The following is a 432,316-nucleotide window of genomic DNA, read 5'->3' as shown; positions in this document are numbered from 1 at the left end:
ATACGTCCATGCATTGATTACAGAGGTCTGAATGAGATCACTGTAAAGAATCGCTATCCCTTACTACTCATCTCGGAGCTATTCAACAGGTTACTGTTGTGACCGTCGCTGCCCGACGTCTCCACTCCACCCACCTTACCTCTTTTGCGACTCCCTCTTTGGTTGATGGATGTTTGGCTGCCACGGCGTCATTTTGCCGTTCTCCAGCGTTCCCGGACCAGCTAGACGCTGCCTTCCACCATGTTCTCCTGAAACCTAAGGGCGCACGCGTGGCACGGCCCCGACTCAAGTACCAGCTGTGGTGCGAACCTCAGGGGCGTCCCCCTGAGATGATGTCATCCTCACCAGATATTTAAGGTCTTTCATTTTGCTAGCTATTCGAGTTAACAAAGGTTAAGGTTAAGGTTACGTTTACCTAGCTTCCTCCAGGTATCGCTGTGGATGGGATTCGCTCTCCACATACCTTGCTACTCTGCCTCCTCGGACTCGGGGGCCTCGCTCTCTCTCTTGCTTTCAGGTCACAGTCTGGAACCAGTACTCGCTCCTCGAGGGCCTACGTTCTCGGACCTGCTACCAAATACAACTTCTGCCAGGAAGTCACCGCTGCTACAACACCAGTGAGTTACCATCTCTCTCTCAGAGCTTTCCCTGGAACCAGGTACTCGCTCCTTGAGGGCCTACTGCATTCCAGCCCCTGGGCTGCTTCAAGAGACTATTGTGTGAGTGTTACCATCAAGGTTCTGTTCCTGAACTCTGCATACTCTGCCTACTCACTATATTTAGTTTCGCTACAGCTCTGCCATCCTGGAATCGCTGTTCCAGTGCCTGAGGGACTTCAGCCAGCCGGGCTCTTCCAGCTCACTACTGCCACCTCTGGTGGTTCACTATACAGTTTAATAAAAGATCTAGTGTGTTTCTGTCTCCCAACTATGAGCCTGACTGGTGGCCCCTCTCGGGATCTTCCCCCGTGGGCGTGGTCATCTGCCACTGGCCTAAGGATCCATGCACAATTATCATAAATAATAACAGTTACAGGGAGCCAAGTTATTCTCCAAGCTTGACCTCAACGGAGCCTATAACTTAGTTTGTATCCGCTCTGGCGACAAATGGAAGACGGCTTTTAATACCCGGGTTGGGCACTTTAAATACCTGGTGATGCCCTTCAGCTTGTGCAACGCCCCTGCTGTCTTTCAAAACATGATGAACGATATTCTGAATGATCTACTCTACCAATGTGTCACTGTCTACTTAGAAGACATCTTGATATTCTCCCAGGAACTGCAATCCCATCAGGAGGATGTCAAAAGAGTTCTGCAGAGACTTCGCAAGAACCACTTATACACCAAGTTGACTAAATGCGAATTCCACAAGGAATCCGTGCCATTCTTAGGGCACATTGTCTCATACAAAGGTTTCCAGATGGATCCTCAGAAGCTTGAGAGTATTCAGAAATGGACACAACCCACTGGCCTAAAAGCTCTAAGACGATTTCTGGGATTTACCAATTACTACAGGACCTTCAACAAAGATTACTCTTCATTGACTGTTCCATTAACAGCGATGACTAAGAAGGGAGCTAACAGAGCTAACATTGCCACTTAGTCTACAGAAGCTATGACAGCATTTCAGAAGTTAAAAGTTGCCTTCACAAGCAAACCATGTCTCTGCCATCCGGACCCTATACGACCCTTCATTGTGGAAGTCGATGCCTCTGACTTAGGGGTAGGAGCAGTGCTAAACCAGACTATTGACTCTAAGATCTTGCACCCCTGCTCATTCTTTTCCCGATGCTTTTTGCCAGTGGAGAAGAACTACAGCATTGGGGATAAAGAATTGCTGGCAATAAAAATGGCATTTGAAGAATGGCGCCCCTGGCTTGAAGATGCACAACATCAGATCACTGTTTACACTGATCACAAAAATTTGGAATACCTCCGTCACTATCAATGCCTTAACCATAGACAGGCGAGGTGGTCCCTATTCAACAGATTTGACTTTGTGCTGAAATATTACCCTGGTGATAAGAATGTCAGAGCAGACGCATTATCTCGCTCTTTTCTCTTTGAAGACGTACCTGATGAACCCCAGCATATCATCGACCTGAAGAGACTTCTTCTGACAGCTACACATCCAGTACCCCTGGGCAAGACCATTGTACCCTGCAATATAAGAAAGAAGTTGCTAGCATGGGCTCACGATTCAAAACTGGCCGGACACCCTGGACAACGACGAACACTGGCTAAGATACAAAAGTACTATTGATGGCCCACCATGAAGGAAGACACTTTTGCGTATGTAGCTTCCTGTTCCAATTGTGCCAGACAGAAACCTCCGCCCGGACGTCCTTGGGGCCTGCTTCAACCCTTGCCAGTACCAGATGAGCCCTGGACCCACATTGCAACAGATTTTGTGGTGGATTGCTACTTTCTGGAGGTAACAATACCATCTGGGTAACAGTGGATCAATTTTTGAAGATGGCTCACTTTGTGGCTCTCCCTGGCTTGCCTTCAGCCATGGAACTTGCTAAACTATTCATCAGTCACATCTTTCACCTACACGGCATGCCTAAACACATTGTTTCTGACAGAGGGGCTCAATTTACAGCAAAGTTCTGGAAAGCCTTGTGTAAGAAATTCGACATCACACTTGACTTTACCTCTGGGTACAGTTCCTCCGTGCCTATGTTGGTACACGACATAATGTCTGGGCTGAACTGTTGCCCTGGGCTGAATTTTCCATCAATTTGCATCCAGCATCATCTACTGGATCTACACATTTTGAAGTGGTCTACGGACAACAACCCTTACCACCTTTACCACTTCCACTTTCTGTGTCTTCCCCAGCAGCTCAATCTACTGCCAAAGATATACAGCAGCTCTGGAGAAAGACTAAAGAGATGCTTCAATAAGCAGGACAAAGAGCTAAGAAAGGCTATGATGCTCACCGTAGCTAGGCTCCTGAATTCCAGCCTGGTGATAAAGCCTGGCTGTCTACCAAACATTAAGACTCAAGCTTCCATCTGCTCGATTTGCTCCATGCTTTGTCGGACCCTTTCCCATTCTCTGACAATTGGGCTCACTCACCTATAGTCTGAAACTTCCTCCAGCTATGAAGATTCATAATGCATTCCATGTTTCGCTGCTGAAACCGCTTGTTCTTAGCAAGTTTTCCACCAAGACACATGAACCTACTCCTATTGATGCAGATGAAGACATCAAGTACAAGGTTAATGCCATCCTTGAGGTAAGAAAGAGAGGCAGAGTTTGGGAATACCTCCTGTCATGGGAGGGATACGAACCAGAAGAAAACTCTTGGGAACCTTTGGCTAATATCACGGACAAGGAGATGCTTCGTCAATTTCATCGACCGCATCCTCAAAAACCAAGACCAGGTAGGGAGTCTGGAGGCGGCCCTTTGAAGGGGGATACTGTTGCGTCCATCGGTCTCAGACAGCTTCGACCTCTGTGCCTCAACTTTCTTCCTTCTCTCTTCTCAAGCCTTGGGAAGATGGCTGCTGCCGCGTCTTCATGCCACTCTCTTCGGCGTCCCCGGAACGGCAATGGCGACGGTGTTCACCATGTTTCTCTTGAGGGCCTCCTAGGGTGCGCGCGCATATGCCACCCACATCTTCATCCACATCATGGCAGGAACCTCGGGGGCATCTCCTCTGAGTGACGTCATGCCATCCGGATATTTAGCCTGCCCTTCGTTTGCTAACAAACTGAGTTAGCAAGGATCGTGAATGGATTGGATTGCCTCCGGTCTAAACTACTCTGCCACTTCCCAGCTGCCGCAGGAAGCTCTCTCTGCCCTTCGGGGTAGTTCTTCTCTATCCTTGGTACCCACTCCTCAGGTGCCCTTATGCTTTTTTTCAGGTACCTATCTGGGATACCGGGTATTCACTCCTCGAGGGCCTGCTCTCCCTACCTTGGTGCCTACAGTTCAACTACTTCTGCTTGCCAGGATTTTCATCAATACAGCTATCTACCTCAGTGAGTACTAACATTATCAGTCTGTCTCATCTTCAGCTTCTGTGCTGGGAGTCTGCACCCGGGACTTCCTCCACTACCCTGCGCTGCCTATCACCTACTCAAGTGTGAGCCTGAGGACCCCTGGACTATTCTATTGGGTTACCTCACTGCTGCCACCCCTGGGCAGTACCACCAAGCTGTATAATAAATACGAATTCTCTGTGTCTGCGTGTATAGAGTCTAGCCTAGTACTGCGGTTACTCACAGGGCTCCTCCCCGTGGGAGTGGCCATCACCGCAGTACCTAAGAATCCACTCCAACACCTCAAAACCATAACAATTTTCAGGAAAAGAAAGAGCATGGGTACAGATCATCATTGGAGGACTGCTAGCTTTAGACAGCCCTTACCCACATAGAGGAGGCATCTACTTCAACAATGAAGGGATGTATAGGGTCTGAGTGATGGAGTAATGGTTTCAGCAGTTAGTTTTTGGAAGGCTGCCACAGCTTTGGGTGGTCAAAGCTTTGTGTTTGCCCCTTTATGTGTGAGGGCGGTGAGAGAAGCTGCAATCTTGGAGTAGTTAGTGATGAAGTGGCTGTAATAGTTGGTGAAACCCAAGAACCTTTGCAGCACCCATAATCCACTTGGCTGGGTCCAATCCTGGATGCTTTTAAGTGTGTCTGGGTCCATGCTGAATCCTTTACTAGAGACAATGTACCCTAGGAAGGGAGGGCTCTCTTTTTCAAAAAGATACTTCTCCAGTTTGATATATAACTGGTTGTCATGGAGATGCTGAAGTACCCTGAAAACATCTTGTGATGTGAGTTGAGTTCCTTGGAAAGATGAGAATGTCATCAAAGTACACCACAATGCAGATGTAGAGGAGGTCCTTGAAAATTTTGGTCATCATCTTATGGAACACAACTTGGGCCTTATATAGTAGGGATGTGCAATTGTTTAAGATGAATTAGACAATTTCAACAAAGTTGCCTAATTGGTCCTGGTTTGGGGAACCCAAAAACCGAACCAAATTTTCCAGAAATTTCGGGAAAGCTCGGTTTTCGGGTTAGTGCGCACCTACTCTCGTTAGTGTGCACTAACCCGAAATTTGGGTCCCCCGAATTACAAAGGCCCGAACCACAGGAAATAAGAAATTTCCCATGGTGGACCGAAAAGAAAATAAGAAATTTCCCATGGTGGACCGAAAATGAAGCCTGAACCGAAAGGTTCAGGCTTCGCACATCTCTTTTACATAGCCCAAAGGGCATTACTAGGTACTCATAGTGCCCATTCCACATGTTGAACACCATTTTCCATTCATCTCAGGAGCAGATTTGGATTAGATTGTAGGCTCCCTGGAGGTCCAGCTTTGTGAAGATCCTTGCCCCTTGCAGGTGATTGAATAGCTCTGAGATCAAAGGCAGTGTGTAGCAGTCCTTTTTGGTAATTATATTTAACCCCTGATAATTGATGCAGGAATGGAGGGATCCATCCTTCTTTGAGATGAAGAAGAAATCAGTACCAGCTGAAGAAGTGGAGCAGTGAATGAATCCACTGTCGAGGTTCTCACAGATGTAATCAGACATTGCCTTCATCTCTGGGATTGTCAATGGATATACCCTGCCCCGAGGTGGTTTGGAGTCAGGTAGCAGCTCGATCCCACAATCCTATTCCCTGTGGGGAGGTAGAGACTCAGCTCTTTTCTTAGAGAAGGCATCAGAGAAATCACAGTACTGCAAAGGAATTTCTGATGAGGTAACAGTCATGGGAAGGCATTGAGAAACCTCCACCTTTTCCAAGCATTAAACATGGCAGTTGGGACCCCACTTGAAGAACTGCAACAAAGTGCAGTCAAACTGAGGTGATTGATGAGGAAACCAGTGTAGCCCCAGTACCATGGGGTGGTTGGCTTTGCCAAGTCGTGGAAGGCTGCGACAAACTAATGCAGGTATTGGAGTAGCAGGTCAAAGCATTCCCACAGCGGGGAGGTCCAGGAAAGGATCTTTCCATCAAGAAGAGACTGAATCATTGGTGAAGAGTGCTGTTTGCAGGGAAAAATACATATAGCACAGGTTGATGAAACAACGGCAGATTCCTATTCACACACACACATTCCCTGCAGGCAGGCTCTCATTCACAGATATCCCATCCCACATCCCCCTCAGGCAGGCTCACATTCACATTCACACATGCACATACCCATCCCCCCAGGCAGGCTTTCATTCATACATTCTCCATCCCCAAGGCAGGCTCCTATTCACACACTCCTCATCTCCCACTTCCCCAGGCAGATTCTGATTCACACACACACCTGTCCCCCGCAGACAGGCTCCCATTCACACAGAGATATAGCCCATCAGCCTCACACACGCACACCCAGGCTGTCATTCACAACTGACACTCACTCAAGGTAGGTAGGGTCCACGGGTCTCTCTTCCTCCTCTTCTACTACTTATGCTGCTGCTGCTGCTGCTACTGTGTCATGGAGAACAACATGCTTTGCAGACTGTAGGAGTCCTTTCTGCAGCTCATCCTCATGCCAGCTGGCCCCACGGTATTTAACTCTCTTGGTGTTGGCACTTCCTGTAGGTTCATCTCGCAGTTCATGAGATGAGCCTACAGGAAGTACTAGCACTGCAAGTGTTGATTACCAAAGGGCAGGCTGGCACACAAGGAGAAGCCACAGAATGGTTCCCTCTTCTTTAGGTGGATTGCGGTATGGATCTCTCCATTCTTCTGCCACTGGTGGGATGGGGTCCACTGGTGGCCACATGGGCCTCTTCCACCACTGGTGGGATGGAGTCTACCAGTGGCTGCATGGAACTCTTGATGCTCCGTTTGGTGGGCCCCTTCCACCACAGCTATCACCTTCCCAGGTGTGCCATCCCATGAAATTGCACAGTTTGCGCACCCAGTAGCACCGGGCCTGCCTCTTAAAGACAAAGGGCCTTGTTTTCTAAATGTATCGCACGCAGTAAGGGACGTTTCGCACGCGAAATGTCCCTTTTCGCGTGTGATACCAAAATGGGGGCAGAGTCGGCCCTGGACGAGGAGGAGTCGGGGCATCACTAGGGCTGACTCCGCAAAGCCGCCGTGGACGCCGAAAAGGTAAGGCCCTTTTTGCGTCCTATTTTGCTCCCAATAGCTACACCTCCTATGGTGGCCTGCGATACTTTAGAAAATGAGGTCCAAAGTTTGTTCCTAAGCCCTCCTCAATATAGCTCACAAACATATTTGAAAGAAATGGCTGCAGTACCAATCCCTAAGACACTCCACTCATCATCATTGTTTTCAGAGTGAACTACATGCTCTGGACATATTTCTCTCAATTAACACAGCAATAATTTAGCACTATATATTTCTAATTTAAATGTTCCTCCCCTTTTTAAAGATAACAAAAGCAAGGGACCAGATTTAAATATTGGACAAACGTAGGGCAAAAAAATGCTGCTCTTCTCTCAGTTTGCTTGCACAATTCTGAAATAGTGAATTCTTTGGCCAAGGCTTTCATTTCCTACAATTTCATCAAGATAAAAATGTGCACTGAAAAAGTTGTTAATGATTGTGAATAAGAGTTGAAGTGGGCAAGTTATTTTAGATTAAGGACTCTATGTATACTGTGATTAAGGAAGACAACACAGATGAGATAATTGGTAAAAGGAGTAATTTTAGTCCATGATAGTGTGATTTTATTGGTAGTAGATATGAATGATGGCCAGGTACGTGGGATGACGTGTGTGTGAGTTGTCGTGTTTTTATTGAAGCATTGTATAGTGTACCTGCATGATCAATATGTACTTTTGTAATTGATATCTTGGAGCTTAATGTATTTAATAATATATTAAAATTGTATTGTATTATTTTGATATTTATAAATAGATTTTGCTTCCTCATTATTGTATATAGTATTGGTATATCCATTGAGAAGTATTAGTACCTTAAGAGTACTACAGGACAGTAAATCCTAAGAACTAAATTTAAGGATTCTGTTAAGTCTTTACTACATTTTGCACTGGTTTTTGCTTGCATATTTTTTCTATGAAATGTTTTGCTTCTAGAAGCTGCAAGGATTTTTTTTTTCACATTTTAGGCCCTCTTTTTGTCATATCCTTGAATTTAATCTTTACAATGAAACCAGGTAGCTTGAAAAGACTATGAATAACTGAGCAAGCTGCACGTGGACTAGTATACCACATTATATTTGAGTTAAATCTCACATTTCTATTATCAATATTATGCTTATTCACAATGTTTATTCAGCTGTGTGTTCAATATGCAGAGTATACAAATGTTGGTTTTAAATAATCATTTCTTTATCTCCACAGAAAGCTATTTGAAAGATTGGGGAAGCATAATAAATGATTTTAAATGTTCTTTCAATTTGTACCAGACTATAATGGCCAAGGAAAATGAAAAGGGCACCAATGATTTTACCAAATAAAAGTATTAGTGACATTAATGTATGAAATAGTGAAAAAAATCAAATCAAATAAAATACAATTCTCTATTCAGTTTTTCATTCAAATGTAATCCAGTCCTGCAGCAGCAAAAATAAATGGTATAAAAATAAGGTTAGATTGTTGAGATTGGTATTCAATCTTACTACAACTTATCATTTTTATAGTACTAATAGAAATATGCAGTGTTGTACAGAAACACTTAAGAAACAATTTCTACACAATCCAGTCAAGACACAAAAACAAAGCAAATGTGATGTTTCAGGATGTTTCTTTATTACAGAGAATTATGGTTAAATCAACTGTGATCAAGAAGAGACGGGGTCTAAGATTTGAAAGCAGCATAAAAAATATAGGGATTTAGGAAGGACTTGAATATGGATAGAGAAGGGGCATGACACACCAACCAAGGGAGTTTGCTCCAGACACACGACATCATGATGGAAAGCATGACGTTTTTCACTTGGCATTGATATAATATTCCAACATTCTGATTGTCTACATACTTTATAAAACAGGGTTATCATAGACAGAAAATGCCTAGTGTTGTTATGAATAAAACTGTGGCCAATTTTACTCCACAGCTGGTTTCTATGGTTCTTTGAATATGTGAGTGTGTGCTGATGTCACTTCCCCCTCCCCCCCCCCTTTTAGCGACAGGTGGTCATGGCCTGCCCGCATTAAGTAAATAAATTGAAACAGAAATGTCCAGCATCTAAAAAATAGACAAAAATGTGGTTCAGTTGTAGATGTATGAACAGATATTTGTAAATCACAAACAAAAACAATGAAACATTTTATAATTGCCCATCAAAACAGGAAAAATAATAAGGAGACGTATTAATAGACTAAGATCAACAAAGTGAAAAGATTTCCAATATTGTGAAACTGGTGAAACCCAATGTACATGTAGGGATCCTGTTAGTTCCTACTAGAGTTAGTTAGGACGTTGCCATTTGGGGACATTGCTCCCTAGGGTAGCCCCAATAGCTTTCCTCGTTCCCTCCGAGGCCGCTCTGAAATCGGAGCGGCCTCAGAGGGAACTTTCTTTCAGCCCCCCCCCCCCCCACCTTCCCCTCCCTTCCCCTATCTAACCCGCCCCCAGCCCTACCTAAATTCCCTCCTCCTACCTTTATTTTGTTATCTATGCCTGCCTCTGGGCCCGCTCACGCCTCGCCCCGCCCCACCCACTCCCCGCCCCTTTTCTCAAGCCCTGGGACATACACGTGTCCTGGGGCTTGCGTGTGTCGCTGGGCCTATGCAAAATAGGCTCGGCGCGCGCGCAGGAGCAGGTTTTTGGGGTTACGCGCGTAAATCCTTTGAAAATCTGTCCCAAAATATAAATTAAATTAAAACAAAAATACCATAAAAAGTTCATAAAAGATAGCAATTAACATAAAAACCTCACGTTCTCCTAGCATGACTGCTCTAATAAAAAAACAATTCATTGTTTAAGATACTTTATGATGTTTCCTCTCCAAATGCTCCTCTAAATAAGCAGGTTTTAGTTTGTTAATTTGACTGTAGTCTTAACTCAATTGGAATGGAATTCCAAAGTTTCAGTTCCGCCAAGGATAGTGCTCCTTCCCTGACTTTACTCAAATGTGCAGACCTGACTGAAGCAATACTTAAAAAACCTTTGTTTGCTGATCATAGATTACGCTGCAGAGTATGAATCCACAGGGCTGCATTTAGCCATTCTGTTTTTTCATTATTTAGTGCTTTATGCATTAGACAGTAGAGATATGAATCGTGTGATCGATCGTCTTAACGATCGATTTCGGCTGGGGGGGGAGGGAATCTTATCGTCGCGGTTTTGTTTTTTAAAATATCGTGTAAATTGTAAATCGGGGGAGGGTGGGAAAACCGGCACACTAAAACATCCCTAAAACCCACCCCGACCCTTTAAAATAAATCCACCCTCCCGAACCCCCCCAAAATGCCTTGAATTACCTGGGGTCTAGAGGGAGGGTCCCGGTGTGATCTTTACTCTCGGACCTCCGGTGCGTTGTAGAAATGGCGCCAGCGCTACCTTTGCCCTGTCATATGACAGCAGGGCAAAGGTAGCGCCGGCGCCATTTTGTTTTTTTGTCCCCCGACGTCAGGAGCGTAGGAGATCGCTCCTGGACCCCCGCTGGACCCCCAGGGACATTTGGCCAGCTTGGGGGAGCCTCCTGACCCCCACAAGACTTGCCAAAAGTCCAGCGGGGGTCCGGGAACGACCTCCTAAACTCGAATCGTTTTGCCGAACAGCAAAATGGCGCCGACCATGCCGTACGGTCGGCGCCATTTTGCTGTACGGCAAAACGATTCGAGTTTAGGAGGTCGTTCCCGGACCCCCGCTGGACTTTTGGCAAGTCTTGTGGGGGTCAGGAGGCCCCCCCAAGCTGGCAAAAAGTCCCTAGGGGTCCAGCGGGGGTCCGGGAGCGATCTCCTGGACGCGTGACGTCGGGAACTAGGAATCAAAATGGCGCCGGCGCTATCTTTGCCCTGTCACATGATAAGGGCAAAGGGCCACCGGCGCCATTTCTCTTCACAGCAGCCGTGGGCAGAGAGTGGGACATCGCGCCGGGATCATCGCGCCGGGACCCCAGGTCATTTAAAACATTTTGGGGGGGTTCGGGAGGGTGGGGGTTTGTTTTAAAGGTTCGGGGTGGGTGTTAGGGTTTTTTTGGTGTGCCGGTTTTCCCACCCCCTATTTAACGATACAATACAAATGCCCCTGACGATAAATCGTGGGCATTTGTATTGTATCGTGCACTCTATCGATTTTGGACGATTTTAAAATTATCTGACGATAATTTTAATCGTTCAAAAACGATTCACATCACTATTAGACAGAGAACTTTGTATTCAGTTCTGTTATTGGCAACCAATGCAATTCCATCAAGGTGGGTGTAATATGGTCACATTTTTTAGCTTTGGTTAGGACTCTAGCCACAGCATTCTGTAACAGTTGAAGCGGTCTCAAATAATTATTTGGAAGACCCAAGTATAGAGCATTACAATAGTCCAATTTAGAGAATACTGTCCTAAAATTGTTATGATATAGAAATGTTTTCACTTTTTGTATAATATGTAATTTATTAAAACCATCTCTAATCATATTATTAATGTAATTTTTCATTGTGATTGTGGACCCTTGAGCCTGAATGGGGATTAGTGCTACCACAGAGGGACAGCCCTATGTGGTTCCCGTCGCAGGTAGGTGGAGAAGGTGAGGTCAACCCAGCTGGAGATTCACCTATACCAGCCCCCATTCCCTGCAGGTTGAGCCCTTGGGTACCGGGGCCGGCAGGACTTAGGTGCGGGTTGTCTTGGTGAAGCAGGAGAGATGAGGCGAAGATGTGGTCAGGAGTCCGGGTCAGGGCTGGCAGCGGAGATGCACTATGAGAGTTTGGTCAGAGGATCCAGGGCAGGCAGCAGGCAAGCAGAGACGAAGAAACCAGGCCAGGGGTCAAGACGGGCAGCAGACAATGAAGACAAGAGACAAGCCAAGAGACAGAACCAGGAGATCAAGCCGAGGAGGGACGCAGGAACTGGAGTACGAAGGAAGGAACGAGGACCGGAGCTGGATCAGTAACAGGATCAGGAGCTGGATCAGGAACTGGATCAGGAGCTGGACTTCAGGCAGGAATCAGGAGCTGGATCAGGAGCAGGACTTCAGGCAGGAATCTAGCACTCCGAGGAGACGACCTGTTGCTAAGGCAAGCAATAGAGGACTGAGGCTTGGTTTAAATAGCCCTCCCTCTTGACATGATCGGAGAGGACTGGACCGGAGTTTCCCGCCCTGGGCCCTTTAAGAGGCGGAGCCTCCCGCACACACGTGCCTAGGGAGAGCTCTGCAGGAAGCAGGGTGGCGACGTTCAAAGCTGCGTGGCAGGGCGCGGTCGTCCGGCCCCAAAGTGGAAGATGCTGCGCCGACTGGGAGAAGAGGTGGCTCGCAGCGGAAACGGTGTGTGTGTGTGTGTGTGTGTGGGGGGGGGGGGGGGTTGTCCATGGACCTCCACGGCTGAGGTCCATAACATTCATGTTTAACTCACTGTTAATAATAACACCCAAATCCCGAGCAGAATTAACTAGATTAAAATTAGTTTTATCAGCTCTGTGCTTCATTATTACATTCTGGTTTAACCTATTGTTTAAAAATACTAGTTAGTATTTCCATCTTTTGATGATTTAATGCTAATTTCAGATGTACCAGCAATTGTTGGATAGAGGTCATATCTATTTCTAATAATCTCAAAGTATTCTCCACAGAATCTAATACTGGTAATAGCATTTGTACATCATCGGCATGAATATAATGCGTAATCCCTAAACCTGATAAAAGTTTACAAAGGGGCAGCATGTATAAATTAAATAAGGTTGCTGATGAAGATGAATCTTGAGGTACTCCAGAATCAAGAGATATTTTGTCTGACTTAAAAGACTAAACACTTTAAAGTACACCTTTGATACTTCAAACTATCATAGAGGGAAGCCCAAAAGCTTTGCCAGAATCCAATGGGAGGGAAGATATAAATAAACTTAAGACGTAAATTCAATTGATTTAACATCTTGAACTTAAGGCCTATGAGACGTCATTAATTTAAAGAACTACATCAATTGGCTTTACTATCCAATGACTTAAGAAAAACTACAAGAAGTCACAACCTTACTAAACCACTTGTAATAACTGGAAAACGAAGAACACCTCTGTAAAGGCTTTCAATCATCATTTGCATCTTATCAGTGAAAGGGAAATGTTGGAAACCACCAAATACCTTCTCATGTGTGTTATTGAGTAGTGCCTAATTTATTCTTTACGTTGTGATTATCAATGCTGTATGGAAAGAACAATGTGAGGGCTTTGAAAGGAAACTTTGCCCCATGCAGGAAACTCTGGATATCTATCTTGTAATATAGCGCAATATGGATTCTGGAACTGTAATCTGGATTCAGCCAAAACAGGGATTACATACAATATCATGGGGGTAAATGAGCATGCTGTTTGTTTTTTTTTAATTCTTTATTTATGAATTTTTCAAAAATATACAAGGAACAAAACCTTGCATGGAAATACAGAAAAAGAAATATCCAGGAAATTTACATACATTCCCTTATATATATATATATATATATATATATATATATATATATATATATATATATATATATATATATATATATATATATATAATAGAATGAAAACACTACATTTTCAGCTGTTTTATCATTGGAAATTGGGAGAGGGGGGAGATAAGGAAAATCAGAGAAGTACTCAATGAAATAATAATTTGCTAAATACAGGCTTGTGACTCTCCATCATATTGCCCCCAATTAACACAAACTTATGCCCTCCCGTCTAGAAACTGTCTCAACTGTTCAGGCATAAAGAAAATATATACATTACCAGCTGATTTCACAATACATTTGCAAGGAAATCGGAGGAGGAAGCTCGCTCCCTTAGCCAAAACCTCGGGACGCATAGCTATAAACATTTTTCTACGTTGTTGAGTAGGCCGTGAGAGATCTGGATAGACCCTCACTACTCCTCCCATAAATACATTATTAATATTTTGGAAATAAGCTTTCATCAGCTGTCCTTTCTCTGCTTCCATGAAAAATTGGACAAAAAGAGTTGCCCTTTCTGTGACTTCATATCAGAATTTTCCAAATACTGTGTTAAATTATTGAAATCATCCCTATCTCCTCCAGAGGTAATCTATAGACTATTCCTTCTAGTTGTTAGGAAGAATAGTTTCTTCACAGACGAACCTTTTCAGCTTCAATTTTTAGGGATTCAGTTGCAAAGCGTTTGAAAGTCACAAGAACTGGCTCTCCCAAAACCTTTGGAAAGTTGACCAATCTAACATTTAGATAATGAAGATAATTTTCTACAGACTCCAGCCTTCTCTGAGATATAATACAATCCTTCATAATAGATGAATTGAGAGATTGTGTTTGGTTTAACTTCACAGTCAAATCCTGTATACTGTTGGAATGGTCTTGAAATTTCTGAGAATATTCTTTATCCGCGGTATCCAATTTATTCTCAAATTTGCCCAGCTGTTGAGACTGGATCTTCAGGGTTCGGGCCATTACAGCCATAAGGTCCCATATGGCTTCTAGTGTTATTTCCGCTGGTTTTTCAAACTCCAGGGGATCCAGTGTATTTTCGCCTACCTCCCTGTGTAGCCTCTCTCTTGTTGTTTCCAGAGATTCATTTCCTGCACTATCCAAACTCCTCGCAGGAATTTCTTGAGCCTCAAACAGGGTAGGAAGGGAAACCCCAACTCCCGCCTGGTCAACGGGCCCTCCACGCTGATCTCCCCCGGCTAACTTTGCATCGGTGAGTCCAGCTCCGTTGATGAAGCTGAGGGGAGAGCTACTCAGCAGGCCTCGGGGTCCTGGTGGGCTCAAGGTGATTTCGCCAGGCAAGATAGCCGCTTCTCTCAGCTCTCCCGCTGCAGCGCTCTCAGTTCCCACAACTGGAGAGACAGTCGCGAAGTCGGTGATATACCTCTGTCCCACCGGGCTAGGTAAGTCTGGAGGGTAGACCCTCACCTTGCCCTTCCGCTTGTGAGGCATTTCGAGGAAAATTCGTTAATTTAACTCCAGAAATTCAAGGGGAAAAAAAAAGTGGATGGCAGGGCAGCACGACACAGCGTCCTCAATCCGCGGCCATCTTGACTCCTCCCCCAAATGAGCATGTTATAATACATTTTATACCCAATTTAAAGTGAAATAGGGTCCAAAATTTGGTCTGCATTATAAGTGAGCCCACATTATATCAAGCTTATATCTTTTGCTGTAATAGATAAGAAAGATGTGATAATCTTATATTATACTAATTTTTAGATGCTGGAAATGAAGATTTCATAGAAATGAAGGTATCACTTTTAAGAACAAAGAATTCATATTCAGCCGCTGTGCAGCTCGGCAAGTTAGCCGGATAAATGTATCTGGCTAACCTATTATTCAGCTGCGCAGCTATTCTAAAATTTGTCAAATAAGTTTACCCAACTACCTTCAGGACAGTTTACGGGCTGATCAGAGTTAGCCAGATAACTTATCCAGCTAACTTTAGGACAGGTTTACGGGCAGATCAGAGTTAACAGACAAATTAACTCAGCGGGCAACCATCCCTGTAGATGACATAGCGTATGTACCTCCCTCTGTACTCCAGGAGCATTAATAGATCCCTCTCCCTCCCCTTATCAATTTCTCCTCCTAGCCTTTCCTCTACCTCCCTCTACACCCCCCCCCCCCTGTCTTTCCCCTTTTGTCCCTAACCCACTTGTATATATTGATATATTGTACATAGACGTTTGTCATAATTTTATAGTTAACCTGGTCTTTCCAGACAATATTCTGAATCTTCACTCTTTTCTCTCGTATCTCCTTGTTATCCTACTCCTGTATTAAAGTTTTGTATCCCATATTTAACTTGATTCCTTGTAAAGGCAATGCCTATCTGACAGTTTCCTGTCAGAGTTCAAGTTTTGTGTAAACCGATACGATGTGCAAACGGATGTCGGTATATAAAAAATACAAAATAAAATAAATAAATTATTTGGCTATATTTAAATATCATCTAGCTAACTCAGCTCTTCCCCTTTATGCCAGTTCCCCTCCCACCACTTAGCCAGATAAATGTATTTTAACATTGAAAAAATTGGGAGCAACCTTTCAACCATTTTAAGTGATTTCACGGTATATCGTGCTGCAGTATATCAGGTCTAAAGCATACCACAAATCTGTCTGAAAGTCACAGGGTAAAGTCTGAATTTACCTTTTGTATGCAGACTTTACCACATATTTTCAAAGGAAACTTGTATGCATGTTTGTTTTGAAAATTTGCTGATAATTGGCCCAGAATAACTCACACAAAGTTATACCTTCTCTTTGAAGGGCTTAACTTCTGCAGGTTTAGATACACACATATTTTTTAAATCAAAACGTTTATGCATAATTTCCAACTCCACTTCAGCTCTGTCTCCTAGAAATACCTTTTCTTGTTCATGGAGAAGTCTGCACAAAACCGGGTTATGCTTTGAGTTTTACATGCACTGAGCCCCATCACAGTTATTTACATTCATAAAATATAATTTTAAGCATGTAAATGACTATGAAAATGAAGTCCTTAGAAAACTGTTCATCTTTTTGGGTAAACATACACTTATAGGGCCTCTATTTGATACTTTTACCTAAAGTAAAAGGAAATCATTTCTAATAGGGATGTGAATCGTTTTTTGACGATTTAAAATATCATCCGATATTTTTTAAATCGTCAAAAATCGTTAAAGAGTGCGATACAATAGAAATTCCCCCGATTTATCGTGAAAAATCGTTAATCGGGTTTGTGTCCACTAACGGGAGTTATTTGGGGGGAGGGCGGGAAAACCGGCACACCAAAACAACCCCTAAACCCACCCCAACCCTTTAAAACTAATCCCTTACCTTCCCCCACCCTCCCGAACCCCCTCAAAACGTTTTACGAGTACCTGGTGGTCCAGTGGAAGCCCCAGGACCGATCGCCCGCTCTCGGGCCGTCGGCTGCCACTAATAAAAATGGCGCCAATGGCCCAATAAAAAAAAACCCACTCCGACCCTTTAAAACTGACCCCTTAGCCTCCCCCACCCTCCCAAACCCCCAAAAACATTTTAAAATTACCTGGTGGTCCAGTGGGGGCGCCGGGAGTGATCTCCCGCTCTCGGGCCGTCGGCTGCCACTAATAAAAATGGCGCCGATGGCCCTTTGCCCTTACCATGTGACAGGGTATCCATGCCATTGGCCGGCCCCTGTCACATGGTAGGAGCACTGGATGGCCGGCGCCATCTTTAAAGATGGCACCGGCCATGCCCGCACCATTTTTAAAGATGGCGTCGGCCATGCCCGCGCCATTTTTAAAGATGGCGCCGGCCATCCAGTGCTCCTACCATGTGACAGGGGCCAGCCAATGGCACGGATACCCTGTCACATGGTAAGGGCAAAGGGCCATCGGCGCCATTTTTATTAGCGCAGCCGATGGTCTGAGAGCGGGAGATTGCTCCCCACGCCCCCAGTAGACCACCAGGTAATTTTAAAATGTTTTTTGGGGGGTCGGGAGGATGGGGGAGGCTAAGGGGTCAGTTTTAAAGGGGCAGGGTGGGTTTTTTTGTTTATCGGATCAGGCGCAGCCGATAAACAAAAAACCAATCGGGCCGGACGATAAAAATTATAAGATTTGAATCAGAAATGGAACCGAACCGATTCCGGCTCCGATTCACACCTCTAATTTCTAAGGGCCTGATTTGGAACTATGCACATACTTTTCGACATGAAAAGTACTCGTACAAATTAACAGGTGCAAATATGTGTGGGTACTTTTCTTGGGGTAATTTTCAAATTAAAAGTATGCGATAAAGTCCTCAGGTGCACTTTGCATTTAATAGGTTCGTTTTAAAATTAGCTCCTAAATGTGCTGTAATGAATTCATTGCTCATAATAGATGAATTTCCTTGGCACCTAGTAGAGATGTGAATCGTTTTCCATATCGTCTTAACGATAGAAATCGTGTGGCAGGAGAAGAAAATCGTGTTTGGCACGATTATTTCGTTGAAAAATCGTTAAAAATCGTTTTTTCCGATTAGTGCGCACTAACTCCCCGTTAGTGCGCACTAACTCGAGTTAGTGCGCACTAACTCAAAATGATACAAATAGACATTTTCCAGGTCACTGAAGGTCAGTTAGGAATGAATATGTGTTCCTATTGGCTGGCAGCCCTCTTATCTATTGATGTTACCAAGGTTACCACTGAGGTGATGGTTGGGGGGATGAGAAATGGAACTGGAAACTCATGAACACCAACAGAAAATGAAACAAAGTGTTCACACTTCCCAGGTCAGTAAAGGTCACTTAGGAATGAATATGTATTCCTATTGGCTGGCTGTGCTCTTATCTATTGATGTTACCAAGGTTACCACTGAGGTAATGGTTGGGGGGATGTGAAATGGAAACAGTTGGAAGCTTGACATGTGATGATCAGCACTCACGTGACTAGAACTTCTTTGTTTATTATTTTTGTTAGCAGACACGTGCATGTTGAATTTGCCAATCACTGTGCATTTTAGAAAGGTGGTCCTGGCTGGAACTGTACACAGTTCAAATATATGTAATTGATTGTTGGTAAGTGTATTTTTTAAGTAGCCACACTGGCACAAGTATGTTTACTTTTCCTCCTACTTAACTCACTAGCTCAGCTTTGTAAGAAGGGCTTCTCTGCTTGAGTGAGGGTCAGGCAGCTCCCCCCTGTCTGTGAAGCCAGCCTCTCACTAGTAATGCAGGGAGGGAGCTGTCTCAGACTTCACCATCCTCCCCCCCCCCCCCCCCTCACCCACACACCATTCACTAGCTGGGACATGGGGGAAGTCAGGCGTGAGGGTCAGGCAGCTCCCCCCTGTCTGTGAAGCCAGCCTCTCACTAGTAATGCAGGGAGGGAGCTGTCTCAGACTTCACCATCCTCCCCCCCCCCCTCACCCACACACCATTCACTAGCTGGGACATGGGGGAAGTCAGGAGTGAGGGTCAGGCAGCTCCCCCCTGTCTGTGAAGCCAGCCTCTCACTAGTAATGCAGGGAGGGAGCTGTCTCAGACTTCACCATCCTCCTCCCCCCCCCCCCCCCACCCACACACCATTCACTAGCTGGGACATGGGGGAAGTCAGGAGTGAGGGTCAGGCAGCTCCCCCCTGTCTGTGAAGCCAGCCTCTCACTAGTAATGCAGGGAGGGAGCTGTCTCAGACTTCACCATCCTCCCCCGCCCCCTCACCCACACACCATTCACTAGCTGGGACATGGGGGAAGTCAGGAGTGAGGGGCAGGCAGCTCCCCCCTGTCTGTGAAGCCAGCCTCTCACTAGTAATGCAGGGAGGGAGCTGTCTCAGACTTCACCATCCTCCTCCCCCCCCCCCCTCACCCACACACCATTCACTAGCTGGGACATGGGGGAAGTCAGGAGTGAGGGTCAGGCAGCTCCCCCCTGTCTGTGAAGCCAGCCTCTCACTAGTAATGCAGGGAGGGAGCTGTCTCAGACTTCACCATCCTCCCCCCCCCCTCACCCACACACCATTCACTAGCTGGGACATGGGGGAAGTCAGGAGTGAGGGTCAGGCAGCTCCCCCCTGTCTGTGAAGCCAGCCTCTCACTAGTAATGCAGGGAGGGAGCTGTCTCAGACTTCACCATCCTCCTCCCCCCCCCCCCCCTCACCCCCACACCATTCACTAGCTGGGACATGGGGGAAGTCAGGAGTGAGGGTCAGGCAGCTCCCCCCTGTCTGTGAAGCCAGCCTCTCACTAGTAATGCAGGGAGGGAGCTGTCTCAGACTTCACCATCCTCCCCCCCCCCCCTCACCCACACATCATTCACTAGCTGGGACATGGGGGAAGTCAGGAGTGAGGGTCAGGCAGCTCCCCCCTGTCTGTGAAGCCAGCCTCTCACTAGTAATGCAGGGAGGGAGCTGTCTCAGACTGGTATCAGGGTTAGGGCACTGTGTGCAGGAAGATCACAACACTCCTGGTATTAATAGGGATAGGGCACTGTAAGAGATGACTGTAGTAGATTGAATAAAGATCTGATGTTTCTGCTCTCCTCACACCAAACAAAAACAACACACAAGCAGAGAAGCCCTTCTTACAAAGCTGAGCTAGTGAGTTAAGTAGGAGGAAAAGTAAACATACTTGTGCCAGTGTGGCTACTTAAAAAATACACTTACCAACAATCAATTACATATATTTGAACTGTGTACAGTTCCAGCCAGGACCACCTTTCTAAAATGCACAGTGATTGGCAAATTCAACATGCACTAGCATTTCAGGTGCCTGCTAACAAAAATAATAAACAAACAAGTTCTAGTCACGTGAGTGCTGATCATTACATTACTTTTTTTGTCAAGCTTCCAACTGTTTCCATTTCACATCCCCCCAACCATTACCTCAGTGTTAGCCTTGGTAACATCAATAGATAAGAGCACAGCCAGCCAATAGGAATACATACATACATATTCATTCCTAAGTGATCTTTACTGACCTGGGAAGTGTGAACACTTTGTTTCATTTTCTGTTGGTGTTCGTTAGTTTCCAGTTCCATTTCCTATCCCCCCAACCATCACCTCAGTGGTAACCTTGGTAACATCAATAGATAAGAGGGCAGCCAACCAATAGGAACACATATTCATTCCTAACTGACCTTCAGTGACCTGGAAAGTGTTTATTTGTATCATTTTCAGTTAGTGCGCACTAACTCGAGTTAGTGCGCACTAACACGATTTAACGATTTTTAACGATAAATCGTTAGAATTTCTATTGTATCGTGTTCTATAACGATTTAAGACGATATTAACATTATCGGACGATAATTTTAATCGTTGAAAAACGATTCACATCCCTAGCACCTAGCAAGCATTTTCAATATTATAGTCTGTCTGGCCCTCTCATAGAATTGCTTCTAATAAGTACTCACCTAGCCAGGTAAGTGTAAGTGGGAGAAAGTAATACAAGATTTACGAACTCATAGAAGCATGGAAACATGATAGCAAAAAATATCATATGGCCTTACTAGTCTGCCCATCCACACAATTTCTCAGCTCTAAACTCTCATTAACTACCTCACAATGACAATTCTCCTTTCCAGCTCAGTTGATATGCTGAGAGTTATATGGATTTCTAGATGTCAATTAACTACATGTTAACTAATATTTAAGTATTATTCTTAGGTACGAACTGCAAGGTGAAGGATCCAATGACTTGCAATTTAACTAGTCATTATTTGGCTGAACATTATCCAAAGTTAATGGATTGTATCTCTAAAGAAGATACTTCAGACAACATGAAAAGAATGTTTGGTAAACAGTGTGCTGCTAAAGAAGGTAAATAAGATTATATTCACGGTGATGAAAGACTGGAAAATAGGCATCCTTGACTGTTTCTGAAAGTAAACAATAGTAACATGATGATCATTGTTTTTTTTAAGTATGCATAGAGCGAGGAAATATGTTTTCTTATTAAGGTGATTCATTCTAACTCAATTTGACCCCTTTAACAAATAATGTTAAAAAATGATGGGACATTCATTGGCTATAGTCAGGATTTGTGATAACATGATGAACTATAAAGAATACTCGTACAGGTAATACTTTATGTTTACACATTGCCTTTCATGCAAATAGGTGTTATGAATTCATTTTCAGATTTTATATGATGCTATAATCAGTCTGACTTACAAACAATGAACAACGCAAATAAGAATGGTGCACCAATTACTTTACTGTGGACTCAGCTAGCTGAGGATTCAAGTCAGCTTGAAAAGATGTCTTGAGCTTATTTTGATTATTAGCCTACCTCTCCAGATGATTGTCAAAACGACTTCCAGCATTATTATTATTCAGGTACAGTGACCCCCTTTTCCAAAGTTTACTAACAGGATAATTTTCAAAGGAAAATTTAAATGTAGCATATCTCTGTAGCAATTTTAAAAAGCCCATTTATGCAGGCTAAGTGCCCATAATGCGGGTAGAACCTTTTGACAATTCAATAGCATATCTTGTATCAGTTTTCAAAGGCTAGTAACTTCTTTGTTACCCACAGAAATCTCTTTGAAAATTACCCTACCGATATTTAAAATAAAATGTTTAAAGGAATTTGTTCACTAAGGGGTAGATTTTCAAAAAGCGCGCCTTAGCGTACTTTTGTTGGCGCATCAGGATTTTAGTAGATATGCGCGTAGCCGCTAAAATCCTGGATCGGCGCGCGCAAGGCTGCCGATTTCGTGTAGCCGGCGCGCGCCAAGCCGCGCAGCCTGCCGCCATTCCCTCCAAGGCCGCTCCGAAATCGGAGCGGCCTCGGAGGGAACTTGCTTTCGCCCTCCCCTCACCTTCCCCTCCCTTCCTCTATCTAACCCACCCCCCCGGCCCTATCTAGACCCCCCCCTACCTTTGTCGGGGGATTTACGCCTCCCGGAGGGAGAAGTAAATCCCCGCGCGCCAGCCGGCCTCTAGCGTGCCGAGACGGGACCTGGGGGCGGTTCCGGAGGGCACGACCACGCCCCCGGACCGCCCTGTGCCGAAACCACGCCCCCGGGCCCGCCCCCGAAACGCCACGTCCCGCCCCCAAAACGCTGCGCCGATCCGACATGCCCTCGACACGCCCCCCTCGAAAAACCCCGGGACTTACGCGAGTCCCGGGGCTCTGCGCGCGCCGGTAGGCCTATGGAACATAGGCGCACCGGCGCGCAAGGCCCTGCTCGCGTAAATCCGGGCGGATTTACGCGAGCAGGGCTCTTAAAATCCGCCCCTAAGGAGTTTATATTGTTCTAAATCCAAGGAGGATAACATTCAGTCAAATGTGCATGACCCCATCTACAGTGCATACGTATATGGTGTACCACACAAAAGTACATTCAATTTTATAATCTGCGTGTGTACGCATTCACAGATTATAAAAAATGTGCATCTTTTTTATAAAATATATGCATATATATGAACTACTTTCTCACGTTTATGCGCATGTAAACTCTTACATGTGTACATTTGTGTGACATAGTTAATGTATGCAAGTAAGTTTTTCTGGCTGCATGCAAACATCTGGTTCTTCCGGGGCAGGCTTATTCCAAGATGGCACCCCCAATGCACCAGCCCAGTTTTATAACAGGGATGTCTTATAACTTACATCCTTTGTTTCCTATAAGGGTGTCTGCCAGAACAAGCAGAAAATCAGGAGGGCCTGAAGGGAACACCATGCCCAATATTATAGAGGAGAGATTACCCACATGGGATAAGTGCATTGTGGGAAGTTGGAATGTGGTTGGGAGTAGTGTGCTGGTGGTGGTCAGTGTGAAGGAGCATTTGGGGGCAACTGGGAAAGGGGTAGAGGCTGGGGTAAAGGGAAATGGGGCAATTGGGGGTTGGACTCGTCTGGGATTAGGGAGTGTTAGGTGAAGGTTTTTTGGTTGGGATTTTAGAGAACATTTTAGGGTCTTGTAGAGGGTGGAGGATAGGGTCATTTGGGATGGGGAAGGGGTGCAGGTGTAGATGGCAAAACATATTTGTAATACATTAATGGCATGACCTATTACATTTGTTTCAACTGTTACATACTAATAATTTAAATTAAAGGGGAGGAAATCTAGGCACTACTTTAGACTAAGGTAATATGTATAGTAAAGATCCAAGTAAGGGACATAACATCCTCTGGAACATATTTCTTATTTTCTGACTGGTTCCTACTGTGGAGCTGACCTGTTTCCCTGTTCCAGAAGGGAGAAAATTGACCCACTGATATTGTTCACTTATAGCCAAAAGCCGTATGATATCTACAGTTCCTGATTCCTCCCTTTCACTTCATTATGCTTCAGAATGTCATGGACCAAAAGTCTGCACTGGCCCACTTTATCTTTCCTGAAACAGGGTACCTTGGCTTTTCGGAGGTGGCCCCTGCTGTAGTCAATAATCTTGTCTGGTGGCCAGACTCCAAATAAAGCTGCATGAAGGCAGATCAAAGAGCCAGAAAACAGACTCAAAGCTTCAGAAGAAATAATGGTAGCATGCCTTTCTGGAGGTCACATAAGTTGTTATATTGAAATTAAAGCTTTTAATTACTCTTTTTATTTACAGACAAATGACCTAAAGAAGAAGGCCCAAGAGCTGCACCAGAAAGAGAAGGAGTAACTCAACCAGCTGCAGGCATGGCAGGAGGAGCATGGAAGTAAGTTCATTCAGTGACCATCAAGGAGATGGAAACAAGGTTTGTTTATTTCTGGGTTCCATTGCTGGCCCTACCACTCTACCTGACCCTACTTCTGCCTACCACTTCCAGATAACCTCATGCACGTTTACCTTATCCTTGGGTTATGGGCAGCACTGTCAGGGAGCACTGCATGTAATACACTCGCAGGCCTGGTATAGTATTAGAGTGATAGAACTTATTCCTAAAACTCTTACCAGGGAGTGTCTATTCCTAACGTGCAACAAAGACCCACCCACTTGGGGATGCATCTTGACCTGTTCTGGCTTGCAATCCAGGTTACACCCGAACACAAACCACCCAGACACTGAGCCTGCCTCCGAGCTACTATCGCATGTTGTAAAACACAGCTGTACAGAAGGTTCAGAATTTAACGGAACCTATCTAATGCCTTACCCCCTAGTATATAACATGAGCACTGTTCGCCCTAAGCTGTGTGCATATGTGCATGCACACAACTCTACAACCACACACACATGGCAAAACATAGCACGCAAAAGAAATCCCATTATCTGTATTATATTGGCTCATAGTGCACTAATTTGAATTCAGCCTATAAAAAGCAGCAAAAAGTAAATGTTTGTGGACAAGGTCTGTTAAAAATTAGAGGGAACATTGGATATGGATGTCCCTCTAATAGGAGCACATTCCATGGCTTCCACCTCTCCTGAAATGTAATGCCCTCGAACACTTTGTATGAAGCTCCACATCACACCCAGGAGCATACCAGCTGATGTATTTACACACTTTTTGCTCTGTTAATAGGGACCCATCAGCTCTGAGGAAGAAGAGGAAGTAGAGGTCCTGGATCCTCCTGCTGCTGCTGCAGCTGTGCTGCCTAATGGGGACCAGCAGCCACCACCACCAGCAATGGTGGTCTCGCTGGTGGCACAGCAGCCGATCACCCGCCCCATGGGAAGCCCCAGCCCTATGGCAGCTACAATCCCTCTCACCTTTCCTGAAGGGTCTCCTCCCCCTTTGGCCCTTGGACATCAGGACATAAGTGCTGAAGCTGGCCAATCATTGCTAGTTGAAGATGGCGAGCAGGTCCATGAAGAACCTTTCTCTGATCCTCTGCAGTGCTCCTTGGCAGAAGAGGCTGCTTTTGGTGCAGGAGCCCCCATTTCTGGGCCACAGTGGACTCTAAATGCCATAGAGAAAGTCTGAAGCCTGTGGGCTGACATTAGGAGGAGGATGGACATCTTGTAGTATCTTACATAAGTTCAAGAGAGGCTACACAGCTGCTCTTGAGCTGATAGGAATGAGAAGACCACCACGGCCTCCAGACTCAAGTCCTCTTAGGACTGAGCATCCTGCAGTCTCTGAGCATTTTTGTTTTATTTTGTATTAATAGTTAGCTCCCTAGTTTGTCCCATCCCTTCCTCTAATTTAATTTGTTCTTAATGTAAATAGTTTTAAGTAATTTGAGAGTTTGTATACATTTATATAAAAGTTTATTATTGTTTTCGTTTATGAGTGTGTGTTTTGTATTGGATGCATGTGTTGGACTTTTTCCCTCCCTCCCTCCCAGTAAAGCCTTTTTTAAGACTGCCTCTTAAAATCACTCTATCACCCGCACACTGCCATGCATGTGGCTAGCCATGTAGGTTTCTTTATTCTTTATTCTTCTCTCATCTTCCCTTACAGCTGCCTATGTGCAAGTTCTGATTATTAGGGTGCGTAGTATATACTTGCTCCCCTGATTGCCCTTCCTGTAATGGTCACAACACTTCAGAGAGCATAGTCACAATTTAATTCTTAGCTCATGGCTTCCCAAATTGTGTAGCAGGACCCCAAATGGAATCACAAAAGCTTCACCGGGGAGTAGTCACACATACCTAAAATGGCAGCACTCTATAGGCACCAGCAACATTAATAGTGGAAATCAGTGAGGGGTCCTTGAACGGGTTTCAGTGGTAACAGGAAGCTGTGCATAAGGAGTCACTACAGAGTCTGTGAGCTTGCAAGGACTGATAGGCCCAGTGCAGAGTTTAATTAGTAATTCTGCTGGCACTTGCAGTTCACCAACCTTGAGGGGAGTGGAAGGCTGAGTATGCTTGGGCTGGTGGAGTTTGTCATAGTTCCGCTCTCTCCTCACCCATTACCCAACCTACCCAAACATAAATACATTGTTCCTATTCTCAGCCTGCCATCTGTTCTCTCCAGTTGTTATACATCTTTGGCCTGGAACACAAAGGAAAATGTTTCCATCGACACCTGGAGAGTGGGATGATTAGAGAAGAGGCTGTTTGAATGAAGGGATATTAGTCTGGAGGGGTTTGGAGATTAGATCAGTTGTGGAGGATGAGAGAAAGGGTATAAAGATTGATTGGAGATGTGAGAATAGCTAGGTAGTTAAGTGGGGTCTAAAGGGGGGATATAAGAGATAGGATATGTGGAATGAGAGTGAGGAGGGAATGAGTGAGGAATGACAAAAGATGAGTCGGGGTTATACGAAGAGCTTGGAGTTGAAATGATCAACTGGGGATGCAAAAAGGGCTGAAGGGGTGAGAGAGAAGGGGAGCTGGGGAGGTGAGAAGAGCTGGGGGATGGTAAGGGGAATAAGCAGAAGAACAGAGGTTGAGAGAGTGGGTATGCTGGAGGGGAGGAGGTCTTCTGGGGTGTGGTAGATTGACTAGAAACTAGACTAGAACTCGATGCCAGAATATATTCGACTCACAGCAAACCGCAATGAATTTAAGAAAGTACTGAAAACATATTTATTCACTTGCGCTTATAATATACCTCAATGACCTCCTTAACACTAATATAAGTTTGATAATGTTTTAGTTTGAATGTATTCACACCGTATTTTTAATTTGTTGTATTGCTATGAAATTATGTATGTTTTTATTATGTGCACTGCCTAGATGGATACAATATTATCCCTTTTAAATAAATAAATAAAAATAGAAAGGGTAGAGAATGAGAGAGGGGATCAGCTAGATTGCAATGAGGAAGAGAGTAGAGTGAACGTTGGGGAGGGATCGAACACCTACAAAAGAGTTTTGGTTATCCTTTGGGCTCATGATATTTTTGAAAAGCAAAAAAAATGGGGTGACCTAGGATTCATGTTTGAGAAGACCTATCTTAGGTCTTCAAAGGGCCAAAGAAATGAGTGCAGCCTAACCACAAACACAGATATAGTATATAGAGGGAAACTCTTGTATGCTTCCCCATTACTAAATGCACAGCACAAGGAGACAAGGAGCACACATGAAGTAGCCCTTTTCACTAACAAGAGAGGAGATAAGTCATAGAGATGTGTGAGTAAGAGCTTAATTCACCTGAAGCTAGCTGCTGCTGCAAGTTGGACTAATTTACTTCTATGTCCCAAAAGCTGCAGATGTCAAGGAAAAGATAGGGTATCCTTCTAGGTCACCGGAGTTGGAGTCAAATTCTGCTACAAGCAGCCCAAGACTGTAAGGAGAATGAACATAAACTAGGAGGTAATGATTTCAGCTATTCAACATCTACTGGGGGGGGGGGGAGGGGGAGGGGGGCCAGGGGGGAATTGGTATCTATGCCCTTCACTGGGCTTGAATTATGTTTATAAATGTATGGTACTATACATTATTATAGTCATTACATTCAAGCACTTTATATGCCTTTCCTATATAAACTGCTTACCTTCATAGCCTTCAGAATGTGAGATTTCCATCTCTTCCTTCTTTTCATCTAGATGATCTTCTAGTCCCTCTGGAGGAGGCAAGCCTCTGGTTTAGGCAAGGATATGATGCATGCAACCGGCTAAAGAGATCTCACAGACCTTAGCGGAGTGTTAGAGAAGGCATCTCCCATTTCTGTCCAGACATCGGAAATGTGTTTTGAGCAGGTACTCCTCACAATGTCCTGCAATGGCATATCTAAAGGAGCCCTGTTGAACAAAGCAATTATGGTGGAGTTTCCACATAAATAATTTTTCAAATCTGCTTTGATTAGGGGCTAGTTACAATTGAATGCATTCTTCAGATCCATCATGTACAAACACCATGGTGCTTTAGAATATATCTTACTTCCTGAAGGACAAGTTTCTCTTCTTGGACTTGCTACATTTCATTTTCTTTCTAAAAGGCTCAGAAGACACCTTCAGTAGCACCTGCTGATTGTTTCTTTTAACAGCTATCCTAAGCATTGGTGGTCCTCATCCTGATCCTGTCCTGTTATTAGGGATGTGAATCGTTTTCCATATCGTCTTAACGATAGAAATCGTGTGGCAGGGCAAGAAAATCGTCTTAGGCACGATTTTTTAGTTAAAAAATCGTTAAAAATTGTTTTTTCCGATTAGTGCGCACTAACTCGAGTTAGTGCGCACTAACGGGAGTTAGTGCGCACTAACTGAAAATGATACAATTTGACACTTTTCAGGTCAGTTAAGGTCAGTTTAGGAATTAATATGTATTCCTATTGGCTGCCCTCTTATTTATTCATGTTACCAAGTTTCCTACTGACAGTATATGGGGGATGGGAAATGGAAACAGTTGGTAGCTTGACAAAACAAGTAATGTGATCAGTCAATGTGACTAGAACTTGTGCCCTAACCCTGATACCAGGGGTATTGTGATCTTCCTGCACACAGTGCCCTATCCCTATTAATACCAGGAGTGTTGTGATCTTCCTGCACACAGTGCCCTATCCCTAATACCAGGGGTGTTGTGATCTTCCTGCACACAGTGCCCTATTCCTGATACTGGGGGTGTTGTGACCTTCCTGCACACAGTGCCCTATTCCTGATACCGGGGGTGTTGTGATCTTCTTGCACACATCCCGGTATCAGGGATAGGGCACTGCATGCAGGAAGATCACAACACTCCTGGTATTAATAGGGATAGGGCACTGCATGCAGGAAGATCACAACACTCCTGGTATTAATAGGGATAGGGCACTGCATGCAGGAAGATCACAACACCCCTGGTATCAGGGATAGGACACTGTGTGCAGGAAGATCACAATACCCCGGAGGAGTGAGGGTCAGGCAGCTCCCCCCTGTCTGTGAAGCCAGCCTCTCACTAGTAATGCAGGGAGGGAGCTGTCTCAGACTTCACCATCCTCCCCCCCCCCCCCTCACCCACACACCATTCACTAGCTGGGACATGGGGGAAGTCAGGAGTGAGGGTCAGGCAGCTCCCCCCTGTCTGTGAAGCCAGCCTCTCACTAGTAATGCAGGGAGGGAGCTGTCTCAGACTTCACCATCCTCCCCCCCCCCCTCACCCACACACCATTCACTAGCTGGGACATGGGGGAAGTCAGGAGTGAGGGTCAGGCAGCTCCCCCCTGTCTGTGAAGCCAGCCTCTCACTAGTAATGCAGGGAGGGAGCTGTCTCAGACTTCACCATCCTCCCCCCCCCCTCCCCCACACACCATTCACTAGCTGGGACATGGGGGAAGTCAGGAGTGAGGGTCAGGCAGCTCCCCCCTGTCTGTGAAGCCAGCCTCTCACTAGTAATGCAGGGAGGGAGCTGTCTCAGACTTCACCATCCTCCCCCCCCCCCTCACCCACACACCATTCACTAGCTGGGACATGGGGAAAGTCAGGAGTGAGGGTCAGGCAGCTCCCCCCTGTCTGTGAAGCCAGCCTCTCACTAGTAATGCAGGGAGGGAGCTGTCTCAGACTTCACCATCCTCCCCCCCCCCTCACCCACACACCATTCACTAGCTGGGACATGGGGGAGGTCAGGAGTGAGGGTCAGGCAGCTTCCCCCTGTCTGTGAAGCCAGCCTCTCACTAGTAATGCAGGGAGGGAGCTGTCTCAGACTTCACCATCCTCCCCCCCCCCCTCACCCACACACCATTCACTAGCTGGGACATGGGGGAAGTCAGGAGTGAGGGTCAGGCAGCTCCCCCCTGTCTGTGAAGCCAGCCTCTCACTAGTAATGCAGGGAGGGAGCTGTCTCAGACTTCACCATCCTCCCCCCCCCCCTCACCCACACACCATTCACTAGCTGGGACATGGGGGAAGTCAGGAGTGAGGGTCAGGCAGCTCCCCCCTGTCTGTGAAGCCAGCCTCTCACTAGTAATGCAGGGAGGGAGCTGTCTCAGACTGGTATCAGGGTTAGGGCACTGTGTGCAGGAAGATCACAACACTCCTGATATTAATAGGGATAGGGCACTGTAAGAGATGACTGTAGTAGATTGAATAAAGATCTGATGTTTCTGCTCTCCTCACACCAAACAAAAACAACACACAAGCAGAGAAGCCCTTCTTACAAAGCTGAGCTAGTGAGTTAAGTAGGAGGAAAAGTAAACATACTTGTGCCAGTGTGGCTACTTAAAAAATACACTTACCAACAATCAATTACATATATTTGAACTGTGTACAGTTCCAGCCAGGACCACCTTTCTAAAATGCACAGTGATTGGCAAATTCAACATGCACTAGCATTTCAGGTGCCTGCTAACAAAAATAATAAACAAACAAGTTCTAGTCACGTGAGTGCTGATCATTACATTACTTTTTTTGTCAAGCTTCCAACTGTTTCCATTTCACATCCCTCCAACCATTACCTCAGTATTAGCCTTGGTAACATCAATAGATAAGAGCACAGCCAGCCAATAGGAATACATACATACATATTCATTCCTAAGTGACCTTTACTGACCTGGGAAGTGTGAACACTTTGTTTCATTTTCTGTTGGTGTTCGTTAGTTTCCAGTTCCATTTCCCATCCCCCCAACCATCACCTCAGTGGTAACCTTGGTAACATCAATAGATAAGAGGGCAGCCAGCCAATAGGAACACATATTCATTCCTAACTGACCTTCAGTGACCTGGAAAGTGTTTATTTGTATCATTTTCAGTTAGTGCGCACTAAATCGAGATAGTGCGCACTAACACGATTTAACGATTTTTAACGATAAATCGTTAGAATTTCTAATGTATCGTGTTCTATAACGATTTAAGACGATATAAACATTATCGGACGATAATTTTAATCGTTGAAAAACGATTCACATCCCTACCTGTTATTCATTTTATTCAGAATGGCAGTAATGATATGGCCCATAACATCTTTGACAGTGTTTTTTGTAGCACTTTTCATGTATGGTTTAACAATCTCAAAATCCCATTTAAAAGTGGTATTGCTTTTCTAAAGAGATGACAAAAAACATGTTCTATTCCCACACCATACATGGCTGAAGTCCCAAGATACCCCAAAAACCCATGGGGGTAATTCCCAAAAGGAGTTATATGTGTAAATACTATTATAGCAATTTTCAAAGGCCACTTGCCTACTTAAAATACCTTTTTGTGGGTAAATCCTATGGACAATTCAATGGCATATATTGTAGCAATTTTCAAAAGCCCACTCACGAAGGTAAAATGTTGCGCGTCCCGGCCCCGTTGGTGCCGCGACCGGTCCTACTCACCTCGCGCTACCTTCTACCATCTACCAGCTCCATCTCCTCGTCCCTTGCAGCTACCACCAGTGCCTCTCGCCCTCGGTGTCCCCGGGCAACTCCAGGCCCATCAGGGCCTTCCAACTCGCAACGCTCCTCACGCTGGGGCTCGCAATCCTCCTTGGCATTGGCCCCACCCCTAGGCATGTGCACGTGGACGGCGCGGCCCTTTAAAGGGCCCAGCATGGGAAGACAGTCCGCGGCGCCTGATGATGACCTCATCTAACCTGGATATATAAGGCGAGGCCCAGTCCCCAGAGCCTCGCCTCGGCAATCGGGTCGAAACCTCGGTGTTATTAGTTTGCTGTTCCTTGTTCCCGCATTACCTGCTTCCTTGTTCCAGTCTTGTTCCAGTGCTCCCCTGTTCCTATGTTCCTATCTTGTTCCAGTGCTCCTGCGTCCTGTGTTCCCATGGTCCTTCTGTGTTCCAGCATCTCTCCCGATTCCTGATCTTTGTTCCTCCTCTGTCATACCTCATCGGACTGATTCACGGTACTGACCTCCGCTTGCCTGACCATGTTTGACCGCTGCCTGGAACCGACCTCTGCCTGTCTTCTGACCATGCTTGACCACCACCTGGAAGTGACCTTTGCTTTGGCTGACCACTCTCGGATGGATACCCTGGCTTTGACCCTTGTGCTACACTCGGATACTCTGTTTGCTCCTGTGACCACCAGACCAGCCTGCTCGGACACTGCCCACGGCCTTCTTCAGGCTAGACCAACAGGCGCTACCTATCTCGCCCGGAGGACCTTCATCTCTTGCTGCATTAAGTCTCCGGTAATCCTGGTCTAGGTCTAGCTCCTCTATTCTTCACCAGCCACACACCTTTGCTCGAAGTGGGCACACCTCTCCACTACCTCTCCGGGAGACCCTCTGAGGTCCACCTAAGTCCAGGATGCCCAGGTACCCCAGGGCTCAATCTGCAGAAAACCCGGATTGCTATTGGCGAAGCTAGCCTCTGTCTCCTCGTGTGCTCCGCCTCCTGGTGGCAGGCACTCTCTGGGTCCGACCAGAGGGCCGTATCAATCCTGCACCGAGCCAAGGGTCCACCTCCAGCGCAACATAAAATGCATTTATGTGTATAAAATCCAATTTTAAGTGTGTAAATGCTTTTGAAAATCAGGCTCATAATTTGTCTGGCCTGTGTGGCATAATAATTTCTGTATGTTAATGGGATCACTGTAGTCTTTAACCACAGTCTATAAAAACAAAACAAACAAAAAAAACCAAAAACCTTCTGGGGTTACAGATAAAGCTTAAAGATCACCTTCCTGTGACAAAATGAAATATGGCATTTCTTATCTGTCTTTATTTTAAATATGATGGTGTTGATGTTTTGTTTGCTTAAAGGGACATAATGAGGCTTACTGTAGTGAAGGTAATGAACTTATCCATAACTCCCTTAGCAGAAACATAGCATAGTAGTGGCCTCCTATCAGCTGGTACTCTACATTATCTGTGTCTAGCTACAGACAATTAAATCCAACCATAATATCTGCTGGGAACAGCGAACATTGAAAATTCATTTTAGCTTCTAGCCCAAAAAATGGTCACTAAATAACCCTCTGAGGAAATTTACAGTATGTCCTCTGATTTTTATTTGATTCTTTAGGTGTTCTGTTCATAAATGATTCATGATTGTTTGGATTTATAGCAATTATTCATGTCATGGTTAGATTCAATCCACCCTCTTCATATTACAAAGTGATGCTCTTTGGTTTCTCCTCCAGATGTGTCAATATACTTCTGGTCTTCTTTAACATTATCTCATGTATGTAGGTACTGAATTTTCACCAGATCTGAGTCCTATGGCCCTTTAGGCCAAGTTATCTAGCGAATCATATGGTGAAATTAGAATTCATCTTTTGCAGAAACAGACTTCATTCATTTTTCATGTTTTATGATACAAGACCATTTTTTAAATCTAGTATCTTGAATCTCTGAGGCCTTCACCCATCTGTTAACATATCAGGCATCACCTTCCTTTCACAAGACACTATTTATTCCTATCTCTTCTTTTTATTTTTAGAATCTTATTGATATGGTATATTCTATCCTGGTGAAGGTTGACTTTCTGTATTTCTTCAAGATAAAAAGACCCTTGAACAACTTCCTCGCAATAATCTTGTGTCTAATACATTGTTTTCTGCCCCCCTGTTTAAAGCATATGACATTATTAATATTGCATCAGTTCCTGTTTGTTCATAACCTGTTTCAAATTCTCCTTCATTTATTAACAGTCTGTCACGATTCCCTTTGTCAAAAAGAGGCTTAGAAGATTCTTGTTTGTTGTTATCACTGTAGACTGATTTCCAAATCCACAATGACTGGCCTAGTCTGTATTGTTCTATGAAAGCTATGATTAAAGAAAATAAGTATATAAGATTTGTCATACTGGTCGGACCAAAGGTCTGTCAAGTCCAGTATCCTGTTTAAAACAGTGGCTAATAGAGGTCACAAGTACCTGGCAGGATCCCAAAAAGTAGATTCTATGCTGTTTATCCCAGGGATAAGCAGTGGATTTCCCCAAGTCTCCCTTAATAATCGTTTATGCACTTTTCCTCCAGGAATTTGTCCAAACCTTTTTTAAACCCAGGTACATTAGCAGCTTTCACTAAATCCTCTGGCAATGAATTCCAGAGCCTAATTATGCATTAAGTATAAAAGCTATTTTCTCCTATTTCTTTTAACTTCATTGTATGTCCCGTAGTCTTTGTACTTTTTGAAAGAATAAACAATCAATTTGCATTCACTCATTCTATTCCACCCATTATTTTATAGACCTCTGTCATATTTCTTCAAGCTGAAAAGGTCTAACCTCCTTAGCCTTTTTCTATAGGGGAATCACTCCATCTCTTTTGTCACTTTGGTTGCCCTTGTCTGTACCTTTTCCATTTCTGCTACAGTATATATCCTTTTTTTATATACAGCACCAGAATTGCATACAATATTCATGATGTGGATGCCCCATAGAGCAATATAAATGTGTTATGATATTCTCTGTTTTATTCTCTATTCCTTTCCTAATAATTCCTAGCATTCTATTTGCTTTCTTAGCTGTTGTCACACACAGATTTCAAAATATTATCAATGATGATGCCTAGATCCTTTTCCTGAGTGGTAACTCCTAATGTGGAACCTTGCAGTGTGTAGCTATAATTTGGATTGCTCATCCCTAAGTGCATCATTTTGCATTTCGTCCACATTAAATATTATCTGCCATTTGTACACCCAGTCTCCCAGCCTTGCAAGGTTCTCTTGCAAATTCTCACAATCCTCTTTTGATTTAACAACTTTGAATAATTTTGTGTTATCTGAAAATGTGATCACCTCATTCGTGTTCCCATTTCTAGGTCATTTGTAAATATGTTAAAAAGCAGTGGTCCCACTATTCATCTTTCTCCATCGAAAAAATTGACCATTTAACCCCCTCTCTGTTTTCTATCGTTTAACCATTTCTCAATCCAAAATAGGACATTGCCTTCTATCCCATGACTTTTTAATTTCCTCAAAAGTTTCTCATAAGGGAATTTGTCAAATGAATCCAGAAATACCATTTCAACTGGCTTGCCTTTATATACATGTTTATTTATACCTTAAAAAAAATAGCAGATTGGTGAGGAAGACTTCCCTTAGCTAAATCCATGTTGGCTTTGTACCATTAAATTATGACTATTTATAAATTCAGTAAATTTGTTCTTTTTGATAGTTTCTACCATTTTGCCTGGCACTGTTATCAGGCTTATTAGTTTGTAGTTACCTGGATCACTCAAACTCTTTTTAAAAATTGACATTACATTGGCAATCCTCCAATCTTCATATACTGTAGATGATTCTAAAAGTAGTTTACAAATTAATAATAGTATGTCTGCAATTTCATTTTTCAGTTCTTTCAACACTCTAGGATGTATTCCATCTGGTCCAGGTGATTTGCTACTCTTTAGTTTGTCAATTTGCCTTATTATATCTTCCAGGTTTACTGAGATTTGTTTCACTTTCTCTGAGTCATCACCTTTAAATATAATTTCTGGCATGGTTATCTGCCTATTGCTTTTCTCAGTAAAGGCTGAAGCACAGAATTCACAGGGACATTAATTTTCAAACAGGTGTAAGGGCACACATATAAATGTGTATATGGGCATGTGGCCAGATATGTGGCTATATTATATCCTGGCAATCATACATCACATTGGGAATCATGAAAAACCATAACCTTGTGAATTTACCCCACTAATTTCAACCTATACTATACAGTATATATTTTTAAATTTTTTACACACACATTATGTATTTTATAAAATATTATTTATTAATTTATTGCACTTCTTCCATTTGTAAACATCACATGTATTTATTACAAAAATGTTATCATTGATTTATTATATTTCATACCTTGATAACCATCACAAAATGTATTATAAACACATTATCTTCATAGTGCATACCAATCACAACTGGAGTAGATATGTCAATATGATCATCACATTACAATTTAACACACATTTTTTTAAACAAATGGACATGTACTAACCCATTACCCCATACATACTACCCACATTCATACTTCATACATTCATAAAAAACTTAATTCCATAAAATCTAAAGATGCTCATATATCTTCTTCAAATGCCAGAGGGTTCTGCCCCTTTCTTCAATGATATTCACCCCTTTCTTTAGCGATGTTCACCCCTTCTTTAGCGATGTTCACCCCAACAAGGTGCTTTGTTCACCCACTCAGGGATTCATCAGGGGAGATCTATAACCACCTCCTGAATACCATGGGGGTTGAATGTTGGGGTTGAATGGGAGGCATTTTATTGAATCAGTTGGGGTTATATCAATTGAGTACTGCGAACACTTTGAAAGATTTATTGAGGGATCAATTGGATTGCTTTGAATATTGGTATTGTGGGTAGTATGGGGTACATGGTGGTATATGGTTGTATTATGTGATGATGAGGTTGGTGGAGTTTTTTCTTTGGTTGAATGTGTGGATGTGATGGATTATTATAGTGTGGTTATATGTTTGGGGATTCCTTAAGTCTATGTGTGGTGTGAGTGTTGAGTAATATTGGTAGATGGATGATATGTTTTGGTTTGCATTGTGTATTTATGTGTGTGAGGTGGTGTATTGTTGTTATTAATCTTTGTGCGCCCAATAGGCGTGGCCACCAAGGGATATGTGGGTGAGTATAGTTATGGTTCGCATTGTGCGTTTGTGTGCGTGAGGAGGTGTGCTGTGAGTGATTGGTTGTCCCATGCGTCTGTGAGCGTGACAACATTTAGTGCATCCGATAGGCATGGCCATCAGGTAAGACGTTTGTGTGCATGAGGAGGTGAAGTAGCGATTGGTGGTCCCATGCGTCTGTGAGCGTGATTATGTGTAGCGCGTCCAATAGGCGTGGCCATCGGGTAAGATGCAGGTGAGTGGTGATTAGATTCATGGTTTGTGCAGGTAGTTTTCAGGTGAGGTGTGTGTTTTTTGATTCGGGTGAAGGCTATGTGGAGGATGTTGATTGGTTCTGAGATCCCTCAAATACCCAGTTGGGTAAGGGAGTTTGTTGGTGAAAGAGTTGTGAGATATATCGGTGGTGGAGATATCGGCGGTCCGTGAGCTGGAATCAAGATGATGCAGAAGCATTTCTTACCCAGTGGTCATTTTTTATGAATATAGCTAGTAAATATTTTCAATCTGTGAGTATGAATCGAGTCGGTGGGTCCCTTGTATGGTGTTGGGTTAATATTATATATTACGGTTGGTTTGCATTTCAGATAAGAATTGTCTAATAGCACCCCAATAGTTGCGGTGATGTTCGGCTGTGTATGAAATGTTTAGTGCACTGGAGTCGCTTTATGTGAGGTGTATAGCCCATTCATCAAAGTTTGAGTTTAATTGTGGGAGTATAGGGACATAATGAAGACTGTGCAGTTTTGAGATTGAGTGGTTATGTCAATAGTATTTTCTATCTTTTTTTAGTGGATATTGGGAAAGTAGTAAGTGAGTGGTGTGGACATATATCTGGGACTGTTTAATCAAATAAGTTGGTCTTAAAGGTGGAATATATTATGTGGTATTTAATTGGTGGACGGTTGTTAAGTGGTGGGGATGTTAATTGATTCTTTTTATATATGTTCTAGGAGTTTGCTTATAAGTGGGGTTAATACTATGATATTCAGGAGGTGGTTATAGATCTCCCCTGACGAAGCCCTGAGAGGGTGAAACAAGGCACCTTGTTGGGGTGAACATCGCTAAAGAAGGGATGAACATCGCTAAAGAAGGCGTGAACATCGCTAAAGAAAGGGGTGAATATCATTGAAGAAAGGGGCAGAACCCTGCGGCATTTGAAGAAGATATATGAGCATCTTTAGATGTTATGGGATTAAGTTTTTTATGAATGTATGAAGTATGAATGTGGGTACTGGGTAGTATGTATGGGGTAATGGGTTAGTACATGTCCATTTGTTTAAAAAAATGTGTGTTAAATTGTAATGTGATGATCATATTGACATATCCACGCCAGTTGTGATTGGTATGCACTATGAAAATAATGTGTTTGTAATAAATTTTGTGATGGTTATCAAGGTATGAAATGTAATAAATCAATGATAACATTTTTGTAATAAATACATAAAATACATAATATGTGTGTAAAAATGTTTAAAAATATATACTGTATAGTGTAGGTTGAAATTAGTGGGGTAAATTCACAAGGTTATAGTTTTTCATGATTCCCATTGTGATATATGATTGCTAGTATAATTAGGGGATCTAACATATTCTCTCATGGATTGGTATATTATATCCTGCACACACATATGAATGTGTGTTATAAAATAGCCCTGGTATGTGTATGTGTGCTCCTAATTTTAAGCTTGTACATGCACAGCAGCGTAAGTCAGTTTTAGGACACGCAAGTGAGGGGAATTTTATAATAAATGTGCTTCCAGCCCATGGCCAGTTTTACCAGTTCATCCACCAGTTTGCCCATTCTAGACCTAGGCACTCCAAACTCTCCTGGTTCTTTAGCCTGCACTCTCCCCAGTTAACCCAGACCCCTCAAACACTTCAGAGATGCCTGGAAATAGTTTTATAAAGACTTAGACCTCCTCCATAGCAGAAGTAAATTTGCACTCAATTATAACTGGGCACACACCTAGACTCATAACTAATTTTACTCATATTTCTTGGCCATACCCTAAAACACCTATGCCCTGCCCACATTCTGTCCCTTTTTTCCTGATGCAAGATCGTTGCGTTTTGGTACTGTGCACACATGTGGATGGCTTATAAAATCCGGTGGACATGTACATGTGCTACATGCTCTCTTATCTCCCAATTTTGGCACATGCCCAGCTTTTAAAATTCAGCTTTTATTTTCTCCACTATGGCCTTGTCTTCCTTAAGTGGCCTTTTTACTCCTTGATCAGCTAGTGATCCAACTGACTCCCTCGATTTCTGCTTTGAATGTACCTGGAAATGTTGTTATTATGAGTTTTTCTTCCATGGCAAGATTCCTTTCAAATTTTCTTTGCCTTCTTTAGCTGTGTACAAAAGTCTTGATATCAAAAAGTATTGTGTGATATAAAGTATTGCCATGTTTTGGATTTTAAGGTCTTGCCAAACCTTTCCTCCATTCCTGCTTTAACATTATTTTTGGGCACAAAATTGTGAACACACTCTGAGGTAGATTTTAAAAACATACGTGCACGTACTTTTGTTCGCGCACCAAGCCAGGCCACGCCTCCGGACTGCCCACATGCCCTCGGGCACGCTCCCGACCCCTAACCGTGCCCCCTGGCCACGCCCATGACCGCCCCTTTTTGGAAGCCCCGGGACTTACGCGCGTCCCGGGGCTTGCGCGCGCTGCCGAGCCTATGCAAAACAGGCTCGGCGCGCGCAGGGGGGGTTTGGGGTAGGTTTTCAGGGGGTACGCGCATATCTTATGCGCGTACCCCTTTGAAAATCTACCCCACTGTGTTTTAACAAGTTCTTTTAGAGAGTTATTTAAAGACTATTTACCCTTATCTATTTGTATGTTATTGGGAATATGACCACTTTCAAATATATTTTGAAATGTCCTTCTCACTTATTGTGCTGTCTTTATATTTAGACTCACAACCAATGCATATTTTGACAAGATATCTCTCACTGGCTGTTACGCTTGGGGGTGGACCCTTGTCCTGGGACAGTGCGGGGACTGCCCCCAGGGGGCGGAGCACGGAAGGAAACAGAGGCAGTGTACAGCTTCACCACTGGAAGCCCAAGGTCCCCCCGGGAGGAGCCCGTAGGGACCCGGGCCACTTGGACTTAGGTGGGCCTCGCAGGGTCTGCTGGGAGAGTGGAAGTCCGGCGTGCCCACAGACACTAGGGGAGCGCTATTGGGTTCGAGGCTGGAGACTGGTTGAAGCAAGGAGAACCAGAACAGTGATGGAGAAGACAAGGCTAGGGACAGAGCCAGAATCTATGGACAAGGTCAGGCAGGCAAAGGTCAAAGTCCAGAAGTCAATCCGAGGAGTGGTCAATGAAGCAGAGGTCAGGAGCCGGAGGTCAGATGAGGTCAAAGACGGACAGAGGTCCCGAGGCAGGTAGCAGGCAGGCAGAATAGTCTAGGAACAAGCTGAGGTCTTGAGGCAGGCGGCAGACAGGCAGGCAGGTCAAGGAGCAAGCTGAGGTCTTGGGGCAGATGGCAGGCAGGCAGGCAGGTCAAGGAACCAGCTGAATCAGTACCAATGAGACAGTCTGAGGTACGACTAGGGAGACAGACAGATGAACGCAGGAATAAGCAGGACTCATGCAAGGGCAATCTCAGGAACAAACCAACCCGATTGCCAAGGCAAGGAATTGAAGCCAGGGACTTCCTTATAACAGGGAATCAATCAGGGTGTGCCGCAGAACTAAGACCCGCCCTGGGGCCTACATAAGACTGGATTGTCCGCGCACGTGCGTGTAGGGGCGTGGTCAGTATCGCTGAGGATGCCGAGCCTCAGCGTGAGGCCTGGCATGCAGTGGAAGGCCCAGCGACTGCCGTCGCAGGACACCTGGGCCTAGCTGGACTGGCAACCACTGCGAGGGAGGTCGGCCCAGGACCCGCTATGGAACCACGGAGGTGAGCGGACCCGTGAGCGGGACGGCCTCAGGCGGGGCGCGTAACACTGGCATTGTAGCTACTGTAGGCGCGTAACACTGGCATTGTAGCTACTGTTATAACCGAACAAGGCAGACATATCAACTAAACCAATTTCTGACATGATCATTTTGTTTCTTTTAAAATTTAGCCTATCAGGTCTATATGAAGAATAATAATCTTGTTCTATAAACCATTTGGCTATTTGTTTTCTGAGCACTTTTTTATTACATTTTTTAACAGCCTGAACAAAAGGATTTACCCCACAAAAACTCCCTACTGCTATATGCATTGACACAGAGGTGAATTTTCAAAAGATGCCTGCATGAAAAATAGCACACCCACACATAAAATAACACATACATGAATACATTCTATTTTAAAATTTGCAACATACACAAATAAGAACATAAGAACATAAGAAATTGCCATGCTGGGTCAGACCAAGGGTCCTTCAAGCCCAGCATCCTGTTTCAACAGAGGCCAAACCAGGGCACAGAACCTGCCAATTACTCAAACACCAAGAAGATCCCATGCTACTGATGCAATTAATAAATCAGGGATTGCAAGTACATTTATGCATACAAAAAAGGGGTGGGCCAGGGTGTTCTGAGAAGGAGTCCACATTTACACACGTTTGTTGCTATTTTACAACCTGCCAAAGTGACACACATAAGCCTTTTACTTGTGCATATTTACTTCTGTTCAATATTTGGTGTAAGGAATTTTAAGTATCTTAAAAGTAAAAAAATGACTGAGAAACGGTTCTGGTTAAAATGGGGAGACTTTAAACAGAAGAGTCAGGAGGGTCTGGGTGAACTGGTAGATAATTGGTAAAACTGGTAATTTCATTGCCACACAACTGTTGGAAAATTCCCTGACTTACATATATAAAAACCAAGTTACGGGGGTGGAGGATAAAAGCATCTGTATAACGCAAATAAAATCTATTCACTTATACCTTCAAAATTCAAAGTACAAATATGTGTATATATTATTTGTGCATACTTATCCAGCTAAAGCCTGATTTATCCGGTTATGCAGCACCTTTATCCAGAGAAATTGTGCTTTTGTTAAACTTTTACAACTATCTTACAAACTCAACTAAATCCGAAAACTGCTATTTAGATGGACATATTGATCTTTTCAGATATATCCAGCTCAGTGTTGCATAAATAGGAACCTATCCGGATAAGTGCTGTTTCTTTTCTGGATAAGTTCGGATTTGTATAGCTTATGGTTTTTACATACGCGAACATATATAAACATACATATACTGATATTATATACGTGTGTATTTAATTTACATGGAGGTTATAAAATACACACATATATGGGTGCATGTGAGTGGTTTTGAAAGTTATCCTCATAGAGTTTAAAACTGTTTTGTTCACTTTACTTTTCAAGCCAGTAGTTTCAGAATGGTGATGCGGAATAGAGGAGTAACCTAGTGGTTAGAGCAGGAGACTAGTGTTCAAGTCTCACTGTCACTCCTGGTGACCTTAGGCAAGTCACTTTACCCTCCATTGCCTCTGGTACCAATTTAGATTATAAGCCCTCTGGGGATAGGGAAATAACAACAGTACCTGAATCTAATCCACTTTGAAGTGTGGAAAAAAAGTACAAAAAGCAGAATATAAAAATCTAAAATAAATAATAAAATTCTACCTGGTCTGTCACCTCAAGCTTCACTTTTTCTGAATTTCTTAAATATTCCTAATCCAGTTATTAATCATAAAATGCTCTCATTCTTTTGTGTACTACAATGGCTATGCTGAGACTTTGGTCTGATTCCTGACAGGCAGATGCATTGTGTATGCACATTTTCATAGAAACCTCATGAACAGGGAGAGAGAAACAGGAGAGAAGGAGGGATTTCTCCCTGTCACTATCTTATGAGAAGCACAGATTGAGAGGGACTGAGCTCCTGCTATACCACAGGTCACCCTTTAGCAGAAACCTGGAATTCTGAATCAGGAGCCCTGTTTCTATTGGTGTCACAAGCCCTATAAGCACTAACTTGGACATCCAGGTCAGGAAGCCCCCAATCCTATTTCATAGATTACCCAGTGGCTAGTCTGAATCACAGGTACCTGGCAATTTCCTAATTGTTGATCTATTTCTTGTATCTTATCCCCAGGCTAAGCACTGGTTTTCCCAAGTCTACCTGGCTAATAACTATTTAAGGACTTTTCCTTCAGGAACTTGTCCAATCCTCTTTTGAATCCCACTATGCTAGTTGCTTGAGCACATCCTCTGGCAACAGATTCATTCGCCTGATTGTGTGCTGAGTGAAAAAAATACTTACTGTGATTTGTTTTAAATCTGCTGGTTGCTAGTTTCAAGGAATATTGCCTAGTCCAAATGTTTTTTGAAAAGGTAAATAATCATTCCCTAGTTACCCATTCCATCTCACTCATGATTTTATAAATTTCAATAATATTTCCTCACAGTTGTCTCTTTTCCAAGCTAAAGATTCATAATCTACTTAGCCTTTTTCTATTAGGGAACTTTTCCATCCCTGTTATCATTTATTTCATCCTTTTCTGTACATTTCCTGTGTCCGCTATGTATTTGTTTTTTTTTAGATGGAGTGACCAGAACTGCACACAATACTCGAGGAGCGGTCACATCTTGGATCTATATAAAGGCATCATGATAGTCTCAGTTTTGTTGCAATTTCTAATTCCTAACTTTCTATTTGCTTATTTGGCTGCTGCTGCACACTGAGTCATAACTTTCAAAGTATTGTCCTGAAGTACTCCAATGCCTTTTTCCAAGGTGGTTATTCCTAACACAGGATCCAGCATCATGTACTTTTCGTTGGGATTATTTTTTTCCTATGTGCATTACTTTGCAATTGTCCACATTAAATTGCATTGGCAATTTAGAAGCCCAGTCTCCAAATTTCACAAGGTCCTCCTGCAGTTTTTCATAATCTTTTGACTTTTTAACAACTCAAAACAATTTTGTATCTTCTGCAAATTTAGTCACTTCATTCATTGTTCCTTTCTACAGATCATTTATGAATATAGCACAGATCTCAATATCGACCGCTAGGGCACTTCACTAATGACCTTTCTCCATTTGGAAAACTGACCATTTAGACCTACTCTTTGTTTCCTGTCTTTTATCCAGTAACAAATCCAAAATTGGATGCTGTATCTGATACCATGACTTGAGAAGTCTTTGTCAAATGCATTCTGAAAATCGAAATACACTATGGGCCGTATTTTAAAAGCTGGTGCGCCGGGCCTATTTTATATATATATTTTATATATATATTTTAAATTTGCAGATGATACAAAATTATTTAGAGTAGTTGAATCACAAGCAGACTGTGATACATTGCAGGAGGACCTTGCAAGACTTGAAGATTGGGCATCCAAATGGCAGGTGAAATTTAATGTGCACAAGTGCAAGGTGTTGCATATAGGGAAAAATAACCGTTGCTGTAGTTACACGATGTTAGGTTCCATATAAGGAGCTACCACCCAGGAAAAAGATCTAGGCATCATAGTGGGAAATACTTTAAAATCGTCAGCTCAGTGTGCTGCAGCAGTCAAAAAAGCAAATAGAATGTTAGGAATTATTAGGAAGGGAATGGTTAATAGAACGGAAAATGTCATAATGCCTCTATATCGCTCCATGGTGAGACCACACCTTGAATACTGTGTACAATTCTGGTCGCCGCATCTCAAAAAAGATATAGTTGCGATGGAGAAGGTACAGAGAAGGGCAACCAAAATGATAAAGGGGATGGAACAGCTTCCCTATGAGGATAGGCTGAAGAGATTAGGGCTGTTCAGCTTGGAGAAGAGACGGCTGAGGGGGGATATGATAGAGGTCTTTAAGATCATGAGAGGTCTTGAACGAGTAGATGTGACTCGGTTATTTTCTCTTTCAAATAATAGAAGGACTAGGGGGCATTCCATGAAGTTAGCAAGTAGCACATTTAAGACTAATCGGAGAAAATTCTTTTTCACTCAATGCACAATAAAGCTCTGGAATTTGTTGCCAGAGGATGTGGTTAGTGCAGTTAGTGTAGCTGGGTTCAAAAAAGGTTTGGATAAGTTCTTGGAGGAGAAGTCCATTAATGGCTATTAATCAATTTTACTTAGGGAATAGCCACTGCTATTAATTGCATCAGTAGCATGGGATCTTCTTAGTGTTTGGGTAATTGCCAGGTTCTTGTGGCCTGATTTTGGTCTGTTGGAAACAGGATGCTGGGCTTGATGGACCCTTGGTCTGACCCAGCATGGCAATTTCTTATGTTCTTATGTTCTTATAAAGGCCCGGTGACATGCGTAAAGTCCCGGGACGCATCTAAGCCCTGGGGCTTTACTAAAAGGGTGGTTCGGGGGGCGGGGAGGTCTAGGGGCGGGGCCAGAGGTCTCCGACACGGTGGACATTTGCGGCTGTGTTGGAGGATCGCATGTCGGCAGGGTGCTGGTGTGCACAACCTGCGCCTGCCTCCAGGCAGGCACAAAAGGTGAGATAAGAAATTGGGGGAGTTAGAGTAGGGCTAGGGGGGAAAGGTTAGGTGAAGGGGTGGGAAGGTTAGTTAAGGGGGAAGGGAACAGGGGAAGGCAGCATGGCTCAGCGCGTGCAAGATGCACAATTGTGTACCCCCTTGAGCACGCCAACCCCTGATTTTATAACATGCGCATGCCTGCGCACGCATATTATAAAATCGGGCATACATGTATGCAAGCCGGGTAGCGAGCGCACATGTACGCCCATGAGCAGGTCTTAAAATCTACCCCTATATCACCTTTGTTTCTATTTATTTATTTGTCTGTATATTTATTTATTTTATATGCATGTTTATTTACACTATCTGAAAAATCTAGTTAATTAGTAAGGCAAGATATTGCTTTGCAAAAACCATGTTGATTCTCCTCCATTAAACCATATCTATCTATTGTATGTGGTAGTTATTTGAATGGCCAGTGATGTTATCAAAAGGTCACCAGGGTAAACTGTGATATCATCAAAAGCAACAGAGGCTATTTTTGATGACATCATAGGGGACATAATTTTAGGTGGGTTGGGATATGGATTAGGTTGGGTTTGTGTATAGTTTTGGACAGCTTGCAGCAGGGCATAGGCGGACTTGGGTAAGCTTATACCTATTTACTTCTATGAAGTGGGCAGGACATGAGCAGGAAATGAGTGGGCATGGGTGGGACAGGCCCAGAAATAAAAACTGATTGGCTGACATCATCATTATCTCACTTGTAAATTAGTTTAATTGGTACTATACCCATTCTACTACTTAGTTAGATGGTGGAAAAACAAGAATCCAAAAGGGATAGGTTGAATTTTTTTTTTTTTTAGAAGGGCCCTGAAATGTCTAAATGAAGGTGAACAATCTAGAAGGGGAAGAAAGAGCATGAAAGGCTCAAAGGCATCCCTGGAAAGGGGAAACATAGGACCAGATACAATGATTATGGGAGAAAATAAGAAGATAGTAGGGATGGAGAGAAAGGAAAATGGTAGAACAGAAGGTGAATATGGCACAGGAGGGAAGAGATGAGATTGGAAAATAGAAGAAATTAACCCATCCTAAAACAGGCATATTTGGTTTAGTGTTACAACTGGAAAGGCTGATTCACTCCTAGCTTTATCCCACTCAATGCAGGAAATTGTAGACTTACTTATCTTAGGAAATACAACAGGAAAATGAGCCCTACCCCTGCGTAAGATGGGGTAAAATCAGGATCAGATAAACCTGCCTTGAAAATATGGAGCCAGTTGACAATCCTAATTTGACTAGACATTTTATATTTAGCCTCTCCTACAAGAATATTTCAACATAACTTATCAGTGAATTAGTATTATAGATATGATACGCTTTGAATATGAAATAGCATAATTATATGCATCTTTTAAGGCAAAATAATTTTATAACAGCTATTATCTTCATTATGAGGATGCCTGTGCTTCGTGTGCTGCTCTCTGATAATGCCCCTTGAGATTTAGAAGCCAGCTAGCAATTTAGGCATCAGCAAAGTAATTGAAAATTATGGAAATAATTATTTAAACTAGAACTCAGACTCAGTACAATGCATATAGTCTCGTTTAGAAATACACATAACAAGCATCAATCACTGACACCTAGGCAACCTTGGTCACATACACATATTCACACTTGTAGCCTTGATTACACTTACAACCTGAGCAACACAAGCGCATATAAAACCTTTCTCTCTCTCTCTCTCTCTCTCTTTCTCTTACACATACATACAAACACCTAATCTTGGTCTGCCCACACTCACTCACACACACACACATAAACATACACACACAGTTTCAATTGGACGCACATGTGCTGCTTCAAACATACATAAATGCACATATGCAGCCTCAGTCACACACATGCACATACAGACTCATATATTTTCATTTATATGCATGCACACACACACACATACATACATATACACATCTTTTCCCAGCTCATCTGTCTTCTGGTGATACTGAACATCTTCTCTCCTTCACCTCTGGCCCCTTTTTTCCCCTCTTACCTACTGCTTCTTTCCTTTGCTTCCTCTCCATTTCCTTGCTTCTTCTTCCACTCTACCCTGGTTCTTTCTCCCCCATGCTCTTTCTTTCTTTCCTTCTCCCCTATCTCTAATGTCCCTGGGTTTTCTTCTATTATGCCACCACTGGCCACAATTTCTACAACTGTTGATTCTCATCTTCTTGGCCCATAAGGACTACTTTTCCTGTTGTTTCCAGTGTAGAAACTGCCACCCAGTGTTTCCTTTGGGCCAACATGTGTTACTTCTGCTGCCACCATCTAGTCTTCTCTTCTGGGACCTTATGGACTACTGCTAATGCAATTTGAATCTTCTTTTCTTGACCTGTATGGGCCACTAATATTACCAATGGGTCTACTATCCTTGTCCCTGAGGATTGCCACTCCTGCTGGATCTCCTCTTCTGGGCCAAAGTGGTCTCAATTAACATCACAGAATATGTAGTCAATTCTTTAACTACATAACTCCTGATGTGTGGCTGATCAAGCATAACATTCACATCATCTTTGGTCCAACAAATCTGCTGACATCTTTTTTAGTCTGTGCTCCTATGTGCTGGCATCACATCTCAGGTAACAAAAAATAATTGAGATTCACATTTCAATAGCAATATAATCTTTGCACGTCAAGCTAAGCATAATGCTATTACTGATGCCAAGCATTACAATATAACCATCTTTTGAATAGCCATTCTGAATTGTTTCTTTAAATATTAAAAATATTGTATGGTTTACTGCTAAACTTTTTATACTCAGTATTTGTACATTGTATATATTCCTTATTGTGTACTAATGTCCTTACTTACATGTACTCTGGAATTTATTTCTGCAGAACTATTAAAAACCCCACCTATCCCAAACAGTCAGTCAAGCTTTGTACAGCAAGCAAGATACAAAGGTATAACACCTGGAGCAGAACTGAAAAATAACTGTACAATTGCAAAACAAGTTTGCCAGCAATCTCATCACTGCTATGAATTGTATGAAAACTTTGAAAAGCTGTGCAGTGTTAAGTTGGAACAATGTGACCTCCAAACTGCAGAACCACCCTGTTTGACAGCATGGAATAAGCTAAGTAAAACAGTGCTTGGAAGCTGCAAGTGTCCAGATCCTGCCCAAGAACATTGTTTGACGATATGGAACAGTGTGTTTAATAATAAGTGCTTGAAGATTTCTCAGACAATTCCTGCTTATACTGCAACACAAGAATATGAAGACTGGAGACCTCTAGACATTGATGCATGTAAGTAAAATAGACTACTTATTTCCCTAATGAATGTTATGAATTTATGAATCCATGGTATAGTCATTATCATTTCCATTTTCTATACATAGCACAAAATCTTAATTAGTGAAAGCCTTATTTCAAGATGATTTGTATTGCACATTTTACTTGGTTCATCTGCTGAAGCAAATACAGCTATCAGTATCTAGTCACCTTTATTCATAATATCCACATCCAGTGTGTTTGCTATGTAAAATGGTGACAGTATGACCCACATTCAAAAAGGACTATCTGCAATTCAGTGTCTATAGAAAACAATTTTATTGAATGAAGACTAGGGAGGACAATTTTCTAAGTGATTTACACTGGTAAAAAAATGTCTTACCTGTGTTAACTAACTCTGAAAATTGCCCTCTCTCAAGGTATTTAGGAATCTGCACCATATTCTACATATTGAAGTTTGAAGAAACAGTCTTTTGTGGTTGTATTGACCGTCGCCCGTATGACATAGTGAGGGCAAAGGTAGCGCCGGCGCCATTTTGAAGATTGGCAATATGGCCCGCGTGCAGGAGGTCGCTCCCGGACCCCCGCTGGACTTTTGGCAAGTCTTGTGGGGGTCAGGAGGTCCCCCCAAGCTGGCCAAAAGTCCCTGGGGGTCCAGCAGGGGTCCGGGGGCGATCTCCTGCACGCGTGATGTCGGGAGCCAGGAACTAAAATGGCGCGGCGCTACCCTTGCCCTGTCACATGATAAGGGCAAAGGGCCACGGCGCCATTTCTCTTAATGCAGTCGTGGCCAGAGAGAGGGAGATCACGCCGGGACCCCCCCCCTCCCCCACTGGACCCCAGGTAATTTAAAACATTTTGGGGGGGTTTGGGAGGGTGGGGGATTTGTTTTAAAGGTTCGGGGTGGGTTTTAGGGTTTTTTTGGTGTGCCGGTTTTCCCGCCCTCCCCCGATTTACGATTTTTAACGATTTAAAAAAAAACAAAAACACGACGATCAGATTTCCCTCCCCCCCCCAGCCAAAATCGATCGTTAAGACGATCGATCACACGATTCACACCCCTACTCACCTCCAATTGCCGCCTGAGTGGTCACTCCACTGGCTCTGAATTACCGGCATCTTCTCCATTAATCCTAGAGGAACTGAACATGGGGTGTTCCAACATCGCTGCTCCCTCATTCTCCGCTACTTGGAATCCCTCTTCTGAGTTCCAGGCAGAACATGGCAACATGGCTACTCATGTAACCGGCGGTAGACATTCATCCAGGGGGCTCAGTGACACTTCCTTTGAAGCCAGGGCGGGTTCCCCTCCACCTGTCGCAGCAGCCGGAACACTGGTCCCAGTCTGCATGTTATTATGCTTGGTATATGCTGTATAAATTTGGATTTATTTTAATCCACACCGAACATTCTGTAGAGTCCTCTTTGCCGCCCTGAGTCAGCCTATGCGGCAGGGAGTCAAGTCGTCATATTCGGGGTCCTCTTCAGACGGCAGGAGGCCGTCCTGAAGCCTGCCTGCCTGTTTCTACGTCCCCACGCTGAGGTGCAGGAGAGCACCATTGTACATGGTGCTGCATCTCTTTTCAGCCTTCCTTAGGCTCCAGCGCGCACCTTTTCACAGCATTTAAAGGGCCAGCCACAGGAAGTGTTGCTGGCTCCTCCCGATGATGACTTCCTGTTTAAGCCTTATAAAAGGGATTCTTCGGCAGTCTCTCGTTGCCTTTGGATCAGGTTCCACAGTTTTCTGTGTCTTCAGATTGGTCCAGGTCCTCCATGGTCTTATCTTGCTTTGATGGCTTCGTGTTCAATGTCTTCATGTTCCTTGTTCTCAGTCCTGATGTCTGTCTTTGGATTGAGATGTCTTTGTTTTCCTGGTGCCTAATGTTTTGGCTTCATGTTGTCTTGTTCCTGATCCTGATGTCGGTGTCGTCAGATGTTTCCGTGTTTCAGAGGTCCCTCATCCAGGCTTCCTCATGTTTCAGCCTTCCTGATGTTCCAGCTCTTCCTGATGTTTTGTCCCTGTGCTCTTGAGCCTTCTTGTTCTGCCGGCTCCTTGGATCTCCGGGTGACACGTCCTTGTCATTGGAGTTGCCTGCAGTGGACTTATGTCCTGCGCTCCTGAGCCTTCCTGTCTTGCCAGCCCTTGTGGTTCTCCGGATGACACTGGCTCCGTCATTGGAGTCTCGCCTCTGCTGGATTCCTTCCTGCGCTCGTCCCACTCTCCTCGTGGTCCATGACCAGCCTCCTCAGGCTGTGTAGGGTGCACAGTGGGACAGGGTGGTCCGCGACCAGCCCATTGGGTCCGCCCGTGAAGGTGGGCTGTGTAGGGCGCCCTGAGAGACAGTGCCTATGTCTACCTTCCCCAGCTTCTCGCCTCGCTTGTGATGTCTTCACTTCAGCCCTCGTCTGAGATATCTTCGCATCAGCCCTCGTCTGCGATGTCTTCGCATCAGCCCTCGTCTGTGATGTCTTCGTCTCAGTCATAGTCCCAAGTCTTCTGTGTTCCAAGGACTCCGTCTGCCCTCATCCTCGTTCCGGCCTGCCATCCATTGCCGTATCCAGTGGCAGGTCCGAAAGGACTTGGAACGGTCGGAGGACTGTTCATTAATCAACATTGCGTTGTTGGTTATCCTGGAGCGTGCAGGTCCGGTTGAGGGTCGGATCTTGTATCCTAGTCCATGTTTCAGCCATGTTTTGCCTTGTTACCCATGCTCGCACTAGCTCACCTCCCGCTGTGTGGCTTGGGGCTCCTCCCTGGGTCATGCCGTGGCCCAAAGGCTCACAACCCTGTTTGAGAGACGAACGTGCCTCCGTGCCTCGGAGAGTAACGGCCGTCGAAGGTCGCGCTCGTAACAAATTCATGCTAGGGTAGAGCACTTAATTTTTTTTTTGTTTTCTATTTCATTTTGTTTTGAATTTTTTGTTTTTCATTCTGTTTATGGTTTATTTCATTGTGTTTCCTTGAAAGGAAATAAACAAAGTGAATTTAAAAAAAAGACAAAATAAAACAGAATGCAGAGCCCAGAACCATCCCCCCTCCCCACACAAAAAACAAAAAAAATAGCACTGTTGCCTGAAAATTTAAAAATTAAAGATGCCTCCAGCCTTTCCCCACTCCCCTTGACCCATCTTACTACATCTGTGTGATCTATAATTTCAACAGAGTCAGAAGTGATCTCTAGTCCCTCTTGCCCCACCAGGTTGCTTTTTCAAAATGGAGCTAGTGGGCCCTGAGTTCAGGACTATATTATTGCATAGATGAACATCTGGGACTCAGTGATGATCCATACCATTTTTAAATACTAATCTGCTGGGTCAGGAGTGACTGCCATTGCTCCTGTCCCATTTAGACTTATGGACCATGGGACAAGATGGGGGAAAACTGAAAAATGCTTAGGGAGAAGAGTACATTTTTTAAAGTTAGGGACCAGTGGGTTTTTTTCCCAATAGGTGGCCAGGGCAGCTTTATTGAAAACAAAACAATAATAAACTATATTTTATGAGTTTATTTTGTGTTCAAAATCAAATGGAGCAAAACTGGAAATTTCACTGAAATGTCCTGTTTTATTTGAAACAAAAGCACATCCCTAATGCATACATATTAAATTGAGTGCAACTGTGTATGCAAAACATGAAAATACATTGGTAATTAGCTCAATAGCCATTTCCACAGTATTTATAAAACTGTGTTAAATTTACAGTGAGCATATTGTCCAGCTAAATCTACGGCCAACTTTAGAGGCATAATTAACTCAACATGCTATCAGTTAATTAGGTGGGGACACATAATCCTGGACCCCTTTCCTAAATGATCAACACTCCTTAATGTCTGCCCTCTTTCATTCCCCAAACTCTCACAAACCTCTACCAATCAAGCCTCCCACCCTGTGGAAGGTTCTCACCTGATCAGACTCCTCCCATAGAAAAACAGGACCCTTCCCCATGATCACCCTCTGTCCCCAGGTATCCACCCACCTGATTTTGAAAACAACACCCACCACAAGACTGTTAGGTCAATGGATGGAGTGGATCAGCAATAGCTCATCCTGTTTGCTCACCACTCTGGATTAAAATGGTGTCATCAGTCCTTTGCATTATGGCCCACACTCATGAATATGCATTTATAGTACAGAGAGGTGTAGCCACCATTTCAGTTTTGGACAATGAGTCAGCAGGACAAGATAAGCTGTGAGGGGGAAGTGTAATTTTAGAAGAAGGTATGTCAAAAGAGTGGGGATGATGGCAAGGTGAGTGATCTCTGCCAGGAAGAGGTATGGGGGATTGAGAAGAAGAGTTGAAGAATGACAGAAACTACCTGCATGTGTGGTCCCCCCCATTCCTTCTCCAGCCATAAGGATTTAACTTTGGTCTGGTAAGTGCAGGGTAGGAAAACAAGGTGATGGTGTGCAGAACACAGCTGCGCTTTGCATTTCATTACCTTACTACACTCTGTACCACATTAACTGTCCACTTAGTGCCAATGTCCTTCACACAATTACCAAAATTATATATTTTAATGAAACAAAATATTTAGGGGGGTCTTTACCATCACATAAATTTAGACATTTGTAAGTGAAACAGCAGGCAACAGATTGCATGGTTAAAAAGATATACAGAGCAAAAAGAGAGAGTCAAAAAGAACCCCAAAATTATGATAAACACATCAATAGAAGGGAATTCAATAAAGAATGTTCAACAAACTCTAGTCATCAGTAATAATTCCAATCTATTACTAGATTGGAATCCCCATCTATTAAGATATACTCACATTTCTTGGTTGCTGAAGAGACTTACATTTTGACTTCATGCCTCATATATCGTTCAAGGCATAAATATTCTGTATACATGCGTGTTATGCCTGTATAATCTGCAGTAAGAATAATGCATATATTACTGGCAAATCCTAAGAGCAGCATGAAAAAGTTAATACAATGTACATTTTAAGTTTATTTCATATTTCATTAATATTCTTGTATCAATTTCTCCTTTTCTTTCAGATAACACTAATGCAGGTATTAAATTAGAATGGGAGATGAGTACCCTTTCTAAACAAGGTATTTCTTGTTTCACTTTCTTTCAGAAAATTCTCTTGCTTCTATTTTACTTATGATTTACATATTTGAAAGTGTGCTTATAGTACAGAGGGTTAAAACCACCATACAGTATACTGTGTTTTGAAAATACATCATGAGAGTTCAAATAAGGTTTCTAGTTAAAAATCAGATTTATATACTCTGGGTAACCACTTTAACTTGAATAAACTATCTGACCCATCCCTGAATTCCTTCACTAGCTTCTCATTTGACTTCTCTGTTACAGGAAATCTCTCCTCTTTCAAATCCATTTACTCAAATATGCCTGCTTAGTGCTTACATCTCAGTCCCTTCCTCCTACCTACTATACCCACATGTACAATTTGCTTTGAATGGGATTCTCTCTCTCCTCCTTTAATATTTGTTCATATTCACTTAGATATCTTCTTATGATTTATTCTCTACTGCAAGAGCTCCCTTGCCTTTACAGTATTCCAGCCAGCCATCCTTTCTTCTCTACCTTCAAGTTCAACTTATTCACTATTTCCTGGAGGCATGCCATTAGACTCTATGAGACTCTCCCCTTTACATGTCACTGAACGGTAATTTTATTGTTTGTATTTCTTTTTACATCCATTGTAGTCTAACACTGTATAACTCCTATCACCACTCACAATTCTTCTTTCATGTGTACTATTTCTTTTTCTCTTGGTTAGGTGTAAGATCTTCAAATAAGGTCAGGCCTTCTTTATTATGACCTTTAACAAATATTTATTTATTTACGTTTAGCTTGAACGATGCTAAAAATACAAAATAATGATTATTGAACAAATAATTCATAATCATACAGCCTACTCTGCTATTTAAGTTGTCTACTTGTAACTTTTGCTCATTTGTGTTTGCATTTCATTCTTTCAAGGTAGATAAGTGGAACACCAATTGCAATTGTGTATTTTAATGTATAATCCTATGTTGCACACATTAAAATCACTGAGATTTTAGTATAAAAGATGTTATGGTTTGAAAATAACAAAATTATCATTGTCAATCTATTTGTCTCTTCATGTCTGTAAGTGAACTTGCATTCTGAATGTTTACCTTTTTTTTGTAATAATTTAATCTTTATTGAAAAACTATACACATTTCACAAAATTAACAACTAACCAAAAATCATTTTTCTATAAATCATGAGATGAGGGGTTTTACTATGATACATTGTTCTTCTGTTATTAATGATTAGTATTTCCCTCCCTCTCTCTGCCATGTCAACCCACCTCTCGGGTTTTGTACCTAAGTATTCTGAAACACAATTCTTTCAGATTCTAAACCCCACTTTATTTAATTATTTAATTATTTATTTATTATAGCTGATATTATGTGATTTCTAAAAAGGCTCAACACAAATTACAAAATTAAGCAATCAAACTATGCAAACACAATCTTGTACTATGAAATCTCAAACAATATATAACCAAACCCTCATTGTAAAGCACCAATAAAATAAACCTCCATCCCACCCACCCTCAGTTAAACATAATGGGGTAATTTTCAAAGGCATTTAGATGCATAAAATCCAGTAAGTGGCACTTTGAAAAGAGCCCCAGCAGATAAGAACATAAAAACATGTGCAAAGCACAATTTTGTGTGTAATTTTATGTGCATAATATAAATAGGCATTCTGGTGGCACAGTTGGGATGGGACTGGGATTTGCATGCACACTTTCAATTTTTGAAAGTATGCGTGTAAATCCAGTGCTGGTCCTGGATTTCAAATTCACAAACTTTGGTAAAATGGCTATGTGCCACAAGGAAAAGTTAGAAGGTTGGGAGGAAATGTGTGAAGTCGAGCAACAGTGGGCAAAATTAAAAAGAGCTATAAAAAATTAACAACATTTATGTACAAAGAGAAAAAGGAAACTGATCTGGTTTTCCAAAGTAGGGGCTGGGAATATAAAGGCAAAAAGATAGGTCTTCAAAAAGCACAAGGGAACTCAAAAAGAGGAACACAGGCAAGAATAACAGTGAAGCTGAAGGAAACGAAGAAAGAAATCAGGATGGTAAAAGCCTGAATGGAAGAAAAGATCACCAAAGAGGTAAAGCGTGGTGAAAAAACATTTTTCAAATATATTGTTATTAGAGAAGGGACATGGTAGCCTCCTAGGAGCTGAGGTAAGACAAGTCGGCAAGAAGATCATATGGAGAACAAATCAAGGTGAAACATCTTTTTAAATAGCCTATAGTTGCCATCTGTGTTAAATGATGCTGAGGTCCTCCCACTGAAAGGTCTGAGTATGTGCAAAGAAACTCTATTTGCTCTCCTGAATTTTGCAGAGAAGAATTTCTTTTCTGAAGCTCTCTAGAGTCAAAGAAAATATTTAAAAAGTAGGCATTGTCATTGGCAAAGGGCTTTTTCTGATCTTCTCTTCTTCAGTCAATGGTCTGGTCTCTCAGTCATTGTAACAGAAAGACAGAGGCAGCAGCAGCACTTATTTCTATGTTCAATAGGGACTGGGTAAGAGTGGAATAGAGATTGAATCAGTGCCAATACCAACACCAGTGAACACTGATTTTTGTTTAGCTACAGATAGACTAAAGTGAAGGAAAGCACAGATTTGCTAGCCTCTTGGTTCTGTTTCTAACATGTTTTTTTGTGTGTACAAAAAGAGTCAATCTGTAGTGCACATATATACACTGTATACATGTTTGTGTGTATGAGTGAGTACAACAGAGACTATCCTCTCTGAAGGATCGTCATAAGAATATATGAGCATAAGAAGTTGCCATACTGGATCAGATCAAGGGTCCATCAAGCCTAGCAATCTGTTTTCAACAGTAGCCAAATCAGAATGCCAATACCTGGCAAATACCCAAACAGTAAATAAATACCATGCTACTAATGCCAGTAATAAGCAATGGCTATTCAACAAGTCAATTTGATTAATAGCAGTTTATGGACTAGTCCAGGAACTTCTCCAAACCTCTTTTAAACACAACTGAGCTAACTGCCTTTACCACATCTTCTGGTAATGAATGTCAGAGCTAAAAGAAGGGTAGCCTTGTCATTTAAACAGCAGGTTATAAACCAGGGAAACTAGGGTTCAAATCCCACTGACACTTCTTGTGGCCTTGAGCAAGTCACTTCACCCATCATTGCCTCAGGCACAAACGTAAGGGATTGTTTTCTACCCCAGAGCTTACTTGGTACCACAGCTTCATAAACTCTGTGGTATTTTTCCTGGTGGTAAAATACCACCAGGAAAAATACTGCAGCTTAGCTACCCCCTCAAATTGTGAGATGGAGGCCCCACAGCCTAGGCTACAATGTTGTTTAAAGGGGACAAGTGGGCCAAGAATATGCCCCCCTAGTGGGGCAGAAACCTTGGGTGTCTCGTAAGTCCCACTATCCTGCTGCACCCTGAGGCAGCCCCAACACCGTTGAAAGTAAAAACCAAACAAGAAAAAAGCTCAAGGCACAGGCCCCCTCCTCTCCCTTCCAAACCCTGCCCTTTTCTCCACCCCCTTCACCAGACTTGTGACTTAACGCCTAGCTCTCCCTCTGAACTCCTCCCTTGACATATCACTCAATCCCTGGTGGGTTAGTGATACATGGAAAACCTCCTAGGCACTAGTAGGCCCTGTACCATGACCATCTCATTCGATAAGTGCTGGATGGCCACTTTTATACATTTGCCCCATGGTCTCTTTTCCTCTGGAGTGTTACATTTTCAGGCTGCACTACTCCTTTAATTCATAGCCCTGGAAGCATTGGGACATGCTTTAGCGTTCTGCTGCTCCCGGGGTAAGTTAGTTACAACTCAAGAGCTTTAGCTAATGTGACGGGAAAAACGCAAAACAACCCAGAACAGCCGCAGAGAATGGGAGAAAGGCTTCCAGTGATTGGGGCTGCAGCGGCACTGGGCAAAAGTCCAGGAGCGATGGTGTACGAGCCACGACAGAGAGGGGAAGAGAGAGAGAGGAAGATGCCTGGCTGTGGGCACAAACTCTGCCGTTGTCAGCCCCAGCTGCTGCAGAGTAAAAGGGCTGGTGAGAAGGAGATGGCGTTGGGCTGCTGTGGCCGCCAGCCCTTCTCATGTCAGCGGACAGGCTGGGGAGTGCTGGGGGAGAGCTGCGAGAGAAGGCCACAATGAAGAGGCAGTTGCCTGGGGTGACAGTGACAGCGTTCACCTATGGGAAGAATCACTGCTGCTGCTGCTGCCAGCACCTCAGAGGACTTCCTGAGCCAATGGTGAGTGCCCTGAAGTATCACCATGTTTTTAAAAAATGCTGTGAAGCCCCCAACATGACAAAGCAGCTAGGCTGTGGTCCTGCTGACATCACTGATGACTACGAAAAGTTAATTATAATAAATTCTAATATTTTCCCGTCCAGTAATGCCCACGTGTGTCTAAATTGGTCAGTGGATAGCTTTGCCAATAGGACCACATATTTTCCTAAGGCACATCAAGAAGGTAATAAATGTCACAAGGAAGTTTTAATTGTTCTTTTTGAGCATTTTCTTAGTTCAAAAGAAAGTGCCCAGGGGCTATCTGCTTTGTAATTTAATTTATGCTAGCCATTGCTAGGATAAATTAATCAGTCCATGGGACACTATTTTAATTCGAAAGGATCAATTCAAGGCTTTTGCATCAGAGCTGGGGTGGGCATCATCTGTTTGGAGCCAATGAAGGGCAAGGAATTGAATGCTAATAAGCCTTTTTTAATTAAGTAAAACAAGCTAAGTTTTGTCTTAGACAGAGAGGGAGAGAAACAGGGATGTATTTGTGAAGTGAGACCTAAATTAAAACCTCCAGTTGACTGCTTATAAAAAAGCTAGAAACATTTCTGGCAGCTGTAATTTTCTTGTAGTCATTATGCTAAGAAAATTACTTATCTAGTAGTACTGAGACAGATAGTTGTTTGCTATTTTCTAGCAAGGGCAAGAAATGTGATTTTGGATATTCCCTGATTTTGTTTTATTTCAAGCTAGATGAACAGTGTTTATGGTATTTTATGTTACTTTTATTTTCTACTCCAGTCTCTATTCCCCACCCATGAGAGAACCTGTAGTTATATGGGTGTGCTACCCATGCCCATTCTAAGGGGTGTTACACTTGCCTATTCTAAATCACACAGCTCAGAGGTGGAGTTATTTATGTGACCTGTCCCATAGGTGGGGATTTACACTAAGGGCCTCATTTTCTAAAGTATCGCAGGCCTGCGATACTTTAGGAAATGAGGGGCGGGGGGCCGAAACGGGGGGCGCGCCTGCGCTAGCCGGCAGCGATCGCACCATTGCAGTGCGATCGCTGCCAGTTTCACACCCAATAGCGCCACCATAGGAGGTGTAGCTATTGGGAGCGAAATAGGACGCGAAAAGGGCCTTACCTTTTCGCTGTCCGCGGCGTCAGCACAGAGTCGGTTCCGGTGACGCCCCGACTCCTCCTCTTCCGGGGCCGACTCTGCCCTGACTCCGCCCCCATCCTAGTATCGCACGCGATAAGGGACTTTTCGCGTGCGAAAGGTCCCTTATCGCGTGCGAGCCGCTTAGAAAATGAGGCCCTAAGCTGTTTTAGGCATTTATCGCATGGTAAACAGAATTTATTTCATTGGTAAATACCTCAATGCAGGAATAATACATGGCACTTTAAATACCATGTGGTATTTCATCCTGGATACGATGGGTATAATAATGAGTTGCTTTGCATGCATTTCTTGCAAAGCACCTCATTACTATGCAATCTCATGGAAATCAAATAATGCGGCTTGCATCAAAATTCACAAGCCTGTTTATTTGATGTAAACTTAGTGTAAACTGCCCTCCTGGGATGGGATCCCCTCCTGCTGTGGTGTCTTTAGCTGAGAAGTAACTGTAGGAGTTATTTATGTGACCTCTCCCATTGGTGGTGGTGGTGGTGGGTAAACAGGGAAAAGAACAATTTAATAAGCCACTAATTTACATTTGTAAACTTTCCAGGAGCAGGGAAATACCTACAGTACCTAAACTTAATCCACTTTGAAGTGACTGACCACTCACAAAAGATAGAATACAAATTAAAAAAAAATCGGTGTGAAGGACATGGTAGACAGAAGAGGGAGAGGTGCAGTACATGTTATCATTACAGCAACTTAAATGAGGGCTTTGAGGAAGGAAGAAGGTGCTGTGGATTATCTTGGAAAGTGGACATGCCATTTACCTTGCTGTTTTCTATGAACAGAAGATTTGGATAGAGAATTAGTCAAAGATGTCCAAAAGGTTGCAATGAAGGAATAAATGCTGTTGCTGGGAGAATTTAATTTGCCAGATAAGGACTGGAAAGCCCCTGCCACTGAAATAGAAGCAGGGAGATTTCGGACTCACTTTAAGGGGCATTCTTCAGATAAAAAGTAAAATATGATATGCTGTGATTTTAGGGTAACTAACTCAGAGTGTCTTCTGTTGTTAAGTGACCAAGAAAGAAAGAAAGAGCCCACAAATAGGACAGTGCTGGACCTGATACTTACAAATGGGAAAAATGTTTCTAATATCTAAGGAACTCCAGTGACCACCAGACAATGTGGTATGCAAGAAAAGAAAAGATAGAAATGGGTCACACAGAGGTCAAGGCTCTGATCTTCAGGAATGCAAAATATATTGCGATAGGGGAGTATCTAATGGAAGCCGAGGCAGGGTAGAAACATCTTTGTGAAGTAATAAAAACAATGGGCAAATCTGAAAAGATCCATTGTTAGGACAAGAAGGGCCAAATGTACTAAAGGGATTTTTTTCCATTTTGTTTCCCACAGGGAAATGCTTAAAACATTTGTCCCAAAATAATTATGTTAGGAAAGTAAATAAAAATAAGAGGAAAAAAAGAGCAGATTGGGTTTCAAAAGAGGTGGCTAAACTGGAAAAGCACAAATATTAGCACATGGAGAGATCAATTTTCAAAGCTTTTCCCATAGGAAAACAGCTGATTACCTGCAGAAAAAGATCTGCTGAAATTGCCCTCCCCCTCCACTGCGGGTAAACGTACCACCCCTGCTCACCTCACAAAAAAGGTGGGATAAGGACAGAGGAGGAGAAGTCTGTGCATGGCTTTCATTTTGAAAGCCCCATATGAACTTACCATTTATTTATTTATTTATTTATTTATTTAAGGCTTTTATATACCGACTTTCTTGATACAGATCAAATCAACTTGGTTTACATCGAACGAAGCAGAAACAATAACCAACCATATAACAAGACAATTTGAAGGAGCATAAAAGTTACATTCTAACAAGGTTGCCTTAACTGGGAGAAGGGAAAAAAAAGAGGGGGAGAACGAAGCTAAATTACTATATACAATAAATTACTATTTACAATGGAGAAAGGGAGGGAGGCATGATGTGTAACTATATACCATGTATATAGTTACACCATTCCCACAGTCAGTCGCATTGTGGGGTTTCCCTTTGATAAAGTGTTTGTAGGCCCTCAGGCACAAGTACCATGGCTAGCTTATAAATTGCCCCGTATGAGGGCAATTTTCAAACCATCTGTATTCCTGCAAAGTCCACTGATGCTTTTTACTAGAGATGTGCATTTTCTTAAAATGAATGTGCCATTTTAGTTTTGTGTAATAATTCCAAAATGAATCAAAAATGCCTTTGAAAAAAACTAAAAGTGTTTTTCATTTTGTTACATAGCACACATGGGAGTGAAGTTTCAAAGAGTTATGTGCATAAAAGTAGCATATATCATAGCAATTTTCAAAAGTCTATTTATGCGTGTAAATCTTTTGAAAATTCAACCCTATGGAGTAAATTTACAAAGGAATTATGTGTATGAAATTAGCAAGGCTCAGAAGCCCATTTACATGCATAAAGTCCATTTGCATGCAGAAATCCATTTTAAGATTACCTCCACAATTTCCAAATAGAGTGCGCTTTTTGCTGACATGAAAAATCCAGTTAAAAAAATTGTCAAAAACAGGCTGAAAACAAACAAACTATGCCAAGCTCAAAATATTTTGCCTGCATATCCCTACTTTATACCTACAATCAGGCCGATACAGTACAGTGCGCTCCAGTGGAGCGTACTGTTAACCCGCATTTGGACGCGTGTTTTTGACGCGCTAGCTTTGCCCCTTATTCAGTAAGGGCTAATAGTGCGTCAAAAACGCGCGTCCAACCCCCCCCCCCCAAGGCTAATAGCACCCGCAACATGCAAATGCATGTTGAAGGCCCTATTAGTCATTCCCGCGCAATACAGTAAGTAAAATGTGCAGCCAAGCCGCACATTTTACTTTAAGAAATTAGTGCTTACCCAAAGGTAGGCGTTAATTTCTGCCGGCGCCGGGGAAGTGCACAGAAAAGCAGTAAAAACTGCTTTTCTGTGCACCCTCCGACTTAATATGGCTCTCCGACTTAATATGGCTCTCCCGCAAACTTTATTGTATCGGCCTGAATGTTTGTATCAATTTCAAAGTGAAGGTATGCAAACTCTTTTATCTTGAAAATTGTCCAGGGAAAATGTTCTCACAGAAATTTGTATCTGTTTTTTTTTTCCATTGGATACTTCTCCAACAAAAGCAATGATCCTTATTTTCTCTACTGCCCCGGGAATGCCTTTACTGAAAAGCAGGTGCAGACTTTTTTCCACATACAGAGCAGGCAATTTTCAAATAGCCCATTTCCATGGGTAAAACACTTTTACTCATGGAATTGGCTTTGAAATTTGCCCTCAAAATATACAAGGGATCTTAGAGAGAGGTCATCAAGGAAAAATATTTTGGGAGGTCAATGAAAGCAGGGAAGACAGAATAACATACAAATGGAGGAAAAAATACTGAAATCCATAAAGTAAGATGACAAAACTTATTTTAAAGATATTTTAATAAGAGGAAGTGCAGAGGTTGAAAGCCTGAAAGATGAAAAGGAAAATTGCATATAGGGTGACAAGGAAAATCCGAAAAATAGTGAACTGCTTTTATTAAGTATTTACTGATAAAGAGGTAGAGAAGGACCCTATATAAATGGCAAGCAAACAAGTGGTGGAGGGTTAAATATCACTCCATCTACGGAAGAGAAGGTTTGCATGGAATTAGCAAAACTGAAAGTGGACAAGGCAATGCAGTCAGATGGGTTATATCCTAGGATACTGAAGGAGCTGGGAGGGGTTCTGGCAGCTCCATTGACTGTTCAATGATGCTTTAGAGACGTGAGTGGTGCTAAAAGACTTATCATCCATCCCTCTTCATAAAAGCAGAAATAGAAAAACAGCAGGGACAGAATAATCAGCCTGTCCTCATTGGTCGGTAAATTGGTGGGTTCATTACTAAAGGAAAAGATAAAGGAGTATCTTTTTCCAGCAAGTTAGGATCCAAGATAGCAAGGAAAATCCTGTCAATCAAATCAGATCAATTTCTTTGACTGGGATAAGAAGAGTAAGAAGAGGGGCAATCACTGGATATGCTATACTGAGATTTCACACTGTTCAACATATATAATCCTAATAAATATGATGAGAAGTCTAGGAGTGGGTCCTAAGGTAGTTAGAAACAGGTTGAGTTGAAGGCAACAAAGGTTAATGGTGAAGGAAGCGGAGTGCATCAAGACACAGTCCTGGGCTCAACAGTAAACACTATCAGGTAGATTTTCAAAGGGTTACGTGCGTAACCCTTTAAACCCCCCCCCCCCCCCCCCGTGCGCGTATGTCCTGGGGCTTTGAAAAAGGGGCAGGAAGGGGGCGGGGTCGTGGGCGTGGTGCCGGTCCGGGGGCGGGACCAAGGCCTCCGGCACAGCAGCTGTGCGGGGGGAATGGCACGCCAGCAGCTGGCTGGCGCATGTAAGATATGCCTGATAGAGGCAGGCGTAAAAATAAAACAAGGTAGGGGGGATTTAGGTAGGGCTGGGGGGTGGGTTAGATAGGGGAAGGAGGGGAAGGTGGGGGGGAGCGGAAGAAAAGTTCCCTTCAAGGCCTTGGAGGGAACGGGGAAAGCCTTCGGGGCTCCCCTAGGGCTCGGCATGCACCCCCTTGTGCGCGCCGACCCCGGATTTTATAACATGTGCATGGCAGCGTGCGTATGTTATAAAATCGGGTGTACATTTGTGTGCACCGGGTAGCACGCACAAATGTACCGCATGTGCGCCGTTTGGAAAATCTGCCCTTATGGAATGAGACAAGTAAAAAAAATACCATAGAAAATAAAGTACTTCATTTTATTTTATGCTACTTTTTTGAAACAAAAAAGATTAAACACAAAAATTGACAATCTGGTCACAGAGCTTTCTCACCATTATTTTTACAATTTCTGTTTTAAAGTAGTACTGTAATTTTAAATAATGTTTTAAATTCCACTTCCCTCCCCCATTCAACTACAGGTACATTGCCATTTCAACAATAACAAAGTTAGCTCTCATCAGGAGACTGCCTGGCCTGTAACCCTCCTCCCCTCCCCCTTATACCAGCCAGTGAATGGTGTGTGCGCTGGTGGGGGAGGGTTTTGCCAGGTGAGCAAGACCCCTGAATTAAGGTCTGACGGATGCTGTGCTGCTGACACGCTCTTCTTAATAGTCAGCTCTCCACCACACACAGAGTATTGCTGGCCCGTCACCCCCTCCCCTCCACCATATACCAGACAGAGTTACTGCACACTAACAGGAATTACTGTACAGTGTGCACTATAGAAATGTATTGCGCACTAACAATTTATAGTGCACAGTATCTCTGTATTACTGCGCGCTAATGGCAATTACTGTGCAGTACCTACTAAGGAAACATACTGCACACTATCAGTTGTTAGTGGTAGTAATACAGACTTACAGCGCACTAACAGGACTTAGTGTTCAGTACGCACTAACCGAGAATACTGTGCACTAACAATGAAATACCATTTTCCAAAACATTTTAGGGGATTTTTTTTGTTTTTCAGAATACCCAAAAAAAGATGAAATAGACAATTCTGTTGCCTATTTCGAATTTGTTAAAAACGAATGCACACCTCTAACAGAAATTACATGCTAGCAGAATACCTAAAGCCTCAGTCACACAAGCAGAACACAGGTAGACTCTCACCAAATGTATTTATTTATTTACAGAATAAAGAGATCATAAAATAAATAAAATTGAAATGTGTAGACAAAAATGGAACTGGAAATCACAAGAAGACAAACTCAGTAAGCAATGCAAACACAGTCAAGAAATATAAAACATTAAACATACCAATTAAAAGAATGTCAAATCTGCTGATAAATTCAGCCAATTAAAAACACATATAAAAATGTTTTAAATATTACCAAACACTAATAAAATATTTCAAAACAGCAGATACATCACATCCAATAATTTAAACTGACAGGATAAAAAAAAATTACCCACTCTCCATACCTGGGAAGTTTAGATTTCCAATCCTCCTGAGATTGTCGTAGATTGAGGAGGGTGCATAAACTTTAACCTCTCTCACACACATATATACAGTTACTCTCACACATGCACACACATGTGCATAAGCACTCCTCCTCATAGACACAGACATACACACACACAAAAACCCTCTCATATATACACATACACACCCACACACCCTCTCATACACACAGCCATACATACATACATACACACACACCCTTTCATATATATACATACACACACACTAACCTCTCACACCCCCACCCCCACTACCCTCTTATATATACACATACATACACACACACCACTCTCTCATACACACACACACACACACCAACCCAACCACCCTTTTATAAACACACACATACCACCACCCTCTCATACGCATACACACAAACTCACCCCCACGCACCTCTCATACAGACACTTCCACCCTCCCTCTCATACACACACACACCCTTTCATATACACACACACATACGTACCCCCACCCTCTCATACACACTCACAAAATCTCTCTCACGCACAGGCACTCACTCTCAGAGGGCAAGTCTCTTTCACACACACATTTTGGACTTTTCTCTGGCTGTACACACCTCACCTTCACACAGGCATCTTTTCTCTTTTGCACACACTTTCACACACCCCTTCACACAGGTTCCCTTTCTCATAGACAAACATACACTCTCCCTCACTCCCTCATACACAGACACACACACACACACATACACATAAGACATACACAGACATGCACACACACATACATAGACATATACACACTCTCTCTCTCACTTCCTGTCCCTTTCCCCATCAGAACAGCAGCAGCTTCCTCCTTTAGCCCCCGTGACAGATGGGGTCTCTTCATTTTTCTTGAGGCCGCACAGGGGCTGGTGCAGCTCTGCTTCCTGTACTTGCAGTGGGGAGGGGGGCAGCGCTGTTGCTGCTCCACATGTAAACATTTATGCTGCCTCTTTGTGTATTCTGGTACATGTGTTGAACTTCCTTTCGCTTCCGGCTTTGACTGCTTGACCTTTCCTTTTTTCCCGCCTGACTGACCCACCACTTCCTCTTCCGAGCCTCACAGGTGGGAAGAAGAAAAGGCTATGCAGTTGCTGGCTTTAGACCTGTAGCTTTCATCGGCCCTGCTTCCACTGCTCACGGCCCGAAGGCCTCCCTCTTCTTCAGGCACAAGTGAGATGGGCTCTGCTCGTGGCTGCCGACTTCCCAGTTGGCACCCCACTCCTGGCTGTCTCCCAGAGTGGACCGCATCCCCCCTTAATACGTCACTGCCACTGGATCATCCTTTTGCAGGCGGGGAGTGGCAACTCTGACAGCACGTCACAATTCCGCACAGCTGAGGGACCTTTGTTTTGCAAGTGGGGAGTGGAAACCCCGCCAGCATGTTGCTGCTCCACACCGCCAGCACTGCAGGTTTTCCTGCTGCCATGGTTTGCCTGGATGAAGGGTGAGGCGGCTGTGGCAAGAAAGTTTCAGGGGTCAATTGCGCTGCCTCAAAATCTTGCCGCATGAAGCGGCCACCTCACCCTGCCTCATTATAGAACTGCCCTTGTGTTTGACACTCCCCAGTGGGAGACGTCATGTGTTTAACAAAACTCCTGTGCCCTTGTGGTTCAGAAATTTTTGGGGTCTCTCTGGCTAAGAGAAAGGTGCTGGAGGGGGGTCTCTCCAAAGATAGAGGACTACCAATCCTGCCTCCTGTCTTGGGAAGGTGGTTAAGCCAGAATTTCAGGGTCCCCAGACCTTTAGGACTAGGGGGGGAGGGTTGTCTTGGGTTTAAAGGTGATAACTGAGATTTACTGAGGATCCAAGAAAGAGGTCTCTAAAGAAAAGGGGACGTAAACTCAATATTACTTATTTCTGTGTCACAGTGACTCCATAACATTATTAAACTTTTTCTAGGCTACAGAAGATTTTTTCATTTTTGGGGATCGCTCCCCAGGTTTTGACATTCCCCTTTTTGGGATGGGCTCAGGAGATACATTTTTTTCTGAGCATGCTAGACCTTCTTAGGTTGGAGATTGGAGATGAGGAATATTTTGGAGATGGTATATTTGGTGCACCTCACATTTTATCAGTGGGGGAGTTTGTAAAATTTTTGAAGAGATGAGTTATTTGAAGAAGCTAGGACTTTTTGTGATTTTTTACCAGTTTCCCAACAGTGGGGTCAGACACACACTTACTGTACATTTAACTTAGAGTATGGGCTTGCTCATACTCTAAGTTAAATGTAGTCAAAGATTCCTGGTTAGAAGAATAATTTTTGGATTCCAATTTTGAAGCTAATGAGACCTTCCCTTTTTGCAGTTTTTCCTTTTTGATCTTGAAAGCGAGGACAGTTTTCCCATACTTTACAGGGAGGAAGAACTAGACACTGCTTCAGACCAGTAATGGAGATCTGGGATAAAGTGCATCATGGACAAAGAGACTGTTATTTTAGGAGTAGTCATCCTTCTTTTATTTTTTATGATCTTTGCAGTCTTGGCCTGGATTTTATTTTTCTTGTGAAATTAAATTCTTAAGAACATAAGAACATGCCATACTGGGTCAGACTAAGGGTCCATCAAGCCCAGCATCCTGTTTCCAACAGTGGCCAATCCAGGCCATAAGAACCTGGCAAGTACCCAAAAACTAAGACTATTCCATGCTACTGTTGCTAATAATAGCAGTGGCTATTTTCTAAGTCAACTTAATTAATAGCAGGTAATGGACTTCTCCTCTAAGAATGTATCCAATCCTTTTTTAAACACAGCTACACTAACTGCACTAACCACATCCTCTGGCAACAAATTCCAGAGTTTAATTGTGCGTTGAGTGAAAAAGAACTTCCTCCGATTAGTTTTAAATGTGCCATATGCTAACTTCATGGAGTGCCCCCAGTCTTTCTATTATCCAAAAGAGTAAATAACTGATTCGCATTAACCCGTTCTAGACCTCTCATGATTTTAAACACCTCTATCATATCCCCCTTCAGCCGTCTCTTCTCCAAGCTGAAAAGTCCTAACCTTTTTATTCTTTCCTCATAGGGGAGCTGTTCCATTCCATCGCAACTATATCTTTTTGAGTTGCAGCGACCAGAATTGTACACAGTATTCAAGGTGCAGTCTTACCATGGAGCGATACAGAGGCATTATGACATGTTCCGTTTTATTCACCATTCCCTTTCTAATAATTCCCAACATTCTGTTTGCTTTTTTGACTGCCGCAGCACACTGAACCGATGGTTTCAATGTGTTATCCACTATGACGCCTAGATCTATTTCTTGGGAGGTAGCTCCTAATATGGAACCTAACATTGTGTAACTAAAGCATGGGTTATTTTTCCCTATATGCATCACCTTGCACTTATCCACATTAAATTTCATCTGCCTTTTCGATGCCCAATTTTCCAGGCTCAGAAGGTCTTCCTGCAATTTATCACAATCTGCTTGTGATTTAACTACTCTGAACAATTTTGTATCATCTGCAAATTTGATAACCTCACTTGTTGTATTTCTTTCCAGATCATTTATAAATATATTGAAAAGTATGGGTCCCAATACAGATCCCTGAGGCACTCCACTGCCCACTCCCTTCCACTGAGAAAATTGTCCATTTAATCCTACTCTCTGTTTCCTGTCTTTTAGCCAGTTTGTAATCCACGAAAGGACATCACCACCTATCCCATGACTTTTACTTTTCCTAGAAGCCTCTTAAGAGGAACTTTGTCAAATGCCTTCTGTAAATCCAAATATACTACATCTACCGGTTCACCTTTATCTACATGTTTATTAACTCCTTCAAAACAGTGAAGCAGATTTGTGAGGCAAGTCTTGCCTTGGGTAAAGCCATGCTGACTTTGTTCCATTAAGCCATGTCTTTCTATATGTTCTGTGATTTTGATTTTTAGAACACTTTCCATTATTATTCATGGCACTAAAGTCAGGCTAACTGGTCTGTAGTTTCACGGATCGCCCCTGGAGCCCTTTTTAAATATTGGGGTTACATTAGCTACCCTCCAGTCTTCGGGTACAATGGATGATTTTAATGATAGGTTACAAATTTTTACTAATAGGCCTGAATTTTTATTTTTTAATTGCTTCAGAACCCTCAGGTGTATACCATCTGGTCCAGGTGATTTACTACTCTTCAGTTGTCAATCAGGCCTACCACATCTTCTAGGATCACCATGATTTGGTTCAGTCCATCTGAATCATTACCCATGAAAACCTTCTCTGATATGGGTATCTCCCCAACATCATCTTCAGTAAATACTGAAGTAAAAAAATCATTTAATCTTTCTGCGATGGCCTTATCTTTTCTAATTGCCCCTTTAACCCCTTGATCATCTAATGGTCCAACTGACTCACTCACAGGCTTTCTTTTGTTTAACACCAGTAGTGGCACCATGCTGTGTTGTTCTGTGCCTTTCCTAGCCTATTGAATTTTTCATATTGAGTATCTATTGGACATTGATTGAGACATGGGTGACAATGAATGACAGTATTGTAGAAGTGTGCAAGGATAAAAATCTTGTTTTTGTTTTTCGGTTTGTTTTCGGGACGTATTTATCACATGAATTTTGGTCCGTGTAATGTTTGATTCATTTCCTTTGTGTGAAAAAAACTAATCATGCAAAAAAACAAAAAAAAACCTTCCCAAAAACAAAGAAAAAAATGAAATGGTGCTTCATCACCCATTGCTCTCCCTACTTACCTGGTCTGGTAGTGATCTGTCACCCAGGCCGAAGCCTCAGACTTGCATAGGCCAAGGCTGCAGTAGGTAGCCGTGACCTCAGCCTTAACCTATGGAAAACCAAAGCTTATGATAGGTCAGAGTCTGGACCTTGACCCAAAGCTATGGCCAATACCTAGGAGGCTGGGTCCCGATGCCTGGGCCTAGATCTGGACCCAGGTCTGACACTGGAATCTGACCTGAAGGCCATATTCTGACTCCAGGGCTTCGGGTAGGATCCAGGCCTGATGCCAGGACATGACCCAGAGGCCAGGTCCCTATGCCTTGGCCTTGGCCCAGGGTCAGGCCCAGGACCGGAACCCAGGCTTTAGAAATTCTCTTCTGCTGCTTATTTCTTCAGCTTTTCTATGCCAACTGAAGCCATCCACTGAAACCATTTTGATTGTAATGTTCATTTCATTCGGGGGCCCATGATTCATGTTGGGGCTCCCTAATGAAATGAATTGTCCTTGTTTGTCGAATTTTGTGCATTCATTTTAAACCATTGTGCATCCCTTCTGTATTATGTATCCTCACCTCCACACTAAGGGCCTCAGAGTTCTTAACCTCTTTCCTGATGGTGAACCCTGCCCAGGAACTACATGTGTGATGTGATGGCAGAGAGAATCAGGGGTCTGGGACATTGATAGAATGCTGGGAATTGTGTGGCCCCCTTTATTCAGTCTGCCAAACCAAAGGGTGGGGGGGGGGGGGCTACATCATCTAAGTGAGATTTCTTCAGAGGTTGGAGAAAGAGGATTTTATCTTTGTGGGAGTCAGAGGAAGATTGCATAACATGAGTTTCTGTCTGAAAAAAGGGATTAGCCAGAGGCTTATCTACTTTTGTCTATTGGAAAAGAGAGAGAGAGAGAGAGAGACAGAGGAGAAAGTACCAAGAGATGTGTGCCTGACCCAGCATACCTACCAGCTTTTTTACCCCTGTTTAGGAGAAACCTGGGATCATGGTTGTTGCCATGGTCCATGAGCCACCATGTGAGCCACTGTAGACCAGAAGAAGTTGGAGCAGGGGCTACAAAAGCATGAGATGAACACAAAGTTTCCTTAGTTGAAAAAATGTATGGGTAAAGTTTGAGATCAAGTAGGCTTTGTGGTACTTCAACAGAAACTGAAAATGAGAAAATAAGAGAGACTCTACAGTATTGTATTGTATCAACGTTCATACTCTGTTTCTGCAGTCATCTCAGAAAACTGATGTAGCAGTCCTACTGAAATAAATATGTAGCCATTTGGTTGCTGGCACAAAACATGGAACATTACCTGAAAGTTGCAGATTATTGTTGATTTAACTGCTAGCACTATGTCTTGAATATAGAATTATTAGATTTTAAGATTGCAAATGATAAATACTTTTCCAATTACTTTTCTCTTTCTTCTTAGATTATGATGTCCCCGGATCTTGTTTTGAAGCTGCCAAGCTTTGTCTTGCAGATTCAGTGTGTAACAGACAATTAGCTCCTCACATTAAAGCTTGCAGAGTAACTGGAAGTCAGTGTAACATGAGACAATGCCAAATGGCAATAAGATCTTTCTACGAGAACATGCCATCTAATGTTGCTCAGATGTTGGCATTATGTGACTGTGATCAATCTGATATCATCTGTCAGCAGGCCAAAGAAAATCTTCACAGCAAACCATGTGTTGTTAATATGGATCCCTCCCCTTCTTGTCTGAACGTAATTAACAATTGCCTGATGGACACATTTTGCAGGTTAGTGGAAAAATGGTAGTGATAGCCATCATTTAATTTTTTATTGTTGTGATGCCATTTATAGTGAAGACTACAGATATGTCAGGGTTGGTCTTGGGCAATCTGGTGAGGTTCCTTTAAAATCAATGAAGTCTTAGCAGATTTCCTCCAGCTACTTAGAGGCCCTTATTATTGTACTAGAAGAACTAGGGGCACTCCATGAAGTTAGCAAGTAGCGCATTTAAAACAAATCAGAAAAAGTTCTTTTTCATTCAACATGCAATTAAGGTCTGAATTCATTGATAGAGGATGTGGTTAAGGCAGTTAGCTTAGCTGGGTTTATAAAAGGTATGGAAAGTTTCTGGAGCAGAAATCCATAACCTGCTATCTGTCAAGTTGACTCAGGGAATAGCAACTGCATATTACCATTATTAGTAGCTTGGGATCTATTTAATGTTTGAGTACTTGCCAGATACTTGTATCTTGGCTTGGCCACTGTTGGAAACAGGATGCTGGGCTTGATGGACCCTCGATCTGAGCCAGTATGGTTTATAAATAATGCCAATTTGGAAAATGACAAGACTTGCCTTGGGTAAATCCATGCTGACTTTGTTCCATTAAACCATGTCTTTCTATATGTTCTGTGATTTTGAAATTTAGAACACTTTCCACTATTTTTCCTGGCACTGAAGTCAGGCTAACTGGTCTGTAGTTTCCCGGATCGCCCCTGGAGCCCTTTTTAAATATTGGGATTACATAGGCTATCCTTCAGTCTTCAGTTATAATGGATGATTTTAATGATAGGTTACAAATTTTATCTAATAGATCTGAAATTGCATTTTTTAGTTACTTCAGAACCTTGGGGTGCATACCATTTGGTCCAGGTGATTTGCTACTCCTTAGTTTGTCATTCTGGCCTACTACATCTTCCAGATTCACAGTGATTTGGTTCAGTTCATCTGACTCATCACCCTTGAAAACATTCCCTGGAATTGGTATCTATCCAATATCCTCATTAGTAAACACAGAAGCAAAGAATTCATTTAGTTTTTCTGCAATGGTCTTATCTTCCCTAAGCGCCCCTTTAATTCCTTGGTCATCTAATGGTCCAACTGACTCCCTCACAGGTTTCTTGCTTTGCATATATTTTAATACATTTTCATTATGAGTTTTTGGCTCTATGGTCAACTTCATTTCCAATTCTCTCTTAGCCTGTCTTATCAATGTTTTATACTGACAATGCTTATTTTTTTCCTATTTTCTTCAGATGGATCCTTCTTCCAATTTTTGTAGGATTTGTTTTGGCTAAAATTGCCTCGTTCATCTCACCTTTTTACTATACTGGTAATCGTTTTGCGTTCCTTCCTCCTTTCTTAATATGTGGAATATGTTGTGCTTGGAGGTGGACCCTTGTTCTGGAGCAGTGTAGGACGGCTCCCTGGTCGGACCCAGGAAGCACCTGCCACCAGGAGGCGGAGCACAGGAGGAGACAGAGGCTAGCTGGAGCTTCACCACTGGAAGCCCATGGTTCCCCCTGGTGGAGCCCTTGGGGGCCCAGGCCACTTGGACTTAGGTGGGCCTTGCAGGGTCTCCCAGAAAGGAAGTTCAAAGGTGTGCCCACCAGAATCAAGAGTGCACAGTCAATGTCTAGACTGGAGGCCTGAGGAATCAAAGAAGGCCAGTACAGTGTCTGTGATGACAAGGCTAGGAGCAGGGCAAGAATCCAGGAGGCGTGGTCAGTAGTCACAGAGGTCAAGTTCCAAAGATCAGTCCCAGAGTAGTCAGTCAAAGCAGGGGTCAGGTTCCAGAGATCCAATGTGGTCAAGGAGGCAAGCAGAGGTCAGTATCAGGGAAACAGTCAGCATGGTCCAGAGCAGGAAGAGGTCAGTACCAGAGAGACAGTCCAAGAGGTATTACCTGGGGGAATGCAGGAACAGACAGACACTGGAACAGGCAATGAGACACAGAGGCAAACTAGTACACACACAGTGTCAACCCAATGCTGTGCTTGATGGTAATCCAGCCTGCCAGGTCTCCGGTCACTAATTAACATGGGATACCGGACAGAACAGCACAACTCCAGGAGACAGTCAACAGAAGTGTGGTCTGGCATGAGCACCTGAACAGGACAGCGATATTCCGATTGGCATTGATGTTCTTGGAATTCTTGATGTGGGAGCTTGAACCCACAAGCTTATAATCAATTGTTTTTGGCTTTATAGATGTGGGGGCTTGAAGCCACGAGCTTGGAATCAATTGTTCTTGGAAGCGCCAGTGTGGGGACTCAAACCCACAACCTTATGATTAAAGTCTCTTTATAAGTCTGTGGTTGATCAGAGTCTCTTCAGGCCTTAACCTCTGCACCACAAGTGAGGCCTGGTGCGCTGAAGAAGGCCCAGTGACTGCCACCTTTGGAACAGGCAGGCAAATTACCAGGCGGTCCTCATGTCCACCAGCCACCCAGCTATCTACATTTTTAATAATTGAATCACTAACTATGACAATTGACCTAACCCTTCCCTGCTAGGCAGTAGCCCTGGGAGATTCATCCTCTTTGTGAAAGGACAGTGCAAAGGGCTAGTTCCCTACTGGAGAGGCCACAGAGTGATTTATACTGGGGAAGCTTCAGACCAGTATTAACCAGGGGCATGGCCCTGCCCTCAAGGATACATATTGGGGGTTTAATAAGTGGTTGCTGGGAAGGGTCTAGTGTTTGGATAACTTGATGGCTGATGGCTGCATGGTGGTGTTGCTTTAGGACAGGTCTGGACTCTGCATTTGGGTTGCCAGTGAAATAGCCTGGTATGACCAGATCTGAACAAAATACCCACCATGAATAATAGACTGCTGAACTGGCTTCAGTGTTGTACTGGAGAACTGTCTGTAAAGAAAATTCTGGGATTTGAATATGAAAGTGAACCTTGTTTGTTTCCAGGAGGATCCTAACCTGATAGTTTGCCCAGACCCCTTTTAGTCTGCTCCCAGACTCACAGCAGCAAACAGGAACACAGGAGTAACATGCACTGCTCTAGGCAGGAGACATATTGCTGAGGCTAGGCAATACTATATGGTCTTTGCTTAAATAGCCCAATAGGGCTAATGTCATCAAGAGGCACAGCTCTGAGTTTCCTGCCATGGTGCCTATATTATATATGTGCCTAAGGAGAGGCGGCAGCATGGCCGGTATGGCTGCTTCAGCGGCAGTTGGCAGCATGCAGCAATAGCATCATTCTGCCACAACAGGAGGCCTCTGGCAGCATCAGGCAGTGGCTGTGATGAGTGGGGCATGGCAGTGTGTAAGCCACCAAAAGTAACAGTTCCATGCCCCCCCCCCCCCCCGCAAAAAAGCCTCTCCCCAATCTTCTGGGCTTGGGCTTCATAGGGAATCCCCTGTGGAAGTCCAGTAATAGTTGTGGGGCTTGGAGGTTAGAAGCAAGCTCCAAGGAATTCTCTTTGGGGCCATAGTTCTTCCAGGAAATTAAGTGCTGGAATTGTTTCCTGCCTCTCCTGCAATCTAGGATCTCCTCAATTTCGGTGGGCTTGAGGGATGGTCTGCCTGCCAAGATAAGATAGCTGGTTTCAGGAAGTACATGTTGAAGATCTTGTGAATCTGAAGAGTAGGGGGTAACTTTAGCTTGTAGGCTAATGGCCAAAGTCCTTGCATGACAGAGAAGGGACCCACAAATCTTGGGGCATACATCAGCAAAGACATTTTGAGAAGTATATTTTTCAGACTAAGCATTACCAGGTTTCTAGGCAGGAGCTGAGGTTTTGGGTGAAATCTCTTGTCCGCCTGCCTCTTAAAACATGCCACCACTTGTTCCAGAAGGTGGTGTGCTTTTGCCAGAGGTCCTGGAGTTTGCGTCCCATTAAGCTGGCTAAAGGGAAGGTGATGGGAACCAGGGCAAGTTTAGTTGTGTGAGGGTGGTGGCAAAGCACCATATAGACAGATGAGGACTCAGTTGAGCTTCTCATGTGATTATTGTGTCAAAACTCCATCCACGGAAGTAGTGAGGCCCATTTTTCCTGGCATTGGTTTATTTAGGCCCATAGGAAGGGCTTGAGGATCTAATTTGTTTGCTCTAGAGATGATAGGCCAAAATAAAATCCAAGGTAATCCCAAACTTCTTGCACATGCTTTTCCAGAAGCAGGCCATTAACTGTACTCTTCGGTCTGAGAGGTTATGGAAAGGGAGCCCATACAGACATAAGATGTTCTGTTGGCAGTAGAAGAGGACCGGAAGGTTCATCTGCATACTGCTCCCAGCATTCCCCGGGAGAGGAGTCCAGAGGTCACCATGAGCATTCCGGGGATTGACTCCAGCTTTCAGAGGCCCCGCACCCTTTGCAGTAGAAGAGGACCAGAAGACTCATTTGCATACTGCTCCCAGCATCCCCCGGGAGAGATCACCGTGAGTGATCCAGGGATTGAATTCCACAGCCCCAGCTTCCAGAGGCCCTGCACCCTTTGCAGTAGAAGAGGACCGGAAGGCTCATCAGAATACTGCTCCCAGCATCCCCTGGGAAAGGAGACCAGAGGTCACTGCGAGCGATCCAGAGATTGAATTCCATAGCCACAGCTTCCAGAGGCCCCACACCCTTTGCAGTAGAAAAGGATCAGAAGCGTGTACCATATGGCACGTGAATCTCAGACCTTTCAATAATTTGAGTGAAGATCAATTTAATGGTGGTTAAAAAGGATTGGTAAGTATAGCTTTGGGAAATCTTTGTACTTATAAAAGTTTGGAGAAAGGTGATACAAAGGGATATATTTTTAGAGTTTGTGTGTGTCTGAGGTAATAAGCAAGCTAGTGATAGTTAATTCTAGTGTCTATCTTTCTCACCCACTCAACCCTTTATTTTTAGGCAAGAGACACTTTCTCATTAAAAATCAATCAAATACATATCTAAATCATACTATTGTACCAGCCCTTATTGAAAGTTTAATCAACCCCTTGTAGGACACTGGCTGATTAATTGGTAAATTCACTTGAAATATAAAGTACACTAATTCCAACTCCCTTAGTATCCTATACTTAACTAGGAACTCAATAAAATTAAGATGAATGCAGCAGTCCAGCAGCAAGAGGGGAGCTTTCCAGTCTTTTGTATTGAGTGTCACATGTACGATTTTTTACCTGCCAGTGAGAGATTGTATGTGTGCACTCGGTGCAAAGAACTCCTTGCTCTCAGGGAACAAGTTTGATCTCTGGAGGCTAGAGTTGCAGATTTGGAGAAACTGAGGCAGAGAGGTACATTGATGAGACCTTCAGGGACATAGTAGCCAAGTCCCAAATCCAGTTTGGCAGCCCCAGTGCTGCCTTGGATCAGAATGGTCTCCCAGTAGGAGAGCATCACCCTAGTGTAGCAGGAAGTGATCCTGTAGCAAGGACCTGCTCTCCAGGTGATGTATTGTCTTCTTGCCCAGAAGGGAAGGGTTAGGCCGACCATCATAGTTGGTGATTTGATTATTAGAAACTTAGATAGTAGGGTGGCTGGTGGCTGTGAGGACTGCCTGGTAATTTGCCTGCCTGGTGCGAAGGTGGCAGACCTCACGCGTCACTTACATAGGATAATAGACAGTGCTGGGGAGGAGCCGGCTGTCTTGGTACATGTGGGCACCAACGACATAGGCAAATGTGGGAGAGAGGTTCTGGAAGCCAAATTTAGGATTTTAGGTAGAAAGCTGAAATCCAGAACTTCCAGGGTGGCATTCTCTGAAATGCTTTCTGTTCCACGTGCACGTCCCCAGAGGCAGGCAGAGCTCCATAGTTTCAATGCATGGATGAGACGATAGTGCAGGGAAGAGGGATTCAGTTTTGTAAGGAACTGGGGAAACTTTTGGGGAAGGGGGAGACTTTTCTGAAAGGATAGGCTCCACCTTAACCAGAGTGGAACCAAGCTGCTGGCACTAACTTTTAAAAAGGAGATAGAGCAGCTTTTAAACTAGAACAAGGGGGAAAGCCGAAAGTCACTCAGCAGTGCATGGTTCGGAGAAATGTATCCTTGAAGGATGCTAATGAAACAAGAGAGTTAGGGCATCAAAACAGAGAGGTTCCAATAAAAGCAAATGTAGTCCATGTGCCTATATGTAAAAAATCACCTAAGCTAAAGGTTTCCAAATTATCTCTAAGAATTGAAAAGCAAGTTGTTAATAAAAACAAAAAACACACTTTGCAATGTCTGTATGCCAATGCCAGAAGTCTAAGAAATAAGATGGGAGAGTTAGAGTGTATAGCAGTAAATGATGAGATTGACATAACTGGCATCACAGAGACCTGGTGGAAGGAGCATAACCAATGGGACAGTGCTATATCAGGGTACAAATTATATCGCAATGATAGGGAGGATCAACTTAGTGGGGGTGTGGCACTTTATGTCCGGGAGGGTATAGAGTCCAACAGGATAAAGATCATACAAGAGACTAAATGCTCAGTAGAATCTATATGGGTAGAAATCCCATGTGTGTTGGGTAAGAGTATAGTGATAGGAGTATATTACCATCCACCTGGACAAAATAGTCAGACAGATGATGAAATACTAAGAGAAATCAGGGAAGTTAGCCAATTTGGCAGTGCAATAGTAATGGGAGATTAAAAAACTTTTTAAAATATATCCGAAGCAAGAAACCTGTGAGGGAGTCGGTTGGACTGTTAGATGACAGAGGGGTTAAAGGGGCTCTTAGGGAAGATAAGGTCATTGCAGAAAGACTAAATTAATTCTTTGCTTCTGTGTTTACTAATGAGGATGTTGGGGAGATACCAGTTCCGGAAATGGTTTTCAAGGGTGATGAGTCAGATGAACTGAACCAAATCACTGTGAACCTGGAAGATGTAGTAGGCCAGATTGACAAACTAAAGAGTAGCAAATCACCTAGACCAGATGGTATGCATCCTAGGGTATTGAAGGAACTTAAAAATGAAATTGCAGATCTATTAGTTAAAATTTGTAACCTATCATTAAAATCATCTATTGTACCTGAAGACTGGAGAATTGCCAATGTAACCCCAATATTTAAAAAGGGCTCCAGAGGCGATCCGGGAAACTATAGACTAGTGAGCCTGACTTCAGTGCCAGGAAAAATAGTGGAAACTATTCTAAAGATCAAAATTGTAGAGCATATAGAAAGACATGGTTTAATGGAACACAGTCAACATGGATTTAATCATGGGAAGTCTTGCCTAACAAATCTGCTTCATTTTTTGAAGGGGTTAATAAACATGTTGATAAAGGTGAACCAGTAAATGTAATGTATTTGGATTTTCAGCAGGTGTTTTACAAAGTCCCTCATGAGAGGCTTCTAAGAAAACTAAAAAGTCATGGGATAGGAGATGTCTTTTTGTGGATTACAAACTGGTTAAAAGACAGGAAACAGAGAGTAGGATTAAATGGTCAATTTTCTCAGTGGAAAAGGGTAAACAGTGGAGTCCCTCAGGGATCTGTACTTGGATCTGTGCTTTTCAATATATTTATAAATGATCTGGAAAGGAATACGATGAGTGAGGTTATCAAATGTATTTATTATTTTATTTATTTATTTAAAAGCTTTCTTAGACAGACATTCATTGGGAACATCACATCGGTTTACATAGAACAAGAAATGCAGCGCAGGTGCTTTACAATGAATTGGAAACAACAAAACATAACAAGGGCAGGAGGTTTAAGTAATGGGGAATAATAAGATATAAAACTGCAATACTAAAATAAAAGGGTAAGAGTAAAAGAAAAGCAGGGTATGAGTGAGGAGAGAAAGGTACTACGATGAAGGGACATAAAAGATGGAGAAGTAATAAGAAGGTTAGGAAGTATAATAAGAATAGAGGGAACATAAGTTGTAAATTGCTAGATGCATAAATATTGCTAAAAGCATAATAGGAGGAGGGGGAGCACAATATATAAATTGCTGAATGCATAAAATTGCTAATTGCATAAATACATGGCGCTCATAAAATTAACCAGCGGAGAGGATCCAGGGTAATGTTAGAAGATGTGTTGTAGGGCAGGTAGGCGTGGTAGAGAGGGGAGGATAAAGGGATGGAAAGGAGGGGGATGAAGAAGTTGCAGGGCAGTTGAGGGGGAGGGAAAGGATCAGGTGAAAGCTTGTTTCAATAAACAGGTTCATTTGTGGATGATACAAAATTATTCAGAATAGTTAAATCACAAGAGGACTTTGATACCTTACAGGAAGACCTTGCAAGACTGGAAGACTGGGCATCCAAATGGCAGATGAAATTTAATGTGGACACGTGCAAGGTGTTGCATATAGGGAAAAATAACCCTTGCTGTAGTTACACGATGTTAGGTTCCATATTAGGAGCTACCACGCAGGAAAAAGATCTAGGCATCATAGTGGATAATACTTTAAAATTGTCGGCTCAGGGTGCTACAGCAGTCAAAATGGCAAACATAATGTTAGGAATTATTAGGAAGGAATGCCTCTATATCGCTCCATGGTGAGATCGCACCTTAAATACTGTGTATAATTCTGGTCGCCGCATCTCAAAAAAGATATAGTTGCGATGGAGAAAGTACAGAGAAGGGCAACCAAAATAATAAAGGGAATGGAACAGCTCCCCTATGAGGAAAGGCTGAAGAAGTTGGGGCTGTTCAGCTTGGAGAAGAGACGGCTGAGGGGGGATATGATAGAGGTTTTTAAGATCATGAGAGGTCTTGAACGAGTAGATGCGAATCGGTTATTTACACTTTCAGATAATAGAAGGACCAGGAGGCATTCCATGAAATTAGCAAGTAGCACATTTAAGACTAATCGGAGAAAATTCTTTATCACTCAACGCACAATTAAGCTCTGGAATTTGTTGCCAGAGGACGTGGTTAGTGCAGTTAGTGTAGCTGGGTCCAAAATAGGTTTGGTTAAGTTCTTGCAGGAGAAGTCCATTAACTGCTATTAATCAAGTTTACTTAGCTAATAGCCACTGCTATTAATTGCATCAGTAGCATGGGATCTTCTTGGTGTTTGGGTACTTGCCAGGTTCTTGTGACCTGGTTTGGCCTCTGTTGGAAACAGGATGCTGGGCTTGATGGACCCTTGGTCTGACCCAGCATGTCAATTTCTTATGTTCTTATGTTCTTAATGAAGAAATTGGCCATCTTTGGAAAATGATCCACCACCACCCATATAGTGGTGCTAACATTTGAGAGGGGAAGGTAAGTTATAAAATCAGTGGCCATGTGGGTCCAGCATTCCATGGAGTTTGGCAGCAGCTGTAACATCCCCCAAGGTTGAGTTTGAGAACTCGTGTTAATGACACATGTGGAGCAGGATTCTATGTACCACTTCACTTTGGTCTTCATCTGAAGCCACTAGTAATAATGGAAAATTAATTCTGGGGTTCGGTGATGCCAGGATGCTCCACCAAAAGGGAGTCAAGGACCCATTGATGAAGTTTCTGATGAACGACAGTCTTCCCTGGTGGGACTTTCAGCACAGCAGCAACCATGATTCTTGTGGGGTCGATGATATTTTGTGGGGGCTCTAGAAAGCCTTCAGGATCAAAGGAATATGAGAGCATGTCTGCCCTTCGGTTGTTCTCTGCAGGTCGATATCGCAGTTCAAAGTTAAACTGGTTGAAAAATAATGACCAACAGGCGTGCCGCAGGTTTAGTCACTGTGCTTGTGCCAAATGCTTCAGATTTTTGTGGTCTGTGTAGACAGTCACAGGGTATCTGGCACCTTCCAACAGATGTCACAATTCCTCTAAGGCTAGCATTACTGCCAGCAACTCGCAATCTCCAATGGTGAAATTTCTCTCTGTGGGAGTAAATCTTTTAGAGAAGTAAGGGCAGGTCACAAGAGTTCCATGATTGTTGTGCTGTAAGAGGACAGCTCCTACCCTGAGGGTAGAAGCATCTACCTCCAGTATGAATGGCTTGGAAGGGTCTGGGTAATACAGACAAGGTTCATCAGTGAATTCCTTCTTGAGACGCTGAAATGTTTGAATAGCGCTGTCTGTCCAGGTCTTGATATTTGATCCAATTTTGGTGAGAGCAGTAAGTGGTGCATCCAACATAGCGTAGCCTTGAATGAATTGCCTGCAATAGTTTTCAAATCTAAGGAAGCACTGCAGGGCTTTGAGGCCCACAGGTTGAGGCCTTCCAGGATGGCTTTCAATTTCTCCAATTCCATTTGTAGGCCTTGTCGAAAAAATAACATAGCCAAGGAATGGGAGTTCCTCTTGCTTGAGAGAACATTTTTCTAATTTTGTATATAGGTGGTGCTCACAGAGTCTTTGGAGAGCTTGCTTCACATGATATTGGTGTTCATGCAATGATTTTGAAGACACTAGGATATCATCCAGATATATTACCGTATGGCAGTAGAGCAGGTCCTGAAAAATCTTATTAACTATAAACTGAAAGACCACAGGGGTGTTGCAGAATCTGAAGGGCATCAGTAGGTATTCATAGTGTCCATCCCTGGTATTAAAAGCGATCTTCCATTTGTCTCCCTCTCGGATCTTAATCAGTTCTATGCCCCCAACAGGTCAAGCTTGATAAATATATGTGCTCCTCTGAGGTGATAAAAGATTTCTTCGATCAGAGGGAGAAGATATTGGTTCTTCTTGGTAATTACATTGAACCCACAGTAATCGATGCAAAGTCATAGTGGACTGTCTTTTTTTTCCCCATGAAAAAGAAGCCAGCTCCAGTGGGGGATGAAAAAGGGTGACTAAATCCTCTGTCCAGATATTATTTGATATATTTGGACATGGCCTCTGTTTCTGGCATGGACAGTGGGTAGACTCTACCACTGGCTGCTACCTTCCCTGAAATCAAGTCAATGGAACAGTCAAAGGAACGATGTGGTGTCAGGACTTCCTCTTGCTTTTGGCAAAACACATCTGCATACTCTGCGTGCTGTGGTGGCAGACCCGATAGCTCTGGGGTGACAATCTGGGCGAGATGCATGACAGGTGAGACCTGGCAAGACAGTCCTCATGACAGTGAGAGCTCCATATAGTAACTCAATCGATGTGGAGCTGGTGCAGCATGAACCACGGTAGGTCTAAAATGACCATGTGAACGTTTTGGGCAGCACATATAAGCTGATCTGCTCTCTGTGTAGGAGGCATGTCTGCATAGCGAGTGAAACAGTGGCCCTCTTAAAGCATCCAGGTAAGGATTCTCCATGAACTGACAAAATGGAGAGCACAGTGTCCAAGGACTCATGAAGGAAGCTGCCTCCAATGCAGGTATCAAGGAAGGCTATTGTATCAAAATGGGTGTCCCCAAATGAAAAACATATAGGTACTAGAATTTGTGGAGAGATACATGAACAACCTAGGGTGGCCTCTCCTACCAAACCTGGGTTCTGGAGTTTTCCGGATTGGGAGGGCAGCGATATGCAAAGTGCCCAGGCTGGCACAATAGAAAAAGAACTTGAAGCATCTGTGTCACTGCTTCTCCTCAGCAGACAACTTGAGGTGATCTATTTGCACGGACTCCTCTTATATTGGTCCTGACTTCAGAGGTGACCTGGAAACCATTGTGGAAAATCTCTTGAATGGGACTTACCCAAGAGGCCCCTTGGCCTGGCTTTGTGCACCTCTGTTTGAACCAATTTAAAACCTTTAAAGAAAAATTAGTAATCACTAAGAAACAGAAGGCAGTTAGCTTACTTCTTTATTATCTGATTGTCTACATACAAACAATACAGGCCATCAGCTGCAACCCAAAATATGAGAGCTCTGCCTGTGCAGTAATATTTCACACCTTATAAATGATCTTAAGACAGTGACAACAAGCACTGGATAAATCAATGGTCTGTACATCACACTCTACATGAATATGTACGATATTTCATCAATATTCATTAATTCCCAAGAACTTATACATAATTCCACGTAATTAATACCTATGCATAAGCTTACATTTTTCCTAAGAAATTGCCATTACATTTTAGAGTAAACAACTTTAACTTCCTCCATATATGGTTAGACTTTTGCTACTAAAGATTGAATTAATATATAATTCCTAGCATGCTGTAGCTACATGATTTTCAGTAGTTCTGCCTTCATCTGTTTCTAGCTAGCCCTAAAAGCACAGTCTCGGTCCTTATGATGACAGTTGGCATAACCTAACTGGGATTTCAAGGTTGAAATCCAGAAATTCACACCGCTGGCCGCTGGAAACTAGGGGCAAGGCAAATGGGACACCAAGCTAGGCCCTCTCTGGAGCCCATTCTTGGAATCTGAGGTCCAGTCATATGGTCAAACTGATTAGCCACTCCAATGTGTCAGGCAGATCCCAGCCAGCCACATCTTTGATGTGCTCCAACAACACTTGCCCGAAGATAGCTATTAGGCTCTCACTGCCTCATTGTAGTTCAGATGCCAGTGTACAAAAATTAATCACGTACTCTCCAATAGCCCATGAGCCTTGTCTGAACAAACCCGGTGGCCATGGATGACATGCAGCCAGGCTCATAAAAAATCATGTGAAATTCTCGCAGGAAGTTTTTAGATCCCCTAGGACTATGTATTCTCTCTCCCAGTGGGGCAAAGCCCAAGCTAGGGTGGAACTGACCAACAAGGACACTATGTTTGTAATCTTGACACAATCAGATGGAAAGAGAGGTGCATGCAATTCAAATTACATCTGACATTGATTCAAAAAGCTTCTACATTTTGTGGAATTCCGTCGTGCCTCAGAGGTGGAGTCAAATAAAGCATGAGAGTCTTAGGCAGTACTAGGGGTTCCAGAGATGATGCCAAGGAAGCTGGATGGGCAGACATAACCTAAAGACAATTGGCCAAATTATTCAGTTGTCTCGATGATGTTTAGCTGGTGAGATAACCCAGCAATGGCAGAGGCCTGGGTTGAGTCTGCTGAGCTCATGGCCTCAGCAAACTGTGATGATGAGCGTGGATGTGAACCCTTTATGCTGTGGTGTAGTTGACGCAGCCTTGTAGGTGAATCTACAAGGCCTATGCCGAAGGAAGTTGAATGCTTCCTGATGAAAGACAGTCTGGAGCTTTGCCCATACCAGCCATCTTCTCCGCAAGTTCAGCGCTTGGGTTCTGACAGCTGGCAGGACTTAGGTGGGTCCCAAGGACGATATATAGAGAAAGAGTCCAAGAGCATGACAGGGTTGGGACAGACAGCAGGCTGGAGATACTGAGATAAGCCAAGTGTCAGGACAGGCAGCAAGTAAGTATAGTCAGGTGCAAGGCAAGTGGTCAGATCCAGGTGACAGGCAAGCGTGATCAGGTCCAAAGAAAAAAATCAGGTCCAGGTGGCAGGAAATAATGGTAACATCCAAGCAAGAGGTCAGGTCCAGGCAGCAGGTAATCATGGTCTGTTCCAAAGCATAAAGTCAGTATCAGGAAGTCAGGTCAAGGATGGACAAAGACATATAAGAGACATTGAACAAGACAGGCAGAGCAGGACAAGACTAAATGAGACAGGCTGGCAAGGCAAGGCTGGATGAGGCAAGCTGGGCAAGACTAGCCTGGACAAAGTAGGCCGGGCAAGGCAAGGCTGGAAGACAGGAACACAGCAACAAGAAACCAGGAATGCAGGGGCAAACAGGAATGCAGGAGGAACACACACTGCTCTAGGCAGGAGACCCATTACTGAGGGTGAGTGTGGAAATGGCCGCCCTGAAACAATCGAACTACCAGCCCCTTCGTCACAGTTGTTCCTGTTGCATCACAGGTCAACACTGTGAAACTAGGTGGTGACTCATATTTCTGTGCCAGAAGCAGACGAACATCCAAAGGGCTCAAGGAAACCTCCTCCACTGGCAACAACCACACTCCTTCATGGCAGAGCACACCAGGATCCTCGGTTCTTTGAAAAGCTGCCAGGTGGGAGGTGAAATTCATGATAAGCTGTTGTCCCAAAGAGTGGGGGAGTTCGCAGGGATAAACCCTAACCCAGCCCTTTTGTTTAGAAGGCATAAGGCACAACAATGTTATGAGACCACAACTATGCCGCCATCTTGTCTCTCCCCTCTTATTTGGAATATTTAGAATTGCTATGCTGGTGTGTATGTTCAGAAATGAAGGCTGCTTGAGAGCGGTTTGTAAGGGTTGAACAAGTATTTAAAGATAGAGGAAAACTCTAAAGCCCATATTTTCAAATACCAGCGCATGCAAATCCTGGCAAATTCACGCGTGGCCGGGTCGTGCGCATTTTCAAAAGGGCCTGGCCACGCGTGTATGTGCTGGTACGCGCAGAAGTGCCTTCAGAGCAAAAAGGGACTGGCCGGGGTTGGGGTCTGTCTGGGGAGGGGCTGAGGCAGGGGAGGGGCTGACCAGGACAGTGGCCATTAGGACATGTCCCAGTAAAGCGCGCGCTGGCTGGCTGCCAGCGCACGGAACTTACTGCTGCTCAAAGGAGCACGTGAGTTTTTAAACAAAAAAATTTAGAGGAGTTAGAGTGGGTTTAGGGGTCAGGGAGGAGAGGGGAAAAGGGAGGAAGGCTAGGTAGGGGGATAGGCATATTCCCTCCCAGTCTGCCACCCGCCCACACATACATGCGCTGATATTAAAATCGGTCACACATGTGTGTGGGAATCGTATTTTATAACAATACGCGTGGCTATACACGCATTTTATAATCTCTTCATGTCCATGTGCACATGCTGGGAACTGCACGCACATGGATGCACGCACGCTTCTTTGAAAATCTACTCTTAATATACTTTTGGATTCCTGAGGCGTGCTGATTGTGGGGGTATTAGGATTGAAACAATGTGTAGCATAGATAAGTATTCATATGGTAGCTATGGAACTGATTTGACTATTTTCTTGTGATTGCAGAGTTGCTCTATATGATAATTATAAATAGAGAAAGTAATATCCCGACATAGCAAATGAGTACTATATGGAAGTGTGCTAAACATCATCTCAGATTCAGGCTTTCTGTATCATTGCACCTCATCTATCAAACACACTCCATTCTCACATTTAGTTGTTCCTCATATTGATTATGTTAAAAAATATGTAAAAGATTCATTGATTCAAAATCACTTTTGGTTAATCCACTGCATAGTATTTCAGTTACCAGTTTTATTAATATGCACCCCCTGTCTGCTGTCTATGTAGACCTCAGTGTTTTGTAAGATATCCTAATTAAGAACACTTGGTAAATGTGGAAATAAAGACATTTCCTACCATAGAGGTCCAACAATATTTACTCTTGCCCTAAAGGCTTTTGAGGCTTCAAGGATTTAAGTAAAAGATTAATCCTGAACAAATTCTTTTACAACAGTTGTTATTCAGGAAACTCCAAAAAACTGCTGCTATTTGCCCAAAAGAGGGTGAAAACCATGAGAATGAAAAGACCCCCAATTGTATAGCTGCCGCTGGTATTCACAAAACTTATGCCATGATACATATATTATAAAATTATATTTTTTATTTTTTTTCCAGAGAAAAATATGAAATATTTCAACTGAAATGTTGGGGACATGAGATTCGCTGCCAAAATGATGAGACCTGCTTGAATAATCTTAGAAAAGAGGATCTTACTTGTTTGGGAAATGATGGCTGCAAAGCAGCATATATTGGTATTCTGGGAACAATTCTTCAAGTACAATGCACATGTAGCACTGTACCAGCCAATGAGCAATACATATGCAAGTTGTTTCATCACATGCTTCATAACACATCATGCTTCAGTGAGTTACTTTAAATAATCAACAATGTTTCTGGAACCTAATGACAGATTGATCTACTATTCAAGTCTTTTTGGTGTTATGCTGACTGACAGATTAATCCACCATTATCAGCTGCAACTCTAGCAGACTTCTGAAGATCAATATTTAAAAGCCATTTAGATGACTAACTAAAAAGGTATCCGTCTAAATGGCAAAACTGGCATATTGAGAGACTTATCCAGCTAAATTCTAGTTATCCGGCTAAAATTTAGCTGCATCAATTGGGGGTGGGTGAAAGGCATTTCAGAGAGGAGTGGCGTTAGCAGCATAAGTTAACCAGCTAACTTCGTTAATTGGATATTTGACCTGTCCTAAAGTTATTGTGGACCAATTTTTTTGTTTTCTATGATATTACCTGGCTCTCAGTGTTTGTAGTCACAAGATTTTGGGGGCTCTTATTGGATTTGCTATCCTAAAGTTAGCCAGATAAACATATCCGGCTAATTTTAAGATAGGTACATTCAGTGGTGCGACACACACTGTTGAATATACCTTACCTAATTAGCTGGATATGTTTATCCAGCTAACCAGCTGAGTCACTCAGCAGCTGAATATTGACCCCCTCTGATTTTCTTGTTAGGTTATATAGTTACTTTCATCCTCAACATCTACTGTTTGATTTTTTTTTTTTTTTTACTTTCAAAAACAACAACTTAATTCAGCCACTATTTCTGGCTTCCAGTTCAAGCATAATACAATTATAGCAGCTCCTCAGAAAAATATATATGATTAAACCAAGGATCCTTATTTGGTTATAAAGATTATCTGATGTAATACTAAACAATGTTATGTTAAAATAACTTCATTGATGAGTAATAAGCACCTTTGCATACTTGGATAATGAGGGTAATAGATATTGTAATGAAGCTGATAGCATATTATTCTGTTCTAAGTGAGAGTCAGTTTAATAACTCATAAAGGGGATTTATGTGAATTTTCCAAATTATGCATATTTAACATAGGATCCTGACCCATTTTAATATAGGATCTAATTATGTTTATTTGCTGAATTTGGGTTAATCAAGTCAACAGTGAATTATCAGATGCTTTCATGTGATCATAAAACTAAACTAAATACATTGAATTTGAAAGGTCAGATTAATATAAATGCCTTATTTCAAGTAGGTCCTGGAAGGACAGGGAGATAAAGTGATTTGCTCATAATCACACAGAGACATTGGTAGGAATGTGCATGGAAAATGTTTTTATTTTCATTGGTTAATTTATTTTGTGTGCTTCTATTGTTCATTTTGATGGTTGAATATTTTTTTTTTTAAATGCATGTATTTGTATTATTTATTCGTTTTCCTTGAAAGTTAATGGGGGAGCAATGCATCCTATTTTGGGTTCCTAAATTGGGGTTTTCTATTCAGATTTACTAAAACTTGCAAGTAGACAGCAGCAGCAGAAGAAAAATCACTCCAAGACACCAAGATTGGGACAACGTGCTATGAAGAGTGGCATGACTAGCTCAAGGCACCTTGGTAAAGTCACCCAAAGAGAGGCTTCACAAAACCGACCCCATGGCTCTATGAAAGAAGCAAAGCTCCAAGAGTGACAAGAATACCACAAGACACCTATAGAGGAACAAATAACACCAACAGCAGTGCCATGAATACCACAAGGCACCTAAAGAGGAGCAAGTGGAACCAACAAGAGTGGCATGAGCACCATAAAGTACCTACAGAGAGGAAATGGGCACCAATAATAGTGGCAAGAACATCCCAAGACATCAAGAAACCCAATTCCTTAATGCTCCTACAACAGGAACCCCTCCCCCCCCCCCCCCCCCAGGCACCAAAAGAAGGGCAAATGGCAACACAAATAGTGGTTTGAAAAGAAGAGCATGTTGGTATTACTAGTGTACCAGCAGTCCTTGGATCTGCACTAATAGATGCCTTTCGAGAAGGAGGCAAAGGTTTTTCCTCTGCCATTACTACCACAGCTCCTTCCTCTTCCTTTCACTCCCTGTGGCATGATGGAAATTTTACACAGTCGCCTCTGGAGTTCATATGGAAAGAAGTTGGTGTTTTTACAAGTACTTTTAGTATGTTTGTACTCTGCTTCTACACACACATGCCAGCGTGGAGACTGAAAAGGTCACTCACACACACACACGCGCGAGCGCGGACTACTGTAGTGCACAGAGGCACACCCACTCTCTTCAAAAGTGTGCCCCTCTCCTGCAATGCCAGTGCATTCAATGCCTGCTGAGTGCCTGCTTGTGCTTTTTGTGTTACTGTTCTTTCCAGAGATGATGACGATGACACCATTTATGGAAAGCCGCAAACTACATACACACACTGTACTCACAGTGTGAATCTTTTCTCCACTCCAAGATGAGACTCAGAGAAGCAAAAATTCAAGCTGGTTCTTATACTCTGCTTTCTAGCCAGTACACTACACTTCTGCAGTTCAAATCGTTTTGTGTCACTGTCAGGACATTGACTATTGTACTCAGTGTACACCCCAAAGCACCAAGAGAGGGGCAAAGAACACCAACAGCAGTGGCATGAACAGCCCAAGGCACCAAAAAAGAAGCAAAACCTCACCAAGAGTGGCAAGAACAAACCAAGGCACCAAAAGAGGGGAAATGGCACCACCATTAGTGGCATGAAGACCCCAAAGCACTACAAGAATGAAAAAAACATCACAAAGAGCAACCTTAGCCAGAGCTAACTCTGAAGAAGTTCTGTTGTGGACCCGGTGTGCCAATTGATCTTCAGACCTGGGTGTAGGGCATAAAACTAATCACACCATCTAGAAGCCTGGAGATGATGAACTTATTACTAGGGATGTGCAGAAGAAAAAAATGTTTTATTTAGTTCATTCATTTCATGGGGACGATAATGTGTTTCATTAGTTTCAAAACAAAAAAAAAATGTTTATTCATTGAATTCATTTTTTCATGTGCCATTAAAGTCAGTAGAGGAAGCACTGCAGCCTGCTTTGGGCTATAGAAATGGGGTTTTCTTATCAATTCTCATGAAAATTGTAGGAAGAAATCATCAGAAGGGCGGAAGAACTCCAAGGTACTGAAACTGTGGAAAAGTGGCACCAAAGGTGCATGTATCAGCAGCGACATAAATTCACCAAGGCATCTTAAGAGGAGCAAAGAAGCAGCAAGAGTGGGAAGACCTCCTAAAGACTTCAAAAGAGGGCAGCAAAAAAATGTGACATTAACTCTCGAAGGCAGCACGAGAGGCAAAGTGGCACCAAGAGTGGCATCAGTATCTTAAGATACCATGAAGGGGGAAGAAAGCAGAAAAGGTGGCATAAAACACCCAAAGGCACAGATAAAGGAGCAAAGCAGCACAAAGATTGGAATCAACAAACCAAAGTAACATGAGAGGTGCAAGGCGGCCCCTCAGAGTGGCAGAAACACCTCTAGGTGTAAGGTCTGGGGTACAGCGGCAAGGAAGAATGACGGAAAAACTCTAAAATGTAAAGGTCTGGGTTTAGCAGCGAGGCTGATTGGCATGAAAGGTATACCAGCAAGGCAGAGTGACATGAGAGACATCAATTATTCTGTAAAAGCACTTGACAACTGTCAGATTTACAGGTGAATTTTTAAAGGAGTTACGCATGTAAATGTAACATACTATCAGAGCAATTTTCAAGAGCCATTTATCCTGAATGTGATAAAAGTTTCAACTTGATCTAGCTGCTGGGTGGAATTTTGGGTTTCTTGTGAAACCTTTATTACTTTCAGAACATATGATTTCTAATCAATGTGGTTCTCCTGTTAAATTGTGAAGTTTGCTTTATTAAGAAAGGTTTTTCCATATTCTGTAGCAGGCTGTTCCATTTCTTGATTTTCTAGTTTTGCATGATTTTCTTCACTGTTGAAATTTTTACCACCTTCTAAACATCAAAATTATTTCTCTTTAGTATCTTTTCTCTGTATTTGTTCCTTGTGACTGAAGGTTTTTGTGAAATTTTCCCATTTTTGTAGCTTAACTCAGGCTGCTCCATTTCTTGATTTTTCTGGTTCTCTTGATTTTCTGGTGCATGACAGGTAGGCATGTGCTAGAAAGTCCTCTATAGTGGAATTAGACAGGTAGGGATGAGACAAGTCCTCTATAGAGGAATAAGGGTCACGGAAGGTAGGCATGAGGCAGAAAGAAATCTATGGTGGAATTAGGGTTATGGCAGGTATATATGTGCGAACAAGTTCCCCATGGTGGAATAAGGGGTATTTCAGATAGGCATAAGGTAGCAAGTCCCTTATGGTAGTATTAGAGGCATGGAGGGAAGCGAGCAGAGAGATAAAAGTCAGACCTCTTGGATGGTATATCTGGGGCATGACAGGCAGGCAGGATGGCAGCAAGGCCTTCAAAGTGTTTTAATTCATCTTGCCACTCACATAGAAAATCTGGAAATCCAAGCAAAGGGAGATTGCTTTTAAAAATACCAGCTTTTCTATTAACTGTGGCACCAATCGAGAGATGAAGGCTCAAAATGTCACTTATCATTGAAAAGACATTCACTGGGCACACTGGTGGGTGGGCAAGAAAGATAGCATTGGGCAACCTTGGCTAGGTCTGGCCAGATGGTGGACTTGTGTGCCCAGTATGCCATCTATGTTCGTTTCCTTGAGGGACTTGATGAGATCGCATGTCACAGACATTGTGCTGAGCTCTCCTTTGCCTGGGTGGGCCTAGAATTTTTCTTCTTGCCAGCTGCTTTCACTCTGGCCTATGCCAGGAAAAAGGGTTCTTTGTGGGCAACGTGGCTTTGGCATATTGTGGTGAGGGAGAAAGTGCTAGCTGTCTGAGTGCTGCCCCTGTTTGCACTAATCTCTGAGGTAGCCACTTTTTCCTTCCATACTACATCCCTACTCTGCCCATGCCTCTGGTACTCATCCTGACAAAGTTTCCATTCCAGCATCTCCTTCATGTGTATGAGACACTGGGACTGGAGAGTGAGATTCCCTTTTACCTGGTGATCAAGTAGTGCAGAAAGCATGTATACATTGTTTTTAGTCTGAGATTTAAGTCCACAAACTTCAGCACCTTATCATCCATTCTCTCATTCTGATGGAAGCCCTCCAACTTTTCCTTCCAGAAAATGTAGTATAAAGGGATGACATTGCCCAAGGTGGTGCTTCTGGAACTCAGGTCCTCACAGGGAAACTTGAAGGGCTTGAAGATTTCTACCAGCTGCCTCATGACTGCTGAATCAAGATGCCCAAGGGGGAAATTCTCATCTATCCTTATTTCCTGAGGCAGATCATGAAGTGTGTCTACTGCTCCAGTAACTTCTGCAGCATCATGTATCTGGAATTCCAGCAGGTGCCAATATTGACAATGAGACACTAGTGAGTAGTAAAGCATTCCAAATTCCTCCTGCTTTTCCCAGATAAGCTGCCACACATTTGCACGTCTATGGAAATGCCCTGCTATTCTCCTGAATTTCTCTAAAAGCTCTGGCAGCTATTCATTTACATGGTCCTTGGACCCCCAACCCCAGGGCATCCTTCACTGCCAAATGCAGAGTGTATGCAAAGCTCCAGATACTCTGATAGCCCCCATCAATTATTGCCTGTTCTATATTTGTATCATTGTCTGTGACAAAGAAACCTGAATTTAAACTCCTTGCTCTTCATGTTATGGAGTCTCTGTTTAGAGGACCCTTGGGCCGACCTGCTGGAGGCTTGGAAAGGTGGTCAATGTCTCTAATGAACAGCAGGCCGGGAGGCAGATGTTCAGGCAGGACGTAGATGCTCTTCACCCTGGAAGCTGGTACTCCCCCGGAAGGAGGCCGTAGGAGCCCAACCGCTGGGACTTAGGTGGCTTCACCCTTGGAAGCCGAAGCCCCCCTGGGAGGAGCCCGTAGGGGCCCGGCCGCTGGGACTTAGGCGGGTTGTGGATCAGAACAGGTAACTGGAACCAGACAAGGACAGCAGCAATACTGTAACTAGGCTCAGGTTCTGGAACCAGGCAAGAACTGAAGCAGGATACGGGTACTGGAACCAGACAGGAACTGTAGCAAGACTCGGGTACTGGAACCAGGCAGGAGCTGTAGCAGGCAGGCAAGCAGGGACCAACCAGGTCTAGTAGCAGGCAGGCGGGAACCAGGCAGGCACTGTAGCAAGCAGGCAGGAACCAAGCAGGTACTGTAGCAAGCAGGCAGGAACCAGGCAGGTACTGTAGCAAGCAGGCAGGAACCAGGCAGGTACTGTAGCAGGAACGGAGCAACGAAGCAAGGCAAGTCACTCTGGGGCACAGCACAACAGGAAACTGGGAAGCTAACCTGTTGCAAGGCAAAGACTGGATGGCCGCGGCTGGCTTTTCAAGGCCGCGGCGTCTGACGTCAGGATTTGGGTGGAGTCGCCACTGGCGGGAAACGGCCTAGAAAAGTGCCTAAGTGGCGCGCGTGCACGCGCCTAGGAGCCAGGCATCCATGGGAGACCTTGCAGCGGCGCAGCCCCAGCGGAGATGCCGCCAAACAGGCCGCAAACCAGGCCTCTGGAAGCAGGAGCAGGTCTGGGAGCCCAGAGGTAAGGGCCTGGCTGTGGTACTCGCGGCCAGAACCGCAACACTCCAGTCTTATTGCCAACCCTCCGGCATCTCTCTTATGGCTGATAGAATATTGGTCGAGATATGAGACTCATGCATTGACTGGGTGTGCAGCAAAGCTCACCTGTACTCTGATGCTCCATCCCCACTAGAGCTGCTGCTGCTGCCTGTCTTTGCCTTCACCAGGTCCCACCACTGTGCCATTAAGAAGAGATAAGAGCATGTAGCGTTGTCACTGGTGAAATAATGCTACTCCCCTCTGCCTTAGCCAGCAGCTCCTGGATGCAATTACAGTATTAGTTATACAGACTGGGGATGATCTTCCTCTTAAAGATAGTCCTGGAGGGGACATTGTAATTTGGTGCTAACATCTGCAGTAGATGCTTAAAGCCCACATCTCCACTACTTGCAGGGGCTGGTCATCAAGGGTAATCATTACCCCAATGCTTCTCTTTAAAATCTATGCTCCTGGTTACAACTTATGATGCTGCCTCCATCAACCCTGGGATAGTGCAACTGAACACCTCTCCATTTCTCCCATGGTGGGTTGTCACTTCTTATGTATGGCAAGGGACTGCTGGCCTGTCACCTGACTAATAGAAGGGGCCAAGGATGTAGGAACAACTTGGGGAACATTTTTCCCCTATTCAACCACTTTCTTCTGACTAGAAGAAGGGGTCCCCTGGCTAGTATTTCCACCTTTTCCAGTTGCCAATATTAGTGGATGCTGTTTCTGCAGGTGATGCAGCATACCAGAATTTGTAAGATGCCCCACTTGCTTCCCTTGGCTGATATCCTTGGCACAATAAATATACTGAGCCAAACACGGGTCCTCTCTGACTTTGTAGTGCCTTCAGATCAAGGATTTCTTGTGATCCCTTCTGTACATCCTTGGGGTTGGATGCTGGCACTGGAGTTGAAGTAGGGGTGGATCCTAAGAAACAATGCCAGAGGCATCAGTCACACTATCTATATTCACTCAGATCTTTAGCCAGTTCATCTCTGGCCCCACAAAAAATCCTATTAATTATTGTTACTTTGATCCTGTTCCATTGCTCCAAGTTTTTATCCCTGTTAAATGTAAAAGCATTCTTACATGCTAGTTATTGTTATACTGTAAACTGAAATGATATGTAATTTGCTACATGAATTTCGGTATATAAAAGTGTTAAAGAAATAAATAAATAAATATGTGCTGCCTGGTCTTCCTCACCATCATCACTAGTTTCCTCTGTCTCCTCCATCACTTTTGTAGAGGCCAGGAGACTAGCATTAATCCTCCAAACTTTCTTCAACTCATAGCTCTCTATTTTCTTCTTTAGAGACTCCCATATAAGATGATTCATTTTCTGAATCAAATGCAAATACTGACTGCATTACCTCAACAGCAGTAGCTAAGAAAGAGTGTGCTGCTGTTTTTGGGTCTCACTCTACTGCAAACTTTACAGCCCTGCTACTGTCTGCCTTGAATGGCTCTGCCACCCTTTCCCTTGCCTCCAAAGCAACAGGGAGAGAAACAGGTGGTGTTGGCACATCCTCTCCAAATTTCAGTTTCTTCTGGCTGGAGTTCCCTGCCTCTCCTTCCAATTTGAATTTGAAAAAGTCCCTTTTCAGTTTAGGTGTGGGACTCCCTGCCTGAGTGCCTCTTCTGCTGACAACATTTTTCTCTTGGACTCTGCCTTTCCCTGACATTGAACGCAAACATTATGAAACTTGTCATTGACTACTGGGATTTGGTTAACTGGATTTTATTGTTTACAAGTTGCTCTGCAGTGCTCACCTCATTGCACTGTATCTGCAGTGCCCACCGAGACAGAGGGAATAAATGTCACTCTATCTATACTGGCATTGCTGGTCCACTGCAACTCTCCCCACTTTCTGCCACCCATTCCCAGACCCTGCTTGCACTCTCCTCAAGGGGAGAAAAAGAGCAGCAGCCAAGTTCTGGCTGCCTGGCACTGCTTTCCTTTTTTAGTGGGTGAAATCAGTGCAGCAGGCAACAAAAATATTTTTTCAAATGTTTATTCATTTTACAAAAATGTATAGTCTACCATATTTCCAAATCTTGTTGATGAACAAGTGAATTTTAAAGTTTTGAACAAACAATCTGTGAGAGCAAGAGCAGATACAGCCTCCTTCTAGAACAAAGTCTGAGAAGAAATGTGCAGTACTCCTCACACATGCCTAGACACCAGAATCAGCATCACTAGGTCCAGAGAACAGCAATAGGATGGAATAGAAAAATGCTTCACTCTGATATGCTGTATCTGTGGTCTCCTTGAGAAAAAGTTCTACCCACTGCCTTCTAGACTATGACAAGGCTGCTAAGTCACACATGACTCACATGGAAGGACTGGTTGCTATGCCTACAAGGAAAGGCTGTGGTTGTTTTAGTTACTTACTTACAATTACCAACTGACTGGCACTGCACCTGTTTGTAACTCTTCCAGTATTGGTGGACCCTTGGTGCTGCAGGGTGGTTGGCACCACCTAGCAGGTGAACCTGCTAGGCCCACGCTGACAGCTGGCAGAAACCCCTTATGTGGGACAGGCTGGAGAATCAACTGTACCAACCACCTCCGCCGCAGGTTGAGCCCTTGGATTCTGATGGCCAGCAGGACTTAGGTGGGTCCCTAGGGCATGCAAGACAGTGAGAGTCCAGGGACAGGTGAGAGTCTGGGCAGGTGGCAGACACAGGTACCAGAAGGCAGTTGGTGCAGGAAGCAGACAGAGGATACCATTTGACAAGCCAAAGGTTGGGGCAGGCAGCAGACAAGGCAAGGTCAGTTTTAAAGCAGATGGTGAGATCTAGGTGGCAATCAAGGAATGGTCAAGGTCAAGTTTGTGTGTTTTTGTATTAAGTAGCTAGTCGGAAGGCAGGCAAAAACCAGGAGTTTGTGTGTTCCAACTCCAGTCTGGCAGCCCTGATGCTGCCTTGGAGGAGGAAGGTCTCCTGGTCAGAGAACATCACCCTGGTGCAGCAAGAAATGATCCTGTAGCAAGGACATGCTCTCCAGTTAATGCATTGTCCTCTCACCCCAAGGGTAAATCTCCCAGGACTACTGCCCAGAAGGGAAGGTTTAGGTTGGCCATTATAGTTAGTAATTTGAATATTAGGAATATAGATATCTGGGTGGCAGGTGGGCATGAGGATCACCTGGTAACATGCCTACCTGGTGCGAAGGTGGCGGACCTCACAAGTCTCCTAGATAGGATTATAGACAGTGCTGGGGAGGAGACGGCTGTCATGGTACATGTGGGCATCAACAACATAGGAAAATGTGTGGGAGAGGTTCTGGAAGCCAAATTTAGGTTCTTAGATAGAAAGCTGAAATCCAGGATCTCCAGGGTAGCATTCTCTGAAATGCTCCCTATTCCATGCGCAGGTCCCCAGAGGTAGGCAGAGCTCTGGAGTCTCAATGCATGGATTCGACAATGCTGCAAGGAGAGGGATTCAATTTTGAAAAGAACTGGGGAACCTTTTGGGAAAGGGGGAGTCTTTTACAAAGGGATTGCCTCCACCTTAACCAGGGTAAAACCAGGCTGCTGGCACTAATCTTTAAAAAGGAGATAGAATACCTGTTAAACTAAATCAGTGGGGAAAGCCAATAGTTGATCAGCAGCACATGGGTCAGAGGGAGGAATCTTTGAAGTATACTAAAGAAGCATTAGAGTTAAGGCATCCCAACAGAGAGGTTCCAATAATAAAAGTAGTCCAAGTACCTATAAGTAAAGAATCACCTGAGCTAAAAGATTCTAATTTATCCCTATCAACTGAAAAGCAGAATGTTAATACACACAAAAACACACTTTTAAATGTTTGTATGCTAATGCCAGAAGTCTAAGAAGTAAGATGGGAGAGCTAGAATGTATAGCAGTGAATGATGAAGGTGGGTGTGGACCCCTTGCCTGAGGGGGAGTTGGCGCTACTTGAGAGGGCAAACCCCCTCAGGTCCCCACCGTCAGGAGGCGAGGCTGAGCTGATGCAGGGGTCGGCTGGAGCTTCACCAATACCAGCCCTGTTCCACGCAGGTTGAGCCTTTGGGTGCGTAGGGTCGGCTGGAATTAGGTGGACCCCTGCGAAGATGGTGGATTCACAGTCGGGAGAGTCGTCCGAAGTCAGTCCAGGATCAGAAGCCAGAGAGTCGCCGATAGCCAGTCTGAGGTCGAAGCCAGAAGAATTACTGAAAGCCAGTCCAAGGTCAGAAGCCAGAGAGTCGCCAATAGCCAGTCCGAGGTCAGAAGCCAGAAGTTCCGTCCGTTGGAACCAAAGGATGGAAGCAGGAGCAGGAACAGGACTCAGAGGGCAGGAACAGAACTCAGAAGGCAGGAACAGGACTCGGTAGGCAGGAACAGGACGCAGGACACCAACGCAGCTCAAATGACTCCACCAGAGTGAAGCAGACTCATTGCCAAGTTGAGAAACAGGAAGAGGAGGCTCCAATAGATAGTTCCTGGCACCTGATGTCATCCAGGAGGCTGGGCTGCATCAAGGGGAGCTGGCCCTTTAAGACATCTCATGAGGAGCGGCCGCGTGCCTAGGGAGGGCCCTGCCCGATGTGGGCTGCAGAGAATGGAGGCCTGTGGCCTGGTGCCGCAAAGAGGGGGTCGGGAATCGTCCCGGCCGCCGCGGAGTGTGGCACTGATCCCACGGCAGGACCCACAGGGGTGGAGAAGGCCTGAGGCATGCGGCAATAACGACTCCCCACCGCTGTGCAACTGCTGATGCCCGGGGAGGAGGAAGGAGGGGCCGGCCATAGCCACCCGCAGTGTCTAACAGACTTAACTGGCATCTCAGATACATGGTGGAAAGAAAATAACCAATGGGATAGTGCTATACCCGGGTACAAATTATATCACAATGACAGAGAGAAGCAACTTGATGATGGGGTAGCCCTTTATGTCTGAGATGGCATAGAGTCCAACAGAATAAATATCCTGCTAGAGATTAAGACCCGGATTTTAAAAGCCCTATGCACATAAATCCAGTGGATTTACACGTGTAGATGGCCTTACGCATGCCGGGCCTATTTTAAAAAGGCCTGGCCACGCACGTAAAGCCCAGGGATGCAAGTAAGTCCCAGGGCCGAAGAAAAGGCTTGGGGCGCGGCAGGGTGGGGCAGTCTGGGGGCGGGGTGGGGTGAGAGGCCCCCGGCACAGCGGCCATTTGCCGCTGTGTTGGAGGATCGCATGCTAGCAGGCTGCTGATGTGCGCAACCTAGGTTAGGCTAGGGGGCAGGTAGGTTAGGGGAAGGGGAAGGGGAAGGGGAAGGGGAAGGGAGGTTAGTTTAGAGGGTTGGGAAGTTCCCTCCCAGGCCGCTCCGAAATTGGAGCGGCCTGGGAGGGAACGGGGAAAGGTTGCGGTTGTTGGCATGCACAAGTTGCACTAATGTGCACCCCCTTGCACGCGCCAACCCCCGATTTTATAACTTGCTCGCACTGGTGTGCACATGTTATAAAATTGTGCGTCCATATATGTGTGCCGGGTAGCGCGAGCATATGGACGTGCACGCATAGGTCTTAAAATCTACCCCTAAATGCACAATCAAATCTTTATGGGTAGAAATCCCTTGTGTGTTGGGGAAGAGAATAACAATAGGAGTATATTACCATCCACCTGGCCATAATGATAAGATAGACAGTGAAATACTAAGAGAAATTAGGGAAGCTAACCAAATTGGTAGTGCAGTAATAATGGGAGATTTCAATTACCCCAGTATTGACTGGATACGTGTAACAATTAGGATATGCTAGAGAGAAATAGTTCCTGGTTGGAATAAATGACAGTTTTATGGACCAATTTTTTCAAGAACTGATGAGAGAGGAAGCAATTTTAGATCTAATTCTCAGTGGAGTGCAGGATTTGGTAAGAGAGGTAATAGTGGTGGATCTGCTTTACAATAGTGATCATGATCTAATCAAATTTGTATTAATGACTGGAAGGGGGATAGTAAGTAAATCCATAGCTCTAGCACTAAAATTTCAAAACAGAAACTTTGATAAAATAAAAAAAATAGTTAAAAAAAATATAACCTGAAAGGTGCAGCTACAAAGGTTAAGAGTGTGCAAAAGGCATGGGCATTGTTAAAAAATAACATCTTAGAAGCACAGTCCAGATATATTCCATGCATTAAGAAAGGTGGAAGGAAGGCCAAACAATTTTCTGCATGGTTAAAAAGTGAGGTGAAAGAGGCTATTTTAGCCAACAGATCTTCATTAAAAAATTGGAAGAAGAATCCATCATAAGAAAATAGGATTAATCAAAGGCACTGGCAAGTTAAACGTAAGACATTGATAAGACAGGCTAAGAGAGAATTTGAAATGAAGTTGGCCATAGTGGCAAAAAATTCATAATAAAAATTTTTTAAAATATATCCAAAGCAGAAAGCCTGGAAAGGAGTCAATTGGACTGTGAGATGATTGAGGGGTTAAAGGGGCACTTACAGAAGATAAGGCCATCGCAGAAAGGCTAAACAAATTCTGCTTTGGTGTTTACTGAAGAGGATGTTAGGGAGATAACCGTTCTGGAGACAGTTTTCAGGGGTGACGATTCAGATGAACTGAACCAAATCACGATGAACCTGGAAGATGTATTAGACCAGATTGACAAACTGAAGGGTAGTAAATTACTTGGAATGGATGGTATACACCCCAGGTTTCTGAAAGAACTCAAAAATTTAATTTTAGACTTATTACAATTAATTTGTAAGCTATCATTAAAATCATCCATTGTGGGGAGTCACGTGATGTGGTGAGTCGGGGAAGACGCGACTTCCACGGCTCCGAGCGCCCGCTGCCCATCTACCCGCATCTTATCGGTTTTACACGCTAAACTTCGGTGCCCACCGTGCGTTTACCTCCGCATATGTCCATAGTCAAATATATGCAGCGTTCCTCACCCGCGATGGCTGCGAGGAGCAGTAAAAAGGACAAGGACAAGACCCGTGGGACGGAAGCTAAAATGGCGGCCAGCAGCGAAACTAGCGGAGATCAGCGGGACACCGGGCTTACTCTGGCGGCGATTGAGGAGGTGATCCGAGCAGCGTTGGATGACAAATTAGCGGGTATTCACTCCCAACTTACCGAAGTGAGTACTGCGATCGGAGAGCTTACCCCACGCCTCGACCAGGCGGAAGGCCGGATCAGCTCTCTGGAAGACGACGTTACGGCCTATACCCAGACGGTGGAGAAGCAGGGGAAAACCATTGCAGATCTCACGGAGAAGCTAGATGACCTTGAAAACCGGGCGCGGCGCTCCAACTTGCGTTTCTTGGGGTTCCCCGAATCGATTGCCGATCGCGACCTCGTGAGCCTGCTAGAAACATGGCTGCCTTCTGCCCTAGACCTCCCGAACCTGCAAGGGAAACTTACCGTAGAACGCGCTCATCGCCTAGGGGCCAGGCGGACCTCAGATACTCGACCGCGGCTGGTCATAGCTAAGCTGCTAAATTATGCCCAGAAGAGCGATATCTGGCGGGCATATCGGAGCCACCCTGATATTAGCCATAACAACCACAAAATCAGGATTTTCCAGGATTACTCTGTGCGGGTCTCGGAACAGAGGCGAAGATTTTCACCAATCTGCACCCAATATCACAGTAAGCAAATCAAATTCTCCTTACTGTACCCAGCGACATTGAAAGTGTGGCACAGGGAGACTCAGCATACGTTTACAACACCGGAAGCAGCTCAAGCCTATCTGGTAGCCATACCGGACTAAGAGGGTGCTCCCTTTTTCCAAGCCCTGGAGCTTAGGGGCTGCTATACTTCACTAATGGGAGATGGACTGAGTTACTTTGTTTGCGTTGCTCCTTATCCTGTGGTTTTTGCTTTATCCACATCTGGCCTTCTACTACCCGTTGTTCATATGGAAGTGCGGATGGCCCGATTGGTGATGCCTCCAGCCCGGCCTTTCCGCAGACGCGGACAAGATGAACATGGCACCAAGTTCGCTGGCTATCATCGCGACCTTCATCTCTCCGAGGAGCCTACATTCCGGGGCCACGAAGGGACGTCTACTTTTCTGGGTCTGGCCAGACCTTTTGTCCCCGCTACCTACGGTACTTTCTTTCTATGCGTGTACTTCACATAGCTGTTGGGCATGGCGCTCGAGCACAGGACACGTGCCTCCACAACTCCCGAGAGGAGTTCTTTTTTCTTTAGACACTAAGGGCAGAGACTGGGGGAAGTTGGGGAACAGGTTCTTGGGATGGGGGGGGGGGGGGGGGGGGGAGGGGGGAATCGCGACAAGATGGGGAAATTGAAGAGGGTAGAGTGATCCCCTCTCTCACATTGTTTTCTAAGTTTAAGCTCATGCAATGCTTGTATATGTTGGGGTGCGTGTGTATCATCGTTGTATATCGGCGCTATATACGGTCTGTGTCCGGAGGGGCAGGGAGGGGAGGGCTAGCTGGGGGCCCTTCCTCCCTATATAGAAATCTTTCTGACTGTTTCTGGGATATCCTGTTGTTGATGGACAATGGCTAAACTCATATCATGGAATGTCAATGGCTTGGGATCCCCGGTGAAGCGGAAAAAAGTATTATCACATCTCAAGCGTTTGCGGGCTGACGTGGCGTGCATCCAGGAAACACATCTTACAGACCCTGAAAACCATAAATTACGCCGGGAATGGGTGGGTTCTTGTGTGCACGCCGCGGCGGTTCAGCGCAAAGCGGGAGTAGCAATTCTGATTCATAAAAATGCTAATCTACAGGTCACCAAAACCATACCTGACCCAGGGGGCCGTTATATTATTCTTATTGGGGTGTGGAACCAACATCCCGTTACCATTTGTAATACTTACGCACCTAATGAATATAGCCATGAGTTCTTTGTGCAGTTGAGTAATCTGCTTCATGCCCATACCCAGGGGACCCTTTATTTGGTAGGGGATTTTAATTGTGTTCATGACACCCTATTAGATAAACAACCTCCGCTTCCTCCCCTTCAGGGACGACGAAAGAAGGGGATAGAGTTTCTGTGTCTTCAGTTAGGGCTTCTGGATGTTTGGCGCATGCTTCATCCAACCGAAAAGGACTACACTCACATATCGCGCTCCCATGGTTCGTTGTCCCGTATCGACTATATATTAGTACCTCACGAACACTTCTTTACAGTCGCTTCGGCGGATATTGAGACCCAAGCTATTTCTGATCACGCCCCCATTTCCATCCTATTACATGCTCACCTGTCAGATTATCGGGATCGGCTATGGCGCTTTCCTGGATACCTCAAGGATGATGCCCACTTTCAATCCTTTTTAAGAGGGAAATGGAAAGACTATGCTGCTAATAATCAACAGCACACAGACACCCCCCACCTTTTTTGGGAGGCGGGAAAAGCAGTTATGCGAGGATAAATCATTGCATATACCCATTTCCGTAATAAACAACTGACCAAGGGGATCCTTCACTTAGAGGGTTTACTTAAGCAGGCGAAGGAAACTATGGTTCAACGGAACTCCGAACAACATAGGAAAGAGTATTACAGTATCTTGGGATGGCTAAATACCTTATTGGGTACTAGAGCTCAACTATATCTGCAAAAGGGGCAGCAAAATTTATTCCGGTTTGGGAATAAACCCAGCCGCCTCCTTGCCAATCTGACAAAAGTCCGCTGCTCCAAAACTCACATCCCTAGTTTGAAATCACCCTCCGGGACAATGGCAACTAAAGCCTGAGATATTAATGAAATTTTCCGGCAATTCTTCACCACGCTTTATGCGGCTGACCTGCCGGAGAATACTGGGGCAGAGGAAGCCTTCTTTCGCAATCTGGCCCTCCCTACGCTTACAGCTTCCCAACTTACCTTTCTGAATCAACCTATCCAACCATATGAAATAAGTCAAGTTATAACCGCTGCTCACCCTGGCAAATCCCCTGGCCCGGATGGCCTTCCTTACGATTATTACAAAATTTTGCTCATGCAAATTAGCACACCCCTGCTGGAATACTACAAATCTGGGCTTGGACAGATGCATTTTCCCGATACCTTTACCGACGCCTTCATTACGGTTCTACCCAAGCCGGGTAAAGATCCTCTACATCCATCGTCCTATCGCCCAATCACTTTACTGAATTGTGATTTAAAGATTCTGACGAAAGTATTAGCGGCCCACCTAAATGTATTTTTGCCACACTTAGTCTCTCCCCATCAGGCGGGGTTTGTCAAAGGGCGGAAACCCAATGCAAATATTATAAAATTGCTCACTGCTATGAACATCTGTCAACAGCGGGATATACCAGCCTTAGTGGTGGGCCTGGATGTGGAAAAGGCTTTCGACAGAGTCGCATGGCCCTATCTATTTAATGTCTTACAGAGATTTGGTCTACGGGGCGACTTTCTGCATTATCTTCTCCTGTTGTATGATACCCCCACCTCTCGCGTACTGGCCAATGGTTGTATCTCTGGTGTTGTCCCCATTCGGAGGGGGGTCCGACAGGGCTGCCCCCTTTCCCCCTTACTGTACATTCTTTCCTTGGATCCCTTACTGCGGACTATAGAGGCGTGCAGGGAAGTGCGGGGATTTGGAGGTCCAACCCACATTTTTAAAATAGCTGCGTTTGCAGATGATTTATTGGTATTTCTCACGAGCCCACTTCACTCGCTCCCACATGTCTTGAGAATTTTGACCCAGTTTGGTGCGTTCGCCGGCCTTAAGATAAATAATGGAAAATCCGAGGCCATAGATGTAACGGGAACTCTCGGTGCTACCTGGCCGGGAACATTCCCCTTTCACTGGGTGAAGGATACCCTTACATATTTAGGTGTCAAAGTCCCGGTACGGACGGCTGACCTTTACAGGGTGAATATCCAGCCTCTTCTGCTCCATACTGAAACTTCACTATGACACTGGACCCCCCTCCCTTTATCTCTCATGGGCCGTATTCACCTTTTTCAGATGGTCCTGGTACCCAAATGGTTATACATCCTACAACTGATCCCCCTTTGGATTACAAAACGGGACCATTACCGGCTACAGAGGGCACTGCGATTATTCTTGTGGCGTGCTAAAAAAGCCCGTATCCCTCTAGAGATACTTATGACCGGGAAAAAAGGGGGAGGTCTGGGATGTCCAAACCTACTTATGTACAATCTAGCGTGTTCCCTACGTTATGTTAAAGATTGGCTTTTTGCTACATCAACTTTAGTCCCCAGCCCATGTCTTTTAGAGTGGTATGGCGTGCGCTCCCTTAATCCTTTGTTGCAATTAGACAGCCAGCAGGTGCCTTACTCTATCCGGCACCAGCCCCTTACGTCTGTTTGCCGGAAAGCTTGGCTTTTGTTATGTAAGCTATACCACGTACCGGGCCGCCTAACCTCCCTTCTTTCTATCACAGGCCATGATTTATTCCCTCCTGGGCAGGGCAAAGGGATTTTTTCTCGCTGGAATCAACTGGGGCTTCGTTTTCTTTCTGATTTGTTTGACAGGGGGACTGGGGCCTTGCTTACCTTTCCCGCCCTTAAACTGCGATTTGCACTTCAGGACTCAGACCAGTATGCATACATACAGATAGTATATTTCCTACGGACTATGCGATCTCGAATTGCCAACTCCCCTGCAGTTCATAATATTAGTGACCTGGTATATACAGGAAAACGTATGAAAGCCTCTATATCCTATTATTACAAAGAGGTAGTGTGTCTGGCACCTCCACAGAGTTTGGATGTTTTATATACCAGATGGTTGGAATGGCCTTTATTTTCTTTAATCCGGGCTGAATTTCAGAAATGTTTTGATGAACTGCCACTTATCTCTGAAAATGTACTAATGCGTGAGACTCACTATAAATTCCTTTGGCAGAGCCACATCACACCCTTTCGTGCTAAGCAAATGCATATTACCCAGACTTCTTGTTGTCCTAAATGTGGAGCGGCGGATAGTGGTTATTTTCACTGTTTTTGGGATTGCCTGCATATCACTCATTTTTGGAGGCAGGTGTGCAGAGCCTGTACGGGGTTTACCCATACCAGGCTACCGCTTACCCCTAATAGATGGCTTTTTGGGCTGGATACTCCCCCCTATCTGGCCCTTCCCCCGGACGTGGAACTCTTTCTTAAGAAAGCGGGACTAGTGGGGAAGCAGATAATATTGGCACAATGGCTCAACCCGCAACCTCCCAGTTATGATCATTGGTTTCACAAAATGATGTGGCTCTGCTCTATGGAACATGCTATTGCTAAGGGCACTATGCTACAGAAATTTGCTAAAACTACAAGCGTATGGGCAGCTTTTACGTCTGCTCTCGCTCCGCACACTGGACCCCATCGAGATCCCTGGAGCCCCGACTGGACCCCGGATCGGGATCACACTCCACCCAAGGACACAGCGGCGGCTCTTCAGGCTTTTTAGTCTACTACATCAGAGGGGTGGGGCGCAGTCTGCTCTCTACTTGGATATACCTGGCCTCCTCAACTACGGATTGCATGAGCGGGGAGGGATGGGGGGGGGGGGGTTATATTAGTTTGTATTAGTGAATGTACCTGTTGTTGTATTGTTACATGGTTGAAAAATGAATAAATACAGATTCCAAAAAAAAAATCATCCATTGTACCCAAAGACTGGCAGGTGGCCAATGTAACCCCAATATTTAAAAAGGGCTCCAGGGATGATACAAGAAACTATATACCAGTGAGCCTGACTTCAGTGCTGGGAAAATAGTGAAACTATTATAAAGAATAAAATCACAAGACATTTAGATAGACATGGTTGAATTGGACACAGCCAGCAAGGGAAGATTTGCCTCACAAATCTCCTACATTATTTTGAAGGAGTGAATAAATACGTATACAAAAGTGAACCAGTAGATGTGGTGTATTTGGATTTTCAAAAGACATTCAACAAAGTCCCTCATTGAGAGGCTTCTAAGAAAGTCATGGGATAGGAGGCAATGTCCTTTTGTGGACATAGTTTAAAGACAGGAAACCGACAGTAGGATTAAATGATCTGTTTTCACAGTGGAAAAAAGTAAACAGTAGAGTGCCTCAGGGATCTGTACTTCAACCGATACTTTTTAATGTATTTATAAATGATCTGGAAAGGGGAACGATGAGTGAGGTGATCAAATTTGCAGAGGATACAAAATTATGCAGAGTAGTTAAATCTCAAGTGGATTGTGATAAATTGCAGGAAGAGCTTGTGGGTCTGGAAGATTGAGCTTCCAAATGGCAGATGACATTTAATGTGGACAAGTATTAGATGATGCATTTAGGGAAAAATAACCCTTGCTGTAGTTATACAATGTTAGGTTCCATCTTAGGTGTTACCACCCAGAAAAGAGATCTAGACGTCATAGTGGATAATACATTAAAATCATCAGCTCACTGTGCTGTTATGGTCAAAAAAGCAAACACAATGTATGGAATTATTAGGAAGGGAATGACAAATAAAACGGTGGATGTCATAATGCCCCTGTCATAATGGTGAGTCCGCACCTTGAATACTGTGTGTAATTCTAGTCACCGCATCTCAAAAAGTTATAGTTGCACTGGAGAAAGTACAGAGAATGGTGACCAAAATGATAAGGGGCATGGAATGGCTCCCCTATGAGGAAAAGCTAAAGAGGTTAGGTCTGTTTAGCTTGGATAAGACATGGCTTGGGGGGTTGGGATATGATAGAGGACTACAAAATCATGAAAGGACTTGAACAGGTTGTTGTAAATCAGTTATTTACTTTCTCAGATAATAGGGGGACTAGGGGGCACTTCATGAAGTTATTAAGTACTCATTTTAAAACAAATTGGAGAAAATTCTTTTTAACTCAATGCATAGTTAAGTTCTGGAATTCATTGTCAGAGGATATGGTTATGACAGTTAGTGTAACTGGGTTTAAAGTTTGAATAAGTTCCTAGAGGAGAAGTCCATAAATTCCTATTAATCAATCAGTAATAGTAATTTGGGATCTATTTAATATTTGGGTACTTGCCAGGTGCTTGTGACTTGGATTGGCCACAGTTGGACACAGGTTGCTGGGCTTGATGGACTCTTGGTCTTACCCAGTATGGCATATCTTATGTTTATGTTCTTATGTAACAGCTTAGCTGACTCAGGGACTGAGGGAAGTCCAGGAAGTGGGACAAAGTGAGCCATTTTCGAGAATTAATCCACTACCACCCAAGTGTTGCCATTTGAGAGGGGATGGTCAGTGATAAAATCAGAGGCCAAACCTCAAAGAACCCTGAACCTCTGATAAAATCAGAGGTTCAGGGTTCTTTGAGGCTGGCAGTGGCTGTAATAGCCCCCAGGGTTGCGCTTGAGAGCTCTTGTTTGCCACACTGGGAAAGAGTCCACATATCTTTACACATCCTGCTTAATCTGGGCCACCAGTAATAATGAGAGACCAGCTCCAGGGTGTTATTTATTTATTTATTTTTATTTTTAAAAATGTCATTTCTGCCAGCTCCAAATGATCATAGTGATTTATAACATAAACATACACAGTAAATTCAAATAAAAAACAAACATAAAATTTAAAAAAACAAAATCACAAACAGAACCTCCTTTTCTGCTAGCAGTTTTATCCATCTTATCCTTCTTCTTTTTATAATTGTTCACAAATTCCTGCCTAAATAACCAAGTTTTTAAGAATTTCCTAAATTTATTAGTGTGTAATGTTACTCATAACTGTCTTGCTGGGTGACCTGACAGATAAGAGTCATGAGCCTAACGCAATACTTCCTCGTGGAACTGTCAAGGAACTACCATTTTGTCAGGTGTGATTGGCACAGCAGCTGCTGCCAGGATCCTTGCATAAGAACATAAGAAATTGCCATGCTGGGTCAGACCAAGGGTCCATCAAGCCCAGCATCCTGTTTCCAACAGAGGCCAAACTAGGCCACAAGAACCTGGCTATTACACAAACACTAAGAAGATCCCATGCTACTGATGCAATTAATAGCAGTGCCTATTCCCTAAGTAAACTTGATTAATAGTAGTTAATGGACTTCTCCTCCAAGAACTTATCCAAACCTTTTTTGAACCCAGCTACATCAACTGAACTAACCACATCCTCTGGCAACAAATTCCAGAGCTTTATTGTGCGTTGAGTGAAAAAGAATTTTCTCCAATTAGTCTTAAATTGCAACTTGCTAACTTCATGGAATGCCCCCTAGTCCTTCTATTATTCGAAAGTGTAAATAACCGAGTCACATCTACTCATTCAAGACCTCTCATGATCTTAAAGACCTCTATTATATCCCCCCTCAGCCGTCTCTTCTCCAAGCTGAACCACCCTAATCTCTTCAGCCTTTCCTCATAGGGGAGGTGTTCCATCCCCTTTATCATTTTGGGTGCCCTTCTCTGTACCTTCTCCATCGCAACTATATCCTTTTTGAGATGCAGCGACCAGAATTGTACACAGTATTCAAGGTGTGGTCTCACCATGGAGCGATATTGAGGCATTATGACATTTTCCGTTTTATTAACCATTCCCTTCCTAATAATTCCTAACAATCTGTTTGCTTTTTTGACTGCTGCAGCACACTGAGCCATCCCCGAATACCACTAGGATCCCAGAGAATGTTGGCCTATCAGAAGAACCTAAGCAGGTAGACCATCTCAGGATCTCACTGGAGGAAAAACTGAGGAGAAGGTGCCATAATCTTTGCCTCTATTTTAAAACCCCTCTCCAGGGTCTTAAAAAATGGCACGGACCATCTATTGCTTCTACCATGTGACAAGGGCCAACCAATGGCACCGATAGCCCCTGTCTCATGGTAAGGGCAAAGGGCCATTGGCGCCATTTTGATTAGTGCCAGCTGACGGCCCAAGAGGGGGAGATTGCTCCCAGGACCCCGCTAGACCACCAGAGATTTTCAGTAAGTCTTGGGGGGGGGGGGTGTCGGGCAAACCTTGGGGGGTCGGGAGGGTGGAGGGGTTGCAATTAATTAAATTTGAAGGGCTGGGGTGGGTTTTGTTTTTTTTTAATGTGCCTTTTCTCTGTCGTTCAGCGGGGGTTCCGGACCCCGGCTGAACGACCTCCTGCAGTCGATCTCCTGCCGGCGCCATTTTCCGTACGGAAAACGATTTGCGGCAGGAGATCGTTCCCGGACCCCCGCTGGACCCCCAGGGACTTTTGGCCAGCTTGGGGGGGCCTCCTGACCCCCACAAGACTTGCCAAAAGTCCAGCAGGGGTCCGGAACGACCTCCTGCAGTCGAATCGTGTTGGTCTATGGCCGCCGCCATTTTGTGCCGCCATTTTGCAAAATGGCGGGGCAGAATGGCGCCGGCTAAAGACAACACGATTCAATTGCAGGAGACCGTTCCGGACCGCCGCTGGACCCCCAGGTAATTTAAGGCATTTGGGGGGGGGGTTCGGGAGGGTAGGGGATTTAATTTAAAGGGTCGGGGGTGGGTTTTAGGGTGTTTTAGTGTGCCGGTTTTCCTGCCCTCCCCCTTCCCCCGATTTACGATTTTTTGACGATAAATCGGGGGAATTGGTATTGTATCGTGGCCCTAACGATTTTTGACGATTTAAAATATATCGGACGATATTTTAAATCGTCAAAAAACGATTCACATCCCTAATCCCTACTAATCAAACCATCTAGAAGCTGAAAGATAAAGAACTTGATATCACTATCCCCCTTAGTAGGGCAAAGTGAGAGAAAATCTCTAGAGAAAGTCTTTAAAGATCCCAAAATGCATATCAGTCCTCAGACTGGGTATAGGGCAAAATAATAATTGAATCATCTAGAAGCTGGTGATCTTACTACCCCTATTCCCTGGGCAGATTGAAGCCAGAGGAAATCTCTGGATGAAGTCTATAGCAGTCTTGATATGCAAATCATATCTCAGACCTGGAAATAGAGAAAACGACTATTTATCCAAAAGTACCAGCCATGAACATTATGTATTTTATTGTTTATAATTATGGATGTATTTTTTGGAATCTGCATTGGTCATTTTATGGAGTTTGTGGAATTTAAGCATGTCAAATAAAAAAGACCACACTGGCTAGGTCTGATCAGGCCATTTATTTATTTATTTATTTATTTATTTATTTAGAGATTTTTATATACCGCGGTACGTATAGATATACCTCAACTTGGTTTACAGTAAACATTAATTTTAGCAACAGGCTTTACATTAAACAGTTTATACAATAAGTAAACAGTGAATAAATATAAATTAGTAAAAGATTTTACAAATAACCGTTTTAAAGATTAAGTAAACAATTCGGTGCTGTGTGCCCAGTATGTCAACAGATCTGTGGTCATGTCCTCAATGGGCTCTGCATAATAGCATGTGACTGAAATTTGTTATAGACTTTCCTGACTGGGGGTATCTCTGCTGTCAACTCTGTAGCTATGGCCTGTGCTAGGACAGCCCATTCTACAGTGGACACATAGATGAAGGGGGAGGAAGGAAGTGGTAGCTGACAGGGTACTGCCCATGCTGAAAATACTGCCCTTCCTTTTGACCTTGGGCAAGTCACTCTGCCCTCTATTGCCTCAGGTATAAACTTAAGGAAAAATTTATTACATCATGATATTTTACTGTGGGAGGGGTGAAATAACATGGGGGTGGTTCAATGATATTTTGCCCTTCACTGAGAAAATATCACAACGGTATCGCCATGTTATTTGTATAGTAGAAAAAGTCCTTTCTTAAGAAATAATAGGAGCCATTGGGGTAAACTGGATGCCTGCTCTGAGCTAGAATAAAGATATTCATGTTAGAGGCCTCTTAAAGGCAAAAGGTGAATAACTAGTAGGGATGTGCAGCCATTATGAACTAACACAAAAAAATGCAACGAATGAGTCCATTTTCATTTTGAACGAATGATACAAACCAAAAATAGGCTCAGAAGAATATACACAAAAATGTTCATGTATATTCATATTCATTTTTAAAAAATTAAAAAAACAGGCCTCTAGATGTCCAGACCTCAGCCTAGTCTCATCCCTGGGCCCAGGCTTCAGGGTAGGCCCTGTCACTGAGACCTATACTTAGGCCTGCCTTGGCTCAGGTCTAACACCAGGGCCCAGCCAAGGTCCTGGTTCTAGACACTGAGGTCCAAGTCTGGACCTAGGCCTATAGCTGATGCTGAGGCTTGGCCCAAGGCCAAATCATGGTCACTGAGGCCCAGGCCAGGCCCAAGGCTGGATCCTGGTTGCTATGGCCTGGGCCTAGGCCCAAAGCTTAGCGCTGGGCCTGATGCTGGTGCCCACCCAAGACTGGGTACCATCACTATGTCTTGAGCCTGGGCCTTCAGGCACAAAAGCAGGCCTTTCAACATCTTTTCTTCTTGATCTGACTGTTGAAAATTACATCCTACACTACAGTGACATTGGTACAGCACCTTGCTCTGGAACGGACTGAATCATAGGGATGTGCATTTGTTGTAAAGAAATAGACAATGGCAACAAAATTGTCCATTTCATGTTGTTTCAGGAGCACCACAAAATTTAAAAAAATTATGAAATTTCATGAAAATTAGTATTTTGTGTTGGCTTGCACTAACGGGACTTAGTGTGCACTAACTCTTAAATTAGGGAAACCCGAAATAAACACCCATGAACCATCTTAAACATTAAATCAGATAACAAAGCAAAACAAAAATGACACAAAAAACAATCAGTGTACATCCCTACTTTACCATTTTGTTGTACTGCATTGGGGGAGGACAACAGACTGTATACCTTCAACAACAGCAATGTTAGTACCTCTGAAGCAGAAAGTAGTCTCGAAACTAGTCTTTCCTCATTGACGTCAATTTAAAACAAAAAAATAATTGCCCAAATGAACACATTTTTTTTTTCATTTGAAAACTAATAAAACAAATTGGGATACAAACAAAATGAACCAACAAACCAAAACCGATTTTTTTGAGGCCTGCACATCCCTAATAGCTAGCTAGTTGTGAGCAGGAAAGAAGGCAGAGAGAAAAGTAACAATGTAAAGTATGTAAGGGCTTCATTTCCTGCTTACTGCAAATATCACTATTTGGGCCTTTTTGAAAATTTTTAGAAGAATTTGAAAACAACTTAAATAGCAGCAGAATATCCTCTTCTGTGACAGTTTATATTTGAGAACACATGACATTCAGCTTCTGTTTACCTCCTGACAGCTAAAACTCGTGGAGGTAAACAGATTCGCATCGTGATTAAATATGTTTATCAAACGTTAGGGCTATAATTTCAAAACCATTTTCCTTAGACACAGAATGAAAGATGGCCTCTTTAAAAATTGCATATTTTTCCATTAGTAGCTTCAAAAAGAAATCTCAGTTGAATTGATTTATATCTGTATTTTATTTTCTTATTTTCAGAAAATGTTACAGCTAGAATTCATCAACCATCTTATACTAATTTAGAGGTGAATCAACCCGTAGTGTCGCATTCCTTAATTAATGGTGAGTTTTATAGAATATTATCTTACATTAAAAAGTAGAAAAGTAAAAGGTATTAACTGAAATTCTATTCACATGAGATTTTTGTGAATTGTTTTGGGATGAGGAGGCCGAAAAGTTATATAGATGTTAGGATTTGTCTGTCCATTGAAAATAAGAAATAAGGATAGTTATTTCAAATTTGAAATAAATATTACCTCAGTCACTGGTCACTTGCCGTCTTAAAGCAGAGACATTTCAATTTAGAGGAATCCTTCATCCTCTGGTTCCTTGTTTTTTCCTCACACCTTCCATCTCATTGATCCTCACTCATAGCATTTCTCAGGTTTGGATTTTTCTCACACCACTAGTCTGAGTGTACTGTTCTTTTAAGTATAGAGTGTTCTGTATGTCAAGGAGGCTGGAAGTATAGCACAGCCTTTGCTGTACTGCCTATTTTAGGAGTTGTTTCTTTTTACATCCCAATCTTGTAAAGCTGCTCTATTGCTTGCTTGCTACTAGGATAGGCTATGCCAGTCTTTAGGTTCTTTCATCTAGCAGACATCTATTATTGGCTTGGCTGCTTATATTCAGTGGTTCTATTATCCTTGTCCTCTCCATTTCATGCAAGTCAGTAATTTATATGATAGATATCAACAAACATACAGGGTCATTCATTAAAACACGATGGGCCGTTATTGTGTGCTTTAAGGAGTTATTTCACACGATAACACCCTAACACACACAATAATGACCGCATTGTGATGATAAGATTTAAATGAGGGAAAGGGGAGGAGTTAGGGTAAGGTTTAGGTAGGGTTAGAAAAATGTTGATTCTGGTACCGCTGCGGGCAATAATGTTTTAGACATTGTCGCCAGCAGTAGCTCCGGAAATAACACTACCTTTCCCATTGGTGGTACGGGGGCGACTGCATTTTGCACAAGTTTTTACTTGCACATGTTTTCTGTGGATTGTGCTACATCTGAGAAGTTACAAGACATTTAATCCTTAAGCAAATGATGTTCTATTTCATTGTGCAAGCAAATTAAGTTTAGATGTTTTTGCATTTTTTGTTCTACATTTTTTAAAAAAGACCTGCAATATATCTTAACCTTGACAGTAGAGGACATGGTTCATAGAGATTGAATTGAAACCTCCTAGCACAGAGGGTATACAGATTTAAGATGAACTACTTTGATCATCCCTGGTGTAAAATCAATGTAAAGCTAGCAGGATTAAAACAGAGGGTGCCAGGTGAAAATTTACAACCCTCTGTTGCCAGCTACTTATGTACACTCAAATGGTAATTTCTCATAGGAGTCACTTTGAAATATCTGGTGCAAATCTCTGAAAGCAAATTAAAATTTACTGTTTTCTATAATGTATATTGATTTGGTTATACTGTACACTGAGGACCAAATTTAAGTGTGAGAAGACCCCCAAACGTAGAGCCTCTGTTTGGTTTCTAGTTGCACGAGATATTCTGGATGGAGGAGATCCACAATTTTTCAAGGTTGACCTTTGGGGAATGTGCTGAATATCTGAACTTGTAGTAATTATAAATGACCACTGAATGACATTTTGGGAGAGATGAGCACTGTATTGTAATGTGCACCTGGAGACCATCCCAGTATGGAGTCCTCCCCCTCAAGGGAGGAGGCCTGAAGTTATTATAGCAGGAGAGTTTTTTTCCCCCAGAGAAAAAAAAAACTATGGAGGTAGAGATGGACCCATGGTGATTCCTCCCCTTGCAAAAAAGTGCCAAAAGGAAGGAAAAACGGGATGGTCTGAAATAAGGAGCACCCCCAAGAAAGAACTAGGGCATGCAGGATACCAGGGACTACCTTCATGGGTCTGAATGGGAGGAATAGGAATGGTGAAGGTCAAGTGCCAACAGAGTTGTGAGTAAAGTCTAAGGGGCTGAACCTCATTCCCTGCAGCTGTAAGACTAGAGTAAAACTTCAAGAGGAAACTGGGAGTGTTGTGCCTGTACCTTTTGTTATGGGGTGGGTGAAATATGGAAGAAGGAGGAGTACCTTTTGGACTAATATTGGGAAAGATTCATACTGAGGAATGAAATCTTTATGTTTCCTTATTATAATGTTGGAGTGGAGATGGGGAGTGATATAGGTGATGTTCAGTGAAGGTTGATTGTTTATTCTCATCAGTTGTGTTATGAGATGCTTCATCTGACTGTGTATCCTATGAATTCTGATTTTTCAATACGATTGTTATTACACCATGCTATACTTGTTATTAGTGCCTGGCTTCAGAACCAGAAAATAAAGTTAAGGGTTTGGCTATTTCAAAGTGGAGCATCTCTCCCTATGCTTAATTTGTGCCAGCACTAATAGGGTGGTATCAAGGCCAGACTTCATGGACGGGAGAAGTAGGGTGTCCTCCAAATCCAGCCAATAGAAGAGCAGTCTCCATTCAGGTCATCTTTGCCATCTGCATGCCCTCACTTTTGAACCAAGTAAATACAATTGAGAAAAGGATCCTTCCACACGTAGGGAACTCCCTCCCATCATTTACACTTACTTCAGGTTGGGGTTATATAAGGACTGTTCAAAACTAGGACAAAAATCAGATAAAGGATCTTTAAATCAGTTTGTTTCTGAAGTTTTGAAGTAGCACACCTTTTTCCCAAGCCTGTGATCTTTTCTAAAAGGGAAACATTCCCACAAAATAAAGTACTCCAAACAAAAACCTTATATAAAAAACAACTCCAAGACTTTATCTCTTATGGGGATACATTCAATGATTGATTTTCTTCACAAAACCTTGCTCTCTGGCAGGCCTAGATTTGTCAACAGTTACACTAGCTCTGTGCCTAGGGCAGCAGAAACTTGGGGGGGGGGGGGGGGGGCAGCAGGCAAGCTAATGATTTGCTGCCTTTCAGTTGTGCTGAATCTCACTCAGCAGAGTACAGACCTCTCCTTCCTGATTCAGCGCCTCCCTACCAGGCAGCATTCAGGGAGCAGGAGAGCCTGCAGCAAACAGATCAAAGAGGGATCATTTTGGGGAGACTGGGAGTGGCTGAATATAGATCATTGGAGGGTGGGAAAAGAGGCTGGGGGATGAGTGTTTGTGTGTGTGTTTCAGACTGGATGGGACATTAGAAAGGGGGATGCAAGGAGCAACAGGACTGGAGCACGGTAGAGACACACTGCCCGCCTCTCCTCACCACCCACTGCAAGTCAAATCCTCCCGCCCTTTATCTTGGATTCTATCCCCCAGGTCCTGGAACTTCCCTTCCTTTCTTCCTTCCTACCTACCTCTTCCTTCTCTCCAGATCCTGAAACCCACTTCCCAACCCTTCCTCAATCTAAGATCCATCCTTTCCCTCTCTCCTCATACCCATCAAAGATTCCTAATCTTCCCCATCTGCCATCTTCCCCATCCCGAGTCCTCTTTCCTTTTCATACTCTCTCCTCACCCCATTTCTGATCCCCCTCCCTTCCTCTCCCCATCCCTGTCACCTCCCTGCACTATTTGAAATCACTTTTCCTCACCCAATAAAAATAATATAAAATTATACCAATCATAGTGTAAAACTACTTTATTTTTATAATGAAATATATAAAAGATGGAAATGTTTGCCAATTTGCTATGGAATTTTTAAATTTTTGCCATAACAGACTCTACCTCTGAGCAGCCACAGAAAACAAGGGGACTGTGCTTTAGACCTTATGCTCCCTGTTGTCCAACCTCAAAGGGTGGGGGCTGTGATAGGGGAAGACAGCACTAATGGTTCCTGGGGGGCCAGAACCCTAAATCCATCACTGATCTCTGCCATTTTACTCTGTGGGTATTACTACTTGCTTTAAATTTTGAACAATTGAATAGTATGGGCTATTAATGAAGTATGGCAATTTCTATTTCAGCTCAGGCTTCAATACCAACTCCAAAAAGTTTCCCATCATTTAAAAGCACATCAGAGAAAAAAAATTACCTAAACTTTGTTCTGTTTAATAGTGAGTTAAGCAACACAAATTAGTTTCAGCTTAAATTAAAGATTTTAAGATATTGTATCACTGACTCATTTGTTTTTAATTTATTTCTAGGTGCAGTGATCTATATAATTGCATATACATCTGGTATAGTTCTCATTTTTGGGATAATTCTTTTGACTATGCTAAAAGCAAGGTAATCTAATAGAAGCAGAATATTAGTAAACTATGGATAGCAGCATTGTAAATATGTAATCTGGATAAAACTTCACTTTAAATTATCATTTGCATGCATATATGGTAGCATTCCTCCTAGTTCTGTAGCCACACAGAATGGCAATTTGTTCCTGATAATCAGGTTGGATATGTTTGGAGGTTAGACACCATGATTGGTGGTTCAGTCAATGAGTTTTCTACCTTTGAGGTTTTTTCCTCATGTTTTTTTCAGTTTCTCCTCTGATTTTATCTTCACTACCTTCTGATTCCTTTTCATAGTTTTCCTTCCCATGCTTTCTTTCCTTTAATATGTTTTTCTTTTTTACCAACTATCACTACTCCTTCACCATTTTCATTAACATCAGTCTTTCTCTCTTTCATGTCACTTCTCTTTTTCTTTTCCAACACTGTTTCATATTCCATCATCTACCCTTTTCTATTTTACTTCCCCATCTTATTTCATTATTATCTCATCCTACATCTGTCTCTCTCCTTCCCTCCCAGCATTCACTCCCAGTACATATTTTGTTTGCTTTTATGCACTAATATTATGGAAGGAGGTTTTCTTTTGACTGATGATTGGAAGCACAACAGTTGGTTAGGTCAGCATTGCTTAAAACTGATGTCTTTTTCCTCCTCTTATAGGTGAAACTGTTTAGTTGTTTAAGTGAGAATTGTATTTATAATTGATTTGGAAATATCTAAGTACTCACGCAGACCTGAAGATAGTTCTAGTGCCTCCTAAATTCTTGGCTCCCTTCAACCAGATAAATCATTATATGGACAAAATGTATCCAGATAAATGGTAGACATTTCAGGAATGTTCTGGGGCATAGTTGAGATTGCCAATTAACTTATTTAGCTAACTCCAATATTTGATTATCTCTGGATGTGTACAAGAGCAGGTTAAAGTTATCCGGGAATGTATTCCCGGAAAACTTTGATTTAACCGGCTATATTCAAAGGTCTTGAATAAAAAGAATCAAAGGCTCCCTGGTAAGTGGCCTGCTGGTCCAGTCACCCACTCCCCACACTGGTGAAATTAATGATGATGCTATCAGCTGATGCTCCCTCCTCCTAAGCCCCCCTCCCCCGATTTACATAGTAACACAGCAATGAGAGCGAAAAAAGACCAAATGGTCCATCCAGTCTGCCCAGCAAGTTTCTTAAGGTAGTAGCTGCCATTCCGTGCAGGTTACTGCAATGTTTTGGTTAAGGGTAATAATTGCTGTTCTGTGCTGGTTATTTATTTATTTATTTATTTGAGAGTTTTTTTATACCGAAGTATAGCTAGCTGCCTTCACTCCGGTTTACATTTACAACAACTTAGTACATACAAAAACGGTTTACGTATACAACAACTTAGTGCATATAATAAATTATAATAAATAATAAATTCGTAACTGAGAACCAAAACCAAAAACTACTTAGTACATTAGCTACCCCACAAGCCTTTTGTAAAAGGCAGTAATATCTACAATCAAAACCAAGCAACTGTCAAACCCTTAACAAAATTGCTGCTATCAACATTTTTACAGGGTGAGCAGCCTTCTTGATAATTCAGACAATGCTACTTGAATGTGCTTTGCTTTAGGATTTGACCATTGAAGTAGTTCTGTGCTTTTTCTCTTATTGTGTATCAGTACTCTGGACCATAAAAGTCAGGGCCCAGCATTGGCTGTTGTCTGAATCCAATTCTCCTTTTTCCCCCTATCATCGAAGCAGAGAGCAGTGTTGCAGTTGTGTCAAAAGCATGAAGGCTAATTGGTTACAGGAAGTAATCACCATGCCTTCTGTTAAGGGTAGTAACTGCCACTCCATGTAGGTTAGCCCCATGTACCCTTTTCTTCATTTTCAACCTCTAGCCTTTAAGGATCTACAGTATTTATCCTATGCTCTTTTAAATTTGTTTACTATTTTCGTCCTCACCACCTCTCCTGGAAGGGCATTCCAGGCATCCACCATGCTCTCCATGAACAAATATTTCCTGAGGTTGGTTCTGAGTTCCCCACCCTGGCGTTTAATTTCATGACTTCCAATTCTACTGTTTACTTTCCAACGGAAAAGTTTCAAAATTTGTGCATCATTAAAACCTTTCAAATATATGAAGATCTGTATCAAATCTCCCCATGCACCTCCTCTTTTCTTTCAGTCTCTCCTATCATTATTTATCTATGTATTTATTTACTTATTTATTGTAGTTGTATTCTGCACATACCATGAGATCATGGGGGATCACAATGATACACACTTTTCATAAGTCTTCCGATACAGACTCCACACCATTATGGTCACCCTTCTCTGGACTGCCTCCATCCTTTTCTATCCTTTTTGAGATACAAGCTTCAGAACTGAACACAGTACTCCAGATGAAGCCTCACCAAGGACCACAAGAGCATTATTGTGAAGATTTTAAGATTTTCTAATTTACTAAAGGCCCTGGTAATTTTTTCCACAATTTTAAAATAGACAAAGATAAATCTGTTGCAGTACATATCAACCAAGTTCATTTTACATGTAATATTCACATAGGAAAAATATCACATGGAAGAAAACCACACTTTGAACAGGCTCTCAGTGGGTATTCTCAAAATCCAGTAATTACAATCAATCTATATTATGTTTCTAAACACAAGGTCAGCATGATAAAGCAAAACATTAAAAAATGTTATCTTACATATCTGCATTTTATTCAAATACCATAGGTTTTAGGTCCTGATTAATCAACAGGTCAGCATGACCTAGATTCTAATTGCAATTACCTACAAGCACAACATTTTATTACTGATAAGAAAAGGTCACACATCATTATAATGTATCTATTTTCTACCAATTATAACTATCTCTTATCTTATCCATGGAGCCAAAACATCAATTGATGTACAACCTTGTACAAATTGGTTTATATATCTGTCATTCTTATTATAATCTAAATAGTAGCTTCTATCTTTGCTCATCACAGGCATAGCAAAAGTCAGGAAAAAACATTATAAGTTAAATTGAACTATTTTACAGTATGTTCCACTACATTGAACAGAAAGATACAATAAAGCTTTTGACTTCCTTATTATCACCTCCTTTTTATTACTGGTTATTCCTCTCTCTATGTAGCCCAGTATTCTTCTTGCTTTAGCTATTGTCTGTCATGTTGCTTTGCTGCCTTCAGATCAGCAGACACTATTACCTCAAGGTCCCTCTCCCAGTTTGTGCACATTAGTCTTTCACTCCGCACCCCATCACATCACATAGTGCTCTTTTGTATTACTGCATCCCAGATGCATGACTCTACACTTCTTGGACAAATCTTCACCCACTCTTCAAGGTTTCTTAAATCACTTTTCATTCTCTTTACTCCTTTGGGCATGTCCACTCTGTTGCATAGTATCATCTAAAAATAGACAAACTATACCTTCTATCCTTTCCACAATGTCACTCACAAACAGCGTAGAATCTGTCCAAAACCGATCCCTAGGGCACTCCATTAAACACTGTTCTCTCTCATCAGAGTAATATTACAGACTGTCTCCTGTCAATCAGCCAGTTTGTAATCCACTCCACCATCTTGGATCCTACTCCCCATCTCATTTTATTCATGAGCCACCTATGTGGGACCATATCAAAAGCTTTGCTGAAATAAATCCAGGTAGATCACATTGAGTGCTCTTCCATGATCTAATTCTCTAGTCACCCAATCAAAAAATCAATCAGATTTGTCTGATAAGACCTTCCCCTGGAGAATCCATGTTGCATCAACCCAGTCCAGCAACCCACCAAATTGTAAATACTTCACTGTACTTTCACTCAGCAGAGGTGGTGCTAACTGGCCTGTAGTTTACAGCCTCCTCTCTGCTACCACTCTTGTGAAGCAGGACCACCACCGTTCTTTTCCAATCTTGAGGCATCGCTCCTGTTTCCAGGGATCTTTTGAATAGGTCTGTCAGCAGAACTGCAGAGCTCCCTTAGTATCCTGTAATATACTTCATCTCACCCCATGGCCTTGTTCAGTTTCAGTTTTTCTAGCTCTTCCTATACATTCTCTTCTGAAAACTGTGTTTTGACTACCCCACCCCATCTATGATCTTGTCAGCAGCAATGGTCCTTTTCCAGGTCTTCTTTACTGAACAGTGAACTCAAGTATTTGTTTAATATTTCATCCATTTCTTCATCTTTTTCTATACATTGCTCCTTGTCACATTTCAATTTCACTATACCACTCAGGCCTTCCTTCTTTCTCTGATATATCTGAAAAATGTTTTGTCACCTCATTTTACCTCTTTGGCAATTTTTTCTTTCTCTTGATCTTTTGCTTTCCTGATTTCTTTCTCCATCTTCTCAGTTTCCCCAGATATTTTTCCCTGTGTTCCTGTTTTTGGGATCCTTTATATTTCTTGAATGCTGTTCTATTTGCCATTATTTTTTCAGCCACCTCTTTTAAGAATCAGATCAGTTTCATTTTCATCTTACGTTTATTTACTTTTCTAACATATAGATTTGTTGCCTTTGTAATAGCTCCTTTTAATTTGGTCCACTGTTGTTCCCCTCACCCATTCTCTCCCAGTCTTCTGATTCTTTCTCCAGGTACATCCCCGTTTTGATAAAGTCCATATTTTTTAAATTCAAAACTCAGGACTTTGTGTGATTCCTCTGTATTCTATTTGTGATATCAAACCATACCATCTGATGATCACTGGTGCATAGATGAGCACTTACCTAGACATTAGAGATGTTATCCCCATTAATGAGTACTAGGTTGAGTATCACACCTTCCCTCATGGGTTTCATTACCATTTATATGAGAAGAGCTTCCTGAAGGGTATCCATTATCTCTCTACTTCATGTAGATTCTGCAGAAAGGATACTCCAATCCACATCCAGCAGATTAAAATCTCTAATGAGCAACACTTCTACCTTCTTTCCCACCTTTTGGATGTCTTCGACCAGATCTCTGTCCAGTTCTTCTGTTTGAGTTGGAAGCCTATAGACCACACCAGTAAAAATGGAAGCACCGTCTTCTTTTTCAAACATTTCAGAACTATGGGCTTGTGATGAAGTGCCCCTATTTTTCCCCTTTAAATCTGTGTGGGACCATGCATTTAGCCTGGTCCACCTAAAATCCCATAGAAGGAGAGAGCTGCATGAGCAGGACCCTGCTGGGCAGGAAGAGCTCTGTGAGTGAGACCCTGCTGGGATGTTAGGAATGTGAACCCAGCTGGGATCAGGAGGCCTGTGTCTCCAGGAGCAAGGAACTCCTATCCCTCTTTGCTGAAGGTTTGTGAGTACACTGTCCTGAAGTAAAGCAGTCTACTGTGATATTGTTTTGATGTTATAGTCATAAAACTTGAAATTGCCATAGAAAAGGCTGGTGTTAGGGTTTTTTTTCTGCTCCAGCCCAGAAGATGTTTGGTCATCCTCACATATGGTTTCAATTGGGATTTTTTCTAAGCTTGGCACAGAAAAAACAAAGTCTCTAGGGAGAACTGAGACAGAAAGTTTATTTGTTGTGATTCATTGAAAGAAGAAGCTTGGAGGAAAAGCAATGCTGTAATATGCACCAAAGCAGTGAAGTAAAGCGTGCTGACTCAAAGAAGAGTAGAGAAGAAAAAAAACAAGTGAAACTGCCTTTAAAACAGAGAGGGTTTGTGGTGCCTGTAAGGAAGCAGGTTTAGGTTTTTTAGCAGACAATGGAGCCAAGCTCCAACTGGAGATAGAACTGTAATCTGGAGTGAAGTTAGTGCAGGAAAGGCAGGTTTTTTGTTTTACTTTTTTACCTTTGAAGAGTAAAACAAAATGAAGAAGGAGAGAAAAGCAGTTGTACACTGTGGCTGGAACAGGGCTGGCCCAGACAGAAAGTGAAACTGTTTGTAGGTGTAGCCCGGTAATGAGCAGGCTTTGCACTAAGCACCAAAATTCAATTGAGTGGAAACATGACAGGACTAAATACACATGCATTGATGTAGATCCTGCTATAAGGGCTAAAGCAGCTGCAGGATACTGTCCTGAAAAACAAGAGAGTTTGGGCAAACAGCAGAGGAAAACACAAAGCAGAAAGGATTTATATAACTGCCAGTCTGGCTAAAGTAAAACAGGTGTGGACTGAGTACAACTGGAAGCAGAGAGAGTTCCACACCTTCCCAAGTCAGCTGTCTGCTCTACCCTGAAAAGGGACCCTGCTTCAGAGGAAAATGTGCAGTTAGCAAAGTAGCTGATATCAGCAATGGGAGGAGAGCAATGTAGAACATAATAGTCCGGGAAGTACAACTGGACACCAGTTATGGTCTGCCTGACAGAAATAACGATGGAAGCAAAGGCTGCACAGAGAAATAAATGTCTACAGGTGATGGCTGACGAACATGAGATTGCAGCAGAGATGACCCAAATGGAGAGGGAACTAAGGCAAATCACCAAAGAGAGCATTATATTATTAATGAGCAAACTGAGAAAAACTGCCAGCCTACCAGAAATGAAGCCAGGCTAGGGCATAGGGCTCATGTAAGCTGAAAGTAGCAATGTGGCTGATGCCAAAAGAGACCTTGAGTGGAGAGAACTTGCCAAGGAGAGTGCAATAGAGCAGGAGGGATACCACAGGAATGATCCTACAGGGACTGAGTTGGAGAAACCAGAAAAGTTCATGATGGAGTTTCATAGCTTGTCCTGGAGAAAGCAGAGCTCCCTACCCAGAAAGGGACAATTCAGAATGAGTTGCTGGGTGCTGCACTGATTGGCCTACTGGAGGCAGTGCAGAGGATGGAGGCACTGCAGAGAGGGCAGACACTGCAGATGTGAGGCCAGATGCAGGTGCTGCAGCGAGACCCAAGATAGGCAGCATGGAGAAGCCTGAGAGAGAGGCGCTGCCAAGAGGCCAATGGAAGTACTGAAGACAAACCAGATGGAGGCACTGTGATGAGCCCAAAGAGAGGTGCTGCAGAGAGCCCAGAGGGAGGAACTGCAGAGATCCCTGAGAGTGGCACCATGGAGCACCAGGAGAGAGGCACCACAGAGAGCCAAGAAAGAGATGCCATGGAGACCCCAGTGAAACAGCCTGCAGAGGAGTCAATGCAGGGCAATAGAGGAGACATGGACTGGTACTGTAGAGTGGCTCGAGGGCACTGAGGGAAATGCCAGAGAGGAAGCACCAGATACCAGAGAGCACCTACAACTGGTGCCAAAGGAACCACTATAGGATATCCCATAGCCAGTCCAAGAGTCCGGCCGAGGTAATATTGGAACCCAGAGCAAGCAATGGACTCAATTAAAGGACTGGGGGTACATACTGGGTGAAGGGCACAGTGAGTGGTCATAATACCACTGTCAACGGTAACCCTAATGGGTGAGGTTGAATGTGCCCCAAGAACCTCGACCCCAAGACTAGGTGATGGGAGACAAGATGAAGGGGAGTGGGGTGTGTGGTACTTCCCTAAATGTGATCCAGAGGGACGTAGTAACACTTGGACTGATAGGTTCAAGCTGAGGGGGGGGGGGGGGGGGGGGGGGAGGTATGTGATGAATTTCCCCTATTTTTCCCTTTTAAACCTGTGCAGGACCAGGCATTTATCCTGGTCCACCTTAAATCACATACAGGGAGAGAGCTCTATGGGCTGGATCCTGCAGGGCAGGAAGAGCTCTGTGGGAGGGACTCTGTCAGGACATTAAGAATGTAAGCCCAGCTGGGATCAGGAGGCCTGTGTCTCCAGGAGCAAGGAGCTCTTGTCCCTCTCTGCTGAAGGTTTGTGAGTACACTGTCCTGAGGTAATGCAGTCTACTGTAATATTGTTTTGATGTTAGAGTAATAAAACTTGAAATTGCATTACAAAAGGCTAGAGTCAGTGTGATTTTCTGCTCCAGCCCAGAAGACTTGCTTGGTTATCCTCTCAGGGCTTAAAAAACCTCCCTTCCCCTTCAAAAAAAAAAAAGGTCAAAACAATTTAATCAAAGGCCCCCAAGCATAAGGCTATCCATTATTGTCAACATCACTCTAGACCTCCTGCCCTACTTGGACCTCTCCCCCCAATTGTCTTACCATGACCAGGAGCTTGGAATTAGCATCTGGCCTCCAGAACATCCAACATGGTTGACAGCTATGCTAGTGGCATAAGCATATTCTGGCAACAGCACTGTTTACACTACACTCAGGAAATATTTGTTTACAGAGAGGGTAGTGAATGCATGGAACAGCTTACTGGTGGAGTATGTAGAGAAAAAAATGGAATCTGAATTCAATAAAGCATGGGATAAATATAAGCTCTCTCTGAGGTATTGATGGGAATTGTAAAGCTAAATTATCAAGGGGTAAAAGGGGCATTAGGGGTAACAAAGCCATAGCAGAGAGACATTAAATTAAATCTTTTCTTTGGAATTTACTGACGAAAATGTAAGAGATATACCCATTCCAGAAATAAAAAAATGGTCAAAGACTTGGTAGCCGGGATTCAATGCGATAAGTGCAGAGTCATGTATCTGGGATGCAGAAATCCAAAAAAGCTGTATATGATGGGGGGTGAAAGACTGATGTTCACAGATCAAGAGAGGGATCTTGGGATGAAAGTGTCTGGCAATCTAAAGATGGAAAAGCAATTTGACAAGGTGATAGCTAACACCAGACGAATTCTGGGCTGCATAGATTGAGAAGAATAACCAGTAAGGAAAAGGAGGTGATAGTGCCACTGTACAGGTCCTTGGTGAAATCTCTTATTGAGTACTGCATTCATTTCTGGAAACCGTATCTCAAAAAGGATAGAGACAGGATGAAGGGTGACCAAAATGGTTTAGGGTCAGTATCCGAATACTTATGAGGAGAGGCTGAAGGATCTAAATATGTATGCTCTGGAAGAGAAGAGGTACAGGGGAGATATGATACAGACCTTCAGATACGTGAAAGGTTTTAATGATGCACAAACTTTGAGCCTTTTCCATTGGCAAGAAATCAGTAGAACTAGGGGTCATGAAATTAAACTCCAGGGTGGACAACTCAGGACCAACCTCAGGAAATATTTCTTCATGGAGAGGGTGGTAGATGCCTGGAATGCCCTTCCAGAGGAGGTGGTGAAGACAAAAATAGTCAAAGAATTCAAAGGGGCATGGGATAAACACTGTGTAACCCTAAAGGCTAGAGGATGAAAATTAAGAAAAGAGTGCATGGGGGTAACTTGCTGGTCCAGCGTTTACTACCTTTAAAAGAAGTTATAGGATTATTACCCTTTACCAATAAGCCATGATACCGGGGGCCAGCAGGTCTTAAGTGATAGTTTCTGAGATGAATGCTGAAGAGAGGCTCCTATGTCAGTCTGCAGTCAGGGCTGTCGGCAAGCAGAGATAGTTAGTGCTCAAAGACTATGGTTGAGGCAGGCAGCAGACAAGAATGGTCAGTTCACAGGCTATGGTCCAGGCAGGCGGAGAGCAAGGATGGTTAGGTCACAGGCTATGGTTGGTACCAAGGATTAATCCAAGGGTAGGCAGGCAGGAAAAGAGGGCAAGGCTGGATGAGACTGAAGGCAAGGAAGGTGAGAACAAGGCTGGAAGATGAAGACAAGGCTAGGCAGGCTGAAGACAAGGCTGCAAGACAAGGTAAGGCTGAAAACAAGGAATGCTGGACGATGCTGGGACAAGGCAAGGCTGAAGACAAGGAAGGCTAGATGAAGCTGGAGGCAAGGCAAAGCTGAAAACACCAAAGATGCAAGACTAACAAACACTACCCTGAGGTAGTTGACCCATTGCTGAGACGTGGCAGAGTTGTACGGTCAGGGTTTAGATTTCCAGATGTGTGACATCATCAAGAGGTGCCAGATCATTCTGTTCCCACTATGGGCCATTTAAATATTGATGCAAGCCATGTGCACGTGCCTAGATGGGGACCAGGCAATGACCATGGCAGCTTCTTAGGTTGAATTGCCGAGCGGCTATCCACAACTGGGAAGCAAGGGATGAGTGAACCAGCTCGCAGGGGCAGCACATGAGCCAGCAAATATAATACGTATGATAAAGATGAGCTAGTAGATATAATGTATCTGGATTTCCAGAAAGTATTTGACAAAGTCCTTCATGAGAGACTTCTTAGGAAATTAAAAAGTCATGGGATAGGGGACAGATTCCTATTTTGGATTGCCAATTGGTTAAAAGATAGAAAACAGACAGTAGGGCCAAATGTTAAATTTTCCCAATGGAGAAAGGAGAATAGTGGAGTGCCTCAGGGATCTGTTCTGGGACCACTGCTTTTTAATATTTGTATAAATGACCTGGAAATGGGAACAACAAGTAAGGTGATCAAATTTGCCAATGACATAAAATTATTCAAAACTGTTAAATCATAAGAGGAATTTGCAAAACTGGGAGAAAGGCCATGCAAATAGCAAATTAAATTTAATGTGGACAAGTGCAAAGTGATACATGTAGGGAAGAGTAAGCCAAATTATGGCTACACAATATAAGGCTCCACATTAGGAGTCACCTCTTAGGAAAAGTATTTAGGTTGAAAATACGTTGAAATCTTCTGCTCAGTGTACAGCAGCAACAAAGCAAGCAAATAAAATACTAGGGATTAGTAGGAATGAAGATTAAAACAGTGAATATCATAATGCCTCTGTATCTCTCCATCTTGAATTTATAGCAGAATTAGAAAAGGTACAGAAAATGGTGTCCAAAATGATAAAGGGGATGGAACGATTCTCCTTTGAGGAAAGACTAAAGTTAGGGATCTTCAGCTTGGAGAAGAGATGGTTGGGGAAGATACGATAGAGGTCTCTAAAATAATTAGTAGAATAGAATGAGTAAAGGTTAATCATTTTTCTCATTCAAAAAGTACAAAACCATTATTAAAGTAGAGTTGAAGAATACAGATATCCACCTCTTATTCTTAGGATAAGCAGCTTGGAATCTCTCTACCCCATAGGATCCTGCCAGGTACTTGTGACCTAGATTGGCTACTATTGAAAACAGGAAACAGGGCTTGATGGATCTTTTGTGTGACTCAGTATGGCAATTCTTATGTTCTTATGTGCTTACTTGGTCGGATGGGCAGACTAGATAGGCGATATGATCTATTTCTGACATCATGTTTCTATGTTTCTACAAGAACTGGATGTTAGTTCTGAGTTCCCAGTGGCAGTAAGGGTATACAAGGTACAGTCTGGCTGGGACAGGAGGGTTAGGATGAGTTTGATGAGGGTGGGGGGAGGGTGATCTTATGCTTGGGGACCTTTGATTATGTTTTGACATTTTGTGGAAAGGAGAGATGCTTTTCAGGCCTAGAGGCCTGCAATGTGTGATACAAATTTGGGAGACTCAGGGGGGAGAAAAAAATTGACTGTCAAGGATGACATTGATTTGATTGGGGAGGAGGATGGGACGTACAGCTGGGAGGCCTGCTCGGGAGGTTTTTTTTCCTTGATATGCTTCTTAACTAGATATATTCTTTGAATATGGCCATTTAAGTTAAAAGTTATCTATCAACATGTTCCTGGATAACCGAAATCAAATCAGCTATATTCAAATATAACTTGTTGGGTTTCAATGATATCTGAGTAGGTTTAACTAGATAACTTTATTCAAGGATATTCAGTGTAATATTTATCCCACTGCTAATCGTACTGTACTAAAGTTTCAGGTATGATTGTCTAATGACTGACATTATGCATAGATGAAATTATTATAAAAGTTGAACCCAATTTTATCTGTTACGGTTTAATTAAGTCTAGAACTTGATAAACAAGTTTCTTCTGTAATAAAAGTATTATGCATTACTACTACATCGTTTTATTTTTTTTGTTTTCAGAAACTGTAGAACATCAAGTCAAACAAGAAATCTTGAGCAAGTCCACACATCTGAAAGTCTTATGGTGCATTAGGAGCATTTTATTATTAACTTTAATGCAAAGTCTCTAAAATGCTAATTTAAGAAGTGCATTTGTTTGATTAAAAAATAAATGTCATAAGTAAGGATCTCTAGTGGAATTTAACTGGAGTAAATTATATCTAGGTTGAAATACTAGATATACTAGTTAGTTATACTAAAATGACTACATTTTAGAATTATAAAAAAATCATTCATTCTTTCTTTCTTGTTCACATACACATCCAGATATTGTCAAAGGAAGACAACAAAGAATGTCAATGTAAAGTTGTGTCATGGCTTTCTGATATCCATACTTCTTTTTTCATTTCTCTTTACCATTAGATTAGGCTGCAATATAGACTGCCATTGAGGCTTAGCATAAACTCCAAAAGCAGGATCCAGTAGCTAACAGCAGACTATATTTCATAAAGCTCCATAATGCGATAACATTTCCCTTGAAGGTAATCAGGTTACGATAGGATATACTGTAAACTCATTCATTTTTCAATATAAGAGCTCAACATCAATAGACAAGGGTTTATAATTTCAAAGAACATCTACAATTAGGTTATAAAATAACATTTAATTTTTATTATAAAAATGTAGGGGTCCATAATCAAATGCTACTTAGTCAGATAGGTTGGAGCTATCCTGCTAAGCAGTGGCCACTGAATATCCAGCTATACAACTTAGCCAGATAAATCATTTATTTGGCTAAGTAGTCAGTGGGTGGACAGTGGGAATAACTGGGTGGTGCTATTTATCCAGCTAACCACTGAATGCACTAAGCCACATTGTTTTTTCCTGGGAGGGGGGTCACACTTGTGGGGGGAGGGGCTCCATGATTGTGGAGCCCCTCCCCTGATAAATTATCATGTTGTATGGCGTGTTCTTTTGACTTGCGGCTAAACACTGTGGGAAAAAGTACATGGCGAGCAGCCATTTAATGCAATGAAGGCCCAAACCTCATGGGACCACCATTGCCTTAAAGGGCCTTTGGCACCAAAAATAGGTCACATGTAAATGGAAAGATAGAGCAAGGGTCATTGCTGACCACTGTCTCAACCCGGATCCACCAGTTGAGGTGACCCTGACTCCCCCAAAATTTTAATTTAAAAAAATGTATCACATGGCGATGACCCCAGCCACTCCTTCCCACCTCCCCAAAGCTAAAACAGAAAATGTGGCCCTGGCCCCCTGCTGCCATACCCCACAACTACCAGCCCACAAGTGACAGAGATTCCTCCTGTTTCCATCCCAATCCCCACCCTCCCAGGAAACAGAGGTCCCCATCAATGCCATAAACCCCACCCAACCATGTAACAGGGACCTCCCTGACACCATATCCACTACCCCAAGTGAAAGAGATCACCACCAGAAGTAAAAAGAAACAAAACAACACAAAAATGATTGCCGAAAAATAAGGGATCTAAAATAAATGGAGATAAATAAGTTGCCGAAGATGGTAGTCGATCCTTCTGACTAGAGAAATCAGGTCTTCCAGAGATGCAGGGATCTCCCAGGCAGCCAGCTCATCTTTAAGGACAGGAGACAGTCTCTTGAGGAAGTGTGCCTGCAGGCAGTCCTCCTGCCATCCCAACTCTGTTGCCAGAGTTCGGGACTTCACTGTATACTCGGCTAGCAGGTGTGAACCTTGTTGGAGGTGGCGTAGGTAGTGGCCAGCGACCGCCTGTCGGCCTGGGTCCTCGAAGATGCATCGGAAGACGGAGATAAACTGAGGGAGCTGGCGTAGAACTGCATCGGAGCGTTCCCAGAGCGGGGAAGCCCATGCCAGGGCCTTCCCCTCAAGAAGCGAGAGGATGAATGTGATCTTTGTCACTTCATCTGGGAGAGCGTAGGTTGCAGTGAGAACCACATGTAGCATTGATTAATAAAGCCACGACAGAGAAGTGGATCCCCATTGAAACAGGGTGGAGCTGGGAGGGCCAGCAGCAAGGCCGGAACTGGTAGAGGGCAGCACGAGGTGAGCAGGCCCGACTGCAGCACAAACGCAGCCGGGATGTGCAACAGGGGAGGTATATGTAGATGGTTATGAGGAAAAAGCATACTTGCTTAACAAATATTTCTGATCAATGTTTACTGTGGAAGGGCCAGGAGTAAGACCACATAAACAAACACAAATAGGTCTGGAAGTGAGGTTAACTTCAAACGATTTTAGAAAAGTGTGTTTGTAAGGAACAAGCTAAACTTAAAGTAGATAAAGTGATGGGGCCAGATGCAATACATCCATGGGTAGCAAAGAAACTTAAAGAAGTTCTGGCATCTCCGCTGGTTACCTTTTCAATGCTTCTTTAGAGTTGGTAGTAGTTCCTTAGGGAGATATCTCATGTTTATCACTGAATCACCATATATGAATCATAATAGACAAAGAAATATGCAGATAATACTGGCAGGCCCCAAATGCTGTCACAGCAAGAGAAAGAATGTATCCAGGTGAACTTTAAAACAGAACTATCTCAGTGAAAACAAGAGGCCTTGCCCTGATACTCTGAAGGATACATTATCAATATGTGCCTGTTTGCATGTTCCTGTGTCATAGGAGCAAAGCAGGCAGAGAGACAACAAATTAAGCTCATAAGCAGGAGTCATGGATGAGCCAAGGCAAGTGCAGAGGCTACAAAGACCCCCATCTTTGGGGGGCAGTCAGAGATGGAGAAAAATGCTGACACTGGCAAAAAGCTTAGCATACAATATGGCAGTTTTCCCCCCAAAGAAATGGGGAGGGGAAGAAGACCTGCAACATGGCAGGACTCCTTGAAGAAATGGGGAGGGGGAAAAGACCTGCAATGTGGCAAAAGACCCTCCATCCATCATGTGGTAATGCATGAGCTTATCCATATTCATCAGCTGGAAAGTATAAGACAGGGGGGGGGCAAAGAAACATAAACATAGAAACATAGAAACATAGAAATGACGGCAGAAGAAGACCAACCGGTCCATCCAGTCTGCCCAGCAAGCTTCACACATTTGTTCTCATACTTAACTGTTTCTCTTGGCTCTTAGTAACCTTATGTTCTAATTCCCTTTTCACCCCCACCATTAATGTAGAGAGCAGTGCTGGAGCTGCTTCCAAGTGAAATATTAAGTTTGATTAGTTGGGTAAGCGGCAGCATAGCTCTCTGCCATGAAGCAGAGGGCAATGCTGGAAATGTGTGAAGTATCAGTTTTTCTTTTCCCCTGTCATTGAAGCAAGGAGTCATGCCGGACATGCACCGAAAGTGAAGAATGCCTTGAAAGTCACATTAACTATCATCAAATATTGAAAAGCCTAATAATTGGTAATACCTATAAGCCCATGAACCCATCCCTGTTTTTTTTTCTTTTTTTCTTTTCTTTTTTTAATTGGGAGATGGATGCCCTTCATCCTTCTACTCTGTGAAGGTGGACACCTACCACCGGCCACTGGCATCCCGCTCCGTTAATGCCTCTGTGGCTACTGCCGCTCCATGCAGTGTTTTACTACCTGCTCTTTATATGCGTCCTCTAGAACTGATGGATCCCATCCCTGGGTTTTTTTATTATTTATTTAATTGGGAGATGACAGCCCTCCATCCTTCCGCTCCGTGAAGGTGGACACCTACCACTGGCCACTGGCATCCCGCTCCGTGAATGCCTCTGTGGCTACTGCCGCTCTGTGCAGTATTTTACTACCTGCTCTTTATATGGACACCTACCACTGGCCACTGGCATCCCGCTCCGTGAATGCCTCTGTGGCTACTGCCGCTCCATGCAGTATTTTACTACCTGCTCTTTATATGTGTCCTCTAGACCTGATGGATCCCATCCCTGTTTTGTTTTTTGTTTTTGTTTTTTATTTAATTGGGAGATGACAGCCCTACATCCTTCCGCTCCATGAAGGTGGACACCTACCACTGGCCACTGGCATCCCGCTCCGTGAATGCCTCTGTGGCTACTGCCGCTCCGTGCAGTATTTTACTACCTGCTCTTTATATGCGTCCTCTGGACCTGATGGATCCACAATATTTATCCCATGCCCCTTTGAAGTGCTTCACAGTTTTGGACTTCACCACTTCCTCCGGAAGGGCATTCCAGGCATCCACCACTCTCTCCGTGAAGAAATTCTTCCTGACATTGGTTCTTAGTCTTCCTCCTTGGAGCCTCAGCTCGTGACCTCTGGTTCTGCTGATTTTTTTCTGTTGGAAAAGGTTTGTCATTGTCTTTGGATCGTTAAAGTTTTTCAAGTATCTGAAAGTTTGAATCATATCACCCCTGCTCCTCCTTTCCTCCAGGGTGTACATATTTAGATTCTTCAATCTCTCCTCGTATGTCAACCGATGAAGACCCTCCACCTTCCTGGTCGCCCTTCTCTGTACCGCCTCCAACTTGTCCTTGTCTCTTTGTAGATACGGTCTCCAGAACTGAACACAGTACTCCAGGTGAGGCCTCACCAAGGACCTGTACAAGGGGATTATCACTTCCCTTTTCTTACTCGATATTCCTCTCTCTATGCATCCCAGCATTCTTCTGGCTTTTGCAATCGCCTTGTCGCATTGTTTCGCCGACTTCATATCATTAGACACTATCACCCCAAGGTCTCTCTCCTGCTCCGTGCACATCAGCCTTTCCCCCCCCATCGAATACAGTTCATTCGGATTTCCACTCCCCAAATGCATGACTTTGCACTTCTTGGCATTGAATTTCAGCTGCCATATCTTCGACCACTCTTCCAGCTTCCTTAAATCCCGTCTCATTCTCTCCACTCCTTCCGGCGTGTCCACTCTGTTGCAGATCTTAGTGTCGTCCGCAAAAAGACAAACCTTACCTTCTATCCCGTCCGCAATGTCGCTCACAAAGATATTGAACAGGACCGGTCCCAACACCGATCCTTGCGGTACACCACTTAAAACCGCTCTCTCTTCAGAGAAAGTTCCATTTACCATCACGCATTGTCTTCTGTCCGTCAACCAGTTTGCAATCCAGGTCACCACTTCGGCACTCACTCCCAAGCTTTTTGTTTTATTCACCAGTCTCCTGTGCGGAACCGTATCAAAAGCTTTGCTGAAATCCAAGTAGATGACATCTAGCGCTCTTCCTTGATCCAATTCCTTGGTTACCCAGTCGAAAAAGTCAATCAGATTTGTCTGACAGGATCTTCCCCTGGTGAATCCATGCTGCCTCTGGTCCATCAATTCTCCGGACTGTAGATATTTCACTATTCTCTCTTTCAACAGTGACTCCATTACTTTTCCCACCACCGAAGTGAGGCTAACCGGTCTGTAGTTACCAGCCTCTTCTCTGTTCCCACTCTTGTGAAGCGGGACCACCACCGCTCTTCTCCAATCACTCGGCACCACTCCCGTTTCTAGGGATCTATTGAACAGGTCACACAGCGGACCCGCCAGCACATCTCTGAGCTCCCTCAGAATCCTTGGATGAATCCCATCAGGCCCCATGGCTTTGTCCACTTTCAGATTCTTTAGCTCTTCCCATACATTTTCTACTGTAAAATGATTTTCATCTATTCCACTACCCTCCAGAAGAAGGGAGAGAGAACAATGGACCCCCTGGAGAGAGCGACCCCAAAACTAGAGAACAAAAACCTTTGGGAGGAAACCCAGAGAGTGAATCCTGAGAAAGCGAGACCCTATGCCGAAGCATCCCTGAAAGCAAAAGGTGAGTCAGGAGCAGACCAGCAATCCCTGCTATCGAAGAGAGAAGCCTAGGTGTGGCCAAGAGACCAAGGCAGGAGACCAGAGAGAGGAGACAACCTGCAGAGGTGTGGAGAATGACATGGAGTCACAGATGGTGAGAGGTGAGAGCAAGGCCAGACAGCCAGCAAACACCAGACCCAGTAGCTAGTCTCCTTCCTGGACAGCCTGCCTACTCGGCCAGTACACAGAGCTTGTTTGATAAGCTCTCTGCTTCCTTAGAGAGTAGGTCCACTCCAAAGTGGACTTAGGGGCATATGGAGGGATTTATGTGGAGGTCATAGGTAAGGCATGGCTCACCCTCCAGATAGGGAAGATGAAAGTGAAGCATCCAGTTCTGATCACCAAGACCCCCGGTGAGGAATTCCTAATTGAGAATGAAATCCTCATGAGACTGTCTTCCATCCTTGATTATGTAAATTAGGTCATGTGGACTCCGGTCAGGTACCCTTTCCCGTATGGAAGATTGGCTCAAAGGGGGAAGGAGGCCCATAGTTCCTGCTCCATACAGCAGAAAGAGACTACTCTCAGAAAAAATGTCCAGAAATCAGTAGATCCCTCCCTTCTAGTACTGTCCTCTTAAAAAAGGAGACCATACTCAGCATTGTTCTAGATATTGATCGAATGGAGTTTTGCCTCAACAATACTCACCTTCCACTGACCAGAGCTGAGCTGACTCAGGAGCTTAGGAGGTAAATCCACCTGTAACCAAAAACACACACCTGGTACATCCCAGGAAGATGACCAACATATACCAGAATGGAGATGCCATTTCATTGTATGTCTAGCTAGCAGACACACAAAGCATATAGGTACCCCTGATGCTCAGTAGCAAGGACTCCTTCATGAGCAAGTTCCTCCTCCGCAAGGTGAAAGGTAAGATAGAACTGGATACAGTAAAATACAATTCCTTGGTAGAGATACCGGGACATGAAACTAAACTGCAAGTGGGAGCATGTAACTTAAAGCTGAAATTAGGTAGCAAGACCTTCAAACACAACTTCTCCATAATTAGAGGTTTAGATTCACTGATGTACTTGGGCTCAGACTATCTCATCAGACTGGAGGCTATGTCGACCTAGTGAATGATGTTGTCTGGAGCAGACTGGACAATGACCCAATAAGTAGCCACCACCTTCCCAAATCACTCAGGTCTGGCCAGGCAGTCCTATAGGTATGTGAAGTGGTGAGTGCTGAGAAAGTATACATCCCTAGCAGTGTACAAAACTATCCCCTCAAAATCAGAATAGCCAAAAGTCAACAAATGTTAGATACATTGGCTTTCGTCTCACCAAACACCAGATTTTAAGAATCTGGGTTGTCTATGGCAGCCACACCTTGTATGGAAGTATCAGACACAGTACTGTACCTGTTAGTGATGAATACTAGCCCAAGTCAAAGAACCCTTAGGTTCCCTAATTGCTGAATCTTTCTCTGATTTAGAGCTAAACCTGCTGGTCATAGGTAAATTACCTGGGAACCCCGAGGTAAGCCCTGGAGAAGATTCCCCTGAGTGATGCAAAACACTGCCTAAAGGCCTTATCAATTTACAGTTTATTTGGCCATATAATGATCAAGTTTCTAAGGTTCAACTGGAAAATGACTGCCTTCTACTGTCTAGGAAACTTGACGAATGTGATACAGGTGAAATCCAGTCTGAAGGAGTCCGAACAATTAACTCAATTCAGACTCACTCCATCTCAGAGGAGTTAGAAGGGCGAGTGAGATAGCTCAGAATGAACCCTTTCCCAGATTCGAGGAAACAGTAAACAATCAGTTCATGGAAGCAGATGCTTGTAGGAGTCCAGCAGAGAGAGATCAGTTAAAGGAACTGCTATATAAGTATAAAGATATTTTTGCCATTGATGCCTATCACTATGGCCTGACTGACTTACATGTTGCTCAAGTGCCAACAGACTCCAAAAGGAAGCCAGTTTTTGTATGCCAATACAAAATACTGCTAGCCTCCTACAAAACCATGCAAGAAATCTTAAACATCCTAGAAGAAAGAGGAATTATCAGCAGTTTAACAGTACCTTTAACAGTCCCATATGGCCCATCTTGAAAAAGAATGGCACATGGAGATTAGCTATAGACTGCAGAAAACTAAATAAGACAGCCGGCAAGCACCAGAACCAGTAAAGAGTCTCCTTCCTAGGCAGCCTGCTTGCTCGGCCAGTATCAAGCCCAAGAAGCAAGCCTCTCCCCTGCCCACATTCTCCAGCTCTCCAGTCTCTCCCCAGTCCACATTCTCCTGCTTCAGAGATGAACAGATGTATCGCCTGAAGCTAGAATCAGGGATAAGTAAGTTAGTCATAAGTGTTAATATATTAAGCAGACTAAGATTCACTTGGGCTCAGACTGTCTCATCAGACTGGAGTCTGTCACTACCCATGATCCAGAACTTTCTTTAGGGAAAACTTATGCTTAGTGGCCAGGATGTTAGAAACAGGAATTGTTGTTGATTTCTAAATGCTATGCCCTGCCAAATCTGATAAATAAAAGTCTATTTATTTATTTATTATTTATGAGATTTTTTTATACCGACATTCGTAGGAACATCACGCCGGTTTACAATTAACTTGAAAAAGGTAGGAAAATTACAATGAACAGGGACGGGGAAGGGGGAGCAGGCTAGAAGAGAGGAGGGAGGAGAGGCAGAGAGATAAAGCAAGCTGGAAAAATGGATAGGAACAGCACCATTAGGAGGTACAGGCGGAGGAATACCGGTTGTCTTTTTCTGACTTAGGATCGCAAGTAAGGAGGGAGGGCAGCTGGCAGGGGCGGATTTTCAGACTCCGCGAATAGGCCTACTTTTGTTTGCGCTCCAGGCGCAAACAAAAGTACGCTGGATTTTAGTAGATACGCGCGGAGCCGCGCATATCTGCTAAAAACCTGGATCGGCGCGCGCAAGGCTATCGATTTTGTATAGCCGGCGCGTGCCGAGCTGCGCAGCCTACCCCTGTTCCCTCCGAGGCCGCTCCGAAATCGGAGCGGCCTCGGAGGGAACTTCCTTTTGCCCTCCCCTCACCTTCCCCTCCCTTCCCCTACCTAACCCACCCACCCGGCCCTGTCTAAGCCCCCCCCCCTTACCTTTGTCGGGGGATTTACGCCTCCCAGAGGGAGGCGTAAATCCCCGCACGTCAGCGGGCCTCCTGCGCGCCGGGACGCGTCCTGGGGGCGGGTCCGGAGGGCGCGGCCACGCCCCCGGGCCGCCCGGGCCGTAACCACGCCTCCGGGTCCGCCCCCGAAACGCTCCCGGCACGCCCCCTAAACGCCGCGCGGTTCGGGCCCGCCCCCCAACACGCCCCCGACACGCCCCCCTCGGAGAACCCCGGGACTTACGCGAGGCCCGGGGCTCTGCGCGCGCCGGTGAGCCTATGTAAAATAGGCTCACCGGCGCGCAGGGCCCTGCTCGCCTAAATCCGCCCGGTTTTGGGCGGATTTAGGCGAGCAGGGCTCTGAAAATCCGCCCCGCAGTGTCTTGTAGCAGACAGATCCTTGCACCCTTAAATTTGCTTACATTTCAAAGGAATAGAGACAGGTGGACATAGTTCCTCTTCACAAAAATGTTAAGGAGGAGGCTAGGAACTACAGACTGGATTATTTGACCTCTATGGAGAGAAAATTAATGAAATCATTGCTAAAAACTAAGCGCTCTCAGTTTATTTACAAGTTGCCTATGGAGAATCATAAGGCCTTACTGAAATCCAAGTTCACTACATCTAGCATTCTTCCCTGATCCAACTCTCTGCTTACCCAATCAAAGAAATAGAGACTTGTCTGACAAGATTTATGGTAAAACCATGCTGCCTCAAATCTTGTAATCCATTAGATTCTAGAAAATACACAAAGAGGCTAGGACATCACCTATAAGAAAGCAACTCAATCACATGTAGGACTAATGGCCCCTACTTGTTTACTCACCTCTGTGTTCAAACCCTGACATTTAGGTTACTAAGGATCCAAAGTGAAAGAAAGATAGATGTATGCAAAAATAGGTATTTTATCCACTTCAAAGATTTAGCTGGATAGATTTTATATATACACATGGTTAAATACACTGACCCCGGTTAACTACTGTGTAGCTGTGTGACTGGTTATCACAATTTCATTTTTTATCCCTCTGAAAATTAGCTGGCTGAGTAAGGCCCTTTTATCTGGTTAATTGCTCATTAAAATCAACATAACAATGCATATTTAAAACTTAGGACTGGATTTTCTAACATCGCAGGGATTTGTGAATCCCGCAGTAATGGGGGGTGGATCTGCAAAAGTCGGCAGCGATCGCATCACCGCGGTGTGTTATCGCTGCCGGCTTTCGCACCCAATAGCACCACCGTGAAAGGTGGCGCTATTGGGCACACTACTGGCAGCGATAAGGGGTCCTACCTTTTCGCCGTCAGCGAAGTCGTCGCAAAGTCTGCCCCGACGTTGCCCCGACTCCTCCCCTTCCGGTGCGGACTCTGCCCCGATTTAGCTATCACACGCGAAAAGTCCCTTTTTGCGTGCGATCCCTTTAGAAAATGACCCCCTTAGACAGCTAAATGGCATCCTGTTTCTCAGAGCTATGGAACATGGCAGCAAGAGGAAGAAGGCAAAGAAAGGGCAATTTTAGCTATGCAGAGGCCAGATTGGAAGTATCCTTAGAGATCTAGCATCAATCCACTGTGTTTGCTAATTACTGTGCTAGAGAGAAACTGCAAATCTGGAGGGACATCAGGACGCAGGTGAATGCCGTCCACTACTACTACAACAGGGAAGTGGATGATTTGAAAAAGAAGTGGTGGGTTCTGCAGAACCAGCCAAAATAGAAGCATGCTGCAAATCTCCTCCTCCCAGATTCTGAAAGGGTGGCACTGATCTCACTGAAAGAGCTAGTGCTCCAGACCCTCAATGAAGTGGCTATCTGTTCTTGATACCTTAAGGGTTGCCAGATCCCAATGTAAGTGATGCAATGTTCTTTTATGATAGGGCTTAGTGGTCATGTCACCTGCCATGGAATGTATGCAGATCGAAAGCTATGGCAGAGGGAGGGAGGGAGAGAGGGAGACCACTATGTAACTTGACTATTTATGCCACTGTAAGAGGGGGCACTTTTAACTCGGGGTGGGGTTTGGGGGGTTGTGTAGGTTTGGGGGGGGGGGGCAGTTTTACATAGAAAGTCAGAGGTATGAACAGCAAAGTTAACATCACTGAAGATTTTCTGTCATTTGGAATGATGAAAGGTAAAAGAGTTGATTTGTACCTAGCTTGATTGAAGCTAAGTAGAAAATACATCAAGCGGAGCGGCTTGGGAGGCAACAGGGGAAGGCTGCGGGTGTTGGCATGCGCAAGTTGTACAATTGTGCACCCCCTTGCGCGTGCTGACCCCCGATTTTATGACATGTGTGCACCTGCGTGCGCATGTTATAAAATCGGGAGTCCATGTGCGCGCGTGCAACCTTTTAAAATCTACCCCTTAATGCATTATGGCCTTAAGGTCAGTATGTGACAGGTGAACTATGCACCTCTATTGGCCCTCTTCCCTTCCTTTACAACAGCCAAGATGGTGAGCCTGTGGCAAGCACACCCAAGCAACTGCCAGTTCAGCAGCAGCATCAGCAGCAGCCAGAGAAGCTTTCCTTACTGCAAGACCTTCCAGTTACAAAAGCAGCCCAGCTAGAGGAAGAGGAAGAGCAGGTTGATATCTCTCCACCATCTTTGGAGAGAAGAAAAGTATGCCCCAGAAGAGGCAGCAGCTATATCTGATCTGGAAATTCTGGCATATTGCTACTAAATGGCACAGGATGAGTAGGGGATGAGGGCAATTTAGGAACACCAGACTGCTACTCTGGAGCAGCAGATCAAACATTCGAGTGACACAGCCTCAGCCCTGAAGCTACTGACCTAATAGCTGGCCCCCACCACTGCTGCTGCACATGTGCAGTGCTGCCCCTTGCTAGAGGCCCCTCCTTTGCCTCCCAAGGAAAGATGGTTGTTCTGTCACTGAGCCCCTCTCTTGTACTTCCTAAAGGTAGCCTAAAGAGACCTCAAAAGGGAGCACTACATCAGAGGCAAAACCACTATGAAGAAGTGCATGGATGGAAAAATGGCAGGATATGGAGGGTGGGTTTGGGAGAGGGAGTAAAAAGCACTGTTAATCACCAAGTGACCTTGCATTTGTCCTTTGACTGTAAATAAATATGCACTATTCACCTTAAACTGTTGCTAAATCAGTCTCTTAGAGACAGGGCAGCAGCAGATGCTTGTCTCTACAAGTTGGGTCCATTGGGCTCAGTCTGAATCTGCATCGTTGTCTTCTCTGCTCTCCTTCCTGGGTGGTAGGATTTCTAATTCTGTAGATATGTTGTGAAGAACCCAGCAGGCCATGAAGATATGGCAGTCCTTGTTTGGGTTATATAGTAAGACACCCCCCGACCCTCCCTCCCCCCCCCCCCCCCCCACACACACACATACATCTTATTCAGACATCAACATTTAAAGTGGGCCTTCAAAATGCCAATGGTTTCCTTGATGACCAACCTGGTGTGGTGATGAGACCTAATTTAACTTGCTTCTGCAGAAATTTCTAAATGTCTAACAGGGGTTAACAGCCATGTTTTCAGTGTAACCCCGATCACCTGTGAGATGGAGAGAAAAAGAGGAGTTCGCAGCAGCAAGTAGGATTAAAAGAGGATAGCATGGCTACAAATATAACTGTACTAGCCTTAATGCCCGGTAAAACGGGCGAGATTTGCAGTGCTCTGGCCGTCCCAACTCCCTTCCCCGGCAGCGGCGGAGGGATGGGCTCAGGCTTTGTCGGTCTGACCGACCTTCTCCACCCCCCCCCCCCCCCCAGGACCATGAAGGGGGTGGTGGGGCAGGAGCTGCAGCGGTGGCCGAGTGGGATCTCGTGAGGATTCTCACGGCTGTCCCAGCTCCCTCCCCCCTTCCCCGGCATCGGAGGGACGATCCCGTGCATGCGCTGGCCGTCCCAGCTCCCTCCCCCCTTCCCCGGCATCAGAGGGACGATCGCTCTGCCTTGGGGCATCAAATCAGCATGCGCAGCCCGTCGGTCCCAGCCGCTCTCTACTGCACATTCACGGCACGTCGGTCCAGGCTCCCTTATAGGTATGATGAATGAGGGCCCCAAGTGGCAAGAGTATTGGTCTCTAGCAAGCTGTCTGTGCTCATATTAGTGCAGGAAAGTTGTGCTAAAGATAAGAGGTGTCTATGCTCCTGACCCAAAGAAAAGAATGATAGGAAGAAGCTGCATATTGTTACACTAGTAGTGTCACTCATAGTGGTTTGGAAACTGCCTGTGGCACAGAAGGCCAAGGCAATGGTGACTTTTATGCATAAAGGCAATATGTGGCTTCTGTGTGTGTATTCTCCAGATCCTCTTTTACTAGGTCACAAAAATCAAAAGTAGTATGCTTATTGCATTGATACACTGTTCTTCTGAGAGGAAATAAAAATTATTTTGGATCTGTACACTTTTTGTCATCGGTTATCTCCTTCTAGTCAGCTGCCTGCTGCTGACCTTGTCTCTTTCACTGCCACCGATTCCAAAACCACAAAACCAGAAACATGCCACTTCTTTGGAAGGCTCCAAATAGCTGAAATGTGGCAACACAGTGTAAAACTCTATCCAGATAAAGATATTTGTGTATTTTTAAAGGCCTGCTCCTTTAGCCATCTAAACAGGAGTCCTAAGTTTAGCCAGAAAAATGTCATCAATTGGTGCAACTGAAAATTTGACTTGTCTGACAAAGTTTTGGCCGCACACCTAACATGCCACACAGTTTCTTTTGTAGCTTCCTAAATGTCACAGGTAGGACCTATTTTCAGTCAATATGCTGCCACTGATAATCCACTATAGCCAGGTTTGTCGTTTATCCAGCTAAGTACCTTTTCTAGTTGGATAACTGCCACCTAAGGTTTTGAATACTGACCTCCCAGTGTTCAGAAATCTTCCATTTGCATTCCCAGAACCACCACATTCTTTTGACATGTTTAAGCAAATTGAAATTACAGCATAAGTCCATAGGACAGTGGGAGAAGCAGTTTGCAGTTCATTCAGTGAAAATAAAGAAAACACTGATGAAGTTTACAGGATGAAGCTACCAGAAATTTTAGGCATATTTAAGCAGTTTGAATAAATAATATATTCTGTCCTTCATGTTGCCTTGATTTTTCCACTTTCTAACTCCAGTAGCTTTCATTTATTTATGAGGAAGATAATTTTCAAAGCAATCTAGATACATTAAATCAGATTAATTCAGAGAATCCAATATGGCGGCTCAGAGACATTGTTCATCATGCTCTAAGTGTTGAGAAATCTGGTGGTTCCTTTTTCCTTGGTGACTAATACTTTTATATTTATTTTTTGCCTTATGGGGAAAGAGGTTTCCTTTGGTCACACTACAACCAATGCAACTCCACCAGATTTCTATCACTGAGCACCTTGTATCTCGATTTTCTTATCTGTCCAATGTTTCCATTGCTGATATAGGCTTGGAAGAGGTCAGCCAGCTGTTGGAGGGAGCATTAGGGAGCGCTACCAATTCCGGGGCGATGTGGTGCCCTTGGACCACAATGCGACTGCAGAGAGGAGCTCCGTGGAAGCGCTGTGGCAGGCAAGATGTGTCCAAGCATGGGAAAAGCAGGCTGGCCACTGAGCCCTAACCTCTGCTGAACCTGCACACATCGGTAGAGACCCAACGCAATGCTGGTCTCTGGGGTAGCCCTCTGGCCACTCGATAGCCCTTTCAGACCTGCCACTGGGGAGCAGCAGATGCGGCAGGATGATCAGAGGTCGAGGACAGGCGATGATACTGGAACTTGGAACAAGATAGGACCTCAGCCTTGGACTAGGCTGAAGACTTAAACAAGATGAGGAAGCTTGGAGGCTCAGATGAAATGAAGACAAGTAGAGCTTGGGAATCAGACAAGACGATGACACTTGACGACTCAGACGCGATGAGGACGCTTGGTACATAGAGATTCAGACGAGACGAGGACACTTGGTACTTGGGAGCTCAGACGAGTGAAGATGCTTGGTATTTGGGAATTCAGACGAGATGAAGACACTTGGTACTTGGGAGCTCAGAAGAGACGATGACAAGAGGTAACTTGGAGCTCAGATGAAACGAGGACATGAGGAAACTTGGAACTCGGACGAGGCAAGAACATGAGGAAACTTGGAACTCAGAACTTAGAACTCAGATGAGACGAGGACATAAGGTAGCTTGGAACTCAGATGAGACGAGGACATGAGGTGGTTTGGAACTCAGATGCAAGGTGCTCAGATGTAGATGAAGATCAGAAGTGGATTCTAGAGAGTCAGGCAAGGATTCCAGATACTCTGATGAGGATTTGGAACTGGGGAAGTCTCAGACGAGGATAAGAACTCAGGATATTCAGATGAAGACAAAGGCTCAGGATCTGGGTTGCGGACAGGAGCAGGCATCCGGGGATTGCTCGAGGAAGGATCCAACTGGAAGAGGGCTCCAGCCACCGGAAACGGACACCGGATAGAAACGGATTTATTCCCAGGGAAGGTCAGTTGGAGATGAGGTCTGGGGCAAGGCGAAGCTGAACCCAGAGCTAGGAACTAACGGTACTTCAGGATCAGAACTGGACAAAGGACATCAGGAGCAAGACTTGGAACATCAGGGTCAGGACTCGGAACATCAGAGTTGGAATGTAGGACATCGGATACAAAGGACACTGGTACCTCAGAACACCAGGACATCAAGGTGACTGGACATCTATGGCATCTGGACATCAGGGACATCTAGAGAGGAAGACCTCAGGGACATCTGGAACATGACGAAGACATCAGAGAACAGAGACGTCTGGACATCCGGAGACAAGGGGAAGTCTGTACATCCGGAGATAGGGTGATGTCTGGACATCTGGAGACAAGGGGACATCTGGACATCTGGAGACAAGGGGATGTCAGGACATCTGGAGAAAGGAAGACATCTGGACATCTGGAGACAAGGGGATGTCAGGACATCCGGAGATAGGGAGATGTCAGGACATCTGGAGACACGGAGTCATCAGGACATCTGGAGACAAGAGGACGAGATCTATCAAGAGACAAGAACATGGAACGAAGATGAAGACAGAGGTTCAGGAGCCATGGACGAAGACATGGAGTACCAATGAGGAACAGAGTGCCTTGAAGAAGTGAAGAAGGATCACAGAGGATTCCTGGAATGAAGAGCTGGAACTGAAGATCCAGGAGCAGTCTGACTCCATGACCAGCTCCTTGCAAAGGTGAAGACTGAGTGAAGGAAGGCCCTCTTTATAGGGCTGAAGAGGAAATGCCTAGAGGATGTCAGCAGGAGGAGCCCAGGAGGACTGCCCACCGCTGGCCCTTTAAATGGAGTGAGGAGGCACGGCCGTGCACCTAGGAAGAAGGCAGGACCTTGGGGAGCAGCGTCCTGCTGCAAAGGAAGAAGCAGGCCCTGACGACGGCAGCTCCCTACCACGAAGAAAGAAGATTGATGGCGGCTTCCTGCCGCATGAAGAGGAGCTCCGGAGCGGCCTCCAGGCAGCGGAAGAGGACCCGGTCGATGGCAGCCTCCGGGCCATGAAAGAGGAGCTTCGGGGTGGTCTCCAGGCCACTGAAGAGGAAGGCTTTGGCGACAGCCTAGCCGCGAGGAGACGGCGGTATTCGATGGCGGCCTCCAGGCCGTGAAGAAAAGGACGACAGTGGCTCCCAGGCCACGTGGAAGGCCTGGACGGCGGCGGCTCCCAGGCTGTATGGAGAGACAACTTCGGCGGCAGCCTCCTGGCCATGAAGAGGAAACAGTGGCGATGCCTGATGGCGGCCTCCGGCCCGCAAAGATGGTGGCGGCTCCCAGGCTGCATGAGAGAAGCATCGGTGGTGGCCTCAGGCCGCGGGAGACCTGGTCTAGGGCAGCTTGTGCTGCGAGGAAACACCGGTGGTGGCCTCGAGGCCGTAAGGCTGAAGACAGTGGCTCCAGCCAAAAAACAGGCAAATAGACAGAGTCGGGGAGGCAGCGGAGAGGTAAGGGACTGCTTGTGGGCCTATCCCACAAGCAGGATCGTAACACCAGCTGGATGATCATAACTTTTTAAACCTAGAGGAGCAGACAACCCCCAATGTTGGGATGAGAGAACATGGGTAAGTTACTAGAGGATCCGCTGGCTCAGATGGAGGGGAATGGCACAACCTCTGATGTGGCAACCATAACTATGTCTCTCACGAGGAGGGAGATGCCAGTAGACAGAGAATAACTGCAGGCTTCTCTGCAGCACAGGGCTCTAACTGAAGGAATAAAATTGGAAGCAGGCTCTGCCTCTGCTAGGACATCAAAGCTTCTTTAAAGAGGGGGTTTCTTTACCACTCTTTAAAGAGCTTCTTTAAAGAGGGGGTTTCTTTACCACTCTTTTGGCAGCTATCTCCATTTGGCAGGCAGAACTCTTCTAGTTAAACCCCTACTATCATGCTGGAGACAATGTGGACCTTCCTAATCTCTATGGTAAAATATATTACCTCTCTTTTAACATCTCCCACTGATATATATGTGAAGGTCCAGGCACAAGACATTGTTTTGGTAGACATTTCTGGGAAGAATAAAAATCTGTAACAGTATATGATCCAAGTGTCTTCTGTGCAACTAGGGTTAATAGAAGACAAAACTGTAGTACATCAGAAGATAGAAAACTTGGAGAATGCCTCAAGGTCCCTTAACCTGCTTTTTTTAAGTTTCTTAAGAGATATTTATAGGAGATATTGAAAATAAGGGAGATGCTATCTCTCATGTGGGCAAGACTTACTATTTACCTTCTGGGAAAAAATTGTGAATGTACTGTAAGAGAGAAGGGGTTGTGGAATTGAACCTGTCTGCATATAGCCTGAATTTAACTAGCCTGTTAGAAGAATTATCTACTCTGGAGTATAATAAACTACTATGTTGGTTGCATTTGCATTTTCCCAAGATCAAGACATAATCCTATATCTATTTTTTCATAATTGTCTTAAGGCACAAGACATAGATTTTTCCAGACTTGTGTAAGCCTACACAGGAGTGAAGGAAAAAGTTCATTATACTGAGCCAAGATGCTATTTCTCTTGAGGCTAATTTTCTGATTGAGTTTCTGTGCAAATGTTTGCTTAAATTTCCTAATGCTATCTATGTGTTTTGGGCCCTCTCAATTATGTTACTTTTTGGATTACAATAGATTAGGAACTCAAGGGATTGGGAATGTTTGAATTGAGTTTTGTGTGTTGTTTTTGGCTCAGAAATATACTGATGGTCAATAGATCATGGGATTGTTATTCCTTTCTGAATTTCAATATTTCTTTTTCATTTATCATACGGCTTCCTCACTTTTCTTAGAGTGAGATCCCCAGTCTTTCCTTGTAGGCTTGGATTTGTTTCATGTTTGTTTAAATATAGTGTTTGTATATGCTTTTTTCCATTTTTTTCTTTTTATGTTTATGCTTGATGTATCAAATTGAAAATGCAAATATTAAAAAACGACAACAGCAAATTAACATAGCTAAATTGCCCTTACTGAGCGCTGCCCTCCTTTGACTGGCTAAAAGTACATACAGGCTTCCACAGTGTTTGTAGTTTTACCACAGGAAAAGGAGGCATTCTCCGGCCACGTTTATATGTTGAGAAGTAAAATAGCATGTGTACTTGGCATTTTCTAAAGTATGCATGTTACTTTATCCTCCGTGGCGGCCCGCACAAAAGAGCAGGTACAAAGTATGTGGCAGCTTTTAGAGTGCGCACACTTCACTAACTTTCAAAGACAAACCACCTGAGTACTTTCTTTGAAATTGTGTTTAAAATGTGCATGACAAAAGTACCTACATACTTTCCAAACTATGACACCTGTATTAAATATTGTTATTGTCAGGATGCATTTATTCAATTATCCAAAAGAATATATATGATCTTCTTTTAAAGTGCAACAGTTAAATACTGAAGTGTTAGTTATCTTCTTTCATTCTGTAGTTTTGGTATGCACATTTACAGAGATGAGAAATTAGAAAATAAAATTTAGTAACGTTGCCCCCTATATTTCTAAAACAAAATCATTAACCACATATTTAAGGAAAATAGTTATTTGCACCTGGTTCTCAAGGTTCGTAGCATAAATCTAAGTATTCTTGAATATAATGTATTTAAATTATCATACAACTTCAAGGCCTATCACTAGAATTAATTGATCCAATCAGTCGCTTTGAACATGTTTTTGGTAAGGAATGAGGTATATAAATATTTGTAAATAAATAAATAAAATAAAGGAAGTTAGAGTGTGCACTTTACACAGCTAATCTGCTATAAAAATTCTGCACTAGTTTAGATATAGTCTCCATAAAGCCTGCTCTATTCCATTGATAAATAGAGATGTGAATCGTGTCCTCGATCGTCTTAACGATCGATTTCGGCTGGGAGGGGGAGGGAATCGTATTGTTGCCGTTTGGGTGTGTAAACTATCGTGAAAAATCGTTAAAATCGTGAGCCGGCACACTAAACCCCCCTAAAACCCACCCCGACCCTTTAAATTAAATCCCCCACCCTCCCGAACCCCCCCCCCAAATGCTTTAAATTACCTGGGGATCTGGCAGTGGTCTAGAACGGCGGCGGTCCGGAACGGCCCCCTCAATAGAATCGTGTTGTCTTCAGCCGGCGCCATTTTTCAAAATGGCCGCCACAATATGGCGGCGGCCATAGACAAAAACGATTCGATGCAGGAGGTCGTTCCGGACCCCCGCTGGACTTTTGGCAAGTCTTGTGGGGGTCAGGAGGCCCCCCCAAGCTGGCCAAAATTTTCCTGGGAGTCCAGCGGGGTTCCGGGAGCGATTTCTTGCCGCAAATCGTTTTCGTACGGAAAATGGCGCCGGCAGGAGATCGACTGCAGGAGGTCGTTCAGCGGGGGTTCCGGACCGCCGCTGAACGACCTCCTGCAGTCGATCTCCTGCCGGCGCCATTTTCCATACGAAAACGATTCGCGGCAAGAAATCGCTCCCGGAACCCCCTTTTAGAACAAGAGCCACAAACAGATCTGGTTTTCAGGATACCTACAATGAATATACATGATATATATATATATATATATATATATATATATATATATATATATATATATATTTGCATACTGTGGGGGCATTGCATGCACATATATCTCATGCATATTCAGTGAGGCTATCCTAAAAACTAGACCTGTTGGTAGCACTCAGGGACAGGAGTTGCCTACCCCATCTTAGAAAAATGTTATTCACAATAAAAAATATCAGTGTTGTTTCTGAGAATTACTTGCAGACAAATCTAAATTTAGCTGTTTGCCCAAGACTTAATAGGTTTGTCATATGAGTGTTAGAGATCTAAGGATATAAAGCAAATAATGGCATGACCACACACAATGGTTTATTAGCCATTGTAAATAGCCACTGTAAATATTTTATATGCTGGCCTGAATTAGAATTAACAAGATGTTCAGAATAATAGTAGAAAATGTCTATAAATTCTGACTAAACAGACATATCCATCCACATGAAAAGAGATTATAACACATAGTTCAAATGCTAAATTGCTTCTCAAAGAAAGTTAAATATTTTACATTATATACTACACAATGGGACAAATGATTTCAAGTGTAAAAAGGCCTTTATCATGTGGTAAAGTCATTTACTATGCAATATATGCTTTATCCTTTGTACTAACCATTTGTTGTGTCACTTAAAATGCTATAAGTTTTGTTATCATTGCTGCAATAAATGTTATCACAGTTACCTATGTAACTATGGTAATGGACATGCAATTGAACAATAATGAGATATTTTGGAATTCCATCTTTATATACAAAAGCATAATAAATGGTGCATTTAAATGAAATTTAAACTGCAAAAAAATTCTCCTGGACATTAACATTAAGGCAGATTTTGAGGGAAATAAAGGTCACATTTGAAAGAACAATTTATTTTGGTAATGTGAAGCTTCCTTTTGTGTTCTGGCTTCAGCAGCAGAGGCAAATGGAGGATAAAGACAGAAAATAATTGAAAAAGAAAAGTGGAAAAGGAGTCCAGGGAAAAAAAATAATAAAAACAGGAGGACAAGGCTAAGCAGACAATGCACAGCCAAAATTTATTATGTCATGGACCACTCTACTTGGCTTATAGGTTAATAAGTGCATTTTGGGGAATGTCATGGCTTGGTGCAAGCAAGCCAAACCATGACAAATGAAAGCTCTTATGTTAATTTGTTTAATGGATTAGAAGATTGTCTATTCATTTTGGGACTACCTAGCCCAGCAAATTGGACAATACATGACCCTCTAAAAAATGTTTTTATTCACAATAAAAATGCAAAACAGTGCAAAGGTCATTCAAATGAATTGTTTATTATGTGTAACAAATCCACTATATAAAAATAATAGTGTATAGCTGGCTCCATGGTGCATGTGTGGTGCCAACACAAAAGTGCATCACATGGAATGCCTGCCTGGAGGGCGATGCTGGGCAGACTCTGGAGGGATCACATGACCAAGAGGGGGCTAAGAAGGCAACAAGACTACTGGAATTCCCAGGCCCAGCCAGCCAAAGATTTGCACAATTGTGAAAAAAGTGAGGCTAACAGGGTTCCCAGGCCCCTACAGCTGAAGAAAGAGAATCAAGAGATGAGAAGAAGTGAGTTAGAGCTGACGGAAGTGATCATGAAGGGAAGCAAAGGAGATAAGAGAGGGCTTGAGATGAAAAAATGGAAGGGGTGAGAAAGGGATGTGAGAGGAGGGAATCAGATAAAAGTGAATGATAAAAAAGAAGGGAAGGAAGGGGGGAGGGGGGAATCAGAAGAGAGAGAAATGGGATGGAATCAGTGAGGGGAATGAGAGGGGAAAAGAGAAGGGAAAAGGATGGAGAACATGGATTGGGAAGAGAGGGAAAGAGAAGGGTTAAAGGGATGTCAGAGGAGAGGAGTAGAGGGGGTGAGAGAAGAAAAGGGAAGGGAAGAGAGAGAAGGGAGTAGAGATAGGAGGGGAAATGAAAGAAGGAAAGGGGTAAGAAAAATGAGGGGAAAATGGGAAGTGAAAGAAAAACTCATTAGAAAATGAAGAAACCCCAGCAATAGAACATGAACTGATGTCTGAAAGAGAAGACACTCAGTATACTCAAACTCCCTTCAACTGGATCAAATGTTATAAATGAAAGCTTCTTCTGTTGGGAGACTTGATCATCAGAGGAACAAATTTGGAAGATACTTTGATGGTGATACAACAGTTAAATGCCTTCCAGGATCCTCAGCTAATAGAAATGCAAACCAGGTAGTCAAAGCCATTATAGAAGCAGGAACTTTGATATCAATGTTATCATTCATCCGGGGTCCAACGACCTCAACAGCGGAAGGGACAGAAGGTAAAGTTTGTCCATTTGCGGATGATACTAAGATCTGCAACAGAGAGGACATGCCTGCAGGATTAAAGAGAATGAAAAGTGATATAAGAAAGTTTGAACACTGGTCAAGGAATTGGCAGCTGGAATTCAATCCAATAAAAAGGGAGACAAAGTGGTTGCAAAATATCAAAACAAACAAAAGAAAAAATTGCACCCAGAACTTAGCTTTAACTTTGAAATCACTTGTTTAGTTTGGAGGAAACAATTTCAGATGCACATTCTAGGCAACACATGCCTTTGATGTGAAAGACAAAAACACCATAATTAGTAAAATAAACCGCCTTTCTCATCTTAAAGATAGCCATTACATGTTCATTTTCATATTTTTTTTTTTGTAAATTTTTATATTGTGGAAAATTTCTTTGTCTTGTGTAATAGCCTTGTGATAATCCCCAAAGCATTAAACTAGCTACAAAAACTTGTTTTAAAAGGAGGAGCTTCATCTCATCTTATCTCAAATACAGTAGTAGCCTGCATTCAGCCTGCATTCATAGAGGTTCACATCCTGCATTCATAGAAGTTCACATCCTATCTTACAAACAGATCTTATCAGGTAAAGATAAAAAACAATATCAGACAAGATTGGCCTAAAAACAGGAGTCCCCCAGGGCTCAGCACTCTCAGCGACTCTATTTAACATTTACATGCTCCCCCTCTGCCACCTACTAGCAGGGCTAGGTATCATATACTACATATATGCTGACGACATCCAACTAATTCTACCAGTGGAAGAGTCAATTGAGAAAACACTGAACTTTGCAATGATGTTCTAGATATAATAAAACAACTATTATCTCAAATGGAACTAGTAATTAACATAGAAAAAATGGAATTTATACACCTTGAACGAAAAAACATTGTAAGAATTCAAAATCCCATCAAACTTAAAAATGATAAAAAAGTGAAGTTAAACAATAAGGTTAGAAACCTAGGAGTTATCATGGACACCGAAATCAGCCTTAAACAACACATATCAACAAAAGTAAGAGAAGGCTATGCCAAACTAATGGTCCTTAGAAGACTAAAACCATTATTAACACAGGAACACTTTTGTACAGTACTACAAGCACTAATATTTGCCAGCACAGACTACTGCAACACACTTTTCCTAGGTTTACCATACACCACAATCAGGCCACTGCAAGTACTACAAAACTCAGCTTCCAGAATACTTACTGGAAAAGGCAGAAGAGATCATATTACCCAAACACTTGCGGATTTACACTGGCTCCCAATAGAACAGAGAGTACAATTCAAAACACTTTGCACAATTCATAAATTAATCAATGACGAAAATGCCGACTGGCTAAACACCGCTTTACGATTACATGTCCCTCAAAGAAATCTCAGGTCGGCCAATAAAGCACTGCTAACCATACCCTCAGTCAGAACAGCAAAGTTGACCCAGGTGAGAGAGAGAGCTCTATCTTTGGCAGGACCATTATTGTGGAACACATTACCACTTGAACTGAGATTAATGAAAGACTTAAAACTTTTCAAAAAAGGCCTAAAAACTTGGCTTTTCAAAAAAGCATTTCACAATGAGAGCAATGACTAACAATACATACAGCTGAAAGTCACCAACAAACAGAAAATTGACAATTTTATTATTTGTTACCCATTATTAAATATTAAATTGAAACAGTATACACATATATGATTATCCCAAAATCATATAAATGGTAACCCCAACCCATCTCTCATTTAGAGTATATTACTGAACTATGTAACCGTAAAATATTGGCACACCATGGATAACTTAGAACCAAACCAACCTATTTCGTTTCGAAATGTAAACCATTGTGATGGTATATTACTAAACGACGGTATAGAAACATTTTTAAATAAATAAATAAATAGATAAATCCGACGCTGTCAGCGTTTTGCCCCACAATGCCTGTGTCAGGGATGATGTAGCAAAGTCTTTTGGTAATTCTGCTAACAATAAAAGAATGGTTGTGAGAGTTTTCCTTAGTACTCAAATTGAGAAAAAAAAGGCAAAAGCAAGAATCTCTGTATTCCTCTCTCTATTTCAATCATGCTCTATTTGAGTTTTCAAAGAAGGCTGCGGCTAGGCAATATCTTTTTCTGCTAACATTTAAAAAAAATTGTTGACCAATCATAGATCACACACATGACCAATCCTGATCAAAGCACATCTGGATGGATTTACAACCGATTTCAAATGCTGAACTAAAAAGAATTCCACCACTGGATGTAAAAGTCAAACCAATAAATTATCTCAATCTTGGGCACAAATTAATTTCCCATGGAATTTTAATTGCTGATTGTTCGGTTCTACTACATCATCACTGATGCAGCCATTGTGGGGTGAAATGTTGATATTGTCAGATTGATGGCTTATTTGAATGCAGGCTGAATGTAGGCTACTGCTACAATTGAGATAAATTGAGAGGAAGTTCCTCCTTTTAAAACAAGTTTTTGTAGCAATTTTAATGGTTTTGGGATTATCACAAGTTTAATTCACAAGACAAAGACATTTTCCACAATATAAAAATTAAAAAAATATATGTCACTTTTTGATCTATTGAACAGGTCACTGTGTGACCTGTTCAATAGATCCCTAGAAACGGGAGTGGTGCCGAGTGATTGAAGAGCGGTGGTGATCCCGCTTCACAAGAGTGGAAACAGAGAAGAGGCTGGTAACTACAGACTGTTTAGCCTCACCTCGGTGGTGGGAAAAGTAATGGAGTCGCTGTTAAAAGAAGGAATAGTGAACTATCTAGTCAAAAAGAATTTCTGGACCAGAGGTAGCATGGATTCACCAGGGGAAGATCCTGTCAGACAAATCTGATAGACTTTTTTGACTGGGTAACCAAGGAATTGGATCAAGGAAGAGCACGTGATGTCATCTACTTGGACTTCAGCAAAGCTTTTGATACGGTTCCGCACAGGAGACTGGTGTTATGGTTCTGGCCGCGAGCACCGCGACCAGACTCTTACCTCCGTGTTCCTGGACCTGTTCCCGCTTCTGTTGGCCTAGTTCGCGGCCTGTTCGGCGGCGTCCCCGTGAGGGCTGCGCCGCCAGGAAGCCTCACATGGATGCCATGCCTCTAGGCACGCGCGCGCGCCACTTGGGCGCTTTTTTAGGCTGTTTCACGCCAGTGGTGACTCCGCCCAGTTCCTGACGTCAGACGCCGCGGCCTTGATAAGCCGGCCGCGGACACTCAGTCTTTGCCTTGCAACGGGCTTACCATACGGTTCCCTGTTGCTCCATGCCCCGGAGTGAGCTGCCTTTGGAACTTGCTCCGTTCCTGCTTGCCTGTTACAGTACCTGCTTGGTTCTTGCTTGCCTGCTACAGTACCTGCTTGGTTCTTGCTTGCCTGCTACAGTCTCTGCCTGGTTCCAGTACCCGAGACTTGCTACAGTTCCTGCCTGGTTCCAGTACCCGAGTCTTGCTACAGTTCCTGCCTAGTTCCAGTACCTGAGTCCTGCTACAGTTCCTGCCTGGTTCCAGTATCCGAGTCTTGCTACAGTTCCTGTCAACTGTTCTAGTCTGGTTCCAGTTCTCAGTCCTGCTCATCAGCCTGCCTGCTCCAGTCTCAAGTTCATCAAACCGCCTAATTCCCAGCGGCCGGGCTCCTACGGGCTCCTCCCTGGGGGGGCTAAGGCTTCCAAGGGTGAAGCCTCATCTAAGTTCCAGCGGCTGGGCTCCTACGGGCTCCTCCCGGGGGAGCACCAGCTTCCAGGGTGAAGAACACCTCCACGTCCTGCCTGAACATTTGCCTCCCGGCCTGCGGTGTACCAGAGACATTGAATACCTTTCCCAGTCTCTTGCAGGTCGGCCCAAGGGTCCACTAAACTGAGACTCCATAACAACTGGTGAATAAAATAAGAAGCTTAGGAGTGAGTGCCAAGGTGGTGGCCTGGATTGCAAACTGGTTGACGGACAGAAGACAATGTGTGATGGTAAATGGAACTTACTCTGAAGAGAGAACGCTGTTGAGCGGAGTGCCGCAAGGGTCGGTGTTGGGACCGGTCCTGTTCAATATCTTTGTGAGCGACATTGCGGATAGGATAGAAGGTAAGGTTTGTCTTTTTGTGGATGACACTAAGATCTGCAACAGAGTGGACACGCCAGAAGGAGTGGAGAGAATGAGATGGGATTTAAGGAAACTGGAAGAGTGGTCGAAGATATGGCAGCTGAGATTCAATGCCAAGAATTGCAGAGTCATGCATATATGGTCTGGAAATCCGAATGAACTGTATTTGATGGGGGGAGAAGGGCTGATGTGCACGGGGCAGGAGAGAGACCTTGGGATGATAGTGTCTAATGATCTGAAGTCGGCGAAACAATGTGTCAAGGCAATAGCTAAATCCACAAAAAGAAATTGGAGTGAATGCTGCACTTCAAGTATACATTAATGAACAGAAGGGGAAGCGCAGCAAATTTTAATGAGTCCCAAAACAACTTCAACGTTGTGAATTTTTCAAAACTTTATTGGCGGCAACTCCATTGCTTAAAGAGACATAATATTAAAACAGGGCCCCCGACACGGACCCGTGTTTCGCCAAACGCGGCTGCATCGGGAGGGACGTATTTAAAGCGGAATTCAAATCCTTGAGCACTTCACGCTTTAAGAATATTTTTCAGCAAGGAGAGCTGAAAAATATCCTTAAAGCGCGAAGTGCTCAAGCATTTGAATCCCGCTTTAAATACGTCCCTCCCGATGCAGCCGCGTTTGGCGAAACACGGGTCCGTGTCGGGAACCCTGTTTTAATATTATGTCTCTTTAAGCAATGGAGTTGCCGCCAATAAAGTTTTGAAAAATTCACAACGTTGAAGTTGTTTTGGGACTCATTAAAATTTGCTGCGCTTCCCCTTCTGTTCATTAAGGGGTAGATTTTAAGAGGCGCGCGAACAGCCTACTTTTGCTTGCGCATCAGACTCAAGCAAAAGTACGCTGGATTTTAGTAGATACGCGCGGAGCCGCGCGTATCCACTAAAATCCTGGATCGGCGCGCGCAAGGCTATCGATTTTGTATAGCCTGCGCGCGCCGAGCCGCGCTGCCTCCCCCCGTTCCCTCCCCTCACCTTACCCTCCCTTCCCCTACCTAACCCACCCACCCGGCCCTGTCTACACCCCCCCCCTTACCGTTGTCGGGGGATTTACGCCTCCCGGAGGGAGACGTAAATCCCCGCGCGCCAGCGGGCCTGCTGCGCGCCGGGCCGCGACCTGGGGGCGGGTACGGAGGGCGCGGCCACGCCCCCGGGCCGTAGCCACGCCCCGTACCCGCCCCCAAAACGCGGCCGACACGCCCCCGAAACGCCGCGTCGACCGGGCCCGCCCCCCGACACGCCCCCGACACGCCCCCCTCCGAAAACCCCGGGACGTACGCGAGTCCCGGGGTCTGCGCGCGCCGGTAGGCCTATGTAAAATAGGCTTACCGGCGCGCAGGGCCCTGCTCGCCGAAATCCGCCCGGTTTTGGGCGGATTTAGGCGAGCAGGGCGCTGAAAATCCGCCCCTAAGGCAATAGCTAAAGCCAGAAGAATGCTGGGCTGCATAGAGAGAGGAATATCGAGTAAAAAAAGGGAAGTGATTATCCCCTTGTACAGGTCCTTGGTGAGGCCTCACTTGGAGTACTGTGTTCGGTTTTGGAGACTGTATCTCTGAAGGGACAGAGACAGGATGGAGGCGGTCCAAAGAAGGGCGACCAAAAAGGTGGAGGGTCTTCATCAAATGACTTATGAGGAGAGATTGAATAATCTAAATATGTACATCCTAGAGGAAAGGAGGAGCAGGGGTGATATGATACAGACTTTCAGATACTTGAAAGGTTTTAATGATCCAAAGACAACGACAAACCTTTTCCATTGCAAAAAAATCAGCAGAACCAGGGGTCATGATTTAAAACTCCAGGGAGGAAGACTCAGAACCAATGTCAGGAAGAATTTCTTCACGGAGAGGGTGGTGGATGCCTGGAACGCCCTTCCAGAGGAAGTGGTGAAGACCAAAACTGTGAAGGATTTCAAAGGGGCATGGGATAAATACTGTGGATCAATAAAGTCTAGAGGATTTGAATGAAGAGAAGAGGCATGGGAGTGGCTTGCGGGAATGACGGTTACTACCTGGAGTTGAATATCCTTATTCAATAAACATACACACGGTTAATGCGACTCCAACATTCTCTATGCTTCAACGGCAAGAGGAAACGTGGAAAAAAGGATTTGCATCCACATAAAAGCAGGGGAGTAGCTTGCTTGTTATGGTGGTTACTACCCCAAACCAAAAATGCCTGATACTTCACTTTCAATGCATATCCAGCATTGCTCTCTGCTTCAACTGCAGGGGGAATGAAGAAAAGATGTTTTATATTCAGACATATACCAATAAGGACTGAATTACATAGTCTGGGTAAAACAAATAAGCATGGGTGTAGCTTGCTTGTTACGGTGGTTACTACCCCAAATCAAGCCTGATACTTCACTTAGAATACATATCCAGAGCAGCCCACTGCTTCAACGGCAGGGGGACTGAAAGGAGGATTTATATTCAAACAACCAACAAAGACTGAATTCACAGGCTGGATAAACAAGCGTGGGAGAAGCTGGCTTATTACAGCTGTTACTACCCCAAACCAATTATCTGGATACTTCACTCAGATGCAGCTCCAGCACTGCTATCTACGATGGTGGGGGTGGAAGGGAAATAGAACCAAAAAAAGTTATTTAAAGGGACAAGAGTAACAGAAAAGTATGAAAAAAAAAGTGTGAAAGCTTGCTGGGCAGATTGGATGGACCATTTGGTCTTCTTCTGCCGTCATTTCTATGTTTCTATATAAATGAACATTTAGGGGTAGATTTTAAAAACATACGCGCAATTTTATAACATGTGAGCGCGTTATAAAATCTGGGGCAGAGCGCACAAGGGGGAATGAAATATTGCAATTTTTGCACAGTGACGCATCGTGGCCTTCCCCAATTAAGGAGCGGACTGGGAGGGAAGTTCCCAACCCTCCTGCCCATACTCTCTCCCTCTTCCCCTGTCCTCCCCGACCCCTGAACACGGCCTTTTTTTTTCTTTATTTCAGAACTTACGCCCTTATTTTACATGCGAGGGGGAATAAAAATTCGGCCTTTAATGGTTATCTTTGAGATCATAAAAGAGTTGGTTTGTTTTTTTTTTTTTTTACTAATGATGGTGCCTTTGTCTTTCACATCAAAGGCATGTGTTGCCTAGAATGTGCATCTGAAGTTTTTTCCTCCAAACTAAACAAATGATTTAAAATTTAAAGCTAAGTTCTGGGTGCAATTTTTTTTCTTTTGTTTTTAGCTGGATTCAATGCCAGAATGTGCAGAGTCATACATCTGGGGTGCGGTAATCCAAAATAGCTGTATATGAGGGGGGTGAAAGACGAATCTGCACAGATCGGGAGAGGGATCTTGGGGTGATACTGTCTAGTGATCTGAATGCAGTGAAATATTGTGACATGGTGATAGCTAAAGCCAGAAGAATGCTGGGATGCACAGAGAAAGGAATAACCAGTAAGAAAGAGGAAGTGTTGATGCCCTTGGAAAGGTGCTTGGAAAGGCCTCAACTAGAGAACCCTGTTTAGTACTGGAGTCCAGATGTCTAAAAGGATAGAGACAGGATGGAGGTGGTCCAAATAAAGGTGAGCATAATGGTGTGAGGTCTGTATTGGACTTATGAGGAGAGGTTGAAGGATCTGAATATGTACACCCTGGAAGAGAAGGGGTGTAGGGGAGATATGATACAGACCTTCAGATACCTGAAAGGTTTTAATGATGAACAAACTTCAAAACTTTTCTGTCATAAAGGAAACAGTGGAACTAGGGGTCACAAAATGAAACTCCAAAGGGGAAAGCTCAGAAGCAACATAAGGAAATATTTTTTCTCGGAGAGGTTGGTGGTTGCCTAGAATGCTCTTTCAGAAGAGATGGTGAGGATGAAAACAAATTCAAAAGGGCATGGGATAAACTTTGTGGATCTTTAATGGCTTGTGGATGATAATGAAGAAAAGCGTTGATGCTTTTAATGCAACTGCAACATCGTTCTCCATTTTGACAGTGTGGGTGTATGGGGGGGGGGGGGGGAGGGAGAAGGGAGAAGGGGTATTGGTTTCTGAAGAAAGCCAGTTTTGGGACCCAACTTTTACAGTCTGTGGTACTGATATGCTGACATTGTGGATAAAGCAGAGAGGACTGCATCTACAGCCAAGACCAAAAGCAAAGCACGTTGAAACAGCATTGCCTGAATTATCAGGAAGGCTGCCAATCACATAAAACTGTTGCTATAGTAATTTTGTTATGGGTTTGACAGTTACTTGGTTTTGATTGTAAATATTACTATCCTTAACATAAGGCATGGGGGTATCCTGCATGGAGTGGTAGTTACTACCCATAACAGACAGATGGTGGCAACCTGCATACAGCAGCATTTACTACCCTTAATAGACACATGGGGGTAACCTGCATAGAGTGGCAGTTACTACCATAATAAACTTGCTGGGTTTAAAAAAGGTTTGGATAATTTCTTGGAGGAAAAGTCCATTAACTGCTATTAATCAAGTTGATTTAGGGAATGGCCTCTGCTATTACTGGCATCAGTAACATAAGATCTTCTTAATGTTTGGGTACTTGCCAGGTTCTTGTGGCCTGGTTCGGCCTCTGTTGGAAACAGGATGCTGGGCTTGATGGCCCCTTGGACTAATCCAGCATGGCAATTTCGTATGTACCTATGTTACTAAGTTATGAAAGGGAAAGGGATCCTCCATGCATCCCAGTTCGGCTTCTGTAAACACCTTAACACGGAATCGCTATTCCTCACCCTTTCTGACCACCTCCTCAGAGGCTTGGGCCAAGGGCGCGACTACCTTCTCGCCCTCTTAGACATATCCTCGGCTTTTGACACCATCAGCCACAACCTCCTCCTCGCCCGCCTAGAAAGCATAGGCATCTCTGGTCTGGCTCTAGCCTGGTTCAAGTCCTACTTATCAAAAAGAAAATTCTCTGTCAAAATAGGAGACTCCATTTCTGCTTCTCACCCCCTGCCACAGGGAGTCCCACAGGGCTCATCACACTCCTCTACCCTCTTCAACCTCTACCTTACCCCGCTATGCCAACTCCTCACTGACCTCAAATTAAAATTCATCCTTTATGCCGATGATGTTCAGATCATTATACTGATTCACAACTCTATCTCCGAAGCTCTAAACCTTTGGGAAAACTGCCTGGCAGACATCAACACCCTGCTAACCAACCTCCATCTGGCACTCAACACCAATAAAACTGAACTCCTCCTTTTCTCCTCCCACTCTCCTTCCCCCCACCCACTTACAAACGACCCCAAACTCGGCATCGTCACAGCCCATTCATTCGTTAGAGATCTTGGTGTCATCCTTGATCAACAACTAAACATGAAGAGATACATCAGCTCCATACTCAAAGATGGCTTTTACAAACTCAATGTCTTAAAGAAACTGAAACCTTTACTATACCCCCAAGACTTCCGTACAGTGATCCAAGCTACTATCCCTTCTAAGCTAGACTACTGTAACGCTCTCTTCCTTGGGCTCCCTTACTCCACGATAAAACCACTACAGATGCTGCAAAATGCTACAGCACAAATTCTCTCAAATACCCGCAAGGGTGAGCACATCACCCCCATCCTCAAAGAGCTGCACTGGCTCCCAATCCTCTCCCGCATCCACTACAAAATGCTGACTATTGTACACAAATCTCTCCATGTCTACAACTCCAAATGGCTCGACCTGCCTTTTAACCCACACCAGTCCTCGAGACCCATCAGAACAGCCAATAAAGGCACCCTAATTGTTCCCCCACTCAAAACAGCCTGCCTCTCTTCCACACGGGACCGCGCCTTTTCAATTGCTGGCCCCTCACTATGGAACACTCTTCCCCCCTCCCTACGACTTAAGCCTTGCTCCTTCAAATTCAAAAAGAAGTTAAAAACCTGGTTATTCAAACATGCCTACCCAAAATAGCACCTTCCCCCCGAGCCACCTGACTCCGCCTCCTCAAGTCTCTGTATCATGTCTCTACTGAGTTACCTCTTGTTGTATTAACTTATCCTTCCAATCTGCTCTTAAGTTTTTCCCCCTTCCAGTTATGCCCCCCTGTTATAATGTATTTTCAGACCTGTTGTTCAAATGTGAACCGGTATGATGTCCCTACTAATACCGGTATATAAAAGTTGTTAAATAAAATAAATATTAAATAAATAAATAAATAAAGGGAGAAAGTGGCATGAGAAAAGTTGAGGAGAAAGGGAAAGATAGTCAAGTGAGAGAACGGAAAAGGTGAGAGGAGAGATAGAGGGAAGAGAGAGGGTGTAAGGATAGTGAGAAGACAAAAGAAAAGGAAAGGGAGGAGAGAGGGGAGGAGGGTAAAGGATAAGGAAGGAAGGGAGGGAGGTGAGGGATTAAGAGAAAAGAAAGGAGGATGGGGCAGAGAAGGAAATGAAAGGAGAGGAGGGGAGGGAAGGGATAAGAGAGGGGAATGAAAGAAAGGAAGGGGGTGAAGGAGGTACACATAAGAACTTAGGAACATAAGACATGCTATACTGGGTCAGACCAAGGGTGCATCAAGAACAGCATCCTTTTTCCAACAGTGGCCAATCCAAGATGCAAGTACCTGTGTTATGTTTTGGTATGGATGTGAATCCTGGGCCGGGGTGAGAGGTGTCACCGCCCACAGGGAGAAGCCCCATAGGCCTCACCGCCAGTAGGCATGATCTCAGTAGCTAGGACACAGCTGTAGTATAGACTTTATTATGGGAGAAAGAGAAAGCATAACCCGTGGAGCAGGGAATGCGGTAAAGGTGCAGCTTTGAACAGAATTGCAGGTACTGCAATCAAAGTACAGTTCTTTAGCTGAGGGGTAAACCCAGGAAGGTACCTCAGATGAGACAATCTGGTAGTGGTCCACAGCGCGGGCTAAACCAGACAGTCTTCTCAATAGAGTAGTAAATACCTCTGGTGTGCATATCTGGTAGTGGCCCACAGAGCGGGGTACGCCGAGGATGACTGTACGAGGCAGATGGTGTAGAGGAGGTCTGAGGTCCTGAAGCCCAGAAGTACTTGAAGAGGAAATAGCAATCTTCCTGCAGTGCAGGGTAGATGTAGCAAATCCTGCTGGTGAGAAAGCGGTAGTGGCCCGAGGCCCAGGGTACACCGCAGAGAGAATCCCAGCAAGGCTTGGTAGAGATGAAGCGAGAAGAACTCACAAGGCTTGGTTCCAGAAGAACAAAGCAGGAAGGCCCTCTGAGGAGCGGATAGCCTAGGAACGTTGAAGAGCTCCCGAGGAGCGGGTACTCAGAGCATTCCCGACTGAGACAGGAACAGGAAGCCCAAGGAGAAGCGGAGGGCCAGAGAACTCTTTGTTAACTCATCTGAGTGTAGGGCCAGTCAGCTTAAATACAGCGAGGTGGTGACGTCATGCGCAGGGACTCCCCCGAGGTTCCCGCCATGACATGTATTAAAGATGGCCCGTGTGAGCGCATGCATGCTAGGTGACTCCAGGAATAATATGGCGGTCGGCATCACCCATGCCATCCTGGGGACGCCAGGGAGGTCAGTGTTCACTGGCGGAAGCCGCCACTCTTCCGAGAATTGACGAAGTAGCAAGAAAAGAGGTGAGCATGAGAAGTCGCAGCCATCTGCGACCGACGGGTGCAACAACCTGGCAAGTATCCAAACATTAAATAGATTCCAAGCTACTATTCCTTATTGATTAATAGCAGTTTATGGACTTCTCCTCTAGGAATGTATTCAAACGTTTTTTAAACACTGCCTAACCACATCATCTGGCAATGAATTCCAGAGCTTAATTATGCATTGAGTGAAAAAAAAATTTGCTCCAATTTGTTTTAAATGAGCTACTTGCTAACTGCATGGATACCCCCTAGTCCTTTTAATATCTGAGGGAGTAAATAACCAATTTACATTTACTTGTTCAATTCCTTTCATGATTTTGTAGACCTCTATCATTTCCCCTCTCAGCTGTCTCTTCTCCAAGCTGAATGCCCTAATCTCTTCAGCCTTTCTTCATTGGGGAACCATTCCATCCACTTTATCATTTTGGCCACCCTTCTTTATACTTTCTCCAGTGCAACTACATCTTTTTTGAGATCCGGCGACCAGAATTGCACACAGTATTCAAGGTGCATAATAACATAAGAAATTGCCATGCTGGGTCAGACCAAGGGTCCATCAAGCCCAGCATCCCATCTCCAACAGAGGCCAAACCAGGCCATAACAACCTGGCAAGTACCCAAACACCAAGAAGATCCCATGCTATTAATGCAATTAATAGCAGTGGCATGCTGCAGTCTCACTATGGAGTGATACAGAGGCATTATGACATTCACTGTTTTATTTGCCATTCTCTTCCTAATAATTCCTATCATTGTTTGCTTTTTTGACCACCACAGCACACTGAGCTGACGATTTCAATGTATTAGGGAACAAGTGAGTGAGTGAAGAAAGGAGAGTGAGAAGGAGAGGAAATATATAGTTAATTCCCACTTATTGCAATATAACAGGCTGTTGCCTTTAGTAAGATGTAGAAAGATCTGTACAAAGCAGAATCAAAAGAGGTACAATCGTTGGATTTATTGTTGGACACTATTGTTACAGAAAACAAAGGACATATATTTCAAAGGATAGAAGTGGCAATGCATAACATGGATCTCAGCCGTGTGGAGTCAATTAATTGTACCTTGATGCTGTTCTACCTCAGCACGAATTACTGTTGCAAGAAGGTGTTCAGAAATAGCTTAGGGCCTATTTTCTACGTAGGCCATTGTGTGTATGTTTGGTAAGCATCTTCATGCGAAAATGTAACCAAAGTGAAAGTTTATAAGTGTTTTTTCAAGCCCTATAGCACCTGAGCTATGTGGATATTACATATGAAAACCTAAGCCTGTGTGTCTGATGGCTCCTAGTAAAAGTGTTGTACATCTTGCAAACCCTATGTGATAGGAAGGAGCCATACATATTGTTGATATGGTAGAATTAGCAACAAGAAGTGTATTTATTTGATCTCTTTGGAGTCAGGGCAGTGGCCATGTTTCAATCACCCAGGAGACCACCAACTGGTTTAGTTCCCATTTTGGCAGTCTTTCCTCCATACTGCCAAGTGTAACAGAGAATGGCCTTCTTCCTCCAGACTTGCATTTATGAATCCAGATCTTTGTTACTTTCTCAAGGAGTTGTCTCGTGCAATTGTGTAATTCTTTTTGCAGTGATTTGCAGGAAGCCGGAGCAACCCCAAACTGGTGACAATTATGGAGATCACACTACACAACTTGTCATTTGCTGCTATGGAACTCTTCAAGCACTCTGTGTTGAAAAGAACTGGGAGGTGCCACAGGTCATGTATGAGATGTAGGTCATTCTCCTTTGTGCTATATCAGATGCCATGAATCCTGGGTATGGCTTTGCTGCCTATGATCCAACTTCTGTATCCATGGGTTAAGATTGTTGGGGATTCCCTTCCTTCCCACCATCCTCTCCATCTCTCTGCTCACCTCTTTTCCCCATCTGCTTCTCTCCTGCCATCCTCTACCTCTCCTATGCCCTCCTTCCTCATCTCATCATGCTTGTTCTTCCTTCTCCCCCCACCTCCTCAGTTACAGTTCTTTGAGGTACTCTTTCACACCTACATAATTTGTTCTTTTCATGTGCCATCCTCACACCAACCAGTTGCATATTCTCTGTTCTAGCACCCTAAAAGCAAAAAACAAAAAAAGATCAGAGAAATGCAAAGCAATAAAGATTTTCATAAACCTCAAGAACTCTAGCAGACAAATAAAAAAACAATATACAGAAAAAACGAAGGAACAGACAAACCTGTAACTCTAAGAAGTAAAATTCTCATCTCCTTTTGTTTCTTAGAATAAACATTTCCTCCATACCTTGTTCCAGGAGCTCTCCATATCCTCCTTGCAGCACTAATAGTGAATGGGAGTGAAAGCCATACATTTATACTCCTTTAAGTGTGTGTGGGTATATGTGAGAAGGGCCTGTATTCCTCAATTAATTTGTGGGTCTCACTTGGTCAAAAAAGTGCAGTACCTAGTTTTACCATGAGAGAGAGTTTTTGGGCTACAACATAGTATCAATACTATATGGTATTTCTGCATCTAATAGCTTATTTCATATATCATATTTTTTGTGTAATAATTCTGGAAAACTGTCTGTGATAACATATCGAAATTATAGCACTTTAATGCATCAGTAATCTGGAAAAAGCAGCTCATTGCTATAAGAACTGGCAACTCAGTCCTAAGGTTGATTTTGTTACATTAACAAGATGTATTATGCCTACATGGGGATAACCTCATCAATATATCTTACTTACCTCAGCCCTTTCTTTCTCTTTTCATTATGTCTGTGGTCACATCCTCACACCCTAGTACTATAGCAAATCTGCAGTCAGATGCAAGCAACTAGGAAGGCATTCCAGAGCATAGGTGTGCCACTTCAGAAAAAATGTCTCCTGGTTGTTACTAGCCTAACAGATTTTGGCCCAGGCAATGATAGTAGTAACTCACCATTACAGCGTAAAACTTTTTGTGGTTTGTATTGTGTCACTAATTGTTTCAAAGACTGTGGACATTTACCATTAAGAATTTGATGAACAAGTTAAAAAATTTTAAATTTCACCCAGTAGTTAATAGGGAACCATTCAGTTTTTTTTAAAACTGGAGTAATGTGAGACCTTAATTTGTCTACTATATTCCACACTCATCCTGTTTGCACACTGCAAATGCTGATGTACAATGTAGTGTAAACATATAGTATTATATAAAATTAAATAGTATTAATTGCTGGTAATCATGGAAACTAATCCAAAGATATGAGAAAGACATTTTTTTTATCGCTTTTGGATTTTTACTGCAATATGACAAAAATCTCAAAAAAGCATATATGTTGGACTTTTTCTTTTTTAAACTTTGAGACACCACTTTTGTGACATCATTCTTGAGTGGTAAAATGGGTGAATGGTAGAGAAGTCTGGGTGACACCTGAGAGAGATCACTAGCCAGTTTGCTGATAACCCCTTATTATTTAATTATTTAGTTTTTCAGGATTATATTGTATTCCCACATATTTTTATTTGTCTCTTTATATTACTAGAGAATCATTTTGCCCATTAAATGACCAGGGTGTAAAGGGAAGATAAGAACATAGGAGAAAACCTAAATGAATTCTTTGTTTCAGGGGAATTTCTAATCAGGACAATTCTTTGTAGGTGATGATTCAAAGGAACTGAAACGAATCACTGTCAATCTGAAAGAGGTATGAGAACAACTTGTCAAAATCATGGTAGCAAATCACCAGGACCTGACAGTAATAATTGCAATCTTGAAATAACTAAAACATGAAGTAGCAGATCTACTTCTGGTGATCTGTAACCTATCATTAAAATCACCACTGTGGACTGGAAGGTAGCCAATGTAAATAATCATGTGGATAAGAGCAAGATGGTTTATATAGTATTCTTGGATTTTCAGAAGACATTTACTAAAGTTCTTCCTCATAAAATGAAAAAGTTATGGGATAGGAAGAAAATGGTTAAAAGGTAGGAAACAAAGACTAAGATTAAAGTCAGTTTTACCAATAGAGAGAGTTAAATAGTGGAGTGCCCAAGGATCTAAACTGGGACTGGAGCTATTTAACTCACTCTTTAATGATCTGAAAAAAAGAGCAATGTGTGAAATAATCAAGTATGCAAATAATTCAAAAATATTCAAAGTAGTTAAAACACAAGAAGATTGTAAGGAATTTTAGGAGGACCTTGTGAGAATGGGGAACTAGGTATCTAAATGGTAGATGACATTTAAAATGGACAAATGAAAAGTGATGAACATGATGAAAACCATTTCTAGTTATATATATGCAAAGCCATGTTGCACATTAGGAGTTACCACTCAAGAAAAGGAACTTAAAGCTGGAACAGTGGGGCAGGAACAAGTGGAAATCGTTTCTGCCTCCCCCCCCCCCCCCCAAGACAGCAGACCAACAATAGAGTAAGGGCTGGGGTGGGGGGAGGTTGGGGGAGGTTAGAGGAGGACCCTGGAGGATGGGAGCTTTGTTTAAGTGGATTTGGTGGGGGAGAGGGCTCAGATCCAAAATCTGTATACATATATTTTTTTAATTTGACCTCAACAGTGGTATTCAAACTGAAACAATAAAAATGAAAACAATTTTGCTAATTGTTCTTTTGTTCCATTTTGAAAACAAAACAAAGTGAAATAGGAAATGCTATTATTATGTCCTATTTCATTTCAACCAATAGCACATCCCTACCAGAGGGGTTTGCCAGATCACAGGTACCATACAAAATTAGTAAATGACAAATGGAATGAGAAGGATCCCTTAAGTAGAAAAGCTAAATAGGTTAGGTTCTTAATCTTGGCTGGGGGGGGGGAGAGGGGTGGGTTTGGAACAGGATAAGGGGTAAGATAAAGGGTATTATACATTTTTGGACATGAAAGTATAATTATTGTAGCTGTATTAAATTACTAAGGGGAGAAACATAAAGCTAAAATGTTTTCATTGTTCTTGGTTTTTGGTAGTATGATGTGTAACAGAAACAATTGTGTACTACATTGTTCTGTTTTATAATTTGTCATTAAAAAGATCTAAATTTAAAATTATGCATGGTCCACAGCTAATAGGGAACAATTATTTACTCCTTCCTATAGGAGAAGGGGACACACTATGACTGCAACTGGTAGCAATTTTAAAACAAATTTAAGAAAATATTTTTTCAGGCAACCCAAAATAAAGCTCTGGAATTTGTTGGCGGAAGATGTATGTAGTCAAGGTTCATAACATAACTGAGTTTAAAAAAGTTTTTTTGACAAGTTTCTGGAGGAAAGATCCAACAACAATTATTGGCCAGGTAGATATGGGGATAACCATCTCTTATTTCTGGGAGTGATGAACATGGAATGGGATCTCCCTTTTTAGTATCTACCAGCTACTTTCTAGTGATCTGCATTGGCCACTGCAGGAGACAGGGTACTGTGTTTGATGGGCCATTGGTCTGAGCCAGCATATTGCTTCTTATATTCATTGATAACAACAGGCATATGCCTCAAGGATTCAATCCACAAACAAAATGTTCCACAAAGATGGCCTGCCTTTATTCACAAGGGAATTAAAGAATAACAAAACTGTTACATAAGTGGCATCATTTATCAAAAGAGAAACATTTCTATTAGGCTTATTGACTGGTTTGGTTTCACAGTATTCTATTATATATCTCCTGATGCAATGATGTTTGCATTGACACATATGTCGAGAGGATACTATCTGGGAGCAATTTTCAAAACTATGCAGATTGTTGAAAGTCCAGAGGGCTCTTTTCCTAATAGACTTTGCATCAGTTTTCAAAGAGAAAGAATATATGCACTTTCTCTTTGAAAATTTCCTAGGGGAAAAAGTACCTGCAGCGATTTCTACCTATTTTTTTCTGCAGATATTTTTTGAAAAGCAATATATATAGTTTTGAAAATCCAGAACTACACATTTTGTTATCTCTCCCAAACTAACACCACCTCTTATCCCACCTACTTTTCTCACAGGTAAAAGTGCACATATTGATTCTCACATGTCCTTTGGCCTGCATAGAGGGTGGGCAATTTTCAGACTGCCTGTTTACCTGGATAAATAGTCATTTATATAGGTAAAGGAATTTTGAAATTTCCCTTTATATCTTCTTCTGTGCAATGTCTATTTTTATCAAAGCTAATAAAAATAAGGAAGATACATTTTTCTGATGGCTTGTACCATTATAAATCTTTGATTCCTCATTCCTCATACACTTCTATTATTCAATAAAATAAAAAAACTTCCTTTGCATTCTTGGTCTCCATTACCAGAAAAAAATTGCAATAAAGCTTTGCAGATGATTTCAAGTAAGACGACATACATGTGTTACACAATGAACTTTAAAACACATACGACATTACACAAATCCAGCAAAGGTCTATGAAGGAAATGATGCCTGTGCCACTTTGGAATTAGTCTTCTTGCGTAAAGCTGTGCAGATGAAGTTACCCGCTTCTATCACTTTGTAAAGATTTACACCCTAAAATGAAGAAAAGAAAATGTTATATTTATGACTGAATTAGGAACATTATACTTTGAACCTTATCCAGAAATTCTCTGCTAATGGAAAAAGCATGTTTACTTACCATAAACATGTTCTCCATAGACAGCAGGATGAATTAGCCATGATTCATAGGGTGGCATCATCTGACCATGCCAAACGGACCATTCTCTCTATGCTCATAGGACTTTTGCTCTGCTGACCATGTGGGTGTTGCCTCATGAACCCCTCAATCAATTTTAGATATAAGTCAAGCTAAGTAGCTAAGTCAAGCTAAGTCAAGGTAAGTCAAGCTAAGTAGTTGAGTCTCATATAACATTTGCTCTGCAGGGACTCCCATGTGGGTGTTGCCTCATGAGCCCCCTCAGTCAATTTTAGATCTAAGTCAAGCTAAGTAGTTGACTCTCTAGGGAGGCGGGCAGGTATTTAAGAACATAAGAACATAAGAAATTGCCATGCTGGGTCAGACCAAGGGTCCATCAAGCCCAGCATCCTGTTTCCAACAGAGGCCAAACCAGGCCACAAGAACCTGGCAATTACCCAAACACCTAGAAGATCCCATGCTACTGATGCACTGATGCAATTAATAGCAGTGGCTATTCCCTAAGTAAACTTGATTAATAGCAGTTAATGGACTTCTCTTCCAAGAACTTATCCAAACCTTTTTTGAACCCAGCTACACTAACTGCACTAACCACATCCTCTGGCAACAAGTTCCAGAGATTTATTGTGCGTTGAGTGAAAAAGAATTTTCTCCGATTAGTCTTAAATGTGCTACTTGCTAACTTCATGGAATGCCCCCTAGTCCTTCTATTATTCGAAAGTGTAAATAACCGAGTCACATCTACTCGTTCAAGACCTCTCATGACTAATCATCCTGCTGTCTAGAGAGAACACCATTTATGGCATGTAAACTCACTTTCTCAGTCAACAAGCAGGGCTGAATTAGCCATAACATGTGGGGACTCCCAAGCTGAAGGCTGCAGCAGAGCATTTCCTAAGCAACCACCATAGAGAGCAGTTTATTGGATGAACATGGTAGGCAAATCTGCTTGTTTGAATGTATTGTCATGTTTTGAAAGATTGTCCAGAGAGTAATGGGACATATGTGCACTGACAACCTAGTTGCAATTTTGCTCATGTCTTCAAGACATACAGCTCATAAATAAATCACTGATGCAACCATGGCTCTAACTTGACGAGCCTTGATTGAGTCTGTAATCTTATGTCATTTGGCAATTGTTATGCCCAGTCAGTTAGGATCACAAGAGATGAATAGTTGCAAGGCTTGATGATGTGGCTGAGTTCTTTTACTGTTGTAAGCCAAATCTTTTTTACAGTCTAAGGAATGAAGGACCTTTTCATCTTCATATGTGAATGGCCTCAGAAAAAACATAATTAACATTATGGCTTGATTAATCAAGAAAGCTGACACCATCCTTGGTAGAAACTTTGGGTGTTTGTGGAACACCCCTCTATTGTGCAAGAATTGCATACAAGGAAAGTCATGAATTAAAACTTGATGTTCACTGACTCTTCTGGATGACATGTTTGCAACAAGAAATAATCATTTCACGTTAGAAATTTGAGAGAAACTGACTCCAACTGTTCAAAAGATGAATTCATAAGTTGTGTTGGAAGTATGTTCAGGTCCAATGGAAAAGGTAGTTTCAGAACCAGAGGTTTGCTACGCCATAAGCATTTCATGAACTTGGATACCAATGGAAAAGTGGATATTAGCATACCCTCAATTTGAACACAGTAAGCTGCTATGGCATTGAGATGTACTCTGAGACCTGAGGCAGAAACAGAGATCAAATTTTGAAGTAGCTCTTTTGGTTTGTATGTGAATGATTTCAATAAATAGCATGATACCATGAGGAGAATCATTTACATTTAAATCCATAATCTTTGCTAGTTGATGGCTTCCCAGTGGACTGTTGCGCCTGTCTGTCGCAAACGGCTGTGACCTCTCATGCTCACCTCTTTTTTCACTGCACCATCAAACCTAGGACGAGTGGCGGCCTCCGCCAGTCATCGCCAACCCCCTGGCATTCCCAGGACAATGTGGACGCTGCCGACTGCCATCTTGCTTCTGGAGTCACATAGGCGTGCGCGTGTGTGCATGGGCCAGCTATGTACATGTCATGGCAGGAACCTCGGGGGCGTCCACTCCGGATGACGTAGTCTCGCTACCTGTACTTAAGCAGACCGGCCCTATGCACTGACGAGTTAGCAAGGAGTTTCCTCGTTGCTGAATCCACTTCTCTTGGGCTAAAGGTTCCAGTTCCTGGCTTGCTGTGCGAACGCTCTGAGTACCCAGTCCTCGGGGGCTCTTTTGTGTTCCTAGGTTATCCGCTCCTCGGATGGCCTTCCTGCCTTTGAACTCCTGTTTGTTCTACTTCTCAGGACTTCCCTTGGAACCACTTCTCGTGAGTACCTTCTTCATACTTCAACTCTACCAAGCCTTGCTGGTATTCCCTGCAGTGTACCCAGTGCCTCGGGCCACTACCGCATCCTCCTCAGCAGGATTCGCTTCACCATACCCTGTGCTGCAGATTGCTGTCTTAACCTCTTCAGGAACCTTCTGAGCTTCCGTACCTCTGACTACCTCAGCATCACCATCAGAGTACAGTCATCTACGGCATACCCCGCGCTGTGGGCCACTACCGGATCTTTTGAAAAATCATTAGACCTACTTTGAGTGTAGGTATTGAAATTAAAATTCTAACACTGAATATATTTTTATTTAAAATTGACACATAAACGATAAAAAATTCTTTCTTACAGCGACAGAGCAATATTTTGTTCTAGGTTTGATTATATTATAAACTATTTGTGTGACATATTTTACGGTTACATGGGATGCCCAAACATATTGTATTGGACAGAGGTGTGCAATTCACCGCCAAGTTCTGGAAGGCATTATGTCGTAAGTTCGACATTGCATTAGACCTGATTTCTGCCTATCACCCCCAATCTAATGGACACATGGAGAGAATGAAGAGAACCCTCAAGCAGTTCATCCGGGCCTATGTCAACTCTAGGCAGAATGAATGGGCAGAGTTGCTACCTTGGGCAGAGTTTGCATTGAACTCGCATCCGGCGTCCGCCACTGGTTCCACTCTTTTTCAGATAGTCTATGGCTGCCAGCCTCTTCCACCATTTCCTATGCCATTATCTAGAACATCACCCACTGCTCAGGCTACTGAGGATGAGATTCATCAACTCTGGACTAAAACCATATAGCTTCTATACAAAGCTGGACAACGGGAAAAACAATTCTATGATGCTCATCAACAAGCGACTCCCCAGTTCAAGCCAGTAGATAAGGTATACCTCAGTACCAAATACATTCGGCTCAAGCAACCTTCAGTCGATTTGCTCCACGGTATATTGGTCCCGTCACTGTCCTTCGCTGCCTGGGTTCATTAACTTACAGCTTGAAATTGCCACCTTTGATGAAAATACACAATGCTTTCCACTCCTGAAACCGCTCATCCTTTCGAAGTTCTCTAGCAAAACACCTGATCTACAACCTTTGGATGCTGAAGAGGACATCGCATATAAAGTTTATGACATCCTGGATGTACGTAAAAAGGGAAAGCATTGGGAATATCTCATTTCCTGGGAGGGTTATGGACCCGAAGAGAACAGCTGGGAACCTGCCGCCAATATACTGGACAAGGAGATGCTACATCGTTTCCATCTTGCTCATCCTAGGAAGCCGAAACCCCCTGGAAGGGGCCCTAAGAAGGGGGGTACTTTTGCGCCCGTCGGTCGCAGACGGCTGCGACCTCTACTGCTCACCTCTTTTCTCTCCTCTGCTTCTAGTCTGGGGAAGAAAGCCGTCTCCGCTTCTCCATGCCGACCCTCATGGCATTCCCAGGCGGTGTGGGTGCTCCTGGCAGCCATTTTACTTCCGGGGTAACCTAGGGTATGCGCTCGCGCCTGACCCCTTCTTGAGTGCATCATGGCGGGAACCTTGGAGGTGTCCTCACCGCATGACTTCACCCACTTCTACTACTTAAGCTCAGCTGATCTTCAGTACGACGAGTTAGCAAGGATTCCAGTCCTGCTTATTCCTCCATTCTGTGACTGGTTGCTGTTCCTGTCTGAGTGTTCTCAGTACCTGCTCCTCTGGGGCCTCGCTCATACTCAGGGCTATCCACTCCTCGGAGTGCCTCTCTCACTGCTTCTGCTCTCTTTCAGTGAGTCCTGCATCGTTCCTTGGACGACCTGGGCCTGCTCTGTTCCAGGTCTTCTCGGTGCCTACGCTTCAATCTACTTCTTCAGTGCCGAGTGAGTACAGTGCCTGCTCTCCACCTGCCTCTACCTTCACTGTGTGCATTCTCGGGTTACCCTGCTCTGCGGCCCACTACCGGATCCATACCATCTTGTGCAACTTGCCACCAGCGTCCGGCCTACTTCGCATTGCAGACCACTACCGGATATCGCCTGCACAGACACCAACAAGAGAAGGTATTCTTCAGGGCACCCCACGCTGAATGATACCATCGCCTCTCTATTACCTTGTGTACATCCATCCACTATCTCCGGCCTATTCTGCATTACGGGCCTCTACCAGAGATATCCTACACAAGCACCACTGAGAGGAAGTATTTCCAGGTCCATCCCGCGCTGCGGGCTATCATCGGAAAAAACCTGCTTGCAGGTCCTACATCTTGGACTAAGTTCATTACCCATTCCTCGGGTTACCATTGCAGTATAATAAAGTTATTTCTCTGTTGTCTACTGAGACTCCGCTTGTCATGGTGAGTCACAACAGGGCTCCTCCCTGTGGGTGGAGTCTACCGTTACCATGACCCAGGGGCCCACTGTCTAACTCTAGACACACAGAACATGACAGTATTTATTAAATATGCAAGTATACCATTTCAAAAATACTTATTTGTGTGCATAGTTGAAATCATCGGTTCGCTGATATCTCTGCCAGTTCACCCAGTCCATGTCCAGTTCACCTGTACCTTCTAGCACATTATCCTGAATCCTCATCAGTTCATCTAGACCACCCACCCAAAAATTGCAGATAACAGACAAGTCTTATTTCCTTGTGCCATTCAATTAGCAGGTGTAAAAGTATATGAATACATTCTGTAACATATACATGAATATCTCTTAAAGAATAGCACCTATCATGTGTGCTTTCCAGCCCAGAAAGCCCAAGCTTGCTCCTTTTATCTACCAGTAAAATGTACACATGAAATGGAAAATAATAAGCACTCTCAACATTTATAAAATAGTGTATCTTGCAGTACTTATGCATATATATGATATTTTTATACCTGAAACCCCTTTGCAAATTTACTCCATTATGCACAAAATATCTACATAACTGAACTACTGTATATTTCCAAAAATAATGTAGAAAATAAAATTCCTTTAATAAATAATATTTTCAAAATCATTAAATTTATGAATGATAATTTCAGGACTACAGATTCATATTCTGTTGAATTGAAAACAACTTACTGTATTGATTCCTAAACCATTAAGCATGTAAATCACATCTTCTGTGGCTACATTTCCCGTAGCACCTTTTGCATAGGGGCAACCACCTAATCCAGCAACAGCAGAATCCACAACACTAACTCCCATCTAGAAGAAATAAAAGAATACATAAATATCATTGTTTGATCTTCTGTTATGTACAATACAATTTGGGGGAAATTTTCAAACAATGCACTCTGGGACAAAATCCTTTGAGTACTTTTTTCCCACAGACTATATACCAATTTTCACTGCAAAAGTACATGCACATTTTTGCTTCAAAACTTACCATGGACATTTGTATCTGCTTTTTATGTTCTTTTCTCATAGAAAATAACATACATAGATCTGAAAATGAAATCTACACATGTATTTTTCCTTAACTGACCTAAATTCATCCCTCACAGACTTCCTGCTTTAGATGTGTTACACTTCCCGGCTGTGCTGGTGCTGCGACCGAGCCTGCTCACCTGGGGCGCCCGTCTACCAGCTCCTCCCTCATTCCCAATGCTGCTCGTCCGCGGCTTCCACGAGCATCCCCAGGCCCATCGGGGTCTTCTACCTCGCAGCGCTCCTTGCGTTGGGGCTCGGCGCCCTCCTCGGCGTCGGCCCTGCCCCCTAACGTGTGCGCACGGAACACTCCTGACTTTAAAGAACCAAGCGTGGGAAACTCACGGGCTGCACCCGATTCTGATGTCACCTGAGCCCTGTATAAGAGCAGGGCTCAGTCAATAGCTCATTGCCTTGGCAATCGGGTCGTACACTCCGGTGTTCTCTAGTTTCCCTGTTCCAGTGTATCCTGTTCCAGCATCTCCTGTTCCAGCATCTCCTGTTCCTTCGTCTCTCCATTCCTGGTAGTATCCTTTGGACTGATCTCATGGTACTGACTTTTGCTTGCTCCTGACCACGTCTGACCGCCGCCTGGAACCAACCTCTGCCTGTCCACTGACCATGTCTGACCGCTGCCTGGAACTTGACCTTTGCCTCATCTGACTATGCACAGACTGACTACAGGTACTGACCCCTGCTTCGGTTGACCATTCTGAACTGATACTCTGGCCTTGATCCTTGCTATCCACTCGGACACTCTATTCTGGCCACCTGCGACCTCTGGACATTCTTACTTGGACATTGAATGTGCACCCTTGTTCGTGGTGGGCACTCCCCTGTGCTTCCTCTCTAGGAGACCCTGCGAGGCCCACCTAAGACCAGGCGGCCTGGGTACCCAAGGGTTCAACCTGCGGAAACCCCGGGTTGCTATTGGCGAAGCTCCAGCTCGCCTCTGTCTCCTCCTGTGCTCCGTCTCCTGGTGGCAGGCGCTCTCTGGATCCGACCAGAGGGCCGTACCAATCCTGCACCAGGCCAAGGGTCCACCTCCGGCAGAACAAGATGCACTCAAAAACATTGTTATTATTATGTTTTCCCTCTATGGTAAGTTTATTCTTGAATTCTTTCTTGGCCTGCAAGTTAGGTATAAAACATTAATAAAACAGGCCAAGAAAGAATTTATGATTTTGTTTTTCAAAGACTAAGATTCAACAATCAGCAGATCAAGTATAATATCCAGATTCAAATAATCGTGGTAGCAAGACCTGCTAAATCAAGATATTATAATACATAATAAACTTAATTACTATTTTCATTTTATACCTCATCTTTTTCCAGCAAGGACTCAAAGTGACTTGCCACAGTGCAAAAATCAAATTACAATCATATATAAAATACTATTAAAAATGATCAGATGATAACAACATAATCAACACTTTATACCCTTCCCTACCTTATACTAACCTCCTCTTTCACAGAGGAGCCAGAAAAAAATTAAAATAAATATCTCCAACAGAAAAAATACAATTAAAAATGTACAATAAGAAAATACATACAAATGAGAATTCAAAAGCACCATAAATACATACATTAATAACCAACTTCTTTCCCAAACCTAAAATCCTAATCCCTTAAAACAGGAAAGCTCTAATATCCCTGCTACAAAAACCCACCCCCAATTAAATAAGAGTGTGAGCTCTCCCTTGAACTCTGAAGGAGCTAGGATTAAGGGGGCAGAGAAGGTGATAGTTAAGTGTTAATTTGCTATAAGCTATAGTGACACTATGTACAAGGGAAAAAAGTAAAAAAATATTGCAAATGGCAAATTTTCCGAATGAGAGCAATGAAATTGGCTCCAATACATATTTCAGCCATGAGCCTATCTTTAAAGAAATTAATAAAAGGATCTGAAAAACATATATTTATGTGTACATTTGGGGGTCCAGTTTTAAATAGTGCCCGAGTACACGCACAAATATTCCGGGAAGGTTATTTTAAACGTGCGCATAAGTATTTAAGTGCACATGCCGGAGTCCCCTACCATTTAAATTTACTTCTGCTATGGATAGTGTGTAAGTTTTAAAATAAACAAATCAAGGCTAGTCAGCGGGGTTTGAAGGGTCGGGTCTAATAGGGTAAAAGGGTAAAAGGGAGGCTATCTAGCTAGGGGGATTAGGAAGTCCTATCCTTTACTGGGGTGAACTGGGAACAAACTGGGGAAACAGGTATTTGCATCAACGCACGTGCCTAGCAAAAATCCCCAGAATTACATGGTAGAGGAGGCAATTTCGTGCACATGCATGCATCTGTATAAAATTGTGCACATGTACATGGGTACTGCTGATTTTTGTAACATACATGCATAAAGGGCGTATATGCTATAAAATGGTCATGACCATTGGCACAAGCCGGCATATGCACGCACATGTGCGCCCATGCGGCTGTTTAAAAATTACCATCTATATGTGTAAATGGCTTTGAAAATTATCCCTTACTGTGAGAGACAAAACCTTGTTAAAAGGACAGAAGTTTGAAATTCATGTGAAACTAGAAATCACAGATAGGTTTCTGTTTTGAATCGCACTGCCCGCGGGTTCCCCCGCGAGCAGGCTTTGCTGACTCACCATGCTGCTGTATCTTCAGCCCACGTGGCAGGATGCCGCCGTCGGCCCTCCCACTCGGCCGGAGCCGCGGACTGAAGTTTCTTCTGCGGCCCGGAGGCCGCCCTGCATCATCCTCTTCACCGCGGCCGGAGCCGCAGACTTTCTGCTTCTCCCTCGGGGCCCGGGATCTCCGCCGACGTCATCTGCCTCTTCGCGGCGCCCAGGCCGCAGCCCCGGGCTGGAGTAGCGGCAGGAGCCGCCCCCAGGGCCTCCGGCAGCAGCTGGAGCCGCTGCTCACGTTGGGCCTGCATCCCAGGCCAGCCCTGCCTCGTCTGACGCGCTACGTCGGTGCAGGCCGCTGTCCGCGGTCCTGCACAGCTCCTGCTCTCCTCCTAGGCGCGCAGCCGCGTCTTCCTGCTTCATTTAAAGGGCCAGACACAGGAAGTGTCTTGGCCCCACCTTGGTGACTGTTTCCTGCTTCAGCCCTATAAAGGGCTGTTCCGTCTGTTGTTCCTGGCCTTGCATCATCGTGGAGTCTTCGCTCTGGAGGCTCCGGCCTGCCAGAGCCCATGTAAGGTCTTCTAGTCTTGTGGAGCTCCTCATCATGATGTCTTCTTGTCCTACCATGTCATGTCTTCGTGCCTGAGGTCCTCGTCCAAGTGTCTTGTTCCTCTACATCCTGGTGTTCCTGCCTTCCGTGATGTTCCTTCCTCCATTCCGCCTTCAATGCTCTCGAGCCTTCTGGTCCGGTAGGCCGGGGGTCCCTCAGATGCAGTACTCCTGAGTGGACTAGCCTGCTGCTGGACGGTTGTCCTGTGCTCCTGAGCCGTCAAGTCCTGGTTGTGTGTTCCTGTGCTGTCCCGCTCCCGTCGTGGTCCGTGACCAGTCTGCAAGGGCTGTGTAGGGCGCGTACTGGGACAGGGTGGTCCGCGACTCAGTCCCGCGAGTGGCCTGAGTAGGGCGCCCTGAGAGACAGTGCCTATGTCCATGCCTTGTGTTGTCTATGTCGATGTCAAGTGTCTTTGCCATGGATGCCGTTGCATCAGCCAAGTGTCTTCGCCAAGGATGCCGTCACATCAACCCCGAGTCTTCGTCCATGGATACCTTTGCATCAACCCAAGTCTTCGTGCCATGTGATGCCGTCGCATCAAACCAAGTCTTCGTGCTATGTGATGGTGTCGCATCAATCTTCATGTCTACGTCTCAAGGTTTGTCTGCCCTCAACCTCAGGCCAGGCCTGCTGCTCCATGCTGCTCGCAGCAGGTCCGAAAGGGCTCGGAATGGTCGGAGGACCATTCACCTTCCAACATCCTTGGATGTTGGCCATGGGAGCTTGCCAGCACGATTGTTCAGTCACGCGGAACCACCGTCAACCCTTGGCTTGGCCCAGAAGGTCTGGGCCGGGCTGAGGCCCATGGGCACACGAAAACACCCTTCTCAACAGTTTCCTGCAAGAGACTCACTTAACCATCTTGGAGCATGACCATGTTTGCAGAGATTGGGTGGGTCTCATGCCAGTTATGTGTATCTTCCTTAAATTCTAAGCACAGAGATACAGGTATACTGATTCACAAATCCTTGCCCATTAAGTTGCCTTGTTTTAAGCTTGAACTTGAGGGGCAGTTTTTAATTATGAACAGCCTCCTTTTCTTAAAGTATTTCATGCTGGCTAATATCTATGACCTTAATAATGATCATAAAAAATTCTATGCCAAAATCTGTAACAGTTTTTGATGAGTTTAATCCAGGTCCATTGATTATAGAATTAGAATGTACTGCCAGTTCTTCTTGTTTTCTTGATAGACCTCTGTCTTTCTTCAATCTACTCCGCCTTCCAGCTTCTTTAAACCTTATCAATATTAGCAATCTGAAAGATGTGTGGTGGCTTCATTAACCTAGATGTAGAGGCTATACTTACTTCTCTCCTAGCTTCAACTCCTATAGTAGTATCAAGTTTTTCTTCTGTATACCTTCAGTCTTTATTATGGTGGATTCAAGGGATATTTTGCCCTCCTGTAAAGATATGTTGCCAAGTACACCTCCAACCTGCAGGTAGTGCTCTGAGCTGCTTGAACTGTCTGTCTAATCCTCCCAGCTCTGTGCTTCTCACTTCCCCCTGGTGGCCATCTTGTTTCCTGTATAGATTTGTACTTATACTGAGGCAGTTTCAGCAGTCAGTTGCCAGAACTTAATCCTACCTTCTGGACCTCATACCTTGGTTCTTTCCTATATCTAGAACATTGCATTATTTTCAGCTATTATCTTCAGCGCTCCTATTTGTTATCCTACTTAGGCTCCTGGATTTCTTGTTCGTTTTTGCACCTTACTCTGTTTCAGACCCCTTGCTCCCTTTCATGCCATTTTTCATGCCTCACTGGCTATCAGCACCGGAGGTCTCAACCAAAGGGAATGTGGCTGGCCTAGGCGGAAGTCTCTTTGTCTGAGTTGCCTGAATGTAACTATCCTAGCATTTGGCTGCTCATTCCTGGGCCAACTCACAAATGGCAGCTGTTACACCTCCATTATTTTGGATCATCACATAATCTCTGTCTCTTTAAATTTTCAGATGGTGTCAAGACCTAGAAGCTTCTATAACTAAACACTTCCCTCCTGTGGATTGCTCAGTTAGGTAGGATAGTGAAATCCATTGTTGAGGACTTCAATCTGCATCATATTGCTGAGGAATATTCTTCTGTGCTCAGGTGGAATCATTAAAGATGAACCTAAGAAATATAGTTTATGCTAGTAACCTATCTAAAATTAGAAAAGAAAAAAAGAAGTTACTGGGAACAATTGCAGGACTCAAAATGCCACACAAAGTGGATTCCTCCCCTTGTACATTGTGCAAAGTTTCCCTGGCAAGAGATGAGAACATAAGAACATAAGAAAATGCCATACTGGGTCAGACCAAGGGTCTATCAAGCCCAGCATCCTGCTTCCAACAGTGGCCAATCCAGGCCACAAGTACCTGGCAAGTACCCAATAACTAAGTCTATTCCATGTTACCATTGCAGTTCTTGCAGATCTCTCAAACAGTGAAGTTGTTTGAATAAGGAAACATATATTCTATGTACGTTGGGATAAACCAGCGTGGAGATAAATCTCTTCTGGCAAAAGTCAAAAAGATCTCTCAAACAGTGAAGTTGTTTGAATAAGGAAACATAGATTCTCTGTATGTTGGGATAAACCCACATAGAGATAAATCTCTTCTGGCAAAAGATGTAAAGAAAAAACAAGCTGCCACAAATGCTAATTGTATCTGCTTGGCATATGGGACCCAATGTCACATGCCAGAGGACATAAGTGAGATTTTCAGGGCCTTTTATAACTTATTGTACTTCCCTGTGTGCAAACATATTTGTCTTCTAGAAGAGAGTTAACACCCTGAATGTAGAACCTGTTTTTTTTAGTGGGCCTTTTGGTTCCCTGTAATGACCTTGCTCGCGGAGCCCATCCTGTGATCAGGCCTCTTCACTTACTGTCCGAGCCGCCGCAGACTGTCTCAGTGGCCTAGGCTGCCTCTGGTCCATGCCGCTGCCGCGGACGTTCTTCCCGAGCGGCAGGGAGCCGCTCCGATGCCGCCCTCCGCGGTAGGAGGGCCGCCGCTGTCTCCTTCCACCTTCCGCGACTAAGAGCTGGTGCCTTAGTCTTCGCAGCCTGGTGCCGCCCCGGGACACCCTTGTCTTCGCAGCTCCGAGCCGCCGTCGCTGACTCCACCTCCGGCAGGGAAAGACATCGCTGGGATGCCTTCAGACAGCAGGAAGCTGCCGCTACCTCTTATGCGGCCTGTGCACCGCCGCCAGGACCTCTGCCTGCTCTCCATCCATGTGGCAGGGCCGCCGCTGTCCAAGGTCCTGCTCCACTCTCTGGGCCCTCCTCTAGGTGCTGGCACGCACTGCTTCTTTGTATTTAAAGGGCCAGCAGCGGGAAAAGCCGGCGGCCCCACCGGAAGTCTTCTTCACTCCACTTCCTGCTTCAGCCCTATAAAAGGGTTCAGTTCCTGTTCCTCGGTGCCTTCGGATCCAGAATTCACAGTTGTCTGTGTTCCTCTTCAGGTCAAGGTCCTCCATGGTCTTCACTTGTCTAGAAGGCTCTTCGTTCTGTGTTCCTGGACTCCTCGTCCTGATGTTCCTGGTCTTGTCCCTTGTCGGAGCTCCTTCGTTGCCTGTTCCATGTCTTCATGTTCCTTGGTCCTGATGTCTAGAAGGTCCGTGGTTCCATTCCTGAGTCCTGATGTTCCAGTTGTTCCGTGTTCCTGATGTCTTGGTTCTTATGCCCTCATCTTTGCCTCTGCAACCAGTTCTCAGTTTCCTTCGTCCACCTTTCCTGGAAGATGTGGTAGGCCTGATTGACAAACTAAAGAGTAGTAAATCACATGGACCGGATGGTATGCACCCTAGGGTTCTGAAAGAACTAAAAATGAAATTTCAAACCTATTTCAATTATTTTGTAACCTATCATTAAAATTATCCTTTGTACCTGAAGACTGGAAGATGTCCAATGTAACCCCTATATGTAGAAAGGGATCCAGGGGTGATCTGGGAAACTATAGACTGGTGAGCCTGACTTCAGTGCCGGGAAAAATCGTGGAAACTGTTATAAAGAATAAAATCACAAAACATTTGGATAGACATGGTTTGATGGGACACAGCCAACATGGATTTATCTAAGGGAAGTCTTGCCTCTCAAATCAACATTTTTTGAAGGGGTAAATAAACAGGTGGACAAAGGTAAACTGATAGATGTGGTGTATTTCAATTTTCAGAAGGCATTCAACAAAGTCCCACATGAGAGGCTTCTAAGAAAACTAAAATGTCATGGGATAGGAGGCAATACCTTTTTGTGGACTGCAAGCTGGTTAAAAGACAGGAAACATAAAGTAGGATTAAATGCTCAATTTTCACAGTGAAAAAGGGTAAACAGTGGAGTGACTCAGGGATCTGTACTCGGATCGGTGCTTTTTAATATATTTATAAATGATCTGGAAAAGGGTACGATGAGTGAGGTGATCAAATTTGCAAATGACACAAAATTATGCAGAGTAATTAAATCTCAAGCGGATTGTGATGAATTTCAGGAGGACCTTGCGAGACTGGTAGATTGGGCTTCCAAATGGCAGATGAAATGTAATGTGGGCAAGTACAAAGTGATGCATATAGGGAAAAAATAACCCTTGCTATAGTTACACAATGTTAGGGTCTATCTTAGGCGTTACCACCCAGGAAAGGTGTCAGTGTGGGTAATACATTGAAATCGTTGGCTCGGTGTGCTTTGGTGATCAAAAAAGGGAATGGCAAATAAGACAGTGGATGTCATAATGCCTCTTTATCAGTCCATGGTGAGACCGCATCATGAATACTGTGCAATTCTGGTCGCCGCATCTTAAAAAAGATATAGTTGAACTGGAGAAAGTGCAGAAAAGGGTGACCAAAATGATAAGGGGCATGGAACGGTTGCCTTATGAAGAAAGGCTAAAGAAGTTAGGGCTATTCAGTTTGGAGAAGAGATGACTGAGGGGAGTTTTGATAGAAGTCTACAAAATCATGAAAGGACATTCTACGATTCTGCCCATGGTGGGACCACGGGCAGCCTCTCACCTCTCTTTTTTCTTCCCTCTCCCGTGGCCCAGAGGCCACTGTTGATCTCTCCATGCGGCTAGAGCCGCCGGGTGCAACCCTTGCGGCAAGGAGGCTGCCATCGGTGTTCCCACGCGGCCCAGAGGCGGCCGACATTCCTGCTGCCACACGGCGGTAGGGAGCCACCATCATGCCCCCATGCAGCCCCTAGGCCACCGACATTACCTTCTCCCCTCCGGGGGTGCGGCCTCCATCCTCAACTCCACCTTCACAGTATGAAGCCGCCGCTCTCACGGGGCCTGGGTTGCGGCCTAGTCCTGCTACTGCTTTGAGTCGGCAGGACACCGCTCTCCAGGGTCCTGCCTTAGGTGCAAGGTCGTGCCTCTCTTCAAGTCTTAAAGAGCCCATGGGGGAGTGTCCTGTGGCCCCTCCTGAGGACCTCATCGTGGGTGTTGCTTTTCAGCTCTATAAGAAGGGCCTTTCTTCATTGCTTCGTTGCCTTTGCAAGAAGTCAGTCCTCTCCTGGACTCTTTGTCATCTCAGCTTCTCCTAGGCACTCTTTTCTGTGTGGGAATTCCTTGTCTTCGTCTTGGTCTCTCGTCGGATCCTGTGTCTCTGTCTTGTCAAGTTCCAGATGTCCTGATGTTCCAGTTGTTCTTTTCTCCAGATCCCCTGAAGTCCCAGACGTCCTGTTCTCCTGATGTACTTGTGTCCAGATGATCTCGTATCCAGATGTCCTTCTTGTCAGCAGAGAAAGCCTCCACAAGACCCTTGCTTTTAATGTTCTGAGTCCCGAGTTCCGAGTCCACGTTCCAAGTCCTGAGTCTTGCATTCTTAGTCTTGTATCCTGAATCCTGTCCTGGTCTTCGGAGTTTCTTGCGTCTGTCTCTGTCCATGCCTAAGACTGCCTGAACCTGTTCCGCGCCAGCATGGCCCGTGCCTTGCCTTGCCTGGCTGTGGAGGGCGCGTCCCGGTACACACCTCGCCTGAATCTTCGTCATGTCCTGATGTGAAGTTCCATCACTTCGCCTGGAGTCTGCTTCATCACCATCAGGGTGGTCCACGACCTGCCTTGACTGGCTGTGTAGGGTTCGTGGCATGGAAGTACTTACTCAGTACTCTCCTTAACCCTGAACCTTGTCTAAATCTCCAAGCAACCTGAGTCTTCGTCTTAGTCTTTCAAGGAACCTGAGTCTTTGTCTTAATCCTTCAAGTATCCTGAGTCTCGTTCTCATCTCCAGCCTGTCCGCCCGTGCTTGGATACGTCTCGCCTGCCTCGGTGCTTCCTCAGAACTTCTCTGCGGTCACGTCATGGCCCAAGGGTACACAATCTTTCCAGAATTGGGACCGCTTCCAGCACTCCCCGTAACAGGACTTGAACAAGTGAATGTAAATCAGTTATTTACTCTTTCGACTAATAGAAGGAGCAGAGGGCACTCCATGAAGTTAGAAAGTAGTTTATTTAAAACAAATAGGGGTAGATTTTATAAATTTACGCACGCACAAACAAAAGTACGCCGGATTTTATAAGATACGTGTGTAGCCGCGTGTATCTTATAAAATCCGGGGTCGGCACACGCAAGGGGGTGCACATTTGTGCAACTTACGCGCACTGAGCCCTGCGTGCGCTGCCCGTTCCCTCCGAGGCCGCTCCGAAATCTAAACCTTCCCCCTACTGCTCCCCTATCTAAACCTTCCTCCTACCTTTGTTGTTAAAGTTACGCCTGCCGCAGGCAGACGTAACTCTGTGCGCGCCAACGGGCTGCTGGCGCGCCATCACCCAACCCGGGGGCTGGTCCGGAGGCCTCGACCACGGCCCCGGGCCGGTGCCACGCCCCCAACACGCCCCTGGAACGCCCCGAAATTCGCACTGCCCACCCGATACGCCCCCGACATGCCCCCCTTGCGACGCCCCGAGACTTACGAGCGTCCCGGGGCTTGCACACGCCGCCGAGCCTTTGCAAAATAGGCTCGGCGCACGCAGGGGGGTTTTAAAAGGGTTATGCGCGTACCTTATGCGCGTAACCCTTTTAAAATCCAGCCCAGAGTGCATAGTTAAGCTCTTTAATTCATTGCCAGAGGATGTGGTTACAGCACTTAGAATAACTGGGTTTAAAAATGGTTTGGATAAATTCCCAGAGGAAAAATACACAAACTGCTATCACAGTAATTAATAAGCAATAGTAGCTTGTGATTTATTTAATGTTTGGGTACTTGCCAGGTACTTGTGAATTGGATTGGCCACCGTTGGAAACATGACACTCGGCTTGATGGATCCTTGGTCTGACCCAGTATGGCATTTCTTATGTTCTTATGGAACATTGAAATCCTCAGCCCAGTGTATGGCGTTGGTCATAAAAGCAAATAGAATGTTAGGAATGATCCAAAATGGAATGAAGAATAATACAGCAAATATCAGTTGCTACAGCAACTTGAGTATTATGTGCAGTTCTGGTCACCCTGTTTTTAAAAAAGACATAGCAGAACTAGCCAAATTGCAGAGAAGGACAAAAATATGATAAAAAGATAAAACAGCTCCCTTAGGGGTTCATTTATCAAAATGCGGTAAGTACCGCATGCGATAGCAAAAGGGGCGTGGTTTATGCTAACGTAGTGTTTATCGCAGTTTGCAAAACACTAAGTTAGTGTTTCCTGCATTCAACCACTGGGGGGACCAGGAGTTCAATGATGAGAGAGAGAGAGAGCAAGCCTAGCCATAATAGCATGTCCCATACATAGGTATTTATATCCCTAGGATAGGCCCACCTAGTAACTCGAGGTGGGGATTAGATAAGAGTGTACGGGGTTAGGGGCCACTTTCACATTGTAAATGAGACGTACGAACAGAACAGTGGTCTCTTGTGAAGATTGGCTGGCCTTCGGAGTGAGGAAACTCACTCCAAGATGAGATTTGGGCAAGGGTCTCTCAACCTAGCTTGATGGACTCTCTACCTCTCTCTCTCTCTCTCTCTCTCTCCCCGAGGCTCTGGAGCCTTCCAATTGTCAGAAATAAGCCTTACGGAACGCATCGCGAAGGTACGTTACCGCATGGTCCCGGCCGCTATCACACAGCCTAACGCATCTGAAAGAGGTGTTGTTAAAATTGGCATTATGGCTCTGCGGTACCACTTCGCAGGCAGGCTAACCCAGCCCACTCTCCACCCAGGTTTTGCATTTGCATCCCCTCTCCGCCCCTACTCCTCCCAGTTTCTGCATTTGCATCGCACCATACAATATGGTGCGATCGCATGCAGTAAACACGTTTTCGCATGTGTTAAAGGCCTATCGCATGCGAAAACGGGGCTTTTTCGCATGCGATAAGCCCTTAACGCATGCAAAAACGCCTTACCGCATTTTGATAAATGACCCCCTTAGGCTGTACTTCAGCTTGGAAAAGAGACTGCTAAAAGGAGACATGAAATTTATAAATGGGTAAAGTTTATAAATGGATTATTTACTGAAATGGGTAAATAAAAATTACTTTTTTACCCTTTCAAATACTATTAAATCAAGGGGATACTTAATGAAACTAACAATCAGAAAATTGAAAACAAATTATAAAATTTATTTTTTCACTCAATACACAATCAAGCCGTGGATTCTTTTGCTAGTAGATAAAGCAGCCTATTTTATAATAAACTGACCAGATATTTGGAGGCATGGAAACATATGTGATACATTTGCTAGTGAAGGATTGGTTGGATGATATGTTATGTGATGTGATGTTTTATAATTTTGGACATTTGTGTTGTATTATGTATTTTACTTGATTCTGTCCATTACTTTGTACTCCATCATAATTTGCCGAGTGTGTGGCTTAGAAATTCTTTTAAATAAAAAATAAACAAAAAAAATATTGTCATGATGACTAGTATAGCAGGGTTTAAAAGAGGTTTGGCCAAATTCCTGGAAAAAAAATCCATAGAACATTATTAGCCAGGAAGATTAGAGAAAGCAATTTCTATCTTGGGAGAGAGTAACAAGAAATAGATCAACTTTTTGGGATCTGCTGAGTACTTGTGATCCAGACTGGCCATTGTTGGAATCAAGATGCTGGGCTCAATTGACCTTGGTGTGATTTAGCATGGCATATCTTGTGTTCTTATGATGGATATTCGGTTGGGTTCCAGGACCCCTTGCTTGTTGAGTTTTTTAATTACCTGAGTTCTCCTGGTTTGACTAGTGGATATCTTTTGGATGAAATTATTACAGTTTTGCACAATAAAGCAAAGATCCTCTGGAATCTGGGTTGTACTACCTCTTAATCCTTAACAACCCAGATATTAAAATACTGGCGAAGGTTCTTCACCTTAGGCTTGACAAGGTGATGACTCTCGTTGTTTATACTGATTGAATGGGGTTCGTTAGGGGAACATTTCAACTTTTAACACCAGTTACCTCTTTAACATTATCAACTTAGTATATGAAAGCCATACTCCAGGTCTGATAGTGGTACTTGGTACAGATAAGACATTCAACCAATTGTCCTGTCCTTTTCTGTTCACTGCACTGCATTAATATAGTACATCATATGTTTCCATAGCCTGAATGGAGGCGATGTGCTGAAACCTCAGAAATTAAATGGTTGTGAATAGCTAAATCTCCTTGTTTTGTCAGATATGTTTAGGCATTCTTTAGAGGTGCCTACTATTCCCATTATGTTTTTACTTAGCCATGGAACCTTTTGCCCAGATGATCAGGGATTCCCATGAGTCTCAGGACATGCTACTCAGGATGGCTTTCACAAAATTTCCCTTTATGCAGATGATATGCTGCTATTTCTCACAGATTCCTCTAAGTTGACTACAACACTCATCCATAATTAATCAATGCAGTGCAGTTTTTGGTTTATAAGATAAACTTGTCCACAGGCATGGATTCCCCAGTGCCTCTCAAGAGTTTAAACTGGCAAGGAGAGGCTTCAAATACCTGGACTTTCTGGTAGTTTCTGTTCTAAAAGATCTTTATCAGGATAATTTTCCCCTGCCATCACAAGCATTAAGAAAGACATGGACAGTTGGATGCATGTTCTGGTCTCCTGAGCAGGTTGTATTAGCATACTAAAGATAATTATCCTTCCAAGACTGTTGAATTTGTTCCAGCATTCTCTGAAATAGACCCTACTCTATTTTGGCAGACCTGAATGGCTGGTGCTCCAGTTTTATAAAGAGAAATAAACTTTCCCAGAATAAGCTAGCTACCCTGTGGTGCTGGTGGGAATACAGGATGGATCTTCCTAACCTTAAACTTTATTATTGGACAGCCAGACTGGCCTGCTGGAAGGAATGGCTGGCAGAATCATCATCATCATCATCATCATTCTGGGTGGCCATGGAATGGTTGGGGACTAAGTGGTGAAATTTGTCAGCATTACTTAGCTTTCCTTAGGGTTATGTTGGGATCTCGCATATCTACAGAAAGCACCTTTTGATTGCTTGTGCTCTGGACATATGGGCTAAGCTGTGCAAACTTTTGAAATGTTATGTTGATTCTATTTACTCACTTTCTCATCTAAGCAACAGCTCTTCTGTGTCCCCTACAATTTTTTCCCCAAAGACAAAGATCGCCAGTGAGGCAGTTTTGGAATGGATGGATCTTCAGGTCTTTTCACGATCTGTGTACTGAATTTGACTTACTGCCCACCCCCGACTTTCCTTATCTTTATTTGCAATTGAGAAAGGTATTACTGCAGGGACCATTTGCAAACTGAAGACTCACAGTGCCACCAACATATTTTAATAGACACAGATACTCATAAGAAATTGTCTGTGTTTTGACATAACTTGATATCTCTGATATTCTGAGACAAGACTACTCTTTTCTTTGTAAACTAGTGTAACAGGGACTTTCAATTTAACCTACATTCTGAGAGATGCTTTGGACTTCTGCTTACAAAACATTCATATGTATGTAGTTGGAAGGAGTTTATGCTAGGTAAAGATACCCCCTCTGGTTTGCAAGATTCAGCATGTCTAACTCCCAACTGCTCGAGAGGGTATGGGTTTATTGGTTCTTTCATCCATAAATGGTACCACTGCAGATATATGTTTTGGTGTCTTGTTGAACAGGAATATATTGCTATTATTGATTCTACATTTTCTCTACCTCCCTTGCTATGTTTGTTGGTGCTTTAGAATATGTTGAACCTTTCTCAGGACCAGAGGAGGTTACTCACACATCTTTTCCATGTAGCTAGACTTATGACTGCCTACTTTTGGAAACTGAAAGCCCATTTGGAGTATTGGTGGAGGCATATGGTGGAGATAACATGTCTGAAAAAATTGTCTCAAGTATCAAGGCTGAGTTAGTCAAATATGACAAGGATCTGGGCTTATTATTGGGCTTGGAGATTTAGGGGAGTACATTAATACTGTTGAAGGATTTGATATGGAACATGTGTTACAGTATTCACTGTTCACTATTTAGGTACATATTTTGAAGTCTTAATTAGACTGCAAACAAGAGAGGATTCAATAAGGAGTTCTAGCTTTCCTCCCCAGCTTTTGTAAGCTAGCAAGGGAAGAAGTGGACCCTACTACCATTATTCTCCACTTAGCCCTTGAGGGGATGGCAAACTGAGTGTAGCCCATTGCTCTAAACACTAGGCTACTCCTCCTTCCCATAAGTTGAATATTATCCCTTAGAAGAAATGTGTACTGGCCCTGTAAAAGCACATTTTTCATTAAAAAAAATAGGCAGTGTTTAGAAACAGGCACAGCTTTTTAAATTTTGTGATACACTTTTGTACAGTAAAGGAAAAGGGCTTGTTCTGTTTAGGTTTCCATTTTTTATCCAAGCATATATATGGTTTTAGAATATCTGAATTAATTCCATGGGAAAGAACAGGAGCTGCAAAACAACTGCACTCTGGCCTGAACTTATGATAGCCTTGAACAGGAGTAAATATATAGACAGTTCTCCATTTGTGCTTTTTATATGTGTGCATATTCCACTTAACTGCACACATTAGCCTGATCCGGATTTACTGACTATTCACTCAGTGTTACTAGATGTATTTGTGTACACAAAGATTCTATTTGTATGTCTTTCTATGGATCAAGGCATAAAATAAAGCTTATAACAGCATTACAGATGGTGAATATTGACTTTTTCTAATGGCCTGGTATCATACCTTGGGTCCAACAATTGATAGAAGTGCACAACACTGTCAATTGGCCATTGGACCAGCTTCTTAAGTGCTTTAGAGAACTCAGGCCAGATCTATTATTTGAAGCCTAAATTGTGTTGCCAGGTACAAATATTGAAAACACACTGCAAGTGGCATGACAGGCAGATTAATTTTGTTCAGCAAAGACTCAACAGGGGAAAGCTTTCAAACTATCCACATTATTGCAAAATTTGCAGATACATTATAACTGCAATTTTTGTGAAAGTGCACATGTACTTTCACTGTAAAAACTGCCATGGGGACATAAGGACATAAGATATGCCATTCTGGGTCAGACCAAGGGTCTATCAAGTCAAGTATCCTATGTCCAACAGTGGCCAACCAAGTCACAAGTACCTGGCAAGTATCACAATATATTTGCAACAGCTTCTTCTGTAGATATATTTTGCACAGATTTCAAAATGCATTATTTTCCTCCCCTGAACTAAATATCCCTACTCCTAATACAGTTAAAAGAATGAACCATAAGATGAATTTTAGAAAGCCTGATGCGCTCATCAATTAGGGGATGCGCGAATATGTTGGGCCGGCGCACACCAAGCAGATTTTAAAAGCCACCTGGATACGCTCGTACTTGCCACTATGCGCACAAATGAAAGTTCAAAAAAGGGGTGTGATGTGGGAGTGATCTGGCAGGGCATGGGCATTCCTGGATTTTAACTTGAAACTAGCACGCAAATAATTCTGTGCACAGGCACATGCCCTACTGCAAAACTTTACTTATGCTATAGATGACGTGCAAATTATAAAATAAAGTTAAATACACAGATCAGCGGGGTTTTAAGGGTCAGGGCTAACAGGGGAGAAGGGAGGCTAATATTATAGGGGGCTGTGAAAGTCCTATTCTTTACCTGGGCAAAATGTGAATGAACTGGTAAAACTGGTAATGGTGTTGGTATGCGTGTTTTTTCAAATCCCCTCACTTACATGGTAGAAGTGGCATTTGCGCAGATAGGCATGCATCCACTTAAAATCGTGTGCACATGTACGTGTAGTCAGGCTACTTTATAACACTCGTGCACGTATGTACGTATGTTATGTTATGTTATAAAATGGCAGCATCCCTGGTTGCAGGCTGATGAATGCGCACATCCCATTCAAATTTTACAAAACACCACAGCCCGGATCTTGACCAATTTACGTAGACATGACCATATTACACCTGTTCTAAAAGACCTACATTGGCTTCCAATAGCTTCCCGCATACAATATAAGGCTCTCTCTCTCATCCACAAAGCCTTATACAATCCCGAAATGAACTGGTTCAATGAATCCTTCCATCTACACCAGTCTAATAAGCCCACCAGACTAGCACATCTCGCAACCATGCCTATCCCCTCTCCTAAACTCTATAAACTTACCTCCACAAGAGCCCGTGCACTTTCGATAGCCGGGCCGACCCTCTGGAACAAAATGCCTGTTGAACTACGGCAAGAAGAATGCCTCAAATCTTTCAAGCGGAAGCTCAAGACCTGGCTCTTTGCTAAAGCATACACTTAACTTTTCACTCTACCTCCCCACTTAACTTTTCACTCTACCTCCCCACCCTCCCCACTGTCCCCACTCTCCACTCTCCTTCCCTTTTTCCCCATTCTACTGCCCCTCTCTCCCCTCCCCTTCTCTCCGCCACCTTCTTTTTCTTTCTCACTGCCCCCCCTCTTCCTTCGCTCTCCTCTCTCCTTTTCCCCTTCTCACTTCCTCGCCTGATTAAAATTAATCTCATAGTTTTTTTTTTTTCTCTCTCATTTATACATATGTATATAATTGCAAACTTTGTTTATAATTTTAGTGCAAAACTTCCCATGTTATTTTCCCCCCCCCTCGTTAATGCCTTTGTTATCATGTTTTACTGTTCAATGTAAAGCGCCGTGCTGTGCGTTTGTTTTGCGTTACAATGTGAACCGATATGATATCCTGGATGAATGTCGGTATATAAAAATTTTAAATAAATAAATAAATAAATAAATGTGCACCCGTGCACCTATGGATACTCATACATGTAATTTTAGTAGGGTAAGAGGTGAGCAATTATCTGCTTTTTTACCTGGGTAAATCGGTACCTACCAGGGCTTTTTTACCTGGGTAAATCGGTACCTACCAGGGCAAAATACCAGGGCAACAGACTGTCCTTCCTTTGTCTTTATCCTAATTACATATCATTTATGATCACTAGTAATAAGGTCGATATTCAGAGGGCCAATAAACATAAAAGTTTCCTGGAGATTTTACTCGGATATTCAGCAGAACATAGTCGGAAAAGTGTTATGCTGAATATACCTGTTAAAGTCTTCCACATAAAATTAGCCAGGTAACTGTAGGACAGCTATTTTTCTGACCAGACTTACCCAGTTAACTTTAGCTGGGTAATGCTGAGTATCAGCACTCATTGACAAAAATTTAACCACAGCCCTAGAATGACACCATCGCCATCTGTTTTTAGTGAGCTACCCTGACAAAAGTTAGTTTGATAGTGGGGGAAGTATTGAAATCTTGGGTTTGGTCAAGGTAACTTGAAAGGTTAACCAGACAAATCTCTTGAATGTCAACCTCTAGGATGTCAGTGTTGTGCGTCCCGGCCGTGTAGTGCCTGCTCACCTCACACTGCCCTCCACAAGTGCTGGCCTGGCTGCTGCCGCCAATCCCCGATGTCCCCGACGCTCACTACGGTCTTCCTCATCGTCCTTGTCCCTGCAAGCCTCGCAGCGGAGCTCCCGACGGGGCTCTGCGTCTTCGGCCGCCTCGGTCCCTCCCCTAGGCACATGCGCGGCCGATGTCCTGTCTTTTAAAGGGGCAAGCACAGGAATACCGAGAGAGGCGCATTTGGATGACATCACCAGAGCCCTGTATATAAGGCAGGGCTCAATCCCCTGATCCCTGCCTCGGCAATTGGTTCGACACCGTTGGTGTGCTAGTTTGCCTTTGTGTTCCAAGTGTTCCCATGTACCAGTGTCTCCTGTTCCAGCATCTCCGTGTTCCTGTGTCTTCCGTTCCCAGTGGCTCTGTGTGTTCCTGTAACCTTCTCAGGTACTACCTCTTCGGACTGACCTCTGCCTGCCTGACCATTCTCTTGCCTGCCACCTGGAACTGACCTCTGCCTGCCTGACCATTCTCTTGCCTGCTGCCTGGAACTGACCACTGCCTGCCTGACCATTCTCTTGTCTGCCATTTGGAACTGACCCTCGCTTGCCTTGACTACGCCTGGAATGATTCTGGTATTGACCCCTGCTTTGGCTGACTTCTCCTGGACTGATACTGTGGCTCTGACCCTTGCGCTTCACTCGGATACTCTCTTCTGGCCGACTGTGACCATTAGACGAACCTGCTTGGAAACCAACCTCAGCTTTCACTTGGCTAGACCCACAGGCGCTGCCTGTCTTGCCCGGAGAACCTTCCTGAACTGTTGCCTCCCTGAGGTCTCCGGAGCTTCCAGTTCAGGTTTAGCCCATCCACTCTGCATCAGCCGCGCACCCTTGCTAGTGGTGGGCACACCCCTCTGCTACCTCTCTGGGAGACCACCTGAGGCCCACCTAAGTCCAGGTATCCGGGTAACCAAGAGCTCAACCTGCGGAAACCCCGGGTTGTTATTGGTGAAGCTCCAGTTAGCCTGTCTCCTTGTGTGCTCCGCTTCCTGGTGGCAGGCACTCTCTGGGTCCGACCAGAGGGCCGTACCAATCCTGCACCAGGCCAAGGGTCCTCCTCCAGTGCAATAGCCAGTATGCATGCCAAATGGGTTGCCAGTGATGTTAGTGGGAAGGCATAAAAATTCCACACCCTGAAATTTGGAGGTATGGGAAATAAATATTTTAAATACATTTTAAATAAATGTCCTACATAACTGGCAAAATAAAATATTTAACACATGCTTTGGATCTAACATTAAATTTTACTGTACATGTTGCCTCTTGAAATCCCCTGTGCTAAGCAGCCCTTTCAGTTTCTGGGAGGATACAAACATCAAGGGGCTTACATGTCCTCATTACCCCTTGGCATACAAGTAAAATTGCACTGCCCTGACTAATCACCCCCTCTTCAAGGCACCGTAGGATCATAGCCCCCAACATTTCACAATATATCTCATCCCACAGAACAGCAGATTTATACTGGGGATTCGGTGGCCCAATGGACTTCTCCTTCCTCTTATCATCCTTCTCCCATAGACTGAAGATCCAGGGCTTCCAATGCCTCAATGGCTGCTCCTGGCATGTCCTCCTCTCATACTCATACTCCTTCTGATGTGGGCATCAAAATATTAGGGCATGTGAGCAACCTCTAGGCATCTGCCCAAATCTTGTGACTGTCAAAATAGCACTAGCCAATATCTTGCGCTACTTTGCTCTGTGCAGATACTTTGGATCAATGAGCCTCCTACTGTGATTCTGTTGTGTTGAGCTCTGTATGCAATGTTGAGTTGATCAAGCTACTGTAATGATTCAGTGTCAGAACTATGAGGTGGGGTGTCACTTCAGGTGCCATAGCTCCTTGATACTTAGGTGTTATGAGGAAGGCATGATTGGGGCATGGAAGCTCTTTGATGATTATGCCTTTCACTTTCCACTAGTTTGCAATGGGGAAGCACATGGACACTCTAATTATTTTATTACTATTTGAACTAAAACTGTCTACATGCTATTGAGTGGTATTTTTAGCACCAACTTGGTAAAATTTAGGGAACCATGTGTTAAGTGACATTCTAGCTTACATATATAAATTCTTACTGTGTGCATACAAGAAAATATTGTTTGTGCCAGTTTTAGTGCATAGACCGCTTAGTCAATTAAAATATAGGATTCCAGTCTCAGCATTCTGCTTCCCCTGTAGTTTATTCAGGTGTATATGATAAAGCATATATGTTAGCTATAATTTGGGAAAACTAATGAATGTAAGTTTAAGCATGTAAAATTGGTTGAGAAAATGGCCAAATAGAAGTACAAAGTTAAAAGAAAATGACTGAAAAGTATAAGGTTTACATAGTGACGAGTACTTCCTGTTGAAAATTTGGGATTGCCAATAATGTTGAAAATGCACTGGCTGACGATATTGATCATATATGGTATTTTGAATACATCATACCTTGGCAAAGGTTCTATCTAATGATCGAGTGGTTTCTGCTGAAAATTTTAAGCAATGGTCATTTGGATGGTGCTAGTTGGACATACTGGTCATATACAACATATGAATACTTTGTTTTTGTATATAATCAGGGTTTGTGAAATATATTGCTTTTTTGGTGCTTAAATTATTATAGGTTATTGATTTAATACTGGGTTTATTGAAGTGCTGTGTGGGAATTTGTTGGGTGGGTACATAGAAACATAGAATCATAGATATGATGGCAGAAGAAGACCAAATGGCCCATCCAGTCTGCCCAGCAAGCTTTCACACTTTTTTTTTATTACATACTTATCTGTTTCTCTTGGCTCTTTTTTATTCTATTTCCCTTCCACCCCTGCCATTAATGTAGAGAGCAGTGTTGGAACTGCATCTAAGTGAAATAGCTTAATTAGTTAGGGGTATTAACCACCCCAATAAGCAAGCTACACCCGTGCTTATCTGTTTATCCAGACTATGTAATTCAGTCCTTGTTGGTTGTTGCCTGAATATAGATCCACCTTTCTTCGTCCCCCCGTCCCCCCCCCCCCCCCCGCCATTGAAGCAGAGAGCCATGCTGGCTATACACTGAAAGTGAAGTATCAGTCTTGCTCCCCTGCCCTTGAAGCAGAGAGCTATGCTGGATATGTGTGAAGTGTTAAACTTTCTCCCCTGCCGTTGAAGCAGAGGGCTATGCTGGATATGCATTGAAAGTGAAGTATCAGGCTTATTTGGTTTGGGGTAGTAACCACTGTAACAAGCAAGCTACTCCCCGCTTTTTTGTGAATGCAAATCCTTTTTTCCACATTTCCTCATTGCCGCTGAAGCTTAGAGCAATGTTGGAGTTGCATTAACTGTGTGTATGTTTATTGAATAAGGGTATTATCACCAGGTAGTCGCCGTCGTTCCCGTGAGCCACCCACTCTTCATTCACATCCTCTAGACTTTATGGATCCACAGTGTTTATTCCACACCACTTTGAAGTCCTTTACAGTATTGGTCTTCACCACTTCCTGTGGAAGGTCATCCCAGGCATCCACCACCCTCTCCGTGAAGAAATACTCCCTGACATTGGTTCTGAGTTTTCCTCCCTGGAGTTTTAAATCGTGTCCCTGGTTCTGCTGATTTTTTTCCAATGGAAAAGGTTTGTCGTTATCTTTGGATCATTAAAATCTTTCAAGTATCTGAAAGTCTGTATCATATCACCTCTGTTCCTCCTTTCCTCCAAGGGTGTACATATTTAGAGTCTTCAATCTCTCCTCATAAGTCATTCAATGAAGACCATCCACCTTTTTGGTCGCCCTTCTCTGGACCGCCTTCATCCTGTCTCTGTCTCTTCGGTCTCTGTCTCTACAGTCTCCAGATCTGAGCACAGTACTCCAGGTGAGGCCTCACCAAGGACCTGTACAAGGGGATCATCACTTCCCTTTTCTTACTCGATATTCCTCTCTCTATGCAGCCCAGCATTCTTCTGGCTTTAGCTATTGCCTTGTCACATTGTTTCGCCGACTTCAGATCGTTAGACACTATGGGCCTCATTTTCCAAGCCGCTCGCACGCGATAAGGGACCTTTCGCACGCGAAAAGTCCCTTATCGCGTGCGATACCAGGATGGGGGCGGAGTCGGGGCAGAGTCGGCCCCAAAAGAGGAGGAGTTGGGGCGTCACAGGGGCTGACTGCGCCGACGCCGCAGACAGCGAAAAGGTAGGTGCCTTTTCGCTGCCTATTTCGCTCCCAATAGCTGCACCTCCTATGGTGGTGCTATTGGGTGCAAAACCTGCAGCGATCGCACTGCAACGGTGCGATCGCTGCCGGCTAGCGCAGGCCCGCCCCCCGTTTCAGCCCCCCGCCTCTCATCTTCTAAAGTATTGCAGGCCTGCGATACTTTAGAAAATGAGGCTGTATCACCCCAAGGTCTCTCTCTTGCTCCGTGCACATCAGCCCTTCACCCCCCATCGAATACAGTTCTTCAGGATTTCCACACCCTATATGCATGACTCTGCACTTCTTGGCATTGAATCTCAGCTGCCATATCTTCGACCAATCTTCCAGCGTCTTTAAATCCCGTCTCATTCTCTCCACTCCTTCCGGTGTGTCCACTCTGTTGCAGATCTTAGTGTCATCCGCAAACAGACAAACCTTACCTTCTATCCCATCTGCTATGTCGCTCACATAGATATTGAACAGTACCGGTCGCAACACTGATCCTTGTGGCACTCCGCTTATCACTGCTCTCTCTTCAGAGTAAGTTCCATTTATCATCACACATTATCTTCTGTCCATCAACCAGTTTGCAATCCAGGCCACCACCTCGGCACTCACTCCTAAGCTTCTCATTTTATTCACCAGCCTCCTGTGCGGGACCTTATCAAAAGCCTTGCTGAAATCCAAGTAGATGACGTCGAGCACTCTTCTTTGATCCAACTCCCTAGTCACCCAGTCGAAAAAGTCAATCAGATTTGTCTGACAGGATCTTCCCCTGGTGAATCCATGCTGCCTCTGGTCCAGCAATTCTCCCGACTGTAGATAGTTCACTATTCTCTCTTTCAGCAGCGTCTCCATCACTTTTCCCACCACCGAGGTGAGGCTAACCGGCCTATAGTTACCAGCCTCCTCTCTGCTCCCACTCTTGTGAAGCGGGACCACCACCGCTCTTCTCCAATCACTCGGCACCACTCCTGTTTCTAGGGATCTATTGAACAGATCACACAGCGGTCCTGCCAGCATATCTCTGAGCTCCCTCAGTATCCTGGGATGAACCTCATCGGGCCCCATGGCTTTGTCCACTTTCAGTTTCCCCAGCTCTTCCCACACATTCTCCACTGTAAACGGAGTTACATCTACTCCAGTCCCCTCCAGTTTCTTGCTAACTAGCGACGGTCCTTCTCCTGGGTCCTCTTTAGTGAACACTGAACTGAAGTATTTGTTTAATATTTCTGCCATTTCTTCGCCTTTCTCTACACATTGATCCTTTTCACCTTTCAATTTCACTATACCACTTTGAACTTTTCTCCTTTCTCTGATATACCTGAAAAATGTTTTGTCACCTCTCTTTATCTCTTTGGCAATCCTTTCTTCCGCTTGACTTTTTGCCGTCTTGATTACGTTCTTCATCTCTCTCAGTTGTACCATATATTCTTCTTTGTGCTCCTCCCTTTGGGATCCTTTATATTTCTTGAATGCTGTTCTTTTAGCTTTTATTTTGTCAGCCACCTCCTTTGAGAACCAGATAGGTTTCATTTTTCTTTTGCTTTTACTTGTTTTTGTTTACATGCTTGTGTTTTTGTTTTTGTGTCTCGTGTTATGTTCTATATGGGATTTTTGTTTATAATTATTTATATTTTGAAATTGTTTGGATTATTATTAATGTTGACATTGTTATTATTGTTATTATTTGATTTGTATAATTTTCTTGTTAATAAAAATATTTTTGCTTGATATGTATTAATTTTCTGTAAAAATAATATGACCGAGGGGTTAAAGGGGCTCTTAGGGAAGATAAGGCCATTAAAGAAAGACTAAATTAATTTTTTGCTTCCGTGTTTACTAATGAGGATGTTGGGGAGATACCAGTTCCGGAGATGGTTTTCAGGGGTGATGAGTCAGACGAACTGAACCAAATCACTGTGAACCTGGAAGATGTAGTAGGCCAGATTGACAAACTAAAGAGTAGGAAATCACCTGGACCGGATGGTATGCATCCTAGGGTACTGAAGGAACTTAAAAATGAAATTTCTGATCTATTAGTTAAAATTTGTAACCTATCATTAAAATCATCCATTGTACCTGAAGACTGGAGGATGGCCAATGTAACCCCAATATTTAAAAAAGGCTCCAGGGGCGATCCAGATAACTATAGACCAGTGAGCCTGACTTCAGTGCTGGGAATAATAGTGGAAGCTATTCTCAAGATCAAAATCATAGAGCATATAGAAAGACATGGTTTAATGGAACACAGTCAACATGGATTTACCCAAGGGAAGTCTTGCCTAACAAATCTGCTTCATTTTTTTGAAGGGGTTAATAAACATGTGGATAAACGTGAACCGGTAGATGTAGTGATTTGGATTTTCAGAAGGCGTCTGACAAAGTCCCTCATGAGAGGCTTCTACGAAAACTAAAAAGTCATGGGATAGGAGGCGATGTCCTTTCATGGATTACAAACTGGTTAAAAGACAGGAAACAGACAGTAGGATTAAATGGTCAATTTTCTTAGTGGAAAAGGGTAAACAGTGGAGGGCCTCAGGGATCTGTACTTGGACCGGTGCTTTTCAATATATATATAAATGATCTGGAAAGGAATACGACGAGTGAGGTTATCAAATTTGCGGATGATACAAAATTATTCAGAATAGTTAAATCACAAGGGGATTGTGATACATTACAGGAGGACCTTGCAAGGCTGGAAGATTGGGCATCCAAATGGCAGATAAAATTTAATGTGGACAAGTGCAAGGTGTTGCATATAGGGAAAAATAACCCTTGCTGTAGTTACACGATGTTAGGTTCCATATTAGGAGCTACCACCCAGGAAAAAGATCTAGGCATCATAGTAGATAATACTTTAAAATCATCGGCTCAGTGTGCTGCAGCAGTCAAAAAAGCAAACAGAATGTTAGGAATTATTAGAAAGGGAATGGTTAATAAAACAGAAAATGTCATAATGCCTCTATATTGCTCTGTGGTGAGACCGCACCTTGAATACTGTGTATGATTCTGGTCGCCGCATCTCAAAAAATATATAGTTGCAATGGAGAAGGTACAGAGAAGGGCAACCAAAATGATAAAGGAGATGGAACAGCTCTCCTATGAGGAAAGGCTGAAGAGGTTAGGTCTGTTCAGCTTGGAGAAGAGACGGCTGAGGGGGGATATGATAGAGGTCTTTAAGATCATGAGAGGTCTTGAACGAGTAGATGTGAATGGGTTATTTATACTTTCGAATAATAGAAGGAATAGGGGGCATTCCATGAATTTAGCAAGTAGCACATTTAAGACTAATCGGAGAAAATTCTTTTTCACTCAATGCACAATAAAGCTCTGAAATTTGTTGCCAGAGGATTTGGTTAGTGCAGTTAGTGTAGCTGGCTTCAAAAAAGGTTTGGATACGTTCTTGGAGGAGAAGTCCATTAACGGCTATTAATTAATTTTACTTGGGGAATAGCCACTGATATTAATTGCATCAGTAGCATGGGATCTTCTTATTGTTTGGGTAATTGCCAGCCATCAAGCCCAGCATTCTGTTGGAAACAGAATGCTGGGCTTGATGGACCCTTGATCTGACCCAGCATGGCAATTTCTTATGTTCCTATTTTACTTAGCATTTTGTGGGTGGATGCTGCAGATTTAACCAACTTTTTAAAAATATATCCTTATTGAAAAAAAATTAATGACATACAACAAACCCTGCACTTATCAATCTAATACTGAAGAAAGGTGCTCTGCCTAAGTCAATAATATATATAGAATAATTTAAATATTTTCATGAGGTAAAGAAACTCTCTTATAAGAAATAGATTTTACAATTTGATATCAGTGTCTGTTCTTTAATTTTAGATTATTTAAAATGACACCAATTGTATACTTAACCACAAGCTGAAGTTCCCCTTGAAGAAGAATTATTCAAAACAAGGTCCCATGTCAGAAAAAAAGAAGGGGACATGTGAGATATGTGTTAATTTTTACTCCACGTGAATAAAATATATTAAAAATATGGCAAAATCAGGAACAATAATTATAAAAATAACTTTAATGGAGGCTTAAATATAATGGCTATAAATGCTATAATGGAGGCCATACAAGCCCATATGATGGTCCTATGTATATATGATTTCAGTGTGTAAAAACAATTTAGTGAAAAAGGAGGTGAGAGGATCTATATCTATCTATGTATGTCTATATCTATTTATCTATACACAGACACATAGACAGATAGATAGATAGATAGATAGAGAATAGACCTTCTCATGGAGTTACAATGGAAAAGCAAGATTTTATTTTTTACTGAAATTTGTTTTTTTATATCTATAACCACTTACATTTTTAAAGGAAATGAATATTTGTACTGTGTATTTTATGGATTTGCTGGCCACATGGTGGCACTGCAACACTGCTTTAAAAAATGCACTTAATCTTTCCATGCATTTTCAAATAAATGTGCATGGAAAAATATAAAATGAGAGTAAAAGAGTCAGTGTAGTCCAGGACAGAAAATGTATGGAGCAATTTTCAGAATGCCTGCGGGGATTGTAGGCCTGAGGGTAGATTGAACTCATAAGCTTGCAAGCTAATTTTCAAAGGGAAGTTCTCTGCAAAGTTTACCTTTCAACATTTTTGGCTTGCCAAGGATCATGGGTACTAAAGTACCCACAGAATTTGCAGATGCAAACTCCCTGCTGGGAAGTTTGCTTGCGGAGTTAAACATTAATGTTGCACACGTACATTGTCATGACTGCTTCAGTGCTTCCTTTTATCCACTGGAATCTTTCTAGGTTGCAAACTCTTTTCAAGGACCAATACAAAACATGTACTATATGAGCTTTTGAGATCTCACAGGACCTCATATGCTATAGCATCCTTTTTGTTGATCCTTTAAAAGGCATTGTATGAAATGAAACTCCAGGGGGGACGATTCAAAACCAACATCTGGAAATATTTCTTCATGGAGAGGGTAGGGTGGTGGAAGCCTTGAATGCCCTTCTTGAGGAGGTGGTGAAGTAGAAAACAGTCAAATAATTCAAAGGGGCATGGGATAAAAACTGTGGATCTCTAAAGGCTAGAGGATGGAAATGAGATAAGTGTGCAGGGGGGCAGGGGCGGATTGCCCTATCGGGGCTTCGGACATGCCCCAGTAGGCCAGTCAGTCAAGTCATGTGACAATGAATTTCATGTGCTCGAGCTTTACTGCATATTCTCTGCTCATACTCAGCCAGATTCTCCTGATGCTGGTATAAGAGGAATGCCCAAGTCAATGCCATACTGCTAAATGCCAGGCCAACCCACAGCCAGTTCAGCTCGTTGTAGTCAGAGTTCTTTCTATATACATAGATGGAGTTTTCACGTGCACAGGGCAGATAAAGCATGCAGCAACACCCAGGTCAATGACATGTGGTGTTGCTCGCAGTGGCCCCATGTTTGCGGAGCTGCTACGATTAACACCCAGCCGTACAGCAGGCTGTTCTGGCAGAGCGGGAGCCTCCAGAGAAGCTCTCTGCTCATTTCTGATTTTGGGGGTTTTTTTTTGGTTTTCCCATGGCTGCGATTCCAGCGGCCTATGCATCCCTCTTATTTTTTTTTTGTCCCTGCAGCTGGAAATACAGCCATGGCTCTATTGGCATGCAGTTTTCTATGGTCCTTTCCCCTCAGCTTCACTAATATCTGTGTGTCTGCTCTCTCCTCCCCTCATTAACACGGTGATGGAAACGCTTCCATCTGCTTTTCTTCACAAGACCCCCATCTCTCTTTGCCATGGAAGGTAGCCAGCAGACCCCGCTTCTGCCTCACCATGGATGAAGGCCTTGTTCACTGATTTTCGCTACGGCAAAAAATAACCCCGCTTCCTGCATCAGGACTTTATCTACTTCTTCCCACAGTAGGCCATGAGGCTGATAGCCCTGCCTGGATCCCTCCTGACCACCAATGTAAGTAAAAAAAAAAAAAGTTTTTTTTAACATATACAGAGGGCAGGGGAGGAGAGAGAGAATGGGAGTGTGACAGGGAGCATACATGCATATGTGTATGCATATGCGAGGGAGTGTGTGTGTGTGTAGGTGTCACTGGGCACAAGGAAGCATGTATGTGTGCAGGTGTTAGCGGGCACAAGGGAGCATGTGTGTGTGTGTGTGTGTGTAGGTGTCAGTGGGTGCGAGGGAGCTTGTGTGTATTAATGTGTCAATGGGTATTAAGAGCATTGTGCATATACGTCAGTGGGTGTCAGTGGGTGTGAAGAAGCACATGTGTATAGGTGTCCAGTGTGTGCAAGGGAGCATGTGTATATGTATAGGTATCAGTAGGTGTGAGGAAGCATGTGTGGGTGTCAGTGGGTACGAGGGAGTGTATGTGTGTGTGTGTGTGTGTGTGTATGTGTGTCAGTGGGTGAAAGGGAGTATGTGTGTGTATATAGGTACCAGTGGGTGCAAGGGAGTATGTATGTGTGTGGGTGTCAGTGGGTGCAAGGGAGCATGTGTGTGTATATATGTGTCAGTGTGTGCGAGGGAATGTTTGTGCATACTTATCAGTGGGTGCGAAGGAGTGTGTGTGTGTGTTAGCATGTGTGTGAGGGAAGAGAAAGTTTGTACACTCCCTCACCCCCTCTAATCCAGAACAATCTCAGGGTTACTGGAAAGTATAGAAATTGGGAAAAATTTTAATTCTTACTGTTTTAAATTATTGGGTGTTATCTAATGTGTCTGTTGTTTTAAAATATTTTATTAGTTTTTGGGAAATTTTTAAAAGTTTTATATGAATTAAATTTTTGGATGTTCAGCTATTTTGTAATATTTATTTTTTTATTTGTATGGCTTTACTATTGCTGATTTATATTTCTTGATTTAATTGTCTGATGTTTTTTGAGGAATGGTAATGGTTCTCTTTTTCCATTGTTGCACTGTATACAGAATCTAGCTAGTTGCAGTTTCCAATTCAGTTTTTTCTGCACATTTCTATTTATACTTTATGGTCTCAATTTGGGTACTGCATATGTGTCAGAGGTGAGATTATTCTGCTATCAAGTATTTTCTATATAGGGATCTATAGCAGTTTAGCTTGTTCTGATTTCCGAATAGGTGTTTTAGGGCCTGGTGTAATATTTGTAGTGTTGCCTTTTCATAGGAAGAGTTGTCAGTGTTTGAATGCTGGCTGTTATTACTGTTTTGGTATTGGAGTTTTACTATATTTTAATTGTAATTCAGTTTACCCAAGGCTTTCTGAGAGTTGAGCCCACACCCAACATGTGTAGCAATAGGATTAATGCAATATGGGATCCAAGTGTCTCTTTATTTTTTATTTTACAGGGTATTGTGGTTGGCACCACAGCACTGCATATAAATATTTATTTATTTATTTTATTTATTTAAGGTTTTTCTATACCGGCATTCATGATAAGATCATATCATGCCGGTTTACATATAACAGGGGGTGCAAAAACTGTTCTTTTAACAAGTGCAACGGAAGCAAAAGTTACAATAAAACAAGGTTGTAGAACTGGGAGAGGAAGGAAATAAGGATAGTAGCGTAAAAATTTACAGAGGTAACTTATTTACATTGTGCAGTGATGTCTCTTTATGGATATTAACATTGTGCAGTGAGGTCTCTCAATGGATATTTGACTCCGGAAAGGCTTGCCTGAATAGCCAAGTCTTAAGTTTTTTTTTGAATGTTGGTAAGCAGGGTTCAAGTCTAAGGTCCGGTGGTAAGGTATTCCAAAGAGAGGGGCCCGCTGTAGAAAAGGCCCGGTCTCTGAGTGCCTTATGGAGTGTAGATTTAGTTGGAGGAACGGTCAGGGAGCCTTTGTAGGCGTCTCTGATAGGTCTGGATGATGAGTGCATTCTGAGGGGGATTTGGAGGTTGAGAGGGGCCTGTGAGTGGATGGATTTGTGGATGATGGTGATGGACTTGTGTAGGATTCTGTAGTATATTGGCAGCCAGTGAAGATTAGATAGAATTGGCGAGATGTGGTCTCTTCTTCTGGAATTTGTCAGAATTCTGGCTGCCGCGTTCTGTAGCATCTGAAGTGGTTTTATGTATGAGGCTGGGAGACCTAGCAATATTGAATTGCAGTAGTCCATCTTGGAGAAAATTACTGATTGCAAGACTGTTCTGAAGTCATGAAAGTGTAGTAGTGGTTTCATTCTCTTGATTACCTGCAGCTTGTAGAAGCAGTTCCTGGTTGTATTGTTTATAAATGCTTTTAGGTTCAGGTGTTTGTCTATTACTACCCCTAGGTCTCTTGCATGTGTAGCAATGGTGTTAACTGTTGCAGAGTGTGGGGAGTTGCTATTTTCAGGGGAGATGAGGAGGAGTTCTGTTTTGGCCGAGTTTAGAATCAGGTTTAGGTTAGCGAGGAGTTGGTTGATCTCTTGTAGGCAGTTTTCCCAGTATTTGAGGGTTTTAGAGATGGTTTCTTTGATGGGTATCAAGATTTGTACGTCGTCGGCGTATAAGAAATGTTTTAGTTGTAGGTTGGTTAACAGTTGGCATAGAGGAAGAAGGTATATGTTGAAAAGGGTTGGGGATAGTGATATAATAGTTGGGGATAGTGATATAATGTACCATGCTGTTAGTGATACTTTTACTTCAAAACACTGTTCTCTGAATGGCGTTTTTAATGTAAAAACTACTATAAATGCATAAGGGTAGATTTTCAAAACTTACGCATGCTCGTCCATATGCGCGTGCTACCCGGCATGCACACATTGGCGCGCAATTTTATAACATGCGCGCGCTGGGGAGTCAGATAACCTGTGGGAGGCTTTTAATGCAACTGCAACATTTTTCTCCTCTTAGATGGCAGGGGGAATAGAGGAATTGGATTCAGATGACAACTGATAACTGGGATACTGATAAGCAGACATAAGGGAAAAAGCATGGGACTGTTTCTATAGTCAAGTCCTAAAGGAAATGAAGAAAGTGTGCATGGGGGTAACTTGGTGTGACCAATAAGCCTTGATAATTCTGATGCAACTCCAACATTGCTCCCTGTTTCAACGACAGGGAAAAAGAGGAATTGGATTTAGACATCAACCAATAAGTGCTCTGACTCTTAGGGTCTGGGGAACTGATAAGCATGGGGGTAACTAGCAAAGAGCAGCAGCTACTACCCTTAAAAGAAGACATGTGATTAATACCCTTAACCAATAAGCCTTGATGCAACTGCAACATCGCTCTCTGCTTTGAAGAAGGGGGGGGGGGGGTGAAAGGATTGAGGAATTTGAATTAAGAGACAACCAACATGAACCATGACTTTTTACAGTCTGAGGTACTGATGCGCAGACATTGAGAAAAAAATACAGGACTGCTTCTACAGCCAAGTCCATAACACTAGCAACCGCCACCTTACCCATCCGGACGTTGTCCCTACCTTCTGGCCCTTTACTACACTGTAAACACATTAAACATTCACTTTGTACACATAGAAAACGCAGAAACTGTCATTGGTATAATAAGGCCGCAGCTTTTATTTAACACATCAGCAAAACTTCCCTGTTGTACCCGAGCCGGTATGATGCCTCCACTGCTGCCCGCCGTAGGGACCAAGCAAGACAGCTTTTTCTCCATGGACCCCCTGCCGTGTCCTCCAGCAAGGGGGCCCTGACCGTCGGCGCATTCCGCGCCCCCAGCCTTTTTGCGCCGCCCAAGGCGCTGATCGGCTACCATGCCGTCCTGTGATGTCACCGACACCACTTACAATATGCCCAACCGGCCCAGGTAACCGCCAAGACGCGAGATACCCTTGCCTCGTGTCCCCCCAATTAATAATAAGCTGCAGCCTGTGTCGTATTCTTTGTCATATTATACTCCAATGGCATTCTGTAGAGTGTAATTAAATATGCCTTAACCATCATTGAGTATAGGTCCGTGGCTCCCCTTATGTATTATCCTTACCTCTGGAGCAGCCCTCAGGTCCTCGGGCACCATACAACAGGCCATAACTGTTCTCGATGCCTTCCTGGCTATTACCTCCCTGTGCCAACCCCCACTTACAGTGCCATTGTAGGGTCGTCTGAGTGCTCTCTTGGTGGCCCTCTGTACATAGGAGTGCCCTATGATCCAAGGTGAATAGGAGTGCCCTATTATCCAAGGTGAACGTTTAGCCCACTGTGGATGTTATCCAACCTGACGCAGGTATTAATCGTTGTCCCCTTCTCCTTCTCCCTATCGAGGCTGCTTGCAGTCCTGTTTTCTTCCAAACTCTGCCTCTCTGTATATCCGATTCCCTTAGATGTAATTACTGTCCGCCATTCGACACTGGTGACTAGCCAAGCTGTTATCTTGATTGCCACATATTTCCTGCTGCCCGCCGTACCGATCAAGCAAGGCAGCATTAATGTGTTGGAACCCCCCTTATCCTAGGTCAGTGAACTGTGAATGTCGCGCCTTTGCTGCACCTTACACTGAGTGTGCCGGCGCACCCTTTGGTCGAGATGTTGACTTCAAGCACTGTTTTACTACCCCTACTATGACCATGCTGACCAAACTCTGGAGTAAATAAGTACTTAGTGTAAACTGATAGCCCCCGATGGGAGCCAGTTCATAATCTTCACCCCTGTGGTCTTGGTACCACTCACCATATGTCCATCACCATATGGCCATAGCGCAAATAGAAAGACTGATGCGCCTCATTTTTCAGCCCCTGGGACTAATAGTTGTTCGACTGCTGTTTGTCCTACTAAACTGTCCATAATGTATCACCCATAATGAATCATGATAGATGATGCAGGCTTCTAGACCCGTTTGGTCAGCATGTATAGGCTACGCTATGGTTCCTATTGTATTCCAGAAAACGCTTCAGATATATTAAATACTAGCCCATTGTACTTGTTTTCTTCTGATATATATTTGCTGCTTACAAGCGTGTACCATAACCTATCTTCTGATATGTATGTGCGCTTTATGGTAGATCCTGAAGACACCATTTCCATTTACTTGCTGCCCCCAGACTATGGGTCCACCGTTCTGTGTCTTATTAACTAATAAAGTGCAGCTGGTGCTTGCCCCTGCCTCCTTGATCTTCCGATGAAGATCTTTCTGTGTGTGTGTCTCTGCGCGTAAAATTCGTACAGCCTACAATGTGTTGTCCATTTGGAAGGGGCTGCGTCTTTGATTCTAGCTGCTCTTGTAGCATGTCACATGAGCCAGAATGGTGGTTTTAAAGAGGAGGGGATCGGTGAGATGATTCATATCTGGGTGCATCCTAGGGAGCCCTGACCTTCCGTCGCCTTGTGCTAACTCCACCCTCCCATGTTTTCTTGTCAACTGTTCTCACCGACCTCTTAGTTCTGCACAAGGTCGAAACTATATATCGTGGCCCGGGTGCTTGTCACTTCACGGCGGATTTTTTCTACTTCATAACAACCTTGCCTCTGGCCCCTCGACTTCCCACCCTGTGGTCCTGCCCTGTGGATGATGTTTAAATCTGGCTGGCTGGAACGATGAATTCCCAACAAAATCCCCGCCAGATCATGATTGCATTTTTTGAGATGTGGGTAATGATTCGAGCTTCGTACCATTGCCTCCCAATTCTTGCACTGCCACGTCTCGCATCGTTTTTCCATAGGCTGACTTCATGAGTTCCCCCTATCATGAATGGATGCTCCTGTTGCGAACTATTTGTCCTATTTGGGTTATACGCCTCTTCTGTGTTGTAGTACTCTTCTGGATTATTCCCTGGACAACTCGTCATATGTCTTCGGTGGGATTGGTCCCGATATCCCTCCCCAAAATGCCTTTCTCCCACCCACTATGCCCTTGGGAATCCTCCTCTCCTTTTTTCCTACACATTCCACTATATGGAGCACAATCCCTTGGACGTCCCCATGTGCTCTATCCCAGGAAAAGTGTGAATAGTACCCACATCTTTTTTTTTTTTTTGCGATGTTGGCAATGTTTCAAGCATGGTACAATTGCCTCCCTACACTTGAACTGCCACCTCTCACATCGCTTTTATCCTGAGGCTGACTTCTTGAGTTCCTCATGTGGTGAATGAACTCTGCTGTTGTGAGATACCTGCCCTCTTTGAGCCATGCCCCTCTTTCATGGTTTTGGCATGCTTCTAGTGTGTCTTCCCTAGACAGCTCATCATGTGCCCGCAATGGGATGACTACCGATATCCCTCCCGAAAATGCCATTATCCCAACCCACTATGACCTCGGGAATCCTCCTCTCCTTTTCCCCATGAATCAACCCTATGAAGCACAATCCTCTGGGCATCCCCCCTTTGCTCCATCCCGGGAAAATTTTACTAGTACCCACTTTTAACTTCTCACCGTATTCCCCATCCCAGATTCAACTTGTGACCCTTAGCAGTCGAAGCATAACTCCTCCAACTTCGTTCCGCCATCAAACAGATGATAGGCCGGGAACCGCCGTCTCATCTGTGCTGCAGCTGCTCTGCCTCTGTGGCCTTGCCTGTCGTTATCTCCCTGTTGAGCATACGCTCCCTCACCCCTGTAAAGCGACTGGAGCCGTACACCCTCTCCTTATACCAATCACTCCTTTTACTAGTTGCCGTAATGGAAATTGAACCCTTTCTTCGCAAGGACATAAGGTCCTGCCATACTGGGTCAAACCTCGGGTCAATCAAGCCCAGCATCCCTCCTCCTCATGGCCGATACAGTCCAAAAGAACCTGGGGAGCGCCCAAAAGCCAAGTCTATCCCACATCACTGATGCTAGCAATAGCAGCGGATTTTATCCAAGTCAACTCAATCAATAGCAGGTAATGGACTTATCATCCAAGAACCTATCCCATTCATTCTTGAACGCGGCCATACCACATCCAATGGCGACAGACTCCCGACTCCCATTGTGCGTTGAGTGAAAAGAACACCCTCCGATTAGTTCCAAATGTGCTACCTGCTTACCTCATGGAGTGCCCCCAAATCCCTCCAGTATCTGAAAAGTAAACAACCGATTCACAGCTACTCTTTCCAGATCTCTCATGATTGTAAACACCTCTATTGTATCCCCCTCCTGCAAAAGACCAAGGGTCCTATAAAGTAGAAGGAGAGTAGTCTAAATTGGGTTATGAGATTCTGTTGTACCTCACTTCTGCCATTGATCTCAGGGATGCCAGCCATGAGTCATTTCCAAGCCGAAAGAGAACTGCATCCACAGCTAAGCTGCACACATGGTGTGATCTCCCCAGCCTGTGTCTCCTGCAGGAAGCCCTCACCTGAGTCCACCATAGCTGGGAACTCATTCACTTGCATCAAATGAAGCCCTATGAGGGCAGCTGATGGCTCCAGTCTCAAACCTTCCCCAAGATTTCAAGTGGAAGAGTGATGAACACTCAGTGGGTTGCCTCAGCACCAGGCTTCCCTCCACGTCAAGTCCATCATCCTGTTTCAAACAGAGGCCAGGCCACAAGAACCTGGCAATTACCTAAACACTAAGAAGATCCCGTGCAACTAATGCAATTACTAGCAGTGGCTATTCCCCCAAGTAAACCTGACCAATAGCAGTTAATGGACTCCGCCTCCAAGAACTCACCCAAACCTTTTTGAACCCGGCTGCAATAACTGCAGTAAGCATATCCTCTGGCAACAAATTCCAGCTTAATTTTGCATTGAGTGAACCTAACATCGTGTAACTACAGCAAGGGGTAATTCTTTTTTTTTTTTTTTATATGCAACACCTTGCACGTATATACATTAAGTTTATTCCCACATGGTTCTCCTGTAATTTAACACACTCACTGAACAATTCCGTATCATCTGCAAATTTGACCACCTCACGACAACCTCACTCATCGTATTCCTTTCCAGATCATCACATAAATACTGAAAAGCAACCATCCAAGTACCGATCCCTGAGGCACTCTGAGAAAATTGACCATTCAATCCTACTCTCTGTTTCCTGCCTTCCAACCAGCCTGCATCCACAAAGGAAATCGCCTCCCATCCCATGACTTTTTAGTTTTCCTAGAAGCCTCTCCTGAGGGACTCCAGAAAAGTCCGGCAAAAGCCTTCTGGAAATCCCTTCCCTTAATGCCCAATACCAGACGATGTCCACTGTATAGTCAATATAGCTGAACGCAAAGTAGTAAACAGTGAACACGATGACCCCACCTGGAATCCGTACCCCAAAATGCTATACCTTGGGGCAGGAAATGAAGCCCTTAGCCACCATGGGAGCTCGCTCACAAGATTCTCGGCACCTCTGAGCCTCTTGAATATCTGAGAATACCGAAGCGCAACCCAAAATATATACCAGGTGGGTGTGCAGTCTGCCATGCCGCGCGCCGGACAAACCGGGTAAAAGGAGGGCCCAAATTAGTATCCAGATGGATGCCCCTGAGCTGCTCGACCATCTGAAAATACCTAAGTGCAATGCAAAAATATATACCATGAAGTGGCACGCCGATGTCGCCCTCGGCAACCGCCCGAATTGGTAATCGGATGCACTGCCCTAGCCCCCCCCCCCCCCCCCACCCCAGTCCACTCGACATGGTTTCCTGGTGTGTCCGCCTAACCTCTCCCTTTGGTAAGCACCTACATGGCAGTGGATCCCCTCGTGGGGAGCTGGGCCACCCACTCTTCACTCCCAGGCGTTCCATTCCGCTGCCCGGGTGGGACTTACCTCGGACCCTTCCGGCAATGTGCCTCGAGACCGCCGGTGCACAAAAACCCCTCGGACGGGGTGCCCGGGGCACCTTTCCCCACTCTCCCGGTCACGAGCACATACGCCCATGCCCTATCGCCTGTGTTACAAGCGAGATATATCAAAATTACTGGCACTGCGAGCACGCGATCTGCCCCGGCACCTCCCGCCATCGTGCGAGGTTCCGACGAAAAGGCCCTCACCTCATGTCGGCGCATGCTGGTCAAGAAAGGGGGTTCCTGGGTTCCGTTGCGGCCCTTTAAAGGGCCGATGACGTAGTCAGTCTGCGTCTCCGCCACTCCGAGCGCAGACGTAGGGGGCGCGGCCTAGCACCATGTCATCGCGCTTGTGTGCCGGGGGAGGGGCGAGCCCCTTCGCACGCCGTCGCCTGCATCGCTATGCGCCTCACCTCCCCCCTTTTCTTGGGCCTCCGTCCTTCGGTGGGTGGGGGCGGAGCTTCGGTTATGGGTGGGCTCTGGGCCAGTCGGCTCAGGCCCACCTATTAAGCAAAGCACGTCAAGCAAAACTGACTGATGCATGGGAGTAACCTGCACGACATGGCAATACTACCATGGGGAGCTTGCTGGCCAGACTGGATGGACCATTGTTCCTGATCTGCCATTATTTCTATGTTTCTATGTAACTTACAAAGACTAAAGGGGAAAATGAAAAGCTAAACCATCTATGTATGCATCACTGTATAAATTGGTTTAAATAACATTTATCTCAGCCATGTTCCTACTGGAGAAGCACTCATCATTAAATTACCCATCATTAGGCAGTATCAACAACCAGTTTAGCAGGTTTGACAGAAAATGAAATCAATGAGCATGGATCATGAATTATTATTTCACCCTTTAAGTTAGACTGAGATAAAAGTGAGGTATATTAGCTAGGTGGGAAAAATTCTATTCCCCTTAAGGTGAATTTTAAAAGCTAGATGTGTGCCAAAATCGGAGATGGGTGCGCATCTAGCACATGTGCATGTCCACCCAATTTTATAAGCCACCTATATGCGCACACAAGTACTGATTCATGAATATCTCGTATCGGGAAAAAAAGGGGCGGAATATGGGTGAGGTATGGGTGCCTGTTATAAAATTCCCTCATTTGCACGGCTCAAAGCTGACATTATGCTGCTGTGAAAGTACAAACTTAAAATTAAGACCACACATATACGCATGAGCTATTTCATAACATGTGGGTGTATGTGCACATAGGACATAAAACTGTAGAACATCTGGCCATGTGCCCATACATATGTGTATATGAGCACCCACATGCCTGTTTTAAAGTTACCATATCTATGAATACTGATTTTCTGGTATGAGCAATCTCAACATTTATTTTAAAAGATTCTATATAATTAGCTTCTTTTTCATCAAATCATACAGCGAGCAAATGACGCAGGAAATGGAAACCTGCACTGGAGAAGAAAGCATCGATGAGGGCAACAAGACGGGGACTCCTGGAGGCTCAGCTGGAACGATGGCTGAGCAAGAGGCAACAGCTGGACCGAGTGCAGGCGAGCAGAGAGCAGCGAGAGAATCAAAAGGCAAGGGCACTAAAAGGAAGAGAAAAGCAAGCGGCTCCACAGCTGGCTCGTCGGAGGAGGACTCTGATGGGAGCGAGGCATCAGCAGTAACTCCGGTGATGCCCGAGCAAGAAGCAGGGAGTGTGAAAGCTCTGGCAGTGCTGCCTACCTTAGCCGAGTTATGGGAGAGCGTCCCTAGGGCATTGCGAAGTAAAATAAGGAAGAGAGAGTATGTTGATATTTTCTCAGTAAGGAGTAAGAACAGGCTAGCCATTGAGCATTTGGACAGTTAAAATAGTGCATAAAATAATAAATCACAAGGATCTGAAGCAATTAATAAGAATCTTTGCATGTCTTATATCATGAGCAATATGGATGTGTATATCCATCTTCTGACACATTTAGGAAATGGGGACTGCATTCTTCATTCAAATGCCACCAAGTAATTTACAACTTGATCTGCAGACTTAATATTCATCTTCACAAAGTATAAAGCCAAATGTTGTTTTTCAGGAGCACCGAAGATTAACAGATTACAATGTTTTCCACATGTCTAGTTTACTGTCAAGAGAATATTAAAGAAGTATTTCAGCTTCCGTACCTCGGCCAGATGTGAAAAGATCTCACAGTAAAGTAAAACTGACAAAGTAGCCTTCATGTGACCTCAGTATCGTTTGATCAGAGATCGATTTAAATGCATCAAAAGTAATTTCTTTAAATCTATACCTTTAAACTCCTATTTCTTTGTTATAATTTAAAATTGTTGACTTGGTTGAACTACTGCTCTGCAGTAGTAAATTCCATGATTTCTTTCACACTGTGTAAATTGCTGTTTATGTTGGCACAAGAAAATGACCTTGTCTTGTTTCCATTAAACATATCCAGGCTTTTGGTTTCAGTAGTATTAGTTTGTGACACTATATTGGACATTTTGTTGTGTAAACATTATCTGACCATTTTCCCTGCCAGTCTTTACAGTGTGATCTTTAATTACAGGAAATTAAAGTATATCAAACAATTTCTAACATGGTTATAACAATCTGTCATCATCATTATATATAATGTGCTTAGGGCAGGCAGATTGGAAGATATCTGCTGTAGGAGCTGGTAGAGTGTATGTGCATGTATAAGTGCCCATGTGCTCCCTGCCAGCCACTAACCACCAAAGTAAAATAATTACCCCATCAGCCAGTTTAAAGGGAGTAGGGGTGATCCCCAGTTGCTTCTGCACTATGGCTGATGTTATTCAAAGTGGCACTAGCCGACTTGAGAATGGTGTCATTTTGCTGTACAGCAAAATGGTGCTGGCCTCAGATTGGCTGGTGATACTTTCAGAAACAGGATAAAAGAGGGTGCAGGGGAGGCTGAGAGTGAGTCTGGGAAGGATACAGAGACCCACAGAAATCACAAAACCGTCGGGGTTGGGGGGGTTTGAGAATGAGCTAACTAAGTTTTTTTTTAAATGGCAGCAACAAACAAAATGGACAGAAAAGCAAGTTTGCTTACTGTAAATGGTGTTCTCCATAGCCATGCTAAATATCTGCCTATCTCCAAGGAGAATCAACTACCTAGCTATTCTTGGCTGTAAAATCAACTGAGAGGCTCACAAGGTGACACCTGTGTGGGAATTCCCACTCATGTTCAGTAGAGCAAAACTCTATGAGCGCTGTCAGATGATGTCATGGTTAATTCATCCTGCTTGTCGATGGAGAAAAACAATGGTATTTTGTCAATTTTAGTTCATTTCGTTTCAAAAACAAAACACAATGGGGTAGATTTAAAAAGTTGCGCACGGGTGTACATGTGCGCGTGCTACCCGGTGAGCACACATGTACGCCCAATTTAATAACTTGCGCGCGCAGGCACTGAAAGCGGGCGCTGAACACTTAGCGCCCGCTTTCCTAACATGCTGCCAGGCACCCCTCCTGGGGGCGCCATGCAATATTTAAATAAGGGGTCACGTTCTCATGGAGTCCCTTGTGCGCCCCTAGTGCCTCCTTGAGAACGGGAGCCCACGAGCGTCGGCCATCTGCCGGTTAGGAAAACAGATGCCGAATTTAACTGAGCATCTGTTTGCTGAACCCAACTGCCGGCGCTTTTTTTTTAACTTTTTTTTTTTTAAAGGTTTGTTCCTCCTACTTAATATCGCACTCGGCTGAGCGCACTGTATTGCATCGGCCTCAATGAAATAAGAAATTATGTCATGTTCTTGTTGCACTGGAGGTGGACCCTTGGGCCGAGGTGGGGTTGATGCTACCTGTAGGAATGATTCTACGTGTCCCCACCGTTGGCAGGCAGAGTGGGCTGATGGACGGAGGTCGGCTGGCGCTTCACCAATACCAGCCCTCATTCCCCGCAGTTTGAGCCTTTGGGTACCGGGGCCGGCTGCGTTTAGGTGGGCCTCCGTATGTCGTCGTCGATGGAATGATAGAGAGGTCATCCCAGAGGCAGTAACAGCAAAGCTGGAAAGTCTGTACTGGACGAGGCGGAGTCCTGGAGACCCGGGTGCCAATAGAATCAAAATCAGACGGGGGCGCCCAAGCAAGAACAAGTCAAAGCCTGAATAGGCAAAGTCCAGGGCGTAGACTGAAGAGGCCTCGTAGAACAAACTGGAGTCAGGGCTGGCAGCAATCAAGGAGGTGTGGCAAGGCAAGGCTAAGGTCTGAGCAAGGAGAAGATCAAAGGAGTAGTCAGGCAATGCAGTGGTCTGGACTTGGAAAGATCAGTAGCATGGTCAAGCAAAGCAGTGGTCCGGGCTGGGAGAAGATCAGCAGCGTGGTCAGACAAAGCAGTAGTCCGGGCTTGGAGAAGATCAGCAGCATTTTCAGGCAAAGTGGAGGTCTAGGCTTGGAGAGGATCAGTAGCGTGGTCAGACAATGCAGAGGTCCGGGCTTGGAGAGGATCAGTAGCATAGTCAGGCAATGCAGAGGTCGTGTCCAAGAAGTCAATCTGAAGAAGGTTAGGAATCAGGAACACAGGAACGAAGGAGAGCAGGAACTGGAACTTGCAGGAATCAGGACCCAGGAATGCAGGAGAATCACCAGGAGGCAACAAGTACACGACCAGCGTGGAGAACTGTTGCAAAGGCGACTTTCAGGAGCCGAGCCTAGCCTTAAGTACCAGAGCTTCGGCGACATCATCATCCGGGGCCGCGGCCAAGTTCTCGCCGCGGGCCCTTCATAAGCGACAGTGATACGAGCGCACGCGTCTAGGGAGGGGCATGACGCTGAACGATGGTGTCTCTCCGTGGGTCATGCGAAGAGATCCGTCGCGGAGCACAGAGGCCTGTGGCAGAAGCTGGAGCACCGGGTTGGCCTGAGGATGGAGCTGGCGGCTCACCATCACCAGAGACATGAAAGTAGATGCTGGATTAGGCACAGAGAGGTGAGAAGGCCAGGCTGCGGGCCTGCCACGGCTGGCACACGTAACGGTTCTATTTTTTTTGTCAAAAGACAGAACATCCCTAAATATTAGACAAATTACAGGCAGGGTGGGAGTTAGCTCTATCACAAAGTACACATGCTACATTTTATATTTCCATTAACTTTCATGAGTTTTCACATGTTTTGTTTATTTTTCAGCATTTACTAGCTGAAATAAACAAAAATTTTGAGCTCAAATGAGTATTTCCCTTTAAGCATCCCTTCTGCCTCCCTTCTTCCTGATTCCCTCTCTTTGCTCTTACTTCACTCCCCCTTCTCCACTTCATGCTATCACTCTCTCACTCTCTCACCACTCAAAACTCTCTCTTTACTCTTCTTCCCCTTACTTTGCTCACCCTTACCACGCTTCCCCCTTAACACACAATATCTCATGGATTTTCTGTCTGCTTATACTCCTTCTTATCCCTTAATTTCTACAGTCTCCCCTTTAATTAGGAATGCTCGTCTTGAAGACAAATGTATAAGAGCCTTTTTCAGTTGTAGAACCCATATTGTGCAATATGCTTTTCATAGAACTCTTTAAAATTGTGGGCTGTAAGATATTTTGTACTTTCAGCAAGCCTTTCCTTAGATTTTAATGTATTTGTTTTTAGATTTTTTTCAGGTTTTTAGTTTTGGAGTTTATGGATAAAAAATACATCTGATTATGAAAAATTCTCATTTTAATGTTTTACATGTTTAAAAATCGTGATATTTGATTTTTATTTCTGTCATCTGCCTAGAATAGACATAAATTCTAGGTGAAAGGGGGAATTAAATAGCATTTGAGATGTATGACAGTCCACCTGACCAGAATGAACAAACAGAAAATGAAATTCTAAAAGAAATTAGGGAAGATAACAAAATCAGCAGTACAGTAATAATGGGTGATTTCAATTACCTTAGTACTGATTGGGTGAATGTCAAATCAGGACATGCTATAGAGTTAAAGATCCTAGATGAAATAAATTACTCTTTGTGGGGCAGCTTGTACAAAAACCAACAAGAGGGGAAATTATTTTAGACCTAGTCCTTAGTGGAACACAGAATGTGGTGTGAGAAGTAATAGTTTGGGGCCACTTGGTAATAGTGTTCTCAACATGATCAAATTTGAGTTAATAACCGAAAGGATGATACTAAAGAAATCTACTGAGACAGCGTTTAACTTTGAAAAAGGTAACTATGATAAAATAAGTTAAATAAGTAGGAAAAACTAAAAGGAACAGCTGCAAAGTTTAAGAATTTACATCAAGAATGAAGATTCTTTAAAAATACAATCTTGGAAGCCCAGACCAGATGTATTTTATACATTAGAAAAGGCTAAACAACTATTGGCATGGTTAAAAGGTGAGGTGAAAGAGATAATAATAGCTAAAAGAATATCTTTCAAAAAATAGTAAAGGGATCTGAATAAAGAAAACAGGAAACAGTATAAGCACCTGCAAGTAAGAAGCAAAGCTTTAAGAAGGAAGGCAAATTTGAAAATAAGCGTGCTGTGGAAGCAAAAACTCATAATAAAAACTTTTTCAAGTAGAAAGCCTGCAAAGAGTCAGTTGGACCATTAGATGATTCAAGGGGTAAAAGGGTCACTTAGGGATGACAAAGCCATAGCAAAGAAACTAAATGAATTATTTGCTTCAGTCTTTAGTGAAGAAGTAAAAGAGATACCCATGCCAGAAATGATATTCAAATGTCATGATTCATCAGGACTGAACCAAATCTCAGTGCACCTGGAGGATGTAATAGAGCAAACTGACAAACTAAAGAGTTGCAAATCACCTGTAAGAGATGGTATACATTCCAGAGAGCTGAAAGAACTGAAAAATGAAATTGCAGATTTGCTATTAGCAATTTGTAAACTATCTGTAACAGTGTCACCCTATTTTCCCCCTTTTGTATATGCTGGATCAGGTTAGATGCCAGGCCCACCTTAAATCCCACCTGCTAACGTGGGCAGGTTGTAGGCCGAGCTGTGTTCAGGAGGCTCCTATGCCTCCTGGTGGATGGCATCTCCTGTAAAGCAATCTGTCCAAACCAGAAGGGTATGTATGTACAGTGACTAGAAGCAAGTCAGTCTACAGACCCTTTGGGGTAAGTGACTACTGCTAAGATAGGCAGTCTACTGTTATGTTGGCTAAAAAGTTTTCTTTTCATTAGAAAGGATGGAGACAGTGTGGTTTTCTGTATCTAACCAGGGAAATACCACTCAGTTCATCACAATATCATTAAAATCATCTATGGTACCTGAAAATTGGAGATTTCCTAATGTAATGCTAATTTTTAAAAAAAGATCCGGGGTAACCCATGAAACTACAAACCAGTAAGTCCGACGTCTGTCCCAGACAAAATGGAAGAAAGAACAAAACTGCTGAACATATAGCTAGGCATAGTTTAATGGGATAAAGCCAGCATGGATTTATCCAAGGGAAGTCTTCCCTCAGTAATCTGCTACATTTTTGATGGCGTAAACATGTGGATAAAGGTCAGCCAGTCGATATAGTATATCTGGATTTCCAGAAAGCATTTGACAAAGTCCCTCATAAGAGGCTTCTTAGAAAATTAAAAAGTCACGGGATAGGGGACAGTGTCCTATTGTGGATTGAGAACTGGTCAAAGATATAAAACAGAGAGTAGAACTAAATGGTAAATTTTCTAAATGGGGAAAGGTGAATAGTAGAGTATCCCAGGGATCTGTTTTGGAAACATGCCTTTCAATATATTTATAAACAACCTGGAAATGGGAAGGTGATCAAATTTGCTGTTGACACCAAATTATTCAAAACTGTTAAATCACATGAGGATTGTGAGAAATTGCAAGAAGACTTTGCAAAACTGGGAAATTGGCATACAAATAGCCAATGAAATTTAATGTGGACAAGTGCAAAGTGATGCACTTATGGAAGAGTGACGCAAATTATAGCACAATGCAAGGTTCCAAACTATGAGTCACCATTCAGAAAAGGATCTAGGCATCATTGTTAATAATATGTTGAAATCTTCTGCTCAGTGTGCATAAGATTTGCCAAGAAAGCAAATAGAATGCTAGGAATTATTAGGAAGGGAATGGAGAATAAAACAGAGAATATCATAATGCTTCATATTGCTCCATGGTGCGACCTCATCTTGCATATTGTGTGCAGTTGTGGTCACCAAATCTCAAAAAAGATATAACAGAATTAGAAAAGGTACAGAGAAGGGCAACCAAAATGATAAAGGGGATGGAACGAGTCCCCTATGAGGAAAGGATAAAAAGGTTAGGACTTTTCAGCTTGGGGAAGAGATGGCTGGCTGAGGGGAGATAAGATAAGAGATCTATAAAATAATGAGCGGAGTGGAACAAGTAAACGTTAATCGGTTTTTTACTCTTTCAAAAAGTGCAAAGATTAGGGGACACAAATTAAAGTTACTAGGTGGTATACTTAAAAGTAATAAGAGAACATATTTTTTACTCAATGCATAAATAAGCTCTGGAATTACTTGCCAGGGGATATAGTGAAAGCTATTAGTGTAGCTGCATTTAAGAATGGTTTGGATGAGTTTCTAAAGGAAAAGGCCATAAATAATTATTAAGGTGGAGCTGCAGAAATCCACTTCTTATCCTTGTGATAAGCAGCATGGTATTTGTCTATCCCTTGGGATCCTGCCAGGTAATTGTGAGCTGGATTGGCCACTGTTGGAAACAGGATACTGGGCTTGATTGACATTTCTCTGACCCAGCAGAGCAAGTCTTATGTTCTAATAATTTGTATTGGAATAGGTTGACTATAAAAAATGTAAATAAATAAATAAATTAAACAACACCTCTCTTCCCCGACCTTTTATCATATACATCTCCTTCCCTCTCCCCATACCCCTCCCTCTCTTTTCTCTCTTCTCTATATCCTCTATTTTATCTGACTGGAAAAAAAATCACTTTTTTCATCTCTCACCATTACCACAAAGGCAAGCAGATACCTCTGCCTCCTCAGCCTTGGGTTTTCTGTCCATGACACATTTTTAGCCGTCTACCTTCTCATCTTACTTACTGTGAATGTGGCCCATGCTGCTGATTGAGCCTGATGATGCAGCATACACAGCTGTACATGTCTCTGGCCCCACAGCATTCACCACTAGCTGACAATATCTCATGCTCCTGAACCACTGCTTGTTGATTCAATGTAGCTAAGAACATGAGAACATAAGAAATTGCCATACTGGGTCAGACCAAGGGACCATCAGGCCCAGCATCCTGTTTCCAACAGTGGCCAATCCAGGCTACAAGCCTGGCAAGTTCCCAAAAACTAAGTATATCCCACGCCACTGATACTAGTAATAGCAGTGGCTATTTTCTAATTCAACATGATTAATAGCAGGTAATGGACTTCTCCTCCAAAAACGTATCCAAAGCATTTTTAAACCCAGCTACACTAACTGCACTAACCACATCCCCTGGCAACAAATTCCAGAGTTTAATTGTGTGTTGAGTGAAAAATAATTTTCTCTGATTAGTTTCAAATGTGCTGCATGCTAACTTCATGGAGTGCCCCCTAGTCCTTCTATTATCCAAAAGAGTAAATAACCAATTCATGTTTACCCATTCTAGACCTCTCGTGATTTTAAAGACCTCTATCATATCCCACCTCATCCGTCTGTTGCGCTGGAGGTGGATTCTTGGGCTGAGGTGGGGTTAACGTAACCTGCAGGTGAGGGCCTATGGTGCTCACCGTAAGCAGGTGGAGTGAGCTGAAGCTAGAGGCCACTGGAGCTTCACCTATATCAGCCCATGTTCCCCTCGGGTTGAGCTTTTGGGTGCTGGGGCCAGCAGGACTTAGGCGGGCCTTGAGATAGAACAACAAAGGTGAACAGTTTAGCTGAGAGACAGCAGCCAGCAGGTGGTGTAGTATTTTCCTGGACTGGTCCCAGTACAGAAACCCAAGCACCAAGGAACGAGACTTGACTGAAGGCACTTGAGCAGAGGAAGGCTGGAGCCTTGGGAGTCCAAGTCCAAAGAATAGGGACATAGGCATCACTGTCAAACTTGGATGAGAGCTGGCAGGAGTAGGGAGTTATAGCAAGCAATGTAGAACTCTGGATACAAAAGAGTCTATAGCGTAGTCGTCCGTAGCAATGGTCAGGTCACGGAGAAAGAAGGCATGGTCAGACATAGCAATGATCAAAGCACGGAGAAGGCAGGCATGGTCAGACGTAGCAGTGGTCAAGGCACAGAGAAGGCAAGCAAGTAGGGCACAGAGAAGGCAAGCATGGTCAGACGTAGCAGTGGTCAAGGCATGGAGAAGGCAGAAGTGGTCAGGCATAGCGGTGGTCAAGGCATGCAGAAGGCAGGCGTGGTCAGGCATAATAATGGTCAGGCTTGGAGAAGGCAAGCAAGGTTGGACGTAGCAGAGGTCAGGCTTGGAGAAGGCAGGCAAGGTCGGACGTAGCAGAGGTCGGCACCAGGAGATCAGTCGAAGTACAGACAAGATGAATGAAGACACAGGAATTGGAAGACACTCAGGAACATGGAACGAGGAAGCATGGAGGCAACGACTATTCAGAGCCAAACAGGGAATGGAGGAGACTTGTTGCAAAGGCAAAGCTTCTGTGCAAGGTTTGAGCTTATATACGCTGAAGGATCTGACATCAGCATCCGGGTCCGCGGCCAGGTTCCCACCGCGGGCTGTTTAAAGGTTCTATTGATGCGCGCGCGACTAGGGAGGGGTGCAGTGCTGCTGGCAGCGTCTCTCTGCGAACCCTGCGGAGAGGCCCGATGGATGGAGGCACCCTGGCTGGAAGTCCTGGAAGTGGAGCAGGGCCGGAGGCACTGGCAGGAGCCCGAGGTCGGAGCCGGCAGCACACTGCCGCAAGTGACAGGGAACTGGAGCCTGGAAGTTGCTTGGAGAGGTGAGAGGGCTGCACCACGGGGCTGCTGTGGGCAGCGAGCGTAACACTGTCTCTTCTCCAAGCTGAACAGCCCTAACCTCTTTAGTCTTTCCTCAAGGGGAGCAGTTCCATCCCCCTTTATCATTTTGGTCACCCTTCTCTGTACCTTTTCCATCATTCCGGAGAAGGTTTTCATGGGTAATGATTCAGATGAACTGATCCAAATCTTGGTGAACCTAGAAGATGTGGTAGGCCAGTTGACAAACTGAAGAGTAGTACATCACCTGGAGCAGATGGTATTCTCCCCAGGATTCTGAAAGAACTAGAAAATGAAATGTCTTGCCTATTTCATTTAATTTGTAACCTATCATTAAAATCATCTATTGTACCGGAAGACTGGAAGGTGGCCAGATTAACCCTGATATTTAAAAAGGGCTCCAGGGGTGATCCAGGAAATTATAGACTTGGGAGCCTGACTTCAGTACCAGGAAAAATCATGGAAACTTTTATAAAGAATAAAATCACAAAACATTTAGATAGACATAGTTTAATGGGACCCAGCCAGCCTGGATTTAGCCAAGGATAGTCTTGCCTCACAAATTTCCTACATTTTTTTGAAGGGGTGAATAAACACGTGGACAAAGGTGAAGCGGTAGATGTGGTGTATTTGAATTTTCAGAAGGCATTCGACAAAGTCCCTCATGAGAGGCTTCTAAGAAAACAAAAATTCAAGGTATAGGAGGCGACGTCCTTTTGTGGATTGCAAACTGGTTAAAGGACAGGAAACAAAGAATAGGATTAAATGGTCTGTTTTCACAGTGGAAAAAGGTAAACAGTAGAGTGCCTCAGAGATCTGTGCTTGGTCTAGTGCTTTTTAATATATTTATAAATTATCTAGAAAGGGATGCGATGAGAGAGGTAATCAAAATTGCGGATGACAAAATTATGCAGAGTAGTGAAATCTCAAGAGAATTCTGATAAATTGCAGGAGGACATTGTGAGACTGGAAGATTGGACTTCCAAATGGCAGACAAAATGTAATGTAGACAAGTACAAGGTGTCACATATTCTGAAAAATAACCCTTGCTATAATTACACAATGTTAGGTTCTATTTTAAGAGTTACCATCTAGGAAAAAGATCTAGGCAACATAGTGGATAATACATTGAAATCGTCAGCTCAGTATGCTGTGGTGGTCACGAAAGCAAACAGAATATTAAGAATTACTAGGAAGGGAATGTCAAATAAAACAGTGGATGTCATAATACCTCTGTATCGTTCCATGGTGAGACCGCACCTTGAATACTATGTGCAATTCTGGTCACCACATCTCAAAAAAGATAGTTTGACTGGAGAAAGTGCCAAGAAGGGTGACCAAAATGATAAGGAGCATGGAACGACTCCTCTATGAGGAAAGGCTAAAGAAATTAGGGATGTTCAGTTTGGAGAAGGCAAGACTGAGGGGGGATATGATAGCAGTCTACAAAATCATGAAACGATTTGAACAGGTTAATGTAAATTGGTTATTTACCATCTCACACAATAGAAGGACTTGGTGGCAATCCATGAAGTTAGCAAGTAGTTCATATAAAATGAATCAAAGAAAATTATTTTTCACCCAGCACATAATTAAACTCTGGAATTCATTGCCAGAGGATGTGGTTATGGCAGTTAGTCTAACCAAGTTTAAAAAAGATGGGCCGTATTTTAAAAGCCCTACGCGCGCTGGGCCCATTTTACAAAGGCCCAGCGACACACGTAGAGCCCCAGGATGCGTCTAAGTCCCGGGGCTTTGAAAAAGTGGTGGGGAGAGGCAGGGTGGTCTGAGGGCGGGGCAGGGTGGGATCAGAGGCTCCCGGTACAGCAGCCATTTTCCGCTGTGCTGGGGGTTCGTGTGTCAGCAGGTTGCCAGAAGCAGGCGCAGAAGGTAAAATAAAAGTTGGGGGATTAGGGGAAGGGGTGGGAAGTTTAGATTAGGGGGAAGGGAAGTTCTCTCACAGGCCGCTCCAAAATCGGAGTGGCCTGGAAGGGAACGGGTAAAGGTTGCGGGCGTTGGCGTGCTCAAGGTGCACAATTGTGCACCCTCTTGTGCGCACCGACCCCCGAATTTATAACATGTGCGCACGTGCGCACGCATGTTATAAAATCGGGTGTCCATGTGTATGCACTGGGTAGCGCGCACACAAGTACGCCTGCGCACTTCTTTGAAAATCTACCTCAATATATGTAAGTTCCTAGAGGAAAAATCCATAAACTGCTATTAATTAATAAGCAATAGTAGCTTGAGATCTAGTTAATGTTTCGGTACTTGCCAGGTACTTGTGACTTGGATTAGCCACTGTTGGAAACAGGATGCTGGGCTTGAAGAACCCTTGGTCTGACCCAGTATGGCATATCATATGTTCTTAAGTTCTTATGTAATAAGGGGGGTTGTAAATCCAACTAAATAAATCACTGCTTGGCATCCCAGACAGAATCCTGCTCTTGTGTTTTCTGATTCTTTTATCAAATCACTGTGGACATCTGCACTCCATATCACCTTCTTTTCCAGTGCTTCCTGCTTCTTTTGCATCATTGTATTCTTCATTGGATCTGGGCCAGATAGCAAGGGGCTCTGGCCAATTCACTTGCCTGGACTGCACCTCTAACCAGGAGAGTCTTTGCCTGACTTCGGCAAACCATAAACAGCTAACTTAGCACATACTCCTTTGTCAGTTTTCCATACTTTCCTAAATACCAGCAGGATGGACAACCATTTTGAATTGTGATATGGAAACTTGGTATATTAAATATAATAATCAACATTGTTACAGTTCACCCAGAAATTATGAAAGAACTAGTTTCTATCATTCAGTTCATGAAGACACAGATGCACACAATACCTGCAAGAACAAGTGGATTCTTGACAAGGTCCAACCTTAAACTGAGTCAAACCACATCCAAAAGATCTGGCTATAGTATCTAAGATTCATATGGTGCTCCACAGGACGTTCAATGGAATTAGAAAGAACATTCAAGGGTTTCTATACCAATGTCATTTCCTGTTCAGTTGAGGCTGAGGGAAATATGATAGAGATCTATAAAATAATGAGTGGAATGAGTAAACATTAATGGAACAAAGTCAGCATGGCTTTACCCAAGGCAAGTCTTGCCTCACAAATCTGCTTCACTTTTTTGAAGGAGTTAATAAACATGTGGATAAAGGTGAACCAGTAGATGTAGTGTATTTGGATTTTCAGAAGGCATTTGACAAAACTCCTCATGAGAGGTGTCTAGGAAAAGTAAAAAGTCATGGGATAGGTGGCAATGTCCTTTCGTGGATTACAAACTGGCTAAAAGACAGGAACCAGAGAGTAGGATTAAATGGGCAATGTTCTCAGTGGAAGGGAGTGGGCAGTGGGATCTGTATTGGAACCTGTACTTTTCAATATATTTATAAATGATATGGAAAAAATTACGATAAGTGAAGTAATCAAATTTGCAGATGATACAAAATTGTTCAGAGTAGTTAAATCACATGCAGATTGTGATAAATTGTAGGAAGACCTTCTGAGACTGGAAAATTGGGCATCCAAATGGCAAATGAAATTTTATGTGGATATAGGGAAAAATAACCCATGCTATAGTTACACAATGTCAGGTTCCATATTAGGAGCTACCACCCAAGAAAAAGACATAGGCATCATAGTGGATAACACATTGAAATAATCAGTTCAGTGTGCTGCGTCAGTCAAAAAAGCAAACAAAATGTTGGGAATTATTAGAAAGGGAATGGTGAATAAAACGGAAAATGTCATAATGCCTCTGTATCGCTCCATGGTGAGACCGCACCTTGAATACTGTATACAATTCTGGTCGCTGCATCTCAAACAGGTTATAGTTGTGATGGAGAAGATACAGAGAAGGGCGACCAAAATGATAAAGGGAATGGAACAGCTTCCCTATGAGGAAAGGCTGAAGAGGTTAGGACTTTTCAGCTTGGAGAAGAGACACCTGAGGGGAATATGATAGAGGTGTTTAAAATCATGAGAGGTCTAGAACGAAATAATGTGAATCAGTTATTTACTCTTTCGGATAATAGAAAGACTAGGGGGCACTCCATGAAGTTAGCATGTGGCACATTTAAAACTAATCGGAGAAAGTTCTTTTTCACTCAATGCACAATTAAACTCTGGAATCTGTTGCCAGAAGATGTGGTTATCGCAGTTAGTGTAGCTGTGTTTAAAAAAGGATTGGATAAGTTCTTGGAGGAGAAGACCATTACTTGCTATTAATTAAGTTGACTTAGAAAATAACCACTGTTATTACTAGAAACAGTAGCATGGAATAGACTTAATTTTTGGGTACTTGCCAGGCTCTTATGGCCTGGATTGGCCACTGTTGGAAACAGGATACTGGGCTTGATGGACCCTTGGTCTGACCCAGTTGTTACGAGCACGCGCAGGCGCGGTCGTCTCGGGCGGGTGGTGAGCCCTTGGGCCACGGCGAAAGCTAGGGAGGAGCCCCAGCCACACCGTGGGAGGTGAGCTGAGCAGGCATGGTGAGCCAGGCAGGCAGGAACAGAAGCAGGGAGTCCAACCCTCAGCCGGACCTGCATGCCCATGGTAGCCAACACGGGGAAGTTGACTAATGAACGGTCCTCCGACTGTTCCCGGCCCTTTCGGACCTGCCGCAGGGAACGGCAATGGGCAGCAGGCCGAACAGAGGCGAGGGCAGACAGAGTCCTTAAACAGAAGACATCAGACGGGGCAGAAGCAGGCTGAAGCAAGACGGAGACATCAGGACAAGGGCTGAAGCGAGACACAGGAAAGATCCAGGCGAGCAGGAACTCCGATGCTGGGATACTCACATCCGAAGCCCCCTCGGCTGGCAGAAGCTCAAGAGCCCGTGGGACGAATCCCTCCTGTTGGCCACTCCAGGGCCCAACAGGACAGAAGGCTCAGGAACCAGACGAGGACGAAGGTCAAGGCAGAGACACGAAGACATCCGGGCAAGGGCTGAAGCAAGACATGAAGACAAGGCTGGACGGAAACATGGCACTGTCCATCAGGGCACCCTACTCAGCCCACCCGTGGGACTGAGTCGCGGACCACCCTGTCCCAGACGCGCCCTACACAGCCCAGGAAGGCTGGTCACGGACCACGCTGAGAAGGAGGGTGCGGGGAAGACCCAGGCGAACAGGAACTCCGATGCTGGGATACTGACATCCGAAGTCCTTACGGCTGGCAGGAACAAGAACAAACATCTAGGCAAGGTCAGAAACAGACATTGAGACAAGGTACCATCTAAGCAAGCAGACCACGGTAGACCTGGATCAGGCAGGGTTACAGACAACTGTAGAGCTTGATCCGCAGGCCCTTTGCAAATGAACAGAAAGTCCTTAAATACTGGAGGTAGAAGGCAACTCCCTGGGAGGAGCTTGCCAGGACCGCCCACCGCTGGGCCTATAAGTCAGGTGGAGAGCTGCGGGCCAGCCCCTAGGAGAAGGGCGTCGCCAAACAGGAAGTCCAAACGCTGGCAAGCAAGCCACAGGCACAGCTAGGCCTCTCAGGCCCTGGAGCAAGTCCCGGATGGAACACAGGCGAGGCCCAGGCTTCAGAGCGGCCTCTGGAGGAAGGTAAGAGACCTCCTGTAGCGCAGCAGCAGGGGGGATCGCAACACCCAGTATGGCATATTCTTATGTTCTTATGTTCGTATATGTTTTACCTTTGCAACTGCCTATTTTTGTTTCCTCTTAACTAATTTTCTCATTTTCTCAAGTCTCCCGTTTTGAAGTTGAATGCCACTACCTTAGTTTTACTTAATTTTTCCCTTTGGTGTTTACATCAAATTTCACTGCATTATGAGCATCACTGCTAGTGGCCCCACTACTGTTATTTCTTGTTCAAGGTCCTTCAATGCACTGAAAATTGTCTAAAGTAGTTTCCCTGCTTGCTGGTTCCAAAACTAGCTGCTCAATGAAGAAGTCATTTCTAGTAACTAAAAACGTTACCTCCCTTACATGGCCAGATGAGACATTCATTAAATATATATTGGGGTAACTGAAACTCCCTATTATTATTGTGTTGTCAAAATTATTAGACTAATCTCTGTTAGCATTTCAGTCTGTTTGATCATCCTGCTTAGGCAGACAATAGTATGCTCCTTCTGTTATATTCTTCCCTGAATATATTCTCTATATTCTATCCGGAGAGATTTCAAGATGCAGTTTTGTTTCCTGATTAAATTTTTGTCCTATTTGAGTCTAAGCCATCCTTAACATATAGTCTCATTCCACCCCCAATTGATCTGCTCTGTCATTTTGATATACTTTGTACCCTATCACAATGTCCTATTGTTTATCCTTATTCTGCCAGTTTTCCCAGATGCTTATTAAAGGCTCGATTTTAAAAGGTCTGCGCACATAAAAAAAAAGGGGGTTACACACGTGGCCGGGCTGTGCGCATTTTAAAATGGGCCCAGCCACACGTGTAACCCATGTTACGTGCAGAAGTACCGGGCTCTGCAAAAAGGGCAGGCTGGGGTGGCATGGTCTGAGTGGGGAGGGGCGGGGGTGGTTCCGGGACAGCGCCATTAGCCGCTGTCCCGGGGAAGCATGTTCCAGCAGCCGGCCAGCGCGCAGAGTTTACTTCTGCTCCCAAGGAACAATAAATATAAAAATTTAAAAAATGGGAAAGGTTAGGGTTAGTTTAGGGGTCGGGGAGGAGAGGGGAAGAGGTGGGAAGGCTAGGGTTAAGGATAGGAAAGTTCCCTCCCAGTCTGATCTTTAATTGGAGCAGACTGGGAGGGAACTTGTGGAGGCCCAATTGTGTCGCCGTGCGTATTTTTATAAAAATCTCCCCCCCCACCCCCCACAGGTGAAGCAGGCCACCCACCCCCACACACGCATGCGGGCATTAAAATCCAGCGTGCATGTGTGTGGGACCTGTATTTTATAACATGCATGCGCTGCCACATGCATGTTATAAAAAGCTGCATCCATGTGTGCGCACCGGGAACCACACGCACATCGTCACACTTGTTTTTGTTTTTGTTTTTTTAAATCTACCTTTGCGTCTATATCTTCATTTTGCACCATACATTCTAACTCTCCAATCTTATTTTTTAGGCTTCTGACAGTTACATACAGGCAAGTAAATCTATGGGGCGGATTTTAAAAGGGTTACATGCGCAAATCCTCAGGATTTACATGCGCGCGCTGAGCCTATTTTGCATAGGCCCGGCGACACGCGCACAGCCCCAGGACGCACGTATGTCCCAGGGCTTTGAGAATGGGGCAGGACGGGGGCAGTCTGGGGGTGGGGCGGGACCGAGGCCTCCGGCACAGCGGCCGTGCCTGGGGATTGTGCATCAGCAGCTGGCTGGTAGGCATAACTTACAAAATAAAGGTGGGGGGGATTTAGGTAGGGCTGGGGGGCAGGATAGATAGGGGACGCGAGGGGAAGGTGGGGGGGGGGCCGAAGGAAAGCACTAGTGTGCAACCTCTTGCGTGTGCCGACCCCGGATTTTATAACATGCGCGCATGTTATAAAATAGGGCGTACATTTGTGCGCCTGGTAGCACGCACAAATGTACCCCCCCACGCGCGTATGGTTAAAAATCTGGCCCTATATCTTCTTTAATCCCTAATCACAGCCTGCTTACTGTTAGCAGTCGATTCGTGTTGCTTTGAAGCATTCATATTTTCTTGCTTTACATTTAAATCCACCTGAGGGAGATCTGGTTTTAATACCTCTTCCCTATTTGAAAATCTGACATCTTTGTTTTAAAAGTAACCTTTGAAGATACCTGAAATCGAAGCATGCATTCCAGAGTAACTATAGGCTTTCCCCAAATAATCTAGTTTAAAAGCTGTTAGTGCAAGCAGTCAGGTTCCACTCTGGAATGATGAAGCCCTTCCCATCAGAACAGAGTCCTCCTTTTTCATAATATTCACCAGTTCCTCTTTGTATCATTTTCTCACACATCATTGAGCCTCTGACATATTCCCTCACTATTACCATGTGCAAATCAGAAAAAAATACATTGGCTCTTTAGTGTGAGTGTGCTGTTTACTGAAGACAAGTTAAATAGCTTGAGTGCACAAAATTGCATATGCAAACTAATCTGCTCAGTTCTCTTTTCCCCTTGATCCCTCCTTGTACATAGGGCTAATTTGAAAGTTGAGAGGAAAGACATTAGAGAAGGTCAAGGAAGAGCATAGAGCTCCAGGAACGCTGAATTCTGACATAACTGTTATGTTTGGAACCCTTTCTCTTCAGTATCAGTAAATATATTCACATAATGGTGTAAGAGTATATGTTTGGGGGATAGAAGAGAAAATGCATGAGGGACAGCCAGGGAGGAAGCTGTTCATCTGACTTTACGGGGCACTAGTATCTAATCATTTTCACTTTTACCATCTCCCTGCAGAGCAGGCACCAAATTGGCAGCATTACACAGTCTGCTACTGAATTTAAGCCAACAGACATGAAAACTGCATTTAAACTAAAACAAGTGGACAGCTCTCAAAAGCTTTTGAGGCTCAGACTGCTCCTTAGCCTCATGCCTCTGAATGCCTACAATGGTCATTGGTTGCAGAGAATGCAGATTTGCACCATTTTTACTTTTACCATTAATGAGAAAACATTGTTTTCAAAATAGTAGAGGGGCTTGGACTTAAAGATAAAGAAGATTAATTTCTCAATGAGAAATGTTTTAAATACTAAGGCTGTGAAAGTGTGGTTTACATGTTTGAACATGGGCTAGAGGTACAGGGTGTTTAAAAAAGATGGACCAATCATGAAATGTATTGCTTTGAAATTGGGTCCATCATTTTGAAACACCCTGTATATTTATGTGAAAAAAGGCATTTAAAAAAGAAACCATAAAAAGATTTTAGTGACAATAGATTAAAGAATGATGGGGAGTTTGGATTAGCTATACATTGGTAATTATCACATTTTACATTCTAATTTGTCAAAGTTTATCTAGAATTTCTCCCTTATAATATTTTAAACATACTTTGTTTGAGTAGTGTAGACATGAAGACCAAGGCTAAGTGGATGGTCCTTATTTGCTGTCATCTACTATTTCATTTATTTTATTAATCTATGTATCTAGATTTAGCTCACATATTTTCATTGGTAGCTCAAGGTGAATTATATTCAGGTACAGTAGGAATTTTCCCTGTCTCCAGAGGACTTATAAAAACTATGGGGTTGATATTCAATTCCACTTAGCTGGTTAAGTTTTACTTTAGCTGGCTAAGTAGCGTCCACTTAGCCAGCTGTTTAACTGGCTTAACACTTAGCTGGAAAAGTGAAGGGTGGGATGTGGGTATTCTGGGGAGGAACTACTTACCAGCTGCATTATACAAACAACCGCCGATATTCAGCCTTATCTGGCAGGAAATCCAGGATCTCCCTTCTAGCATCCAGGATCTCTTGCAAGGAGAACTGTTATGTCAACTGATAATTGAACCCACGTGGGAAGGAATATTAGAGGACCTGATATTGTAGTGGATGAACATCTGGGATCCAGTGATCACTGGATGGTGAGGTTCAGTAAGAGATGAAGGTTCGTTCAAACATGAGGATCCTAAACTTGAGGAAAATTAATTTTCTTAAAATGGGGAGTACCTCAAGGAGTTGTTAGCTGGATGGGAAAACCAAAGGGAAATAGAAGAGAGGAGGCAAAACTAATAGGAGATATTATAAGGTCAACTAACCTTTTTGTTAGGAAAGTAAATAAAGGCAAGAGGAATATGAGGCTGCTCTAGTTTTCTAAAGAAGTAGCTGAAAAGGTAAAGGAGAAAAGGTTAGCATTCATAAGTACAAGAGATCGCAGAAAGAGGAAGACAGGAAACAATATCTAGAAAAGCTAAGAAAAGCTGGGAAATTAGTCAGGCATGCAAAAATTTGAATAGAAAAAATTAGTAAATACTGTAAAATGGAGGGACAAGGCTTTTTTTTGACATATGTCAGTATAGAAGGAAGTATAAAACGGGCATTGTGAGATTCAGAAGAGAAAGGAAGGAATATATTGAGGCTGATGAGGAAAAAGCAAAATTGCTTAACACATATTTCAGTTTTGTGTTCATTGTGGAAAAGCCTGAAGCAGGACCACAGAAAATGAACACAAATAAGATTGGAAGTAAAGTAAACCTCAATCGATTTTTGGAACAATCTATTTGTGAGGTACTTACTAACTTAAGGCCTGATTTTAAAAAGCATTTAAACACTTAAAATTGGATTTTAAACATGTAAATGTACTGTACCTGTGTAAGTAGGCTTTTGAAAATTACTACAATATATGCTATTGAATTGCCCATAAGATATTCATGTGTACATGCAAGTTACATGCATAAATGGCTTTTTAAATTTGCTAAGATAGTACGTTACATTTGCATGTGTAACTCCTTTTAAAATTACCTCCTTAAATTAGATAAGGTGATGGGGCCAGATGGGAACTTAGAGATTTCCAGGCAGCTGGCTGACCATTTCAATGCTTATTTAGAGTTAGGAGTAGTTCCAGAGGATTGGAGAAGGGCGGATGTGGCTCCTATTTATACAAGTGGAAGTAAGGAGGAGGTGGGAACCTCAGACCAGTTAGTCTAACCTCAGTGGTGAGCAAATTAATGGAATCGCTGCTAAAAAAGAGGATAGTGCAGTTTTTGGAATCCAATGGATTGCAAGATCTAAGGCAACATGCCTTTACAAGAGTTAAATCTTGTCAGACGTATCTGATAAATTCCTTTGATTGGGTGACCAATGAGTTGGATCAAAGGAGAGCGCTAGATGAGTACTTGGATTTCATTAAGGTCTTTTATACAGTTCCACATAGGAGACATAAGTAAATTGAAGGTCCTTGGATTGGGACCTAGAGTGATTGACTGGGTTAGAAACTAGCTGTGTGGGCAGCAACAAAGGGTAATGGTAAATGGAGTTTACTCTGGGCATGGGGGAGGGGAGGGGGTTACTAGTGGTGTTCCTTAGGGATTTGTATTTGGACCAGTTCTTTTCAACATTTTCCTGAGCAACATTGTGCAACGAGTATCAGGAAAAGTTTGTCTTTTTGCTGATCATACCAAAACCTGCAACAGGGTAGAAAGCCAGGAAGGTGTGGAAAATATGAGCAGGGATAGAGTGAAGTTCAAGGAATGGGCTACAGTCTGGTAGCTAAGATTTAATGCTAAAAAATGCAGAGTAATGCATTTAAGTTGAAAAAACCCAAGGGAGAGGTACAATATTGTTGGTGAAATTCTTCTAAGCAAGAAAGAAGAGTGGAATCTGGGGGGGTTTGTACCTGATGATCTTAAGGTGGCCAAACAGGTGGATAAAGTCCTGGCAAAAGCTTTAAAGGTGCTTGGCTGCATAGAGAGAGGAAAGGTCAGCAGAGACCTCATTTGGAATACTGTGTACAGTTCTAGAGATCACACCTTCAAAATAGTATAAACCAGTTGGAGTTGGTCCAGAGGGCGGCTACTAAAATACTCAGTGGTGTTCATTCTAAAGCATGTAGGTGTGCTCCCTCCACCCTCCCCTCTGGTCTGGCCCATAAATTACCTCTATGCTTGGGGCGGGTGTACCACATGAAAAATTGTACTTACTAATATGATTTATCTTCAGGTTTATAGCCTGAGTGACGGATGAGATAGGGTCCTGTTCATCCCTATTCCACAATTCCTTGCCCTTCCCAAACAACCTATCACTTGTGGCACAACAGACTGGATAAAATCACACCACAATAAAACAGTAATTAACCTTTTACTATTATTGTGTAAGTAGGCAGTAAATCCAAACAGAACATTAAATGGGTAAGGTACAGTAGTGAATTCTAATTTAAACTTACAGTTTTCTTATTTAAAATTAAGCAATGCAAAAATAACACTGGGTAGGGCCTGTTAGCCGGGGCAACCAAAATACTCATATGGATAAGTAAAAAAAAAATATAAGGAACGCAGAGAAAGGATAGGGGGAGGGGGGAAGCAGTGATATACCTAGCTTTCAAAAATTGTCTTTACCCTTGAGTACTAAAAAAAGAAAAAAAGGGGGGGGGGGCAGTTTGTAAAGAGTGCATCCTGTCCTAAACACAAAATTGTGTGAAAAAAAAAAAAACAATCAAGAAAACAGAAGTCCCTTTTCATAGTGGAGCTGGCAAGAAAATAAAACTTCTCCTTCCTTTGCTAAGATATCTCTGTGCAAAGTTTAGATTACTTAACTCAGTTTCTTAGGAGGGTGATCCAGCCATGTACTCCTGGGCCAGGATATCTCTGGAAAGAAAGTCTCTCAGCTCCTGGCTCCTCTGTCCCTTGTTATGATTTTACATGTAGCTCGATTATGAAGCAAGAACAGCTGTCTGTCTCTCTATTTCCTCAGAGTGCAAACTTCTGTCTCTCCCTCTGCATATTTAGCCCTCCAGGTGAAGAACTGGTTGCAGGGCTGCCAGATGCACTCCCTGGCTCCTGGCTCCAACTCCTGGCCATCCCCGCCCTGCACACATAGAGCCAACCAAATTGCACCTTTTCTATCTTAAATGGTCTCTCAGCATTCCTTTGGTTTCCTCCTTTGCTGGCTACGTAGTGCTGTTTTTGGGCAAGCTAAACAGTGCAGCCCTTTCCCCAACTTGTTAACACTGTGAGTGCTGGATGCTGGTTCTTGCAGAACATTTATCATTCACAGGAGAACATACTAGGATTTTCTAATGTATTTTTATATTCCTTCACCTTGGCTGTGGCGACTTGCAGTCTTGACAGGTTCAAAACACATCACTTAGATTCAGACACATTGTAAGGCTCCAACACATAATAACTGCATGGGGGCAGAATCTGGTGTATAGCAACTTGCTATATGGGAATAGATTTAAGGATCTAAATATGTACATCCTCGAGGAAAGATAAAAAAGGGACGATACTATACAAACATTTAAATATCTCAAACGTTTCCATGTACAGGAGGTGAGCCTCTTTCAGTGGAAAGGAGGCTCTAAAACCAAGGAGTTATGGGAAGAGGGTAAAAAGGGGTGGTCTCAAAAGTAATCTTAAGAAATATTTCTTTACAGAGAGGGTAGTGGAAGGATGGAATGGCCTCTCAGAGGAGGTGGTGGAAACAAGGCCAGTATCGGAGTTCAAGAGACCATGGGATAAATATAGGGGATCGCTAAGGAAGTGATGGGAATTTATAAAGCTAAATTGTTTGGGTGGATGGGCAGACTGGATGGGCCATGCGGTCTTTTTCTGCCATCATGCATCAATGTTTCCATAAGTCTAAGATAGCTATTTGGCTGTCCTATAGTTAGTTGGATAAATGTATCTGGCAGCATAATCATTTCACTGAATTTATTTATTTATTTAAGGGTTTTTTTTATACCGAAGTATAGCTAGATGCCTTCACTCTGGTTTACATATACAACAACTTAGTACATTTAACAGTAACTAAAACAAAAAAACTACTTAATACATTTCTTAATAATTTCTCAGTCAAGTTATCAGGAAACATTTAACGAGCTAACTTGTTCAGACAGACAGTGACTGAATATTGGCCATTATCGTCTACCTGTGGATGCAATTAAATGTTAATGTTTTTCAATTTTGCTGTCATATCTTTTTAGATTTTTAGGTAATGTCATATAATTCTTAGTCATGCATTTCTACTCTTATTAATACAGATTGGAAAAAAAAGTATACTCTCTACTATGCTACTAAAGTATCATTGACTTGAATTTTAAAGTTTATCATACCTGGTAAAATCATTACCAACCAAACCCAGATGTTCATCTAATTTATCATACTTGATTATGTTTTCCGGATAAAAGCTTACACATTTGAAGTGGTTAAATGGGCTGTATAATGAAAAATCATGTGTTTTACCTCTGTAAGCACACATATGCTCACTCTGCAATTTATATTACTGTCATTGTGAAGATATTTTGAATCCCTAGTGATAAATATTTGAATCTTATTGAGAACCTCTATTGCATAACAATTTCCTGAGCTGTCCTTTCATTCTCACTTGTAGATCTGTTTTTTTTTCTAAACAAATTCCTATTTCTTTCAGTTAAAATTTGGATTTCCATTTCACTTTTTATCATAATAGGTTAGTCTTGTTTATAAATTCTGAAATTTCCTACTTTAATAATCCATTGAGGATTCATCCAACTTGAAGTTGCTTACTAAAGTATATATATCATGTTATATGTTTGTTTAAAGAGCAGTGATGCAAAAGCAGGCAACCTCCTAGACAGCACAGCAAAGCACATTCCTTTATTTTATTCCCACATTAAAAATCAACATTTTATTTCCCAGAGGAACCATTTGCAGGGTTTGCAGAAGAATATAATAGGCACAACTGTTCATGCAGAACTCTAAGGAAACTTCTATCAAACACACATGATTATTTATTCTTTCATTTATACTGAAGAGATGCAGAGTTATTTATTTTTGCTTTTTGGTCCTTACACATTGTCTGGCCCTAAACTATTCAGGCTGCATTGCAATGCTTTTTGGGGCAGGGACCCTTCTATCCATCTGTAGTATTTTTTAAATCTTATCTATTTTCTTTTCTGATTTAACTGCTTTGCTTCTATTCTTTTTACATTCTAGCTAGCTATATATGTATATATATATAAATACTTACATTTTGCTTATCTTGGTATATTAAACATGATTTTCTTTTTCTTTTCTCTTTTTAAATATTATTTTTGTAGTTTGTATTTAGGATTTATGTTATCTTTTTTGTGCATTTGGGAAAGTGTAACTATGTTTCATTACTGTCAAAAAGATATCATCTCTGTAGTTCTTCCAGCACAAGATATTACATAACCAATGGGACACATACAAATATTGTTCCTCAAATTGTGACACAAACAGATTCACCACATCTGGTGGCATAGGTGAACCCAAGGCCACACTTTTTATCTCCCTATAATATTGATCATCAAAGCAGAAATATTAACTAGAAGTCTAAAAAATAAGATTGGAGAATTAGAGTGCATAACACTGAATGAAGAGGTAGATATAATTGACATCACAGAGACCTGGTGGAAGGAGGACAACCAATGGGACATATCAAAATGTTAGGATGGATCAAATTAGTGAAGGGGTGGCACCATATATTAGCGAGAGCATTGACTCACACATGATAAAAGTTCTGCAAGAAACAAAATGGAACGTTGAATTTTTAAAAACAGAAATTCTAGGTGAAAAGGGGAATAAAAAAGCAGTGGGTGTATTACCATCCACCAGGCCAGAATAAAGAAACAGTCAATGAAATGCTAAAAAAAAATTTGGAAAGCTAACAAAATCAGCAGCACAGTAATAATGGATGATTTTAATTAGCCCAGTATTGATTGGGTGAATGTCACATCAATACTGGGCGAATGTCACATCAGGACAAGGTGATGCATATAGGGAAAAATAACCCATGCTATAGTTACACAATGTTAGATTCCATATTAGGTGCTACAACCCAAGAAAGAGATCTAGGCATCATAGTGGATAACACATTGAAATCGTCGGTTCAGTGTGCTGTGGCAGTCAAAAAAGCAAATAGAATGTTGGGAATTATTAGAAAGGGAATGGTGAATAAAACGGAAAATGTCATAATGCCTCTGTATAGCTCCATGGTGAGACCGTACCTTGAATACTGTGTACAATTCTGGTCGCCGCATCTCAAAAAAGATATAATTGCGATGGAGAAGGTACAGAGAAGGGCGACCAAAATGATAAAGGGAATGGAACAGCTCCCCTATGAGGAAAGACTAAAGAGGTTAGGACTTTTCAGCTTGGGGAAGAGACGGCTGAGGGGGGGATATGATAGAGGTGTTTAAAATCATGAGAGGTCTAGAACGGTTTTTTACTCTTTCGGATAATAGAAAGACTAGGGGGCATTCCATGAAGTTAGCATGTGGCACATATAAAACTAATCGGAGAAAGTTCTTTTTCACTCAACGCACAATTAAACTCTGGAATTTGTTGCCAGAAGATGTGGTTAGTGCAGTTAGTATAGCTGTGTTTAAAAAAGAATTGGATACGTTCTTGGAGGAGAAGTCCATTACCTGCTATTAATTAAGTTGATTTAGATAATAAACACCGCTATTACTAGCAACGGTAACATGGAATAGACTTAGTTTTTGGGTACTTGCCAGGTTCTTATGGCCTGGATTGGCCACTGTTGGAAACAGGATGCTGGGCTTGATGGACCCTTGGTCTGACCCAGTATGGCATGTTCTTATGTTCTTATGTTCTTAAATAAATGACTGCTTCATGGGGCAGCTGGTACAAGAGGAGGAACTATTTTAGACCTAGTCCTTAGCAGAACACAGGATTTGATGTGAGAGGTAACAGTGTTGAGGCTAGTTGGCAACAGTGATCAAAACATGATCAAATTTGACGTAATAACTGGATGAAGGACACTAAATAAATCTATGGCCAACAGCCAAAAAGGTAACTATGTTAAAATGAGAAAAATGGTAAGGAAAAAAATTAAAGGAGCACCTGCAAAGGTTAAGAGTTTACATCAGGCATGGAGTTTGTTTAAAAATACTGTCTGGGAAGCCCAGACTAGATGTATTCAAGGAATTAGAAAAGGTGGAAGAAAGGCTAAATGACTACCGGCATGGTTAAAAGGTGAGGTGAGAGAGGCTATAATAGTTAAAATAATATCATTCAAGAAATTGAAAAGGGATCTGAATGAAGAAAATAGGAAACTGCTTAAGCACTGGCAAGTTAGAAGCAAAGCACTGATTGGGAAGGCAAAGAGAAAATTTGAAAAGAAGCTTGCTGTGGAAGCAAAAACTGATAATAAAAACTTTTTCAGGTACATTCAAAGTAGAAAGCCTGCAAGAGGGGTCAGTTGGACCATTAGAAAATCAAGGGGTAAAAGGAACACTTAGGGATAACAAAGTCATAGCAGAGAGACTAAATGAATTATTTGCTTCGGTCTTCACGGAAGAAGATGTAACAGAGATACACATGCCAGAAATTATATTCAAAGATGATGATTCAGCAGAACTGAATCAAATCTCAGTGTACCTGGTGGATGTAATAGGGCAAATTGACATAGTATAAAGTAGCAATCACCTGGACCAGATGGTATACATCCCAGAGGGCTGAAATTACGTAAAAATTAAATTGCAGACCTGCTATTAGTAATTTCTAAGCTATCACTAAAATCATGTATGGTACCTTAAGCTTGGAGGGTACCAATGAAATACCAATTTTTAAAAAGGGATCCAGGAGTGATCCAGGAAATTACAGACAAATGAGTCTGACGTCTGTCCCAAGCAAAATTTGTAAATACATCACAGAATACAGGTTCTCTTTTTGACTCACTGAAAAGAACATTGGTATGTCCAATCTTGAAAAAGGTTTCTTCTGACCCGACATTACTTTTAAATTATTGTCCCATCTTGCCCCTATCATATTTGGCCAAAATAGTAGAGAATGCAGTACTCCAACAACTTACCACTTTTCTCAATTCCAACCCCTCTCTGGATCAGTACCAATTTTGGTTCTGGCAATTTCACAATACTGAAATGCTCCTTCTCTTTAGTTTTGACACCATTCAACGGGGTTTTGATTGTGGAATTTCTTTTATGCTCATTCTCCTAGATATTTCATCTGCCCTTGACACCATTGATCATTGTATCCTTCTTTCCAGGATGTGCTCTCTTGGTATTGCTGGTTCTGTGAATTCATGATCTACTTCATACTTAACATGTCGTTCTCAATGAGTAAAAATTTGATTGACAATTTCAATTTGGGTCCCCCTGACCTTCAGTGTACCTCAAGGCTTGGCGTTATCAGCAGCCCTTTTCAACATCTCTCTTTCTCCTTTATGTTAGCTGCTTGCTGGCTTTGGGGTACACTGTAAATTTTATGCTGATGACATACAATTTTTTTTGTCCCCTCAAGGATTCTTGCCATCTCACAAAGCAATTCATCTCATCATGTCTTGCAACCATTCATGATTAGCTTTTTCAAAACAAACTTGCCTTAAATGCCCTGAAAACCGAAATTATGATCCTATCTCGCTTCCCTCTTTTGTATGTTACTGAAAAAAGTTTCTTAAAAAATCAAAATATACCCATATCCAAAACAGTTTGTAATTTCAGCATTCTCATCAATCCATCTCTCTTTGCATGCTCACATCAAGGACCTTACACAAACTTCATTTTTCAAGCTGTGACTCTAACACCATCTAAAACCATTTCTGGATCCTCCTGATTTTCAAATGGTTCTTCAATCGCTTTTTTCCTCTCATTTGGATTATTGCACTTTTTACTGGTTTGCCTGCTTATTCGATTTGCCCTTTACAGGTTATCCAAAATTCTATTTCCATGCTATTAATGGGAACACATACATGCAAACACATCACCCGGGTTTTGCAAATGTTACACTGGCTCACAGTTTCATTTAGGATACAATATAAGCTTGCAGTTACTATTCATACCCACATTCATGATATTCTTTCACCTTGGATTTCAGTAACACTAAAGATTCATGCTCGTCCAAAACTTTACACTCCTCCAGTCAGTGGCTTCTAGATACTCACTCTCCTCGGACAGTCCTTCTTGAAGAGACTAGAGAACATGCTTTCTCCACTGCCAGCACTTTTTTACATAACTCCCTCCCAAAAGAGATAAGTACAATAGCAGAACCAAAGATTTTCCAGAAAGCTCTTAAAACCCATTTATTTCAAAAGGTATTTTCCATCTGAGCACTATAAAGTCATCTATATTGACAATAGTTGGGTGTATCAATGTCAATGTTTGTGATTTTATTTGATTTTTGTCATTGCTGATTGATTGTTAGGTAACTTTATGATGTGTGTTTTCTTGTACCTCACCCTGAATATAGGATGAGTAGGCAATAAATATTTTAAAATAAATAAATCTATCTATCTATATAAAACAGAGAGTAGAGCTAAATGATACATTTTTCCCAATGGAGAAAGGTGAATATTGGAGTGCCTCATGGATGTGTTCTGGAATCACTGTTTTTTAATATATTTATAAATGACCTAGATTTTATGTGTCCCGGCCACATGGGGACCACGACCGGGTCTGCTCACCTGGCATTACCGTCCACTAGCGCAGGCTTATCCGCTGCCGCTACCCAGCGTCCCTGTCGCTTATTGCGGCCTCCCTCGGCATCTCAATCGCTACAGGCCTCACAGCGGAACTCCTGTCGGGGGTCCACGTCCTCGGCCGGCTCGGCCCTGCCCCTAGGCGCACGCGCGGCCGACCTCACTAGTCTTAAAAGGCCCAGCGCAGGAAACCCTCGAGAGGTACGCCCTGATGACATCATCAGCCTTCCATATATAAGGCAGGGCTCAAACCCCTGATCCCTGCTTTGGCAATCGGGTCAACACAGTATTGTGTAGTGAGTTTGCCTTCATGTTCCAGTGTCTCCTGTTCCAATGTCTCCTGCTTCAGGGTCCTTCTCAGGTAGTACCTATCCAGACTGACTTCTTGGTACTGACCTCTGTCTGCTTGGCCATTCTTCTGCCTGCCGCCTGGAACTGACCCTCGCTTGCCACGACCACGCATGGACTGACTCTGGTATTGATCCCCGCTTTGGCTGACCTCTCTTGGACTGATATCCTGGCATTGACCCTTACGCTTCACTCGCACACTCTCTTCCAGTCCCCGGTGACCTTCAGGCCTACGCACTTGGATAACAACCGCGGCTTCCACGTGGCTGGACCTGCAGGCGCTTCCTGCCTCTTCCAGAGGACCTCTCTGAACTGTTGCCTTCCCGAGGTCTCCGGAGCTTCCGATTCTGGTCTAGTCCACTCATTCTGCATCAGCCGCACACCCTTCCCTAGATAGGTAGCCCACCTGTTCTCTGGCCAACCTACCAGACTTGCATGTGCTCAAAAATTTTCAAGAAACCATCTGGGTCTTCTCCAAGGCTCATTTTAAGGGGTGTTGGTGACACTGAAGGTGGACTGGTTGTGACCATCTGCACAGCTTGGGCCATCTGCACAGCTTGTGCTATCTGTATTAGAACTATCCTCGTGGGCGTCACCTGCTCTCACAACACCTGCTGTTGATTAATTTGGGTTTTGTATTTGCTATTGGCTAATAGCAAGGACTTGGATCATGTGCTTTATCTTCCTTGCTTACTGAGCTGCCTCCATACATTGAACTCCTCCGGGGATAGACTTGTAGGAAAAAAAAACAAAAAAATCCTGCTGGCCTATCCTACCCTTACTCATGACTTGACCCCTGATTATTATACAGACGGGGATAGCCCCCTTGGCCTATTGTGTAAAGCTGGGGGAGTGGAATTGGGAAGTCCCAGGAAAAGAAAAAAAAACTCTGCAGAGTTTTTTTTCTCTTCTTCTCTTGCTGTAGCTGTGGGGTCTTAGCTATGCTTCCAGCTTAGGCAAGTAGATCCCACTGCTGCCACCATATGAGGTAACCCAAGTGGTTGGACACAGCCAGAAGAAGGGAGGCACACTCTGGCTGTTTCTTAGGTGTTCTTTATTTATAGTGAAAAAGGCAACGCAAAACAAAAAATGCAGCTTAGCTTAGCTTCAGGTAATACATAGTCCTTAGACATAACAAGTCTTAGCATATGGTATCTCTCTGCCTGCTCCTCAGGGCCTCCCTAATCTCTCTGGGCCCTATCAACTTATATTAGGCTGAAGGTATCCTACCTGGGCCCAGAAACCTTTGTGGGGATGATCCTTAAGGAAGATCCAGCTAGGTCTCTGTGGCTGGGCCCTTAAGATAGTTTGAGGGATATTCTGTTATACTAACTCAGAATACCATGTTGTTATCCCAGGGATAAGAAGTGGATTTCTGCAACTCCACCTTAATAATAGTTTATGGCATTTTCCTCCAGGAAGTTGTCCAAACATTTTATAAATACAGCTACATTAATAGCTTTCACCAAATCCTCTGGCAATGAATTCTACAGCTTAATTATAAGTTGAATAAGAAAAAGACCATATAGCTCATCCAGTCTGCTCATCCGTCCAATTAATTTAGCAATATAATTCTCATCACTTTCTTAGAGATCCCCTCTTTTTATCCCACTCTTTCTTGAATTCTGATACTTTTTGTTGTCTCCACCACTTCCACTGGGAGGCTGTTCTACATGTTCACCACTTAAGATTCAGTATATCATAAGTATATCATAAGTATTTTATAAATGTCGACACCAATAGATGTATTGAGATAGATTTATTGTCAAGTGGAACATGACAAGTCGCTATGGCATTGAGATGTATCCAAACAGAAGATGCAGTGAGGTCTGGTATGGAAAGGAGAAGTTAAGAGGTTGATAACTGCTTGGGCTCGCAATAGAATGTGTCCAAGGCATTTTGTTGATACCGCAAGGAAAGTCATTCCCCTTAAAGACATGGGTTTTCCTAGTTGATTAGTTTTTGGCCAAAACTATCATGTCTTCAATCTCACTGGGCAAACAGAAATCAGCGACTATTGAGCATTCAACATCATGCCATCAGGATGAGGGACAGGAGGTTCAAATGGAGGAAAGAGATCCTGTGCCTTGACTGTACAAGGCAGGGTCTGTTCCTAGCCATATCGGAGGACTGCTGGAAAGCTGTACTAGATATGCAAAACTTATCTGTCTGAGCCACATTGGAGCTGGAAGAATTACATGAGTTTGAGCATGTGGTACTTACTACTTTCTGCACTGTTCTGGTAGGCAATAGTATTGGTGGAAAAGTATACATAAGATCTACATTTTAATGAGTTTGCTGGATGGAATTAAGCAAAAAAGTCCAGTTTTCCAGATTGTGTTGAAGCAAGTAAGTTAATAGTCCACAGAAGTTGAGAAGTTCCCTGGCCATTAACTGATGTAAAGACCATTCATGCGGTTGGAATAATCTCTGCGGAGCCGACCTTATAGTGTGTTTTGGAGGTTGCTGAAAATTAGGTGTTTTGCTGGATAGCTTGATCCCTGCCTGCCAATTGCCAGATATATAATGTTTCCTGGCAGATAGTTCAGGATCCCATGCCTTCCTGTCGGCCAACATAAAAACATGATAATTTGGCTGTCAATGTGAATTAGAATGCTCTTTCCTTAGAGAAGATGTGTGAAAGTCATCACAATATATATCTGATCATTCTGGGTGCCAGTAGCTTGACCTGAAAATAGCTGTTTTGAGAGATCAATATTCTTGGGTGTCACAAATCCCATGTGGGGGCCTCTTCCTTTCGTGAAGATGCCCATTGCTAAGATTATTTTGAGGGGAAAGCTGTGAAATGAAGCTGCCTGTTGAAGTACATGTGGGTTCAGCCACCAACATAGGAACTGTTCCATGTGTATGGGTACCTGTAGTATGGTTGTAAATGGTTGAGTCAGCCAGTCCCAGTGACAGCACTGAGCTCCCTATGGAGGTGGGTAGTGGAAGTATATGATTAGTCATTGCCATATGACATAAATAATGAGAATCACTCTTGCTGTCAAGTGCTGGCAGGTAAGCAGGTTGTGAATGAGTGATCTCAAACTGCTCATTTGTTCAGATGGGAGAAAAATTCTGTCCTGCAGTGAAAGCATCTATACTCCCTTAAAATGTATATTGTACACTAGATTCAATTCTGGAAAGTGTCCAGAAAATCCCATTTCTAAAGATGTAGAATTGTCTTTTCAGGGAAATTAACACATTTTCCCAGAAGCTGATCGTTGCTAGGCACTCAACCAGGCCAGGGCAGATTTGGAACTTTTGTCGCTGTGGATGTGCTGCTGCTTTAGCCAGATGTTTGGGAAGGCTTTCAGAGTGGCCGATAGGTGAACAGGTAGTATTTTGTGCTGATTGTAAGAAGACTCCAACTTGAAAAGAGGACAGCTCTAGTGGGTGAAATGGATGGGAATTTGAACATAAGCATCTTTCAGTGCAAGAAAACACATCCATTCTCTCTTTTGGATGTAGGGAAAGGAATCTTCCCCAGAGTAACAGTTTGTACAGCCTTCTGGAATTGAGAATGGGCTTCAATATACCTGATGTCTTATGGATGAGAAAGAATACCAGAAATAGAATCATTATCCACTTTGTAGCACTATGATTTCACTTTAAGGAAGAGTTGCATCAAGTGGCACAGAACCAGACTGAGGGCAAACAATGAGGCAGAGACTGTAACTGGGAGAAGCACAAACAGAATCAAGAGTCTGCAATCTACAGGTGACACTGTTTCATAGCTTCCTGAAGCAACTTCTCCAGAAAGGACTGGATTCTGAATTTCTTTGGAGTGGATGCTTTAGAAGCATTCATAAAGATCAAAACAAGGAGCCAATTCTGGTAGAGCCTACTGTAGCACATAAGGTTGATAACATTAATGCTAACAGCTCTAGTTGAAGGATTGCTGCTTCAATTGAGCAGGAGAAGGTGGGAGCCAATTCCTTTGAAGAAACTGAACAGGACATTTCTAAAAGTACGGCTACTTGAATGAGTAAATGGAACATTCGCAGCAGACAACTGCTCGGGTGCTATCTAGAGTGAGTAGACTGCCACTTTGAGCTCTCTTATTGGAACAACCATTCTTATGAGAGTTTCTGCAACTAGAAGCTCCCATAGAGAAGGCAAATCTGGTGAACGCTGCTGGCTCTATACTATGCCATGTAGAGAGCTCCAATTGAATCAGTGGAGATATGTGAAATGGCATCAAAGGATTCATGAAGTGGAATGTCATATTCCATCTTCCGTATGCTGAAGTGATTGTGGCGAATAACCTCCACCTTTGGTTGGCTGAAGAAAAAAGGGATATGAAAGCTGACTTTAGATTTGAATTCTGACTACTCAAGTGGTTAGCCAATTGCTTTAACCAGTAAGCCATGTTTTGCTCCTTGAAGTAAAGGCTGTGGAATTCCTTATTATGGTTCTTATTTTGTAGTGTATTATATTTATCTATTATTATTATTATATTTTTATACAGGAACAGAGGATCGTTCCTTAGCATGGCATTAGGGCAAGTTGATTCTGTAGCTATTTGAAGAACTGGTTGTGCCACAATAAACAGTGCAAATCCAGATTAAAGAAAGATTCATTCTCTTTGGAACTGAAGATAGGTTATAGGACTTGCTCAGGTTTTTATACCCATCATCTGTCCCCTGGCAAGGCACAGTTTCTGGCCCCTATGCAGTTTTAGGGAATAAAGACCTTTACGGATAAGTCACAAGCATGGATTAAGTAAGAGAATAGCTGTGGTTCTAGTAACCTCACTTCTGAAGCATCCTCAGGTACAAGATGCAACAGGATCCCATTCTTGTTGTTTTATCTCAGTGAAAAAACAGGATGAATTGGCTTATGCTTCGGGGGAAGTTTAGGGTTGGTGGCATGGACTCCTCATAGGAGTGTTACAGACAAAATGGCAAAAAATAATTGCCTTGTCATTGATTCTTGAGAAGCAAATTCTAAGGCTACGAATTGGACATCTACCTGAAACAGTGCCAGTATGTCAGCCATATGGTGTAAACTCTGAGTGTTTATACCATATAACTCTAGACCCTGCATCAGCCTGCAGTGGATTGGGTGCTGCACCGGCTCGTAGCACATCAAGTGGTGGTGCACTGCTTGCAATGGCAGCAGAGCTTCGGTCTTGTACCGGCAGTGTCACATGGACCTTGTTCGGCATCACCATATCGGCCATGCATTGGATTTGCCTCAACAGCTGCATATGGGCAGTGCACTGGTCTTGCATCAGCAGCAACACATCAGCCTTGCAATGGCCTTGTATCAGCTGTACTGTATTAGCCATGCATTGGCCTTCCATCGGGGGCATCACATTGGCTGTGCATCAGCAGCGCCACATTGGCTGTGTATCAGTCTTGCACTGGCAGCGCCATGTCAGCTATGCACTGGTCTTGCATTGGTCATCCATCAGCTACACCGCATTGACCATGCAGCACCACATCGGCCATGCATCTACACTGGGTGCACTATGTATCGGTGATTCAATGGCACCAGATTTCTCCCTGCACCAAAGGCACTGGAAAGAGGATTTGTGTTTGCAGCATCACAAATGAAAAAGGCAGCATAGGAATTGGCCATGTGTGGGAGACAGTCATGGCATTGCATTCATGGCCCGATACAGCCCAAAGTACTGGAATGGCCTTAGAACAACTGCAGCCGGTGTGCAGGAGCATACACCAGATGCTCCAACAGTTCCAGGTGTTCTGGAGCCAGAGATCACTCAGTGGCCTGTCGTTAAGAGCTTTCAATGGAGCATTTCATCTATGGTGCCTCACAACGTGAAACAGATGGGAAGAAGAAGCTGACTTCATGTCCCCCTTTCTCCTTCATTTTCTTATTTTTTTTTTTTTTACAGCGCTCATTAGAGCTGAAGGAGAAGTAACTGTGCTGAGGAGAAATTCGCCATTTTCTTTTCTTGTCTTCTTTCTTCTTTGAATTTTTTTAAAGAGGCACTAAATAGTGTTTGCCACTGAAACAGTGACACAACTTAAAAAAGATATAATGAATTTATAGAAAAAACTGAGAGAGAAAGAAGAACATGTCTGTGTTATTGCTCGGACAAAAAATGACTGAGGAGGCTCATGAGGCAACACATTTACAGATGCAAAGCCGCCAGATGACATCCTGCAACATGTAATGGCTAATTTAGCCTGCTTATTGATGGAAAACTCAGGGTTATTATGTGCATAAAATATATGCAAGTACTTTTATAAAATCATAGAGAAAATATGTGCTTTCTTCCATTACCAATATACTGTATGTGTGTACTGAAACAAATATGACGGTTGCTTGGGAATACAAATATGACGGTTGCTTGGGAATACATATAGAGTTCTTTTTCTATAACCAAATCTTATTTTCTTGTTTGTTGTGGATTTTTGGTTATTCTTGAGTCTTTTGGTATTACTATTGTACTGAAACATAGGCATGTACTTTCAGGGCAGAAATATGCAATATTCATATTTAGCCCATTCCTTTTCAATGGAATCTCAAAGTAAGTTAAAGTCAGTTACAGTAAATATTTTGCTGACCCCAGAGGGCTCGCAATCTAAGGGGTAGATTTACATTACTGCAGTATTTTATGCAGAGGGGACAAATATTGTGAGATGTTTTCTGTGGTATTTTTTCCCACAAGAAAAAATATCACAGCAAAAATTACTCAAAATTGCGTGATGGTGCCACCTTAGCCCAGGACTGTCAACGTCTTAAAGGGCCATGCCGGCCCTAAAGACCCCCCATGTCCAAAAGTGTAAATGCCCCCTGCCTCAAAATAGCACTGCTCAACCTTTGCCCCATCACGTTATATGAGCAAAGGCAAGCTGGAGCCATTTTGAATTTAGCGATCAACTGGTCCAGAGCCTAGAAGGGTGCTCTGGACCCCAGTGGAGGGATGGGTAGATGTGACTGCCATCGAATGGGGGTATATAAATAAGTGGACCTGGGGAGAGGCTCATTGTTGAAAAGGGGTAAGTTGAAGAGCAGAGTATCACTGTGCAACTTTGAAAATTATTTTTTACTTTTTTACTTCAGGGTTGCCTCTAGAAACAGCAGGAGTCTCTCAAGACCTCAGAGGGAGGGGGGTCTTGAAAGACTCTCACTGTCACTAGAGTGTGCATCCATTGTAACCCCACAATCTTTTATTGTGTGGTTACAAATGATACACAATATTAAAAATCTGCACTGAAGATAAGAACTGTTTTTAATATATGTTTCAATATATTTATAAAATGATCTGGAAAGAAATACGACGAGTGAGGTAATCAAATTTGCAGATGACACAAAATTGTTCAGAGTAGTTAAATCACAAGCAGATTGTGATAAATTTCAGGAAGACCTTGTGAGGCTGGAAAATTGGGTATCAAAATGGCAGATGAAATTTAATGTGGACAAGTGCAAGGTGATGCATATAGGGAAAAATAACCCATGCTATAGTTACACAATGTTAGGTTCCATATTAGGTGCTACTACCCAAGAAAGAGATCTAGGCGTCATAGTGGATAACACATTGAAATCATCGGTTCAGTGTGTTGCGGCAGTCAAAAAAGCAAACAGAATGTTAGGAATTATTAGAAAGGGAATGGTGGATAAAACGAAAAATATCATAATGCCTCGGTATCGCTCCATGGTGAGACCGCACCTTGAATACTGTGTACAATTCTGGTCGCCGCATCTCATAAAAGATATAATTGTGATGGAGAAGGTACAGAGAAGGGCTACCAAAATGATAAGGGGAATGGCACAGCTCCCTTATGAGGAAAGACTAAAGAGATTAGGACTTGTCAGCTTGGAGAAGAGATGGCTGAGGAGGGATATGATAGAGGTGTTTAAAATCATGAGAGGTCTAGAACGGGTAGATTTGAATCAGTTTTTTACTTTTTCGGATAATAGAAAGACTAGGGGGCACTCCATGAAGTTAGCATGTGGCACATTTAAAACTAATCGGAGAAAGTTCTTTTTCACTCAACGCACAATTAAACTCTGGAATCTGTTGCCAGAAGATGTGGTTAGTGCAGTTAGTATTGCTGTGTTTAAAAAAGGATTGGATAAGTTCTTGGAGGAGAAGTCCATTACCTGCTATTAATTAAGTTGACTTAGATAATAACCACCGCTATTACTAGCAACGGTAACATGGAATAGACTTAGTTTTTGGGTACTTGCCAGATTCTTATGGCCTGGATTGGCCACTGTTGGAAACAGGATGCTGGGCTTGATGGACCCTTGGTCTGATCCAGTATGGCATGTTCTTATGTTCTTAAATGCATTTTGAAAATTCTTTTGGGACATTTCTTATGAACACTGGTATTTGGGAGCACTATGAACACTTGATATCATTTATAAAATACTACCTTAGATCTGCAATTATTCTGACAATTTCTGCACTGTTTTGTCAAATTAACAATCAGATTTAAGTATAATTACTGTGTGTATGGTCTGTGGTGACTGATTTAAAAAATCCTTCATTGAATTTTTGTATTTGAATATTTTGTATTGACTTGTGCTAGTTATGCACTTTGAGGGTCTCTCCAATTTATTGGACTTTTTTTGGTTGTAACCAGCATAGGAAATGACATTAGCTGCTTCCAGGAGGACAGGGAAGGGAGGACAGGGAGGACAGGGAAGGGAGGAGATTAGCTATCCACACTGCAAATGAATTAACTTACTAACTGCAAGATAGTATTTGAGTGCTTAAGTGGACATATGGGGATTAAAACTAATATTTCAGGAGTTGCACAATTAATAAAATATCACATATTTCTACTCTGAAGTATGTGCGTGTATTTCCAATTAAAGAAAATGCATACTTTTATTTACTCATTTTATAAATATACACATGTATATTTAATGCACAAAATTATTGTGACACTGGACAAATAAACACTCAGAATTAAACATGGAGGCAGGTATTTTATAAAATATTCAAGTATACCATTTTGAAATACTTGAGTGAATGTTTGGAATCATTGTTTTGCGGATACCTCCATCAGTTCATCCAGTCCTTCATTAGTTAACCTAGAACTTCTAGCCCTTCACTCTGAGCCCCCATCAGTTCACCCAGATGGCCCACCCAAAAACTATAGCAACAGACAAGTCCAATTTCACTTGTACAATTTAATTAGAGGTGTTAAAGAGTACAAACAGATTCACTAATGTATATCCATATATCTCTTACATTAAAGTGCCTATCTTAAGTACTTCTAAATCCCTCCACATAATGTTCCTAGACCACCCTTTTTTTAACCCTGCATGAAACCACCATCAAGAGGTGGGTCAGTTAGGCAGAGCTCACTGCCGACAGCAAGCTGATTTTGCAGGAAACAACAAGGGTTAGGAAGCTCAGCAAGCATGGCAGGCAAAGTCACAAGCAATGCATGTGTTAACCATGAAGCATGAAATACTGGGCATATCTTTTTCATAGTGTTTAGTAATCCTTTGTTTATTAAATATGTTCAATGTATTTGACTTAGGAAACCTATTTTCCTGCATACTCTGTTTTTAATGTAAACCGGTATGATTTGTATCTGATACAAGAATGTCGGTATATAAAAATGCAAAATAAAATAAATAAATAAATATCTGGTATGTTGGAGGTAACTTTATTTTAAATGCTAATGGCTTAATTTATTTCATAACTAAAAGGGTCCAATAAACCTTTTTTTTCCAGTTTGGCTGAGGGCTTCAAGGTCTTCAAGTGTTGCTTGGATACCTATACCAGATCTATAACCTTTGATTTTAGGTAGCTATCTTATTGTGTATTTATTTGTTTTGTGGTTTGCAATGTTTTAATGTTATATTTCAACTTATGAATTTGTATTATCGTTTTTGCATAATTTTATTTTTATGTTTAATTGTAGATGTTTTTATTGTAAACCGCCTAGGAATTTTTATAGTGTAGTCTATAAAAACACAAATAAATAAATAAATAAACAGATAGATAAATACAATGGGGCGGATTTTAAGAGCCCTGCTCGCGTAAATCCGACCGGATTTACGCGAGCAGGGCCCTGCGCGCCGGTGCGCCTATTTTACATAGGCCAACCGGCGTGCGCAGAGCCCCGGGACTCGCGTAAGTCCCGGGGTTTTCCGAGGGGGGCATGTCGGGGGGCGGGCCCGATTCGCGTGGCGTTTTCGGGGCGGGATGGAGCGTTTCGGGGGCGGGTCCGGGGGCGTGGTTACGGCCCGGGGCGGTCCGGGGGCTTGGCGGCGCCCTCCGGACCCACCCCCAGGTTGCGTCCCGGCGCACTAACGGCCCGCTGGCGTGCGGGGATTTACGTCTCCCTCCGGGAGGCGTAAATCCCCCGACAAAGGTAAGGGGGGGGGTTAGACAGGGCCGGGGGGGTGGGTTAGGTAGGGGAAGGGAGGGGAAGGTGAGGGGAGGGCAAAAGAAAGTTCCCTCCGAGGCCGCTCCGAAATCGGAGCGGCCTCGGAGGGAACGGAGGTAGGCTGTGCGGCTCGGCGCGCGCCGGCTATACGGAATCGGTAGCCTTGCGCGCGCCGATCCAGGATTTTAGCGGATACGCGCGGCTACGCGCGTATCTACTAAAATCCAGCGTACTTTTGTTGGCGCCTGATGCGCCAACAAAGGTACGCCAAATCGCGCTTTTTGTGTACTCTAGAGGGTTACATAATACCATATATATGTGTACATGTTGCAAAACCCACTTGAAAATTCACTCCCAGAAGTGTGATAGCAATCAGGGAGTAGAGAAAAGGATACTGACTGGCACTCCAGTATAAAAGAGGACTGCTTCTCCCTCTTTGATGTGCCCATCTTAAAGGAGAAGTGCATCCAGCTTTAGCTGTATATTTAAAACAAAAGTTTGGCTCGTTCAGCTACTGTTTGCAGTTGAGAGACGGGATGGGTAAGTTTGAGCTGGGGCAGCTGTGTGGATTTGATAAAGGATGTGGCCAGTGAAAGAGGGTTGATACTTAGGGGTGGACAGCATTTGGGGGTTAGGTGGCTTAATACTGAGCAGAGAATCAGTCAGAGGAGGAAATTTAGAATGAATCAACAGAGGGGTAGTTACAAAGAAGGACAGACTGGTTGTGTTGTTAGAAGGGGTGATTTGCCCAAGAGGGGTTTAGAAGGGAGTACTGCTGGATAAGATACTAAGTGAAGGAGGGAGTGGTTTCATAGAGGTGATTGGCTGAGAAAAGGGTTTAAAACAAGTACTGGGAAGACCTACCAAATCTCTTGCATCTGCTGGAAGTCTCATGCTTTTGGAGTCTATCTTCTTCATGGTATTGGTAAACTCCTAGCAGATGGGGGACACTTGGGAAGCCAATGCAGCAGGGCACCAGGTACTCTGTGCTCCCTTCTCCTAACCTGCTGGCATCATTCAAAAATACACAGAATAGCAACAACAGAACAGACTGCAGGATCTGTGAGCAAGTGTCACACAGTTTTTCCCTGTAGCCTGCTTCCTCTATGCAGGAAAGAGTAAGTGAGATTAAAACATAAGGTAATACAGATGAAAAATTGACAATACTGTAACCAAACACATCAATCAGCTAACAAAGGTCTATTAAAAATTCCACCTGCTCATCACAAACTTACCTCAACTCGGAAGAGAGCCATATCCCTAGGAAGCCCTGAACTATGGAACTCCCTCCCAATCGAACTGAGAACACAACAGCATTTAAAAACCTTCAAAAAAGAACTAAAAACTTGGATGTTCACCAAAGCCTACCAAAACACCCTATGACTCTATGCTACAACATCCCTCCCCACTGGCCCACATAAAAATACAGAACCAGTCCAAAGCACGTGAGCTAACCTTTACAATTTAACAACCAAACTATGTTTAGAACAACTAAGATAACTATGTTAACAAGCATATGAATTTTTGGATACTCTGTTAAACATCAAAACTTTGTAAACCGTTGTGATGGCGAAACCGAATGACGGTATATAAAACTCGATAAATAAATAAAAATAAATAAATAAATGTGGACATGCACAACACTGACAAGCAGGAAGAACCAATTTTCTGTCTTACAGATATAACAATCATACAGTAAATTACTGTCACTTAGTGCAACAACCAAGAAGAACAGATGGACATTCTAAGGTTGATATTCAGCACCACATAGCCAGTAAAGCACTGACTTGGGCCTGGATTTATCAAAATGCGGTAAGTACCGCATGCGATTGCAAAAGGGGCGTGGTTTATGCAAAAGTTTAGTTTATTGCAATTTGTGCTAATTACCTATGCAAAGAGCTAAGTTAGTGCACATTGTGATAACATTATCAGAATTTGTGATAGGTGTCAGACCTGTTGTATTTCCTGCATATAACCACTGGGTGGACCATTTTTGAGAGAGAGCCTGGCCATAATGTCATCCCCATTGGTAGGTATTTGTATCCCTATGGTAGGCCCACCTAGTAACTCGAGGTGGGGTTTAGGTATGAGTGTAGGGGGTTAGGGGCCACTTTGACATTCTACGTGTCACATATGAACAGAACAGTGGTCTCTTGTGAAGATTTGATGACCTTCGGAGTGAGGAAACTCACTCCAAGATGAGATTTGGGTAATGTTCTCTCAATCTAGCTTGAGGGACTCCCTACCTGGGTAACATCAAGCTAGGTGGAGAGAACATTGCCACTGCGATGACTGTTCGAAGTGTTTCCAATCGAAAATGGGGCACCTTCAAGCAGCGATTCACTTTCTGTAGGTCCAGGATGGGTTGGAAAGTGCCCTCCTTTTTGGGAACCACAAAATAAATGGAGTACTGTTCCCTCCCCCATTCCTCGGATGGCCTGGGGACGGATGCCTTCAGGGCCAGCAATCTTTGTAGAGTGTTATTTACTGCAGCTCGCTTGTTGCGGGAAATGCATCGCAATTCCTCAAAGGCCGGCACGAGAGGCCTAGAAAATTCTAAGGCATAACCTTCTTTTACTACCTCCAATACCTAGTGATTGGAGGTGATCCTGGCCCACTCCTCGTAAAATTGGGACAACCTGCCCCCGATCATCCTGTCCGAGGAGTGGGTGGGCCTGATTTCATTGGGCAGGCTTCCCAGTTCTGGTTCTCTGACCGAAACAACCTCTGGCAGGATGACTGGAGCCGCGAAAGGACTGTGTACGTTAAGAGGTCTGTCTGGAACCAAAGGGTGGAGCATTCTGAAGGTCATCAAATCTTCACAAGAGAGCACTGTTCTGCTCGTACTTGTCACTTTGAATGTCAAAGTGGCCCATAGGCCCTACACTAATACCTAAACCTCACCTCGAGTTACTAGGTGGGCCTCCCATAGAGATATAAATACCTGTCTAGTGTGAGGGCATTACAGCTAGGTGCTCTCTCTCTTTCTCTCTCTCTCTCTCATTTGCATCACTGGTGTTTTCACATGTGAAAACACCATATAGCACTTTGATAAATGACCCTCTGAGTTAGATATCTAAGATATCTAAGAAGATATCCTAAGAAGACTAAAACCTCTAGTAACGATTAACAATTTTCGCACAGTTCTACAAGCAATGATATTTGCTAGCACAGATTATTGTAACTCCCTGCTGTTAGGACTACCTCAATCTACAATTCAGCCTCTGCAAATATTGCAAAATTCCGCTGCCAGAGTTTTGACAGGCAAAAAAAAGAGTGACCATATTACAGGAACACTTGCTGAACTCCACTGGCTTCCAATTGAACAAAGAATACAATATAAAGCACTTTATATAATCCATAAACTAATCCACGATGATAAAACCGACTGGCTTAACACGGCACTGCGTGTGCATGTACCACAAAGAAACCTGAGATCTGCAAATAAAGCTCTACTAACTGTCCCCTCTGTCAAATCAGCACATCTCACGCAAGTAAGGGAAAGAGCACTGTCACTGGCTGGTCCTGTACTCTGGAATACCATGCCACTCGAAATAAGACTACAGACAAATCTGAAATTATTCAAAACTAATCTGAAAACCTGGCTTTTTAAACAAGCATTTTATAAAGATAAAGAGAAGGAAAAAAATAGTTGAGCAATAAGGATGCACCAAGCTAGAAGTTTTTAGTAACCTACATAAGCATATTAATGTTAAAATCAAACTGCCTAATTTGTTCCTAACAATCAGGTTTAATTTACACACCTAGTTTATTATTTTACATTGTTACCATACTATGATGGCACACGAGTAATTTGTAATCTATACCACCCATATTTCTCTTTATCGTGCCCTTCTGTAAACTGTTGTGATGGTATTTAACTTAACGACGGTATAGAAAATTTTTTAAATAAATAAATACATACATAAATAAATAAATAAATAAATATCTCAGTCCCTCTCTGGAATGCCCCTTTTTTAACTGGCTAAATTATAGCCAGATAACTACTTCTCTGGCTATAATTTAGATCACTAAGTAGCTGAATATGACACAATTGCCATTTAGATGTATAACTTTTGAGTCATCCGTCTAAATGGCTTTTGAATATCTGCCCCCACTATGTTTTAAATCTAAATCAAGGGAGAGCTCACATTAAACATACTATATATATTTTAGAGTTACCTGTATGGCTGTCAGGATGTTGGCTAGAGCCTGTCCGTATGTATCATGACAGTGCACAGCAAGAGAACTCAGTGGGATTTCTTTCATCACTCTTTCCAACATTATTTTCATACTGCCAGGAGTCCCAATGCCAATGGTATCACCTAATGAAATCTCGTAGCAACCCATGCTGTACAACCTTTTTGAGATCTGTTTGTAAAAATAAATCTGCTTTAGTAATTCATATTATTTAACTTGAAATGTAATATTATACAACAAAGCATAAATCCAAGTACAAACAGCAAGACCAAAATTTTACAGTTTGCATGCTAATTCTCTCATATAATCATATACATCTATTTATTTATAGTGATGAGAAAATTTTGTGAACTCTAGAATAAAAATGAGAATTGCAAGCTCTTATCAAGATATCTTATTTAATCGAAACCAGTTTTTCTTATGCAATAAAAAAGGTATAAATTAGAAATTCAATGTACCTTGAGACACAATAATGTACAAAGTAGGAACAATAAAACAAATTCAGAATCACTATGAGTGAAAATAAAAGTGAACCTTTAAGTTCTCTTAGCATAATTGGCTAATAGGAATCAGGTGTTTAAATAATTGGGTAACAAGTAAACCATACTGCAGAGTAAAACTGCATGACTAAGTTTGGACATCAGGTCCTATATAAAGGTCTAAAAGTTTTTGAGTTTGGTTTTGACCATAAACATAAGTGAGAACTCATCATATCACAATCAAAATAAATTTCAGATGACCTACAAACAGAGAATTTGATGATCATTTCTCAACAGGGTTACAAGACATTTGTAAATATTTGGGACTCCACTGTCAGACAGTTTATAAATGGAATTTGCTTCCCACGTAGCTCTGTAGCAACACCAGACCTGGTTTGCGGTAGGAAGCTACCATGATCCAGGCTGAAGAGGGGAAGACAGGTCACAGGTCTTGTTCTACCAAAGCTCAGTGAAAACCATTTATTCCTGGGAATCTGAATCCTCTATGGGAGTTGGAAGCGATATTCTGGATACTGCAAAGTAGGAGAGGTTTTTGAAACCCAGGCAAATCTTCTTTTAGATAAATCAGCTCTTTTTTCACTGCAGACAGCTGAATGCACATTAGAAAACCTCTAAATCTCCAAATGGTAAGCCTTGTGACATAAGCATCACAATTTTTACATTGAATAAAAGACATATTGGGGCAGATTTTCAAAGGGTTACACGCGTAACCCCGAAAACCTGCTCCTGCGCGCGACGAGCCTATTTTGCATAGGCCTGGTGACGTGCGCAAGCCCCGGGACGCACATATGTCCCGGGGCTTGAAAAAAGGCCAGGGAGTGGGAGGGGCAGGGCGGTCCGGGGCAGGGGCGGGACTGAGGCCTCCGGCACAATGGCCGTGCTGAGGGATTGCGCGCCGGTACTCGGCCGGCACGCGCAACCTACGCCTGCCCAGACGTAGGCGCAACTTATTTAACAAAGGTAAGGTGGGGGGTTTAGATAGGGCTGGGGAGCGGGGTAGGGGAAGGTGGAGGGAGGCGGAAGGAAAGTTCCCTCCGAGGCCGCTCTGATTTCAGAGTGGCCTTGGAGGGAACGAGGAAAGCCATCGGGGCTCCCCTAGGGCTCGGCGTGCGCAAGGTGGACAAATGTGCACCCTATGCGCACCGACCCTGGATTTTATAACATGCGCGTTGATGCACGCGCATGTTATAAAATCGGGCGTAGATTTGTGCGCGTCAGGTTGCTCGCACAAATCTATGCCCGCGTGTAGGTCTTAAAATTCAGTCCTTTGCTAATAAGTGACTAATATACATGTTATTAGATTGGATTTGGGTCTTAAATTTTTCACTTAACCTCAGTTCTTACAAGAACCATATAAGAAGAAAACACCTTAACGGTGGATTGGGGGAGGTGCAGGATGGAAGGAATAAGAAACTCCTGCATACAAGCTTCTTTTTTCCTTTTAATAAACAGCAATTTAAAATTAAAGACTAGCAAAAGATTCTTAAGTTCTATATAGTTAGAAAAAAAAAGATTTCAAGCCAAGCAAACATAAATTATGCAAAAACTCTCAGCAGGAAATACATCAAACTATCAGGGTCATTCATCAAAATGCGTTAACGCATGCGATAATAATGGTATCGCATAGTGCGAATGCAAATTTTGGGAAGGGGTGGGAGAAGTTTGGGTGAGAATTATGAAAATGAGGGGCACTATGGGATAGAATAACACATGGTTTTAACTATACCTTTTTTCCTGGTGTTAAGCAGTGAGATATGACCATAATACAATTTGTGTGTAAATTTTTAGGATTGCATTTTGGCCAAATGAGAGAGAGAGAGAGAGAGAGAGAGAGAAAGACTATCAATAAGGGCTTCAAAGTAGTCAGGTATTTATATGCCTAAAGGAGGGTCATCTATTAGCTTGAGGGGAGGTGTTGGTGGTGGTTTAGAGTTTATGGGCCAGTTTATCATGCAGAATAAGACGTATTAACAGCACAGTACATCTCGATGAAGATTTGACTTCACTTGGAGTGATGAAAGTTTCACAAAGATGAAATTTTGTACTATGTTATCTCGCCTTAGCTTGATAGTACCCTGTTATAGAGTGCGTCAAGCTAGGGTGAGAGAACATAGTAGAAATGTCATCTTTGTGAAACTTTCCTCACTCCAAATGAAGTCAAATCTTCACCAAGGTGTACTATGCTGTTCATGGTCTCACTCTGCATGATAAACTTGTCCCTAAATGCTAAACCACCATCAACACCTCATCTCGAGCTCACACAATAATACCTATGCAAAGCGCTGTTACTGCACCATGCAGTAATTCTAAAATTAACCTAAACATGCCCCTTGTTGTTATCCATGCGTTATTATCACATTTTGATGAATCTAGGGGTATATTATGGCAAGATTAAAATAAAATTAAACTTCAAAGACTTAGAATCATGTTCAAGTAGGTGTGCAGATCTCAGCACAACCACAAGTACACACTATTTTGCTTCTAACTAGATTAAGTAATTCTTTGGCTGATGAACTCCTGCAGTACAAAGTGAATCATCAACCCCCAAAAATCCTGCAGATACAAGACTCTTTTTAATAAATACAGAAATTTAAAATAAAAGACTAGCAAAAGACTCTGAAGGCTATATAGCTAGGAAAACAGATTTTAAGCCAAGCAAAACACAAATTATGCAGAAAATTTCAGTAAGAAATAAAGCAAGCTATATTATGGCAGGGTTAAAAGACTAGCAAAAGATTCTTAAGTTCTTTATATGTAGGAATAAAGATTTCAAGCCAAGCAAAGCACAAATTATGCACAAGCTCTAAGCAAGAAATACAGCAAGCTATATTATGAAAAGGCTAAATTAAAATTGAACTTGAAAGACTTATCTGTCAGAATATTGCAGGACCACCATTTTTTCCACTGGAGTCAGTGGAAGATTGGGCCACAAGATCTGCTAGGGAACTTCTTTTTTCTGTAAACACTGCATAAACTGTGATATTTTTTTAATATAACTAGATAAGTTAAAGTTATTCACAAACATGTTCCTGCATAACTTTGAACCTCCTAGAGCCTGTATCTAGACAGAGCTGAATAACTTATTTGGCTATCTCAGCTCCATCTTGGAACACCTCCAAAATACCCCTATTTTATCTAGCTACAATTTAGCTGGATAAGTGCTGGGAATATTCTTAGGATGGCATTTTCAATGCCCAGTTCCTTTCCAAAAAAACCCCCTGTTTTTAATGATCTACTCCGAGACTGCAAGCCTGAAATTTGCGCTGTCACAGAAACCTGGCTCAAGGATTCTGACTCTGCATCAGCTCCCCTCGCTCACCTACGACATTTTCTCTATCCCTAGACCTAAAAAAAGAGGTGGAGGCCTCCTCCTAGCGGTCAAAAAACACCTCAAACTCAGACCACTGAACATCGACACCCCCCTTAGATTTGAAATTGGCTTATTCAAATCCCCTGAACTTCAAATTTCCCTTGTCTACATCCCCCCCCCCCCCCCCCCCCCGGGCCTTCTAGAACACAACCCATCCCTCCTAATAGAGTTCATCTCTGACAACATCAACATTGAAATCCTAGCCATCATACTAGGAGACTTCAATCTCCATGTAGACTCCACCCCCCTTCCTCCTCCTGTGAAACCTTCCTTAACTCTCTCTACGCCATCGGCGTTAGACAGCTCATTTCCTCCCCCACCCATAAAGCCAGGCACACCCTAGACCTCATATTCATTAATTCCTGCATTCACTCACCTAACACTCCCTCATGCACACCAGAACCCTGGTCTGATCACTCTCTCATCAACGCTCTCCTTTCTATAAAGTCTCCTACTACCTCCAACCCCTCCCACAGCAACACCATCCTCTTCAGAAAGCCCTGCCCCTCTGAGGACCTAATCTCCTCACTCTCTGACTCTCTTACCAAACTAGACTGCACCACTCCTGAAACTGCTCTTGCCTCATGGAATAACCTCACCCTTGACATAGCAAATGAATTATGTCCCCTCATCAGGCGAGAACTACACCCAACATAAAAAAACAATAAACCATGGTATACCCCTGAATTAAAAAGAATGAAAAATGAGCTCAGACAGAAAGAGAGAATCTGGCACAAAGACCTCATCCCGCAACATGCCTCCTATTACAAATCTGCCCTACATTCCTACAGACTCTCCACACTTAAGACCACATGTGACTACTATGCAACCAAAATACATGAATACAAGTACAACCCCAAAGCCCTCTTCTCCTATGTTGCAGATCTCACTAAATCAACTTCACCCTCCATCTCGGACAAAGAAGCCAGTAGCAAAAGTGAAGAACTCGCCCTCTACTTCCATAACAAAATAGCAAACATCCTCCTCCGATTCCCTATCACCATCCTCCCCATGCCCTCACCCCCCCCCCCCCCCACCCCATTGCTAATGCTAACATAAACTCGCTCGACCTAACTTCCTCCAAGGAAATTGAATCTATCCTTAAAAAGACCAAACCAGCATCCCACCCCACTGACACCATCCCTAGCAAAGCACTTCTAACGATCCCTAATACCATCACCAAACCCCTAGCGGACATTATCAACTGCTCCCTTTCCCTTGGCACAGTTCCAGACACCGTCAAGCATGCGGTTGTCAAACCCCTCCTCAAAAATACCACACTTGACCCCAAGGACCCAGCTAACTACCGTCCCATTTCCAACCTTCCTTTCATTGCTAAGATCATGGAAAAGGTGGTCAACTCTCAACTCATGGAATACCTAGACAGCAACAACATCCTCCACCCTTCTCAATTTGATTTCCGTAAGCATCTCAACACAGAAACACTCTTACTCACCCTCACTGACTCCCTCCTGAAATGCCTAGATAAAGGTCACTGTTACATCCTAGCCCTCCTCGACATCTCATCAGTGTTTCACACCATAAGCCACAACCTCCTCCTCGCTCGCCTCTCCGACATTAGTATTCCAGGCTCAGCCCACCTTTGGTTTAAATCCTACCTGGCCAATAGACAATACTCTGTCAAAATAGGTAATTCTGAATCCACACATATCGGCCTCACCCAAGGAGTTCCCCAAGGTTCCTCACTCTCCTCCACCCTTTTCAATATATACCTTCTTCCCCTCTGCCAGCACCTCTCCGACCTTGGCCTCAAATTCTACATCTATGCTAACGATGTTCAAATCATCATACCAATTCAAGAATCTATTTCTAAATCACTAACTTTCTGGGAGAAATGTCTCGCCTCCATAAATACCCTCCTCACAAACCTCCACCTTGCCCTCAATACCACTAACACAGAACTGCTCCTCATATCCAACCACCAAATCCCAAAGCCCCCCCTTGCAAGTGATCCAGCATACAGCTCAATCTCCTTACTGCCCTTTGTATGAGATCTCGGTGTCATGATTGACAGCAACTAAACTTAAAAAAACATATCCACACCGTCCTAAAGGAAGGCTTCTATAAGCTCCATGTGATGAAAAAACTCAAACCCTTACTCCACACCCACGACTTCCGTACTGTCATACAGGCGACCTTCACATCAAAAATGGACTACTGCAACTCCCTACTCCTAGGCCTCCCCTACTCTACCATCAAACCGCTTCAAATGCTGCAGAATGCGGTTGCTAGAGTCCTCACAAATACCCATAGATCTGACTACATTACCCCTCACCTTAAGGAGCTCCACTGGCTCCCGGTCCCCTTTCGCATCCTCTACAAAACCCTTATCATCATACACAAATCCATCTACAATCACAACTCCAACTGGCTTGACGAGCCTCTCTGCTTTATCTCCTCCAAACGCCCCCACCAGAGCATCCCTCAAAGGTACCCTACACATCCCATCCCTCAAGAATGCTCACCTCACCTCTACAAGGGATTGAGCTCTCTCCATTGTAGGCCCCACCCACTGGAACACACTACCCATGGATCTCCGCCTTGAGCCTTGCACCACCAAATTCAAAAAAATGTTAAACACCTGGCTCTTCAAAGAGGCATACCCAGATTAGGTCTCCCGCGCTTCAACTCCTCTGCAACCTCACTATGCCCCCACATTATTTATTGTTCCGCTCTTAAGTTTTTGTTAAGTTTTGTTCTCTGGTTAGAATCTCCTCCTCCTCTCTATGCTATCACTGTTTACATCCCCATACCCCTTCCCCTGTTCTATGTATTTTCTATCTTAGTTATGATGTAATCCGATATAATGTACCCACTAATATCGGTATAAAAAAGCTGTTAAATAAATAAAATAAATTTAGCCAGATAACGCACAAGTTATGGCTTTGAATACTGACCTTTGCACATGAAAAAATAAAAAGATATTCAGGGTATGCAGGAGGGGGCATCATCATGGACATGCCATCGATACCCTTAACTCTGTCCACAGATATATGCATATTTTATTCACCACTGGCAGCATTTAAGGCCCAAATATATTCATTAACGCTTGGCAATTCCATCAAAAATCTTCTAGCAACTACTTAAGCTTTACTCACATGAAGTGCCAATGCTAAATTAAAGACAGACCCTCCCCTCTCCATTCCTCCCCTCCCTCTGAACCCTGCAGTACACTGAGAAAGCACACATTGCCCAAGTACAGGCTAACTATAGGAAATTTCCTGTCAGCCATTGCCCTACAAGCTCCTGAAACTCCATCTGTTTTTTACCTAAATGTTCCTCTTCACCTCAATATTTCCTCACTTTACTCCTCCCCCTTTCAATCTCTACTCCCAGCGTCTGAATCTGTACTCCCCTGTCTGTTCCCTTACGTTTCTCCATTTAACTTCATTTATTTTACCCTTTTCCACTATCTTGTTTCCATCCTCTCAGGACCTCTTTCCCTCTAACTGCGCATGAATGTAATCTCCATCTAAACCCCTTTTCCTCCATTTCCATCTGTATGCACTACAATATTACACTATCCCCTTCCCATTTTATTTATTTATTTGTGTGCATCTTTAACCCTCACTAACCTCTGTCTGCTCACAAAGGGACCGATGCAATATAAAGCGTGGAAAGTGGGCACTGAAAATGTAATGCCTGCTTTCTTAATGTGCGCATGGCGGGCGTCATACAATATCCAAATTAGGGGGTCGCGCTAGCAAGGAGGCACTTGGGTCGCTTGTGTAACCTTAGCACCTCCTTGCTAACGTGACCCCGCCGTGGCTACCGGTTATGAAGGCCAACGCTGGTAAACTTTAATAGCTGAGCGATAAATGAGCATCTGAGATGCACATTTATTTTTTTGCATGTGGTGTGAATGAGTAATAGCCTCATTCACATGCATTTGCGTGTGATGAGTTCTATTACATTCACTTCGCGTCCGTCGCAGGTTAAATAGGCTCTAAAACCCCCTATTGCATTAGGGGGTGGATTAGTACCTATTTAACCCGCGTCGGATTGCTGGTTATACAGTGCGCTCGGCTGAGCGCTCTGTATTGCATCGGCTCCAAAGTGATAAAGAGCTCAATTAAGGGAGTTTGCAAGTGGGATTCTTGATCTGAAATACTGTTTGAGGCTGGCTAAAGTCTAGGCCACAGCATTATTGCACCACCACCCCTACCTCCAACCACAGTAGTGTATAGGGCCGAGTAAATGACAAAACTTTGTTTTGACAGGTGGCCATGCCCACTTCTGGTTTAAGCCCCAACACTTTTCCCAACCTCAGCCAATCAGTGTTGACTTCTGCGTTAAGCCCCACTCACTCTGCGTTAAGCCCCACTCACAGGTCCTTCCCCCAACCAATCAGCGTTCACTTCTGGGTCAAGCCCTACCCCTTTGTGTGCCTTATCCCCAATGCTTTGTTGACATTTAGCCTAGCTCTGCCCTAGCCATGCTCCTTTTGCCCATGGCGCCAGCTATTTTGCCTGCCTTGGGGCTGCCATCTTGGATAACAGCATGACTAAATGGGCGTTGCCATCTTGGATGGCATCACCGGAATGACATCATGGCTAAAAAGGAACGTGCTGAGTTTGGTGAATGACAACAGAGTAGTGCTCCTCTTCCCTATACAAAGGGGCATGCCTAGACATACCTTTTGGAAGAAGTAGGGAGGAGGGGAAAAATGCAGGGCTAAAAACAGTTCTTGTGGCGTAATAATGATAATAATAATTTGAATAATACATTTCTTAATAGGATACTTGAAGGCGAACCACCAATTTTTTTTTTAATTCACAACTTTAACATTTAATTACAGAGCTGAATTAGGAGCTTCTATTTACTATTCACCATGCAAAAAATAATATTTTCAATAAGAGTGACAGAATACCACAGCCTGCACCCCCCCCCCCCCCCCAGCTCTGTAACACTACACAGAATATTCAGATTCTGGTGGACTCCCTGCAAACATTATTTTACATCTAAAAATCTCCTTTTTCTTCTGCAGATGGTGACTTTAGAGTTATGATTTCGGGCCAAAGAGGCTTCAGGCCAGGGCCTCCTACCTTCTGATGTCAGGATCCGAGCTCGGTCTCTCCTGCTCTCGCAGCAGTCGGCAGCCCTCTTCGCGGCCATGCCGCTGTCACCCGACCTAGCCCCTCCGACATAGTGAGGGGTTCCCCCCTGTTAGACAGTGTCTTCTCTCCTCCAGCTGCGCCTGCCGCCATGTGGCCTACGCCGCTGCCGCCACCTCCTCGGCATCCCGTTCCTTGGTGTGCCCGCACGCTGTGCTCCAAGATTTAAAGGGGCCACGGTAGGAAACACTCCTGCAGTCTCCACGGCTAAGAGTATTTAAGGCAAGCTCTGCTAGTTAGAGCTTGCCTTGGCAACAGGTTGCCTCGCTTGGTCTGAGCGTTGTTCCTGAGTCGCTGTTGTTCCTGTTCCTGTGCTCCAGTCTTCGTTCCTGCTTGTTCCTGATCCTGAGTTCCAGTCTTCATTCCTACTTGTTCCTGATCTTGCATTCCACTATCCGTTCCCTGCCTAGCCTTGGTTCCTACGCCCTGCTCTTGGACTGACTTTGGATTGACCCTTGGACCTGAGATAACTTCGACTTTGCTGCCTGCCTCTGACCTTGAATCGGACATGATGACTACGACTTTGCTGCCTGCCTCTGGATCAGACCTGACTTCTCTTCTTGCCTGCTGTGGCTCCTGGACTGCATCCTCGTTGCTCCTTGTCTCGCTCTTTGCCTGGCTGCACCCGGAATCATCCACGCAGAGGCGCAACTAAGACCAGCCAGCCCTGGCACCCAAGGGCTCAACCTGCGGGGAACGTGGGCTGGTATTGGCGAAGTCTCTGTTTACCTCTGCTTCTTGTCCGGCCTTGCCTCCCGATGGTGGGGACCTATAGGGGTCTTCCTTCACAGGTAGCGCTAACCCCACCTTGGGCCACGGGTCCACCTCCATAACAGGTTGCCAAGGCCATGGACTTGGCTTCTCCAAGACCTGTCTTGTTTTGTGGAAACCTTTCGGAAAATTTTCGACGATCCTGGGAGGCTGGCAACCGCCAGTTTTGACCTCCTTCATATTCATCAGGGCCATTGGCCCCTCAATGACAACATCATTGAATTTCAAACTCTAGCTGCTGAGTTGGCCTGACAAGAGGACTGCCTCTGTCCCATGTTCCTCAACAGACTCTCGTCACAGCTAAAGGATGAACTCGCAACCCGTGAGATTCCCGAGTCCCTGGAGGGGCTAATTGATCTCACCGGGCGCATCGACGGCCAGCTTCAAGAGCGTAGCTGGCCCCGGCACCAAAGGGCTCAACCTGTGGGGAACGTGGGCTGGTATTGGCAAAGTCCCTGTTTGCCTCTGCTTCCCATCTGCCCTCGCCTCCCAATGGTGAGGACCTGTGGGGGGCTTCCTTCACAGGTAGTGCTAACTCCACCTTGGGCCAAGGGTCCACCTCCGTAACATTCAGAATATGTGGAAGTCATTTAGTTCAAATCCTACAGCTATTCATGCATCAGTCCCTCACATTCTCACCGTTAATCACAGGCAGGGGCAAAAATGAATAGAATGCTTTTTAATCTTAGTGTAAATAAGTCAGTTAAGATGTTTTTCTTTGGCAGAACACAAGAGTAGGACCACAGGCATTCTTCTCCTTACTTACAATAGCAGGGATCTGTGTTGGACCCAGCGACGGGTGGATTAGACACATTGCCATCCACCCCTGCTCTCCCCATCATAAGCCTTAATATTAACCCTTTTTTTAAGACAAAAGGGAAAAAATGTTCTAAATTTGAAATGACCCAATATGTATTAGAAAACTCCATAAGCTGTTTTAAAACCTCACATATTTGAAAACTAACAGCATATATATTGTTTATATTATTTTAAGAAAATGTAAAAAAAGCATACAGCCAAATTTAATTCATTTTTTCTTACCTCGATATCGGGTCACATAGTTTTGCAGAGATCCAGCAGGGAATTTTTTTTTTTTTAATCACACTGTTTGGATTCTTGAGAGGCAATTGTAAACTTTGTGTTTATTTATAAAAGTTTCAGATACATAATCATTTCATCTGTCCCCACCTTTCTCTCCACTATCAGTTTCCTCTCAAGTTTTACAAGAATACACAGAGCAATCTCCAGCTAGCCTCTGTCTCCTCCTGTGCTCCGCCTCCTGGTGGCAGGCGCTCTCTGGGTCCGACCAGAGGGCCGTACCAATCCTGCACCAGGCCAAGGGTCCACCTCCAGCGCAACAGAATAGACTCCTTTCTGAATGTCTATTTTATACAACGGGGAATTAGGAAAGCATAATGAACAAATCCATACTCTAGCATCTGTAATTTGAGACAGTGGTGCAAGAGTGTTTAAATTAATCTGCAAGTATACAGAAATTACAAAATATAAAAAAAATGTGAAAAAGAACAAAACCAGTGAACAATTATTGTATCATCTGGTAGCAACAGATTTCAGACCAAAAATTAAACTATGAGCTATTATTAGCTTTTGCCTTGCAGAAAGTACAAATCAGAAGTTAACATTTTTTTTTTAAATCTGATAGTATTTACAGGCATATAACTTTAATGATTTTTATTCATATTTTATGTTTATATACATATGTAGCAAAATACGGTATATTGAACCACTACAATTATAATAAATTAATCCCACCCTCTCCTCACTTTCCTTAGAAATAGTGTTTGCAATTCTCTTGATAATTTGGGAGGTCATTCATCAAATCCTGTTAGGGCATTATCGCAGGCGTTAGGACCCTAATGCCCGCAATAACGCCATAATGCATTTGATAAATATCGCATCACAAAATGCATATGCAAATTTGAAAAATGTATTCAAGTGAGAGGAGTTTGGGCAGAGTAAATGGAAATGAAGACTGTTTAATGTTCCATGTGATAATGTAACACACTCTATCACAGGATTTAATGCCAGACATAAGTCAACCTTTTTTCCTGAGCGTTATGCCTGCAGAAGATGTGTGTTAATGGCCAAAATGTGATTTATCGCAAATCCCATTTCGGGAGGGGAGAGGAAGAAGGAGAGGTCCTCTGCGGAGGCCCACTGATTTTTGACTTTTTATAGCACTGTAAGAGGGGGCAATATGAACTTGGGGTGAGGTTTTTGAGATGAGTTGGGGTTTAGGGGGCAGTTTTACATGTGCATTCATACATACAAACAGCACAGTTACCATCAGTGAAGATTTAATGTGATTTGGAGTGATGAAAGATGAAAGAAGAGTAGATTTTTACCATGTTCTCTCTACCTTGCTTGATGTACTTTCTACCTAGTTGTGCTGTTTGTACTTATGACTGTGCCCCCAAAACCCAACTCACCCCACAACCCCCACCCCGACTTAAAATACCCCCCCTTACAGTGGAATCAATAGTTAACTTTTTGGTGCTCTCTCTCTCTCTCTCTATCTCAGCCCAAAATGTGATAAAAGCCTGTCTGGGCACTTCTCAGCTTGCGATGTGAAAATGTCACAGGTGCAATAAATTTAATGCTCATTGCCGTAAAAAGCTATGCAAAGTGTTACCACGAAAATTACCCTAAACATGCCCCTTTTTTATTGCAGGCACTATTCTTGCTATATTTACCGCAAAATGATGAATCTAGGCTTAGGCGATTGCTTTCATTCTTAAAGGTAGATTTTTGCAGTTGCACATGGGCGCACATGTGGCACATTTGCTGGCATGCACACATGGATGAGCCAATTTTATAACATCTGCATGTATATGCACGCATGTTATAAAATCCGCTACCCATGCACACAATTTTATATCAACGCGTGCATCTGCGCGGGAATTCTGTCTTGCGCGAGTAAGTGGGGTGATTTTAGTAGATGCGCAGTGACGTATTAGGGCCTATTTCTCTATTTCCTCCTAAGGAGTGGACTTCCTAAACCCCCTAACTAACCTGTCTCCCCTTTACTCTACTAGCCCTGACCACTAAAACTCTGCTAACTCCTCCCATCTGACATAACATGTATATTCCAGCTGTATATATTCCATATATATATATTTCCATGTATATTTCCGCTGATTATAATCCATGTTTTCTGTATTATTAATTTATTGTTTTATGTTAATTTATAGTTTGTAATTTTGTTAACTTATTGTTCAATTACTTAATTCTGTCCTATCTTCCGACATCCATGTTTTTACTCTCCCTGTTTTAATGTAACTTCTCTTTTCCACTTATACGTTAATTGATTTTTCCCCTTGTTCTAATGTAAACCGGTACGATAAGACCTGGTCTTGAGTGTCGGTATAGTAAAAGAAGTTAAATAAATAAATAAATAAATAACTATCCTAAATTTTTTTATTTCACTACTTACCTGCAGTGCATAGCAGCGGCAACTTATGCGGTTGTCGGATCCCGGCGCACATTTGTGCGCAACTCTGACTTAAATGGCGCTGTCCCGGCAAGCCCGTGCCCCACCCACGCTCCAGCAAGACACTGCCCCTGGCCCACCCCTTTTTGAGAAATCCTTTCAAACGTGCGTACTAGGAGATGCACGAGTGGCTACAGGCCTCTTAAAATTCGCACTGCCCCCGCATGTCCCAGTCACATGCATATCTCCCGGATTTGCCATACGTAAGGCTTTTAAAATTCACCCTTTAATGAATAGTATTCATTAACAAACAAAAATAGACAAGTGAATTCACTATCGATTTCACTGTACAGGACGTCTATACAGTATCCTGGGTGCGCTGCACAATGCATTGTTCTTCCATACATGCCATTTCAATGGAACAGGAGTTGTCAATTAAATGTCAATTAAAAATGTTCTGAATTCAAAGGTTTTCATCGATCTTGAAAAATATCCCATTATTCCCCCGTTGTGATATCATCGCCGCATCATAATCCTACCTTGGATGTGTATATAATCACATCTTGGAATAAGAAAGTCCCTTTTTATTTGGGTCGGGTCAGGATCATACAGACCGGTTTGAACTGTTCCTTTGGATCAGCACCCCTTTACTCTCAACAGACATACTAAGAGGCATACTAATGGACGCTTATTTCCAAGAGGCCCCATACAGATGCCCGGAGTCATGGACACTTGGCGGCCCCGCTAGCTAAATTTTCCAAGTCCTATGGGCGGAGGGCCGCAGCCTGGAGTGCCTGGAAAGTTTGGTAGCGGACGAACGTCCATGGCACTTGGAAATGTAGCTAGCGGGGCCTCTGAGCATGAATGTCCACGCTCGGATGCCCCGCTAGCTTTACGGAGCCATGGACGTCCATCGGAAAGAGGTGGGAATGTCCATGTCGTAGGTCCCAGTACCAACCTTTCTGGGCTCTCCAGGCTGCGGCCCTCCGCCACAGGGCATGGACGTTCAAAGGTAGCGGGGCCTGCGACCATGGACGTTCCCGCCTCTTTTCTGACAAACGTCTATGACTCCGTAAAACTAGCGGGGCAACCAAGCATGGACGTCCATGCTCAGAGGCCCCGCTAGCTACATTTCCAAGCACCATGGACGTTCGTCAGAAAGAGGCGTGAACGTCCATGTCATAGGCCCCGCTACCAACCTTTCCAGGTGCTCCAGGCTGCGGCCCTCCGCCACAGGGCATGGACGTTCGAAGGTAATGGGGCCTGTGACCATGGACGTTCCCGCCTCTTTTCTGACAAACGTCCATGGCTCCGTAAAGCTAGCGGGGCATCCAAGCGTGGACATCCATGCTCAGAGACCCTGCTAGCTACATTTCCAAGTGCCATGGACGTTCATCAGAAAGAGGCAGGAATGTCCATGTCATAGGCCCCGCCCTCCGCTACAGGCCATGGACATTCGAAGGTAGTGGGGCCTGTGACCATAGACTTTCCCGCCTCTTTTCTGACAAACGTCCATGGCTCCGTAAAGATAGCGGGGCATCCAAGCGTGGACATCCATGCTCAGAGGCCCCGCTAGCTACATTTCCAAGCACCATGGACGTTCGTCAGAAAGAGGCATGAACGTCCATGTCATAGGCCCCGCTACCAACCTTTCCAGGTGCTCCAGGCTGCGGCCCTCCGCCACAGGGCATGGACGTTCGAAGGTAGTGGGGCCTGTGACCATGGACGTTCCCGCCTCTTTTCTGACAAACGTCCATGGCTCCGTAAAGATAGCGGGGCATCCAAGCGTGGACATCCATGCTCAGAGGCCCTGCTAGCTACATTTCCAAGTGCCATGGACGTTCGTCAGAAAGAGGCGAGAACGTCCATGTCATAGGCCCCGCCCTCTGCTACAGGCCATGGATGTTCGAAGGTAGCAGGGCCTGCGACCATGGATGTCCCTGCCTCTTTTCTGACAAACGTCCATGGCTCCGTTAAGCTAGCCGGGCCTCCAAGCGTGGACATCCCCTCTTTTCCACAGGCGTCTACATGCTGTCCATGTGCCCCTCTTCTTTCAGGGTCATTCTTTTTCCATTTTTTCTGCTTTTGCCTCTTTGCTTGATGCTGTCTCTCCATTCTTTAATCCCATTTCTCCAGTTTGTTCTCCCATTCAGACAATCATGCCAGGAAAACGTACCATTGCACGGGTAGAGGCTAAGTCCAGAGATTGGCAACAGCTGGCATGCACAAGTTCTGGCTCTTTGCTTAATGCTGTCCATGGGCCCCTCTTGTTTCTGGTTCATTCTTTTTTCATTAATTCTGCTAAAGCCAGGGCCAGGGTATGCGTAAAATTTACAGGTTAAAAAAAGCTCATTAAAGACGCACTATTGTGGACGTGCGTTACTGTATCGAGGGCAATAGCTAATCCGATCATTACATACCATTTACATACCATCTGCATGCGGCGGGCGCTAATTTTTATGTGTCTGTTTCAGCAAGCACTAAGGACTCGCAAGTGCCTATACTGAATTGCACAACCGGCTAACGCGCTGAAAACACGCGTATAATTCGCATTAAAGGGCGCGTCAGCCCTGCTGCGCTTTACTGAATCGGCCTGAATGTGTTCATTTAAAAACCTGGAACATCCTATAGTGAATTATGTAAGTTGACTTTAAATATAAAGTAACTTGAACATTCTGCCTGAAAAAAGAAAAGCCTACATGATCTGACTCTAAATGATAAGATATTCATCCTTTGTTTTCTCTAATATATTGTGCTTTTGTCCCTTATAGACTCATTCCACTAAATGTAAAAGCGTTATAAAGTGTTTCCTTCAATATTCTACCTTAAGATCCAAAAGAATGATAAAAGATAGAATTTAGTTGACTTAGAACAATTTTTTTTTTAATCCCAGGCACTACCCTGTACTAGAATTAAATATAAACAGAGCATAAGAAAGCAAAATTGCTTACCTTGTAATAGGTGTTATCCCAGGACAGCAGGATGTAATCTTCACATATGGGTGACGTCACCGATGGAGCCCTCGCGTGGGAAATCTTTCTGTCAAAGTTTCTAGAAACTTTTGACTGGCCCTGTGAGGCCACTGAGCATGCCCAGCATGCCATGATATTCTCTGCCACAGGTGTCTCTCTTCAGTCTCGTATGTAGCAATAAGCTTTAGCAAAAATAAAATAATAAAAGGAATGAGACCCAACTCCGCGGGGTGGCGGGTGGGTTTCGTGAGGACTACATCCTGCTGTCCTGGGATAACACCTATTACAAGGTAAGCAATTTTGCTTTATCCCAGGACAAGCAGGATGCTAGTCCTCACATATGGGTGATTAGCAAGCTAGAGGCTGAGTCATTTTGTATTGAGGCAACAGTGAAGTATTGTTGTTGAAATGAGTCAGCCGTGGATCACAGCAGGTTGGATGTAGAAGGAGTTGGGATTAAACTGGAAACAAGTTCTTTAAGACAGATTGTCCATAGGCTGAATCTTGTCGTCCTTGTTTGTCCAAACAGTAATGAGCTGCAAAGGTGTGAAGAGAACTCCATGTTGCTGCTTTAGATATGTCAAGGATTGGCACTGATCGATAGTGTGCTTCTGAGGTTGACATTGCTCGTATTGAATGGGCCTTTACTCACTCTTGGAGAGGAAGGCCTGCTTTTTCATAGCAAAACTGTATGCAATCTGCTAGCCAATTGGATATAGTATGTTTATTCACTGGTTTTCCTGGTTAGTTTGGATCATAAGATACAAACAGTTGTGTGGATTTTCTGTGGACTGCACTGCGGTTGATATAGAATGCTAGTGCACGTTTACAGGCCAAGGAATGTAAGGCTGTTTCTCCTGGATGAGAATGGGGCCTTGGAAAGAATGTGGGTAAAACTATGGATTGGTTCAAGTGGAATTCTGTAACTACCTTAGGAAGGAATTTTGGATGTGTACGGAGAACCACTCTGTCATGGAGGAACTTTGTGTAGGGTGCGTACGTGACAAGTGCTTGTAACTCACTTACCCTTCTAGCTGATGTAATGGCTATGAGGAAGATAGTCTTCCATGTGAGATATTTAAGGTCACAGGAATCTATGGGTTCAAAAGGAGAATGCATTAGTCTTGTTAAAACCAGATTCAGGTCCCATTGTATGACTGGTGGCCGAATTGGTGGTTTAAGATGAGTTAAACCTCTCATAAATCTACTTACGAGAGGTTGTGTTGATATTGGTGCATCTCCCAGTTTGTTATGGTAAGCTGAGATTGCACTTAAATGTACTCTGACAGAAGAAGTCTGGAGACCAGATTCTGAAAGATGGTATAAGTAGTCTAGTAGGGAAGTAGTGGGGCAAGTGAAAGGATCAATGTCCTTTTGCCTGCACCACAAAGTAAACCGTTTCCATTTTGAAGAATAATTCTTTCTTGTTGAAGGTTTACGTGAAGCTATAAGCACTTCAGATATATTTTTTGAAAGATTGAGGGGTTGTAAGATCAAGCTTTCAACATCCATGCTGTCAGGGTTAGGGATTGAAGGTTGGGATGGCACAACCGACCCTGATCCTGAGTTATGAGAGTGGGAGCCACTCCCAGACGAATGAGATCCCTGATTGAGAGGTCTAGAAGTGTGGGAAACCATACTTGTCGAGGCCAATACGGGGCTATGAGAATCATGGACCCCTTGTCCTGTTATAGCTTCACTAGAGTCTTTGTTATGAGCGGTATTGGAGGATACGCATATAATAGGCCTGAGTTCCAAGGGCGAGCAAAGGCATCCTTGGCTGGTTGATTCTCCCGGTTGTGTAGAGAACAGAATTTGTCCACTTTGTGATTCAGATGTGACGCAAAGAGGTCTATTTTCGGTTGGCCCCAACGCTGAAAGATCCTGGTCGCTACTGAGGGGTCCAGGGACCACTCGTGTGGTTGGAACTGATGACTGAGGCGGTCCGCCACTACATTGTGAATGCCTGCTAGATAAGTGGCCCGGAGGAACATTGAGTGATCTAGGACCCAGGCCCAAATCTGCGCAGCCTCTTGACAAAGGAGATACGAGCCCGTACCCCCTTGTTTGTTGATATACCACATAGCTACTATGTTGTCCGTTTGGATCAGAACAGTCTTGTGTGAAAGGCAGTTCTTGAACGCATGCAGAGCATAACGTATAGCTCGAAGCTCTAGGAAATTGATTTGAAAAGTTGCTTCGAGTGTGGTCCACGTGCCTTGTGTTTGGAGATTGTCTATGTGAGCTCCCCAACCCAAGGTGGATGCATCTGTAGTTAACGTAATCTGTGGGAGTGGTTGCTGAAAGGGTAGGCCTTTGCGCAAGTTGTCCATGTTTGTCCACCAAAGAAGAAATTACCTTAGTTGGTGAGTCACTTGAACTAGATAATGTAGTGCTTGAATGGCTTGGAAACATTGTGATCTTAAAGTCCATTGAGTAACTCTCATGGCGAGCCGCGCCATAGGAGTGACATGAACTGTGGAGGCCATATGGCCTAGTAAAGTGAGAAACTGATGAGCTGTGGTTTGTTTCTGTAAGTAAATGGCTCTTGCCAGTAGAGTAAGTGTCCTTGCATGATCTGCGGGTAGAATGGCCTTTGCTAGATTGGTGTTCAATTCTGCTCCTATGAATTGAAGCAGGTGAGTTGGAGTGAGATGGGATTTTTGATAATTGATGAGAAAACCTGTGGAGTGAAGTAGGTTTATTGTTTGAGTCAGAGAAGTGAGAGCTCCTTGCTGAGATTGACTCCTGATGAGCCAGTTGTCCAGATATGGGAAAACATGGACACTTTCCTTGTGCAAGTGTCCTGCTATTACTGCCAGACACTTTGTGAATACTCTGGGGGCAGAGGCTAGGCCGAATGGTAGAACTCTGTACTGGAAATGTTGATTGCCTACCATGAAGCGCAGGTACTTGCGATGAGGAGGGAATATTGGTATGTGAGCGTAAGCGTCTTGAAGATCCAGAGAACAAAGCCAATCTCCTGTTTGAAGAAGTGGAAGCATGGTTCCTATAGAAACCATCCTGAATTTCTCTTTCTTCAGAAATTTGTTGAGGTTTCTGAGGTCTAGGATGGGACGTAGGCCTCCTGTTTTCTTTGAAATAAGGAAATACCGGGAGTAGAATCCTCTGCCCTGCTGAGTCCGGGGTACTGGCTGTACAGCCCTGGGTCTCAGAAGGATGGATAATTCTACTTGTAGTTGATTTAGTTGAGAATTTTGTTATGGAAGTAAGTTGGTGGAGATTCTGGAGGAATTGAGAGGAAATTTAGTTTGTAACCTCGAGAGACTATGGAGAGTACCCATTGGTCTGATGTTATGTTTAGCCAATGTGTGTGAAAATAGGATACTCTTCCTCCCACTGGCAGGTCTGATCGAGGATTTAGGGGATGGATTTGTTCTCTGGCCTGTATTTCAAAAGCCCACTGCTGGGCCTGTCTGTGCAGGAGGTTGCGGGTGGGTAGGCTTAGGCTGTCTGGCCTGGGACCGTTGTTGTGGTCTAGTTGACCTACCCCTAGAAGTTTGGGGGTAGTATCTTCTTGGCCTATACTAAGAACGTCTAGTTTCTTTACGAGGTAAGAGACGAGAAGATTGTGTAGAGGGATCTTGTGGTATTTGAGACAGTTGACGTAAAGTCTCTGAGTGGTCTTTAAGCTGTTGTACTGCTTCTTGGACCTATTCACCCAAACAAATTGTCACCGACACATGGTAGGTCCACAAGTTTTTCTTGAACCTCAGGCCTGAGGTCTGAGGCCTTGAGCCATGCCCATCTACGGGCGATGATTCCAGCTGCTGCTGCTCTGGAAGCCTGGAACTGCGGAGGCAAAGAGGTAATAAATTCCTCCATTTGCTTCCATAGGTTCCTCTGATATTGTGTGATGTATAATTGGTAAGCAGAGATTTTTGTGTTCAAGATGGCACTCTGATACACTTTTCTGCCTGATGAATCGAGGAACCTATGGTCTTTACCAGGTGGAGTTGATGAGGGTGGACGCACACGTCTCGACTTTTTCTGTGCAGACTCTACTACAACAGACTGGTGTGGTAACTGTTGTTTTTGATATCCTGGAGCTGTCTGCACTATATAGGTTGTGTCCACACACTTGGTCACTGCGGGGAAAAAAGATGGATGCTCCCAGATGCGGCGTTGAAGATCCAAGAGAACCTCATGGATTGGGACAGCCAGCACTTGTTTAGGTGGGTCTACAAACTGTAGAACTTCAAGAGTTTGTTGTCTGGTATCTTCTTCTGCTGTTAGTTTGAAGGGAATGGAGTCAGCCATATCCTGAACGAATGTTGAGAATGATAAATCTTCTGGAGGCGATTTTTTTCTGTGGTCTGGAGGAGAAGGTTCAGACATGAATCCCTCAGAAGATGTTACAGACTGCTGGTCATCCCAAGAGTCGTCTGGGTCATCTCTATAGGGAGACTTTGGCGATGATCTGGGAGGGAAGTGAAAGCCTGAAGGGCCTGGTTGTGGATCATCGGAGGAAAACAAGGGTGAGGTGTCTTGAGGCTTTGTTGATGATAGGTTATCGCTGACATTTTGATATCTTTGCAAAAGACGTCGATAAAATGCGAGATCTTGTACTTCAGGAGGCTCAGATGATGGTTGCCTCTATGATACAGTGGTTGTCATCGACATAGTCGTCTGTGGAAGTGTTGTGGAAGACTTCGACATCGATGGAATCGAGGGCTGCATTGAAGATCCCGATGGAATCTGGGCGAAGATGGATGTCGATGACGTTACGAGTCTCGGTGTCGTAGTGTTCGAGTCCATCGGTGTCCTCGGCGCCAACAAGGGCACTGGCATCGGTGGGCCCACCGGCATCGGTACTACTACCAGCATCGATGCTGGTGGCATCGGCATCGGCGGGATTGCTGGAAGTGCTTGATATTTTAGAGCCTGGATGACCGCTTGTCTGATGAGATCAGACAATTCCGGCTGTACAACTGGTATAATCAGATCAGTTGTAAGCGGTGGCGGAGGCTGCGACGATGGATCCTATGCGGATAAATTGCAGGAGGACCTTGGGAGACTGGAAGATTGGGCTTCCTAATGGTAGATGAAATTTAACATGGACAAGTGCAAGATGATGCAGATAGGAAAAATAACCCTTGCTGTAGTTACACAATGTTAGGTTCTATCTTAGGAGTTAACACTCAGGAAAGCCCCACGGAACGCCCCTGGGCCGGAACCACGCCCGCGACCCTGCCCCCGGAACGCCCCCCGATGACGCAACGCGCCCCCGGCATGCCTCCCAGGAAAGCCCCGGGACTTACGCGTGTCCCGGGGTTTGCGTGTGCTGCCAAGCCTATGCAAGATAGCCTCAGCGTGCGCAGGGGGTAGAAGGGGCAACTTTGCAGGGGTTACGAGCGTAACCATTTGAAAATCTGCCCCATACTGCATATCATACTGCTAGCAAGTATGATATGCATTTCCAAAACTTTAAAATAATGTAACATATATCTGAGGTTGTATAAATTATATTATGTTATATTTAATTCTATTACAGGGTAATGCCTGGGATAAAAAGAAAATTGTTCTAAAGGGTAGATTTTCAAAGGGCCGTGCTTAAATCCTGGGGTTTATGCGCATGGCCAGGCCTTGCGCGCGCCGGATGCATTTTCAAAGGGGTGTGGCCATGCGCGTAAACCATAGTACACGCATAAGTGCCAGGCCTCTTTGAAGGGGCCGGCTGGAAGGTGTGTTCTGAGCAGGGAGGAGCGGGTTGGTGGAACAGGCCGGGACAGCGCCATTGATCACTGTCCTGGATCCTCCGGCATGCACAGCTGGAAAAAACAAAAAAAAAAGCAAAAAGATGGGATTTAGGGGTTGGGGAGGAGAGGGGAAGGGAGGTTAGGGTTGGAGGTAGGGAAGTTCCTTCCAGATCCGCTTAATTATAAAATCCAGGCATGAATGTGAGCGCAGCCCCTGGATTTTATAACATGTGCGCACCGGCGTGCACATGTTATAAAATTGGCGCATCCATGTGTGCTCGTCGGGAACTGGGCACACGGACGCGCACGCACACCTTTGAAAATCTACCCTTTAATCAACTAAATTCTATCTTTTATCATTCTTTATGGTATTAAGTTAGAATATTAAAGGAAAGACTTTATAAAGTTTTTACATTCAGTAGAATGAGTCTACAAGCTGCCAGGGACAAAAGCACAACACACTGGGGAAACCTCTTATAATTTAGAGGCAAATTATGCAGGCTTTTCTTTTTTTCAAACAGAATGCTCAAGTTACTTTCAGGCCGATACAAAACGGAACACTCAGATGAGCGCACCATTTAGCCCCCCTTTGGAAGCGTTTTTGATGTGCTATTATTACCCCTTATATAGTAAGGCCATCCCCCATTCCCTTCCCCCTAAACTAACCTTTCAAACCTTCCCCTAACCTATCCCACCGGCTCTATCCTAAACCCCCCCAAAATTTTTAATTTACCTTCTGCGGCAAATGGCCACTGTGCCAGAGGCCTCTGGTCCCGCCCCCACCTCACTCCGGACCGCCCCGCCCCGCCCCGCTCCTGGACCAACCCTTTTGTAAAGCCCCGGGACTTAGACGCATCCCGAGGCTTTACACACGTCGCCGAGCCTTTATAAAATAGGCCCAGTGCGCATAGCCCCCCCCCCCCCACACACACACACACACGCGTAAATCCTGTGGATTTACGTGCGTAGGGCTTTTAAAACCCGGCCCATAATGTTCAAAACACATGGAATTTTCTGGAACTCATGAATGCTGTATTCCATGTGAAACTGGAGAAAAAACGGAATCCTTGTTATGTTGAGGGAATGTAAAGTAGTATACGCATCAAGGAACAACAGCATTTATAGGCCTAGAATAGATTCATCATTCTGCTATATTTATAGCTGAATGATGAGCTGCATGAAAAAAATGGGCGGAGGCAAAATTGTGAAGCCAGCTACATCACGGAAGTGCTTTTTCTCCCAGTGCGGTTGCGGCCGGGCTGCACAGATTCGCACCCATAGTGCCACGGGAAAAGGTGTAGTTATTTCCTGCACTGCTGCCAGCGATAATGTAGAAAACATTATAGCCCACAGCGCTGCTGGGAAAAAACTCTGCCTAAACCCCACCCACACTCCTCCCCTTCCCCTAATTTACACAGTACCACCATGATACCGGCACATCGTGGTTTGATAAATGACCCGGATAGTAGGATGAAAAACTTGTAGTGAAATAATCCAGTTACTTGCCTCAGTCTTTACTCTGCAGCATCTGTATTATTGTTAATATAGTCTGTATAGGGAGATGGCTGCATAAAACAATTTGAAATAGAGATCTAAACTATCCACCAGAATTCACAGAAGCTCATTTTTAGGGGAGAATTATAAAAAAATAAAGTGTTCAATTTCTAAAAAAAAAGTTTTAAAACTCAAACTCACCTCTTGATCAGCAGAAGATGATGATGAATCCGACTTTTAGCTGTGACATGCATACGCTGTACACTACAGCACTGCCCACTGACCTCATGAGTTAAATGCCAAATTAATCATCGAATACACTTCTTTTCACTTGAAACACATTATATATATATTTTTTATTATACATGTATTTATATCATTCTTTATGACATAAGGCATAAGTGCTAATGCTTTTAAATGGTAGACAAACAAAACATCTTAATTTGCTTAAAACAGGTTTTTTTTACCTTAAAATATCTTGTTAAGAATTTCTAGTCTTCTAATTCCTGACTTGCCCTGGATGGCCTTCGACATGTTGCAAGACAATATCTATTTTCCAGGAGATAAGAGAGGAAAGGGGAGGGGGGTGAAAGGAGGGGTGGGTGGTGACATAGACTGCATCCCCCAGCATGCCTCATTCCTGACATCGGTTGGAAGTCATGAAGACAAGTGCACACTTGTTACAGACTTGTTTGGGCATGCTATGAGAGGGAGAGAAGAATGGGGGAAGTCTACTTCCAAAGGATTTCATATAAGTCTACTGCATTAAGTCATAGCATAGCCAGACAGCTCCAGTGTATCTCAAAAACTTCTCTGTGTATTCTTGTAAAACATGAGACAAAGCAGATAAAGTGGAGGGGGGGAACAGATGAAATCATTGGGGCAGAATTTCAAAGCTCTACGGTCGCCGGGCCTATTTTCAAAAGGCCCGGCGGCGCACATAAAGCCCCGGGACGCGTGTAAGACCCGGGGCTAGAAAAAAGGGGTGAGGCGGGGCGGGGCCGGAGCCTCCAGGCACAGTGGCCATTTGCTGCTGTGCTCGGGATCGTGGGTTGGCCATTGGCCGGTGCGCGCAACCTATGCCTGCCTGGAGGCAGGCACAACTTATAAAATAAAGGTTGGGGGGGGTTTAGTAGGACTGGGGAGTGGGTTAGGTGGGGGAAGGGAGGGGAAGGGGGGGAGCAGAAGGAAAGTTACCTCCAAAATCGGAGCGGCCTTGGAGGGAACGGGGAAAGCCAGCAGGGCTCCCTAAGGGCTCGGCTGCGCGCGCATGTTATAAAATCGGGTATACAATTGTGAGCGCTGGGTTGCGCGCACAAATGTACGCCTGCGTGTAGGTATTCAAATCCGGCCCATTATGTGTCTGAAACTTTTACTAATAAACAGAAATTTTAAACGCCTTTCAGGAATACAGAGAGTGTGATAAAAAACATGCCTAGCTGAAACTCTGCAAAACTATGTGACCCGGTAACGAGGTAAGAAAAAAATGTGTCTACTACCACCCCTCGTTGAGTCAAACACAGATCCCTGCTGTTAAAGGTAAGGAGAAGAATGCTTGTAGATCCTACACTTGTGCTCTGCCAAAGAAAAACATCTTAACTGGCTTATTTACACTAAGATTTAAAAAAGCATTCATTTGTGCCCCCCTGCCTGTGATTAATGGTAAGAATATGAGGGACTGAAGCAGGAATGGCTGTAGGATTTAAAATAAATGCTTCCACATATTCTGAAGAATATGTAGCTAGGTAGAGTGGAGAGGGGAAAGGGAAGGAAGATTTATGAAAAAAAAGGGGATTTTTAGATGTAAAATAAAGTATGCAGGAAGGATACCAGAATTTGAATATTCTGTACAGTGTTACAAAGCTGTGGGGGTGAAGACTGTGGTATTGTGTCACTGTTAATGAAAATATTCTTTGCTGCATGGTGAATAGTAAAAGGAAGCTCTTAATTCTGCTCTTTGGTTACATGTTAAACCTGTGGATTTTTTTAAAAAGTGATGGTTTGCATATAAATATCCTGTTTGCAATGAATTATTCAAATTATTGTAATTATCATTATTACCCACACAAAAACTGTATTTTAGCTCTTATTGTTCCACTCCCCTTGCCCGCTACTGCCCCCGAAAGGCATGTCTAGGCATTCCCCTCTGTATGGGGAAAAGGAGCACTGCTGTGCTGTCATTCACCAAAAATGGCGAGTCCCCTTTTAGCCGTGATTTCATTTCTGGTGATGTCATCCAAGATGGTGGCCCCTGTTAGCAGTAAGGTCATTTCCAGTGATGTTATCCAAGATGGCAGTCCCCTTTGAACCATGCTGTTATCCAAGATGTGGCCCCCAGGTGGCTAAAATGACTGCCCCATGGACAAAAAGGGGTGTGGCTTGGGCAGAGCTAAGCTGAATGTTAACAAATGGCTGAGGCTAAGGTAGATAAAGGGATGGGGCTTAACCCAGAAAGTGAATGCTGATTAGATGAGGATGGGAAAGGGGTGGGACTTAAACCAAAAGTGGGTATGGCCAGCTATTAAGACACAGTTTTGACACTTATTAAGCCTCATATACTACTAACCACATCGTATAGAAAGGAATGTGATACTTTACAAATATGTTTGTACTTTGACAAAATAAGAAAGCAATATGAAAAACCTCTCATCTTTTGTTCTATTGAATAATATCCATAGAATAATAGCCTTCTTCTTATAAACTGTGTCTAAAATCCCTAATACAAATGCTGTTTTAAAGGTAAAATGCACTTTACTTGCCAGGGTTCATAATATTACATTTTTAAAACAAATTTGGCCAGTCTTGGCTATTTGTCCATGGATGGTCAACAATGGTCCTCAAGAAATGCTAACATAACAATGGTCCTCAAGAAATGCTAACATAACATATCATATTCAGTTTTAGATAATTTTATTGGCATGACAATCTGATTTTCAGGACATCTACAATGAATACATCATGCATATTCACTGTGGATAACCTGAAACCCAGACCAATGTTCGACTCTTGAGAAGCAGGATTGGCCACCTCTGGGTTAGATTGTCATCTATAACATATATACCAGTTATTGTATGCAAATTGAAGACAATCTTCTTTCTAAATATAACAGTATTTTTGAAATCTACATTTATTAATTTTAATTTTCCTTTCATTCTCCTTTCTCTGGATGATTGCCTTAAGGGAGGGTTATATAATTTCAGTTTTTTAAAATTAATATTAATTTAGACTCAGGAATAGAGATTGCTACCATTTAGCCAAAGCAAATTAAGAACCATGGAAGGCTCATTCACCCACTGTGAGAAGCAAATGCTACATCAACAAATTTCCTTTGAAAAGTGACATATAGTTAAATTTAGCACAGTTTTGAAGTTGTCCCCTAAAACTTTATACAAAGGCATGAGGCATACATAATTGATCTTACTTCTGTCACTCTTTCTGGTAGAATGTTTCCTTCATATGGGCATCCCAAAGCACATGATACATATCTAAAGATAAATTAAACAAGCATAAGTATATAAATATACAGTACATAGATTTTAATATTTAGACTATATCTAGTCTAGTGGTTAGAGCAGTGGGCGATGAACCAGAAACATCAGGGTTCAAATCTTGCTGCTAACTTCACCCTCTATTGCTTCAGGGATTAATTTACTATGCCTTGTTATTTTATCATGAGAGGTAAAAAATACTGCAGGGGAAGGGGGTCATTCCCACAATATTTTTCCCTTCCCATGAAAAAATATCGTGGTAGCTTCCCTGTGATATTTTTTCTCTCAGAAAAACTCTGTGAGAAAAAATATTGTGAGAAACAAATTAAAACATGTAATGGCAACCCCATTCGCCCTGGGGTCACCATCATCTTAAAGGGCTAGCAGTAGCCCAAGCCACTCCCCCCCCCCCCCAGCCATGTATAGATCCCCCTGGGGATTTGGGTAGACCCCCATCCAACATTTAGCCACCTGTTGAGGCAGCCAAAATGTAAAACTTGTAAAAAAAAATAATTCTCAAGTCCCTCTCCTTGAAACTAAATCACATGTCTCATCGATCCAATCACCCCTCAACATCCAACTCCCAAGTTCCAAAAGGCCGCCAGTAGAATTCTGTCCCCCATAATCCATTGCTAACCCACCATCCAGATGCGCCCCATACCATAAATTATGTCCCTTGTAGTTTAGTGGGGTCCCTGGTAGTCTAGAGAGGCCCGGAGAACCCCCTGTGATAGGGTAAAGGTATGGGGGGGTCCAGAGGTTGTGCTAGAGTGGAAGGTTTGGGGGTACAGACTTCTATTGAGGGGTGTGCTTTTGGAACCATGGGGGGGGGGGCTGATGTTGGGGAAGATTGGATCGGGTGGATGGATGACTTAGCTTCAAAGAGAGGATTTGGGAAGAAAGTGGGGGAATGACCGTACAAATCTGGGCTGTTTTGACAGGTGGTAGAAGTGGGTGGAGGTCTACCCACACCCCTGGGGGGAAGGAAGCCTGGATTTACACAGTAGTGATGGTGGTGTTTTGGGATGTTGGTCCCCGATGCTCTGGGGAAAAGTTAGCTATATCTAATGAGCTGTAACTAACTTTTCAGGAATTAACACGACTCGTGTTTTTTTTTTCACAAGTTGTGTTAGTTCATTTGCATCAAAGTAGCTAGATATGAGCTGCTTTGTATGCATTTGAAAATTTTATGCATGCAAAGCAGCTCATTTCAATACAGGAAGGGATTTTATGGAAAATATCACACAATATAATTAACATAGCATGACATTGCCGCGAGAAGCTTATATCGCACAATACACAGCATTTCTTTTTACACAATAAATGCTGTTTTTCACTTATCATAGCTTAATAAATATACCCCTTAAATTGTAAATCCTCTGGGGATATGGAAATACCTATAGCACCTGAATGTAATCTACTTCGAAGTGCATGAAAAAGAATATAAAAAATATTCTATAAAATAAGGTATAAACTAAGTGAAATTGTAGAGAAATAATTCAATTGAGGGTTTTAAATAAATTATAAATCATGAAAGAAATGTTTTGTGGTTGAATTTCATAAAATCCAGACAAAATTAGTTTTCTTAAAGCAGCAGTGTTATCTAGATTATGTAAAATATCATCTTATTTGTGTACTTCTTCTTTTGGTTTTACACCTTGGTCATCTTACCATCTTCCTTTTTTGTACTCCATCATCCTGGGTAGAAGAAAATACAACATACCCACTTAGCTCTCTTCAGCATTCACTTTTACCATGCTTAACCGCAAAGCTCTATACAAACATCTGGCTTCTCGGGTTTCTTGAGTAGCCTACCAGACAGATCCAGCTATTTGAACATCTGCATTTCCTCTAGAACTTACAGCTGTTACAAAACTTGCAGCCTGCCAGATAATTCTAGATGCTAGTTTTATTGGCTTATTATGTATGATATTTATAGACTGAATAAGTGAACTAAAATTTTAAGCAACTGTCTGTATCCAATATCAGTATCAGAGACATAACTGATTTTTATTTCCTGCAATATATCTATTGTTGTGTAGTACATAATAAATCCATAATTTACATACTATAGATTTGTATATTAAATAGTTCCAGGTACCACCAAACTACTAGTACTGAGTCTGACATGACTGGTTTCTGAGGAATTATATCTTGCTGACACCAAACTTGTTATCCCTTGTGGCCTGCAGTGTCTCTTAAATGAACAAGAGATTCTATGTAGGACTCGTGGAGCCTACTTTCTGAGACAGTGCATATATATGCACATGTACGTGAATCTCAGTCACGTACATGTGCATATACGTGTCATGTACTTCAGTCAGCATCTTTTTTTTTATTATTTATACTTTATTAAATTTCTTCAATGACAAATATCATGAAAAGGAAAACAAGAAATATGTTCCACAACCATAATTAAATACACATAATAAGTACACACAAACTATAATTGCTTACATTTCACATAATAGGGGGAAAAGGTAACTATTATATATAAATACAAGATTTATATATCATTTGCTAATAATTAACCAATCCTAATAATTTCTAGGATTGGAATTTCATTAGCGAACACATAAAAGGAAGGAGAATTTCGACTATCTTTTAATATACCTCTATCTCTGATTAATTAAACCTGTGATTTATCTGACAAGAAAGTCTCAAGATGGGTCGGGTCCACAAATCTAAATTTCTTCCCTTGGTATGTTATTTGACAAACACAAGGGAATTTGAGGAAAAATGTTGCCCCAATTCCTACAACACGATGTTTTAAGGATAGAAAATACTTTCTCCTTGCCTGGGTAGGTCGGGCAACATCAGGAAAAATTTGGACCCTATGCCCACAAAAAGATATATCTTTTAATTGAAAAAACTTTCTAAAAATATTGTCCTTATCCTGTTCAGCATAAAAGGTAACAAAAAGAGTTGCTCTTTTATCTATTATATCGATAGATTCCTCCAAGAAGGTGGATATTCCTAAACTTGGAGGATCTTCTATCTGTGGATTCCGTTCGTTTCTTCTAGATCTTCTAGTAAAATAAAAATTTTTAGATACTTTGGGAATATCCTCATCTTTATATTGTAAGATTTCTTTTAGAAATTTCTTAAACATTTCAAACGGAGATAACAAACGTGACTGGGGGAAATTCACCAATCTCAAATTCTTTGATCGTAATATATTTTCTAATCTTTCATTTTCTTTATGTAGAATCAAACTATCCTGCATAAATACATTCTGAGAATTCTGTATTAATTGGATCTTTGAGTTTAAATCAGTTACTTGTTTTTCACAATTAACAATTTTTGTATCATGTTGAGTAATTGTATTCGTATTAACTTGAATCACAGCAGATAAGGACTTATTCATTATTGCAATATTATTATCTATTTTCACAATCAACTGCCATAAATCACCTAAAGATACATTATCCGGAGGAACCGGACTAATGCCTATGCCTATATCAACTGGTGGAGCATCTAATACATTTTTAACATATAAAACATCTTTAGACCCATTGGTGTCTACTCGCCTATGCAAGTTTACCTCCAAGGGCACTGTTCCTACCAGTTCCTGTGCCTCTTCGGTCGATGGAGACCTAAATGGCTGAGGTGGAGATAGCGGTCCGTCGCCAGGACTTAGGGAGGCCAAGGATACTCCTCCCCCTTCGTCCTCACTTGGCGAAATTCTTTGTCTAACAACAACATGCTGGTCCATAGGGCCTTTATGCTGTTGCTGCGCTGGGGATGATGTCACTAACTTAGCTTTTCTTTTCTTCCCCATCCAAGTTAAGAAAACGCCAAGAGTTCCCCCAGACACCCAGACTTCCCCGGACGAAGCCGGACAAAGCCGCTCGCCCCTTTGACGCGAGCGGCTTCGAAGTCGCGCCGGCGGCGACGCTGCGCCGCGTTACAGCAGTTCTTATGGTCTGTAACCATGCCCCTCACGTTGTCAATCACGGCTCAGCTGTTCTCACCGGCAAGATGTTCACAGGGGCTCCTGTTGCACAGTTCTCCTCGGGGTAAAGCTGGCGGCTCTCTCCTTCCTTTGCTCTAGCTCCCCGGTAATAGGCCACGCTACAGCAGTTCTTATGGTCTGTAACCACGCCCCTCACGTCGTCAATCACGGCTCAGCTGTTCTCACCGGCAAGATGTTCACAGGGGCTCCTGTTGCACAGTTCTCCTCGGGGTAAAGCTGGCGGCTCTCTCCTTCCTTCGCTCTAGCTCCCCGGTAATAGGCCACGCTACAGCAGTTCTTATGGTCTGTAACCACGCCCCTCACGTCGTCAATCACGGCTCAGCTGTTCTCACTGGCAAGATGTTCACAGGGGCTCCTGTTGCACAGTTCTCCTCGGGGTAAAGCTGGCAGCTCTCTCCTTCCTTCGCTCTAGCTCCCCCCTTCAGTCAGCATCTTAATGGACCCCATATCAAGTCCTTTAACTAACAAAAGTAATTAGGAAGAAACACACGGACACACATACAGTCATGGAGATCTAATAAGTCTATTGTTCTTCCTTTGGAAAGTAGGCTAAAAAGTTTTCATTCTATCTCTTTCTCCTCAGGCCTAATAATGATGAGGACGTCATGAAGAAACACTAGATTCATTTGCAGCAGTCCTGCAAGGACACTATTTCCATATGGTACCTTAATTGGTTTCTAGTAAAGAGAAGGATGGTCATGAAACAGCAGGGAAGCCTCTAAGCATCTTGGATGGCTCCCCATATGTGTGCCTTTGAAAAAGTCCATACAACATTGACTGATGGATTATGAAACTCCTTGGAATGCAGTCTTTGAATTTGTTATCAATGGTCTTCAGTGAATTCTATCCAAAAGGGCAATCCCAGAACAGCTGGAAGATGTCTTCTTCTGCAGTTCAATCCCTTGAACAGTGCATGAGGTTCCTCATGTACATGAATAACCTATATCAGGCACCCTAAATGGCCATCCACGAAAACTCTCTGTGCTTGTTCGTTGGTCTCATGGATTTGATGTTCTACCACAATTTGGTGCGAGTGGCTTTTAGTGCTATGATTAGAGCTTGGGTGGAGAATCACATATAACATTAGTAATAGGAAGTCAGGATAAGCTCCTGAAGAATGTCCCATTTGTCTCTATGAAGTCTCTTATATGGACATTTCTATTTTTAGTCTATTATATAAGTCTTTTACAATGCTAGGAATAATATACATTTGAAATTCATAGATTTATGCTCAATTCCAACCAATGAGATGAAAGACATGCAATCTTGCTCCTTGATTGCATAAGACAGCACTATAAAAGAGACAGGAGCCTTAAAATTTGGCAAAAACAGCCCCAACATCTTCGGGCAAAATGTTCAGCCCAACATATACAGGCAACACAAGGCATCAGTACCAATGCAGATAACTTGGGCAGATGACCAGGTTTTGTGCGTACGACCAGACAGTTAAATCCAGCCCAAAACACATTTAAGCAGCCCAGCCACAGATGTGGCAAGTAGGAAACAGACCAGACCATGTAGAGTGGGCCTAAGACCAGAAGGAGACATGCAGAGGTGATAAGGACTCCTATGTTACAAGATACTTCAGTTCAGGAAGCGGTAAGAAAAGGGAGGACACTGGGTAGTTAGGAGCATTATTTGCATATTAAACAGAATGGGGAATTGAAAACTGAACAATTGAACTTTGAAATTATAAAAAATACCTATATTATTTACCATCAATAAATTATATTATATACATTATCTCAGTCTTAGACTCTGTGCCAGAGTGTGAAAGGTTCTAGAGTAATGTGTACTGAGTGGTCTGTAGGTATACACTGCCCGTCATTCTATTCTCTAATTGGTCTTAAACCACAAAGGTATATAATCTATACATTAAGTGCCAGATTCCATCATTAAAACTTTCTTAAATCTAGTAGATTGTTCAATGATTCCAAAGGTGTCTTTAACATGGACGTTCAGATGTTTCTGGGTATCCATGGCAGCAGGATCATAAGCCAGATTTTGAGTGGCTATCCTCTATATCCTGTAAGGGAGAAGATAGAGAAGAGCTGAGTGAGATATCCCATGGTGGAAGGCAGCAGGGCTGTTTCCAAGTAGAGGCTGGAGCAGGCCTCCTGGGCTTAAGTAGTAAGCACTCAATGCACAATTATGCTCTGGAATTTGTTGCCAGAGGATATGGTTAGTGCAGTTAGTGTAGCTGGGTTCAAAAAAGGTTTGGATAAGTTCTTGGAGGAGAAGTCCATTAACATCAAGCTAGGTTGAGAGAACATTGCACAAATATCATCTTTGGGTGAGTTTCCTCACTCTGAAGGTCATCAAATCTTCAAAAGAGAGCACTGTTCTATTCGTATGTCATACTCTGAATGTCAAAGTTGCCCCTAACCTCTACACTAATACCTAAACCTCACTTCAAGTAACTAGGTGGGCCCTATATAGAGGTACAAATATCTACCTAGTATGAGGGCATTGCGGCTAGTCTCTCTCTCTCTCTCTCCTGTGTCCCCACCTCTAGTAAGTGAATTTTTTTCCTTTTTTCTGAAATTGTTTGAGAAAACTTGTGAACTCACTACACGCCTCCCTTATTAAAGGACCAATAGCTGGAGTTTAAACCGCTGTACTGTGTGGACTTGGACTCTGTTCTATTCTAATGCCTTATAGTGTTAGAAAAAGAAGGGCTAAGGAGAAGGTTTGCACTGGAACCTCCCTAAATCCTGAAACATTTGGACCAATGGACGCACATGTTAGACGAGGAGGAGCTGAATCGGGTGTGCAGTCGCTAATGCAGGAAGCTTTAGAATTTTCTCAAGCTCCTCTGCCTGACTCTGACATCTCTTTATCCCCGATTATGAGAGTGGCGCCAGCAAACCCTGCCACACTTAGGGCCCCAGAGTCGGAGTCAGATATGTTGCAAGCCAAAGCTGCCTGCAGTTTTGAAGGATCAGGGTCTCCTAAACGGGGAGAGCCAAGTGAGAACGTCGGGAAATTGGGACTCGGCGAGTTTGCTGACAATTCAGTGAGGGGGGATCATGGATTAATTGTTGGACTTGATTCCTCAACTCCATCTTATTCATTACAGAAACCTACTGAATTCACCCTAGAATCTTAATGGTCTGCATTTGAGAGTTTAGGAAATTTTATAGCTAATAAAATTTCTCCTATAAATGATACTGTACAAAACCATGAAGTAAGATTATTATCAATAGAGAAGGTAATGAAAAATATTTCGATTCAGAATACAGAGATTAAAAATCTTATGGATACAAATAAAGAGTCTCAACAATCTATAATGAGGGATAATACAAAAATGTTAAATAAATTGGAAAGTATGGAAAATTTGCTAAGAGCAAGGAATCTAAGATTTGTTAATTTCCCCAGAGTAGCTCATATATCTCCAAAAGAAAATATCTAGTTGAGATCTTGAAAGTACCAGAAGGAAATATACCACCTGTGGTGAGAGCTTTTTATCTCCCACAAGGGAAAAAAGTTTCAGAAGGGAAAAAGGAAGGAGGGAATGGAGGAGAAACCCTTGAAAATAATATAGAAAATCCATTGTTAAATTTGACAGAAATATTAGAAACTTCAGATTCCAGATTCTAGATGAACCTAGTACTATGATAATTACATTTGCACTAGAAATGGCCAGGGAATGGATATTGAGATTAATTTTTAAATACAAATTGTTTAAATTCTTGAACACGCAGGAGAGAATTTACCCTGATGTGTCAAAAATGACACAAAGGAAGAGAAAACAATTTATGTTTTTAAGACCTCAAGTACAACAAATAGGAGCAACCTTCCTATTGAAATTTCCCTGTAGATGTCAAATTGGATACAGTGGGTCAACCTATATCTTCTTCCTTCCAGAACAGTTAGTTAATTTTCTGTCTGATAAAGACAGAGTAAAAGCAGGGGGTAAAGGAATAGAATTCCAGCTAGATCCAACCCCCCCCCCAAAAAAAAATACACTGACACTCTCTCACATATGTTTCTCCTCTCAGCTGTTTGAAAGGTAATGTTTATTAACTATAGTGTCATTACTAGAATTTGGATCCTTTAATAAGATTTTAGTATTGGGGACCACTTTATTCTGAAGTATTGAATTGTGACTGGTGATATAATAGGATTTTTCAATCCGATGATGTAATCATTATGTAAGATTGATGTTGATTACTTCAGATTTTCTATGTCAAGATTGTTTTCTTGGTATGTATGATTGTTAAAACATTAATAATAATAAAATTTAAAAAAAAAAACCACTACTTACAAAAACATCACAAAGTGCACTAAAGCCATATTGCACAGCTTAACGCAAATGAAAAAGGTGTAGTTAAAATTCACATTAAAGCTGTGCAAAATTGTGAAGCCAGCCCACTTGGCCCCAAACTCCTCCCCTTTTTCTGATTTGCATCATACCATGCGTTAAAGGCGTTTTCGCATGCATTAAAGGTGCTTTAAAGCATGCAAAAACACCATATAGCACTTTGATAAATGACCCCCTAAGAGTAGGATTACCAGAATATACCATTTTAAAAAGTAACCATGGGTTACACATAGATATTTTTCATTTAATTAACAAATTTATAACATGCTTATTTTCAATTCTAGATGGTAATATGGTTACATCCATAATCAAATAAAACATAAAATAACTAAAAATCCCATAAAACAAATAAAGGCCTAGATTCATCAAATTGCTATAAATATAGCAGAAATAGAACCCGCAAAGATCTCTTTGTCTGGCTATATGCATGAGAGAAAATGTGCATGCAAATTTTCGCTCATGCATATTCATTGTGGATATCCTGAAAACCCGATTGGCTGGTGGGTCCCAAGGTCAGGGGTGGGGACCACTGCTCTAAAGCATTTCGTTGATTAGTTGTAACAATCTAAATGGCAAATATGGCATATTCAGCCATTTATCCTGCTAAATTATAGCTAGATAACTACTTATTCGGCTATAATATAGCCAGATAATAAAGGGGAGTATCAGGAATATTCCAAGGAGGGGCTTTTTACTTAACCAAATATCTTCAAAGATATTCAGATAAGTGTTACCCAAAAATGAAAAATGTCAAAGGGCCAACAGCACAATTATGCACCTTCCCTCGCTCCTTATACATAAACGTCCAGCAACCCCAAAACAAAAATGATCTCTCCCCCCTCCCCATCACCACAGTCTTGCGTAAGGCACCTCGACCGCTGTTACCCCTCCTGGGTACTTTGGGATCGGTGCCTCGGGAGCTGCTGATTCCTTCGGTGTTCCCGGTGCAGGAAACTGGAAGAGTGGTCGAAGATATGGCAGCTGAGATTCAATGACAAGAAGTGTAAAGTCATGCATATGGGGAGTGGAAATCCGAATGAACTGTATTCGATGGGGGGGGGGGGGGGAAAGGCTGATGTGCACGGAGCGGGAGAGAGACCTTGGGGTGATAGTGTCTAATGATATGAAGTCTGCGAAACAATGCGACAAGGCGATAGCAAAAGCCAGAAGAATGATGGGCTGCATAGAGAGAGGAATATCGAGTAAGAAAAGGGAAGTGATTATCCCCTTGTACAGGTCCTTGGTGAGGTCTCACCTGGAGTACTGTGTTCAGTTCTGGAGACCGTATCTACAAAGAGACAAAGACAAGATGGAAGCGGTACAGAGAAGGGCGACCAAAAAGGTGGATGGTCTTCATCAAATGACTTATGAGGAGAGATTGAAGAATCTAAATATGTACACCCTGGAGGAAAGGAGGAGCAGAGGTGATATGATACAGACTTTCACATACTTGAAAGGTTTTAATGATCCAAAGTTAATGACAAACCTTTTCCGTTGGAAAAAAATCAACAGAAACAGGGGTCACGATTTGAAGCTCCAGGGAGGAAGACTCAGAACCAATGTCAGGAAGTATTTCTTCACGGAGAGAGTGGTGGATGCCTGGAATGCCCTTCCAGAGGAAGTGGTGAAGACCAGGACTGTGAAGAACTTCAAAGGGGTGTGGGATAAACACTGTGGATCCATAAAGTCTAGAGGATGTGAATGAAGAGTGGGTGGCTTGTGGGAATGATGGCTACTACCTGGAGATAATACCCTTATTCAATAAACATACACACGGTTAATGCGACTCCAACATTGCTCTAAGACTCCAACATTGCTCTAAGCTTCAACGGCAAGAGGAAATGTGGAAAAAAGAATTTGCATTCACAAAAAAGCGGGGAGTAGCTTGCTTGTTGCGGCGGTTACTACCCCAAACCAAATAAGCCTGATTCTTCACTTTCAATGCATATCCAGCATAGCTCTCTGCTTCAACGGCAGGGGAGAAAGACTGATACTTCACGCATATACAGCATAGCTCTCTGCTTCAATGGCAGAGGAGAAAGACTGATACTTCACGCATATCCAGCATAGCTCTCTGCTTCAATGGCAGGGGAGAAAGACTGATACTTCACGCATATCCAGCATAGCTCTCTGCTTCAACGGCAGGGGAGAAAGTCTGATACTTCACTTTCAATGCATATCCAGCATAACTCTCTGCTTCAACAGCAGAGGGAATGAAGAAAAGTGGATCTATATACAGACAACAACCAACAAGGACTGAATTACATAGTCTGGATAAACAAATAAGCATGGGTGGAGCTTGCTTATTGCAGCGGTTACTACCCCTAACTAATTAAGCTAGATATTTCACTTAGATGCAGTTCCAACACTGTTCTCTACATTAATGGTGGGGGTGGAAGGGAAATAGAACCAAAAGGTTACTAAGAGCCAAGAGAAACAGATAAGTATGAGAAAAAAAAAGTGTGAAACTTGCTGGGCAGACTGGATGGGCCGTTTGGTCTTCTTCTGCTGTCATTTCTATGGGGTAGATTTTAAAAGAAGCGCGATCAGCCTACTTTTGCTTGCGCATCAGACTCAAGCAAAAGTACGCTGGATTTTAGTAGATACGCGCGGAGCCGCGCGTATCCACTAAAATCCTGGATCGGCGCGCGCAAGGCTATCGATTTTGTATAGCCTGCGCGCGCCGAGCCGCGCTGCCTCCCCCCGTTCCCTCCAAGGCCGCTCCGAAATCGGAGCGGCCTCAGAGGGAACTTTCCTTTGCCCTCCCCTCACCTTACCCTCCCTTCCCCTACCTAACCCACCCACCCGGCCCTGTCTACACCCCCCCCCTTACCTTTGTCGGGGGATTTACGCCTCCCGGAGGGAGACGTAAATCCCCGCGCGCCAGCGGGCCTGCTGCGCGCCGGGCCGCGACCTGGGGGCGGGTACGGAGGGCGCGGCCACGCCCCCGGGCCGTAGCCACGCCCCGTACCCGCCCCCAAAACGCTGCCGACACGCCCCCGCAACGCCGCGCACTCCGGCCCCGCCCCCCGACACGCCCCCCTCCGAGAACCCCGGGACGTACGCGAGTCCCGGGGCTCTGCGCGCGCCGGGAGGCCTATGTAAAATAGGCTTCCCGGCGCGCAGGGCCCTGCTCGCGTAAATCCGCCCGGTTTTGGGCGGATTTACGCGAGCAGGGCTCTGAAAATCCGCCCCTATGTTTCTATGTTTCTATAACATAAGGGATGCATTAACTATATTAGCAATATCACCAATCAAATCATCCCAAAGTGATTTTTCAACCCCATCCTCTGTAACTGAGACCAAAATGCTCTGAATTCTTTAAAAAAAAAAATGTTGGATGGTTTATTTGCCAAATATTGGATGGTGTATTTGCCAAATGATACAGCAGAAACAATAGTTAATAATTGGCATAATATTGTAAAAAATGTGGCTGTTGAGCTTGCCCGACAAAATTGAGAACATTATGACATAAGACAAATGCTCCAAGGCATACCCATTCACTATCAATAATGACGTGAACCCTGCACAGATCAGAGTATCAATGGTGGAAATTTTCCATTATTAATAACCATAATGACTATCAACTTCTATTAGCTTAGTAAAGATTTATGGTCAATTTGGCCAAAAAAATTATGCTATTCTAATCAGATTAAGGCATCTGGGAATAATTCAACATAATTATGTTGCATTGTTTGCATTGTTAGGCAGCTCATCAGTCCACTTTTAACTCTAATACCTATCCATCTTCAAAATCCATGCCAGAGATGTGCGAGTTATTTGCCAGTATTTTCACCTCGAAAATTACTAATCTCTATGTCTCTTTACTTCCAATGAGACTACGTATTACAATTTGAAATACTACGTATCATCAATATTTTAAATTCCTTTTCATGCCCCCTTAACCCTGTTCTACTGCTCCTCTCAAAATTGTCCATTACGGTATTGTTGAACCTATCACCAAAATGGTTAATTTATCACTTTCTACTAGTAACCTTCCTTCTCCATTGAAACAAATCTGAGTCAGGCCCACTGCTGATTATTCAGATTTATCAAATTCTCATCCTATAACATCCCTCCTTTTCTTAGCCAAAATAATAGAATATGTGGTACTGAAACAGTTATCCCAGTTTTCCTATAATAGTTCAATCCTTGACCAATATCAGTTTGGATTCAGGAAGTAGATACCATTGAGACATTACTATTACCCAGTACTAATACTTTGTACCATGGTTTTGACGCTGGTACCTCATATATGCTAATAGTCCTAGACATTACAGCCACATTTGAAACTTTAAATCAGTTTTTTTTTTTAATTTTCACTTTGGGTTTGGCGAAAGGATATATTTTTTAAAAAACAGGGAAGTAAAAAAAACTGCTTTACACTATATTATGTTGTTAAAGAAAATGATTGTAAGAAGAAAATTGGACCGATGATTATATAAGACCCCACAGGTTTGTCTCTTGAAATTACATCATGACAAACGGATTGTTGCAGTCCTGGGCCGTACCCCGGTTCCCCCATCTACCTCGGGGAAGGTCCGGGCTGTTCCGAGGTCTCCAGGGCCCTGCAGGACCTCCAGCGCGTCTCTTCCTGTTCGGGAGAGACGCCGACGATCCGGGGCGTCTTGCCCCGCCCCCTAGATGCGCGCGTGAGGAGGAGTCCCATTTAAAGGGGCCAGCGCGGGAAACCTTCAAGCCAGCCCTGGATGACATGAGGCGCCCTCAGGGTATTTAAACCCTACATCTGGACTCCCTCAGTGCCTTGCAACGAGGTTCCTCAGGTTTCCTGACTTGCTAGTTCCTGCGAACTCCTTGGATTGCTTCTGTCTCCGACCCGGCTTGCTCCCACACTTGTCTCCTGCTTCCGTCCCTTGGTTTGGTATCGACGTCTGACTTCTGGCTTCCGACCCAGCTCCATCCCACGACTTCATCTTCAGCTTCTACCCCTGGCTTGGTATTGACTTCTGACCTCTGGTTTCTGACCCGGTCCATCCACAACTCCGTCTTCTGCTTCATCCCTGGCTTTGGTTCGGATCTCTGACTCCTGGCTTCAGACCCGGCTTCGCTCCTGGACTCCGACTTCGGCTTCTTCCTCACCTCAGGTATCCGGTACTTGCTGGCACAGAGGATTCTAAGTCCCAGCGGCCCGGGCTCTCACGGGCTCCTCCCGGGGGATCCACTGGCTTCCGAGGGTGAAGTCTCTTCAGCCGCTGCCTGAGTCCTTGGTCGCATAGGACTCCACCTAAGTCCAAGAGGTCCGGGTTCCTATGGGCTCCTCCTGGGGGGACCTTGGACTTCCGTGGTGAAGCCTCTTCTGAGTCTCTGCCGAGCTGCCTCCCGGCTGGGACACCTGCTGTGTTCTTCCATAGCATACCATCCACCGTCCCAACCGGCCCAAGGGTCCATGATCGTAACAGTTTGCAAGGTCATGGACCCGGCGGACCTTGCAGGCCTGAAAGCCATTCTGGGCATAGCTCAGAGGCTGCAACAGCAGCAGGCTTGTCTCGACACCTTGATGGCGACTGTACAGGGGTTAGCCGACCGCGTCGGTGGAGCCATGGCTGCCAGCTCCACGGTACCTGGAGCCGGGGCCAATTCCGCAGCTACAGTTCCCATCCAGATGCCGGCACCTTCGCGGTATTCAGGGGACGTGAAGCTTTGCCGGGGATTCCTGAACCAGTGTTATATTCGGTTCAACCTTCTTCCACTTCAGTTTCCGACTGACCGGGTCAAGACAAGCTTCATTATTTCTCTGCTGGATGGGAGACCCCTGGCCTGGGCCTCCAACCTCTGGGAGCGCCAGGATCCTTGCCTGGACAACCTGGTACACTTCTTCTCTGCTTCAGGCAGGTCTTCGACAAATCCTCCAGCAAACCTACTGCCACCTCAGAGCTCCTCCAGCTGCGTCAGGGTAACTGGCCTCTGGCGGAACACGCCGTCGATTTCCAGACTCTCGCCGCCGAACTAAACTGGGGAAGTGACAGCCTGCACAACATCTTCCTGGAAAGTCTCTCCCCAAAGCTGCAGGATGAATTGGCGGCCAGAGACCTCCCTGACGACATGAACGCTCTTATAGATCTCTCAGGCCGCGTGAACCACCGCATCCAACGCCGGTTTCAAGAAAAGAGGTCGGCTCATAGGCCTGGGACCTTTGGACCGACTCCTTCCCACAGTGGGAGTTCTCCACCAGTTTCTTCAGGGGCTCAAGACACCGAACCCATGCAGGTGGGCCGAGGACCCATATCCCAGGAAGAAAGAAGGAGACGCCGGTCCCTGGGCTTATGCATGTACTGCGGTGGCAAGGGTCATTTCCTTGCCCGTTGTAGCGAGCGTCCAGGAAACGCTCAGACCTAGGGACAGTCGGGGAGCTAACCCTAGGTCACACCACTTCTGTCTCCCCATGCTTCGTGCCGGTGACCTTACTTCTCCCGGAGGGAGAGTTCGAGACACAAGCCCTGATCGACTCGGGAGCCGGGGGAAACTTCATACTCCATGAGCTAGCTCAGCAACTCCAGATCAAGGTTCAACCCCAAAGACCTCCTCTCCACGTGTCCTCCATTCAGGGGAGACTCCTTCCAGGCACCATCGCTACCCACACCCAGGCTATCACCTTATGTACGGGCGTCCTGTATCAGGAGGAGATCTCCTTCCTCATCCTAGAGAAGTCCATGCATCCGGTCATCCTGGGGCTACCTTGGCTTTGGAAGCACTCACCTGTAATCGCATGGGATTCCCTCCAGGTGGCATCCTGGGGCCCCGCGTGCTTTAGCTCCTGCCTGGAGGTGCCCTCGGGTCCTGATACCTCTCCTGACGGCTCCCTTGGCCCCTGCCTTCGCATTACCTGGACTTCCACGATGTGTTTTCCAAGGAGAAGGCCGAGATCCTTCCAGAACATCGCCCCTTCGACTGTGCGATCAATCGTAAGGGCGGACACGCTCTCCCGTATAACGGAGTCTGAAGATGCCTCCAACCCACCTCAGTATATTCTGGACCAAGCCAAAGTTCTGCTAGCAGCCTCTGAAGTGGCTCCTGCGGGTAAGACTGTGGTGCCCTCTCGTTCTCGCAGGAGGGTCTTAGAAAGGGCCCACGATTCACTGACGGCCGGGCACCCAGGAAGGGCCAGGACTCTAGAACTTCTGACAGAGTTCTATGGTGGCCACAAGTCAAGAAGGACGTACAACAGTATGTCCAGTCATGTCCTACCTGTACTCGCCAGAAACCCCTGTATGGATGCCCCTGGGGTCTCCTACAGCCACTACCTATTCCCACTGAGCCCTGGACTCACTTATCCACAGATTTTATTGTGGATCTGCCGGTTTCCGACGAGAAGACCGTGATCTGGGTCACGGTCGACCGTTTCTTGAAAATGGCCCACTTCATGCCCCTCGCCAAGCTACCTTCTGCGCCAGAACTGGCTAACCTCTTCACACAGCACATCTTCCGTCTACATGGCCTGCCTTCGCACATTACCTCTGACCGTGGCCCACAGTTTACGGCAAAGTACTGGAGGTCCCTCTGCAGGAAGTTCGGGGTACGGCTGGACCTCACAACCATCTTCCACCCTCAGGCCAACGGCCAGGCCAAACGGACTAACCGAACTCTGAAGGCCTTCCTCCGAGCCTTCGTTGGGGATCTGCAGGATGACTGGGTCACCCTGTTACGTTGGGCGGAGTTCTCATATAACCGCCACAAGCACTCTGCGACTGACCTGTCCCTGTTTCAGCTCATCTAAGGGAAGAGCCCCAGACCTCCACTGCCTCTGCTGTTGACGGTGTCCTCGCCGGCTGTTCAACATACTGCACAACAGTTGCGCACCCTTTGGACTGCTACCCAGGAGAAGCTCCAAACAGCGTCCACCAAGGCGAAGAAGTATGCTGACAGACTACGGCGGCCAGCCCCGGTCTTTCTTCCAGAGAGTAGGGTCTGGTTGAGCACCAGAAATATTCACCTATGGGTCCCGTCCATGCGCCTGGCTCCCAGGTATATTGGTCCATTCACAGTGGCAGAGTGAGTAGGGTCCGTATCCTACCACCTACGATCACCTACCACCTACGATTACCATCTACATCCGCTAAAATCCTGGATCGGCGCGCGCAAGGCTACCGATTCCGTATAGCCGGCGCGCGCCGAGCCACGCAGCCTACCTCCATTCCCTCCCCTCACCTTCCCCTCCCTTCCCCTACCTAACCCACCCTCCCGGCCCTGTCTAAACCCCCCCTTACCTTTGTCGGGGGATTTACACCTCCCGGAGGGAGACGTAAATCCCCGCGCGCCAGCGAGCCGCTAGCGCGCCAGGACGCGACCTGGGGGCGGATCCGGAGGGCGCAGCCACGCCCCCGGACCGCCCCGGGCCGTAACCACGCCCCCGGACCCGCCCCCGAAACGCTACGTCCCCCCCCCCCCGAAAACGCCGCGCGGATCGGGCCCGCCCCCGAAACGCCCCCCTCGGAAAACCCCGGGACTGGCTCTGCGCGCGCCGGTAGGCCTATGTAAAATAGGCGCACTGGCGCGCAGGGCCCTGCTCGCGTAAATCTGGGCGGATTTACGCGAGCAGGGCTCTTAAAATCCGCCCCACAGTGTTCGCACTTGGTGGCCCATATTTCAGAAGAAAACTATGGGCCCTGCCTAGTGCAATACTGAACTAAAGGTTTCAAAGGTGCTGACTTGTCTAAGACTAAGTGCAAAGAACTCTGCCAATTAAGTATAAATACTAACAATCAACGGAAAAATCTTTAATAAGATAAGGCAGCCACCGGTAATGGAGATGAACAGATTTAATAAGAGACCTCCTCAGAATGGAATGAAAAGTGAAAATATAAAAGCTAAGAAAACCTAGCAGCTAAATAATACAATGCATCAAAAAATAGTCTGACCAGGGTACCTCGATAAAATATGGCAAAAGAACCTACTGGCAAACCAAGTCTCATGCATAAACATCAAATCAAGGGTGTGATCAAGTTTACGTGTTGGACCATAAATCAGCTGTGTTCAGCCCATAGTGTGCATAGTAATTAAAAAATCTTTACAGAAGGGAGAACGAGGAATAGTATCAACATGTAAAATGAAATCACTTAATTTATATAGTTCTTAATATTCACTTTATTAACTAATAGGGTTTCTAACAAAGTAGTAGCAAGAGATGCGTTAAAAAGACTGGAAAGACAGTAAACTAAACATAAACCCCACTTCAATGAGAAGTCAAGTAAAAGAAGCTCTAATGATGGGAAATCTTCAGTAGAAACCAGTGACAATTGCAATAGATTTTTAGCAATTATAAGCAGTCTCCTTCCCCTCCCCTCACCTATTACCATGAGGTTTAAAAAATGCAGAATATCCAAGAAGTTATAGCTGATTCAGAATAATAATATCAGAAGAAAGTAACATTCATTTGGTTACAAAGAAGACATCAACGCACGTATGTTTTAAAATATATACAAGTAAGAGGTACTTTATAATAAATAGATTGTTTTCGCCATTCGCAAAAACATTAGCGCCGCACACGATGTTTTCCCACTGCACGATGATTCTTTCAGTCTTTTATCGCAGTGCACGATAATTGCCAGTTTCTTTTATCGCGGTGCACGATATTTCAATAGTAGAGAGAGAGAGAGAGAGAGAGAGAGAGAGAGAGAGAGAGAGAGAGAGAGAGAGAGAGAGAGAGAGAGAGAGAGAGAGAGAGAGAGAGAGAGAGAGAGCACCTTACTATAGTGCCTATGCCCTACATAGGTATTTTAACCCCTATAGGAGGGCCACCTACTAACTCGGGGTGGGGATTAGGTATGAGCGTCGGGGGTTGGGGGCCACTTTCGCATTCCACATGAGACCTACGGACAGAACAGTGGTCTCTAGTGCAGATTTGCTGGCTGTCGGAGTGAGGACGCTCACTCCAAGAAATGGTTTGGGCAACGTTCTCTCTACCTAGCTTGATGGACACTCTACCTGGGCAACAACATGCTAGGTGGAGAGAATGTTGGCCAAATCTCCGCTTGGAGTGAGCGTCCTCACTCCGACGGCCAGCAAATCTGCACTAGAGACCACTGTTCAGTCCGTAGGTCTCATGTGGAATGCGAAAGTGGCCCCCAACCCCCGACGCTCATACCTAATCCCCACCCCGAGTTAGTAGGTGGCCCTCCTATAGGGGTTAAAATACCTATGTAGGGCATAGGCACTATAGTAAGTCTCTCTCTCTCTCTCTCTCTCTCTCTCTCTCTCTCTCTCTCTCTCTCTCTCCTCTCTCTCTCTCTCCTCTCTCTCTCTCTCTCTCTCTCTCCTCTCTCTCTCTCTCTCTCTCTCTCTCTCTCTCTCTCTCTCTCTCTCTCTCTCTCTCTCTCTCTCTCTCTCTCTCTCTCTGTCTCTGTCTGTCTGTCTGGGACTATCGTGGATAGCAGCTGCGCTAACACTGTGGCTGTTTCGTGGCACATGATACACAGGTTCCTGCTTCACATATGCTCCGCCCCTGAATACCAAATGACTAATTTGCAATCGTGTTAACAGCTGTTAATGTGATTTGCGAATTTATCGCATGTGGTAAAGTGCTTGGAAAATGAGGCCCTAGGTAGTTTCTCTTTGAAAATTAGCTATAGGTATGCATGGTAATGTTATCCGCAGACTTTGCAACTACACAGCCTTTCTGAAAACTGCCTCAAACAGGCCTTGCCTGCCATTATTTTGCCCTGTCTTGCAGTTTGCTAAGGCACTGTTGGTGGGTTTTTCAAATGTAATAATATGCATTTTTTTCTGTGTGTTGAGGGCAGGTGTTTTTCCCATTGATACAGATGAGGATGTGGAAGGACTGGCTTATGGACAGGCAATTTTTGCTTTTTTTTTGCTTTTGATGACACTGACATTATGGTTCATACAACATGCTTAGTGTGATTTCCCTGCTTTTTCTTATAAAGGACTTTCCCATTAGTGACTTTTCATATCAGAAAAGGAATAATGAGAATTATATAGAGAAATGTGTCTGTTAAAACATCCTGCAACTTTGAGCTAAGCAGGCATAAAAGGCTTCATTATATGCTCACTTGTGTACAATTTGCCTCTATTCAGCCTTCCATACAGTTGCTCCTCCAGTAGTGAATAGCAAATATTTTTATTTTACAGCATTTATGAAAAGCTATTTACTACAGCCTTCTCTCTGCCTTCAAAGTGGGTAACTGACACCTAAATTCTATCACATGGACATAAGATCTCTTCTGTCCAATCATAATTTCTTTCCAAGTATCACTTTATAATATTTGTTTTCTCGGTGTGTGTGTTATTTGCATAATTTTTGTTTACAAAACATTTTATAAATACGAAGGATAACTTTCAAACAACTGCACGTAACGACATATACGCATGTATGTAGCTTAAAATAGATTTTCCCTAGTATTTTATAACACATGCACAGAATGTAATGGTAAATGGACCTACTGCAAAGAGATAATATTGTTAAGAGGAATGCCACAAGGATTGGTTTTAGGACCGGCTCTGTTCAATATCTTTGTAAGAGACATTGCAGAAGGGATAGAAGGTAAAGTTTGTCTATTTGTGGATGATGCTAAGATCTGCAACAGAGCGGACATGTCTGAAGGAATAAAGATAATAAAAAGTGATTTAAGAAAGCTTGAAGAGTGGTCGAAGATTTGGCAACTGGGATTCAAAGCCAAGAAGAGCAGATTTATGCATCTGAGAAGCAGTAATCCAAAAGAGCTGAACATGTTGGGAGGTGGAATACTAATAAGCCTGGACTGGGAGAGGGACCATGGGGTGATGATTTCTGGTGGTGAAGCAATGTGACAAGTCAATAGCTAAATCCAAAAGAATGCTGGGCTGCATAGAGAGGAATAACCAGCAGGAAAACAAGGTGATAATGTCCTTGTACAGGTCCTTGGTGAGGCCTCACCTGGAGTACTGTGTTTAGTTCTGGAGCCATGTCTCAAAAAGGATAGAGACAGGATGGAGGAGGTGCAGAGAAGGGCAACCAAAATGGTATGGGATTTGTATCTGACGACTTATGAGGAGAGGCTGAGTGATCTAAATCTATACACCCTGGAAGAGAGGAGGTGCAGACGAGATATGATACTGACCTTCAGATACCTGAAAGGTTTTAAAGATGCCCAAATTTTGAACCTCTTCTGCTGGTAATGAAACTCTAGATCTAGGAGTCACGAAATGAAACTCCAAGGTGGATAACTCAGAACCAACCTCAGGAAATATATCTTCATGGAGAGGGCAGTGGATGCCTGGAATGCCCTTCCGGAAGAGGTGGTGTGGACGAAAATAGTAAATGATTTCAAAAGGGCATAGAATAAACACTGTGGATCTCTAAAGGCTAGAAGTTGGAAATGAAGAAAAGGGTGGATGGGGGTTATGGGTTTGATATTTGCTTGATTTTGATTGTAAATATTACTAACTTAACATAAGGCTTGGGCAAAACCTGCATGGAGCGGCAGTTACTACCCTTAAAGGAAATATGGGGGTAACCTGCACGGAGCGGCAGTTACTACCATAAGACACTTGCTGGGCAGACTGGATGGATCATTTGGTCTTTATCTGCCATCACTGCTATGTTACTATGTTAAAGTAAAATAGCGCTTAACCGCATAAGTCCCGATTTACATGAGTAAGTTGGAATATTTTATAACATGCACACATCGATGAAATTCCAAGTTTTACAAAATAGCCCAACAGTTTGCCCAGTCCTTCTCCAGGTCAACAAAACTCTCCTGGCTTTTCAATTTGAACTGCCCCCAATTCACCCTGACCTTCAATCTGGTCAGGACCATATTTTTAATATCACTTAGATGAGACAAATAAGCAAGTAAGTTGTCAAATGTACATGCATGAATGTCTTTTAAAATGGCAACTTACATGCTTACAGATGAATTTTAAAAGCAATGCGCTTGCCAAAAGTGTGAGATACTCACACAAGTTGAGCCAGCACGCGCCAAGCAGATTTTATAAGCCATCCATGGACATGTGTATCTCCCAATGCGCTCACAAGGCAAAAGTTTCTAAAAAAGGGGTGGAGTGTGGCTGTGGTATGAGCAGAAGTGGCCATGTCTGGTCGGGCCAAGAAATGTGTGCGTAAATACTTACTCATCCTTGCATGCGCCGGGGTCCCCTTGCACTTAGATTTACTTCTAAAATGGATAACGTGTAACTTTTAAAACAAAAAAAATCTAGGCTAGTTACCAGGCTTTTAAGGATCAGGGCTAATAGGTGGGAAGGGAGACTATTAAATTAGGGGGGTCTGCAAGTGCTATCCCTGAACTGGGCAAACTGGGAATAAACTAGAAAAGTTAAGTATATAATCAGCATGTGTCTCTTATAAATTTCCCCCCACTTACATGGTAGATGTGGAATTTGCGTGCACATGCACATGTCCATTTAAAATTGTGCACATATGTATATGCATTCAGCCTATTTTATAACATGTGCGCACCTACACGTGTATGTTATAAAATGGACGTGTCTCTGGACGTGAGCTGGCAAATGCTCGTACATGTGTGACCGCGCGGCTGTTTCAAAGGTACCGTCTCTAATGTTGGCTCTGCTTGAGAACACTCAAAGATCACCCCTTTTTTATACATGCATATGTGCATGCATTAGTGAAAATGCAAATGTATTTTGGACATTATAAAATATGAAATTCAAAGTAGAGGCTACTTACATGCGTACGTTCTAACTTTTATGCACGTAACATTTTGAAAATCCACCTTACACTGCATAAATATAGCTAAATATGAAAAAACATAAGTGCGAAAGCTTGCTGGGCAAACTGGATGGGCCGTTTGGTCTTCTTCTGCCATCATTTCTATGTTTCTATGTTTCATTCACTTGAAACTGCTGCTCATTCTATTTCATTTAGAAGGATAAAAGGTTGAGTAAACTATTCCAGAGTTGAACCTGTGAATTTCAGCGAAAGGCCTTACTCTGTTTTTTCCTTTCTTATTCTTTATGTCCAGTAGGAAAATTGTCATCTGAATTATCCATTAGAGTATGGTATTAAATGCAGAAGCTTCTGTGATATATCATATACAAAAAAGTATAGTTACTAACTCACTGTATATTTTATGACAATAATTTGGCACTCTGTCCATATGGAATGCATCTCAGACACTACATAAACTTTCCTATACACACAAAAAAACAGGCTTTCTCACTGCTGTTATTTAGACCTTATGAGAGATGTCTAAAGTTGCAATAATTCATACTGTTTTACAGACAATTAGAAAATACATTTCATTATAGACATTACAGTTGACAACTGACACCATAATTTTTCTGGATAATAATAATGTAAATGTTGACACAGCTGTAACAACAGTAGGATATGTTAAATTTCAAGTTTTAATTTCAAGTGTTGTATTGCATATTTTATATAATTTAGGAACAGTGAGCATAAATTTTACAACACAAGAATAAAAGGAAATAAAATCTGAGCCATGTTAAATTATTTTTGATGTGGTAAAATAGCTCAAGTAGGGATTTATGTCAAGCTTTAAATTACCCATTTCCTAAAAATTACATATCAGTATAAAATTTAAAAAGAAAATTAATAATGCAGCACTAAAACCAAACACATTTTATATATTTCATGGGAAATCTAATTTTACTTCAAAGTTATATAATATAAATAAAACATACATTACAATGTTAATATCATATGATGTGAGTTAATGTCTTTACCACATGTATAACTGGATACAATTATTGTATCCCAGAAAAAATCAAATTAGCATTTTGGTGGCATGTAAGAAGGATCACATGGAATTCCATGATCCATGCAATAACATGATGACAGACTCTCTACTCACTTCCCATCTCCCTCTCCTTTCCCACAGCACAGTTTGCCTGGTTATCCTGTGGTCTTCCAAGCCCAAGGCTGAGGGCTCACAAAGTTATGGATATAACAAGAGTTTCAGGGATGTGATTCCACTATAATTTCTCCTAGCACCAGCCACGAGCTTTGGCATCCCTCTGACATTACTCATGACTTTATACTCTGCCACTTTGGAGGTGCCTCCTGCCCTGGACCAACCACCTCAGCATGGCCAGGAGCTGAGCCCGCCTTACCCATCCATCCCCAAACATGAACTGCAGCCATAGAGGCTCAAGAATCATGTGAGCACAATCACTCCTGTCTCAATTTGATGCCATTCTCACATGTGGCAGCTCCAGCAATTGCATTCTATCTTGCTCCACATGCCACATGCAGTCAATATCAGGCCAACTATCACAGATGGCAATTCAAGTCACTGAGGAAACACAGCCTTAAGCGCAGACCAGACGAGCTCAGCTGGCAGTAAGCAGGAGGGGAAAGGACAGCTGAGGTTAAAGATCAGGAAGAAGAGAGAAAGAAAACTGCTGGGGGGAGGTCAAACAGCTCTAGCAATAGTCTTCCACATCATAATTGCTCCCGTGATCCTTTCTGCCCCCCAAATATTATACAGGATGTGTGGAAAGTATTGGTTACAATTACAGCTCAACAGCACAGTGCAGGGAAGAGAAATTTAGCAGTATATGTCAACAGTCTCAGAAACCTGAACGTTTGACCGAAACCTGGTTTCGACAGCTAAGATATATAGGTTTTTTTTATCTAGGTACACCAGAACCTCAAAGGGTATATTTAGTTCACCCCCCATGCATAGCAGGGTTATAGACAAGACACTCATTTCCCTGTCTTTAGGTTGATTCCACATCAAACACCTCTAATGCCATTATGAAATGCTGTAGTGCATGACATTTTTAAACCGTAATTAAAAAATTCAGTCTGAAATGTACAATGCCCTTGCAATTTGCTATATGTAGGTAAAATCAAAAGGAATTTATGGCAAAGACTCCTAGAATACAAAAGTTGCATTTCGAGAAGCCCCCAAGATTGAAAATTGCATTAGATATACGCACAGGGCCGGATTTTAAATGCCCTGCGCGCGTAAATCCGGCCGGCTTTACGCGCGCAGAGCCCCGGGACGCGCGTAAGTCCCAGGGCTTCATAAAAGGGGCGTGTCGGGGGCATTCCCTAAATGACGTGGCGTTTCGGGGGCATGACGCGGCGTTTCGGGGGCAGGCCCGGGGGCGTGGCATCGGCCCGGGAGCGTGGTCGAGGCCTCCGGACCAGCCCCCGGGTCGGGTGATGGTGCGCCAGCAGCCCGCTGGCGCGCGCAGATTTACATCTGCTTTCAGCAGGCGTAAATCTGCCAACAAAGGTAAGGGGGGGTTAGATAGGGCCGGGGGGGGGGGGTGGATTAGATAGGGGAAGGGAGGGGAAGGTGGGGGGAGGGCGAAGAAAAGTTCCCTCCGAGGCCGCTCCGAATTCGGAGCGGCCTCGGAGGGAACAGGCAGCGCGCGCTGGGCTCGGCGCGCGGTTGCACAAATGTGCACCCCCTTGCGCGCGCCGACCCCGGATTTTATAAGATACGCGCGGCTACGCGCAAAATTATAAAATCTACCCCACAGTTTTGAAGACATTCAATTCTGAGTCCTAAAGGCTGTGGGCTGGATTTTAAAATGGTTACACGCATAAGGTATGCACGTAACCCTTTTAAAACCCACCTGCGCGCGCCGAGCCTATTTTGCAGTAGTAACTTTTCTGATAAAGGTAGGGGGAAGGGTTAGATAGGGCCGGGTGGGTGGGTTAGGTAGGGGAATGGGCAGCGCGCGCAGGGCTCGGTGTGCGCAAGTTGCACAAATGTGCACCCCCTTGCACGCGCCGACCCTGGATTTTATAAGATACGCGCGGCTACGCGCGTATCTTATAAAATCCAGCATACTTTTGTTCGCGCCTGATGCGCGAACAAAAGTACACGCGCGAGTTCTCTTTTAAAATGTACCCCTGTGTATCTCTCATGGGGGGTTACTTTCCAAGTCGTGTTATGGCATTTTTGCCATAACAGTACACACAAAGATGAGATTTGTACAATGTTCTAAACATTGTACAAATGTGTGAGGAAACTCAGACAAAGAACATTGTACAAATCTAATCTTTGTCTGAGTTTCCTCACTCGAAAGGACATCAAATCTTCACAGGAGTGTACTGTTCTGTTCGACGTCTCACCCTGCATGTCAAAGTGGCCCCTAACTTCTCCACTACTACCTAAACTTCACCTCGAGTTACTAGAGGGTGTCATTGTTCAAAGCGATCGCAGGCGAACAGGGACTTTTTGCGTGCGATCACTAAAAAGGGGCGGCGTCAAGACCAGAACAGGAAGACTCGGGGCAGCACCGTGGCGGACACCGTGAAGGCAGTGTGGATGGCGAAAAGGTAAGGACCTTTTCGCTTCCAATTTCGCGCCCGATAGCACCAGCTTTTACGATGGCACTATTGGGTGAGAAAGCCGGCAGTGATCGCACTGTGGAGGTGTGCTACAATTATTTATATATTATTAATTACATATTTTAGCACTTTTAAGATTTTTTTGTTTTATTTTTTATACTTATATTAATTTTTCACATGATTGTTTAATTTTATTATTTATTTTAATTTATTTTTCATTATTGTTTATAATTAAATTTTAAAATTGCATTCAAATATATTTTTTTATTTTCAAAATGTCAAATTGTTAAAACTTGTTTAAAATATATTCATAATTTTCTAATATATTCAATATTTATTTATTTGCTTTGAAAATTTTTTATGTATTGTTTTTTCTGCTTTTCATTGTTGAGAGACTGATTTTTATCTATATATATATATTTTTAAATGTTTTTCATTTATCATTTATTTAGTGCTTCCTGTTTTAAATATACTTTTTCCCAAAACATTCTAAAAGGTGAATTTTAAAAGAGATGCATGCATCAAAAAGTACAGATGTGTGCGCATATAGCACATGCATGTGTCTGCCCGATTTTATAAACTGTCAACATACGCGCACAAGTACCAATGGACAAATATCTTGTATCAAGTAAAAAAGGGGCAGAATGGGGAAGGGGCATGGGTATTCCAGGGTGGGGCGAAGAGATATGAACATATGTAGCACAACGAATGCAGCATGTCCAGTTCATTTCTGCGTAAATGAACTTCTGCTATTGATCAGGTGTAAGTCTGAATAAAAAAACTTTTAGCCACATATCAAGTGCTTGAAGGGTCTGGGTTAACTGAGGGGAGTAGAGGCTAAAGAACCAGAAGGGGTCTTGAAGACCTAGATATAGGCGGGCCAAACTGTGTAAACTGGTCATTTCTTTCACCTGTTAATGTTTTAAAATTTACTCACTTGTGTGTGTAAATGCTGACTATTCCCAGCTATTCATGTCCATGCTTAGAATTAGGGGCACACATATATTTGCAAGGCCTTTTTCATAACATGTGTGCATACTGATGTACAGGATATAATATTTCAGCATGTTTATTTATTTTAAACGATTTATATTCCATTTCTACAAGGTTTAAAGGGTTTACAAGTGTACATTCATAAAATTCTAAATTAAATCAAAAACATAAACATCGCAATTAAATCAATAACATAGAAGACATAATAGCTCAGCGCTTCTGATGAATAATTTGATGAAATGGACTAATACTTGGTCTGCATATTCTAGAATTCAGTGAACAGACTTTGACTCAGGATTAAATGCTTGCTTAAATAAAAAAGTTTTTAATTTTTTTTTAAATATTGCCTTATCTGAAGTTAGCCTGATTTCTGAAGGAAGAGAATTCCACAATAATGGACCAGCAACCAAGAATGCACAATCTCTGGTTTCGACTACATGGGCGAGCTTTATAGATATAATCTCAGACATCAAGATGGTTGGTAGATGCGCAATAAAAGTTTAATTTTATAAGTCCGGCGTGCTCATCAATTAAGATATGCACAAAGAAGTTGGGCTTGTGCACGCCAACCTTATTTTAAAAAGCATGCAGCATGCATGTAAAATCCGCTAAGTGCACATCTGAAAAGCTTCCATGGTCTGGGTGTGGTCATTTTGGGGCCTGGCCAAGAGATGTACACTTAAATACTTATGCACCCCGTGCTGAGGTCCCCTGCCACGTAATTTTACTTTTACTATGAACGATGTGTAAGTTATGAAGTAAAAGGATCAAGTCATTTCTGAGGTTTTTAAAGGATCTGGGTAACTGCAAGGAGTGTAAGCTATCAAACCACGGGGGTTTGGAGGACCTAGCTGTTAACTGGGCAAATTGGTGGCCAAACTGGTAAACTGGCAATGTCATGGGTGTGTGCTCCTTTTAAAATCACCCAATTTATACAGTAGAAGTGGGATTTCTGTACCCATGCATGCACCACTTAAAATAAAGTGCACATGTACATGCAGCCAGGCTATTTTATAAAATATGCATATATATGCAAGCAAATTATAAAATGGCCAAGTCCCTATGCACTACTTTAAAAGTTACTGTCCCAGGCGCTTAACCGCAAGTTTTCAGAATTCTTTATGAGCATAAGTATCAAGCAAACTGTCTTGATTTTTACATGCCCCAGTGGCATGGTAACTAGTGTAAAGATTAGAAGATGGGAGTAATATGAGTATACAAACTAAGGCCTAGATTCATTAAAATGCTATAAATTTTGCATGAATAATGCCTACATTTTAAAAAAGGGGTATTATTAGGATAATTTTTAAGTTACTACAATGTGCATTAAGAGGTAGATCTTAAATAAGTACGCGCGCGTATTTCTGTTCGCGCAACCGGCGCAAAGAAAAGTACGCCGGATTTTATAAGATACGCGCATAGCCGTGCGTATCTTATAAAATCCGGGGTCAGCGCATGCAAGGCTGCGCAAAATTGGCAGCCTGCACGCGCCGAGCTGCGCGGCCTGCTTCCATTCCCTCCGAGACCGCTCCGAAATCGGAGCGGCCTCGGAGGGAACTTTCCTTCTGCGTCCCCCCACCTTCCCCTCCCTTCCCCTATCTACCCCACCCTCCAGCCCTACCTAAATCCCCCACCTTTTGTTGTGCAAGTTACGCCTGCTTGAAGCAGGCGTAACTTGCTCGTGCCGCCTCGGCATCCCCCGGTACAGACCGCAGTGCCGGGGGACTCGGGACTGCCCTCCCGGCCCGCCCCGAACCATCGCCACGCCCCCGGACCCTCCCCTGACACGCCCCAGGACATGCCCCGGACTGCCACCACGCCCCCGGACACGCCCCTCTCGCCCCTTTTACGAAGCCCCGGGACTTACGCGCGTCCCAGGGCTTTGCGCGCGCCAGCAGCCTATGCAAAATAGGCACACCGGCGCGCGAGTGCCCTGCGCACGTAAATCCGGCAGGATTTACGCGTGCAGGGCTTTTAAAATCTAGCCCTAAATTTATTGTACTTGCAAAGTGGAGAGAGAGAGAAAGAGACTCCTTATGACACTTGGCTATTAGTCACTTATTTATACCACTATAGGAGGGTCATCTAGTAACTCGAGGTAAGGTTTTGGTGGTGGTCTAGGTTTTGGGGACAGTTTTACATGCACAGTCAGACGTACGAACAGCACAAAGCACATCAGTGAAGATTTGATGTGATTTGGAATGAGGAAAGATTCAGAAAGATGAGATTTCTACAATGTACTCTCGCCCTAGCTTGATACACTCCATACCTGAGTGAATATATATATATATATATATATATATATATATATATATATATATATATATTCATATATATATTCACCCAGATTGCAGATTGGTCAATATATGTAATGTATAAAGTACTCAATAAAATTATATCAAAAAAATCCAAAAGGAAAAAAGCACTAATGCACTAATGTTAAGTGTTCACATTAAAATATAATACTTTCTTTGCAAATTATTCATATTAAAATAGAAGAGCAGTTTCTAATCTGATCATAACTGATGTATCTTTGTACAGTATATTTTGTATCTGTACAATTTATTGTATTTCACAATGTTAATATTATACAACAATAAACAGTAATGACATCATAATGTATTTAATCATCATAAATTATGTATACATAAATTTTACTTAGTACAACAGAAGTATCAGATATGTGTAATGACATTTCTCAGATCCTCACTAATCACAGAAGAGCAACTAGTAATAATGTTTAACGCTCACTGGGGTAGATCTTTAAAAAATACGCCCCCTCCCGCCCCTTTTCGAAAGCCCCGGGACTTACGCGCGTCCCGGGGCTTTACGCGCGCTGGCGGCCTATGCAAAATAGGCGTGCTGGCGCGCGAGGGCCCTTTAAAGGATTTATGCGCGCAGGCCTTTTAAAATCCGCCCCACTATCTCTAACCAAAAACATTGAAAATCCTGATTGAAGTGTCCATATTCACATACATATTCACATTCACACTTGATTAATAGCAGTTTATGGCCTTCTCCTCCAGAAACTTGTCCAATCTTTTTTAAACCCAGCTATGCTAACTACCTTAAACACATCCACTGGCAATGAATTCCAGAGCTTGATTGTGCATTGAGTGAAAAAGAATGTTCTCCAATTTGTTTTAAATGAGCTACTTAACAAACTTTATTGAGTACCCCTAATACTTGTATTATCTGAAAAAGTAAAGAACCGATTCACTTTTATCCATTCTAGGTGATAGTAGGGTGATGTCACCTGTATAGGTATGGTAAAGAATTTAGGATCCTCTAATTAGTTTGCCAAGTGGTGCCATGTAGATGTTGAACAATGTCAGGGATAGTATGGATCCTTGTGGTTCATGGGAGGGGGTAAGGATGAGAAATGCCTGCTCAAGAGAGATGGATTGCATGTTGTTACAGGAGAAGGATTTGATCCATGCTAGTACTGAACCTGAAAGCCCAAGGAGAATGATAAGAATTTCATGGTCTATGATGTCAAATGCTGCTGAGAGATCCAGGAGTATCAGGAGAGCAGTTTGTCCAAGCAGAGCCGAAACTCATCTGTTAGAATAATTAGAGTAATTTCTATGCTATGGTGGTGTCTAAATCCAGACTGAAACAGGTCTAGATAATTTGTGGTATGTAGAAAAACTGTTAATTGAAGTAAGACTATTTTTCTTATGATCTTACAAAGACATGGAAGATTAGAGACTGGATGGTAATTGCTCAAGTCATTTGCATCTAAGTAGGGCTGGACTGAGGTAATCTGCTGCCAGAGACAATAAATAAGATGGTACTCCCCCCTACCCTGTCTCCACCAGTCTCCCACTCTCTCTCTATCACTCCTGTCCCTACCAGTCTCTCTCTCTCTCTCTTTCTCATTCCCCATCCATACAGTCTCCATCTTTCTCTATTTCTCTCTCGCTCCTGTCCCCAACAGTCTCCCACTCTCTTTGTCATCCCTGTCCCCACTAGTCTCTATGTTTATCTTTATTTATAATTTAATTGCTTAAGCATTACACACTAAGCAAAGTACAATAAAAACTTTCATAAAATTACAATTAAGAATTACAAACAAAACTAAATTAGACAAACACTCTCTCTCACCCTCACCTCCACTTTTCTCTCTCATCCCTTGTCCCCATAGTCTCCCCTCTCTGCCATCTCATCTCAAAATGTCTGCCTATCTCTCTGTCACTGTGCCCCATTAGTCTCCCTGTCACCCTGTCCCTACCAGTCTTTTTCTTTCTCTCTCACACTCATATCCCCACCAGTCTCCCTCTTTCTCTCTCTCTCATCTCGCATCGACACCAGCCTCACTCTCTCTCAAATTTACTCCCTCCTTCCACCATGCATGAGCTATACAATAATACAATACAGTTCTTACAGCTACTACTGCTGCTGAGTTCCCACCTAATTTGAAAAGTGTATCTATTTCCAGGGCTAGGTGAGTCATCTGGATGATCTCACTTAGGGGCCAATCCAAGGGCTACAACTCAGGGGTACCTATATTAGATATAATTGTTTCCTGTTGGAGGGGGCCCCTGTGCCCTTCAATGCCCTGATGATGCTTCTTTTATTTCCCCTCAGTAGAGGACTGGGGCTGACATAGCAAGGAAAGGTGCTACAAGCTGGCACTTGAGGCTGGCATTGCCTGGCAAAAGAGAACTGTCAAGGCCCAAGCCAGGGAAAGGGCTGTCGCTCCAATAGTGAGGAGAGGAACAACAAAACAGGGCTATAAAAGACCAAGCAAAAGTGACATGGGAACTTTGGAGAAGAAACATAGTTGCAGTGCTCCTGCTCAAGAATGCCCCAATATTTCTATTTATTTTTTTATGAATGTGTTACTGCCATGGCCGGAAGCTTTGGGGGCCATGGAAGAGAAGAGTAAAGAAAAACAAGTCCAGAAAAAGGAATGGAGCAGCGGGAGATTTGCTGTCTACCTGCTGCTGCAGAAACATGCTTTGGGCAGCTGGGGAATTTTAAAGGCAGAGCTGAGTGCTAATGAGTGCAGTGGGAGAATCGGCAAGACTTCTACTGCTGCATTTCAGCTCTGGAGAGTAGCAGAGCACTGAGGAAGTTCCCTGTTGCTGCTCCTCGGCCGGGCCTGTAGGTGATGTTACCAGAATCGCCGCAAATAAGGACGTGGGACCCAGGTGGGAATGCAGTCAGACTCATGCACTGGGAGATGGATTTCTTTTACAAAGGGAGAGGGGAACAGAAAGCAGAAGGTCTGTTTGCGTGTAAATTGGCTGCATACCACTGCTCTAAACATTAAGGGGCAGATTTTAAAAGCCCTCGCTCGTAAATCCAGCTGGATTTACGCGCGCAGGGGGGTTAAGCACGCCGAGTCTAGTTTGCATAGGCCCGGCGACACGCACAAGCCCCGGTACGTGCGCATGTCCCACAGCTTTAAAGAAGGGGCGGGGTGTGGGCGGGGCGGGGGCATGGCCAGAGACCTTCGTAGGGCCGCTAGGCCAGGGGATTGCGCACCAGCACTTGGCCGGCGTGTGAAACCTACACCTGCCCAAAGGCAGGCGCAACTTCTAAAATAAAGGTCAGGGGGGGTTTAAGTAGGGCTGGGGGGCGGGTTAGAGAGGGGAAGGTGGGGGGCGGAAGGGAACAGGGAAAGCCATCAGGGCTCCCCTAGGGCTCGGCGCGCAAGGTGCACAAGTGTGCACCCATTTGCGTGCGCCAACCCCGGATTTTATAACATGTGCGCGGCTGCGTGCGCATGTTATAAAATCGGGCATAGATTTGTGCGCGCTGGGTTGCGCACACAAATCTACGCCCACACGTAGGTACTAAAATCTGGCCCTGTGGGTCTGACCACAACCTTTTTGCTAGGTGGCCTTCTGGCAGTGAAGTGTTGATAATAAGCTGGAGATGGCATCCAGGTCTGGCTTGTCTGATGAGCCAAGAGGGGCAGGGATCTTCCGAGCATGTTGTGGGCTTGAGGTTGGCGAGGAGGGAGTCCATGTCCTCATCAAGTAGGGGACAGAAGGCAGTTAGTGAGTGGGAGTGTTTAGATTCAACTGGCTGGTGTGTTTGGGGGGGCAGAGGGGGCACTCTTTAGTGATTGTGTCCAGTTCGGCTCATGTGTGGCTAATTTTATCAGCTAAGAATTTGGCTAGTTTATAGTAGTAGATGTCAGTTGTTAGAGTGGAATGTAGTCCCAGGAGTTTACTGATGGTAAGGAAAAGTTTTCTTATTTATTTATTTATTTATTGTTTTTGTTATACCTTTGTACGTTGTTTTGCTTGAGTGATCGTTTTAGAGAAGTAGAACTTTTTGGCTTCTGTGATGGCCTTGTGAGTGATAGACAGACATCTCCTGCAGTTGTTTGTACTGCTTTGAGATCTTGATTTCAGCATTGTCACTCCATATTTTATGCGGCTTGTTTTAATTCCTTTAATTCTGGTGAGTATCAGGGAGTGGGTTGGGATTCTTGATGTTGGTGATTTTCTTGGGGGCAAGTGTTTTTATAGTTTTTGTGAGGTAAGACCTCTAGAAGTCAGTCAATGTGATAATTGAGGTTACTGCCCTGGTTTCATATCTTGGAGGAATTTTAGGAAGCTTTCAGGCCTGAGGTATGAGGTTGACCTGACTAGCTTGGTGGTTACCATCCTTCAGAGGTTTCCTGTCTGGGGACTGGCTGCATCTCAAGGTGTATTTGATAGTGGTCTGACCAGGAGAGTGGTGTGATTTGGGTGGTTATTGACCTGTAGCTCTTGGAGTAGCTTGCATGGTGTGAATACCAAGTCAAGGGTGTGGCCTACCACATAGTTTGGCTTGCTAGTTGGGTAAAGCTAGTTTCACCTATATCCCCTTCAAGACCCAACCACGTCAGATCTGAACTTCTCAACTGTTTAAGACTTCTTCTCGGATTCATCAGTCTTCCTTAACTCATGCACTTCTCGCATATTTTGCACATCAACATGGTCTATGTACCCTCATATCACAATTTAGTCTACCCTTTAATTTTTTTCTAGACATTTATTCTCGCTATAAACATGCCGAACATTTACCTACGTCCTGTTGACGAGTTACTATTATTATTATCTATGTAATATTTAATTTATTATTAATATCTATATGTTATAGGTTATATGCTATATGTTATACGTTATATGTTAAGAAACGCTGTTCCATGTAACGCCTTTTGTGCGAAAGTTTTGTTATATGTAAACCGACCTGATTCGATACTTGTATTGAGAATGTCGGTATATAAAAATCCGAAATAAATAAATAATAAATAAATAATAAAGCCTAGGTCTTCCAGAGAGGAGAGGAAATTATTGCCTGATGCTGAGCTTGTGTCATCAACATGGATTTTGAAGTTTCAAAGGAAGAGTGTTCTTCAGTTCTTGAGTATTGTCTCTCCCATTATTGTTAGAATGTCCTAGGGCACTTCATCATTGACCAGTGTTTGGCAGTAAATTAGGAAGAGACCCCATTTAGGATGGGCGTCAATCTGTAGGAAGATGGATTCAATTTCATCAAGTCCACGGGTGGGGGAGTAGGATAGGCCAAGAGTTTTCTGAAAATTACTAATACCCACTGTCTCATTTGTTTTTGTGTGGGGAATGAGCAGAATCATATCCTTGGGGGCAGATTTGGAAAAACTGGGGGGAGTCATGTGTTGGGTGCCCCAATCTCTGTCAAGCACATAATATCTGAAGATTGGTTGGTAAGTAGGTTATGTAACAGGTCTACTTTGTTGCGGATGAACCTATGTTTTGTTGAGGAGAAATAGTTATAGAGAGGATTCTTGTAGGTGTTTGTAGGGGTTATGTAGAACGTTGTCCTTGATAAGCAGATGATAGTTCTGTGAGACCTTTTTTGATCATATGGATGTAGAATGTATTGTAGGGAATGGAAGCCTTGGCCAGTTATGGTGTCTATGGGGAAAAAGAGGATATGCGAGATGTTAGACACATGATGTAGTAATGATTGCGATATGGAGGGTGGTATGGATGAGGTCTGTACTGAAACAAAGCTGCTGCTCTGTAATGGAAAGAGGAGATCAAAAGCAAGTTTATTTACTGTAAACGGTGTTTTCTGTAGATAGCAGATTGAATTAGCCATGCTCAATGGGTGATGTCATTAGGCGGCACACTGTGGAGCTGTCTCTCAAACCTAGTAGAGCTTTGTTCTACCAGGCATGCACAGCATTTCCCATGCATGCCATCATTCCAGAATTCTCCTCAGTCTATTTTAAAGCTGTATAGTCCTCTGTTTGAGAAATGCTGTCCAGGGAGGAGTGCGGGAATGTATAATTAATTCATCCTGCTATCTACAGAAAACACCATTTACAGTAAGTAAACTTGCTTTTTTCTGTCAATAAGCAGGCTGAATTAGCCATGCTCAATGGGGAGTCCCAAGCTTAGGGTTGCCGCCAGAGGGAATCAATAATACTGCAACCCGGACTCCTTCATGGACAGCAGTCTATGTTGATCCGAAATGGGTCAGTACTGCCTATCCCACAGAATCACTTAATTGGCTAATTTGTGAAAACAGTAATGCAATGTAAAGAGTTGAACCAATAATGACCAGGTTATAGATGACTTCAATGAGTACATTATGTAAGTGTGTAATGGACATCATCGTAGCCCTCACCTGATATACTTTTATTGGATAATCCAGCAGTAAAGATTTTGATGTGTAGCAGTACTACATGCAAGGATCATAGGAGACGAATAATTGAGCCGAACATCTATGCCCTTGTGTTCTCTTTTTGTAATAAGCTAAGGCTCAATTGCAATCGAGAGTGTGCAGACATTTTCCTTGTTCCTATGTGTGCAGTTTTGGAAAAAATATTGGCAAAGTAATGATTTAACTGAGGTGGAAAGCGTACACAATATTTGTTAAGAACTTTGGATGTGTCAATAGATCTTTGTCATGGCAGAATTGTACCAAGGACTGAAGTTCACTGACTCTTCTAGCCGAAGTCACCTCTACTTGGAAGATGATTTTCCAGGTCAGGAATTTCAATTCTGCCGAGCCTAAGGACTCAGATGGTGGTTCCTCGAGTACCGTAAGGACTATGTTAATGTCCCATGATACTGGGGGTTTCTGCATGGGAGGATTTAGGTGAAGCAGATACCGCACGAAATGTGAGGTTAGTGGATGTACAGAGATTGGGTGTCCATTGTCTTGTTGATGTTATACCTTTATGGCACTAAGGTGTACTTGAATTGAGGAGATTATTAACCCTCTTTTGGACAAGTGATGGAGATAGGAAAGTAACTGTTTTGACTGACATTTGAAAGGATTGATCGTGTTGTTTTCACACCACTGGGAGTAGCAGTTCCATTTGAAAGCATAATTATGATGAGTGGAAGGTTTCCTTGCTGCAACAACTATGTTTTGAATGTCTTCAGGCAAGCCTAAATAAGCTACAGTTGTGCATTCAACATCCACGTTGTGTGGTTTACAGAAGGCTGGAAAAGTTGTAGAAGGGCTCCCTCTTCTTGCATAATGAGTGACGAGCTGGTCTCTAAAGCTAGAGGAGAAGTTACTGAATACTGTATGAGATATGTATACCAGGGTTCTCTAGGCCAAGCCAGTACAATTAGGATTATCCTGGCTCAATCTTAAATGACCTTTTGAGTTGTTTTGGGTATGAGTGGTATCAGAAAGAAGGCATAAAGAAGTCCCTTCGCCCATGAAATTAGAAAAGTATCTGGGGCTTCCCTGTGTAGGCTGAGATGAATGGAGCAGAAGCATTCTACTTTCCTGTTCCCTTCCACCCCATCGGTTTAAAAGGTCATTAGCAACCCATTGAGAGAGTGCCACTTGAGGGATCGGAATTTTCTGCTTACTCTCTCAGCTTCTTTGTTGGCGATTCCTCTGAGATATGCTGTCTGCAGTTTTGCTGAATTGCATTCTGCCCACTACTCCCAGATCCACAGGGCTTCCATGGTTCTGTTCCTCCCTCTTTTTTTACATAAAACATGACAACTTGTTTGTCATAGAAACAAAGAAACAGAAATGATGGCAGAAAATGATCAAAATGGTTAATCCAGACTGCCCAGCAAACCTCCCATGGTAATATGTACCACACTGTGCAGGTTACCCCATGTTTCTCTCAAGGGTAGCAAAAGCTGCTCTGTGCAATTATCCCTGATCCTTATGATAATTCATAAAAATGTACTGCTAGCAACATTTTTACTGGGTGATGAGCTTTCCTGAAAACTCAGACAATGCTATTTCACATGCTTTGCTTATGGACTTAGCTGTAGAAGTAGTCCTGTGTTTTTTTTCCCCCATGTCTGCACATCAGTTCCCCAGAATGCAAAATCAATATGTTTTTTTCTTTGAATAAGTGTAGGAAGGCAACTAGCGCATATCGCATTGCTCTGAGTTCTAGTATATTAATGTACAGTCCTCTTTCTTTTTGTGACCAGAAGTTCTGTGTTTCCAAGTGATGAAGGTGAGCTCCTCATCCCATCGTGGAGGCATCCGTAGTTAGTATGATATAGTATAGTATTGGCCATAGAGTCTGGCCAGAGCCATTAGCATATTTCTGTCTTCATTTGGCTCATTATTTAAACTGACTGAAGAGGGTGAAAAATTTGATTCCACTGAAAGCGGAGGCCCCACTGCAGGTCACACGTATGTAGGCAGGTTAAATGAATTACATGTAGCGCTGCTGCCATATTTCCCATAAAAACTAGAAAATGGCAAGCCGAAGCTGACCTCTGGTGAAGCAAACAACTCACTAAGTTGCATTGAGTTTGAGCTCTGTCCTTGGGAAAGATGGCTCTTTCTTGTTCGGAATCAATCCAAGCACCTATGATTTGAAGGGATTGGGTAGGTTGCAGTATCAACTTTCCGTAGTTGATCAGGAATCCCAAGGTTTCCAAGCTAGTGATTGTCGTCTTTGTGTCGGTTATGAGGGCTGGTCGGTTGGGGGCTACAATCAGCCAGTCTTCAAGGTTTTGAAAAACTCGAATTTCGATCTGTATAAGTGTGAAACCGCCACTGCAAGGCTTTTTGTGAAGATTCTAGGACAGATGAGAGTCCAAATGGGAGAACTTTATATTGATAGTGCTTGTTTCCCACCATTAAGCAGAGGTACTGCTAGCAAGAGGGGGGGAATAGGGATATGTGCATATGCATCCTTGAGGGCAAGGGAGCACATCCAATCATGTGGTTGAATGAATGGTAGTGTTGCGCCCGTCAGTCGCAGACGGCTGTGACCTCTCATGCTCACCTCTTTTTTTTCCCTGCATCGTCAATCATTGGGAGAATGGCAGCCACCAACAACCAACGCCAACTTCCCCGACGTTCCCGGGACAGCGTGCGCACTACCAACCGCCATCTTACTTCCAGCATCACCTAGGTGCGCGCAGGGCCTCCTTATGTATACGTCATGGCGGGAACCTTGGGGGTATCCCATCCCGATGACATCAGCACCGCTAGTGTACTTATACTGACTGGCCCATTGCTAAGACGAGTTAGCAAGGAGTTCTCTCGCTTGTTAAATCCGCTCTAACTTGGATCTTCTGTTCCAGACTCTCCTCCTGGCAATTGGACGTTCTGAGTACCTGCTCCTCGGGGGCTCTTCCGTGACTTGGCTATCCGCTCCTCGGAGGGCCCTCCTGCCTAGGACTTCCTGATCCGCTCCTTGGGTATCTCTGCTGGGACTTCCTTGTGTGAGTACATTCTCCAACTTCTATCAACCTTGCTGAAGATTCCATGGTGTACCCCATTATTCGGGCCACTACCATTCTTCAGTCTGTCTATGCTACTCATCCTGTGCCTCAGGATATTGCTCCAACTATACAAGGTCTTCGGCCTGGTTCCTGCATCACAGACCTCTGCCTCCTTGGCATCTATATTACAGTTTCCTCGGCATACCCTGCTCTGCAGGCCACTATCGGATCTGCACTCAGAGGTATTTCCATCAGCCTGCAGGAGTCTCCTGGTGTACCCCGCGCTGCGGGCCACTCCCGGACCTTCGTATCTACATTATCATCTTGACGACTGTATTTCCTCAAGAACTGTGTTTATTACATTTCCCGATCCTCGAGTTATGTATTATCTTTTCTCCTTAATAAAGGCTCTCTCACAGCTGAGTCCTACGTCGCTGAGACCACACCCACTGACGGTGAGGCCCACGGGACTCCTCCCTGTGGGCAGAGACATCTCTCACCTTGGCTAGAGGTTCACAACTTCATCAAAACCATAACAGGTAGTATGTTTCAGGGAATGTCATTTTGAATTTTTCTTGACAGATATGCTTGTTGAGCATGCAGAGATCGAGGATTGAGCAAAGGTCCCCTATTTTCTTGGGAATGAAGAAGTATTGGGAGTAGTACCCTTGGTTGTACTGGGGTAAGGCAAGCTATCATGGCATTTTGTTTTAGGAGATTTGAAACTCCTTGTGCTACGATGCCCTGCTGTGATGTGTCAAATGGGGTAAGCCTCAAGTGGGAATGTGCGGGAAATGCCGCACATACCCAGTAAATCAAAGCTCTACTAGCTTTTAGAGACAGCTCCACCTGATGACATAACTCATTGAGCATGGATAATTCAGCCTGCTTATTGATGGAAAATTGATGTTCTGGAAGTTGAAGTACTCATCAGTGTTAGTGCAGAGATGTAGGAATTTCCACTTGGGTCCAATGGATGGTCTTGAGTTTTTGTTTTCTTAGGTAGAGGCCTTACCTAGAGAGCTAGAATTGGACAATTTATGGGGCTAGAGTCTGGGTCTCTCTGGTAGATGTCCCTGGCTCCAAGCTGGGGACAAGTGAGAGAGGTTCTCAGGTCAGCAGTGGAGCATTGGTCTGGTGAAGCACTATAAGAGAAGCATAAAGGGGAGCAAAAAGGGGAATATCCCTTTGGCTTTGGGCTTGCCACTGGGTGGTTCTGCTGCTGGCTGGCCTTCAAAGAGCTGGGTTACTGGCAGTGGGAAAAGCTTGCATGACTTCTTTCCTGGTGGGTCTTGGATGGTTCTGCAGACATCACTTTGAGGTCGAATAGCAGGGCAGGAGGCTCTGGATGGCAGATGGGTACTCACTTACCCTATTGCAGATGAGAATCCATAATGGTTGTCTTCAGCCAGGATTTAACAAGCCAGGGCATTAGTAGATAAGGTTAGTGGGCATAGAAAGAACCTGTGCAGCTGCTCTCCCAGAGAGTCCAACCTGGTTCTGCAGATATATATCAGGAACATGCCTTTAAAAAATAAATTTCGAAGAAATACATTTTTTAGATATTTTTATTACATTTTTAAACAGGGAGACCTATATTTGGAAGCAATTTAGACAGATAACTGAAAGGTTATTCATCTAAATGGCAAAGTGATGATATTTGAAGCTGTATGCGGCTAAATTCAAACCGTATAATTCATGGGTGGTCCAAAGGCAGGTGGGAGGCATTTTGGGGTGGGCCAGAGATAGCCACATTTACCTATGTGGCTAATTCTGGTCGTGCTGTAGAGCTGCCCTAAAGTTAGCCAAATATCGTTATCCAGCTAACTTTAAGATAGCCAGGCATGTTCAGTGGCGTGGCCGTGCCTATGAATATGACTGGTTAAGATAGCTGGATAGATATATTCGGCTAACTTAACTAAACATTTTGTTATTCTTTATTATTATTAATTTTTCTTTTTGATCAGTCTTACAATTGATATGGTTTTTATTTATTTTTTATAATTATATCTTCACTCTCCTTTAATTCAATGCAACAATAGTTTACTTTTTAATTATTTTTTATTTTCATGATTTTTATAGTATATACATTGTTCATTTTATATAGTCTCATTTTTCATTCTGTATTCTTTGCCATCAATGTGTACTTTTTATTATTTCTTTTGTTTATTTTGCTCATCTTTGATTTGTCATTTTGTTTCTTAAGTTATTTTACATAAACTACTCTGTCATTATGTTTTTTATAGCAGTGTCCATGTTCAATTCCTCTTGGGTTTACATATAGATATCTTGGTATCAAAACATAAATGGGGCAAATGGGATGCACCCGACCGTGTAACCATCTCCTTTACATAGTGGTTACACAGCAACAATTAAAACCAGGTGGCCCCAAGGCTGGAAGTATAGATGCCTTGCTAGAGGCAGTGTTTGCACACTCTGGTATAGCAGCTGCCTATTTCTGTTGGTTTCCATATCTAAAGATATTTTCTTCATATATTTTCACATTCCTATTTCTGTTAGAGTTTTTGTTGTTTCTTTTCTTTTATATGTTTTACAGGATTTGATGTTTTATACCTTCATTGCTTCTAAGCATCATTATTATTTCTGGAATATTGATCTTATATAGAAACATCTATATTACCAATTAATAATGCATAAGTTTACTTGGACTGACTGGAGGCATTCCTGGAGATAGGGTTGTAATTTTTTTTTTTTTTTCTTGTGTTTTTTTTAGTGAATGCACCTGAAGCAAGTTCATGCTGAAACATGGCCATGTTGGGTGTTTTTTTTAATATATTTATAAATGATCTGGAAAGGGGTACGATGAGTGAGGTGATCAAATTTGCAGACAACACAAAATTATGCAGAGTAGTTAAATCTCAAGCGGATTGTGAGGAATTGCAGGAGGACCCTGTGAGACTGGAAGATTGGGCTTCCAGATGGCAGATTAAATTTAACGTGTACAAGTGCAAACCGATGAATATAGGGAAAAATAGCCCTTGCTGTAGTTACACAATGTTAGGTTGTATCTTAGGAGTTACCACCCAGGAAAGAGATCTGGGCATCATAGTGGTCAATACATTAAAATTGTTGGCCCAGTGTGCTGTGGCAATCAAAAAAGCAAACAGAATGTTAGGAATTATTAGGAAGGGAAGGGAAAATAAAACGGAGGATGTCATAATGTCTCTGTATCGCTCCATTGTGAGACCGCATCTTGAACACTGTGTACAACTCTGGTCACCGCATCTCAAAAAGAATATAGCTGCACTTGAGAAAGTGCAGAGAAGAGCGACCAAAATGATATGGGGCATGGAATGGCTGCTCTATAAGGAAAGGCTAAAAAGTTAGGACTGTTCAGTTTGGAGAAGAGAAGACTGACAGGGGAAATGATTGAAGTCTACAAAATCATGAAAGGACTTGAACAAGTTAATGTAAATCGATTATTTACTCTCTCATATAATAGAAGGATCAGGGGGCACTCCATGAAGTTAGCAATTAGCTGATTTAAAACAAATCGATGAAAATTCTTTTTCACTCAGCGCATAATAAAACTCTGGAATTCATTGCCAGGGGATGTGGTTTCAGAAGTTAGTGTTACTGGGTTTAAAAAAGGTTTGGATAAGTTCCTAGAGGTTAAATCCATAAACTGCTATTACGGTAATTAATAAGCAATAGTACCTTGAGATTTATTTAATGTTTGGGTACTTGCCAGGTACATGTGACTTAGATTGGCCACTGTTGGAAACAGGATACTGGGCTTGATGGACCCTTGGTCTGACCCATTATGGCATTTCTTATGTTCTTAATTTCTATATTATAGTTTATGTGTATTGATTGTATTGATAGTTGTACACAAAATAAATTGGAATAGTGATTCTTGCGAATGATGTTCTTTTATATTTGTACTTTGTCTCTTACCACTACTCTTCAAATTTTAACTTGTTGTGGTGGTGTTACCTCTTTTTTTTAGTACTATTTGTTACCCATGCATTAGGCCATATCTGGTACTGGCAGATGCATCAGCATAGAGGTTGAGATCCCTGATGGAGACAGGAGTGGCTTGCCATACCAGTATACCACTGCAATCATGAAGAAAGGTCTCCCACTTTGTTAAGTCATCCTTAAGTAGGATCTTGACTCTTATTCTGTGGTGCTCACATGGAGTGCCAGTTGTAAAGGATAATTTTCCTACCCATCAGCATCACTCTTCATGCAAAACTTAAAGGATTGATCAAGGACTGCATGTAGGCAAGAGTAACTTTTCTGGCTGTACAAGCTCGCTTATGCTAATAATTTTCTCTTGCAGCAACTTGCAGACCATGTTCACTGAGTCTAACTCAATGCCCAGGAAAGTTATGGTTTTTATGGGTCTTGAAGTTTTTCATGCATGACTGTTATGCTAAAAGGGAAGTCTAACTCCTGAAAAGCAGTAACTGCAAGAATAAAAGTTCTGGGGACTGTCAAATTGGAAATCGTTCAAGTAGTGGACAAAATTCTTGGAACTAAAGTGCTTTGATGTGACTTAGTATATAAATGAGCTGAACATCTCAAAATAAGCATGGAAGAATGAACAGCATATACTTGTCGAAATAATATTGTCCTTGGAAGGAGATACCCAGTAAGGGAAAACTAATTAGGTGCATAGGAAAAAGGTGTAAAGCAGATTCAGTGTCTGTTTTAGCCATTAATGCAGTAGGACTGAAGTAAATGCAAACACCTCCCAGTCTCACTCCAGGAATGCCTCCAGTCAGTCCAGGTAAACGTATGAGCATACAAGACATATCCGCATAGGTATAAGTTTACCCGCAAATCAGGTGGGCAATATTGTAAAAATCAATAATACTAATAAAGAGAGAGAAATATTGATATAGTTACAGTGGGAGAGGTTTAATATTTCTTCACAATATCGTATAAGGCCATTTATGCAGGTGAAGCACAGTTTTATCCTTGGAAATGCCTTTGAAAATTACCTTTTGAATGTCTTCAGGTTTACATAAAGTTAAAGTCAATGGAAATCTCAAGGTTACAATTATATTTATTTTATTTATTTATTTAAATAATTTATATACCGGAGGTTCCTGTATAATATACATATCACCCCGGTTCACAAAGAACAGTAACTATCGCTACAAATAGCGGTTTACATAGAACAGAATAAACAAGAAGTTTTACATTGAACAAGAACTAAGTAAACAAGATTTTACATTGAAGTCAGCATGTGTAAATTTCTGAATGAAAAAAGGAAGAAAATAATAGATCTGAATAACTCGTTGTGGGCTTGAAAAATACTTTTATTCGATATTATATGAGTTTTAGGTTCACTTTATGGGATAGCCCTTTACTTCACTCTCTATTGTAATCAAAAATTATACTTCTATACAAGCAGCAATAATAGTAAACATTACAGCAAACAGTTCAAACACAAATCCCATGTGGTGCAGCACAATCAAACAACATCTTCAAGAAGGGCATTTCAAAAACACAAAAGTAGCATTCAAAAGATATATAAGACTCTGTTCCTCTTACTCTGCTTTTCTGGTTGCATGGGCAGACTGTTCACTCTGACACAATTTCAGATGAAACAGCAAGCAAAAACGCAATTACTTCTCAACAAAGCTGCTAGTATACCCTCTCTGCATGCTAGCACAATTACAGATCACTCAAAAAGAATACATCTCACCTTACCCTCCTAAAGGTTGTAAACAGGATCCTTTCCACTCTGTCTTTTCAAGCAAATCATCCTCTGGGGCCCACTAGTGCAGAATTCTTGACTCTTTTACTTTGTTCTCAAATTATTATACTTCAAGGCTGATTTAGCATGGAAAATCCCACATAGATGTTCTCACAAGGCCAGTTCCAGGCTGGTTCAATACATGAATAATATTAATCCCTATGGCATCAGGATATTTTCCTGCTTTAGCCATCCTGGTCTCGGTTCAAATATCTTTCTCTCCTTAAAAGTCAACTCCTGTTTCAAAGAAAGCCTCTCTCCCCAAGAATGCTTTTTTGTTCTTTTTCCTTCCTAAACTTCTCAAAACCCCCTAACTGGGCATGTACACGTCTCCGTTAATGTGAGGGGAGGCTAGATTGCATCAATCCCTGGACAAGAAATAAATGATTTTACTTTATTTTGTAAAACAGATCTTAACTGCTAAGCAGACTCACTCAGAAATTAACTCTGAGAAGCTTGCTAAATCAATTTAACCCCTAATTTAAGAACTATAGCTAAATAAAGCCACAAATCACATTCTCCTATTAAACAATCACAGTCCTGCTCTAGGATCTTAGATAAAGGACCATAATTATAAATTTTTTTCAATTTCAAAAATCTTTATTGAAAAGATGCAGCATTTACATTAAGATAAAGCATTATATAGCTTGAAGCCCATTATTATAACACAAGATACATCTCATGGTCCTCTGTTACACTGACAGTCTATCATGAAAGATACATTTTAATCAGCTGGAAAAACATATATCAAAAGCGAAGGGGAGTGTCATCCCTTATTAATTTTTTCACAATACCGCTTTATAGTCCAGCATCCTGCATATCACAAGATCCCTACTATCTTATCTATCACATATTTTCTTATTCAACTGGATCTATGTTTTTCTTCAGAATTTCAATCACCAGGCTAGATCAAAGAGTCCAGTAAAGTACCCATAGAGTAGAAAGGTTCCCATACCTTAGATATAACATAATAAAAATCCCTAATCTGGAAAGTAATACATTTCATGGTATAAACCTGCGAAAGGAGTAACCACCAATAAAAAGCTGGAGAATAGAGGGTTCTCTCCAATGGCAGGCTATATTTCATCTGGCCGCAACTAATATATGTATATGACTAACCCCTTTGCATTCTGCCGGAAGAAAGGGTCCAGTTGGTAAGGCCAAAAGAAACACAAGAACGTCAAAAATCAAGTAGACTGATAATAGTATGTTTTCATCATTTCCAAGATAGGAAAGCCCTGATGAGTAAGACATGGATAAAGGAGTCATTTCTGTAAAGAGGGGTCCAAATAAAATTTTTGCAGACCTGGCATTTACCAGACTACAGAATAAAAGAAATATGAGATCTCTAACCACATGGCTGAGATGTAAAAGTATTTAATACCACTGGGGGTTTCTCTTTTCCCTAACCTTCAATATGGGGAATAAAGAGTACCACCTGACAAGCGTTACTGAATGTTTGAACACCCTGGAGACACTAACAGGCAGCAAGGAAGATGAGGATGATTCAGTTTTGGATTAAGACAAAACATGGAAAGAATTCAGATCCAAAAGGAAGAGACTGTTGGTTACAGAAGATCTGGTCAGGCATAGGGCAGAAGAAAGGGAAGACCTAAGCATGGAATTCTTGTCAGGGAATGGTTGTATCTAAGGAACTATTAGCCTTGCTGCAGAATAAAACTTAGAGTGTCTAATCATTATTCTTATCCATTAATTACAATGGGGCCGATGCAATAAGGGCGCGTAGAAAGCGGGCGCTGAACAGTCAGTGCCCGCTCTCTTAATGCGTGCATGGTGCCCCAAAGGGGGGGGGGGGTGCCAGGCAATATTTAAATTAAGAGGTCGCGCTAGGCAGGAGGCACTAGGGTCGCTTGCAAGATAAGATACACTGCAAAGACTATTGCCTTTTCGGGAAGTATTACCTGTTCATGAAAAGGGAAATGATAAGCTATGCCATATAAATAATTTCAATTCCTGGTTCAAAACCTAGTGTACAAAAAATGGTTTTGGATACATTGGAAGCTGGGGTTTTGTATGAAGCAGTAAAAGGCTATAAGGTAAGGATGACCTACATTTGTCTGTAGCAGGAAGGAGGATGCTAAGTGAGAAATTCAGAGCATATATTATCAGACATTTAAACTATAGAATGTGGGTGGAAGGAGATGACCAATGAAATGGTCAGGTGACCCCCAAGCAATAAGGACATGGGAGGAGAAAATAACAAAATCAATCAGCACAAAAAAACAGAAAAGGTACATATGAAATACATCAAATGAAGGGAAAAATGTGGAAAGCTATGACTACAAATGCTCGTAGTTTGGGCAATAAAATCCCAGACCTGCAGGCCCTAATGGTAGAGACGGAATTGGACATTGTTGCTGTCACAGAGACATGGTTCACGGATTCTCATGATTGGGATATGGCCATACCAGGCTATAACTTGTTAAGGAAGGACAGAGAGGGCAGAAAAGGAGAAGGAGTAGCTCTTTATGTCAAGGACAATATCCAAGCAACTGAACTGTAAGGGAAGTGGGATAGAGAAGAAGCATTATGGGCCGTCCTAAAAAAAGATGATGGTTCATCTATTTTTACTAGTGTGGTTTATTTATTGATTGATTTAGACATTTTATATACTGTCATTCTATGTATAAATCACGATGGTTTACTAATTGACATTCATAATTATAACTCGACAGACAATGATTGGTTACATAAAGCAAAGTGTATAGGCCTCCAATTCAAAGGGAAGAACTGGACATAGATCTGGTTGAATACATCCAAAAGGTGGAAAGAAAGAAGTGCTGATTTTTGGAGACTTTAAAATGCCGATGTAGACTGGAGAATCCCTTCTGCGGAATCTACCAGTGGATGCACTTCAAGGGTCTCTTCAAACAAATGGTAATAGAACCCATGAGGGAGGGTGTTATACTTGACCTAGTGCTCACTAACGGGGAAATTGTCTCTAATATTTGGATGGGTGCCCACCTCAGTACCAGTGATCATCAAACAGTATGGTTTGACATCACAAATAAGACACGGAGAAGTCACACGTAGACCCAAAGTTTGCATTTAAAAAATACGGACTTTGTCAAAAAGGGGATATACCTGGAGTTAGAACTAGAAGACTGGGAGAAAATGGGAGAGGTGGAAGAACAGTGCACCAAACTAAAAGGAGCAATTACAAAAGCAACAAATCTATATGTTAGAAAAGTAAACAAAAGTAAGAGAAATAAGAAACTGATCTGGTTCTCAAAGGAGGTGGCTGACATGATAAAATCAAAAAAAAGCAGCATTCAAGAATTATAAAGGATCCCAAAAAGAAGAACACAGGGAAGCATATCTGATAAAACTTAGGGAGAAGAAAAACGTAATCAAGAAAGCAAAAAGTCTGGCAGAAGAAAGGATTGCCAAAGAGGTAAAGCGAGGTGACAAAACATTCTTCAGATACATGAGAGAAAAGAGAAAGGTCCAAAGAGCTATAATGAAATTAAAAGGTGATCAGGATCAATGTGTGGAGAGAGACGAAGAAAAGACGAAATATTTAACAAATACTTCAGTTCAGTGTTCACTAAAGAACACCCTGGAGAAGAACTGTCGCTAGGATTGTGGAAGGGGGTGGAGTAGATGAAACTCCATTTTTTAAAATTCTTTATTTATATAAATTTATTACAAATTTCCAAGACAATATTCTTGAACAGAAAAGAAAAGAAGAACAATTAAGAAAAATACTTCTTTCTTTTAAAGTGGAAATTACATACTTCTTCTTCAATTCTACTGGTCCACAATATATAGGATCCAATTAGGAAACCACTAATAAAGAACTATCACAGTAAGATTTAGGAAATTCAGCCAACCAGAGAGTATATCTTACTTAATAGGGCACTCACCGCCCTGGAGGTAGAGCAAAAACTAAAAATTCAAACCCCATTACATTACATGGTTACTTTATCACATAAGAAAAACGTCAGCTGAGGAGGTGAAAAAAAGACATACATATGGCCCTTATATTTTATGATGCATTTACAGGGGAATTTCAGGACAAATGATGCCCCTATCTGAAGAACTCTGGGTCTTAATATAAGAAACTGTTGTCTCTTCTTCTGTGTTTGTTTAGTCACGTCAGGATAGATTCTGACTTTTAATTTCAAGAAATTTTCATTTCGATGTTTAAAGAATAGTCTCAAAACCCAGTCCCGGTCAGATTCAAATGTAAAAGTTACCAACATTGTGGCAGCTTGTACCATTTCACTATCTGATGTTTCTAATAGCTGAGATATATCCAGGTTCAGGATTAGATAATCTATCTCTTGAGCTCCATTCTGTTTAACTTGTATTTCTTGCTTCTTAAACTGAGGTAAGTAATACACTCTAGATAGAGGTGGTATGGCCTCCTCTGGGACTTTAAGAATCTCGAGAAACCTTTTAAACATATCCTTCGGTAATATATGGGAAAGCTTGGGAAAATTAATGAGACGTAAATTTCTTCCTCTTATTGTATTCTCCAGATTTTCAACTTTAATATGTAACTGATGATATTATTTTATTATAGCATCCTGAATAGGTTTCCATTTAATTACTTCTTGTTTCATTTCTCCAATTTCTTTTAGACTGGGATATTGAGAATTCTCTATCTTAAAAACTCTGACCTCAATATTATTAATTTTTTCCACTATTGGATTTAGCTGTATTGTCATGGCTAACAATAGCTTCCCAGTGTAACTAAAGTCGGTCTTACCAGAGTAAGTACTTCTATCTTAGTTAATGGGCTCGATATCGTAGATATTTGCTCCTATTGTTCCTGAGTTCCTCCTTCAGCTGATGAGCTGGCCTTACCCCCGCTGGGGTAAGGCCAGCTCACCGGTTTCTAGAGGTGCTTGCTTCTTTGGCCTTCGCCTCCGCCATCAATTCACCCCAGTCTCTGGAGGCCACTGGATTAGCCGGTGGAGCCCTGAAGATCGGGGACAATGATGTTGAAAGGTCTGGAGGGGAGCAGAAAAATTCCCCTCCTGTCTCCTCCTCCATAGTCGCCACCTCCGATCTCACCCTCTGTATGTGGACATCCATAGGGCCCGAAATGGGGGTTCCTGAAGGGACTGCAGGGTCAGTTCTTCCTTCGCGCGACGCTTTCGGGCTGTATGCGGCATTCGGTGAGTTGTAATCGAGGTATTCCAATGTCAGGAAAAAAGAAACGCCGCAGCACCCACTAGCTGCTTGCCGGCTCCATCTTGGATCCTCGATGAAACTCCATTTATAGAAGAAAATGTATGGGAAGAGCTAGTAAAGCTGAAAGTGTACAAAGTCATGGTGCCTGATGAGGTTCATCCCAGGATACTGAGGAAGCTCAAAGATGTGCTGCTGGGTCCGCTGTGTGACCTGTTCAATAGATCCTTGGAAACAGGAGTGGTGCCGTGTGATTGGAGAAGAGCGATGGTGGTCCCGCTTCACAAGAATGGGAGCAGAGAGGAGGCTGGAAACTACAGGCCGGTTAGCCTCACCTCAGCAGTGGGAAAATTAATGGAGATTCTGCTGAAGAAAAGAATAGCGAACTATCTACAATCCGGTGAATTGCTCGATCCGAGACAGCATGGATTCACCAGGGGAAGGTCCTGTCAGATGAATCTGACTGATTTTTTTGATTGGGTGGCTAGAGAATTGGATCAGCGAAGAGCGCTCAATGTGATTTACTTGGATTTTAGTAAAGCTTTTAGTAAAGAAGACTCCTGAATAAAATGGGAAGCTTGGGAGAGAGTGTCAAGGTGGTGGCATGGATTACAAACTGGTTGACAGATAGTAGACAGCATGTGATGGCAAATGGAACCTGCTCTGAAGAGAAAACGGTGTTAAGAGGAATGCCACAGGGATCGGTGTTGGGACTGGTTCTGTTCAATATCTTTGTGAGCGACATTGCGAAAGGGATAGAAGGTAAAGTCTGTCTCTTTGTGGATGATGCTGAGATCTGCAACAGAGTGGACATGCTGGAAGGGGTAGAGAGAATGAGACATGATTTAAGGAAGCTTGAACGATGGGCGAAGATATGGCAGATGGGATTCAATGCCAAGCAGTGCAGCGTCATGCATCTGGGGTGTGGTAATCCAAAAGAGCTGTATGTGATGGGGGGGTGAAGAGCTGTTATGCATGGAACAAGAGAGAGACCTTGGGGTGATAGTGTCTAGCGATCTGAAGATGGCAAAGTAATGTGACAGAGTGATAGATAAAGCCAGAAAAATGCTGGGCTGCATTGAGAGAGGAATAACCAGTAAGAAAAAGGAAGTGATAATCTCTTGTACAGGTGCTTGGTGAGGCCTCACCTGTGTTCAGTTCTGGAGACCATATCATAAAAGGGACAGAGACAAGATGGAGGCGGTCCAGAGAAGGACGACCAAAATGGTGGTGGGTCTCCATCAAATGACTAATGAAGAGAGGTTGAAGGTCCTAAATATGTATGCCCTGGAGGAGAGGAAGTGCAGAGGAGATGTGATACAAACCGTCAGATACCTGAAAGGTTTGAATGATGTACAATCATCGACAAACCTTTTCCACTGGAAAGAAATCAGTAGAACTAGGGTTCACGAAATGAAACTACAGGCAGGACGACTCAGAACCAATGTCAGGAAATATTTCTTCACAGAAAGGGTGATGGATGCCTGGCATGCCCTTCCAGAGGAGGTGGTGAAGACAAAACCAGTAACAGATTTCAAAGGGGTAGGGGATAAACACTGTGGATCCATAAAGACTAGAGGATGGGAATGAAGAAAAGCGTGCATGGGGGTAACTTGTTGGTGTGGCGGTTACTATCCTTAATCAATAAGGGGTACATTTTAAAAAAAAGCATGAGCACGTACTTTTATTCACGCACCAGGCACAAACAAAAGTACTCCGAATTTCAATACATACGCGTGTAGCTGCGCGTATCTTTTAAAATCCGGGGTTGGTGCGCGCAAGGGGGTGCGCATTTGTGCACCTTGCGCGCGCCGAGCCCTGCATGCGCTGACCGTTCCCTCCGAGGCCGCTCCGAAATCGGAGCGGCCTCGGAGGGAACTTTCCTTCCGCCTCCCCCCACCTTCCCCTCCCTTCCCCTACCTAACCCACCCCCCCAGCCCTATCTAAACCCCCCCTACCTTTATTGCGTGCCGGTGGCCCACTGGCGCGCCATCACCCGACCCGGGGGCTGGTCCGGAGGCCTCGGCTACGCCCCAGGAACGCCCCCGGGCAGGCACAACGCCCGCCGGAACACCCCTCGGAACGCCCCAAACTCACTCCGCCCCCCAACACACCCCCCCTAGCAAAGCCCCGGGACTTATGCACGTCCCGGGGCTTGCGCGCGCTGCCGAGCCTATGCAAAATAGGCTTGGCGCGCGCAGGGGGTTTTTTTTAAGCGTTACGCGCGTAACTTATGCGTGTGACCCTTTTAAAATCCGCCCCTCAGCCTTTATGCTGTTGATACAACTCCATCATTGCTTACTGCTTCAACGGCAGGGGGGAAAGAAAAAAAAGGGGAATTAGATTCAGACAGAAAACAACAAGGGCACTGAATTGCACAGTCTGGGAAAACAAATAAGCACGGGAGAAACTTGCTGATACAGTAGTAACTACCCTTAACCAAGAAGTCTTAATGCTGTTGGTACAACTCCAACATTGCTCTCTGCTTCAATGGCAAGAGATAATGGGTAATTGGACTCAAAACAGCAACCAACAAGGTCCCTGACTTTGACAGTCTGGGAAACTGATAATTATAAAGGTGGTTTGTATGGACAGTAGTTACTACTATAAGCTTGCTGGGCTGACTGGATGGACCATTTGGTCCTTTTCTGCCATCATTTCTATGTTAAGTTATGTGGCTAACTCTGATTTTCTGAGTTAACCACATAAGTTATGCGGCTAACTCCGTCGAGCCATAGGACTGCCCTGAAGTTGGCTGGATATATACAGCTGAATATTGGCCCCCATGATTGTTCAATGTAATTTACAATATTAAAAACCATACATAGTTAAAATAGTAAAACAAACTTATAGAACAGAAAAATAAATTAAGACATATACACTGTAGCTGAATTTGCTACGTCTTAAATGTCAAAAGTTTGTCATTAGACAATTACAGAGAGATGGCACTGAAAATGTGGCAAGGTTCAGATGTTAAAAGCCTGTTTTAATAGATAGGTCTTTAGATTTCTTTTGAAGTCCTTTAAGTTAGTAATTTCTCTTAAAGTCTCTGGTATTACATTCCAAATTCTGGGACCAGCAACTGAGAATGCACAGTTTCTGGTAATGTTCAATTTTGCCACTTTAAAAGTTGGAACTTCCAGCAAGTTGTATTTGTTGAACATAAGTGCCTGGTAGGTTTGTTAATACATAGAGTTGTATTTAGCCAGATAGAAGACTCATTGTGCAAAAGAGTAAAAATCAATATAAGTATTTTGTACTGAATTAATGAAGCAAATGAAAACCAGTGTAGGGAGCACAAAACAGAGATAATGTGATCTCTTAAATGGGTACCAGAGTGGCTATTCTCCACTCCTCTTTCCCTTGCCAATTTTACTTAGAGTTACTCAGGGTGTGTTCATCAGTACTGCATAAAATGAGAAAGAGAGAGATCAGGCTGCTCTGCAAACACCTTATTCTTTTCTAATGAGATACAACTATTTTGGTGATACAATCATACCACACATTAACAGCAGCCACCTTGTGAACTTCTATTATTGACCTCTATGGATTTCAATGTCTGTTTAGCCTATTGTTCCCCTGGTCTCTTAACCCAGAACAGCTCCCCTTTTTTTGAATTCATTCTCTCACAGAACATTGATCTCTCCAAGACTATCGTTTTGGGAGATTTCATTGTTCATATTGATTCTGTTCCCCTGTCCAACACTGCAGAACGTTTGCTCAAGACCACGGCAGCCTGTGGATGGGAACAAATTCTTTCTGGTCCCAATCACAGGGCTGGCCACACACTCAATTTTTATTAACTCAGTTTTTTTCTCATCTCTTTCATACAGCCAGTTCCCTTGTCCAGCCATTTCCTCATAAAGACCACCTTCGCCTTCACCATTTCTCAGAAACTAGATCAATCTAAACCACGACTGATCTCCAGACTCTATACTATTTAAAGAAAAACCGTTACCTTTGTTGAATTGCTCCTCTTATAATTTAGAATATCTTGCAAATGGCTGGCAGGACTCTATTCTAGATATAGCTGATGCACTTGCCCCAGTGAAATCCCGGTATCCAAAGTGGACTAATTTTGCCTCCTGGTTCTCCCAATCTTTGAAAGATCAGAAGCACCTACTTTGTTAAGCCGAGACACACTGGTGAAAAAAATATGTCTCAATAAAACCATTTGCCTTGCACACAACTACTTTCAGAATACCACACTGCTGTTAACACCAACAAGTGTCTCTAATTCAGCACTAGAATCATGGCATCCTTGAATAACTTCCATGAATTATTTCATATTGTTAAATCTTTGACTCTAACCGCTTCTACCATATCTAAGAAGTTATTTATGATGTTTTATGATTGTTGAAGGCTTGTAGTTTCGTTTTATATTTATTTATTTATTTTTGTAACATTTTACCATCTTATGTATCCTAATTCCGTACGATCGATTATTTTTTTAGTCCTATTTATTATTTTACAGTTTGCTTGATTTTATTTAAGTTTATTTTACCCTCTATTGTAAATCATTGTGACGGTTCATGCCAAACTACGGTATATAAAAGATAATAAATAAATAAACAAACATCTGCTTCCCCAGCTGACCTCAGGCCAATCCTTTGCTAAATCCTTTGTTTCCTTCTTTCAATCCAAAATTCTTAATCTAAGTGCTTTGTTTCCCATCTCAGATCCTGACTCTGTTCACATGTTCCCTCTGAACCTATATGGATTAACTTCTCAACAGTTCTTCATCTCGATACGTCTCAAACAATTAGTTCCATTAACTGTACTACCTCCTCCCTTGATCCATATTCCACAGTACTTCTCAAATGTTATCGTGAAAAGGTTATCCCATATTTGACAAAAGTCACCAACATATCTTCATCTTCCAGTCATCTGCCTATCTCTTTCAAGAAAGCATCTGTTAAACCCATTCTCAAGAAAAACTCTCCAGCCTACTGATTTGTCAAATTACCATCTGATCTCTTCTTTACTATTTCTTAAAAAAATTATTGAATCCTCTGTACTGAAACAACTTTACAAATTCTTTAATGAACACTATTTTAGACCCACACCAATTCGGATTCTGATCATTTCATAGTACCGAGACCCTGCTTATTTCTAGTGTTGATACAATTCACCAAGATTTTGATTATGATTCCTGCTATCTTCTTCTTCTCTTAGATATTTCATCAGCTTTTGATACCCTGGGCTATTCTGTCCTGCTCTCCCATCTCTCAGAAATTGATATAGGTAGCTCTGTTCTCTCATGGCTCTCTTCAAACACCACCAATCGTTCCCAGAAAATCAATTTTAATGGAAACACATCATTATGGTATCCAGTTACATCTAGGGTTACCACAAGGTTCAGCTCTCTCTGCTGCACTTTTTAATATTTACCTTACATAAAAACATAAGAAAATAAGACTTGCCATACTGGGTCTGACCAAGGCTCCATCAAGCTCAGCATCCAACAGTGGCCAATCCAGGTCATAAGTACCTGACAGGATCCCAAAGGGTAGATAAATTCCAAGCTGCTTATCCCAAGAAGAAGCAGTGGATATCTGCAACTCCACCTTAATAATGTTTTATGGACTTTTCCTCCAGGAACTTGTCCAAACCATTTTTAAATGCAGCTTTCACAATTCCTCTGACAATGAATTCCAGAGCTTAATTAAATGTTAAGTAGAAAAATATTTTCTCTTATTAGTTTTAAATGTATTACTTGGTAACATCATTGTGTGCCCCTAGTCTTTGTACTTTTTGAAAGAGTAAACAACTGATTAACGTTTATTTGTTCCATTCCATTCATTATTTTATTAACTTCTATCTCATCTCCCCTCAGCCATCTCTTCTCCAAGCTGAAGAGTCCTAACCGCTTTAGCCTTTCCTCATAGGGGAATCGTTCCATCCCCTTTATCATTTTGGTCACCCTTCTCTGTACCTTTTCTAATTCTCCAATAACTTTTTTTGAGATTTGTGACCAGAGCTGCACACAATATTCAAGATGAGATCACACCATGGAGCGATATAGAGGCATTATGATATTCTTTGTTTTATTCTCCACTCCTTTCCTCTATGCTGTTTACTTGCTCAGTAGGAGTCATCTTAAAATATATGCAGACAGCATACAGGTTTTTTTTTACATTACACACTTCCTCATCTTCTACTCTGCAATTTGCATCCCTTTGTCTTCACCTATAAGACAAGCCAATTAATAGAATTCTTGCCTTCGCAATAATATGTTCTCTCTTAACCTCAATAAAATTGAAGCAATCATTCTTGGTAGTCACTCTACTTTTACCATTCCAGATTCATTTCTACTCACAGGTGTTATTTCTCTTTTTCAGACCGTCCATAAACATGGTATTATCCTAGAACTCAAGCTCACCATTTATTTATTTAAAACATTTCTATACCGGCCTTCATGAATGGGATTCATATCAGGCCGGTTTACATGGAACAGGGGAAACCAGAAGTAAAAATAAAACCAACTAAACATAAATAAGAAAGGTCGAAAGTTCAAAGTTACAATAAACAGGGGTATTGAACTTGGGAGCTAGTGTAGCTAGGAATAAGTGAAGTAGGAGTAAGAGCGATAGAGATTAACTAGGTAATTATCAATTAATATGTTATGAAATTATTAGATATTAAGTTCCTTGATCTGGGTATGACGAGTTAATTTGTGTTAGGGGAAGGCTTGGAGGAAAAGCCACGTCTTAAGTTTCCTTCGGAAGGTGTGGAGGCATGGTTCCAGTCTTAGATCAGTCGGTAGTTTGTTCCAGAGGACTGGTCCTGCTGTAGAGAAGGAACGTTCTTTGGTGGTTGTTAGCCGGGTGGATTTGGTAGGTGGGACTTGCAGCATTCCTTTATATGCCTCTCTGATGGGCCTGTCTGAGGCATGGAGTTTGAGTGGAGCCTGTAGGTCTAGGGTGAGTTGTTTGTGAATGGTTTTGTGTATTATGGTGAGTGCTTTATGTTGAATTCTGTATTTTATTGGCAGCCAGTGTAGGTTACGGAGGATAGGGGTAATGTGGGCGCTTCGGTTAGTGTTAGTTAAGATTCTGGCTGCTACGTTCTGGAGCATTTGTAGCGGTTTTGTTGCTGAGATGGGGAGCCCCAGGAGCAATGCATTGCAGTAGTCCGTCTTTGAAAATAGTGTAGATTGGAGGACAGTTCTGAAGTCCTGGAAGTGGAGGAGAGGTTTAATTCTTTTCAACACTTGAAGCTTGTAGAAGCATTCTTTGGTGATATTATTGATTGATTTTTTAGGTTTAGATGATTGTCTAGTATGACTCCTAAATCTCTTGTGTGAGAAATATGTGTGTCCGGGGAAGTAGAATCGGTGTTAGTCCAGTGTTCAGGAGAGATGAGCAGGATTTCTGTCTTGGATGCGTTGAGCACCAGGTTCAGGCTGGAAAGGAGACTTTTTATGGATTTCAAACAATTTTCCCAGTAATCGAGTGTTTTTGTCAGGGTTTCTTTTATGGGGATCAATATCTGAACGTCATCTGCGTAGAGGTAGTATGTTAATTGTAGGTTAGTGAGTAGTTGGCAGAGGGGTAGTAAGTAGATATTGAAAAGGGTTGGAGATAATGATGAGCCTTGTGGAATGCCTAGGGTTGATATATAACTTGGTGATTCTATGTTGTTGACTCTCACCTTGTAGCTTCTATTGTTGAGGAATGAGTTGAACCAATTGAGGGCAAGACCCGTGATTCCAATTTCTGAAAGACGATTTAGGAGGATGGCATGGTTTACCGTATCGAATGCCGATGAGATATCTAGAAGGACCAGTAGGTATGCAAGCCCTTTGTCTAGTCCCATGAGGATGTGGTCTGATAGTGAGATGAGGAGGGTTTCTGTGCTGGCTGATTTTCGGAAGCCATACTGTGCAGGGTAAAGAATTTTATTTTCCTCAAGGAAGTCAGAGAGTTGTGTGTTAACAACTTTCTCTGTGAGCTTCGCTAGAAACGGCAGGTTCGATATGGGTCTGAAGTTGGCGAGTTCTTTTGTGTCTAGATTGGGTTTCTTTAGGAGGGGTTTGAGAGATGCTGTTTTTAGCTCGTCGGGGTAGATTCCTTGGGCCAGGGAGCAGTTTATGATATTGGTAAGTGAACTGGAGATGGTGCTGGGGATGAGAAGCAGAAGTTTTGTAGGGATGTGGTCTGTCGGATGGCTGGAGGGTTTCATTTTTTTGAGAACGGATTCTATCTCCATGGTGGTAGTAGGTTCGAAGGAGTCAAATGTGTTTCTGGGGTGATAGATGGTGTTGGAGTTGAAAACTGGGGTTATTGTATTAGTGGGGAGAAGTGCCAATGTGTTTGCAATTTTATCCTGAAAGAAGCGTGCAAGATCATTGGCTTTAGATTGAGCCTGTTCATCAGGGATGGTGGGGGCAGAGGGTTTTGTGAGTTATGAAACAAAAGAAAACAGAGCCTTGGCATCATATTGTATATCATGGATTCTGTTTGCGTAGAATTCCTTTTTAGTCTGTAGCAGAGAGGTCTTGTAGAGATGGAGGAAGCGTTTGTAGTCTGATAGAGTTTTGGTGTTAGGGTTTTTACGCCATGTGCCTTCTTTATGTCTGAGGTCTAGCTTCATTTGTTTAAGTTCTGGGGAGAACCATGGTTGTTTCATTTTTTGTGACCAATTGATGATTTTTGTCATTTTCGGGCATAGTTTGTTGGCAATTGTTTCCGTGATACTGCTCCAAGTGAAAAGCGCAGAGTTGGGGTTGGAGCAGTCCAAATTAGGGAGATCTTTAGTTAGCTGTTCGCTAAGAGTGTCAGAAGGGCATAATTTCTGGAAATGAATGGTAGATTGAGGCTGAGTTTTTGCAGGATTTACTTTGGTAGTGAGAGTAGTTGATATCAGGGAGTGGTCTGACCAGGGTACAGGGGTGCAGACTGGAGCATTCTTGTGAGACAGGTTTGAGTTGATGAATATGAGGTCCAGTGTGTGACCAGCTTTGTGGGTAGGTTTGTTGATGATTTGTTCAAAACCCATTGCTCTAAGAGTGGAGAGGAAGGTATCGCAGATAGGAGAGAGTGGTGAGGCATCGACATGGAGATTGAAATCCCCCAATATCATAGCCGGTAAGTCTGTATTTATGTATTTGGCAATCGTTTCTATGAGAGGGGAGACTTCAGTGTCCAATATTCCTGGTGGGGCGTAGACTAGGAGAATTTGGATGTGTTTTGACTTGAATAAACCTAGTTCCAGTTTTTTTGAGGAAGATTTGACAGGTTGCTGTGTTAGATGGAGTTCTTTCTTAGTAGCTAGTAAAAGTCCTCCTCCTCTTTTTTTGGGTCTTGGGATTGAGAAGAAGTCGTAGAGGTGTATCGGTAGTTGGTTTATAAGGGGGATGTCGGAGCTTTTTAACCAGGTTTCTGTGATGGCACAGATGTCTGGTTTGGAATCCAGCAGAAAATCATTGAGGATGTGGGTTTTCTTAGTGAGGGATTGGGCACTGAAAAGTGTCAGCGAAAATAACGTGAATCCTAAAAGTTGGGTGAGAGGTGAAATCATGATAGGGATGAGAGATCTCTTAGCTTGGTTCACGGGTCGTAGTAGAGGTCTCAAGTTAAGAGAGACGTGTCGATGAATAATCGGGATGGGGTAGGTTAGCATATTGGCTCGGTGGATTGACTCCGCTGTAGATGTAAGGAATAGTAGAGGGTTGATTATGAGTTTGAGCTGCTTGATTCTTTCGCTGGTTGAGTGTTGGCAGGGTGAAAGCTGTGAAGGACGATTGCTGCTCCAATGGTTGAGTGCTGGAGGGGTGAGTGTTGTGAAGGATGATTGTTTCTTTCACTGGTTGAGTGCTATCGGGGTGAATGCTGTGATGGATGATTGTTGTATCTGCTGAAGGTCTTCCGCTGTATGGTCCTCCGCTGGTTGAGTGCTGGAGGGGTGAGTGCTGTGAAGGATGATTGTTGTGTCTGCTGAGGTCCTCCTCTGTATGGTCCTCCGCTGGTTGAATGCTGGAGGGGTGAGTGCTGTGAAGGGTGATTGTTGTATCTGCTGAGGTCCTCCGCTGTATGGTCCTCCGCTGGTTGAGTGCTGGAGGGGTGAGTGCTGTGAAGGATGATTGTTGTATCTGCTGAGGTCCTCCGCTGTATGGTCCTCCGCTGGTTGAGTGCTGGAGGGGTGAGTGCTGTGAAGGATGATTGTTGTATCTGCTGAAGGTCCTCAAATAAGATTAGGGAGTGAGTAGTTGTGAGGGCTGGCTAGGCAAGGGGTGTGAGTAGTTGGAAGATCTGTGGGCTCAAACTCCGTTGGAGCACTGAGATTAAAGTTTAAGGTGCTTCAGTATGCTATCCATATGGTCTGGTACTTTACAGTGTCTGTGTTTGACGCTCGCAGATTGCTTGTAGATTGGAGCTGGAGACTGTCATATTTATATAAAGTGTATACACCTAGAGGGTAGTCGGTGCCGTTTGCGTGAGGCTTTGCTATTGTTGATTGATTGCCGTGGTTATAGTTGCTTCGCTGCAGGTTGGAGTATATAGGATCCGCTGTAAGTTATTAGGATTTATTTGGTTGTATCTATTTCCTGCAATGGAAATAGTGAAGCAGGGTAGTGGAGGACGTCCGGTGCCGTCCGAAGGGGCTGCCCGAAGGGGCGCACATGATTCCTCAAATGAAAACTCTGGTCAGAAATTATTTTTCAAATTAAGATACTACGTCATTTAAAAAACATTCTAGAACCTACAAACATTCACACTGTTCTCCAAGTTCTAATCTTTACATCAACAGACTACTGTAATACTTTATATTACAGCTTACCTCAATACACTTTAAGACCTTTGCAAAATTTCACTGCTTGCTTACTTACTGGTACATCTATTGGCAATCATATCACTCCTATTCTGAAAGATCTACATCCGTTTCCTGTTTCTAAACGTATCAAATACAAAGTTGTTGTTATTTTTTATAACTTTCTCTATAATTTCAGATCACCATGACTTACATCTTAATCTACAAATACACACTTCAGTTCGCACTCTTCGGTCTTCCAGTCAATTTCTTTTGGATATCCACTCTCCAAAAGCTGTTCATCTCTCTGTAACATGAGAATGCTCTTTTTCAATTTTTGGTCCTATACCCTACCCTACCTGTAACACTATGGCTGATGCAGGACATTAAATCATTCGGGAAACAATTAAAAATCTTTTTTTTTCTGAGGCATTCCAATAATCCATATTGTTGAACCGTTGTATTGAATATAAATGCCACACACACTAATTTATTATGGCTTGTTTTATTGTTAATTCTTAAATTTCTATGTATGATTTTATGAACCCCTCCCCGGACTTCCTTGGAGGGGTGGGTCATAAATGCTATTAAACAAATACATAAATAAATAATTAAATAATTAAATAGATAAATAAATAGGCTCTCTCCAAGACTAAAACCCTTAGTGCCACTCCTGACAGTAGAGGTCACAGTAGAACTAGCAGTCTCTTACCTTTCCATAGCTGGAACACATCACCTATAAGACAAGCCAATGCCCTACTGACTAAATCCAAAAGGAGCCTAAATCCCAAATCTTCTATGCCCAATGTGCATCACAATGTCTATCGGACATTGGAATAACTGGCACTGCTTTCACATGGTTCAAAACATTCCTCTGTAACAGAGGTTACAAAGTCAAAATCAATAATAAAGAATCCCCTCGCATCAATTCCTCACTAGGAGTTCCTCAAGGTTCCTCCCTGTCCCCAACTCTCTTCAACATTTACCTCCTTCCTGTATGCCAGCTGTTAACTAACCTTCAACTAAAGCATTTCCTTTACACCGATGACGTACAAATCGTGATCCCCGTCAAAGAATCCATCACTAAAACACTTAAACACTGGGAAAACTGCCTCCTAGAGATCAACCGACTCATCGCAAACTTAAACCTGATATTAAACTCAGCTAAGACTGAGCTCCTTCTCATCTCCCCACGAAAACAATAACACCCCACAAAGCGCACCAGTTAACACCTTTGTTACCCAAGCAAAAGACCTAGGAGTAGTAATAGACAACCACCTGAATTTAAAAGCCTTCATTAACAACACAACAAAGAACTGTTCCTATAAGCTGCAGGTTCTAAAAAGAATTAAACCTCTCCTTCACTTTCAAGACTTCAGAACAGTTCTCCAAGCCATAATATTCTCCAGGACACATTATTGCAACTCTGTCTTGCTAGGTCTCCCTTCCTCATCCATCAAACCTCTTCAGATACTCCAGAACGCGGCAGCCAGAATCCTGACTAACTCCAGAAGAGACCACATCTCTCCAATTCTCAAAAATTTACACTGGCTACAAATACACTTCAGAATTCTACACAAGTCCATCACCATTATCCATAAAAGCATTCACTCCCAAGCCCCTCTTTACCTCCAAATCCCCCTCAGACTTCACACTTCATCCAGACCCATCAGAGAAGCCTACAGAGGTTCCTTGCATATCCCTCCTACCAAATCTACGCACCATCTAGCATTCAGAGATCGGGCCTTTTCTACAGCAGGACCACATCTATGGAATTCCTTACCACCTGATCTCAGACTGGAACCATGTTTACTAACTTTTATAAAAAGGCTTAAGACTTGGTTATTTAAACAAGCCTTTCCCGAGTCTAACTGATTCACCACAACAACAATAACTTATTAAGAAAACCATCAAGAGACCTTTCAGCACAATGTAAATAATTTTACTGTAAAATTACTGTAAAGTTACTCCTACTCTTGTTTCTTTCCTCCCCCAGTTCTAGCAACCCTGTTTTATTGTAACTTTTGTTCCTTTCCACTTGTTAAATGCTTAAGGTTATTTACACCCCCTGTTTCATGTAAACCGGCATGATATGATTGTATCATGAATGCCAGTATAGAAAAGCCCTAAATAAATAAATAAATAAATAAATAAATAAATAAATAAATAAATCACTACAGCCGAATCAGAAAGCTGGGCCAAAGAACTATTTCATTTAATAATCTTACTTTTATTCAAAGTCATGGTGACAAAATACTAACTCTGGTTCAGAAAATGATTTAAATTATCCAACGCCAAGTGACACACCTGAGAATTTGGTATTCAAATATCTTGTAGGTATACATTCATACACAAATTGCTCCCAGACTGTCAACCATTAGACAATACTGACAAGCTAATTCAGCAGCCATCCAAGATTCTATTAAATGGGCAAAATGATCACTGAAACAAATAGGATGGAAATGTAGTTGTGAGGATCCATGTGCAGTAGTTCTCCCACCAGTAGGGGCCCTCAATGGACCATGGTCCCTGCTACTCAGTCCTCCACACCCAATGGCTTGGAGGTCCTGCTGGTGGCCATGTTTCCAGAACTGCCACAGTATATAAACCTGCTTCTCCGTGAGTACCTTGCCTCAGCTTAGGCCTAAGTTTAGTCCTTGTTGTGGCCCTCCATAGTCCTAGTTCCTATCCTAGTCTAATATTACCCTAGTTCCTAGTCTTCTATTTGGCTCAAGTATTGTGGCATTCCTGATCTCTGTGTTTGTTTAGTTCCTAGCCTTGTATTTGGTCTGAGTATTGTGGTCTTCTACCACTGTGTGTTTGTTTGTCTTGTTGTTTGTTCTTGTCCTGTTCTTGTCTTAATCCTGCCTTGTTCTTGTCCTAGTTTGGTTCTGGTACTGCTGGCCCTATTTTTGGCCTTCCAGTTTCTTTGTTTTGTGTCTGTCTTGTCTTTGTAGGCACCCTTTTATTCTTGTTCTTGTCCCAGTCATGCCCTGTCTTAGTGGGTGCATTTAGTCCCTGTGCGTTCCAATTAAGTTCTGCCGGCCACTGGAACCTGAAGGCTCAACCCCAGGGAGAATTGGCTGGTACAGGCAAAAGATCCTGGAGGCAGGTTAGTTGTGCTCCTGAAGAAGCCTGCAGTTCTAGAGTTCAGTTCGCTCCAAATCAAGGGGTTACCATAACCGGCAGCCATGCCCTGACCGTAGTGATGTGTAGTACATAGCATTCTGTTAAGTTGGCAAAAGATAATTGAGAAATGTATATAAATACCCTCGTACTGGAATATTCATATGTCTTGCTGATTTGATAACCTCTTCAAATTTAGTGATACTTTCTTCTATGGAGCAGTTAATATTCATCTTGCTGAATGATTCAGATGCTGCTGCAAATACAGACACAGCTGTTGCTCCAGCTGCAATCTGAAAACATAAATAAAGACATAAAATTCAGACAAAAATCATAAAAACAACTTTAATTATAATTAGCAGAATACCTGCAAATTTGAAATGACATTTCTGATGTTGATAATTATTTTCATATTCTACTAAAAATATTCACTTAACATTCAAAAACTCCCCATATATACCTTTCTTTACTCATCATATTCTACTGCTGCTTTCTTCTACTCATTTCATTGTCCATCAAAGATTCACACATACATACACACACATAGATATGTCACTTCTAACCAAAAAGATCTGTACACTAAAGGGTGTCATTTTATAACAGCCTATGTAAGGCTGTGAAGAAAGCACATGCAGACTATTACATGCAGACTTCAGACTTTCAAACAGATGTAAGCATGTAATATCTAAAATCAAAAGTATGTTAATTGTTTTCTCAGATCAACTCCACCCCCATAAAAACATAACAGTGGAAAATGACCACACAACCTATCCACACCAACTAATTCAGATTAGATATCTCCACCTCTCTTTTAGAGATCTCCTGTAATTATCCAGTGCTTTCAGGAATTCATATAAAGTTCTTGTCTCCACCACCTCATTAGGGAGGCTGTTCCATGCATCCACTACCTACTCTGTAAAGAAATATTTTCTTAGGTCATTCCTAAGTCTAATCTCTTTCACCCGCATCCCATGAAGCCTCATTCTAGGGCCTCTTTTCCACTGAAAGAGGCCCATTTTCTGTGCATGGAAACCATCAGAGGTATTTAAATGCCTGTGTCATATCTTCCCTATCCCACCTTTCCTCAAGGGTATGCATGTTTAGATCTTTAAGTCTTTTCCTATATATTTTAGAATGAAGACCACTGTTTATTTTAGTAGCCACCCTTTGGACCGACTCCAACTGGTTTACATCCTTTTGAAGGAGCAGTTTGCAGAATTCTAGACCACATTAAAAATAAGGTTTCATCAGGGACCTGTACAGGGGCAATATCACATCCCTTTTTCTGCTGATTATTCCTCTCCCTTTGCACCCAAGCATCTGACTGGCTTTTGCATTCATATTATCTACCTGCTTGGCTACCTTAACATCATCAGGTACGATCACACCCAGATCCGACTTTTCTTTCATGCTTAGAAGAAATTCACTCTCTATACTGTACCTCTCCTTTGGGCTTTTGCAGCTTAAATGCATACTATGCATTTTATACAAGACCTTTATTTTAACAGGAGTCTACAGCCAATTGCTTGAAGTCTGTAAAATCTCTACCACATGCTTTCTTTATTGATGGCTTGGTTAGGAACTCTTTAAAATGAAAATATTGAAAAATTGGGGTTCTAATTTCTCCACTCATAAATTAATGAATAGACAATACTCCATCTTCAGACAACTGTCCCACAAGTGATGAAACTTCTAGCAAGAGAAGTAAATTTGTACACTGCAGTCTCTGCTACAAGAACATAAAAACAAGAACATAAGAATATAAGAAATTGCCATGCTGGATCAGACCAAGGGTCCATCAATCCCAGCATCCTGTTTCCAACAGAGGCCAAACCAGGCCACAAGAACCTGGCAAGTACCAAAACACCAAGAAGATCCCATGCTACTGATGCAATTAATAGCAGGGGTTACTCCCTAAGTAAACTTGATTAATAGCAGCTTTTCATCATTTATAAAGGCTATAATTCTTTACTGGTCAGTTTTACAATGAATACCTCAGAATGTGTCTGTAACATCACCCCCCTAACCCCAACCCACCTCCTGAAAACTCACCCTAAATCAAAGTGCCCCCTTTCAATGGTCCATATATAGAGTATCAGATGGTCCATATATAGAGTTATCAGACTAAGCCTTATAAAGAGATGTCCCCTCTCTCTCAAGATATGTGTGTAAAGCTGCATGCATGAAGAGTATTTATAACCTAGGTGCATAGGTTAAAAAATAGCATATATCTTTGAGTGCAGCAAGATACACACATTCATGGGCGCACATGAAACCCTTTTAAAATCTACGCATTATTGAATTTGTTGTTGTTTGACTGGAAATTAGCATTATTGCATAGCAATTTTCTTTTTATGTTCAGAAGCATGGGAGCAACAATGGTTCCAAGCACTGCTAACTTACACGTAACATCGTTTGAAGAGTAATACTTGTACTCATCATCATTTTTTGAGCATGTACTCCTTTGGTCCCGATACATTGATGATCTATTCTTTATATGGTCTTCCTCCTTGGATGCATTTTCCTCATTTAATAACATGGCTGAGTACCCTAAACGAAAATCTACAGTTTACTATGTCATGTGACTAATTCTATACCATTTTTAGATAACCTGATCTACAAAAATCACCATCATATTGGCACATTAGTGTATCAAAAACCAGTGGAACAAAATAATTTATTGCAATTTTCCAGTTTCCATCTATACAGGCTAAAGAAGAATCTTCCAGTGGGACAATTCCTCCACATTCGTAGAATATGTTCAGAGAAATCAGACTTCGTCCATTAAGTGCAGGAATTAAGTTCACGACTTCTTGCAAGAGGATATCCTGCCTCTATTATAAGAAAAGCTTTTAAATGAGCTTCCAAAATAGATCGTTCTTCATTGCTTTTGGACAAATATAAATTGTCAACTACAGAGATAGTCTGTGTACTTCGCTATTCTAACATGTCCTCTGACATTGCAGCAATTATTTTTAAGTACTGGGAAATACTGAAAATATATTTGATCTTCAATGTTGCCCCCAGATTTCCTATACAATAGGAATAAATTTAAAGGCTTGGTAGTTCATTCCATTCTACCTCTGGACTTTATTACACCTCCTCTGGTGCATCAGGGTCATACTGCCTGTGGACAGTGTGCTTCTTGCACCAAACTATATCAGGACGAGAATGGAAAAATCTGGCATTAGGAAAGAAAGTAATACATTTTGATTCAACTGATTTACTTCTACACACATTGTATATTTTATCACATGTCCATGTAGATAAAAAGATATATTGGAAGAACCAAACACAAAATAAAAACTAGAACTGCTGAAATTAAGAGTTGTATCACCATCAGAAAACTTCAGACACTTCTGGTGTTACATTGTATCGATTTAGGATACTCTTTTGAAGACATGCAGTGGGGAGTATTAGAACAAATCCCTCTCTCACCATGAGGAGAGGTTCAGGAATGGAAACTAGACTATAGAGAACAATTTTGGATTTTTAATCTAAATACCTTTTCACCACATGGCTTAAATTTAGCAATTGATTGGTTCAGTTTAATCTAATTTATATTATAAAAAGATTTTAACAATTAAGATATATACCCTGCACAGGCCTCAAATCCATTCCAAAGAAGCATCATGTGGAAGGCCTGACACTGCTCGCTTTGCCTGACACTATTGCAGTTCCTGATTTACTCGAATTGGACATGTCTCCATCTACCATAATCCAAGTTTGTCCCAGGTCAGTTTAACTCAAAATTTACACTGGAAAGCAGGATTAGCTTAACTAATTAAAAACAGACACTAAAGGCCTAATTTTAAATCCCCTGTGCGCGAGCAAAATGGGGGTTATGTGCGTGGCTGGGCCTTGTGTGTGCTGCGTGCATTTTAGAAGAGGCCCAGCCATGTGTAACCCCTGTTATGTGCACAAGAGCCTGGCCTCTTCCAAGGGGCGGTCCCGGGGGCGAGGAGAAGCGGTCCACGGGGCGGGGTGGGGCGGAGCTGGAGGCCGCTCGTACAGCAGCCATTCGCCGCTGTGCCGGAGGATCACACATTGCCAGCTCAGGAGCTGGTGTAAGTTCAGAAATAAAGAAAATTAAAAAAGGTAGGGCCTTCAAAGAGCTTGGGGAAGAGAGGGGAAGAGGGAGGGAGGGCAGGTAGGGGAGTAGGAGGCCCGATCTCGTTGCCGCACGTAAACTGGGCAAATCTCCCCCTCTGCACGCGCCGGTCCAGATTTTATAATATGCGCGCGCTGGCACGCGCATATTATAAAATCGTGCACACATGGAGGCGCACACGTACTACAATTTTAAAAAATCTGCTCTTAACATTTTACAACAGATTTTCTGGTTAAATATTCACAGTTTCTGAAGCCACAACTGCAGAGTTAAATCCTTATTCTGTTTTACAATCCCATTGTTAGAATCTGCTATGCTGATGGGAGGAGCAAGCAGATGGGAGTTAGCAATCTGTTATAATCTGCTATGCTGATGGGAGGAGCAAGCAGATGGGAGCTGGCAATCTGTTAGGAATTAGCTCCTGGAGTGGGAGGAGTTAGCGATCTTTGTGCTCAGCTCCCTAAGCGGGAGAAGTGAGCAGTCTGTTGTAAATCTGCTACTGGATACTTCTGTTGGGGAAGGAGTCAGCAATCTGTTATGAGTCACTGTGCGGCGTTAGCAATCAGTTAGGGACTGGCTCCCATGGAAGGAGGAGTTTAGTAATCTGATATGCTCCGTAGGCGGAACTAGCAATCTTGTTATGATATAGACTGCAGAGTTGGCAATCTGTACCAGTGGAGTACTAGAGAGGGTACTCAGCTGGAAAGGAATGTAAATAGGTGAATCCTTGGGCTGATGGCAGATGACAGCGCCCCCAGGAGGATATCCTGAGAGGGACCACCGGCTAGGCTTGGGTATGGAGACAGACACACATAGTTCTTTATTAGACAGTTAGTAGAACCACCAGAGGTGGCAGTAGTGAGCTGATATGCCCAGCAGGGCTGAAGTCCCTCAGATACTGGAACTGCGATCCCAGGGTTGCTGAGCTGTAGAGAGACTATAGATAGTGAGTAGGAAGGGTATGCTGTATTCATAGCCAATAGTAGATGACAATCTCACACAGATTCTTAAGGAGGCTCAGTAGCTGGAAAGAAGCCCTCGAGGAGCGAGTACCTGGTTCCAGGGAAAGCTCTGAGAGAGCGGTGGTAACTCATGAATGTCTGTATCTGCGATAGCTTTCAGGCAGTAGAGAATCTTCAGAGTATTCAGGAACATGGGCGCTCGAGGAGCGAGTACCGGTTCCTATCTGCAATCTGAAATAGAGAAAAGAGAGTGAGGCCCCCGAGGAGCGGGTACCTCTGGTAAGTCCGAGGAGGCAGAGTAGCTTGGACGAATTTGTATCCTTGTCCGAGTTCGTGTTCATGTCCATCCTTGCTAACTCAAATTGTAAGTAAAAGTGAAGACCTTTTATGTTGGAAGCAGATGATGTCAATACAGGGGGACGCCCCTGAGGTTCGCGCCCTTGCTGGTACATACTTCGGAGTGCGCACGCCCTATGTCATCAGGAACATGGCGGATCCGCAGCGTCAAGCCGGTCCGGGGACGCCGGGGAGAAGCGGCATGGAGACGCCGCGGCAGCAAGCCGTCCATCAGACCCGGACGGAGTCGCCATAGAGGTAGAGAGGGTGGAGCGAGGGTATAGAGCAGCCACGAATGCAACACCCATCCAAAATGCAAACCATGCTTTCACTCACACACTATTTGGACATCTGAATATATTGAAAAAGGGGCAAAACTAAATGTGTCTTCTTTAAAAAATTAAAATGTATCAAGGAAAGAGGACTACAGAGTGGCTAATCAGTCATCTTGAAATATGGATTGCTTGCGCCCCATTTTGGTGTTTATTAAATTTTTTGTAGCACACTTTAAGCTCACATGGCTGATTGATGATGATGGTGTTGTTAAGGGAGACACCTAGAAGCTGGATTTACAATCCATGATACAAGTCCAGAAGGACCCCGGCTCATATCACCTGGTCTAAGAACCACTGCTGCAATGACCATACTAGGAACAATGGGAGGGAGGGTCAAATAAGATAAGGGAAAAATCCCCAGGTGTTTGAGAATGAAGACTCATGGTGCTAGAGCCAAGATTTGGTGTCAATTAAGTTAGAAGAAAAAAGAGAATGGAACTACCAGACAAAATAATACAAATGTCAATTGTGTAGATCCAGGAGGAATTTGGCCATACTTACTCCTGCCCTGATCTAGATTAAATATATCCAGGGTAGAGGACTTGAGTAGGTGACTAAAATGATTATTAAGTATGTAGATAATGACCACATTTGAGAAAGCTCATGAGCAGAGGAGCCAATGACATTGAAATGTCTATGGTGGCCCCATATTTTCTGTCCTCTAAATATCTTCCAAATAGTTGATATTTGGCAAAATCTAAATATTTCTCAATATTTGGTCTCTGATGGCCTAATATTCTTAGATGTGAATCAACCACCATGTTCTTTTGCTTTTGTCTTACCTTCATATTGCATATTAATGTAGCTGCTTTGGTTCCATTTCTTTTGTTTCCTACATTTTAAGTCCTCAATTGCTTAATCTTTAACTTAAGTAAAATTCTTAATGGAGAAATTACTTACCTGATAATTTCGTTTTCCTAAGTATAGGCAGATGGACTCAGGACCAGTGGGTTTATGCTCCCCTGCCAATTGACAGAGATGGAGCCAAATGACGTCACAGTTTATATAACCCTGCAGTGACCCCAGCCTGTCAGTATTCTCTTCAAAAGCAACTGTGGACAGACTACAAAAAAACATGATTAAAAAATGATAACCAGAACTGTACTCAACCAACCATAAACACTTAACTCACATAAGATTCTAGGTACCCCAAGCTAGGGACTGAATGAACACTTACCAGTAATTCCTTGGGCCCCAGAGCCCTTTAGGAGCACTTTTGACACACTCATGCAGCAGCCGAGGGCAGGAAGCTGAGTCCATCTGACTACACTAAGGAAAACTAAATTATCAGGTAAGTAATTTCTCCATTTCCTAGCATGTAGACAGATGGACTCAGAACCAGTGGGCTGTACCAAAGCTACTCCCCAACAGGGTAGGATGCTGCCCGCGGTCCAGTCAACACCGCACGGGCAAAGGTTGCATCCTCCCGAGCCTGCACATCCAGATGATAAAACCTATAAAAAGTGTGTAAGGAGGACCACATTGCAGCTCGGCAGATATCGTCGGGAGACAACAGACTAAATTCCGCCCATGACACTGCCTGAGCCCTAATGGAATGAGCCCTAACATGAGTAGGCAATGGCTTTCCAGCATCCACATATGCCGCCATGATCACCTCCTTAATCCAACGAGCTATGGTAGCCCACGAAGCCGCAGTGCCCTGCTTACTCCTGCCATGGAGAACAAACAAGCAATATGTCTTTCAAAAAGACTCAGAGACCTCCGGATACTGCACAACAAGATGCTTAACATCCAATGATAGCAAAAAGCGAAACTCCTCCACATCCCTGACCTTATCCAGGGATGGCAAGGAGATGGACTGATTCAAATGAAAGTCCGAGACTACCTTGGGCAAGAAGGATGGAACAGTATGCAGCTGTAATGCCCTTGGAGTCTCCCAAAGGAACAACGCCCAGCAAGACAAGGCCTTCAGCTCAGAAATCCGATGCACAGAATATACAGCCACAAAGAACACAGTCTTCAAAGTCAATAACCGTAAGGAAAGTCTATGCAGTGGTCGGAACGTAGGTCCCGTCAAAAAGTCCAGCATCAAATTAAGACTCCACAATGGAACCAGTAACCTCAAGGGAGGCCTAAGGTTCTTCACTTTCTTCAAAAATATGGACCACATCAGGATGAGATGACAAGGAAACACCATTCACTAGGCCTCTGAAATAGGCAAGAGCTGCAATTTGTATCTTCAAGGAATTAAGGGCCAAGACTTTATTCAATCCATCCTGCAAAAAATCCAAAACGGGAGGGATCTTAACTGAATAAGGAAGAACACCCTGCTCCTCACACAAGGAAGTGGAGAACTTGTGAGCATGGAGTAAAGTGGCAATCACCGCAGAGGAATAACCACGCTTTAACAGGTGAGCCCTCTCAAGAGCCAAAGTGTAAGACAGAATTGAGTCAGATCCTCGTGAAGAGCCAGTTCCTGCTGAAGCAGATCCAAGCGGATCTGCTGAAGCAGACGAAGGGGGGGGCCTCCACCAGGAGTTGTTGCAAATCCACATACCATGGACACCTGGGCCAGTCTGGCACCACCAGGAGTACTAGCCCCCTGTGGCCTTCATTCTTGCGAATTATCCTGCCCAGCAAGGGCCACGGAGGAAAGGCATTAAGCAATCTGTCTTCCGGCTAGAGCTGTATGAGAATGACTATTCCCAGGGACCATGGATCTCTCCAGCAACTGTAGAAGTGAAGAACCTTCGCATTTTGAGAAGTCGCCAGCAGATCTAGGAACAGAAGGCCCCAGCGATCCACAATCAGCTGAAACACCTCGGCTGACAATACCCACCCTCCTGGTCCAGACTCTCCCTGCTGAGAAAGTCCATTCTTACATTGTCTTTTCCTGCAGTGTGAGAGGCCAAGATCATCTGCAGATGACATTCTGCCCATTTCATCAGCTGGTCTATTTCCTGCGATACTTGCTGGCTCTTGGTTCCTCTCTTGTGATTGATATAGGCCACCATCGTCACGTTGTCCAACATCACACGAGCCGCTTGATTCCGCAGCCTGTGGCTGAATTGCAAGCATGCTGTACTGCCTGGGCCTCCAGGCGATTGATGTTCAAGCATGAATCTTCGGCATTCCTGCAACCCTGGGCCATGAACTCCAAACAGTGAGCCCCTCAACTGTGGAGACTAGCATCTGTTGTGAGTACTAACCAGGCCGGACAAAGGAACTCCCTTTCTCAGATGATCCTCCTGCAACCACCACTGGAGGTGGGAGCAGATTTCCATTGGCAAGTGAAGCTGAACCGCATAATCCTGAGAATGCAGGTTCCAATAAGATAGCAGAGAGCGCTGAAAAGGATGCATATGCGCCCTTGCCCACAGCACCACTTCCAGGGTAACTGCCATCAAGCCGAGTATCTGAAGGTAGGACTATACTGTCAGGCATATGGTGTTCATCAACTGACACACTTGAGACATCAATCTCTGGATCCGAACTTCCAGTAGGAAAACTCTGTCCTGTCCCGTGTCGAAGCAGACCCTCAGATACTCCAATGACTGGGATGGCTGACGATTCCTCTTGGTCAAGTTCACCATCCAACTGAGCTCCTGCAATAAGAAGATCACCTTGTGTGTCACCAGGCAGTTCTCTTCCTGATACTTGGCTTGAATCAGCCAGTCGTCCAAATACAGATGCACCAGGATTCCTTCTTTTTGCAAGGCCACCGCTACTACCACCATAATCTTGGAAAATGTTCTGGGAGCGGTGGCTAGACCAAAAGGAAGAGCCCTTTCCTGAATTTAGAATTTGAAACTACTCCTTTCAAAAAGCTCAAAGCAAACCCCATAAGGAGAGGCACGTCCATCATCTGCTGGAGACGGAGAGTACTGGCAGGCTGGGGTCACTGCAGGGTTATATATACTGTGACATCAGCTTCTCCGCCTCCATCTGCTGGCAGGGGAGCATAAACCCACCGTTCCTGAGTCCATCTGTCTACACGCTAGGAAATATTCAATTTATTTATAAGTATACAAGTTAGTCAGAACTGTATAGTCAATAGCTGGGAGATATCTTTAATTAGAGCAGTTTAGCTGAGGCAAACAGGAAGAGTAGGTGTGCCAAATAGTCCTTATTTGCTAAATAAACTATGAGGTCCATATTCAGCCACTGTGTGGCTCAGCACGTTAGCCAGATAAACCTATCCAGTTAACCTTGCCTATATAATCAGTGGCACATCCATGCTGCTGAATATATCCAGCTATCCTAAACTTAGCCAGATAAGTTCATCTAGCTAACTTTAGAACAGGTTTACAGGATAACCAGACTTAACCAGATAACTTACCCTGTTAACTTGGCTCCTCACAGTTTGAACCCGGAAAGCCCCTGACTTATCCTGCAAATTTTAGCCACATAAAAAGTTATCTGGCTATAATTTAACCGGATAAGTGCCCAAATATTAATTTAGCTGGATAACTTCTATCTAGCTAAATGCTTCTTAATATAGGCCTCTACCTTACTATGTGAAAAACAAATTTTTGAATGACTTCTTGGTGTTGTTGTTTACAGATAAAGTGTAAAACACTGTACTTACATTATCTGGAACTCTTTAACATAAAATAATAAATCAGATCTTTATTAAAAAGCATGTTTAACTCATGAATTAAGCTGGCTAACCAGCTTTCATTCTTCCAACAATTTAAATAAACTGAAATATCTACAGGATATCCAATACTTACAGCAGAGTGAAATCCTTGAAGATTAGGTGTGAGAACAGGATATTGTACCCCAGCATATCTTTTGATTCCTTGTATTACTTCTTTGTGATCTGCCATCTTAAACAAATAAACAATATAATTGTACTTTTAGGAAATAATTTTGTTAACAAGAGCTAGCATGTAGAATACAGATTCATATTATTCAGATACAAACATTTTGGCTAATAAGGGAGGTAATTTTCAAAAGCACTTAAGCACATAAAACCCAGTCTTTTGTGTGAAATGGCTCTTTAGAAATAGCCCTGGAAGATATGCATGTACATGTACGTGCAAAACATGATTACGTGTACTTTTATGTGCATACTACAGTAAACAGGTGTTCTTGCAGATGGACCTGGGGTGGGATCAGGATTTATGGACAGATATTTGAATTTCAAAAGCATGCATGAAAATCCACACACACAAAGTTACATCTGATCTCCAGCTGGTATAACTTTGTACATCTATACTGCTCAGGGTTCCGTGCACACCAGTGAATTTTCAAAGTGGATTTATGCTTATAAATCCTCTTTGAAAATTCTGGCTGAAGCCCGTGGGTAAAAAGCACCTGCAGTCTTAGCCTATGCAAGCTATTTGATTATTACCCTCTAAAAGCAAATTGTTCAGTTACATTCTTATTTCATATTGAATAAATGTAAATAGCCATATAAAAAAGCAAAAAGAAACCCAATATATACTGACAATATGCATAACCTACTTCTACTCAGAGGGCAAATTAGAGAGGTAATTTTAACTTACACAGAATATAGTGATTATAAAAAAAAAGCTATCCACCTAGCTTGTCAACTGAGCAGCACTCTGGTGCATTCTTTCCCCCTCCTGCTGTGGCGATCCCTTCTGCAGTATCCACCATCACTTCCTTGCAACAACCCCAATTAAAAACATCACAGCCCCCAAACTACCCCACACCACTACAGCAACCAATATTGTGAGCATCAGCCCCTCCAACTCCTACATTTTCTGATGAACTTCCATTCGAACATACTTCCCCCCCCCCTCCCCCACATATCTTTGTGATTCAAATTCCGCTTCACTGAGAGGTGACAACAGATCATCCCTGGATGCCAAAGAGGAAGAAAGAAGATAGGGAAGGGAATAGCAGAAGCTTACAGGGTGGAGGAGGAGGGTTAAAGAATCTGGCCACAAGGGCCAGATAAAAGAAAATTAGGTCTTACCTTTGATAATTTTCGTTCCTGTAGTACCAAGGATCAGTCCAGACTCCTGGGTTTTGCCTCCGCACCAGCAGATGGAGACAGAGCAAGATTTGACTGGCTCTGCCATAAATACCAGGGTGCCACCCACAGTCTGCCAGTATTATGCAATGTCAAAGCAGAATGACCCCTAACTGAAACTAACTATATACATAAATATCGACCGGGGAACCGTTGGATCACTGACCCTAACAACAAACCTGACCCGGAAAGGAAGTTAACAACGGAAGAACCTCACAGATCAAATAAAACAAGAGCAGAAGTGGAAACAGCGGACTCTCCGAGACTTAAATGCACAGAGCGGGCGGGACTCTGGACTGATCCTTGGTACCACAGGAACGAAAATTATCGAAGGTAAGACCTAATTTTCTTTTCCCTGTACGTACCGGATCAGTCCAGACTCCTGGGATGTACCAGAGCTTAAAACTACTTGGACTGGGATCCGGAGAGGCCCGCTCTCAATTCGCCTGCTCCGAAATTGCCCTCCCTTGAGTCCTGGACATCGAACCAATAATGTCGCGCAAAAGTATGCAAAGATTTCCAAGTTGCTGCTCTGCAAATCTCCTGTGGAGAAATCTGGTGACATTCCGCCCAGGAAGCCGCCTGTGAGCGGGTAGAATGTGCCTTCAGCCCCACTGGTAGGGGCCGACTACAGAGTAAATATGAGGAATTTATGGCCTCTTTCAACCACCGGGCGATGGTGGTTTTGGACGCCATATTACCCCTCTTTGGACCCTTCCAAAGGACGAAGAGATGATCCAACAAACGAAAACCATTAGTAGCTTCCAGATAGCACAGTAGCGCCCTACGTACATCCAGCTTTCTTAAATCCTTTGAAACGGGATCTGACCAATCCAGGTCAGTAAATGATGGTAGCTCCACCGACTGGTTCAAATGAAAGGAAGAAACCACTTTTGGCAAAAAAGATGGAACTGTCCGTAAACTAATTCCTGACTCAGAGATACTCAAGAAAGGCTCCCTGCAGGACAATGCCTGAAGTTCAGAAACCAGTCATGCCGAGGAAATTGCCACCAGAAATACTACCTTCAATGTAAGATCCTTTAGCGTCGCCCTCTTCAGAGGCTCAAAAGGGGGCGCACACAAAGCCTTAAGAACCACATTTAAATTTCAGGAGTGGCATGGAGCATTCAGCGGAGGGCGTAAATGTTTTGCCCCCCTTAGAAACAGGGCAACATCGGGGTGCACCGCTAGAGTCCTCCCTTCCACAGAACTGCGTAAACAACAGAGGGCTGCCACCTGCACACGCAAAGAGCTACAGGACAAATCCTTGGCCAAACCGCCCTGTAGAAATGCTAGAATACCGGAAACGGACGCCCGAGCGGATACAATCGCACATGAAACGCACCACGATTCGAAAACCTTCCAAACTCGTACATACGATAAGGAAGTCGACACCTTACGCGACCTCAGGAGGGTGGACACCACTGCGTCCGAATAACTTTTGCCTTTTAGACGTCGCCTCTCAAACGCCATGCCGCTAGACAAAAGCGATCTACCTGATCGAAACAAACAGGGCCCTGGTGAAGGAGATTCAGTAGAAACAGAAAATGCAGTGGACCCTCCACCGCAAGATTGACGAGATCCGTGAACCACGGCCGACGGGGCCACTCGGGAGCCACCAGAATTACCTCCGACGGATGGCTCTCTATTCGACGAAGTACCTTGCCGATCAGCGGCCAAGGGGGAAAGACATACAGAAGGACTGTCGTCGGCCAGGTTAATGCCAAGGCGTCCACACCCTCTGCCCCCGTTTCCCTTCCACGAGCAAAGAAGGGCGGGGCCTTGGCATTCTTGAAGGTTGTCATCAGATCCATGGCCGGCGTGCCCCATCTGTCACAGATGAGTTGAAAGGCCCTGTCCGCAAGCTCCCACTCTCCGGGGTCGAGCTGATTTAGACTCAAAAAATCTGCGGGTATGTTGTCGACCCCAGCTATGTGGGACGCAGCTATGCTGGCCAGGTGCCGTTCCGCCCACTGAATCAACAGATGAGCTTCTAATGCCACCGGATGACTCCTGGTCCCCCCCTGATGACTGATGTAGGCCACTGTGGTCGCATTGTCGGACAGCACCCTGACTGACTTCCCCTGAATCAGAGGGAGAAAGGCATGCAACGCCAGGTGCATCGCTCTGGTCTCCAAGTGGTTAATCTACCAGCGAGATTCAGCCGGGGACCAGAGCCCCTGTACTGACTTCCGCAAGCACACCGCTCCCCAACCTAAAAGACTCGCATCCATGGTGACCACCGTCCACTCCAGCAACACGAGCAGAACACCCCAGAGGAGATTGTCAGACCACAGCCACCACACTAGACTGCAGCGTGCCAGGTTTGTCAATGACAACGGAAGGTAAAACTGCTCAGACACCGGACTCCAGCGGGAAAGTAACGCCGATTGTAAGGGCCGCATGTGTGCGAAAGACCAAGGGCCCAGTTCCAGCGTCGAAGCCATGGAACCTAGCATCTGCAGTTAATCCCAAACTGTCAGCGGTTGTTTCTCCAGCAAGGACCGGACTTGCCCCTGCAACTTGAGACTGCGACTGGAAGAGAGATAGACCTTCCCCTGATGTGTGTCGAATAAAGCTCCCAAAAACTCCAGCGACTGAGAGGGAATGAGCTGACTTTTGGCTGTGTTGACCACCCAACCGAGGGACCTCAACAACTGTAGCACCTGGTGTATCACCGAATGACACAGGGTCTTGGATTTTGCTTGAATCAACCAATCGTCCAGATACGGATGCACCAACAAACCCTCCTGTCGAAGCTGTGCTGCAACTACCACCATTATTTTGGTGAAGGTTCTGAGAGCTGTCGCCAGACCGAACGGTAACGCCTGAAATTGATAATGCTTCCCCAACATGAAGAATCTGAGATATTTCTGACGATCCTCCCTGTTCCCGATGTGCAAATATGCCTCCGTCAGATCCAGTGAAGCCAGGAACTCCCCCGGGCAAACGGAAGCAATGACGGAACGCAACGTCTCCATGCGAAAGCGTGGGATCCGAAGGCATCTGTTGACGCACTTTAGATCTAGTATGGGACGGAAGGACACTGCCTTCTTTGGAACGACGAAGTACATGGAATAATGTCCTCTTCATTGCTCCGGAGGTGGTACCGGAATAATTGCCCCCAGATCCAACAGTCAATGCAAAGTCTGTTGGACCGCTTGACGTTTGTCGGCATATCCGCATGGGGATGGGAAAAATCATGGGTTGGGACGGCGTGCAAAATCTAAAGCGTAGCCTTGTTTTATCACGGAGAGCACCCACTGGTCCAACGTGATTGTGGTCCACTCCTCATAAAAAAGAGACAATCTGCCCCCTACCTTCGGTACAGAGGAATGGACCGGCCAGACATCATTGTGCAGCCTTACCGCCGGGAACTGACTGGGAGGAAGCAGGTCTACTGAAATGTCTTCCTCGAAAAGACTGTGACTGCTGCCTGCCACCCGCAGGACGAAAAGAAGGGGAAAAGGTACTAGGACGAGGAGTAAGAGCTTTTCGAGTTCCCCAAAACCTGGACCTAGCCGAGAAGGATCCTCTGGAATGTGTTCTGTCCTCTTTATTTTCGACCAGTAACTGAATCATATCCTCCAATTCCTTTCCAAATAGAAGTTTGCCTTTAAAGGGTAAAGACCCCAGCTGGGATTTGAAGGCTCCATCCGTGGACCAGTTCCGTAACCACAATAGCCGTCTCGCCGAGATGGCCGAGACCATGGAATGAGCCGAAGTTCTCAGGAGATTGTACAGTGCGTCAGCACTATAAGCCACTACCACCTCGAGATGGCCAGCCTGTCGGGCTTCCTCCTCCGAAAGGCCCTCATTGGCGAGCAGTTGTTGCACCCAACGCAGTCCTGCCCACAGAGCAAAATTGCTACAAATTGCCGCCCAGACCCCTAGCACAGATACTTCGAAGATCTTTTTAAGCTGGACCTCCAGCTTCCAATCCTGTAGGTCCTTCAGTGCCGTGGCCCCCGTGACCAGAATAGTAGTCCTCTTTGTCACTGCTGAAATGGCCGCGTCTACCTTTGGAACCCGAAGAACTTCCAGGGCGTCCTCAGGCAGAGGATAAAGCTTATCCATAGCCTTTGTGACCTTCAACCCCAAATCCGGGGTATCCCACTCACGAAAGAGAAGGTCCGTAGCAGAAAAATGAAAAGGAAATGTCGTGGGAGAGCCACTCAGCCCCAACAACACTGGGTCCATCGAACCGAGATGAGAATCCCCGGGAGGCATAGCAATTCCCAACTCCTCCAAAATAGCTGGAATGAGGGGTCCCAGCTCGTCTCTGCGGAAGAGGCGGACCACCCTAGGGTCATTGCCTTCAGAGACATGGCTCTGCCTCGTCGCACCCTGTGACTGAGCGCCGTCTCCCTCTACCCCCCGCGGGGGCGGGGGCAGTCCCTCCTGATCCTCATGATCCGTAGACTCCGAGGGAGAGTCCGTATCCTCCCGGGGAGGAATAGCCCGTAAGGGACGCTTTGTCCTGGAAGGCCCCCCCCAGGTCCCCCGACCGGGGTCGACCCTTGTCTGCAGGAGGTGGGCCCACAGAGCCCCCGAACTTAGGTGAATGCCGCTTATAGGCTTTGCGCGCCTTAAAGGCCCTATACATAGCCAGGATAAAATCTGAAAAAAGGAGGAACAGGAGACGTCAGAATCCGTCCCTGTGTCGTCCCCTTGCCCTCCCCCTGCTGCTCCTGCCGGCGAAACAGGCCGGGGAACCGGTCTCTGTGGAGAGAGGGAGGGTGGGGAATTCCTTGCCCCCACCGCAATCGGCGCCACGAAGAAGGCCGAACCCAAGATGGCGGATTTTCCCGCGCTTACCGGCAACTGCCAGGAGGAAGACGAAGATAGCTCCCCGATCACGACAGCCATCGTTCTGCATCGCACCATCACCCCTCGAACCGACCCCGACGTCCCTTCGCCTCCAGGGATGCAGGCTGAACACAGCCCAGAAGTACATAGTGAAAATCTAGAATATTCAGTTGAATTTGTTTTCCAGGAAAATATATCCACTCTGAGGTCGACATTCAAAATCCATTTAGATGGATAACTGAAACGATATCAGTCTAAATGGCTACCTGGCGATATTCATCACCATATGGGGAGCGTTCTGGGGGTAGCGAGAGGCGTTTCCAGGAGGAGCAGAGTTAGCCAAATAAGTTATTCAGAGTTAGCTGCTTAACCTATGCAGCTAACTACAGTCAGACCCTAGAGCAGGGGTCGGGAACCCATGGCTCGCGAGCCAGATATGGCTCTTTTGAGGGCTGCATCTGGCTCGCAGACAAGTGTCGCCACACTTCGCGGTTCCCCGCTGACCCAGCTGCTCCCCGGTCCTCCGCCGCCCGGGCTTAAAATGCTGTCAGCCCGGGCGGAACGCGGCAGGACAGCTGGAGTCAGCGGCACCGGCGTGCTCTCTTCTCCCCCCCCCCCCCCCCGCGGCCCGGAAGAGGAAGTGGAGAGCATCGGGTGCCTGCACGGGAAGAAGAGACCACACTAGCGTGGTCTCTTCTTCCGCGCCGGCACCCGATGCTCACCACTTCCTCTTCCGGGCCGCAGGGGGGAGGAGAAGAGAGCACGCCGGTGCCGCTGACTCCAGTCAGCGGCACGACTGGAGTCATCCGGGTGCCTGCGCGGGAGTCATCGGGTGTCAGCCGGGTGCCAGCTCTGGAGTCATCGGGTGCCTGCGCGGGAGTCATCGGGTGTCAGCCGGGTGCCTGCGCTGGAGTCATCGGATGCCTGCGCGGGAGTCATCGGATGTCAGCCGGGTGCCTGCGCGGGAGTCTTCCCGCGCAGGCACCCGATGCTCTCCACTTCCTCTTCTTCCCGCGGCCCGGAAGAGGAAGTGGAGAGCATCGGGTGCCTGCGCGGGAAGAAGAGGCCACGCTAGTATCCGACGGGAAGAAGACTGCAGCGCGGCTCGGAGGAAAATGAAGAGTTTCAACCGCGGCCGATGGGACTCCGGCTTCGCCTCCGCGAGGGATGAAAATGAAGGAGGTTAGTGTTGGGAGGAGGCTGCTGCTGCCGCAAGTTCCCGGGGTGGGGGAGAGAGAGAGTGAATGAGCGAGCAAGCATGTGTGTTTGAGATCCTGTGTGTGTGAGTGAGAGATTGCATGTATGTGAATGATTGAGAGCCTGTATATGTGAAAGAGAGTATGTCTGTGACTGAGAGCCTGCCTGTGTGAGAGAGAGCATGAATGTAAGTTTACCATTGGGAACCTGTATGTGTAAGTTTGTGTGAAAGAGTATGTGTGTATGATTGAGATCCTTTGTGTGTGAGAGAAATCATGTGTATGTATGATTAAGAGCCTGTGTGTATAAGTAAGAGAGAGACCATGTGTGTCTGTGTGTGATTGAGAGCTGATTTAGGTGAGGGAGCATGTGAGTATGTGATTGAGAGCCTGTGTTTAAATGAGAGAGAGAGACCATGTGTGTCTGTGTGTGATTGAGAGCTGATTTAGGTGAGGGAGCATGTGAGTATGTGATTGAGAGCCTGTGTGTAAATGAGAGAAAGAGAGGACATGTTTGTAAGCATGTGAATGAGAGTCTGTGTGTGAGAGAAAAAGACAGCATGTATTTATGTGATTGAAAGCCTGTGTGTGTGTGTGTAAGCGTGAAAAGATAGACAGCATGTGTGTAAATGTGTAATTAAGAGCCTATATGAGAGAGAAAAAACATGTGTATATGTGAGTACTGAGAGCATGTGTGTATAGGTGTGTCATTGAGAGCCAGTGTGAGAGAGAGCGCTGGTATGTGACTGAGAGAGGAGAAAGTTCCAAGCAAACCACCCCGCCTCCTGCTAATTCAGAACAATCTCAGGACACCTGGATATCAAACGTTCCCAGGTATGCAGAGCAAAAAAAAATTTGTATCCTTATTATTTTTCATTACTGGATCTTTGTGTCTGCTATTTTGAAATATTTTGTTGGTATCTGGAAATGTTTTATATGAGTTTTTAATTATTGGATATTCCACTCATCAGCTGTTTCGAAATATGTTCTTTTTGTTAGTACAGTTTTACTGCTGATGATTTTATATTTCTTGATTTGTTTTATAAGGATGGGTGATGTTTCTTTTTTCCTTTATTATACTGCATACAGAGACTCTGGCTTGTTGCAGTTTCCAATTCAGTTTTTTCTGCATGCTTCTTGTTATGCGTTTTGGTCTCTTTATTCTATGTTAGGTGAGGGACAGCACGTGATTCAGGTGAGGTTTTCTGCTGGCGTGTAGTTTCTGTGTAGGACTCTATAGCAGCCTGACTTGGTCCGTTTTCCTAATAGGAGATGTATTGGTGTCTTAAGGCCTGGTGTAATATTTTCAGAGACTTATTGTACTTTAAAAGTGTGATCTTACATAAAATGCACACATTTACTTGTATTTAGTTTTAAACATATTGTATGGCTCTCATGGAATTACATTTTAAAATATGTGGCGTTTATGGCTCTCTCAACCAAAAAGGTTCCTGACCCCTGCCCTAGAGCTATCCTAAAGTTAGCTGGTTAGACATAACTGATTAACTTTACGATATAGCCGGATAAATTCAGCGGCTAACTAATTGAGCCGCACAGCAGCTAAAAATGGACCCCCTAAGAGGATAATTTTCAAAACTATATGAGCGTGCCCATATATACTACTGTATTTTATAACCTGCGTGTAAATGATATGCCCGACTTATAAAATACAAGTACATATGCGAGCGCACATTGTCAAATATGTAAAAACCGTAAGGGTCAGACAAATCTGATTGACTTTTTTGACTGGGTAACCAAGGAATTGGATCAAGGAAGAGCACTCGATGTCATCTACTTGGATTTCAGCAAAGCAGCTTTTGATACAGTCCCGCACAGGAGACTGGTGAATAAAATGAGAAACTTAGGAGTGAGTGCCGAGGTGGTAGCCTGGATTGCAAACTGGTTGACGGACAGAAGACAATGTGTGATGGTAAATGGAACTGTCTCTGAAGAGAGAGCGGTTTTAAGCGGTATACCGCAAGGATCAGTATTGGGACCGGTCCTGTTCAATATCTTTGTGAGCGACATTGCGGACGGGATAGAAGGTAATGTTTGTCCTTTTGCGGATGACACTAAGATCTGCAACAGAGTGGACACGCCGGAAGGAGTGGAGAGAATGAGACGGGATTTAAGGAAGCTGGAAGAGTGGTCGAAGATATGGCAGCTGAGATTCAATGCCAAGAAGTGCAGAGTCATGCATATGGGGAGTGAAAATCCGAACTGTATTTGATGGGGGGAGAAAGGCTGATGTGCACGGAGCAGGAGAGAGACCTTAGGGTGATAGTGTCTAATGATCTGAAGTCGGCGAAACAATGTGACAAGGCGATAGCTAAAGCCAGAAGAATGCTGGGCTGCATAGAGGGAGGAATATCAAGTAAGAAAAGGGAAGTAATTATCCCCTTGTACAGGTCCTTGGTGAGACCTCACCTGGAGTACTGTGTTCAGTTTTGGAGACCGTATCTCCAAAGAGACAGAGACAAGATGGAGGCGGTCCAGAGAAGGGCGACCAAAAAGGTGGATGGTCTTCATCAAATGACTTATGAGATTGAAGAATCTAAATATGTACACCCTGGAGGAAAGGAGGAGCAGAGGTGATATGATACAGACTTTCAGATACTTGAAAGGTTTTAATGATCCAAAGACAACGACAAACCTTTTCCATCAGAAAAAAATCAGCAGAACCAGGGGGTCACGATTTGAAGCTCCAGGGAGGAAGACTCAGAACCAATGTCAGGAAGTATTTCTTCACAGAGAGGGTGGTGGATGCCTGGAATGCCCTTCCAGAGGAAGTGGTGAAGACCAGAACTGTGAAGGACTTCAAAGGGGCTTGGGATAAACACTGTGGATCCATAAAGTCTAGAGTTCATGAATGAAGAGTGGGTGGCTCACGGGAATGACGGCTACTACCTGGAGATAATACCCTTATTCAATAAACATACACACGGTTAATGTGACTCCAACATTGCTCTAAGACTCCAACATTGTTCTAAGCTTCAACGGCAAGAGGAAATGTGGAAATAAGGATTTGCATTCTCAAAAAAGCGGGGAGTAGCTTGCTTGTTATGGCGGTTACTACCTCAACCAAATAAGCCTGATACTTCACTTTCAATGCATATCCCGCATAGTTCTCTGCTTCAACGGCAGGGGAGAAAGACTGATACTTCACGCATATCCAGCATAGCTCTCTGCTTCAACGGCGGGGAGAAAGACTGATACTTCACGCATATCCAGCATAGCTCTCTGCTTCAACGGCAGGGGGAAAAGACTGATACTTCATGCATATCCAGCATAGCTCTCTGCTTCAACAGCAGGGGAGAAAGTCTGATACTTCACTTTCAATGCATATCCAGCATAGCTCTCTGCTTCAACGGCAGGGGAGAAAGTCTGATACTTCACTTTCAATGCATATTCAGCATAACTCTTTGCTTCAACGGCAGGGGGAATGAAGAAAGGTGGAGCTATATACAGACAACAACCAACATGGACTGAATTACATAGACTGGGTAAACAAATAAGCATGGGTGTAGCTTGCTTATTGCAGCGGTTACTACCCCTAACTAATTAAGCTAAATATTTCACTTAGATGCAGTTCCAACACTGCTCTCTACATTAATGGTGGGGGTGGAAAGGAAATAGAACCAAAAGCTTACTAAGAGCCAAGAGTAACAGATAAGTATGAGAAAAAAAAAAGTGTGAAACTTGCTGGGAAGGGGAGAAAGACTGATACTTAACGGACTTATCTGGAAAAGTGGCGCTACTTAATCAACTAAATAGCACTTTTCCGACTTATCTGGGTGTGGCGCCCCTCTGGGCTAGCCACTAGGTATCGCTAATATCCTATAAACCAACTAGAAGGAATACCACAGTTCAGCCTCCTCCTCCAGAGGCTGCCTGACTGGGTGGACCTTATACTATTCTGGGGCTAGGACAGAAGAAGGTGTGGCATCTGAGTTTAGATTTTGTGGAGAAAGGATCTCGCTTAGAGTTTCTTTAAAGTGAGGCCTACTTCATCACTGAGTCTAATTTTGAAGCCTAGTTCTTTCCTGTGCATTTCTTGCCTAGGTGGATCTGCCTCTAGATTGAGGAAAATACTTTATTATTAATTTTTTTCTACTTTTGAGAGTTGCCTTTTACTAGAGTATTGTTGCGTCGAAGGTGGACCCTTGGGCCGAGGTGGGGTTCACGCAACCCGTAGGTAGGGACGTACAGGTCCCCATCAGCAGGCGGAGTGGGCTGATAGAGGTCACTGGAGCTTCACCTATACCAGCCCTCGTTCCTTGCGGGTTGAGCCTTTGGGTGCCGGGGCCGGCAGGTCTTAGGTGGGCCTTTGTGTGTAGTCGAGGTGAGAGTTGGTTCAGCCCAGAGACAGCAGGTGAGAGATGGTACAGTCTTACTCTGGACAGGGTAGTGTCCTGGAAACTCGAGCGCCAAAGGAACAGCAGAAAACAGGGGGCGCTCGAGCAAGAGCAGGCTGAAGCCTGAGTAAACCACATCCAGGGAGTAAGCTGGAGAAGCGTCAAAGAGCAGGCTTAAGTCAGGGCTGGCGGCAATCCAAAGGCAGTGGCAAGCAAGGCTGAGGTCTGATCACAGAGATAGGCAATAGCATAGTCAGGCGAAGCAGAGGTCTGGGTATGGAGATAGTCAATAGCGTAGTCAGGCAAAGCAGAGGTCTGGGCTTGGAGAGAGTCAATGGCATGGTCAGGCGAAGCAGAGGTCCGGGCTTGGAGAGAATCGATGGCGTGGTCAGGCGAAGCAGAGGTCTGGACTTGGAGAGAATCAATGGCGTGGTAAGGCGAAGCAGAGGTCCGGGCCTGGAGAGAATCAATGGCGTGGTCAGGCGAAGCAAAGTCAAAGTCCATGTAGTCAATCCGAGGAATGAAACAAGGTAGGAACAAGGAGACTGGAACCAGGAACAACGAGGAACAGGATCGCAGAGATGAGACGAATCTCTAAGAGGCAACGAGTACTCGACCTGCGAGGACACCTGTTGCAAAGGCAACACTAGGGAGCGGAGCCTGAGCTTAAATACTGTAGCTGGATTGACGTCATCATCCGGAGCCATGCTAGGATCCCGCCGCAGTCCCTACTTAAACATCAATGGTGCGCACGTGCGTGCCTAGGGAGAGGCACAGCGCGAGTAACAGTGTCTCTCCGCAGGCCACGCGGAGATGCCCGAAGAGAAGTGGTAGCAGGACCGGGAACGCCAGGTATCGGGGGAGGCCTGAGGACGAAGCTGATGGCCCACCGCCGCCAGCGAGGAGGAACTAGGAGCTGGAGTCACTGTAGAAAGGTGAAGGGGCCATGCCACGGGTCTGCCGCGTTCGGCACACATAACAAGTACATCCTGGTTTCTTTTGGAAATGGCCATCCCCCAGGCCAGGACACTGAAGATCTGTCAGCTTCCTTCTAGGTCAGAGAAGGTCTGCAGTGACAGTAGTACTGCCAGAAGTGTTTTGAGTACAGTTAAGTGAAGTATTTTTTTCTTTTTGTTGAGAGGAGGTTTTGTCACCCCTCCTCTCACTTGGAGACTGGGCAGAGTGCCTGATCTCTGGCATCAACAGACCTTTCTCTCTGAAGGGTCACAAAGAACACAGTTTACAGGAAGATGGAACAACACCAACATTGGAGACCCCCCCCCCCCGAGACATAGGCACAGGATGGGTAGAAGAGAACAATTGGGAACTCAGGTAAGGCTGCTTCATGTTTTAAGGGAATCCCAAGCAGAGCAGGAATTCCCTCAGTGACTAGGCCTCTTACACACTTATTTTAGGAGTGTTAGGAATTACCTCAGGAACCTTAGTCATCATCACGCACACAGAGGGAGGACAAATCCAACTGTACTTGCAGTTATTTCTGAGTTGGACTTTGATTCAGTTTGAAATAATCAGTAAATTATCTTTTAAATACCCAGACATGTGTCCTGCTCATTTGTTCCCAGTCCAGCAGCACCTCTGCAATTCAATTATTTATTGATACATGGGAAGAGAGATTCCACCACTACTGGGCCAAAAAAGCAACAGCTTCCCCCCTCACATACACACACGCACAGAAAGGACTCACTCCTGGGGTCACAAGGAGGCGGGGGAATTGAAAGAAAGACAGCCTCAGCTATAAAAATTACTTTTGTGTGCCCTAAAATAATATGCCCCTTCATAGAAAAGGGTTACATGGGTATTTAAGATAGTTGGATGCGTCTAAAATAAAAGTGCTATTCATCCAGATAAGTTCAAATTTGTCCGTCTAAGTAGTGGCAAAGACCCTACTTAACCGGATAAGTCAGAATTTATTTATTTATTTATTTATTTATTTATTTAAATGCTTTTAAAATATACCGACATTCATAGGACACATCATGCCGGTTCACAATCAACATTGCAAAGGAGGAAGAGGAAATTACAAATAACAGGGAGGGGGGAGGTGGAGCAGTGAAGGAAAAAGGAGAGGATGGGGGTCAGGTGACAGTAAGCGCAGAAGTTGCGGGAAGGAGAAAGGTAGTGAAGTGCTAGGGGAGAGAGAAATTGATAGGAACTGTGTTAAAAAACTGAGAATAAAAAATTAACAAATTTACAAAATCAGCAATTCCCTAGGATGCATCAACGGATTAGAAGGGGTAAGGGAATTGGAAGTGGCAGTGGAGGGGGTTTAGGTCTGATTGGAGTCAGGGTATGCTTGTAAGAAAAGCCAGGTTTTGATGCCTTTTTTGAAGTTGGGTAAGGAAGGTTCAAGGCGGAGATACGTGGGAAGAGAATTCCAGAGGGAGGGGCCGGCTATGGTAAAGGCTCTCTCTCTGGTAGTTGAGTGGTGTGCTATTTTGAGGGGTGGGATGTGTAAAGTGCCCGCCGTGGAGGCTCTGGATGGACGATTGGATGTACGGAAACGTGGTGTTTCCTTGAGCCATTCGTGGGTATTTTTGTGAAGCATGTTATGGAGTATTGTAAGGGTTTTGTATTTTATACGGAAAGGGATGGGGAGCCAATGCAGTTCTTTTAAAATGGGTGTGATGTGTTCTCTCTTACGAGTGTCTGTGATGATTCGTGCCATGGAGTTCTGCAAGATTTGTAGTGGTTTAATTGTGGCGTAGGGCAGGCCTAGGAGAAGTGAATTGCAGTAGTCTAATTTTGATAGGATTGTGGACTGCAATACAAGGCGAAAGTCTTGAAGGTGGAGGAGGGGTTTGAGCTTTTTGAGGATGTGGAGTTTATAGAAGCCGGTTTTTAGAAGGGATTTGATGTGTGGATGAAAATTAAGGTGTTTGTCTAATACAACACCTAGGTCTCTTACAGATGGCAGGATGGGGAGGGTTGTGGGGGTAGTTTTAGTAGAGGCCTGTGAGGTAACCTCGAGTTTGTTGGAAATGAGGATGATTTCAGTTTTTGCTGTGTTAAGAGCGAGTTGGAGGCTGTCTAAGAGAGAGTTAATGGAGGCAAGACAGGATTCCCAGAAGTTTAGAGTTTCTTGTAGGGTTTTTTGCATGGGGATGAGGATCTGTACATCATCCGCATACATGAAGAAATTGAGACCTAGGTTAGAAAGTAGATAGCAGAGGGGAAGAAGATATATGTTAAAGAGGGTGGAGGATAAGGAGGATCCTTGGGGGACACCCTGGAGGAGGGGTATGCGTGGGGACTCAGAGTTGTCAATGTTGACCAGGTATTCTCTATGGGTGAGATATGAGGTAAACCATGAAAGTACAGTGCCAGAGATGCCGATTTCTGATAGCCGGGATAGGAGTATTTGGTGGTTGACAGTGTCGAAAGCAGCAGAGATATCTAGTATAGCGAGTAAGAATGAGGTTCCTTGGTCCATGCCTATATGTATGGTGTTGGTGACTGCCAGAAGGAGGTTTTCCGTATTGCGACCTTTACGGAAGCCGAATTGTGCGGGGTGCAGAATGTTGTGGTTTTCGAGGTAGTCAGAGAGCTGGGTATTGACAACCTTTTCAAGTATTTTAGATACAAAAGGGAGGTTGGATATAGGCCGGTAGTTAGAGGGGTCTTTGGGGTCTAAGGTGGGCTTTTTTAGGAGGGGCTTGACTATTGCAAGTTTGAGTGGGTCTGGGACCTTGCCATATGTAAGAGAGCAGTTGATCAAGTCAGATAGGAGTCTGGATATGGATGTGGGAGAAGATAGGAGGGTCTTAGAGGGGATGGTGTCAGCAGAATGGGAAGCAGGTTTCATTCTTTTTAGAATGGTTTCAATTTCAAGGGTAGATGTTTGTTCGAACGTTTGCAGATTGGTTCTGGATGTTTTGGTAGGTAGGTGGAAAGTGGTGGGGGGCTTGGTGGTGAAGCGAAGGAGAATGTTGTCAATTTTAACCAGATAAATGTGTTCAAAGATATACCTGAGTATTTGTGCTTCGAATTTTAAAGGAACTTGCCTTTCTATGTTTCAGATATCACTTCATATTCTATTGCTGGGGCTTCTTTACAATCACTTACACCAGATACTGATCAGGAGTAAATATACGCAAGTAAAAAACTTACATGCAACACTTTGGCAAGTTGTAAAATAGGAACTTATGCGCACAAATGTTGGCCCCCTCCCTAGAATGCCCCTAGCCTGCTCCTTTTTACATGGAGAAGTTTATTTGTAATACCCGATATACATGCGTATTTTGTGGTTTTCAAAATAGTGTATTCTTGCGTACATGCTATTGTATGCACGCACGTGCTAGGTTTTATGCACATATCTTTAGAAAATACAGCACTAATTGTATTATATTGTATTTTATTTATTTATATTCTTCTTTTATATGGAAATTCTAAATATCTGCACCTTGAAACTTTCTACCTTACCTTTCAGAAAAAAAGTAAGGTTTGACTGTTCAGCCAAGCCTTCCCCTTGCCTTCCATTATAGAATCCTCCCTCTATTACCTGACTACCTTAGCTTTTTCCTGACTGTGAGCTCACAATTTCAATTATCTTGGCTAATCCTTCTTACTAGGATCTACAATCCACCAACTTGCTGTTAACGCACTTTTAGGAATTTTGTTCACATTACTCATTGACTCATTTCATTTTATTCCTTTATTGCTACTCAGTGTACATGAGAGATCCATCTTATCTTAGCTTAAGTTGCTCTATACATTTTCATGATCTACTTGCTCTTGTTATTTATTTTTAATATTCTCTGTCTTGTGTATTAACCTAAATTTATTTTACTTATGAGACTGCTTCTCATCAGTAATCCGTTTTGTGACTAAATTAGGAAAAGGAGAAATATCAAATATTTAGAAATTGTTGTGTCCGTCGGTCTTCGACAGCTTCGCCCCGCCTACCTCTCTCTACTCTCGGCTCCTCCCGCTTACCTTGGACTGATGGCCACCGCAGCGTCTGCTTGCCTTCTCTTCGGCGTCCCCGGACCGGCTTGGGTGCTTTAACTTTACGTTGGCGTGAACCTCAGGGTATATCTGCCTACAGTATTTCCTAGCTCGTTGAGTTAGCAACAGGATTCGTACGGATGGGATTTGCTCTCCATTCCTAAGCTACTCTGCCAGTCCAGCGTTATCTGGAACTCTTACTTCAGGGTCTCTAATGGGGTACCCGCTCCTCGGGGGCCTCTCTGCTTCTTTCAGTTGTTATCAGGAAACCAGTACTTGCTCCTCGAGGGCTCATGTTCCCTGTGTCGCTGCCTGCAACCTCAACCCTTCTACTTGTAAGAACTAACTTACAGTTACCATCAATGAGTACAGATACCATCACTCTCCACTGGAATCAGGTACTCGCTCCTCGAGGGCCTGCTCTCTGCTCTCTGCTACTGCTAAGTGAGTACAATGCTATCGAGTCTCTCTGCTCTAAGGGATCAGGTACTCGCTCCTCGAGGGCCTGCTCTCCCTGTCTCGGAGCTTCTCCTATTTCTACATTGGGACTCTGAATGTTAATCTTATTGTGTGCTCATAACTCTCAGTCTCTTTCCGCTACAGCACTGCCTTGCAGAGGATTCGCTGTTCCAGCGTTCTGTGTGAGACGTGCCCAGCCAGGCTCTACAACCACTACTCACTACTGCCACCTCTGGTGGTCACTTAAACTGTCTAATAAAAGATTCAAATCTAAGGGGTAGATTTTCAAATAGCGCGAATTGGCATACTTTTGCTGGCGCATCAGGCGCCAGCAAAAGTAAGCTGGATTTTAGTAGATACGCGCGGAGCCGCACGTATCTGCTAAAAACCTGGATCGGCGCGCGCAAGGCTATTGATTTTGTATAGCCGGCGCGCGCCGAGCCGCGCAGCCTACCCCTGTTCCCTCCGAGGCCGCTCCGAAATCGGAGCGGCCTCGGAGGGAACTTCCTTTTGCCCTCCCCTCACCTTCCCCTCCCTTCCCCTACCTAACCCACCCACCCGGCCCTGTCTAAGCCCCCCCCTTACCTTTGTCGGGGGATTTACGCCTCCCTCTGGGAGGCGTAAATCCCCGCGCGTCAGCGGGCCTCTTGCGCGCCGGGACGCGACCTGGGGGCGGGTATGGAGGGTGCGGCCACGCCCCTGGACCGCCCCGGGCCGTAGCCACGCCCCCATACCTGCCCCCAAAACGCTGCCGACACGCCCCCTAAACGCCGCGACGACCGGGCCCGCCCCCGACACGCCCCCCTCGGAGAACCCCGGGACTTACGCGAGTCCCGGGGCTCTGCGCGCACCGGTAGGCCTATGTAAAATAGGCTCACCGGCGCGCAGGGCCCTGCTCGCCTAAATCCGCCCGGATTTGGGCGGATTTAGGCGAGCAGGGCTCTGAAAATCCGCCCCTATGTTTGTGTGTCCGGAGTCTAGCCTGACACCGTGGTCCCTCACGGGACTGCCCCTGTAGGCATGGTCAGCTGCCACAGTGTCCAAGGATCCACCCAAACACCATTAATCATAACAGAAATAAATAGATAAATAAATATTCTCTTCCTTCCTGCCAAATTAATTTGGGAGAATCAATACTTGATAAACTACTAATAAATTCAGCTTATCTGACCCTTATTTTTTCGTCAATGAGTAAGCACATCAAGCAGCACTACCTGATTTTTTAAGACGGCTCATCACCCAGTAAAACTATTGCTAGTACATTTTTTATGGGTTATCATAAGGCTTGGGAATAACTGCACAGAGCGGCAGTTGCTACCCTTAAAAGAAACATTGGGGGTAACCTGCACAACAAGGCAGATACAACCATAAGAAGCTGGCTGGGCAGTCTGATGAACCATTTGGTCTTTTTCGGTTGTCATTACTATGTTACTATGATTTATTTTGCATACAGTGTACCACACTATTTCACTACAGCTCAAAATGTAGTGGAAATATTTTATTTTCAGAGCTGCTAAACTAACACGGAAACCACACTACTTTATCTCAGATTTGTTAAAGAAATAACACAAGGGATGCATAATGTTAAGTATTGTATAATTTTGAAAACTTATATTATAGATATGTAAAATGGTTTGAAACAAATCTTGCTACTGTGGAGCTATTTTACTTTAATATTCATGGTTTATAATTCCCTGCCAAACAAAATACTAAAAAGGAAACCATAAAAGAGTTTTAAAATGCTCAAAAATGAAAGAAATGAAAACAAGATAAATGAGAGTTCTTTTCCCTTGACCTACAAACAATAAAAAGCCATAATCAGACAAGTCACTATTTTAAGAAAAAAACCAAAAGTTTCAAGCCTGTTTTTGGATAAGATTTTAGTTTAGAGAACTGGATTTTCTAAGCTAAAATTAACCATCCTTACATACTGTACAGAAGGCAGAAATTAAGGAAAATTAATTTATTATAGTTATTTGAAACAGGTACATTCACATTTTGTCATTAAGGATAGGCCCTTTCCCAAGTTCCCTCCCAGTCCGTTCCAATAAAGGACACAATGAATACGTCCCAAGGAATACTGCAAAATTCCAGTGAATATCCTTCGTGTATTACCTCCAGGACCCACTGATCCAATGAGATCTCGACCCACCTCCTATAAAAGAGAGAGAGACACCCCCCCTATTTCCTGTTCCGGAAGGTGGGTCAGCAAACCTTCATTAGGAAGCTCGGGAAAGTCCACCTCTCGAGCCTGCTCCTGTTTTGGGCTGCCGAGGACAAAAGGACTGAGATCTACCAAAAGGCCGAGTCCGCTGAAAGGTCACCCCTCTGTAGGGACAAAAACACCTGGAAGCCCGGAAACGACCCCTCATACCACAGGGGCGCTGAACTGTTTCTTATCCTCCAGCAACCGAGGCACCAGAGACCCGCCCCACTTATTGGCCAGTTTCTCCAACTTGCTCCCAAACAAGAATGAGCCTTTAAATGGCATCTTGGTAAGACTGGCTTTGGAAGCTGTGTCAGATGACCAATTTTGCAACCAGAGTTGATGCCTGACCACTATCACCAAAGCTACTCTTCTGGCCGAGGTCCGGATCAAATCACAGCCTGCATCTGCTAAAAAGGCAGCAGCAAGCTCCATGACCGCTCTGGAATTGCCTCCAGACTCATCAACCGCCTGAGAGAGAAGCAGACAAGATGACCCCACTGGGGCCCAACAGGAGGCAATCTGTAAATTCATTGCCACTTCCTCAAAGGCTTGCTTAAGAATAGCCTCAAACATTCTATCATGTGCATCCTTCAAGGCCGCTCCTCCCTCTATGGGGATAGTCGTCCACTTGGAAATGGCACATACCAGAGCATCCACTTTGGGAAAACGCAAACACTTTCTCACAGCCATATCTAGAGGGTCCAGGCCTTCCAATGTCTGACCCCCTTTAAAATTTGCCTCTCAGGTATCCCATTCCAGATCAATCAATTCCTGGATGGCATCCATCACCAGGAAAAAGCAAGAGGCTTTACGTAAGTAAACCAAAATGGGATTCTTCCTCGGCTCTGACATAACATCTGAACCAGGAATACCCAGCTGTTTCAAAGACTGGGAAATCAGGGCCGGCAGTTCATCTCTATGAAAGAACCTTAATACATTTTGATCTGGTTTCAGCCCTGGAGGAATTTCCCCATCTTCCAGGGATTCAGAATCAACTTCATCATCAGTGCCATCTGGATTCCTGTCGGGAACAACCACAGGGAGCTGAGGTGAGCACCGGCGCTTAAGCATAGGACAGGAAGAGGGAGGAGCCACCAGCTGAGGGTCCAACCAGACAGAAATTGAGGAAGCAGAGGACTGCGCCTTAAGAAAGTTTTGTAAGCCTTGAAAAAATTCCACCCAAGAAAATGCAGTTGAGTCGAGTCCGAGTCCAAGCCCAGAAGGAAATGGAGCTGGTCCCATAGCACTGCCCTCGCCAGCAAAGGAGCAGTCAAGGGAGTACCAAGATCTGGCGTCCCTCCCAGTCAAGGCCATGATCAACCCATCATCAGAATGGGAATAGCCAGGCTTAGCAAAATCCAAGGAAGACAACTCTCCTTAGGCACCTGAGCAGCGCTGACACAGGTTAGAAGCCAGGTCAAGCTGAGAAGCCCTAATATGACGTGCAACACAAATAGGAAGATGCTTAGGCTTTTTGCTTACCGGTGCCAACACTGCAGTAAATATGTATCAGAATGGCTCGCGCTTAAAAAAGAAGTGCGTCCAAAACATATGCGCCTAGAAGAAAGCGCGGCAAGGCGCATGCCCAACCTGGGCGCCAAGTTAAGCGTGTACACGCCCACTTGAAAATTAGGTGCACACAGACGCGTGTCTAGGCTATTTTATAACATACACGCTTATATGTGCATATGTTATAAAATTGTCTCGTCTGGGTGAGCGCTGATGCACATGTATACATGTGCTCCTGTGTGCCCGTTTGAAAGTTACTGTTTATAATGGTAAATTATTATTAAATGAAAAAAAACAATTGTTACGTAATATAGAACCAAAATTTTCAAGTAGTCCAACATGTCATATTTTATATGGTCTCCTATTCTTACTTCTTATCCCACACTTATCCCACTTTCTCAACTATTCCCCCTGATCCAGAAAAACAAACAAGGGTTATAAAATGTTGTACTGCCTTTCAAGGTAATTACTGCTTGTAATTCTTTGAGACCACATACAAACCTGCAGAGACCAACAAGCTTTTTCTAACTTATCTCTGTATTTTATGTATGGTTTTACCACTGACCAGTTTCAGAGCACATATATGATATCCACACTAAGCTGAGTGATATTTAAAAATGTCCTACTTCAGATGGACACAGAAAGGAAAACTAAACAATGAAATATTGAATATTCCCTAACTAGAATTCTCAGGAAGAGGAAAAAAACAGTTCCCACTTTTATTTCTTAGCAAACATGTTTAAAAAATTCTGACATGTGATTGTCAGGGCTAGAGAAATATAAAAAGTTCCTAAGTGCTATCAGGAATATTTAAGAGGGAAGGAGAAAACCTGAAAGAGGCCTGCTTTGAGTGTAGAAAAACCAGTACATTGGGTGTGGAGGAATGGAGTAAACAAGAAGGAATATAATGTGAGATGAGAAAAAAAAAGGTATAGTTGAACAGACCCATGGAAACAACTACAAGTGAACAGGAGAATGTTATACTGACAGCAGAATCTGACAGGAAGCCTGAACATAGCTAGGAGCAGTAGAGTGGCATGAGACTAGTAAGGATAGGTAAAAAAAAGATGAAAAACAAAATTTTGAAGAATATGAAGGAGATGAAAACAACTTTGGGGAAGACCAGAAAGAAGTTTCTTATAATAATCTAAGCAAGTCGGGAAAACTGCTTGGATAAGGAATTGGCATAGTCAAAAGATTGATACAGACAAATCTTTTAAATGATGAATAACTGGAAATTAACAGGAGCATAAAGATAGTAACTTTCAAACCTGCAGGCGGGCACACTTACACGGGTATGTCAGAATACCCAGATATGCGTCCATTTTATAACTTGCAGGCACATATGTCCAACCCACGCCCACACCATGCCCCTTTTTGAAATCGAGTGAGATGTGCACATAGTGGGAGAGACGCACACATCTGGGCAGCTTTTAAAATTTGTGTGCAAGCCCAACTTTTGCATGCATTCCTCAATTATAGGATTGCCAACTGTCTCCAGATTTTCAGGACAGGTTTACCAAGTCCTAATGTTACTCCATTGCATGCTGGGACTTATTCTGATTTCCCTATTGCATTCCCTAAGAAAAACAAGACTATAAGTCCCTGCATTCAGGGAAATAAAACTAGGATCAGCTTGTCCTGAAAAATCTGGAGCCATTTGGCATCCCTACATAATTGATACATAGGCCGGTCTTTAAAAATATACCTCAAAGGGGCCGATGCAATAAAAGTGCATTGAAAGCGGGCGCTCATTGTTGAGCGCCCCTTTCCTAATGTGCGCCCAGGCACCTCTCCTGGGTGCACCTTGCAATATTTAAATGAGGGGTCACGCTGCTAGGGTCGATTGCGTGCCCCTAGTGCCACTTTAGCAGTGAGAACCCAGGAGAGGTCAGCTGTCCGCGGGTTAGGAAAGAGGACATTCAATTTTACGAGCATCCGTTTTCCTCACTCCAAATGGCGTCAAATCTTCACTGAGGTGTACTGTGCTGTTCGTACATCTCACTCTGCATGAAAAATTGGCTCCTAATCCCTAAACCACAACCAACACCTCACCTCGAGCTACTAGCTGGCCCTCCTATAGTGATATAAATAGGTGCATACTGTGAAGGCCTCCCCAGATTGTGTGTCTCTGTCTGTCAGCACAAGATGTAAAATAGGAAGTATCACAGGGCACAAAAAGTTAGACATGAAAAAGGTTAAGGAAACAAAGGGACAGTAACTTTCAAATGAGCACACAGGTGCACATATACACATGTACATTGGTGCATGACCAAGGATGTGGTAGCACATATATGTAAATAGCCATTCCTCAGTAACCTGTTCCATACTACATATAATTTTATAACCTCTTCATATCCCATAAGTCATCTCTTCTCCAAGCTGAAGAGCTCTAAAATGTTTAGCCTTTCTTCATAAGGGACCGATTCACCCTCATAATCATTTAAGTATGCACGTATGATGTAAACTAGCCTGGGCGCGTATGTGTACACCCAGTTTTGCAAGTGGGAACACACAACTGCGTAATGTCGGGTATGAGCCACACAAGTGGGGGAATTTTATAACAGGCACGCGTCCATGCCATGACCAGTTTCACCAGTTCGTCCACCAGTTCTCCTACAGGTAGGTCCTCCAAATCCCTTTAGTTCTTTAGCCTGCACTCCCCCCAGTTACCCCAGACCCCATAAACCACTCAGGGACGTATATTTTTTGTTTTCTTTAACTTACACCTTCTCCATAGCAGAAGTAAAGTTACATAGCACTGGACCTGGGCACCAGCACAGGTGCGTAAGTACTTGTGCGCACTTCTCTTGGCCCCACCTGGAACACCTAGGCCCCGCCCATACCATACTCACAACACGCCCCTTTTTTCTCCGATGCGAGATGTGCGCACAGCAGCACCTGCTCACGTATCCACCCACTTTATAAAATCATGTGCTAGATGCGCGCTCCTCTCCCAATTTTGGTGCGCGCATCTCTTTCAGAATTCACCTCTAACTGTTTTGTTATGAAAAGGTTAATATATAATTATTATTTGCAAATTTACAATTTTACTTACTTGAGGTACCCACTTTGAAGAAACAAAACTGGTTGCTTCAATAACAGATAGGCCTGTTTCAGAAAGCTGGTTGATCAGCTCAATTTTAATACCAGTAGGGACTATAACCTATGAAAGAAGAACATTTGTAAATGCAAAAATCTATGTCCATCAAGCTTTCTAATTCACTTATTTTTATACCATATTTGAAAGTACAGTAACATTAGCTAAATAGGAGTAATTATTTATATATCTGTCCTCCAGAAACTTGTCCAAACCTTTTTTAAACTCACCTATACTATTAGCCTTAACCACATTTTTTGACAAGTTCCATAGCTTAATTAAGTGCTGACAGAAAAAATACTTTCTTAAATTGGCTTTAAATCTGCTTCCTGTTAGTTTCAGGGAATGTCCCCTAGTCCTGTTTGATAGTATAAATAGCCATTCTTCAGTAACCTGCTCCATACCACATATAATTTTATAAACCTCATTACATCCCCTCTAAGTCGTCTCTTCTCCAAGCTGAAGAGCTCTAACCTGTTTAGCCTTTCTTCTTAAGAGAGCTGATTCAACCCTATAATCATTTTTGTGCAGTTTTCTGTATTTTTTTCTAGTTCCGCTACATCTTTTTTGAGGTACAGCAACCAGAATTCCACACAATAGCTAATGGTATGGCCATAGCATGGATTGACACAGAGGCATTATTATATTCCCAGTTTTGTTTTCTATTTCTTTCTGAGTAATTCCTAACATATTTACTTTTTTGGCTACTGCTGCAAACTTTCCTGACGTTTTCAACATGTTGTCCACAATGACATCAATGTTCCTTTCATGGGTCGTAACTCTTAATATGGAGCCCAGCATTGTATATATACCTATATGTATATATATAGAGAGAGAGAGACAGAGAGATAGATAGATGGATAGATATATATTGGATTAAGTTTCCCTATGTGGATCACTTTGCACTTATCCATTTTAAATTTTATCTTCCATTTAGATGCTCAGTTCCCCAATCTCGTGATAATCTCCTACAGTTCCCTACAATTGGCTCATGTTTTATCTTCTCTGAATAATTTTGAATCATCTTCAGATATGATCACCTTGTTCCTTTTTCTAGATCATTTATGTATAGCAAACTACTATAAACCATGTTCCTGCCCCCACAAGCTTATCATGGAGCCTTACAATGTGGACTGAGCTGTGTCTGGATCTGAATGATGTATTTTGGACCTGTCAAAAAGGGGTTTTCAACCCTGCAGAGACTGCAAGCCACTGCAGGCAAGGTGAAGGAATATTAAAAATGCAGCAAAAAACCCTGTGTACTCTCCAGTGACTGACAAATATTCTGCAAGAGCACATTTGGCTGGCTTTCTCTGTGTGTGGGGGGGAGGAGGAAAGGCTAGGAGTTTCAGCCAGGTGCCAGGAAGAGAGAGGAGTGTAGCTGGCATCCCTGCATTCAGTTCTTCTCCTGAAAAACTGATTATCGAGAAGGAGAGACAGAAGTCTGCACACTGAGGAAATAAAGAGACAGACAGCTGTTCTTGCTTCATAGCTGAACTACATGTAAAATCCCAACGAGGGACAGAGGAGCCAGGAGCTGAGAGACTGAGAGACTTAGAGAATTCCTTTCCAGAGATATCCAGGCCCAGGAGCACATGGCTGGATGACCGTCCTAAGGGACTGAGTTAAGTAAACTTTGCCCAGAGTATCTTAGCAGAGGAGGGGAAAGGGTTATTTCTTTGCCTTTTGTCACAAATTCAATAACTCATCTTCACTGCTTCCACCTTTCAGCTGAAGTCAAGCATAAACCCTAGCTGATAAGTGCAGCCACAATGAGATAGTGCTGGGAAAGAGAAGGTGATGGACCGTGGTCTTTCTGTAAGGGACTGAAACCAGGCCAGCTTTCTGTTTAGTACCAAACAAACCACTTGGGGAAGCTCCCCAGGAGAGAGAGACCTTTCACATACTGCAGAGCTCAACATTTTTGTTTGTCATCTAACAAGCTCCACAATCAAAAGGGACTTCTTCATTGTCCTGATTGTTTGGGTTTTTTTCACACAATTTTGTGTTTGGGGCGGGGTACACCCTTTACAAACTGGTGACATTGGAGTTGATATGTTTCCCCACCAGCACCACTTTTATCTATTAGGATTCCTTATTTTTTTTTTTTACTATCCTTATCAGTATGTTGGTTGCCCCAGTTAATAGGCCATACCCAGACTTACTTTTGAATTTCTTGATATAAAATAAGAAAACTAAAGATTTATATTATACTTCACTGTACTTTTCCCATTTCATGTTCTAGTTGTATTTACTGTCTACTTACAAAATACTAGTAAAGGGTTAATTACTGTTTTATTCTGGTGTGCTGATTTTATCTCATCTGTAGTGCCACACATGAGAGGTTTTGTGGAAAGGGCACAGAACTGTGATATCGGGGTGACAGGGACTCTGTCTCCTCCCCCAATCAAGCTACGAACCAGAAGATAAATCATATTAGCAAATATCATTTCTCATATGGCTTTCCCCACCCCAAGCACAGGGGTAATTCATTGTCTGGTCCAAGGGGGGGGGGGGGGGGGGGGTCACATACGAATATGCAAAACAACACAGGAACAGTACAGATTCCAGAAGCACTTCACTATTCATTTCTCTCCACTGGGAAAACTGATCATTTAGAGCTTTTCTTTATTTCCTATCTTTTAACAGCTTACCAATCTGCAAAAAGACATTGTTTCTTCTAGCATGAATTTCTTGTAATTTTTGAGGAGTCTCTCATATGGGACTTTATCAAATGCCTTCTGAAAATTCAGAACAATTATATCAATTGGCTCACGCTTATTCACATATTTATTTACAACTTTAAAAAATTCTAAGACATGACTTTACTTTTGCTAAAACATGTTGGCTTTTTGCTATAAAGCTGTGCCTATCTATATGCTCAGTAATTCTGTTCATAAATATAGCTTCTATCATTTTGCCTGGCACATACCAGGTTACAAATTATATCACAATGATAGGGAGGCACAACTTGGTGGGAGGGGTGGCACTTTATGTCTGGGATGGCATACAGTCCACCAGGTTAAGGATCCTGCAAGAGACTAAATGCACAATAGAATCTGGATAGAAATTCCATGTGTGTCAGGGAAGAGTATAGCGATAGGAGTATACTACCATCCACCTGGCTAAAATGATGAGAAGGACAATGAAATGCTAAGAGAAATTAGGGAAACTAACCAAAATGGTAGTACAGTAATAATGGGCAATTTCAATTACCCCGATATTGACTGGGTAAATGTAACATCAGTACAAACTAGAGACATAAAGTTCCTGAATGGAATAAATGACAGCTTTATGGAGCAATTGGTTTAGGAACCGATGACAGAGGGAGCTATTTTAGATGTAATTCTTAGTGAAGCGCAGGATTTGGTGAGAGAGGTAAAGGTGGTGGAACCACTTGGCAATAGTGATCATAACATGATCATATTTGAATTAATGATGGAAGGGGGACAATAAGTAAATCCACGGCTCTAGCACTAAACTTTCAAAAGGGAAACTTTGATAAAATGAGAAAAATAGAAAAAAAAACTAAAAGGTACAGCTACAAAGGTTAAGAATGTAGAGCAGGGGGAGGCACTCTTGAGCGGTGACCAATATGGCTGCTCGTGTCTGAAGCTCCGTGAGCCCTCACTCCTAAATGTGGGAAAACAGACCCGATCTAAAATTTTTTTTTTGCTGTACTGACTGAGTGCTTATACAGATGGCAACTATGAAAACGGGGGAAATAGAGGCTGCATTCGCTGTGGCAACCAGCTCTAAATGAGCCAAACAAGATCCTCCATCACCTGACAAGGCCCCACAGCCTATAGGTATGGCGTCGGCAGAAATGGTGCTTGCTGAACTGAAACAGCTTAAGGATTTAATTCAAGTTAACATAGACGCCACAATGGCTGTTCATAATGATTTACAATCATTGACTTCTCATATGGACGGTTTTCAATCTCGCTTGGATGACGCTGAAGTGTAAGTTTCATCGTTACTAATTACAACTGTGCCATTACCTCGGCTGACAAAAGAAGTGGAGCAACTTCGACAAGGTGTGGAAGATCTCTCTAATAGAAACCGCAGTAATAATATTAGAATTCTGGGAATACCAGAGGGAGCAGAAGGTAATGATATTATTCAATTTTTATTACAAATGATTCCCTCCAGTTTACAAATTAAATTTTACCAAGCATTTGAGCTGGAGAGAGCTCACAGAATTCCATTGAAGCCTCTCAGGAACTCTAAATATCCCAGACCGATCATTTTCAAAGTGTTACACTACCCCCAGTTATTACTGATCTTTGCGGCTGCCATACTATTTTAGTAGTCCCCGATCTCGCGAAAACTACGGCGGTGAAGCAGAAGGCCTTTTTAGCGTTAAGACCCAACTTACAGTCCCTGGGAGTGAAATACGGTCTGCTTTACCCAGCGCAAATGAAAGTTACTTGCCACAATCAAACTAAGCTATTTCACAACCCCAGCGACCTAAAAGAATGTTTGCACTCTTTTGAGCAAGCCCAAAATATGATTACTTGACCGCAATATGGATGCTGATGGTTAACCTTCTGAAATACCTGATCTTGGACATGTTGATCTCAATACTCTGATTACACCTTGACCAATATCTTAAGACTAGCCGTTAAGCCCGTAACAACGGGCTCGGTCTGTTTCTTTCCCACTCCCTCCCCCTCATTCTCCCTCCTCCTTCACTCTCTCCCCCCTCCCTCTCACCTCCCTCCCTCTCACCTTCCCCCTCCCTCCCTCTCACCCCCTACCCCCTCTCTCTCACCCCCTACCCCTCTCTCTCACCCCTCCCCCCTCTCTCTCTCTCACCCCCTCCCCCCTCTCTCTCTCTCACACCTCCCTCCCCTCTCTCTCACCTCCCTCTCTCACACCTCCCTCCCCCTCTCTCTCACACTCCCTCCCCCTCTCTCACACCTCCCTCCTCTCTCCGCTCCTCTCACCTTCCCTCCCTCTCTCACCCCTCCCCCCTCTCTCACACCTCCCTCCCCCCTCTCTCTCACCTCCCTCTCTCACACCTCCCTCCCCCTCTCTCACCCCCTCCCCCTCTCTCGCACCTCCCTCTCTCACACCTCCCTCCCCCTCTCTCTCACACCTCCCTTCCCCTCTCTCTCACACCTCCCTCTCTCTCTCTCTCTCACCTTCCCCTCCCTCTCCTCAGTCACTCCCCCTCTCTCAATCCCCTCCCCTCTCTGATCATCCACAACCGGCAGATCTCGGGGGGGGGGGTGTCCCTCCCGCACGCGCGGCGCCGCTACTTCTCCTCCCGCTCCTGCCGGCAGATATCGGGGGGGGGGGGGCTGTCACTCCCGCGCGCGCAGCGCCGCTGCTTCTCCTCCCGCTCGTCTTCGCTACTGCTCCTCCTGCTTCGCGGCCGCCGCCGCTCCAGCTTTTCACCTTCACCGCCGCTCCTGCGGCCCCACCGCCATTTATTTTTTTTCGGGCACGCACGGCTCTGACCGACGTGCTCGCCCGCACATGCGCGGTAGAGCTGCTCTCTACTGCGCATTTGCGGGCCGTCGGTCAGAGCCCATTTATAAGGTAGATACTGTATGAGACCTTATTCCAACATTTGATCTCCCAATATGCGGTCATGCTTATGACATGATACAATAAATGTTTTAGGGACTCTGGAGCAGATCTTTTTTTGTTCTTCTCCTCTGTTCCCTATAAGATCTGGTATTGGATTTTTTTCTTTTTCCCCTTTAACTATCCATTGCAGGTCCATTGCTTTGGAGTGAGTGACTCAAGCTACCTTGGTCCGCCCTGAGGCTCTTTATTTTTCTTTTTGCAGGCAACCAATGCCTAGGCTTGACTAAGCCTCATAATGCTCTGTTCCTTGTCTCTAAACCTGACCACATGAGTTTTTCAGTTATTTCTTTATTATTTTTTCTGTAGTTTTTGGTACTGGATCTTTTTTTCTTTTCCCTTTGCCATCTGGAGCTCCTTCTCATTTTTTGTTTGTTCATCGCCCTTACGTGGAAATCAAGATCACCTAGGATGAAGCCCCAATCTCCTTTTTTTCATCTCATATGGCGTCAACAATTACTTCATTTGTGATTGTTTCTCTAAATGTCAATGGCTTCTCACACCTTGTCAAACGCAAAAAGATTTTGACTTATTTGCAATCACTAAAAGCAGATGTTGCTCTTATCCAGGAAACCCATCTCTCTTCTTCAGAAGCGCTCAAGCTTAAACAACAATAGGTAGGGCAAGTCTACTTCAGCCCTGCAGTCCACAAGAAAAGAGGAACGGTCATCTTACTCCGTAAAAGATTGGATGCGTTGGTTACACATCATTCTGCGGATATTGAAGGAAGATGGAATCTCATCCAAGTTTCAATACATAAGGAACTTTTCACAGTGCTCATATCTACAAAACCGAATGCTGACAACCCAGAATTTTTTCAGACAGTGTTTGCACAGCTGCTAACAGTGGAATCCACTCAACGTATTATAGGCGGGGACTTCAACCAACCACTGGACCCGGTATTGGACAAGAAAACAGATGCTCATCTTACAGTTTCTAAATCTACTCGCACCATACAACATCTGGTTTCCACAATTGGATTATCAGATCCATGGCGTCTATTAAATCCTACAGCAAAAGATTACACTTTTTACTCTTCTCCACATTCCTCCTACTCGCTCATCGACTATTTTCTAACCTCCAATAGAATGGTCCCCAAAGTCATCTCTGCGACAATTTGCCCCATCCTGATCTCGGATCATGCGGCAATTACTCTTCAGTGCAGTCTGTCCATCCCAATTACAATAGACAACAATGGCGCTTCAACCCTATGCTTCTCACCAAAGCTGACTTCTCAGAATTCACACAAACAAAAATCTCTGAATATTTTCAATTTAATACGAACAAGGAAGTGACAGCTACATCTCTTTGGGAAGCTTTCAAAGCTACGATACACGGAGATAACATCAGCTACTCTATCCGGCGGCAAAAAGCTCAACAGGCAGAATTGGTTGCCCTTCAACAAAAGTTGCTTCACTGGAAAAGGACCATATTGCCTCCTCTTCTCATGCCTCAATGACTGCTCTGACTAAAGCCTGATATCAATATAATCAACTCTTTAGTTCTCAAGTTAATCTTCATTTATTCCAATCTAAAGCACTGTATTATGCTGGAAACGATAAATGTGGCCATTTATTATCCTCATATCTTAAATGAAATGAACCCTGCTAATTACAGACCAATTTCCCTATTGAATACTGACTAAGATTTTCACTAAAATCCTTGCGACTAGACTTTCCCGGGTCTTGGGATCGTTAATTCATCCTAACCAATCGGGTTTATTAAACACCGTCTCATAGCTAACAATACCCGCCTTTTTCTTCACATTCAAGAGCTGGCCTTCTCTGCTTCAACACCAGCAGTAGCTATTTCCTTAGATGCAGAAAAGGCTTTCGACCGTGTTGATTGGCCTTTCTTATTTGCCACACTACAATGGTATGGTCTTGGTCCCAATTTCCTAGCTTGGATAAAATTTTTATACACCTCTCCGGCAGCTTTTTTATACATTAATAATCAAGCATCTCTCTCCCATTGCATAGAGACACCCAATAGGGTTGCCCCCTTTCCCCACTCTTAATCAATCTGGCTTTGGAACCATTGTTATCAGATATAAGACAGAGCTCCTCTATAGAAGGCATAACTGTTGGATCTGAAATATTTAAACTATCAGCATATGCAGATGATGTTCTTCTTTTCCTACTTAATCCTGCAAGGACAATTCCACATTTGTTTACTTTGATTGAAGCTTACTCCTCGATTTCTGGTTACAAAATCAATTGGCACAAAACTGAACTCCTTCCCCTAAATTACTCAGCTTCAACCATCGATATGTATTCTTTACAGGAACATCGGTATATAAAAATTAAAAATAAATAAATAAATAAATAATATCCCATACAGAAAGTGACACATGGGTTAAAATATCTAGGTATCAAATTTTTTTTTTTACTGATCCTGTTATAATGATAACCAATGGGGAATCCAGCATACTCCAGAAATTTCGAGATATAATTTTAAAATGGTTGCCCTTACACCTTACTTGGTGGGGTAGATTGGAAACCATAAAAATGGTCCTGGCGCCCAAAATCACATATGCCTTTTCCATGTTGCCTATTTTCTTCTGCGGATTTCTATACACATGTGGATAGACTATTAATTAAAGTCCTCTGGCATAACAAAGCTCCTAGAATTGCCCTATCAAAATTGAAAGCTACCAAGAATAGAGGAGGTATAAATTTTCCAGATTTTTATGCATATCATCAGGCATTTATATTGCAACAAGGTTACAAATACTGCATTGCTAATAAGTCATGCATAATTTCACCTCGATGGGTATCAATAGAAAGTTCACTTCTCGCTCCCTTCCCATTACAAAGCTTTCCTGGTATGACCCTTATACCAAGATTAGCATCTAATTCCATACTGAGGTCTTTACATCAGGCCTTTGTGGAATTGGACTCGATTCGCCCAGCAGCTACCTACTCTTGGCGCATCTCTAAACTGGCTCCTATTTGGCATAATCCCATCATCAGGGTCGGGACACACTCCCTTCACTGACCAGTTTGGCAGAGGAAAGATATCTGGTTCCTCTCCTCCATTAATACGGCGGATACCCTTGTCTCCTTCGAACTACTGAAAGAGCGGTTTGGCTTACCCAACACTCAGTTCTACGCTTGGTTACAATTACGTAGTGTTATACAGAATAATGTAATCTCACAGCTATCGCTAGACAAAGCGCCATACCTTTTAACGTTATATCAAGAGCATGGGCCTAAAGGTCATCTGGCTTCTAGCTTGTATAAAATTATTAAAGGCCTTACATTGAGGACTTCCACACAGTATCTCCACCCAGTCTGGTCATCTGATATTCAATTTGAACCGTCTCCTATGATGTGGGAATATATATGGACTACTTCTATTCGTATTTCGCTCTCTTCCAGTTTACTGCAGACCTCATTTTTCATAATGTATAGGGCAATTTAGACTCTCTGGAAACTACACCGAGCAGGACTTCTTACCTCCCATGCTTGCTGGTCCTGTTCAACTGATAAAGGTACCTGGAAACACATGCTTCTCTCATTTTCATATGTTAATAAGTTCTGGTGCCAAATTTGGTCTACTATATCCTAAATCTTACGCAACCAATTACTTATCTAATGGTTATACTAAAAGGGGCTGACACCTCTTTACAGCTCCCACTTCCACATAGGAAACTGCTAGATTTTTTTATCTATTGGTCTTCATAATATTTTGTCTAATTGGAAACACAGCGAGATGCTTTCAGAAATTTTATGGTGGAATACTGTATGTCTATACTCCAAATACGAAAAGTCGATGGCGATTAAATTCTTCAGGCGCGCCAAGTGGTCACAGGTGTGGAAGCCTTTGGACACTTATATAACCTCAATTTAATATCATGATATGTACTGGCTGATCTGGGATTTTCACTGTACGGTTAGATCATATGATTCCTCTTTTCACAGTATACTGGACTTCACTTTTTTGAAGGAGTTAATAAACATGTGGATAAAGGTGAACCGGTAGATATAGTATACTTGGATTTTCAGAAGGCGTTTGACAAAGTTCCTCATGAGAGGCTTCTAGGAAAAGTAAAAAGTCATGGGATAGGTGGCGATGTCCTTTCGTGGATTGCAAACTGGCTAAAAGACAGGAAACAGAGAGTAGGATTAAATGGGCAATTTTCTCAGTGGAAGGGAGTGGACAGTGGAGTGCCTCAGGGATCTGTATTGGGACCATTACTTTTCAATATATTTATAAATGATCTGGAAAGAAATACGACGAGTGAGATAATCAAATTTGCAGATGACAAAATTGTCCAGAGTAGTTAAATCACAAGCAGATTGTGATAAATTGCAGGAAGACCTTGTGAGACTGGAAAATTGGGCATCCAAATGGCAGATGAAATTTAATGTGGATAAGTGCAAGGTGATGCATATAGGGAAAAATAACCCATGCTATAATTACACAATGTTGGGTTCCATATTAGGTGCTACAACCCAAGAAAGAGATCTAGGTGTCATAGTGGATAACACATTGAAATCGTCGGTACAGAGTGCTGCGGCAGTCAAAAAAGCAAACAGAATGTTGGGAATTATTAGAAAGGGAATGGTGAATAAAACGGAAAATGTCATAATGCCTCTGTATCGCTCCATAGTGAGACCGCACCTTGAATATTGTGTACAATTCTGGTCGCCGCATCTCAAAAAAGATATAATTGCGATGGAGAAGGTACAGAGAAGGGTTACCAAAATGATAAGGGGAATGGAACAACTCCCCTATGAGGAAAGACTAAAGAGGTTAGGACTTTTCAGCTTGGAGAAGAGACGACTGAGGGGGATATGATAGAGGTGTTTAAAATCATGAGAGGTCTAGAATGGGTAGATGTGAATCGGTTATTTACTCTTTCGGATAGTAGAAAGACTAGGGGGCACTCCATGAAGTTAGCATGGGGCACATTTAAAACTAATCGGAGAAAGTTCTTTTTTACTCAACGCACAATTAAACTCTGGAATTTGTTGCCAGAGGATGTGGTTAGTGCAGTTAGTATAGCTGTGTTTAAAAAAGGATTGGATAGGTTCTTGGAGGAGAAGTCCATTACCTGCTATTAAGTTCAGTTAGAGAATAGCCACTGCCATTAGCAATGGTTACATGGAATAGACTTAGTTTTTGGGTACTTGCCAGGTTCTTATGGCCTGGATTGGCCACTGTTGGAAACAGGATGCTGGGCTTGATGGACCCTTGGTCTGACCCAGTATGGCATTTTCTTATGTTCTTATGTTCTTATGTTCCCTTTTTTTTTTCTTCTCTTCTGTGCACTCCTCTGTTCTCTCTTCTCTCTCTCTCCACATGATACCTTTATGTGTCTCCTTAGTTTTTCCTTTTCTTCCTTATTTGAGCTATAATGTAATGAGGGACCATTTGTTGTTTTCTAAAAAAAGGCCAGTTTGTTTGTAAAGCCTGTTAATTGTTATTACTTATGCTGTTTAAACCCTCAATAAAAAGTTTGAAACAAAAAAAAAGAATGTAGAGCAGGCATTGACAATGTTAAAAAACACCATCTTAGAAGCATAGTTCAGATGTATTCCATGCATTAAGAAAGGTGGAAGGCAGGCCAAACAATTGCCAGTATGGTTAAAATATGAGGTGAAAGAGGCTATTTTAGCCAAAAGATCTTCCTTCAAAAATTGGAAGAAGGATCCAAGGAAAACAGGAAAAAAGCATTGGCAAATTAAATGTGAAACATTGATAAGAGAGACTAAAAGAGAATTTGAATATAAGTTGGCCATAGAGGCAAAAACTTGTAATAAAAGGTTTTAAAAATATATCTGAAGCAGGATGCCAGTGAAGGAATCTATTGGACTGTTAGATGATCGAGAAGTTATAAGGGCACTTAGGAAAGATAAGGCCATGGCAGAAAGACTAAATGAATTTTTTGCTTCAGAATTTGCTGAGGAGGATGTTGGGGAGATACCTGCTCCGGAGACAGTTTTCAAGGGTGATGATTCAGATTAAATGACCCAAATCATGGTGAACCTGGAAGTTGTAGTAAGCTAGACTGACATATTGAAGTGTAGCAAATCACCCGGGCTGGATGGTATACATCCCAGAGTTCTGAAAGAACTCAAAAATGAAATTTCAGACCTATTACAAGTAACTTGTAACCTTTCATTAAAATCATACATTGTATCTGAAGACTGGAAGGTGGCCAATGTAACCCTGATATATAAAAAGGGCTCCAGAGGTGATCCGGGAAACCATAGACCAGTAAGCCTGAGTTCAGAGCCGGGAAAATGTGTAGAAACTATTAAAAAGAATAACATCACAGAACATATAGATAGACATGATTTATTGGGACACCACCAGCATGGACTTACCCAAGGGAAATCTTGTCTCACAATTCTGCTACATTTTTTGAAGGGGTGAGTAAGCATGTGGATAAAGGTGAACCAGTAGATGTGGTGTATTTGGTCCCTCATGAGAGGCTCCTAAGAAAACTAAAAAGTCATGGGATAGGAGGAGTTGTCTTTATGTAGATTGCAAACTTGTTAAAAGACAGGAAGCAGAGAGTAAGATTAAATGGTCTGTTTTCACAGTAAAAAAGGTAAACAGTGGAGTACAGGGATCTGTATTTGGACCGGTGCTTTTTAATATATTTATAAATGAACTGGAAGGAGGTATGACGAGTGAGATGATTGAATTTGCAGATGATGCAAAATCATTCAGAGTAGTTAAATCACAAGCGGATTGTGATAAATTGCAGGAGGACCTTGCGAGACTGGAAAATTGACATCCATATGGCAGATGAAATATAGTGTGGACAAGTGCAAGGTGATGCATATAGGGAAAAATAACCCATGCTGTAGCTGTTGCGGTCCGCTCCGCGACCCTCGCGTCCCGGCCCTTACCTCAAAGTTCCAGCTGGGCCACTCGATGCCTGAAATAGCTCCGTGAGCGTCTCCGCGGGGGAGACGCCATTACCCTGGGCTCCTTAGCCACACGCGCACGCTGTCACAGCGCTAATATAGCCCGTTTCCCGCCACAGCGCGCTCCGCCCCCGCTCATGACGTCAGACACCCAGTCCTACTTAAACTCCCCGTGGACCCCACTACGACGCCTTGCAACCGGGTCCCCTGCGGTGCCCAGTTGCCCTGAGCCTTGGTGTGTTACTCCCTCGCACACCGTTCCTGCCTGCCTGCCTGCTTGGTCTACTACGTGACTTGCTCGCACTTCTAACCTCTTAGTTCTTGCCTGCTTCAGCACCTGTCCAGGTTCCTGCCTGGTTTCTCTCTGCCTGCCTTCAGCTTGCTACAGTTCCCGCCTGGTTTCACACTGCCTGACTTCGGCCCGCCGCAGTTCCTGCCAGGCCTCCTTCATCTGCTTCAGCTCCAGCCTACTCAAGATCCGGACCAGAGATCACCTAAGTCCCAGCGGCCGGGTTCCTACCGGCTCCTCCCGGGGGGACACCGGCTTCCAGGGTGAACCTCCTGAGTCCCAAGCGGCTGGGCTCCCAAGGGCTCCTCCCCGGGGGAGTACCAGCTTCCGGGTGAAGCCTACTGTCTACATCAGCCTGGTCTGCCTACCAGCCTGCTGCCCTGAGACCATAGTCCAACTACCCCAGGTCTCCCGCAGGCCGGCCTAAGGGTCCACTGTCTAGCTAGTCCACAATAGTAGCTACACAATGTTAGCTTCCATTTTAGGAGTTACTACCCAGGAAAAAGATCTGGGCATCATAGTTGATTTACATTGAAATCATCAGCTCAGTGTGCTGGAGCAGTCAAAAAAGCAAACAGAAGGTTAGGAATTATTAGGAAGGGAATGGAAAAAAAATAAAGGATGTCATAATACCTCTGAATGGCAGAGAATGGCAAATAAAATGAAGGATGTCATAATACCTCTGTATGGCTCAATGGTTAGACTACACCTTGAATACTGTGTGTAATTCTGGTCGCCACACCTCAAATAAGATATAGTTGCACTGGAGGAAGTACAGAGAAGGGTGACCAAAATGATAAAGGGCATGGAACGGCTCCCCTATGAGGAAAGGCCAAAGAGGTTAGGGCTGTTCAGCTTGAAGAAGAGACGGCTGAGGGGGGATATGATAGAGGTGTACAAAATCATGAAAAGACTTGAACAGGTAAATGTGAAATGGTTACTTATCTTTTTGGATAATACAAGGACTAGAGGGCACTCCATGAAGTTAGCAAGTAGCACATTTAAAACATATCAGAGAAAATTCTTTTTCACTCAAGGCACAATTAAGCTCTGGAATTTGTTGCCAGAGGATGAGGTTAAGGTAGCTAGTGTAGCTAGTTTTAAAAAGGGCTTGGATAAGTTCCTTGAGGAGAAGTCCATAAACTGCTATTAATCAATACGGAATAGCCACTAATTGTTGCTGACATTTGTAGCATGGGATCTATTTAATGTTTGGGTACTTGCCAGGTACTTGTGTCTTGGATTGACCATTGCTGGAGACAGGATACTGGGCTTGATGGACTTTTGGTCTAACCCAATATGGCATATCCCTATTTTCTTATGTACTGACATCAAGCATATTGGTCTGCAGTTTCCTGGATCATTGCTAGAACCCTTTTTAAGAACTGATGTTAAATTGGCTTCCCTTCAGGTACGGTGGCAGATTTCAATGGTATTTTAAAGATTTCTGTAATTTCTTATATGATTTATTTCAGAACTCTGGGGTAAATATGAATAATTTCATCATCATCTACTAGGTGAAAGGAATTTAACCATACAAGGAAGACACATGCAGCAGATCCTTCAGTTTGAATTTTAGTAACTGCTTTATTATTTAAATCCTGATGAATTACAGTAATCCTACATGAAAAAAATTCAGCAATCTGATTGGTAACTTAACTATCCTCCACCCCAGGCAGATGGGGTGTTTTAAAAGACTATTAGCTAAATAAAGCAACTCCTTAAGAGAACACTGAACTGCAGTAATTGGAATAGGAGAATAATGTTTCTTAGCAGTTAGATCATGAACGGAGGCAATATCTTGCTGCACTCTCGCCCCCATCCATCAGGCAACTTAGCTGATTCCCCCCCCCCCCCCCCCCCAATGTTATATTCACCAGTCCTTTATCTTTCAGACAATCAGCACAGGAAACAGGAAAACGAAATATGTATAAAGTATGGGTGCACTTCAAGAGCCATATTCTCTAATACAGTCATTTGAGTACAACTGTGCTCAGTGAGCAATTATTTTAGTATATCAGGCACTAAAGCCTCATTTAGCAAGCATGCTGTTTTTGAAAGGTTACCACAGCATGCTCTTAGCATATAAGCTGCTAAATTACTGTACCAAGATATCTAGCTATAAACTTAGAAGCAACAACAAGATAAAATAAGACAGGTTTTCTGAAGATGTATACATTAAAAAACTAAGAACTAATTACTTTTTCATTCTGTAAACCATCTCTTGGTCCCACTTCTACTATCTTGACATGCTGAGGAAATCCAGGGGTTTGTGATGCCTGAAACAGAAAATGTAATACTCAGGTCAATAAAATACACAAATTTTAAGTGAATACTATGGTGCAGAAATCCATTAGCAGTTTGGAGGACAACAACTGGAAATTGTCAAGCCAGAAAGTAACTCAGGAGTAATCATCTCAGATGACCTGACAGTTGCCAATCACAGCAATAAAGCAGCAAGGTGCAGTAATACAGCAGGAAAATGTAACTAATATTGCCCATGCACAGATCTCTGGTAAGATTCATCCTGACTACTGTGTTTAATTCTGGAAGCCATACAGTCATAAGAGCAAGTTTGCTTACCGTAAACGGTGTGTTTTCTGTAGATAGCAGATGAATTAGCCATGCTATATGGGTACGTCTTCCGTGTCACAAGGTGGCGGAGCTCTTGAAGTCTAGTAAAGTCTTTTAGCTAGGTGCTCCCTCCTTCCTGTATCCTGACAGGATTACCTCAGGCTCCTCAGTCAGTATCAAAGCAAGGTAGGTATGCTAGAACTGTCCGGGGAGGCGGGCGGGTCAGCATGGCTAATTCATCTGCTATCTACGGAAAATACCGTTTACGGTAAGCAAACTTGCTCTTTTCACGTAGATAAGCAGCTGAATTAGCCATGCAGTATGGGAGTGCCCAGCTGACATATTGAGCAATTAATATCTGTGAAGTGTTTATGTACTTCCCTCTTTTTTTTTTCTTTTTTTGCTCAATACGATAAAAAATGGCGGACAGTTCCCATGAAGGCTGTTTTTAGGTGGAAGCAGTACTCTCCTGTGGGATAGTCCATCTCAATAGGGCATCAGTCCCCGTTTGTCTGTCGAAACAATAGAGGGATGTGGAATGTGTTGCAATGACAAAGTCTACGCTTTACAGATGTCTATGAGAGGTACGTGATGGGAATAGGCAAGTGAGGCTGCCGTTGCAGGCACCTGATTTGTCCTTGGGGTCGCAGATAGTGTTTGCGACCTTGCTTATAACAAACTGGATAGAGGTGGATATCCACGTGGATAAAGTGATTTTCGTTATTGGACGTGCTTGTGCAAGTGAATTGAACAAAAGAAATAGTGATGGTCGATTGCTGAGTGCGCTGTTTGCTGCATGCCAGGGCATGTTTACCATCTAAGTGTGTAACCTTACCGCATGGTCATGTGCATAAGGGTTAAGATAGAACGTGGTAGGGATGTGAATCGTTTTTTGACGATTTAAAATATCGTCCGATATATTTTAAATCATCAAAAATCGTTAGAGGCGATATTTAATAGGAATTCCCCCGATTTATCGTCAAAAATCGTAAATCGGGGGAAGGGGGAGGGGCAGGGGAGGGCGGGAAAACCGGCACACTAAAACAACCCTAAAACCCACCCCGACCCTTTAAAATAAATCCCCCACCCTCCTGAACCCCCCCTCAAATGCCTTAAATTACCTGGGGTCCAGTGGGGGGGGGTCCCGGTGTGATCTTTTACTCTCGGGCCTCCGGTACGTTGTAGAAATGGTGCCGGCATACTAAAACATCCCTAAAACCCACCCCAACCCTTTAAAATAAATCCCCCACCCTCCCGAACCCCCCCTCAAATGCCTTAAATTACCTGGGGTCCAGTGGTGCCCTTCCCCAGGCTCCACTCGGTATCGGTCCGGAAAGACAGAGGGGAGTCCACCGAGGAGGTAAAGTTAGGGCATCGAATCGGCCGGTGGGGGAAAGGGGTGCCCAGAGATGTATAAAAAAATCTCTCAAGGGCAGGTCTTCACGAGATTTTTTTTAATATATCTGTCGATATGTAGATCTATGTCAATGTAGTCAGAAATTCTTCTTTTTATTTTGATTATATATATATATATATATATATTTTATTTTTTTTTCTGTAGAGAAGAGAGAGCTCCGTGCACTCTGTGCGCGGAAAAAAACAGACTGAGGAGCCTGAGGTAATCCTGTCAGGATACAGGAGGGAGGGAGCACCTAGCTAAAAGACTTTACTAGACTTAGAGAGCTCCGCTACCTAGTGGCATGGAAGACGTACCCATACAGCATGGCTAATTCAGCTGCTTATCTACGTGAAAAAGAACTTTATAGAATGTAAACCATTGAATTGTCCATAGGATATTCACATGTAAGTGTACTTAAACACGTGTGAATAGCTTTTTACATTTTCCATGATAGTATGTTACATTTACATGTGTAACTCCTTTTGAAATTACATGTTTAATGTTTTAACTGATGATTTATTTTATATTGTTTGTTTTATTTGTTTGTCATTTTTATGATTGTGAATTCTGTACTCCACATTGAACAGTGGAAACTGAGGAATAGAAGATACCAAAAATAAATAAAATAACTGCATATATTTTCTTTGGCTCTTGTGGATATCTTTGGAGAGTTTGAAAACAGCCCATATAGCTGGCAAGTAACCTATTGCTTTTATAGATATTCAGGAAACCCTGATGTTTGGCAGCTATTTGCCTGCTGGCGACCAAAAAGCTGGGGTTGAATTAACTGTGTATGTTTTAACTATGAAAACTGATAGTAAATGACAGAAGAAAAAGACACAAATGGTCCATCCAGCCTGTCTGGCAAATTAGTTCACACTTTGAACCTATAAATTAAATTTGATCATGTTATTCATGACTTTCAGCTGTTTTTTACTTTTATTTTTCTTATATTCAGGCATTCATGTGTTGCAGTTGGACACTGCTGGAGAGATAGTGGACCCTTGGGCCGGCCTACCTAGGGAGACAGGGTAGGCCGGGGGACGGAGCCACAAGCAGGAGGTGTTCACCCAGGAACCAGGGACCCCCCGGGAGGAGCCCGTAGGGCACCGGGTCCTCGGGACTCGGAATTGAGACAGAAAGTCCAGGGGCTGAGATAGGCCTAGACCGGGACCAGAGCAAGCAAGAAGGATAGGAAGTCCAAGGTACCCGGGAGGCAGGGGACCGGCTGTACAGGGCCGAGGGCCGGCTGAAGGCAGGGCAGCGGGCGGCAGCGGAGTCTGTAGCAAACCGGAGGCTGAAGCAGGCTGTAGGCTGCAGCGGAGTCGGTGGCAAACCGGAAGCTGAAGCAGGCTGTAGGCTGAAGCGGAGTCGGTAGCAAACCGGAGGCTGAAGCAGGCTGTAGGCTGAAGCGGAGTCGGTGGCAAACCGGAGGCTGAAGCAGGCTGTAGGCTGAAGCGGAGTCGGTAGCAAACCGGATGCTGAAGCAGGCTGTAGGCTGAAGCGGAGTCGGAAGCAGGCCGGAGTCAGAGGCTGGCTGCAGGCTGAAGCGGAGTCAGAAGCAAACCGGAGTCGGGGCAGGCAGCAGGCTGAAGCGGAGTCAGAGGCAAACCGGAGTCGGAGGCAGGCAGCAGGCAGAAGCGGAATCAGAGGCAAACCGGAGTCGGGGCAGGCAGCAGGCTGAAGCGGAAGTCTGAAGCAAACTGGAATCAGAGGCAGGCAGCGTGGAGACCACCAGGAACGCAACTAAGAACAACTATGGAGTTGTGAACCTCGTTGCAAGGCGATGAGAGAGAGTTTGAGCGCCGGTTATATCGGGACTTGGGCGTGACGTCAGCAGCATGGGCGGGGCCAGGCTTCCGGGAGCTGAGCACTCAAGATGGACGTCCTTGCGCGCGCACGCGCGAGACTGAAGGGAAGCAGGCACGTAATGGCGGCCGCCACGTGGAGTGAGAGAAGCCCCCGGGGTCTGGAGCGGGCGGAATGCGGTGATCCCTGAAGCGGAAGTAGGCGGGTTTGGGCCCTAACCGGAGGGAAGCGGTAGAGACCGCAACATTCATGTACTTTTATTTAAATATATATTTTCATTACAATTTGCTCATTATTCTTTTTACATTATTATTACAAAAATATGCCTGAATCTATTTGCTAATGGGTAATAATGTGTGGCAATTACCTGCTGGCTGCATTTTATCTTATTGAAAGATTAAATCAAAATTGACCAATCACTCAGTAAAAGCACAGTAATGCACTAATAAGATAGGGCTGTCAGAAATATTACCATTGCTTCATAGTTTTAAATCATACTACCCACAGATATACACTGCAAATTCTTTTTGTTTTAAACAGTCACATCTTTCTTATATTTACAAAAATGGCAAGAATATTATCTGATTAAAGCTGTATTTAAGAAAGGGCTTTAAGTAAATACTTTACTAGCCCTGGAGTCAGACTACTCACCTGCTGAGCATCTCCCTTGACCATAGTGCTCTATGATGCCAGTAAGTGGGAGTGTTGGTACATTTTTATGGTGTACTGGGGTTGGAGACCCCCCCTCTAGCCAGCCCTTTCACTTTAGGTCAGGATTTCTCGAGGCAGCAGGCATTACATTTTTAGCGCACCGTGCTGTGCGCTAATTTTAGTGCAAACATGTTAATGTATTGGAGGATATCATAGCATGCACATAGAGAGCCCAGTTTTATAACAGTGCTCTTAACTTCAGCCTGAATTTTCAAAGCACTTACTCATATATATTTATACCTACTAAGGAGCAGGTGTAAATGTTCATGTGAACATTTATGCAAAGGTGAATTTTCAAAACATTCTGGGGCAGATTTTCAAAGAGGTACGCACGTAAGATATGCGCATACTCCCCGAAAACCTGCCCCAAGCTCCCCCTGCGCGCGCCGAGCCTATGTTGCATAGGCTGCCGGCGCGCACAAAGCCCCGGGACGCGTGTAAGTCCCGGGGCTTTCCTGGGGGGGCGTGTCGAGGGGGCATGTCGAGGGGGGGCATGTCGAGGGGGCGTGTCATGACCGGCTCGTCATCGAGGGCATGGTTCCGGCCTGGGGGCGTGGCCGCGGCCTCCGGACCAGCCCCCTGACCGGAACATGTCGCGCCTGCCTCGGGTAGTGCGCACAAATGGTGAGCGCATGAGCCTTGTCAGTACTAAATTCAGGTCCCATTCAGTGACCGGAGGTCTAATGGGAGGTTTGAGGTGACGTAAGCCCCTCATAAACCTACTTACTAGGGGTTGCGCTGTTATTGGCACATCCCCTATTCCCTTGTGATATGCCACTATGGCGCTTAGGTGTACCCTTACAGAGGATGTCTGAAGACCAGAATCCGAAAGGTGGTATAGGTAATCTAACAAGGAAGAAGTGGGGCAGGAGAAAGGTTATATACCCTTTTGTGTGCACCATTTCGTAAATCTAGTCCACTTAAAGTGGTAGGATTTACGTGTGGAAGGCTTTCGTGAAGCTACTAGGACTTGAGAGACTTGTGTTGAAAGATTAAGTGGTTGTAGGATTAAGCTTTCAACATCCAAGCCGTTAGGGCAAGAGTTGTCAGGTTGGGATGACGCAACTTGCCTTGATTCTGCGTGATAAGAGTGGGCTCTGTGCCCAGGCGGATTGGTTGTGAGATCGAGAGGTTGAGGAGTATGGGAAACCATACTTGTCGAGGCCAATACGGGGCTATGAGGATCATTGTCCCTCTGTCCTGTTGTAGCTTCACGAGAGTTTTGGGTATGAGTGAAATCGGAGGATAGGCACATTGAAGACCTGTGTTCCAGGGGCGAGCAAATGCGTCCCTGGGGACTGTTTGTCGACATCCGTGGAGGGAGCAAAAACTTTCCACTTTGTGGTTCGGTGTGGACGCAAAGAGGTCTATGGTTGGGTGACCCCAGCGTTGAAAAATTTTGCTCGCTACACGTGGGTCCAGCGACCATTCGTGGGGATTGAAATGTCAACTGAGATTGTCCGCTAGGATGTTTTTGATGCCCGCCAGATAAGTTGCCCTGAGATGAATGGAATGCTCCAGAGCCCAAGCCCAAATCTGTACTACTTCCTGGCATAGCAGATAAGAGCCTGTGCCTCCTTGTTTGTTTATGTACCACATTGCTAGTGTGTTGTCTGTTTGTATCAACACAGTTTTGTTTGAGAGGCAGTCTTTGACGGCATAAAGGGCATATTGTATCGCTCGAAGTTCCAAGAAGTTTATCTGAAATTGCTTCTCGAGTGTAGTCCACGTCCCTTGTGTTTGAAGGTCATTGACGTGAGCTCCCCATCCCAGGTTGGAGGCATCTGTAGTCAGGATGACTTGCGGATTTACCTGCTGGAATGGGAGACCAGATTTCATGCTGCTTGATTTGTCCACCAATGTACCGATAGGCATATTTGGTGTGTGATTTTGATCGTGTATGACAGTGGTTGGAAAGCTTGTAGGCATTGGGATTTCAAACTCCATTGAGTTCTTCTCATGGCCAACATTGCCATAGGAGTGACATGTACTGTCGAGGCCATGTGTCCTAGCAGCACTAGAATTTGATGAGCAGATGTGAAGTGGTGATGAATGATGTTGTTTGCTAAGCGTGCCAGATTGTCGGCACGGTCGCCTGGAAGGGAAGCTTTCGCCACTGTGGTGTCGAGGTCTGCTCCGATGAATGTAAGGAGCTGAGACGGCTCGATGTGGGATTTTGGGTAGTTGACGAGAAATCCCAGAAGATACAACAGAGTTATTGTAGTATTCAAGGCAGAGAGAGCTCCCTGCCTGGATGGACTTCTGATCAACCAGTCATCTAGGTATGGAAAAACATGAATACTGTTTTTTCTTAGATGAGCAGCTACCACTGCTAGACATTTTGTGAATACTTGAGTTGCAGAGGCTAGGCCGAATGGAAGTACACGGTACTGGTAATGATTCTTTCCCACTACAAATCGTAGGTACTTGCAATGGTGAACAGAAATTGGTATGTGAGCATAAGCGTCTTGAAGATCCAGAGAATAGAGCCAATCTTCCCTTTGAAGTAATGGAAGGATGGTTCCTAGGGATACCATTCGAAATTTTTCTTTGCATAGAAAATTGTTGAGATTTCGGAAGTCTAAGATAGGGCAAAGGCCGCCTGTTTTCTTTGGAATGAGGAAATAGCGGGAGTAGAACCCTGTCCCTTGTTGAGACTGGGGAACTGGTTTGATGGCCCTGGCAGTCAGTAAAGAAGAGAGTTCTACTTGGAGCTGAGATGTGATGACCGCCTTTTTCCAAAGTGGCATGGGGGGAGAATGCGGGGGTATGGTTTTGAATTTTAGGCAATATCCCCGATTTAGAATGGCTAATACCCATTGATCTTTTGTGATGAGACTTCATTGGTGTAGGAAATAATGAAGTCGACCTCCGACTGGTAGGGAGGGCAGTGGGTTTAGACAGAGGCTGCTGTTCTCTTGGATCAGTTCAAAAACCAGCCGCTGGTCCAGTTTGGGGTGGTGGCTGGGTTTTTTGTTGCTTTGTCTGACGTGGACGACCTCTCTGCGAGGGACGGTATGGGCGTGCTGAAGAAGCAGGTGGGTAATACCTTCTGGGTCTGAAGAAGGGTCGCCTCGTGTCTCTGCGAGTTGGCCGTCTTAGGGAGGAAGGCTGATCCGTTGGCAATTTGGAGAGCTATTTGAGTGTCTCATGATGGTCTTTCAACTGAGATACTGTAGCTTGTATCTTTTCTCTGAAAAGATTGTCTCCTACACAAGGAAGGTCTGCTAGGCGTTCTTGAACGTATTGTCGAAGGTCTGAGGTTTTGAGCCAGGCCAATCGTCTTGCATTTATTGTTGAGGCAGACAGGTGAGTTGAAGTCTCAAAAGCATCATATGCTGCTCGTACCTCGTGTTTGCCAGACTCTAAACCTTTTTCAACTAATGTAGTTAAGGGTTGTTGATATTGCTGTGGTAGGTTATCTACAATACCTTCTACTTGCTTCCACAAGTTGCATTGGTATTGGGTCATATACAGCTGGTATGATGCAATACGTGCTACCAGCATGGATCCTTGATAGACCTTTTTTCCTAAAGTATCCAAGAAGCGTTGTTCCTTTCCTGGTGGAACAGAGGAATGTGGCTTCTGTTTTCGGGCTTTCTTCTGAGCCAATTCAACAACATAGAAACATAGAAACATAGAAATGACGGCAGAAGAAGACCAAACGGCCCATCCAGTCTGCCCAGCAAGCTTCACATTTTTTTCTCATACTTATCTGTTTCTCTTAGCTCTTTGGTTCTATTTCCCTTCCACCCCCACCATTAATGTAGAGAGCAGTGATGGAGCTGCAACCAAGTGAAATATCAAGCTTGATTAGTTATGGGTAGTAGGGGAAGTAACCGCCGCAATAAGCAAGCTACACCCATGCTTATTTGTTTTACCCAGACTGTGTTATTCAGCCCTTATTGGTTGTTTTTCTTCTCCCCTGCCGTTGAAGCAGGGAGTTATGCTGGATATGCGTGAAGTATCAGTTTTTCTTCTCCCCTGCCGTTGAAGCAGAGAGCTATGCTGGATATGCGTGAAGTATCAGTTTTTCTTCTCCCCTGCCGTTGAAGCAGGATATGCATTGAAAGTGAAGTATCAGGCTTATTTGGTTTGGGGTAGTAACCGCCGTAACAAGCCAGCTACTCCCCGCTTTGTGAGTGCGAATCCTTTTTTCTTCTCCCCTGCCGTTGAAGCAGAGAGCTATGCTGGATATGCGTGAAGTATCAGTTTTTCTTCTCCCCTGCCGTTGAAGCAGAGAGCTATGCTGGATATGCGTGAAGTATCAGTTTTTCCTCTCCCCTGCCGTTGAAGCAGAGAGCTATGCTGGATATGCGTGAAGTATCAGTTTTTCTTCTCCCCTGCCGTTGAAGCAGGGAGCTATGCTGGATATGCGTGAAGTATCAGTTTTTCTTCTCCCCTGCCGTTGAAGCAGAGAGCTATGCTGGATATGCGTGAAGTATCAGTTTTTCCTCTCCCCTGCCGTTGAAGCAGAGAGCTATGCTGGATATGCGTGAAGTATCAGTTTTTCTTCTCCCCTGACGTTGAAGCAGAGAGCTATGCTGGATATGCATTGAAAGTGAAGTATCAGGCTTATTTGGTTTGGGGTAGTAACCGCCGTAACAAGCCAGCTACTCCCCACTTTGTGAGTGGGGAGTAGCTCACCGAATGGTGAGGTAGTTGGGGTTTTTGATACCCTGGAGCATGCTGCAATAAGTAAGTGGCATCTGTTCTCCGATTCACTGCTGGAACTGAGCAGGGATGCTCCCACATTCGCTGCTGCAGGTCTAAAAGGACTTTGTGGACTGGGATAGCCATAATCTCCTTCAGTGCATTGACGAACTGCAGTACTTCTAGAGCCTTATGTCTTGAATCTTCCTCTGTAACCAATTGAAATGGAATTGTGTCTGCCATTTCTTTAATAAAATTTGTAAACAACAGATCTTCTGGAGGAGATTTTTTTCTCTCCTCTGGTGGAGAGGGCTCTGATTGTAGTTCTTCTGATTCTGTATCTGTACCATCATCCCTCCAGGGTTTATATGGAGGATGATGAGGAGAGTCAGGGTTTTCCAGTTGAATATGCTTTGATTTGAACGCAGCTTTTGTGGGAATGTGTTTTGGTAGTGAGGGCATCGATGGGGAATCGATGGGTCTCGATGGCATCGATGGAAAACGATTCCGAGCATCTCCCGATGGACGTGGATGAATTTGCACCGATGGATGTTCGAAAGGCATCGACGGAGTCTTTGGAAGTCGATGCCGATGAAGTCCCGATGGTCTTGGGGAAGAATCATAACTTCCACCGCCATCCTCTGATGACTCGGAAATCGGGAGGTGTGAAACCCTCGATGAGGGTATTATCCTACCTGCTTCTACTGTTGAGTTCTCTATCTGGCCAAAGCATGCTTAAATTCTTTCACAGAATTTCCTCGTAATAAAGTATTTTCCTATTAATAAAGTATTTTCTTATATTTCTTCTGAGCCTTCTTCCCTGCAATGTCATATCATGACCCTTTGTTCTTGAATGTGGGTTTTTTTAATTGAAAAATGCTTATTTTTGCTTTCTAAATATTCAAAGGTTTCTAACATATTGCCCCTTTCTTTTCTGGGATATAGTGAACATACTTTGAATTCCTTAAGCCTCCTTGTCTACGGTTTGCATTGTATGTCTGTCTTGTAGTATTTTGGTAGCTTGATGAACTCTCCACCTGGGTAACATGAAGCTAGGTTGAGATAACATTGTACAAATCTCATCTTTGAGTGAGTTTCCTCACTCCGAAGGTCATCAAATCTTCACAAGAGTGTACTGTTCTGTTTGTACGTCTCACTCTGAATGTCAAAGTGGCCCCTAACCCCTACTACTTAAACCTCACCTCGAGTTACTAGGTGGTCCTCATATAGAGGTATAAAGACCTAAGTACTATAAGGGCCTTATAGCTAGGGTCTCGTGCTCTGTTGTGTTCTCTCTCTCTCTCTCTCTCTCTCTCTCTCTCTCTCTCTCTCTCTCTCTCTCTCTCTCTCTCTCTCTCAACACAGCTTAAAATACTGAAAACACTATTTCCAAAAACATCACAAAGTATGATAAAACCATATTGCACAGCTCAACACAAATGAAAAAGGTGCAGTTATTTCCCATGTTACAACTATGTGGGTAAAGCCATGCTGACTTTGTTCCATTAAACCATGTCTTTCTATATGTTCTGTGATTTTGATGTTTAGAACACTTTCCACTATTTTTCCTGGCACTGAAGTCAGGCTATCCAGTCTGTAGTTTCCCGGACCGCCCCTGGAGCCCTTTTTAAATATTGGGGTTACATTAGCTATCCTCCAGTCTTCAGGTACAATGATGATTTTAATGATAGGTTACAAATTTTTACTAATAGGTCTGAAATTTAATTTTTGAGTTCCTTCAGAACTCTGGGATGTACACCATCTGGTCCAGCTGATTTACTACTCTTCAGTTTGTCAATCAGGCCTACCACATCTTCTAGGTTCACTGGGATTTGGTTCAGTCCATCTGAATCATTACCCATGAAAACTTTCTTCGGTACGGGTACCTCCCCAACATCCTCTTCAGTAAACACCGAAGCAAATAAATCATTTAATCTTTCTCTAAGTGCCCCTTTAACCCCTCGATCATCTAACGGTCCAACTGACTCCCTCACAGGATTTCTGCTTCGGATATATTTAAAAAAGGTTTTACTGTGGGTTTTTGCCTCTACGGCCAACTTCTTTTCAAATTCTCTCTTAGCCTGTCTTATCAATCTCTTACATTTAACTTGCCAACGCTTATGTATTATCCTATTTTCTTCTGTTGGATCCTTCTTCCAATTTTTGAATGAAGATCTTTTGGCTAAAATAGCTTCTTTCACCTCCCCTTTTAACCATGCCGGTAATCGTTTTGCCTTCTTTCCACCTTTCTTAATGTGTGGAATACATCTGGATTGTGCTTCTAGAATGGTATTTTTTAACACTGACTATGCCTCTTGCACACTTTTTACTGTTGTAGCTGCTCCTTTCAGTTTTATTTCTAACTATTTTTCTCATTTTATCAAAGTTTCCCTTTTGAAAGTTTACCACGAGAGCCATGGATTTGCTTACTGTCCCCTTTCAAGTCATTAATTCAAATTTGATCATATTATGATCACTATTGCCAAGCGGCCCCACCACCGTTACATCTCTCACCAAATCCTGTGCTCCACTGAGAATTATATCTAAACTTTCTCCCTTTCTTGTCGGTTCCTAAACCAATTGCTCCATAAAAAAGTCATTTATTCCATCCAGGAACTTTATATCTCTAGCATGTACTGATGATACATTTACCCAGTCAATATTGGGGTAAATGAAATCTACCAATAATAACGGTGCAGGGACAAGTCTTCAATTCCACAATTCCTAATATTTATTATATTTGATACTTCAGGAATGAAAATAGGCAACTCCACAGATCCAACATATTCATTTATAACATCCCCCGACACGGTTCCGTGTTTTGCGGTAGCTGCATCGGGAGGGACCACAAGTATTTAAAGGTTCTGTAAATGAAAAATAAAATTGAGGTGGAATATAAGAATGCGCTACTTTACATAGACCATTCAAACTAAGGTACATACCTTTTCCAGCTGTCATGGAGCGCGAGCGCCCTCAGACTGACAAACATTTAAAGCAAAAAATTGGCGCAAAACCAAGATCCCTCACGAGATCCTTCAACCAATCATCACAGAGCACCCATCAACTAAATAAATGCCACTCGATCTCCTTGTTGAGGCCACCCGGGCTAACTGTATCCAAAATGTAAATCCATCTTTGCTCTCTTCTTCCAAGTACCTCGAAAAAATCCCCTCCCCGTGATGGGGGGGAGACCACCTCAAGCACGGTGAAGAAGAGGTCAGAGATGGAGTGGTTCAACTGAGATCAATGTGTAAATAGAGGTTCGTCCATTCTAAGGTGTCGAATATTAGAACAGGCGATCCTCACACCCACCAGCCACCCAACATTAATTTCGTTACACTGGCTAATGATGAAATTTCGGATATAGTTCAAAATTCTATGTTTGCTACATAAATCTATCAATAATATCCGTATTAGGAGCTACCATCCAGGAAAAAGATCTAGGCGTCATAGTGAATAATACATTGAAATCATCGGCTCAGTGTGCTGTGGTAGTCAAAAAGGCAAACAGAATGTTAGGAATTATTAGGAAAGGAATGGTGAATAAAACGGAAAATGTCATAATGCCTCTGTTATCACTCCATGGTGAGACCGCACCTTGAGTACTGTGTACAATTCTGGTTGCTGCATCTCAAAAAAGATATAGTTGCAATTGAGAAGGTATAGAGAAGGGCGACCAAATGATAAAGGGGATGGAACAGCTCCCCTATGAGGAAACGCTAAAGGGGTTAGGGCTGTTCAGCTTGGAAAAGAGATGGCTGAGGTGGGGATATGATAGAGGTCTTTAAAATCATGAGAGGTCTAGAATCGGTTATTTACTCTTTTGGATAATAGAAGAACTAGGAGGCACTCCATGAAGTTAGCAAGTAGCACATTTAAACTAATCGGAAAAAAAAATATTTTTCACTCAATGCATTATTGAGCTCTGGAATTTGTTGCCAGAGGATGTTGAGAGTGTTTAGTGGACTCTTGGGCCGGCCTGGCAGAGACAGGGAAAGGTGGACCGCTGTCTCCGTGGAGCGAGGTGCAGGCCGGGAGGCGGACACTGGACCAGGTGAAAGAGTAGGCCTTCACCCTGGAAACCCGTACTCCCCAAGAGGGGCCTGTGGGAGTCCAGCCGCTGGGACTTAGGAGATCAGTGAAGATGTCTTCACCCTGGAAGCCAAGACTCCCCCGGGAGGAGCCCGTAGGAGCCCGACCACTGGGGCTTAGGGGACGCAGAGAAGATGATCCTGGATCAAGGCAGACACCAGGCTGGAACTGAAGCAGGGCACAGAAGCAGGAACCAGGCTGGAACTGAAGCAAGGCACAGAAGCAGGAACCAGGCTGGAACTGAAGCAGGATACTGAGGCTGGAACCTGGCTAACAGACGTTAGTGAACTCCGAGGCACACAGCAACTAGGAACCCCAAGGTAACCTCGTTGCAAGGCGTCTAACCAAGGTAGACACCGGCCTTACATATCCGTCGGCGTCTGACGTCACTGAGACGGGCGGAGCATCGAGTGGCGAGAAAGGGCATACAAGTTCGGGCTCTTGGCGCGCACGTGCGCCTAGGAGGAGGGCGAATGGCTTTGGCGTCCCGGCGGCGTCGCCCCCGCAGAAACGCCGCCGAAGAACAGGCCCGAGACCCGGCGGACCCCTGCAGCGAGCTCGAGTCCCAAACCCGGAAGATCGAGGTAAGGTCCCGGTCGCGAGTGCCGTGATCGGGGCCACAACAGAGGATGTGGTTAATGCAATTAGTGTAGATGGGTTTAAAAAAGGTTTGGATAAGTTCTTGGAGGAGCAACCCATTAACTGCTATTAATCGAGTTGTCTTAGAGAATAGGCACTGCTATTACTGGCATCAGTAGCATGGGATCTACTTAGTGTTTTGGTACTTGCCAGGTACTTGTAACCTGGACTGGCCACTTTGGAAACAGGATGCTGGACCCTTGGTCTGACCCAGTATGGCAATTTCTTATGTTCAATTTCTTAATAAGGATAATACCAAATGGTTAAACGTTTCCCTTTATCTTTATATTCCACATTGAAATCTGAGATCATTAAACCAAGGTTTATTAAACATTCCTTCAATTAAATCAACACATCTGAGTGAGGTTAGGGATAGAGCATTATCTGTAGCAGGCCCAAAATTAAGGAACTGTTTGTCAACTGAATTAAGACTACAAAGAGATTTTGCAGCTTTTAAAAAAGATCTTAAAATGTGGTTATTTAAACAAGCATACTAGATTTCAATGGCTACATAACATCATTGCAAGAGTAAAGGGTTGAGGCCTTCTTTTATTATCTTTTTCTATTTATTTTTTAGTCTATTTTTATTTATTTTATACTTTTATCTGTTTTTCATTTTACATAATTTATTATTATGTAAATGTATTTATTTTAAACTGCCTTTATGTGTTATAATAATGTGAGATAGTTTTAACTGTTTATAATTGTAAACCTATATGATTGTTTATACAGAATAGCAGTATATATATCCAATAAATAAATAAATAGACAAATAAATGCACCTAACATATTACGCCAATCCCAAGGATGCACCATTACACCCTTTCTTTCATTGAAAGGACTGGTCTGAATGGATGAAGAGGAAGAACAATATTAAGTATCTGAAATCTAATTCTGTGGGCACTAGAGAGGTAGTGAAGGTCAGCTAATAGGGGGGCTTAAATGGTCAAACTTTCTGGCACTAAAGAGAATTTTGCCACAGTATTCTGAATTGCATAAATTTAGGGTCAATGTGTAAACCTGATATAAATTATTGGAATACTCCATATGATTGGAGATCATTAAATGAACAAAACCTTGTAAATCTTTCCTTTCTAAAACATTTTATAGCTGATGAAGAACATATATATGAGGTGTGAATCACAGATGAAACTTGGAAGAGCACTGAGACTTTTGAATCCATTTTCATTCCCAAGATAGTTACTGTATCTTTGGAAACAATATTAATCCCCAAATGGAAGGAAAGCTCAGTAAAGTATGATTTCATCTGGATTCCCATAAAGCCTTGGATTTGGTTGGATTAAGTTTCAGTTATGATCGTTCAGTCACCCAGAGACCAAGGATATTTAGGATAGACAGGTTGTGTGAGGCTTAGGAATCAAAATAAGCCACAATTTGGATGTCATCAGAGAAGAAAAAACAGTTAATACCAAAAGCTAGTATAAGAGTCACAGGACAAATTAAATAGTGTATGAACTAAAACAGAGCCTAGGGGAACTCCACAAATGAACTTATAAGTCCAATCAGTTAAAAAAGATTTGAACCAGTTTAGAACTATTCTACCAAAGCTTAGTTCTAGCCTTTTAGTAATAGTGAGTGATTTATGGTATCCAAGGCAGAGTCGGATTTAATTTTTAATGCCCAAATATAGAGTGCCATGGTAGTTCCCCTTTGATGCTCTCCCAGCAAATGGCCCTAAAGCAATCAGAAACAGTCTTCTTTTTGACCTGGATATTTGGCACCTTCAAAATTTGGCACCTTAGAAAGTTGCCTATGCCTAATTCCATGTCTGATCGATGACTGCACCTATATCTAATAAACTTACACGAGCCTTTCATCCACATTTCGTGCACCATAGATATAAGTGTTTTATCTGTAATATGGTCTTTATGAAATCCGGACTGTCTCAGGTGAAGGGCATGAGTTTTTTCAAGGACATTGCTAAGCTGCTGAAACACCACTTTTTCAAAATCACTAATTTGGAGTAGCTACTGAATGACAAAATGAACTTTCAAATTTAATAAAAATGGAGTCATTCATTTCTGGCTCAGTCAGGGCAAGTTCATCTTGAAGAGGAATCAGTGGAAATTTATTTTGGATGTCTCAGATTCAAAGTAATCTGCAAAAAATATCTGCTGATAAGCTTACCAAGTAATCCTCTATGGTGCTACAATTATTGGCAGTCAGCCTAGAAATGATTTTGTGGAGATGTCTGGGACAATTTTCAGCTTTTATGAACTGAGTAGAAAGATACTGTTTTGCAGCTCTAATTGCTGACTTATAGGTAACTATATTAGTTTCCCACAGCTGAAAGCTGGACAGTGATTTTGTTTTCCAGCATTTCCTTTCAAAATGGCAGCACTGCCTTTTTAATAAAGTTAAACCAGATGGATACCATGGGGAGTATGGAGGGGAAGAGAAAGATCGAGTCTGGAGAGGAGCCACCTTTTCTAAAGCAGACTGAAGCACAGAGTTACACACATGAACCTGAGTGTCAATAGGAAGCTCAGAAAAAGTGTCAGAGAAATTTAAGTGGGAGAGCGACCACTCTATATTAATATCTTACATATTTCTAGAGGAAAGAGAAGATGCATTTTCCTTAAAAGAGTTATCCTCAGTATTAAAGAGAAAAGTAATCATATCCAGGGGAGAGAGAAGAAATAGATCTGGCTATAAGATAAAACACATTTTCCTAAAACAAAAACAAAATCAAAGGTGTTCTAGCTGAATGTGCTGGAAAGTGAACGTGCTGTGTAAAACTCAGGTCATCAATTGAAAATAGACATTTCTTATCAGTCAGTTTTTGCAGATCATTTGCCTGCACATTAAAGACTCCAAGGACCTAACTGAGATTTCTGATACAACCCTAAAATTTTGTCTACTGAGGACTCTGATAAAGTCGACATTAAATAAGAAGGCCTGATAGTTCTTTGCACTAGTCCTAACCAAAGGAGCTTTACTCATAGGAAAAGATTCAGTGTCAAGCATTTTAAGGTTTAGATATTCATAATAAAGAATTTCTACTCACTTTCCCAACCACATATACTGAAGACTTGGTTGATGCTTACTGGTGTGAAGTAAGGCTTTTATGAAAGCTTACTATTTACTGTTGTACACCACTTTGGATGATTTATTTTAGACAGGAAAGCGGTTTATAAATTGCCGTAATAAATAAATAAACAAATAAATAAATACACCACCCCCTTTTTTTCAAAGATCTACAATAATAGCATCGTGCCAAACCTAGTGGACAAATTTATATAACAAAATGCTCTTCCCTTCCTCTTGACAAGTTTCAGTAATAAAAAAATAACTGAATCAGATGTTCTAAAATATGATTAAAGATTCATGTAGGCTTTTGACGTCAAGAAATGTGCATTAATTAGTCCAATTTTCAACTTTCTGGGAGGCAAAGCAAATGATAATCTTGGTATAGTCACAGTCTGTCCATTTGTACTTATTCAGTTCTGTCTGCAGCCACAAAGAGCAGAGCTGGAAAAAGGGGAAGGACTAAAGGAATAAATAAGTTCTATACTTGGTCTCGTCGAAATCTCCACATCGTTGAGGATTCGTCCATGCACCCTGCAGAATAAGTCTATGACCACAAAGAACAGCGATGGCAACAGAAGAAAAATGAGAAAACAAAGAAGTATTTACATCTATATCAGAAGTGGACGTTTTTTGTCTTTTGCTGAAGATGCTTCAGGGTAGTGCTAAGGGGTATGCCAAGGGTTGAATTCCCTTCTTCAGCAAACATGACACCCTGACAGGTCAAGGTTTAGACAGCACCAAGCTACAAATGACATCAATGGGTGGGCAGGATTCGGCCCACAGATCTGCGATTCAGCTGCAACAAGAGCAGCAAGCACTGTAACAGTAGAGCTGGTCAGACAGCATGATGAAGGGAGAGCCAGCAGAGCTTGCCTTCATCTAGCAGGTCAGGGTGGAGTCTGGCAGCCCTAGCTGAGTTGGAAAGGGGCCCACAAATATGGCTAATAGCCTGGACTGGTACATGCCCGAGACAGAATTGAGAATTCTTTCGTTACAGGAAATGTGACTTGCCTGAAATAGATCTAGGACTTTTTCAGTCACTGTCCTATTTCTGAGGTACAAATTACAAAAGGTAAATTATTTAGCTTTTTGAAAAGGGGTAAAGGCTTTCTTATTCCCAGCCTAGGATCAGTAACCTTTTAATAGCCAATGTTATCATCAGATGGTTCAGGACATTTAGTTAATTCATTTATTTGATTTATATTCCGCTTTGCAGACATTTTAAAGCAAATTACATTCAGGTACTGTTTGTATTTAGTATATTTTGATGTTATTGTTATTGTTTGTTATAATTTTTAATTTAATTATTTGCTTTTATTGTTTCTTATGTTGTGTATACTGCTTCAGGTGATTTGACGAAGAACAAGGAGGTGAGCTGGTTGTCAATAAGAACACCCAGGCTTCGAGTGTGGGCGGGGAAGGTAGAGGATGAGTAAGAAGGGGGTATAGGGGGTGAAGGGCGTTAGTTGGAGATGATGAGCAGTTCAGTTTTCTGAGGGTTGAGAGCCAAATGCATGTTGGTGAGTAGCTGGTTAATAGAAGTGAGGCATGAATCCCAGTTTTGGAGGGCAGTTTGCAGGGAGTCTGTAAAAGGGAAAAGAATCTGCACATCATCTGCATTAGATGAAGTGTTTGAAACCAAGGTTGGAAAAGAGGTTGGGTGAGAGGGAGCATGTAAATGTTAAACAATGTGGAAGAGAGGGAGGAACCTTGGGGGACCGCCCCCCCCCCCCCGGTCAAGGCTGATGGGGTCAGAGTCATTGTTGTCAATGATGACAGTGTAGTGATGATTTTGTAGATAAGATTTTATCCAGGAGAGAGCAGTTCCAGAGATTCCAATACTGATAAGGATGTTGATGAGGATGTTGTGATTAACGGTGTCGAAAGCAGCGGAAATGTCCAACATGGCGAGAAGATAGGAATTGCCAATTTCCATTCCTTTGATTATCGTGTCGGTTAGGGAGAGGAGTAAGGTTTCAGTGTTAAGGTGTTTCCGGAAACCATATTGTGTAGAGGGGAGGATATTGTTTTGATCGAGGTAGTCAGATAGGCGAGAGTTAACTAGTTTTTCCAGGATTTTGGAAAGGAAAGGGAGATTGGAGTTAGGTCTGAAATTAGATAAGCTGGCAGAATCTAGACTGGGTTTTTTGAGAATGGGTTTAACCACAGCTTGTTTTAGGATGTGGGGGACTGTGCCTTGTTCCAAGGAAATGTTGAAGATATCAGAGAGAGGTTTAGCAATGGTTTTGGGAATAGCTAGTAGGAGTTTGGTAGGTATAGTTTCAGAAGGGTGGGAAGAGGGTCTCATCTTTTTAAAGATATTTTCAATTTCAAGGGAAGAGGAAGGTTCAAATGAAAAGAGTGATGTAGAAATGTTAAAGAAGGGAAGTGTTACATTGTCAGTGTTTGGGGAGAATTGTGCAGTGAGTGAAAAAACTTTGTTTTGAAAGAAATGTGCTAGTTCATTGCACTGTTTTTTAGAAGTGGGTTCTTGTGGTAGTGTTGGGGTGGATCGAGTGAGGTTAGAGATAACAGAGTATCTTTGTAAAATACTTTCTGAAAATCCAGATACACTATAATCAGCTGGTTCAGCTTTATCCACATGTTCATTTTTACCCTCAAGAAAATGTAGCAGATTGGTGAGGCAAGACTTCCCTTGGCTAAATCCACATTGGCTTTGTCCCATTAAACTATGCCTATCTATATGATCAGCAGTTTCTTTTCTTTATGATAGTTTTTACCATGAGGTATGGCACAGACGTCAAACTCACTGGTCTGTAGTTTCCTGAATCATCCCATGATCCCATTTTAATAATTGACATTACATTGGCAACCGTCCAGTTTTTAGGTGCCATAGATGATTTTAATGATAGTTCACAAAATTAGTAATAGCAGGTCCGCAATTTCTTTTTTGAGTTCTTTCAGAACTCTGGGCTGTATACCTTCTGGTTCAGGAGATTTGCTACTCTTTAGTTTGTCAATTTGCCCCATTACATCTTCCATGTAAACTCAGATTTGTTTCAGTTCTGCTGAATCATCACCTTTGAATATCATTTCTGGCATGGGTATCTCTTTTACACCTTCCTCAGTGAAGACTGAAGAAAAAAAATTATTTAGTCTCTCTGCTATGGCTCTATCATTCCTAAGGGCCCCTTTTAGCCCTTGATCATCTAATGATCTAACTGATTCCCTTGCAAGCTTTTTACTTTGAATGTACCTGAAAACATTTTTATTATGAGTTTTTGCTTCCTCTACAACCTTCTTTTCAAATTCTCTCTTTGCCTTCCTTAACAATGCTTTGCATCTAACTTGCCAGTGTGTATGCTGTTTCCTGGTTTGTTTGTTTTTTTCATTCAGATCTCTTTTCCATTTCTTGAAAGATGATCTTTTAGCTATTATAGCCTTCCAAACTGGCTGTGGGGTCCCAGGACAGGCTTGGGAAGCCCTGTCCTAGGACATATTTCAACTGACTCTATATTAGTTATTGAGCATTTTATCTTTAGAATGAATCCAAATGATATAAGGCTAATAGTAATGTTTTCCACTTTCCAGATATTACCCATTTAGCATTCAAGACTATATCATCTCTTAATAAATGCAACCATTTTATTACCTATTTTTCTCATATCTTAAATTTTCTTAACTTCACTATTGCAGTTGGGCATAGGCGGATAAATGTGGCACCTATCTACTTATTTTCACAAAGTATGTAAACCTACAGAATTTAGCAGATAGGGCAAGTCTCCCAGATCTTCCAGGCGACTCCCAGGCTGCACGTCCTTCCTTCTGCCTTCCAGAGCAACAGTAGCCTCACATGTATAGTGTTAAGAAACAAACAAGCAGCACACACTGCAGGGATTGGAAAAGAGCATATGTGGTCACTGTTCCCTCTCCTCCTCCTATTCCTACAGCATCTAGTTAAGATTCAAAAGGAGGCCCATGCAGACACTGCAGGGAGAAGAACAGCAGCTGCCATGGGACACAGCAAGTACACATGCTTTTCCTGATTCCCTGTGGCCAGTGCTGTCTGCTCCTCTGCTGACACTGCAGTTCCATGGGCACTGCTACTACTGAAAATTCAAGCTCCAACCACTCACCAAGGTAAGAAAATTAAATGGATGACTCTGACTTGTCTCAGCACTAGAGTTCTGCAAGCCTCGGTCATCCATTTAGTTTTCTTACCTTGGTGAGTGGATGGAGCTTGAATGTTCTGTAATAACAGTACCCATGGAATTGCAGTGTTAGCAGAGGAGCAGGCAGCACTGGCCACAGGGAACTAGGTAAAGCATGTGTGCTTGCTATGTCCCATGGCAGCTCAAAAGAGGTGAGATGTAGGCTGAGAGTGAGAAGCAAAGGAGCTAAGATGAGAAGGAAAGAAAAGGCCAACAAAGGGGGAAATGAAAGAAGAGGAAAAGAGGAGCTAAGAGAAGGGTGAGCAAGAGAGTGAGAAAAATTAGAGATGAGAATAGTGAGCTCAGAGGAGAAGAGAATCCAAATAACAAATGGATGAATGAAAGGGAAGAGTACAAGAAAGGAGTGATGTAAGACTTAGGGAGGCAAAGACAGCCTACCCATCTAAAAATAAAGGAACACAGCTCTGGACTCCCTCCCTCCATCCTTCAATTTTTCTTTGTCTACATATTTCTCCAACAGCACTTTTTTAAATCAATAAAAATGTAAATTGAGACATTCTAAAGATTATGTTCTATTTACAAGTATACTATTTTGAAAATGCTATTTAATATTTTTAATATGAATTAGATGTGACAAAATTGATATACAGTACTTGATATAAACTAGTTTAGATATTGGGCCAGATATATTAAACTTAGTCTGTGTGCATACATTTTGCCACAGCTGCATTTTAGCAGTAAAAGGGTGTAACCACTGAAACCCCTCCTGCACAGGAGGAAAAGGATGCCTCAGGAGCCTCTGTTAGGATCCCTGAGCTGCCACACTGTTGCAGGAACCAAACGATATGGTGAGCGAGGAGTACTTGAGTAAGTACCCAGGAGATGGGATTATTAGTGTTTGGTTACTAGACCCGACCAAATATTGCACAGGTTAAAAAAAACCAAAAAAAAACAGGCTATCCAGGCTAGTTGGCATTCCTACATGTAGTCCTACAGTACCTAATCAGTGCCTTGCTATCTCTGAGATTTAGTTTCCATGGTATAAAAATAAAAATATTATGCAAGAAAACAAACCACTAGAGTCCACACAATACCTGCTCAGGGGCAAGCCCTTCGGAGACCCAGAGATGTTCCTTGAGGAGATGCTGATAGCTGAGGCAGTGTTTTACTGCCGGAGGGAAGTTACCCATCAGGGCCGGATGGAATCTTGCCCTCCTTCTCCTTATTTCATTATCTGAGAATTAAGGGAGCAGCGGGCGTTCACGCTGAAACCAGCATCGGGATACACCCGGCCAAGGAACTCCAGCCGCTCGCTCCCTGCTGGGTTACGTCAGAACTACTGCTGGGCATGTGGGCATCTGATTGGCGGAAAGCTGACGGCCCAGGTATCGGCAGGGAGATTTTCCGTTACCCTAGCAACAGCATCCGCAGCCGCCAGAGCTCGGTAGCGAAGTCCTGCTCTGATACAAGGCTGGCCGTTCCCCGGGGCCTCCTGCATCCAGCATTTCCGTCTCAAGTAGAGGCACACGTGCAGAGCCTCTTCCACTATCGCTTGTCTGCCTCGCACCCAATTGCTATCCACTACATATTTGTTAGAGACGTTCGACTGGAGCGCGGGACGTTGCACATGCGCTGATAAGCAGCAATACCAGAGAGGGGATTGAGTGCGCAGGCGCCGGTCCTCTTTCCTTCTGTCGGTGGTGCGTGAGCTCGCCGTCTGCAGTGATTATGCCCAGCTTTCAAAGAGCCAATGTACAATTAGACTGGAGGCTGCTCGCGACAAGACACCACAGTCCTCGCATGCATCAGCGATCCACCCACCACAAAACCTGCTGTTCCTGTTACTGGTTCCAGTGATAATTGTCCTTAAAAAAAAGAGAGAGATACCAGATAAAGGCCAGTGGCAAGCAAAATCCCAATAGGGAAAAGGAAGCAAGTTCAAAAAGGTTCTCTGTCATGGACCTGGTGTGCAGTGGAGTAGCCAGAGCTGATTTTTTCGGTGGGCCCAGGGTTAACATGAGTGGGCAGTAGGCTTACAGGTCTGAGCCCTACTAGTTGTTCTATCCATAAATAATGCTTTAGAGTAGGCTGCAAACAGCTGTTATGCATCGAGTGAAACTTTAAAATATTCTAAATTAATTATTTCAGGCACTTACCAACATTAAAAATGTCTTATCAATCTGTATTAATTTTATTTTAGTTTATAAATACATATGAATATCATGTAAAAAGTAAGGAACATAAACATCAGATCCAATCAATCCTGTAATAAAACAAATTTCAATGAAGTCTTTTTGAATACTCTTTCTAGAAAGGCAGAGATCATCAAAGCTTCAGTAAAATAGTAATTAGAACTAGCGCAGAGCAGAACTAGGACAGATCACATAACAACCCAACATGCAAAAGAAAAACAAATTAAAATTCTTGTATCACCTCAGCAAAACAAAATCCTAACACTTCTAAACACTCTGGGGTAGATTTTCCACTGTGCACGTGCGCGACCATGTTCGCATGCTTCCCGGCATGCACACATGGACACACCGATTTTCAACCATGCGCACACCGGTGCGCATATGATAGAAAATCTGGGCCGTGCGCACATGTACACTGGATTTTATAATCCGTGTGCATATGTGCGGGTGGCGCACACAAAGGGGGGGAGGGACTTCTGCAATTTCCACGCAGCAACACATTGTGGCCTTCCCCAGTTCCCTCCCAGTACGCTCCAATTAAAGAATGGACTGGGAGAGAACTTCTCTACCCCCCTACCTACACTTCCTTCCCCTTCCCCTTCCCCTCACCTCTCCTCCCCACCCCCTAAACCCTACCTATTCTTTTCTTTGTTTTTTTTTGTTTGTTTTCTTAGTTAAGGGCCCGACCTGAAGTAAGTTGCGTGTGCCAGCAGCCAAGTCTTCGGGACAGCGATGAATGGTGCTGTCCCAGCCCGCCCTCCGCCCTACCCCACCCTGCCCAAAACACGCCCCCCCCCCCCCGGCCAGCCCCTTCAAAGAGGCCTGGCACTTATTCGCATACCGGTGATTACGCACATGACCAGTTCTCTTAAAAAATTCACCCGACATGCGCAAGGCCCAGCCATGCGTGTAAACAACGGAATTTGCGCACGTAGGGCTTTTAAAATCTACCCTGCAAAAAAAAAAAAAAAAGACACCTAGAACCTTGCCTTTCCATAAAATCACAGCACTAACTCAGGCATCAAACAGCACTCATTTATAAAAGGCAGCAATACAAATATTACACCAGGCCCCAGAACACTAATATGCCACCTACTGGACAAAGCAAACAAGCTGGAATGGGTACAAATTCTTACAGAGAAAATCCACACTAGCAGAGCACGGACCAACTCTTATCTAATAGAGAAATAAGGGACTGCAAATTAGAAACTGAAACATGCAGACAAAACCAAAACAACGCCTGAGAAATCAGACTCTGAACAGTAGAACTCTAAAGAAACAGCAAAATACAAATACATAAGACATACACATTCCCAAAGATGGCATATTTCAATTGCTAAAAAAATCATTTTACTTTTTTTTACCTTTTGTCTTTTCATTTTTCTAAACAGTTGGTCCTGGTCTCTTTTTTCCACTTTCCCCTTGTCAGTCTTTTCCTAAGTCTTTTACTCTCACATTCTCTCTCTTTTCTCACAGACAGGCTCCCACTCTCCTAATAATTCCTAACATTCTATTTGCTTTTTTGATCGATGCCACACAATGAACAGAGCATTTCAAAGTATTTTACTTTTCATCGGTGGTATTCCTAATATGGAATCTAACATCTCTATCACACAAAACACCTACACACAGGCTCTCTCACATACTTTCCCTCACACACACACACACAGGTTCTTGCTCTCAGGCTCCCACATGCAAAAACAGCACACACACACACCCCCATGCTCTCTCACACCTGCCTACCTATACTCTCACACACATACACACAAGAAATGAGTCTCACAGTCATTCACTGCCTACTTTGTTCTTGCTCCTTCCCTCTCACTCACCTCTTACCTTTTACCTGTCCTCTCACTCACTCCCTTCCCCTTCCCTCTCACTCATTCCTTCCTCTTCCCTCACTCACTCCTTGCTTTCCCCCTTCCCCCTCACTCCTTCCCTTCCCCCTTCCCTCTCACTCATCCATTTCCCCCTCACTTTTCCATTTCCTTTCCTTCCCTCTCATTAATCCCCTTTCCAATCCTCCTTCCCTCTCACCCCTTCCCCTCATTCACCCCCTTTTCTTTCTTCTCACCACTCCTCCCTTTCCTTCCCTCTTACCACTTTCCCTCTTACTGACTCCTCTTTCCCTTCAATTCCTTCCCTCCCCTCTCAGTCACCCCTCTTCCATTCCCTTTCCTTCCTTTCCCTCTCACACCTCCCCTCAATCACAGCCCTCCCCCCTTCCCTTCCACTCATTTTGTATGGTTCCCTTATCCTCCCCTCCTCAGTAAGAAGGAAGGGGAGGGAGAGGAAGCTAAGCAAGTGAGGCAGATAGAAAGGTAAGAGACAGGGAGAAGAGGTGAGGGAGTAAGACATTTTCACTCCTTCTCCCTTGCCTTTAACAGCCTACCTCCATCACCTCTTGTGGCCTGTCACATCACTGTGGTCGTCTTCAGCCCACTGGAGGAAATACTCTTGCGGGCTGTTCTTCCCCAGGCCGTTGTTGTCCTCTACAGCCCGCGAGGGGGGTGGAATCCTCGTGGTCAGGTTTTCAATGTGCTGCCGCAGTTCTGATCATGTGCCCACGGAGGATATCCCTGCGGACACAACATAATTGTGCCGCCGTGGGCCTGTTCATGTGCTCGCAGGGGATGGGATTGCAACAGGCATGTCATTATCACGCCACCGTGGGTCTGCTCAGGTGTCCGCGTGGGGATGGAATCCCCACAGGCAGTTCATCACCATGCTGCTGTGATGTTGGGCAGCTCTGTCTGGGTGGGCTTCAGCCCAAAATGGGTGGGCCATGCCCCTCCCAGGTCCACCCATGGCTACGCCTCTTCTGATGTGACCTAGCAGAAAATTACCAGCTCTCAAGCCTAGGACTAGGACCTAGAACTGCAGTTAAGTCCTCTATTCCTCCTTTGAAGACTAGCAACTGGTACTAGGGCTGGAAATACAAATTAATGGAGTGCAAACAAAATACCTGCAGTACCTGAATGTAATCTGCTTTGAAAGTCCCTGAAAAGTTGAATATTTATTTATTTATTTGTTTTATTTAAGGCTTTTATATACCGATGTTCCTGTACTAGTACATATCACGTCGGTTTACATAGAACCAAAGTTGGAAATTACATCAAACAAGAGGGTACAGATAACAGAGCTAACTTCGTATGAACTTATAGATAAAGCAGCGAATGACTTAAAATAAAATTAAATTATTATAAATATAAGTATAAATATATAAAATATAGATAAACATAAACATTCAACAAACTTGGATTTACAGCAGACTTGAAAAGCATGAATGCATTATAACATACAGCTTGCGGGGAAATAATGAGATTAAATTATAAGATTAAATGGTTACGGCGTCGGACATCTCGCATCATCGTGAATCTGACCCTGAGGGAGAGACCTTTAAGTGAAGGCTTTTGTGAAAAGCCAAGTTTTGAGCTTTGAATGGGTTAATAAACATGTGGATAAAGGTGAGCTGGTAGATGTAGTGTATTTGGATTTTCAGAAGGCATTTAACAAAGTCCCTCATGAGAGGCTTCTAAGAAAACTAAAAAGTCATAGGATAGGAGGCAGTGTCCTTTCATGGATTACAAACTGGTTAAAAGACAGGAAACAGAGAGTAGGATTAAATGGTCAATTTTCTCAGTGGAAAATGGTAAACAGTGGAGTTCCTCAGGGATCTGTACTTGGACCGGTGCTTTTCAATATATATGTATAAATGATCTGGAAAAGAATATGATGAATGAGGTTATCAAATTTGCGGATGATACAAAATTATTCAATCACAAGCGGATTGTGATACATTACAGAAGGACCTTGCAAGACTGGATGATTGGGCATCCAAATGGCAGATGAAATTTAACATAGACAAGTGCAAGGTGTTGCATATAGGGAAAAATAACCCTTGCTGTAGTTACATGATGTAAGGTTCCATATTAGGAGCTACCACCCAGGAAAAAGATCTAGGCATCATGGTGGATAATACTTTAAAATCGTCGGCTCAGTGTGCTGCAGCAGTCAAAAAAGCAAACAGAATGTTAGGAATTATTAGGATGGGAATGGTTAATAAAATGGAAAATGTCATAATGCCTCTATATCACTCCATGGTGAGACTGCATCTTGAATTCTGTGTACAAATCTGATCTCCGCATCTCAAAAATATATAGTTGCGATGGAGAAGGTACAGAGAAGGGCAACCAAAATGATAAAGGGGATGGAACAGCTTCCTTATGAGGAAAGGCTGAAGAGGTTAGGGCTGTTCAGCTTGGAGAAGAGATGGCTGAGGGGGGATATGATAGAGGTCTTTAAGATCATGAGAGGTCTTGAACGAGTAGATATAATCAGTTATTTACACTTTTGGAATAATAGAAGGACTAGGGGGCATTCCATGAAGTTAGCAAGTAGCACATTTAAGACTAATTGGAGAAAATTATTTTTCACTCAACACACTAAAGCTCTGGAATTTGTTGCCAGAGGATGTGGTTAGTGCAATTAGTGTAGCTGGGTTCATAAAAGGTTTGGATAAGTTCTTGGAGGAGAATTTCATTAACTGCTATTAATCAAGTTTACTTAGGGAATAGCCACTGCTATTAATTGCATCAGTAGCATGAGATCTTCTTAGTGTTTGGGTAATTGTCAGGTTTTTGTGGCCTGGTTTGGCCTTTGTTGGAAGCAGGATGCTGGGCTTGATGGGCCCTTAGTTTGACCCAGCAAGGCAATTTCTTATGTTCTTATGTTAATTAACTCCGGTGCGATGCCAGCGGATAGCATCATTTGAAGAAGAAAAGAAGAAAAGGATGTCTTTAGAGCTGCTCTGAGGCCTCTGCTCTGGGCCTGGGCTGGACTTAGGCCAAGACCCAGGCATCCGGACTCGGTCCCCAAATCAGGGCCCTAGCATCAGGCCTGGGTCCAGGCTGAGGCCCCAGTGTCAGGACCTGACCTCCGGGCCGAGCCACAACATTGGGTTTGTGCCCATGCTCCAGCCTAGCCACATTGGTGTTCATAATGAGGCCCCAGTGTTGGGCCTAAGTCCAGGCTCTGGCCTAGTCTAAGGCATCGGCCTTGCATACGCCGAGATCTCAGCAACTTACTGTGTCCTTGACCTACTCAAGGATTTGGCTTTGACCTGGGCCTACGCCTTGCTGACATGGTTTTCTAGCAAGTTGCAAGTAGTCAGAGGTGGCTAAGCAATAAGCATTAGGATGTCTACTGTACAAGGCACTGTCCTGGTGAAGCATATGCCGGCACTTACCTGCTCAGGAGAGCAGGTAAGTTGAAAAATAAAAATTATTAGGTTAATTGGGGGGGTTTATGGGTTAGGGTGGAGAGGGGAAAAGGAAGGAAGGTTAGCTAGGTGGTTTAGAAAGTTCCCTCCCAGTTGCTCCTTCCTTTTCCCCTCTCCACCCCTTTATTGGAAACAGAACAGACTGGGAGGGAACAAGAAAGACCTAGTCACATTGGCGCGTGTTTCTTAAACCCCGCCTCTTGCATGCGTGAGTCGGCACCCGCATGCACATGCGCGCCTTGATTTAAAATCGGGCACACATGTGAGCATAGTTATCAGATTTTATAACATGCTCGCGGCGACGCTTGCATGTTATAAAATCAGCACGTGACTTTTAAAACTTACCCGAAAGCTTTGAAATTACCCTCCCTAGGTGCACTAATCTGTTCTGGAGTTTTCTGTTTCAAAGCATTTCTATATAATTTTGAATATTAGCAAGAGAGATATTTTAATAATGCCATCCCCTTGAAAAATAGTAGGGAATGCACAAAAATATGCCAGCTTTAGTACGGTGCAGAAGACAAATGAGAAATTGTACTAAACAGAAAATTGTAAGGGTTATTTACTGAAGGTTTTCTCCCATTTTTTTCTTTGAGAAAAATGCTTAGTAAATAAGGCTCTCTGTATGAAGAGCATGGTCTTAGCATTTTTCATGGAATTAACCAAAACGTTCTTTTATCATTATATGAAGACCAAGTATTTGTTATGAATAAGTTCTTTAGCCAGTTTAGGTACAATAATGAAAATAAGGTTGAATGATCAATCAGAAACTCATCTTTTCAATCGAGGATTTGACTTAGAATGCATGTCTGAGCTTTTGGTGCTGACAAGGAATGCATTTTTCTGGAAAACTAATCAAAGGTTTTTGTTCCCCCTTAGTGTTGGACTGTAAGACACCATCAATACATAATAATAACATTTAGCCCTTCATATGACAGTGAATTATATACTTTTTTAACCTTTTCTGTGTACTCTTTCATGCGTTTGGATAATACTAAAAAAAATATATACCCAAGGAAATATATTTCAAATGTTAACAGCACTTTCAAAAACAGCAGGTTATATTTTGTCATCTCCTTCAGTAAGCAGATGGTGCAGCCAATTTTCCAAAGCTCTTCTCTCAAGTGAAATACCATATGTATTTAAGATTATTTCAGGATAACTCTTTTTTTGGAACCAGCAGATTCTTGTTGTTAAATTCACTGACCTTTCCACAAGGTCATATTCTGCAAAAGATTATCAGGTTCACAGCCAAGGTTGATTGCAAGCTTACATTTTACATATGGTACTTTAAAGCCCTGGATAGGATTAAACAGAACTAAACATGAATTGTTATACAGTTGAAACCTTTCTGCCTATAAATGGCAAGAAAACGATCCATAGCTTGCGTAACTTGCAGACGCCTACCTAATTGCAGGTAGCATTTGTTAGATACACTATATCTCTAAATGTAAGTACTTTGGATATCATATACTGTTTACAATATGATTACATTCAACCATCTTACATTGTGGGGAGTATTCAAATTTCATCCAATAATATTTCTCACAAAAAATTCATTTTCTGAGTCACATGCATAAGAGGGTGGCAGTGGAGAACTGCCTCCTGGTAGGGACTAGGAGGTAACTGCCCTCAGGGGGCGGAGCACTGGAGGAGACAGAGGCTAGGAAGACGTTCACCACTGGAAGCCCGAGGTCCCCTCGGGAGGAGCCCGTAGGGACCCGGGCCACTTGGACTTAGGTGGGCCTCGCAGGGTCTCCTGGGAGAGTGGAAGTCCGGCATGCCCACGGACAGAGGAGGAGCATAGTCAAGTTCTAGACTGGAGGTCAGGTGGAACAAGGAGGACCAGAACAGCGTAGGCGATGACAAGGCTAGGAACAGAGCCAGAATCTGGAGATGAGGTCGAACAGGCAGAGGTCAGAGTCCAGGAGTCAGTTCAAAGAATTGTTAACAAAGCAGAGGTCAGATACCAGAGGTCAGATGAGGTCACAGGCAAGCTGGGGTCAGAAGGCAGGCAGCAGGCAGAAGAGTCGAGTAGCAGGCTGGAGTCAGGAGGCAGGTGGCAGGCAGGCAGGTCGAGGAGCAGACTGGAGTCAGGAGGCAGATAGCAGACAGACGAGTCGAGTAACAGGCTGGAGTCACAAGGCAGGCGGCAGGCAGGCAGGTCAAGAAGCAAACCAAGGTCAGTACCAGAGAGACAGTCCAGGGTACTACCTGGGTAGACAAACAGACGAACAAGAACAGGAGGACGCTGGAATTAGGAAGCAGGAACAAGGCAGGAACAGAACTGGAACAGAAGGATCCTGGAACGAGACTTGGAACAAGACAGGAACAAGTACAGGCGCGGAGACAATCTAGCATAAGCCGACCTGATTGCCAAGGCAAGGAAGTGCAGGCAGGGACTTCCTTATAACAGACTCTCAATCAGGGCGCACCGCGGAGCTAAGACCCGCCCTTGGCCCTACAAGAGACCAGGCAGTTTGCGCATGCATGTAGGGGCGTGGCCATCAGCACTGAAGATGCCGAACTCCGGCGTGAGGCCTGGTGCGCATTAGAAGGCCTGGTGACCACCACCGTTGGACACCAGGGCCTGGAAGTGCTAACAGCTGCCGCTAGGGAGGCCGACCCGGGGCCTGCCGTGGGACCATAAAGATGAGCAGGCCCGTGCGCGGGACGGGCACGAACGGGGCTCGTAACAGTACCCCCCCTTCTAGGCCTCCCCCTACGCAGCCGTGGCTTGTCAGGATGAGCCCTATGGAAGGCTTTCAGAAGCTCTTTATCAAGGATATTATGGGAAGGTTCCCACAAATTTTCCTCGGCCCCGTAACCCTCCCAGGCTAAGAGGTATTCCCATTTTCCTCGACGCCACTGAATGTCAAGAATCTCTCTTACCTGGAGGGAGGAGTCAGGTTCAGCAGAGACCCGTGGAGAAGAGGGAACTCTGCGTGAGGGCCAGGAGAGGACCAATGGCTTCAATAAAGACACATGAAACGTGTTATGGATGCCCATGGCATGAGGTAGCTGAAGTTGGTATGATACTGCTCCCACTCTTCAGAATACAGGAAATGGTCCTATATACTTTGGAGCCAAGCGATGAGAGGGGAGTCTCAGTCGTATGTGTTGGGCGCTTTACCACACCTTTTGGCCAGCATGGAAGAGCGGAGCAGGACGTCTATGGATATCAGAGTTAAGCTTGTAGCATTCAGCGACTTGAGAAAGACACTCTTTTACCCGGTTCTATACCTGATGAACAGTATGAGCCATGGATTGTGCTGCTGGAGACGGGATTGTCAAGGGAACAGGAAGAGGCAGGCGGGGCTGCCATCCGAATACCACAGAAAATGGGGAAACGTCGGTGGCTGCAGCAAAATGCGTATTGTGCGACAACTCAGCCCAAGGAAGAAGATCAGACCAATTATCTTGCTGATCATTTACATAGGAGTGGAGGAACGTCTTCAGGGTCCGATTGGTCCTTTCCACTTGGCCATTGGCCTGTGAATGATAGGCCGATGTGTAGCTTAGGGAGATGTTGAACTTCTTGCATAGGGAACATCAATTCTTGGCAGCAAACTGTAGTCCCCCATCAGAGATGATTTCCTTGGGGAATCCATGAAGATGAAAGATGTTCTTTAAGAACAGTTTCGCGAATTCCGGGGCTGAAGGGAGGCCCGGCAGAGGAACAAAGTGACCCATTTTTGAAAAACAGTCAATGATGACCCAAATCACCGTTTTGTTCTGGGAAGGAGGCAGGTCCGTAATGAAGTCCGTTGAGATGCTCGACCATGGCTCGGTAGGTGCCGGGAGTGGTTGCAGTAAGCCCCAAGGCTTTCCAGTAGGTGGCTTCTGCTGATCATAGATGGGACACGAGTCCACGTAGTTTCGGGAGTCTTGCACCATATTGGGCCACCAATAGTGTCTTCGTAACATATCTAAGGTTCGGGCACGGCTGGATGGCCTGCCAACTTGGAGTCATGAGCCCATTTTAGAACTCGTTCACGTAACCTCTTAGGAACGACAGTTTTTCCAGTTGGAACTGTGGTGGTCACAGCAAGGGAAATACAAGCAGGATCAATAATGAAGCTAAGAACTTCAGGGACGTCTTCAGGTTCAAAAGATCTGGATAGTGCATCAGCATGAAAGTTCTTAGAACCAGGACGGAAACAAAGTGTGAAGTTGAATCGTTCGAAGAGTGCCCATCGGGCTTGACGAGGGTTCAGGAGCTGAGGCCTCTTTCAGAAGCTCAAGGTTCTTATGGTCAGTGAAGATGGTGAACTTGTGTTGTGCCCCTTCCAACCGGGGAGCCACTCTTGGAGTGCCAACTTGACTGCGAGGATTTCACGGTCACCAACGGTGTAACGCTGTTCCGTGGGGGAGAACTTGTGTGAATTGAAAGAGCAGGGGGCCAGTTTGCCCTTGGGGGAAAACTGGCTCAAGAACATCAATTGCTGAGGCGTCAACCTCCACGACGAAAGGGCACGTGGGGTCCGAGTGCTGCAAACAGGGACTGGAGCAGAACGCTTCCTTGATAGTCTGGAAGGCAGCAAGTGCTTTGGGTGTCCATACCTGGGTGTTGGCCCTTTCCTAATCATAGCTGTAAGTGGGGCTACTAGGGAGGAGTAATTAGCGATGAAGCTCCGGTAATAATCGGTAAACCCAAGAAAGCGTTGCAAGGTTTGGAGGCCTACTGGCTGGGGCCAGTCGCGGATCCCCTGGACTTTCTTGGAGTCCATGGAAAATCCTTGGTCACAAATGATGTATCCTAAAAAGGGTAGACGATTACGCTCAAACAGGCATTTTTCCAGCTTGGTGTACAGGTGGTTCTCTCGTATGATCCTGACATGAACTCTGTGAGATTCCAGGTCTTTAGAAAAGATCAAGATGTCGTCAAGGTATACGACTATGAAGGAGTACAGAAGATCTCGGAAAACTTAAACCAACCAGATTGCTAAGGTAAGGAAGTGCAGGCAGGGACTTCCTTATAACAGACTCTGAATCAGGGCACGCCGCTGAGCTAAGACCCGCCCTTGGCTCTAGAAGAGGCCAGACAGTCCTCATGGAAAACACAAAATGACCATATAAACACTGGTGACCTTTTCTCATCATATGGGCCATAAGCAAAAGCTTCCCCCCATAAAAAGAGTCTCCTTCCATGGATTAGGAGTCAGCATGGGATGGAATGGTTAGCTGGAGCAGCCCCTGAAGATAAAAATTAGTTGTGTCTCCTATGGAGCAGCAATCCTCCAAAAAAGGGGTTACACACCAATTGCAGAAAAATGCAGAAATAGGTACAAAGCACACAGGCACTTTGTGTCTCCTTACCTTATAAGCAACAAGAACCTCAGATATATAAATAGCTATGTATTTTGCAGGAATGTGGATTCTCCAAGGACAAGCAGAATAGTAGCCCTCACACATGGGTGACATCATCACATGGAGCCCCAGTCCTGATCTTTAATTTCAAATATTCTAGAACTTTCAAACATGCCCTACTAAGCATGTGCAGCTATAGTCATCACCCTGCCCCCTAGGCAAAGTCCCACAGTTTCTTTTTTTCAATGGAGCTGTGTGGTCGCGGGAGCCATGTGTTCATGTTATTCAGCTTTGCTCTCTCCTCGTAGATTTTGTAAGTGATTTTTTTCTAGAGCTGCAGCTGTTTTTCTTTCCTTTCCCTTGTGGTAGTTTTATTTTACTTTTTCCTCTTCTTTCCACTGTCTGCCAGCCACTTGACGAGCCTTAATTGCTGTGCAGTTTGGCAGAATCTATTACTATCCCTTATTAAATAAATACTTCACCTGTAGTTTAGTATCTGTGTCCTATATTTCCTCTGTCTATTTTTGTACCTTTGTCAGGTGCTGGTAGGACTGACTGAATGCAGTCCATGGGTGATCCATGTAGGCCACTGAGCCTGGGGACTCGCCTGAGTTCTACACGGACAGGAGTTACATGTCGTTTCACCGATTGATTGGCATTGATGGAGGCTCAGTCCCTAACCTTAACCCATTCCTGTGGGGATGAGAGCTAATCCTCCCCACATTCAAAGGAACTAGTCTCCACAAGCAGGAGCCCTGGATGAAGTAGCCTCCCCTCCTGCTTGCATGTGATAGTAGTATAGTCTCCTTGAGAGAGAGACGGCCAGCAGGAGCCTGGGCAAGCAGCTCTTTGCTGCATCTTCGGTGCTATGCCTAGTAATGGTTGCCCATGCACATCTGTGACCAGTGCACCTTTGACCTGACACAGCGATGTCCGGACCGCGTCGAGGACCAGGATTGCCATTGAGTGTCATGGTCATCCTGGATGCTGCCAAGGTACCGTAGCACCTTCGATGCCATTGACGTGTATGACCTCCCTCAATGCCGTAAGGGCCTTCTATGCTGTAGGCATCGACTTGATGCACCAGAGTCATTGAGTGCCTTGGGCCTCAATGTGGCAGAGTATTGGCACTTACCTCTAGTGTCAGAGACCAGGACTGCCATCAAGTGCCATGTCCCCCTCAATGCCATTGTAGCCTCTTTCTATGCAATCAATGTCCTCGATGCCTCAGGGCCATCGATGCCCTCGGGGCCATCAGTGCACTAGGGCCTTTGATGTTCTCGGGGCCTTCAATACCACTGAGGCCCTCGAGGATATCGATGCCATCGACGATCTTGTTCCCATCGAGGTGCATGCATAGCCACCCTTGATGCCATCGAGGTATGTGGCCTCAATGCTGCATCAGCCCTCAATGCTATTGCAGTGTGGAACTGCAGTGCCATCGAAGTCCTTGCTGCCATCAAGGTGTGAGGCTGCCATTGAGGCCATCGGACGTGTTAGCCACCGATGCCATTCGTTGCCACTGTCGACAACGTCAAGCACCATTAATGAGGGACTGGAATCGCCGTTGAGTGCCTTGGTCGTCCTCGAGGCCATTGACTGCCGGGGTTCTTGAGAGCCCTCAAGTGCTAATGAAGCCCTTGGGCAATTGGGGTTTCGGCCTTGGATGGATCGAGCGCTGAGTTTTCTATCCACTCAAGGCATCCCAGGACATTGAAGCATCCAGGCACAGTGGGCCAGTGCACTCCAGGCTCCTTGCATGTATCCTGATGGGGCACTGAGGGGCATCCTGCTGATACCAACGATCTCAGGGGCCTGAGCCACTGGGATCAGAGGTCCCACGAGGCTATCGTCAGTCATAGCTTTTGCATGTGTCCTTGGCGCCCAGGTCTCCGGGACTCTGCCTCGTCTGGACTTGTTCTCCTATTTCACCCACCACTGCTGGCCCCTGGCTGTCTCTCTGATCGCCTCTCGGAAGACCTCTGATGGAGGCCCACCTAAGACCAGCTGGCCACAGTACCCAAGGGCTCAACCTGTGGGGAACGAGGGCTGATATTGGCGAAGTACCAGCCGGCCTCCGTCAATCAGCCAACTCTACCTGCCGATGGTGGGGACCCATAGGGCTTGCGCTGCGGGTAGCATCAACCCCACCTCGGTCCAAGGGTCCACCTCCTGTGCAACAATAGCCATTGGTGAGGAACACCATTGAGCTTGCAGCATCAATGACTTTAGACAGATAGGTGAGCCAAGGGGAACCATCAATGGTGCTGGCAGTAATCGGTTCTTTTGGGCACTGATGAGATGTGTCGGAACTATGTTGGGGCTGCAGAGCCCTGCCTGCAGGTGCCCCTGGCATCTATGGTTGTCAGAGGTCCATCCATGCCTTTGGGAACTGGGGTCTCTTCGGTGCTGCCAGGCTGACAATGTCTGTGAGTGTCCATGGCACTGGGGATGGCGCTATATACCATCAAACTGATCAAGCATCATTGAAGCCCTGGCTGCAGAGTTGTTTGGTGTCCTTGATGTGATCCCCCATTGGTGAGCGCTAGAGTGCTATTTATTTATTTATTTATTTATTTATTTATTGTTTTTCTATACCGATCTTCCTACATTAGATGCAAATCAAACCGGTTTACAAAGAACAAAAACATGCCAAACGGCCTTACATGGAACAATGAACATTTAAGCAACTTTAAGTAATAGTCAAAGAGAAGAAAAACTAAATATACAATTTAAATTACATAGTAATCAAGGTAGATAAGAATTGGAATTGGATTACATAGTAATGAAGGTCATAAGTGATAAAAGTCCAGTAAATGTATAAATCAAAATATGTTGTTCTTGTACTAGGCTTAGTTAGGGAGAAGGTAAGTATAAAGAGGAGTGGGGAATAGCGGAAGACATAAATGGAATGAAATAGAATAAAATAAAAATAATAAATAAAATAAAATAAAAATAAAATAAAATAAAAATAAATAAATAAATAAATAAATAAATAAAAATAAAATAAAAGGGAAAGTCAAAAGAGTG

The 432,316-nt window shown here is 43.5% G+C and overlaps 1 protein-coding gene across 1 annotated transcript; it reads right to left on the bottom strand.

Annotated features, from left to right (window-relative positions):
• Nucleotides 1–168,143: 168,143 nt before the first annotated feature.
• On the bottom strand, nt 168,144–418,298 carry HMGCLL1 (3-hydroxymethyl-3-methylglutaryl-CoA lyase like 1). Its single transcript, XM_029595695.1, has 9 exons — nt 417,598–418,298; nt 395,644–395,721; nt 380,633–380,740; nt 356,802–356,897; nt 346,508–346,656; nt 283,309–283,372; nt 256,457–256,645; nt 174,601–174,726; nt 168,144–169,086 (listed from the first exon to the last, which is right to left on the bottom strand). The coding sequence occupies exons 1-9, from the start codon at nt 417,691–417,693 to the stop codon at nt 168,985–168,987; spliced, it is 1,008 nt and encodes a 335-aa protein (XP_029451555.1). The 5' UTR covers nt 417,694–418,298; the 3' UTR covers nt 168,144–168,984.
• Between the last annotated feature and the right edge of the window lie 14,018 nt (nt 418,299–432,316).

The sequence above is a fragment of the Rhinatrema bivittatum genome, chromosome 3 (genome assembly GCF_901001135.1).
Source record: "Rhinatrema bivittatum chromosome 3, aRhiBiv1.1, whole genome shotgun sequence".
Lineage (NCBI taxonomy): Eukaryota > Metazoa > Chordata > Amphibia > Gymnophiona > Rhinatrematidae > Rhinatrema > Rhinatrema bivittatum.
Note: the sequence above shows the minus strand (reverse complement) of the source record. Positions and strands in the feature narration are given on the sequence as shown.

Excerpts from the sequence above, each read along its gene's own strand:
- HMGCLL1 (XM_029595695.1), bottom strand. The coding sequence starts at position 417,693 with ATGGGTAACTTCCCTCCGGCAGTAAAACACTGCCTCAGCTATCAGCAT. Across the intron at positions 380,741-395,643 it reads ATGGTTTACAGAATGAAAAA|GTTATAGTCCCTACTGGTAT; the intron begins GTAATTAGTTCT and ends CTTCTTTCATAG. Across the intron at positions 169,087-174,600 it reads ATGGTTTAGGAATCAATACA|GGTGTAAATCTTTACAAAGT; the intron begins GTAAGTTGTTTT and ends TCTTCATTTTAG.